General features: G+C 36.2%; 9 protein-coding genes, 1 long non-coding RNA gene, 2 other non-coding genes and 4 pseudogenes across 22 annotated transcripts; 7 read left to right on the top strand and 9 right to left on the bottom strand.

The window, feature by feature from the left end:
- Positions 1 to 18,254: 18,254 nt before the first annotated feature.
- Gpr33 (G protein-coupled receptor 33) lies at positions 18,255 to 20,275 on the top strand. Its single transcript, XM_047535336.1, has 2 exons — positions 18,255 to 18,362; positions 19,247 to 20,275. Exons 1-2 carry the CDS (start codon positions 18,360 to 18,362, stop codon positions 20,273 to 20,275), a joined length of 1,032 nt encoding a protein of 343 aa, XP_047391292.1. The 5' UTR covers positions 18,255 to 18,359.
- A 4,513-nt stretch (positions 20,276 to 24,788) lies between these two features.
- On the bottom strand, positions 24,789 to 42,253 carry LOC124976566 (cytoskeleton-associated protein 2-like; annotated as a pseudogene).
- Dtd2 (D-aminoacyl-tRNA deacylase 2) lies at positions 42,206 to 53,697 on the top strand. Its single transcript, XM_047542590.1, has 3 exons — positions 42,206 to 42,362; positions 45,471 to 45,540; positions 48,899 to 53,697. Exons 1-3 carry the CDS (start codon positions 42,252 to 42,254, stop codon positions 49,222 to 49,224), a joined length of 507 nt encoding a protein of 168 aa, XP_047398546.1. The 5' UTR covers positions 42,206 to 42,251; the 3' UTR covers positions 49,225 to 53,697.
- An 11,678-nt stretch (positions 53,698 to 65,375) lies between these two features.
- Positions 65,376 to 65,482, top strand: LOC124978580 (U6 spliceosomal RNA). Its single transcript, XR_007107548.1, has one exon. It is a non-coding gene; the product is annotated as a U6 spliceosomal RNA (small nuclear RNA).
- Positions 65,483 to 79,041: 13,559 nt separating this feature from the next.
- On the top strand, positions 79,042 to 183,319 carry Heatr5a (HEAT repeat containing 5A). The gene is given in 37 exon segments (XM_047538632.1): positions 79,042 to 79,173; positions 92,564 to 92,761; positions 93,905 to 94,116; positions 95,364 to 95,472; positions 98,546 to 98,695; positions 99,366 to 99,540; positions 104,521 to 104,681; positions 106,059 to 106,314; positions 106,798 to 106,953; positions 108,733 to 108,983; positions 110,209 to 110,320; positions 115,371 to 115,523; positions 116,487 to 116,586; positions 124,518 to 124,627; positions 129,222 to 129,385; positions 129,475 to 129,650; positions 137,023 to 137,128; positions 137,651 to 137,841; positions 140,608 to 140,767; positions 143,880 to 144,069; positions 145,045 to 145,107; positions 145,110 to 145,213; positions 150,861 to 150,999; positions 151,997 to 152,176; positions 155,135 to 155,374; positions 156,833 to 157,014; positions 158,237 to 158,305; positions 160,552 to 160,731; positions 163,076 to 163,298; positions 165,575 to 165,823; positions 168,917 to 169,044; positions 171,037 to 171,184; positions 172,207 to 172,479; positions 174,217 to 174,441; positions 179,414 to 179,568; positions 181,521 to 181,734; positions 181,996 to 183,319. Coding segments are annotated over 36 exon segments (6,138 nt in total). The 5' UTR covers positions 79,042 to 79,173; positions 92,564 to 92,635; the 3' UTR covers positions 182,304 to 183,319.
- LOC124973817 (small nuclear ribonucleoprotein G-like) lies at positions 128,463 to 128,687 on the bottom strand (annotated as a pseudogene).
- On the bottom strand, positions 162,807 to 208,581 carry LOC124976035 (uncharacterized). 2 transcript variants are annotated; one of them, XR_007106970.1, is made up of 3 exons: positions 208,528 to 208,581; positions 187,993 to 188,106; positions 162,807 to 163,289 (listed from the first exon to the last, which is right to left on the bottom strand). It is a non-coding gene; the product is annotated as an uncharacterized LOC124976035 (long non-coding RNA). The 2 variants fall into 2 exon arrangements; XR_007106969.1 differs by lacking the exon at positions 208,528 to 208,581 and adding an exon at positions 201,870 to 202,719.
- On the top strand, positions 169,265 to 169,826 carry LOC124976034 (single-stranded DNA-binding protein, mitochondrial-like; annotated as a pseudogene).
- A 34,005-nt stretch (positions 208,582 to 242,586) lies between the features above and the next one.
- Positions 242,587 to 253,300, bottom strand: LOC124976565 (uncharacterized). Its single transcript, XM_047539381.1, has 4 exons — positions 253,211 to 253,300; positions 252,292 to 253,121; positions 252,038 to 252,149; positions 242,587 to 243,229 (listed from the first exon to the last, which is right to left on the bottom strand). The coding sequence occupies exons 1-3, from the start codon at positions 253,298 to 253,300 to the stop codon at positions 252,146 to 252,148; spliced, it is 924 nt and encodes a 307-aa protein (XP_047395337.1). The 3' UTR covers positions 242,587 to 243,229; positions 252,038 to 252,145.
- Hectd1 (HECT domain E3 ubiquitin protein ligase 1) lies at positions 252,340 to 347,597 on the top strand. 6 transcript variants are annotated; one of them, XM_047541608.1, is made up of 44 exons: positions 252,340 to 252,459; positions 252,897 to 253,065; positions 254,493 to 254,653; positions 272,341 to 272,575; positions 282,646 to 282,873; positions 283,792 to 284,073; positions 284,172 to 284,442; positions 285,202 to 285,278; positions 285,574 to 285,672; positions 287,370 to 287,484; positions 288,313 to 288,487; positions 294,807 to 294,945; positions 295,134 to 295,304; positions 302,170 to 302,392; positions 303,013 to 303,276; positions 303,377 to 303,453; positions 310,418 to 310,552; positions 311,149 to 311,295; positions 312,283 to 312,377; positions 313,497 to 313,602; positions 316,175 to 316,309; positions 317,412 to 317,551; positions 317,814 to 318,137; positions 319,313 to 319,479; positions 319,567 to 319,743; positions 322,943 to 323,779; positions 324,454 to 324,675; positions 328,078 to 328,211; positions 329,585 to 329,707; positions 330,759 to 330,915; positions 334,877 to 335,099; positions 336,575 to 336,629; positions 336,843 to 337,025; positions 337,502 to 337,709; positions 337,795 to 337,880; positions 338,078 to 338,205; positions 339,852 to 340,053; positions 341,695 to 341,832; positions 342,150 to 342,757; positions 343,644 to 343,722; positions 343,833 to 343,926; positions 344,958 to 345,108; positions 346,184 to 346,328; positions 346,441 to 347,596. In XM_047541608.1, exons 3-44 carry the CDS (start codon positions 254,514 to 254,516, stop codon positions 346,576 to 346,578), a joined length of 7,833 nt encoding a protein of 2,610 aa, XP_047397564.1. In that variant the 5' UTR covers positions 252,340 to 252,459; positions 252,897 to 253,065; positions 254,493 to 254,513; the 3' UTR covers positions 346,579 to 347,596. The 6 variants fall into 6 exon arrangements, with proteins under 6 accessions (XP_047397564.1, XP_047397565.1, XP_047397567.1 ...); XM_047541609.1 differs by having other exon boundaries at positions 252,357 to 253,065; positions 328,078 to 328,205; positions 346,441 to 347,597; XM_047541607.1 differs by having other exon boundaries at positions 252,358 to 253,065.
- On the bottom strand, positions 275,864 to 275,937 carry Trnaa-cgc (transfer RNA alanine (anticodon CGC)). The gene has a single exon. It is a non-coding gene; the product is annotated as a tRNA-Ala (tRNA).
- Positions 347,598 to 350,113: 2,516 nt separating the features above from the next.
- Ap4s1 (adaptor related protein complex 4 subunit sigma 1) lies at positions 350,114 to 383,941 on the bottom strand. Of its 4 annotated transcripts, none has more exons than XM_047541805.1 (6): positions 383,491 to 383,627; positions 370,892 to 371,093; positions 368,186 to 368,272; positions 366,784 to 366,852; positions 359,627 to 359,638; positions 350,121 to 350,821 (listed from the first exon to the last, which is right to left on the bottom strand). In XM_047541805.1, exons 2-6 carry the CDS (start codon positions 371,027 to 371,029, stop codon positions 350,693 to 350,695), a joined length of 435 nt encoding a protein of 144 aa, XP_047397761.1. In that variant the 5' UTR covers positions 371,030 to 371,093; positions 383,491 to 383,627; the 3' UTR covers positions 350,121 to 350,692. The 4 variants fall into 4 exon arrangements, with proteins under 4 accessions (XP_047397762.1, XP_047397761.1, XP_047397759.1 ...); XM_047541803.1 differs by having other exon boundaries at positions 350,133 to 350,821; positions 383,625 to 383,935; XM_047541806.1 differs by lacking the exon at positions 359,627 to 359,638 and having other exon boundaries at positions 350,114 to 350,821; positions 383,625 to 383,940.
- Positions 382,922 to 470,291, top strand: Strn3 (striatin 3). Its single transcript, XM_047541800.1, is given in 20 exon segments — positions 382,922 to 383,486; positions 421,236 to 421,339; positions 421,753 to 421,826; positions 424,112 to 424,193; positions 426,388 to 426,493; positions 426,495 to 426,562; positions 430,481 to 430,610; positions 431,767 to 431,847; positions 431,849 to 431,887; positions 431,890 to 431,911; positions 436,959 to 437,069; positions 451,208 to 451,341; positions 452,825 to 453,000; positions 453,191 to 453,238; positions 453,603 to 453,724; positions 457,765 to 457,932; positions 459,700 to 459,840; positions 461,780 to 461,887; positions 468,160 to 468,246; positions 468,329 to 470,291. Coding segments are annotated over 20 exon segments (2,253 nt in total). The 5' UTR covers positions 382,922 to 383,204; the 3' UTR covers positions 468,499 to 470,291.
- An 800-nt stretch (positions 470,292 to 471,091) lies between these two features.
- On the bottom strand, positions 471,092 to 487,423 carry Coch (cochlin). 2 transcript variants are annotated; one of them, XM_047541802.1, is made up of 12 exons: positions 487,372 to 487,423; positions 486,964 to 487,020; positions 486,827 to 486,874; positions 484,787 to 484,943; positions 483,903 to 484,036; positions 483,361 to 483,423; positions 482,463 to 482,507; positions 482,226 to 482,373; positions 477,411 to 477,514; positions 476,501 to 476,727; positions 475,803 to 476,319; positions 471,092 to 473,474 (listed from the first exon to the last, which is right to left on the bottom strand). In XM_047541802.1, the coding sequence occupies exons 2-12, from the start codon at positions 486,995 to 486,997 to the stop codon at positions 473,299 to 473,301; spliced, it is 1,653 nt and encodes a 550-aa protein (XP_047397758.1). In that variant the 5' UTR covers positions 486,998 to 487,020; positions 487,372 to 487,423; the 3' UTR covers positions 471,092 to 473,298. The 2 variants fall into 2 exon arrangements, with proteins under 2 accessions (XP_047397758.1, XP_047397757.1); XM_047541801.1 differs by having other exon boundaries at positions 487,323 to 487,419.
- On the bottom strand, positions 477,700 to 478,652 carry LOC124977891 (cytochrome c oxidase assembly factor 5-like). The gene has a single exon (XM_047541808.1). It carries the CDS (start codon positions 478,361 to 478,363, stop codon positions 478,139 to 478,141), a length of 225 nt encoding a protein of 74 aa, XP_047397764.1. The 5' UTR covers positions 478,364 to 478,652; the 3' UTR covers positions 477,700 to 478,138.
- A 56,953-nt stretch (positions 487,424 to 544,376) lies between the features above and the next one.
- On the bottom strand, positions 544,377 to 544,943 carry LOC124977947 (cofilin-2-like; annotated as a pseudogene).
- Positions 544,944 to 573,389: the final 28,446 nt, after the last annotated feature.

Here is a 573,389-nt window from a genome sequence, read left to right as displayed (position 1 = left end):
TGAACCCAGCAACCATCACAAGCCAGAGCTCAGTCATATGGACAGACCTAGTTGCAAGGAAGTCTGAGGAAATAAGATGATTGTAACGAGTCACATTCTCACTGAAAAAAAAATTATAAATGAAAATATAAATGGATATTGAGTAGGCAGAGTTTATCTCAGTAGCCTTGTAAATTAGTACGCTTATGAAAAGCAATTTCAACTACAGCAAAAATGTTCATACCTAGTGATCCAATAATATTTCTTCTTGGAAGTTTTACTGAAATAATTCAAAATATAAAAACTGTACTAAATATGTTTATACTGAGGATATTAAAAATAGGGAAAATCTACATTACAACTTAAATATCTTTAGAAGCAAGCACAAGGCTCTGGTTAGATCCCTAGCACCACAAAAAGAGAGAGAGGGAAATCAGTAGAAAAGAACAGAAAATATAAACTTAAGGAAATGATTATGAAAATCATAGTAAGTTTGCCAACTGCATAGGTACTAAAAATTATAAATCTTAAGTCTATGAAACAATCTGAGGAAATACTTATGATACAATGTTCAGTTAAAAAAATAGACTATTAGAAAATAAATAAATAAAAGACCAGGCCTGGGGAGGTAGCTCAGTGGTAGAAAACTTGCTAGCATATACAAAGTTCTGGACACAATCTGTAGCACTACCAAAAAATTTTTTAAGATTTAATATATAGTAAAATTTCACACACTTCAAAAATTACAAAGGAAAAATTACTGAAAGAAAATACACCAAAATGCTGTGTTGTATTAGACTATTGGAAATATATTTTTCTTATTTTCTCCAATTTATAATTTTAATTATGTTTCCTTTACTTTAGTAATAAATTAATAAAGTAAAATATTGTGTCAAATTATTTAGTGTTATCGGCATGTATCTTTGAAGTAGCACTCAGATTCATTCAAATTCTCTGAAAATTTATACTAGTATTTCTCCCATTGTTTAGCACAGCACTAAGATCAAAGTAGTGCCTAGAAAATATTTGTAAGTATATTACTAAGTACTTACCTTTAAGAAAAATTAATATTATCAGACTCAGGTCCAGGGTGCTCAGTGCTCAAAAAGCCAATATTTGGGATATGAGAGATGGTAGGAAGGAATTTGATTTATTTAAAGGTCAGCATCAGGGGCTATTACCCTCAAACCTCCATTTTTGGAGACTCAAGTGCAAAGATTTTATAGGGGGCGGAAAGATGAAGCAGGGCAGAAAGGGTAAGTGACAAGTCTGGTCTTCCTTATTCAGAGCATGTGTCTCAGTTTCTTCTTCTGTGGAACATGGCAATGAACCTCAGCCTCCTGGGGCTAGGAAAGTTCCTATAGGTCCTTTTAAGTTAGACATATTATTTTTCTGCAAGTTAAACCTCATTGAAATTTACATGCTTTTTGTTAGTTCATGCACAGGATTAAAAGAATAAGGAGGGTCATTACATATCTTGGTGCTATCTGAAGGTTACCAGATGTTCTGGGTTCTGTAAATCTAAAGAAAGATTATTTAGCAGTTAACATCTTAACCATTTAGGAGAGAATTTTCTTTCAATTTAAAATGCTAGGCAAAAGGGGAAGGATATAATCCTTGCAAAAGGATCGAGAAGGGGGAGCAACCTTGCAAAAAGGCAAAGGGAGGTGAAGCAAAAGTAACTGCAAAATACTAGTCCCAAAGGAGCAATCACATTATACTAACAGTGTTTTAGTCAGGGTTCTTCAGAGAAACAGAACCAATACAATGGATGAATAGATAGAAGATTGATAGATAGATAGATAATAGACAGACAGACTGTCTTACAGGATTAAGGAGGCTGGCAAATTCAAAATCTGCAGACCTGATGTCACAGTTTGAGTCTAAAAGCCAACAGCTGCTGTAGAACCAGGAAGAGTTAATGTCCTAATTCAAAGACCATCAACAGGCAAATTTTCTCCTACTTGGGGAAGGGTCAGTCTTTTGTTCTATTCAGGCCTTCAGTTGGTTAAATGAGGCCCGCCAACATTATAGAATGCAATTTGCTTTACTTAATCTATAGATTTAAATGTTAATCTCGTCCAAAAACTTCCTCACAGAAATATCCAGAAAATGTTTGATCAAACATTTGAGCAGCCCTGTGGCCCAATAAGTCATCATTCAAGCTAAACTATGTTTATGTTGAATGTTGGACTAGATTTTTGTCTTTTAAAATTAAGTCCTCTTGGGACTGTGAGTATGGCTCAGTGGCAGAATTCTTGCCTAGCATGAGTGAGGCTCTGTGTTCAATCCCCCCCAAAAATAAATAAATAAATAATTTTTTTTAAAAAAATCCTCTTTCTTCCATTATTGCATGTGGGGAATTTATACACTTTGCTTTTGTCCGTGGAATTTTACCTCCATGCCCCTGTTCATTCTACTCCCTGCTCTTGGAATGCTTTTCCTGTAATTGCTGCCACATTTCTAAGTCTTAAATACCTTTACACCCTGACCAAACACTACATCCTTCATGAAGCCTTTTCTGATTTGTGCTTCTTCATACCTCTGACCCCTGACCATTCCCACCCCAACAGACACATCAAATTAGAAGCAATTTTCTTTATCAACACACATAATACCCTGACTCTGCTTTCCTAACGACATGGTCCTTATCTTCCTTGATTTATAGATTTTAATGAATAGATTAGTTACTTCCAAATCTATTCCTTATAGAAAAAAAAATTTATGTCCAATTTAGTTTTGAGTCTCCTGAGTACATTGTATTGAATAGATTTCAAAATTTATTTGTTGAATTTATATGACCAAAGATTTAGTATTTTCTTGGTTAAAAACAAATAGTTCAAATTTTTTAACTAAGAAATAGAGTACAAGTAATTGTCTCTGAATAAATTCATATATTGAGCAGTTTAAGATAAACACCTTCAGCTGGTTAGAATTTTCAATCACTTTTTAACAAATCTCTATATATATACTTTTAAGAATTAATTGTCAAATGCACTTAATGCAAAGCATAGGGAAATTGTTTTGGTTACATTAGTACTTTTCCTCTATTTCCATTTGGATACTTAATCCTTATCATTCATCCTTATCAGATAAGTATATTTTTTGCACTTACTCTTTGAGCAAAGGTACAGGTTGAACAAAACTATAATTTAGCTAGTAAACCATAGAACACGTGGTTCCTTACTGTTTAGAGAAATCATGTCATCTATCTGTTGCATTATTTCTACAGAATCTCATAAAATCATCAGCCCTGCAACAACCAACAGTATGTGCTAATGTCTTCCTTGAATCCATTATTTCACTACAATTTGTGCACTTCACTGCTGGCATTTAACTAATTGCTCAGATTTATCAAAATTTTCAAAGCTTTTCTTGTTTCTCCCTCTAGTGGTCAATAATATTCATTAAAATGGAAAAATCATATAAGGGTGATCTTAAACATGGGTGAAATATAAGGATAAACATTTAATTGTACTATATGTGAAACATTTAAATTTATGTCTAATAATCCGAGAAGTGATTTATTTAGGATACAGTTTCTTTAGATACCATACATACTCTCTATTCTCTGAATAATACTTATAATTTTATACTAATTGTTTAGATGTATGCTGCATAATTAATTACATCAGAAAAACGTGATTTTCCTACTAAATTACCTGATATATTTCAGAAATCAGCACATCACTAAATAATTTTATAAAATGTTTCTTTAATTTGATAATTCTCCCTCCAGTCTCCACTTAATCAGCACTGACTATTTGCTTTTATATAATGTTCCCCTTTCAACTTCTAATTTCCTTGCTTATAAAGTGTTGTGAAAACTTCTTTAACTAGAAATAAATTTTTTGAATCCAGAATAATTTGATAAAATAAAGAGACGGTCAAATACAAGTCAGATACAGAAGGGACAAATATGTATATAAGAAATTCTGATTGTAGAGATAGAACTATGATCAAGTTCTCAGTAGAAAAATGTTTTAATTTAAAATGTTTTATTTATTTAAAGTGGTAAATAGTGAATCATCTTAAAACAAACATTGTCAAACATTATGAAATTAGGATTGACATGTTTTGCTAAGATCCACAAAATAGCACTTTTTTTTTTTAAGAATTAGAAAGATCAAGCCAGATGTGGTGGCACACGCCTGTAATCCCAGCAACTAGGGAGGCTGAAGCAGGAGAATTGTGAGTTCAAAGCAAGCCTCAGCAATTTAGTGAAGCCATAAGCAACTCAGCAAGACCCTGTCTCTAAATAAAATATAAAAAAGGGCTGGGGATGTGGCTCCGTGGTTAAGCTCCCCTGGGTTCAATCCCCAGTATCAGAAAAGAAAAAAAAAAAAAAAAAAAAAAAAAGAGGAAGAGAAGGGACAGGGAGCCTTTTGGAGAAATGAACCATTCCCCAACCCTCACCTGCCCCTGAAAAAAAAAAAATTAGATCATTTTATCAAAGATCTAGTGATCATATAATTTGCCATCAAAATCAGGACACTTTTGAGAATGTAGTTAATGCTACTAATAATGCTAGGCAATTGGCATAAACGGAGACTGGCCTTGGCAATTCGATACATATGGTCACTCCAATAATCCCTCAATTATTTTTTTAAATAACTTATTTATTAAAAAGATAGAGCAAATTGTAGAGGTCCTTTCACTGAGAAAGTTACGGTAAGACACACATCAAGTTTTATTTGCTTTAGGTTAAAATTGTTTCTTGTGGGGTCACTGAACAACCAAAGACCTAAGTCTATTAGAATCTTTTTATTGGGTAATCAAGTAGTTTCAGTTTCCCTGGGACTTTCCCAGTTTTAAAACTGAAAGTCCCTTATTCTGGAAACCTATTAGCCACAGGAAACCAGGAAGGTTAGTCACTCTATTAGTAAACTTTCCCTTGCTTTGACAAAATATGTGAGATAAGCATTTAAGGAGGAAAGATTAATTTTGGCTCACAATTTCAGATATTTCAGTTCATGGGTGACTGGCTCCATTGATTTTAGGGCTGTGCTAAGGCAGAAGTCATGGCAGGGAGTATGTGGTGGAACAAAACTGCTCATCTTATGATAGTCAGGAAGCAAAGAAAGAGAAAAAAGAAAGGGATAAAGAAAGAGAGAGAAAGGAAGAAGCTGCAAATAAAATATATCCATTAAGTGTATGCTTCAGATGACCTTCTCCCTCCAATTGAGCCCCACCTCCTAAATCTTCTATTACCTCCCAATAGCACTGTTAGCTGAGGACCAGGTCTTAACACACAAAGATTTAGGGGACATTCCAGATCTAAACTATAACATAATCTGATCCATATGGGTACTTTTTAACAAGATGGCATCTCCTCCTTGATCCTTAAAGTAATGTGGGGCAGGACCTTCAAGCAAAACCTCTAGGACTGTTCTAGTTTTTTCTATCTGACCTCTGACCTAGTCTGCTTGATGATTGACAGGCACCTCAAATTCAATACTAGCAGAACTGAAAACATCGTCTTCCCTTACAAACCATTGTTCCTCTTTCTACATTGTTATTTAAATAAATGACACCACCAGCTGGTCTTGAAACTGGAGTTTCTCTGCTTCTGCTGGTGGATGGGGTCTGCATAAGCTACAGGCCTCTGCAGCTGAGAAAGCCCAGTTCTTCCCCACTACCACTGAGTAATGTGTTGCAGCTCTTAATGGCAAGCTGTACCCTCCAGTGTTGCCACAGACCCCAGCTGCTCAACACCAATTTCTTCTTTCTGGGTTCTTGTTTGGTGAATTCAGAGAATGAAATCCACAGACAAGGATGACTGAGCATAAGAGTAGGATTTGTTCAAGTGTAAATAGAAACAGAACTCCTGCTGGGTGAGAAGGGACCCAATAGGGGTTGCCATTTGGGTGTGCTAGTCTAGGAATTTATATAGTTGTAGACTTATGTCAACACTCCTGCTAATTGGAGTTTAGGAAAGAACCAGCTATTAGTCCAAATTTATACTAACAGAGTTTGGAAAACTACTAATGCTATTGGTTAATCCTTGAGTCTGAACTTCCATTCAGGTCTGCCCCACTTCCAGTTTCTTACTGCTTGCCTGAAATCCCAGCTTCCCAGGAGGTTGATGTCTGCAGATCGTGGGTGCTGGAGGTTCAGAGCTGTGGCACTGTGTGGTGTGGGTGTTGGCACTGGTCCAGGCAGGGCTGCCGGGAGATGAAAGGTTGACGTGCCCTGGCTTGCCTGGGCCCTGGTTTGCTGCACCTCGGCCCATTCCCGCATGGCAAGCTCAGCTTGCTGTTTGTATTCCAGCCTACCCAAGCTGCCACACCATGGCTCCAGGACAGGACTTAGCTTCAGTTAGATGCAGACATCAAAAATGTGGGGCTGGGGAGATAGCTCAGTCGGTAGAGTGCTTGCCTTGTAAGCACAAGGCCCTGGGTTTGATCCCCAGCACCCATAAAAAAAAAAAAAAAAAAAAAGGAGTCATCTGACTCTTTTCACTCCCATATGTCATTTTCCATCAAAATGTTTCTCAAACCCTTCGCCCTGTCCTCACAGCCTGCACCCTGAGGTCACTATCATTTCTCTCAGTAGTCTCCTTAGTGTCCCCACAGCTGCCCTTCTTCAATTCATTCTCTATACTACAGCCATGTAAATGAAGTAATAAGCTAAGTTGTGCACCCACAAAATTCACATGTTGAAGTCTTGACCCCAAATACCTTAGAAAACAACTCTATATGGAGATAGGACCTTTTGAAAGGCAATTAAGTTAAAATGAAGCCATTAGAGTAGGCCTTAATCCAATCTGACTGGCATCCTTATAACAGGAAACTTGAACATACGGAGTCACCAGCGGCACACGTGCTCAGAGAAGAGGCCATGTAAAAAGGCAACAAGAAGGAGGCCTTCACAGGCTAAGGAGAGAGGCCTTGGAGGAAACTAGCCCTGCTCCTCCTCGATCTCAGACTTCCAGCCTCCAGAAAACAAATTTTGAGAAATCAAATTTCTGCTATGCCACCAGGTATTTCTAGAAAACTAATATTTATGAACAATCCACATGTTAATCTTTGTTTATGAGAGCTAAAAACTGCCTGCATGATAGTTGCTGACTGGCAAACGTGTGGAAAGGTCAATCAGCAGGTTGATTATATGAAGCCTAAATTTCAGTACCATTTATATTCTGAAGTTTTAATTTCTATTTGCCAGTTATGGTGTCTTTCTCCTTTCCATCAAAATAAATTGCAATAGAATTATCATGACTATAAATCTCTAAATAAATCTCCTGTGTACAGTTCCTGCCTTAGCTCTCTCCCCTGCAGCTGTGCTGAATGAACTTCCAGTTCTCAAAAATACTTGAGGCCTACTCAGAATATGTTTCCTTTCCTAGAAGTACCAGCCCCCACCCTTATTACCCACCTACCTTCAGGTATCTGCTAAAGTGGTCCTTCTTCAATGATATCTCCCTGACTTCCTGTCTAGGTCAATTTCCCTTTTATATTCCTAAACGCAATTGTCATTACTGACCTCTTGTCTACTGTTTTTTTCCAATAATTCAGAAGCTCTGCAATGGCTGAACCATTTTCTAGTTTATTTCTCTGAATGCCAGCACAGTAGTTGGCACATAGCAGGCCTATAATTAATAGTCATTAACTATAAAAGTGGTGTTCTCTTTCAATAACCTCTGTTGAGAAATTGAGGTATCAACTGGCTTAGCTACGGGACAGCACCCTAAGATGCTATATATGCAATCATCCTTCCCAGGAGATATAGTATGGAGAAAGGAGAGCTATCAATAAACCTAAAAGCTCCTCTCCTAAACCCTGAACCATGAGATTCAGGGATGTTGTGCAAGCTAAGCCTGTAGGATATGTCTATATATCTGAGAGCACTTCCATAAAATGATGTTCAGAGAGGCTATGAACTAGCCTAGCAAATGCTATAGTGTTTTGAATTGCAGCCAAGATCATTTACAAAAATAATTCTTGGAATATTAAGGAATATTTTAAAACTAGAAATGTAGTAGGAGGAACACATGTTCAAATAAGAATTTGGAATGTTCCTCATGTTCTGATAAGCTCACTGAAGTGGGAAGTCAAACTAAGTTTTGTTCCATGAAGAAGAGAACACAAACATCTCCAGAGTGCTACAAAGGAAGGACTTTACAGAGATGAAATTTAACTTTCTGCTCCGAGAGTGCACCAGGTGGGTGCATGCCTGTAATTCCAGCTATTTGGGAGGCTAAGGCAGGAAGATCTCAAGTTCAGGCCAGCTGCACAACTTAGTAAAACCCTGTCTCAAAATTAAAAAAAAAAAATTGAAAAGTACTATGGATGTAGAGGTAAAGCACCCTTTGGTTCAATCCCCAGTACCTAATATTGAAGAAAATCTTCAATATTCTCTTACTGACCATGAGAGGAAGTCTTTGTTTCCTATACAATCTATGTAGGTCCCTGTGCTACCTTTTTTCTGGTACCTACAGTGATGTCTGAGACTCAGGATTCCTGGTCCTTATATGTGAACAATTCCTTGAAAGTCTTGCTTTACAAGAACTAGAGACCGTCCGCATGAGAGTGGCTGGCTAGTAAAGGTATGGAAAGGTCCACCAGCAGGCTGATTATATGAAGTCTGAATTTTAGTACTATTTATATTCTTAAGTTTAAATTTCTATTTGGCAGTTATATTCACATATTTTATCTCACCAAATCCTCAAAATAATCTGCAACAGAATATTAGCTATTAATATGATGATACAGATGTATATTTATTAACCATTAGTTTATTGACATAGAAAACATTTATAACATTATTAAATAGAAAAGGTTACCAAACAGAATTAACAGTGTGATTCCATTTTTATAAAAAAAAAAACTCTAAATACATATTTGGATGTATATACCAGAACAAAAAGCCTATGAGGCAAGTATAAATTTAAAGTTAAAAGTTATGAATTTAAAGATAAAAAGGGGACATTTGAAACTTAGAGATTTTAAACTGAAGTATCCCTCAAAAGAAATGGAGTAGCCCCCAAATGACCCTTGCCATAACTTGGCCTCTTGTCAACAAGATTTTGCAAAGGTCAGCAGGATTTCTGCAAAGAGCTCAGTGTGGTTTTAAGTTTCCTCTTCCTTATAAATGCCAGGTTTGCACAGGAAAGTTGTGATAGACTCTGTCTCAAGTTTGTTGCTGTACAAAAGATACTATCTCTGTTTTCTTGGTAGAAACTTGTAAAACTTCTGTCTAACCTAACAATATGGGACAAAGAGTAACTGTTATGTTTATTTTCAGGAAGACATTCTTCCTTGTTATTTTAAGGTCAAAAACAACTTTGTTAAGAAAGTTGTCACTCTTAGTTGTCTAGTTGCCATTATTAAAAAAGGCCCGAAAGCCTTCACCAAATAGAAGAAAAAGTAGGCCCGAATCTCCATCACGTTGGCTTAGGACCAGATAGCGCAAGAAATAAAAGCAAGAATCGATAAAAGGAATAGATTCAAACTAAAAAACTTTTTTCTCAGCAAAGGAAACAATCAATGTGAAAAGAGAGCCTACAAAGTGGGAGAAAATCTTTTCCACACATACCCCAGAGCACTAATCTCCAAAGTTTATAAAGAACTTAAAAAACTTTACACCCAAAATACAAAGAACCCAATCAATAAATGGGCTAAGGAAATGTGCAGACACTTCACAGAAGAAGATATACAGGTGATCAACAAGTGTATGAAAAAGTGCTCATCATCCCTAGTAATTAGAGAAATGCAAATTAAAACCACCCTAAGTTTCATCTCACTCCAACTAGAATGGCTATTATCAAGAACACAAGGGCTGGGGAGATAGCTCAGTCGGTAGAGTGCTTGCCTTGCAAGCACAAGGCCCTGGGTTCGATCCCCAGCACTGCAAAAAAAAAAAAAAAAAAAAAAGAACACAAGCAATAATAAATGTTGGCATGGATGTGGGGGAAAAGGCACACTCATACATTGCTGGTAGAGTTGCAAATTGGTACAGCCACTCTGGAAAGCAGTATGAAGATTCCTCAGAAAACTTGGAATGGATGCACAATTTGACCCAGCTATCCCACTCCTCAGTTTATACCCAAAAGACTTAAAATCAGCATACTACAGTGATGCAGCCACATCAATGTTCATAGCAACTCAATTCATAATAGCTAGATTGTGGAACCATCTGAAATACCCTTCAATTGATGAATGGATAAAGAAACAGTGGTACATATACATAATGGAATATTACTCAGCCATAAATAAGAATAAAATTATGGCATTTGCTGGTAAAATTTTTAAAATTTTAAAAATTTTTTTTAAAAATAAAAATAATTTCTGTATTATTACATATTAAAATGATAACATGTTGATATATTGGGTTAAACATGTTATTATAATTTATCCTACCTATTTCTTTTGACTCTCTAGATGCATCTTCAAAAAACTTTTTACTGTGGCTAATATTTCTATTACATAATACTACCTTGGATTTTCACCTTGAATAGTATCCTCAATCAAGAGTAAGAATATCAGACTTTATTCCTGTCTTCTTGGGATATCTTGGACTTACAATTTAAAGAGTAGGGTTAACAAAATGGAGAGTGTGCAATTAATGTGCCCAAAAGTTACTTATGTTCTCATCTTTCTCTTCTTTCCTTCTTCATCACCATTACCCTGGTCCAAGCCACCTCTGTCTCTTGCCTTGACTTATATAATAGCCTTTTAACAGATGTTGTAGATTCCCTTCAAACGACCCTGTCTTTACCATTTTGGTTCTTTATGGTCAGATTTTCTTCTGTGGAATCCACTCCCCCTACCCAAAAGTTCTCTCTGTTCACGTGTTTGGTAGAGAAAGTACCAAGAAATTAACACCCCCTGAGAATACCCTTCAATCAAGGACTGACAGAAGTTGATCTATAAAGACCCCACCTCTTCACAATGCAGGTGAGGTGAATCAGCAGTATCTGTTATACACCATTTCCCAGAGTTCCTCAATGGGGTGATGCTTCAGTAACTCATAGATGTGACTTGTTTACTAATTGCACCGTGTTGCTCCTGCCCTTTCCTCTAGAGAGGAAACTAAGTTAATTGTTCTTACTTTCACTCTCACCCCCCACGAATTCATTTTCTGCCTCAAAAGCTTGGCTGTCTTTTTAAAACTATTGCTACGATCATAGCACTTCTTGCTGAAAAACTTTCAATGATATCCACTGTTGTGGGAATAAAGACCATCCAATATCTTAGTTTCAAGTTTTCTTGATTTCAATTCTGACTTTCTTTGGAACACTCTAGAGATTTTGCCACCCCTCAGTGCTGCTACACCTCAAAAATTCCAATACCCCACCACATCTGACCAGTTTTCTATGCTTATGAGTACACTACTATTACACCTGCCAGTCCCTCCCTCCCTCTCTCCGGTTCTCCCCATCTGGCAAATGCATCTTGGCTTTCTCTCCTCCATGTTCCACCTAAACCCCCAGCAAAATCACTTCTACTACTCTTTTATTGGCACTCTCAACTCAGCTGGCCTCCTCTCCTGTAATATTACCTTGGAAACCATCAGCCCTGAATATTTTGACAATCTGCTCTGCTGCTTCTACATTCAGGCTAGAAGAAAATGTAACAGACTGAACTACTCAGAATTTAAAATTTATATGATAAGGTATTTTCCCCCTTCCCAAGAGGGTAGACTTACAAATAACTGGTCTCTAATCTCAAACACACCCTTAACATTTCTCAATCATTTTTATATGTTTCATTACTTTCACAGGAAATTCTAAATATCACCAACATTCTGTGTCTGTACATTCTCGGAAGATTACCTTGGGTCTGAGTTTGCAAAGACACAAATCTACCAAAAGCCTTAGTTCTTTCATTCCTGTACAAGGCCTGTCTTCTCTACCTGTGCTCCAAAGCCCAACCCTGTCACCCCTGAGATTGAACCAGAGTTTAAGTTATTTCATAATCAAGATCTAGGTCAACTTCCCAGCAGTATCCCCTGCCTCTCCTTTAGTATCATCCTGCCTACAGTTCTGGGCATTTCCAGTCATGAAGAGGCCCTGAGGTTCAATGTGGTACTTCATATCTAATAAGGCCACTAACTAGGAACAGATTCCCAGGATAGAGTCACTTGAACAAAACTGAACTTACATTCCCAAAATGCAATCATAACAAGGACTGTGCATTAGTCCATTTTCCATTACTTTAGCAGAAGACCTGAAGCTAGGTAACTTAGAAAAGGAGTTTTATTTCACTCACAGTTTTTGGAGGCTGAAAGTTCAATCAGCATGGTACCTGCTCTGGTAAGAGTCCCCTGGCTGCATCACATCACAGTAAATGGCATCATGGTGGGAACATGAGCAAGAGGGAGAGTTCACATGGTGAGCTAACAAGCCAGAGCATGAACAGGGGTCAGTCTTGCTCTTTCATAACCACCCTCTCATCAGGATCCCACAAGAACTATGTCAATTCCTTCTAGGGGCAACAACTGCAGTGGCCTCCCACTAAACTCTACCTATACAAGGTTCTGCCATCTCTCAACATGCCACACTAGGAAGGAGCTTTCAACACATGAATGCTGGGGTGTCGGAAGGGAGCACATAAGCCATATGGAAACCATAGGAACCCCCTAAGGAGGAGAACTAAACTATATACAAAGGGATGAAGTTGAAATCATGAGCCAAAGATTCCAAGATATGGGAAGTCCCAATTAAGACAACAAGAGCAAACAGGAAATAGAAAGCAGCCAATATGAAGAAGAAAGACATGGACAAACTTTCTCTCAACAACCCTTTGTTCCACCACAAGAATTTTAGCCAAAAATACTTAGAACTAAGTTCAGCAACTTTCATCTACTCAGATTTTGCAAGTATCGTTTGTTTCTTGTTTGTTTGTTTGTTTACTTTTTTAGGCTGGGGAGGTTAGGATGTACCTCAGTGGTAGAGTACATGCTTATTAGCATATGTAAGGTCCAGGATTCAATCCCCAGAACCAAAAAAAAAAAAAATTGTTTTTCTAGTTAAGATGGAAAAAACAAATTCAAAAGTGTAGAAATAGGGCTGGGGAGATAGCTCAGTTGGTAGAGTGCTCGCCTCACAAGCACTAAGGCCCTGAGTTCAATCCCCAGCACCGTAAAAAAAAAAAAAAAAAAAAGTGTAGAAATAAAATAGGCATTCAAAGCATGTAAAATAAAATTTACTGTCATTATGTATTTTAGCAAGTAAAATAAAAATAACTACCTCAGAAGGAGATTGCAAATTCCATGACCTTACAAATTTTCTCATTACATTCATCCAGAATCCCACCTGGGATTGGTAAACTCCTTTCAGAGTTAGGCCTTACACAACTCTCTGAAGTTTCAAATTATCAACGATTGTTCCTTCCAAATGAAAAAAGGGGGAAGGAACTAGTGGGAAGCCTGGGGTCCAGTTGTCACATGTTGCTTTTGTTTGTTTGTTTAATGTTGATCTTTCAAATAAATGAGCTAGAACTAAAACAAAACAAAACAAAAAGACATGGAACAAGATACACATCCAGCATATTTCTCCTCCTCTATCACTGCACAGCTGGCTCCTTTGTTCATTCCAATTCCATCAAACATCCTTTCTAGACCAGTGACCTTTCTGAACCACTCCATCTAAGGCAGTCACTTCGTCACTCATCTCATTTTCATGATTTGGTGTTGTGCGTAGCACTGTTGTACTAGCTGCTAGCCTGTCTTTATATATTTGTTTACTGGTTTATTATCCATCTCTTCCCTCTAGAATGTAAGCTCCAAGAGAGCACAGCTCTTCTTGTTTACTCTGTACCCCCAGTGGCAAGAACAGTGCTTCTAGTACAGTAAATAATCAGCAAATACTGGATGGATAAATCAAATATCAGGAACACTACTTGTTTTTAAAGATAGATGATTCTGGTTTCAGCTAGGCTGGAAACCACCGGGTTAATAGTCAAATCTCCTTCCTATGTTATTTCATCTGCTTTTCCTCTCTCCCCATTCTAAATTTCCTAATTATATAATTAGTAAAATTCATAAACAAAAAATACATTGTAAATAGTGCTTAATTTCTCCCAAAAGCAGGCACTAGAACTAGTATCACCATTAGAAAGCCTAAAATTGAATTCTTTCATAACTCTCCTCAGAAATACTCTCAGTACTATTTTCCTCCCATAAGTTATTAAGCCAGTGGTAATTAACTGTTAGAAAATATACAGACTACGTATGAGGAGTTAACCTCTTTTCTGCGGTTGTGGTGATGTGGGTTTATTCAGTTCGCTTTTCATATTGCAAATTAAGACAGGTGGTTTCAAGAAAGGAATTCATGGAAATGGAAACTGATGTTGTTTACGTTGTTTCAATATAACCACAGTATGCACATATAGAAATGCAGAAGCAGATGGTGTTGCTGAGGAGTCTTTAAGCATACTATTTCTAAGATCTAGAATGTTCTCTCCCCAACATTCCTAAGCTATTCAGTTCAGATATCATCTTCTATAATAACTGTAAAAATTAAGGGTAATTATTTTGAATTATTTATTTTGCTTTCCCCAATCTCAAACACTGTCTAGAAAGCAATAAATGCTTCTTGAATTGCACTGCTCAGATAGTCACTCTAGCCCACTGGGCTGGCTGATGTCCTCTGTTACCATTTACACAATATTAATATAGCTGTCATTTATTTAATACTTACCATGTACCAGGTATCATGCTAAGTCTTTACCTATAACATTTCATTTAATCCCCACAAGAACACTTCAAAGAAATGTGTTATTGTTATTGTTGTTGAGGAAACTAGATTCACAGGTTATATACATTCTAAGTATCAGAATTGGATTTTACCTAGGATTTTGCTCTCTCTCTTATCCTGCCTTGTGCAATCAATATAGTGCCCACAAGAAATGCATCAATATTTTTAGTGTACATAATTTCTGCCTCAACTTCTTTGTTAATGGATAATAGAAACTAGGACAAGTTCTTAAGTATCTCTAAGAGAGTTACCCCTAAGGGAGTTTGATGAAAACCTATTGTGATTCACTTAACCTCTCTGTATCTCGGTTTGCTAATCTTCAGAATTAGTAGGTTTGGACCAAATAATACCTCAAGTTGCTTCTGGATCTGTGTATTAACCCAAAGGGTATGAAAACCTGGTAAGAAATCCCTTTTAAAATGCAGTAGCAAGTTTGAAAATTCATCCTTAACCTGCGCAGAAGTTCAGTCCATAGGTTGAAGATTATAGCCACGAATGAATTGAGAACTAAAATTTAAGCCTATTTCTAATAAGCAGTGAAAGATTTAAAATTCTGAGTCTAACACAGACTAGGTAATGGTTTTGATTCTCAAGCTTTTCTCCACTAAACTATGTGGTGGTTTTCATGTATTTCTCTGCTGACAGTGAAAAGATGAAGAGAAAAGCAAGCAGAAAAGAAATCAGGACACTGAGGTCAGCACAGAGGTAGATTAAAAAAAAAAAAAACTTAGAGTTGAATTAGAGAGAGGAAAATAGGAAATGTAGGACTGAGTCAGTAATGGTTCATAAATGTATGATCTTTATTACAGAATTTCTTATAATGCGTTCATCTCCTAAGATGTGGTAACCAACTCCATGGTTTTTTTGTTTGTTTTTGGTGTTTTTTTGCACCCTTCTCAAAATTGTTCAAATGTAGATCATTCTGTCTGACTTCATTCTTCCAAACTAAATAATATAAATCTTTGGCCTGTTCTCATATAAATGGATTCCATTTAAAAGTGAGACTCAGTGTTTAAAAAGTTCTTCTTTCTAACTGCTTTTCTCCAACAAGATTAGGTAGCTCATTTCCAGATTCCATTTTTGTTTGTGCCTGATATTTACCACATTTCTATGTACCCAACATTGTTTATCCATATGCCCTAAAATGGGGCAGAGCAGGTTTCTGGTGGGATGACCTAATACAATAAAATAATTTTAAATGATGTTTTAAATACCTGAAATTAGTTTATTAGACTTTAAAAAATGGCCTTGCTTATGTAATTTTTTAAATTCCCCTTTAAAATGGAGAAACAATTTGAAGAAGTAATCACCTCTCTGCTTCCATCTCTACAGCAGTATGTTCCACCAAAAAAGGAACCAGGAAGAGCAAAAAGATTCACCGAATAGTCAATAGTAAGTTTAAGTTTAGGAAGTTGCATCAGCAAGACGAAAGGCAGATGACTTGAAGATCAAGTGTCACTGATTTTTTACTCTGTCCTTGGAGAGAAGTTTGCTGATGTAGAATCACTGACTTGTTCAAGACCCTCTGGAATGAAGACATAGCTCTGAGGTAAGATTCCCTAGACTATCACCTAGTGCTATCACATGAATAGACCCTCCAGGATCAGCTTCTTGAGGTTCTGTGGCCCTCTACCACAAAAGCAGCTCAGTGTCCCCAAGTGAAAGTGGTGTCTTCCTAAAAGCTGCTTGTGCCAACAGGGGTCATTACATCAAAGCTGCAAGATAACTCTACCTGAAGAGATGGACATCGGGATTTTTCAGAAATCCCTGAGGGTACTCCAAAATTTAGTACAGGTGGTCTGGGGAGGAAAGAAGTATAACCTGTAGTATTAAAAGGGCAAAATGAGACTCTTACTGGTTTTAGTATAATGAGCTGAGCAAAATACTTGGTTAAAAAAATTATTGAGCACCTACTATGTGCCATGAAGGGAGCTAAGTAATTTTTAAATATTTTCTTATTTAACCCTCATAAAAATTCATAGGAAATACTGGGTGTGGTGGCTAATGCCTATAATCCCAGCAACTTAGGAGGCTGAGGCAGGAGGATCACAAGTTCAAGGCCAGCCTCAGCCACTTAGAGAGGCCCTAAGCAATTCAACAATCCCCTGATTCAAAGTAAAAATTTAAAAGGATAGGAAATGTGGCTCAGTGGTAAAGTGCCCCTTGGATTCAATCCTCAGTATGATAAAAAATATTAAATAAAAAGAAACAAACAAACAAAAAAATACCCCAACCTAAAGAGTTAGTTAAAAAGTTTGCAGTCAAAGCTAAAACGTAGTAGGGTAAGATCCAAACCTAGGACTATGGAACACCAGAGCCTGAACTCTGCCCCATTATTTTATATTCAAATACTTTAGAACCTTCTTAAAATATATTTAAGAATTAAGAATTCTCCTGGTTATGTGCAATAAGTCAAAGTTCCTAGGAAACTTTATATGATATTCAGAATCACTTTGATATGACTCAAGTTCTGCAGTATTTTCAGATGCCTTTCAAGAGCTCAGCCACACGATTAAAAAAAAAAACTGCTAAAATTCAGTTTCCCATAATCACATGCACAAAGAGATTCCCCCCCCGCCACGCACAAAAACCACAAACACACAAACACCATACATACACCATTCAGCAGATAAACACAGACTGCAGGCATATATACACAGATCACACAAATATACCACAGATACGCATACATAGACTCCCCCACACCAAAGACACATAAACAGAAACCATATACCTATCTGCTTGCACACAAACACACTAGATTCACAGAAAGAACAAGGGTATACTTACAGATACATACTCACACACCCTTACACACACACACACTCAGGAAATTGTTTCTCTCTGGCTATTCAAGTCCCATATCTATCCAGTTTCCACTATGAGCATCATCTCATTCACATCTCACCTCCTACTGCTGTCTTTTCTCTCCATCTCACTCCATTTCTAAATAGGGAACACACAAGCTCTTTTCCTTTGATTCCCCAGAACAACCAGCAACACAAGACTACTGTGGATTAATGGGGAAAGGGACATTACATTATATCAGAGAGTAGCAAAGAGAGGAAAATTGAGCATTAGACCTTCCTATTTTCACATCCTCTGTGTCTTTTCTGCTTCTCAGAATATCTCGTTGACTTCTGCTCTTCAGCATCCTAACCTCCTGCTGGATTCTTTCTGTGCCTCCTCTCTTAAGATCATGGCCACTGCCCAGCCCTCTCCTCTAGGTCTCAGGACCTTAACAGGACCTTTTTCTCCATTCATTGCATACCTTTAGACTTTAATTTTCATTCACAAAGCAGACAACTAAGATATTTTACTGAAGAGAGAAATTTTTTTCTATTTTAGAGGAAAATTTCACAACTCCCTTAGAAGGCAGCATTAACTTAAGTCAGTTGTGGTTTTATGTAACAATTATACTATTTACTTTCTCTTTATATTCTTACAATGTTTTTGCCTAGTGAAAAAATGCATCATTAGTTATTACCCAATTTATCAAAAACCAATTTGTTGATATGACTCTGTTATAGTAGCTATTTCCAGAACATTCTTTGGTTTGTATTTTTGATACTACAGGAACCATTACTCAAGAAATTGGATGCTTTAGATACTTTCATATTTGGATACTCTGATTCATGGAGCATTATCAATTGCCAATTTTTGAAGACAATATAAAACAATGGTAAGGTTCCCCAACTGTCACAACAAAGATGGAATATGTTGGTGATAAAAGAACTTTAGCCATTTTAAGTTACACTTTATCCTCTGCTTAAAAATTTGCCTCACAGGCTTGTGAGGAAAAAGAAATGATTTTTATGGAATAAAACAGATACTAGATAAATGTGAGTTCTTGACTTCTCGACTTCTCTCCCCAAGTGAGGAAGAACTACTCCTGTATCCTATAGCATACTTTCCTCTTTTGTTGAAGATTTCTAAAGACACTTCGCATTCTCACAGTACCCTACAGCTCTCATATGGAGAGTACTGTTACCTGCCAAATATCAGAATACTAGGTAACAGTATTTACTAGATATAGTTAGAGTGTAAGGGAATTATTATGGCAACTCCTAATTTGCAACAGTTGCTGTTATTTTTGTTATTCAAGTTTATTTCATTAGCTGCTTTTGTCCCTGTCTCAACCAAGTCTTAGTCAGGTAAAAATGATTCTGAATTGCCTTACTCAAGAAGTTTGTTTCCATTGGGAAGGGTCAGACTTCTGGTTAATGTCCAAATAGAAGATTTTTTTTACCCTAAATTGATTACTTACCAATTGTCAAAAAATTCCAATCTTTTTTTCTCTTTCACATTTATTTAATCTGTAATACTTCTGTTTTATTTAATCTGTAATATTTCTATTTTTTATACTCAGATTAATCTGATCTTAATTCTACATACAACATAAAAGTATACACCTTAGAAAAACATCTTATTTGTATTATTGTAGAAATAATGTTTGCCACTGTTAAATTATTGTCATTTTGACTATTACTATGCAGAAATCACTACTTTAATGTCTACATTTAATCTTTTCTTTTGCTTTGTTTTTCACTGTTTTTCTCTCCATAGGTAATTATGAATCTGATCAACTCTACTGATGACCTGATCAACACCTCTACTTTAGTAAGAAATAGCACTCACTTTTCAGCTTCTGCTTCAGACATGATTATTGCCCTTTTTCTGTTCATGTCATTTATAATCGGTACCATCACCAATGGCCTCTATCTGTGGGTGCTAAACTTCAAGATGAAGAAGACCGTCAATACTCTCTTGTTTTTTCATCTCATTCTCTCATATTTTATTTCGATATTGATTATTCCATTTTTGGCCATCTCCTACCTTCAGGACCATTACTGGATCTTTGGAACAGCATTGTGTAAGGTCTTCAATAGCACTTTGTCTCTGGGGATGTTCGCCTCTGTTTTCTTCCTCTCTGCCATCAGTCTGGATCGTTATCTTCTCACTCTTCACCCAGTGTGGTCCCAGCAGCACCGAACCCCACGCTGGGCTTCCAATATTGTCCTGGGAATCTGGATATCTGCCACTGCTCTCAGCTCACCCTATTTGGTTTTCAGGGAGACACATCAAGACAGTAAAGGAAAGGTGACCTGCAGAAATAACTATGCTGTATCCACTAACTGGGAAAACGAAAAGATGCAAACTTTAAGGCAATGGATTCATGCGACCTGTTTCATCAGTCGCCTCTTACTGGGCTTCCTTCTGCCTTTCTTCATTATTCTCTTTTGTTACAAAAGAGTAGCCAGTAAGATGAAAGAGAGGAGCCTGTTTAAATCCAGAAAGCCCTTCAAAGTCATGATGACTGCCATTATCTCTTTCTTTGTGTGTTGGATGCCCTACCATGTACACCAGGGCTTAATTCTCACTAAGAACCAGTCATTCCTTTTAGAGTTGAGTCTGATACTTACAGTGATGACCTCTTCTTTCAACAGTGTCTTTTCTCCCACACTCTACCTATTTGTTGGGGAGAATTTCAAAAAGATTTTCAAGAAGTCCATTCTTGCTCTGTTCGAGTCAACATTCACTGATGATTCTTCTGCAGAAAGGACGCAAAACCTAAATTCAGAAGTTGAAATTTAAATTCTAGATCATTAAAAATGAACTGTGTGACTTATACCACTAGAGCTATACCTTCTACCATTATATATTATACTCTCTATATTAGAGAGACATTAGGTGACATTAGGTTGTAATATAGTTAAATCTATGAATATTATAAGGTCTCTAAGGAAACAAGAAATAGGTCATGCTGCAAATGTGAGTTTAAACTCTTTTTTAATTGTGGTAAAATATATGTAACATAAGATTTGCCATTTTCATTTGTATTAGCTATAATCACAATGATGTACAACCACCATCAATATTTCCTAAAATTTTCATCACTCCAGAGAAACTCTGTACCCATTAAATAATAGCTCTCCATTCCCCCAACCCCAGTCCCTAGTACCTCCAATCTACTTTCTGTCTCTATGAATTTACATATTCTATATATTCTTTATGAGTAAAATCATATAATATTTGTCCTTTTGTGTCTGACTTATTTTGCTTAGCATAATATTTTGTTTTTCAATTTTTTTAGTTGTAGATGAACATAACACCTTTCTTTTATTTATTTATTTTTATTTTTTTAAGAACCCAGTGACTTCCATGTGCTAAGCAAGCACTCCACCACTGAACCACAACCCCAGCCCTAGCATAATGTTTTATAGGCTCATTCATGTTGCAATATGTATCTGAACTTCATTCCTTTCTTTGTCTAGCTTGTATTCCATTGTATTATATACCACACTTTCTAAATCCATTCATCTTTTGGTGGACACTTGGGCTATTTCCACCTTTTGACTACTGTGAGCAATGCTACTTTGAACAGTTGTGTGCAAGTATCTGTTGGAGTCCTTGTTTTCAGTTATTTTAGGTATGTATGTAAGAGTAGAATTACTTGATCAAATGTTAATTCTATGTTTTAATTTTCTGAGAAATCCTCAAACTTTTCAGTGTGCCCCATATTACATTCTAACAACGTAAAAAAGTTTCAGTTTCTCCACATCTTCACAGACACTTGTTATCTTCCTTTTTAAAATGATAGTCATCCCAGTAGATGAAAGTAATATCCATGTAATTTTTAACCTTTGATTGTCAAAACTAGGAATATTAATTTCTAAAGGCCAATAATATCCATGTATTTGAATTTTCTCTCATAGAATACTGTAGCAACAATGTTTTAAATAAAATGACATTTTAAGTGTCTCTTTTTAATACTTATAGATTAGCTGTCTCCAAATTATGAGACTAAGACAATCATAATGTTTAAGAATCTGTCATAAGCTGAGGTTGTATCTCAGTGGTAGAGTACTTGCCTAGCACAAGTGAGGCAGTGGGTTCAAGTCTCAGCATGTAAAACAAATAAATAAGATAAAGATATTGTGTTCATCTATAACTAAAAAAAATTTTTTAAATAGTCTGGGCTGGGGTTGTGGCTCAGTGGTAGAGCACTTCCCTGGCATGTGTGAAGCCCTGGGTTCGATCCTCAGCACCACATATAAAGAAAGAAAGAAAAAAGGAAAGACAGAAAGAAAGAAAGAAAACTTATCTAAAAGAAAAAAAGAATGTGTCATAGTATATCTAATTTTAAATATTAATTTATCTTCCCTAGTTGTAATTTTTGCTTCAAGCCTTTTGTAATACATTAAAGCATACATAGGATATGTAGGACCACATATAATTGTGGACTTACTACTTTTTAAATTTAGTTTAGTTGTTGTGTTTGCTCTTTGTCCCTATGATAAATTACCTGAGACAAATCAGCTTATAATGAGGAAGGTTCATTTTGGCTCATGGTTTCAGAAGTTTCAGTTGATGATCAGTTGACTCCATTGCTTTTGGTCCTGTAGGGAGGCAGCTCATTGTGGTGGAAACACATGGCAAAGGAAACTGCTCACCTCAAGGCAGCTGAGAAGCAAAGAGAAAAACAAAAAAAGTGGGGAGGGTTCCAACATTCTCTGTAAGAGCACACTTCCAATGACCTAACTTCCTTGAAGCAGCCCCTCCTCTTAGGGGTTCAACCACCTCCCAATAGTGCCATGGCTAAGGACCAAGCCTTTAATATGAAGGCCTTCAGCGACAAGATCAAATTATACCAGTTAGTTAGTTTTATTCTTCAATAAATAGATGTTAATCAATAGATAGTTTGATCTATCCCAAATCAAATGAATTATCTGTTTAGTTCAATTGATACAGAATGGAAATATTTTGACCATAACCAACACTCAATCCCTAAATATTCCAGCTATCTTTCTACAAATCATTCCAGACCACAAGCAAATATCCTATCCAGAAATTCTCCTAATTATAAGGAGTGTTAGAAAGAAAGGGAAATTTACCTTTGTGGTTAACCTTTAATACAGTGAAAGTGACAGTAGCCTGATGCCCTAGGATTCCTGCCAGTTGACATGATATCGGGGCAACTGATAACAAATACCATGGCACCTGGACAATTGGGAATTTGGTCTGTCTCACTGAGAATATGACAAAAAGCTTTGCATAGCTGAACATTTTAATTGTTGGACCCTGTTTTAGGGGCTAGAGGTTGAACAGTTTTCTCAGAGAAGGAAGATTGGGACCAATGGCCAAACTGTGTCTCTAAGGGGGCCCTGAAGTGAGAAAAAAAAAAAAAAAAAAAGGTGCTTCTTCCCTCCACACCTTCTCCAAAGCCTGACAAGCCCATTGAATTTTTATGATGCTGGACTTAAAAAGAAACTCATTGAATGGAACTTAGGACCTTTGCAACAAGAATTGTGCCTTGAAAACCTAGCAGCTACATAAAGTGCCTTTTGTCTCCCTCCTTAGACCTGTTACTATAAAATAAGAAACATGCACTGGGATGTGAATTTTATTATGTGTGTTAACCCTGTGCTATCTGCCCTTCCTTACAGTAATCTGTGTAAGCTTTATCTTTTTTCATGAGGTCTAATTTCAGGACTCTTTTGTGTGTTTTGCTTCATTTCTCTGTAGATTGCAAACTCCTCCAGGACAGAAAGAAGTTTCATATTTCTTTTCTATGATATCATACACAATTGGTATCGAATAAAAAGATATTTAATGAATGTTGCATAGGGCCATCACATTATGTAAAGCAATATATTAATATATTATCAATAATTTTATTTTAAAGATCACTTTACATTTAAGGAAATTATGCATAAACTTAAGAAATTCCCCTAAATGCATTTTTTAAATTATAGATAATTTTATTGTATATATATTAGGTAAACAGTTTAAGAAGATTGAAAATTCTACTTTCTAAAACATGCGAAGACAATAAATAAAACAAAGGTATATAAATGGCATAAACATTAGATCAAGTATGTGATTTTCACATTCATAATACATATTAGTTCAACTATTCTTTTATAGTTCATTTATTTGAAACTATAGAGTAATATAGAGTATATGCCACTTTAAGTAGTAGTTCAGGGACTTAGAAAACAAGTTTATTGGTGGTGTTTATGTATGGGGAGAAGAAAACTGTTCATTGTGTGTAACTATCATGTCTCAGGGGACATGATTTAAGAAAAGAAAGTGTAAGCATTAATTATTTCAGAAATGCTACCTACATTGGAATGACACTTCTTAAATATAAATTCCTTCCTGAATTCCACTCTAGTATAATTTACAAACTTTCAAACGAAGTTATAGAAGTTAAAATTTTAACATAATCCAGTTATAAAAGAAACTCAGACTAGATTTAAAGTTTCTAATATTCACTAAATTTGGTAACTTTTTCTTATACAAAGTACCTTCTCTTAGAAATGGGATATTTAGTTAACTATCCTTTTATAAGATCTCAGCTACAATGAAAAGACAGAGGCCAACAGACTATATATGCAGACTCTATCACAGATGAAAAGTAATAGTGAAGACCTATAGGCGGTTCAAGGGACACAACACAGCACAACATTCTACAGTCTGGGTAACACAAATTTGGTGGAAAAGCAATCTAAATCTTATATGTGTTTCTATTTGAAGGGAGCTGCTCTACACATTACAATTTTGGACTTGTGCATGTGTGTGCGTGCGCCAGAGATTGATCTCAGGGACCTCAGGCATGCTGAGCACACACTATACCACTGAGCTTTATTCCCAGTCCCACTATTTTATTTTCATACTAATTAAATAAAGTCAAAAATATTGTCAGTATTCTGTTTAAAGGCAGGAAGGTGTATCATAAAGTTTTAAAACATGTCAACATTAAAAATACACTTTTATCTAGAACACCTCATTTCCAGATGTTACATCATTACTGCACTTATATTTAGTAAATTGAGCAAGCTACCACTATGACAAAACCCGTTTATATTTAAGGAACATGATAAACGAACTGATGAAATTTACCTATGTTAAAGAAAAACTCAATCCGTGGACCATGACAAGGCAGGATTAACTTCCTGATGCACAGAAGGACAATTCCTGTAATGTGAGCCTTAGTTAAGAGAAGCTCACCACCATGAATACTTACTTAGCCAACTACAGACCTAAGGAAAATAGAAAGCCACAAAAAAGCAGAGGAAGCCAACCTTCATCCCTTATTGGAGCTTTATTTCTCTTCTGTATCAGTCTCAGAGCACACAGAGCATAGTGCTATACTAGGGTGGTATATGAAAGCATCAGTTTTACCTCTCAGCTCTAATAACTGTTCCAAGAGGAGACATACAAGGATAATGGTCTTTTAACATATCTGGTAATTTAGAAGTCCTCTCTTGAAGACATTGAGAACATCTCACTGGTATCAGAAACTTCAGTTCCTTAAATGCAGAATTTGATTCATCAAGTTGCATCTTCTTTTTTATACTTTGCAAGTACAGTGTAGTAGATACATTATATTTAGTTAAGCAACTTGCTATAGTCTCTGTATCAGGAGTCTTAGCATCATTGGTTGGATCTTTCATTTTGTCATCTCACTCTTTTTCATAATCTTTAAATACGTTAATCCTATGTTTATTCTCCCTTTCTGGTTTTCCTGGCTCTAGATTAACACCTATGTCTTCAGTGTTGACTTCTTGAATTGTTCTTTGGATGCATAAGCCTTAATATTTTCTCCCAAATTAACTTTTTCATGACTCTTCATTGTTAGAATAGCCACAATAGCCTGTCATGTCTCTTCAACAGGCAGAGCCCCTGCCAGAATGGCCTTCTCATAGATTAAGATAATATTTTCAGTAGGACTTGTGTACAAGGCATATCCAATATTTTACAAGTTTTTTGACATCTGGAATATTTTTAATTAGTTCATTCAGTGTAACCAATATTTCTTCTTTTGAACATCCCTTATTAATTAGATTCAGGCATTCAGAAATTGTCATGTTTACTTTTTCAGTAAATAATCTTTGTTCATCTTCTTCTGCCTTGGTAGTCCAAAAAGACACAACTGGTTTTTCATTTTGTCCTGCAGACGTGGACTGGGTAACTACTGAATTAGGAGGCCTTTTCAGTACTTGTGTTTTGCCAGTTTCCACTCACTCAGATGAGCTGTTCTTTCTTCCACAATTTCTTTGGGCTGTGCTGATCTATCAATAGTTGCTTTTGGTATAGTATGTCTTCATTGGTCAATGGTTTTTGACTTTTCTATCAGTTTGATATTAGAAGATGAAGCAGGACTGGCTGTAATTTCAGATGCTATGGTTCTTGATAGCACCCTATTTCTTTTTATGTCCTGAAAAGAACTGGTTTTGACACTAGATAAAAATCATTTTTGGTTGCAATAATTCTTTTTCATGAGGCCCTTTTCAGATTTTAATACTGACAGAGGTTTGGCTGATGCCTTGTTTCATGGTGTCCTGGGTGTTATTGTAGTAACTTCTAATAGGAGGTCGCACAGGTTGTATGTTCCGAGATTTAGTGTTCACAAATTTAGTGCTTTCAAATTTAGTAGTAGCAGTTGTATTTGAGGTTGTATTACTTCTCATTGTTACATTGGTTGTGTTTACAGATTCAGGCTTTATGGCTTGGGAGACTATAGTTAAAAGTTTCTTTCTTGTTGCAGAACTCTCATTTTTGACTTGTAAAAGCTTTCTAAATGAATTAACCTTAGACTAAATGATTTAGCCACAATAAGATCCAAGCACAGGTTTCTTGGGCATGTTAGCATCTTGATTTGGTTTTTCTGCAGGCATTGGTTTCTTTTTAGTATTATTCTTATTGTTTTTAAGGTTAAATGCCTAGTTTAATGTCATATTTTGATTTTGGGGGTCACCTTTAATGGACAACTGTGGAGTCTGAGTGCTATCCTGAAAATCATGTATTTCAGTTTCTGTAGCTGAATTGGTTAATTCATTAGAAGGTTTTAAAGGAATGTAATTTTTCTCATTGTATTATTTTTGCTCCCTATAGGTATTTTGATATTTTCTTTATCAGTCATTTTTCTTTTCAGTTTCAGAATTTTTGTCTCTTCTTGGACTTGGTCCTCAGATATCATCACTCTTTGGGCTCTCTATACCCAGACTAGGCCTTCTGACTCAGGGATAGATGCAGGTCCCAGGGCACGGCCAGGTATACAACTCCACCTGGGTATCTCAAGCCATCACTGTGGCCTCACACTGAGCCTCACACTGAGCCTCACACTGAGCCTCACACTGAGCGCACACTTTGACCTTTGACAGCCACTGGCCGCTACCCATTCCCAAATACATTTTGTAACCTCTCATAAAACTATGGTTATAGTTCTGTTGATCTCATCAACCTCCTCACTATTTTGAATTCTCAGGACCCAAGAGGTTTATAAACCAAAGAATTAGTGGTTTTGCATGGTAGAACTGTTGCATGGAGACAGTGTTTCAATACAATGTGCCTATTAGCATCCAATTATATAAACCTGCTTTGTTTTATTAGCATCATACTGGCTCAAGAACAGAAAATACGAGTGATTAGAGATGTGCTTCAAATGCTAACTCAAGTTCTATACCTCGAGAAATGGCTCCTTTGTTTCAGTTAGATGAATCGGCTTCTCAGTGGCTAACGTGAATTAGGTTTGTGTATAAGGTAAGATGGTATATACAAGGAGAAACTGATTGCACATTCCTGAGAAACTAGGGGCAACAATTATTTACTAGTGTACTGTATATACTTGGCACCACTGTAGAGTGTGGAGATACAGAAGTGAATAAGACATAATCCCTGTCCCCAAGGAACTTAAAAGTCTGCTGCTTCTATTCTGCATTCACCTCCACTTTATAATCATTGGGAATAGTTTTCTAAAATTCCAATTTTTTTTCCTTTTCCAAACCATTTTAAACCATATCTCTAGGGGGCAGGACCCAGGAATCAGCATTTAATTTAAAGTTCTCCAAATTAAAGTGCAACCAGGAGAGAAAACCTCTGTTTAGAAGAAAAGAAAAAGGAGTAAAAAAGTAGTTGCAGTACTAAAAACAAAAAAAAAGTGCCATGTTAGGGGTATTATGAGAATACCCCTCAAACCAGCCTTCAACAGTCAAAAAGCTTTCCTGAATGAGGGACCATCTGGCAGAATCCTGTGGAATAGTAGTTGGCATGCAAAGGAGAATAGTTCAATGTAGGGAGCAGAATGTGTAAAAGCCCAGGAGGGAAAGAGAGTACAGGCTATAACACAACACCACTCAAACTTCAATATGCAAATGAAACACTTAATGATCTTATTAAAATGCTGGTTCTGACTCAGTAAGTCTGGAGTAGGACTGAGATTCTGCATTTTTAACAGTCTCAAGGGATTTCATTGCTGCTGGTCTAGCACAGCAAAAAAGTATAATTGGAACATAAGCCTGAGACACAGGCTGATGAAAATGAGCTAGAAAGATCCACCAGGACTAGATCCTGAGAGTCTGTGCTAAGGGGTTTGAACTTGATCCTGGACTTCATATTGAGGGTATTAGGAAGTCATGGGTGGGTCCCTAGTCAAAAAATGATAGAATCAGATTGCATTTTAGAAAGATCACTGGCTGCCATGATAGGAAGAGGTCAAAACTGGAAGACTCAGTGGTAGAGCATGTGCTTAGCATGCACAAGGACCTGGTTTCCATCCCCTAGCACTGTAGAGTCCTGTAAATTCTGTTGGTTGAGAGGTAGCAGGAAAGGGGAAAGTTGAGGATGATTTCTGTATCAAGAAGTGTTCTTTGTTGCAAACTGTGGATTTTATTTTGGCTCTTTTAACCAAAAACGGGTTAATTAAAAGATATTAAGTAGTTTATAGTATTATTGAGATAGTCAAAGAAATACTTAAGACTAAGCTCCCTGGAATAATAGTGTTTTAGCCAAGTTTTTCCTTACTGTGACCAAAAGACCTGACAAGAACAACAAAGAGGAGGAAAAGTTCATTTGATGCTCACAGTTTCTGAGATCTCAATCCATAGATAGCCAACTCCATACCTCTGAACCCAACGTGAGGCAAGACAACATGGCAGAAGGTGTAGCAGAAGAAAGCAGCTTAGGACACGGCAATCAGGAAGCAGAGGGAACTCTCCTCACCAGGGAATATAAACCCCAAAGGCATGCCCCCAGTGACCCACCTCCTCTAGCCACATCTTACCTGCCTACAGGTACTAACCAATTAATCTCTATGAGTGGATTAATCTACTGATTAAGTCACAACTCTCATAACATAATCATTTTACCTCTGAAAATTCTTGCACTATCTCACACATGAGATTTTGGGGGACACCAATATACAAACCATAACAAATAGCTAAAACATGCTATAAAACTATTCAGATTAGAAATATGTCACTGATGTTTCCTATTTCAGTAAAAATGCCAACTACTGCTACTGCTACCACTGAACCCAGCAACCCTGACTTTACTGCAACTGCTACTTCCACCAATATCATTTCTGTATCAGGTCTTGAGTGCCCCCATCCCTGAAAGCTCTGCCAGTAAGAGTCTTATGCAGAGCCTGTTTATTCACATTGCTCACATCCAAATTTAGTTTTGCATGGGAATATTTTATTCAGATGCCAGCATTCCAGTTGCAGAGGAGACTGGAATTTAAGTTCTGATTCTGCATGGGTGAGTAGGGATTACTCATAATGTGAGAATTTCCCCAAATATAAAAGCTATTCAGATAATAATGAATCAAATATGAAATATGTGCACATTCTGTCTTGGGGGACAGATGGTGGTGGCATTTTCAGAAATAAGGAATAAGAAAAAACAGAGAGAAAGAAAGAAAGAAAGGAAGGAAGGAAGGAAGGAAGGAAGGAAGGAAGGAAGAAAGAAAGAAAAGAAAAAAGAAAAGAAAAAAGAAAAGATAGATAACAGGAGAAAAGGAGGGGTCAGGGTAAATCTTAGACTTACAAATTTTCAGGTGCTTGAGGGATACATTCAAGTGGGCTCTCCAATAGGTATTTGGTTATAAGGATTGTGTTAATCAGTTTTCCATTACTATATAACAAAAGATCTAAGATAAGCAATTTAAAAAGAGGAAAGTTTTGGGATTTCCCTTCATGGTTGGCTCTGTTGTTTCTGGCAAGGCAGCACATCATTGCAGGAACACATGGCAGAGGAAGCTGCTCACCTCATAGCAGCCAGGAAGCAAAAAAAAAAAAAAAAAAAAGGAGAAGAAAAAAGAAAAAAAAGAAAGAAAGAAAGAAAAAGAAACAAGAAGGGGCCAGTATCCTCTTTCAGGAAATGCCCCCAATGACCAGACTTCTTACCACTAAGCCTGACCTTTCAAAGGTTCCACTACTTCCCATCAGCACCCTGAGGAGAGTACCAAAGCTTTAACACATGGGCTTTAAGGGGACGTTTATCCAAACCATAGTAGGATCTAAAGTTCAAGAGATAAATTTGCATCCTACAAGCCTGCAGATCCCTTGCTTCATTCAGATTGCTCAGTTAATCATCTCTCCAAGAGGCTCTGTTGTCAATGGCACTTTCACGCTGCTCTTCATCACTTTTAGCCCTTATCACTCATCACTATTAATAGTATATTAGATATTTGTTCATTTGTGCATTATCTGTCTTTCTCACTCTATCTAATCGGTTTTATGTGCACAACATATGTGGTATTGTTCATGACAACATATACATGTCCTAGAACCACAGTTAGCACATTGTAGATGCCCAATAACTACGTATGGAATGTATAAATGAATTACTGGTAACTAAAGCCGCAGGAGTGAGGAGATAGCCTCCAGTTGGTGTGCACAGTGAACAACACTAACGTTCAGAAGCAGGTAGGGGAGGTGGTCCCATGAAGGAAACTTCAGAAGAAGCATCTAGAACAGAGAAGGAAAATCAAATCTGTCAGGAAAGACAACACTTCAAGATATAGAATATGCAGATTGGTGAAGGAAGATGCCTGAAACACATCCTTGGAATTTAATCTAAAAAAACTTCATCGTCATTACTTCAGAAAGAAGCAAAATCGCACTGTGCGGAGGAGAGACTGGGAGGTGAGACTCCAGATGCTCTCAGAGTAGCAACTCTTTTAAATTTAGGGAATTAAGGAATAATTTCCCCTCCTTCCTTTTCCCACCGTAAGTAACTCACACATTCTACCAATTAGAGATTACTTTGTGTTAAAGGACTGCTATTAAAATGCAAATATACCTTTTAAGAAGGGTAACTTTCATTCACAGGATAATGGGAATTTCTTTAATCAGCTTCACACCCAGCAGAGTACAGCTAAACACAGTACTTAGGATATTAAACTTTTGACTGTAGCCCAGAGGAAGGAAACAATTGGAGTTGGAGGTCAAGTCTGGAGTGAATTTAGAGACTCTGAAGGCAACATAATACATGTGTACAGAAGTGCTATGAAAGAAAAAGGAGGCAGAAGTGGGTTCTGAAGAGAAAGTCAGCTGTTAACTAAGAAAAAACTTGCCCAGAGGTGAAATGACCCTGCAAAATTCATTTTCTGCCAAATTGGGCAGCAATACTTACCTTCCCTCCAATCAGGGGATGTCACCTCTGCTTGGTTTAGTTCAGGCTTTCCAGGAAATGGCTCCCCTTCTGAGTTCTGTCCTTCTCTTCTTGGAAGGCAGAAGGGAAGGAAAGAATACAATGATGTGGAGAGAATTTAGTCTTCTGTTGTTGTTTGTTGTTGGTACTGGGGATTGAACCAAGGGTACTTAACCACTGAACCACATTCCCAGTCCTTTTTATTTTTTATTTTGAGACAGGGTCTCACTAGGTTGCTTACAACCTTGCTAAGTTGCTGGGGCTGGCTTTTGACCCTTCCGTCCTCCTACCTCAGTCTCCTAAGCTGCTAATATTACAGACATGTGCCAGCCTGAGAAATTAGTTTTTCTAATGCTCCCACTGTTTTCTGTCTCTCACTAAATTCTGAACCTCTTGAGAGAAAGAACAGACACTTATTCCTCATGTATCTCCAATACCTAGCTCAGGGTCTGGCATGATGAATGAATGTTTATTAACAAATGAATACAGGAACGCAGTTATTAATTAATTCTGGAGTTGGAATTTTCTGTTTGTGGGATCTTTAGAATGATCTGACTCAAGCATTTTGAGGATCTACAATATTTGCTTCGCTTGTCAAAGGAGCAAACAATCAGGGCTACCATCTGATGATACTGCTCTCCCTTTTCCATCTCCAGCAAATGCAATTAAAGATTTTGGTGTATATGAGCAATTCATTATTAAAATCTCTATTATTCATTTATACTCTTTTGAAGTAAGTACAGTCTGACTTTACTTAGTTATAAGACTCACAGGCAATTTTTAAAAGTTCATTTTTAATTTTTTTGTTTCTTTTGTATCAAATTGAATCTGATTCTAAGTTCTTTCCCCAACAGTCTAGAAGATTCCAGGAGAGCCTCCTTCAAGACTTCCTTCAAGTCTGCATGATCCCATGCAGGAATGTAGGCAGTAGCTCCACGCCTTCCAGCCAGGCCACATTAGAACTATAGGGGCATGTTCACCTAGGCTAGAAACCCAGGAGCCGTTCTCCTGTGATGTCTTACAGTGTCCCCAATGGCTGGAAAATATAAAAGAGTTGGCAGGGAAGTATTGAACGGGGTTTCTTCCTTGGAGGGGTGAGGGTGATGGTGTCACCTACACACAGACATGGGGGACTTGCTCCTTTTATTGTGCACGAAGCTTTTGGTTACATAGACTATGCGGCTGCTTACCTGAGGGGAGGCTCCTTCTGCATCAACCAATGAAAAGGTCATTAACTCTACTTATTGCGGATGTTCCCAAGGCTACAGGCAAGCATCACAAGTCACTAAGTCAAACTCCCTTGTCTAAGCTATTGGTAAAATGAAAGATTTCTATCAAACATTGACAGTAGCTACCTCTGCCTTTCCAGTTGTCATCTCCCAACAAAAAAAAATGACTCAAGCATCTCCACCATAGCCTTTGAGACAACTTAAATCATTATGCCAGATAAATTTTACTTGCTCTCCAGATCCACACTCAAGCATTTTCCACCTTATTCTCTGTGCCAATAGGCTGGCTTCTGTGGATTACATCAATGGGTCCTCAAGCCTCTGGCTTCTAGCTGAGTTGTGCCAATAGGAAGCTCTAGAAGGAAATGAAAGAAAGGTGAAGAACAGAGCTGAGTATTTATTTCCTAGATTCATCCCCAAAGCATCACCTGAAGTTGGTTGTGCTTCTTGGTGAAGGTCAACTAACCTCAAGGGTCTATACAAGTCTCTACCTCTGGATTCCAGACTCCCTCCCTTCTCCCTTCAGGTAAAGGGAATGGTAACATCTCAGTTGATACTATGCCCTGAGTTCCTGACCCTCTGTGGTTACTCTATATCTGCACCTTAAAAAATAAGCCCTTTATAAATAAACTTTCTCAGGTTTCCTTGTATAGAGCATGTTGTTTGCTGATTGTTATAATTTAGATATTAGGTGTCCCCCAAAAAGCTCATGTGTGAGACAATGTAAGAAAGCTTAGGGATGAAAGGATTGGATTATGAGTCTTAACCTAATCAGTGTGTTAATCCTCTGACAGGCATTAACTGCATAGTAATTGTGGACAAGTAGGATGTGACTGAAGGAGGTGGGTCCCTGGAGGCATGCCTTTGAGGTTTATATTTTGTTGAGCAGAGCTCTCTCTGCTTCCTAATCACGTCCTGAGCTGCTTTTCTCCACCATACACTTCCACCATGATGTGCTTCCTTATATCAGGCCCCTAGGAATGGAGTTGGCCATTGATGGACTGAGCCCTCTGAAATCATGAGCCCCCAAATAAACGTTTCCTCCTCTAATTGTTCTTGTTTGGTCTTTTGGTCACAGTGACAAAAAAGAAAAAAAAAAAAAAAAAGCTGAGTAAAACATTGATGGAACTCTGATCAATACTCTTAAGTTTTGTCTACACATTCTTTAAGTATTTTTCTGTATGTAGTGAACTGTAACTTAATTTGATGTGTGAACAGAATATAACCTACCCTTATAACAAGTAGTTGAGTCTTACCCAATAAGAAGTGACGAACTATTCAAACTATATTCAATTAAGACAAATGGTAGCTATATTTAATTGGACTCAGTAGGCACTCTACCTCTGAGCTACAGAGACCAATAGGGTTCTCTCTATACCTCACTTCCACTTTCTGTATGTTACCTTCTTTTCTCTAGCTATAACTGTGATGTGGTGAACCAGGGCATTCTCAAACATTTGTATGTTTGATGTGTATGGATTGCTGCTCAATTCTAGAATCACAAATAAAACCAGCTAAGATTCACAAAACTAGATATCTTATAATTTTGTCTCTTAGCAATACAGTCAGTGTGATCAAATAATTTATATTATTTCTTTGACTATTGATATTATTTGATATCTCTTTCAAAAGAATGTATTGGTTCGTGGTATTTATACATGAATTTCAAATAACTATATATATTTTTTAAATTCCTACTTTCCTAATTGAAAGAATAATTTTTAAAAGAATAAAATCATAACTCTCATACAAAATAAAATTAAAACATATGTTAGCTTTCTGTTGCTGTGACAAAATACCTGAGAGAATCAGCTGAAAGGAGAAAGGTTAATTTGGTTTCAGTTCATGGTCAGTGAGTTCTATTGCTCTTAAGCCTAAGGTGAGGCAAAACATCATAGTGGAGAACACACGGTGGGGTAAAACTGTTCATCTCACAGCAGCCAAGAAGCAAAAAAAGAAAGGGCCCAGGGTCTCAATATTCCCTTCAAAGCATGTCCCTAGTGACCTAACTTCCTTTTGTGGACCTCACCTTCCACCAATCCCCAAAGCACCATGGGCTGGGGACGAAGCCTTCAACATTCAAACCTTTGGGGGACATTTAAGATCCAAACCACAACAATGTGTCAAAACTTTTTCCATTATGAAAAAGGAGAGTACAAATAATAGAGTACAACCAGTGCAAAGGAGAACTCAGCTCTACTATACCTGAAGAATTCTAAATGACTTACAAAGATATTTCCCACTAAAGGAGGTAGATCCTAACTCCCCACCCCATGAGTATGGGCTATTCTTAGTGATTTGCTCCCAAAGAGTAAAGTGCTAAAGGGAAGGGTTGTAATTTTATAGTAGAGAAACCTGGCATATTCTACCCCACTCAGATGATCAATGTTAACATCACCAGCAATAAAAGTTAACAGCAGGGATAAAGAAAATGTGGTACACATAAGCAATGGAATATTACTCAGTCTTAAAGAAGAATGAAATTATGGCACTTGCAGGCAAATGAATGGAACTGGAGGATGTCATGCTAAGTGAAATAAAGCAATCCCAAAAAACCAAAGGTCAAATGTTTTCTTTCATAAGCAAATGCTGATCCATAGTGGGGTGTGGGTAGGAAAGAATGAAGGAACTTTGGATTGTACAGAGGGGAGTGATGGGAGGGGTGGGGCAGGTATGAAAAAATATTTTTTAAAGAAAAAAATGAGTTGACAGCATGTACCCTTGATATGATGTGATAACAATGACACTTCACTTCTGTTCTCTTCCTCTAAAACCCCATAACTCTCTATTTAGGATAAAACTATCCAATTCTAATAGAGGGGTTTCCTATAGTATACCTGACCCATGATCCTCAAAACCAGGAGCAAAAGTCATTCAAAACAAACTCTGGAAGAAACACAATGACTATAGGTAATATGACATCCTGAATGAGATCCAGAAAAGAAATTTCGGGGAAAACTAACAAAATCTGAATAAAGTATGAAGTCAAAGGAGTATTCATTTCTCAGTTGTAACAAACGTAACACAGTAATTTGAAGTTTTAAATTTGGTCCAAAGTTGGGAAACTAGGTGAGGGACATATGTACTAAGATTTGCAAACTTCTCTATAAATCCAAATCTATTCTAAAATAAAAAGTTTTGTAAAAAAGGACAGAGCTCAAAGTGTTTCACATTTATACTTAAGTAAAATATTCTGAGATAAATTTTCAAGTGGATAAAAAATTCAGTCGATATTCACAGGGTAGGGCTGGCTAGAGCTGGGACTCAGCGGCAGAGTGCTTGCCTAGCATGTGTGAGGCACTGGGTTCAATCCTTAGCACCACATAAAAATAAACAAATAAAATAAAGACATTCTGTACATCTATAACTACAAAAAAAATTTTTTTAAATATTTAAAAAATATTCACAGGGTAATAGTTGCATTCCACTATTGCATTATTTGTATTTCTGGGAATACAAATCATATCTCAATAAAAACCTTGAACATTAATGGCCTAAACTCATCAATCAAAAGACACAGACTGGGGGCTGGGGAGATAGCTCAGTTGGTAGAGTGCTTGCCTCGCAAGCACAAGGCCCTGGGTTCAAATCCCCAGCACCGCAAAAAAAAAAAAAAAAAAAAAGACACAGACTGGCAGATTGGATTAAACAACAAGACCCAACAATATTCTATCTCCAAGAGACTCACCTCAAAGGCAAAGATATCCACAAACTGAAGGTGAAAGGATGGGAAAAAATAAACATAACAAGCAGGGGTGTCTATCCTCATATCAGATAAAATGGACTTTAAACCAAAGTTAATCAGAAGAGACAAAGAAGAATATTTCATACTGCTTAAGGAAATCATACATCAATGAGACATAACAATCATAAATATTTTTGCCCCAAACAATGGAACATCTAGATACATCAAACAAACCCTTCTTAATTTCAAGAATCAAATAGACCACAGCATAATAAGATTGAGTAACCATAACATGCCTCTGACAGCACTAGACAGATCCTCCAACAAAAACTAAATAAAGAAGTTATAGAAGTAAAAAATAGGATTAATAATTAATAATTTAGATTTAACAGACATATATAGAATATTTCACCCATCAAGGACTGAATATACTTTCTTCTCAGCAGCATATAGATCCTTCTCTAATATAGACCATGTGACATAAGTAATCACATTTGTTGGCATACCATTATAATATTACCTTAATATATTTTTTAGCATCTGTAGGGTTATTTTGATAGTTCCCTTTCCAATGGTATTCATTTTTGTGTCTTTCTTTTTCCTTGATTAGACGTCTTTGATTTTATCAAATTTTAGCTATATTATTTCTTCTCTATTTCATATATTTCTGCTCCTACTCTTATTTTTCCTTCCTACCGCATGATTTAAAAATAATTTGATGGTTATTCTAGCTTCTTTCTCATACAAGTACTTTAAATTATAAATGCTCATCTGAGTACTGTTTCATCCCAAGATCCTGATATTTTAAGCTTTTATTATCACTTAGTTCAAAGCACTTTTTGTTTACTTTTCTTTCGCTTTATTCCTTGACTTCTGAGATATTTATAAGTGTGCCATTAAGTTTTGAAATAGTTGACATGTGGGGGTGGAGTTCTATATATCTTAAGGTGATTGATTTCTAATGTAATAAATTATGCAAGAAACACAGTCTGCTTGATTTCAAATTTTAAAAAAAGTAATGGAAATGCTTTTTATATTGATTGTATTGGTTACATACATGTCAAAATTAATCAAATTGCATACTTCAAATATGTGCATTTTATTATACTTCTATTTTACCTCAATAAAGCCATGGCAAAAAACAAATATTCAAAAGGACTTGGATTGATTTGCTCAGTTATCACAACCCTATAAACAGAAAAATCACCCAGAGATCAAGATAATTCATCAGTCTCCCTTGGGGAAAACCTACAGACTGCCAAAGATGTACATTATTACCTTAGAGTAAAATCACTTGCTATATTATATTACCTAGGCAACACACTAGCAAATAAAGCAGTAATAAAACAAGAATTTAAAAAGCAAATTGAACAAAAGAACAATCAATATCAAGTTCCATACTAAAATCTGTACCCTAACCTGGTTTTACAAACTGTTCGAGAAAGACAGACTGCGCTATTAGGTGGCTTTTTCAAAGTCTTATTTTTCTGTATGGGGGAGTCTTAAACTGGACTAGCGCCCCTAGCCTTGGTCTCCATCTATGACAAGGAGCAGCTCGGTTACAAAATATATGATTTTGACCATTTGGCTTTGGACTTTTGATTTCAGACTCGTGTTGAAATCTGTTTTTGTTCTTGTTTTTGTTTTTTATCAGGCTGGGAGTTTAGTTCAGTGGTGGAGCCTTTAACTAGTAGGTTCTAGGCACTGAGTTTGATCCCCAGCACTGCAAAAATTAAAGAAAGATAATAAATCTGTATGTTTTCTCTTTCTACAGTTTTAATACAAGTGGCGTATGTCAAGAAGTCAGAATTTACATGGACCTTTCACACTTTTGTTTCAGATACCCTGGTAGAAGAATGATTATCTTTTGGTTAATGGATTGGGCACCCCCCAACCAAAGTGAAATTTGCATGAGCCAAATCACATTACCTCAAACATTCCCTATGTTCATGTGACACATTAACAGATGGAAACTTAATTTCACTTTTTAAATTTTTTTTTTTAGTTTTGATGGACATTTATTTTATTTTACTTATTTATATATGATGCTGAGAATCAAAACCAGTGCTTCACACATGCTAGGCAAGCTCTCTACCACTGAGCCACAACCCCAGGCCCTTAATTTCACTTTTATAAATAAGTTTTGTTAGCATTACCTGATTAACCTTAATATATAATTATCCTGTATTCTTAAACTAAAACTAATTCTTTATAGATGTCATTCAAAATTTCAGTGTTGCACAAAATAACTCCTTTTAATTAGAGAACTGGGTATACGGAGGTGAGGGATAGATTTTACAACTAAATAATCTTCAGAATACAAGATTAGCTTTGACATTTTTCTCTAGCCATGGAAAGATATCAGGCGCTGCATTTCTCTGTGGAAGGCCACAGGTCCTGTTGAGTGTCTTTCCTCCAGCTACAACTCCTTCCAGTTCCAGAAGAATACTGTTCCTTCCTCTTACCCTTTCAGAATGGAAACCACTTCCTACTCTTTGCTACTCCTTTTTCATTTACCCTAACCTTTCACAAACCTGCTAAACGTTTCATTCCTTCATCTCTTTTCAGTCACCCTTTGAACTATGCTTCTTATCAAGATAGCTGCTTTGACACTTTCCCAAGTCAAAATTATTTCTGCTTGGAATCTAATTTTTCATGTGTATGTTTTAAGAGGACGCAGAACTGCTTCTCCAGATTATCCTTGAATCTACATCCATGTGTGTAGAACTAGCATAGCTATTCATCCAAATGAAAGTTCTAATTTGGCCTTTCACTTTTCAGTAAAGATTGTAACCTCACCATTTGGTCTTTTGATCTCCAATCTATAGTGTCCTGGGTCAGTAATAAAAAATACCTACCCTGCAAACCCTTGACAGGAACTAAACCTTGAATCGTCCCATTGTTCAACTCTTCACAAAAAGCCCAGGTGAGAAAATTTATTAGGATTGGGTGATATATCCCAAGGGCATACACTGATCTTCAGTAAAATAAGACTGTCAAGTCAGTACATTAGGGTCATAATATCTCTGAGGTATTTTGGGTTGCATTAACAGATTCTAATTTTGTCAAGGGGCACTTTAAGAAATTGCCTTAGAAAATCTAATACTACATTTGATTTAGGGACGTGGTGCACTAGATTTCTTACCTTTTCCTGTGATTAGGACATGGAGTTATATTTTAGTGAATTTTACAGAAGTTCAGTTTTTCTCACCCCTTTTGTTCTGACTTCACTCACCAAACCACAAAAATTCTGATTTTTGTGTTATTCTTCCTACACACAAAAAATATGCAATTTATATAAGGCTTTAAGTGTTTCTTATAGAAAATTAATAAAGATACTTTTGAAAGGGATCAGGTATCCCACACTTAACTACAGAAGAAATATGCCAATCATGCCCTATGTGAGAAATTCCACTCCATGTCATGGCAATACTCCTCATTATACATAACTAAATTAGTATTCTGGGTCTACCCCAATCTCATGTGCATTTTTTGTTAATGTGAACCAATTTCTCAGAACCTAATTATCTTCCTAAGCCCTGAAAAACAAAAATAAATCTCAGGGCTTTGAAAAGGGAGGCTAGATTTCATCCAGTCTTTCCTAAAATAAAACATCTACCTCTTCCAGTTGCACTTCTGCTTATTAACATACCCACATATAAAGTCTCAGGTAAGAAGCTCATTTTAGAGACAAATCTTAGTAAAAGCTCTGTTTATCCACAGAACTATGAAACAGATTATATTTCCCTTCTCTATTATCTTCTCTTTACAATTGGTAAGCTTAGTGTCAACTATAAAGGATCTTTTTGAAGTGGTTCTCAAAATTTTCGTGTTTGTGAAATACAATACTTTGTTGTTGTTTGTGGTTCTGGGTCTCTCATATGCTAGACAGGTGCTCAGCAAGTGCTCTACCACTGAGCTACATTCCAGCCCCTTAAGATACTTTTGAATATTAGAGTTTTGGGTAGCCAACTTGATCATATTTAAAACCTCAAAATAATTCTAGATCAATTATTATACCATCTCAGAGCGCCTAGAATGTGTCCACAACTAATTCCACTGCCCATATGCTCCTCCGTCAACATTGCAACTGGGAATTATTTCTGCTCAGAGAGTGATTTCTCATAGACCCACAAGGCAAAGCTCTCTTATGTTCCAGTGAACCACCATCTCTTCTAACGCCAACTTAAAGCTATGCTTTGCCTTTTCTTCTAACTAGAAGCAAATTGTGCAAACTTCTCCACCTCAATATTACATATAATGGATATAACTCCTTTATAACAAAAATTAAAGATTTACATCTATGGAAACTTTGCTACATACTCTATCAGTACCTTAGTCAGAAACTGCCATCTTATGTGTTTTCAATTCCCCCCATTGTGACTTGACATAATTTGATTTTCTTTACTCCCAATACTCTGTTTTTGTTCACATTTTACTATCTTTTTGTTTGTTTTTAAATATTTTTAGTTATAAATGGACACAGTACCTTTACTTCATTTATTTTTTTAATGCAGTGCTGAGGATCAAACCCAATGCCTCATACATGCTAGGCAAACGCTCTACCACTGAGCCACAACCCCAGCACCACATTTTACTATCTTATTGGTTATATGAATGAGAGTAGGTTTCAGAAAATAAAACACAAAATCATGCTTTTGGGGTGCTTACTCTACTGCCCTCTGCCGATAGGAAGAAAGAATAAATGAGCCACAATCTATTGCATGGTCTACCACAATATCCAAGTGATTCTCATCCAATAGGAAGGTTTAAAGTAATTGATGATTTTTGAAAAGTCTAACCATTACCAATCAAACTCCATTCACTCAAAGAAAATGCTTCCAACTTATTATAGGCCCTCCCTGTGGAAAGATTTCTGGGCATCATTTTTGCTATTTTCAATAGATTTCTATCTCCTGCACCCATCCACATGTAAAAGTGAACACAAAAATCCTCTTATTCAAGGTCATGACTGTGTCTGTAGGTAAAGCTCCTTCTAGACTTATAAATTTGGGTCTGAGATTGAGTAAAAATAGACTCAATAGTTATAATGACATAAAAGTGCAGACATTAAGCAATTCAATGTGTCTGTGCTGTGAAATTATCAACAAATGTTGGAATTCCTGTAATTCAGCAGTTGAGACAACCTGAGATTTTGCTTTTTTGTTTTTATGAAAAGTATAAGACAGCCTTCAGGATAACCAGCAAAAAGCAGCTTCAATTTTGTGCATAAAGGACCACTGATTATCAATGGATTATTTTCTTCAGTCATACAGCTTTGTAAAGATAGCAATACCCCATGGTGATGTCATCTTCTAAAACAAACCTGAATGTATAGGCATATTGTGCCAACTGGGTTCAAATCAATGACCTAGGTAATGCCATCACAGCAACACTATTATTTCTTGTCTGAGCCCTCCAAGACTGTAGAAAAATAAATGCTAATTTGATGCAAGCTCAAGGAATGCTTTATGTGGGAAAGAAAATCAAACCTTTGTTTACTTTTATTTACACTGTAAGAGTGCATCGCAGAATTAATAAACACATCATATGTTGTTTTATTTTTGTATTAGTAGTAGGTTAAATAACTTATTAACAGTCACATTTTCTCGCATAAGAATATTGTTATCAAGGATATTTCCTAAAGAATCGATACCTAAATGTGTATTCACATAGCATGTCAGTACCTTTTGGCAAGTGTGGAATCAGAATGATTGATAGCATTCTTGATAGAGGAAGCAGCACTGTTTCATTGATTGGGGTAAGAAAAAAAATGAAAGATTTACAGTTTTTAGTTCCATCTCTGCTTGCTTTAAGATTCAGCTGATTTATTCTATTTATCTTCATAATGAGCATTATAAGGACTTGAGCGGATATAAAAGTTTTTCGACATCTGGAAGCCTAAGCTTTCTGAGGTGAAAAACGTTTCTGCAAAAGATGTATAGGAAAGAGATCCAGTCGTTTAAAAGTATACACCGAGCGCCTTCTACAGAGTTGGGTAGGTTCTGCCGGGAGACCCAAATATTGTCTTTACAGCCTACACATCCGGGACACCCGAGAGCCAAGTAGAAGCCCCCGCCTCCTCCTCAAGGGGGCGGAGCCACGGGTGGGAGGACCTGTCCCGTCGCCCCGCCCCGCCCTTCCTGCTAGTGCCCTGAAGGCGGAGCCTAAGCGGCGCGCGGCCTGAATCCTACCGATAGCAGCGCTGACTTGAACCATGGCTGACGGCAGCCGAACACCTCAGGCCCGGGCGCTCTTGCAGCAGTGCCTGCACGCCCGACTACAAGTTCGCCCAGCTGAGGGGGACGCCGCGGCCCAGTGGGTGGAGGTAACGTCGGCCTGGCCGCTCTCGTTATCCTCCGGCGCTCAGGGGCGGTTCTTTACGCGCTCTCTTGGTCACTCGCCCCCGCCCTCACGGGTCTTCCTCGGATCCGGGTTGGAGAGCAGCTAGGTGCCCGGGCTTGTGCTGTGTGCCGCGCAGGACTTCCGGCCGGTGCGCCAGACACTACCGCGGCGGTCTCCCTGGCCGCGCTTCACTCTTCTGCCCTGCACCACTGTCCTGGCGCCACACCTTCCGACAGAGGAAGAACGTGTCTCTAGTGGAGAAACCGCGGGCATTTGAACCTCTCTCGCCGCCACTCTACCTGAGCTCGGTGGACTTTAGGCCTAATTGTCTCAGACGCCCTGCTGCTCGGGCCTGTGCTGGACCTGTTCAAGTGTGTAGGTTAGCTTGCTTCAAGAGTTCAAGATCTACTTTGATTTATGTCCCAGATTATTATGTTGATTATGTCTTGACCTTAGCACAGAAATGAGATTTTTCCAAGACCAGTTCTGTTTCAAGAAAGGTTTTTTGGGTTTTGGGGTTTTGTTTTGTTTTTTTCCCCGTTTCTGGGTGATCCAAACCCTGGCTTCCCCAATGCTTGGGCAAACTTTCTGCCACTGAATTACGATCCCTAGCTCAAGAAACATTTTTTTTATTATTATTTTAATTTGACTAATTTCCAGTTGAAAAGGATCACTCCTTGTATAATAATATTGCATTGTTATCAAACACATTTCCTCCAGAGAATTATAAAACATTTATGCTGAGTTTCCTCTACTTGCCTTTTAAAGATGACCTATCTCCCATTCCATTGCAAAAACAAATAAAATGTTCTTTAAGTCCTTTGTCATATATGTGGAGTAAGTTGAGATGTAAGGGGGAAAAGTCCATAATTAAGACTTTTGGGGCTACTCAGAATCTTTAATGTAGTAAAATTTCACTCACTAATTGAATCTGAATTGAATCCCAGACCTAGTCATTATTTTAAACACTACCCTTGAACTATAATATGTTCATGAATCTATTATCCTGTGCTTACTTACAAATACTCACATACGTAAAAAATCCCTGTATTCTCACCTCTCCAGAAATTCTCTTTCCTTATTTTTTATTTTCGTTGTGATCTTTTGTTGAGGTTTTAATTTCTCTTCCATATTTGAAATTTTGTGGGGTTTATGTGTATATATTTTATATTTATATGTAAACACCTATTTAAATTGTTGCTTCCTGGCACTGTAAACTTCTAAATTAATCTTTTAGAGTTCTGTGCTTCTTACTATTTTATGTTCTTCACACCACATTTTCTTATGCAAAACCAGAGATATTTTATTGCAGCCTTCCAAGCTATCAGTTTGTGTTTATAAACTTTAAATGCAATTTTTAAAGGCTTCCTTCTACTCCCACACACGACTAAATTAAAGAGATGACAAGTAATTACACGGTGAGAAAGCATAAATTCTTACATCTTTCTCACGCCTTCGCTACCCTATTCTATTATCAAAGTTCTTTTTTTTCTTTTTTAGAAATAGCATTTTTGATGTTGGAAGATTTGAAAGCTGCTTTGCTTGTTCTTAGTTTCATTCATGTAGAACCATGCTGTCACAGACTAATGTTTTTCTTCCTGAAATTGAACATTTTTATGCTACCGTGAGAATTATCTGTGCTTTGTTTTTGAAATGTTTTATAACAAAGAAGCTACAAGCAAAGTGACTTTGACTTGAAAAGAGGAATCTATATATCATAACCTAAGACCTATTATTGGAATAAACAAAAAGAAAATAATGAGGTAATTTGGTTACTGGAAAGAACAGGTATCTGTTTCTGGGAATAATTGGGTGCTTATTCTGACCTTGCAAGTGTTACTCTATGAATGCTAAAAATTTGGGCTCACTGAAAAGGCTTGTAATAGTAGTGCAGCTTGCCAGCCCCTCATTATGAATTGGATCCCAGACCTAGCATTTCTTAACAATCCTAATCATGGATATGAATTAAGAGGCTCTTGCCTTTTGTTCCAGAAGCACATTTTTAAAAAATGACTCCTTTTCCCAGTAAATCAAATATGAGCGCAGAACTGCATTTATATTTATATAGAAAACCATTTAGATAAAATATAGAGCCCAGAAGATATAGTTGAATGTTAATGCAATTAACTGATAAATTGAGTCCTATCATTTATAAAACAGTCCTATCTGTAAAGTGCTTTGGAAGTTAAAATGTTAAATAAATTGTTTGCCTTTAAATTTATTTTTATATACTCATAATAAACACAGGTAGTATTTACTATGAACCTGGCACTGAGTTAAGCACTTTACAAATATTAATTCATTTAATTTTCTGGAGTCAATGAGACTTCTGGAATCAATGAAGTTAATACATAGAATCAAAAGTTGAACAGTTCACTCAGTAGCAGAATCAAAGTCATGAATCAAGTTTCTCTTGTGGTCTCCCTCTCTCACAAGAGCTAATTTTTATATTTCTGATAACAACCAGGTTTGTCATGTAGAAGTTATTAACAAATGTAATTTTCAAGACCTAATGGTTATGTTTATTTAAAGCATTAACAACAATAGCAAAAAATAATTAGGGTTTCCTGGAATTTATACCTTATTTTCACTATCTATAATTAAGCGACCTGCGCAAGGATGACACACAAATTTGTGAAGCGTTCCATATTTTTGCACATATAATTAAGCGAATTAGGGAGAATAGAGGATGATGTGAAAAGACATTAGTTATACTGTTTCTTATTTATCTCCTATCTGATATAATCTGAATTCATTGGTGTTGAATAAATGGGTGGTGCTATACAAATGTTTCTAAGTTTATCAGCCTTACTTATTAGGGAGGAGGCTGACTGAAAGTCCTCGTGATTTTAGTAGAGGTAAATTGTTCTTGGTTGTATTTTAAATGTAATTTTTGGAAAATAAGTGTGGTGACTGAACTTGAAAAATATTTTTTTTCTCATATTCATTTGGAAATCAAATCTATTGTAAATCTTATTTCTCTTCCTTTGCTTTGAACCTCCAAGTTTATAAGTTATATTTTATTCACTTAACTCTTTATCTCTATATAGTCTTCTTTCTAATCTGAACTTACTGTGATGATTTCTCATAGGTTCAGAGAGGATTAGTGATCTATGTGTGCTTCTTCAAGGGAGCTGATAAAGAACTTCTTCCCAAAATGGGTATGTGTTTGATTTTTTTTTTTTTTTTTCTTTTTTTGAAAAGGGAGAAAGAAAAGACATACTAACAAGAAGGAGGAAGAAACAAAATCATTTTCCCCCTGGTGCTGGGGATTGAACTCAGGGCCTTGCACATACTGAGTAAGCACTACCACTGAACTACATCTCCAACCCAAGAAGCACAATCTTAAATTGTCCTAATACATGTTATTAATTATTCAATTCTGTCTAATGTAGTTGACAAAAAGTCAAGCTAATGAAGGGAATTTTATATTCATATGTCAAACATGTTTGACCACTATGTCAAAGCACAAAAACTATACTTAGAAGGGACTGTGGTGATGGGTGAGGATGGAAAGCCAATAACTGTATGTTTGAAATTTGAATCCAAAGGACAATAAGGAAACTTTGAAGGGTTTAAGAAGAAAAATGAGAAATTGTTTTGTCATTCTGACTTAAGGTTCACTTTCTAAAGTTGTTTCATGGAGTTGTTTTGGGAGATTTTGTATTGTTTTGTTTTGCTGTTTTCAAGTACTGGAAATTGAACCAGGAGCCTTGCACATGCTAGACAAGCATTCTACACAAAGCTACAGCCCTAGCCCCTCTCATGGAGTTGTAAATAGATTTTAATCATAATAGCATAAATTAAGTCCACCAAATTCAAGCTGCATTTTGTTTTATAATGATTAAATCCTATATGCTTCTGAATGTCTACAACTGTAAGTTCACATTAAATACATGCAGAAGATTGTGGTGAATTAAAAACATTTAGGAGGGCTGCCATAACTCTTTTAGTGAATAAACTAACATGAAGCTTTGTATATCATGATGCTCACTAAAGAGCTATGAGACTCTTATTCTGATGATCTGAGTTATAAGGAAAATAAATGCATCCTTTATTGACAGCATTAGTTTATACTTTCCTATATTCCAAGAGGCATAGTAAGCCAATGTGTTGGAATTCTCTTAAACCCCACCTTATATATATTACATAGATTTAGATCTCTCCAATCAAATATTACATCTCATGGGAGTATAACTAGTTAGAGCCATAAAGTCTGAGAGCATATCTAATATAGAGATATGTAGAGTCTTCTTCAATTCATCCTTAGTATATTGAACTGAGATCCAGGGATGTGTCAAAGCTTTCCATATACATCATTGAAGATACTTGATTGATAACCTGTCTTAGGATCTTTGAGTTTCTAACATGCATTTAATGCATTGTCTCATTTTAATTCTACTTACTTATATTTGTATTTGTATTTGTATTGAATTTACCTCCACATACTGATATTTATATACCTTCAGCGTTGAATTCCCAGTATTAACCAGTAGAGGGAGGTATGTGGAAGTGTAATAAATTGTATTACATCCCATTACCTGTTATTCCAAAATTGACTACTTAGTCTGTCACTAACCTGAGGCCTGGATAGCTAGATAGTGATTTTCAGTGGAATGAAGTGCTCTGGAGAGTTACAGTTTCCTTAGAAGCGGTCAGTAAGAACTGCTGGCTATGTAGCAAAGTTCTATTTGTAATAGACAAAATTAAAGGCATTTAAAAGTAAGTGTTAGTTAAGTAAAAATTGAAGGTGCTTAAAGCATGGCTTAGGAATTTATTTGGGTGTTTACCTTGATAGGTTTTTACAAGGTTGATTCCATAATTTTTAGAGTGGGGTCACCATACCAACTCCTTACTAATATTTACTACACATCCTCTAATATTCAAAACCGTTGACTAAACAGGAAGCATACCTTTTAAAATCTGATTTGATTTGAGGGCAGGAATGTGAGGTTTGTAAAGTTTCTTTTATCATTTGTTGTCTTAGAACTTTTCTGGGGCTGGGGAGATAGCTCAGTTGGTAGACTGCTTGCCTTGTAAGCACAAGGTCCTGGGTTCGAACCCCAGCACCCAAAAAAAAAAGAACTTTTCTTTGCAAGCAGAACTCATTTATACCTTTATAGAAGTAGGGAATCACTGAGTATTAGACACTTATTTATTGTTTTGAAAATGGTTAATGTTGAGGTGTAAAGGCTTTCTAACTGCAAGGTTTTTAGCTACACATAGATATTTAGATTGGTTTTGACACTTATTAGTCTCATGAATGCTATAAAATATAACTTTTTTATTGTATGTGTATGAAGATAATGCCCGTAGCTATATTTTTGAGACTTTTTCATTTATAACAATGAATTCACCTCTTTCTCCCATGAGTTTTTTTTTTGATTGTTCCATTTTTATTTGATGTTTCCAAATATAAAAAAGTCAAGATTCTTACACCAATTATCCCAAATAAGACCATGCTGAGCAATTCAGTGTGTATAGCAGTCACTTCTCCCCTTCAGTTTTTGCTGCTCTTTATACAATAGTATGATACACAGGAAATTGGATCGCATGTGCTTAGATGGAAAAAATGTCATCTTTATAAAAACATGCAGGGCAGATTCTACTTTGTCTGCAAGTCAATTTACAGTAACTGCTTCTTTTTCATGAGGGACATGGAACCAAAAAATTAAGTGCCCAATTTTATTCAGCTGCCCCACAAGTAAGCACAAATAACAGCCTCAACACTTGGCAAACTTTGGAGGGTTGAGATGGTAGACATTATTCCACTACTTAACCTGGAAATGTTGACTTTTCAAGTAATCCCATGAGTTTTTATGTTTATAAAATGGTTAGTCTTTACTAATTGTGCTTTTAAGCTTATAAAACAATAAAATCAGCTGTTTTATAATGAGATTGAACCTGGAAGTTTTGTCATAGCTTAAAACTGTAGGTAATTAAGTTTAAAATAATAAATGCAGATTTTTTTAGTTGTAGATGAACACAATACCTTTTTTTATTTATTTATTTTTACGGGGTGCTCTAGATCAAACCCGTGCCTCATACATGCTAGGCAAGCACTCTACCACTGAACTACAACTCCAGCCCCAGTGCACTAAAATTTTAATTTTGTTACAGAGCAGAATTTGGTGAGAGAAGCAATTATCATGTTCTTTTCCAGTGGGATTTACCTATGAAATAAAAGGAACATAGAGGCAAAATCTTACCATGTATTCCCCTGAGACAACAGCATTTGAGGTTTCAGTGTACAGTTAATCCTTCAGAACTTTCTAGATGAACTTATTGTTAGATATAACCGTCAAGTCAGATTTAAAACATCATGTAATTTTTTCCATGGAATCTGCTTTATTTTTCATGCTTCAATTATTTAGTGAAACACTTTTAAATTTAAATAGAGAGTGGTTTAGGAGCAAGAGCTAACTGGGTTTTCAACATGAGATTTGTGAACTAAAAGATTAATGGTTTTCTTCATGTTTGTTTTTCACTTCAAATTGTTTTACCTTTCTTCCCATCCAGTAAATACACTGTTAAATGTGAAATTAAGTGAGACAGAAAATGGCAAGCACGTTTCTGTACTGGATCTACCTGGAGACATTCTTATCATCCCTCAAGCCACCCTCGGTGGTAGGGTAAAAGGAAGAAACATGCAGTATCACTCCAACTGTGGAAAAGAAGAAGGGTTAGAACTTTATTCCCTATTTGTATCTCTCTGTGAAAAAGAATTAGCTGCTAACAGTAAGTGTGCTGAAGCTGGGGTTGTAGTGGAACATGGCACTTATGGGAACAGGCAGGTATTAAAACTGGATACCAATGGACCATACACGCACCTAATTGAGTTTTGAGAAATAAAAGTTAGTTCCTACAGCTATTTTGTGGTATAAAATGACCTGGACTATATAATTGGATTTTCTTCCCTTTTGTCTTGAATACACTAATGTACAGCATTTTTAAATAAGAAAATCCTGAGTCTGTTGCTAATCAGATGACCTTGTCGAGTCACCTAAACTCTAGAGTTCAGTTGCTCTATCCTGCTTTCTATCCCCCTTCCCCTCAAATATTTGAAAAGTGCTTGTTTATTCACTTGATGATCATTAAAGAAGTCTTTTAAAACATACTTTAAAGATTTCAAGCATTTATTTTGTAATGAAGAAATGTGTACAATTAGGAAAAACACATTTCTTATACCATCAAATTTATGTACTATGTACTAAAAGTCACTGTATGAAAGTTAGGGAAATCTAACACAAACCAATTAGAACTTTGTCAGTTGTGTCTCACTCTTTCAGTTTTCCATTCTTTTTTTGTTTTTGGTTTTGTTTTTTTTTTGTGTGTGTGGTGCTAGGGATCAAAGCCAGGGCCTTGCAAATGCAGAGCACATGCTGTGCCACTGAGCTATCCCAGCTCAGTTTTCTATATTTTGAATGAAATAATATGTAACTTACTATTCCTTTTAATGATGTCTATGAAAATATAATATAGAAATATTACCATACATTATATTACTTTCAAAGGACATCTAAATGCTTTAGATTATTTTAATAATCTTTAGTAACCCAAATATGTACAATTATTATGTGTCAATACAGATTTTTTCAAAGTAAAAAAATCCTTAATTGATATAGGAATCAGGTATAAGACATTCGTAGTTGTTTTATTAAACATTTCTCACAAAGAGAAATTAATGTTCTGTTTCTCAGTGTTTACCAAAACCATGTATGTCTCAGTTTCTTATCTTTGGTTTTTAAAAAAATATACAAAATAACTGAGTTCATAATTTTTTTTAGGGATTTCCTTTCTTGTTGAATTAGATTGCTATACAAGGAAGAAAAAGGGAAGCTTCCTTAGGAAGTTGTTTTTAATTGGCTTGTATTGATAGATTGTTTTTAATCAATTTTGTATTGAATGATTTGGAACCATTCTCAATTTTTCTGTTAGGGAATGCTAATGTACTAAATATTTGTACCCTCCTGCAAAATTCATATGTTGAAGCCCTGATCCCCATTGTGATAATATTTGGAGATGAGGCCTTTGGAAGGTAACTATAGTTAAGAGAACTTGAAGGTGGGACCATCATGACAGGATTAGTGCCTTTAAAGAGACACCAGAGAACGACCTCTCTGTCCTCTCACCATGTGAAAATGTAGTTAAAAGGTGGTCATCTGAGAGCTGGGAAAAGAGCCCTCATCAGAACTGATCATGCTGATACCTTGATCTTGAACTTTTAGCTTCTAGAGCTGTGAGAAAATAAATTTTTATTGTTTGTTTAAGTCACTCAGCCTATATTTTGTTGTGGCACCTTGAGCTATGACAATGATGTAAGGTAACAACTAACAGTAAACTTCTAAAGACGAAAAAGGAAAATACATGAGAAAGTCAAAGATGAAATAAGTCTGTAAAAGGTAATATATGGTTTTTGCATACTTCTGTGACAGGATTTAATAGGTGTTTTTTAACAGTGAAAACTAAATATTTCTAATTACCAAAAAGATGAGGATATTAACTTAAACATCCTAAGTAGTTGCTAAAAATTCCTTTATGTAATAATTTCTCTAGATTTTTGTTCCAAGTATACTTAAAATTCTTATTATCACACAAAATCCCATTTTCTCTCTACCCTTCCTGTACTATTCTATTTTGGAACTTGAGAATCAATAACTGGCTTGATAATGAGCTCATTGTCCTTAACTTTTACTTTATTGATTCACAATACACTTATTGAAATGTAATAAACTATTCATAAACTTGCAAGCTCCAATTTTCTCAAAGCTTCTCTAAGGAATGTATATGTCTTGCCAAAAGATTATATTACCTATTTTAAATCATTTTGATTGTATGTCTAGGTAAAATGCTGACTCACAGCCCTAGATTGCTATTTTATAGTTCAAGCAATTCTCCTTAAAAAACTTGCTTGAGATACTTGTGGAAATAGCAATTTCAAGTACATGAAGGGTTATTAAACACAAGGTTATGTCCAGCTTTCCTTCATTTGCAGGTAGGCTACAATAAGAGAGAAAAGGCAAAAGAAATATGCATATGAATATAACTTCACCTTGACTTTCTGTAGCTCTTCTGACTCAAGGTGCTCAAAAAAACCTTCAATATGTATCTTATTTTATCTTCACAATATATCTATAATGAGGATAGCACTCCTCATTAAATAATGTCCCCAAGGTCACACAACACATAGGAATAATTTCTATTTTCTAACTTTTCTTGTAATGAAACTTGCTAAAATTGAAATTGACCTTTGGAAAGGCTTAGCATCTCATGGTGGATCATTTAAGGAGTAGCCTATAAATTGGTTTATTTACTAAATTAAGTGCAATAGGGTTGCATCTAATTTAGGAGCCTTCTGCCTCTTTTTTGGTAAGAATTTAGAAACCTCCTGGGTTTAATTATGGAATTATTACATATAAGACAATGGCTATGGCTTTAATATTTGAATATACTCAAATTAAAACGAAATACACTTTTAGCATTCCTTCATTAGTTCAAGTTATAACAAAAGGTGTGCCATTTATAATAATATCTATACTAATGACTTACTTGTCAGTTAGTAATTTGTTGATTCTGTAGTGAAAGAATTAAATTTATCAAATATTTAGATCAAATATCATACAATTCTATGCCACTTGTCTTTGAGAATAAGAAATGTTGGTGTTATAAGAGAACAGTGTCAGGGCTGGAGTTGTAGCTCAGTAGTGCAGCATTTGCCTGGCATGTATGAGTTCAATACTGGGTTCAATACTCAGCACCACATATAAATATATAAATAATAAATAAAAGATCCATTGACAACTAAAAAATTTTTTTATAAAAAGAACAGCATCATGTCAGATATTTACTCCCTGTGATTAACATTGCAGAGGACCTGCTATAACTAAGTTTATATAACAAAAAAATTACACATGATCATGAAACTTATACATGATCATGTATTGTCTATTGATTCATTGAAATACAACAAGTTTCTGAAAGGGAAAACCTACTAGAAAAGTAACATTTTCATTCTGAAACCACACCTTGGTGATGAACTAAAATGTCTTTTTTTGTACCAGCGATTAAACCCAGGGGTGCTTAACCACTAAGCCACATCCCCCACCATTTTTTTATATTTTGTTTAGAGACAGGGTCTTACTGAGTTACTTAGGGCCTTGCTAAGTTGCTGAGGCTGGCTTTGAAATCAATCCTCCTGCCTCAACCTCCCAAACTACTGGGATTACAGGGGTGTGCCACTGTGCCTGTCTTAAAGTATCTATGTTGATAGTCTCCCTGTTTGTTCTCCCTTCCTCCTATTTCTCCTATCTCTAATCCTTTTCTACAGACTGTCTCCAAGGCAGTGTTCTTAAAACATGTATATAATATTCTACTGCTTAGAAACTTTTATAACTCTTCTTTATCTTGAGGACAGAGTTTAAACTTCTGAGGTTGGCATCAAGGCTCCCAGTCGAGTCACTCAGACATAACTATAGAAGACGAAAGTCAGAATCTTGAGAAATAACTATAAAGAAAGGGCAAAGTATGAGAGGCCAGTGGAGATTCTAGAGATATCAGAGAGGCAGAGAAAGAGCAAGAAAAATACATTGTTAAGTAAAGATACTTTCAAGGTGTAAACAGTAACAAAGTTGATGCTAAATACTAAAGAAAAATTGGGTAACACAAGGACTAAGGAGAGACCTCTGGCCCTGGCAGTTAGGTGTTTTCAGAGTTTCAGGGAAATTGGGATATTTTCAGTGGTTAACAGTAGAGATCCCTAATCTTTTCTTCTAGGATAAATTGTCTCAAAGTTTGTCAGTGGACCCCCTGCACCAGTATCACCTGGGGAGCCTGTAAAATGAAGCTTTCAGGGACTGTCCTAAACTCTAGCATATGGTGGCACATGCCTCTGATCCCAGTGTTTTAGTCAACTTTTTCATTGCTGTGACCAAAAGTCCTGGCAAGAACAATTTTAGTGTAGGAAGAGTTTATTTTGGGACTCAAGATTTCAGCCATTTCAGTCCTTAGATGGCCAGCTCCATTCTTTAGGGCTCAACGTAAGGCAGAACATTGTGGCAGAAGGGTATGACAAAGGGAAGCAGCTCATATGATAATCAGAAAGAAAAGACTAAGCTCTTCTCACCAAATATATATCTCGAAGGCACACCCCTAATGACCCACCTCTTCCAACACACCCTACCCAACTTAAGTTAGCATTCAGTTAATCCCTATCAGAGGATTAATTCATTGATTGGGTTAAGGCTTTCATAACCCAATCATTTCACCTCTGAATGTTCTTGCATTGTTTCACACATGAGCCTTTGGGGAACACCTCACATCCAAACCATAACACCAAGCAACTCAGGAGACTGAGGCAGGAAAATCATAAATTCAAAGCCACCTTGGCAACTTAACAAGACTATGTCTCAAAAAAAAAGGGTGGGGGGGAGGCTGGGGATGTAGCTCAGTGGTAAAGCACCCCTGGATTCAATCCCCAGTACTGCATGGTAGAAGATCGGAAGAATCTCAAGAGTCGAAATGAGTTTAGTCACCAATCTCCCACCTCCCAGGCATTTCTTACATACACTGAATCCCAGAAACCACTGTTTCTCAGAATGAAATACAAACTTAAGACTGGTATCAGCATTTTATAACCTGACTCTAGTTCAACTTTCTAATCTTTTCTCCTACTACTCCTGTAAAGATATTTTCCAGTATGGCTCTAAGTATATTTGTCAGGTCTTGCCCTTACCTAAATTGCTCTCGGAGACTGTCCTCTTAAATCCATCATTATTCAATGTTTAGCTCAAGTCAATCTCTTTTGAAGGTAGAGATTGCCTGTGCTTCCCTTGGCATTATGGTTGTGTCAGTCTTAACACTTGTAATGTGTTTTATGAGATTGAGTTTAATTTTTTGTATTTCTATATCTTGTCGACAAGAGTATTTAAGTAATAATACAGAGAAACTAAATAATGGTTGACAGACTTAGTACAGCATGAACATTTTATGTCTCACAGTACTTCTTTAGTGTTCTGCCTATTGTACAGGCTGAGTAATTCTCTGTGAATATTGTCTGAATTAATGTGCAGATATGTCAGTGGCTAGAGTATTCTTGATTTGGGTTAAGTTATACCAGCAGTTCATACATGGATTTCTTAGTTGTTAAGGAATAAGGAGAGGTTGTGTGTGCAAGAATCAAGTTTAATACAGCTATGCCTTGCTTTAAAAATATAATAGATAACACCAGAAAAGATGGATATAAACTAAAATGAAGGATTTTTGAATTTCATCACAAATATGGGCATTGTTGCTTCTTTTTTATTTCTGTGTTTTATCAAAATGGTCATGTTACATTTTCTAAAAGCTGACTGTATAGTATCATAATATGGCACAACTACATTTATATCAAAGATTTATACCTAAAAAGGTGTTTAAAAAGCAAACCATTCTTACAGATATGGAAAGCTGTTTCAGTTAAGAAATCCTGTATTTGAATCTTTCATAAAATAAACTTCTTGTGAAACAAAAATGTCTCTATTTTGTTTATAATAATGAACTTTTTTTTTAAGTGCACGTGCTTTATATAAATTATGCTTCAATAAGCATGGCTTTGAAAAGTACCAGGAATCATCTGTTCAAGGCGTACTTAAACCTCTGACTCTTGATCCAGAGGTGGATATTCTTTTCACTGGTCTTATTTATCTCCCAGTAATTATTTGTTTTATTCCAATACATTTAAAAAATCATCTTTACTAGATTATCAAAAGTTAAAAAATTGTATAAATTTAATCATTCCTTCATAGTTCATAAGGTATATGTGGGTTTCAAACCCACCTCTTTTATATAGGAGTCTAATAAACTTGTATGATTATCTTTTAATACGGACATCTATAGGACAGGGCCCGGAGTAAACCCAGTGCTAAAAATTCTAATGTTCTGATGATTGGGAAGGTCAAAGATAATGATTGCATTACTCTGCTTTGGGCATACTAGAAATGTGTGCCAGTGACCTGGTGTTATTCTAGAATTCCTTCACAAAAGACTTTGGCAGACCACAACTGGAAGGAAAGGGACTCACGCAGCTCAGTTATGTAGTGTCATCTGATCATTCTAGTAAAAATGATAGCGGGAATAATGAAGAAAGGTAGATTTCATGTCTCTGTAGAAAAAATAGTCAATTTTGTAGAGGCTTGTTCTTTGTAATCACACTTCATGAGCTAATATTTTAATGATTCCTCCTGGAAAATAATTAGCCATCTCAGCCTCTTGTCATCTGAAAATGACAGTCACTGTCCAAAGCTTACCAGACACTGTTTTTTCCTCTTTTTTTCCCTGGTAACTGAGCTATTAATATTCTTCTGATGCAAAATGTTCCTCCCAGCCTAAAATTTCACCTTGTACAGAATTTCCCTAAATCTTATCAAATGTGCTTTGTGTGTAAGAGAAGAGTGAAGTAAATTTGCTGAAGAAACTGCCTGCTCTGTCATATAAGTATCTGCTCCGCCTGTGAATTCAACCATAAGGATTTAGCTAATTGTATTTTAGTAAATACACTATATATTTTTTGTAAACAACCTGGAATATAGATCCATCCTATAACAATTTTTTAAAAAGTGTAATACAATGAAATCAGGAAAAGAAAGATTTTTGAGCTGACTCTGGCTTGCCCCAACATTGAGCTTTACTGACAGACTTTGCAAAGTGAAGTGGGACACTTCCCCATGATTTGAATGTTATTAGACTGTTGGAAGCACTCTAAGGCTTATTGAAATGTCAGGTGGTGTTGGAGTTGTGCTCTGTCACTGGGGACTTAATGCTAGAATCAGGGCTGCTGCATTGGGAACAAGGGTGCTTCCTCTGTCAACTAAAGGACAGAAAAGGGAAAACAGATAGTATTGGCTCAGCTTAGAAGAAGACTGAATCAAAGTAAATCAACTTGCAAATTATTAAAACTGATGTTCTCTTCTTCCTCTTAAGTCTCATGCCCTGTTCTCTCCAATGACAGCTTAAATAGAAAAGTATGAACGTGAGTCTCAGTACTACTACTACTACTACTGACCAGTCCTTAGTGCAAGTCATTAATTATGAACTTAATAATGAACTTTTGAAGCTTTATTAACCCCCCATATTTAATCACAAAACAGTTCTGTGGGATGTGTCACAATAGCCAACTATGAGATAAATATGACCCTACTTTATATTGGACTTTTCCATATTAATTAATTCTTTGCACTGCATTAGCCAGCATTTTCTTTAAAGCTTCATAAAATTGACCTATTGTTATCAGCCTTTTATCTGAATGCAAAAATAATTTGTGTAGAGAATGTACCACACCCTTTTTAATAGTATTTGAGAACCATTAACTATTGTTATAACATTTGGGGCTGGGAAAGTAATTGTGGATTTTTTTTTTTTTTTTGAGACAGTATGGAGATTTTTCAAAAAAAAAGCCTCACCATACTAGCAAAAAAAAAAAAAAAAAAATGTACTCCTTGGCTCCAACTTTGGGATATTGTTTACTTAAGCTTTATACTAATATAAATAAATGAGGGCATACTCTTGTGTGTGTGTTGTTATTGGCGATTGAACCTCTGAGCAACACTCCTATCCCAGTTTATTTTATATTGAGGCAGGGTCTCACTAAGTTACTGAGGTTGACCTCAAACTTGAAATCCTCCTGCTAAGGCACACTTTTTATTCCTGGCATCTTTTGATTTACTTTGCAGCCCAAGGTAAGTCTCTTTATGAGCAGATATGATCACCTTAAGGGTTTCTTTTGCTTGACGCCTGGATTATTTTTGCTCCTGATAACAATCAGTCCCCTGGGCTTTATTTCAGGGGACTATCTGATTGTTATCTATGGTATTTGACCTTGATGTTTGATAAATTTGTTTCACTACAGATGTGTATATATGTATATGCATATACATACACACATACATACATACATACTCACCTTTGCAAACCCCTTTGCAAACCCAGATGTTGAAAATGTTCTAACACTTGCCTAATACTGCATTATGGATAATTGCTCCCCACTTTTAAGTTGTAATCTTTAGAACCTGCAGGTCTGTGGTAGAGTTGGAAGCTGTGTAAAATAGTTTATGATATGACCCATGGCCCCAAGGAACTTACTGTCTAGTAGGAAACATGTAAAACAAATGTACTAGGTAGTATGTGGTTTATGGTGTCTGGATGATACCATCTATGAGATGTAAGAACAGCAGCAGAGGGAAAAGACCCTTCTGCCTGGGATGGAAAATCCTTGTTAAAAAAGTCATGGCCAGGGATTGGGGTTGTGACTCAACTAGCACACTCTACCACTGGACACATAGTGGTAGAGTGCTCAACTAGCACACATGAGGCACTGGATTCCATCCTCAGTACCACATAGACACAAATTAAATAATATAAAGGTTCTGTGTCCATCTAAAACTAAAAAAAAATATTAAAAAAAAAAAAAGGCTGGGGTTGTGGCTCAGTGGTAGAGTACTTGCCTAGCACTTGTGAGGCACTGGGTTCAATCCTCAGTACTACATAAAAATAAATAAATAGAACAAAAGGTATTGTGTCCATCTACAATTTAAAAATGTTAAAAAAAAAAAAAATCACAGCCAAAAAAAGGGCATGGCAACTCAATCCTTCAGAGAATGGGTGAAATTTATATAGATACTAGGGATGGGGAAGGGCATTTCAAACTTTGGATTCATAAGGTGTCATTGAAGGTTTTTAGAGAAAAGAATGACATAATTAGTTTTTACAAGTGTTGACCTGGTACAGAAAAAGAATGGTGGCGGGAAAACAGGTTTTTTGAGTAGTGCAAACATAAAGAGACTGGGGCTCCCCACTCCCCTATAACAGACTAGTGAAAATGAACATAATTGGAGATACTGGCTAAAGTCTTGAAGAAAAATACTCTTCAGAACAGCTAATTGGTTCAAGTGGAGCTAAGGAAAAATGAAAAATCACTAAAAATTCATGTATGAGTTACTGAAGAAGATGCATTCAGATTTTAATATGTTCAATTTGTGGCATCTGAAAGTTTATTCAAGTAGAAATGTGAAGCAGATTTTAATCTTAATTAGAAAAATTATAGTGAAGCTAAGACGAAATTTAATCATCTAATCTTCACTGCCTACTAGTACATGTACAGAGGTACACTAAAAAAAGTGCACAGCTTCTATCCTCATAGAGACTAAAACATAACTGGAATGTTGAAACAGTTAACTGGAAATAAAAAGAAGAAAATTGTGCCAAAAGAAAGGTTAAAAACAGCACTGTGGAGATGGAAGAGATTTCATCCCATTGGAAGAGCATTAACATTTCAGCAGAATTTTGAAAATTTAAAATTTAGAGATGGTACAGCAAATAATAGAGAATTTGAGTTTCAACAAAATTGAGAGTAATAGGAAAAACTGAAAAAAAAAAGACAAAGGAAAGCATCAGATACATAACTGAAGGAAGTACAAGTCAATAGAATCACCAGTGTCAGGAATTTGTTTCAAGATTTGAGGAAATGGGTATAAACACACAGAAAAGTTGAAAGCATTATAGAGACAACACCCAGATAGATACCTACTATCTGGATCTTATAACTAGCATCTTGTTATATTTGCTTTATTAGCTATATACCCATCTATTCGTTTGAAGAACAATGTTATTTTGTTTGTCAGGGTTTTAAATTTATTCCTCTTTATTTCTTCTCACTTTACCCTTACAGTTTTGCTTCTCCTTTCAGAGGCCCAGGCTGTATGTGAGCCCTCTGTATTTCACAAAAGTGTTTGAATTTACTATATTTACTTTATTGGAAAGCCTCTCCACACAGTGTGCCTTTCTGTCTTTAAAGAAAGATCCCAAATGATGATCAATGGGTGAAATGACTTCTTCTGCCCTCCCAGTAAGGTTAATAAGTTGTCCCTGGAAGCATTTACCTAAAATAAAGAAGCTGTTTCTAAGTGATTCCATGATTTGTCCATCTTTCCAGTTATCTTTCAAAGTATGTTCTGAAGACTACCTGAATTCATATTACTAGGAAAACATGTTAAGAGTACAAATTTCTAAATCTCACTCCATATCTACTAAATCACAATTTCTCAATTTCTGGAATCTATAATTTGTTTTCCTTTGTTTTTGTATTTTGTAGTGCTAGGGATTGAACCCAAGCCTGCACACATGCTAGGCAGGTATTCTACACTGAGTCATATCCCCCACTCCCAGAGTTGGCATTTTAACAGACACTTCCCTACCTGTAAGAACTGGTTTTATTAGTGGTGCTATCTCTGAACCAAGAGCCAAGAGGTCTCTGACTTTGGAGTCTCAACTTTCTGGGACACATCATAAAAGGAAAGGAATTGTAGTTGATGAACTCCAGATCCCTTTCAGTTCTACCATTTTGTAGGACTATGAAAACTGAATCTTTTATATTAGAAGGAGCTTCAATCAAGTGAACTGAAAAAATGTGTAGGTTTATATTCATTTAAACTGTTGTTTCTTTTAATTCAACTAGTATGTGAGTTATTTATCAAAATAACGACATACTTCATCTATCTCATGCATTTTCCTTTGTTTTTTTTAAAAGCTGACCCACAGAATGAGCTCCAGGCATTTCACATCACATTTTGCCATTTCATAGCTCCATGTTTCCTTGGTGATTCCGTGTTCATAGTCTGCTGGGCTCGCTTTGAGCCATTGCCACTCCAAATTCCTTCTCCATTGTTAATAGTATCCTTTTCTTCTTATTCCTACAAAGAAACTGACATTTTCTCAGGGTTCTGAGCTGGCAGAGGTTACTGTAAGCTTTAAAGCTGTTTATTAGTGACAGAGAAAATATCTGTAGTCTTTAAGCAATGATTAAATTTTGTGCCCTCAATCATCTTGGTTGGTAGTAGATAGCTTTTTTTTATTATTATAAATCCAGGCCTAATTTTAGTTTTAAGATGATTTCAAGATATTGTGTTAAGATGTTATTCAGTGCTCTTGCTGTAACCTCATAAATAATAATGAGTGTCCATATTTTCCAACAAGGTTTAAAATTCCCCCCCACCCACAGTGTTGATATAAACTTGCTGTTTACTAAACTTTCCTAAAACTTTTATTGCCATAGTCTAACTTACTGTAATATGATCGGAATGAAGTGTATTTAGTATATGGCTCACATATTTGTATTTATCTTAAAATACATGTAAGATAATAGTAATACCATATTAATTCCCATATTTTCCTCCTCCCTTTTTTCTGATATTTTTGTTTAGAGATAAGAAAGAGAAATTATGCAAGTGTTTCAAAACTAATCTACTTTTATTCTCAACTTGATAAATATTTGAGATTCTTACCAGCATCAGATTCTTACTACCTAGTTGGTGCAAAGCACTGGTAGGCATTATAAGCAAACAGGTAATTAGACTTAAGTGCTTACCATAAGAATCCTACAACAGTGATTCATCCTTATTTACATAATAATCAATACAAAAATCTTTACACTTTGGCTCTTCTAGCATCCTTTGGGAGATATACTCAATTCAAAAAACATACTCTTTTCAACAAGAATTCATATAGAATTTCCTGTATAGGAAGAACTTAGAAAAATAGAAGATTAAAAGATAAGATATAATCCCTTCCTTTTTGGGCTCATACCTGTATATATTTTAGAAGTCAGAGAGATTGGGTTAAGAAATGTGGATTTGAGAATTAACTGCACTTATGTGGTAAAGTCACTAAGGTTAACAGTATGGCAGTTACTCAAAAAGTTGATAATAGAACTATCAAATAATGTAGCAATCTCACTTCTAGATATATACTCAAAAAATTAAAATATGCATCTTAAAGAGATATTTGTGCACTCATATTCATAGTAACATTATTTTAGCTGACTCACATCTGTAATCCCAGTCACTCAAGAGACTGAGGCAGAAGGATCCTGACCAAGACCAGTCTAGGCAGCATAGTGAGACCAGTTTATATGTTAAAAAAAAAAAAGGAAAAAAAGCATGTGCACATAACAGCACTAATCACGCTAGCCAATAGCCAAGAGGTGGAAGAATGAATGGATAAACAATGTGTGGTATATACATATCATGGAATATTATTTATACTTATAAAGGAAGGAAATCCTGTTACACACCACAACATGGATGAACCTTGAGAACATTATGCTAAGTGAAATAAGCCAATCATAAAAACCAAATACTGTATGTCTCACTTATATGAGGTATCTAAAGTAATCAAATTCCTTGAAAGAAAAAATGGAATGATAAGTTACCAGGACATATGCATAGAGGAAAATGGTAATTGTTTAATGGGTATAGAGTTTCAATTTGGCAAGAGGAAAAAGTTCTGGAGCTCTTTTTCACAAAATGTGGATCTATTTACCACTATTGAGCCGTATACTAAAGTCACCAAAGTAGATGACATTGCCCTGAAAGAATGTGTATAAATTTCTAATGTGAATTAAGAAACAATAGAAAGGGGCTGGGGAGATAGCTCAGTTGGTAGAGTGCTTGCCTTGCAAGCACAAGGCCCTGGGTTCAATCCCCAGCACTGCAAAAAAAAAAAAAAAAAACAGGTAAATACTTAAGATTAAAGGACACCATCAAGAAGATGATAAGGGATGTGAAGAAAGGAGAAAATTATAAGAAAATGACATCATGGTATTTAAGAGAAGGGAGAAATATGTTGTGATGAATGATATTCATATCACTGGAGAGATCAAATAACAAAGTACTGTAAAAAGGCCTGGCTGGGGAGGCACAGTTCAGTGGTAGAGCCCTTACTTGCCTAGCAAGCACAAGGTCCTGAGTTCAATCCCAGCATTTGGGGAGGAAAAAAAGACTTTGAAATTGACAATTAGTGAGGTCACTCTGAATATTACTGAGTGCAGGTTCCTTAAAATTACATAAACCAAATATCTTTTTGAATATAGGGATGCTCGAACACTGAGCTACATTCCCAGTCCTTTTATTTATTCATTTTTTAATATTGAGACAGGGTCTTGCTTAGTTTTCTAGGCTGGTCTAGAAGTTGTGATCCTCCTGCATCAGCCTCCAGAGTTGAGATTACATGCATGCACCCCCAACTAAGCCAAATTTCTTGAGAATTAAAAAAAAAAGTTAGTAACTGTAGACAGTTCTTTCAGAAAATTAGGAATGAAGGGAAGAAAATAGAGGATTATCAGGTTTTTTTTTTTTTTAGGAAGACAATAAGGGACTTTTTTTAAGGTACAGAAAATCCAAGCATATATTTAGAGGAAGAGAAAATAGAGAAGTTTAAGAAAGGAGAGGCAATAATTTATGGAGCAAAATCTCACATCAAAACAATAGATGGTGGGGCCTGCCTAATGGTGTAGGCCCTCTGATCCCAGTGACTTTGGAGTCTGAGGCAGGAGGACCATAAGACCAGCCTGGGCAATTTAGCAAGACTCTGTCTCAAAATAAAAATTAAAAAGGACTGGGGATATAGCTCAGTGGTACAGTGTCCCTGGGTTCAATCCCCAATAACACAAAACCAAAGACAATAACCAAACAAAATAATCATAGATGAAGAGATGATATTGGAAAACTTTAGGTGTCCCCTGAGGTGAAAGGAAAAGAAGACTGAGTTTAGGATGAAAAATGAGCTCTGATGGACTTCAGACATCATGCCCTCTACTTAAGAATCATCTGAGAGAGAGGAAGATAGTGTGGAGTAGTGGCTTGAGAAAAGTAGGGAATATTTGACATAGCCAGTATGGAATATGGGTATGTCAGCCAACTAGCTGAGTCTGAGTCATAAATAATGCAGTAAATTGGAAAGCACAGTTATGCAATTTTCTTGACAGTAGAAGAGCAGATTGGAAAAGCAGATGGTTGTGTTGATCCGCATTCAGGGACTGGCAAAAGAGACAATGTACTGAGGTCACAGAGTGGAAGGAATTGTGAATTCTAGTAAGAGTTGAAATAACTGATCTCATAAACCAAACTGAAAAAGGAATAAAACCAGCTAGGAGCTAACAGACTAAAGAGAAGAGGTCAAGAAGACTACTGCTTTTAAGAAGTTAGAAGGGAGAAATTCAGAGAGAGTAAGAGTGGGGTAAGTTAAAAGATTGAAACTGGTCACAGTATAAGGTCTTTGGGGTAGAGCTATTTTGAGTGATAAGATCGAGGAAAGACTGTGGGAATGTGTAGTTGTAGTGGAGTGTGTCAAGGAATTTAATAGCCATGCTGCTGGAAAACTACTCTATTTGGACAGCAAAGGTAAACCAGAATGGTAAGACTCAAAACACAGAGAAATATCCATAACCCTGTGCTCAAATCTTTAAGCACTTAAACTGTGACATGGAAGTCAAACACATAGAACTGAGGATGAAGAGAGTAATGTTTCAAGATGTGAACTTCTGTGGAGGAGCAAAGAAGACTCTTTTTCTGAAAACCCTAGCACAGAGAGGGGCCCTTCACCTCCATTTCCTGTCTCAAAATAGGCATCACCTTCGCCAAAAGGGATCTGTATGGTCAGAATAAATCAGTTTTCACTTATGGAAAAGAGATCAAAGGATTGTGAGAGAAAGGTTAGCACTATAGGATAGTTTATTAACAGTAGAATGGTACTTTAGAAGATGATACGAGATTAGTAGGAGAATCATCAAGTTAATTATGAGAAAGAAAAGAAAAAGTGACTACAGGGACTTAAATCATGAGAGAGACCGGGTATTAAAAAGTACACAAAGTTAGCTGGATGTGGTGGCACATACCTGTAATCCCCCAGCTCAGGAGATTGAGATAGGAGGATTACAAGTTCCAAGCCAGTTTCAGCAATTTAGCAAGGCCCTACGCAATTTAGTAAGACCCTGTCTCAAAATAAAAAATAAAAAGGGATGGGAATGTTGCTCAGTGGTAAAGCATCCCTGGGTTTAACCCCTGGTTCAAAAAATTAATAATACACAAAAAAAGTCTCAGGGATATGAGAGATAAAATAAATATGAATAGAAATAATGCTAATATTAGGTTGAATATTGTTTAGGAGAACAGAAGTAAATGATGGTAATATAAATCAAATGAGATCGCTAATTTTGGCTGCATGTTTAGGAAGATGAGGCAAAATGAAGAGGATCTGAAAGGCATATGTAGTACTAGTATAGCCTTTCCTTTAAAGTTTTCGACTTTAGATTTAAAATATTTTCTTCTGGGAAACTTTGGGCATCTTCTGCAGTTTTTCTGATTATTTTTTATAATTAGAAGTGCATTGAGTGCCTGGTCTAGAACCAACATACATTCGGATGTGATTTATCCCACTATCCCAGCTTATCTATCCATTATCTATCTTTATGTTTTTTTCTATTGACCTCCCAAGCCATAAAATTCACCACTTGGTATAATTCAATAGCTTTTCATTTATTCACAAGATTGGGCAATATTATCGGGTTGCATGATATTGCAGTTAGAGTGTGCATCATCACTAATTCCAGAACATATCATCATATAAAAAGAAACCCTGAAACTGGGTGTGGTGGTGCATGCTTTGTAATCCCAGAGGCTCTAGAGGCTGAGACAGGATAGCAAGTTCAAGGCTGACCCCAACAACTTAGCAAGGCCCTATGCAAATTAGTGAAATCCTGTCAAAATAAAAAGGGCTGGGATGTGGTTTAGAGGTTAAGCACCCCTGGGTTAAAAAAGAAAAGAAACACTAAAAGTTATGCCCCGTTTTATCCCTACTTCCAGTCCCTGTGACAACTATTCTACTTTTGATCTCTATTGATTTGACTATTCTGGACATTTCATATAAGTGGAATCATATAATACTTGGCTTTTTTGTCTGACTTCTTTTGCTTAACAATGTTTTCAAGGTTCATACATGTTGTAACATGTATCAGAGATACATTCTTTTTTATAACTAAATAAATATTCCATTGTATGGATACACCACAATTGTTTATCCATTCATTGGTCAATAGACAGTTGTACTGTTTCCACTTCTTTTGGAATAGTGATGCTGTGAACTATTTTGTTTTGTTTTAATTTTTATTTGTTCTTTTTAGTTATACATGACGGTGCTCGCTTCAGCAGCACATATACTAAAATTGGAACGATACAGAGAAGATTAGCATGGCCCCTGCACAAGGATGACATGCAAATTCATGAAGCGTTCCATATTTTTAAGCCCACGGCCAACATCATTCTTAATGGAGAAAAACTGAAAGCATTCCCTTTAAAAACTGGAACAAGACAGGGATGCCCTCTTTCACCACTTCTATTCAACATGGTTCTTGAAATACTAGCCAGAGCAATTAGACAGACTAAAGAAATTAAAGGGATACACTATGTCACTATTTGCTGATGACATGCTTCTCTATTTAGAGGATCCAAAAAACTCCTCCAGAAAACATCTAGACCTCATAAATGAATTCAGCAAAATAGCAGGATATAAAATCAACATGCATAAATCTGAAGCATTTTAATACATAAACGATGAAACATCTGAAAGGGAAACTCCATTTGCAATAGTTATACATGACAGTAGAATGTATTTTGATGTAATTAAATATACATGGTTTATGACTTCCCCATTTTTGTGGTTGTATATGATGTGGAGTTACAAAAGTAAACAATCTGGTTTTTTTGTTGTTGTTGTTGTTTTCTTGGTTTTTTTTTTTTTTTTTTTTTTTTTTTTTTTTTTTTTTGGTAATGGGGATTGAACCCAGGGGTGCTTAACACTGAGCCATATCCCCAGTCCTTTTTTATATTTTATTTAGGGACAGGGTTTCACTGAGGTGCTTAGGGCCTCAATAAGTTGCTGAGGCTGACTTTGAACTCATGATCCTCCTACCTCAACCTCCCAAGCTGCTGGAATTACAAGTGTGTGCCACCATACCCAGCTAACTGCTATGAACATTTGAGTGCAAGTTTTTATGTGGATATATGTTTTCATTTCCCTTGGGCATATACCAAAATGGTAACTCTAGATTTAACTTTTGAGAAACTGCCAAACTCTTTTCCAAAGTAGCTACATCTTTTAAAATTCCCACCAATAGTGTATGAGAATTCCGATTTCTCACTTCCTTACCAATACCTATTATTTTACATTTTTAAAAATTATTTTAGGGGTTGGGGTTATAGCTTAGTGATAGAGCACAGCACTTGCCTAGTGTGTATGGAGCACTGAGTTTGATCCTCGGTACCACCTAAAAATAAATAAAGGTATTGTGTTCATCTACAACTTAAAAACATTTTTAAAACATTATTTTAGGGTGAGGGTATAGCTCAGTGATAGAGTATGTGCTTAGTATTCACAAGGCCCTTAGTATTCACAAGCTGGGACTGGGTTCCAGTCCTAGCACTGCCCCCCAAAAATCATCTTCAACCTACTAGTTGTGAAGTGGTATCTTGTTTTGCTTTGCCTTTCATTAATGACTAACGATGTTGAGCGTATTTTCAAGTGCTCATTGCCCATTTATATATATATTATTGGAGATAGATCCATTCAAATGTAAGAGTTCTTTCTATATTCTGGATATTCAATTCTTATCAGACCAAGGATATTGTTGCAGGAAGCAGACTGGTCGAAAAGCAGCAAGCGCTCTGGGACAGGAGGAAAACTCCAAACTTTATTTTACGCCAGTGGGCCCAGAGGAAAACAAAAACTCCAAATTCTAAGCCCTGATCCAGTTTCTTACAATATTTATAGGTTATTTAACGTCATCTTAGACCCATCCTATCATTGAGGTTTTTCCTCTTTTTTAAAAAAAAATTCTTTATGTGGCTAGAAGGCCTGTAAAGGGTTTCTAATATAAAGCCTGCTCACAGAACAGATGAGAAGAAACAGCTTTTTTCACAGGCATCTGTTACATTTCAGGAGGGAGCAGTCAGACTCTTAGGGCAGTTATTGACAATGCAAAAGGTAGGGACCCATGGTTAACTAGGCTTCCTGGAGAAAGGCTGAGAGAGGGGAGCGGAACTGATCCCTTCCCCAAGCATTGGTCTCTTTCCATAACATTTTTGTAATTTCATTTCAAAACCAGGTCTTGTTTTATCATCACAATATGTAAACATTTTCTCCCATTTTATGGATAGTTTCATTATCTTGGTAAAGTCCTTTGAATAGGAATATTTTTAATTTTGATAATGTCTGACTTATCTACTTTTTCTTTAGTTTTTGTGTTTTAGATATCATGTCCAAAAACTTGGCTTATTTATAATAACTCCTCTTTACATTGTCAAAAATGTCCCAGTAGACAATAAATTAACCTACTAATAAGCATCCTACCAATAAATCTCTAGTACTAGCTTAAGAAAGCAGGGATAATCAATTAGAGAACTCTGGGCAAGTGAATGAATTAATACTGACTTGTTTTATCCTTACCTTAACATCAGATTTCCTTTAAAAAGAAGCCAAACTGCCAGTAATTTTAGTTGCCTCTTTTTATATTTTTATGTTTATTCAACAAGTTTATGTTGAGCACCTACTCTGTGTCAAGTACCTTTCCAAAGGAGAAAAAAAAAAATGTACCAGGAAATTGCAACAAGAAAACTTTTTAAAATGTTTTCCTTTTTTATTTTTATTAAAGCAATATAATGGTTAAAAGCATTGGATAGATTTTTAAAAACTCATAAATCTCATTGTTCAAATACAATTATTTCATTGTTACTTATTCCCTTATATAGTCTTTGTTCATAATTACATGCATATTTTAATGTAATTCAGTTAGCACAAAGGAGTTACATTTAAAAAATTTTTTTTTACTTGTAGATGGACACAATATCTTTATTTTATTTATTTTTGTGTGCTGCTGAGGATCAAACCCAGTACCTCACACGTGTGAGGCAAGCGCTATACCACTGAGCTATAACCCCAGCCCAAGTTAATTATTTTACTTTTTTTTAAAAAATTAATATTTTATTAAAAATAAGAGAATGTTTTCTTGATTTTGGTTCAAGAAAGTAACAGAGAGGAAGCAAACAAAAGGAGAAAAAGTGTAAGTCAATAAAATATTATTAAGATAAGCAAGTATGGCCTATAAATGGATTTGTGCTCTGGTCTGTCAATGCTTGTAGGTTGGCAAATTGAGTTCAAGAGTATATAATTCTATTCCATATTATTAGCATTTTTCTTTTTCTTCCTGATCTATGACTCAGACTCTACTGATTACCTAAACCATATTATAGGGGTAATTTAATTTCTAGCTATTGTTCATCCTGGGCAGTTAAATATTTGCATCTAGATAAGTTTCTTTCCTGTAACTTTGTAGCTAAAGTTTGATGTGTAAACTAAACTAATTTCCACTAGAATTTGCTTCAAGAATAATGTGTCCCAAAGAAGTTAATAGATCTATATTCATAAACATAGTAACTGATAAGAATTTCCATAGTTGTTTTTTATACTACCGCATAGTTTGTCCTCAAATAGATAATACAGCGATAATACTATTTATCAACTATATAGTTTTGCCCATTTGCTAAGTTCAACTTGCTAAGCTATATAAATAATCCTAAATTATGAATTTTATAGCAAATTGAGGCAGTGTTATCTTTGTATTATTCCAATGTATTTGATTTTTAGTGAATGATCATCAATTATCAATTTTCATATTCAAATAAATCTCCAATTGGTGAATAAGATTTCTTTGGGATACCTTATGTGCTACTTATAAAGAATGAAACATCCCTAAGTGAAAACACAAACTTAGTTACCTGTCTAAAGGTAAACAGCTTGCTTTAAAAATTAAGGATTTGTATGATATTTAAATAACATAGCCTTCCTCCTCAGTTCTAGCCCTGGCTTGACCTATTCCATTCCTTGAGTTTTGACTGTGCCTGCTAATGTCATTCAATTTTGTTTCTTCACCTTGATAGATTAACTTTATGATTAATTTGGCATAGGATGGTGTGTACTGTGGTTTCCATTAGGGACTTTGTGGTAAAGAAAAATTGACAAGCAGACCAAGGACTCTTATAATTCCTTTCTGACCCATTTTTATTGATTCCCCACAGACAACTCTTTTCCCTCTTCTTAGAGTCTGCTCCGGATCCCATTATCCAACTGTTCTTCCTGGCCACAGCAGGTGTTTTGCTGGCTGATCCTCCCCCTCTTGGCTGGAACATTCCTGTCTTGCTGCTCACCCTTTCAGGGTCACATCCTCCTTGTCTTACAAGGTGAGAATTACATTAAAGCATAAGCCAAAGGAGATCTCCAGGGTCTTCTTTCCATCTGAGGTTACATGATCTTAACATTGGCTTCTTGAAGTTTTCTCCCTTGACATTTCTTATGAAAACCAGAGGAATGGTTCTAAACCAGATTTTAAACCAGATATGAGGGGAAGAGGGAATCAGAGCAGACCAGAATCCTTACCCTTTGCCAATTAGTTACCCACATGTAGGAGATAACTGGTGTTTCCCCCGCAGTATATTGATGATCATAGTAACTTTTCCTTCCCTCAGGCCCTTGTGACTGAGCACAAGCAACATTATGCCCAGAAATTGATGTTTATATTGTAATGAAATAACTATGAATACAAAGTTGATATGCCACATTCATATTACTTGTGTGTAAACATACAACTGTTGAAATAATTCAAATAAATGAAAATAATTGTCATGTAATAGAATTGTTTTTGTTTCCTGTTATGGTTTACAAGTAGTGTCCCCCACAACTCACATGTTGAGACAGTGCAAGAAGGTTCAGAGGAGAAATGATTGGGTAGTAAGAGTCTTAACCCAATCAGTGATTTAATTCCCTGATAGGGATTAACTGAGTGGTAATTGAAGTAGTAGGGTGTGGCTGGAGGAGGAGGGAATTGGGATGTGGCTTTGGGTATATATTTGTATCTGGCAAGTAGACTCTCTCTCTGCTTCCTGATCATCACATAAGTTGTTTCCCACTGCCACACTCTTCTGCCCTGTTGTTCCTGTCTCACCTCCAGCCTTGAGGAATGGAGCCTGCTGTCCAAAGATTGAGACCTCTGACACTGTGAGCCCTCAAATAAACTCTTCCTCCTCTACAGTTGTGCTGGTCAAGTCATTTAGTCACAGCAGCAAAAAAGCTTACTAAAACATTTCCTAAAGTTTTAAAAAATTACATATTCACGCCTATAATCCCAGTAGATCGGAAGGCTAAGGCAGGGGGATTGCAAATTCAAAGGCAGCCTCAGCCACTTAGCAAGGCCCTAAGCAACTTAATAGAATATTTGAATTTTAAAACTAGAGATGTTAGAGAGCATCCTAACACAACATGCTTATTTTCCATAGGAGGAAAATATAATCCAACAAGATTAAGGGACTTGTTTATAAAATATGACAGCAATTTTGGAACAAACAAAATCATAAATATTATGCACAATGTGAAGCACAGTATTTTTTCATGTGGTCAGAGAATGAGGATTTAGAAAGGATCTTAATTGTCCTATCTGGTATAAACATAATTGTAGCCATTTCTTGTGTAAAGTATTATCAAATACATAGTTGCATATCTGCCTTTGTTCAGTATTCCTGCTTAGAAACTACCAACCCTAAATTTAACCACTTTCTTTGAGATTAAATGACCTGCCAGTGACTTACTTGCCATCATGGACCAAAATCTATGCCTCTATGCTTAAGTACTTCTTCAACTGAATATTTATAGTGATAGTTTGCCTACTGAGGGAATCCTACTCACAGCCAAAAATTCTTATTGGAAATTTAGTGCTGAAAGCTGTCACAGATTATAGCAAGCTCAGCAGTACACTGACAAATAATGCTTAATAGACCAAAGAGTAGAAAGCTAAATCACAGTGCACTTCCAGATCTTTTGTTGGAGTGGAGTATCAGTGACATTTCAGGCTTCAGATCACATTGAAATCGACAGAGAGTTTGTGACATGAGCTTGCCCCTTGTTCACCCCTTTCTCCATGGTACTTCTGTCAACATTGAACAACCAGGCATGACTGGAGTGGTTCATTAATAACCAGCTTCCAGAGCTGCATTTCCCAACGTCTACTCCCAGGAATAGTAGTTCTAAAAGATATTCATGTGCACTCCTTTAAAATCCACATATTTTACTGGGTACAATAGCACATGCCATAGTCCAAGGTATTCAGGAGACTGAGGTAGGAGAGGTAGGAGTTTGGGAAAAGCCTGGGTAACATAGCAGGACTTTGTCTCTTAAAAATGCACACACATACTCAGCAGTGCAAAAAAAAAAAAAATGCACACACACATGCACACACACATCTTTTTAACATTTACATAATATTCCATTATCAAATGAGTTTGGAAAAGACTGCATTAAAAGTGGCCTACTACAATACATAAAGATTCTCTAAGAAACAACTAAAATATTTTAATATATAGTACTTTTCAAACTTATTTAAGAATGCCCTTTTAAAGGAACTCTTATTAATCTCTTGAAGGGTACAATCAAGAGGAGGACCCTTGTTCCATAAATGCACAAGAATTCCATTGTTTGGATAATACCATTCTACCAACCATCACTGATTTTTTTTTTAAATACTGGGTATCAAACCTAAGGTCTCGTGTGTGTTAGGCAAGCTCTCTACCACTGAGCTACATCCCCAGCCCCATCACTGAATGTCAGTTCTTGAAACTGACATAATCTAAAAGAAAACCTACTATTTTCAGTTATGCAAATGTGTGCTGGTTGGAATCTAAAATCATTCCATCAGATGTGTTTTAAATTAAAGCAGGATATCACATAGCAAATTAAATTAGCAACTACTGGATTGATAATTTTCACCCATGCCATTAAATACCAACAGTTCTGAGAATGCTTAATTCATTGGTGGGGAAATTAATCTGTTACAGAAAGCCAAGAAGATGCAGTATAACATTTTATAGTGATGAGTATAAAATAAATACCAAGTATGTAAAATTCTCTGTTCCTACAACAAATATCTGATAAGTACCTTCTGTGTACAAGACAGTGATACCAACTGAGTTAACAAGTTGGCATCGAGAAGTAAAGATAGGTGTCTATTAATTCTAGCTGTCATTTGACAATGGGAAGCATGCTATTTATATTGTGTCTCGAATCCTCAGAACACTCCAGAGAAGGAAATCATATTCTTATGTTATGAGTGAGGAAACTGACCTTCTGAGATAAGAAGTAATTTTCCCTAGGTCATGCCTACCAAGTGGTGAAATTAGAATTTGATCATAAGTCACTGATACCAAAGCTATGTTCTTTCCACTAATTATAATGCAGCTTTCTCTTTATTGTGACTTAAAATTTCAATTTGAGATTGAACAAAGTATTAAAGTATAATAGTAGTTGAAGGGCGGGACCCATTTCCATTTAGTTAAGATAATGATACTGGTGGGTTTTTTTGAGTTCTGCGTTTGTTTTCTCTATTTTTCCCCCCTTTCATTGGGTCAGTTGTGAGCTCCAGATGGAAAAGTCTGAATCTTCATCTCTGGTTTTGAACTCCGCCTTCTGAACTGTAGTCCCACATTTCTCCTTGACTGCCTTACTGTGACCTCAAATGAGACATGTTTCAAATTAAACACTCTTTTCTCCTCTAAACCAACTCTCCTAATTTCATTCTTGTAGTCATTTAGCTCAAAATCTGGAGCCATCTTTGAATCCTCTGTAAAATTAGTAGTAGTATTCAATGATATTACTTCTAGCTCTAAACTTCTGGTATCATTATTCTGTATAACATACTCAGTCAAGAGGAATTACCTTCCCTGCTTTGGGCCCACTCAAGTTATTTTTCAGAGTTTTTTTCAAAATCTAACACAGTATATCCTACTGTTTCATTCTTATGTATCATTCAAAGTTCATTTTATCTATCTATTTATTTGTGTATCTATCTTGAGACAGGTATCATTATGTTGCTCAAACTCATTATGTGGGTCTCCTGTGGCCTCAAACTCATGAGCTCAAGACATCCTCCTGCCTCAGCCTCCCAAGGAGCTAGGACTACAGGTGCATGTCTGGCATCAAAATCCATTTTATCATCTCTCTCTTTAAATCCCTTATGTGCCTCCTAACTGAACTTTATAGGAATGGCCCTCTCCTTCAGCATCCCATAATACCTTTCTCAGGACACTTTACAGCAGCCTATATACACATCCACTATATATGTATAAATGTATAATAAGTATAAATATATTTATATTATTGTTTATAGTAACTTATATATACATCCACACTGTGTGTCATGTGTATAAACACACACACACACATATATACTATATGCATATATACACACTATAGGTATGTATGTGTGTGTATAAAAATACTGCGAATTAATATATATAGCTATCCACATATAATTATATAGTATGTATATGTATAGGGTACTGTGAAGAGTAATATAACAAATATACATATGATATATATGTGTATTCATAGTGTATGTGTATCTATATAAAGTAGAATGAGGAGGATGCCAAGGGAGATGCTTGGCAAGGACATTGCTCACTGAATAGGAGGGTGGGTTTTGGACTAGGCATGAGCACAGGGTGTGGAATCAGGGAATAGGAAAGGGAGCAGGGTTGTGGGGGAGTTGTAGTAGACAATTTAGAAGTTTCAGAACCTTAATGAGGTAAGGGCAGCATCCTTCAAAGGAACAGAGGGTAGCTAAAGGTGATTGCTTACATGTGGGCGAATTGTTCAAATAAGTAAACATCTTAAGGATATTAGGAGCCAGGTTACTGTGTAGAAGAAAGGAGTTACAAATGTGGAAGGGTAGAAACTACAATGAACTGTGTGATGCTGGATTGGAGGTATTACAATAAACACAGGGTTTCCCAGTATATATTGTTAAAGAACTAAAACTGTAAATATGTGTGCCAGCAAATATATGGCTGTAATCTATGAGAATGAATGTATAAATGTTCCCTAGCTGTATCCACTGAGACACCATGGGCTATGATACCCCCGGAGCAGGGAGTAAACCTGGTGCTTCTAAATTCCATTCTCCACTAAAAGGAACCAAGGCTTTTGGAGAAATGACTGCCTCTAGGTTGGAACAAGATAAACCTTGTAACCTTTTCATATCTTTTAATTAAGACACACAAACTTAAGAAAGTGCACAATGAATGATAGGTGCATGTCTAAAGGGCATAGAACAGTGAAATTTCAATGTAGAAGCTCGGTGATGGGTATATGTTATATAAAACCCTGCAGCTCCCCATTTGCCAACACATTTGGAAGCTGGAGTGGCCACCTTGGATTATCCTGGAAGCAATAGCTCTCATCTTTAGGTGGGGCAAATCTCATCCTGAGGCACATGCTGGAGACTCGAAGCTCATTGTCAGGTACCTCTCCTGCGTTAGGCTACTGAAGACTGGGAGGTTTGAATACTATATGACTGTTATAGTGTAGATTTTTTTCTCTTTTTCCTTTTTTTTTTTTCCACCTTTTTGAAAATTTTTGAGTTTTTACTTCTTTACTTTCCTTGCTCTATTTTCCTTTTACTTACCTGTTTCCTCAGGGTCTCTTTCTCCCTTTTCTCATGCTAACAACCAACTTCTTTTGATTGTACTTTCACTCTTTCTATGATCTAGAACTTCTATATACTCTTTTCTTATCCCATTAACAGCTACATCCTACACCCTCCCCATCCTCTTTGTCCTCCATTAGAAACTGTAGACCTTATTGCAAATCTGTTATACAGTAGATAATAATTGAACTCATTCTGTTTATTATGACAATATTGTTAACGTCTTCATAGGGCTGCATATTGTCTGTATACTGGGTGCTGCTAATATTGATCTTCCCCTTAAAGAAAAGATTTTGGAAACCTATAGGGTCACTATAAGCCTATAGGAGAGAAACTGCAATATCCCACATCTGCTCTGCTAGAGGGGAAGATACATGAACAACATGAAAAAACAAGGGAGGAAAATGATCCAAACAAACCTAGATTCTACATTAATAGAATCCAGTGACAGCATGGTAGAAGAAATGTCAGAAAAGGAGTTCAGAATATATATAATTAAAATGATTCATGAAGCAAAGGATGAGATACGACAGCAAATGCAGGCAATGAACGATCATTCCAATAAACAGTTGAAAGAGCAACTGCAGGAAGCAAAAGATCATTGCAACAAAGAGATAGAGATTCTTTAAAAAAATCAAACAGAAATCCTTGAAATGAAGGAAACAATAAACCAAATAAAAAACTCAATAGAAAGCATCACCAACAGACTAGATCACTTGGAAGACAGAACCTCAGACAATGAAGACAAAATATTTAACCTTGAAAATAAAGTTGCCCAAACAGAGAAGATGGTAAGAAATCATGAACAGAATCTCCAAGAACTACGGGAAATCTTGAAAAGACTAAATTTAAGAGTTATCAGGATTGAGGAAGGCACAGAGATACAAACCAAAGGAATGAACAACCTATTCAATGAAATAATACCAGAAAATTTCCCAAACCTGAAGAATGAAATGGAAAATCAAATACAAGAGGCTTAGGCAAATGCACAAAATTACAACAGATTCATACCAAGGCACATTATAATGAAAATGCCTAACATACAAAATAAAGATAGGATTCTGAAGGCTGCGAGGGAAAACATCAGATTACATATAGGGGGAAACCAATACGGATATCAGCAGATATCTCAGCCCAGATCCTAAAAGCTAGAAGGGCCTGGAACAACATATTTCAAGCTCTGAAAGAACATGGTTGCCAACCAAGAATCCTATACCTAACAAAACTATCTTACAGATTTGAAGATGAAATAAAATCCTTCCATCATAAACAAAAGTTAAAAGAACTTACAAATAGAAAACCTGTGCTACAGAATATTCTCAGCAAAATATTCCATGAGGAGGAAATGAAAAACAACAATGTAGGTCAGGAAAGGGAGGAACTACCTTAAAGGAAAAACCAATCAAAGGAGAAACCAAGTCAAGTTAAAAACCAAAAGTAAGCCCAAATGACTGGGAATACAAATCATATCTCTATAATAACCCTGAACATTAATGGCCTAAACTCATCAATCAAAAGACACAGACTGGCAGATTGGATTAAAAAGAAAGACCCAACAATATGCTGCCTTCAAGAGACTCATCTCATAGATAAGGACATCCACAGACTAAAGGTGAAAGGATGGGAAAAAAACCTACCACACGCACAGAGTCAGTTAAAAGTGGGGGTTTCCATCCTTATTTCAGATAAATTAGACTTCAAGCCAAAGTTAGTCAGAAGGGATAAAGAAGGGAACTTCTGCTTAAGGGAACCATAAATCAGGAAGACATAAGGATCTAAATATTTATGCCCAAACAACGGTGCATCCATGCACATCAAACAAATTCTTCTCAATTCCAGGATTCAAATACACCTCAGCACAATAATTCTGGGTGACTTTAACACACCACTGTCACCACTGGATAGATCATCCAAACAAAAAACTAAACAAAGAAAGCATAGAACTCAATAACACAATCAATAACTTAGACTTAAGAGACATATATAGAATATTCCATCCATCAACAAGCAAATACACTTTCTTCTCAATGGCACATGGAAACTTCTCTAAAATAGAGCATATGTTATGCCACAAAACAGCCCTTAGAAAATGCAAAAAAATAGATACTACCTTGTGTTCTATCAGATCGTAATGGACTGAGAGTAGAAATCAATGACAAAATAAAAAACAGAAATTACTCCAACACATGGAGACTAAATAATATGCTATTGAATGAAGCATGGATAACAGAAAACATCAGGCAGGAGGTAAAAAAATTCTTAGAGGTAAATGAGAATGACACTACAACATCAAAATCTCTGGGGCACTATGAAAGCAGTAAAACCCTTTCAAGTGTTCTATATTTTAAAGTTTTACAGTAAAATGTTGAGAAAGAATTTAAAACATATACACTGTTTTAGTCAGCTTTTTCACCGCTGTGACTAAAAGATCTAACCAGAACAATTTTAAAGGAGGAAAAGTTCATTTGAGGGTTCACAGTTTCAGAGCTCTTAGTCCGTAGAAGGCCGGTTCCATTCCTCTGGCTTGAGGTGAGGCTGAAACATGGAAGAGCCTGGCAAAGGGAGAGAGAGAAAAAGACTCTACTCTCCAGACATAAACTATATACCCCAAAGCCACGCCCCAATTCCCACCTCCTCCAGCCACACCCTACCACTTCTGGTTAATCCCTTCAGGGATTAATTCACTGATTGGGTTAAGACTTTTACAACCCAATCATTTCTCCTATGAACCTTCCTGCATTCTCTCATAGGTGAGCTTTTGGGGATACCTCATATCCAAACCAAAACACACACACACACACACACAATCCAAAATGAATAGGGCTCCTATTGACCAAACCTAGGACAATTTGAACATTAAAATAAATAACCACAGAAATACATTATAACATATTCAATGAAATAGGAAACTCTGGATTCATACTGACATAAATTCATTCATTGTAAGTGTGACGAGAAACAAGATTATTTACAATTACCTTGAAACAAGATAGCTTCAAAGAATCTCCCTCACAAAATGCAAGTTAACTATAGAGGCAAAAAAGTGGGAAAGCCTGGCAGGCATACCTTAATTTTTTCAGGGTTGGGAGGTACTGGGGATTTAACTCAGGGCGCTTTACCATTAAGCTATATCCCCAACCCTTTTTATTTTTTATTTTGACGCAGCGTCTTGCTAAATTGCTTAGGCTTGCTAAGTTGCTGAAGCAAGTCTTGAACTTGCCATCCTCCTGCCTCAGCCTCCTGAGTTACTGGGATTATATGCGTAGGCCACAGTGCCTGGTGACACCACCTTATTAAGATAAACATTAGAATGAGGAATTAAAATTGTGCCACCTGGTAGGATACAATAAAAAGAATACAGCATCACTTCAATGAGAGTCCTGTCAAAGATAGTAGTCTGAATCTAATCATGAATAAATACTCAGTTCCAAAGTGAAAGACATTCAGTAAAAATTATTGGTCAGGAATCTTTAAAAGTATCAAGGCTATAAAAGAGTGAGGAAGTGAATGAAGGCAATTTAAGATAGATGATAAGTAAACAGAATGTTTGACTTGGATCTGAATACTTTTACCATAAATAACGCTTTTTAGACGTCTGTCAAAAAGTATCATATAAATATTTTTATTTTGATAGTTATATTGTGATCATGTACAGGGTGCTTAGGGGTAGTGTGGCCCTAATATCAAATGACTCAGGAAAAAAATATTCTTTGTACTGTATTTGCAGCTTTTTGTAAGCATGAGATTGTTTCAAAATAAAAACTGAAAAATTATATTAAAAACAGATTATAGTGGGTAAAAGCCCTAACTCGGAGCTAAGAGGCTGTTAGTCCCAGTCCAACCATCAACTCAATGAATGACCCTGACGGAGTCACTTTACTTAAGTCCCCAGAGTCAAGGGGTCAAGTTGAGGGTCCCTTGGACAGGCAGCTTTCCACCATCTACACCCACAAGTACTGCCCTGTCTGAATCTCTCCAGGCTCCAGCTGTCTCTGCCTTCAGATGCGCCAATGCTGCACCCGTGGATTCTGGCTTGCGATAAAAATATAAAAATAGCTGTGGCCGGAATCTCCGGACTGCAAAGCCACTGTCCTGGACACTTGGTCCTCAAGTGTCTTCCATCACACTTTCGGCGGTGGAACGGTCACGCCTGCCAGAGTGGGCGTTCGATGGCTCGGCGGCCGGCTGGCCGCGCCTCGGACCTGCGGCTCGGCGCAGGGCGCGCCCCCAATCGCTAACTGCCGCCGCGGCGGCCGCGGCTAGCTTTCCGGCCCCGCCTAGCACGCGCCCCGCCCGACCCACTGCCTCTCAGTCGCCACCGCCGGCGGGTCTAGGTGCTGCCCTGCTGCACCACGGAACCAGTAACGTGGCGGGACCTGGACAGGTGCTGAGTCGAGGAGACCACCCCAAGGCAAGCGGTAGGGGATCCCAGGAAAGGAGGCAGCTCCGGGCGGGAGGGGGCGGTGTCTGGCTGCCCGGCTGCCGGAGGGACGGCGCACCGGGCCCGCACCTGGAGTTGAGTGGCTCTGGGATCACCCGGGTGGTCGCGGCAGGAATGTGGTCGCAGAAGAAGCCGGGACCTCGGGTGCGGGAATGGGTGAAAAAACTAGGTGTCTTGGCCCACGGGACCGGGGACCGCCCAGGAAGACTGATTAGGGCGTGAGGGCGGCGGGTGGCCGGTGTCGACCGTCTTTTCCCCGGGCTCCGGGAAAGTCTGGCTTCCCCTGAGCACAACAGGTAGGCGTGGACTCTGTCGGGCCGGGTGTGCGGGGAAGGTCAGGAGGTTCAAGCCCGCCTTGCCCGCGCGCCGCTCCCCGGACCCGCCCTGCGGCGCCCGCCGCACCCGAGGCCAACCCAGACCGGAGCCCCGACCCGGGCTTTGGCTGAGCTTCTTCCGAGGCCGGTGCATTTTCTCCCGGCAATCCTCGAGTGTCTGGAAGAAGCAGTGGAATGTTGCCTTCTGTGTGGAAAACTATTTCCAGTCCTTTCCAGGAAAGGAAGTCTTTGCTGGGATGTCATTTGCTTAGTATAAGAAAATATTTCTTTATACCCATCTGACAGCCCGCACGACTTCATTCAAATGATCATAAATCTTTAGAAACTTTATAAAGCGCTTTATGGTACTTATTAATCACAATAATGTATACCTCGGGCAAGTTAAGATAATTTGAATTGTAAAGTCAGATGAAAGTCAGATGACTTGAGCTCCTTAATTAAAGGTTATAATTATTATATTGTTTTTATGTGCATTTATTCTACAAATATGTAGCACTTTTATGTGCGAACTAGGCGCCCTTAAGGACCTACCTTCTAGAGGAGACCGTAAAAGTTTTAAGGGTGAGTAGACAAGTACAGTTAAGAATTTTCAAGGAAAATACTGTCCCAAACGTTATTTAAGGTTAGGGAAAGCAAAAGTGTCATTAGAGCTGGACATGACATGGTTGGGTGGAGGAGAATGGTCTCAATTCATTTTCCAAACATTTTAGAATTTCTCACTTTGAGAAGGTGGTTTTAGTTAAGCATAGAAATTGAGATTTGTCTTCATTACTTACTATCGACTTTTTTCTTTAATAAAATGGTAAGCAGACAGGATTTATAACATTAGAATAGTGACAGTTGGAAAATACACTAAGTTGAATGCCTCATAAAATGCATTAATTTTGTACAGATAGCTATGGAATAGGAAAAGACCCTGACCTTAAAGACAGGAGACCTGAATTCTAGCTTAAGCCTCTCTGCTAGTATTTCTGGTTCTTAAATTAGGTCACTTTTCCTTTCCTTTGTCTTTGGTTATTTAAATATCTGACGTTGGTGACAAAGTACATTACTCCAAAGTGCCTTTTAAGTTTTTAAGTTATTAGCTAAAAATAACTACAATAAATTAATAAATATATTCTCTATGGGAAAAATTGAAGTACTTCTTTACTTGTCTGTACCCCACACACTTTTCCTTCCTTCCTTTTCTTTTTTTTTAAAGATAACCTTTTAAAAAAATTAGTGGACCTTTATTTTACTTATTTGTATGTGGGGCTGAGAATCCAACCCAGTGCCTCATACGTGCTAGGCAAGCCCTCTTAGCACTGAGCTACAACTCCAGTCCTCCTCCTTTTCTTCCATCCAGCTTTATTTCAAACAAGGGATTGAGGCAGTTTATAACAGCCTTTATGAGCTTCTTTCTTAATTATGAATAAAGTAATGAGTTAAATTCTGAAATTCTTTTATTCTAAATTCTGGTTAACAAATTAAATAGCATCTAAAAAAAGAAAAGAAAACTTCTTTGAGTCATATGTGGTTCGTTAATTACCCCATGGTATAATTGAAGGGTTTGAATGATCCTTTAATGAGACCATAGTTATCTTATTTAAAAAAAAAAAAGAAGAAGCACTTCTGCTTTTTAAGAAGATGTGGAGAAACTGTTATCACACCTCATTTAGGAAATGAATTAACTGGGGAATTAGTAAAGATTTGCTTATGTTATTTAATTGAATCCATTATCTAATTTTAGTATTAAATTCTTGGATTAAATAGGAATTGACCATCTACATCCTGTGGGTCAAATCTATCTTGCTGGCACTTTTTCATTGGAACACAACCATAATCATTTGATTATATACTCCTTATATGTTGCTTAAGAGTAGTTGTGTTAAAGCTGTGTTGCCCACAAAACCTACAGTTTGGTCCTTTATGGGAAAAATTTGTGGTCCCCTGGACTAGAACTCTGAATGCTTATTAATCTTTTGTAGGAAGAAATAGATTAAATTATGTTTTAATCCTATCAGGTAGATACTTCTTTACCTTAAGTGTATAATGATAAAATAGGGGCATAATTTTTTCTGCTACCTTTACCTAATATGAAATTTTATAATTTCAGCAACTCTGGCCCCTTGGAAAGGTAGAGAAAGGGATTTTTATGTTTCTCTAACAATTTTCTGATTTTTAGTTTTAATTTAGATCTCATTTGGAAAAATTTTTATTTAGTAAACTCTTCTTACTCTATCATAAGCAACAATAAATTAAACTTTACACAAATTTTTTTTACATGAATCTAGTAGTAGCAGTGTGTTACAAGGTCAGATAGAGTATTGTTGGAGGTATAAAAGTAAACATGAAATCAAATATGAATCTATGATAAGAACCAAGTAGATGAGGATTATCTGAACAGATAGATACTCAACAGATTGAAAGTGAATTGTGTAATCAGAATCATATTTGAACTTTTTTTTTATTAATAACAATGTAAAATGTATTTCTTTCTAGAAAAGACAGATGATATAGCAATATTAAAATGCCATGTTAGTTACCTGCATAAGAAATTGGAGCTGGTTATGTGATACAGAAGGAGGAAAATTTGGAAGAGGTGATAATTATAAATATTTAAAGCTGTACATGTATTTTACTAATCTTAGAATAGTGTGGTACCAATAGTGTGGTACCATTTACTAAATAAAATGTCTTATATAGTTTTTCAGTAATTTGGTTACCCTTAATGTCTAAGCAATGTTTCTCTATGGTTAAAATATGCATCAGCATTTATATCCTTTTCTGTTTCATTCATAGGTTTCTGTATGTTAAATATCTGCATATTTTCATGCCTATACTCAAAATATCTTAATACAAGTGACTAATTTTTATGTAAGTCAAATTACCAGAAAACTGAATTCATCCATTCTAAAACTTTTTTAAAAATTACTTTTGGGAGGAAATTGGGTGTGCAGGGGCAAATAATACAGATACAAAATCCCTGAATCTTAATTCCAGAGTCAAAGACTCTGCAGAGTTTTTTCTTAACTTATTTGGCAGCAAAACTTGGCCTGAACTGTTTGAACTGCTATTTATAGTAACTACTTATCCTATCTTATGTGAACTATGCTTTTTTTTTTTGGCTACAGAAATATCAATTAGTTTGATTACAGAGTACTTCCCAGAACAACATGAGAATATGATGAAATAGATGGTATGTTCACTGTATTACATGGGTGTGTCATAAAGTGGCAGCCAGAAGGCAAAGTAATATGGAATTATTCTGGGGAGCTATCCTTGTAAAGCTGAGCCTAGCTGGACATCTGGTAGGGAATGAGAAGCAGTGTCTGGCAAGGAAAGCCTTCAGGTAGGGCTCCAAGAGCTCAGAAATGTAACTAAGTTCTAGGTTAGGTATTCTGTAAATTAGGTTATAAATTAGAAGGTGAACCATGGATGTCAGGTATAGTGTGAATCTGTGAATGTTAACCAGTTTAGAAGCCATGAACAGAGGAAGGGGAAATGGAGGATTCTTAACCAAACCAATGGCTAAACAAGGAAATTCTAGGTATCAGACTGTACAAGTGGCAAATAGAAGAATAGCATTATTTTGAAAATTTAGCAAGAATTCCTGCCTTGTTTTGTAAATCCTACTGTGCTTAGGAAATAATGGCATCTTATATATTGACTCCTGTACTGAGAGCCCCATATTTTTGTATTTTTAAAAATATCTGTATTAAATAGCACTTCAGTCTTCTATCACTGCTAGCTGTCTGCTGTGAGTTCTTCTACTCATGGTGAGTTTGCTCCTTCACTTTTAATGGGCTCTATTTCACTCTAGCTAGAATCCAGATAACAAGATGGTCAGTTATGTCAGAACTATGAACAAATAGGCTTTGAGGGATTTATGTCAGTAAAATTCATCTGTTCTGAAACAATAAATTGCCGTGTGGACTTTTTTGTTTGTTTACTTTTGGTTCCCTGGTACAGTATTTTCAACTAGGAACTAAGTAGTGAGATTCCCAAATAGTGACTTTAGATGAGTGTGTTGGGAGATACAGAAGACTAAGTCTTCTCTAATCTTAAAATCTGCCTCTGGCATACCTTAATGTTCAGAATGAAATGTCTCTTCTCTGGAAGAGATGGGAGAGTTTGGTGTGTACATTGGAGAATAATAAAAATTTTCGAGTGTAGCCTAGGACTTTTACTTACTGATTTACTGTCTAGATGGGAAGGGCTCTCTGGAAACTGATTGTCTCTAGAAGACCTAACACTTTAACAGAAAGCCTCAAAGTACTGGACACAGGAGAATAAAGTGATGAGAAACAACAACATAGTAATAAGGATTAGATGCTTCAGCAACTATAGTAGTAACTATTGTAAGCAGTGATAAGAGACTGTACAAAGTAGCTAAAGGAACATGGACACTGAACTAGACTAAAATAGCATTTTAACCTTGGACATCTTCCTTTCTTTTTTGAGGTGCTAGGGATCAAACCCACTCTACCACTGAGCTTCATACTCAGCCCATTGTCACTTTTTTTTTTTTTTTTTTTTTTTTTTTTTTGTGAGGAGTACCAAGGATTGAACTCAGGGGCCCTCCACCACTGAGCCAAATCCCCAGCCCTATTTTGTATTTTATTTAGAAACAGGGTCTCACTGAGTTACTTAGTGCCTAGCTTTTGCTGAGACTGACTTTGAACTCTCAATCCTCCTGTCTCAGCCTCCCAAGCCACTGGGATTACAGGTTTGTGCCACCATGCCTGGTCCCATGGTCAGATTTCTAAACCCATTATCCTTATCTTTAAAATTATAATAATTATATAAAAATTGCAGTGTTAGGATTAAATGATATAGTGAATTAAAGGGTTTTGGTGAGTAAATGCTCAAAAAATATTTCCCCCCATCACAGTTTTATTAGAGTTTGTTGCCACTACTCAGTCTTCTCTCCACCCGGAACACTTTCTGTTTGTACTTCATGGGTTTTTCTCTTTTGTCATCTGGACACTGAACTAGACTAAATGTCTGGAAGGACATTTGCCAGAAAAATGCTGTCTTCCAAGTAGGGCTATCATTGGCAATCTCCTTCATTGAATCCAGTTGTTCTTCTCATCCCTAACAGTAACATGCAGTACTTTGGAAAAAAAAGAGGAAGACAAAGTAAATTCCATTCCCACTTCTGGCCCTTTCTCATCCCAACTATTTATAAATTCTTTGTCCTTATAATTCCTGTTTCTTCCCTAATCCATCCTGACTTTACTACTATAAGGTGTGCTCTCCATCAGTTCTTGGAGCTTTTGTATTTGCTTTTCATATTGCCTTATACTATACTGTAGTGAAGAACAACATTCTTCTCATTCCTACCACATAAGAAGAAAATATTCTTGGGATCTTTGTACAATGAATGTGTTTTCATTATCTATTTAAAGTAAGGTATTAGTGTTAGGCTTTGGGCATGTTATAAGGTAGGCTTTTGTGATCTAACTAAGGAACCATAGATTCATTTGATGTATGTGAATTTGCATTCAGAAATCCAAAATTCATACTTTAAAATATATGGCATAATAAACTGTTTTAGTTTATTGAATAGCACAAATATTATATAAATAATAAATATACTAAATTAAAATGGTCTTTATTCATATTCCAAGAGTAGCTAAGACAATATTGTTTATATTTAGGATTATAAATGTTAGATAATTTTACTGAAAATATTACTCAAAAATGATACTTTTAAAGTAGAAGTATGACTGACTTGTTACTTATTTTACTTCTAATGAAAAATCCTGTTATAGTATGAACAAAAATAAAATTTTAAATTATATTAATTGATTCATATTTTAAAGATTGTATTCTGTAGAATCAGTACTACGTGGTATTCCCTGTAGGGATTAATAAGAAAAATGTAGGGGTTGGAGGACAGGTCTGTAGTTAAAACATATTGAGATACATCACATGCTGTATGGGTGTGTGTGTATGAAGAAACCCTGGTTAAAAAAAAAAAACCAAAACCTGCCAACCTCAGCATTTTTCCTAAACTATTTCAACTTGGACCCCACCCCCACCCCCACCCATTAGAATACTTGTTCTCATTCTTTGGCACTGTTGTTCTACAAAGCACACTTCGGTGTAGACTACTGAAATCAGTATGTCTCTTATTAGCAAGTAAAACCTTTGCACTTGTAGTTTTCATAATTATACTTTTTAATCAGCCTAATATTCTTTGAGTATGTCAAACTTTAATCATTTCTCTAGTGTTGGACTTATAAGGTGTTTCCAGTTTTCACTTCTACAACACTAATTAATACTTTTCTATTATTTTCTTTCTTTCATTATCATAGGTCTTTCAAAAGCTGGATGTTTTCATCAGATGGTTTTGATGTTTTTATTCCTCTTGATACATTATATTGTTTTACAAAAGAGTTGAACCATTTGTACTGCCACTAATGCAAAACTGTTTTCTAAAATCTCAGTATTGACTCTAAAAGTTTTTATATTTCTATTTAGATTTAATGTATGTATAATTTTGAATACTCCAGCTAAATCAAATTCTTTCTTTTTTTTGGGGGGGGGGAGGATGCTGGGGATTGAACCCAGGGCCTTGTGCTTGCGAGGCAGGCACTCTACCAACTGAGCTATGCCCCCAGCCCCTAAATCAAATTATTTCTTACTGAACTTAAATCAATATTGTAGAGTTAACATTTTAAAGTATCCATTAATGATAACCAATTTATATTTGGGGTTGTTACAGAGTATATAAGAAATTAAGATCATACAAAATAATGTCGCAGTTTTGAATTGCATTGTCAGAAATTTTTTCTGCTATTTTCTGAAGAAAGTAATTGATTGATTGATCGATTGATTGATTTTGAAATGGGCTCGCTAAGTTAGTTGCCCAGGCTAGCCGATCTTCTTGTTGTAGCCTCCAGTCACTGGGATTATAGGCATGTGCCACTGTGCTTGACAGAAGTGATTTTTTAAAAATTTTTAGATGTTGATAGACCTTTATTTTATTCATTTATTTATATGTGGTGCTGAGAATCGAACCCAGTGCCTCATATCATGCTAGACAAGCACTTTACCACTGAGCCACAACCCCAGCCCCAGAAGTGATTTTTTTTTTTTAAACCAAATTTTAAAATACTTTATTGTGGAAAGATAGTTCAGAGTCAAGGGTGGAATAAATACAGACAGAATTTCTAAATTATCATGTTGTAACTTAAGAACTCCAAAATTACAAATGACTTCAATGTCCATTTTTACCCTAAAGCCAGGGAAATATAGTGGTAAAGATGTCAGTAAATCAACCTGAGGATTGTGCCTGGAGATATGTAAAGTATGGTACTAAAAGCACCTCATTTTCCCTTTTGGGGACAGGTAAGCCTTCCTTAGGCAACATCTCAAGGATGACCTAATGGTCTATGTAACTTTCAAGCTCCTATTTTGTAACCTATAATTTTGCAAAGCCTAAATCACAAATGGGAATCTGAGGTCAGGGTAAATCTCTCCTGCTTCTTTCTAGATTAAAGCTAATTACTGTATTTAGGGGAAAGTTTGGATTTTAGCATTTATGTATGTTTCCTGAAGTGTGGGAGTTCTTGGAGAATTTTTGTTTTGTTTTGTTTTACTTTTTTCTTTTTGAACAAAACCAGAGAAACTAGACTGAAAAAGATAAGGAATACTTTTCCCCAATAAATTTTAACATGTTTCCCTCTCTACCAAAACAGATCTGTTAACCCTAGGTAGAGAAAGTTGTGTTAGCACTTTCTATCAGGACTGGCATGATTAGCAGCCTAAATCTTTGTTAGAGATTATTGAAGTTGCTTGCTACTACCTTGTCTACATAAATTTGATGTTGACTCATTTTCTGATGGTTCTTTTTTTTTTTTTTAATCGGTAGTCAACAATACTTACACATGTTACTCTTGGCTAAGACACTGGGCAGGGCTGGAGTTGTGGCTCAGTGGTAGAGTGCTTGTGTAGCATGTGTGAGGCACTGAGTTTGATTCTCAGCACCACATATAAATAAATAAAGGTCCATCAACAACTAAAAAAAAAGACACTATGCAAAGTATAGACATTTTTCTCTCATATACTATGCCTCATCTTTGAAGACTGAGCATGGGTTGATTCATATAAAAGCTAATAATTTGCCGCCTTTTTTTTTGTCCTATACAAATGATAATTTCATGTAATTCAACTTACAAGTGGCTTAGGGTTTTTATTTTGTTTTCTTTGAGGCAGGATCTCGCTGTGTTTCCCAGATTGGTCTTAAACTCTTGGGCTTAAACAGTCCTGCCTTAGCCTCTTGATTTGCTGGAACTACTGCGTCTTGGTGCTGCACTCACTTTAGCTTAGTGGTTCTTATTTTTGTGTGTATGTGTATGTGAGGTGCTAGGGCTTGAACCCAGGTCCTCCTCTTGCTAGGCAAGTTCTCTATCAGTGAGCTATATCTCCAGCCCTTTATTTATTTTATTTTGAGACAGGGTATCCCTAAGTTGCCCAAGCTGGTCTTGAAGTTGGTGATCCTTCTACTTCAGCCTCTTGAGTAGCTTGGATCACAGGTGTGCGCCACTGCCCTGTCACTTAGTGGTTCTTAAACTTTTCCATAAAACTAGTATTCTGACCAGTAGAGAAGAGTGATTTTATTTAAGGGCGTCTAGGAAGGCATTATCATGCACAGAATTTCTTTGAAGTCACGTTTTCTCTTGAAACATTTTATTAGTTTTGCCTTCTATTACATATTAAGTGTATATTTATCTTAATATAAAATAATGTTTTAAATTATTTTGGGGGGCTGGGGAGGTGGCTCAGTGGTAGAGCTGTTGCTTAACATGTACAAGGCCCCAGATTCAGTCCCTAGTACTGCAAAAAAAAAAAAAAAAAAGGAAAGAAAGAAAAATAAATAAATTGTTTTGGGGGAATCTTTAAATAAAATTTGATCCTCCAGTAATATACCTTATATTTATTCTGTTTGCATACTACTAGGTGAATCCATTTGAGAAACATTTGGACAGTACCTTAGTACCTTAGGTCTGGTTCACCATGCTTTTGTCAACAGGGTACAGCTCCAGGATGAAAATTATGACTGAGTAACTACGAGTATCTGTCATATACAAAGTACAAGCAATTATTACTAAACAAGTAAATCATACTCCAGAGAGACACAAAAAAGCATCTCATGAACTTTACCACTTAATTTTTGGCTATAGGGTAGGTACATATTTAGCTGTAAAGTAATAGAATTAATATTCTTGTGTACCTTTTAAAAATATAGAATAAATGGTCATAAGCATGTACATATTAATGTTTCTCCTTGAAACTGCTTACTTATGTCTGTTAAGTAAGAGGTTAATTTTGTGCTGTCAGCATTTTGATTAATACTTCATACTGTGTTGCATTCATGGAGATTCATAATGTTCATTAACCTTATTAACTATCTGGAGAAATTTTGTAGGTAAAACTTTCTAACTCTGTTTTAATATGAGAATTCCAAATTTATTAAAATGAGGAACCTACTTATGGGTAGTAGTGCAATAAACTGATGTTTCATAATATTCCCAAATTATCTACACATTCTAAGCTTTTTAAAAGTGGCTGGTTCTAGGACATTTGAAGGTCTGATGAGATCAAAGTGTAGCAGAATAGTATGTAGTGGTTAAAGCACATAGATCTGCAGTCACATTGCTTAAATGTACAACCAGATTTTGTGTGACCTTACAAAAGGTACTTGGCTTCTCTCTGCATCAATATTCTCATCTGTAAAGGGCTAATAAAAATAGCTGCCTCATGGACTATTTTGTAGGTTTTTCAAGAAAATAAATGTAAAGCACTTAAAGTAGTACCTAGACAATGGTAGGTGATCAATAAATATTAGCTGCTCTTAAAAGTAGCTGGCATTACATTTGGAGTATTTTATGAAATCTTTTTTTCAAGTGGCAACTATCTTTGAAAAAATATATTTAAATATATTTTATATATGTTTGCTTTTAGTAATCTAATCACCTTATAATCTCGACAGAAAGTTAAGAATGGAAAATAAGAGAAAAATTAGAAAAATAATTATTCCTTAGGTGTTTAAATTGTTACAATTTTATTAAAACCTATAGCAGGTAACTCTTTCCTGCATCTGAATCCTAAAGTGAGACTTCAGAGAAGAGCAGGAGCTTCTGTTATTTGCAGAATGCATTTTCTTACTGCATTGATATCACATGTGGGGATCTCAGGTACATTTTAGACTTGGGGTTTAGAAGTGAGATCACCAGGTCTGGGAATGTGGCTCAGTGGTTAAATGCCCCGGGTTCAATCCCCAGTACCCCCCCCAAAAAAAAGAAGAAGAAGAAGTGAGATCACCAATATGGATTGACTACTTCCTTTAGGAGTAATTTATTTGAGGAATGTATGGAGGGCATTAATGATAACTTTTTACCCTGCTTGTGATCACAGGCTTTTTAATGAATTATTTATTATCACATTGTGTTAGCTATTTTGCCTCTTGATAGATCATTTTACACCACAATATTACTGCTGCCAAAGGAAAAAAAAATGTCTCTCCAGCAATCCTAATGACCTCTAGAAAGGGTAATTTGATTCTTAAGATAGTATTTTCATTTGACCTGGTAGTTGTGAGAAATTTTCTTGGTGATATTGGGTTAATATTTTCTCCAAACAATCATAAATATTGAGTGCAAACTTGCTTTTCACCTTCTATACACTTAATAGGTTTCTTCAGAAATTATTTCTCTAGCTTTTATTAACTTTGTCCTTAATTGTGAATATTTGACCTCTTCATTTTGATAATTTAAGAAAGAAAGGGAGAACTTTTTAAAACAAGCTGGAATTCAAGTTGTCTTTGTAAAAATAAGTTTCTTGGCAGGATTGTTTATATTTGTTCCCTAAATATGACATTTGTGGAAATAACCTAACTTGGGGTTTTCTGTTTGTTGTGGGTGGTACTAGGTAGGCAATAAGGAATGATTGGGAAGGGACCATCCAGATTGCTAAAACTCAGATTTGAGAAGACAGTGATAGCTGGACGGAAGTGGCTCTTTGGTTTGCCATCAGAAAAACCCATGGAAATTGTCAAATAATAATAAGTGAGTAAGGCAGGTTGGGTAGGAACTGACCTGATGGAGATATCCTGCTCCTCTTAGATTCAGGTTTGTATGGGAATATGAATTCAGGTTTTTATGTGTATTCTTGTGTTTAAAAATTAGCAACTTTTCCCCCTAGTATATTGCAGGACAGATTTGACCAGCAAAGAACCAGTTTATGACTACTGTCTTTTAATGAAGCTCTTTTCAGTTGTAGAGTAATTATGATGATCTGATATTCTAAGTAATTTTACACCAGTAAACTCTCTGGGAGAGAAACAATGAAAGAAAGAAAAGCCTTCCCCCATGTCTTTTATCTGATTTCTTAATACATCTTTACTTAACTGACTTTTCTGTAAACAATTGAAATTTGTTTAGGAAAATGTAAGGTATGTATTTGAAGTATTTAATTACTTGCAACAGTTGATCTATATTTCCGTGAAATGACTGGTTTATTTTTGTTTGTTTGTTTTTTTGTGGTGCTGGGATTGAACCCAGGGCCTTGAACATGCTAGGCAAGTAGAAATTACCACTTTCTGTTTAGCTTGGAGTTTTACCCAAATATTTTTGCTGTATTAATGAGTAGAATACTCATCTTTTATGTACATATAAGAGTACCTTCTGCTGCTACTGTTAAATAGTAGTTATGCTTTTTTCCTCCCTAAGAGACAGGTTCTCATTATGTTGTCCAGGCTGGCCCCAAATCCCTGGGCTCAAGCCATCCTCCTGCCCCAGCCTCCTGAGTAGTTTGACTAAAAGCTTCTACCACCATGCCTAAGTATTTTTTTTTTAAGCTGCTCGTGTTTTCTTTTCTTACTTAAATAACTTTTCTGCTTTTTATTGTGATCTTTTTAAAAATGAAAGAAAAATTGAAGATAGTAAAATAATCATTCACATATCTACTACCTACATCTACCTGTTAGCATTTTGCCATATTGTATACATTTATATAGTATGTGTGTTCTGGAAAGGTTTTAGAGTATACCCAGGAGATGCTGATGAATAAAACAAACAAAACTCCCGTTTTGTGTTGATTATTTGCTGCAGCAATATTAAGGACACATTGGATCTGAGTCAGAACAGATATGCTCTATGTTGTCACAGTTCCTGGACAACATCCTCCTAGTGCCATCAGAAAAAAAGTGTTTGCTTTCCCAACAAGGCTCACAGAGATAAGAGGACTATCTGCTAGTAGGGATGGTACTCTTTCCTAAAATTCCTAGCCTAAAACTGTAACTTGTGTCTTTATTAAAAGATGGGAAACAGATAGTGATGAGCATAAGTTCCTCTGTTTCTACTTTGAACCTCTAGGTAAACAACAGGACAAAGACTCCTGAAAGTGGCAAGCATTACTATAGAATTTTAGTAGGAGATCTGGAAATTTGATCACTGTATTTTTACTTGTGACCCATTTTAGTAAAAGGGTATTTTATTTCTTTACAAAAAAAAAAAAAAAAAAAACTGAAAATCTAGTACTGAGTGGTCTGACCTTAAAATTTCCAGAGTTTAAGTGGAATATCTCTTCTGTTTAGCAAGGTTTTACAAGTGAATGCATATGAATTCTATTTTGTCAGTCTGCTCTTTTAAAAAGGGAGTAATAAAGCTGGACACAGTGGCTCACACTTATAATCCCAACTACTTGGAAGGCTGAAGCAAAAGAATCACAAGTTTAAAGCCAGCCTTAGCAAAGTATTGAGACCCTGTCTCAAGAATAAAAGGGCTGGAGAGGAACAACACTCCTGAGTTCAATCCCCAAGTACCAAAGAGGGAGTACTGAATACAAAGGTGAATTTTGGTCATTGTTAACTAGAACTTATTAGGATTTTCCCAGATTCACCCTACAACTGTTATTAAAGATGGATGTATTTAATTATGCTTTTACTTTTCTGTGGAAGATTTCTTTTAAAAGGACTGGGGAAGTCCTTAAACTTCCTTTTAACTTTTGAAATATGTTGGTTTTCTCTATTGCAGATTTTTGTTCTTAGGTATATTGACTGAAGTTTAATGAGAAGAATCTTGATCAGCTAAAATTTGCTACAGGGAATGGAATTAGCTCATAGCTTACTGCTGAATGAAGAAGCTTGCAGTCAACTAGGTGAAGTTCAGAAGGCTGAGTTTATTTTTGAATGGTTGAGATACTTGGAGAAACTGTTGCTAGCAACCAGCAGGGTGGGTAAAATTACAAAAGATACTTTTTGATTGTTGTTTTTTAAGTGTCTGATAGTGTTCACTTTCTTTGGTTTGCTTTTCTAGTTCTGTCCAAAATGACCTAACTTAGCTTTAAAAACTAGACTTTGTTAAAACTATTTAATAATGAAATACAGTAAAATTGTTTGTCCCCTTGCAAGTTCACATTTTTAATGTTATGAGAAGTCCGATCTGTTCAAAAAAGCACAAAGAAATTAGCCAATATTTTTATATTACTTTAAAAATATGTTTCATGTAAGTACAACTACATTGTATTTTTTTAAATTCATGGTCTTCTGTATCATGTGTTCTTCTGTATATATAAAGCTCTGGAGCAGTATAGTGCTAAATGATCTACTGAGAGTTTCACTTAAAAAACGTGAAGAGTGCCGGTCTTGGTGGCGCACACCTATAATCCTTTAGGCTTGGGAGGCTGAGGCAGGAGGATTGCAAGTTCAAAGCCAGCTTCAGTAACTTAGCAAGGCTCTAAGCAACTTAGCAAGACCCTGTCTCAAAATAAAAAAATTAAAATGAAGGAAAAAAAGCGGGGACTGGCATTGTGGCTCAATCTAGTACCTGGGTTTAATCCCTGGTATTAGAAAAAAAAAAAGAAAAACACAAAGAGTATAAGGAGAATGTGAATTGAAAACATTTAGATAAATGTGTTCCCTTTAAAAAGCTCATAAAATAGGCACCTCCCCCCCAAAAAAATAGGGTTCATATTCTTCACCTACATTCAGCAGGTATGAACATTTTACTTTGGTTATGTATTATAAATTACTGCTCTATTTTTGCACATATGTATTGGGGAGGTAAGCTTAAAAATGTGAGTTAAAAATACAGTTTACTCTATTTTCCAAATATATAAAGAAAGATTTAGAAGAAATAGAGCCCTTCTCTTTTTTATAATAGAGACTAATATAATTGTCATAATTTATTTTTTGGAGATACCAAGGCAAATTGTTGGTGTGGCCATGCTCCCAACTTATTTGTAACTTTTATTCAAAATAATTTTGTGTTTTTCTAGAGCCTTTTAGTTAGTTCTTAAATATATTTTTAAAATTATATTAGAGGACTACATGCTATTATGTTGATTTTGAATTTTCTTTTTGTTAATCTTTCCAGAATGATGTAAGGGAGAAACAGAAGACTCTTGTTGAACAACTCCTATCTTTATTGAACAGCTCTCCAGGGCCTCCTACTCGCAAACTCCTTGCCAAGAATCTAGCCATACTGTATAGTATTGGAGACACATTCTCTGTTTATGAGACAATCGATAAATGTAATGATCTTATTCGTAGCAAAGATGATTCTCCAAGTTATCTTCCCACCAAACTGTAAGTTAAACATTTAAACTGAATAGAAAACAAAATATTGCTCTTTCATTGTGTGATTTTTATTAAGTATTCATCATACTTTCATAATTATTTTGAAACTGAATTACAAATTTTAACTCATGTTTTAAATCTTTTGAGCAACCTAACATTTTTCTGTTGACTGAGAAAGTCCTCTTAAAAATATAGACTTATTTGGGACTGGGGAGATAGCTAAATTGGTAGAGTGCTCGCCTTGCAAGCACAACGCCCTGGGTTCAATCCCCAGCACCGCCAAAAAAAAGAAATATATAGACTTATTTGAAATTGAAATTTGAAATTCAGGACAGCTTTCTAAAATTTTATAAGTTAAGTGTTTAAGAAGATGTTTTACATTATTCACATTTTGAATGTTCTTTTAGTTTGGGGCTCTTAGTAATGAAAATTGATAGTACGTTTAAAAATACTGCTCTAAGATCCTAAGAACAATTTGGTTTCTTTGTAGAATTTAGTTTTACCTGTTGTGAGCAACAGTGAGCCTTTTATGGTTCTGCAGTAATAACACTATATAAATTATTGTTGATTTTTCAAATTTTCAGACTTGATAAGAACATTATTTTTTTCTTTTTACCTCCATCTTTGATTATCTAATGTGACGTTCTATTAAAATATTTTGTAGAATTTCATTTTTTAACATTTTTAACATTTGAGGAGTAGAATCTATTGACTGAAATGTGGATTAATTGAACATAGATATATGTATTTAAAATTCTTGTTATTGGAACTCATTATTTCATATTCATGTAAGTGCCATGTCTTAGGATTTAACAAAATAAATTCTGGGAAATTTTATCCTTTCAAAGGAAAATTAAATTGTCATTTATAACAGCAAAAGGTGCTCAGAGAACTGGATATCCACATGCAGAAGAATGAAGTTAGACCCTGTCATCATACCACATACACAGAATTCTCAAAATGGATCCTAAATCTAAATGTAACAACTAAAACTGTAAAACCTTTTTAGAATACTAAATCCATGTCTCCTTTAATGACACAGTGGTTTCTTAGGTATAACTTTGAAAACCCAACTGACGTAAGAAAATATAAATGATGCTTCATCATAATTGAAAACATTTGTGCTTCAAGAAACTCCCAAGAAACTGAGAACAACTAATAGAAGGGGAAATTTTTTAAATTATCACCTTTACATATTCTGTTTTTTTATTCCTTTTTTTCAACCATGACTAATTCCAATTTAAATGTTGTTTCAGTGCTGCTGTGGTATGTTTGGGTTCCTTGTACAAGAAGTTGGGTAGAATACTGGGTAACACCTTTACTGATACAGTGGGGAATATTCTCAAAGCTATGAAGAGTGCAGAGGTATGTAACTAAATTTAGCCAACAAATAACATGATAGCATTTTATAGATGTTGTTCTGCATTGAGCTAATAAAAGAGCTTTGTATTTTATAAGCATACATAGATGTCCGTACAAATATATCTACAAATATTTCTAAATGATGAATAGTATCAATATAGTGAATTCTTATTATAAACATCATAATACGATAGAATTTTATGTAATCACATAAATCCGAATGAGCAAAAACAAGTTATTCCTTTGAGAGACCTATTTGTTTCTTCATCTCCATCTTATTCATTTGATATTACTTGTGCCCAGAACAGGTGCTTGTCACCAGGAACTGCATATTTGGGAACTACTGTATACCCAAAGAATAGATTAGTTATTGTACTAGCATCAGAGGGAGTAAAGAATTTAGTCAGAGGGAAAGAGCATGGAAGACACATGACCAGGATCTAGTTGATTTCAATTGCCAGGGGAGTATGTGCTTAGCCTTATCATTTACTACCCTGGAACACCCTTTGTTTTTGAGACTGTGTCACTAGTTTTGGGACTAAAATATTTGTATGTTTATATATCAAAAAATTTCAATCTATGACTTGTAATATGTAGGGATAATTTAGCACTTTTTAATTTCAAAAAATCACATCAATTACTCTTTCTACCTAGAAAACAGCTCTGCAATAATTTATAGAAATGCCCAATAAATACACATTTTTTGAAATGTAACAAGACAAAACACGCAGAAATTCAAATATAAACTATGTTAATTTTCAGAAAGGATGTAGCTGATTCAAAAATTTAAAAAATTGAAGTCTGTAGCACATAATTGTTGAGGGAATCTGCTAAGCATATCACTTCTCAGCAGTTGTTTCCTGAAAGATCAAAGGTGATGATTGAGAAGATATTTTTTTAACATATATAGTCTGATTTTATTAAAAAAGAAGAGGTCTGTAAGAAATTTTATTTACTAAAATATACTCATTTTAAGTTTTATTTCCCACTGGAAATCCATATGTAGTAGAATGAAACTGAACCCCTATCTCTCACCCTGCACAAAACTCAACTCAAAGTGGATCAAGGACCTAGGCATTAGAACAGAGACCCTGTGCCTACTAGAAGAAAAAGTAGGCCCAACTCTCCACCGTGTCAGCTTAGGAACCAACTTCCTTAATAAGACTTCTAAAGCACAAGAAGTAAAATCAAGAATCAGTAAATAGGATGGTATCAAACTAAAAAGCTTCTTCACAGCAACGGAAACAATAAAGAATATGAACGGAGAGCCTACAGAATGGGAGAAAATCTTTACCACCTGTACCTCAGATAGAGTATTAATCTCCAGGATATACAAAGAACTTAAAAAACTTAACATCAAAAAAAAATAATAATAACCCAATCAATAAATGGGCAAAGGAACTGAACAGGCACTGAACAGAAGAAGAAATATTAATGGTCAAAAAATATGTGAAAAAATGTTCAACAATAAAAGATTATTGAATTGGACAAAGGGGAATGAAGGAGGGTAAGGGGGGGAATAAAATAGACAATAGAATGAATCAGAATCAGACATAACTTTCCTATCCTTATATATGAATGCAAGGCCAGTATAACTCTGTATCATGTACAACCACAAGAATGGGATTCTAATTAGAATAAGTTATGGGCTGGGGTTGTTTCTCAGTGGTAGAGCACTTACCTAGCACATGTGAGGCACTGGGTTCAATTCTTAGCACCACATATAAATAAATGAATAAAATAAAGGTCTATCAGCATCTTAAAAAATATTTTTAAAAAAAGAGTGTTATATTTCATGTGTGTATAATGTGTCAAAATATACTCTACTGTCATATATATCCAAAAAGAACAAGTAAAACAAATTTTAAAAAAGCTTTTTTCCTCCTCTTATAGTTAAGTTATAGTTAAGCTGTGCTCTTTTAGGCCCTATAGTTAATAGAGGATTGTTCTGTAGGCATCAAAAATTTTTAAATTATTTGTAAGATTTTTGTTGCTTCCGTGTTTTTTTACCTTTATGAGTTAGTTGTTCAGGGACCACAACAGTTCAGAGATATCAAAAGGAATTCTTAACCTTTGATCCATTTTTGTGCTTGAAACCCAACATTTGTAATTGGTATAAAAGGAAAATTCAGATGTTTCTCATTAGAAACCATTTTATTATGTCTACCTATGACTGTTGTGCTCCTTTAACATAAAGCTAAAGCTAATAACATTAAAGCTAATAACATTACTTTGAAAGTGATACTTGTTACTGATCTTTATCTTCTCCAGCTTTACCTCCCTGCAGTGGCCTTAACTTCTGGGGATATAAAATCATTTTGGGCATTTGGTAAAACATCAATAATATAAGCACCTGCTATTTCTTGACTGTTTATTATATGCCAGGCACTGTGATGAATGTTTATCCACAGGAGCTTATTTGTTTCTCCTACTGGCTCTGTGAGGTTCATCTTACCCTTATTTTATAGATGAGAAAATAGTAAGAACAACTTAAAGTTACACAGCTACTGAGAGTTAAAGATAAGATGAACACTCAGGTCTTTTTAATTCTAACTTCTGAGATGAACTATCCCAATCAGTAAGTGATAACAGAATAGATTTTACTTTATCCCCACATTGTTCTAAGCACTTTGCATGTATTAACTCATTTGCTCATTATAACAGCCTATGAGGCAGATACTTTTACCTGTTTTACAGGTAAAGAAACAGATTTGCTCAAGGTTTTATAGCTAATGGGTAACAGACCCTGCATATTTATAAGGTTACCTCATCTTGTAGCCACCATTTATTAAATGCTTAATGACATGTAAGCTTTATGCTAGGTACTTTTCATGTAGTTTCATTTAATCTTCATATTAACCTGCTGAATTTTATTGTGTTGAAATATAATATGTACAAATAATATTTTTCAAATAGTAAATAGAACTGTTAATGTTCCTTGATTTCAGAATGGATTGGTTAGTATATACAAAAAACTGAGTGTTTTTCTAACATGTGAGATAAACATCACTGCTTAATGCTATTCTTTATGGTGGAATTTCTTTTCCTATTCTTCAAATTTTTTTCTTTTTGGTAGTCTCAAGGGCGCTATGAAATTATGCTGAGTCTACAAAATATATTGAATGGACTAGGAGCTGCTGCTACACCTTGTCACAGGGATGTTTATAAAGCTGCTAGATCCTGCTTAACAGATAGATCCATGGCTGTTCGTTGTGCTGCTGCAAAGGTAAAATGGTTTAGTAGTCAACTTTCTAAAACTTACATAAAGAAAATTAAAACTGATTATATCTGTGAAAACACTAATAGTAACAGCTTCATTATCTTAGAGTCACATTGGTAATCAGCTAGGACTCTCATTTTAACAAATGAACAAACTAAGACCCAGAAAGTCATGTAATTTCTCAAGATTCAGGTAGTTTGTAATACATTTTCAGAGGGTGGGAGGTTTAATTTTCCACTTACAAAGTATGCATTCTACCTTAGTATGCTTCTTCTCATGTGAGTGTAAACTAAAATTTGTATGTAAGGTTTATGTTATTATATTCAAACTGATTTTATTTTGTTTTTAATCATGCCTTATTAATATAGTATATGAAGTTGCCTTTTTGTGTGGAATTATTCTTATAATTTCTCATAACCAACATACTAATTCTAAAGGCATTTTGCATGACTCATTTGAGTTAGAAGTTAGTCTTTTCCCTACCTTTTAAATGACTTTATATAGTATGACCTTATGACTTTTAACAAGTATTCATCATTTCTCCAATCATATAGATACTTGGGAGGTGTGTATGTGTGTGTATTTTGTTAGACTCTTATAGTTTCCATAACTTATATAGATCTGAGCCTGACATTTATATTTCGTTTTTCATTAATTTGTTTGTCCAATTGCGTAGTGTCTTCTTGAACTTCAGAATGAGGCCATCTTTATGTGGAGTACTGACCTGGACAGTGTGGCCACACTATGTTTTAAGTCCTTTGAAGGTTCCAATTACGATGTGCGAATTTCCGTTTCAAAACTGTTGGGCACAATATTGGCTAAAGCTATAATTTCTAAGCATCCAGGAACAGGTAAAGTCATGTAATTTTTTCAGAATATCTCCTATAATTTTTCCTCATTGATCTAAACAAATACAGGTAACATTACAATTACCCATTATTAATTTTGGAAAAGAAGCAGAATATAAATCAACTTCAGTTCATAAACATTGCTGTTAGTCATAATTCATTGTCAAACAGTTCAGTAAAAATGTGAGGAAAAAAAATGTAACAACTCTTGAAGTGTAGTGTGCTTTATGTAGTCATTTTCTTTAAAAAAAAAAAAAAAACATTGTGAAGTAATTATAGTGTTCAATAACACCTAAATGTTAAATTTTTATTATAAAGCAGCATATATTGATTGTATTTGACTTGCCATTTTCTTTATTGGTACAAGGAAGCAAATGTAGATAATTCCTAATAGATATTTGAAATTTACTATTTCTGGACATTTTGCCTTGTGTTGGTTTTTATTCCCTTTTTTACACTTCTAGACAGTAAACAAAGATGAGCTATTTTTTAAAACAAGGGTGTTTGCCTGGGTTATATTTATAGTGTATATTAAACACTGATGAATAATTGAAAATTTTCTTTATCATTCTATCACAAAAGATTAAACAGTCTCACATAAATGAAAATGTAACTGTTCTGTAGTCTCTTGCTCCTCAAACATCCACAGATCAAAAGCACAGACATCACCTTGGAGGTTTTAAGAAATGCAGAAACCAGGGCTGGAATTGTGACTCAGTGGTAGAGCGCTTGCCTAGCATGTGTGAGGCACTGGGTTCGATTCTCAGCACCACATATAAATAAATGAATAAAATAAAGGTCTATCAACAGTTAAAAAATATTTAAAAAAATTTTTTTTAAATGCAGAAACCCAGACCCCACCTAACTTACTAATTTAAAATTCTTATTTTAACAGAATCCCCATATAATTTGTATGCATATTAAATTTTGATAATCATTGTTCTTGAAGTCATTCATTGTTATATAAAGGAAAATTCTAACTTTTTATAAAATAGTGTTCTTCAACCAGAGATGAGAAAGGACAGAATCAGATTCTCTGGGAAACATTAACAAACTATTCAACCTTCTCATTCTCCAGTTGAGACCAAATGCTTAAAATGTATACAAAAATTTTACTTTTGCTCTTTCCTTTTAATCTGGTAGCTCACTAAGACTTTCTTTTTTATGGAGCAATTGGGGAGTGAGGAGTGCAGGGAAACAGACCATAAAAAACCCAACCAGAAAAAGAATTGCATTTTGAAGGTAAAATCTCAAGCTACCTAAGAAATTGAAATTAGGAGATATGTTTAAACAACCTACTTGAAAATGTGAATTGCTCATTTCTACAAATATATCATTAGTGATAGCCCATAGTTGAAGTATAAGCAAGCAAAAAATAGAATCGCATTATGTGAATAACATTTTAACTTATACCTGGCTATAATAGCAGAAAACTAGTACCACCATTTTTGTAATTAGACTAAGCAAAGGAAAGAATAAGCTTCACCCACACTAAATCCTTCGGGCTACTTGTTAGAAATGTTTTCATCTTGCATCTGTAAGTCCTATCTTGTGTTATAAATGAGTTATTTTCATGCAGAGCTCCTTTTCTCATTTCTTCTACTTGCTGTCCTTTTTTTTTCCTCTCTTCCCCTTCTTTCAAATGTGCTTTGAATAGGGTTTTCCCTCAATCAGTCTATCAAACTGTCCCTATTTAGATCAACAGTGTCCTTTGTGTTTATGTATTCATGAAACAACAACAACAAAAGATTATTGTGTTAAGAACACCTAACATGTGGCACACCCAGCAACTCCAGAGGCTGAGGCAGGAGGATCAAGAGTTCAAAGCCATCTCAGCACAAGCAAGGCACTAAGCAACTCAGGGAGAACCTGTCTCTAAATAAAATACAAAATAGGACTGGGAATGTGGTTCAGTGAAAGTGCCCCTGAGTTTAGTCCCTGGTGCTGCCCCCCTCCACCACCACCACCAAAAAAACAGTGGGCAGTTCTCAACTTACTTGATCATTCAACAACATTTAGTTCAGTTGATCCTCTGTCCTTTTTTCTCTTGCCTTTTACAACCCCATGCTCACCGGTTTTCCTTCTTCCTCACTGGAAATTCTTCTTCAGTCTAGTTTTATGGTTTTTGACTCCTGAAGGCCCATAGCCTAGTACTTGGTCTTCTGTTCTTCTCTACATTTGCTCACTCTTGTGATCTTATCTCATTTCATGGCTTCAATTTCATTATATATTTATATACAGATATAGGAATTCCTGGATCTTTAGCCCCGCCTTCTTTCCTAGACATCACACTCTCATATTAAGCTGCCCATTTGACATCTCATTTGAATGCCTATCTGATGTTTCAGATTAACTTTCCCTAAACTGAGTGCTTGACCTTTTCACCCCCATTATGCATACCTGCTCTACTTGCATACTTGCCCATATTAGCTGATGACAACTCTGTCCAGGTATTCAAACCAAAATTCACAAAGTCACCGTTGACTCCTTTCTTACACACTCAGCATCACTCGTTGGAGGATGTTTAATTTTGGGGTTGGGGCAGAGAAAGTCCAAGATGAGCATGGAACATCTTGTGCCTTAAAGTAAGAAGCTTCTGCTATCAGCATTGTGAAGAGACTTAAAATCCAAGACATTATTAGCATTAAAATGATAGAAATGCATTATAAACTATTAAGTAAAAAAGGATCTATGAGTACACAATGAATGTAAATAAATATAAAGAAAGAAAGTAGGCAAAGCTCCCCCCTTGTTTTAGACAGGGGAATGCCAACCATTACCTATAGAAGGACTAGTTGTTAGAAATTACCTTTGTATAATCATAGTAATACATTTATGCAGGTTGGAATAGTGGATCCACTCAGTGGATTCTTGAATGAAAATTTGATGGGTTACAGGTTATATATGCTATCTTAAAATATTTTTGCACAAATTGTATAGTAGTTTCAAATGATAATTTTATAGTGGACATGTCTGGTCAACTCACCTTATTCAGATGTTCAAAGCTATTATCACTGATGTGGGCACAGATTGATACCATGCTTGGGAGTGCTTTCTTATATTATATATTAAGGAAGATATAGTATCATTTATGTAGTTCTATTCTAAAGTTCTGAGGGTCAAGTCATTCTGTGAAACAATTGGCTATAAATCCGTTCTTCAAAAGCAAGTAATGAGGGAAATAGAATGAGTCTGGGTAAACAATGTGTGGGATATATTCTTGCTTTTTTAATTTTTTTTTTTGTAATTTTGAGGACTTTTAAAAAATCTATATTCCATCTGCTCTTCACTGAACCACCTTGATCTTCCTGTTTAAATTAATGAATTAATCCTGGTGGGTCTCTCTACTTTTCTGCCTTTACTTTCTCTATAGTCTGCTCTCAGCACAGCAGCAAAGTGACAGATTTCATCACTCTCTGCTCAAAGTTGTCCATTGGCACCTCATTTGAGTCATATCCTTATTAGAATGATCTGCAAGGTTATGTCTTCTGGCCTGTCTACTACTAGACCTTCACTGCTCCCTCTGTATTGCTCTGCTTTAACTCATTGGGCATCATTTCCACCCTCAAGACCTTTCTGCCACAGCTGTTTCTTCTGCCTAGAAACTTTTTCTCCAGATATCTTCATGCCTCATTCCCTTACTACACTTGAACTCTTGTTCAAATGTCACCCTTTCAATGAATCCTCACCTGATAACCCTATTTGAAAATCACAGTACTTCCCTCTACCCCCAGTATTCCTAACCTCATTTACCCTATTCCATGTATGGTTTTGAATCACTGTTTAATGTACTACTTAATCATTCATCACATTTATTGTCTGCCTAGAATTTATAATCCACAAGGGCATGAATTTTGTACAATTTACTAATGTTTCTCTCCCAAATGCCAGTGTAGATTTTCATTTGTCTCAGATTGTTTTCTCCTCTTTAGGTTGGGGACTAGATTTTTTTATAATAACATCAAAAGTTTGTTTCTCTACTGCTATATTATTTGAGTTCATAACAACAGTCAAAGCTCATTGCCATTAATTTTTAGGAGAAGAATGAAAAAGGGAATTTTTTTTTTAAAGTAGATATTTCCTAGGTGTTTACAATGAGAAATTTTAACTGTATCAAACTGAAAGCAACCTTCTGTATTCCTGCTGTAACTAATCTTCTAGTTATTATAGCCTGAAAGCCAGCTGGGTAGTGTTAGTAGTATTCAACTTTAATTTCTTCAGACTGAAGGAATAACAAAAATGGTATTGTCAGTTGACAGTTTTTAAAGCTGGATAATGGATAATGGTGATTATTTAAATTTCCTTTAAAGTTATAGAGCAATTAAATTATGTTTTGGCATTTTTAGTATTTCAAAAGAAAATTTAGAATGTTGTATAGCATTTTCACTTATGGAGAAGTAACCTGGTTTTATAGATGTTTTCCCTTATTTTAGAAGACTATTATATTAGCCTTTTAAGTTTTTGAGGAAAAGGGAACAGTGGAGCAGGACCTTAAATTAACACCAACTTTAAGATGTCCTTGGGCAGGTGGGGATGGGAAGAATGGTAGATTGAGACAGACATTATTACCCTATATATATGTATGAAAAGAATTTTTTTAAAATAATATTTATCACTGACCAAAACCTTAATAAAAAAAATTTTTTTTAAAAGATGTCCTTGACATATTTCAGGGCTCATTCTGATTTGACCTTTGAAACTGTGTGTGAATTTTTTTATGTTGTTAATGTGTACAATGTCCTGTTATTTTTGCTATTTGCTTAAATTTTTAGTTTATCTTTGTTTCTGGTAACATGCTGGCTTTTTGTAAATCAAGATCATGTATCAATTAGTGACTGGACTGGTAGCTCAATGGTAGTTTGTACTTAATGTGCAAAGTCCTGGGTTCAATCCCCATCACAAAAAACAAAAATAAAAACAGATTATGCATTAAAATTAGTCTATAAATTATGAATTACACTTTTGTTTTGTTCTTTGTCATAGCAGCCTTACGTCAAAGCATTCGCAGAGTGTCTTTGGAAGAAGTTCTGGAATTACTAGGAACAGGGTTTCTACGTGGGAGTTCAGGATTTCTTCGAGCCAGTGGAGATATGCTGAAAGGAACCAGTTCAGTCAGTAGGGATGTTCGAGTTGGAGTTACTCAGGTTGGAATCACAAATCAGTATCTAAATGTAATCCTCACTGGCGTAATTATAATGCAAGCTTTAATATCTGACTTTGCAGAAGTGATACTTTGTGAGTTCACTACTTACGCTCTCATATTTATAAATAGATGTGATAAGGCCAAAATAGTTTTTAAAAACTAAATTACGTGTAAATTATGTCCTGTAGTGGTTTTAAGTTCCTAGTAAGGGAGAATTTTTGTTGCCTTTGAAACATAAAAAACACTTTTTTTCCCTAACCCTTATGCTTTTGTGTATCTTGTGGTTTAACATGTCTTCCATTGTGTTTTTGTGTGCTCCTAGAGTTCACCTTAAGCCCTTGGGTACATATTATTTATTATGCACAAAACATACTAGAAGATTTTTAACTCCTAAATAAAGGTTACAGTATCCAACTCTACTTCAATGCTTCAATTTTGGGTCCTAAACAAAATTTTAAAAGTTAAACCCTATGGCACATGCCTTTAATCCCATCTACTCAGGTAGCTGAGGCAGGAGGATTACAAACTTGAGGCCAGCCTTAACAATTTAGAAGGACCCTGTCTCAAAATAAAAAGATCTGTAGATGTAGTTTGGTGGCAGAAAACCCCTGAGTTTTGTCAAAAAAAAAAAAAAAAAAAAAAAAAAGCTAAACCCTTAGGAAAGGAATCAGAATAAAAGCACAAAGATCTCTGCATTCTTTCCTTGAATTAACTTTTTTTTCTAAGTACTAGTATGGTTGAGAACAAACCTGAACTTTTAAAAAATTCACATATGTCCTCATTGCTTATACCATATTTTAGACTTTGTAAAAACATGAGCTTCCCAGTGCAATTGTAAACTGTGTTTCTAGGGAACAGGTCACTTAAGGAAACTGCTTTTCTTTGTATCTTTGGAGTAAGACAAACGGTTCATGAAAGTAAAAGGCATTGATTCATCACTGTAAACTTTACTCAGGTTTCTAGAACTTCCCTTTGAATTACGGTTTTGGAGCATAGTTAATTCTTACAATGTGTTCATAGATTTGAATTTTCTTATTTAGAATGTGAAATAGTTTGAAACCTTTGTTTAGAGAAACCACAGATGGATTTTACAAATTAGCTGGCAATACCAGTTCTGAAAATTTGCTGAGTCTGACTGAAATAAAGCAGGGCAACATAAATGAAATCAAAGTTGAGACACTGTGCTCTTCCGTTTTGCCTTTAAGCAAAGAAAGAGCAAAAAATAGTGGTATGCTTAAATATAAAGTGGCTGTAATGAAACAAGAATACAGTTTGTAGGGAATAAAGAAATATTAGTAAAATTCTACATATTTTATGGAAAAGAAAATTCAGAATTGAGATTATTTAATTTTGAAGATAAAACTCCTTTCTTTTTTAGGCTTACGTGGTATTTGTTTCAACGTTAGGAGGAGCTTGGCTAGAGAAAAATTTTCCTGTCTTTCTTTCTCACCTCCTAAGCCTTGTGTCACAGTCACACCCTAAAGCTACCCAAACTCAGATTGATGCTGTCTGCTGTCGCCGGTGTGTTTCATTTATTCTTCGAGCTACAATAGGAGGCCTTCTTGGAGAAAAGGCTCAAATTGCTGCTGCAAAGGATATATGCCAGACCATCTGGAAGCTAAAGAAAGTTGTGGGTATGAATGTACTAACACAGTCTTTTTTAACAGTGACAAGACTGGTGTATTACCATTTTAATACACATCTTGAAGGCTAATAATAATTGTTCCTTAGAATTCATGTTGAGCTTACTAGAAAAGTTAAATTATTTTTTGAAGTAGTTTGTCCTTAGGTCCTCTACTGTCCACTCTGCTTGAGTCTCAGTAATATTGAAATATTCCCCATGAATTCTCCCTTTCAGTGTTCCTTGCTTAAAGACTAATAAGTGATCTTTTAATTCAAGGTTGCTTAAATTAAATTAATTATATTAGTTCAGTTCATTCTTTATTGATGCAGTTCCCCATTTAAGCATTTCAGTTACTGCTTCAGAGATTTCATAATCATCAAGTGGATGCACTGTATGAATTTTTGCCATTATACTTTACTGCTCCTAATACCTACCCCCTATAATGTATTTTTATAAAATCGTGATGCATAGTTAATTCTTATGTTTCTGTCAGATGCTGTATTGAGTGATGGTAACTTGGAAACCCGACTTGGTTCCACAGAGGTAGCAGCCAGCCAGCATATGCTGGTATGTGCTTTACAAGAACTTGGAAATCTCATACACAGTCTTGGCACCACTGCTGCACCTTTGTTGCAAGATTCAAGTACAGGTATATCTGTTGTTTTTGACTCATCTGAATACCTTAAAATTACTTGTACTCATGGAAGGAAATCTCTTTATTGTAGCTTACTTGTCAGAGAGTCCACTGTAGATTTATTAAAGATATTTTATGAAAAATTTATAATCAAGATTGTTTAAAATATGTAATATCCTTGAGGGTTTTGGTTTTGGTGTTATGTTGTTGTTTGTTTTTTTCTTTTGTAAATAAAGGTTGTTCCCTAAGTCTCTCCCCATCCTCTCTGGAGATATTTGGAATAACATGGAAAAACAAAGAAATAAATATGAATTTACATTTCTCATCTGCAGTGAAAATGTTAATATCTATATGGTTCATATAATTGAATTCCTCAAAAGTCTTTTCAAACTGTCTTTGTTTTCTTTCTCTCTTTGAAAAATTATTTAATTACTTTTTAGAATAGTTTTATTGAGATAAAATTCATATACCATAAAGTTCACCCTTTTAAAATATAGAATTCATTGTGGTTTTGATATATTCAGAGTTGTACAGACCCAACCACTGCTTAATTACAGAATGTTTTCTCACACCAACAAGAAATATATTCACTATTTACTCCCATTTACCTAAATTACTTAGGACATTTCATAAAATGGAATCATACAATATGTAGTCTTTAGTGACTGGCTTCTTTTTTATAATCACTTTTTTTTAATCTTTTTCTGTGGTTTTGTCCTTTATGATACACATTTCCTCCTGAGAGGCTTTGCATTTTGTGTTTGTATAAGCTGTTTAAGTGTGGCAGGTAGATTGTCATACATTTGAACCCAGAGGCATTTAAACACTGAGCCACATCTCCAGCCCTTTTTATTTATTTTGAGACAGAGCTGGCCTCAAACTTGCAGTCCTCCTGCCTCAGCCTCCCAAGTCAGTGGGATAATAGCTGTGAACCACTGCACCCAGTTTGTACCAGAATTTTTTTAAGTACCAGTCAACATGAAACTTACATATTTTCATGAAGGTATATCTTGAATCATAGCAAGAATAGACTTTTTCCCCACTGGCTTTGTAATAGGTTAGTAGCCCACTGAGGACCCAGTGAAACCTTGATTTTAACATTTTGTTCTCAGATAAGAGCACTGCAATGAATAGGAAATATATTATTATGTAGATAATGTGCTTAATTTCTTGTACCAGATTAGTAATGTTCTCAAGGTAAAATAGGTAAAATATGGATTTACTTAGGAAATGAATTTCTTTCTTTTGTATACTGACTTAATTTAATCCAGTTTTCATGAGAAATAATTCTTGGGTTTTAAAAAAAATCTTTTTAATTATGCATCACTTAATTTTTTTCTTCTTATTTGCCTTTTAATAAAAATAATGTATTTTATATTCAGATAGCTTTTCATTCTTTTTTTTTTTTCTTCTTTGTGGTACTGAGAATTGAACCCAAGGCCTTATGCATGCTAGTCAAGCAGTTTAGCACTGAGCTACCATCAGCCTTTTTATTTATTTATTTATTTATTTTTATTTTTGTTTTTTTTGTGGTGCTGGGGATTGAACCCAGGGTCTTGTGTATGCAAGGCAAGCACTCTACCAACTTATCTATAGTCCCAGCCCATAGACTTTTTATTTTTAAGTTGCCAAGACTGGCCTCAAACTTGAGATCTTCCTGACTGAGCCTGCTGAGTGACTGAGATTACAGACTTGTACCACTATGCCCAGACCATTCACTCTTTTGACTCTTTTATGACTAGGTGAATTTTATCTGTGTACCTAAGCCATCATTTGTTTGTTTTGTCTCTCTAGGCCTTCTCGACAGTGTCATTTCGGTTATTCTTCATCCTAGCATTTCTGTTCGATTGGCAGCAGCTTGGTGTTTACATTGCATTGCTGTGGCATTACCTTCCTACCTAACACCTCTCTTAGATCGTTGCGTCGAACGCCTTACTGTACTTAAGTCTTCACCTGAAGCAGTGACTGGCTTTAGTTTTGCTGTGGCAGCTCTGTTGGGAGCAGTGAAACATTGTCCTCTAGGAATTCCTCATGGAAAGGGCAAGGTAATAATTTCGTTCTCTTTATATAATGATGGTGTCTCAGGTTTTTCCTAAAAACATCAAGTCTTATATATTACCCAGTCATATATCCTGGACAATTTTTTGAGTAATTAGATGTCCCACTCCTTAAGTATTAAATATAACAGTAACTATAATTGTTCTGAAAAATAAAAGAATAGACTATTGCCAGTACCATTGGAAAAATGTGACTGACAGAGAGGTGATGTTATTCATTTAAACTTAGTACAAATTTATTTTCTGAATTAATACCTAATATTTTGCTAAATATGATGATTCTTTATCATCATTGCATGTATTTAAACTTATCCTCAGATATCATTAATTCAGACAAGATTCTCATCTCCCCATTATATTTGAAATTTCTTTTGGAGTGAATGTCCTATTGTTCTGCCTAAAATGGTTTGTTTCACCTTACTTTTTTTGAGTGCCATCCATTGACTATAGAGGCTCCATGCACTCCTAAATTAGTAGTAAGTTAGTCAGTTGTTGTAAAATGCACTAATCTTCCTCTTCAGAAAGTTTATTTGCAACTCTTAGTACCTTCTGCTTTTCCAGAGGTGATGGGTAACAGATATTTTCTCGAACATATTACATGCTTCCTATCCTGTGTACTGTATAAGCATACATTATTCACAAGTAAGAAAAATCTGGTTTTTTTCTCTGTTGTTTTATAACACTGCCTTATTTCATAGACTTTTTTAGCATAACATTTTAACAAATTCCATTCTATTTGTGAAAGTTCTTTCAATATGATACTATTTGCGCTGTTTTTAACCATAATGTATTCCCTGTGGGAAGACTGACCAGCCACTGAGGTATCAAAATGGTAGGTAGAATTTTTAAAAGGGAGACTCCTATAATGAAATTTTTTCTTACGATTTCTGATCAAAGAAGATAGTTTCTTAAAACTAAAAGTAAATTCAAATTCTGTACAATTTTAATTGAACTATCTTAAAATGTTGTCACATATGCTCTACAAAGCTTTGTAGGGTTGCTATGTTGTATTTAGTATGCCAGCATTTAACCTTAAGAACTTCATTTTTTATAATTTTCTATGTGACATTGTTCTATCATGTCTAAATGGAAGCCCTTCATCACTTTCAGTTATTATAGAGTTAATTTTTCAAGAGATTATAATTATTTGCTATCATTTGTTCACTAATTTATAAACTAATTTTTTTAATTATCTTCTTCTGTACATTAACAGATTATTATGACATTAGCAGAAGATTTGCTATGTTCTGCTGCTCAAAACAGTCGCCTTTCAGCTCAGCGCACACAAGCTGGATGGTTATTGATTGCTGCTCTGATGACATTAGGTAACCATCTTACGGAAGGTTTACATAATTAGGACATACTTTGTGATTTTTGCATGACAGGATTCTTACATGGGATTTGATGAGACTAGCTTTTCATATGTATCAGAATTTTTTTTTAAATTTTTTTTTTTAGTTGTTGATGGACAACTTTATTTTGTTCATTTTTATTTATAAGTGGTGCTGAGAATTAAACCCAGTACCTCACACATGCTAGGCAAGTGCTCTACCACTGAGCCACAACCCCAGCCCTGTATCAGAATTTTTATAGCCACATAAATATTTTCCTCATAGTGGCCACTGAAAGAAGGCAATTATGACCAGGTACCTGAGCACATGCCTGTAATCCCAGACACTTTGAACACTTAAGGCAAGAGAATCACTTTAGCCCAGGAGTTTAAGTCCAGCCTGGATTACCTTGTCTTTAAAAAAAAGACATTTACTTTCACTTACTTTATTGCTAAAAATTTTTTCACTTTTTTTTTGTTTGCAGTATTTCAGATTGAACCCAGGGGCACTCTACTGCCAAGATGCATTCCCAGCCCTTTTTATATTTTATTTTGAGACAGGATCTCACTAAGTTGCCCAGGCTGGCTTTGAACTTTTGATTCTCTTGCTTCAGCCTCTCAGGTCACTGGGATTACGGTCACATGCCACTACACCCAGCTTCACATATCTCTCTTGAATTTCTCTTCCAGATCAGTTTATGAAGGAGGACAGACCAACTTAATCATTTTTCAGGCTTAGAATAACTTGGACATTTCCAAAAATCCTTCACATTTATCCTCAGAAAGAAAAATTTTCCTCTGTATAAGGAGAAGCAAGAAAATTTACCATAACCCATGAATCCAGTACTGTAATTATTTTTAGGATTGATTATACCCAATAGTTGTAACATTGAAGGGGATAGGTGAGGCTTATTTAAATTGTATTTATGAAAAATAAGTAATTGGGGACTGGAGTTGTGGTGAGGCACTGGGTTCCTCAGCACTACAGAAAGAGAGAGAGAAAATAAAGAAAAAAGAAAAAGCTGCACATGACAGAGCTTGTATTTAAAAAAATAAATAAGTAATTGCTTTATTGTCATGACTATTTGTGTCCTGTACCTCAGAAATAAGTTTATCACACTTATATTTTGCTTTAAGTCTCTACTGTATGAGTTAATGCTAGGATATGAAATACAACTGGTTGGAATTGGCCTATAAATGATTTTGACACCTGGCTGGATATGAAGTAATTTGATCTAAAGCAAGCTCAAATTAAAATAAGTAATCACAAGTGAGGAACTATTTTAAGTAATAGTAGGAAGATATTCTTGAGATGATTAAAGAAATTTTATTGGACTTAGACCAGGTTTAGTCCAAGGGCCAAATCTGACTTGACATCTGTTTTGTTTTTGTTTTTGTTTTTGTTTTTTAATATTTTTATTAGTTGTTGTTGAACCTTTATGTATTTATTTTTATGCAGTGCTGAGAATCGAACCCAGTGCCTCAAATCTGCCAGACAAGTGCTCCACCACTGAACCAAAACCCCAGCCCCTTGACATCTATTTTATTTATTTTGTTACCTATTTTTATTCATTCTGTGAGCTGAGAATGGCTTTTACATTTTTTTAATGATTGGGAAAAGTTGGAGAATATTTTGTGATACGTGAAAATTCTATGAAAGCCAAATTTTAGTGCCCACAAAGTTTTATTTTAATACAGCCACACTCATAGGTGTTTATATCATCTATGACCTTCAGGTGCTCCAGTGGTAAGAGTTGAGTAATTGTAAGAGTATATAACTCTCAAAGCCAAAGATGTTTACTCTGACCCTTTCCAGAAAATGTTTGCTGGCCCCTACCATAAATCATCATTTCACAACATGATGGGTGTAATGTAGCAGTTTCAGACATCTTTTTTGGTGGGTGTTTCATGCCTACCATATTGATATTGGTGAATTAAAGAGGAAATAATCAATTTAATAAATGCTCTTAAACTTGATAAAAGCTCTTAAAACCAGTGTCGTTCCCTTGGAGAAAGATCACAAGAGGTCCTCTTTCCTTTAAAAAAGAGATTAGTACGTCATATCTTATTGCATATTTATAAATTACTATACAGAGATTAAAATATTCTATGATTTTTAAAAATTACTTATATTTGTATATTTCAGTTCAGCGCAGTCATTTTGATTCTCATTTTGGTCAGTGAGAACCCCTTCAAGTCGATGCACATGTCCTTTTTAATTTTTTAGTTGAAGATGGACACAATATCTTTATTTTATTTATTCATTTTTATGTGGTACTGAGAATCAAACCCAGTGCTTCACACATGCTAGGCAAGTGCCCTACCACTGAGCCACAACTCCAGGCTCCTCACATGTCCTTTTTACATGAATCTATTATTCTTTGATAATGTTTGGTTTTGACATGATAAGATATGCAGGGTTTAATGTGTATTTCCTGCCCCAGGCTTGCCATCAGCCATTTTTTCCAAGGGGCCTTGATTCTGTTTTGTGGGAAATGAATTTTAGCTAACACTCTCTCTGAGTGCTTTATTAATTTTTCCCTTGAAGTTTTAATAGTTTCTTATATTTTCATCATTCCTTTCACAACATACAACTTTTTTCATTATTTTTAGTATATTCACTACTCTAAATTAACATCAACTTAAGTATATCACATGAAATCTACTTCCAGATTATGAACTACAACCATTTTTTAACCTTTCTTGCTAAACTTCTCAGTTTACCTGATGCCATAAAAACAACTTTGAGGGCTGGGGAGATAGCTCAGTCGGTAGAGTGCTTGCCTTGCAAGCACAAGGCCCTGGGTTCGATCCCCAGCACCCAAAAAAAAAAAAAAAAAAAAAAAAACAACTTTGATTTTGAGACAGGGTCTTGCTAAGTTAGCATGCATATATTCATAGATACAGTTGTTCTTGGTGTGAAAAACGCTTGGTGTTTTACTTTGCAATTACTGTGAACTCTTTTTTTCTAACTTAATTCATATGTGTCTGAAATGACAGTGTCTTAGTACCTCTGTAGGAAAAAAATGCTATGCTATCTACTATTAAGTTTTGACATATCTTAAGGAGGGTACAATGGCAAATATTTATGAAACTTTGCTTACCTATGGATACTTTCAATGACTGCACACTTTTTTGGTTTTTTTTGGATTTTGTTTTTTTGTTTGTTTTTTGGTATGTGATTGAATTTTGCTTTCAGAATTTTCTGTTTCTACAATCCATTGTATATATCAGTGTGAATGTGCGTGCAAATGTGTTCATGCACACACATACAAATCTCTTACAGTCACTTTTCTTCACTGCCTTCTTTTATTCCAAGTCTAGATTTTTTGTTATTATTGTTTTGGTTTTTTTAAATACTACCTAAAAATAAATAAATAAAACATAGTAAGCAGGCTGGGGATATAACTCAGTGGTAGAGATCTACATTAGAGTGTATGAAGGGTTCAGTCCCAAGCACCACAAAAAAGAAAAAAATAGTGAGCAAAGAGTATTGTATGTTTTGCTGAGGGGATTAGCATAGTGCCTTTTCCTGAAAATCAAGTCAGAAGAACAGAGAAATTCTTTTTTAATCTTCTAAATTGCATTCATTAAAAAAAAAGAGAGACTTGCAATTACTTTTTCATTTTATTAGGCTCACCTCTCCCTTTAAAAATAAGGCAAATTTAAAAAAAAAATTTTTTTTCCACCTTTATTTTATTTATTTATTTATGTGTGGTGCTGAGAATGAAACCCAGTGCCTCACACATGCCAAGCACGCACTCTACCACTGAGCCACAACCCCAGGCCAAGGCAGATTTTTAAAGCCAGGCATAATGGTGTACACCTGTAATCCCAGTGACTGCAGAGGCTTGGACTAGAGGACTGCAAGTTCAAAACCAGTCTCAGCAAGTTAGCAAGGCCCTAACTAGCTTAGCAAGACCCTATCTCAAAATAAAAATAAAAGGGAGGGTGAAGATGTAGCTGAGTGTTTAAGCACGTTGAGTTCAATTGCTGGTACCAAATAATAATAAGGCAAATTTTTTTTATTGATAATTACATGTCAAACTTGATATAAATACCATGAACAAAGCATTATTCCACATAAATGTTTATAAGCCTTGAAACTCTCCTGTATGGTAGATACTGCTATTATCCCCATTTCTAGGTGAGGAAGAAGGCCCTCAAAAAGTCATTAATCATCATTCAAGTTTCCACAACTCGTAAGTTTATATTAACCTAGTCATTCTCTTTCCAAACCCCAGAGCAGTTCTTAAAGTATGATACTTTACTACAGAAGAAAGATCTATGGTCAGCAGAATGGGGAGCTAAGAAGAAAGGAGGGCTTGTTTGTAGGAGAATTTGAAGGTAGCCCCAGAATTTTAAAGAGTACTTCTTGGAGGAAAAAGCTGTGGGTTTTGGGTTTTATGCCTCCTGGTTTTTTTTTCCTTTTTTTAAAATTGATAATGTTATCATTGTACATTACCTTTTATTATTAGACTTTTGTATTCATGATACCTCAGTTCATTAATGTTGCTCTCAATTTTTTTTAAAAAGACAGTTCTATTCAGTTACTTTATATCTGATTTTTTTGTCTGGAACAAGTTGTTATCAGAAGTTAACATTGGAGTCTAGGAGTGTAGCTCAGAGTGTGCATGCTTGCCATGTGTGAAGCCCTGGGTCCAACCTCCAGCACCAAAAATTTAAGAAGTTAATATTATTCCGAAGATCAGGGATATAACATAGTTTGTCACCATGGCAATTGTACTTTCCATTTATGTGACACATTACAGTTTTTCCACATACTTCAAAGGGAACACAGAATAATAAAAGAACTGACACCTGAGCCCAGACTTTACCATTTGTTCTTTTTTTTTCCTGTCTGTACACCTTCTGATAGTAATTTATTCAATAGTAAATTCATGTGGAATCAGAAGAAAGAAAAAAGACAAAGTATTGCAGTAATGAATTAAAGTGTATTTTATTTTAGGAGGGAAGTTCTTGCTTAATAATAGAGTTTTAAAAAGCAGCCTTCTTTTATAAGTGACGAGTTGAATAAATTGCAGGTCCTGCTGTTGTCAGTCATCACCTTGCTCGAGTTCTGCTGTTGTGGAGATGTGTCTTTCCAGCATCTCCTAAAGATCTAGAAACAGAAAAGAGCCGAGGAGATTCATTTACTTGGCAGGTAACCCTGGAAGGACGTGCTGGTGCACTGAGTGGTAGGTTGAGTTTAGTGTTTTCTACCCCTTTGACTTTTTTGCACCCTTTGTCTTTACAGATACTGTGTGTTTCATTTAACGTAAGAGGATGGGGGCCAGGGGTCCCCCCTCTAACGATTTTTATAACTGAATATAATTGATTATTTGGTAATCATAACTGAAGAATGAAGCAATAAACCAAGTTTGAGAGTTCTAAATTCTTAGGCTAATGCATATTTTGTTAGATGCAGGCTAGTTGAAAACTGTCAAAATTACTTTCCCTTAAACAGTTATTCCATTTTTCAGAAGTATTAGAGTTTGATTTAATTAGCAATGATAAAGCATGGTTTCCATTTAGTCTATACACATGAAAGTTGTACCCTTTGATAATATGTAGACATTGTTGAAAATAATATTCCACAGTGAAAATTTGAACTGAAGGGAGGGTAGGTTCCCTGGAAAGATTGGGAAGCAATCTGATGTTATTTTATTCTTAAAAAAGAAAAACCAACTTTGAATTCCCTCTTGAAACTCTGTCTGACTTTAAAATAATTATTCCTCATAGGAAGTAACTCCCAATAAAAGTTCTTTGTTTTAGATAACATCTGTAAAAATCATAATATGATGACTTTAGTCAACATGATTCTACAGAACTAGTCTAAAACTGGTCTACTTGAAAGTCTAAGCTAATTTCTTTTTTACTCCTAAGCTCTAGGGCTAAGTAAAACCCCAGGACAGTAACATTTTAATTTATTATTGATCTCTTCTAGTAATTCTAGGAAGGTTTTTTTAATATTATTATTATTATTTAATGTGATTTTGAAGTAGAAAATGTAGATTGCTTTTCATATTAGAATTTCAATAGTATTTTTGTTTTTGGTGCATTTCTTTAATATACTAATAAAAATGCTAACACTGTACCATAATCAAGTGTTCTTTTTATAGCACTTATGCTGTGCTGAATAAGTCTGTTCTCTTTTTCAGCTATCAAGAGCTTTGTTTCCTACTGTGGTGATCTCCTTACTGAAGAAGTAATTCAGTGTCTTCTTCCACCACTTCCTTGTGCTGTGGATTTGCTAACTCAGTAAGGATTAGCAGTTTAGATTGATAAACTTTTTCAACAGCAATTAGTTACCTTCTGATTATATAATATTCCTTGAGTATATTACTAAGGCAAGTTCCTGTGGTTGGTGAGTGGTTTTCCTTTTGCAGAGAAAGGCAATCATTTAGTTATGAGACTTTTTTTTAGGCTAGGATCTTGAAAGAAAAATATAAAATATTAAAAGCAAAGGAAAATTACATGGTAAATAATGTTCCTTTCAAACATGCACAGAGCAGGGGCAACAAACATTTCCTGTGAAGGGCCAAACAGTTAATACTTTAGGCTTTGTCAACTGTGATGTCTATGTTGTAGTTGTTCAACTCTGTAACTGTAGCTCAAAAGTACTCATAGAAAATACACAAATTAATGAATGTGGTTGTGTTCCTATACAAGTTTATTTACAAAAATAGGAGGTAGACTGTATTTAGATGCCACTGAACTAGAGCATTAATAGCTCTAGAGCATAAGAGGCATGACTTTACCCTAATTTTCTTTTATGTTATTTATCCTTTTTTATTAATTTGTAAGAATTTTTTCATATTTTCAATACAGTTCTTTTGCTGTCCATTAAAATATTAAAATAATCTTCTATGTTTTTGATTAATAGGCATTCTTAATTTAAATGTCATTTTATCATCTTTTACTTTTTTGGTTGATACTGTCTTTTGTTTTAAAAGTCTTCCTTCCTGCAAAGTTTCTTGTTCTTCTCTTTTCTATTTTCTTTTTTTCACTACTGGGAACTTAACCCTGAGGCTCAACCACACCACATCCCCAGCCCTTTATATTTTTTTTATTTTGAGACAGGGTCTTGCTAAGTTGCTTAGGGCCTAAGTTGCTGAGGCTGGCTTTGAACTTGGAATCCTCCTACCTCACAGGAATGCACCTGTACTGCCTGGCACAAAGTTTATTTTCTTTTATTTGTCTCTGAAATGTTTCAAGTTTTGTCTTTAATCCATCTGGAATAGATTTTTCTGTTTGGATGGTTAGGCCAAATTTACTTCTGAAAATTTACAGAACCAGCAATTCCAGCAGCTGAGACAGGATTGCAAGTTTGAGGCCATCTTTAGTCACTTAGTAAGACCCTCTCTCAAAATAAAAAATAAAAAGGAATGGGGATATAACTCAGTGGTAAAATGCCTCTGGGTTTAGATCCCCAGCACCAAAAGAAGAGAGATCCATATTAGTCCATTAGTGCTGCTACAACAAAATATCTCAGGCTGGGTAATTTATAATGAACAGAAATTTATTTCTCATAGTTCTGTAGGCTAGGAATCCAAGATCAAGGCACTAGCAGGTTTGATGTCTAATGAGAGCCAGGTCTTTGCTTCCAAGGTGGCACTCTGTTGCTACATCCTCTGAAGAGAGTGAATGCTGTGCCCTCCTATGGCAGAAGGGATGAAAGAGCAAAAAGGAGCCAAGCTCCCTCTGTTAGGCCCTTTTGTAAAGGCATTCATGTACTTGTTGCATTTTAAATAAGTATGCGTGTGGTATGTATGTTTATTCCTGCTGTATAAAAATGTAATTGATGCAACCACCTTGCTAACCTCTCCTATATTAAAAATTAATTTGTAGGGGCTAGGATTGTGGCTCAGTGGAGAACGCTTGCCTAGCAGGTGTGAGGCACTGGGTTCTATCCCCAGCACCATATATAAAAAGTAAATGAAATTAAGGCCCATCAACAGTTAAAAATATTTTTTAAAAAATTAATTTGTAGAATGTTCTGGAGTTCAAGGACATCCTAAGCAACATAGTGAGACCTTGTCTTCAGGAAAAAAAAAAAAGAAGAAGAAGAAGAAGAAAGAAAAGAAAAACTGAATAGAAGTGGTTAAAGGGATTGGTTCTTGTCAGGTGTGGTAGCCCATGCCTATAATCCCAGCAGTTCAGGAGGCTGAGGCAGGAGAGTTGCAAGTTCAAAGCCAGTGTTAGCAACTTGACAAGGCCCTGAGCAATGTAGCAAAATCCTGTCTCAAAAAATAAAAAGGGCTAGGGATGAGGCTAAGTGCCTCTGGGTTCAATACCCAGTATCAAAAAAAAAAAAAAAATGGAATGCTTCTTTATATTTCACTAATAAGAATGGTGTTTGTGGGCTGGGGAGATAGCTCAGTTGGTAGAGTGCTTGCCTTGCAAGTACAAGGCCCTGGGTTCAATCCCCAGCGCCACAAAAAAAAAAAAAAAAAAAAAAAGAATGGTGTTTGCTCTAGTAGATACTTTTAAAAAATCTTTTTAGTGCATTATAATTATATATAATAATTGAGTTTAATACATACTCTTTACCAGGTTAAGAGAGTAATCAACCTGGTTAAGGTTAAGAACTGAGTTAGCGGGCTGGGGAGATAGCTCAGCTGGTAGAGTGCTTGCCTCGCAAGCACAAGGCCCTGAGTTTGATCCCCAGTACCGCAAAAAAAAAAAAAAAAAAAAAAGAACTGAGTTGGCCATGTTTTTTCTTTTGGTTGTATTTTTTTTAATCATGAATAGATTTTGATTTTATGAAATGGTTTAATCCAATAAAGTTTAATGTAGGAAATTTTATTTACTAATTTTCTAATTAGTTTTAGTCCTTGAGTAAACTGAGCCTGGAATAATTCTTTTTCATAAGCTTATGAACTAGTTTTGCTTATGGGTTTTTCCATATATATTTATCAGTGAAGCTGTCCTATAATTTTCTTTTTTTGCACTGTCTTCCTCAACTTTTTAATCAGTGTCATTAGCCCCATAGAATAAGGTGGGCAAATATTTCATCAAGTTCTGTGGGAGAGTTTTTATAAAATTGGGGTGATCTATCACATGAGATTTTATAATCAACTATCTATAAAACATTCAAGACTTGGTATTTGGGGGGTGTGTTAACTATATACTCTACTTTTTTTTTTTACTGTTTGGGGAGTTTGTTTTGCTTGTTTATTTGTGTAAGTCAAATTTAGCAAGTTACATTTTCCCAGGAATTTTCCCAGTGTATCTTTATCTTCAGAGTTTTCAGCATCAAGCTGTTCCTCTGTATTTTCCTTTTTAAATCTCTGCTCCATCTACACAATGTCCCTTTCTTCATTCTTGAGTTTTCATCATACCTTCTATTTTGTTTTTCAACCTCCATCTCACCAATGGTCTATCATTTTTAAAGTATAACTTTGCTTATGTTAAAAATTTGTTTTCTTCTTTATTATTATTATTTATAATCTTTTTTTTGCTTTCTTGATATTTTGGTTTTTTTTTTTAATCTTTTTTTTTTAATCTTTTTTTTTTTTTTGTACTGGGAATTGAACTCAGGCACTTGACCATTGAGCCACATCTCCAGCCCTGTTTTGTATTTTGTTTAGAGACAGGTTCTCACTGAGTTGCTTAGTGCCTCACTTTTGCTGAGTCTGGCTTTGAACTCAAAATCTCCTGCCTCATCCTCCTGAGCCCCTGGGATTACAGGCATGCTCTTTTTTAAAATCTTAAGTTAAGCACCAAGGTCATTTAATTTCTCTTCATTCTCTTCTAATATAAGCTCAGACAATATATTTCCTCTGAGGTCTCAGTTAATATTGATATGTATTATTCTATTAATGTTGATATGTATTTTTCTATTATTTCAATTTCAAGTATTTTAATTTTTTTTATAATTTCTTTGAGTTGTTTAGTAGTATGTTCTTAAATGTCTCAGTGTATGGAATGATCTTTAACTTGATTTAGTTACTGATATTTAGTCATTGTAATCAATCATTTTTAATGCATTATAGTTAGTGAATTTGAGCTATATATTTCCTGCTATATTTTTTGAGACTTTCTTTGTGACAAATGTTTTTTAAAGTTCCATTTTGCTATCTTCAATAATTTTTTATTTGCTTTAACTTATCAGTAATTGACAGTTATGTATTTTTAAAAAACTATCCCTGTTATGCTGAATTTATCACTTTCAAACTGTATTTCTATTTTTACTTTTTCATGTGTTGAAATTATGTAATCAGGTACATTAGAGTTTAGAATTGTTTTTCTGATGAATTTTTGTCATTATACACTAACTCTGTCCTTAAAACTTTATTATAATCTAATCTTTATGATTATTATATGTATGTTATGTTTTTCTCATGATACCATGTTTTTAGATATGTCTCATAAGTTGCATATAGTTGGATTTTTTTTTTTTTTAATTGAAACTGGGCATGATAGTGCACACCTATAATCCCAGTTACTTGATATACTCAGGCAGGAGGATCAGAAGTTTGAGGCCAGCCTGGGCAACTTAGTGAGACACTGTTCTCAAAATAAAAAATAAAAAATAACTAGGTATGTAGCTCAATGGAAGAGTGCTTTCCTAGCATGAATGAGTTCAATCCTCAGAACCCACCACCAAAAAAAAAGTCTCTGCTTTAAACTGGCAATTTGTGGGTTTCTGTATCCTACTTGATACCTTTTGTTTTGGGTTCATGCATTAAAAGATTTTAGGAAAATTGGCTCTTATCTCTTCAGATATTGCTTGCTTTCTTAAAACTTTTCTGCGGGGCTCTAAGGTTTTTTGTTTGGTTGTTGTTTTTTGGTACTGGGGATTGACTCAGGGCACTTGACCACTGAGCCACATCCTCAGCCCTATTTCGTATTTTATTTAGAGACAAGGTCTCACTGAGTTGCTTAGCACCTTGCTTTTGCTGAGGCTGGCTTTGAACTCAAAATTCTCCTGCCTCAGTTGTCATTGTTTTATGTGTTTTTTTGTTTGTTTGTTTGTTTCGATTTGGTTTAGTTTGTGTTTTTTGTTTTTCTTGTTTTGCAATATTGGGAATTGAACCCAGGGGTACTCTATCACTGAACCTTTTTTTACTTTATTTTAAAACAGCTTTACTAAATTGCTGAGTCATGCCTTGAATTTGTGATCCTCAGACTTCAACCTCCCAAGCCGCTGGGACTGTAGGCTTGTGCCACTACACCCTACCCTAATCAAGTGTTTGATCTTTTCATTTTATCTTCCGTGTATCTTAGTCTCTCTAATATTTTAATAACCTTTTCTATCCACTGCACTCCAGATAATTTCTTTAGCTCTGTTCTCTGCTTTACTAATTCTCTCTTCAGCTGGATTTAATGTGCTATGCCTATACTAGGATCTGGGACCATCTTCCAGGAGCCCCAGTTTATCATCCCTCTTTACCATGGGTGCAAGCTTACTTTCAGATTATTGTGTTGGTATTGGTATTTCTCTTCCCACTCTTTTCACCTCATATTTTGGTTCTTGCTTTTTTTAATGTTCATTTGTCTTTATTGGGTAGAGAGTGGTTGACCTAGGAAAAATTCCTTTCTGTAAGCCTAACCATACAAATTGTCTTTTATCTGAGATAAAAGACACACTTTTGTCTATACTTACTCACACTTCCTTATGTATATTTATACAGACTGTTATCTACCTTCCTAATGGAAAGAGAAACCAATGAAAGCACTTCTCTAGCTGAATGTGGTAGTGCAAGCCTGTAATCCCAACAACTCAGTAGACTGAGGCAGAAGAATCACAAGTTCAAAGCCAGTCTCAGCAGTGTAGCAAGGCCCTATGTAACTTAGCAAGACCCTATCGCAAATTTAAAAAATTAAAAGAATTGGGGATATGACTCAGTGGCTAAGCACCCCTGGGTTCATTCCCTAGTACCAAAAAAAAAAAAAAAACCAAAAAACAACAAAAAAAACACACACAGACTCCTGTGAACTAAATTTTATAGTTTCTAAATTAAATGAATGTTACAAGATTTTTTAAATTAATTTTTTAAGCACTTCTGGAACTGAGCATGCAGCTCAGTGGTTGAGTGCCTACTGAGCATGTGCAAAGCCCTGGGTTTAATCTCTAGCACTGCAAAAATGAAAAAAAGAGCCAGGCACATTGTCACATGCCTGTAATATCAGCAAATTGGGAGGCTCAGGTAGAAGGATTGCAAATTCAAGGCCAATCTCTGCAATTTAGCAAGACCCTTTCTCAAAATAAAAAGGACTAAGGTTATAGGTCACTATAGAGTGCCCCTAGGTTTAATCCCTACTGTCAAAAATTTAAAATAAAACTTGTGAGCTGGGCTTAGTGGCAAGCACATCTGTGGACCTAGCTGCTTGGGAGTCTGAAGCAGGAGGATCACTGGAGCCTAGGAATTAAAGGTCAACCTAGGCAACGTATTAAGACCCTGACTCTTAAAAAAATGAAAAGGTTGAAATAGTTTTCATACGTTAGCTATAATGTTCTGATCTGACTTTAGAGACACACAAGAATACTGTGGATTTATTCTAATTTCCACAACTACAAAGATCTACCAAGTTTTATACCTTTTGCACAGTGTTTACCAAACTGCAAGATATTTTAAAAAGAAGCCTGGGGGCTAGCGTTGTGGCTAAGTAGTAGAGCACTTGCCTAGCACGTGTGAGGCGTTGGGTTAGATTCTCAGCACCACATATAAATAAGTAAATAAAATAAAAGTTCATCAATAACTAATAAAAATATAAAAAAAAAAAAAGAAGAAGAAGCATAGAGCTGAATCTGGTGGCTCACTCCTATAATCCCAGTGACTTGGGAGGCTAAGGCAGGAGGATTATAAATTCAAGGCCAGCCTGGGCAACTTAGCAAGATCTTGTCTCAAAATAAAAATTAAAAAATAAAAAAAGAGAACTGGGAATGTTGCTCAGAGGAAAAGCACTTGCTCAGTATGTGTGAGGCCGTGGGTTCACTCTCCAGTGGTGCAAAAAAATAAATAAATATATAAAAAATTTAAAACACGACATGGGAGCTGGGGTTGTAGCTCAGTGGCCGAGTGCTTGCCTAGCATGTGTGAGGCAGTGGGTTTGATCCTTAGCACCACATAAAAATAAAACAAATACAATAAAGACATGCTGTCCATCTACGACTACCAATAAAATTTTTTAAAAATTGCACAATCTGGGGCTGGAGAGACAGCTCAGTTGGTAAAGTGCTTGCATTGCAAGCACAAGTCCCTGGGTTTGATCCCCAGCACCGCAAAAAAAAAAAAAAAAAAAAACACAATCTATTACATAGGCTTTAGGCAAGCATGAGAGTATTGGTATCTAGGAAGTAATTTTTAAATATATGAAACAAATGATTAGATAACTATTTTCTTCTACAAAGGAGAAATAGCAAACGGAAGTTTTCTAGAAAATTCGAATAAGTAAACATCACCAGAATTTTTTAAGAGAATGTAGACACCTTATGCTATGAGAGTTTGACAGTTATAGTCCACAGTTACAATAAAAGCAGTTCCATCAATTTTTTGTACTGCTAAAAGAGTGCAAAACCATACTCTAGTTGATAACCTGGTACTTGCAAAGAATAGTAGTCCTTCAATAAGCGCTTGCTAAATGGTAAAATGATGTCTTAATACCAGTAGTAAAGGTGAAGAGAAGATAAAGAAGAGTACGTGTAAGCAAAAGAAAAAAGTAGAAAGAAAAGTTTGTGAATGAAACTTCTAGGAATACTAGCTCAACTTATATTTTATTAAAAGAAAATTTGTTTCATGATTTTGTGGGTTTTGGTGATTCATTCCCATTTGGTGATCTTATTTTCAGATGAAGTTTCTAACAGATGCTTGGGTTTTCCCTAGCAACTTGTATCTCCTATTTGTATGTATCTTTGGATGATTACTTTTTTACATAATAGACTTGTTTTTGATAACTACCAAGTCTTAAATTTTGAAATTTTATAATAAGAATTTCAGTTTCCAGATCTAATACTTGCAGCCTTGGAAATCAAAACTGACTGTATAGTTTTGTTTTATGAAGTATGATAGAAAAGTTAACAGAATGACTTCCACACATGATACTTCAAGCCTTATTAAAAAGCCATAAAGTAGCACTAATATTCATCAGTACATTTAGTTAATTTATGTTTATATCTCAGCCTGTTCAGTACTTGTGCATTGTCCCCTAATCTACACACTTAAGATAATATGTTTTATTTTAAGGCTTTCTTCAATACTAAAAACATATGGAAATCCTCTGAAAACACCATCAGTAGTTTATAGACAAAGACTTTATGAACTGTTGATTTTGTTACCTCCTGAAACCTATGAAGGTATGTGCTTTAGACCAAAATTTTATTGTTTGTGCCTGGAAAGTAATAATTGCTCATTATAAATGAATTATAATGGCAACTATTTAGTGCCTTGTTTCTAGAAGTTTTAGTCTAATCCTAATCCATGTGTTTGCCATTTTATAGTAAATAAAATATATTATTTAGAAAACCTAATTATTTTTTCATTTATTATTTTTGTTGGTACATTATGATTATACATAATGGTAGGATTCACTATGCCATATTCGTATATGTGCATGACTTAATCGGTCTCATTCCCAGGTACCTTCCTTTTCCTCCTCTTCTCCCTCTCCCATCCATTGCTTTAATCTACTGATCTCCCTTCTATTGTTGTTATTTCAACTTGTGCAGTGCGTGTGTGTGATTTATTGTGGTTTATTTGTACATGACACAGCATTGTTTGGTAGACTTTGTTTCCCGTACTTCCCTATTTCTTCCCCTGCTCACTCCTAGTCCCCTTTCTGTACTAAGGGGACTAAGAAGAATCAAGATTAAAATGTTGTTTTGCATAATATGTCCTGCCTCTTAATGAACAATCACAGCTTAGTGGTAGGTTCATCTTATTCTCTGCTATATCTGATTATAAAAGTGACCTGTTACATATCTAATAAAAGCTGAGGGATGATATCTAACAGATACCTGTTAAGTTGTGGCAAAAACAGTTCCCCTTGGATTTTTAATATAGTACTTTGAGATTTATTTATTTTCAAGTTACATTTGAAAAATAGACTCCCCCCCCCCAAGTCTTCATTAAACATTTAAGAATACAAGAATATCAGCTCAAAATCTGTAGTATATCTTCTGATGAATGGTAGTGTAAATCTACCCTTAAAGACTAGAATTAGGGAAATCAAAAAGAAGTTTTGTACTTTATTTTACTTATATTTTCTCAGAATTTGAGTTTGGGAATGCAATCAGGAATCCTAAAGAAGTAATGAGCATATACTTATATATATTTTAAATTAGGTCCAGAGTGTTCATCAACAGGTAAAGTCAAGACTTACTGTGAGCTGGGCATAGTGTCACACGCCTGTAATATCAACAGATCAGGAGACTGAGGGCAGGAGGAGTGCAAATTCTAAGCCAGCCTCAGCAACTTAGCAAGACCCTGTCTCAAAAAAATAAAAAAATTTTTAAAAGGTGAAAGGTATGTTGCTCAGTGGTTAAGTACCCCTGGGTTCAATCTGTAGTACTGGGGATGGAAAAAAAGACTTACGAATTTAAGAAATAATGAGTGTACACATATATATATATTTTAAATCAGGTCCAGACTGTTAATTAACAGGTAAAGTCAAGACTTACTACTACTTTTTAATGTATCTACATGAATTAAAATATAATTCATAGAAAATAATAATATGGACATATTTATATTTTTATGTTTCAAGCAAAAATAACTTGCCATTTTTTCCATCTTTATAATCATAGCAATAGAACTAGTAAGGGTCACTCTATCCCTTAGGACTATTGAATTTAAGAAAAAAATTTCACTTTATTTTCTATTTTCTTTTTTTGTGTAGTACAAGGATCAAACTTGGGCCTCACTCGTGCTAGGCAAATGCTCAGTGAGCTACATCCTCAGCCCTGTTTTCTGTTTAATAGATTTGTGTACTGTGTATGACGTACAAAAGTCATAAGTGCACTATTAAAATATCCATTGACATTTTAAATAATATACCTTACATAGTATAGTACAACCTATAGTAACTTCTAAATCTTTAACACAAAGGAAATAGTAGTCTTTAAATGTATTCACCTAATTAATTTGAAAAATAAGACTGAGTAACAAAACAAGTTTAAAGTTCTAATCCATCTTAAGTTCTGATTTTATCAGTTGCTATAAAAGATGTCTAAAAATCATCTTACAAGACATAAAAATTGCTTTTGTTATATGAAAAGTATTTTAAGAAATTGAAATAATTTCTTCATGGTTATCCAGCAGATACTTTTAAGAATGACAGTTTTCTGTAGGTTGTGGAATGAAAATTGAGTTCTTAGTTTTAATACTCTGTTCCTCATCTATAAGATGGCAGTACTAGCCTGACTGTAGAGGTTTATTATGAGGATGATATGCAAAGCTTTTAGAACATTTCCTGACACATGGATTAACCATTTTGCCTTATCATCCCAGAGTTGAACACTTAAATTGAACAATAGATATATCATGTATAGTAACTGAAATAATTAATTTCATGAAATTAATTAAAAATTTTAGCCTTGAGTCTTTAATAAATATTCGTTGCTATTACTAATACTGGTGATATAGAAAAAAAATGCCAGACATGGTGTCACATGCCTATAGTCCCATGTACTCTGAGTTAGGAGAATGAATTAGTCCTAGGAATTTGAGGCCAGCCTAAGCAATATAGTAAGACCCTTTCTCTGGGGGAAAAAAAAAAAAAAAAGAAATTACAACAGACCCACACTTCCTGGTTTATCCTGTCACCTCCATTAGGTAGACATCACCTCTAGCCCTCATTTCATCCTTATGTTATTGCTCAATTGGAAAAGTGAATATTTTTCTAAGGCAATTTTTATTCATTCCTGCAATATGTAAGTTACAAACTGGCACACAAAAAAAATTTAAGTTCTATGTAGATAAAATACTCTGTTGATAATCCATCAGAAATTAGGACAAAACATCTTCAGATGATAATTTAGGCCAATATGATAAATAAACCACTTTTTCAAAATTTAAATATAGAGAGACAAACATAAGCTGTCTCATGTGTTAAAGATCACAAGATACTGCCTATGAACTAGCCTACCCCCCCAAATAATAAACAAAAACAAACTACCTCTAGATCCAAGTACGAATTCTCTCTTTTCCTCTCTCCCTCCCTCTGCCTCTCCCTCTTCCCCCTCCACACCCCCTACTTTTTCTAGCATACAGACACACACACACACACACAAAGGCAAATAACAGAGGAATAAATTAAACTGCACCAGAAAGCTATAATCATCAAAATCCAGACTAGAAAGTTCTACAGATCAGATAACCTTGTTTCTTCAAATGAATTACACTAAGGAAAAGAAAAGCGGAATGAGAATATTGGATTGTTAGAGATTTAAGATATATCAACTAGCTGCAATGTGTAGACCTTACTTAAATCTGCATGCAAACATAGAAGCAAACAAGAACAGGCATTTATGAGACTGTTGGAAATTAGAACAATGACTGGATATTTGATTTCTAGTAGTTTTTTTAACATGAGATATTGATAGTGAGATAGGTTTCAAATAAAATGTCCTTAAATGGTAGAACATTTATGGATGAAGTGATATGCTATCTAGGGTTGCTTCTAAATAATACGAAGGTGAAGTGGTACATACCTGTAATTACACAGCAGCTTAGGAAACTGAGACAGTAGGATGAGAAGTTCATAGCCAGCCTCAGCAATTTAGGAAGGCCTTATACAACTTAGTGAGACTCTCAAAACAAAAAATTAAAAGGGCTGTCCCATCCCCAGCACCAATAAATGCATACATACATACATACATACATACATACATACATAAATATGAAGGTGCAATAGTGAGCAGGGATAGAAGTGAAACAGGATCATTCCAGCTTTGTGGAGGATAGGGGTCATGATACTAATGTCTGATTTTAATAGGTTTGAAGTTTTCCACAAGAAAAATACATCTAAATACAAGTGTTTTCAGGCCCTGCTTCTTTTTTTTTTCTATTGAAAAGTTTATTTAACAAAAAGTTTAATATGAAAATGTACATGACCTGATTTTTATGTCATAGTTAAACGGGCCCTTTGGAGAGGGGACATGGATTTTTCTGCTGAACAACTATTATTTATACTCATTCAGAGGCTTCTAACATGATGATGCTATTTCCTCATATTACCACCATTCCAAAATTGTTCTGTTGCCCACTGGTTTCCATCTCCACACATTAATCTATTACAAGATTCATGAAGGGATCATATCCCCATAATATTCCTTTGACATGTCTGCCACCATTTAATTTCAATGATAATTTCTTGTCCATAAATTTTTTCAGCTCAGGAGGGTGAGCTTTGCTCATGTTGTCTACTCTGAAGGCTCAGAGATGCTTTCCAGGCCATTCTTCTTCAAATTTAGTGTAATTCTTTTAAAAAAATCTTTAAAAAGGATCTTGCTATGTTGCCTAGCCTGACCTCAAATTCCTGGGCTCAAATGATCCTGCCTTAGCTTCAGCAATAATTGAGACTGTTAGGCACACACCACTATGCCTGGTTCAATCTATTTTGTTTAAACAGGAAAAGGAAAACACACACACACACACACACACACACACGTACACAAAAGTTACTGTATGCCTAAGGCATAAGAATATTAGATACCTAAATTTATTTTTATACTTATGTTTTTTTTTTTAATTATCATAGTATTCACTCAGTATTACAAGGCATATACTTTGCCTTGTGAGCACCAACACGTTCATTTGTAGGGCAGTTTTCAAGGACAAGAGGTACAATATTTGGCTATAATATAATAAAATTGGGCTTGTTTAATCCTATAATCTAACCAGTTAATTGCTAGTTCTTATTGCTCATGCTTTTTCCCTGTGATTCAACAGGACACCTCTGCACAATCCTCAAAGAACTGGCTGCTGACCTTACTACCCCTGATATCCAGGTGGCAGCATCTACGTTTTTACTTCCACCTCTTTGTCATCAGGATGATCTTTTGATATTAAGTCCTTTGCTACAAGAGACTGACCATAAATTTATTGAAGAACAGGTATGGTCATTTTTTAATTACATTTGAATAGATTCAAATGGTGAACAGTGATATTTTTTAAAATCCTTATTTTTTTATCCTCATTTTAGCTCCTGCTTGGTAATGGGGTTGCCTGTGGAAGTCTTGAATATGACCCTTATTCTATTTATGAGAAAGATGTACAGGGAGATTCTGTGCCTAAGCCCCTGCCTCCTACATTGTCAGTTATTAGCTCTGCAGCAAAGCTCTTTGGGGTTGTCTGTGCTCATGTGGGAGAAGCTCAAAGGTAAATCTCTTCTCTTATCCTTACATAATATATAACTGGTTCAGTGAATGCATAGTAGAGAACTGATGGGTAAGAAAAATGTCATCAGAAGATCTTATTAACATACCAGATTTTTCATAAATGACAAGTGAAGGTGAGATAAAGGGTCTTGTTTATTTGGCTAATACTAACTAAGGAATTAATAAGTACCAAACATAGGTATTATTGTGGATATAGTACTTTGCCCACAGCTTATAATGTGGCTGAAAATATACATGAAAAGGTCATTAGTGACAAAAGAATAATGATTTATGAGACATTGCTACTTTTTTTTTTTTTTTTTTTGCTTAGACTAAGGTCTTATAGGCTTTCATACTTTTGAAATATTATAGAACCGTTATATAGATTCAGGGATTAGTCTTCATTTGGGTAGGTTTCAAAATGTTGATTTTGCCAGTTCACATAAAATGAACTTCAGACCACAAAAGAAAGTAACTCTGAGGTGATGAATGTATTAATTATCTTGCTTGTGGTTAATCAGTTCACAGTGTATAAATATATCAAAACTTCATGTTGTATATCTTAAATATACACAATTTTTATTTGGCAGTTTTATCCCAATAAAAATAGGAAAAAAAGGAACCGGGGTTGTGCCTCACTCCTACCTAGCAGTGGGTTCGATTCTCAGCACTGCATAAAATAAATGTCCATCAACAACCAAAAAAAATATTTTAAAAAAATAGGAAAAAAATTAAGAGCATTAAAGCAAACTATGTAGGGATTTCCATCTTATATTCTTATGAAAAAAATAAATACAGGATTTCTCCCCACCAAAAGAACTTTGGTTTTTGAAAATCCAAAGACTAATAGTGTGATCTATCTGTAAAAAATGATAGTTTTTTGGGATTTTTTTTTTTGACACAATACCTTTATTTATTTATATTTTTATATAGTGCTAAGGTTCAAACCCAGTGCCTCACATGTGCTAGCACTTTACCACTGAACTACAACTATCAAAAATGATAGTTTCCTAGTTGTTATCTGGGCATATTTCTTTCTCAGGATCAAAATCCACTATCCAGGAAATTTTGTTTTTATCTGAGAAACTGAACAGGAAGTGAATCCCTTATTACTTAACCATAAGCTATTCTGGTTAAATATTTGTAAATTATTACAGTACTCATTATTTGTTCATTCTCTCTTCCTCCCTTTGTCTCATTCTAGACCCACAACAATACATCAATACATTTGGCTAGATCATACCCTTTTTTTTTTTTTTTTTTGGTACTGGAGATGAAACCCAGGGCCTCATGCATGCTGTGCAAGCACCCTACTACTAAGCTGTGTTGCCAACCCTAGATCGTGCCTTTTAATATATCATTTTTGTCTTGTTATATCTCCCATAAGATACCAATATTAGTTGTAGATGGATACAATACCTTTATTTTATTTATTTATTTTTATGTAGTACTGAGGATTGAACCTAGGGGCTCACACATGCCAGGCAAGTGCTCTACCACTGAGCTACAACCTGAGCCCTCACATCAACTACATATTTTTTAAAATATTTTTTAGATGTTGATAGACCTTTAGTTTATTCATTTATTTTTATGTAGTACTGATGATCAAGCTCAGTGCTTCACACATGCTAGGCAAGCGCTATACCACTGAGCTACAACCCCAGCCCCATAAACTACATATTTTTAAAACAAGTCCTGGGATAGTTTATAAGTGAATAAAAGACGAGAAAGTATTCAAAGACTTATTTATAGGGTGAGATTTGAATTAGTCTCTGCTATTTTTTAAAGCATAAAACTATTTTAAAATAATTAAATTGGACTAATAGCAATAACTACTGTGGATGGAACAGAAATGACCTTTTGGTCCTAGGATTTATTTATTTATTTATTTTTAATAATTTTTTTGTACTACTGGAGATGGAACCTGGAGTGCTCTACCACTGAGCTACACCCCCAGCCCTATTTATTTATTTGTGTGTGTGTGTGTTTGTATGTTTTAGTGGTTGGTAGACACAGTACTCTTTATTTTACTTTTATGTGGTGCTGAGGATTAAACCTAGGGCCTCATTCATGCTAGGTGAGCACTTTACCCCTGAGCCACAACCCCAGCCCCTGGGCATAGGATTTAAATTAAGCATGTTCATAAATAATTCCACTATTTTTTACATGCCTGACGTAAAAAGCACAAAAGAAAAGAATGTACTTTTACTACTCCTTAAAAAAATAGTGATTTTCTAGCTGGGCACTGTGTGGCACATTCCTATGATACCAGTGACTCTGGAGGCAGAGGCAGGAAGATCAACAATTTGAGGCCAGCCTGGGCAATAAAAAAATGAAAAAAAAAAAAAAAAAAAAATGCTGGGACAGCCACATGAGGCCTGAGGCCTAGCAAGTCAGTGACCAGGTGTCATGCCAGGCCTAGGTACATTATGGAAGCCTGCTGCAGAAGCTTGCCCCCCACACAGCACTGCAGCTCCATCCTAGGACCTCAATCTCCTCCTCCCTGACATGTAGACTTGAATGAAATTTGGGACTCAAGAATTGACCATTAGTGTTAGTACTGTTTCCAAGCTCTAGTTAGTATAAGTTTGAACCAATAACATTGGTATTTTTTCAAACCCTAATTAGCATAAGTTTAGACCAATAGCAGTGAACCAGGTACTACATAAACCCCTACACTAGCACACTCAGAGGGAGAAAACCTACTCTTGTGTTCTCTCCTGTAATGCAAAAGTTCTGTTCCTGTTTCTATTCTTCAATAAATCCTACTTTTACATTCACCAAAAAAAAAAAAAAAAAAAAAAAAATGCTGGGGATATAGCACAATGGTAGAGCACTCCTGGATTTAATCCGTAGTACCCAACCACTGCCCCCCCAAAAAAAGAAAAGTGATTTTCTTGTTCTCCTGGAGGAGTATTTTCATTTCAGATTTATTACCCATTTGTAGTTTCAAGTTTCTGTTTGTTTGTTTGTTTTTTGTGCATGCTTGGCAAGCGCTCTACCAACTGAGATACATCCCCAACCCCTGCTTTCTTAATTATGTTGTTTAAGTCTAATGAATTTAAAATATGCTCATAGTTTTCCCCCCAGCTAGATTATAATAATGCATATTCTAGGGAGGGGAGAGTTTGTTCGGTCCTGGGGATTGAACCCAGGAATGCTGGGCTACATCCCTGGCCCTTTTTATGTTTTATTTTGAGAGAGTTTCACCAAAATGTGTAGGGCCTCGCTCTGTTGCTGAGACTAGCCTTGAATTTGCTGCCTCAGCCTCCCAAATTGCTGGTATTACAAGTGTGTGCCACCACACCCAGAGTTAGATTTTGTTTTAATAAAAACCTTGAGACATGTTAAAAGCAAAACCTTTCTGTTTGGATTCTAACTAAACAAAAATAGTAGTCAGTACTTAGGAGAATGTTTAAAGGAAATAAATGGTCTGGCAGGATCAAAAGTAGGTCATAGCAATTATCAACATCCACCAGTGGGTGTCATTAGAGAGCCCAAGGAGAGAAACTGTATGACTAGGAAAGTTACATTTCTAATTTCCTGTTTTCCCCAATATTTGGGCAGGCTGTTTTTCTTTGGACTTTGGAAGTGAGGGTTTTTTTTTTTTGAGAAATTATAGTATCTTTTAAGCTAACTGATTCTTTTCTGACTGTAGAATTCTAAAAATAAGAAAATGTGATATTGCATTGCTAATATTAAAGAGAATATGAATATACTAATATTAATACTAATATTAAATACTAATATCAAATAAGAAAATTTAATATTGCATTGCTATTATTAAAGCCCTAAAATATTGGAAATAGGAAATCAATATTTTGTACAGAAAGTATTATTGATCTCATTCATGTGTTGTTTGTGGGTTTTTTTTTTTTTTTCTGTATGTATGTATGTTTAGCATAAAACAGTAGGATTTATTCAAATGAGAGCAAAGAGACTGTGCTCCCACGGGGTGAGAGGACCCAATAGGGGTTGTCTGTGATTTTTGTTTGTTTTGTGGTACTAGAGTTTGGACCCAGGGATGTTCTACCACTGAACTACATCCCCAGCCCTTTTTATTTTTTATTTTGAGACAGGGTGTTGCCAAGTTGCCAAGACTAGCCTCGAACTTGTGATACTCCTGATTTAGCCTCTCTGGTAGCTGGGATTATAGGCATGCACCATCATGCCCAGTTGTTTATGGTTATTTTTAAAATATGTCTTGTATCTAATTGCAAAAAAATGAATAACTTAATTCACTTGAGTATTTTTCATCCTTGGTTTGCATATTGGAATCATCTAGACAACTTTTAAAAATACTAAAGATTCTAGCTGGGCATGGTGGCCCACACCTATAATCTCAGCTACTCAGGAGGCAAGGCATGAGGATTGTGAATTCAAGGGCTCAGCTTTGACAATTTAGCAAGACCCTATCTCAAAATAAAAAAAATAAAAAGGAATGGGGATGGAGCTTAATGGTTGAGTGCCCCTGGGTTCAATCTCCAGTCCTGTAAAAACAAAAACTAAGGATTCTAATTTTTTAGTATGATGTACATACTATGGTAGGCACTGAGATTTTTAGAAACTTCTTAGGTGATTCTCATATGCAGCCTAGATTAAGAACCACTGCTGTAAATGAGTGCTTCCACAAATGATGTTACTCTTAAGTGAAGAGAGAAGAAAAGTTTAGCAGTTAAATTTTTCAGTACTAAAAAAAAAAAATGCCATTATATACCCTCTCTGGAAGTAAAAAAGTAAATCAGCATTTTCATGCGTATATTTGCCCATTACTCTCTTCACTAGGTGTTTGTATTCTACCTAGACTTAACAGTTTTTTATCTAATCATTTTCTTACAAACTGATAATTGTATATTATCTTTGATACTATTTAGGAATACCAGTTGTTATTACTAAGAACAAATCATCTCCATCTTCCTAACAATTCAGAATCTTTTATTGAGATCTCTAAAGGAATTAGTGTCATCATATATCCTGAACTCTTAGTAGCATATTAAAAGACTGTCCTGATTGGGGTGCAAGATAGAGAAAAAGGTTTGGGTCTCCAGCAACCCTCTTTTATAGTTTGACCCATGAATATGGGCAAGAAGATAGTGCAAGTCAAATTATGTAACATCACAAAATTCTCTAGCTCTAACATTTTGTATTTTTACTACTTTCAACATGAAACATTTCCATTTTAACAGATACAGAACATGATCTAATCAGGATGTTTTATGTTTCTGTACTCGTGCACCTGACTATATGGTTGTCCTTAATTTCCCTTGATGTCACATTTACCCTCTACAGTCTTCCTGAAGGGTTATTTGGGCATAAATATATCCTTGAAACAAGATGCCTTAAATATAGTCTTGAACAATGGGCAGAAAATTGTTCTTCTATAATTGTAAATAAAATGGGGAAATTCCTGATAATATTGTTTAGGAGGAGAAAAAGAAGCAAGTGATTAGCAAAGTGTGTACAACATGATCCAAGATTCCAGTTTTCTTTTTTTTTCTTTTTTTTTTTTTTTTGCTGTCTTAGGGCATTGAACCCAAGACCTCACACATGCTAGATAAGTGGCAAGCATGTTTCCACTGAGCTATATCCCCAGCCCCATCATCTCTGTTTCCTAAAAATTATTTTCATATGCTTAGGGGGGAAATGATGAAGACAAAGTTGACAAAGCGACTGGGTTGTGACTCAGTTGTAGAGCACTCACCTAGCACGTATGAGGCCCTGGGTTCAATCCTTAGCACCACATAAAAATAAAATAAAGGTATTGTGTCTACCTACAACTAAAATTATAAAAAAAAAAAAAAAGTTGACAAATAGTGGTGACTCTTTCTAGACAGTAGGATTATAGGTGAATTTTAAAGTTGTATGGTTCTTCCAGTTTGTAGTGATCTTCCTTTTTTATTATATGGTATGAATTGATATATGTAATATTTCCAATGAATATAATACATAGCCTAGCACCTTCCTTTTTTTCTTTAACTCTTGCACAGTTGGACTTTTTAAAGGCACAATGCCTGTGTCTGTTTTGCTTTAATAACAGAATTACCATTTGGACTAAAACTATATTAAGATTGTGACCTCAACATGATGATAAAGATCTAGCTAAGGACTGGGGAATTTTATTAGAAGTACACTAGGGTCAGATAAAAGCATACCCATATGCCATCTTCAGCCAGTCACACTGTTTTTACCTACTCAATGCAGTTGTCCCTTTATGTTTGTTAGGTAAGTACATTTGACTGCCTACTACATGCCAAACACAAGATGTTTAAAAAATGAAGATAAATTATAAGGCACTATTCCTGTCATCAAGACAATTCATAAACCTCAAAATAATCTTTAATGTTATTTCAGCTTTCCTTAATTTAATTGGAAAGTTGAGGGGAAAGAAAATATTGGGCTTAGAGACAATGTCTTAAAGAAAAATATTAAAAGAAAAATTGGGTGACTTGTTTCATAGCTATATATCTTTAATCTCAAGGAATTAAAACCTCTGTGTTGTAAAGACATGAAAAATGATTCATAGAAGATATACAAATAGTTAATAGACAACTGCAGACCAAAAAATAGTATGTATATTCATTATAAATGGTGATAATTGGGAAACTCCTCTCATCAGTGGGAGAATGGTTAAATAAATTTTGGAGTATGTGCTTAATAAATTTCAGGTTCACAGGTTTTACCAAAGAATAAAATTATTTAAAAAATACTAAAAATGGTACAATCCCCAGCACTGCCAAAAAAAAAATATATACTAAAAAGGATACTGTTAAATGAGAAAAACAAAGAATTAAATTTGTGTTATTTGGTATGATTCCAAATATATTTTTGAAGTATAGGTGGAGGTTCAAAGAGTTGTACTTCTTCTACTTAACTATTAATGACATATGTTGGTGCCAAGTTTAAAACGAAGCAGTGTATTTGACTTTAATAAGTCTTAGTACTAAGAACAAAGTAGTTGGCTAACACTGACACTAATTAGACAAATGCTTATTAAACAAAGACTCAAGAGATCACTATAATCTGTTTCTATGTTGAATTTGTTAAAACTTGATGTGAATTTTATAATATGTGGGTAATTTTTTTTTTCACCTGTCTCTAAGAGTTGGAATTGTCTATTCTAAGCATTTAGTCAAAAGCTATAAGGACTAGGCTTGGTGGCATATACCTGTAATCCTAGCAACTTGGAAGTCTGAGGCAGGAGGATCACAGTTTTAAGGTCAACTTGGTGAGACCCTGTCTCAAAACGAAAAAATAAAAAGGGCTGGGAATGTGACTCAGTGGTTAAGCATTCCTAGGTTCAATCCTCAGTACCCAAAAAAAAAAAAAGAAAAAATTATCTACTAGCTTTTAAATTTTGTTGCTTCTGATTTTAGGCTTCTTATATTGGAACAGCTTTTGAACAGTATGAAGCACACAAAAGGAGCTCGCCAACAAGTAGTTCAGTTACATGTTGTTTCTTCCATTTCTAACTTTTTAAAGGTAATTTTACCTTTTTAAATTCATATGTTAATTTTCTTTAAAAGTGTATGGCTAATTACATAGGTTGGATGATAATATTCTTAAAGAGCTTTATTTTATTCATTTGTCCTAATCGCCTGATGATAATGTTTCAGGATTTGAAATTCTTTTACTTTTTCTCCATTTAACACTAGCCTAGAGATTGATGATCTCTGATCTATGGGCCAAATCCAGCTTGCTGTTGTATTTGTGACTTATTGTTTCTAAGTAAAATATTACAAGATTGATTCAGGTTGTTCATTTTAGACATCTATTAAAGTTCTTCTGAACACGTTTATGCCATTGTTATAATTGATTGCTGTTCTATTTGCCTGGTGGGAAAAAGATCAAATTATGTTTGTGTGATCAGTGTTCATTTTTGTGTTCTGAGTTTTTAAAAGTATTAACAGATATAAACATATGGATTAATAAGAATATGCATTCCCAGCTAGACAAGAGAATTTGCTATAGTTATAAATTTGAATTGTTCTTTATGTACTTTAGTATGTGGCTGGCTCCAAGGGAAGTTTAGGTCCAGAAGAAATGAGAAGACTTGCCCTAACATTAGTGATGGGAGCCCTAGAAAGTCCCAACCCACTTTTGAGATGTGCAGCTGCAGAGGCATGGGCTAGATTAGCCCAAGTTGTCGATGATGGAGCTTTTACCGCTGGATTAGCTCAAGTTAGCTTTGACAAGTAAGTTAATTTTTTCTTTAATACTCAGGGCTATGTGATAAAATTGGTAATAACTTGCTGATTTGTTGGAACTCTTAAAAAATTTCATTCATAGATTTAACTAAGAAAAAAAAATTGACAAATGTGGGTGCCAAGAACATTAAAAAAGACACTACCTATAGAATGGGGTAAAAGTCTTTGCCACCTTCACCTCAGATAGAGCATTAATCTCCAGGATATATAAAGAACTCAAAAACTGGGGCTGGGGAGGTACTCAGTCGGTAGAGTGCTTGCCTTGTAAGCACAAGGCCCTGGGTTCGATCCCCAGCACCCAAGAAAAAAAAAAAAAAAAAAAGAACTCAAAAACTTAACACCAAAAAAGAAACAAATAACCTAGTCAATAAATGGGCAGAGGAATTGAACAGGCACTGCACAGAAGAAATACAGTGGTCAACAAAGGCATGAACAGATGTTCAACATCTCTTGAAATTAGAGAAATGCAAATTAAAACTACACTGAAATTCTGTCTCACTCCAGTCAGAATGTCAGTTATCAAGGATACAAGTAACAGTGATTGGTATAGATGTGGGGGAAAAGGTGCACTCATATATCACTAGTAGGACTGTAAATTGGTGCAACCACTTTGGCAAGCAGTATGGAGAACCACCATTTGACCCAGCTGAAATGGAACCACCGTTTGACCCAGCTATCCCACTCCTCAGCATATACTCAAAGGACGCAGCCACATCAGTGTTTCTAGCAATTTAATTCACAATAGCTAAGCTATGGAACCAACCAAGATGCCTCTTCAACAAATGAATAGAAAAAGAAAATATGGTGTATATACACATTGGACTATTGCCCGTAAAAAGGATGACTTTATGACTTTTGCCAGTAAATGGATGGATCTGGAGACTCTCATGCTAAGTGAAATAAGCCAGTCCCAAAAAACCAAAGGTCTCATGTTCTCTCTGATATGCAAATGCTATCACACAACAAGTGGGGGGCAGAATAGAAGTTCTTTGGATTAGATGAAAGGGAATGAAGGGAAGGGAGGGAGGATGGAATAGGAAAGACAGTAGAATGAATCAGACATAACTTTCCTGCATTCATAATCGAACATACCACCAGTGAAATTCTACATCATGTACAACCACAAGAATGGGATCCTAATTAGAATAAGTTATACTCCTGGTGTGTATAATATGTCAAAATACACTTCTTCTGTCATGTATATCTAAAAAGAACCAATAAAATAAAATTTAAAAAATAATTCTTTTGGCCTGCTGACCTTGAAACACAAAAGTAATACTACTTCAGCTTTAGTCTTTATATAGTAAGAGAAAGATCATTGTCTAGAATATGAAATGACCATCAAGGGAATAAACTCTAGGACAGTGAGATGCTTATGGAGTTTTAACATGTAAAAATATAAATGATAGGTAGTAGCAACAATCTGCAGGAAGAGGAAAACTGCAGTTTAAGAAACATAAGCTGTACTTTGAGTTCTCCCGTTCTGATTACTTAATCCTCTCAGCCACTTTTCCTCTATTCCAAATAGAAGGTTATTAATACTGTCTTTCCTGTTTAAGAATATTAATGTAGGCCTGACTGATGCAAATGTCAGAATTGTTGGGAAAATTAAAGAACTAAATAGCCTGGAATGGTGGTATACACCTATTATCTCAGCTGTTCAGGAGGCTGAGTTAGGGATCAGCAAGTTTGAGGCTAGCCTTAGCAATTTAGCAAGACCCTGTCTCATAATAAAATTCAAAACAAAGAAGAACTAAATGTAAAGTGTTTAAATTAACTTGGAGTTGTAGTACATGCGTATGATCCCAGGATCTTTGGAGGTATTAAAGTTCTTAAATGAACTCCACAAAATTAAAGTATGTCAGCATTTGCATTTTTAAAATGCAACTTAATGATAAAGTATGTGCCTGTCTTATAAATATGCACATATCTCTGAAAGATCTTGGAATTGGTCGTACTAAAATAATTAATAATATGAAGTCCTTTTATTTAACATTTTTTACCTTCCAAGATACCTTTCAGGTTATGTCAAAATTTTTCATCAGTTCACAGTAAATACATTTCTTAATTTTGGTGTTTTCTTGTGTTGTTTTGTTTTTTGGGTTTTTGTTTGTTTGTTTGTTTGTGGTGCGAGGGCCTTGTGCATGCAAAGCAGGCACTCTACCAACTGAGTTACATCCCCAGCCCTACATTTCTTAATTTTGTAACAATTCTTATAAAAAGTTTTGTCTAGCACAGTGGTACACACCTATAATTTCAGCTACTCATGAACATCACAAGTTCAAGACCAGTCTTGGCAATTTAATAAGACCTAGTTTTAAAATAAAATTTGAAAAGGGGTGGGGATGTAGGTCAGACATGCTTTCCTTATATGTATAAGGCCCTGAGTTCTATCCTCAGAACTGTCTTATTTATTTATTTTTTAATTTATTTATTTGATACCAGGGATTGAACCCAGGGGTATTTAATCACTGAGCCACATCCCCAGCCCTTTTTATTTTTTATTTTGATAACAGGGTCACACTATGTTGCTTAGAGCCTTGCTAAGTTGTTGAGGCTAACTGAATTTGTGATCCTTCTGTCTCAGCCTCGTGAACCACTGGAATTACAGGCATGCAACACCACACCCGATTCCCAGTACTGTATTTAAAAAAAAAGAAAAAAAGAAAAAAAATTGTCTAAATGACAAAGTATATATGTCAGGCTTAGTTTTGTGTTTTCAATGCTCATTTATTTTTATTTCCATAATTACAGATTGAAGTCAGCAAGGGACGTGGTTACAAGGACAGGACACTCATTGGCTTTGGGATCCCTGAATAGGTATTTAGGAGGAATAGGTTCTTCTCAACACTTGAATTCTTACATTGGGATCCTTTATACTTTGTCTCAGGACAGCACTTCTCCAGATGTGCAGGTGAGTACTTCACATGATACCTTCCTTGAAATGCATGATTTGTAGATGAAGCTCATTATTTTTAATGACCACTGATAAATTGTGAATAATATCCCCCCCCCCCATAAATGTTAAGACAGTCGTTAACTTTGATTAACTTTGTTAACTGGATTTTTAGAATTCAAATCTATCTATCCTTTTTCAACTAGAGTGTCTGAAGACAAGTTCAATATCTTTTACTAGAAAGCATCACCTTTGTATCATAAAATACTATTATACTTTCTACATTTATTAGCATATTTAATCCTTACTGTAATTTAGGGTGTATAATCCCTTACAGGAAGAGTAAGACTGAAGCTTACAGAAGCTAAGTTACTTGCTCACAACTAAAAAGCTAATGAGCTGGAATCAGATCAAGAACACCAATCATGGGATCAAAACACAATTTTTAACCACTAGACCATATTTTTGTACATATCTTACCCATTTCAGTCAGTAAAATCATTCTCCTAATATTTTAATGATTTTTAGTCCTCCTGTTTTTGGCTTTCCTTATCTCTTCCTCCTTGTATATGTGTCCCTAATATAGTAACCTCCAAATTAGTTGTTTGAATTTTTAGATTCTTTTCTTTCCAACCCTCTCTAAATATGAGACCAATTTATTTTTTAGAAACTTTTATTTTGATACTTCCCGAATTGAAAAGGAAAAGGTGAGAAATCTGCTTATTGCTTTTTTTTCTTTTTTGCAGTACTGGGGATCGAACTCAGGGCCTTGTGCTTAGAAGGCAAGCACTCTACCAACTGAGCTATCTCCCCAGCCCTGCTTGTTGCTTTTTAATCAACTTCTCATTCCAGTCTAACCACTGACCCAGAAACTGTCTGTTCTTATAATACAGGATTCTCATATATGTGATCTACCTGTTTTTCTTCCATAGATGTCATTCTCTGCATTTATATTTTTTCCTTTTGCCTTTCTCCTTCCCTTTCTTATCTCATAATCTAAATTTTTGGTATTTTAAGAACCATTTTAACCACTATTTCATTACTCGAAATCCACAACTTTCCTTCTCTGTATTACCACGTTTTTTATAGTCTCCTCCACATCATTGAGTACTTGATTGAATTGACTCAAAAAGTTTTCCATTTTTCACCCATCTTTATATATAGTACTTTTTGTTTTTGTTACATTCTTCTCCCCTTTCAAGGGGTCTAGGTTTATGATGAATACTTTTTTTTTTTTTTTTTTTTTTTTTTTTTTTTTTTTTTTTGCGGTGCTGGGCATTGAACTCAGGACCTTGTGCTTGCAAGGCAAGCACTCTACTGAGCAATCTCCCCAGCCCTGTTGAATACCTTTTTTTGTTGATTGATTTAAATTCTTCTTTCCATGGTTTCCAGTGTGGTCAAACCTGAGTCATCTTGGAGCTATGGGTTGTAACTCAGTGGTAGAGTTCATGGTTAGCATGTACAAGACCCTCACTTCAATCCCAAGCACCAAAAACAAACAAACAAACGAAAAAACTCTGAGTCTTCTTGATTGCTATTACTCACCTAACTGATAAGAACTCATTTTTGGAGTAAAATATTTTTTGTTTTGTTTTGTTTTGTTTTTTTGCGGTGCTGGGGATTGAACCCAGGGCCTTGTGCATGCAAGGCAAGCACTCTACCAACTGAGCTATCTCCCCAGCCCTGGAGTAAAATATTTTAAGCTTTCTTATACATCCTTTGATCAGAGGGATAAATTTTTTTCATTTCATTTCCTAAAGGGGGAACTTTTTATTTGCTTCCTGTTCTAGAACTTTCAAACAGTCATGAAAGTTGAAAATACTATAATGAACCTATTTTACTATAATGCTATAATGAACCTATTTTTATTCAGTTTCACTGGTTATCAGTATATGGCCAGTTTTATTTCATTTAAATCAGTGTGTGTGTGTGTGTGTGTGTGTGTGTGTGTGTGTGTGTTGTGTAAAACAGTGAGTGTACCTGTTGTAAATTAAATATCTATGAATATATATATAAACTGAATATGTATAAACTGAATATAATGTATAATGAATACCCGGATCAAGAGACATTGTCAATACCCAGACCATCTTCTCATGCTATCTTCTAATTAACTATCTGCCTCATCAAGGATAACCACTATCCTTATTTGCAACAGCATAAATTAGTTTTCTTTCTTTTGTAATTTACATAAATGAAATTATATCAGGGCTGTAGCTGTAGCTCAGTGATAGAGCACTTGCCTAGCACAAATGAGGCACTGGGTTCGATCCTCAGCACCTCATAAAAATAAATAAAATAAAGGTATTATGTTCATCTACAACAAAAAAAAATTTAAAAACTTTTTAAAATAAATAAATGGAATTATACAGTACTACTATGTCTGACTTTCTTCATTCCATGTTTTGTTCAAGAGATATGTCCATATTGTTGCATGTAGTTGTGGATTTTGTTGAATCCTTTTTAAAACTTGAATTTTTGGGACTGGGAAGATGGCTCAGTTGGTAGAGTGCTTGCTTAGTATGTACAAGGTCCTGGGTTCAATTCCCAGCACCCAAAAAAAAAAAAAAAAAAAAAAACTTGAATTGTTTTTCTTTGCATAGGTTAAAAAAAATAAAGAAATTTTCAACAAACTAGATTTGATTCAAGCTGTTAGCTAAAGTACCAAACATTATCTTGGAATTCTTAGCATTGAACTGTATCTGCATTTGGTGGATTGTCTCTGAGTTGGTTTTATATTGGGTATTTAAAGAGAAAATACTGTTTATTTTTGTTTCAGGGCATGGTCAGTACTAGGGAGTCACCCCGGGGAACTTTACCACTGAGCTATATTTCCAGTTCTTTTTATTTTTTATTTTGAGACAGGGTTTTGCTAAGTTGCTGAGGTTAGCCTCAAATTTGCAATCCTTCTGCTTCAGCCTCCCAAGTTGCTGTAATTACAGGTGTGCCCCTGTACCAAGCTGAGAATTTTCTTACTCTTAAGGTTCTCTGTTTCTCTTTCCAAATTGTTAGTAGCACACACTTTACTTTGCCGATACTTTATCACTGACTTCAACAAAAAATATTTTAATGTCTTGTATGTTTCTTAATGCTGCTTATAACATTTTTAATTGTTCTTCTGTTTTCACAGACCTGGGCATTGCATTCTCTATCATTGATAATTGACTCTGCTGGCCCACTCTATTATGTGCATGTGGAACCTACCCTTTCTCTCATTGTAATGTTGTTGTTAAATGTGCCTCCCACTCATGCTGAAGTTCACCAGAGTCTTGGTCGCTGTTTGAATGCCCTTATTACCACATTAGGTCCAGAGCTACAAGGTATGCATGGGTAGCTTTTGTTTTGTTTCATGTTAAAAATATACACATAAAAATGAATTATTTTCCCAGTCTCTATGTTTGGCACATATATTTTGCTCAGTATGTTTTTGTTAAATGAATGTATAAATGTCATTCATCCTGAATTCTCTTACCTGGAAAAGACAAGGATTACCATATTTAGAAAGGTAGGATACATTCCTAAACAATTAAAATAACAGACATAAACTACAATAGTTTAAGGAGCTCTGGTATACTTAAAAAATAAATTACTAAATTAAAAAATCTCCAATATACCAGTTTGTTCAAAGTGAATACTGTGTGATTATAATATATGAAGGTAACTCTTAACTATTATAAGCAGCACATTTTTCATGAAAATTTGTTGAAATCTATTCTTAGAGTTTTCTTTTTCTAGTGATGTGTGTTGTAATAAACAGAAAGAATAATCAAGTCAAAAATGGGGTGGGGGAGCCAGGCCCAATGGCACATGCCTGTAATCCCAGTGGCTCAGGACGCTGAGGCAGGAGGATCAAGAGTTCAAAGCCAACTTCAGCAAAAGCCAGGTGCTAAGCAATTTAGTGAGACCCTGTCTCTAATAAAATATAAAATAGGGTTGGAGATGTGACTCAGTGGTTGAGTGCCCCTGAATTCAATCCCTGGTTCCCCCCCGCCAAAAAAAAAAAAAATCAGGGGAGAGAATAACCAAGGTAATCTAAAAATTTGTTGCCTAGATTGTCCCTGCTTTGTGTGTATGTATGCATGTGCACAGGTATTGTGTACCCAGGGCCTTGTGCATGCCATGTGCCCTTAACTCTTAGTTATACCCCCAGTTCCTTCCCCACTTCTGCTGTAGAAATTTTACTTCACAGATCCTTAAATTTAAAATTGGAAATAAATTTTTTAAAACCTAGTAATTCATTTAAAGAGTAGTGATTTTATAGGCCAATTATAAAAGCCTCTGGTTTTTTATTTTAGGTAACGGTACTTCAGTTTCTGCCTTAAGGACTTCTTGTCTATTGGGTTGTGCAGTAATGCAAGATAACCAGACTGCCTAGTTCAAGCTCAGGCCATCTCTTGTCTTCAGCAACTTCATATGTTTGCTCCACGGCATGTCAACTTGTCTAGCCTGGTTAGCTGCCTCTGTGTGAGTATAAAATCATAAATGAGCCCTTAGTTCCTTTTATTTGAAAATTAGATTTACTCTGGTTTGATTATTTTCCACACTGTGTTCAGAATTAGATGTTATATATATATAACTATTTTATTTCAGTCTTATTTTGAGGGAGACATTGTTCACACATTTGCCTCTTAGATCTCTTTCTTGTGGATTCATTTTTCTCCCATTAATACTGAACTTAAGATTTGGAATATTTGTTCATTAATCAATAAACATATATTGGATGCTTATAATGTCTCAGGTAATACACAAATGCCTGTAGAACATGCAAATATTTATGTGGTCCCTTTTTTTTCTTTGTCCTCTAAATTACTGCATAAAAGTTCTTTCCATCTTAGATGGAGAAATAGTACTTTTCTCAATATTATAGCAATATGTGCATCAGAATCTGAGTTCTAATAATGTATCTAACATGTAGAAAGATGAAGGCAATCAACTAGAAGTTCTGATGAAGTGATTCATAAGCATCATTGGTACTTAGGATTTTCTTGAGCCTAACCAATTTCTACCTGGACTTGCCTCAAAAATTGAGTTGCATTTCAGCTTATAACTTGACACCTTGGCTTTTCAACTTTTTCTGCCTGTGCAATGTTACAGCGTACTCCCATTAGTAACATGGCAGTTGAGAAGCATTACTACAGACTGTCCTTTGTTTTTATCATTTTTATTTTTTGGGACCAGGGATTGACCACAGGGCAATTAACCACTGAGCAATATCCCAGTACTTTTTATTTATTTATTTATTTATTTATTTATTTTAATTTTGAGACAGAGTCTTGCTAAGTTGCTGAGGCTAACTTCAAAATTTCAATCCTCCTGCCTCAAGCCTCCTGAGTCCCTGGGATTACCAGTGTGCACCACTGCACCCGGCTATTTTTTTATTTTTATTTTGAGATAGGGTCTCATTGAGTTGCTGAGACTGGCCCTGAACTTGTGAACCTTGTACCTCAGCTTCCCAAGTTAGCTGGGATCACAGACATGCACCATTGCACCAGGTTTCTACTTTTGTACGGTGGAATTTGTATCATTAAATCCAGTCTTAACCTGTATACAGTGGCACTCTATAATCCCAGTGACTCAGGAGGCTGAGGCAGGAGGATCAAAAGTTCAAGGCAAGCCTGAGCAACTTGTGAACCCTATCTCAAAATAAAATAAAAGGGCTGAAAATGTAACTCAATGGTAGACAGATACTGGGTTCAATTCCCAGTGCAAAAAAAAAAAAAAACTTAGTAAGAAGATGGTAATCAAATAACTTACCGAAGGTGAAAAAACATAGGTCATGGTAGCCAATTCTAAGTCCAGGCTTCCTTTTTCTGGACTCTTCATTGCTTTACTATTTTAAATTTCCTTTCTTGTAGATTTCATAGCTAGGTCATATCTCTTATCATTTCCTAACTTTGTAACTATAGGAAAGTCCCATAACCTCCTCTAGCTTAAATTTTTTTTTAATATGGAATATTTCCAACATCTTTTTTTAATAACTATTTATTTACTTATTTCTGCACAGTGCTGAGAATCAAACCCAGTGCCTCACATGTGCTAAGCAAGTGCTGTACCACAGAGCCACAACCCTAACCCTAGCCTAAATTCTTATTCTGTTAACATGTGGATTATATAAAATGCTCCTTCTGTCTTGACATATGTCTTAAACATATATTGTATTAATTATTAACACATCGTCATACTGAACTTAAAAAAGAAGACCTGACTTGCTTTAGTTTTGGGTCAATTATGTATTAGGGAAAATAGCATTTACAGAAAAATGATTTTACTTTTAACATTTAGGACTTTCCTCTTGGAATATCACTTTTCATATTTGAAGAATCAAATTATTATTGAAAATGTTTCTACTAGGGACTAAGGGTTTGGTTTAGTGGGATAGCATTTGCCTAGCATGCATGTTCAATCCCCAACACCACCAAAAAAAAAAAAAAAAAAAAAAAAATTAAGAAAATGTTTAGTCCTTTGCAAGTTGATCTGATGTTTACTTTCCATCTAAATTTAGTGATACTGTCATTTTTTTTGTTACTGAATTATAGTAGAAAATACTCGGTAACAACCTTCTAAAATTTCTCCTTTATTTGAGCATGAATTCACTTATTGATTAATGTTTATTAAGAAATGAAGAGTGGGACTGGGGATATAGCTCAGTTGATAGAGTGCTTGCCTCGCATGCACAAGGCCCTGGGTTCAATCCCCAGCACCAAAAAAAAGAAAGAAAGAAAGGAAAAAAAAGAAAAAGAAAAAGAAATGAAGAGTAAGAGTTCCACTAATTCATGATAAGATCCAATCAAATACATTAGCTTTTTTCATTTCCCAGACCAAAAAAAAAAAAAAAAAGGTTACATATAAAGAATAATAGACTATTATGTTGTGAGATTTTTGAGCATTGAGCAATTGAGAAAATCTGCAGCAAAACAGTTACAAATCTTATTCATGTTACTCATAGTATTGAAGCTGTAAAGTGGTATTTTTGCTTACATAGAAATCATATTCGAAGTGGGGCAGGGTATGTATGAGAACTCTACTTTACATTCAGTGTCTCTGTGAATCTAAAACTTCTTTTAAAAAAATCTATTCAAAAAGAAAAAAGAAATCATATTCAAAAATTACTATTACTTGGGCTGTGGAGATAGCTCAGCTGGTAGAGTGCTTGCCTTGGAAGCACAAGGCCCTGAGTTCGATCCCCAGTACCGCAAAAAAAAAAAAAAAAAAAAAAAAATTAATATCACTATAGTCAATTTTGCGTCTTGATATTTTGGTTTGTAATTTATTCTAAATTAATTAGGTTGAATTTATTGTATTTTCAAGTTCTCTGGAGTAAGGAAATTGCATTTCATCATTAGACAAGACTCATGTAAAGTTTTTCTTCTAACTGCATGCTATTTAACGTCCATTCTCAACTTGGCCTTAGCTACACTAGCAATTCTGAGTACTCTCAGTTTTAAAACTTGGCTTCCAACAGTAAAAACTATCTATAATTAACTTATGATGAGGTAAACCATTAACTTTGTCTGTTCCTGGACACCTGTTCATGTGAACACAGTCCAGATGACTCCTCTCACAGACATGTATACTTAATCTGTTTTTAATACTGAAGCTTATTGAATTCCAAAAGAAAGCCTGATTTTTCAAATGTACAACTTAAAATTATTGTGTATTTTTATTTTTACATCCAAAATTCTTGATTGACTATTTTCACAGTCTTAACTCATACTTTATAATCTCTGAAATTAAAGTATTTGTGCCACATTTTTAAATTGAAGCTAAGCCAATTAAATGATCACTCTTATCAACATTTATAATTTAATGCTTAGCTGACTGTTGTCAAAGTCATCCTAGTGTTTATCTTTTGGTTTTGTCATGACTGGTCTGTCATTTGTTTTTGTGCAGGAGATCTTGTTGGATAATTCTGTGTTGGTAGGTCCCTGACCCTTGATTCCTAACTTTTTTTGAGATTTGCAGTGCTATTTGTGTCATTTTGGTTGTAGATGTTTTTGTTTTCCTTTGCATCCCTATGTTTAAGCTAACCCTTAATGCATAGTCCTGTATGTATAGCATGTTACCTGGTGTTTATTTAATTCCAATATAAACAAATCCTTCCTAACCTTCTCCAGCTGGTGCACCCACTTCTTATACTGAATTTTGCATCTTTTTGATTTAATATATTTATCAAAAAGGAATCGTAGTTACATTTTACTTAACTTCTGTGTTTTGCCTGCTTTGTTTGCCTATTCCTCCCAATTTAAATGCTGGAGAATGACATGGAGATACTAAGCCTTCCATTTTGCTTTGTGTGACAGTCTTCAATCTTTTTTCTACCAAACAGAGTGCTTCTAAGCATGCTTTTTAGAAGACTGTTTGACCAACCTGAATAAATGCTGCACCTGCCTTGTGTTATATGCTTGTAAAACTTCAATTAAAATAACTAATAGATTTATTTAAAATTGTCTTGCAGAGTGTGTTTTGTTGTTGTTGAATATAGGAGTAATCTGGGCATGAGTAAACGTGATCTTTTATCTTTTTACATTTTAACTTCTTTCTTATCTTCTGTACTAGTTTTAAACAACAGAAGTTCCTAAACATGGCTGGAATGATATTACCTTGAGACTTCTGTGAATGACATTGCTCTCTCCATTTTTGAGTTTATGATATGGCTTGGGGGTAATATAGACCATTTACTAAACAGTTCCCTCCCACATGTTTCATTCATGATACATTAACTAACTTTTTCTGGTTTCTGGCTTATGACAAAATTTAATATTGCATTCCTCGTGCGTGTGATTTCTTCTTATACATTGAAAACTAGCTGCTACCTTCTCTCTCTCTCTCTCTCTCTCTCTCTCTCTCTCTCTCTCTCTCTCTCTCTTTCTGTCTCTTGAATTTAGCCTCTGCTGTTTACAACAAGCTCTCCTACTTTAGTCCTGTTTTTTCTGCATATGCCAAGTCACCATAAGATCACTGCTGGAATTATGCCATTATTTCTCAGATTTTGCTTTGGAAATCACTGTAAGATACATACTGGCCTAGGTGTGTAGCTCAGGTGGTAGAGTGTATCTAGCATGTGCAAGACCCTAGATTCAATTTCCAGTACAAAAAAAAAAAAAAGCTATAGATTACACCAAACTTATTTTACTTTCTGAGTTAGAACAAAATAAATTTTAAATCTCTAGACTTTATTTCACTTGTGAAATCATAGAGAATTTGCATCCAGAAATCTCTGACTTATAGTTGGTCATTTAAGGTATATCACTAAGCTTATGATTCGCCATAAGTAAATACATCCTATTGAGATTTACATTGTAGCCCTAAAATATATACATATATGTATATAAGTATGCATATATGTGTACATATAAGTATATATACATGTAATTTGCTGTTCTGTATTTTTGGTGAATGTTTTCTGAGTAAAACTTCTGCCTTTATTTGAAAATGCATTTACTTACTCTTTATGTCTTCTAAATAATATAACTACAAAATAACTTGTTAGAGACTACATTAGTAATAACTAACATTTATTGAGCATTACCATTTATCAGGTTCCATGGTAATCACTTTGCATGTTACTTTGTGTTAATTTCACAACAGCCCTATGAGATGGGAGAGTGTTATAAATAAAGAAAAGTAAGACACAGAGAGGTTAAATAACTTGCCCAAGGTCACACATCTAGTAAGTGGTGGATCTAGGAGTCAAACAGTTTGACTGTAGACCCTCCAATTTAACCAATATGCTGTATTGCTCAATTTGTATACATTTCTTAGAGAATCTTAACACATTATAATAGAATTGCATGAGCACAAATGTATAAATCCTTTAAATTGTTTCTTAAATCTCTCAAAACTATTCTCATTCAAATAAATTCTCTGTCTTCTAACACTAATTGAGAGGCTTTTGCTTGGATTTATTTATGAATAGTGCATAATCTAGTGTGTGCATTATTCCTTAAACTGTTTCTAAGGTACATGATCATAAATATATACTAAAATAGTTTCAAGAAGTTTCTGTATGTTTAATAAATTGTGATCAGGAAGAAGTCCGGTGAATATCTGTTGGTTTACTGAATGCCACCAAGAACTGTAGCTCTTTCATTCTCCAAATGATATTTTTCAGGTGAATCTCTGTAGTCCCTACTTATTACTGAGAAGAGCAGTTCTGGCTTGTTTACGTCAGCTTGTACAGAGAGAAGCATCTGAAGTTTCAGAACATGCTGTTAAGCTTGCTAAGGATAGCAGAGAAAAGTTGACTCCAGGTAATTCTTTTTATCAACATATGTCCAGCTTAAATGATTGTTTTAACCTTGAATTTTCTTTATATACATGAGTCTTTTAAACAGAAATTTAAAATTGCTACATAGTATGTTTTAAACCTACTGCAAGAAAGAATTACTAGTGTTGGGGTTGTGGCTCAATGGTAGAGCACTTGCCTGGCACATGTGAGGCACTGGGTTCCATCCTTAGCACCACATAAAAATAAATAAATAAAGGTATTGCGTCCTTTGTTTATTTATTTTAGACTCCTAATCTGAAACACTCCTATCATCTCCTTCTGATCTTTAAAAGATAATTACACTTTTAAAACAGTCTGTCATAATATTTAGAATCTAAATTATTTCATAAATTGTAGATGAATTAAATATTCAAAAGAATATATATTTTTGGCATTTTCAGAATTATAGGCAGTAGATGATAGCTCACGGTTTGTATTTCTTCTTAGAGATGATTTGTTACTTTGCAGTAAGAATATTGTAAAGTGATTTATGTTAGTTAATAGTTCATAATATCTTAGCTGTAGTAATTAATTTTCCTACAGTGATTGTTTTTTATTTGCCTATACACTCATGTTAAAAAATTCAGAACCTTTATACCAAGATGAGGAAAGTCATTGATTATTTTATTGATTTGAAATTAACTTTAGAGAAAAAAGTAATAATACCAACAGACATTGGGTGAAATTTGTGTGCTGTGTTGAACTTCAATTAGATGATATTTACCCAGTTTTAAAAGAAAAATTAATAACTCTTACTGAAGACTTACTCAGACATTACATTAAAAATATCTGTGCAGGTTCATAAATAATCTCAAAATTCAATTGTGAACCAAACTCAATCTCAGTAGACTAAGGCACAATATTTAGTTCTTTAAAATATTTTTATGTATGTAATATTTGATAACCATTGAATGTGTGTACTTCTCATATGGCAGTTTTGTTTTCTGTATTACTTAGATCATCGGTTTTCTTCTTGTCAGATGCTAACATCAGAGAAGTGGGCCTTGAGGGGGCCTTATTGGCCTTACTAGACAAAGAGACAGATCAGAGATTGTGCCATGATATCAAAGAGACTTTAAATCACATGCTAACATCTATGGCAGTGGAAAAACTCTCTCTTTGGTTAAAACTTTGTAAAGAAGTACTTGCTGCATCAGCTGGTAAGTACTGGTAATTGCCTGTTGAAATGATAAAATTGAAAATAAACACTATAGAAAATTATTTCCCACTGACCTTTCATCAATCTTACCTATTTGAATTACAGTTGTCTAGGCATTTCTTTCTTAAACTGAAGATTCTGCTTGTAATGGTTTTTAATTCTTTGTAATTTGAACAGTACAAATCTTAACACTTAAGGCAGCTTTTTTTCTATTTTTATTGTCTAAGATAACATTCCTGTATCAAACAAATTAAAAAGTGGGGTCATTACTTATACTATAAAAGGCATAACTTATATTGGATCCATTATTTTTTTTCATACATGTAATAAATATTTGAGGGATTGCAGCAAATCAATATAATAGAAAGCAAACAAATCAATTCCTCCACATTTAGTAATGTTAATTTAAAATATTAGGAAATGTTAGGGGCTGGGGCTGTAGCTCAGTGGCAGAGTGCTTACCTATAATGTGTGCAGCCCTAGGTTCAATCTTTAGCACCATATAAAAAAGGAAAACAAGTAGAATAAAGGCATGCTGTCCATCTACAACCATAAAAAAATATTATTCCCCTAATGTGTTTGCTAATACAATTATAAGAATGTGTACTTGAGTCTTTTTTTTTTTTTTTTTTGTGGTGCTGGGGATTGAACCCAGGGCCTTGTGCTTGTGAGGCAAGCACTCTACCAGCTGAGCTATATCCCTAGCCCCCTGAGTCTTTGAAGTGTGCATACTTAAAGAGAGAAATACATGGAAGAAGAAAAAAGAAACCAATTCTGTTCCAGGAACCGTACATGTTTTATCTAGTTTAATCATTTAACCATCCTATGAATAGGCAGTGTTCCATTTTGCAGAAGAGAAAAACTTGGAGATGTAAGTATCTTACCCAAAGATACAAATTCAAACCTAAGCTCACATCACTTTAAAATCCATGAATTTTCCATTGGATTTCATTAGGTCTCAATTTAGTTATACAAATGTTATAATTTAACGTGGCTCTGATCTCTGAATTATGTAAAAAGGTGCCATAAGATTTCTGGAATTTTTTTGTGTTCTCTTCAATCTTCCATCTCTTCCAGTGATTTTATACCTGCTCTTTGAACCATAGGCTCTACAAGTTTTCCTGCTCTCTTCTATTCTCACTACTTAAGAATTTGCATGGACTTCTTTAGAAAAAAATGTATATGTGCATATATAGACTGACCACATTTTTTTGGTGTCTCACCTCCCTGAACTTGCCAGCTCAATTTTATTTTCCCATTACCTCTTTATCCTCTGTAGTTTGGTGCCATCTCTTCTTATTAGGAAAACACCTTTGAGTCTGTTTATTTCTTAGTCATAAGATAACTTGGCCATAATTTGATTAGTGACATCTTTACTATCATAACACCAAAAAATATTGACATGTAATGATAGTTTAAGAAAACAGGGGCTGGGGATATAGCTCAGTTAGTAGAGTACTTGCCTCCCAAGCACAAGGCCCTGGGTTCAATTCCCAGCACCGCAAAAAAACAAAACAAACAAAAACAGGTGGGGGCTGAGGTTGTGGCTCAGTGGAAGAACACTTACCTAGCATGTGTAAGTCATAAAATAAAGGTTCATTGACAACTAAAAAATATCTTTAAAAAGAAAAGCAAAGCAGGATGGTTTGTTTGATAGCATTAGTTCCATTTTAAGTTGAGTTTAACAGTAAATAAACAATACTTTAACCATACTAAAGTATGACAGCAGAGGGTCTCTAGTAACAAAACTACTTTCAGACATGTTTAGTATATTCAAGAATCTCATTAAGTCCATTCAAAGACCCAGGGTTAAAACAGCATCTAAAAAATACTTTGCAGTTCACCCTACTCATACTCCCTACTAAAAAATAATTTGTGCTTCATTAAGTTTAACCATCTGTATGCTTAGAATTGATAATTGCTGTAGTATCTACTGTTGTAATTGTTTTTTACTTCAAGTATATTTTAACAACTTCATTCTTTTGACCTGGAACAGCTCTCATAGCATTTCCTTTAGACAACATTGTTATCTACAGTTATTAGACATAGTTATTTGATGTTGTTATAAAGGTATATGTTTGCCAGGCATGGTGACACACACCTGTAATACCAGCGATTTGGGAGACTGAGGCAGGAGATTGACAAGCTCAAGGCCAGCCTCAACAATTTAGCAAAACCTATCACAAAATAAAAAATAAAGGATTGGAAATGTAGCTCAGTGGTAAAGTACCCCTTGGTTCAATCCAGTACCAAATAATTTTTTTAAAGTGTTTTTTTTTTGTTTTGTTTTGTTTTGTTTTTTGTTTTGTGGTACTGGGGATTGAACCCAGGGCCTTGTGCTTCCAGGGCAAGCACTCTACCAACTGAGCTATATCTCCAGCCCTAAAGTGTATTCTTAATAGTAATTCTAGTCTGCATTTGAATTCATTTTTTGTGTTCTCTTAAAAATATACCTTCAATACATACACAGTGGAATATTATTAGCTATCAAGAAAAGCTATCAAGAATATTATTAGCTATCAAGAATATTATTAGCTATCAAGAAAAATGAAATTATGGTATTTGCCAGTAATTGGATGGAACTGGAAACTATCATGCTAAGTAAAATAAACCAATTCCCCCCAAAAAAAAAAAAAAAAAAAAAAAAATAGTCTCCCTGATAAGTGGATGCTAAGGAGGCGGGGGATACAAAGGGAAATGAGGGAAGAGATGAATGTTGGGAACAGGAAAGACAATAGAATAAATCGAACATTACTTTCCTATGTTTATATATGAATACATGATCAGTGTAACTCCACATTGTGTACAACCACAAGAATGGGAAGTTATAACTCCATGTATGTATAATATGTCAAAATACATTCTGCTGTCATGTATAACTAAAAAGAACAAATAAAAAAGTTAATATATATACACCTTCCAATTGATTGTAATTCTGTGTATTTTCCCTTGATAAAAGATTTTGCAACTATAACTTGTGTGGATACAATGCAAGAGGAAGAAGGACATAAACTTGATGATGCCTCAGTCCTGACCACCAGAAGTGATGAAAAACCCCATCGTTTTACCAATCCTCGATGGGCTACTAGAGTCTTTGCTGTTGAATGTGTTTGTAGGATAATTAACCAGTGTGAGAATGCAAACAGTGCACATTTTGATATTGCTTTAGCACAAGAAATGAAAAAGAGGGATTCAAGAAGTAAGTGGCATACCAAGAGATGTAAATAGAAATGCTGCCTGCTTATGGTTTTAATATTTATTTTAATAATAAAACCAAAAGATTATTTTTATCCTTCCAAGTCAGTTATGATGTTTGATTATAGTATTTATGTAAACTACAGGTTAGTACCTTTTTTAATGTTTAAATACATTTTTATTGATAAGCTTCTTGAATTTGTATTCACTTTTGATTGATGGGCATGTTCAGTGAGTTAAGTTTATAGAGAATGATCATGTTCTTGGGAAGTAATGTGTGCGTTAGCTAGTTCCCAAAACGAATTTTCTGAATTGTAACTTTTAACAATTTTTGCTTATAGATTATTTCAGTGTCATGAATATTACCTAAAATATTTGAACCTATCTCAGTGTAAAGTAAGCCTAATTGCAAGGCCATTTGGACTTTGTTCAATTTTATTTTTACCTATATATTTGTATGTGTTCATGGTTTCATGTTACATTTTTAAAATTCATGTAAGGACATAATTATTCAAAGTCAAAGTATACCTTTATGAGTAACCTAGTCATATTCTTTATCAGACAAAAGAAATAAAAAGCAAAATGTTACTGTCACCCCTTGAGTATGAATTAGACATCTCTGATTTAATTATTTTTAAGCGATCATCTTTTGAGACTCTTACTTGGAATAAGCACTATGCAAGATACTTATCAGTGAAGAATTAGGATGTCATAGATATTTACTCATTCTTGTGCTCCCAAACAAAATATTAGTGAGGTCTTGGGGATATGACTCAGTGGTAAAATGTTTATGTAGCATGAGAAAGGCCCTGAGTTCAATCCCTAGCACCACAAAAATAAATAAAAGTAATAGAATGGAATAGTAGTTGGCACTTATGACCATATGTTAGTTCTCCAATGTGAGCTATAACTTTGTCCTTTGAATTAGTCCGGGACATGTTCTGGGTAAAGGTTAGCTATTTTCAGAAATATTATTGGAATCTTCCTGCCTCAACCTCCCAAGTCACTGGGATTACAGGCATGCACTGCCATGCCCGGTCACACAGCTTTTTCTAAGGCAACATTTAGGCTCTTAGCTTCAATTTGATGTAAAAAGAATAAATTACTGTCTAATTCATCAAAGCCCAAGGTCTCCTAAATACCAACTAATGCACTTTTATCAGAAGGTCTGAACAAAATATCTACTGAGACTATTAGCGCTCTTTTAAAGGATGCTAATTCCACTTTTTTTTTTTAATAACTATTTAATTTTTTGGTTTGAAGTAGTTTCGTGTGTATGCATTTGAGTATATTGAATTCAACTTTAAAGTCTCTATTTGTTATACAATAAAACAAAATAGTAAATCATATCAGAACTACCTAAAAAGTCTAGCCTATGAATTTAAGGAGAAATTATCACTTACCATAAATCTTAGTTTTAGTATATTCTATTTCCTAATAAGGCATTTTTTTAATCTTGTAGATGACTTTTTGGTGTTACATCTTGCTGACTTAATTCGCATGGCTTTTATGGCTGCCACAGATCACAGTGATCAACTCCGTCTTTCTGGCCTTGAAACACTTTTAGTTGTTATTCGGCGATTTGCAACTATTCCAGAACCAGAGTTTCCAGGTCATGTGATTCTGGAGCAGTATCAAGCCAATGTAAGCATTTTCTCTTAGAAAAATTTTTTTATTAAAAACACCAATAATATGTCTACAAAACTACTTGGCACTTCAACTTTTAAGTCAAGTGAGGATATTTCTCTTCTAACATGTCACCAGTATCATCAAGATGTAAAAAATACATATATTTGTAGAAGAAATCTGATAACTATCAGTTTATAAAGCTTTAAGTAGAAGCAAAATGGTATATAAAATAGATCTTAAGGATTAATTTTAATAATTAAAACTTTACTAATTTGATGAAATAGAGGATTTCAGTAATGAAATGTTTTACAAAATGTCTGAATAAGTAATTAACACTAAATAGTCAGGCTACATTAAATCACTATTCCTAGAATAGAATGTTGTACTTAACGTCTTTTTTTTTTTTTTTTTTTTTTTTCCCCAGACTTAGGAAAGGATTCAGGTTTCTATTACAGTTTTATACTTTTTTAACTGATTGTGTTTGGTCCATTGCACAAGGTGGAAAGAGCAAGGAAGATAACAAAATCAACTGTCTTATAGTCCTCTACAGTAGTCATCCAAGAATATCTCTCATTATGATTTAGAGGCAAGTTGTGATAACTAAGAAGTAGGGAGACCAGAGCAATTTCCTAGTTGGTTAACAGTCTTACTCCTTTATCCCAATAGGTTATGCTAGTGTATACTTTTGGGAGAAAGCAAAAAGAAGGAATTGAAGTTACATAGAACTGTCATTTTAGACTAAAATATTATAATTCAGCTTAGTTAAAGGAAGCTCTTATATTTTTATATTTTTAAAAATTATAAATGTTAGAAATACAGTTACAACTCATTTAAGGCATAAAAAGGAAAATTATTGTCAGGAATCTCCTTGTTGACTCTACTGTCTTCTGCATGGCTTTGCTCTAAGGTTTGCTTCTGTAAGTGATAATTAAGATGGCTCTCTCAGTACCCACGTTCTTTTAAAGAGACATTATTTCTTTTCCAGTACTTCCAACAAAAGTCTTAAGAGCTTTCAGTATACCAGTGTAAGTCCCTAGAGCACATGGACCAAGAGCTAGGGGAGAAATGGTTCCCCAAACAGGAATCCCGTTATCTAAAAATAAGGGAAGATTATTCAGGGCAGGCAAAACCAACAGGTGCCATTGTACCTACTATAAATATATAATTTTAAAATCAAGTTATAAAGGAGAATTTGTGCTCTTATTGATGTTTGATTCATCATATAATTTTTCGTCAGGTAGGAGCAGCACTTAGACCTGCCTTCGCTTCAGAGACACCACCTGATGTCACTGCCAAAGCTTGTCAGGTAAATAGTTAAAAAGACAAAGCTTGAATATGATCTTAAGAACCAGTTCAGTTAGTAATTGAAGCCAGGGTTGTCTTTCCATTGATCTCGACTTACTGTTTTCTTTTTCTTAAAGTTAGAGAACTTCCTCTTCCTTTTTCACAATTGCATGGTAACCCTATCTATGGATATGTCGTAATTTATTTGAACAGTTTCATATTGAAGGACAATACAGGGTTTTTAGTCTTTTGCTGTTACAAATAGTACTACAATAATATGATCTTCCACATGGGCCCTTTTGGTGAAGAGGCAGAGTGCTGGGAATTGAAGTGAATCCATAGTCTGACACATGCTAGGCAAGCTCTCTACCACTAAGCTACACTCCTAGCCTCTGCGTAGGTCGTTCTTTCTATCTACATGATAAAGTAAAAAGGGTATCTCAGGAGAGCTTAGATTGGTATTTCAAGTGAGGTGGAGCATTTTTTTTCCTGTATCTAAGAGCCATATAATACAGAGTTTTAAACATTTTCTTTTCTTGGAGTGGATTGTCAAACATTTGACCCGGAGTAATTAAAAGCAGGACTATCATGAATAAATTAATTATAAACATAATGGAAAAAAACCTAATTTTAGTCATTTCTTTCTAATCTTTTTTCTAAATCTAATTTTTAGTCAGATGCTGGGGATTGAACCCAGGACCTCATGCATGCTATCTAAGCACACACTCTAACATTGAAATACACTGTAGTGCCTCAGCTTTCTTTTATAGATTGTATTTACAAAAATTTGAGTGCCTTCAATATTCAGAGAACTGTACAAAATGTGTACTGAGTCTTTAATTTGTCATCACTTTATTATGTATATTCTTGCTATAAACTACTTGAAATCTTCTGTGAAATGAGACAGAAAGTAAGTAAATACAGATGCTCCTCAACTTCCAGCTGGGTTGCATATCAACTCATAAACTGAAATCAATTTCATAAACTGAAATATCCTAAATAGAATATGTATTTAACATACCTAGCCCACCAGACATCATAGCTTGGCAACCCAGTACACTAGAGTGTCAAGTAATTTGCAGAGCTAATCTCTTGACTGTGAAACTCACTAGGAACTATGGCTCCCTGCTGCTGTGCAGCATCACAAGGGCTAGTGTTGGGCATATCCTTAGCCCAGGAAAAGGTCAGAATTCAAAGTACTGTTTCTGCTGATGCATATCACCTTTGTATCATTGTAAGGTGAAAAAAAAAATTAGATTGAACCATCATAAGACAGGGACCACTTGTGTATGGAGGGGAGCAAATAAATTTCCTTTAGAAAAAGAGAAGTACCATGACACCTGAAAAAAAACATAGACAGGGGCTGGGGTTGTGACTGAGTGGCAGAGCACTTGCCTGGCATGTGTGAGACTCTGGGTTCAATCCTCAGCACCACATATAAATAAGTAACTAAAATAAAGGTTCATTGAGAACTAAAAAAAAAAATTTTTTTAAACATAGACAATGCCTGATAATTTAGTAAACTTTCTGCATTGCAGAATTATGAATAAGTTTTGTTTTTAAAATTAAAAATACATTATCATCAAAAGAATCAAAATCTTCACTGGAAGATTTTGGGAGATGTAGCTCTAGTAGAGCATTTATCAAGCAGGTACATGGCCCCTGGATTCAGTCCCCAACAACACAAAAAATTCTTTGGAGTTTTGTATGTTAAGTGCTTTATCTTTTAATCAAGTTATATTAGCCACACAATGTCTAGTTTTAAATAGAGAGATGAAGTGATCAAGATTGGAGATATAAACCAAGCCTAGCGGCACCTATCTATAATCCCAAGGGCTCAGGAGGCTGAGGCAGGAGAATTGAGAGTTCAAAACCAACCTCAGCAATTTAGCAAGGCCTTATGCAACTCAGCAAGACCCTGTCTCTAAATAATATACAAAATAGAGCAGGGGATGTGGCTCAGTGGTTGAGTGCCCCTGAGTTCAATCCCTGGTTACCCCCCCAAAATTGAGGATTTAATTAAAATGGTAATCCAGACATTTATGATGTGATTTCATAACTTCATTTCTCCATGTTAATAACATCTAAAACTCTTCAATTTATTTACTAAGTAGCACTAGTTTCCTTGCTTTTGTACTTCATTTCCTTTTGAAGGACTTTGACCACTGTTATCAGCTGTCTTCTATTGGGTGTTTGGTTGAGCTCTGTTAAACATACAAGAGAAATATTTATTTTTAAAATCTAACTTTTGATTTTCTTAAAAACCAGGTTTGCAGTGCCTGGATAGCAAGTGGAGTTGTAAGTGACCTTAATGATCTCCGAAGAGTTCATCAGTTGCTTGTTTCATCGTTAACAAAAATACAAGCTGGAAAAGAAGCTCTAAGTCACTTATATAATGAAAGTGCTTCCACTATGGAGATCTTAGCTGTGCTAAAAGCCTGGGCAGAGGTTGGTACTTTTTAATTGTAACTGAAATTTTGGAATTTGTTAATAAACACCTTAGGCTATAAACTGAAATTAACTATTAAGAAACAATAAATCTCCAGGCATGGCAGTGCATGCCTGTAATCCCAGCAACTCAAAAGATTGAAACAGGAGAATAACAAGATTAAGGCCAGCCTCAGCAATTTAATGATGCCTTAAGCAACTTAGCAAGACTCTGAATCAAAATAAAAAATTAAAAGGGCCGGTGATGTGACTCAGTTGTTAAGTGTCCCTGAGTTCTATCCCCAGTACCAAAAAAAAAAAAAAAAAGTCCATTTTTAAGGTAAACAAAAGATTTCTAACATGACATTTATTTATATGTTAATTGACATGTTGACCAAAACTCAGTAATGGTACACTTGCCTAGCATGTTCAGGGCCCTAGGTTTGATCCCCAGCACCACACAGAGAAAAAACAGACCTCATTGTCTGCTGCTTTAAGCAGGGGCAATTATGAACCAGAGAAAAGTCATAATAGTCAAAGAAAATCAACCTTTATTGAAATCAGTTCTTGAATACTTGAAATCAGTTCTTAAAGAATACATGAATCTGCTTATATGTTCTGTCAACTCTATATATCACTATATACTTTAATGTTGTTAATGCTCTTTCATTGAATGACATTTAAATATTAAGTAGCAATCACTCTTTTTTTTTTTTTTTAAGTTGTAGATGGACACAATGCCTTTATTTTATTCATTTATTTTTATGTGGTGCTGAGGATTGAGCCTAGTGCCTCACATGTGCTAGACAAGTGCTCCACCACTAAGGTACAACCCCAGCCCCACAGTCACTCATTTTTAAGAATAAAGGAAACTTATAATAAAATGCTTAATTTGTTTTTATTTAATTTCCTAATCAGGGGCAAAGTTATATCATTTGTTGGTTTATTGTGGAAATTTTAACATGCACAAAAGCGGACAGAATAGTATAATGAATCCACATATCTGCCTACTTGAATAGTTACCAAACATGGCCAATCTTAGTTTATGTGTCATTTTAATGAAAATATGTAGTCAGATTGCAACTCGGAAAATTAGCCTACATGTACAAAAGGATTTCTTCCAATAGAGCTATTTTAAGCCTTCAGGTTGTAGAATCTCAAAATTTGTCATTATTTACTGTTGACAGACTTTGGTTAGGAAGTAGTTCTGCCTAGATTTAGTAAAGTGAATCTAATTGTCTTTAACAGTCAACATATGATCTTACTAGAAAAAACAAATTCTGTAACCTATTTTATAAATAAGTCTTTGCAGCCAGGTTCAGTGGCACATGCCTCTAATCCCAGCAGCTCAGGAGACTGAGACAGAAGGATCACAAGCTTGAAGCCAGCCTCAGCAACTTAGTGAGACCCTAAGTAACTTGGAGAGACCCTGCCTCAAAGTAAAAACTGGAAAGTGCTAGGGATGTAGCTCAGTGGATTCAATCTCCAGTACCCAAAAAAAAAAAAAAAAAGAAAAAAAAAAAAAACCACAAGTCTTTGCTCATTTGGTGTTATTTATAATAATTTAAGTCTCTGGGCCCTTGATTAAGCCTATTACCTTCTCTTATTCTTTCCTTAGTAAAAATAAACACTAACCCATATTCTATGGAACTGAAGCCCATAATCCTTCATCTGAAATCCTTGGAGCCAGATATATCTGTAATTCAAAATTTGGAGGATTTTAGAAAACTGATATGGTGCATATTCTCTTGTCTCCATCTCAGTCTGGAGCAATATCATGAATTCTATAATCAAACATATTAGTATATCTATACTAAAATTCTTGAATATTCATACTGCATTCTATGTAGACCATACATGAGTTCAGTCAGTTTTGCTACTAGATTAGTTTACTATGAACTTGTATTTTTCAGTTTTTCAGCATTGTTTGTAAAATGATAGTACATGTTATATATGTTATGTAAAATGTTAGTAAGCTTACTATTCTGTAGTCCATTTTAAATCTATTTATGTAAATGAGTTTTAATAACATTTTCAGTATTTCAACTTTTCAGTTCAGAGATAACTCTGAATCTGTATTTTAAGATGGATGATTAGTGTATAACCCAGCTTAGTAAGAAGAGTACTATGAAAAATTATTTGTAGCTATCACGGTTGTTTAAGTACACAGTGGCAGCATATTTACCTGCTGTTTGTCATCCCTGACTCATCTTATTGAAGATGATATTTTTGTATCTTTTTACCCCAGTTTTGTGTGTGTGTTTACACATGTATGTCTTCTTGATACTACAATGATTTTCAGATTTTTATGCTCACCTTTTCATCAGATACAAGATTTTCCTATTTATAAATTAATCTTTAACAGGTCTACATAATTGCTGTACAAAGACATAAAAATCACAAGCAAACTTTGAAAATTACCAGCTGTTCAGAAGAAAATATCAGAAATGGGTCAAATTCTTCAGATGGACTGCTTGACTTGGTCTACACAGATCTTGGCACACTAAGCAGACTCTGGCTTGCTGCACTTCAGGATTTTGCTCTTTTAACTTTGCCTTCAGAATTTGCTTCTCAACTTCCTGTTGATGGTAAGGAGGTAAAAAAATTAGGTATCCCCTAGAGTGACAATAACTTATATTTCCAAAACTTCTCCTTTAGTAGGTAATGTTTATCTGAAACATTTCCCCCAGAACAGTTTTCATTCACAGGATAAGTGTCCAAGAGTTGCTTCAGAGTAGATACCCAGGAGGTGATTCCTGAGGTCATAAGGCATGCACATCTTACCTCATAACATATATACCAAATCACTTTCTGAAGTGATTATATGCTCACCAGCAACATGTTTCTATTTCTTCGCACCTTCCCAACATATTATTAAGCCAATCTTATGAATATAAAAGTGTTTCATTGGGTTTTTTCCCCTTTGATTGAGAATCTTTTTTATATGTTTATAGTCTCTGTAAGTTGCTTCTTCCATAAATATACTAATCATAATCTTTTCTTTGCCAATTTTCTCTCTGCTATTTATCCTTTTCTTATTCCTTAATTCTGTATTTTAATTTCTTTTCATACATGAATTCTTTATATATACATTTTAATACTGCTCCTTTGTAGCATGTGTCATGCATTTTTTTCTCTCAGTCTTTTAGCTTGTCTTTTTGTTTTTAAAATTAATAATCAGTCACTTATGTTTTGTGGTTTTGGTACTACCTTTTTTTTCCCCCCTTTTTTTAAATTACAACCATCAAGACCTATCAGCTTTAAAGTCTTGCCTTTTAGGCTGGGAATATGACTCAGTGGTAGAGTGCTATGCCTTCCATGCATTAGCCCTGGGTAGATCGTCAGCACCAAAAAAAAAAAAATAGAAAAAAACTTTTTTTTTTTTCCTTTTAAAGAAATATTTTAAACTTTAGTTGAACTGAATGTATAAGTGTGGAAGGGGATAGGAATCTAATTTTATAGTCAGTTACTAAAGACATTTTATGTGTTGGATGTTTGTTAGCCACTCTTACTCTTCCTAATGTTATTTCAAAGCTTCTTGGCTATAATTGTCTCTTTACTTTATGATATGTATTTTAGATTCAGCCTGTTGAGTTCTATTAGAATTTTAATGAAATTCAACACAAAGAAATATGCAGTGTTTATTGTACTTTTTAGTAGCATAAAGATGGAAACAAAATGCAAGTAAACTGATTGTCAACAGCAAAAATGAATGATAAATGTATATCAACATAAATAAATCTCCAAGTCTTAATATCAGGTAAAAAAGAAGTGCAAGTCCCAAAAGAATGCATGTAACATGATGCCTTTTAAGTAAACTTTATTGAACACACAAAATAATAGCATATAACTGGGTAAGGTAGTGCACGACTAAAATCCTAGAAATTTAAAAGGTCAAAGACAAAGGATTCCAAGTTCAAGGCTAGCTTGGGCAACTTACCAAGGTCCTGTCTTAAAACAAATAGTTATAATTAAAAAGTGCTGATTTGGAATGAAGTTTAGTGGTAGAGTGTCCCTGGGTTCAGTATGTAGAAGGAATATGTATGTATATGTATACTAATTTTTTTTAATTTCTTTTAGTTGTTGATGGACCTTTATTTCATTCATTTATTTATATGCAGTGCTGAGAATTGAACCCCGTGTCTCACACATGCTAGGCAAGCCTTCTACCACAACCACAACCCACAACCCCAGCTCTAAATATTTATTTGTTTGTTTGGTTTTTGGTTTTTGGTTTTTTGTTTGTTGGTTTTTGTGGGGGTTTTTTGTTTGTTTTTTTGTTATTGTTGTTTTTTTGTTTTTTTGGTGTTTTTTTTTTTTTTGGTGCTGGGGATTGAATCCAGGGCCTTGTGCATGCAAGGCAATAAATACTTATTTTTGATAGTATAGCAGTATGAATGACTCTCTAAACATGTTGTAAAGCAACATAAGTCAATTACAGACACATACATACTGTAGATATGATGTGGAGATATGTGTGAAAGGGGATAGGAATCTAATTTTATAGTCAGTTACTAATGACATTTTATGGAATGAAGTTTAGTAGTAGAGTGTCCCTGGGTTCAATATGTAGAAGGAATATGTATATGTATGTATATTAATTTTTTTAAATTTCTTTTAGTTGTTGATGGACCTTTATTTCCATGAAATCCAAGAACAAGCAAAATTCATCTGTGTTGATAAAAATCAGAAAGTACATTCTTTGAGTTTTAGGGGAACTGATATAAAAGGATATGAGAACTTTGCAAGTGATAGAAATGGTTTTTATCTTGTAACAGAGAAAAGAGAAAATGTATTGGACACTAATCTCTTATTTATCCTAAAACAGTTTGCTTCCTTTTTTTTTAAATTTATTTTTCTTTAGGTGGTGCTTTCTATACAGCAGAAACTAGTGAAAATGCAAAATTGCATTATTATAACTCCTGGGCCCTTATTCTCCATGCTACAGCCTTGTGGCTTACAAGCACAGGCTTTGTAGTTGCTGACCCAGATGAAGGCACATCTAATCTCTCAAGGCCTGTGACACCAACTTCCATGTGTCAGGATTCATCATCTGGGGCTTCAGTAAAGTCCCCTGAGGATGTCTACACTGATAGATTCCATCTTATTTTAGGTGAGTAAAAGAGTTTACAAGCTGACAGTGCCAAAAGCGTTTTACTCCTCCTCCCCCTCCCCCTCTCCTCCCCCTCCTCCCCCTCCCCCTCCCCCTGCTTCTCCCCTCTCCCTCCCCCTCTTCATCCTTGAGGGGAGGACAGAAAAGTAAATATCAAATTTGTTTATAAACTACAAATCTTTTTTTGTTTTATTTTATTTTATTTTTTTATTTCTGGAACTAGGGATTGAACCCAGGTGCACTTAACCACCGAGCCACATACCCCACCCTTTTTCTCATTTTTTATTTTGAGACAGGCCCTCACTAAATTGCTGAGACTGGAATCAAGCTTGCAGTCTTCCTGCCTCAGCTTCCTGAACTTTTGGGATTACAGATGTATGCCACCATGCCTAGCAAATCTTTTTTTTTTAAGTCAGAATTAAGCCTTGATGGAGGGGAGGGGTGGGAGGGGAGGGGGGGAAGGGAAAAAATGGCGGAATGAATCAAACAACATTACCCTGTGTAAATTTTTGATTACACAAATGGTATGCCTTTACACCATGTACAGACAGAGAAACAACATGTATCCCATTTGTTTACAATAAAAAAAAATAATTAAAAAAAAAAAAAAAAAAGAATTAAGCCTTGCACTATTCTTTGCCACATAGAGGGGTTATTCTCTTTTTTCTTTTTCTTTCCATATTTTTATTGGTGCATTAGAATTGTACATAATGATGGGATTTGTTATTATATATTCATATATGCATATAACATAACAATATAATTTGGGCAGTATCACTCAAGAGGGATTAATCTTGAGTTGTACCTTACTGCCTGTCTCTTCTTGTGACAGTCATCTCATTGTTGGGTATTTGTGAGAACCTTGATGTCACTGGGTAAACTTGTGTATATTTTATAAAATTAAAAACTTTATTATATTGTCTAAAATTCTGTTGTAAGTTGGCTTTAGTATCTAGTCAAATAAATTATAAAAGTTTTTGTATGAAAAACCTAGTTCTTTCCACAGTATTTTTTAAAATTTTTTTAGTTGTAGATGGACACAATACCTTTATTTTATTTATTCATTTTATGTGGTGCTGAGAATCGAACCCAGTGCCTCACACCTGTGAGGCACGTGCTCTGCCACTGAGCCACATCCCAGCAGCACACCATTTTTAAAAGATCCATGTCCATATCTGTAAATGTTCTGAACTTCTCACTAGAAACATTAAAAATAGAAATATTCTGAGGACGACGCCCCCTGTTCGCAACAATTGCAGGTTTTAAGAAAGTATGTTCAATGGCACAGATTTGCAAAGAAATATTAAAGGACAGAGATCAGTAAGAGTCCAGGCATGGTGGCATGTGCCTATAATCCCAGTGACTTAGGAGGCTGAGGCAGGAGGATCATGAATTCAAAGCCAGTCTCAGCAACTTAGCAAGGCCTTAAGCAACTCAGTGAGACCCTGTCTCTAAATAAAATACAAAAAGGGCTGGGGAGGTGGCTCAGTGCGTTAAGTGCCACTGGGTTCAATCCCAGGTACAAAAATAAATAAATAAATAGGATCAGTAAGATTTTTAGATTCATGAAGTTTAATTAATCTATTATTTAGCTTTCCCAGAACTGATTTTATTTTATATTTGGTGATATTGCTAGGGTTGAACCTAGGACCTCATGCATGCTTAGCAGGTACTGTACCAGAACTTCATTTAAAAGTGAGGTGTCTAAGATAATACAGTGAGTTTCTGGAATAAATGAAATGATTTTTTCATATTTAATATAGTTCTAAGGAAACAAACTTTAAGTTCAGACTCCAAGTTTACCTATAAAGAATTTATTGATTAAATGAAAATGAGTTGGGCTCAGTGGTAACATGCTAGCCTAGTACATGTGAGGCCCTGGGTTTGATCCTCAGCACTATATAAAAATAAAGATATTGTGCCCACCTACAACTAAAAAATATATTTAAAAGAAAATAAAAATGAGTTATAAAGGTAAATGATTAAATTAAGTAGATTTGTGATTCATAGCTGTTATTTTTTATTGCCAACTCAGACATGACTAGATTACTCTACCCTTGAGCTTATTAAAAATTGTTTCTAGCTTGGAACTTATGAAAAATTGTTTCTAGCTCGGTGTAGGAGGCTGAGACAGGAGGATCAGGAGTTCAGAGCCAGCCTCAGCAAAAGTGAGGTGCTAAGCAACTCAGTGAGACCATGTCTCTAAATAAAATGCAAAATAGGGCTGGGGATGTGGCTCAGTGACTGAGTGCCCCAGAGTTCAATCCCCAGTACCTCCCCGCCACCACCCCACCAAAAAAAAAAAAAAAAAAAAAATTGTTTCTAGTGACTGGGGTTGTGGCTCAGTGGAAGAGAGCTGTTTTTGGTTAGTTTGGTTTTTTTAATTGTCTCTTTTTTTCTTGAATTTTTTTTAGATGTTGAGAGACCTTTATTTTATTCATTTATTTATATGCAGTGCTGAGAATCAAACCCAGTGCCTCACACATGCCAGGCAAGCGCCCTACCCCTGAGCCACAACCCTGGCCCAGGATGAGAACTTTTTAAAAACAAACTTTTAAAGTTTTGGGGATGTGGCTTAGTGGAAGAATGCTTATCTACCATATGCAAGGCCCTGGGTTTGATCCCCAGCACTGGGGAAAAAAAGAAAAAGGTAGTAATAATAGTACCTGCTTCATATGATATATGCAATGTATAGTGCCTGATACATGATAATCACTCAAATTTTATATATGCAATGTATAGTGCCTGATACATTATAATCACTCAAATTTTAGTCAAAATAAAGTTGTGAAGCTCTACATGTTAACTTCCCTAATACAATTTTACTGTAATTTTTGCATCTTTGAACAACTTCATAGCAACTAATTGTACACAATCCTAGTTTAAATTATTCTTTGGGTATGTATAGACAACGAACTTTAAGAGACTTAACTTTATCACTTTACAGTTTATAGTCTTAAATTCATTGTAATTTAACTTGTACTACCTTCTTGCTAAGCTTATTTGTATCTTATAAAAAATAGGATTTTAATTATTTAACTTCATAATGTAAGAATCTCAAAAGCAGCCTCCTTCTCTTTTTGCTTTCTACAGGAATCAGTGTGGAATTTCTATGTTCATTGCGCTCAGATGCAACCATGGAAAGCATTACTGCTTGTTTACATGCATTACAGGCCCTTTTAGATGTTCCTTGGCCCAGATCTAAAATTGGCAGTGATCAGGTGATTTCTCATTTTTTTGTTGGGCTTCTGTAGATTTTAAGGAACACAAATATGTTCAGTTTACTACAGTAAACAGAAATGAACACAGAAGTAAAAAGAGAAGTCATTTAAGATTGCAAGGGACAGGTGGACCAGAAGTGACCCCCTGGATTGTGGTTGCCCTGGCTAGCACATCAGGAAAAACTAAAAATTTAGATTGTAAGGAAAGAAAATAGAAGCCATGTTTTGAAGACAGGTACTTCATCAGTTCATAAGACATGAGTCTGAAATAGCCAATAGTTTGATTCTTGAATCATATGCAGTTATTTGGGTGAGTGGATCAGGACTCAGTCTGAGACAGACGGAAGGGAAAAATCCAGTATCAATATTTTCACTAGCAACGAATGAAATGTGGCAATCTGGGGAGAGTGAAGAATACCAAATGGATGACATCAGTCAAAAGACAACATGGCATAGAATATCAGTGTTCTGGCCAGGCTTTAGAGATGTAGCATATAAGTATGTGAAAAAGGGGTCTCAAATTTATATGGAAGGAAAAGTATACCATGGTGAATACATGGATAAAAATAATGTGTGGCAGTAACAATCATAGCTCATAATATTATATTTCTGAGTGACCAGATAAAAGAAGAGGCATAAAATGGATGATTCTTCTTTGGCCATTGTTTGGTACAGTTCCATTTCTGAATCATGAAACTAAGTTTCTAAGGACAAGAATTAAAATGCTTTTTTATTTAAATTAGAGGTGAATAGTATTTTTCCTGTCACTGCCTTTTCCTTGTTTGTGGCATAAACATCAGTAGGTCCTGTTTAAAAAAAAAATTTTTTTTTTTTTTTTTTAATTACAAGGCACAGCTGGGCCTTAGAATCAGCATGCCATCAGCATGTGTGATGACCCAGGAGCTGTCATACTTCTGGCTGCCACTTTCTGTCTCTGCTTTCTGCAGTGATGGGAAGGTTTCATATTGAATTGTCCAGGACAGTAACCACTAATTACACAGGACATTCATTTTTGTTCTGTTTCTGTGAACTCCGATTTTTACATTCCTTTGTATCTTATGTTCCATTTTCTCAAGAGAGAATCTAATTGGTTCTTGTAGTTACTGTCCATTGGGAAGTATTCCTATTGGCAAATTCTCCCACCAGGTCTTTTTCAAGAGACTTTTGTCTAACCTGTAGGTGGAGTTGTGGCTACGGTAAAAGAGTTGCTGTACAAAGTGTGGCCCTTCTTTCTGCTGCTTCTCTCAAGAGTAAATATGCATTCATCAGGCACTGTTAGCTTCATGTATTATTCAGTATATTGATTATGTTGCCATTGACTCAGGTGCTAAGGTAAACAGGAGATATGGTTTCTTCTCTGCATAGACTATTTTTTAATTTAATACTATGATTTGCTAGGTTTAAAGCATTAGGTTCTTACCAAACTTGAGTTGGACATGAGTAAATCTTAAACTCTTGTGTTGTTTTCTCTGTTAAAACAAGTATTATAATGACACATTTACTCTGCTATTTTCAAAGATGAAGAAAAGCAACCAAAGTATCTAATAAAAAAGAAAAGGGGAAATGAAGTAGTATTTTTGCAATAATTTTATTCTTTAAAGAGATTTGTTTTAACGTGATACCGCTCCTTCATTCTTCATTATTAGTAGAAAACCTTAATATAAATTTGATAGTCTACATGTCAGCCCTTGTATTCTTTAGCTAGTTTCCCGTCTTGTTTTGGAAATTTCTTTTCCAGTTTTCCCAGTTTAGGACTTATGTGGAAATGATCTTTTGTTATAGTGCCATCTCCCACAGAGACTGGACAAAACAGTCTAGAGTTGGTTTAATGTTGTTATGTAGTTTTATTACATGAACATCCTTATTTTTTTATAAGTAGTCTGTCATATTTTTTCTGAATTTTGTCAAAATGGCATTTAATATTTCACCAAAAACAAAACAAAATGATATATAATTTCCCATACACTATCCACTACATGTTTTCTGTGATAGGACTTGGGTATTGAATTGCTGAATGTGCTGCATCGAGTAATTTTGACCAGAGAATCACCTTCCATTCAATTGGCTTCACTTGAAGTGGTAAGGCAGATAATCTGTGCTGCTCAAGAACATGTGAAGGAGAAGAGACGAAGTGCAGAAGGTAAATGTTAACCCTTAGTGACAAATGAACCACATAGCCTCATTAACTTTTAAAGTATTACTTTATGTAGTCTTGATAATATATTGTGTATAGGATAAAAATTGAACATCTGTAGACATGACTTTAAATCCTCTCATTCACCTCTTGATGTTAGCTTGGCTATTATCCATAGCCAAGCCATTATTCTTTGGGAAAAAGAGAACTTTAACAAAACTTGGGAGAAAAAAAATCCCTTATACCACTATAGTACTTGTCTTAACTGTACCAATGTATGTAGAAAGAATAATTTAATGTCTTAGGTTGACAAACTATTGTTTACAAGTCTAAAATGACTTTGCTAAATTTGTCATTTAAGATTTCATTTGACCAGAGAATCACCTTCCATTCAATTGACTTCTGCATATAATAGAAAATTCCACATAACCATAGAGAGATGTGATGGTGGCACCACCTATAATCCCACAGACTCAGGAGGCTAAGGCAGGAGGATTACAAGTTCAAAGACAGCCTCAGCAACTTAGTGAAGCGCTAAGCAACGTGGAGAGACCCTATCTCAAAATTTAAAAATGTGTGGGAATGTGTCTCAGTGGTTAAGTGCCTCTGGGTTCAATCCTGTGTACAAAAAAAAAAAAAAAAAAAAAAAAACAAACCCAACCACTACAAATACCTCAGGTGACAAACTTAATGTTAGAGCTTCAGCTATCAGATTCACATTCTTTATAGAAAGAAGTTTAATAGGAATATTTTAAGACTGGCAGGGTTACAAGGATTATTTTTTTATTCATAACTATTAACACCCAAGACTAGCTATTAAATATGTTACCTAGGGGCATTTGTGGCTCATTGGTAGAGCGCTTGCCTAGCACATGTGAGGCACTGAATTCAATCCTCAGCACCACATAAAAATAAATAAAGGTAAGAAAATATATGTGATACCTATACAGAAAGGAATTAAATTGTCATCTACCAGAAATAAAGCTGGTACAAAGTATTTACTAAACTCTTTTCTTTCTGTCTTTTAGTTGATGATGGTGCTGCAGAAAAGGAAACCCTACCAGAATTTGGAGAGGGAAAAGACACTGGAGGACTTGTGCCTGGGAAGTCTTTGGTTTTTGCAACACTGGAATTGTGTGTATGCATTCTTGTTAGACAACTCCCAGAACTAAATCCTAAATTGACAGGTAGCCCAGGAGTAAAAGCTACAAAGCCACAAATACTATCAGAAGATGGAAGTAGATTGGTTTCAGCTGCATTGATTATCCTCTCTGAACTTCCTGCCGTGTGCTCTCCTGAAGGTATGGAACTTGTTTACTAATCTTTTCCTCTTCCTCCTCCTTTTTTTTTTTCAGAGCCAGGGATTGAACCTAAGGGTGCTTAACCACTGAGCCATATCCCCAGCCCTTGTTTATTTTTCATTTTGAGATAGCATCTCACTAAATTGCTTAGGGACTTGCTAAGGAGTTACTGCCTTTGCCTGATTGCTTCTATGGAAATCCTAAACCCAGAAGCCTTTGTGTTCATTCTTATTCTGTGCTATTGTCCATGCTATTCCTTGATCTGAAAATACTCTATCCCTTGTTACTGGGGATTGAGCTTAGGGGTGCTCTATCATGAGCTATTTCCCAGTCCTTTTTATTTTTTGAGATAGAGTCTCACTACATTGCCTTGACTGGCCTTCACCTTAGGATCTGGCTGCCTCAGTCCCCTGAGTCTCTAGAATGTCAGGCATGTACTATCACCATGCCTGGCTGCTCTACTTTATAAATGTTTTTCTTCCTTCAAAGTTCATCTCCAGGGCTGAGGTTATAATTCATTGGTAAAACACTTGCCTAGTGTGTTTGAGGCGCCAGATTCAGTCACAACAGCACCAAAAAAAAAAAAAAAAAATAGTAGTTCAACTTCAGGCCTAGGTCATCTATAAAAGCTTCACTATTTAGCACATACTGAGTTTTGTTTATCAGGTATATGCAGATGTCATTTCTATACAGAAAGCTGCAGCTTTTATCTGCAGCATTTTATGTCATTGATTATTACTTACAAAAGATACATATAGATATTTGTGTCTTGACCCCAACTAACTGTTGTGCTCTACAAAAATCTAGCACATAACAGGTATTTAGTACTTAACATATACTTCTTAATTGGTAACCATATTTCTACTTAAATGTGTTATGACCAATTTATATTCTATTTATTTTTAACCTCATGACTTTAAGCTTTAATTTGAATTAAAACTTATACTCCTTGTTCTCACACAGACTTGTACTCTGCCAGGTGTGATGGCACAAGCCTGTAATCCCAGTGGCTTATGAGGCTGAGACAGGAGGATTGCAAGTTCAAGACCAACTTCAGCAACTTATTGGGACCCTGACTCAAAAAAATAAAAAGGACGAGGGATATGGCTCAGTGGTTAAGTGCCCCTGGGTACAATCCCTGGTACAAAAAGAAAAAAAAAATTTATACTCCTTGTTCTCACAAACTGTCTTATACACTAATAGTAGCAAAAAAATGACTAGCAGAGGATTAGGGCTAAAAATATATTATACAAACTTGTTGGGCTCCAGGAAAGTTAAGTTGACTGTTTTAACTTTAGTTTCTTCACATTCATTTTAATTAGAACTGACTTTTCAACTTTTTAGTGGACTGGCAAATTATTATTTCATACTGAATGGATCTCTACAAATTCCTTGAAAAAGAATATAATATAAATTCAAAGTGTACTGTATTGTATACTTAGAAATGGTTAAAATGGTAAATTTTGTTACTTATGTTTTACCACAGCAAGAAGATAAATGAATTTGTTTATCAAATACCAAATAAAGGAGCTGGGATTGTGGCTCAGTGGTAGACACTTGCCTAGCCTGTGTGAGGCACTAAATTCCATTCTCAGCACTGCATATAAATAAAAAATATTTTTAAAAAAATACCAAATATGAAAGCTAATTCATGTCTTATTTATTGATGACTTTTTAGGAACTGTATATATTCATATTGACTAAAATCTAGACTGTCTTTAAAATTTTATCTTATAGGAAGCATCTCAGTTCTCCCTACTATACTGTACCTCACAATTGGAGTCCTCAGAGAAACTGCAGTGAAGTTACCTGGGGGCCAGTTATCTTCAACAGTTGCAGCTTCACTTCAGGCTCTGAAAGGAATACTATCTTCCCCCATGGCCCGAGCAGAAAAGAGTCACACTGCTTGGACTGACCTTCTCCGCAGTGCTTTAACAACTGTTCTTGATTGTTGGAATCCAGGTAATTAAGGCTGTTTGGAAGCATTTGTTCAGTTTGCTTTAAAAAGTGAGGGGAGCAGTTTTTTGAGAACAAGCTATTAATTTGATCATGTTTGTCATTCTCACCTAGAGAAGACAATATTTTAGTATCTTTAATCTTTAATGCAATTAAATGACAGGGAACTGATATATTGCCAGTGAGAAACCTTTAGATGTAATGTTTATTTAAAATGTGAGTAGTTGGACATAGTAGTACCTGCCTGTAATCCCAGCAACTTGGGAGGCTTAGGCAGGAGGATTGCAAGTTCAAAGCCAGCCTCAGCAATTTAACAAGGTTAAATGTGAAACCCTGTCTCAAAACATAAAAAGCGGGCTGGGGTTGTGGCTCAGTGGTAGAGCGCTTGCCTGGCATGTGTGAGGCAATGGGTTCAATTCTCAGCACCACATATAAATAAGTTAAATAAAGGTCCATCAACATCTAAAAAATTTAAAAAAAAACATAAAAAGTGAAGGAGATGTGGATCAGAGATTAAGCACCCCTGGATTCAATCCCCTGTTCTAAAACAAATAGATAAATAAATAAAATGTAGTATGATTCATGTCTACTAACAGAACTTTTTAGTACACGCCATATACTGAAAAATGCATAAGGCACACATTATACATGTGAAATAAGATAAACCTAACCCAACACTCCAGGATTTATTAGCTAAGTGTCTGGCCAAGTTACCCAGTTACCCCAAGCCATAGTTTTCTCATCTGTAAATCAGGATATATGTTTTACTTTGGTTTGGGAGTTTTTGTTTGTTTGTTAGATGGGGTTTCACTGAATTGCCCAGGCTGGCATTAAACTCACTATCCTCCTACCTCATTCTCCATAGTAGCTGGGATTACAGATGCATGCAGTGGGAACCCAACAAGGATATTATGTTGCAGGAAATTGTTAGCACAATAACAATGTATAAAAAGCATCTTGCTGGGGGCTGGGGGTGTAGCTCAGTGGTGGAACGCTTGCCTAGCATGTGTGGGGCCCTGGGTTTGATCTTCAGCACCGCATAAAGATAAATAAGTAAAATAAAGGTATTATGTCCAACTACAACTAAAATAAATATTTTTTTAAAAAGCATCTTGCTTGTTACTTAGTATTTATCAATAAATGATAGCCAGTATTATTTTCCCCATCCACTAAATATTTTTGTCTTACTGTTATGTGAGTTTTGTGTGTTTTGTTTTTGTTTTTGTTTTGTCTTGTTTTTGTAGTGTGGTGATCAAATCCAGAGCTTTGTGCAGGCTGGGCAAGTGCTCTACGACTAATATACACCCGCATCTCCAACTGTGTAGTTTTTATTTTGAACAGTATATTAGAGTGATTATAAAAAGTCTTCAGACATACATTATCCCTACCTTCCTTGTCCTGCTTATAAATATTACAGTTTGCCCAATTTGAGTTTATAGAACAACACAAGAATCAGAATCAAGGTGAAAAGAGATTCAGAAGATGATGCAGTCACAGAAGTCAAAGAAGAGAATTTTAATAGAGAGGGAGTGTTCAGCAGCATGACTTGCTGTAGAGAAGTCAAGCAATATGGCAGTAAAACCCTGTTGAACAAAGGAGAGCTGAGAAAGGGGGAAGACACACACAGGTTCCTCTTGATAGGAAGAAGAAATAGCTGAAGGGAAGGTTTAGGGTCAAGGAATTTCTCTGATGAAACTTGAGCATGAGTTCATACTTAATGGGGAAAAAAGAAGGTAGAGAGGGGTCTGGAATTTGAAATACCAAAGAAGAAACAGTGTCCCCCTCTAGGCAAGAATAAAATCCACAGAGCATTTAGAAAAATTAATCTCTACTGAGGTAAGGGGAGAGAACAGGAGGTTAAGTATGGAAAGTAGGTTTTTATGTTGAAGGTTATGGAGATATCACAAACACACAACCACATACACACACACACAGATGTGGGTTTTGGTTTTGTTTGAGGGAATGAAACCAGACTTAGAATTAAGACTAGCTACTGAGAGAAAATAAAGGTGCTCACAATGAGGTAAAACACTTGCTGTGTAACAAATGCCTCAAAATTTAGTAACTTAAAACAGCAAACATTTATTATCTGACAGTTTCTATGGGTCAGGGATTCAGGAGCAGCTCATGGTTCTAGGTTCTAGTTCAGGGTCTCTCATGACGTTACTGTTAAGACAGCCAGAGCATCAGGCAGAGAGGATCAATTTCCCAGATGGCTATTAGTAAGAGGTCTCAGTTCCTTATCACCAGGGCCACTTCCCCATAGGCCTCCTGCTAAAGGAACTTTACATTTATCCTAGGGAAAAGAGAGTGGGAGTAAGCCAAGCACTGTGGTGCACGCCTGTAATCCCAGCAATTTGGGAGGCTGAGGCAGGATGATCGCAAGTTCCAAGCCAACCTCATCAACTTAGCAAGACCCTGACTCAAAAAATAAAAAGGACTGAGGATATGGCTCAGTGGTTAAGCACCCCTGGGTTCAATCCCTATTACCAAAAGAAGAAGAGAGAAAAAAAAAAAAAAAAAAAAGAGTGGGAGTACAGAAATTTTAGAAGAAATGGAAAGAGGAACACAAAGGAACTTTTATCTTACTGAGAATAAAAAGACATTTTTACTAAACCGACTATGTTGCAGTTTCAAGTTGCCATAAATAATGACTGAAATTAATTGTGCTTTGTGGGTAGCAATACAGCACATGGTATAAATAGTTTACTTTCTGGAATCAGTTTGCCTTACCAATTAGTAAGCTTTGGGCAAATGACTGAATTTCTGTTTCTCATCCATAAAATGGAGGAAATAAGCCAGGCATGATGGTATGTACCTATAATCCCATCTATTCCAGAAGCTAAAGCGGGACGATCACAAGCTCCAGACCATCCTCAAAATAAAAAATAAAAGCCAGGGGCTGGAGTTGTGACTTAGTGGTAGAGCACTTACCTAGCACCCATGAGGCACTGGGCTTGATCCTCAGCACCACATAAAAAAGTAAATAAGGGCTGGGGAGATAGCTCAGTCAGTAGAGTGCTTGCTTTGCAAGCACAAGGGCCTGGGTTCGATCCCCAGCACCGCAAAAAAAAAAAGTAAATAAAATTATGAAAAAAATTTTTTATAATAATAGAATAAAAACCAGGCACAATGGCACACACCTAAAATCCCAACAATTCAGGAGGCCAAGGCAGAACTGCAAGTTCAAAACAGCCTTAGCAACTTAGTCAGGCCCTAAGTAATTTAATGAGACTGTGTCTCAAAATAAAACATAAAAAGGGCCAGGGATGTGACTCAGTGGTTTAGTGCCTGTGGGTTCAATCCCTGGTCCCAAAAATAAATAAATAAAAAATAAGAAGGATTGGAGATGTAGCTCAGTGGTAGAGCACCCCTGAGTTCAATCCCCAGAACCACCCAAAAGAGAGAGGAAGTAAGAGTGCCTACTACATGGTACTATCTGATGTGAGAGTTTAATGTAGAGTTTAGTACTTACAACAGTGGTATAATGTTAACTTTAAATGTTTCCCATGTACTTGTTTTATCTTAAAACTACTCAGATGTCTTAAAAATAGATCCTATTCATCCATAAAATTTTGCTTTCAATGCTAGTGTTTCTTGGAGGTGTCAGCTCATGTGTTATCTCCTCAAGGTTTTCTCTGACCACACAATGTCAATTATTCTAGGTTGCTTCCTATGATTTTTTTTGATTGTTTGCAATGCTGGGGATGAACCCAGGACCTCACAGATGCTAGGCAAGCCCTCTATCACTGAATTACACCCCAGCCCCTCTGCTGTGGTTTCTCTATATATGTATGTATGTGTGTGTGTGTGTGTGTGTGTGTGTGTGTGTATACACATATACATACACACACATATACGTATATTTATTTATTTATTTTAGATATTGATAGACCTTTATTTTACTCATTTATTTATATGTGCTGCTGAGAATTGAACCCAGTGCCTCACACATGCTAGGCAAGCGCTCTACCACTGAGCCACAACCCCAGCCCTCTTAATATATTTTATATATGCACGGACCTTGTTGGTAGCTGAAAATTCTTTATTGACTTCCTAGTTTATAGTATGTCTTCTTTGTAATTGTATTCTCAGTTCCTAAAAGAGGGCTGGCTGAAATATAATGTTTCTTAATTCTCTTATTTGTTGAATGAATGTGACCAAAACTACTATTTATTTATGTCATTTCTTCACAAATTAACAGCCCATTCCTAAACAATGGAAAATGAAGGTAGATTACTTCTAATACAGAATCCCTTCAAATAATTGTGGTCTCCACAATTATTTTCAGGTTTTTCTCTACTGTTCAGAAGTGATATGTGTAGACAGAGTGGTAAGATTGTTTTGTTTGGTACCGTATTATCAAAATACTTTAAACTGGACTGGGGTTATAGCTCAGGTGGTAGAGTGCTTGCCTCGCATGCACAAGGCCCTGGGTTCTATCCCCAGCACCACCACCAAAAAAAAAAAAAACCAAGTGTTTTAGTGTTGCTGCACAGAAAAAATAATAAATAAGTCAACCATGTTGCCACATACCTATATTCTCAGCTACATGGGAGACTGAGGCAGAAGGGTCCCTCCAACCCAGAAGCTCAAGGCCAGCCTAAGCAATACAGAGAGATATAATAGAAGAAAAATAATTATAGTGAATATATATTAAACATTATGTGTAGCTAGCATGTAATCCTCAAAGACAGATTTAAATGTCTAAAGTCACAAAACTAGTAAATATACATAAGTATTTGCTGATGTCTTTACCTTTGAGGATTATAGCTTTGGTAATTCTTGACTCTTAGAATTATTTATAATGCATATGGTAAAACCTACAGTATTTGCCAGGGTTTTTAACTTTGTCGATCAATATTATCTATATTTGTTGTAGTCACAAAAAAAATTATTGCTACCAAGCTAAAGACAGCTTCACACAGGTATATACAGCAGTCAGTATGATCTGTTCTAATAGATCATTTCTCTTTAGTCGATGGAACACATCAAGAACTTGATGAAGTCAGTCTGCTTACTGCTATCACAGTATTTATTTTGTCTACCAGTCCAGAAGTAACTACCATCCCATGCCTTCAGAAGAGCTGTATTGACAAATTCAAGGCTGCTCTTGAGATAAAAGATCCTATGGTAAGTGTCTTAGGAGAGAGATGTTTGTAAGAGAAATGTGTTTAGGCTTTTACAAAACTTTTGTGGGGGCTGGGGAGATAGCTCAGTCAGTAGAGTGCTTGCCTTGTAAGCACAAAGCCCTGGGTTCAATCCCCAGTACCCAAAAAACAAAACAAAACTTTTGTGATTTCTGACTCCCAAAATAAGTATCAGACAACAGTTTTTTTTAATTTTTAGATTTGATATTAATGCCTGTTCTTAGGGAAACAAAACCAAATAATACTGGTCGTTATTCTTCCACCCTAAGGATAAAGGGCAAAAGAGAAAATAATAAAAAACAAAATTTGAAATGAGGGCATCTTAAAATTAATATTGCTGTAGAACTTTTATTGATATAAAAATTTTATTGATATAGCCTAGAACAAGGGGATTTTATAAGCTATTTTGTGGTTTATTATAGCAGATTTCCTTTTAAAAAGAAAAATTCTAGCATATGCCTTCAGGAGTACGATTGTGAAATAATAGCTGTTGCAGAAACAATACAACAAGTTTCTTTCTTTCCTTTATGGCCATTTCATTTGCTAGAATAATTTTCCTATTCCTTTATGTTCTATAAAATAAGTTTGTAGCCCATACCTAAAAAATACATTTATTCCCAAAGACCTAGGAACCAAATTATCTCTCACTAAAAGATGATGTATATATCTGATGTATAGTCATTTCCTGTTGTCTTTTTGTCCCATTTGTTGCTGCTGCCCGCAGGAGTTTTGTGTAGCCATCACCAAGTGGTGGCTCTGACATATAATGACACATACTTAGTGTGGTTCAGTCATGGTTCCTTAAAACCTTCAGACCATGACCTTGGTACATCCAATGTATGTGATTTGTTACTAGTTTATTCTTGTACATTAAGGAGAGTTCAAATGGGAACTAGAGAAAAGAAGAAAAAGTAACCACTCCCAGTTATCCTCCCCTTTTGTATCCAGATACCCCTTCTCATCCCACATTATTACAGCTCTTTTTAGCATCAGATTTGAACACTCTTAACCAAAAGCTTGATCCTTGTCCCCATACCAATCCCACAATGAGGACAGGGTTTTGAGAAAAAGAAAAAAGTTTTATTGCTTTGCTAGCAAAGAAGAGACACAGGAGACTTCTGTTTCAGAGGCCATAATTCTGCACATCATGGGGAACAGGGATTTTTTAGAGGTGATTGAAAGGCTACATTCCATGTGTTCTCTGTTGGAGTTGTAATTCACTTGTTATTTGGGAGACAGTCATTTCTGAGATCTTCTGATGCCATCCCCTAGTCTGAATTACTTTCTTCCTGTGGTGGGTGTGTGCTCAAGGACAGATAACTCTGCCTGGAATGGGGAAGAAAGGTAATCCTGTTTCCCCTAAAATTAGGAATGGGGAGATTGGGGGGTCAGGCACTGGGTTTGATTCTCAGCACTACATATAAATAAATAAAGATCCATCAACAACTAAAAAAATATTCTTTTAAAAGATTGCAGTGGCAGAGCAGCAAGGGCTATGTGCAAAGCATAAAGTAGGCCACTGTTACTATACTAGCTTTGCACAGTTTTCCAGTATTGTAGCCAAATGAGGTTTATCTAAGGTGTGATTATTGCTAATTAAAAACTTTCCCCAAGTTTCAATACCTGTTAATACTTGGACTTCCAAAATTAAAAATAAAGGACTGGGGATATAGTTCAGTTGGTAGAGTGCTTGCCTCGCCATGCACAAGGCCCTGGGTTCAATCCCCAGCACCAAAAAAATTTTTTTTTAAATTAGAAATAAATTTAAATACTTCTGTAACTTTAATTTCATGAGTTTTTTTGTTTTATTTTTATTGATACATTATAATTATACATTATAGTGGAATTTGTAATTACAAGGAGTCGTCAGGTATTTGTGTTAGGGACTTTTTAAAAATTTACAATTTATATTTTTCTTGTCTCTTTCCTCATTAGGTACAAGTCAAGACCTATCAGCTCCTCCATTCCATTTTTCAGTATCCAAATCCAGCTGTTTCCTACCCATACATTTATTCTTTAGCATCCTGTATTGTGGAAAAACTGCAGGAAATAGACAAGAGAAAACCTGAAGATATTACTGAGCTTCAGATTTTTCAAGAAGGCATAAAGGTCTTGGAAGCATTGATTATCATTGCTGAAGAACAGCATCGTAAGTGTCAGCACTGAATTCTAATATTTCAGAATTTCTCCAAAGTCAGAATTTTGGTGTTATTCAAATTATAAAACATTCAGGTACTCTCATTAGAACAGTGTTATATTAATCCCAGGTATTAATATTTTAGTAGTGATTTGAGAGAAGAGATGAGAAGAATTGTTTTCCTCCCTAAGAAAAAAATGTGGGGAGATCAAGTGTTTTTCTACCTTGTATGATGAACATTTAAGTTCCTGAACTTCTTTGTTTACTTTCTAGGCTCTCAGCTGGTGGCCTGCCTTCTGCCCATTCTCATTTCCTTCCTTTTGGATGAGAATGCTCTGGGATCAGCAACTTCAGTAATGAGAAATCTACATGACTTTGCTTTGCAAAATCTTATGCAGTTTGGGCCTCAGTATTCATCAGTTTTTAAAAATGTAATGGCTTCTTCTCCAGCCCTGAAAGCCCGCCTTGAGGCCGCTATAAAGGGCAACCAGGAAAGTGTCAGAGTCAAGTTACCATCATCTAAATATACTAGGAACCCTGGCACTAATTCAAGCATCCAATTAAAGACCAATTTTCTCTGATGTTATTTTTTTTTATTTTTTTTATTTTTATTTTTGAAATAGTAAGCACCTTAATATAATACTTGATTATTTCCTTTGGGGACAAAAGTGAAATTTTAGACACAAGTGCACTTGGAGGTCTAGTGAATTGTTTTAACTTAAATAGCTGTGACTTTGCAAAGTGACAGCAAACCTAACATTTTTGTGGTTGTTTTTTTGTCTGTTTTTCCATTTCATAAATCAGTAGAACTATTGTCATTGTTGCCAGGAAAAAAGTGCTAAAGAACTAAACAATCTGCTGCTTTAAAAATGAAATGAATTTTTTCAGTCAATCCATATATACATGTGTTAGACTTAATTCTTGACAGATATAGATTTCACTCTAGTATAAATTATCTGTACTTACATTGTATCCCAGTTGCTAATTGAAAATTCTGCTTTATTCAGTAATAGTATTAAACTTTATTGGATTTCTCCAGCAAGATAAATGACTAGGGAGCTATTTAGGAAATTTGTTTTAAAATCATCCAATATATAATGATACAAATTAATTACAGCCCCAAAGTGTGACATAAAATTTGGTATCTACAAATATCAAGACTTCACATCTTTTGGATTAGTGTGTATTGCATTCAAAAAATGAAAGTTTTACTTATTTAAATAGAATAGGGCCTCTGCTGCACTATTTCTCACATGGATTTTCTGTGACCTCTGTTCCTAACAATTTTTTTTATTTTCATTTTTGGCAAACATTTATATTGATGAGTTTAATAAAGGCTCATATCTATATTGTATTTATTAGATCAATTATCAGTTTATATAAATGCCAAATTTAGTAAAACAAATTTAGATCATCAGTGAATACAAATATGTTTTTTAATATGAAACATATTTTAATACAGAATATTAATGATAAAGTATTGGTTGAAACATATTTTTTAACTCTGTTCATGATCATTGGCTCTCCTTCCACTTTACTGTTACTATACTGTGTGAATCAAACACTATGTCAAAATAAAGTATTGCCCTGTTAAAAATTACAATCTGAAATGATAGAAGCATGTTCAGAATTGAGGAACACTTTGGTTCAAGAAAGAGCAATGTGATATACTCTATTTTATTATGTTTGTATATAAATACTCTTGTAAATTGTTCAGAATGGAAAACATTTGACAGATTCTAACACTACAGTTTTTCTAAATGACATAAATAAAGCTACTTTTCTTTATCCTTCTTGTATTTTAAATTATCTTACTCAGAAAAGATAAGTAGTTAATCTTACAGATTCCAGAAAAAAATCAGTTCTATTGTTGCCAAAAACTCGCTCCTTCTCCCCTATGCCAATCCAATAATGATTAGGACATGGTTTTGAGAAAAAGAAAAAGAAGTTGTATTGCTTTGCTAGCAAAGGAGGAACACAGGGCACTCCCGTCCCAGAGGATGTGATTCTGCCCATTATCAGGAACAGGAGACTTTTAAAGAGGTGACTCAAAGGCTACATTCCACCTGTTCTCTGTCTGGAGTTGTAATTGACTTGTTAATTTGGGAGATAGTCATTTCTGAGATCTTCTGGTACCATCCCCAAAGTCTGGATTACTTGGTTCCTATGGTGAGTGTGTACAGATAACTGCCTAGGATGGGGAGGGAAGTTAATCCTGCTTCCCCTGAGATTAGGGATGGAGAGAGAGTAGGGAGGAACAGGGAGAGAGGAAGAGAAAGAAACATGTCCATTTAAAAAATAAGTTGCAGGGGCTGGGGAGGTAGCTCAGTCGGTAGAGTGCTTGCCTTGTAAGCACAAGGCCCTGGGTTCGATCCCCAGCACCCAAAAAAAAAAAAAAAAGTGGCAGAGCAGCAAGGGTTTTTTATTGTTTTGTCTGTTTCAGTTTAATATTTTTTGGCGGGAGCAGGGTATACCAGGGATACCAGGGATTGAACACAGGAACTCTACCACCAAGCCACAGCCCCAACCCTATTTTGTATTTTATTTAGAGACAGGGTCACAATGAGTTGCTTAGCGCCTTGCCTTTGCTGAAGCTGGCTTTGAACTCTTGATTCTTCTGCCTCAGTCTCCTGAGCTGCTGGGATCACAGGTGTGTGCCAGCTAATTTAGTTTTTTTTTTTTTTTTTTTTTTTTTTTTAACATTAAGATCATTTAGTGGCATAATGTCCTGAAATGCTATATGAATGAATGTCAATAATTATGAAAAATACTATCCAATGTCATGGCATTAGGAACTAACATTTGCAGTGTTAGGTTCGATCCCTGACACTGTGAAAGTAAATAAATAAAAATGCTGATTAGCACCTTGAATGAAACAATCAAAGTGATATATTTGTCTTGAGCTCCCCACCCCAAGGGAAGAAACAAGAGGCAAAGCAGCTAGTTGGGTCATTCTTTTTAACTCATTCTTAAAAGTTTACCATGGCAAGACTTAACATTACATATAACAGATTTTTGTTAAGCTAAATTTTACTTCTATAAAGTAAACCACCATCAACTCAAAGGAAACATTAATGCACTTAAAATGATACATAAGTGCTATAAATGGGCTACAGAGCTTAACAAGAATACTGGGGCTCCAAGGTGAACTTCATGGAAAGAGTATCATACAGACTGAGAGAATAGCACTTACTTAATAGAATAGATCGTTAATAACCCAGGAACTTTTTGTAATAATTTCAAAGGGAAGAATTTCCTTTATCCTTTTATTATAATAGTAGATTTGCATTATGAGGAAAGAAAGTTAACCTTCAAACTAATAAACTGATAAAACTGACATATGAATTAACTGTAGACTCAAAAATACATGAAGTTAAAGTGTTGAATCATTTCTGACAGTTTAAAGATGCATTACCTTGCACTGGCCACAATCCTAAAGTTTCAAGCCTATGTTTCTTCCCAGAGCTCATTAATATTCATACTGTAAAGTAAGGGTAACTACATACAGTACATCTTCTCCATCAATTGAATGTAGTTTCCCTTTTACAAATGAGCATGCTACCCTTGCAAGACCTCAATTTATCAGAAAAATTTATCTCCACATGCACTAGAACTATAGTTATCCAACTGCTGGCTGAATGCAGTGGTCAGTAATGAATTGTGCCGGTGTTCACTTCTCAACTTTTTACCAGTCTATTTACTGATGTCTGGGCTTTCTAACTTGGAGGAAATGGGAAATTTTGTGTTGAGATTATAGAACTGAACTATTCCAGCACAGACCAAATACAATCCCATATTGTACAAATTCAAAGACATTAGCTTCTTTTTATTGCATTTTTCTTGTTTGGTACTCCTGTGCCATTTCATTGAGGGATTATAAGATGATTCCAAAAGGTTACTTGTGGAAAATTTCTACTGATAGTTATTCTCTGTTTATATCCTTTTATCACTCTTCAATTAGGCACTGTATTGTGTTAAAAATAAGCTTATTTTTTTAAAAAATACTTTTTTAGATGTTGATAGACCTTTTCTTTTTATTCATTTATTTATATGTGGTGCTGAGGATCAAACCCAGTACCTTACACGTGCTAGGCAAACTACCACTGAGCCACCACCCCAGCCCCAAGCTTACTTTTTTTAAAGAAAGGATTCTATTTTAAGAATCCTATGGTTTTTTTAAATTTTTTTTAGCTGTTGATGGACCTTGATTTATTTATATGCAGTGCTGAGAATTGAACCCAGTGATTCACACAAGCTAGGCAAGTACTCTACCACTGAGCAGCAACCCCAGCTCCAAGAATCCTATATTTTTAAGAAAATAGGAGATCATTACTACCAACCAAAAATCGATATTGAGCTGGGAACAATGGCACACACCTAATCCTGCAGGCTTAGGAGGGTGAGATAGGAGATTGTGAGTTCAAAGCCAGCCTCAGCAACTCAACAAGACCCTAAGCAACAAGTTAGCAAGACCTGCTCTCAGAAAAGGGCTGGGGCCCCTGACTTCAGCCCCGGGTAACCACTAACATACTTTCTGTCTTTATAGATTTTCCTATTCTGGACATTTCTGGACACTTCATATAAATGGTTATTTCATATAAATATAATATATGGTCTTTGGGGTTGCCTTCTTTCACTTAGCATAATGTTTTTAAGATTCCTTAATTATAGCATATGTTGACACATTATTATTTCTTACTGAGGAATGATATTGCATTTTATAGATACACCATGCATGATTTATACCTTCCTCCATTGATGGATGTTTGGGATGGTTCCACTGTTGGCTATGATGAACAATGTTGCTGTGAACCTTTGGCTACATGTGTGTACAGATGTACATGCTTACTCGTGTTCAGTATATGCCACAGAGTGGAAATGCTGAGTCGTGGTAATTTTAGGTTTAGCATTTGGGGAAACTGCCAAATTGTTTTCTAGAGAGGCTGCACCTTTGTGCAAACCCACCAGCAGTGTGCGAAGGTTCCAATTTCTCCACATCCTTGCCAACATTTGTTATTGCTTGTTATTTATTTATTTATTTAAATTATACCCATGCCCTTGAGAGGGATCTCATTGTGGTTTCTATCTCCATTTCCCTAATGACTAATAATGTTGAATACCTTTATGTGCTCATTGTACATTTGCATACCTTCCTTGGAGAAATATCTATTCAGATCATTTGCCCACTCTAAAATTGGGTTATTTGTATTTTTATTATTGAGTTGTAAGAGTTTAAAAATGTATGCCAGATATAAGTCCCTTATTAGATATATGCTTTGCAAATATTTTCTTTCACTCTTGAGTTGTTTTTCCCCTTTCTTGATGATACTGTTATGGGGCGCAACTTAAGAACAGACCGATCTCCACTGAGAAGTCCAAATTTGAGTCTTTATTAAGCCAGCCGGCTGACTGTCTCACACAATGCCCCCAAAAATGACTATTGGGAGAACAGCCCCAACCATAGGGTTGTAGGTGTTCTTATACCAAAAATCACATCAATCATTAAGTGTCTGTTGCTATGATTTGAAATTACAAACTGACATCATGAGATCATCAACAGAGGGAAAAGTGGGTCAAAATGACACTTACCTAGGTACAAACTAAAGAATGGTTACTAACATCCACACAATCACCGTTTACTTGGTACATTGGTTAGGAGCGATAGGGATCAAAAGAGCAATTTTTTATTACATAAAAATTGTCATTTTGTGTTGCTAAACATGTCATGCTAAGTAACTGATGACGGGGACAGAGGTGAGGTGTTCCCATGGGAAAAGCTAAGCAATTATTGGTTGGTACTGAGGTGGGGTGTTCCCATGGGAGAAGCTTATTTCCTACATAACATGGAGTCTCAGAGCAAAATGGAGTCTGTCTGGCCTATAACATTCTCATAGAGCCAGATCTGTCAGCCCATCACAGATAACATTTACAGCATAAACATTTTTAATATTTATTCCAACTTCCCTCTTTTTTTCCTTTATCACTTGTGCTTTTGGTATATCTAAGAAATCATGAGCTAAACCAAGGTCACAAAGACTTCTATATTTTGGTCCAAGAGTTTCACAGTTTTAGCATTTACAGTTAGGTCTATGACCAATTTTGAGTTAAGTTTTATCTATAAATGTGATAGGAGTCAAATTTATTAATTTACATGTGGAAATCCAGTTGTCCTGGCTCTGTTGAAAAATTGTCCTTTCTCCATTGAATCATCCTGATATTCTTGTTAAAAATTAATCAATCATAAATGTAAAGGTTGATTTCTATACTCACAATTCAATTCCATTGGTTTAGATGTCTATCTCAACTTTGTTCTTTTTCAAGATCATTTAGCTATTTGTGGTTTCTTGAATTTCCATATAAATGTGAAGATAAGCTTTTCCATTTCTGAAAAAAAAAAAGATAAAGAAAAAGGAAGTTGGACTTTTTTTTTTTTTTTTTTTTTTGGGTGCTGGGGATCGAACCCAGGGCCTTGTGCTTGTAAGGCAAGCACTCTACCGACTGAGCTATCTCCCTAGCCCCAGGAAGTTGGACTTTTGACAGAGATTGTGTAAAATCTGTAGGTCAGTTTGAGAGTATTGCCATCTTAACCATATTGCCTTCCAGTCCATGAACATGAGACATCTTTTCATGTATTTAAATATTGTTCAAATTTTAAAAACATTTTTGTAGTTGTACAACTTTTTCAACTAAATTTATTTCTAAGTTTTTGTTCTTTTGATGTTGTTATAAATGGAATTATTTTCTTAACTTAATTTGTAGAACGTTTGTCCACTGGCAATAAAGCCAGTGTACAGAAACAAAATTTGCTTTTACAAGTTCAGCTTTTATCCTATGTTCTTGTTGAACCTTTAAAACTTAATTTTAATAGATTTAAAAAAAAAGAATTGGGGATGTGACTCATTGGTTAAGTGCCCCTAGGTTCAATCCCTGGTACCAAACAAAACCCAGCAACAACAGTATTGAACAAGGCATGGTGGCAGATACCTGTAATCCTGGCTACTGGAGAGGCTGAGGCAGGAGGAACCCAAGTTCAAGGCCAGCCTCAGCAATTTAGTGAGACCCTCTCTCAAAATAAACAAGTTGGGTTGGTGTGGTGCCATAAGCATGTAATCCCGGAGGCTGAGGCAGGAGAATCGTGAGTTCAAAGTCAGCCTCAGCAAAAGCAAGGCACCTCAGCAGTTTAGTGAGACCCTGTCTCTAAATAAAATACAAAATAGGGCTGAGAACTTGGCTCAATGGTTGACTATCCCTGGGTACAATCCCCAGTATCAAAAAAAAAAAAAAGGCTGGGGATGTGACTCAGTGGTAAAGCATCCCTGGGTTCAATATCTAGTAAGGAGGTTGGGGAAAAAAAAAACAGGGAAAAAAAAAAAAGATATTGACAGTTTTGATTAATAAGATTGAAATTTTAATCTTTTTTTCTGAAAAAATATTGAGTGGCAAAAATTTTTATAAGCAGAAATTTTATATAGACACATATAAACATATACACTTGTCAGAAATAGCACACTACTTTATAAAATATTCCCAAAAGAAAAAAAAAAACAAGGTATTTTTTAAAAGCAGTTTAAAGTATTCCAGGGACCCCAGCAGGAGCAGTTTTTTGTTTTGTTTGTTTGTTTGTTTTTAATTATGGCGTTCTCTGAATCATATTTTAAAAATTTTTTTTTAGTTTTCAATGAACCTTTTTTTAAATTTTTTATTCTTTTCACCTTTATGTGTTTATTCATTTACATGCAGTGCTGAGGACTGAACCCACTGCCTCGCACCTGCTACTCGAGCTCTACACTGAGTCCCAGCTCCAGCCCAGGAGCAGTTTTGTTAGTGCAGTTAAGTACAAGAGCCGGAGCGGGAAACCGTATGCAGCCAACACTGAGGTTCTCAGGTGAACGACAAGGTCTGACGAGGTCTATGAACCCCGTACTTCTCTGTCAAGTACTTGTTTCTGCTCTTGATTGAGGAAGTCTGGGCCCGCTTTTATAATCTGATCTTAGAGCAGTGGAGTGCTCACCACTCCCTGAATTGCCAGGGCCACGGCCCTTCCCACATCCTTTCTGCCCTAGTGGTGTCAAGTACTAGCTAGACACACATCATCTAGGCCTTTGTTTAAACACAAAAGCTACTTAAAAATAGGTTTTCTAAATTATAGAATTGCTTTTATTTCGGTGGTCAACAGACTCATTGTGAGTCAACAGCAAATGAGAAGTGGTTAGAAGTGCACTTCCTAGTCTCCAGTCAGCTATATTGTTACTGTTGTTTGCTAAGATTTCCATTGCAGATACTTCTCTTTCTAATCACAGTGTGACCACTCTGATTTCTCAACATTGTACAAAAGATTTTTTTGTAGAACTTGGAATGGGCATGCCTATAATTCCAGCAACTCAGGAGGCTGAGGCAGGAGGATCACAAGTCAAGGCCAGCCTCAGCAATTTAGCAAGACCCTCAGCAACTTAGTGAGGACCCATCTCAAAATAAAAAATAAAAAGTACTGGGGATGTGGCTCACTGGTTAAGCGCCCCTGGTACAAAAAAAAAAAAAAAAAAAAAAGTTTCCGTGAGATGAGAATGATTCCTTAGTTATTTAATTTATATTCGTTAGTACTGAAGCCAGAATTAAGGACAGGTAGTTAGTGTAGAAATAGGGATCGGGTCAAATCGAGGAAATGAAGCCATGAAGCCATCTGCCTCTGGAAGTTGGAGACTGCCCCTGGAAGAATGGAATGTCAAGGATCTCCAGAGCCCACTGATTCCCAAATTTACCTGCCTTTATCAAGGACTGCAAGCATGGAGCTGCTAATTAATGCCTCCTGGGCCCTTACCTGCCTGAATCACCTTGGCCCTCCCCCTGCCCATGGCTTCTCACTTTATGGTAGGCAGGAAGGAGAGATAAGGGGGGAGAGAACTGGAGAACAAAAGAGACTTTAACCTATAAAAGATGTAGGGTGCGCTCACTTCTTGGGACTTTAGAACATCAGCCATGGCCCCCTTCTTCCTGCCGGGAGAAGTCTGTATTATTACCTTTAAATAAAACCTGCTTAATATGCTTGCCTTGGCATGCTTCTCTAGTGTTCAATCTTCAACATTAGAAGGAGCAGAACTCGTCACCATTAAACGGTGGTATCAGTACTGGAACTTCCAAAATCACCCTAGAACCTGTCACTGAGTAAATGCATGCCTAAACAATTTAGGAAAGTTCATTCTATATTTATTTATTAATTTATTTTGATACTGGGAATTAAACCTGTTGCCTAAAGCTCGGTCCTTGTCCCCAATGCCAATTCAATAACAAGGACAATGTTTTGAGAAAAAGAAAAAGAAGTTGTATTGCTTTGCTAGCAAAGGAGGAACACAGGGCACTCCCGTCCCAGAGGATATGACTCTGCCCATTATCAGGAACAGGGGACTTTTAAAGAGGTGACTCAAAGGCTACATTCCACCTGTTCTCTGTCTGGAGTTGTAATTGACTTGTTAATTTGGGAGATAGTCATTTCTGAGATCTTCTGGTACCATCCCCAAAGTCTGGATTACTTGGTTCCTATGGTGAGTGTGTACAGATAACTGCCTAGGATGGGGAGGGAAGTTAATCCTGCTTCCCCTGAGATTAGGGATGGGGAGTGTAATGTGCAAAGCTGCTCCCCCTGACCTTTCCGGTGCAGCCATTTTCCCTGCCTCCCAACCACTCTTCAATCTGTGAACATCCTAGCTAGCTATTGGTTCATCAGTCAGCTTGCAAGTATCCTTCTCCGATATTGGTCCCCTGTTAGCCCAGCAGAATTCAATTGCTTTACTGTAGCTACCTGCCATCTTTTCTCATCCTTCTGTCTCTCCTCCTCACTTTCTCTATCCTCCTGGCTTTCACACTCTCTCTAGCGCGCACCCTTTCTCATTTTCTTTCTTTTCCTCTCATTTTCTCTCTTACACTGCAGGGAGACACTCTGTTTGCTTAATAAAGTCCCTTATGTGATTTCCCATGTCTGGCGTGGTTTTCGTGGGATTCCTTACATTGGTGCCGTGACTGGGGATGGGATCTTCCACTGTCTCTTAAGCGAGTGGAACCCCATCTGACGCCCCAGTGCCCCCAGGCATGGCTCCACCTTCCATTCTGCCCAGACGCTCTGCTCTGCATTCATCACCGGATTTCAGGTTGGTGAGTCCTCTAGGCCGCTTCCCCTAGGCCGATTTATACCCTCGAGGCGGCTGAGGGGTAGGGACACCCCCAGCCACAACTTTTATAGTTACGGCTGCCCCTATAGTCAGTCTTATCTGCCGGGTGGATTCCTGATTTTATGGTGGAGATTCTCTCAGGGTTGAGGCTCATCTCGCGCTCACACACTCGTACTAAAAAACCCTGATATCAGGTCCTCAAGCCCTTCTCCGCTTGTGCCTGGCACACACATTGGTGCTTGTGTGACGACACAATCAATGTGCTGCCCCTCATCTCCAGCCCAGTACTCTGGCCTCGGGACGTCCTGGCCACAGACTTGGCTGTATCAGTCCCCACCATGGAATCTGGGTCCTCCAATCTGGCAGATTCAACCCTGGGAACCCTTCGCCTTGACCCCCAACTTAAAGCCATCAAAATCCGTTTGTGTAATGGCACACAGATTCTGTGAGCGAGCGGGCAGATGGAAAGGGATTCCTTATCTTCAAGTCTCTTCTTTCTTGCTTCTTGGCTCTTCCTGCAGGCTCAAGCGCCTCCAGACCCTGCTTCTCCATCTTCCCCTGCTCCCCCATGTAATATAAGCAGCCCCGTTTCCCACAAGTAGTGGGAGATAATTGTTTGACAATTTTCCACGTCCAAACCTAAATTAATTACTAACCAGGAAAAAGGGTTAAAAGGACCTAAGCATCAAGTTTCTGCTAGAACATTTTAGCCCCTTTCAGATCCAGATCTCAGTCAAGGCTTACATTGAAATGTAAATGGAGGAAGGTGCAGTGGGAGACCAGTCTCAAACCCAGGGAAAAAAAAGTGTCCATTTTAAATTTCTCCTAGGCTACAACTCAGAATACTTTTCTCCCTTTCATCTCTTCTCTCTTTCTCATTTTCTCATGCTTTAACTAATGACCATTATCATTTTTATTCTAGGACTTTTGTTTTTCTTAAATGCTGTATTTTTGAGCTCACAATTTTGATCCTACATACCTAGGTTAATGATTTTTGATCAGTTCTTTTTATCCAACTCTAGAGTTATTTTTCGACATCTGTTACATTGCAATGGAGATAAATATTACAAGGCCTTTACTTTTGTGTTAAATATAAGCACACATAAAAATTAAAATTTTAAAAATGGATCCAAATATTTTTAATTCACGTGATTTAAAAAGGTTCAATTTAAATTGGGTAAACTAATAGAAGCAAAATGTCTTTAAAATTAACTCACAAGTCTCTAGGTGGTCAAACTCATTAAATGTTGATGTTTATAAAATGTCTAACATCAATTCTTCTAGGACTTTTCTTCCACAGGAAAGAGACGGCAAATACTGTTGGTACACTTGTCTGATATCTTGGTTTTTTTTACACTTGTCTGATATCCTTTTTTTTTTACAATAAGATGAGTGAATTAGAGTTGATATGTATGGGATTACTCAAACGTGTTTGTTAGAGACATCTAATTAATTTACAAAGTTATTCCATGGAGTAACATACTTAAAAACATTATTCTTTGTATATTAAATTCATATTTTCCAGGTATATAAGCCTTTAAAGCTTATATAAATTATATAAAAATTTATCAAGCTGCTATTCTCCAAATTAAACTTGTCTGTAATGGTAAACCTATCATTTAATGTTCTATTATAGGACCTGTCATCAATAGGGTATATGTAAAAATTGTTAAATGTATTTGTAAACGTTACTGAGAGCATGATTTGTTTAAAGGTTAAACATGAAAGCATTTTGCCACTTTGCCACACAAAAGGAAACTTAAAAGCTCTCTCAGCCTTTCTTTAATTCATGTTTTAGATATAATGTTAAATTGTGTTAACTAATGTTCATATAGACTCAGGAGTCAATATATGTAAACATCTTTTTTTTAATTTATTTTTATTGTAAACAAATGGGATACATATTGTTTCTGTTTGTACATGGAATAACAGCATACCATTTGCATATTCATACATTTACATAGAGTAATGATGTTTGATTCATTCCGTTATTTTTTTCCTTCCTCCCCACCCCTCCCACCTCTCTTTTCCCTCTATACAGTCCCTCCTTCCTCCATTTTTGCCCCCCTCCCACCCCCTATTATGTGTCATCATCTGCTTATCGTGAGATCATTTGTCTTTTTGATTTTTGAGATTGGCTTATCTCATTTAACATGATACTCTCCAATTTCATCCATTTGCCTGCAAATGCCATAATTTTATTATTCTTTATAGCTAAGTAATATTCCATTGTGTATATATATATATATATATATATATATATATATATATATATATATATATATGAACCACATTTTCTTTATCCATTCATCAATTGAAGGGCATCTTGGTTGGTTCCACAGTCTGGCTATTGTGAATTGAGCAGCTATGAACATTGATGTGGCTGTATCTCTGTAGTATGCTGATTTTAAGTCCTTTGGGTATAGGCCTAGGAGTGGGATAGCTGGGTCAAATGGTAGGTCCATTCCAAGTTTTCTAAGGAATCTCCACACTGCTTTCCAGAGTGGCTGCACTAATCTGCAGCCCCACCAGCAATGTGTGTACCTTTTTCCCCACATCCTCGCCAACACCTATTGTTGCTTGTATTCTTTTTTTTTTTTTTTTTTTGCGGTGCTGGGGATCGAACCCAGGGCCTTGTGCTTGCGAGGTGAGCACTCTACCAACTGAGCTATCTCCCCAGCCCTGTTGCTTGTATTCTTGATAATCGCCATTCTAATTTGCTTGTACATCTTCTTCTGTGAAGTGTCTGTTCATATCCTTAGCCCATTTGTTGATTGGGTTATTTGTATTCTTTGTGTAGAGTTTTTTGAGTTCTTTATATAAACATCTTAAAATAACATTTAAGAAAGAGTGTAATGTGCAGTAGCAAAAATGTCACAACAGTGACTGAGATTGGGGTCTCTGATGACCTCATGGTTGTGGCATGCCTGGTGCCTGGGAGTGCTCCTGTGCAGGGGCACAAGGTGCCTAACTGCTGTGGCAGTACATTGATCTCAGGCACACAGCTCTTGGGCAGGAAGGAATTCTTTTGCTAGATAACCAGTGTTTCATCAGCTCCCTTCTCTGGTTCCTGCCCACCTTACAGTAACTTTGAACAGTTGGACTTCCTTAAGAGCTACACAGAGCTCCTAACATTGCACTTTGCAGCTCTGAAAAAAGTTATGTTAATGTTCTAGTCTCTGTAACTTTCCTGTAAACAAAGAATAATGCTTACATACATATATAAAGATTGCTGACATAACTCTTTAGATCTGCATTTCCATCAGAGAACAGAGTTCCATCTGATCTTGGCTTAATCTTCAAAATCTGTGTTTATACTCCTTTGCCCCTCACTGAACTTGAGAATTTGGTCATGCTGGTCATGGCAAAAGAGGAAGTCCCACCTTACCTGAGATAAGGCTCTGCCTCACAACCCTGCTGCACGTTAGAATGGCTCCAAAGTAAGCCAGACTTTAACTCATTTAAAGTTGTGTTCAAAAGTTTGATGTTTGTTGTAAAGATTACTATGATTTCAACCAGGGGATATAATGAATAACTCAGCCAAAATTCAAGATAGCTATTGCACAAACTGAATGTTTTACTGTTGGTGATCCCATTTTTTATTTCCTTGTAAACTCTAACTGTTGCCTGATATTTTGCAGAAGTACACCATAGATTAACTTGAAAGCCATCATCTATAGGACAGATAATGTAGACCCCAATTAGATAAAAGGTGGTAAATAACTGTAAAGTTATAGACATTGAAGCTAAAGCCCAGTACTCTTACTTTATGACTGGTGAGACTGACTTGCTTGATGGTTAAGATCAAACTTAGAGATTGAGATTAAATACAGAGGTCAAGAAAAGTCCATATTTGGGTCTTGCCCTCAAAGTCAGCCTGAACCCAGGGAACAAGAGGACTTCTCTAAGGAGGTTTGCAACTCTGGGTCACACAACCTCCTGATCAAGGAGATTGATGAGGCCACTAGAGGAAAAGTCACTCAGTGCATCTGCCACAGAGGAGGGTCAAGGAAAAAGGGAGACATCCCTGGTGCTTTCAAGGGAAGCCACCTCATTAAGGAGACCCTGCCTAACCAATGGCACTAATGGAGCTAAGAAGCTGCTCTTAAGTTCTCTATGAGTGACCCCTGTGGGAACTCAGCTGACTCTTTAACAGACAGGAACAGGTCACTTTGACCAACTTGATCTTAAACACCTAGCAAAACAGTTAAAACCAAAATATAGCCATTTTTGGGCATTTAAAAGAAATAATACTTAAATGTAACTGAAGATGTACACTTGTGTTATCCCACTAGAATAAAGACTAAAAGCTACAAAAGAGATTCTTAGGCAAATGTGCCTGATAACTATCAAGAGAAACTGCCAGAGTCAGAAGTTTTAGTCAGTTTAAAACCTACAGACACAGGTAGGCTTAATCTATGTTTGCTAGTAACAGAAGTATAGAGATCTCTACTAAATGTTGTTTACATTCCTGATAACCTGGATAATGTTAAAGTTCCCAAATAAAGGCCTTGTCCTCTCCAGCCTTTTCTAGGCCTTGTTATGGGAACAACTTCTCAGTTCTTCCACCTACTGGTGAGGAATTATTGACTTCTGTCATCTTTATGATATTCATTGGCATGTTCCAGATTCTGCAACATTTATATTGTATCAGTCTCATTTCAGCACTCATGTCTTTTTGTTCTTCTCTCATAGAAGCACCCATCCCCAGATGCCTTTACAACCTGCTCTTCCCCAACCTGACTTCTACCATGGACCCCTCAATTGACCCGATTTCTAAAAAGGGAACTCCAAACTGCTTGCCCCACGCTGCCCCCTTCCAGCTCGAAGAAGCCAGATCGGTCATCACCCCTTTCCCTACAGCAATGAAGGAGTTCCTAGAATTAGAGGGGTGAATGAAGTCAGAATTGGGGACAGGCAGTTAGTGTAGAAATAGGGAATCAGTCAAATCAAGGAAATGAAGTCCATGAAAACCATCTGCCTTTGGAAGTCTGGAAGGAGAATGGGCTTTTTACATCTCACCTGCAGAACCAGCCCCAGTCACTTAAGCAAGAAGGAGAGAGAAGGCTTTGGAAAGAACTGGAGAGCAAAAGATTTTCTTATAAAAACAGAAATGGGGGAATGTAATGTACAAAGCTGCTCCCCCACCCTTTCTGTTGCAGCCATTTTCCCCACCTCCCAACCACTTGTCAATCTGTGAACATCCTAGCTAGCTATTGGTTCATCAGTCAGCTTGCAAGTATCCTTCTCCGATGTTGGTCCCCTGTTAGCCCGGCAGAATTCAATTGCTTTACTGTAGCTACCCCGCCATCTTTTCTCATCCTTTTGTCTGTCCTCCTCACTTTCTCTATCCTCCTGTTTTTCACACTCTCTCTAGTGTGCGCCCTTTCTCATTTTCTTTCTTTTCCTCTCATTTTCTCTCTTACCCTGCAGGGAGACACTCTGTTTGCTTAATAAAGTCCCTTATGTGATTTCCCATGTCTGGCATGGTTTCCATGGGATCCCTTACAGGGAGAGATCCCTTACAGGGAGAGAGAAAGAGAAAGAAACATGTCCATTTAAAAAATAAGTTGCAGTGGCAGAGCAGCAAGGGTTATATTCAAAGCATAAGAGGATCAGTGGGGCACTTAACCACTGAACCGTATCCCCAGCCTTTTTTATATTTTATTTAGAAACAGGGTCTCTGAGTTGCTTAGGGCCTTGCTAAATTGCTGAGGCTGGCTTTGAACTTGAGATCCTCCTGCCTCAGCCTCCCTAGCCACTGGAATTACAGGTGTTCATTATACTTTAAAAGATTGAAAGTTTCCATTGTTCTTCCCTGATGATCTGTCTAGCATATCTCACTGAGTGAAGGGAGTAAAGGGATCTCACTAAGTACCAGGGACTGAACCCAGGCGCACTTAACTACTGAGCCACATCCCCAGCTCTTTTTATTTTTTATTTTGACATAGGGTTTCACTAAATTGCTTAGGGCCTTGTTTAATTTCTGAGATTGGCCTTGAATTTGCAATCCTCCTGCTTCAGCTTCCTGCCACTGAGATTACAAGGATGTGCCACCGTGCCCCTCCATATTCTTCTTTAATCATTTAAGTGCCTATATTAGTTTCCTAAAGTACTTAAACACACTTCAGTGCCATAAAACAATATTTTATTTTCCCACTGTTCTGGAGACCAGAAGTCTGAAATCAAGGGCCATACTCCCTCCAAAGGGTCTAGGGAAGAATCCTTTCTTGCCACATCCAGTTTCTAGTGTCCTTAGTGTTTCTTGGCTTGTGGCTGCATAATCAGTCTCTGCCTCCACATAGCCTTCCTCATCTGTCTCTCTTCTATGTGACTTATGCCCCCGCTCATACTGAGGATTGAACCTAGGGGTGCTCTACCACTGAGCTGCATCCCCAGCCCTTTTTAAATTTTGAGACAGGTTCTCACAAAGTTGCCCAGGCTGCCTCAAACTTAGGATGTACCTGCCTCAGTTTCCTGAGTAGCTGGGATTACAGCCTGCTCCACCACACCTGGCTTCTGTATGACTCTTGAATAATTCAGGATGATCTTATCTCAAGATCCTTAATTTAGTTACATCTGCAATGAACTTTTTTCAAAATAAAATCACATTAACGTCCTAGAACTTGGATATATCTTTTGGGGGACCATCATCCCCAAAACTAGAATGCTCTAAAATCCCAGCTCAGCATTGCAATGAAAACAGCAATATTTCTTGTTACCTACACCATTTATGTTCATTTACTCAAGCATATTTCAACCAAGTTGTTTCAAAACTCACAGAGGAAAACAGATGTAAACCTTTATGACTTTGGATGTGACAAAAAAAAATGTAGATGAATTGTGGAGGATCAGAAGGTATTGGAGAGGAACCAGGCAGCATCCTCCAACCCGTCACAGCACAGAAAGGAAGCAGTGAAAAGAATAGCTGACCAGAGAGGAATCTGCATGAAATGGGCATGGTACAATTTAGGCGATCATTCACTGTTTGCTTCTAATTATGTGATCTTGAAGGTGTAAATTGACACACACCAAAAAAATGGTGATAATATTTATAAAATGTTGTCTTTGTGGGGAGTACCAAGATTGAACCCAGAGGCGTTTAACCACTGAGTCACATCCCCAGCCCATTTTATCTTTTTATTTGATTTTGAGGCAGGATCTTACTAAGTTGCCTAGGGTCTTGCTAAATTGCTGAGGCTGGCTTTGAACTCTCGATCCTCTTGCCTCACCTTCCTGAGCTGCTGGGATTACAGTCCTGGGTTACCATACCTGGCTAATATTTATAAAGTTTTCAAAAAAGAAAAAGAAAAGGCAATTACCCCTGGGTTTGAACCCCAATACCATGCCAAAAGAAAAAAGAACCACAAGTATTGGGGAGGATGTGGAGAAATCAGAACCTTTGCACATTGCTGGTGAGAATTTAATTGTGCTTTTGGAAAACAGTTTTTCAAAAAGTTAAAAGTTAAACAAAATTATTACATGATTCAGCAATTCCACCCCTAGGTATGAAAGAAATAAAAGCATTCACAAAAAATTACACATGCATATTTATAGTAGCATTATTCATAATAGCCAAGATGTAGAAACAATTCAAATATTCATTGACTGATGAATATATAAACTGGATGTGGTGGTCATACATATAATCCCAGTGACTCTGGAGGCTGAGGTAGGAGGATTACAAATTCAAGACCAGCAACTTAGGGAGATCTGTCTCAGAAAATTTTAGAAAGGGCTTAGCATGTAGCTCAGTGGTAGAACTTGTCTAATATACATGAGACCCTAAGTTTGAGTCCCAGCACCAAGAAGAAAAAAGGCTTCTTATTATATGATTCAACTTATATTAAATGTCCATTTACATGAAATAAATCTATGAATAAATAAATCTATGAATAAACTAATCCATACAGACAGAAAATAGATCTGCGGGCTGGGGATATGGCTTAGATGGTAAAGTGCTTACCTCTCAAGCACTAGAGCCTGGGTTCAATCCCCAGTGCTGCAGGAAAAAAAAAAATAGATTTGCTAAGGGTTAGAAGGGAGAAAAGGGGAGTAACTGCTAATAAATATAAGGTTTCCTTTTGGAATGAAGGAAAATATACTGGATTAAATGGTGCTGATTGCACAATTTTATGAGTATAACAAAAGCTACTAAATAGTACACTTTAGTTTTGTTTTTTTTTAATGGAGGTCTTTTATTGACTCATTGAAGTATCACAAGCTGCACTTATAATCCAGGATCTTGTTTGTATAGCTGGACAATTAGTTTGTTTTTGTTTTTTTCTTTTTTTCAATGCTGGGCATGGAACACCACGGTCTCACGCATGCTCGGACAAGTACTCTACCACGGAGCTGCATCCCCAAAGCTGACTTAGATCTTATTCATCAACCTTTTTCAGAGACAGATACTATCCCAAATTTCTCTGATATTCTTGTTGTTAACTGTTATGACTTGCTGAATCAAAGCAGCTGAATCCAAAACAAGTCCAGTGTCATTTCTTTTAAGGAGTGGCTCACCTTACTGGACTTGAGATCCTAATGAGCAACACCTGGCCTCATCCAAACCTTGCAGATATATTTTTCACCCATGGAATTTCAGAATTCAACAAGAGGCCCAGGCTCCTGAATAACAACTTACGTGGGTTAGTGAGCACACACAGACCTTGTGAAACACCCTTGACTGTGTTCTGTGACTCCAAGCAGTGTGAATGGTAGCCAGTTCCTTTCTATTTCCCCAGCCCCTATCAACCTAGAGCCTCTCCTTTTTCCTGTCAAGGAAACTAAGTTCCACAATAATGTGACTGAAGTCCCTTAAGAGTTTCCTCTGGAGTCCTTCACAATAACTGTCCCTTCAGGGTGGTGTCGACATTTTCTGGAATGTTGACAGTCTACTTGCTGAGAACTGTCTTAATTCTTGCAATAGAAGCAGGAAAGGTGAATGGTAGACTTTTTTTTTTTTTTTTTTTACTGGTACACTTTAAAAGGGCTAACTTACTGCGAGTAAATTTGTTTGGGGTTGAAATATATCTCCCCAAGAGAAAGGCTGAAGTCCTAGCCCCCAGGACCTCAGAATGTGATCTTATTTGAAATTGCATTAGGTAGGAGTTCAAGGAGGTCAACATGGCAAAGGCAAGGTACAAGAAAAATGCCATCGGAGGACAAGACAGGGAGAGGAGTCGCCATGTCCTTGTTTACAATAAGTCCCATTACTATGACAACTCCCGCCACTACGGACTTACCATCCATAATAACTCCTGCTATAGTTTCAGTATTCTAAAATAACCAATGGGAGCAAGTGGGGTAAGGTATTCAGTCAGGTCTGTAGAGGGAAGAGAACACCTCGCAGCCCAGCATGTAAGACAAGAACTTCCAGACCTTGGACCTTGAGCCTATCTCGCTCGGCCCACTCCACTCTACCTTACAGAGAGCTACTTTCACCTCCACCTTCAATAAATCTGTACTTTAAGCAGGGCACAGTGGTGCCTGCCTGTACTCCCAACAGCTCTGAAGGTTGAGGCAGGAAGATTGCGAGTTCAAAGCCAGCCTCAGCAATTTAGTGAGGCCCTAAGCAACTCAGTGAGACCCTGTCTCTAAATAAAATATAAAAAAGGGCTGGGGATGTGGCTCAGTGGTTAAGTGCCTTTGGGTTCAATCCCTGGTACCAAAAATAAATAAATAAATAAATAAAAATTTGTACTTTACCTGTTATTTCTGCATGTTTTGCTCAATTCTTTGTTCAGGACATCAAAGAAGACCTGGACCCCAACTGGACACCCCAATGATAACAATAGGATCATTATAGATATAAATAGTTGAGATGGCATCATTTTGAAGTAGAATGGGCCCCTAATCCAATCTGACTCAAGTTCTTGTAAGAAGAGGAAAAGTTCATCTGAAGACACAAAGACACAGACACAGGGAAGGTGGCTTTGTTAAGGTGGAGCAGAGATTAGTGTTATGCTGTCACAAACCAAGGAATACCTGGTACGAGCAGAAGCTGGAGGAAGTCAGGCAGATTCTCTTCCAGAGGTTTTGGAAGAAGGGTTGCACCTTCATCTTGGACTTCCAGCCTTCGGCCCCGCATGATGATACATTTCTGTTGTTTGAAGTCAGTCGATTTGTGGTCATTTGTTATGGCAGCCGATAGACAATCATATAGATTTATATTCAATTTTTTTTTTTTTTTTTGCGATGCTGAGAATTGAACTCAGGGCCTTGGACTTACCAGGCAAACACTCTACCAACTGAGCTATATCCCCAGCCCTATATTCAATTTTTTAAAAAGAAGTCAGTTACAAAGAAATTAAGAGATCAGGCTATACTGGGAACCTAGCTGCTCAAAAAATAAACTGAAGTTAGCACATGTGCTAGAAGGAAAGCTTCTGAGAACCGTGGCTTGCTTGTGTAGGTCACTTTTACTATGCTAGATTATAAATCTTCATTGCCAAAAATTAGTTTTATCAGCAGACAGATATCCTGTCTTATTTTTTCTATTTTTTTTTTTTAGTTGTAGATGGACACAATACCTTATTTTATTTATTTATTCTTATCTCGTGCTGAGGTTCAAACCCAGTGCCTCACACATGTTAGGCAAGCACTCTACCACTGAGCCACACCCCCAACCCTGATATCCTGTCTTTTTAGCTATTTTACTTAATAATGCTATTTCAAATCCTAAAACACAAGAGATTCTGTGTTGTTTTTCTCCTCTTCCTATTGCCTATTGACCATGGTATGGTGGTGTAGCTAACCATGTGATCTTAGGGATGCCTTCTTTATTAATGGAGTTTCTTTCTGCTCATCTATAAAATGCTTTTCCCATTTTTTTTTTTTTTTTCATTACTAGGGATTGAACCTATGAGCATTCTACCACTTAGTTACATTCCCGGCCCTTTTATATTTTGGTATTTTGAGACGTGGGGAATCGTGCCTTACTAAGTTGCCAGTTGCCCAGGCTGTCCTCAAAATCACAATCCTCCTGCCTTGGCCTCCCAAGTCAATGGGATTACAGGTGAGCACTACTGGCTCTGGTTTTCCTACTTCATATTTTATTTTATTGGTATCCTACTTCATATTTTAATAATGAAGACCAAATATGATAGTGCATTTGAGAACTTACTTGGAACTCATTCTAAACTAAGCCTTACTCAGAAGGACCTTAAGGTCTCATTTACCAAACATGCCTGATTGTAAAAAACACAATAGTCTCCCCTTGTCCACAAGAGACACATTCCAAGACTTCCAGGAATACCTGAAACTATGAATACTCCTGAACCCTACGTACACTATGTTTTTTTCACTATGTAGTCAGCTTTGATAAAGTTTATTAATTAGCACAGTAAGATATTAAAACATTAATAAAGCAGAAAGTATAATAATATATTATAATAAAGTTATTTATTTATTTGGGGGCATACCAGGGATTGAACTTGGGGGCACTAGGCACATCCAACCCTATTTTGTATTTTATTTAGAGACAGGGTCTCTCTGAGTTGCCTAGGGTCTCTCTAATTTGCTGAGTCTGGCTTTGAACTCTCGATTCTCCTACCTCATCCTCCTGGACCACTGGGATTACAGGCATGTGCCACCTCGCCCAGCTATAATAAAGTTATTTAAAACATACATTGTTTACTCCTGGAATTTCCCATTTAAACTTTTCAGGCATTGATTGAGGGTAACAAATTGTGGAAAGCAAAACCACAGGAGGGAGGGTCTACTTGTTATAAAATCCAGATTCAGAACTGACCCTGAATTAGTAAATCAGAACATCAAGAGAAGTAGGGGGAAACTCTCGGTTTTAATAAGGTTCTCACAGGACTTAGTATCTCAAAGACAGGAAACTCTACCCTGTTGATTCCCCCTTTCTTATATAAAATTATTGACCATTTTTCGATAGCCATATTTTAAGGGGGTGATAGAGGTTATGTGGCGAGACGGGGGCACAGCTTGCCTGAACAGGTATAGGGCTGGAGTGACAATCCCTCGGGAACTGCGCCTGTCTTAGGTTGTCCGTGGCAGAGCAACATCCTTACCCGTCATTGGATAATGAGGCTCTGGCCCTCATTTCCTGTCTTAGGTTGGTATGAGCTCTCACGAATCTTACCCGTCATTGGCTGTCCAGTTCAGCTCACAGGGGTGATGGTCTTTTAAGATCACCATCGCGATCCATCATCTCCAGTCGATGGTAATGAACCTGAATAGGTTTCGCCTGTATAGCCTCAATTTGAGCTTTAAGAAAAGCCATGATCTTGTTGAATATCAAAGGACCTATAGATACAATAAGCAGCAAGCAAAGGAGGTGACCTAGGAAGGGAAGGAGATAGGGAAGGAGTCCACTGAATCCAGTCCATAGTGGATTATCAGCCAGTGCTTGTCAGCATTTTTCTAAGTCTTCCTGCAGCTGTTTGATCTTGTCCTTAACAATTCCTGACTTGTTGGCATAGAAACAGCATTTTTCCTGCAAAGCCAGACAAATGCCTCCCTGTTCAGCAGTTAGAAGGTCTAAACCTCTCCTATTTTGTAGGACCACTTCCGCTAAGGAATCCACCTGATCTTGAAGATCTTGTATGGTGCTTGAGAGTATCTGTACGTCAGAAATCAATTGTCTGGATATGATAGAAACTACCTGAGCAGGATAGACAGCAATAACTTTAGAGGATGTGGCGGGCAAATGAACCCAAAGCAAGGGGCAACCCTTATTTTTAAAATGTGGATCCCGCTGCCAGAATAGTCCCGTGGGTGTATGAGGGGTGTGTAATATAACCAAAACCAAAGGAAGGTTATAAGATATTTGTGTAACAAATTGTTGAGTGATGGCTTCTGTGACTTGAATTAATGCTTGCCATGCCTCGGGAGTAAGCTCTCGAGGAGAAGAAGGGTCAGAATCTCCCCTTAAAATATCATTAAGAGGCAAAAGCACATAGGTGGGTAGTTTTAAATATGGTCTTAGCCATTGGATATCCCCTAGTAGTTTTTGGAAATCGTTAAGAGTGTGGAGATGGTCCACACGCAATTGTATATTAGGGATTTGAATTTGATTAATTTGAAGTTTGAGGCCCAAGTAGGTGTAGGGGTCCTGTGTTTGAACCTTATCAGGGGCTATCTGAAGTCCCAAGGCAGTAAGGGTTTTATAGAGATCCAAATAACAATTGTTAAGATCATAGGTATTAGGTGCAGCAATTAACAAATCATCCATATAATGTAATATATAAACTTGTGGCCACCGCTCTCTCACAGGGTCTACTGCTTGAGCAACATATTTTTGGCAAAGACTAGGGCTGTTAGCCATACCCTGGGGAAGGACCTTCCATTGAAATCTTTGCATAGGGCCCTGAAAATTGATGCGGGGGAGGCTGAAAGCAAAATAGGGTCTGTCCTCAGGATGTAAAGGAATAGTAAAAAAGCAATCTTTTAAGTCGATGACCATTTTATAATAGTCCCTAGGAATAGCTACCGGTGTAGGGATGCCTGGCTGTAATGCCCCCATCGGGCGCATAACCTTATTGATAGTGCGCAAATCCTGTAAAAGGCGCCATTTGCCTGATTTCTTCTTAATAACAAAAATAGGAGTATTCCAGGGTGAGGTTGAGGGTTCCACATGGCCGGCTGTCAACTGTTCCTGTACTAACATGGAGGCAGCCTCTAATTTTTCTTGGGTAAGGGGCCACTGATCCACCCACACAGGAGTTTGAGTTTCCCAAATAATTTTGTCTGCATGGGGTACAGGAAGGTCAGGGACCGACACTAAAAATCCACATACCCAAGTCCAAATTTGTCTGTTTTTTGTATGGGCTGTACAGGCTCAACCTGTCCTTGTCCTAGCCTCCCAAGGCCTGTACCAGGGATAAAGCCCATACGAAGCATTTGATGAGTGACTAAAGAGTCGGGACTAGCAAGAATAACTTTCATTTGGCTTAGAATGTCTTGTCCCCAAAGATTGACAGGGAGATCAGGAACAACGAAGGGGGTAACGGTTCCTTTATTCCCTGTGTTATCTTTTGTGTCAGTCCAATTAAGCACCCTGGAGCTAACTAAGGGGTTTCTTGACTGCCCTATTCCTTCAAGGTCAGTTAGTGATGAGGTGAGGGGCCATTCTGATGGCCAATATTTTTGAGAAATAACTGTGGCGTCCGCACCAGTATCTAGGATCCCTTGGAATTTCTTTCCTTCAATAAATAAGGTAAGAGTGGGTCTTTTGTGGGAGATAGGTTGGACCCAATACACATCAGAGGAACCTAAAGAGGCTGTGTTTCCTGGTGAATTTCCTGAATTGAGGGGAAGGAGTATTAATTGTGCAATTTTTGTTCCTGCAGGGATGGCAGCTACTCCGTTAACAGCTGTGGCCAGTATTTTAATTTCTCCAGTGTAATCATCATCAATGATGCCAGGGAAGACCTGAACACCTTGTAAGGTGGTAGAAGCTCTCCCAAGAATAAGAGCACACATATGAGGTGGAGGGGGGCCTACAACCCCAGTGGGTATTATTTGAGGTCCTTGCATAGAGTCTAATATTGTATCGGTGGAGGCGCAGAGGTCCAATCCTGCGCTGCCTGGGGTAGCACGTTGGAGGGAGGTGATTGTGGAGAAGGACAGGGAGCCTGGATTGGGTTGGGAGTCTGAGAGGGAACAAACCTTATTGCCCCTGGGTTTGCTCTGGGGGTGGTCGGGGCCAGGGGCTGGCCCCGAGAGGAGTTTCCTGAGAAGTTAGAGGGAATAGGCTGTCCAAGGGCATTGGTCTTGGATCTACACTCCTTGGCCCAGTGGCGACCTTTACCACATTTAGGGCAAAGGGTGAGCGGAGGTGGTTTAGTCCCTGTTTGAGGAGATATGGGTCCTTGACCCAGTTTCCCTGTTGGGCAGTCTCGCGCAAAATGGCCAGGTTGTTTGCAAGTAAAGCAAGTACGTGGGCCAGGGTGGTGAAGGGCCTTGGTGAAGGCGGCACCAATGGCGAGACCCATGGCATGGGCTGTTCCTACCCCGGCACACAGCCTAATGAAGTCAGAAAGGTCCCCTTTATCTTTGTGGGGCCGAAGAACATCTTGACATATTGGGTTGGCATTTTCAAAGGCAAGATATTTTACAAAGGAGCTCTCGTTTTCACTTGGTCCAAGTAAGCGCTCCGCAGTTAGATTAAGCCGGGCAACAAAGTCACTGTAAGGCTCGTCAGGACCCTGACGAATTTTTGCTAGGGAGGTGGTGGCCGAGCCCTTTTGAGGGAGCTGTCTCCAAGCATGCAAACCGGCAGTTTGAACCTGTGCTAGGAGCTCAGTAGGAAAGCGTGCCTGTTTAGGGTTAGTATCAAATGGCGCATTACCCACTAGTTTAACATAGGTCCAGGATTTAGAGGAAGCCTTGGTTGAATTTTTTTGGGCAGTTTCCCGACAGTATTCCCTAAAGTCTGCGTTCCACAACAGGAAGTCACCCGCACTGAGGGTGGCTCGGGCCAAAAATTTCCAATCATTAGGGGTGAGCCACTGTGTACTATGGTTCTCTAGCAAGGCCAGTGTATAAGGTGCAGTGGGGCCATACTGTGTACAAGCCTTTTTAAGTCTTTCAAGAAAGCGGAGGCTCAGCCTTTTATAAGAACCAAGGGCTCCACTCTGTCCAGAGGTGGGCTCCTCCTCATCCCCTGATTCCTGGTCCTCCTCTTGTTCTCTCTCTGGTTCTACCTCTTGTTCCTCCCCTGATTCCTCTTCCTGACTTCCTTTTAAATTCTCTGCCTCAGTCTGTGCGGGCTGATCTGCTTGACTGCGAGTGACTGGAAAGGCAAGAACAGGCTGACCACGTGGCTTCACCTTACGAGTATTGAGGGGTCTTGGGTCAGTTTGTGTTAATTCCGTGCCCAAGGCCAGTGAGCGAAGCTCGGCATCAAGGGCTTTTAGTTCTTTTAAAAGTTGGATTTGTTCCCGCCTATGTTGGAGAGACTCGCGTAAAGGGGTTAAATTAGGCAAGGGAAGTGGGGAAAAAATGCCTGGGGGGGCAGTAGGTCCCTGAGGGGCCGGAGCACAAAAGGCAGGGGATATATAAGAGGGAGGTGGATTTTTAAGAGGTGGCAGGTCTGGAGAATGGTATCGAGCCGCTGCCTCCTCCAGGGTAGCCTCATCCTCTGGGGTCAACTCATCATGGGGATTTAAAACCGGATAAATCTTAGGGGGACTTTTAGGGGACTTTTTTGGTAAGGTGGGGTCTGGGAGGTTCCCGGGGTCTGGGAGGGTCCCAGGGTCCTGAGAAGGCTGAGTAGGGGGCATTTGAATACTAACCGAAGGGCATGCCGATGGGGGGCGAGAGGTGGATTGCATTGCCTGCTCCCCAATCTTTACAAGTTTTAAAGTACCACTGTCAAAGGGTGAGCTTTTAAGAATCTCATTAATTAAATTCCAATAAGAAAAGGCAGTGACAGGCACCTTTTGAGGACCAAAAGTCTCATAATAATCTTTGAGGCAGTCTCCTACTCTGAGCCACCTTTTACCATCAATTGACCCCTCGAGGGGAAACCAAGGACACAAATCCTCTATGTATGAAAAGAATGATCTTAAATCCTTTTTCTTAACACGCGCTCCCCGAGTCTTGAGGGCCTCCTTGAGACCCGTCAGAAACAAATCATGTGACGAAACTGCTTGTCCCATGGTGCGTCACTCACCTTGCGCTGGCCTCACTCTCCTCCTGGATCTGACTCCCGGTCGCGTTTACCGAGGTGATCCCGAATCCCGCTTGGCCAAGGCTTCCCCAGAGGGCAGCGTTTGCTTCTCAAACAAAGGCTCGAGCCCCACGTTGGGCGCCAACTGTCCCGACCCGCAGGACATCAAGGAGGACGGCAAACCTAAGAGAGAAGGAATGAAGAGACAAGAGACGCAGGGAGAGGCAGCAAGACAGGAATTCTGATCAAGCTGCAAATTTTTATTGTTCTCACGGGTATTTATGCTGAGGGAATGAGGGGTATGACGAGGTGCAGCCTGGTTGGTTGTGTTCTTCTGCTGGGTTCCTGATAGGGTGCAAATTCGCGCTGGCGGGAAGGTGAAGTTCGCGCCGGCGGGAAAGTGTAGTCCCGGGAGAGAAGCCGTGGGCGCCATAGGCGCCATACTGTCAGAATTATCAGCCAGGAGGGGGGGGAGGGGCGCTGCTGCTTATTGTAAAGGTCAGAATGTTCTCAGAATGAGAACTTCTTGGTCCCTGACAGTTGATAACTGTAAGTGTAGTGTGCCTGGGAAAGCATGTCACTAGAGGTGTAGCTCTCTAGGCCCTGGGTTCCATCCCCATAACCACCAACAACAGAAAAGTACCAGTAAATGAAAAATAAGTGCTAGTGGCTTGGGAGGCTGAGGCAGGAGGATTGTGACTTCAAAACCAGCCTCAACCTTTACTCCATGTATAAACAGAGAAACAACATGTATCCCATTTGTTTACAATAAAAAAAAAAAAAAAAAAAAAAAAAACAGCCTCAGCAACTTAGTAAGATGGGCTCTAAATAAAATATAAAAAGGGCTGGGGATGTGGTTCAGTGGTTAAATGACCTCAGGTTCAATCCCTAGTAACAAAAGTAAAATAAAATAAAATAAATAAATTAAAAAAAAAAAAAGCTAGAAAGTAATGAAGTATTACAAAACACAAATGATGGAGACATATCAAATGTCACCAAGGTCATCCAAAAAAGTTCCCCATGGCTAAAGCTAGAATAATTTCAGTACTAGATTATAACACAAAGTATAAAATAAATGTCCATGAGTCTATACTGGTATAATACATAATCAAACAAATGGTGGAAGGCAGGTGCAGTGGCACACACTTATAATTCCAGCAGCTTTGGAGGCTGAAGCAGGAGGATCACAAATTCAAAGCCAGCCTTAGCCACTTAGCAAGGTCTAAGCAACTTAGCAAGACCCTGTCCCAAAACTAAAAAATAAAAAGAACTGGGGAACTGGGGCTGTAGCTCAGAGGTAGAGAGCTTGCTTGGCACATATGAAGCACTGGGTTTAATAGCACATAAAAATAAAGAAATAAAGGTATTGTGTCTATCAACAACTAAAAAAAAATTTAAAAAGGAAGAAAGGAAGGAAGGAAGAAGGAAGGAAGGAAGGAACAAAGGAAGGAAGGAAGGAAGGAACGAACGAACGAACGAACTGGGGATGTAGCTCAGTGGTAAAGCACCTCAGTTCAATTCCCAGTACCAAAATAAATAAACTAAATGGTAGAAAGTAGACAAATTTCCTATGCAGAATTCTAAATAATTTAAATATTCTGCCTCCAAAGGGGAGAGGTCAAGCTTCCCATTCTTTAAGCATAGGTTGTACTTAGCAGTTTCTTTCCAAATAATACATGTGAGAAGGGAGGAAAAAAATAATACCATGGGGAAATGACAGAAACTACCTCAGTTCCAACAACTGTCACAACCAAGAGCGGCCCAAGGAGACATGATGACTATATGTAATGTGGCATCCCAAATGGAATCCTGGAATAGAAAAGGCACATTAGGTAAAAACTAAGGAAATCTGAACAAAGTATATGCTTTAATTAACAATAAAGTTATCAATATTTGTTCAATAGTTGTGGCAAATATACCACATTAATGTAAAATGTTAATAACAGGGGAAACAGGGCATAAACTATCATCGCATCTTTTCTGTAGACCTAAAGTTATTCTAAATTTAACTTTATTTTTAAAATACATTCTGACTAGAAGAAGAAGTAGGCCCAAATCTTCACCATGTCAGCTTAGGACCTGACTTCCTTAATAAGACCTCTAAAGCACAAGAAGTTAAATCAAGAATCAATAAATGGAATGGACTCAAACTAAAAAGCTTCTCAGCAAAAGAAGCAATCAAAAATGTGAAGAGAGAGCCTACAGATTGGGAGGAAATCTTTACCACATGCACCTCAGATAAAGGATTAATCTCTAAGATAAATAAAAAAACTCAAAAACTTAACACCAAAAAACCCACAAATAACCCAATCAGTAAATGGGTTAAGGAACTGAACAGACACTTCACAGAAGAAGAAATACAATCGATCAATAAATATTTGAAAAAATGTTCAACATCTCTAGCAATTAGAGAAATGCAATGGAAACTAAGATTTCATCTCACTCCAATCAGAATGGCAATTATCAAGAATACAAGCAATAATAAATGTTGGCCAGGATGTGGGGAAAAAGGTACACTCATACATTGCTGGTGGGAATGCAAATTGGTGCAACCATTATGGAAAGCAGTATGGATAATCCCCAGAAAATTTGGAATGGAACCACCACTTGACCCAGTTATCCCACTCCTTGGTTTATACCCAAAGGACTTAAAATCAACATGCTACAGTGACACAGCCACATCAATGTTTCCAGTAGCTCAAGTCACAATAGCTTAACTGTGGAACCAACCTAGATGCCCTTCAACAGATGAATGGATAAAGAAAATGTGATTTTATATATATATATATATATATATATATATATATATATATATATATATGTGTGTGTGTGTGTATATATATACGTATATGTAAATATATATGTGTATATATATATATATGATGGAATATTACTTAGCTTTAAAGAAGAATGGAACTCTGTCATTTGCTGGTAAATGTACGGAACTAGAGAATATCATGCTAAGTGAAATAAGCCAAACTCATAAAACCAAAGGCCGAATGTTTTCTCTGATATGCAGAAGCTAATTCACCATAAGTCGTGGGGACAGGGGAAAATAGAGTTACTTTATATTAGGTAGAGGGGAGTGAAGGGCAGGGGAGGGGTATGGAGAAAGGAATGATAGTAGAATGAAACAGACATTATTACTTCAGGTACATGTATGACTGCCTGATCAATGTGATCCTGCAATATGTATAATCAGAAAAATGAGAGATTACACTCTATGTATGATCTATCAAAATGTATAAATGCATTCTATTGTCATGTACAACTAATTGGAACAAATAAAATTTAAAAATTACAAAAAAAAATTGACTCAGCACAACTGATATAAGCTCCAACAATTTGCATTTTTCCCAGCATTAGTTTCCCATCCCCCTTGCTTCTGGTGGGCAGCCATGAGTCTATTCTTTAAGAACCATCCTCAAGTCAGCTCCCAGTCTAGCCTTCAATCCAAAGCAGAACAGCGATCAGGCTGCATGACCACTGCCTCCAGTAACACTGTGGAAGGTATATTGCAAAGTAGGTCAACTCAGCCTCTGCTCCCCTGCATTTCTGAAGATTAGTCAGAACAACTGGTAACCTATCTCTGGTCACTGGCAGGAAAAGGTGTGGTGGAATATAAGAGTAGGTACCTGGCTTCTATCTGGGGAGTGACACCCATTTTAATGAGTGTCAAAACACCTTAGTCACTTACATTTTGTTTATGCCACTCCCTTTCCAAGTGCCATTTCCTTAGGTCCATCCCAAATAGACGAAATCAAGTGCCAAAGCAGTACCCTACTGCCAAAGATTGCCACAGTAAATAAGGTTACCAAAGATTGCCAAGTTGCCAAAGATTGCCACAGTAAATAAGGTTGTTGCTGGACCCTTGTTTCCAATAGCCATTTCTTTAGTTTTGATCCTCAGCAAGTCACATTACCTATGCCTTGCGTGTTCTCTCCTATGCTTCACCCAGTACCTCCTGAGAGAAGACTGCAACATGGAAGAGAACACAAGACTGTCAATCTAAGTGATCATAGGAATCTATGGGTAACACACTAATGATTCCTAGCAATTTGTGCAACTTTATGAGAAATTCAATATCTAGGGAAGAATGTTGGCAAGTAAAAAGGGCACATCTTAGATCTAGGAAGATAAAGAATACCACTTGGGAGTTAGGTTATTTTGGAGACCTTGAAAACCATATGACTATGAATGTCAGGTAATATCATTTTCCACTAACTGGTTGTTACCTCATGGGGAGCTGTATCTCCATGATTACCTTTCTACCCTTGTCAGAGGAACTAGAATGCCCTCCTTCCTACCATGTTTTTCCTGAAGACAGGAAAGTAATACTTCCTTCTCTTTGGTATTTACACATCATACCATATTTCTTTTGTTCCCTGTTACTATGTTGCTCAGTCAACCTGCACATCATTCTTTTCATCTTTCATAATCCTTCTGTTTACTCAACCATTTCTGTTATTACTCACTAAGCTTTCTGCCCCTTTGTTCACAGTGTTCTGTTCAGAGTCTAGAAGTAGACTCTAGTGATTTCACCACTGGTTCATGATGACCTGGAGTGAGATCCACTGCTAATTAAAAATGATCACATCTGTGAAAAACACATCCCTTGAACTCACAGAACAATCACAGAAGAAATGCAAACATCTATTCTGTGCAAATTAAAGTTTTGTGCAAATTCACTGTGGGAATTAAAGTTCCATCTTAGAAAGAGAATTAAACCCAATACACAATAGTTCTGGACTCTAATCCTAGATCTTCCACTGACAAATTGTGCTAGTTCGGACAGGTGATCCTACTGGGCCTTAGGTGCTTCTCTGCAAAAGAGCTGGGTACAAACCAGGCACAGAGGCACATACTTGTAATCCCAGCAACTCCATGGTCTGTGCAAGAGGATCACAAATTTAAGGTCAGACTCAGCAACTAGGGGAGATTTTGTCTCAAAATAAAAAATAAAAAAGACTGGGAACATAGCTTAATGGTAAAGTGCCCCTCAGTTTAATCCTCAGTAATGGAATGGAATGGAATGGAAAGGAAAGGAAAGGAAAGGAAAGGAAGGAAGAAAGGAAGGAAGAAAGAAAGAGAAAAAAGAATAGCTGGGTATAGTGTGACCAACTATTTCAGTTTGCCTAAGAAGCCTAGTTTTAGCACTAAAAATTCTGGATCTCAGAGTAATTTCTCAGTCCACGTAAGCCAGGAAGGTGAATGGTTAGTTCCCCTACTGAACAGGCTGAGATATTTCCTGGTTCTGAAACTTTCGGGTCTATGCCTCAGGTACTTCTCATGGTGGACTGACTGTATACACCACTGGAAAGTGTGGACTAAGTCACGGGGAGGGTGGCTGTATGCAAAGAACTTGGAAGGCATCCTGCCTCCTGACCTCTGACTCACAAGGGCTGCCACAGGACCTCATTCCTGACATCTCACAGGAAAACAGATCAGCTGAGAATGGTAAACTCAGGCATGAAACATTCCTGGGTTTCCCAGTGGAAAAGAAATTTAAAAACAATTGACTAAGGAGAGGAATTTGCAGCAAATGTTGAGGCTGCCAGCATTCTTGCGAATGAGCCAATGACCTTTTAAGCTACATCTACAACTGACTAGCTTCTTGGCCATCATCCCAATGAAGGCTCCTTTCCCAGTTTAGACTGTATTCAAAACTGGCTTGGCAGTAAGGCTTTTAGCAGCCTCAGATATAGATTTATTCCAGCACCAGATCACATAAAATTAGCTATCTAATAAAGGCTTTAAAAAACAAAAAATGATAAGCAGAGAGGGACTGCCATGACTGTGTTGACAATTGAACCCATTGTCCTATTGTCACGCTGATCAAGTTTCTCAGATGACTTGAATCAAAGGAAAGACAGTGAAACTCAAGGTCTCCAGCACATTTACATACTGCAAGAAACGTAGAGGCTGCCAGTTGGCCCTTAGCTGACTCTGAAAAAGATGCAGCTTGCCATAGATTTATATTTAATTTAGAAGCAAACTTCATAATCACCTTGTGCATTTTCTGTGTGCCTGATTTCCTTTTGGCTTTATGCTTAAGTCAACCCCTATTTCAATCTCACTTCACAGAATACATTTGGCCCTGTTGGCTGCTTCTTAGTGGTTCCCTTCTCAGCAGCTGAAACCAAAACACAACCCAAATAATTATTGAGCAGTAATAGAATGCTCCCAGAGAAAGTCAAAAGAGCCAGATTAACCCAAGCTATTTAAGGAACTAAGTCACAAATCAAAGAACTTCCTTAACTCAGCAAATTAAGAAGCAGTTATTTAAAGGCTCTTCCAATCACTGTTGACCAATCAAAAATGCAGTAAAAAAAATCAAGTCAAACTGGTTCAAATACACAGTAAAATCAAGTTACACTGGTTTAGGAAGTATATCAAATAGTAATATTTCCCAGCCAAGTGTCCTCTTCTCCCTTTTCTGTGGGTTCAACTTTAGTAGAATCTAAGGCTATTATAAGAAAGAAAATTTTAAGTCACAAGCTCTTGAGTTAATTATCTATAGACTGACTATGACTCAAATGAAGATTTTCCTGTTTACACATAACCAAGATGTAGAATCATAAATGTCCACAGAAGGTATTTTTGGTGATACATGATCAACATGGGAGAGACAGACTGAAAAAGAAGACTCCAGGCATGTGACTGAATTCTTCAGTTGAAGGGTGTTCTGTTTCCTAATGAACTGTGAAGAAATTAAGATATGTGTTCCTTTGCTCTGTACACCCAGGCAGGCAGCCAGTCTCATAATTGGCAAAATTGGGCCACCTGCCCTGTCCCCTGGCCTTTGAGTTTGTTCATTTCTCATCTGTGGAGCTGGGGGAGGGTGGGAAGAATTTCTAATTTCTTTAAACCCTGCCCTCAGAGTTTCTGACCAGTGGTTGGATGACTCCAAAGAGGTTCAACTGAAGCCTGGTTCAGCCCTGTGTATATCAGAAACCCACGACTGAGTTTGTGCTGTGTGAGACACAAGGCAGCTCTGACCCCCTCAAGGCTATCCTCTGGGCAACCACTGTATTCCAGGGACATTTAGCTCTGAAGGTGCACAAACTCCTCCCTGTATTTTGTTCCTGAAAGATGGAAAGTTTGTAGGAGTGTGTGAGTTTATGAGAAAGGCTTATTTTTGTCCAGGACCACTCTGTGCTTTTAAGAGTAAAGTTATGTTTATGAAACTGAATTCTGACACTTGATACTCAGGGGTTCTGTATGCCACTTCGTCCTGGTCCTATGGAAGCAGTTTGTTTCTTTAAGTGATTCATCCTAAGGTTAGTTTGCACTCCCTACTTTGTTCCCCTCCTAACAGAAGGCACCATTTTGTACGGAAGGGGAAAAAAAGCTAGACTTGGGATCACCGAGACTGGAGATGAGGAGGTAAGAGTCTCTGACAACTAGAAAAATAGCATTCATTCTGGGTCCAAAACCTAAGAAGAGGCATGTGGTATTCTTGCTGCAAACAGAAACCTTAGAGCTCCAGGATCTGGTGCCAAAGAAGAGTAAATGCAAGACTTTGGATCTATCTACAGTTTGCCTCCTAAATAGAACACAGTTTTTGGTGTGATTCCAAAGTTTCCAGGAAAAATTACAATTTTTTTTTTTTTTTTCTGGTTAGTGATTTGGCCTGTTTGGTCTGAAAGTCCTCCTGTAAAGTCTTGTTTTGTCAAGTTAACTAACAAAATTGGAAGTTACAGCAAATGACCAACACAAAGGTAGGGTTTAACAATTGAGCAGGAATAGGTCTGCTGGTGTAGCTCAGTGGTAGAGTGCTTGCCTAGCAAATGTGAGACCCTGTCTTTAATCCCCAGCAGTAAGGGAAAAGGAAGAACACACAAAAAGGATTTCTCCTTCCCAAGAAATCAAGGCTTTTAAAAGTAGAGTCTTACTCAGAATAGTCTTATATAGAGGAAGAGAAAAGAACTGAATCCTCCTCTTATAGTCCTAAAGTTCAAACTTTCTGAATTTTTTTAATGAAGAAGTAGGTTTAATAGTTTACATTGACTTAGGGCTGAGGTTGTAGCTCAGTGGTAGGGCACTTGCCAAGCACGTGTGAGGCACAGTGTTCGATACTCAGCATCATATAAAAATAAATAAAATAAAGGTATTGTGTCCATCTACAACTAAAAAAATAAAAATAAAAAAATAGTTTACCTTGATCTAAAGTACTTAGGTTTATTTATTTTTTAAAGTTTATTTTAGCTGGGTGTTGTGGTGCATGCCTATAATTTTAGCAACTCAGAAGTCTGAGGCAGGAGGATCTGGAGTTCAAAGTCAGTCTCAGCAATTTAGCAAGACTCTGTCTCAAAATAAAATATAAAAGGACTGGGGATGTGGTTCAGTGACTAAGTGCCCCTGAGTTCAATCCCCCATATCCAAACAAATAATATTAATAAAGTTTACTCTATATTGACATTGGAGATTGGACTAACATGTAAAAATGCTCAATGTATACTTTAATTGTATAAAAAAGTAACAAAACAATGTATAATATAATCCTACTCATGATTTTTAAATAGGTTATACATATATATTTTATATAATTTTATATTCATTGAAGCACATGTATCCATGAGTGTGTGTATATGTATATATACATATATATGTGTGTGTGTGTGTGTATGTGTATATATATATATATATGTATATATATATATATATATATATATATATATATATATATGCCACTGGGTTCAATCCCCAGAACAAAAGGAAAAAAAAATCCACAGTTGGCTCTGAAACTTGGTCTTTTGATGGAAATGTTTGACTCTCCACTAGTCATTCAGGCTACTGAAGCTCTTGTAAGAAGCCTTAGAGCGCTAAGCCCTTCTACTACTTCTATATTTGAGTAAATTAATGTAACCTTCACGACGGGAAATGAGAACATGTGCTATTACAACCCATCATACAAATACCTGAAACACAACTCTTTAGATGTTTAGATGTTTTCAAGGCCCTTCCCATGGGATAACCAAGTGAGAAGATCCTTCTGGATTTGTTTCTTAGAGAAAGGAGGCCAGTTTGGTCCCAAGGTGACTCTAGCATTTTCTAATTACCCCACTCCCCTTCCAGCTAGCCATTGAGAGACTGAGAGAGTCAAAAGAACTGGGGACTCCGGGGGAGTCCATATTGTTGAATCCTTTTAAATATAGCCTCCTGTTTCTAAGGCATCAGTTTCTTCTGTCCTTGAATGATGTTTTTATCACTGGTTATTTATATAATAACCATTATTTGCATGAAGTGTACTCATGGCCCCTGAGAACCCTGTTGATTTAAGTACTATTATCAGGGGAAGAGGCTCACACTCTGTCCCCTAGTTGCCAACAAACACAAGCTCAGAGCCAGGCTCATGACAGAATAGTAGGGACTGGCACCCAGAAAGCCAGGGAGCACAAACCCAGAGTCCATAGCAGAGTCATTTATGTGAGGGAGGAAAGCTCCGCAGAGGCAGTCAGTTCTGCCCCCACCTTGAACCCTGGAGGTTACTGGGAAAAGTCATACAATAAGAAGTGACAAATCCTTAACATTGTAAAGGCCATCTACGCTAAGCCCATGGCTAATATCATTCTAAATGGTGAAAAACTGAAAGCATTCCCTCTAAAATCTGGAACAAGGCAGGGATGCCCTCTTTCACCACTTCTATTCAATATCGTCCTTGAAACTCTAGCCAGAGCAATTAGACAGACCAAAGAAATTAAAGGGATACGAATAGGAAAAGAAGAACTCAAACTATCCCTATTTGCTGATGATATGATTGTATACTTAGAGGAACCAGGAAATTCCACCAGAAAACTTTTAGATCTCATAAGTGAATTCAGTAAAGTAGCGGGATATAAGATCAATGCACATAAATCTAAGGCATTTTTATACATAAGCGATGAATCTTCAGAAAGAGAAATCAGGAAGACTACCCCATTCACAATAGCATCGAAAAAAATAAAATACTTGGGAATCAATCTCACAAAAGAGGTGAAAGACCTCTACAATGAGAACTACAGAACACTAAAGAAAGAAATTAAAGAAAACCTTAGAAGATGGAAAGATCTCCCACGTTCTTGGATAGGAAGAATTAATATTGTCAAAATGGCCATACTACCAAAAGTGCTATACAGATTCAATGCAATTCCAATTAAAATCCCAATGATGTACCTTACAGAAATAGAGCAAGCAATTATGAAATTCATCTGGAAGAATAAAAAACCCAGAATAGCTAAAGCAATCCTTGGCAGAAAGAGTGAAGCAGGGGGTATCGCAATACCAGATCTTCAACTCTACTATAAAGCAATAGTAACAAAAACGGCATGGTATTGGTACCAAAATAGAAAGGTGGATCAATGGTACAGAATAGAGGACACGGACACAAACCCAAATAAATACAATTTTCTCATACTAGACAAAGGGGCCAAAAATATGCAATGGAGAAAAGATAGCCTCTTCAACAAATGGTGCTGGGAGAATTGGAAATCCATATGCAACAGAATGAAACTAAACCCATATCTCTCACCATGCACGAAACTAAACTCAAAATGGATTAAGGATCTCAGAATCAGACCAGAGACCTTGCATCTTATAGAAGAAAAAGTAGGTCCAGAGCTTCAACATGTTGGCTTAGGACCAGACTTCCTCAACAGGACTCCCATTGCACAAGAAATAAAAGCAACAATCAATAACTGGGATAGATTCAAACTAAAAAGCTTTCTCTCAGCAAAGGAAACTATCAGCAATGCAAAGAAAGAGCCTACAGAGTGGGAGAAAATCTTTGCCAATCATACTTCAGATAGAGCACTAATCTCCAGAATCTATAAAGAACTCAAAAAACTCTACACCAAGAATGTAAATAATCCAACTGACAAATGGGCTAAGGAAATGAATAGACACTTCACAGAAGAAGATATACAAGCAATCAACAAACATATGGAAAAATGTTCAACATCTCTAGTAATAAGAGAAATGCAAATCAAAACCACCCTAAGATTCCATCTCACCCCAATTAGAATGGCAATTATCAAGAATACAAGCAACAACAGGTGTTGGCGAGGATGTGGGGAGAAAGGTACACTCTTACATTGCTGGTGGGGCTGCAAATTAGTGCAGCCACTCTGGAAAGCAGTGTGGAGATTCCTTAGAAAACTTGGAATGGAACCACCATTTGACCCAGCTATCCCACTCCTTGGCCTATACCCAAAGGACTTAAAATCAGCATATTACAGAGATACAGCCACATCAATGTTCATAGCTGCTCAGTTCACAATAGCCAGATTGTGGAACCAACCTAGATGTCCTTCAATTGATGAATGGATAAAGAAAATGTGGTATATATATATACAATGGAATATTACTCAGCCATAAAGAATGATAAAATTATGGCATTTGCAGGCAAATGGATGAAACTGGAGAATATCATGCTAAGTGAGATAAGCCAATCTCAAAAAACCAATGGACGAATGATATCGCTAATAAGTGGATGATGACACATAATGGGGGGTGGGAGGGGTTAGTGTTAGGGTTAGAGTTAGGGTTAGGGAGGGGGGCAAGAATGGAGGAAGGAAGGACTGTATAGAAGGAAAAGAGGGGTGGGAGGGGAGGGGGGGAAGGGGAAAAAAATAACAGAATGAATCAAACAACATTACCCTATGTAGATTTATGATTACACAAATGGTATGCCTTTACGCCATGTACAGAGAAACAACATGTATCCTATTTGTTTACAATAATAAAAAAATAAATTAATTAATTAAAAAAAAAAAAAAAAAAAAGGAAGTGACAAAAATCACACACCTGCCCACCAGGGCTGTTGTTGTCCAACACCAGCTTTTTTTGGATCTATGTTTTAAGGACTAGATTATTGCAACCTGGAACTTGTTTTTGAACTGAGTGCTAACTTAGGTAACAGAAAAAGTAATTGAGATCCTCATCCAAAGATCTCATGTTACTACCTTATTTTTTTAAGTCAGGATGTCCTGTTCTGCTAAGTGTATGTGAGTGCCTGGTCTTATATACATACTGAACAGTTAAAAGAGGAAGTTCCTCCAAAGAGTTTTTCCTGACTTTACACATACATAACATCCCCAAAATCTTTTGGATTTTGGACTATAGAATTTAGTAGTTTGTTTTCCTTCCCAAGAACAACTTTTTTACTATCTTTAGTATACATAGTATTCTGAAAAAAATATATATAACAACAGGTAATCCAAAAATAAAAGGGCAGTTCAAGAAACCAATCAATCTGAAAAATTCTCTTTTCCTATAAAGAGAGAGTGTGCCATTTCTTAAAGCATTACAGTATCATATTATGCATTCTGTTAACTTTTTTTCCCCTTTCATCTTTTATTTTTTAGCTCTTCTTTCATCTGTTGCCTTGTCTTTCTTTCCTGGACTCCTCTTTTTTTTTTTTTTTTTCTTCCATCCTCAGTCTTTTGAAAGAGAAAAAATTGCCTCTATTCTCAGATCAGAGGAACAGCCTCAAAAATAAATACACGTTGACAAAAAAAATTTTTTTAACAGTAAAAAACATAGATTCTGCCTGATGCTGTGGCACATGTCCATAATCCCAGCAACTATGGAGGCTGAGGTAGGAGAATCACAAGTTTGAGGTCAGCCCAGCAACTTAGACCCTGCTTCAAAATAAAAAATAAAAAGGAATGGAGATGTATCAGTGGTGAAGTGTCCCTGGGTTCAATCCCCAGTACCAAAAACAAACAAAAAAACCTCACAAATTCTTAGGGCTGGGAATGTAGCTCAGTGGTAGAACACTTGTTTTATCATGTACAAGGCCCTGGGTTCAGTTCCCAGCCTGCAAAACACACACACACACACACACACACACACACACACACACACACACACAAAAGTTCTGGACTGCTCTACCAGCACTCTGGCAATTTTTTACCTTCTATATCTCAAGTTTCCTTAGCTGCAGGTTGGGGAGGGCGTAATAATAATGTCTCTACTAGAAAGGGATGTTAAGTACATTGAGTGCATTCTTAAAGCAGTTAGAAGAAGTGCTCAATATATTTTCTTCAGTTTTCTTTTTTTTTCTTTTTTCCCACCTGAGGGTCCAGGGATTCAAACCATGGCCTTTGTGCATACTAGAGGAGCGCTCTCCAAAACGAGCTATTTCTTCAGTCAACATAGTTGTTTTCATTTACGAAGAGCTTCTCTTTCAGTACCTGCAGGTTCTAAAGTATAATTCTCTTTTGGGTTACCTCTGGTTACTGCTATAACCTCTTTCTCCTTTGGTAGGCTGCTTCTTCCGCGTCTTCTTTTGATGCAACAGATTCTCCTGCTACTCTTAAGAATCTATACTTTTTTTTTTCTGGGCGCGGTGGTGCACGCCTGTAAACCCAGCAGCTCAGGAAGCTGAGGCAGGAGGATCACAAGTTCAAAGCCAGCCTCAGCAAAAGTGAGGCACTAAGAAACTCAGTGAGACCCTGTCTCTAAATAAAATACAAAAAAGGGTTGGGGATGTGGTTTAGTGTTCTGAGTGCCCCTGAGTTCAATCCCTGGTACACCCCACCAAAAAAAAAAAAATCTACTCCCATTTCCTGGGGCAGACATAAGCCCTAAAGAGCAGCAACAACCTCCGGTGATGGTGATGATGATGGTGATGGTGAAAAAAACCATCACCGGAGGTTGTTGCTGCACCAGGGCTCACCGACATCTTCGCCCAGCCCAGCCCAGCTCAGGCTCTCTTCAGCCTTCTCCGCTGGTGAAGTGCCATGGTGGATGGCACAGTGCCTCTGTAGCCCCAGAAATGATTTGTCCAAGGGTATGGGATACTTGCTCCTGAGCTCCCCAATACTTACAAGTCTGTGTGAAAGTTTGTGACAATTTTTGTTAGTTTTTAAGGACTTGAATCCATGTTCAAGTCCCAGAACAAATCACTGGCATAGGGAAGGGAAGAGGAAGAAGATTAGCAAGGCACAGAGGAAGTACTGAATAAATGTTTATTAAATTCATGAATGGTAACATTAGGAAGAGCAATCAAGGAAGAGTTTGGAGGTTCCTCTTGATGCCAACCAAATCACTCCGAACTTTGCAGTGTAAAATAACAATCATTTATTTTTATTCTATCATATGGACCTGGGGATTGACTGAGTTTCTCACTTGGGTTTTCTCAAGCAGCTGAACTGGTGACTGGGCCTACATTTGTCTTCAAGACTTTTCTCAAGTTTGGTGACTGATGGGGTAGGTGTTAGTTATTAGAACCTCTGTAGTGGCTGTTGGTCAGAATACAAATGCATGGCTCTTCGTGTGGCCTGGGCTTCCTTATAGCATGGTGGCTGAACTCTAAAAGCAAATGTCCCTAGGGACAACCAACTAGATATATTACCTTTTCTGACTTAGTCTTAGAAGTTACACACCATCACTCTAACATGCTCATTTCCATGGAGGTAAATCACTAAGTCCAGCCTGTATTACAGGAAACAAGGATTAGAATTTAGTTTTTGATGGGATGATTGTCAAAGTATTTGATTTGTAGCCATACTAAACACACACACACACACACACACACACACACACACACACACACACAAATCTAAATTCTGAATTGCCATGGAATGGGGTGTGCCAGCTAGGAAGGTTTCTATAATTAAAGGAATAACAGGCAGGAAGTACACTGACTTCATTTGATAGGCTGCATCCTTAATTCTGTGTTCACAAGACCTTTTTTCTTTCTTTCTTTGCAGTGCTAGGGATTTAACTTAGGCCCTTGGCATACAAAGCACAACTCTACCTGTAAACAGATAGGGAAATCACCTATACTAAGTCATACATAGAATGTGCCAGTTAAGAGCACAAGCTTTCAGAGAGCTGGTAAGTTTTTGTTTGTTTGTTTGTTTTTAGGTTTTGGCATTTTGTTTTGTTTCTATGGTGCTGGGAATGGAATGCAGGGTCTTGTGCATGTGTGGCAAGTGTTCTAACACTGAGCTACAACCCCCGTCCTCAAAATGCTAGTTCTTATCCTGACTTTGTCACCTACTAGCAGTATGCTAAAGGAAATCATCTCTTCTCTGAGCTTCCCCACCTGTAAAATGGTAAACTACTTACCTCGTAGGGTTGTCAGGGATTAAATAAGAAGATATGTGCAGAGTTACTAAACTTAGGCCTACAAACTTAGTTGTAAGAAGTAATTCCCCCTCCCCCGTGGAGATTAAATCCAGAGGCACTTTACCACCTTATAAATTTTGAGATGCTGTCTCTTGCCAAGTTGCTGAAGCTGGCCTTGAACTTTTGATCTTCTGTCCCAGCCTCTGGAGTTGCTGGGATTATAGGCATGCACCATCACACCCAGAGAAATAATATTTAAAAAAAATTTACACCTGAGCTGGGCCTGGGGATGAATGTCTATAACCCTAGCAGGAGGCTGAGGCAGGAGGATTCTAAGTTCAAAGCCAGCCTTTTCAACTTAGGAAGGCCCTAAGCAACTCATCAAGACCCTGTATCTAAATACAAAATACAAAAAAATAAAAGGTCCGGGGAATGTGGCTCAGTGGTTAAGTGCCTCTGGGTTCAATTCCTGGTACAAAAAAAGAAAAAAAAAAAGAAAGTCTGAACTTGATATCTGATTCTGGTCATTCTGGAGCTTTCCCCTGCCCTTCTGTGAGGATATACTGAGGATCTTACAAAGTGCTCAAGCCCCAGTGTTTGGTGTGTGTATATGTGTGTATGTTTCCTTCTGATCAATAACCATCAGTCCCACAGAAGTCAGCTGAAAAGTCTGCTGCCTCCATTCCTTGTTACTTTATAGCTCCTACACCATTCTCAAAGCAAAGGAATCTTTTGCCAAGGTTTTCTGTAGTCTTCCCAGTTACACTGTGTAGGTATTTATTTCTGGGATCTTCTGCCTCCCTTATGCCAGTACCAAAAACTAAGGTCCTTTGCTCCACTTCTCAGGAATTTAGAGACATCCCTCTTTCTTCCTCCTATGCACTAATTGGAGGAAATATCATTTTTAGGTTCTAAGGGTAATAGCAGCTCTTGCCTCTGTTTATCTAAGATGCTGTAGTTCAGTAGTTCTCCAAGTGTGGTCCACAGACCCCTTAAGGTACCCAAGAGCTATTAAGGGGATCGGAGAAGTCAGAATTATTTTCATAATTACAATAAAATGTTTGTGCTTTCTACCATGTTGGCATTTCCATTGATGATACAAAAATAATGGTGGGTGAAACCGCTTTGGCACTAATCAAGACAATGGCACAAATGTATTTGTAGTCATTGTATATCACCCCATACCTGCAGGAAAACAAAAATTAACAAGGTCAGTTTCATTGTAAAATGTCCTTAATGAAGAAATACAAATTATTAATTTTATTAACTCTTGATCTTTGCATATACATCTTTTTAGTACTATGTGATAAAATTTAAAATATATATAATGTGCTTTTCTTGCTTGTAGCAATATAAGTCACTTGAGCAACTGAGTTGTGAACTGATTTTTTTTCATGGAATACCATTTTATTTAATTAGTTAATTTATTTTTTATTTTTAGTTGTCAATGGACATTTATTTATTTATATGTGGTGCTGAGAATTGAACCCAGTGCCTCGCACATACTAGGCAAGCTCTACTACTGAGCTATGACCCCGCCCTATGGAATATCATTTTAATTTAAAATAATTACTGGGGCTGGAATTGTGGCTTAGTGGTAGAGCACTTGCCTGGCATGTGTGAGACCCTGGATTCCATACTCAGCATCACATATAAATAAATAAAATAAAAGATCTATTGACAACTTTAAAAAGTTAAAAAAAAAAAGAACTGACTAGTCTGATTAGTCAATTCTTTATTAAAAAAAAAAAAAAAGAATTACTGAAGGACAAACATTTCAATCAGACTTCGGCAGACATTTTCTCAAAAGTCAACAAAGTGGGGCTGGGTTTGTGGCTCAGTGGTAGAGCACTTGCCTGGCATGTGTGAGGCACTGGGTTCAATTCTCAGCACCACATATAAATAAATAAATAAATTAAAGGTCTATCAACAACTAAAAATAAAAAGTAAAAAAAAAAAAAAATCAACAAAGTGAGGCTGCCACTTAAAAAAAAATAAACACAATCTATCCCAACCCCTATATCCTTGAGGATATTGAAGGATAACTATACAAAAGTGACCACACTGTTGCCAATTACAAAATTTAGATTTTAGAAAATCTGTATCCACTGCGTTTTTTTTTTCCCCCTCAGTACTAGAAATTGAACCCAGTAGGGCTATACTATTGAACTATACCCCAAGCCTTTTTTTTTAAAATCCATGTACCATGGATTGAACCCAGTGGTGCTTAACCATTGAACCACATCCCCAGGCCTTTTTTTTTTTTTTTTTTTTTTTATTTTGACACTGAGTCCCACAAAATTGTGCAGTAGGCCTGGAATTTTCTATCTTGCCTTAGCCTCCTGAGCAGCTGGGATTATAGGAATGTGCCACCATGCAGGCCTGCATCTATTATCTTGAGTTTTACAGTTTCTTGCAACATGTTAAAGACTGTTGATGAGATTAATAATTATCATAAGAAATGTTATCTTTTGTGATTATAGAGTGAAATCTGGTAACAACTGAAAGGTCTGTATGATTTCAATGAGCCCATGGCCGGTACATGATGTAACAAAATCCGACAGACATAAAAGATTCATTCAAAATGCAATACAGACCAATGTATTCTAATACAATGGTATACAAGAAGTTCATTTATCTGGTCTCAGATTCTATATTGCAATTAAACTACAAGGTAATTATCACTCACTAAGTTTTAGTGTAATACCTAAAAAGAAAATCAAAAGTTATCTAAAGAGTCTATTAAAATACTACTTCCTTTTCTAACTGAATATCTATGTAAGGATGGATTTTCTTCATATCCTTCAACAACATATCACAGCAGATTGAATAAGGAGATGAAAATCCAGCTGTTTTGATTAATCTAGACATTAAAGAAATTTGTAGCCGGTGTAATGGCACACACGTGTAAACCTAGCAGCTCAGAAAACTGGGCAGGAGGCTAGCAAGTAGAAAGCCAGCCTCAACAAATTAGCCAGGCCCTGACCAACTAAGTGAGACCTGGTCTCAAAATAAAAAGGCTAGGGATGTGGCCCAGTGACTAAGCACCCTGGGTTCAATCACTGGTACCAAAAAAAAAAAAAAAAAAAAAAAGAAATATACAAAAATGTAAAATAACACCGCTATTCTCCCTAATGTGTTTTTGTTTTGGAAAATTCATTTCTCATAAAAATATTTTCTAGTCTGGTGAATATTGGCAGATATAATCCACATAAACAAAAGTTCTCAATAATATTTAGGAGTATAAAGAGACCCTGAAACCAAAAAGTTAGAGGACTGCTGCTCTAGCTCTCCTTAAAAATCTGCTACTGGGGCTGGGGTTGTGGCTCAGTAGTAGAGCGCTTGCCTAGCATGTGTGAGGCACTGGGTTCGATTCTCAGCGCCACATATAAATAAATCAATAAATAAATGTCCATTGACAACTGAAAATATATTTAAAAAAAAATCTGCTACTTTTATGTTCATAAACTCTCCAAATTCTCCTAAGACCTAAGGTAAGCGAAAGCCTGAGAAACTCATAGGCCAGTTTTATTATCTGCCCTAATCCTTACCTCTTCTGAAATAAAAAAACTAGAAGCTTGATCGGAATAGGAAAAGGGGGAAAAAAGAGCAGAGGAAAAAAATATCTCAAAATACAATCTAGCACATATGTAAAAGCACTGGACATAGTACCTGCTCCTAGTCACACTGTAATGGCTGTTATCGTCACCATCATCTTCTTCTTCTTCATCATTATTTCACCTTGTCCATGTTTTCCATGGGATTTATATGCCAATTATTCTTAGATTTACAAACTCTTAAGGCATTGTATCCTACAGTCTCTAAATACAGATCTTGGGGCTGGGAGTAATATATATCTCAGTGGCAGAGTGCTTCTCTAACATGCACAAGGCCATGGTTTTGATCTCCAGTACCACAAAAAAATAAAAATAAAAACTATCTTTTTGAACTGGGGATATTGGGGATATAGCTCAGTTGGTAGAGTGCTTGCCTAGTAAGCACAAGGCCCTGGGTTCAATCCCCAGCACTGCACACACACACACACACAAAACAACAAAAAAACCCATTTTTTCATTTCCTTAAGACTCAAAATATTCACCTATCCAAACAGAGTGGTAGCCTGTGATGCCTGTAATCAGATCACAATAGCAGACATTTTTTTTTTTTTTTTTTTTCAGCAGCAGGCAGACTTTATGCTTTGGGGTGGTTGTTTCTCTGAACTTCTTTCAAATCAGGAGATAGTCTCAAGAGGAACCAGAATCATAAATTAAAACCAGAAAGCAGTGAAGGGTTCCAGAATGCCATTCCAAAAACATGCCACTTTTGCATAAGAATTATTTTGAGTTGAAGGCAACCAAGATTCAATAGATGCAGAGAAAAGCTTTTCTCAGAGCTTCTCTTATCAGACTATAAGCAGCAACTTCTAGGAAATGAGGCTACCTTCAGTCCTCTCTCTGGGGAAATTTCACCCCTGAGGAGAGAGAAAGTTCACTTATATAGAAAAACATTATCACAAACTCATATTTCTTGTTTGTTCTCCTAAAAACCCACTTGACTTTCCTAAATAAATTTATTTTTCTTCCCATAGGATTCTTTTCTCCCCAGTACTTTTCCCCTACCAACTTAGGTGGGTAAACTCCAAATTCTAAACACCTTTTGAGTTACTGGTCACTCAGCACTCCATGTGTATGCATGTAAATAAACTCCTCTTTTTCTTAGCAATCTGACTTTTGTTAGCTTAATTCACAGTCCCCAGGAACTGAACCTAAAAAGAGTAAAGTTTTTTCTCATCTACGATAGCAAGGGAAGGAAAGGTTTCCTGCCATCCCTGAAATAGGAGGATTATCAGGTTAAAGCTTATAACTAAGGAACAACTATTAAGAATATGAAGCCGGGTGCAGTGATGCACTACTGTAATCCCAGAGACTTGCGTGGGGCTGAGGCAGGAGGATCACAAGTTCAAAGTCAGCCTTAGCAATTCAGCTAGGCCCTAGCAACTTAGCAAGACCGGTCTCAAAATTTTAAAAAAAGGCTGGGGATGAGACTTTGTGGTTAAACATCCTGGGTTCAATTCCCTGGTACCAAAAAAAAAAAAAAAGTAAAGATTTTCTAAAAGCCCGTTTTTAAAAAATTTTTTTTAGTTTTAGATGGACACATCACCATTGTTTTATTTATTTATTTTTAAGTGGTGCTGAGGATTGAACACAGTGCATCACATGTGCCAAGCAAGCACTCTACCACTGAGCCCCAGATCCAGACCCCCAGGGGTTTATTTTTTTTTAATGCCAATTGTGACTGTATTGCAATAGGTAATCTAATTAGTAGAAACTTTAAAAAAAAATGAGAAAAATAAGGTTTGATAGGAACAAAAGTGTTCAGACAGGTCAGGAACAATCAGGTTGCCAATTTTATATTTTGACAAATAGCTTTTAAAAAGACATACCATTTCTTATCACCATTACTTCATAAAAGAAGGGATATGGTAACACTAAAAAAAGTGCTTCAGATATAATCTCAAAAGAGATTTTCTCCAAAAATGACAGATGTGATCTTACTCATTTTTTTTTTAACTAGAGACTAGAAAAACTTAGTTATGGATTGGCAAGTATGCATTCTAAGAATATATATACTATAATTAAATTTAACATAGTTTTTATGGTGCTGGGGATTTAACCCAGGGTGCTCTACCACTGCACTACATCCCCAGCCCTTTTTATTTTTTATTTTGAGACAGGGTCTCACTAAATTGTCCAGGCTGGCCTGGAACTTGCATCCTCCTGCCTTGGCCTCTTGAGTTACTGGGATTACACACATTTGTCACCATGCTCTGTACAACTTGACATATTTAATTAAAGTGAAAATTAAGACAACAGAGGTCCTCCTATATTCCCTCTATTTTTTTTATTACTAAGACAAAATTTTAACAAATTTAGTTAAATGATATAATTGGCTTTTATTTGCAATATGTGAATCAGGTAGTATCTCACCTAAAAGTAGAGGATGGCTGTACTGGGCATAGGGAACAGTTGGGTTTTTATAAGATTGCTTGAGCAGGAACAGGAAGAGAATAATACAAATAACCAGAATGGCTAATATCAGGTTATTTACTTCAAGTTACTTTCCTTGTAAGACCTGAGGCAGAGGGGACTGCCTATCATGTCAGCTAAAACTGGTCTGTTTGGGGATTTGGTTACTTGATTTCTTGGAAAGATAAGCAGCTTAGTTTCAAGTTTGATGATATGGAATTTTTGTATGAGTAACTCCATTTTGGTTTGGGCTGTTGGGGTGTAGTACAAGGGCTCAGTTCAATCAAAGGCCTCCTAGAAATTTTATTTTAAAAGTATAATGCATCTTGGTTAAATCTTTGATAATAATTCCCCAATTTCATTTTCAATAAATAAGAAAGTCTTCTTTGCCCAAAGCATTCCATGAAAATTTAAATGTGAGGAGCATTGCTAGCTTCAGAATTAGAATGAGTTAGGGAGATCCTTAAGGAAGTTTAGAGCATTGAGCATCCCATGACCTCTATCACTCTCTGTATTTCAAATGCTTCTGAAGTTTGCTGTTATGTTTTAGAAGGGTCTTAACTAAGGAGAGAGAGACAAACAAAGACAGTGTGTGTGTGTGTGGGGGGTGTTTCTGGCATGGAATAAAGTTTCTGTCAAGTGAAAGAAGCATGCACTGAATTACTTTCAGCTTCCACTCTTCAGAAACCCTTAATCTACTACAGTAGCTCTTAATTTTAACATAGATCAGGATTTGCTTAGGAGCAAGAATTCTTTGTAAGACAGAAGCAAAAGACTTAATAATTTGAATGTCATTCTGTTCAAAAGAAAGTTAACTCTTATTGTTGTTTAACATAAACTTTTTTATTATTTCAAAAGTTATATGTGTCTAAGGAAAATTAGAGGATAAGAGAAAATCCAAACGACCCATAATTTCATCACCTGAGAAAACAACCATAACATACTAGCGTATATTCTTCTATTATTTTTCAATGAATCTGTATATGAATATGTTTAAAATGGGGATCAGACTTTTTTTTTTCTTTTTGTGGTATTGATGATTGAATGAGGATACTCTTACCACTGAGCTCTTTTTATTTTTTATTTTGAGATAAGGTCTCCCCCTAAGTTGCCAAGGCTGACCTTGAACTTGCCATCTTCCTGCCTTAGCCTCCTGAGTCACTAGAATTACTGGGGTGTGTCACCATGCCCTGCTGTTATGAACATTCTTGTATACCTTTATTCATGACCCTAATTTCTCACTAGAATAAATGCCAATGTTAGAATGATTAAATCAAAGGGTTTGTATCTGTAATGTCTTGATACAAACTGCTCATCAGAAAGTACATTCTCACCAATGATGTTTAAAAATTCAATTCCATTACAATCACCCAGCACTAAGTATTTTCATTATTCTACATCTTGAACAATTAGATGGTGGGACAATAGTATCTCATTGTTTTTTTAGACCAGGGATTGAACCCAGGAGCATTTAACCACCGAGTCACATCCCCAGTCCTTTTTACTTTTTTATTTTTTATTTTGAGATGGGGGTCTCACTAAATTGCTTAGGACCTTACTAAATTGCTCAGGTTGGCTTTGAACTTGCAATCCTCAAACAGCTGAGATTACAGGGTATATACCACCATGACTGGCTCTCGATGTTTTTATTTGCATTTCTTTTACTACTAGTGAACTGAAAGATTTTTTCATATGTTAATAGGTCACTTTCATTTACTATTTTATAATTCTCTTTTACTTGTTACGTTGTAATTCTTTAATATTGTTTATGTGTTATGTACAGAATATTATATCTTTATGTAAAACTTTCTTTTTTGGTACTAGGGATTGAACCCAGGGGTGCTTAACCACTGAGACATACCCACAGACCTTTTCATATTTTATTTTGAGACAGGGTCTTGCTCAGGACCTCGCTAAGTCATAGAAGCTGGCTTTGAACTTGAGATTATCCTGCCTCAGCCTCCCTGGTCACTGGGATTACAGGTGTGTGCCACCATGCCCAGCATGTAATACTTTTGTTTCTTACATTTTATGTGGTCCAAGCTATTATTTTTAAGGTATCTGCCTTTATCTTTTTTGTTTTACTAGAAAAATTCCATCCTGTTATCACTCATATTCATATAGATTCATATTTATCTTTAAGTTCTTCTAAATACACATGATTTGTTTTTGAACAGTGATTAGAATTTCCCTTGGGCTGGGGATATAGATCAGTTGGTAGAGTGCTTGCCTTGTATGCACAGGGCCCTGGGTTCAATCCCCAGCACCACAAAAAAATAAAAATTAAAAAAAAAAAAAAATTCCCTTACAAGATAAATAAAGTGGGAAGTCTTACTTTATCCCAACTTTAATTGGTGTTTTATCAATTAGTGTGATGTTGGCTATTAATCTGAAATTCCTTAACTCCAAAATTATTTTATTACTTATTGTTTCTTTACAGTTTCTCTCCACATTTTCCTTTTCTATTTTTTTTTTTTTTTTTTTTTTTTTGTGCAAGGAAAGCACAATACCAACTGAGCTATAATATCACCAGCCCTCTTTTTTCATATTTTGAGACAGGATCTCGCCAAGTTGTAAGGCTGTGTTCCAACTTGATATCCTCCTCCCTCTGCCTCCTCAGTCACTGAAATTATAAGCCACCACACCCAGTTCTCCAAAAATAGTTTTCAGATCAATCTGATATTTTTCTGTATCTAGAGACAGTATTTAACCCAAAGCACTGATCAGCAGCCACCCAAACATGTATTAAAAGATCCTGAATATGCAATTTTGCTTTGCTATTTTAATAGCCTCCACAAAATGCATGATACACACATAGTCTCTTACTTGGTTCTTCCCCCTTATTCATGTTTACGATTATTCTTGTCACTAAAATTGAATATTCTCAGTACATTTGCAATATGCTTGACATTTTGCCAATTTGCTCATCTCCACTTCAGTTTCTCTTGGTTAAATATTATGTTCAAATTTTAGGAGAGGGTAAACATATTTTTTTTTTTTTTGGTGGTGCTGGGGATCGAACCCAGGGCCTCATGCTTGCAAGGCAAGCACTCTACCGACTGAGCTATCTCCCCAGCCCAAGGGTAAACATATTAATTTTGAAATGTATAATATCCCTAATTATCATTCTTTAACATGGCAAATTTCTAACAGCAAGGGTAGAAAAATGAGATGAAAGAAGCCAGAGACTCTGTCAAATATTCTGTAGTTTCAGCAGTAACTATTTTAGTAATGATCATTTAAACAGAGCACTTGATTGTCAGCCATAGGGAATTCTTTTCACTGTGTCAGATAGCAGGTGAGCATTAACTAGAACCTCAGCTTCATTTTCAGAAGGGTCGTTTAGTTTAACAATCTCCCAAGCTACATTACTGGGTGAATATGAATAAACGCTGTGTCTCCCAGACTGCTTATATTTCTTTTCTGATTCCACTTGGCTTTCTACTTCTACCTTTGTGTCATTTCTCCAATTCTTTTCTTTTAGTTTTTCTTTCCAACCATTATTTTCCTTACCTCTTCTCTGTAAGTGCCTCCAAGCTTGGTGATTCCTGCTTCAAAGATAATTATTGTACAACCAGTGCTATGCAGGCCAAATTGTTGCATGCAAAACAATGTCAAGTATCAAGGTCATAGCCAAGGGCACTACTTAAAACTGAGAAGAAAAGAGACCGTGCTTGGCAAAAACTAACTGAACTCTAATTTTTGCTTCAGACAAAATGGTTTCACTTGTATCTAAGTTTTGCTCTTGGCCAATAGTAAATGTAAATCTACCACTAATTTAATATAAATAGTTTAATATAAATAAATGGTTCCTAGACTCTACTTAAAGTATGACTTTTTCCTCAGCTATTAGTCTTTTAAAGTAGTAGCAGAGTTTTTCCATTCTCATCCCGCAAAACACATTACAATGGGTTCTATACAGAGGATCCCTAAATGGATGCCCATGCCATACCTCTGTGCTAAACAATCACAAACACAATGGAGAACATAGAGATTTTTGCTGTACCACTTCTCTCAGTTTGGTGTCCCTGGTCTAGGATGGTGCTTCTCTGAAGAGTTATCCTGGGTGCTTACTAAACTGCAAATTCCTGGGCCCCACACCCATAGAATCTGATTCAGTAGGTCTCAAATGGGGCCCAGGAATCTCTTGAGTTTACTAAGTATCACAACTGATGCTGATGCAACTGGTCAAAATCACTACTTTGTAGCTAGGCATGGTGGCATACCCCTGTAATCCTGGCTACTCAGGAGGCTGATCAGAAGTTCTGATCAGAATGATCAGAAGTTCCAGGCCAGTCTCTACAACTTAGTGAAACCCTCAGCAACTTAGCAAGAACCTCTCTCAAAATAAAGTGAATAAATAAATAAATAGGACTGAGGATGTAGCTCAGTGGTAAAGCACTACTGGGTTCAATACCAGTAACAAAAATCAAAAAACAAGCATTAGGCCAACAATCCTTATTGATTTTACTATTGACCAATTATTATTTTTATTTGGTGCTGGGGATAGAACCCAGGACTTTACACATGATAGGTATATGCTCTGCCACTGAGTAATAACCCCCAACCCAATTATTTTAAAATCATTTTAGTTTCTCTATTTTTAAAACCAAGAATATAAATCTGACTAACCTTATTCCTTGGAGTTACATAAAGATTAAGATGATTATGTTGGAATTTATCTCAAAAGGTCATCACTAATATGCTCAGTAAAGAAAACTGAGTTTTTCATTAGTTTGCTTTTATAATGCTAGGGATTAAACAAAGTGCCTCACACTTGCTAGGTAAGTGCTTTACCACTGAGCTACATCCCCAGTCCCAGAACTGTCCCTGCCCCCATGTCCTGGGGTTGGGGGCAAGATATAATCCAGGGTCAATCTACCACTGAACTACACCCCCAGTCCTTTATTTATTTATTTATTTATTTATTTATTTATTTATAGACAGGGTCTCATTAAGTTGCTGAGGCTGACTTCAAACATGCAATCCTCCTGCTTCAGTCTCCGAGTAGTTTGGATTACAGGTGTGCATCACTGTGCCTGGTCTGAACTGTCCATTTTTAAATGACTAAGTGATTTAAAAAATATATAAAAACGAACAACCAACCAACCAAAAATCAAATAACTGAGGAAGGGAGGGAGGACAGAAACTTACAAAGGTAAACCAGAATGACCCTGCTCTGGGATAAAGTTTTTCAGGTCTAACCCCCTAATATCCTCAGGCCACAAAAAGCAGTCACTGAGCATATCTTCTCACCAGGCCAATGTCTCTCTGGTCTGTGGGCCCACCCTGCCTACTGGAATGTGTCAAGCCTGATAATTTCTGGAGTAGAAATGCAAGCCAGGGTTTTTCACAAACATCAGATCAGAAACTAACCTGATAGATGTACAGTCTACTTACCCTAACTATCAAATTCTCCTTGGAAGAATCTATCCTAATGAAAAATTTAAAAAACAGAAAAATTACACAATAAACAAAACATTTAGGCTGATGGTTATTCTTACAAGTAAAGAAGAAAGCAGGTTTTGACCAGAGAGTAGCACTTGAGGGGTTTCTATGTTATACACAGTGTTTTATTTCTTACATACATTATTCTAAAAAAAGCTATATTTCAAGTTATGTTCATGCCAGTGTTACAATAACAACATAAAATGGAAACATAACATAAAACAATTTATTACGGGCTAGGTTCTGGTACAGTGGTAGAATGTTTGCCTAGCATGTATGAGGACCTGGGTTCAAGCTCTAGCACTACAAAAATAAATAAATAAATAAATACAAAGTTTGAAAGTGAACATTAGTTCAACCATATGATGAATGGAATATTCAGTTATTAAAAATGTGGTTAGAAAAAAAAATGTGGTTAGGTTGCTCTACAAAGGAAAAAGCTTTCAATAAGTTACCCAAAAATCATTGGAGTAAAAATCTTGTAACCACATGACAATAAACATGTAAAATAGTTCAAAGAACAAGAGTGCATGCTCTGATAATATTGTTGGTTCTTAGCAAACGAGATTGTGAATGCTTTCCCCTTTTCTTTGTTTTTCTAATTTTCTGTATATGGTTATGTTGTTTTTAATAATTAAAATTTCTATTACTGAAAGAGAAAAGATTTTTCCACAAACTATGCTTTGGTTCCACTGTAAATTAACAATGCAAGAAGTTGCACTAGCTTCTAAAGTTTCTTGCAAGGATAAGTTTTCATGACAAACAACCAAAAGCCAGAAAATAACAACTTTCCTTAGATGTTTCTCAGTGGCTTCTGCCCCGGTACCTCAGAGATCAAGTGCCTTGAGCTAAGAAGATTCAAATGTTTGCCAAGAATTGAGTTTTCCCCTCCCTTTGGTTCCTGTCATTGGCCAGTCAGTCTTTCAGTCATCAGTGACTTCCAGTATCTTGGTCACACACATCTCACAGCAAAGAGCTGACTAATCCTAGAGCCAGGGCAGCTTGTTAGGCAACCTTTCACACAGTACCCATTGCTACCCATTGCACAACATGTTTGACTGGGAATGATAAACGCCATGGTTTACATTTGACTCCAGTCACCTTGTCAGTGCCAGCAGCTAAGCGTGTAAACATTACCCGCTGCCTTTAGAAAGATGTTGATGTTATGTTCCGGGCTCCCTAATGTTGTATAACATGGGGGAGGGGTAGAGGTGGAGAGGGCGGGCCTCTGACAAAGAAACAGAAGCAGACAAGGTTACAGATTTGTAATCACACTTTCTGCTTCATTCATGAAAGAAATAAAAAGCTGAATTTATGTATTGTAACTTCAAATAAACTTTTCATTTTTCTGTACTGGGTTTGAACTCAGTGTCCCTCTACCTCTGAGCTAATCCCCAGCCTGGTTGATTTTTTATTTTGAGACAGGGTCTGGTTAAATTGCTGAGGATCTTGCCAAGTTGCCCAGGCAGGCCTTGATCTTATGATCCTCCTGCCTTAGATTCCAGAGTTGCTAGGTTTACAGGTATGAGTCACTGTGCCCAGGCTTAATCAATACGTTCTTTTTCTTTTTGCCTTTTTGTTTTGGTAGTAGGGATTGAACCCAGGTACACTCAATCACTGAGCCACATCCCCAGCTCTTTTTTGTATTTTATTTACAGACAGGGTCTTGCTGAGTTGCTTAAGGCCTTGCTAAATTGCTGAGGCTGCTTTGAATTTTTTTTTTTTAATTATTTATTTATTTTTTTATTATTGTACACAAATAGGATACATGTTGTTTCTCTATTTGTACATGGCGTAAAGGCATACCATTTGTGTAATCATAAATTTACATAGGGTAATGTGCTTTGAATTCTTGATCCTCCTGTCTCAGCCTCCTGAGCGGCTGGGATTATAGGCGTGAACCACAGCGCTCGGTTTACTCAATACTTTTAACATGTTTTTATTAATCCATCAGTAACATATAAGTCTCTGACTATAGCAGATGCATTTTTTCAGTGATGAAAGTAGGTCCAAGAGGAAAAAACAATTGTTGTATTACTAAAAATTCTGTTGTAATTTCATCAATGCTGCAGTACAGAATGATCTGATTGAAGACATCACTATGAAAAGAAGGTTCTATATTTTGTTTCTTGAAACTGAGAGCTTCCTCTTTTAACAAATCCTGCAGCTATGTGCAGATTAGGGGGAAAGAGAGGAAAAAAACCCTGAACGAGAGAAGAATAAGAATTTCAATTATCATTTGCTTCAGGAATAGATGTTATCTTTTTTTTTTTTTTTTGGTACCAGGGATTGAACCCCAGGTACTTAAACACTGAGCCACATCCCCAGCCCTTTTTATTTTTTATTTTGAGATAGGGTCTTGCTAAGTTGCTTAGGGACTCATTAAGTTGCTGAGGCTGGCTTTGAATTTGTGACCTTCCTACCTTAGCTTCAGAGCTGCTGCGATTACAGGTGTGTGCCACTGCACCCAGCAGGTAATAAATATTATCTTACTCCAATCTTTAAGTCTATGAGAAAATTCAGCACATATAGTTTAGTGTATTTACTGAAGTGAGGTTAGTTACAATGTCTCCTTTGGGAACATGATGGGACAGTAACACTAATATAAAAGCCTTATGCAAATTTAGTTTGCTAAGAGTCCAGACCACTAATGAAAAGACAGAGCTTGCTACAGTCAAAGAAAACAAGTAAGAATATTCACCTAAACCTTCTTTTGAGTGTGAAAGAAGAGCAAAATATTTCATTTTTACTTGGTTACAAGGAATATTTTAATTTTTTTGAAATTTTCCTTTTTTTAATTTGGTGCATAATCATACATAATAGTGGGATTTGTCAAATTTCATACATGCACATAATATAACAATATAATTTGGTATAAAGGATATTTTTAAATAACTGGAAGAGCATAAAGCAAAGACTAGATAGGCACTGATAAAGTGGATCAGATGGAATATTATTTTTTCTCTTTTGATTTTTTTTTTTGGGTGGTTCTAGAGATCAAACCCAGGGCTTCACCCACACTGAACAAGTACTCTTCCAAGGAGCTACACCATCAGCCTTAGCATGGAAGATTATGCAATGGTTGCTCAGGTCACAATAGTCGGTCTAGCTCTTTTTCCTCCTGGACTGAGTAGGACAAAGTGAATTCCTTAGCATGAGTATCAATGCCTAGTAAGTTTTCAATCATACCAGTACATAACTAAGTACATAACCAGTCATCTAGTTTGACTTACTCTTTCAATAATAATCAGGAATTATGTTGATTAGAACCTCACACAAAACCTGAATATGGAAGGTATTTCCAAGTTGGACAGGAGCAAAAGCCAAAATTCACCAATAACTACCTTGTTTTTCTAGGTGTAACTGATGTCCCTGCTAATATTCAGTCTTTAAATGTCTATGATGAAGAATTTCACCTTTGACTTTAGGTATAAAAAAAAATTTTTTTCTTTTATTAATAAGGTCAACAAAAATGGCCAAAACAAGATCCGGGGGTGTAGCTCAGTTGTGGAGCACTTGCCTAGCATATGTGAGGCCCTAGATTCAATCCTTAGTACTGCAAAAGAAAAGGGGAAAAAAAAAAAAAAAGCCAGACAGATTTTATAGGTCATCGATTTACATAGACTAAGTGATAGTGTTCTCATCCATAAAAAATTAGCATCTTGGGGCTAGGGCTGGGGCTGAGTGGCAGAGTGCTTGCCTGACATGTGTGAGGCACTGGGTTTGGTCCTTAGCACCACATAAAAATAAACAAATAAAACAAAGGCATTCTGTCCATCTACAACTACAAAAATAAATTTAAAAAACTAATATCTGACTTGCTAAAATCACTTCCAAGGTGAATATGACTATTTTCTGCCTTTAAAAAAAATGATAGGAAGAGTCAACCTCAGACCCAGTGAAACACGAAAATAAGAAAACACGTTAAAAAAAAAAAAAAAAAAGAAAACACATTTATCTGGAGAATCAGGTATTTCTGATCCTATGCTGGGCTATGATTATACTTTTTAAATAAATGGGTATTTGTGATACTGTTGAGAGGATTCTTTCAGTTATATTTGTTTTCACAGAAATGTCCCCAGAAAGTAATTTGTAAGATGAAGGATTTTTTTTTATTATAGCATATTGCAAACAGCAAAAGATCATCTGAAGTAAGTTTTATATTTTATTTTTTCTCAGTAATTTCTCTCGTTGTTGGAGCACTAGTTAATAATATTATAAAGTTTTTGACCTTTTTTTCTGGGCATCAGTTGGTAGACTAGAATTACAAAAGAAATTCTCTAATCTGTGGTAGGACATATACTTGGGAACATGAATCATTTGAAATCAGTAGTCATACATTGTCAAATGTTATCCTCTCCACTTTTGGGTCAAAGAAATCGAAGTCCAGATAGTGACTACATGGCTTAATTCAGATTACAAAATCAGTCAATGGACTGAAAGACATTAGTAGACTCTAGGACTTTTGATCAAAACCCATTAGACTTTCCACTAAGTGACATTACTTTAGATAATTACAGTATAAAAAAACTATTGAAAGTGGGAAATATCTGAAGCCAATAGCAGATGTAAGCTCAATATTTTTAAAAATTTTAACAATAGCTTAAAATAAATACATGAAGTACAGAGTACCAGTAAAGATAAATACGCAGGCAAATATAAAAGAGAGTATAAGTGTATTTTTTCATTTTATATATATATGTATTTATTTAAATGTATTTTTATTTGTAACTTTTATTCTCCTTTTTCATTTAAGAGACAACTACATAAAGCAATAATTATAAAACTGATTTGATGGGTATACAATGTATAAAGATAATGTGTTTATCAGTAATAGCATAAAGAAAGGGAAAATAAATGGTTTATTGGGGGGAAAAGCATGATACTACAAAAATTAAGCTGGTCTTAGTCTGAAGGAGGGTTTTTTGGTTTTGTTTTGTGGTTCTGGGAATTGAACCTAAGGCCTTGCAAATGCTAAGCACATGCTCTACCGCTGAGCTATACACCCAGTCCTGAACCAGATTTTTTTTTCCTGGTACTGGAGATTGAACCTGGTGGCCTGCTACCACTGAGGTACATCCCAGTTGGTTTTATTTTTTAATTTTTTTTTTAATATGTTTTTGGTTGTTAATGGATGTTTATTTTTATTTATTTATTTAATATGTGGTGCCGAGAATTGAACCCAGTGCCTCACACATGCTAGGCAAGTGCTCTACCACTGAGGTACAACCCCAGCCCTGGTTTTTTTAAATTTTGAGACAGGGTCTCACTAAGTAGACCAGGCTGGCCCCAACTTGCTTTCCTTCTGCCTCATCATCCCAGTAGCTGGGACTATAGGCATGTACCACTGGGCCTGGCAGATTGTTTTTAAATTAAGAGGTTAATTGTAGTCCCTAAAACAAACACTGCAAAAATAATTAAAAACATAAAATAAAAGAAACAACAAAGTAATTAAGACAATATGCCAGAAGATTAAAAAAAAAAAAAAAAAAAGAAATCAGTAATGGGGAAACAGAGGAACAAAACTGAACATAAGACACACAGAAAACAAATAGCAAGATTACAGATGTAAATCTTATGTTATTAGTAATTATATTAAGTGTAACTAGACCAAACACTATAATCAAGGCAGAAATTCGTAGAATGGATTTAAAAATGATTCAATTAGAAGTTGGGCATGATCAAGCATGCCTATAATCCCAGCTACTTTGGAGGCTAAGGCAGGAGATTCACAAGTTTGAGGCCAGACTTGGCAATTTAGTAAGACCCTGTTTTAATTCTTTAAAAATATTTAAAAATTTTAAAAGGTGGGGCTGGCTGGGGATGTAATTCTGTGGTAAAGCACTAGCCTAGCTTGCAGGAGGCCCTGGATTCAATTCCCAGCTCCATAAACAAAACAAATTAAAACAAAATCACAATGAGATACTTCCTTACATCCATTAGATGGATATAATTAAAAAGTCAGAATGTCAGGCATGGTAACCCTCTGCCCACAGTCTCAGCTACTTGGAAGGCTGAGGCAGGAAGATTGATTGAGACCAGGAGTTTAAGGAAAGAATGGGCAACAATAGTGAAGATCCTGTTTCAGAAAAAACAAAACAAAAAAGTGTCTGGGGCTAGTTCAGTGGTAGAGCACTTGCCTAGCATGTATAAGACCCTAGATTCCATCACCAGCACCACCAAAAGAACGAAACAAAAAAAGTCAGAAAATAACAAGTGGTGGCAAGTGTGGTAAGTGTGGTAACTTGCTAAGACTGGTCTCAAACTTGGGATCCTTGGGAATTAGCCTTCTGTGTCACTGGATTATAGGCATATGCCACTGTGCCTGACCGAGAATAGGTTTTCTTTATTAGGGTGATGCAAATGTTCTGGAATTGGTGGTGACTGAGGTGTAATTTTGTGCATATACTGATATTCACTTAACTGTACAGTTGGGATAAACTTCATGGTATTTAAATTATATTTCAATAAAGCTATTATATCTATATGCCATAGACATATCAGGAAATTGAATATAAAAAGAAAAGTTGAGTAAATTCTGAAAATCATATATAGTCATGATGATTTTCAAAGAAAAATTAGTATCGACAGCAATTCCTTCAAAGTTTGTTGGTTAATTTCCTTGGTCAAGAAATACCCTGCCTTATCTCTAGAATATATCGGCATGCCCACATTCCCACATTAATAATAAATGTCCATAATCTGCAGGTGTTATCAGTCACTGGCATTTACCTAGTAAATCAAACATGATTCCCTGGTCTCCAAGTTTATATTAAATTCTGATCTATCTACTTAGGTTTTATAGACAAGGATCAGATCATTTATGGCAAATGACCTCCAGGGAGGTAAAAGATAATTTGGGTTCTAAATGACCTAGATGGATTTTTCTCCTAAGCAGCTTTCCGGGATAACTGCTCACCTCTCTGCTACTGCAGACACAATGTCTCTGAGTAGAAGTGTAATCCTCATGGCTCAAGTACAGTAGCTACTTTTTCTGGCTCAGCTCAAAACCTGACCCTTAGGCTTCTCTAGTTACCTGACAGAAGTGATAAAAATGACTCCTAGAATGAGATGATTTTAGATGATGATGGATAGATGAATTTTGGACTTTGACAATAAAAAAATCCAAGAAAAAGGTTTAAGATTTAATTTCCAATTACCTTCAAATTGCTTAACAATATGATCATATCCTGTTCCCTCTCTCTCTCTCTCTCACATACACACACACACACACACACACACACACACATACACAGACTTCTCTTCCTCTCTCTCTCTCTCTCTCTCTTTTTTTTTTGGTACAAGTATAAAACCCAGGGGCACTTAACCACTAAGCCACATCCCCAGTCCTTTTTATTTTTATTTTGAGACAGGGTCTCACTGTCTCACTAAGTTGCTTAGGGCCTTGCTAATTTGTTGAGGGTGGCTTTGAACTTTTGATCCTCCTGCCTCAGCCACCTGAGCCACTGCGATTATAGGTGTGTGCCCCAAGGGCGGGCCAGTATAGTTTTAAGATGGAATTTTAAAGTGCTTATGATTCTGCAACTTTCTATTCTAGTTTTAAGACATTGTCATTTTTCTAAGTCAGTTTTTTTTTTTTTTTTAAACAACTAAATGGATTGACAAATGTCCTGTACTTCATTTGTTCACTCTGCCATTGACTGGACATACAGGTTGTTTTCAATATTTTATGAGTACAAAAATATTGCAATAAGCATCCTGCTATATTGATTTTCTTGCACTCATACTATAATTTCTGTAGGCTCAATTCCTCATAGTGTGTTCTTCCTTCCTTTCTTTTTTCTTTTTTTTGGGATACTGGGGATTGAACCCAGGGGTGAGTTACCACTGAGTAACATCCCCAAGCTTTTTTATTTTGAGACAGGGTCTCACCAAGTTGCTTACAGCCTTGCTAAACTACTAAGCCTGGTCTTGAATTTGATTCTCCTGTCTCAGCCTACCAAATTGTGGGGATTATAGGTGTGTACCACCATGCTCGGCACAGTTTTTTATATCTTGACATCAGGGAAAAAAATCACTTAACTCAAAGAGATAGCAGAGATACATAGGAGATTCTGCAGTCAGGCTTTCTGGGTTCAAAGCTTGTCTCTCATTGTTTGCTAGATGTATGACTTTGAAGATTACTTAATCTTTGCAGGCCTTGGTCTCCCTCTCTGTAAAAAAGAGACAATTATATTATCTCACTTGTAAAGTTGTTAGAGGATTAAGTAAATAATTAATTTTAAGTCAGTTGGCATATATTAAGCTCCATGTATTGTTTCTTTTTCTTTTCTCTTTTGGTATCTGGAGTGCTTAACTACTGAGCCACACCCCCAGCCCCTTTTTAAAATACTTCATTTTGAGACAGGGTCTTGCTAAGTTTCTTAGGGTTTCACTAAATTGCTGAGGCTGGCCTCTAACTTGTGATCCTCCTGCCTCAGCCTCCTGAGTCACTGGGATCACAGGCATGTGTCACCATGCCTGGCTGAGTTCCATGTGTTTTCAGTTAATTTCAAAAATAATATTTCTGGGGCTGGGATTGTGGCTCAGTGGCAGAGTGCTTGTCTAGCATGTAGGCACTGGGTTCAATTCTCAGCACAGTATACAAATAATTAAATAAGGTATATCAACAACTAATTAAAAAAAATTTCCTTTCCCTCAGAATAATGTTACTACTTTATTTTATAACAAAGTAAATATACAAGTATTCAAATTACTTTGAGGAAATGGATCAAGGATCCAGGAATTAGACTACAGACCCGGCACAAAACAGAAAAAAAAGTAGGCCCAAATCTTCATCATGCCATCTTAGGATTGGACTTCCTTAAGAAGATTCCCAAAGTGCAAGAAATAAAATCAAGAATCAATAAATGGTATGGATTCAAACTAAAAAGCTTTTTTCAGCAAAGAAAACAATCAATAACATGAAGAGAGAGCCTACAGAGTAGGAGAAAATCTTTACCACATGCACTTTAGATACAGCACTAATCTCCAGAATTTATAAAGAACTCAAAAAACTGAACACCAAAAATACAAATAACCCAATCACTAAATGGGCTAAGGAACTGAATAGATACTTCACAGAAGATACATGATCAATCAACAAATATGTGAAAAAATGTTCAACATCTCTAGTAATTAGAGAAATGCAAATCAAAACTACCCTAAGATTCCATCTCACCCCAATTAGAATGGCAATTATCAAGAATACAAGCAACAATAGGTGTTGGTGAGGATGTGGGGGAAAAGGTACACTCATACATTGTTAGTGGGATTGCAAATTGGCATAGCCACTCTGGAAAGCAGTATGGAGATTCCTTAGAAAACTTGGATGGAACTACCATTTGACCCAGCTATCCCACTCCTAGGCCTGTACCCAAAGGACTTAAAATCAGCATACTGCAGTGATACAGTCACATCAATGTTTATAGCAGCTCAATTCACAATAGCTAGATTGTGGAACCAACCTAGGTGCCCTTCCACAGATGAAAGGACAAAAAAAACCAGTGGTATATATATAATGGAATATTATTCAGCCATAAAGAAGAATAAGATTATGGCATTGCAGGTAAATGAATGGAGTTGGAGAATATCATGCTAAGAAAGATAAGCCAATTCCAAAAAATCAAAGGTCAAATGTTTTCTCTGATAAGCGGATGCTGATACACAATGGGGGTGGGTGGTAAGGGAAGAACAGAGGAACTCTGGATTGTGTAGAGGGAAATGAGAGGAGGGGAAGGGGCAAGGGGTAGTGGGTAGGAAAGATAATGGAATGAGACAGACATCATTACCCTATGTACATGTATGATTACATGAATGGTGTGACTCTACATTGTGTACAACCAGAGAAATGAAAAGTTGCACTCCATTTGTGTACAATGAATCAAAATGCACTCTGCTGTCATATATAACTAAGTAGAACAAATAATAAAAAAATAAATTACTTTGAGGTTTTAAATTCTTAAATATTGCTGGGCATGGTGGTGCATGTCTATAATCCCAGCTACTTGGGAGGCTGAGGCAGGAGGACTTCAAGTTTAAGCCAGCCCCAGCAACTTATTGAGACCCTATCTCAAAATTTAAAACAATTAAGAAAAGGGTTATGAATATAGTTCAGTGGCAGAGTGATCCTGGGTTCCATCCCCAGTACCCCCACCCATGGCATGTGATACCATGCCCAGCTAGAATCTTTAGTATTTTTAAGTTGTCTAGATGATTCCAATGTGCAAACCAAGGATGAAAAATCCTCAAGGGAATTCAATTTTTTGCAATTAGATGCAAAACATTTTTTTAAATAACCGTAAACAGCTGAACATGATGGTATTACTACCAGAGAGGCTAAATCAGGAGTATCACAAGTTTGAGGCTAGTCTTAGCAACTTAGTAACACCCTGTCTTAAAATAAAACACAAAAAGGACTGGTGATGTGGCTCAGTGGTAAAGTGCCCCTGGATTCAATTCCCAGTACCAAAAACATCTTGTTTAAACAATGACAAAAGAACAGACATCTCACCAAAGATACACAGATGGCAAATAAGGATATGAAAACATGCTTTATCATCATATGTCATTAATGAATTACAAATTAAAACAATGGGATACCACTAAATCTCTACTAGAATGGTGAAAATCCAAAACACTGACAATACAAAATGCTGACAAGGATGTGGAGCAAAAGGAATGTCTTATTCCTTGCTGGTAGGAATGCAAAACGGGAGAACCATTTTCGAAGACAATTCGGCAGTTTCTTACAAAACAAAACCTAATTTATCAAATGATCAAGCAAACACGCTCCTTGGTATTTTTCCAAAAGAGTACATACACATGAACACCAGCACACAGATATGAACATTAGCACACAGATGTTTATAGTTGCTTTATTCATAATTATTAAAACTTAGGCCAGGTGTAGTGTTGCTTGTCTGTAATTCCAGCAATTTGGAAGGCTAAAGCAGAAGGATCACAAGTTGTCTTGACAACTTAGTGAGATCCTGTCCCAAAAGGGGCTGGGAAAGTAGCTCAATGGCAGAATGCTCCTGGGTTCAATCCCCAGTACCAAAACAAAAACCAACCAACCAACCAACAAATTAAAAAACCCCAAAAAACAAAACAAAAAACTTGGAAGGAAGGAGCTCAGTGCTAGAGCCCTTTCTTAACACTCACAAAGCCCTGGGTTCAACCCCAGCACCCAAACCAAACCAAATGAAAAGAAAAACAAAAACTTGCAAACAACCAAGATGACCTTCAGTAAGTAAACAGATAAATAAATTGATATATTCAAACAATGGAATATTAGTCAAAAGAAATGAACTACCAAGCATGAAAAGACAAGGCGGAATCTTAAAACATACACTACTAAATGAAAGAGCCAACCTGAAAAGAATCTATACTGTATGATTCTAACCGTATAACACCATGAAAAAGGCAAAACTAGAGAGAGAAAAAAAATCAGTGGTTGACACGGATTAAAGGGAAAGAGAGACAAATAGGACAGTGAAGCTATTCTCTATACTATAAAGGTGGATACATGTCATGAATTTCATCCTAGTCTATAGAATATACAATACCAGTGAGTCCTAATGTATACTATGGACTCTGAATAATAGTGATGTATCAATGTAGGTTCACTGTTGATTGTAACAAAGGCTATGCGTGTGTGAAGGCAGGATGCATAGGGAAACTCCCTGTACTTTTTTTTTTAAATATATTTTTTAGATGTTGATAGACTTATTTTATTCATTTATTTATATGGGGTGCTAAGAATCGAACCCAGTACCTCACACATGCCAGGCAAGCGTTCTACCACTGGGCCACAACCCCAGGCCACTCCCCTACTTTCCAGTCAATTTGCTGTGAACTTGAAACTGCTCTAAAAAATAAAGTCTATTTTAAAAAAGCTTGCCACACCAGACATGGTAATGCAGACCTATAATCCCAGCAACTGGAGTAGCTGATGTAAGAGGATCACAAGTCCTAGGCCTGCCTCAACAACTCAGTGAGACCCTAAGCAACTCAGTGAGACCCTGTCTAAAAATTTAAAAAAGTAAAAAGGGTTGGGGATGTGGCTTGGTGGTTAATTGCCCCTGGGTTCAATTTCCAGTATAAAAATAAATAAATAGATAAATAAAATAAAAATTTAAAAAAGCTTGTGGCAAATCTAATGTGCAGCAAAGGTCAAGAATGATTGCCATAGGTTTTCCACATACATAATTTCCTTTAGTTATTATTCCTATATATTAGGTAGCTGTTGTTATCCCATTTCATATATGAAAAAACTGAGGTTTGGAGGTGTTAACTTCTCCAAGTTGACCTAACTTCTAAGATGGAAAAGTGGATTTCAAATATTGGTCTGCTGATTCTTTTTTTTTTTTTTTTTTGCAGTCTAAAAATATTTTAATAAAAAAAAATATAAATTAAAAAAAGAATTAAAGTAAATGAAACTGAGAGAAAAATGTTACTAATAGAAATCAGCTGAAATTATGTACATAAAATATTCCTTCAGAAATGAGGTCAGAGAAATTGAAAATGTGAGGAAGGAAAACTATCAAAGAGTAAGAAGCAAGGATAAGCACAAAAACATTCAAAATAAAGCACATCTAATCAAAATTTCAAAATTCACATACAAATTTTGAGAGGATCAAAAGTTAAGAGATGTACCACTTACAAGGACATCTATATAATTACTAGTTGATTTTTACTGGAAGACTTCCAGAAAAGAATTGGAATATATAATCCAATGAATAGAAAAAAGAAAAAGAAAAAAAACTAACATTCATAAATACTGTATCCAAAACCAGTATTTTTCAATAGTAAAGAAAAAGAAAGCATATCAAGATATACAAATGCTAAAAAAAAGTTTCTGACTTCTAGACTTCTCCTATGAGAAATTCTATAGAGAATCCTTTCGATTGAATGTAAAATAAATCTTCACAAAATAAATCATTGGAAATCTCAAAATTTTCTGGTAAAAGAACAAATACACACAAATATGAATTCTATTACATTGTAAAGAAGATACATAAAACAATTTTCCTATAGAACTTCAAAGACAAAGCCGAGGCTCTCATAAACCTGTTAATTAGTGTACAATATAAAATACCTGTGAAATCAATAACAACTTTAAGAGGACAGGCAAAGATGTTGATTTTTATATGGAATTTAAGTAAATTTAGTATCAATATATAATGTAGTTTAAACTTAAACTGTTGCATATAATTTCAATTTAATGGCATAATAACCATAAAATATATAGAGAATACGGGCAGACTTTAAAGCATGTCACAATAAAAATCTGTGAACCAAAAATTAACTCAAATAAAAAATTAGGAAAAACAATTATAAAAACTAGAGAAAACAACTTACAAAGTAACAGTAATAAGTTCATTATTTTTAGTAATTTGTCTAAGTATAGATGGATTATTATTAAACACCAATCAGAACACAAAACTCGACTAATAGGATTCTGGCTGTTTATGGTCAAGGACCTTTGAAATCATAGCCACAAGTAAACATTTCTTCCTTACATTTATCTTGTCAGATCTCTGAGTCACAGTCAGAAAGACCAGGTTTCTGTAGTTCTCCAACATCACATCTCTGTATAATTTCTGTTGACCCTGGTCCAGGTATTCCCATTCCTCTTGAGAGAAATCAATGGCCACATCCATGAATGTCAATGGTTCCATTTCCTGCTCTTCACTCTGCCCCGCGTTCTCCCTCGGAGTCTCTCCTTCCCTGTGTCGCACAGAAACCTGGGCCTCGGGGTACAGGAGGAAAAGCTATAAGTGGATCCAGAGAATGGCGGACTCCGAGATCAAAGCCAGTGCTAGGTTTCCTGGTCTGCTGATTCTTAAGTCACTCTCCTACTGATTCTTATGCTACAATATCAGTTCATAGATCAAAGTAAAATACATTGCCTTATGAAGCAATAATTTCCCAACACTGGAAATACTATAGGAGAGGCTGGGTAACAAATTGGGCATAGCACAAAGAAAGTACTGCATTGATTTTTCTTCTGTCTGCAGGAAGGTAGAACAGGTCTAATTTTTTTTTTTTATGTAAAACAAATAGTCAACACAGGAATTGGTACCTTCTCTCTTGCTGAAAAATATCAATTCCAGTGTTGAGTACTGTCTTAATTTTACATGAAGGGAGAAACTCTGAGAAGTTAGGTGGCTTGCACAGGGTCTCATAGGTACTAAGGGACAAGTCTTGTTATCAAGCTCACACCCTTTAAACCTCAGTTTGCTAAATTGGATCAAATTAACCTCAAGGGTCTCTTTCAGTCATTAATACCATCCTAGGTTCTAATTGCATTTACCTTCCCACTACTTCAAAATTATAGACACACTCTTTCATACTCAGAGTCTCAGAAGTTGAGGGGAGCAGGAACCCCCAATTCCAGCTCAAAGTTGAATAAATACCCAAACAGATATTTTCAGTAGCACATCTTAAATGTTTATATTTAACAAATTAAAATTTTTGATACATATAAAACATAATGATGTATAATTATCATACAGAAGATTATTTATATTTACTTAAAAATTAATTTATAGTACAAAATCAATCAAGTATGAGTTTAAATTTGTACAAAGAACATCTTCCTTTTTGTTCTTGTGATGGCTAACGCTGACGGCATACTAAAGATCCTTCATGAAGGTGGAGCCTAGGTCAAAAGGCAGCTTGTTGGTTCCCTTCCCCCAGAAGGAGTCCTCGGCACACTTCCACAGTCTCTCCATATGGTCATCCTAATATCCTGTCAGCTCTGATTCAACATCTGAGTTCAAGTTCAGACATCTTTTTTTTCTTTTCTTTTTTGTGGTAATAGGGATTGAACCCAGGGGTGCTCTACCACTGAACTACATTCCCATCCCTTTAAAAACATTTTTTTTTTTTTTTTTGAGACAAGTTCTTGGTAAACTGCCCAGACTGGTTTTCAACTTGCAATCCTCCTGCCTCAGCCTCCTGAGTTGCTGGGATAATAGGCATGTGATACTTCACCAGTCATGTCATTTTTGAAGACTTTCATGATGCCATTACCTCCTCACGTTCCCAGTGTATCTAATATGTAACAAGCACTATGAGAAAGGAGATAGGGGATGTTTTTAATCTATCTTCCGGTAGACTTTTTACAGTCTGCTGAGGATGAGGTCTGTGACCTCCTGGGTCTTACACTGTGCCTAGTACAGAGCAATTGTAAATAGTCACAATTCTTAAGATTTTTGGCATCAAGGTGAAGGATTAGCATGTAAACACTTCCTGGTTTTTTGGGACAAGTATTCAAGTATGGTCAGTTAATTTCATCTGGATCTTTTGTTTTCTTTGGAACCATACTCCTTTTCTTTAATATTCTTGTTCTAGGGTCTTATGTTTGAATTTTTTTCATGTTTGAATTTAAAATAGTAATATGGGCTGGGGATGTAGCTCAATGGTAGAACAAATGAGCAAGGCACTGGGTTCAATCACTAGCACCAAAAAAAAAGAAAAAAGAAAAAAAATCATAATGAATTCTTTAAAAAGCACACCAAAAGTCACAGCATTCTTTTGATAAGGCTTATTAAAAGTACACTATAGTTATTAATCTTTGGAGCAGGAAATTACTTGTGCAGGAAGAGATGGTATGAGAATAGAGGAAAATAGCATTTATAAAAATTAATTAAGGGACTTAGGTTAGTCTTCCTAATTTTTCTACTTTCTGTTACCAAATTGTCATTTTCCTAGCTTCCAGGTTCCCTCTGCAAGTAAGGAGTTAAAAAAATTAATCATTTGCCAAGCAAGGTAATGAAAGCCTATAATCCCAGGAACTTGAGAGGCAGAGTCAGGAGGAGAGAAAGTTCAAGGCCAGCTTTGGCAATTTAGGGAGACCTTGTCTCAAAATAAAAAATAAAAAGGGCTAGGGATATAGTTCAGTGGTACAGAGACCCTAGGTTCAGTTCTTGTAACCATAAAGAAAAAAATAAAGTTCATCATTTAAGTCTAATACATATTCTTTTAAAATAATTTTCAGTTGTATTTCTCCATTCTCCAATAATTGGAACTTCCTTTTCTTAACTGTAGAGTATTTCAGCAACCTTCCAGCTAATCTCCCTGTTTAAGTAGTTCCCTTTAGCCATTCTGGACACTCTTGCCATACAAATCCTCCTAAAACTAATTTTTCCAGTATTCTAGTCCAGAACTTTTTGCTTAGTGCAGGCTAATTTCTGCATTCACATTGGTACTAGAGCCAAAACTTTTATCTCCCTTGGTTGCTTAATGTTGGTTCTAATACTGGGGACATGGATCCTTTTCCTCAGACTACCAACAGAAAAGGCTTTGCTTGTATTCTTCTCCCATCTTTTCAGTGTACACATTGAAACCATTCTTCAAGGTCCAGAAGGAATGCATGTCACTTCCTGCTTTGAAGATTTTTTTCTCCAACTCACAATCAAGACTTCGAAAAAATTATTCTAATGTGTGGTAATTGTGTCAAGATAGTCCCTTGATTCTATTTGTCAGTAGGAGATCTAGGGGACTATCACCTGTGACAATGCGACAGGAACAGATAGCTATCTATCTTAAGTGCTTATTTCCAAAATACTGTTTCTTTAAGCATACATGACAGTTCTTCTGATTGCTTAAGGGATTATATCTCAAATACTACTGAGAAATATACTTTTTTTTTGTTTAAAAGACTAAAAAGTAAGAGTACAGTAGGACTCTAGCATAGTTTTACTTATCTCACAAATAAAGAGAATTTATTTCTTGATTAGAAAAAAAATTTTTTTAGTCTTTGACGGACCTTTATTTTATTTATTTGTATGTAGTGCTGAGAATTGAACCCAGTGCTTCACACCACTGAGCCACAAACCCAGCCCCCTATTTCTTGATTTTAAAAAAAGCTTTATACAGTTAACTACATCCAAAAATTTCTCCAAATGCGTCCTAGAGGCAGGGATATTTTATTTTCAATGCGTGTGAAATGTTTGAAATAACCATGGAAGTACCTTATGACCACAAGCCACAGGAAATGGGAGACGAAAGTCCACCTCTGCTGCTGCTTACTGGGGACGCCATCGGGCCTGAATTCTCGCTTTCTTGGAGCCTCAGTTCTCTCATCTGTCAAATGAAGAAAATAACATACTCGGTAATAAAATACCTATTTACCAGGGTTGTTGTGAGAAAGGTTTTCTTTCTGGAGAACCGCAGGGCGGTTTGCCTTCCAGGACCAAGGGGAGGCGCTTTTCCTCACGCGACGCACTTCCGTGCGCGGGGACGGGTGGCGGGGCCAGGGAAGCTCCTGGCCGGGTGCGGGTCGCTTGAGCGGGAGCCGTGGCGAGGACGGGTTGGGCCGCAGCCCTGCCGTACTACGCGGGGGCCTACGGCAGGAGCACGCGAAGTGCTAGACACCGTGCAAAGCAAGGCGAACGTGCGTGCACGAGTGTGCGCGGGGTGCTGGGGCGCGCTCAGATTGACAGCGAAGGGAGAAGGGTGCCAGGGCGGACCATAGGAGAGCCACAGTAGACAGCCGAGGCCGCGGGGTGAGAGCGCCGGGCAGCCGGGCGCCCCCGTTGGCCCCTCCGCAGCGCCCCAGGTGGCGGCTCGTGGGGTCGCCGCCGGCTGGGCAGATTCGCTCCGCCTCCTCCGGGCTCGCCTGCCCTCGGCAGCTTCCTCGCCCGGCACTCGCTCGACCCTCCTCCCTTCCCCCTCCCGGATCGCGATGGACGCGGCCTCCCCCCGCCACAGCCGCCGGCAGCACAGCGCGGGCCTTCCTCTGAATTGCAGGGCCTGAGGAGCCGCGTGCTGGGGACTGAACCTGCTCTGGCTGCCGCCGCTCAGGGGAACCTCTCCCCTCCCTGTCACCAGGTCCCCGCGGAGGAAGGGGAGGGACGAGAAGCGGCTTTTCCTGTGCCGCCTGCCCGGCTCGACCTGCGCGGCCTGCGGCTTCCTGGGAACTCGAGAGCCGCGGTCGGGCCTGGCTCTGCCCGCGGCCTTCTTGGAGCTGGACCGGAGCGGTTTAGGAGGACCAGCCGGGGTAAGAATCTGCGCGAAGGGTAGGCGGGAGCGCTTCTGGTCGTCCGGAGGGCCAGCCTAGGCCTGGGACCAGGATCGCGGATGCCCAGCGGCGGGCGAGGAGCGGGACCCTGGCCCCGGGTGAGGTCGACTGGGCTGCTGCCTACTCCCCGGCTTGGCCCCTTTGTTCCCCTGCCCTGACCATGCCGGCGGCGGGGCCCGACTGGCCTACTCAGGTACCCACGTCGAGCACTCATTGCCCTTGAGAAGGGTCCGCCACCCGGCGGCGACCAGGGAAGTCCCGCCCGGCCTCCGAGTTCCGGGCGCCGCTCTGGGGAGACCCGCCGCCCTGCGGAGCTCGGCGGCCTCCTCCTGAGCACGCAGGCTTGCTGCCTCTCCTCTAGAACTTCCCCCTCCTAGACACAGGTAGCTAACTTAGTCGTGTTTAGTGCCAGCGCCTCTCGGCGCCAGGCTCTTCCTGGCCAGGGGTGTTGGGTCAACCCTGGTGGTCGCCGCCGTTGGGTGTCCACCGCGACTAGCCACTTGGTTCCCAGTTCCCCCAGCCGCAGCCGGATTATGTGGGACCTAAAGCTGTCGTCTGGTCCGGGCGCTTACGAGGAGCTTTTGTAATGGCTTGCCTGTTGGGGTTGTTTCTGGAAAAAAAAAAAAAAAATTTTTTTTTTTTTTAACCAGTTGCCCTATCTTGGGATGGAGTAAGAGGGCCATAGATTGGCCTATATTCAGATTCGTAACCTGTTAGTTCATTGCATTTACTTTTAGCATTTCTTTTGAACTTTTTAAGAACAATTGCCAAGACTACTAAAATTCCTAACAGTTTTTTATTCATAAGTAGATTTTGTATATAGTTATCGTTTGTATTTGGGTATCTTTAAAAATAGGAATAATTAAATTGAGAAGTTAGCAGAATTTGTGAAATTGGAGGTAATTTTAAAGGAGAAACTCAGTTTTGAAAAGGCATTGGATCAGAACGCTTAGAAGACTTCTTTAAAGTACTGGGTCTGATCCTTATCTGAAGATCAGATTTGGGTGGAAAATGGGGGGAGAAGTTTGCTGGGAAAAAAAAGAATTTTTGGAGGTGTTCTTTGCCTTTTGGCACAGACACTACTGATGGCAGTAGTGGGATCCAAAGCTTGTTTGACCGTCTTTGACAGGGTCAGCTCTGGTTTCTAGTTTAGCGGCAACCTAATCAGCTTATATCCTTGTGCAAAACTGGTTTTTGTTTAGTATATCTGAATACTAAACTCGAGGAATAAGGAAAAGTTGAAAACTGCAGTAAGCACTGTATCCAAACTTATGTAGGAGTTTTTTAATTCCTCGAAAAATACCAGGAAGATTTGATTTTAGTAGATGTAAAAGAAAAATAATTCAACTTAAGCTGATCAGTCCTGGACATTTAAATGACACCCCCCCCCCCTTTTTTAATTTAAGCAAAGAGGCTTTTAAAAAAACATGGCAGATGTGGATCCGGATACATTGCTGGAATGGCTACAGATGGGACAGGGAGATGAAAGGGACATGCAACTAATAGCCCTTGAACAGCTATGCATGCTGCTTTTGATGTCAGACAACGTGGATCGTTGTTTTGAAACGTAAGTACATTCCTTCATCATCTTCCTTTGGGGTTGCTGTAGTGAAATCTTTTGTTCAGCCATTTGTTGACTTCAGTTTGGATAGAAACTTCCAGGAGTTTTAAAACATTTTACAAATTTCTGCGACTTCGTTTTTACACTCTTTTGAGAAATAAAAAGTGGTAGGTGAGGATTATAGTTACTGTGGTAACGATTATTATTATGCAAATAACTGTTGAACAAATGGGAATTGGGAATACTAATATTAACTGATAGCTCAGTTGATTCCTTTAAAAAATGTCATAAACTTGGGAGAATACAAATATTTATCTTTAGAGCTATTTTTGTACCAAGAAAACTGACAGAATAAGAGAAATGATAATGAACACGTTTTGAGCTGCCCATTTCTTCATTGGTGTAAAGTCATATGACGTTGTACTTTTGTTCATGCAAATTATTTGTTTATAAATTTCATTTGGGGAAGGCATAAATTAAGTTTTAAACATATAGCATATTTTTGGTGTAATAGAAACATTTTAAAGTTTGAAGAGTTTAAACAGTTTTATTCAGAGTCTGTAGCAGAATGTCTTCAAAAATGTAAAAGACAATTCATTAGTAGATGGACCATTAAAGCCATGTTTTTCCTCTTACATAATGGGTGCTGGGCTAGCCAGATAAACCATTCTTCTGAGTGTTGAACATGCTTGTTTTTTACAGTTTAATTTGTATTTACAGTTCTGAATTTTAATAATAAGTAAAAAAAACCCTGATGTTTCTTTGTTTTAATATCGTTCTAAGGTATTTAGTAGAAAAATGTTTGAGATATTGACCTAAAATTTGGTGTAATTATATTAATGTCTTTGAGGTGGGAATAAAGACTACATTTCTTATTAAATTGAAGTATTGTTATTTTTTAAATTTTTTGCGGTTCTGGGGATTGAACCCAGGACCTCTTGCATACTAGGTAAGTTCTCTACTACCGAGCTACCTATCCAGTCCTGACATCATATCTTTAATTATTTTCTCTTTTGAATCTAAAATAATTATGGGTTGTAAATATTGTTAAAGGAATATTATTTTGATTAAAAAATTTAAAAAATGAAAATCAGTTAGTGGTCAATTTATTTTAGCTAGCTTTATGTTCAGAGAACTTTTGAACACATAAGAAAAATTTCACCCCCTGTTAACACCTGTTTTGGCAGGATTTATAGAAAAATAGAGGGTTTTTTTTTTTTTTTTTTTTTTTAAACAAAATTTGGAGTTTTAAAATCAGAACAAGGGCCAGCTGTGGTGGCTCATGCCTATAATCTCGGCAGATTTGTAGGCTGAAGCAGGAGGATTGCAAATTCAAAGCCAGCCTCGGCAACTTAATGAGGTCCTATGCAACTTAGCAAGACCCTGTCTCTGAACAAAATACAAAAAGGGCCTGGAGATGTGGTTCAGTAGTTAAGTGCCTCTGGTACTCCCTCCAAAAACAAAAAACAGCAGGGATACATTAAACAAATAAAATACTTTCCCGATTATCAATTTTGAGACTCAAAGCTTTCCCAAAACATTGAATATCCAGCTTATTCCTGAAAAAGCAACCATTACAAAAGATTTTTACTCTTTGAACTATTCACATTTTGTAGCAGAAAACAGAGCAAAGTTCCACAGATATCTTTCTTCTTTCCTTTTTAAAAGGTTTTTATAAGTAGGGTATTTTCCAGAAGAAAACAGCTTTCTTTGCCTAAGACAAATCTTGGGCATTTGTAAATCCTGCTCCCAAATTTTCTTTGCTAGTTGATGAAACTGTTATTCTCTAGAAAACTAGAGTTTTGAGTATGTATATATTCCATCAGAGGTATGTATTCATTAGACGTATTTTTAAAAATCTTACATGGGCTGGGGGTGGTTGATGCATGTCTGTAATTCTAGCCACTCGGGAGGCTGAGATAGGAGGATTGTAAGTTCAAGGCCAGCCACATTGACTTAGTGAGACCCTTAGCAATTGAGCAAGTCCTTGTCTCAAAATGAAAAATAAAAAAGACTAGGGGTTTAGTTCAGTGGTAAAGGGATCCTGGTTAAATCCCTAGTTCCCCCACCCCCCAAAAGAAGTTATTGTATTTGAAGGTATTTTTTACAGGAAATTTTTTAAAACTAAAATTCTTCCATCCATCCAAACATAATAACTATATTACCTTTTCTGTTTTCTTTTTCATACTCTGTTCATATTCAGTAGGTTTTTCGTTTTGTTTTGTTATCCGGTATTGAACCCAGGGAGGCTTACCCACTGAGTTACATCCCCAGCCCTTTTTTGTATTTTGTTCAGAGACAGGGTCTTTGTGAGTTGCCTAGGGCCTTGCTAAGTGGATGAGGCTGTCTTTGAACTTGTAGTCCTCCTTCCTCAGCCTCCTGAGCCACTAGGATTACAGGTGTGTGCCACCATGCCTGGTGACAGTTTAGTTTTTTAACTGTAGTTTGCTTTTATTATTCTGCAGCAATATCTTCTTGCTACAAGGAAAAATTGTCTTGGTTCCTTTTTTTTTTTTTTTTTTTTTTCTCTCATTTTGGTTTGTTTTTGAGATGGGGTCTTGTTTTGTTGCCTAGGCTGGGCTCAAACTCCAGATCCTCCTCCCTTAGCCTTCTAAGAATGACAGGCATGTACCAGTATGTGAAAAATGTTTTAAGTAAAGCTGGCTACCCACTGATATTATTATTGATACATATCTAATTTAAAATTTATTTTGGCACTTTATTCTTTGAAACTGATAGATTTTTGGAGAGTCTTAAAATTCTTTTTAATAGGAATAAATAAGGCAGGTGAAAAAAGCAGGATGATACTCTTATTTTGAATATTGCTTAAAATCCATATCAATTTGATTTCATAAGGCAGGTAGCTTAGTTTTGTCTAATAAAGCAAAAGATGCTCATATATTCAGATACATTTTTGCCTGGTTAGCTTGTGTTAAGTATATGGCTTGTGTTAAGTATACGTCTTTAGCTAGGAAAGACTGGTGGTATATAGCAACAATGACCTTTGCAATGGGATAGACCTGCGTTCATTCAGTTTTACTGCTGAATAATTGTGTGTTGCCTTTCAAACTTGCTTCCTTACCTTTGTGGGGTTTTGTGAAAATTAAATGGAATAATACATGTGAAAAGCCTGAGAGTGCTGTTCACATAAGTTTTTTTGTGTGTGTTTTTTCTCCTTAACTTAGTATTGTTCATGGCTCTCCACTTTTTTTTTTTTTTCTGGTACCAGTTTTTTTTTTTTTGGCGGGGGGTATGGGGGGGTTGAACCCAGGTGTGCTTAACCACTGAGCCACATGCCCAGTCTTCTTTTTTTTTTTTTTTTTTGTGCTGCTGGGCCTTGTGTTTGTGAGGCAGGTACTCTACCAACTGAGCCATATCCCAAGCCCAGTCCCTTCTATTTTTAATTTTGAGACTAGGTCTTGCTGAGTTCCATCCCCAGCCCTATTTTGTATTTTATTTAGAGACAGGGTCTTACTGAGTCACTTAGGGCCTTGCTTTTGCTGTAGCTGGCTTTGAACTCCTAATCCTCCTGCCTCAGCCTCCGGAGTCGCTGGCATTACAGGTGTGCTCCACTGCACCAAGCACTTGGTGCCAGTTTTGACGGTCTTTTTGAAATTAAGGAATGTAATTTTCTGCGAAGCTGCAATCCTTATTCATGCTTGAATTTATTGAGGTAATGCTCCAGAAAGAAAAATGGGTCAAAGTTTGTTTTTGCTTTCATTTGTGATACATCATTGGACTCAAAGTGTAAAATGATTTATTAGCTAATGAGTACTTTTGAATTTACATCAAAATAGGTGTTCATTATATGTATTGTTAAGTAAATAAATCTTGGGCATTTGTAAATCCTGCTCCCAAATTTTCAGATAACTTAATTTCAAAATGTGCCTTCTAGGAATTCAAGATTTTCTCAGAAGATTTAGGAAATGGAATATTAGGGATAGTGCTTTTAGGTACTAGAAGTCTCCATTTAAAAAAATAATAATTTTATTTCATTTCAAGTATACAAAAGGATGCACAACAAAGTCTTTTTCATTTTTCTAGTCTCCTGGTTACTTGTTTTCTTTCACCAGATTAAACTACCAGTAGTCATTTTCTAGTGTATCCTTTGAAATGTATCCCAAGAAAGTCTTTCTTGAGTCTGGATTCCAAAGCTGTTGAACACAGTGTTAAAAATCTCCTGTTGTATGTTTACACTAAAAAATAAAAATACCTGTAATAGTGAGAAGTTCTTTAATCTTCTAAATTGTCTTCCTACTTTATGTTAGATGTACCAGAACAGATATAGCTCTGCCCTTATGGTGCCTAACAGATTTTAAATAATTATAGAAACCGTTGTGGTTGCAAACTGTGATAAATGCCATGAAATAAAAGTTTAGGTTGTTGTGACAGCATGTAGCAGGGTCAGGTCCTGGAGAGTTGGGAGGAGTCAGAGTGAGTTTTTTTTTTTTTTAATTGTACCAGGAATTGAACCCAGGGATTCTTAACCACTGAGCCATTTCCCCAACCTTTTATTTATTTTTTATTTTATTTATTTATTTATTTGTGGTGCTGGGGATTGAACCCAGGACCTTGTGCATGTGAGGCAAGCACCCTACCAACTGAGTTATATTCCCAACCCTTATTTTTTACCTTGAAACAGGGTCTTGCTCAGTTGCTTAGGGCCTCACTCAGTTGCTGAGGCTGGCTTTGAACTTGCAATCCTCTTGCCTCAGCCTCTTGATCTGCAAGGATTATAGGTGCGCACCACCATGCCTAAGCTAGAGTAGTTTTTGAGAAAGTGGCTTTTCCTAGAAATCAGAAGGATGTGTAGGAGATAAGAGGGATAATTGAGGAACTTGGAGAAAGTAGGAAGGGTTGCCCTAAAAGGGTAGGGTCAAGATTCAGCAGATTTTTTTGTGTATGCTTTTGCTTTTATTTTAATAACATTGGGAGGGCATTGAAGTATTATAAGTGAGCAGAACATTTGATTAACTCTCTTGTTCTGTTATTTTTGGGGGCTGGGTGCTTGGAATTGAACTCAGGACCTTCCATGTGTTAGGTAAGCACACTGCCACTGAGCTATATCCCTAGCCCTTAGGTCCTTAAATCTTTTTAAAATTTTTTTAATTTTTAAATTTTTTTATTAAGGTAATGGGAATTGAACCCAGGGTGTTTAACCAGTGAGCCACATCCCCCACTTTTTTTTTTTCCATTTAGAGACAGGTTCTTGCTGAGTTGCTTAGGGCCTCACTGAGTTGCTGAGGCTGACTTTGAACTTGGGATCCTCTTGCCTCAACCTCCCAAGTTTCTGGGATTACAGGCATGTGCTACCATGCCTGGCTTAAATCTGTCTTTTCAAAACAGTATGTAACTGGACATGGTGCACATCTGTAATCCCAGCAACTAGGGAAGTTGAGGCAGAAGGATGGCAAGTTTGAGGGCAGCCTCAGCAACTTAGTGGGACCCTGTCTTAAAAAAAATTGGGGAGAGGGTGAATGGGGATGTTGTTCAGTGGTTAAGTACCTCTGGGTTAAAAAAAAAAAAAAGAATTAAAAAAAAAAAAATTACTTGCCCTGGTGAGAAGAAACAGGGCTGATGTGGGGGTGGGAGGGAGAAGTTAGAAACAAATAACAGGTGCTTGTAGACTTGAACCAGACTGTGAACCAGAAAAAGGGAATGTTGTATTAAAAGTAGAATGAAATGGATAGATTTGAGAAAGATTTAAAAGGTAGAAAGTTTTGAGGAATGATTGGGTAGGAAAAAGTAAGAAAAAAGGTCATGGACAGTGGATGATGTGCTGTTCACTGAGAAAATACTATAAGATCATGTTTTGAGGGACTGCAATCATGCATTTGGAATTGGACATGTTCAGCATAAAGTACGTTTGAGGCATCTCAGTGGTTTTATAAGTGAGTCTGGAAATTGGAAGTGAGGCTTGAATTAAAGAATTTTCAGTCAAGGACTTGTGGAAGTTAATTGTGGTCATGAAATGTGATTGAGGACTAGGGCAGTGATTCTTTTTTGGGGTGGGAATTGAATCCAGGGTCTTGTGCATGCTGGATAAGTGCTCTCCTATTGAACTGCATCTCTAGTAGGACTATAATTCTTAAACTTGTTTGTCTCAGGACTTCTTTAGGCTCTCAAAAATTACTGTGGACCCTGAAGAACTTTTGTTTATGTTGACTGTGTCCACTGCTATCTCAGGTTCAAATTTAATCTGGGAAAATTTAACAGATTATTAATTTATGTAAAAATAATAAACCCCATACATGTTAACAAACATAATTTTGTGAAAGTAACTACTTCCAAAAAAATTTTGGATATTTGGGAGAAGAGTGGCATGCATTAATTTGTGCAAAACTCTTTACCATCTGCCTTAAAGATAACTGGATTCTCATTATTTGCTTCTGCATTTAATACATTGCATTACATTGTTTTGAAATGCATGAAACAATCTTTCTCTACAGATGTATTTGGAATTATAAAAAAAATTTTTACATAATTATTGGTATTCTCTGATACCATACCAAAATGCAACAAGTGGTAGTTGCTTAAGTTTTAATTATAATTGTGGATTCTGATATATCAATGAACTTTTTTGTGCTCTCTTACATTGAAATCTGTTGATCTGTTTTATACTTAGAGTGGATGTCTTATCCATATTTAATTTTTTTTTTGGGGGCTTAATCACTGAGCCACATCCCAGCCTTTTTTATTTTGAGAGAGGGTCTTGATAAATTGCCGGCTCACTAAGTTGCAAACTTGTGATCCTCCTGCCTCTCTCTCCCAAGTCACTAGAATTACAGGTGTGTACCACCACACCTGGCCTCGTTTTTAATTTTGTAAAATTGATTGGTCATGTGGAAAATATTGGTCCCACCAAATTATACAGATATTCCAAGTGTTGGCATATGTTATTCTTTGGTATCAAAAACTCATATTTGTAACCATGACTGTTGATCTTGCCTGGTAAACTCTTTTGGGATACTTTATGCTCTTGGTGGCAAATATATTTCCCTGATATATTTTTTGTTTGAAACCTTGAATGTTGTCACTGGCAACAAATGCTGTCAGTTTTTTACTTGAAATGAAAGGCATTCTTCATTAATTTTTGAGAAAATGTTTGTCAGATACCTAAGTCTGAATAATCATAGTTGTTTCAAGTAAAAACAATGTAAGAAAAAAGCTGCTACTTTAGCTCTCTTCCTTCACACAGACATTGTTCCTTGGTTTGCAGAAGTGCTTTGTGTTTACTTTTAATTTTCTTGAGTAGATACCAAAAAGGTATATGTTTAAGGGTTGAGATTTCATAAAAATTAATAATTTTGTTGCTTCAAGGTTTTTCTCTGAAACTAGATTTTTTTTCCCATGCCAGTTCTTGGCAGTGAAGAGTACAGTTACTAGTAATATAGTTATAATGCGCACCACAGTTTTAGCTACCTTGCCTTTGCACAATCAGGGCACATGTCAATGCAGGAAAGAAAGTGATTGGAGAAGAGAAAAGGCAGTTGTGTTGAATACTAGTAAGAGGTCAAATAGGGTGAAGACTGAAAGGTGTTCTTTGGATTTTAGCGACATTCTAGAGGTTACTGATTTTGATGAGAGCCGAGTGGGCTGGCAGTGAGAGGTAGATTTCAGTGGGTTGAGGAGTGAGTGGGACATGAAGAAATGGAGATAGGATGGTAGAAAACTTTTTGAGATATATTAGAAAAGGAGCGTGGGATTTTTTTCTTTTTAAAGGTCAGAGAACTAGGTGAGAGAATGAATAACCCAGAGTATAAAGAAATTGAAAAACTGGGAAAGAATTTGCATTTGTCTGGAGGAGTACTTCTTAAACTTTAATGTGTCTAATGAGGGGCTTCTGTTAAAATCCACATTCTGGTTCAGTTGGTCTGGTTTGGAGACTGATATTCTGCATTCCTAATATGCCCCCAGATAATGGAGAAGTTGGTCTGAAAATCTTTCATCGAGCAGCAAAACTCTGATCCACTGGTATGGGAAAAAGATGTTTCTGTAGAAAGAGGCATATCCCCTTCGTTGAAACAAAGGGAAGGTGAAGAGGTTAGGTGTGATGGTAAAAAGTTGAAGAGGTTTCAGTTTCATAATTTTTATTTTCTCCCTTAACTAGGAGATTAAAAATAATAGTATTATGTAGGATTGGTGTGGGGAAATGAATATGCTCATGTAGTGCTAGGAGCTTCATATCAGATACCCTTTTCTCTAAGCTAACTAACCAGAGTTAGTCGTAAAACATTGATTTGATTATATTACTCCCCTCTACAAGTCCTTTTGGGTTCCTTCCTTAATGGGTCAAATTTAAATGCCTTCAAAGACCCCCCCCCCCACTTCAATCACATACATATATCTGACTGCCACTTGGCTATACTTATGTGTTCTTCACTGAACTCTGACCTCATCTTTTTTTCTTTATTCCTAAGCATGGCGCCTGGCATACAAATAACTAATACCCAGATAATTGAGTGAGTTGAAGAGATTTTTTATTTTTTGGTACCTGGGATTGAACCTAGGGGTGTTTGAACATTGAGCCATATCCCCAGCCCCTTTTTTGTTTTTATTTTTTATTTTGAGAGAGGGGCTCACTAAATTTCTGAGACTTAATTTGAACTCAGGATCCTCCTACCTTAATCTCCCCAGTTCCTTGGGTAACAGGCGAGTGCCACTATGCCCAGCAAGAAATTCTTTATGATGGACCTGTTTTCTACTTATGCCTGAAGTACCTGTGCAAAACATTTTTGGAATCTTGAAACTGGGGAGTATATAGGAAGAAGAGTGTTGGATTCTTCTCCTATAGTAGAAACAGTCATAATATGTACTTTTCCTATCCCCACTACCCTTCTTTATTTTATTTTTTTTGCATCAGAGATTGAACCCAGGGGTGCTTAACTACTGAGCCACATCCTCAACCCTTTTGAAATTTTTTTATTTTGAGACAGAGACCTGCTAAGTTGCTGAAGCTGGCTTTGAATTTGTGATCCTCCTGCCTTAGCCTTCCTAGCTACTGGGATTATAGGCATGGGCCACCATGTCCAGCTCCTTACCCTTCTTGCATTAATATACCTGCCTTTCGATTCTCATTCCTATTTTCTTCTACTGAATTACAGAGTAATAGGAAAATGAAATTACATTTGTTGATTTGCCCTGCCAGCTGATTGTCCCCTAGATAGGGAGTGTTCATTAATAAATCAAATACACATAATTCTGAAAAGTTAAATTAATTTCTGTAAAGAACAACTGTGTATTTGCTGCTTTTCAATGGACAGCAGAGGGAAGTGCTTACAATGAGCAATGTTCTCTTTCAAAGTTCTTAACCTGGGACTCTGGGAGGTTTGTAGATGATGAACTTCAGGGAGTTTTTGTTAAGATTGCCAAAGTGTCTGTCCCCTAAAAAGTGTAAAAACTAAAACTCTGTTCTAGTCTCAACAGGAAAAGTTTATGGAGATAGATTCTTTTTTTTTTTCCCCAAAGATACATTCTTTTTTAAAATTTAAAATTTTTTTTTAGTTGTTGGTGGACCTTTATTCATTTCTTTATATGTGGTGCTGAGAATCGAACTCAGTGCCTCACATATGTGAGGCAAGCACTCTACCACTGAGCCACAACCCCAGCTCCTGCATTTTTCTGGAGATAAGTTCTTAACTCCTGCATTTTTCTGTATAAATACAACATCATGTCTTAGAGCAATTTGTGTATATACTTTGCATAGTTGTTGCCTGCGTCATTAGACTTTTCAGTCTTTAAAAAGTCCAGCACTGGGTGGGCATGGTTGTACAATGCCTATAATCCCAATGACTCTGGAGGCTGAGGCAGGAGAACCACAAGTTTGAGGCCAGTTTTATCATTTTAAGGAGATCCTGTCTCAAAGTAAAAAAAAAAAAAAAAAAAAATAGTAGGGGAGACTGGGAATGTAACTCAATGATTAAAGCACCCCTGGCTTCAATCCCCAGTTTATGCACGCCTGCCCCCCCACAAAAAAAAACTCCTACCCTGTATCTTACTTATCTTTATGTCCTGTCTCCAATACCTAGACAGTACTTAACAGGAAAAAGCATTCAGTAGATAGGTGTTGAATGAATTGTTAGGTTTGGTGTTTGTTTTAATTGGAGAAAAGCGAGTTTTACATATCGGAATTGAACTTGATATATATGTTATCCTTTTTTGTTTGAGAGGAAAATAATCATTTTTAAATGCTAAAGCAGGATTTGTTTTAGTTTAGCAATACAGAGAAAGTCGGGACTGAGCAGAGACAAAAAAATGGAATAAAAATTGAAATGTATCAAAATAATTACTATCCTCAAGCAACCAGATTTTTTTTTCAGTAAAATGTATTTTAGTTTTTTAATAGTGTCCCATTTACATATTGTATTCAATAAACTATCTCTAGTAAAGATCATGCCCTTTATTTAAAACAAAACAAACAAAAACAAAACGAAGTTAAGCTGGGTTCAGTGCACACCTATAAACCCAGCAACCGGTGGGGGGTTCCAAGGGAGAGGAGGATTGTAGGTTTGAGGCCAACCTGGGCAACTTAGGTAGATCTTATCTCAAAATAAAATAAAAAAGGACTGGGGACATAGCTCAGTGGTAGAGGGCCCTTGGTACAATCCCCAGTACTGCAAAGACAGAAAACCAAAAACCAAATTTCTTCAACTTATTTTCAGTCTTGTGAAATCTTGACCTAAGTCCAGGTGATATCTGGAAAAAAAAAAAAATGGTAGTTGCAGTACAGAAGATATTCTTGGGCCCAGGGAAATTGGTTCTCTTTGGAACCTCATGAAACTTTTAATTCTTTGTTGTTGTTTTTATTAGAGATACTTAGCTCCACTTTCATCAGAGAGATGCTGATATCATTTTGGAAGTGACAAAGTGCTGTAGATATAATTTTGGAAAACAGTGCCTATTGGAGTCCTCTGAAGTTTTTGTTTTTTGGTACTGGGAAATGAACAGGGGTACTTGACCACTGAGCCACATCCCCAGCCCTTTTTAAATATTTTATTTAGAAATGGTCTTGCTGAGTTGCTTAGTGCCTCACTTAATTGCGGAGGCTGGCTTTGAACTCAGGATCCTCTAACCTCAGCCTTCTGAGCTGCTGGGATTACAGGCACATGCCATGGCACCTGGTTGAAGATTCTTAAATCTCTGTCTGGGGTGTGGTTCAGTGGTAGAGCTCTTGCCTATCCTGTGTGAGGTGCTGGGTTCGATCCTCAGCACCACATAAAAAATAAATAAAAGATATTGTGTCTATCTACAGCTAAAAAAATACTAAAAAAAAACAAAAAAAAAACTTAATCTCTTTCCTAGACTTTGTTGTGGTGTGTTGGGATTGAACTGGGACCCTCTACCACTCAACTACATTTCCAACCTCTTTTTTTTAAATATATTGAGACAGGGTCTCACTAAATTGCTAGGGCTGGCTTTGAACTTGAGTTCCCCTGCCTTAGTCTCCAGAGTCACTGGGATTACAGGCATGTGTCATTGCCTGTAATCTCATTTTTGCAGTTGATTTTTCTGCCAGGAATTCTCTAAAGACTGAGTAATCTTAAAGTTTCCTAATTAGGCTAATTTTGGATCTGTAAATCAGTATCATTAATACTGAGTTTATTATATACAAATAATTTCCATGTAGAATATAAGAGGTAAATAGCAAGCTTAAAATTCTGAATAACTGCAATCATATATAAGATTTTGTGTCATAAATGTATAACTTTAACATTATTATTATTATTATTTTTTTTTTTTGCGGTGCTGGGGATTGAACCCAGGGCCTTGCGCTTGTGAGGCAAGCACTCTACCAACTGAGCTATATCCCCAGCCCTTTGGTTATTTAGAAGTATGTTGTTTAAATCACAAGATAATTTGGGAACTTTCCAGATTTTTTTTTAATTTTTAATTTTTTTTTGTGGCGTTGGGGTTGAACTCAGGTGTTGTATATACTAGGCAATGCTCTACCAAGGAGCTACATCCCCAGACCCAGATATTTTTCTTTTACTGATAACTAGCTTACTTCTGTTATCATTAGAGAACATACTTGATATAATTTCACTTATTTAAAGATTATTTTATGACCCATGCTATATGGACTGGTTTTGGTAAAGCAAAGTGGTACACATACACAAGAAAATTGTGTATTCTGTTTCTGGGTGGAATTTCCTGTGTCAAATGGATCAAATTGATAGTGTTGTTCAGGTCTAAATCCTTATTGATCTTTTATTCATTCTTTGGGTAACTGAGAAAAGTGTGTTGAAGTGTCTAGCATTATTGTGGATTTGTTTGTTGCTCTTTTCTGTTTTCTCAGGTTTTACTTTGTGTATTTTGAAACCCCGTTAGGTATATTTTGGATTGCTATGTCTTTTTAGTGGATTGACCATTTTTATCATTATGTAATGTTTCTCTCTTTATTTTTTGTTTTTTGATGCTAGGCTTTGAACCCAGGACTCTCACACATGTTAATACACCTGGTAATTTTCCTTATTCTAAGTTCTACTTTGTCTAATGTAAATACACATACTTCATCTTTCTTCTGTGATATGTAGGCAGTTGAACCCAAGGGCACTCTACCATTGAGCCACATCCCCAGTCCTTTTTATTTTTTACTTTGAAACAGTGTCTTGCTAAATTGCCCAGAACAGCCTCAAACTTGTGGTCCTCCTGCCTCAGCCTTCTGAGTTGCTGAGATTACGGTGTGTGCCACTATGTCTGGCTTTATTTTTTCATTTTGATTTTAATTATTTGTGGGATTTAAAGCCTGGGGCATTTTACCATTGAGCCACGCCCCAGCCCTTTTATATTTTATTTTGAGACAGGGGCTTTCTTAAGTTGTCCTCAAATTTGTGATCTTCCTGCTTCAATCCTTCCAAGTTGCTGGAATTATAAACATGTGCCATCACACCTAGCTCCAGTTTTCTTTTGATGGTGTTTACATGGTACATCTTTTTCCAGTCTGTATCATTTTATATATTAGTTTCTTGAAGGCAGCATATTGTTGGGTTGGGTTTTTTCTCTTTAAAAATGTTTTATAGTACTAGGTTTTTTAACCCAGGGTACTATACCACTCACAGTGCTACATCCAGCCATTTTAATTAATTTTTTAAAAGAGAAGCTTTTTTTTTGATTGCTTTTATTTTATTCATTTATTTATATGCAGTACTGAGAATTGAACCCAGTGCCTCACACATGCCAGGCAAGTGCTCTACCACTGAGCCACAACACCGGCCCTTAATTTTTATTATTATTTTTTTCTGTTCCTTTTTTGTTACTTTGTTTGCCCTTTCTAAACATTTAAAAAATATATCTTTAGTTGTAGATGGATGCAGTACCTTTTTTATTTATTTTTATATGGTGCAGAGGATTGAACCCAGTGCCTCACACATGCAAGGCAAGCACTCCACCATTGAGGTACAACCCCAGCTCCAAATCATAATTAATTTAGACTTAGGGTTTTACCACCTAAAAGTAAAATAAATCTTATGCCATGAGACTTTATCTTCTCTGTTTATGCTATAGTTGTCACATGTATTAAAACTATGCTCATTGAAAATCACATGATACACCAATATAATTTGCGCCTTCATATTTACCTAGCTATTTCTTATTTCACTTTCCCCACTGGCCTCCTCTTCCTTCCCCTTTCCTTTAAAAAACTTTATTTCTATTTGGTTCAAAGCTTGGGAGAAGTCTCCAGGTTGGTTAAAAAGCTGCCTACTAGAGCCTGGGGTGGGTTGCTCAGTGATAGAATTCTTTGCTAGTATTTGCAAGGCCCTGACTTTGAGCCCCAGCAAAATACACACACTGCCTAGTTGCTGGAGGGAGAGGTTCAGATAGAAACCCTGATGTCAGGAGATGCTGAGTCTCTCAAAGTTAAGCTGGGCCTCTGGAGCCTTTGGGAAAGTTATGACCTAGTCTGGCTCGGGGTCCCACAATCCTGTGGAGGTATTTCTCATTTCTTTTTTTTTTTTCTTGATGGTATTGGGGTTTGAACCCAGGGTTGCTTTACCACTGAGCTATCTCCTCTAGCCTCAGTATCTGGAGTCCCTGGAATTGCAAGTGTTGTCCATCACACCCAGTGGTTTTTCTCATTTTTTAATGTTTTTCCTTCATTCCTGAAGTTTCATGTAGTTCTCTGGGTACCATTTCATTTTCATCCTGAAGAGTTTTCCTTAGCATTCTTATTAGGGACTATCTGCTAATTAAATCCCTTCATCTGAGAATGTCTTTATTTTGCCTTCATGCTATATGTTTTTTTAAAAAATTTTTTAGATGTTGGTAGACCTTTCTTTTATTCATTTATTTATATATGGTGCTGAGAATTGAACCCAGGGCTTCACACATACATGCTAGGCGAGCGCTCTACCACTGAGCCCTAGCCCCAGCCTGTGCTATGTATTTTTTCATGCTGTATATTCTTTGTGCTAGATACAGAATTCTGGGGTTGCAGTTGACTTCAGCATTTTAAAGATATTGTTCTACTATCTTCTGGCCTTTATGTTTCCTAATGAATTTATTTTCCTTATGTGTGTTGTTCTTCCTCACTCTGCTTTCAAAACTTTTTTCTATACTTTTGGTTTTTACAGTTTATGTTTGGTCTGTGAATGATTGTTTTTAAATTTATCTTGTGATAAGTGATGAACTTTTTGAATCAGTGTATATATGTCTTTCACCAAATTTGGGAAGTTTCTTTTTCAGTGTATTTTGTGTACCATTGTTTTTCTCCTTTCTGAGACTTCAGTGGCATAAATTTTAGACTTTGGATATTTTCCTTCAGTTCCCTGAGACTGTTCCTTCCTGTCCCTCACCTTCCATCTTTTCCCCTATGTTCTTAAGTTTGGCTAATTTATACTGATCTGTTTTCAAGTTTCTTATCTATCATCTTAATTCTGATTTTGAGACTAGCTGTTACAGTTTTTTAAAAATTTCCTCATGAACTGTATATTTCATTTGTTTTTGTGGAGTTGAGGATCTAATGTAGGGTCTAACACATTCTATGTGAGTACTCTTACCACTGAATTACTTCCCCATCCATCCTCTGTATTTTTTCTTTAATTTTTGTTTGATTATTTTTCATACTTTATTTTTCATGAAAATGTTTCATGAACGTCCACATTTATCTCATGTAGGACAGTTATTTTTTATTTAAAGTCTTATGTGATAATTCTTGTATCTGAATTGTCTTTGGCTTGTATCTGTTGACTATCTTTTCTTTGATGTGGTCAGATTTTTTTGATCCTTTATGTTTCAGGTCTTTCTGAATTTAATCCTAGACATTTGGAATATTATATTATGAAACTTGGTTTTATAGAAATCCTCTGGAGAATGTTTATTGTTTTAATATGTGATCAACCTAGTCAGATTTAGACTGCTAGTTCTTACTCTTTGTGGGTAGTAGTTTCAATGTAATTTCAGTTTTTAAAGCCTTTGCTGTACTGTTTGGGTCTACTCTGCGTTTGTAACTCATGATTTGGTCTAGGTCTTGTGTGGTGGATTATATCGTAGTTCGCTTCTCAAAGTCTTTGTGAAGTGTGGCTGCTTGTTTGTTTTTTAGACCCATCCTTCATAAATGCATCATGGAGATGAACTTGGGGTTTGTATCAGGAATCCCTTTCTGGTTCTTTTCTCTCCAAGTTTCCTCCCACATCTTTCAGCTCCCAAAGTCATCATAAGGGGGGTCTGAGGAGGTCTCTCCAGAGACAGAGGAAACCTCTGCTTGAACCTTCCATACTCTTGACATGTTGGAGAAAAGAATCTAAGATGCATCATGTTTTAGCAAAGATGCAGAGTTTTATTAGGAAGTGAAAGGTAAAGTCACACTGTCAGATCAGAATACAGATTATCTCGAGAGTGAGAAGTGCTTTTGGGGTCTCTGGCTGTTCTTTTAAAAGGAAACTTTTGAGGGGTGGCATGAGAACGTGTGTGGAAATAAAGTTGATGTCAGCCTGGTGAACTAAGTTCTTTGATCATGGATCACAAGATGTTTATGGTGTTTGGTCAATCTTTAGGTTGACATTATCTCTTCTATATAGATAAGTTTGGAATGTGCTTATATTATAGGTTTCTTAAAATACATTTCCTTGCCTTATCTAATCTGAAAATACATTGTGTAGGCCAATAGTTCACGCTTAAGGCTTTAATCAAAATGAGGCAATTTTCATAGATGAGTAAATTTGCAATAATTCTTAAGGTTTGTAGATTTCTGCTAGGAGTGGTGGCACATGCCTGTAATCCCAGTGATTCAGGAAGCTGAGGCAGGAGGATCACAAGTTTAAAGTCAGAATAAGCAACTTAGTGAGACCCTGTCTCAAAATAAAAAATAAAAGAGGCTGGGATGTGGCTCAAACTTGTGATCCTCCTGCCTCAGTCTGCTGAGTATTAAAACTTTCACAATCTCTTAACATCTGTTCCATTTACTACCTGTGCATGGGTATTTGCTACATATGTGAAGAACAACCACAGTGCTTAAGATTCAGATATGCTAGGTAGTCTTGTACTCTTACCTGAGAATTAGGGAATGAACTGGAATCTGTTCTCAAAGAATTTAATTGCTGATTTAGAAACATTACAAGTGACTGTTTTGTGTATGTAGGTTGCCAGTGTTGCTGGTTAATAAAAATCACCTGTTTAATCATTGATTGCTTAGTCATTGAATGAAAGAAGTCTTCTAAAATCTTGGTGATAATATTCTTGCTGCCAAATCCCTTAAGTTAAAGATTAAGAAGATATTAGACTGCCATTCATACAGGTGTTTTTTTTTTTTTTTTTTTTTAAGCTGCTAAAGGTGTGGGAGGCATTCACTTGCATACATTAAAAATTGGAGGAAAAATAATAGTGAATTTTTTGAGAGTGCTATATTACCTTTTGTGTTATCTGTAGTTATAGTTTAGTGTAGAGAGAGAAGTTAAATAATGCATTTGATGTCACATAATTGAGTTTTCTACTAAAAAAATGTGGGCTTTCATAGTTTGTTTTGATAAAATATAGGGAGTCTCCTTGATACCTCACAGATTTTTTTTTTCTTTGATAAACTATGTTATACAGGGGTTTATAATAGGCATTAATCTGTTCAAAGGAGGGAAAGGGAGCTGAAGTTAGTTTAATGTGGGGTCATATGTGGAGCTAAATTTCTAAGTATATGATTCGATTTAATCTACATAACTAGATAAATTAGGTGTTGGTTAGATATAATCTTTGCCATACAAATGAGGAAGCAGGCTCAGAAAGATCATGCAGCTGTTCTCTGATTTACTTTGGTCTTTTAGGCCCCAAATCAGTGCTCGTCCCTATAAAACACGAACTGAACAATGTCACTGGCCTTCAATGACTCGTACATCAAGTAAGGAAATAAAGTAATACATGAAACAGTGTGTACCTTGCTTTTTTGCTTTAGAAACTTGGAAGTGTCACTTAACTGGGGAGTTAAGGGAAAGTTTTATGGAGTAGTTGATGCTACTCCATGTTTTAGTGAATAAGGAATTGTTTTAAACATGGTTTTAAGTTAATACTACTACTTTAAACTGCTTGATGTTTTCAGCAGTGATGAAATATACATGGAAGTATTGTAATGGAAGTGAAAACCATGAAACATATTACCTAGTAAATATTGAGATACAGTATTGAACACAGTGTGTTATAGTTTATTGTCTGTAATTTTGTTAATATTTTGTTTAGTAATCCTACATGTGATATGATTTATTTTACTGTAGATGTCCTCCTCGAACTTTCTTACCAGCCCTCTGCAAAATTTTTCTTGATGAAAGTGCTCCAGACAATGTGTTAGAAGTGACAGCCCGTGCCATAACATACTACCTGGATGTATCTGCAGAATGCACCCGAAGGATTGTTGGGGTGGATGGAGCTATAAAAGCACTTTGTAATCGTTTGGTTGTAGTTGAACTTAACAACAGGACTAGCAGAGATTTAGCTGAACAATGTGTGAAGGTAAGTATTATTTATTAGCCTATTTGAACATCACTTAGAGAGTTAAAAATATGTTTTCCTAAGAAGATAAAACTATCATCTAACTTACTTTACTGAGAGTGATTGAGAGCAATGGAAACGACAACCCTTGTGGCAGCTGGGAAAAGAAAATCTTATCTGTGAATGAAAACTTGGGGTTTTTCTTTGTTTTTGTTCTTGTTTTTGTTTTTGTGGTCCTGGGGATTGAACCCAGGGCCTTGTGCTTAACAGGTAAGCACTCTACCATCCAGGTCTTGCTAAGTTCCTTAGGGCTTCACTAAATTTCTGAGGCTGGCCTTGAACTTGTCCTCCTGTCTCAGCCACTTGAGTTACTGGGATTGTAATCATATGCCACCACACCTGGCTACCCAGATGTTCTTATGTCCTGCTTCAGCTTTCTTCAGTTCTGGTAATTACAGACACATTGAGATAAGTTATCTGTGTTTTTTTTTTTTGTTTTTTTTTTTGTTTGTCTGTTTGTTTGCCCCCTTTTTTTTTTTTTTTTTTTTAATGTTTTATTTAGAAACAGGGTCTCACTAAATTGCTTAGGAACTCACTAAGTTGTTCAGGCTGGCCTTGAACTTGTGATCCTCCTGCCTCAGCCTCCCAAGCCACAATGACTAAAAATAACTAAAAACTGCCACCAGTTCCATACATCATTCTAAGGATTTTTATTATAATGAGTATATTAACTCATTTAGTTTTCATGAAACTATATGAGACAAGTACCATTAATATCATATATATATGTTTTTGGGGGGGTACTGGGCATTGAACCCAGGGGTGCTTTACCACATAGCATGCATCACTGTGCCTGACCATAATTTCTGTTTTACAGATGAAAAAATTCAAGTATTTCTGAATTTGTATAATTTGTATTATATAATTTCTGAGCTAAGTAACTTGCTCAGAAATTGTACAAGTAGTGAGCAGTAAAGCCAAGATTTGAAGATTAGGAAGTTTGGTTCTAGAGCCTATCGAGTTAACTATTTTGCTATACTCTCTTGAGTAAGCTATTATATTTCTTTTGGGACTAACTATAAATTTTATAATACTCAAAGGCATAAGTACTGTTTTAGTCATTTATTGATACTATTTGGTGAACACATTTTGATTTTTGTTTTGTTTTGCTATTCAGGCAGGGCCTCAATATGTTGCCCAAGCTGGTCTTCAACTCCTAGGTCCAAGTCATCCTCCTGCCTCTTGAGTGCTGGGACTACAGTGTGCAACTTGCCACGATTCTTTTTTTTTAATGATTCCTGCTACACACTTTGTTTTTTTAAATGATTCTTGGTCAGCAGTTTTCAAAGTTTTTTTTTTTTTTTTTTTTTTGCCTCAGGTTGCCTCGACAAGTCTTAAGTGATTGAGACTCCCCAGGAACCTTTGTTTATAGTATTTATATCTATATTTACCGTGTTAGATATTAAGATTCAGTAATACCAGAAAAAAAAAAGTTATTAAACAGAGGTGGGGGTGGTATTGCATGCCTTTAATCCCAGCAACTCAGAAGGCTGAGGCAGGAAGATCAAAAGTTCAAAGCCAGCTCAGCAATTTAGCAAGGCCCTAAGCAACTTATACCCTGTCTTAAAATTAAAATAAAAGGTTTTAGTACCCCTGGGTTCTATTCCCACTAGCAAAAATTAAAAAAAATTGAAAAAACTTGATAAATCTTAAATATTGATTTCTTTTAAAATAAGCTCATTAGATATTAACATATATTTAAAATTTTTTTCTTTTATTTATTTTTGAAAAATTTATTCTAATTGGTTATACATAAGAGTAGAATACATTTTCACATATTGTACACAAATGGAGCATAACTTCTCATTACTTTGGCTGTACATGGTGAAGAGTCACAGCAATAGTGTAATCATACATGTATATAGGGTGATAATGTCTGTCTCATTCTACTGTCCTTCCCATTCCCACTGTCCCGCCTATTTGTTCTTTTTAGTTATACATAACAGTAGAATGTATTTTGACATATTATACATACAAGGAATATAACTTCTCATTCTTATGGTTGAACATGATGGGAATTACACTGGTCATGTATTCATATATGAATATGAACATAGGAAAGTCATGTCCAATTCATCTACTCTTTCCTATTTCATCCCTCTTCCCTTCATTCCCCTTTGTCTATTCCAATGAACTTCTATTCTTCCCTCCCTCCCACATGAAATATTTTTAATGAAAATTGACTATTTCTCAAAGAAAATGAAAATGAGTAAGAGACTATCATTGCTGGGCAATTTTGGAAATCTCTTTTAAAAACTCTAGCTGAATGGAAATCAGCTACATCCTCGTATTTGCTTCTGTAGTCAGTCTGGTGCAATATCATACCTTATGTAGCTTCTGGAGCGCTCTACCATATACTCCTGAGAGAATGAGAGCAAAAGAGACAAACCGCTATAGAATTACTGTGAACATGTTTAACTTGAAGACTCCTTGAAAGAATCCTAGGGACCTGGAGCCCCTAGACAATATTTCAGAAATTTCTGTTTGTGTGCCTATAGATTTGTGTCTGTTTTGTCTACAATCTAAGAGGAAGAGGGTTCTATTCCTTCTCAAGGCTTTCCTTCCTTAATTCTCTTGACCACCTCACTTCATGCTTCTTCCAGGTCTGAAATTTTACTTCATTGCTTATTCACTGACCTATATTTTCAAACTCTTTTTTTTTTTTTAGCTATTTCTTTATTCTCAGCAGATAGATATGATGAAATCTTGAACCATCTCTTTTCTTTTTTGGGAGGGGTTGTTTGTTTTTGTTTTGCTAGCTTTATATTTATTAAAATAGTAATCATACATAGTATATATGTGTGTGTGTGTGTGTGTGTGTGTGTATTACATGTTTGTATATTATATATATTTATATAATTTTTAGAGGCAGTTCTAGTGATCAAATCCAAGACCTTTCTAATGCAAGCAGGTTCTCTACTGCTGAGCTACAACCCCAAAGCCCCATTTCTATAATTTTTAAACCTACAGTTAAAAGAATGGTATGATTAACATCTTATTTGCCAATTGTTAACTTTTTTCCTCTTTTTTCTCTTCTCACCCCTTCTCTGCCTTCCTCCTTTATTTTTCACTGATTCTTTGAAAATAAATTGCCATATTCTATATGATAATAACCATACTCTATCTCTGAAAATTAACAGTGGTTCAGTAATAAGTAATGTCTAATTTATTAGGCTCACCATGTCTTTTATGGTTTTTAAGAAAGCCAGAATCCAAAGTTTACACATTTGCACTCTTTTTTTGTGTGTGTGTGTGGTACTGGGGATTGAACCCAGGGCCTTGTGCTTGCGAGGCAAACACTCTACCAACTGAGCTATATCCCCAGCCCTGCACTCTTTTTATTCTCATTTAATGAAGAACAAACACCCCCTCCTCTTTTTTCCTTGACACTTTTTTTTTAAACAGAGTCCAGGCCATTTGTCTTATATGATGTTCCACATTCTAGATTTGTTCGATTGCTTGTTCATGGTTAATTTGAATTTTAAAATGTTATTTGCACCCTGCTGTGTTGGTGTTTTGCATAGTTTTTATTGCATCCCATTGGAAGGCATATAATGTCAGGCTGTTCCATTATTGGTCATCTACTACTTCAAAAAAAATTCAGGAGCCCCTTCTTTGACTGTGGATTCCACTTTAGTTGTCCTCTTCCTATTCATAATCATGCTGTTAGGAAGAGTAGCAAGAGGTTTACACTTAGTCACTATTCAGCCCACAAAAATTAAGTTTGTGCTTGTTTAACTCCCCTGAATCTATGGGAGAAAGGTTATCAGTAGCATCTCTGTTACCAAACTGTGGACTTTTTGCAGCCCTTAACTTACTAGATCTTGGTAGTGTTTGATATTAGTTATTATTTCATTCTTTTTGAAACTTTATCCTTTAGATTTTGTCACACCTGCTTTTTTTTCCTTTTTTCTTTTTGGCAGATTCTTATTTAATTCATTCTTAAATGATAGTATTTTCTTTTTAACTTTTTTGCATTCACTTTTTTTTTTTATTTTTACAGACTGCATTTTGATTGAACACAAATATGGTACGACTCTTCATTTCTTTGGTTGTACACAATGTAGATTCACACCATTCATGTAATCATACATACACATAGGGTAATACTGTCTCATTCTATTATCTTTCTATTCCCTCCTGCCCCATTTTCCTCTACACCATCCAAAGTTCCTGCATTCTTTCCTCTCCCCGCTTCCACCCCACCTCATTATGTATTGTCATCCACTTATCAGAGAAAACCTTTGGCTTTTGGTTTTTTGGGCTTGGCCTATTTCACTTAGCATGATATTTTCCATCTTCATCCATTTACCAGCAAATGCCATAATTTTATTCTTTTTTATGACTGAGTAATATTCTATTGTATATATATACCACAGTTTCTTTATCCATTCAATTGATAGTATTTTTTTTAATCTTTTTTAATTTTACAGACTGCATTTTGATTCATTGTACACAATGGGGTACAACTTTTCATTTCTATGGTTGTACACAATGTAGATTCATACCATTCATGTAATCATACATACACATAGGGTAATACTGTCTGTTTCATTCTACTATCTTTCTGTTTTCCAACCCCTTCCACCCCATTTTTCTCTACACCATCCAAAGTTCATTCATTCTTCTCTCCCCTCCCCGCTGCCACCCTACCTCATTATATATTGTCATGCACTTATCAGAGGAAACATTCGGCCTTTGGTTTTTTGACTTGGCCTTTTTCACTTAGCATGATATTTTCCACCTTCATTCATTTACTAGTAAATACCATAATTTTATTCTTCTTTATGGCTGAGTAATAGTCCATTGTGTTTATATGCCACAGTTTCTTTATCCATTCATCTTTTGAAGGGCATTTAGATTGGTTCCACAATCTAGCTATTGTGAATTGAGCTGCTGTGAACATTGATGTGGCTGCATCACTGTAGTATGCTGATTTTAAGTCATTTGGGTATAAACCGAGGAGTGGGATAGCTGGGTCAAATGGTGGGTCCATTCCAAACTTTCTGAGGAATCTCCATACTGCTTTCCAGAGTGGCTGCACTAATTTGCAACTCTACCAGCAATGTATGAATGTGCCTTTTTCCCCACATCCATGCCAACACTTATTATTGCTTGTGTTCTTGATAATAGCCATTCTAAGTGGAGTTAGATGAAATCTTAGGGTGGTTTTAATTTGCATTTCTCTAACTACAGGAATGATGAGCACTTTTTCCTGTATTTGTTGATCACCTGTATATCTTCTTCTGTGAAGTGTCTGCCCATTTTCTTAGCCCATTTGTTGATTGGGTTCTTTGTATTTTGGGTGTAAAGTTTTTTAAGTTCTTTATAAACTTTGGAGATGAGTGCTCTGTCTGAAGTGTGTGTGGAAAAGATTTTCTCCCACTCTGTAGGCTCTCTTTTCACATTATTGATTGTTTCCTTTGCTGAGAAAAAAAGCTTTTTACTTTGAATCTATCCCAGTTTTTGATTCTTGCTTTTGTTTCTTGCGCTATGGGGGTCTTGTTAAGGAAGTCTGGTCCTAAGCCAACATGATGGAGATTCAGGTCTACTTTTTCTTCTATTTGGTGAAGGGTCTCAAGTCTAATTTCTAGATCCTTGATCCATTTTGAGTTGAGTTTTGTACAGGGTGAGATATAGGGGTTTAATTTCATTTTACTGCATATGGATTTCTAGTTTTGCCAGCACCATTTGTTGAAGAGGCTATCTTTTTTCCATTGTAAGTTTTTGGCACCTTTGTCTGGTCTGAGATAACTGTACTTATATCTGTGTCTTCGATCCTGTACCATTGGTCTACCTGTCTGTTTTGGTGCCAATTCCATGCTGTTTTTGTTACTATTGCTCTATAGTAGAGTTTAAGGTCTGGTATTGTGATACCTCCTGCATCACTCTTCCTACCCAGGTTTGCTTTTGCTATTCTGGATCTTTTGTTCTTCCAGATGAATTTCATGATTGCTTTTTCTGTTTCTGTGAGAAATGTCATAGGGATTTTAATTGGGATTGCATTAAATTTGTATAGTGCCTTTGAAAGTATGGCCATTTTGATAATATTAATTCTACCTGTCCAAGAACATGGGAGATCTTTCCATCTTCTAAGGTCTTCTTCAGTTTCTTTCTTCAATGTTTTGTAGTTTTCATTGTAAAGATCTTTCACCTCTTTGGTTAGATTGATTCCCAAGTTTTTTTTTTTTTTTGAGACTATTGTGAGTGGAGTTGTTTTCCTCATTTCCCTTTCAGATGTTTCATTGCTTATGTATAAAAATGCTTTAGATTTATGAATGTTTATTTTATATCCTATTTTGCTACATTCACTTATGAGGTCTAGAAGTTTTTCTGGAGGAGTTTTTTGGATCCTCTAAATAGAGAATCTTGTCATCAGCAAATAGTGACAGCTTGAGTTTCTCTTTTCCTGTTCGTATCCCTTTAATTTCTTTAGTTTGTCTAATTGCTCTGGCTAGTATTTCAAGTATGATGTTGAATAGAAGTGGTGAAAGAGGGCATCCCTGTCTTGTTCCAGTTTTTAAAGAGAATGCTTTCAGTTTTTCTCCATTAAGAATGATATTGGCCATGGGCTTAGCATAAATAGCCTTAACAATGTTCAGGTATGTTCCTACTATCCCTATTTTTTCTAGTGTTTTGAGCATGAAGGGGTTTTGTATTTTGTTGAATGCTTTTTCTGTGTCAATTGAAATAACCATTGATTCTTATCCTTAAGTCTATTGATATGATGGATTACATTTATTGATTTATGGATGTTAAACCAACCTTGCATTCCTGGGATGAACCCCTCTTGATTGTGGTGCACTATCTTCTTAATATGTTTTTGGATATGGTTTACCAGGATTTTGTTAAGGATTTTTGCTTCTATATTCATCAAGGATATTGGTCTAAAATTTTCTTTCCTTGATGTGTCTTTGTCTGGTTTGGGTATGAGGGTGATATTAACTTTATAGAATGAGTTCGGTAGGGTTCCCTCCTTTTCTATTTCCTGGAATACTTTGAGAAGTATTGGAATGAGTTCTTCTTTGAAGGTCTTGTAGAACTCAGCTGAGAATCCATCTGGTCCTGGGCTTTTCTTGGTTGGTAGGCTTTTGATGGCTTCTTCTATTTCATTGCTTGAAATTGATCTGTTTAAATTGTGTATGTCCTCCTGGTTCAGTTTGGGAAGATCATATGTCTCTAGAAATTTGTGTATGTCTTTGGTGTTTTCTATTTTGTTGGAATATAGATTATCAAAGTAGCTTCTCATTTATGTTATATATTTCAGTGGTGTCTGTTGTGATATTTCCTAGTATTTTCTAAATTCTTGTTTTTACTTTTAAAACTACATTTATTTTCCTAGACAATCTCATCAATCACTTCAGTACCATTTATGCCTATATTCTTGCATCTTTATCTTTATCCTTGACCACTATTGAATTCTGGGTTCCTTATTCAAGGCCTTACTGGACATCTCTGATTGGATGTCTCACCTCATTATCTTTCATGGCAGGTAAACTCCTGTTTGTTAATTGGCATTAAATTCCACCCAGTCAGTCAAGACAGAAACTTGTTCTTTTTACTTTTCTTCCACACCACACATATAGTTGATGTTCAGGTCCTTTTTTAGTTTATTTTCTACTGTTTGTTCCTACTGTTATTACTTTAGCTAGCCCCTCATCGTCTGTTAAATATTAATACTTGAATCTTCACATTTACCTATAACTTCCTCATATCCCATTCTGTACAGTTATTAGCTGAAAATTTGATTATATTATATTCTAACTTTAGGCTTTTCTTGCTTATTGGATAAAGTCTTAAATTTCTCTTATGCCTTTAAGATTGATGAACCCTGTTAGTTATACCTGAACACCTTAGACAGCATAATTTAGAAGTAAAAGTAAAATGTTATTTTATTTTTGGTATTAGAGACTGAACCAGAGTTTTTTTTACCACTGAGCCATATTTATTTTTTATATTGATATAGGGTCTCACTAAGTTGCTTTAGAGCCTTACCAAATTGCTGAGACTGGTCTTGAACTTGTGATCCTCCTGAGTCATTGGAATTATAGGTTTGCATCACTGTGCCATGCTGAAAGTGGAGTTTTGATGTTTTGATATTTGTAAATTAAGTGTGAGGATGGTGAGAAATAGTAATTGCTAGCATTTATCCAACTTTTTTTTTTTTTTTTTGGTACCAGGAATTCAATCTATGGGTGTTTAACCACTCAGCCACATCCCCTGCCCTATTTATTTATTTATTTATTTATTATTTAAAAATTTTTCTTATTGTAAACAAATGGGGTACATCGTATTTCTCTGTACTTGAAATAGAGGCATACCATTTGAGTAATCATACATTTACATAGGGTAATGGTGTTCGATTCATTCTGTTATTTTTTCCTCCCCTACCCACCCCTCCCACCACTCTTTTCCCTCCATAAAGTCCCTCCTTCTTCCATTCTCACCTCCCTCCCACCCCCTATTATGTGTCATCATCCGCTTATCAGCGAGATCATTCGTCCTTTGTTTTTTTTGAGATTGCCTTATCTCACTTAGCATGGTATTCTCCAGTTTCATCCATTTGCCTGCAAATGCCATAATTTTATTCTTCTTTGTGGCTGAGTAACAGTCCATTGTATATATATACCACAGTTTCTTTATCCATTCATCAATTGAAGGGCATCTCGGTTGGTTCCACCATCTGGCTATTATGAATTGAGCAGCTATGAACATTGATGTGGCTGTATCTCTGTAGTATGCTGATTTTAAGTTCTTTGGGTATGGGCCTAGGAGTGGGATAGCTGGGTCAAATGGTGGTTCCATTCCAGGTTTTCTAAGGAATCTCCACACTGCTTTCCAGAGTGGCTGCACTAATTTGCAACCCCACCAGCAATGTATGAGTGTACCTTTCCCCCACATCCTCGCCAACACCTATTGTTGCTTGTATTCTTGATAATCACCATTCTAATTAGGGTGAGATGGAATCTTAGTGTAGTTTTGATTTGCATTTCTCTTATTACTAGAGATTTTGAACATTTTTTCATATATCTGTTGATTGCTTGTAGATCTTCTGTGAAGTTTCTGTTCATTTCCTTAGCCCATTTGTTGATTGGGTTATTTGTATTCTTGGTGTAGAGTTTTTTGAATTCTTTATATATTCTGGAAATTAGTGCTCTATCTGAAGTATGAGTGGCAAAGATTTTCTCCCACTCTGTAGGCTCTTTCTTCACATTGCTGATAGTTTCCTTTGCTGAGAGAAAGCTTTTTAGTTTGAACAGGTTCTTGCTAAGTTGCTTAGGGCCTTGCTAAGTTGCTGAGGCTGTCTTTGAACTCACAATTCTCCTGCCTCAGCCTCCCAAGCCTCTGGGATTACAGGCATGTGCCACTGTGTCCGGCTATCCAGTGTTTTCTTTTTAATGTATAAGAGCTTATACCCTTTTACTGAATTACATATAATTCATTAGTTTGTTGTGTATAAGTTTCATCATTGAAACCTCATATACAACTAACTTCAGTGTGGCTTAAGTATTTTAAATACGGCTACTCCAAATTGCCATGTGTTGTAAATATAAAATATACATGTGACTTTTGAAGATAGCACATCAAAATGTAAAATATATCAGTAATTTTTAAAATTGATTATACATTACAATGATAATGCCTTGTATATATTAGGTTAAGTTAAAAGTGTTATTAAAATTAATTTTGTCTATTTACCTTTTTTAATGTGAGTACTAATGGATGGAGAGTACATTTATATTTTGTTTCATTGTATCAAGTTAAAATTAGTCTTGTATTTTATTTATTTATTTTTTGGTGTGGTATAGGGGCTCTAACTCAGGGGTCATCCACCACTGAACTATACCCCCAACCCTTTTTTTATTTTACTTTTAAATTTTTCTTTCTTTATTTTTTTGAGACAGGATCTTGCCAAGTTTCTGAGGCTGACCTTGAACTTGTGATCCTCCTGCCTCAGCCTTTGGAGTTGCTGGGATTATAGACTTGTTCCACTGCACCTACTTTTTGTTAATTTCTTTCACTGTTTTTAGGTTCTGGAACTGATATGCACTCGTGAGTCAGGAGCTGTCTTTGAGGCTGGAGGTTTGAATTGTGTGCTTACCTTCATTCGTGACAGTGGACACTTGGTTCATAAAGACACTTTGCACTCTGCGATGGCTGTGGTATCAAGACTCTGTGGCAAAATGGAACCTCAAGATTCTTCATTAGAAATTTGTGTAGAATCTCTGTCTAGTTTATTAAAACATGAAGATCATCAGGTAAATAAATTGCTATTGTATACTTTCAGTTTTCAAAAAGTGATTTTTATAATATTCTCTATTTATGACTGATATACTATAATTTGAACTTTTTACTTGAGATAATCCCATTTTTTTTCTCATTTTATATCTGATAATTTTTTGGCAGTAAAATATTTTTTAATTATAAAAGTGATTGTGTTATGTTATGGAAATATGTAAACATTTTTACAGTTGTACTTATACTCTATTATTTTGTTGATTAGTACAGTTTTGTTGACTGAAAATAAGGTAGATTTCAGTAAAGTAAAGTAACTATTTATGATCTTATTTGTAAACCTTTATTGAATTAACATAGTTTAGAAAATAAGACTTGACTTTTCATGCCATTTTACTATTTAGAAATTATTTCAGTTGATAAGTCATATATTATTATCTTGGCAAAGTTGTACATGGTAATAATATTTTGATCTTTTACTGCTACATTCTTATGTTCTCTTATTTAAGCTGACACAATGAGATATAAGTACCATTATCATAGCAGTTTTACAGTTTGAGGGAACTGAGTCCTTAGGCAGTTAGATAACTTCCTCAGGTCACACAGCAGAATATGGAGCCATGATCCAAATCTAGACAGATTATACACTTTATCACTTTGCTAAATCTCCCTGTCTTATAATAAGTGTCAGAATTAAAATGATCAGTAGTAGCACCCCTTTTAAAAGCATTTCTTTTTTTTTATTTTTTATTTTTTGTAGTTGTAGATCGACAGAATGCCTTTATTTTATTTGTTTATTTTTATGTGGTGCTAAGGATCAAACCTTAGCTTGTGCTTCACAACATGCTAGGCAAGCACTCTGCCACTGAGGTACAGCCCCAGCCCAGTACTAGCCCTTTTTAGGTGAATTTTATCCAAGTGCCTGTTCTTTACATTACTAGGTTTCAGATGGAGCCCTACGATGTTTTGCATCACTAGCTGACCGATTTACCCGTCGGGGTGTTGACCCAGCTCCTTTAGCCAAGCATGGATTAACAGAGGAACTGTTATCGAGAATGGCTGCTGCTGGTGGTACTGTATCAGGACCATCATCAGCATGCAAACCAGGTCGAAGTACCACTGGTGCTCCTTCTGCAACTGCAGATTCCAAATTGAGTAACCAGGTATCAACAATTGTAAGTCTGCTCTCGACACTTTGCAGAGGCTCTCCAGTAGTAACACACGTAAGAGTGTTTTTGAATTTTTGCTCTTTAGTCTTTTAGAAAAAGTATTTTTGTGTAATGCAAATGTGTTAAACTTTTTTCTATCATTTTCTTTCTAGGATCTCCTGAGGTCAGAGCTTCCAGATTCAATTGAAAGTGCATTACAGGGTGATGAAAGATGCGTGCTTGATACCATGCGCTTGGTTGACCTTCTCTTGGTGCTGTTATTTGAAGGAAGAAAGGCTTTGCCTAAATCTAGTGCTGGGTCTACAGGCAGAATTCCAGGACTCCGGAGATTAGATAGTTCTGGGGAGCGCTCACATCGGCAGCTTATAGACTGTATTCGAAGTAAAGATACGGATGCACTTATAGATGCAATTGACACAGGAGGTCAGAAAATATAATTTTTTAAATATAAAAACTCTGAGATAAGGAATTATAGTCAATTTTTAGTTTCTTAGTTTTGGACAGTTTTCTTAGCAGTTGTGCATGCTGTGACTAACCCCTTGAATATTCTCCCTTTTATATACAGTGGCATAATTATCAGCCTTTCATGTATGGTAGGACCTGGATGGATGCTTGTTGAATGAGTGAAATGTCTATAGAATTTGAAATTAACGTTTTTTTAATCACCTGAAGGAGATTTTGCCAGTTATAATGTGAATTGCAGGTTGAATTTAGGGCTATTTTATCAAGATTGCTGGAAATTAACATGAGTAAATTATAGGAATATATAATAAGTTTTTTTAGCCTATTGCATGAGGTGATGAACAAGTATAAATTTACAAAAGTTGCTTCTGGTACATCAAACTTATTTTTTTGGATTATGTGTGTGGATTGGCTTCTTTTATATGGTTGTGTTATGCAAGTAGTATGCTGTTGAACTGTATACTTTAATTTTTCCTTCATGTTTATTTTTAAGGTGTAAAGCCTTATGAATCCCAGTGGTTTAAAAATTTTAGAATGCTTTTTCTTAGCTGATCTTAGGTATGCTGATTATATACTACTTTACAGTTGATTTCGATATTTAAAATTTTCTTTCCTCTGTATGTGGTGGATTATTAATAATAGTCTTTAAATGATTCAAATTTTAGAAAAGTTCAGAATTTTTTGGCTTTGAAAATAATTTTTTTTCCTTCAAACTTTTAGCCTTTGAAGTAAATTTTATGGACGACGTGGGTCAGACTCTATTAAATTGGGCCTCTGCTTTTGGAACTCAGGAAATGGTAAGCTAATAAATAAGAGCTATTATCTTTCTATTTATTTATTGATATTGGAAATTGAACCCAGGGGCACTGTACCACAGAGTTACATCCCCAGTTCTTTTTATTTTTTATTTTGAGATAGGGTCTTGCTAAGTTGCTGAGGCTGGCCTTGAACTTGAACTTGCCGTCCTCCATCCTTAGCCTCCCTAGTTGCTGGAACTATAGGCATGTGCCACCATGCCCTACAGAGCTAGGGCTTTAAATTAAGGATAGAGGAATTAATATAGCAACTTTATGGTTCTTTATCATTTTACAGGTAGAATTTCTTTGTGAGAGAGGTGCTGATGTTAATAGGGGTCAAAGGTCATCATCCTTACATTATGCTGCATGTTTTGGAAGACCTCAAGTAGCAAAGGTAAAAGCCAGGTTTTTAAATTATTAATCTGTAACAATTGCAGGGTTCAGAAATTACAGTGATATGAAAACTTTCATTCTGCTAAGTTATGCTTCCATACTATTTCCATCCATTCCATTCCCCCTTTTCCACTATAAATTTTTGTTTTCGTTTTTGTTTTGCGTTGCTGGGGATTGAACTCGGCACTTTACCACTGAGCTACATCTCCAACTCCCCTTTTTTTCCTCATTTGAGAAAAATTCCCATTCAGTTGCTGATGCTCTCCTTGAACTTGCACTATTTCTGCCTCAGCCTCCCAAGTCTCTGGGGTTTATAGGTGTGCATCACTGTTCCTAGCAGTGAATGTTTTTTATTAATATTTTTTTCAGTGCTTCTTAATATAGATTCAAGTAAAAACACAAATATATAATATGCTTATTTCCTTTTTATGGAAAATAAAACATATATACCAGTCTGTTCTTTCTTTCATTTAGTAATATATATTGGAAACCACTCCCCATTAGGATATAGAGAACTTTCTACATCTGCATACTTAGCCCTTGTGGATATACAAGTTAATTCAACCAGTCACCTAATGGTGAACATGTGTTTGTTTCTGATTTCTTACTCTTGTCAACAAATAAGTGTAAATATATTTGTTGTTTTTGTCAGTAAAGCAGATACTGTGTTTTTAGAAGAATCAGCATTTTTGACTCCTACTTCAGGGGTTTCTTTTTATAGGTAGAGAAATTGAGATTCCAAGAGGTCAAATGGAAAAAAATCAAATTAAATGTATGATCTGGGCCTCCAGAATCTGTCTGTTGTGAATTAATTTGGCATAATGCAAGGCTACTCCACTTTGAATTCAGGCACACCTGGATTCAGGTTCACCTCACACATAAAAAAAGCTGTGTGCCCTAGGGCAAGTTTCTTAAGTTTTGACTTGAATTTTTTTTTTTTTTCCTGTGAAATGGGTTTATACTCCTAGCAAGATTATTTTGAGAATTAGAAAAAAATACATTTAAAGCATTTATTGTGATAGCACATCTTAGGTGCTCCGATGATAGCTGCCATTATTGTCACCTTTACAGTGCAGTAAAATCTTTATGTATTAATTTACTTTTTTGTGGTACTGGGGATTGAACGCAGGAGAGTTCTACCACTGAGCTACACCCCAGACCTATTTCAGGATTTCAGATATTTTAATTTTTTAAAGATGATTCATTATTATAGTACAACATAGCTTATGTATCTAAAAGTGCATTGTGATATTTTTTAAGGTGCCGGGGATCCAACCCAGGATGTCATGCATGCTAGGCAGGCATGCTACCAGTGTGCTGTTCCCCAGCCCCATTGTAGATGTTTTTAAAGTCAGCCAGTTAATGAAAAAGTTTTTAGTGAGCCATTGTGATTTAGTAAGTCCTTCATCATGGGATTATGATGCCAGGTTTAGGGTGATATGGTGGGAATAGAGGTGAAGGACAGTTCTTGATGATTATTTGGCAAATTGGAACGTAACTTAATTTGAGGGATAATAAATAACCAAATAAAATTAATCTAAAGTTTTTTCAAGATATGAATAACTCGTTTTAGGGTGATGAATAGATTTGGATTAGTACCTGCATGATTTTAGTAATTCTGCAAATCTTTAGAGTGCAAAGTTGATGTCAAAGAAATCAGGTATTGTTGTATTCAAATTAAATGCTTTTCTTCTCAAGACTCTGTTACGGCATGGTGCAAATCCAGATCTGAGAGATGAAGATGGGAAAACTCCTTTAGATAAAGCTCGAGAAAGGGGCCATAGTGAAGTAGTAGCTATTCTTCAGTCTCCAGGTGAGTAGTAAATTCTTTGCTTTTAGGCCATCTGGTATTACTTTTCAGCTTCACTTCCCATGGAAGTAGCTTTTTGTAGACACCTTATCATTATATAAATCAACACTTACTATGTACATATATCCTTACATTTGATAAACAGTTTAATGTTCTGTGTTCTTGAGACTATGACTACATGATTCCAGAATGATCAAAACCTAAAAAGTTAAAGGGATTTGAGACTGTCAGATAAAGAATACTTGGATATCATGTAGATGAAGTAATCTGGTCAGATTTTTCAGTTTTTGTAGAGTTGACGAATGTAGATATTCTACAAAATAGTTTCTGGAATCAAATTGTGTATCCAAAATTATTTTCTTAATTATTTATTCAACTCATTGAAGATATTAATATTCTTTGCTGGGTACTGTAGCACATACCTGTAATTCCAGTGACTCAAGAGGTTAAGGCAGGAGAATCACAAGTTTGAGGCCAGGCTCAGCAACTTAGTAAGACCCTGTCTCAAAAGAAAAGACAAGAAAAAAAAGGAACTGGGGATGTAGTTCAGTGGTAAAGTGCTCCTGGGTTCAAGCCCCTGTGTTAAAAAGCTATTAATATAAAAACACTGGTAATAGATAAAATGTTCTAGTTTCAGTTTATTTATTGTTAGAGATGATTATAGCTCCCCCCCTCCAATGGTGGGGATTGTAGGCAAGTACCTTAATACAGAGCTGTATAGCCCCAGCACCTAGGTAATTGTAGTTTGAAGTGGATTTATCTTAAGGTATTTTTTTCTTAAAAAGAAAAGTTTCCAAAAAAGTATTTCTTTGAACGATATTTTGTCTGCAGGTGATTGGATGTGTCCAGTTAATAAAGGAGATGATAAGAAAAAAAAAGATACCAACAAAGATGAAGAAGAATGTAATGAGCCCAAAGGAGATCCAGAAATGGCACCAATATACTTGAAAAGGTTATTGCCAGTGTTTGCACAAACGTTTCAGCAAACTATGCTGCCTTCAATAAGGTAGTTATTCATGCTATTTGTATTTGTTAAATTGTTTCAGCTATATGGTTTTATTTATCTCCCCTTTCCTGAAGTCTTAGAGATTTATTTTAACATTAAAAAGGTATAGTGAGAATAAAAATTTGATTAGATGTGAGGAAATCCTCTCCTTCTGATGATCTGTTTTAAGAGAAAATATTTTTAAAAAATCAAGAGAATTAGATCCTTAGTTTTTTTTTAGTTGTAGATGAACACAATACCTTTGTTTTGTTCATTTAGAATTTTTGATGTGATGCTAGGGATGGAACCCAGTGCCTCACACGTGATAGGCAAGTGCTCTGTCACTAAGCCAGGACCCCAACCCCTAGATCTATAGATTCTTAACACAGTTTTAGTACCTCTCTGAGTATTAACTCACTAGATAAATTTTGATTAATATAACAAGTAGTTGTTGAATTTTGGAGGCCTGTTGGTAGGATCAGTGTGAGATGGCCATTGGAGGAGTTACACAGACAAATGAGACCTGGATTACTGCAGGTCTTGCTTATTTTCCTTGGAGACCAGTGAGGAAATATGTAGCAATACAGAGTAGTTCATGATAGCTGAGACATAATCACTGTCAGTGTTCTTTGGGAATATAAACCATTTAATAAATAATTGGCCTTGGCAAATTGGAAAAGGTTTTATCAGAGTTGAGATTTAAATTGTGGTTTAAAGGCTACTTATTAATTTTCTAGGACAGATAGATTTGGAAGAATGGGTAGGGAATGGTATGTACAAATACAGTGAGGTATGAGTTGATCTAGCAGCATTTACTGGTGGCACTCCCTTTACAGTGTATCTGTAGCCTGCCATTTCTGATCACTTTTTGTTAATACTGAGGTCTAAGCTACTGTAGATTGTAACTTGACTACCATGGAAGCCTCTTAATGAGTCTCTTTTTCTTTCATGTAATTCTACAATCTGCACATATTAGGCTAAATCACATTTTAAGTTATAATTAATACTATATCATTGTCCTCTTTGAATCCTCAGTTGCTTCTTGTTGACAGTGAATAAAACTCACCTCCTTAACTCTCAGGATTGCAAGGGCTTCACAATTCTTAGCCAGCTTCCTGATCTCATTCAGCCCTGTTTAACCTCAAGCCCATTACACTTAACTCTGTTAGCCTTCTTTCTGTTTTTGGACACTCCAAATACATCTCTACCTTAGGCTTTTGCCCTTTATTCCCATCTGCTTGAAACTTTCTGTCCCCAGATCTTCTGAATGGGTGGTTGGTTTTTACCATTCAGATATGACACTTAAATTTTTAAAAAAATTTTTATTTTTGTGGTGCTGGGGATCAAACAGGGCCTTATCCATTCTGTACAACCTAGTATACCTTTTATGTCAGTCATATTTTATTGTCTTCACAGAGCTTACACTGTCTGAAAATTTGCTGGTTTTTTTTTTTTTTGTTTTATTGTCTGTCTCCCCTCTGAAATAAGTACCATGAGAGCTGGCTTGTGTACTGCTCTATTTGTATAGAGGCTAGGAGATATAGAATAGAGCTTTATGTTTTGGTCCTCATATATTTACTGAATGGTTGAATTAACGTTTTGTTACCAATTTTTAAAGTATTTTTATATTAATGGAGTACAGGACATGATTAGAAAGTACAGTGAATAATGTTAAAAAGGTAGATGGGAGCTTTTTATGACCTATGAAATCCTTTGAGGGGAGGGTGATGTGCGTACTTTACCCACAGTTAAAGGATTATTAAAGACCTATAAGGAAATTTGACATAGTTAGATTTTTGATTTATAAAGGTAGCTTTGCCAATCTAGCAGAGAGAAGGATTGGCATAGGGCAAGAATGAAAACAGACCTCTTAAGTGTTTGCTACAATAGAAACTTCAGATAGTAGTAATGGGAATAGATTGAGTTGTTGGGAGATAGATTGTTTAGGGACTGGTGATGAATTAGATATGAAGAAAAAGAGGGAGTGAAGGGATAAATACCAGCTTTTTGATTGAGTGGGAATTTGATCTTAATCAGTTTAAATTTAGGATATTTGTAGTTTTGTAAGATTTAGGTCTCTCAGATATCAGTATTATGGCCAGTCTTCTTTAAATAAGAGAGAAGAAGCTGGCAGCAAAATAGTTTACTGTGAATATTTAAGAACCTGGTTTTTAATTCTTCCTGAAATAGATAAAGCTACAGAAGTGTAGGTGTTAGTGGGCCACTTTTTTGGTCTTTTTTAATACAAAAGACTTGAATCATCTTAAGAAATGAGTGAGTTTAATTTTAAACAAGACAGTTTGGGTTGAAATTTTTAGAGGACTGGTAAAAGAATCCTCAGATGTATTTGGAATAGAACTGCTTTGTGATAATGCCAGCAGAAAATTATTAAGTATGCTGTTATATACAGAATTGTTTTATTAGGTGATTGTTTTCTATCATCCTTTTAAATATTTGGAGATTATCTGAACATAATTTTAACTTTAGCATATTTGATGCTAAATTCTACCAGGTAAAAATTAGTGGCTACATTGAATTATGACTAGAAAGACAGTGTGTCTTAGTTAAGAGTTCAGGTGGTGGAATGAGCTCAAACTGTCCAAATGCTAGCTAGCATTGCCACTTCCTAGACAGGTGACCATGGACAAAACTAAACTCCATCTTGGTTGTTTCATCTCTAAGATGAGGATAATTATACTTAATTCTCTTCAGGTGTGAGATTAAAAATTAAATGTTACACGTTTTAGCACAGTGCCTAATATCTTAGATATATAAAAAATGATAGTTCATATTTTGGAATTATTTAACAGTATTAAAGGGAAATAGTTTACAATCTCAGGTTTTACCATTTTGGATTAAAATCTTGTTGAAGGGTAAACAACTTTGAATCAGAGCGTTAAAGGAATGTTGATGTACACTCACATTAGTTATTGTCTATCTATATTGGACTGTGCATGATGTCTGTTCAGGGAATAAAGGGCAGACAACAGAACAGTGATGGCTTGAAAACAGTGACTAGCAGTATCAGTTTTATAAAAACCCAATTATTCCTTCTGTAGGATGCTACACTAAGGAATTCTCTACTTAGTCTTAAAAGATAGGCTACGTTGAATTTTGAAGAGGTCTGGTAAGTAAGCATCCTAGGAGCTTGTGTTAATAACTGGACAAAAATTGAATCTACTTTTCAGCAATTCACAGATCCTTAGCATCCATTTATTTTTTAAATGGATTTGAGAAAAGTACACTTGGTTGGATAAAGGGGGAAATTGTTCTTGGATGAGAATACTAAATAATCTCAAGATATAAAATTCTTCCAAAATTAATTTATAGGTTATGCAGTTCTAAAGAAAATAGCTACAGAATTTGTTTTAGAACTTGACAGATCCCAAGGTTCTTCTGGAGGAATAAATAGGTGAGATTATTAAAGAAAAGTGTGGAAAGCTAGTGTAAACTTTTAGTAATGAAATTTGTTGTAACTAGTAGAAGAGTGTTAATCAATAGAAGAATACTATCCCTCAAAAAGTCAGTTATAAACAGGAATTAAGTGTATTATAATGGAGGTTTCTCTGATCATTTAGGGGAAGGATGATTATTAAATGGTACCAGAATATCTTTGTAGTTTGATTTTAAAAATAAGCTTAGTTTTTTTTTTTTTTTTTGTCTATTCTAAATCACAAATTCTGGAGCATTTAAAATAAAAATTTAAAAAGCCCTTAGGAAAACATAGTGTTCTCTAATTAGACCTTGATTGAAAAAATTACTTTTTTAAAAATATTATTTTTTATTCTAATTAGTTAAACATAACAGTAGAGTGCATTTTGATACATCATACATAAATGAAGCTTAACTTCTCATTTGTCTGGTTGCACATGATGTAGAGTTACACAGGTCACATAATCATAATGCACGGAGGGTAATAATGTCCAATTCATTCTACTATCATTTCTATCTCCATGCCCCCTATCCTCCCTTCACTCCCCTGGAAGAACCACTTGAAAGTTGTTTGCATTAGTCAAATCTGACATTTTGGGGCTGATTTTGTGGCTCAGTGGTAGAACATTTGCCTAACATGTGTGTGAGGCATTGGGTTTGATCCCTACCACCACATAAAAATAAATAAATAAAGTTATTGTGTCCATCTACAACTAAAAGTATTTTTTCTAATCTGTCATTTTGTTTTATTGTATATGTTTTTTCCTCTGTTTGTTTTTGTTTTGCAGTGCTAAAGATTGAACCCAGGGCCTTGCACGTGCTGGGCAAGGGCTTTACCACTGAGTTGTATTCTCTACCCTCCCACCCACCTCTTTTTTTTGTTGTTGTTGCAGGGTCTTGCCTAGTTGCCCAGGTTGGCTTCAAACTGGTGATCCTCCTCTCTTAGCCTCCAGTTTAGCTGGGGTTACAGGGTTATGCCACCCTATCTAATGTGTTTTATTTTTTTGAGAGGTGAGATTTTACTCTGTTGCCCAGGGTGGCTTTGGAACGCCTAAGCTCAAGGAGTCCTCTTTCCTCAGTATTCTCAGTAGCTGAAACTAGAGGCTCACATTGCCATGCTTGGCTAAATCTGTTATTTAAAATTTGTCATATATTAAAAAACTTCTATATGGCAAAAACAAATATTTCCCATAGCACCAAAATATAAACTCTTAATCCAAATAAATATACCAGCCTGGCCTGGGGTTGTGGCTCAGTGGTAGAGCACTTGCCTGGCACACATGAGGCCCTGAGGTTTGATCCTTAGCATCACATAAAAATAAAGGTATTGTGTCCACATACAACAAAAAAATTAAAAAAACAATATGCCAGCAGATTGGTATTTATTAGCAAATATGTCCAAGGGATTCTATCCTTATTATACAAAGAGTTTATATATAACACATTCCTAACTCATAACAGCTCAGTATGTGATAGAGCAGGCAAATGACATTCTTTTTTTTTTAATTTATTTTTTCATGTGGAGCTGCTGAAGATTGAACCCAGAGCCTTACATGTGCTAGGCAAGTGCTCTGCCACTGAGCTATAACCCCCGCCCCCAATAGACATTCTTATGCTGTTGTTAATTCAAATAAATCGTGATATAAAACTATTATAGAGAAATTCTAATTTTATAATGAAAAATAGCCATTAACAAAAACTGCAAGGTACTAATCCTGTTAGGACAATTTGTCCTCTGTCCACCTAACATTTTTATAATGTACTTGAATGTGTAATAAGGCACATTTATTAAAACAATTAAAATGCTGTGAATTCATCTAGAAAGAGCTATGAAATATGTAGAGAACCCATGCTGTAGAAATATAGCTGTTAGATGTTTTTCTAGGATGTTTATGGCAATTTTTACTTCTCTATTCTTCCATCCAGTCACCTCAAGCTTAATGATATCTGCAGCTTGCATCCTGAACATTGTTAGATACTCAAAAAAGATTGTTAAATGAATTGATTATTGACTCATAATAGAACAGTCTTTTCTTGGTCTGTTATAATTTCAGTGAGTGTGAATGTACATATAATTTAAAAGAACAGGTTATTTATTAACAAATTGAGGTTAGTTTGTGTGGCTTTATTAAGTGTCTTTCATGTTCCAAGCAAGCAATGGGTGAATAGAAGAGAAAAGAGATATGCCAGATTAACAGTGGGAATATTTTGGGGTATGGGATTATTAGTATCTATTTATATGAGAAATAGCTGTAGTGAACATGACAAAGGACAGAAATACTTTAATTCAGAGTTTGTTATTCATGTAGACTACCAAGTGTTTGAAGTTGTTAGAGCTTTGTATTGGGTTATAGGAAATTTTATGTTAGTTACAAGTTATACCATTTAATTTTATAGTAATTGCAGTATTTTTTACTTGATCTTATAAAATTAACCTGGCATGTTAACAGTGACACTAGTTAAATGTAACATAGAATAGTAAGTTTATTATGAGCTCAATATATTAATAATAGGAAGTACAATTACCTCAGTAGTAAACATAAACTATTGTGTTAGTATTGCATACTAATTTTTTTGTATTTATTAGGTACTTTGTTTTAGCAGCATACAGAGTTCAATGTTGACTGGGCGTAGTGGTGCACACCTGTAATCTCAGTAATGCATGAGACTGAGGCAGGAGGATTGCAAGTGCAACACCACTTTGGGCAATTTAATGAGAACCTATCACAAAATAGAAAATAAAAAGGACTGGGGATGAAGTAACACATCCCTGAATTCATTCCTCAGTACCACAAAAAACAAAACACCTTACTATTGGATACTTTAGTTTTCATTAATGCATAGTTGCACTTTGGTTTATTTTAGCTTCTTAACTTGGCTTCATAAAATTATTCTTTTTATTTTCAAGGAAAGCAAGTCTTGCTCTAATTCGAAAAATGATTCATTTTTGCTCTGAAGCACTATTAAAAGAAGTTTGTGATTCTGATGTTGGTCACAATTTGCCTACGATATTAGTGGAAATCACTGCAACTGTTCTTGATCAAGAGGTCAGTTTCTTACCTTTCTTGAAACTCTTATAGCTTTAATTCCCTTTAGATGGTAATCAATAAAATAAAAGTTAATTTTAGCAAATCCTTTTGTCTGCAAATTGCTTTATTTGTTTAGGCAACTAAAGCTGTTTTTATAATTTTCCCTTGATTTCCTTGCTTTCATGTATCCTTTTTTCCCCCCCCAGGATGATGATGATGGTCACTTGTTGGCTTTGCAGATCATAAGGGATCTAGTAGATAAAGGTGGTGATATATTTTTGGATCAGCTAGCCAGACTTGGTGTAATTAGCAAAGTGTCAACTTTGGCAGGTCCTTCCTCTGATGACGAGAATGAAGAGGAATCAAAACCAGAAAAAGTGAGTGATCTTAATGGTAGTGATATCAGGAATAGGGTTTGTTTTAAAGAAATGTATATTCAGTTTATGCTTTTTTGATACAATAATTGTAATAAGAAATAGTATTATTTATTTTTAATTGGTCATTTTTCTTTTAAGTGAACAGAAAAATTCCTAACATAGTTAAGGAATATCAGAATACCTTATATCTACATTCACTAGTTAATATTTTGCCCCATTTAGCATATTCACAGACACTTGAGTATATGTATACATTTTAAGAATATTATTTGAGGGTAAGCTGGATACATCATGTCCCTTTTTACACCTAAATACTTCACCAAAAATAGAACAGAAAAACCTCAGCACACATTCTTTTATATATTTCTAGTACAATTATTACAGTTATCAAAAATCATAAAGTTAATACTTAAGGACTAGGGATATAACTCAGTGGTAGAGTGTTTAACTAGTGTGTGTGATGCCCTGGGTTTAATCCCTAGCATTGTGAAAAAAAATTTTAGTATTTATATAAAACTGATACTTAATCCAGAATCAGCATTCAATTTTTGTCATCCTCCCTAATGTCTTTAACGGCAAAATTTTTTTCCCTCATTCAGAGTCCAGTCCAGGAAACACACATTACATTTGGTATAATGTTCCTGAGAACACATAACAGTTTATTCAGTCTTATATTTTTCTTTGATGTCCTTTTTTTTTTTTTAATTGTAAACAAATGGGGTACAACTTGTTTCTCTGGTTGTACATGAAGTAGAGGCATACCATTTGTGTAATCATACATTTACATAGGGTAATGGTGTTTGATTCATTCTGTTATTTTTTTCCTCCCCTACCCACCCCTCCCACCACTCTTTTCCCTCCATAAAGTCCCTCCTTCTTCCATTCTCACCTCCCTCCCACCCCCTATTATGTGTCATCATCCGCTTATCAGCGAGATCATTTGTCCTTTGTTTTTTTGAGATTGCCTTATCTCACTTAGCATGATATTCTCCAGTTTCATCCATTTGCCTGCAAATGCCATAATTTTATTCTTCTTTGTGGCTGAGTAACAGTCCATTGTATATATATACCACAGTTTCTTTATCCATTCATCAATTGAAGGGCATCTCGGTTGGTTCCACCATCTGGCTATTATGAATTGAGCAGCTATGAACATTGATGTGGCTGTATCTCTGTAGTATGCTGATTTTAAGTTCTTTGGGTATGGGCCTAGGAGTGGGATAGCTGGGTCAAATGGTGGTTCCATTCCAAGTTTTCTAAGGAATCTCCACACTGCTTTCCAGAGTGGCTGCACTAATTTGCAACCCCACCAGCAATGTATGAGTGTACCTTTCCCCCACATCCTCGCCAACACCTACTGTTGCTTGTATTCTTGATAATCACCATTCTAATTAGGGTGAGATGGAATCTTAGTGTAGTTTTGATTTGCATTTCTCTTATTACTAGAGATTTTGAACATTTTTTCATATATCTATCTGATGATTGCTTGTAGATCTTCTGTGAAGTGTCTGTTCATTTCCTTAGCCCATTTGTTGATTGGGTTATTTGTATTCTTGGTGTAGTTTTTGAGTTCTTTATATATTCTGGAAATTAGTGCTCTATCTGAAGTATGAGTGGCAAAGATTTTCTCCCACTCTGTAGGCTCTCTCTTCACATTGCTGATAGTTTCCTTTACTGAGAGAAAGCTTTTTAGTTTGAATATATCCCAGTTATTGATTCTTGCTTTTATTTCTTGTGCTATGGCAGTCATATTAAGGAAGTCTGATTCTAAGTCGACATGATGAAGATTTGGACCTACTTTTTCTTCTATAATATGCAGGGTCTCTGGTCTGATTCCAAGGACCTTGATCCATTTCGATTTGAGTTTTGTGCAGGGTGAGAGATAGGGGTTTAGTTTCATTCTGCTGCATATGAATTTCCAGTTTTCCTAATACCATTTGTTGAACAGGCTGTCTTTTCTCCATTGTATGTTTTTGGCACCTTTGTCTAGTATGAGAAAACTGTATTTATTTGAGTTTGTTTCTGTACCATTGATCTACCCGTGTATTTTGGTTCCAGTACCATGCCATTTTTGTTACTATTGCTTTTTAGTATAATTGAAGTTCTGGTATTGTGATACCCTGCTTCATTCTTCCTGCTAAGGATTGGTTTAGCTGTTCTGAATTTCTTATTCTTCCAGAAGAATTTCATGATTGCTTGCTCTATTCCTTGGTGTTTTTGAAAAGGGAGGACAATTTAGATAAAGAGCTTCACTTTGCATTTGTTTGTGTTTCTTTGTGATTAGATTTTATGTATTTTTAGTAGGAATATTAGAAAGGTGATGTTGTTCTTTTCTTATCTAATGTACCTTCTCAGAAACACGTCTTTACTCTGTTGCTGATGATGTTAACTTGAATCCCTTGATTGACTTTGTCTGTCATGTTTCTCTACTGTAATTCTCTCTCTCTCTCTCTCTCTCTCTCTCTCTCTCTCTCTCTTTTGAATATTTTTTAGTTGTCAATGGATCTTTATTTTATTTCTTTATATGTGTTGCTGAGGATTGAACCCAGTGCTCACACATGCTGGGCGAGTGCTCTTCCACTGAGCCACAACCCCAGCCCTGTAAAGTAATTCTTTTTCCTTCTGTAATTAATAAGCAGTTTGTAAGAAGATAATTTGAGGTCATGTAAATATGGCGTTTCTCATTAAGTTTTACACACTACTTTCAATATTCATTGATATTTTTGCCATAGACTGCAAATTTAAAATATACCTTATCCATCAATTAGTTTTCAGCAAAATTATTCCTAACATTTAGTGAATGCTTACTCTATATTAGTGATAAAATGGTATTAGTTTTGAGCATATAGTAGGGTATAGGTAGTAAATACAAAATTCTGAGGGATGCGAAAGAATGTGTGTATTTCTTAGATCTGGTTAATTATCAGAATCACTGTGGCATTTAAGAAAAAAACAAATGTATTGTCCATATTCATTCCTTGGGTTTTTTTGTTTTGTTTTGTTTTGTTTTGTTGGTGGTGGGGATTGAACCACTGAGACATACTGTCAACGCCTGACCTCAATTGAAATTATTCTCTGAAGAAATAGGCTATAGCAATCACAACCAAGATCCCAGCAGTCTTTTTTATAGAAATCAGCAGATTAAAATTTCTTATGTGAATGCAAAGGATCTACAGTGGCCAATGCAAACTTGGAAAGGAATAAAGTTGAAGCAAGATTTCAGTTCTTTTGTAAAACAGCCATCAAGAAGTATGGCAGTAGTCTGTAGATAGATTAATGACTTACATATTCTTGGTCAATTGATATTTAGCAAAATCGTTCAAACAATTCAATCAGGAAATGAAAATCTTTTTAAAAATGAACAAATGAATAATATATGCAAAACATTGAAACTCGACCCTTACCATATACACCATTTATAAGAATTAACAGCAGTGCATACTGAAATATATAAACTAAAATTGTAAAACTTCAGAGAAAAAAAGGAACTCTTCTGCTCTTCATACCTTGGCCTTGGCAAAGGTTTCTTAAATGAATCTTTAAAAGGTTAAAGTTTCTTAAATGAATTTTTAAGATGTTATAGTATAGCTAGGTGTGATGGTCACCCTTGTAATCCAAGCTGCTTGGTACACTGAAGCAAGATGATCACAAGTTATAAGGCCAGCCTGGGCAATTTAGTGACAGCTTATCTCAAAATAAAAATAGAAGGGACTAGAGATGTGGCTCAGTGGCATAGTGTCCCTAGGTTTAATCTTCAGCCTTGTCAGCGGCGGGGAGAAATATTATGCTAGAAACACAAAAATGAGTGAGTTGTACTTTATCAAAATTTTGTTCTGTTAGACTCTGTTGTTCTAAAAATACTATTTGACCTTTTTTTGAGGGGAGGGAAATGCTGGGGGTTGAATCCGAAGTCTTAATATGCTAACAAGCACTCTACCGTTGAGCTCCATCCATAGCCCTCGTTTCATCTTTATTTTTGATGAATAATTTCAGTGCCTACAGTACTTGTAGTTTATCATTTTCAAATACTTTAAAAATGTTTCATGCTGCCCTATTAACACAGATTCTGGTAAGTTGTTTCCTTTGGATATATCTACTTCTGTGCCCATTTTTTACGACTTTTATCTCTGATTTTGAACATTTTCACTTTGACGCACCTTTCTATGTCTGGAGTATTTATGGGTTCACTTTTGCACCCTTTTGTATGTGTGTACTACTGCTTGATTAGATGTTCTTGTAATTTTCTTCATTCCAAATTGTCAATTTGGAATATATTTGACTGTTAATACTTCAAATATTTGTTTCTTCTCTTTTGCCTGGGTCTCAAATTACACGCACTTTAGACTACTTGTTATTGTTACATAGGTCACAGAAGCATTCTCTTCTTTTTTTTTTTTTTTTAAATTCCTGCCCTAGTCTTTTTTTGTTTTGCTTCATGCCTGATTGATTCTGCAGGTCTTTTTTTTTTTCCCTGCACTGATCACATCTAGGGAGATTTTCATTTTATGTATTGTATTTTTTATCTTTTTCTTCTGGTTTTCCCTTATGTTGATGTTTCCCTTTAAATTCTTGACAATATTTTTATTTGTTTTAGCATCCTTGTTTGATAGTTCTGTCAGCTCTTACTCTGGGTTTCCTTTCTGCTAATTACAAACCATATTTTCATGCTTCTTTGTTCAGTATTTTTTGATTGAATATTGGACATTCTGACTGTTAATTGTTGAGTGTTGAGTTTTGTGGGTTTTTTCTTGAAGAATGTTGAGGGTAAACTGTTAGTCTTGGAGAAAATTAAGTTTCTCTCAGGACTATTTTTTAAAGATTTACTAGAGTTGCTCTAGAATAGCTTTCACTATAGAGAATTTAAATGATTCCTAATATGTGATTCCTCTGAGATCTCCACCAACTGTCTTGGATGTTCTGTGAAGGTCTTCTGCCCTGGCTGTTTATAACACCCACAATGTCTGGTTACTTTGTATAATCTTTGAGTCTTGTTCAGTTTACAACATTCTAGTCGTTCTTTGCTCAGTCTTTAGAGCATGACCCTATACCTCAGTGGTCTAGTACTCTGGAAACCATGTTGCAGATTTCTGCAGGTCTTTTTTTGCTTATTTCCCTAATCCTGAACTCATTCTTAAAATAATCTAGTTGTCTCTAAGGCTTTAAACTCTGATCCCCAATTTATACTGCTGGACTTGTTGTCCCCCCGCCCCTGTCACTTTCTGTGACCCCAACCAGGAAATTGTTTCTGAGTTTATTGTTTTCATTTTCTTGGGGAATCACAGTTCTGTGTTGTCTGTTGTTCCATATTGGAAAATACTTATTTTCTTATGTCTTGTCAAGTTTATAGTAGATTCCAATGGATGTGAAAGTCTTGGTCCTTGTTAATCTATCCTGCCCTAGAGTAGAAATTCTTAGGTTTAGACAAATTCATAATCCCTATTTTTTGTGAACATTCTTAATCTTTAAATGCCAATAAAAACTTTTAGGATCCTAGGCTACGTCACAAAATGTTTGCAGGTTGATTTTTTTTTTCTTTTTTTTTTGGGGGGGGGGGCGGTGCTGGGGATTGAACCCAGGGTCTTGTGCTTGCAAGGCAAGCGCTCTACCGACTGAGCTATCTCCCCAGCCCCTTCATTTTTTTTAAAAAAAATGCTCTAAATAAAATATCTGTATGATCATAGAAATGATATAGTGTATTTGATTTAGTTGACCAAGGATGGGGCCTTTGAATTTATTTTTGGTTTTGATTAGCACATAGTAATTTTACACATTTGAGGGCCACATTGTGATAATTTGATTTGTGTATACAGGGTGTAATGATCAATTTGGGGTAATTAGCATTTCTGTCTTCTTAAACATTTATTATTTCTTTGTGTTTGGGAACCTTCCACTTGCTTTTATTTAGTTTTTTAAATTTTTGTAGACTATCATTACCCTGCTGGGATGTAAAACATTAGAACTTATTGCTCCTAGCTAGCTATATTTTGGTACCCATTATCCAGCCTCCTTCTATTCCAACTCTCCCTTCTCCTTTCTGGCTTCTAGTGACCACTGTTTTACACTATTCCAAGAGAGAATATGTATTTTAGCTTCTACATATAAGTGAGATTATGCAGTACTTGTCTTTTTTGTCTGTCTTATTTCACTTAATATAATGTCCTTCAGTTTCATGCACATTGCCACAGATGACAGGATTTCATTCTTTTTTAATGACCAAATAATCTATGTATATATGTCACATTTACTTTAAGACATTTATTTTGTTTTTTCTTTTTTGCGGTGCTTGGAATCAAACCTTGGGCCTCACATGCATTAGGCATGTACTGTACCACTGAGATATACCCCAAGCACAGAATTAATATATGTATGTATATATGCATGCATGCATATATGTATATGTGTCGTATTGGAACAAATACTGTACTGTTGAGCTAACATGCCTAGTCCCTTGGAATTTATTTTTTAAAGTTTCTCTGGTGATTCTGAGGCACAATTCAAGTATCATTGGTCCCATCTAAGTCTCCATTTGTTACAATTCATCAGACCCAAGAGATGTAGTGAATTTGCCAAGATATTAGAGTATTCATTAGATGTATATAGAACTCTCATCCATTAGTCTTTATCATTACACTTGAACATGATATAATTTAGGTCACTGAGGATTTTCGTAGCATTTTTAAGACTTAATTTTAAGATTCAGTTATAGGTAATTAGGTGATCATAATACATATTAAACTATAAGCATCTGAACATTGTGTTTAGTATTTTTATTTTCTAAATTTGATTCACAGTCAGGTTTTTAAGATACTTAATATTTGAAATAAAATGATTTTCTACATTTCATTGAATAATTCTACATATTTAGGAAGATGAACCACAAGAAGATGCTAAAGAATTACAGCAAGGTAAACCATATCATTGGAGAGACTGGTCAATCATCAGGGGAAGGGACTGCTTATATATTTGGAGTGATGCAGCAGCCTTGGAATTGTCTAATGGCAGTAATGGATGGTTCAGATTTATCTTGGATGGAAAACTTGCCACCATGTATTCAAGTGGTAGTCCTGAAGGTGGATCGGATAGTTCAGGTAATATTTTGTTTCAGTTAAAACACTTTTTTAGCTTCTACAGTTGGTTTTTCTGTTCATATTTTTGCTACCATTATCATAAAAGTAAGCACATTCTTGATGATTATGTGGTCAATTTCTTTAATAATAGGAGAAAAATTATACAAGAAAGCATTTCATAAAAACCTTTTTGTTTGTTTTGTTTTGCTTTTGCAGTATTGGGAATTGAACCCAGGGCCTTGCACATGCTGGGCAAGAGCTCTACCACTGAGCTTTATCCCCAGCCCTCATAATATCTTTTTATTGTATGAGACATGAATAGCACTGTAGCCATTTGTGATCTTTCAATCTTTAGATAAACCTGTCTTTTGTCATGTAGTGGTAAATGGCATGGATTTATTGCTTTTTCAATTTATAGCTTTTCTCAGAAGTTTCACTTTTAAAAAAAAATTATGCCTGTAGGATTGCTTTTATGCCTAACCTAAGTAGATCAAAGCAGTGAGAGGATGCCAGAGGACAAAACTCTGTACTAATCTTTATGTTATAAAATTGACAATCCAATAGGTAGTTTCTGTTTATTTTTAAACATAGAATATTTCAAAGGAATGAGGTTTTAAAACACAAGTATTTTGTCTTCATAGAAAGCAGAAGTGAATTCTTAGAGAAGTTACAAAGAGCCCGAGGCCAAGTAAAGCCATCTACTTCAAGTCAACCTATACTGTCTGCACCAGGACCCACTAAACTTACTGTAGGGAATTGGTCTTTAACATGCTTGAAAGAAGGAGAAATTGCTATTCATAACTCAGATGGTCAGCAAGCTACAATATTGAAAGAAGATTTACCTGGTTTTGTATTTGAATCTAACAGGGGAACCAAGCATTCATTTACTGCAGAAACTTCTCTGGGTAAGTATGTAGCTAAGTTTAGCAGGTAAGAATAAATGAACATGTAACGTTGCAATAAAGTATGTTCTGTGAATTGTTCTTTTGTTGTCCCACTCCTAAGGTTCAGAATTTGTGACTGGCTGGACTGGCAAAAGAGGCAGAAAACTGAAATCCAAGTTAGAAAAAACAAAGCAAAAGGTATACTTGTGAAATGTGCTTCTTTTCTATGTTTGATATTGAGTTGAAAAATTTTTAGTCATAGCTTATAAGCATTGAAAAACTTGAGGCAGCTGGGTGTGGTGCTACAGGTTGAGGCAGGAGAATTGTGAGTTCAGAGTCAGCCTCAGCAATTTATGGAGGCCTTAAGTGACTCAGTGAGACCTGTCTCTAATAAAATATAAAAAAGGACTGGGGATTTGACTCAGTGATTTTAAGTGCCCCTGGGTTCATTCCCTGGTACAAAAAACGAAAACAAAACTTAAGCCAGGTAACATAACCTTCCCAATATAACATTTTTAGTTTTCTATTTCTCTTTGTTCATTATTTTTTATAATTTACTTTTTATACCTAAACACCAACATTAAAACTGAATCAAAGCCAGGAATTAATGAGAAAAAGAATTAAGTTTAAATTGTTTACTATTTCTGACTTAATATCATAACTTCTTTTTTTGATAGTACAGAGGATCAAACACAAAGCTTTTTTTTTTTTAATAACATCCATTTTAATGACATTATGATAAAATATTCTTACTACCCAAAGTGATTTGTAGATTATAGGCAAAAATAGAAGAAAAAAAATAAAGAAAAAGAAACAGATAAGGAATCTTAAAAGACCTCAAATGGCCAACTGAATGTTTTTTATTTTTATTTAAAATTTTTTTTTAAATTTGTTCTTTTTAGTTCTACATGACAGTAGAATGTATTTTGATATATCATACATACCTGGAGTATAACTTCCATTTTTGTGGTTGTACATGATGTGGAGATACACTGGTCATGTATTCATATATGAACATAGCAATGTTATGTCTGTTTCATTCTGTCTTTCCCATTCCCGTACCCATTCCCTTCCCCCAGTCTAATCCTGTGAACCTCCACTCTTCCCCACCACCTCACCTATTGTCAATCAGCATCCACCTCATATCAGAGAGAACATTTAGCCTTTGGTTTTTTTGGGATTGGCTTATTTCACTTAGCATGATAGTCTCCAGTTCCATCCATTTACTAGCAAAAGCCATAATTTCATTTTTCTTTATTGCATTGAAACACAAGGTTTTTTGTATGCTGGGCAAGTGCTCTACCACTAAACTACATCCCCAACCCAGCTTTGTCACAAACCTTTAAACTCAGATTATTAATGATGATAATATTTTCAGTGACACAGTAGGATTGAAAATGATCATTATAGTTTCTAATCCAGATTTTGTACTTCTTGATAATGCAACTTAACTGCCTGACTCCAGATTCAGATCATTTTGGTGCTCAGTTTAATGGCTATCTTAGATGAAATCACAATATCAAAAAGATATAGGGTTGAGGGTGTAAGTTCAGTAGAGTGCTTGCCTAGCCATGTGCAAGGCCCTCATCCTTAGTACTAGGAGGGAAGCAAGATATAGGGAATACTCTCCATGTGCATTATTGAGTTCAAAATCAATATTTTTCAATTCTATTCAGTAGGTATGCATTGTTCTTTTAAAATGTGGCCAGTATAGTTCCATCTTTATTATTTCAGTTGCTCTTGCATTTTTTATTTTTAAAAAATAATTATAATTGGGACTGGGGCTATAGCTCAATTCGTAGAGTGCTTGCTTTGCGAGCACAAGGCCCTGGGTTCAAATCCCCAGCACCGCCAAAAAAAAAAAAATAATAATAATAATTATAATTAAGGGCTGGGGTTGTGACTCAGCACATGTGATGCCCTGGGTTTGATCCTCAGCACCACATAAAAATAAATCAATAAAAAGTATTATGTCCAACTACAACTGAAAATGTATTTTAAAAATATATATGTGATTAAAATAATCCATAGGGTCAACATTTTCTAGTTAAAAATGTTTATTTTACCTTTAATGGTAATATAAATAGTTTTTTAGAAATATATATGCAAAGAATGCTTATAAGTAGTCTCATTATTAGAGAGTACTTGTTCTTAATGCATGATTTGGAGCAGTTTTATGTAGAGAGCCAGGGAAGGTGCTCATACCTTCAGTTCCTTTTGTGAATGTAATGGGTCATCCTGAAGCTATTTCCTGGTGCTAGACTGGAAAGAACAGCTTCAGTTTTGTTTTTTTCTTTATATGTTGCCCCTTGTGGTTATGTAATTGTTGGATTGCTCCTGTGGTGTTTTTTTTTTGTTTTTTTTTTTTTTTTAATTTAAGGCCAAAGATTATTTATAATTTAGAATATGTTGAAGACACTTGAGAAAGAAATTTAATACTATTTAAGATAGTATTAGATGCTAAAAGGAATTTGAGCTAAATACAGTTTTTATTATTCACAGCAGCTTTATCAAGTGGTGCATACATAACCTTGTTTTATATTTGTTTATGTTTATAGACACCTTATTTAATGTGTGTGGTTGATTGGTTAACAAATGGAATTGGCCAACAGCATCGTCATAGCAGAATATATATATATATTTTTTTTTTGGCAGCACAGAATGTAAGATTTATCACAGTGTGTTTAGCACCTAGGTAGTACTCCTGCACTATGTTTTTTTTGGGGGGTTGGGGAGTACTGGGGATTGAGCTCAGGGGCACTCAGCCACATCCCCAGTCCTATTTTGTATTTTATTTAGAGACAGGGTCTCACTGAGTTGTTTAGGGTCTCATTAAGTTGCTGAGGCTGGCTTTGAACTCAAGATCCTCCTTTCTTAGCCTCCTGGGCCTCTAGGATTACAGGTGTGTGTCACTTGTGCCTGGCTTTGCACTGTTTGGAGGGGGCATATAAAATAGTGAAATTACAAAAAAAAAAAAAACCCAAAAAACAAAAAACACAAAAATTTGAAAAATATGACACCGAATAGACTGAAAAGGATATTTATTTATAGTATAAGAGCTGAAATAAGTATGTCACCTTGTTTGAACTGCAGGGAGCATGCATATTGGGCAGCTCAGATTTTTTTGCTGAATAGTGCATGTCTACAAGTGACCATGAAAAGATTAAAAATTTTGATTTTGAGACTATACATTTATTGAATAGTCAAATTTGTAAATATGAATCCTTGAACAGTGATAAAGCTATAAAACTGACAACCACTCACTTATCTCAGGAGTTTCTGGGAATACCTAGTATAGATTATCTCTTATTTGAAGTGCTTGAAACCAGATTTGTTTCAGATTTTGGATTTTTTGGAATTTGGAACGTTTGCATATCCATTAGATATCTTGAGGATGATACACAAAATTCATACCTCCCCAACACTACCTACAAAACCCCCTAAAATCCAGTTTTATTTCATATATACCTTATATGTATAGCCTGAAGGTAATTTTTTTAATGATTTTTTTTTTTTTTATTGTAAACAAATGGGATACATGTTGTCTCTCTGTCTGTACATGGCACAAAGGCATACCATCTGTGTAATCATAAATCTACATAGGGTAATGTTTTTTGATTCATTCTGCCATTTTTTCCCTTCCCCCCCTCCCCTCCCACCCTTCCCCTCCATCTATACAGTCCTTCCTTCCTCCATTCCTGCCCCCCTCCCTAAACCCAACTCCAACCCCAACACTAACCCTTCCCACCCCCCCTTATGTGTCATCATCCACTTATTAGCGATATCATTCTTCCTTTGGTTTTTTGAGATTGGCTTATCTCACTTAGCATGATATTCTCCAGTTTCATCCATTTGCCTGCAAATGCCATAATTTTATCGTTCTTTATGGCTGAGTAATATTCCATTGTATATATATACCACAGTTTCTTTATCCATTCATCAATTGAAGGACATTTAGGTTGGTTCCACAATCTGGCTATTGTGAACTGAGCAGCTATGAACATTGATGTGGCTGTATCTCTGTAATATGCTGATTTTAAGTCCTTTGGGTATAGGCCAAGGAGTGGGATGGCTGGGTCAAATGGTGGTTCCATTCCAAGTTTTCTAAGGAATCTCCACACTGCTTTCCAGAGTGGCTGCACTAATTTGCAGTCCCACCAGCAATGTAAGAGTGTACCTTTCTCCCCACATCCTCGCCAACACCTGTTGTTGCTTGTATTCTTGATAATTGCCATTCTAATTGGGGTGAGATGGAATCTTAGGGTGGTTTTGATTTGCATTTCTCTTATTACTAGAGATGTTGAACATTTTTCCATATGTTTGTTGATTGCTTGTATGTCTTCTTCTGTGAAGTGTCTATTCATTTCCTTAGCCCATTTGTCAGTTGGATTATTTACATTCTTGGTGTAGAGTTTTTTGAGTTCTTTATAGATTCTGGAGATTAGTGCTCTATCTGAAGTATGAGTGGCAAAGATTTTCTCCCGCTCTGTAGGCTCTTTCTTTGCATTGCTGATAGTTTCCTTTGCTGAGAGAAAGCTTTTTAGTTTGAATCTATCCCAGTTATTGATTGTTGCTTTTATTTCTTGTGCAATGGGAGTCCTGTTGAGGAAGTCTGGTCCTAAGCCAACATGTTGAAGCTCTGGACCTACTTTTTCTTCTATAAGATGCAAGGTCTCTGGTCTGATTCCGAGATCCTTAATCCATTTTGAGTTTAGTTTTGTGCATGGTGAGAGATATGGGTTTAGTTTCATTCTGTTGCATATGGATTTCCAATTCTCCCAGCACCATTTGTTGAAGAGGCTATCTTTTCTCCATTGCATATTTTTGGCCACTTTGTCTAGTATGAGAAAATTGTATTTATTTGGGTTTGTGTCCGTGTCCTCTATTCTGTACCATTGATCCACCTTTCTATTTTGGTACCAATACCATGCCGTTTTTGTTACTATTGCTTTGTAGTAGAGTTGAAGATCTGGTATTGCGATACCCCCTGCTTCACTCTTTCTGCCAAGGATTGCTTTAGCTATTCTGGGTTTTTTATTCTTCCAGATGAATTTCATAATTGCTTGCTCTATTTCTGTAAGGTACATCATTGGGATTTTAATTGGAATTGCATTGAATCTGTATAGCACTTTTGGTAGTATGGCCATTTTGACAATATTAATTCTTCCTATCCAAGAACGTGGGAGATCTTTCCATCTTCTAAGGTTTTCTTTAATTTCTTTCTTTAGTGTTCTGTAGTTCTCATTGTAGAGGTCTTTCACCTCTTTTGTGAGATTGATTCCCAAATACTGATATTTTTAAATAATTCTACGTGTGAAATAAAGTTTTATGGTGTGGCATCATATTGGTGTTCAAAATTTCAGGTTTTGAATTTTAGGAATAGTGATGCTTAACCTCTCTGTTGATTGATAAAATCTAGATTTAACTCGGAACTGAAATTTTGTAATACAAAAGAAAAACAAATGAGATTATCTCAATCTTGTAATTTTGTTTCCTTAAAAAATATACATACATACACATTTATGTATATGTATAGGATTATTGATTTTTTTGTGTGTGCTAGTGATCAAACCTAGGACCTTGTATGTGCTAGGCAAGCACACTGTCACTGAGCCATATCCTCAGCCCTTGCACTTTCTTGACCTAAGCTAAGTTTCAAAATACATTATTTTAAATGTTAGTTTTAACCTCAGGTTACTTATTAATGCTCTTTTATAAAGGAATAGTTTCTTTGAAGTTGTCCACTAACCAGGAGTTGCTGTCTATAAATTATGAAGGACATACAGAATGGAAAGATATTATTATGTACTTTAGAAAGAGGTTTTTTGTTTTTTTTTTCTGTTGCATTAGAGGTGTGTTGAGTTCATTTGTGATTAAAATATCACATAAACCATAAATTTACATTATTTGAGCATATATTTGTAAATAGTGTCATTTATTAAGTTTTGTCAGATTTAATTCTATGACATAAATGGATTGCTCTCTCAAATAACTTTATTTTGACTCAAATGACAGATGATTAGTGCCAAAATTGACAGTAACATCATTCTTTCTCATGATGAAATATATAAATTTATGAGTGTAAGTATATATCATGTGTGAATAATTTTTAAAAACTAAGGTATGTACCATAATATTGAAAAGGTCAATTTTGGTTGATGGAACTTAATTTTCCTTTTTTAGGGCTTATTTGTGCTTTTCTTAAGTTACTGGGGATTGAACCCAGGGATGCTTAACCACTGAGCCACATTCCCAGTCCTTTTTTTTTTGAGACAAGATCTTGCTAAGTTGCTTAGGGCCTTGCTGTGTTACTGAGGCTGGCTTTGAACTTGTGATCCTCTTGTCTCAGCCTTCTGAGTTTTTGGAATTACAGGTGTGTGCCACCATACCTGGCCTTACTTGTATTTTTTAATTGGTTCACCATAAACAAGTTACTTTTATTTAAATAAAAGAGCAAAGTTTTTTTTTTATAAATTATGTAAATTTATTTTCATAAGTACTCATTTGGCTTGTAATAGAAAGTTTAAATAACTGAAATGTAAAAATATGCATTATTTTAGTTAACATTTAAAATCTACCACTGAAGTTCCTTTTTAACCATTGGAACCTTTGACATATATGAATGGAAGTGAGTTTGGCACAAAAACCTTATTTCTAGCTAGGCATGTTAGTGCATGCCTGTAATCCTAGTGGTTTGGGAAGCCAAGACTGAAGGATCACAAGTTTGAGTTCAGCATCAGCAATTTAGTGAGTTCAGCAATTTAGTGAGGCCATTAAACAGCTTAGTGAGACTCCATCTCAAAATGAGAAGGGCTGGGGATGTAGCTCAGTGGTAAAGTATCCCTGGGTTCAAACCCAATTTACCACCACCACCCCCACCCCCCAGAAAAAAAAAAAAAAGGAAAGAAAGAAAAGAAACCTTTCTTTCCTTTCTTTTTTTTCTTTCTTTTCTTTTTTTTTTTTTTTTTTTTTTAATTGTTTTGTGTTTTGTTGTGCTGTTGATCAAACCCAGGGCCTTGCTAATGTTAGGGACACACTCTAACTCTTTAGTACACCCCATCTTCCAAATTTTCTCTCTCAAAGTTTTATACATACATGTAAAAAGAAAGAGTTGCAAAATTGATAACTGCAGTAAAAATTCACATTTGCTTTATTTTGGTAGGTACGAACTATGGCCCGAGATTTATATGATGACCACTTTAAAGCTGTTGAAAGCATGCCTCGTGGAGTAGTGGTAACACTCAGAAACATAGCAACTCAGTTAGAATCATCTTGGGAGCTTCATACAAACAGACAAGTATGTCATCATCTTGATTTTATGATACACATTGAATTTCTTCTTGCTGATATCCTTCATGTTGGGTGTTGAGTAAGGGTCAGTAAATTATGATCCTGTAGCTAAACCTGGCCTGCCACCTGATTTTTTTCGTGTGTGTGAATTAAGGATGATTTTATTAAATTATTGAAGAATCAAAAGAAGAAAAATATTTCATGACTTCTGGAAATCAATCATTGTTCACAAAGTTTATCGCACATAGCAATGTCTGTGACTGCTTTGGTGTTACAACATCATGTTGAATAGTTTGTTTACAGTGTGCCCTTTACAAAAAAGTTTGCTGATCTGTGATAGCAATAATTTGTTTTAATAATTGAACTTTTAATCTTGTTTAATATCTAATTTATTTTCATGATAATTGGTGTCCTTGTAAATTCTTATTATTGTTGTTATTAGTTTTTATATGTAGGGTGGGTGGTGTTGGGGATGAACCCAGGGCCTTAAACATGCTAGACAAGGGCTCTGGCACGACCTATATAATACCCCAACCCTGATAAGTTATTTTTCAATTTTTTTTTTTAGGGGGGGTTCTTCACTAAATTTTGTTTTTCTTTTAGTGTATCGAAGGTGAGAACACTTGGCGAGATTTAATGAAGACAGCTTTAGAAAACCTAATTGTACTGTTGAAGGATGAAAACACAATTTCACCATATGAAATGTGCAGTAGTGGTTTAGTACAAGCACTTCTTACTGTTTTAAACAATGTAAGTTTATTTAGTGAACCAAAGTATATAGTATAGTTTTTATAGTCTTAAAATTTTTTGTAACTATACTTCTGATAGTGTTTTTTCAATTCGTATTTAAAAACTCAGTTTTAAATTTCTGATTTCTTCGACCTTTTGTGTCATTACTTTAAGCCAATTGATTCAGATAATTGAGTCAATTTTGATTTCTAAGTTCTCCAGTTAGTTTATTCAGAATTTGTTGAAATAACCATTTGAGTCTAAGATATAACATTAATTGCTGCTCTGATTTCCTCACAAATTATGTAAAATAAAATAAGGCTTAGGTACCTAAATTATGTGCATGAAGTTAATTTATGAACAATAAAAGTTTAGAAAGTTTATGTGAATATTTGACAAGTATTTGGTAATAACCTTATATAACTACTTAGTTTTCCTTAAACATTTCTTTATTGTGATAATTTTTCTTCTTTATTTTAATGAAAGAAAAGAATGAAACTTCTATTTCAGTTCTACTGGTCATTTTAATTTCTTGGCTTATTTGTATGTGATGATACACTTTAAACAGTTTCATTGTTACTTCAGTGAGTCTCATAGTCCCTTCATAAACTTTTCTATTTGCTCTTTGTTCCTATTTATTAAACTTACAGTGATATATAATATTATATAATTTAGTAATATCCATGAAATGGTGCTGATATGTTTTCTTCTAATACTCATTAAATACTGTAAAAATGGAAAATGTTGATTCATGTGAAATTTGATAATACTTTGCATACCTTGGGGAACATTGATTTAGCAGTGAAATTGATGACTACCTTATAACATTGAAAAAAATCTCTTATCCATGGCTACTAACTACAGTGGAAAGAATTTTATTGAAAGATTAAATAATTGATTTCACTCATTGTATTGATTTTTAACATAGTAATTCTGTGAGTTTTTTGATAAATATTAGTAAGATTTTTAAAAACTTTTTTGTTTTTTCTCCTTTGCTTTTCTTTATAGAGCATGGATTTGGATATGAAACAAGATTGTAGTCAACTGGTAGAAAGAATAAATGTTTTCAAAACAGCCTTTAGTGAAAATGAAGATGACGAAAGGTAAAAACCTATGAGCTGGGGGGTTAAATCTTGATCTAGGTAATGTGCTTAGCACGAGGAGGTCCTGGGTTTGATCCCTGGCATTGAAAACAAATAACACCCAGATTTCTTTTGCTGTTTGTAATATTTGCACAATTGGTGTATTTCATTAAAATTAGTCTGATACAGTGTTTATGTACACAAAAGCAACTCTTACTCAATAAAAACATAGCTTATATATGTATAAGATAAACTCTTAAAATATTTTCTTAATCTAATAGAATAAAAGAAAGCTTATTTAGGGGCTGTAAATGTAACTCAGTAGTAGGGAACTTTGCCTAACATATACTAGGCCCTGGGTTTAAGTTCCAGTTAAATCCTACTTGCCTCCCCAAAAGGAAATTTATTTAAATTACTTACCTGTTATGAATGCAAATGATTACTTAGTTTGAAGTACATGCCTGTTTAAGATAGAGTTGAAATTTGAACTCTGGCTAAATATTTTATGATACTAAGAATTTTTTTTTTAGGTATTTCTGGATGAAATGATGTGATCTCTGTCATTTCTTCAAAATATTTGGGAAGGCGAGAACTGGTTGGGGGTGTAGATATAAAAAGTTTGGCAGCAGTTAAGTATTTAGTTTAGTGGGTTGCTTCACACAGGGCAGGTGCTGGGTTTGGTCCTCAGACTTGGTGGGAAAAAATAGATTTGCTATTAGTAGCAAATGACTGAAACTGGATCATGGGTTGATGAGGGTACATTATACTATTTTGCCTACTTTTGAATGTGATTGAATTTATTTTTAATAGCAATTAAAGTTCAACTAGTTTAAACTTGACTTTGAAAATGTTTTTAATGAGTACATATTTTAAACTTCATGAATGATTTGTTGAAATACTAATGTTAAATCTTTTAGCTCTGCGTAACTTTCTTTTAAAACTTTATTATTTATTTATTGTTGATGGACCTTGATTTTATTTATTTATATGTGGTGCTGAAAATTGAACCCAGTGCCTCACACATGCTTAGGCAAGTGCTCTGCCACTGAGCTAAAACCCCAACCCAGATACTGTAGTTTCTGCATGAACATTTTCATGTCTTTGCACCAAAGCTCTTAACAATTATTTTTCTCTTCATAGTCGACCAGCAGTTGCATTAATTCGGAAGTTAATAGCTGTATTAGAATCAATTGAACGTCTACCTCTCCATTTGTATGATACACCAGGATCCACATATAACCTCCAGGTAAACATGAAAATGTAGTTGCTAATATAGCTGAATGTATTTGGGAACAGCACCATGCTTTCTTTTTAAAAAAAAAAAAAAATCTTTCATATTGGTTAAAATAAGAGCAATTCTGCTTCATCTTTAAGATTTTAGTTTAAATGGCATTTGATTAATCTTTTTAATGACTCAATATATTGGCACTTCAAATTCGATTGAATTACTTTGGAATTTAATATTATAAGTAATAAATTTGATCAATTATAAATAGAGATAGGTAGTTTATCAGTGGAAAAAGCAGATTTTAAAAGTTCTTTTCGGGCTGGGGAGATAGCTCAGTTGGTAAAGTGCTCGCCTTGCAAGCACTAAGGCCCTGAGTTCAATCCCCAGCACTGCAAAAAAAAAAAAAAAAAAAGTTCTTATCATTCTAGAATTATGTGTTGCATCCTATCTTATTCCATTTGAGCTGTATAACAGAAATACCTTCGAGTGGGTAATTTACAAACAACAGAAATTTAGAAAAAAAAAAGAAAGAAATTTAGTGCTCACAGTTCTGGATGCTGGAAAGTTGAAGGTTAAGGCGCTATTGTATTTAGTATCTGGTGAATGCCTATTCCTAGGTAAGTCTTCATGTGCAAGAAGGGATGAACAAAGTTCCCATGGCCTTCTTTTATATTATATTTTATTCATTTTTACATCCATCCATTCATTTATTTATTAGGGTATCAGGGATTGAACTCAGGGGCACTTGAACATTGAGCCACATCCCCAGCCCTTTTTTGTATTTATTTAGAGACAGGGTCTCACTGAGTTGCTTAGTGCCTTGCTTTTGCTGATGCTGGCATTTAACTTACAATCCTCCTGCCTGAGCTTCCCACATTGCTGGGATTACAGGCATGCACCACTGGGCCCAGCTGTTCATTTGTGGTAATGGGAATTGAGTCCAGGGGTGCTCCACTGTTAACTTGTAACTCAGTTCTTTTTATTTATAAGACATGTCTCACTAAATTGCCCAGGTTGGCCATGAGTTTTGTTTTGTTTTGTTTTTAAGTTGTAGATGGACATAAAGTCTTTATTTTATTTATTTATGTGGTGCTGAGGATTGAACCCAGTGCCCCACACATGTGAGGCAAGTGCTCTACCACTGAGCCACAACCCAGCCCCAGGGCCGTGAACTTTTGATAATCCTGCCTCAGCCTCCCCAATTGCTGGGAGTACAGGTGTATGCCAGCACACCTAGCTAGGGGTTCATTTTATTAAGAATACTAATTAATTTCTTAGGGCTCCACCCTCATGACTTAATCACCTTCCATAGGACCTGCCTCCTAATACCACTGTGCCACCCTCATGACTTAATCACCTTCCATAGGACCTGCCTCCTAATACCACTGCACTGGGTATTAAATATAGCTATTAATAAGTGACTAAGGATTTATATATGCCAAAGCAGTGTCTACCCAAAGCAAACAAAACTTGCCTATACTAAAGCCAATGAACTCCCAACACTAAAAAACTTATCCTGCAAATTACAGTGCATTTGTTGTACCTGACTGTAGTATTTAAAAAGACACAGAGGGCCACTTTGTGTTTTGTTTAGACAGAGTAATAGGAACAAGAAGACTGTTTGATCCATCCTTCTTAGGTTTTATCCTTGGTAAATAAATGAATGAATTGATGAATAGTTTCAAAGACTGGAAATTTACCCACTATTATAGTCATAAAAACATGAACATCTTGTATTATGTACTTTTCATTTCAGGATATTATGCATGGTCCAAAGGCAGGAAGACCAGGAATGTGCCCTCTGGTAATTTTACAGTCTAAAATACTACCAGAATGCACATGTAAATATTTAATAATGTTTATAGGAATTAATTAAGAGGGTACAGAAACACGAGTGCCTAATATTGCTAGTTATATTCTGTGTATTGGATTAAAATCTGTCTTGCAGCTTAAAAAGTTTATTAGCCTTAGGTAATATAGTATATTCTGTCTTTAAAGGAATAAGCTAATGAGCTAATTTTCAGAAACTTTTCTGGAAAATTGTAAGTTAGAAATTTAATACTTCTATTAAAGTGTTTTCTTTTTTTTTTTTCTTTTTTTTTTTTTGATACTGGGGATTGAACTCAGGCACTTGACCACTGAGCCATATCCCCAGCCCTATTTTGTATTTTATATAGAGACAGGGTCTCACTGAGTTACTTAGGGCCTCACTGTTGCTGAGGCTGGCTTTGAAATTGCAATCCTCTTGCCTCAGCCTCCTGAGCCACTGGATCACAGGCGAGCCACTGGGATCACAGGCATGCACTACCATACCTGGCTTATTAAAGTGTTTTATAATTTTGTTTGAGCTATGTATATTTGAAGTTATTTAGGAATTCTAGCAAGTTTACTTTGTATTTTTCTCAATAGCAGTATCATTATTCAATGATCTTTTTTAAAAAAATTATAAAAAAATAGACATTATTCGTCAGTCTTTTCATTATGGTTAGACTTTATAAATCTCAGTTGCTGTGATTATGTAGCTTGGGTTACTTTTGCATTCCTAATGAAAAAAGGTATTTTATGAAGAATTTTGATCATTTCTGTGTAGATACTTACAAGAAGATTACGATTTCGGTTGGAACGTGCACCTGGTGAAACTTCATTGATAGATCGAACTGGCAGAATGTTGAAGATGGAACCTTTGGCTACAGTTGAATCTCTAGAACAGTATCTCCTGAAAATGGTGAGCTTTTGTTCTTCAAGGACATGGAGAAATAAGCATTCTCTGCTTTGGTTTAGCTTTTCAGAGCAGTAGTTAGGGATGTATGTATTAAATTACATAATATTATAGTTTGACCCCAAAATTTCATCTTTTAGAAATCAGTTTTAAGAAAATAATCTTTTGAGCTGGTCATAATGTGACATGCTTGTAATCACACTAAGCCTGGGCAACTTAGTGAGATACTATCTCAAAAAGTAAAGAGGGCTGTGGATGTGACTCAGTGGTAGAGTACTTGCCTAGCACGCTCAAGGCCCTGAGTTCAATCTCCAGTATGACAAAAAATAAAAAATTATCTTATGTATACTATAAATGCCTTCTATATAAAGATGTGTGTTATATTTGTTTATAATATGGAAATAGTGAATACAGCCTTAATGCCAATCAATAAAAGAATTGATTATGTAATTATTTATTTAAAAATTTAAAAAGTATTTTGACACAATTGATAATCATTTTTAACAATTTGAATATAATATGGCTGTTAAAATTTATGAAGACTAATAATAGAAAAATGCATTTATACACTATCATCAAGTCTTATTCATTGAAATAATAGATGAAAGAAATACTGTGATATTAAGTAGTGGAGTGCTTTGGTTGTGGTACCTCTTTTTTTTACATAGTCTTCAATATTTATGTATATATGTTTGTATGTGTGTAGTGTTGCTGGGAATTATGTTTCCCATTATGTTAAAGTGACCAATTTTTTTATTTTAAATTAATTTATCTTTTGGTGCCTGAGTTTGTGGCTCAGTGGTAGAGTGCTAACCTAGCACTCATGAGGCCCTGGGTTTGAGGCACCACATAAAAATAAAAAATAAAGTCCTTATGTCCACATACAACTAAAAAATATATATTAAAAAATTAATTTATATTTTCTATATTTTTATTAGTGCATATAATTATACACAATGGTGGTATTTGTTACATATTCATACATGCACACTATATAAAATAAGCATTTGTTATATTAAAAAATTGACTTTAAAGTAGGGGGAAGTGGCTAATATGTTTGAAAATTTAATTATTAAGGTGAATGTCTTCTCTATTTTGCTTGGTTTAGGTAGCAAAGCAGTGGTATGATTTTGACCGATCTTCATTTGTTTTTGTTCGAAAATTAAGAGAAGGGCAAAATTTTATATTTCGGCATCAGCATGATTTTGATGAGAATGGAATCATTTACTGGATTGGGACAAATGCAAAGTAAGTCATTCTTTTTAAACTAGAGTGGCAGAATTTACCTGAATAGAAGTCTGGGTAGTCAATAAAATTTGAATATTCGGCAGTTTAAGGAATTTTTTCTCTTGCCGATTAAATTTAAGATTATCCAAATTACTTCTTATGAAGGAAAAAAACTCTTAAGTTGCTAATTGTAGAGCTTGATTAGTTCAATTTTATTTTATATTTAAAAACCAATGAACAAATTCAGAAATGTTAATTTCTAATTTTTCTTTATTTTGTGTAGAACTGCATATGAATGGGTAAATCCTGCTGCTTATGGACTTGTAGTAGTAACATCCTCAGAAGGAAGAAATCTACCTTATGGTCGCTTGGAAGACATATTAAGTCGTGATAATTCAGCTTTAAATTGTCATAGTAATGATGATAAGAATGCCTGGTTTGCCATAGATCTGGGTCTCTGGGTAATACCATCAGCATACACTCTTCGTCATGCTCGTGGTTATGGAAGATCTGCACTGAGAAATTGGGTTTTCCAGGTATCCAAAGATGGACAGAACTGGACTTCTTTATATACCCATGTTGATGACTGCAGTCTCAATGAACCAGGGTTAGTTGAGGAGTCTTTGCAAATTGGAAAACTCAGTAAAGAGCTTTGTTTATTTTTATAATCGTATACTCTAGAGCTCTCTTTGTGAAATAATGAATCAAGATTTTCTTTCTGTAAACAAAATCACTTGATCTATGGTTTAGGGATTAAAGTTTTGAAGTACTGTGTTTACCGAAACTTTGTCAAAAAGTTTAGGTTAAATATTAGTAAAAAGCTGAGTGTATTTATTTAAAAATTTTATATGTATGTATGTATGTGTGTAACACGTGAGTGGAAACAAAAAGAAGTGGCATTAGTTTTCTATAAACTCTCCATATAATCACGTTATACATATGGATATTCAACAAATTAACAATGGCTTTTATTTCAAAGAAATTTGTTAAGTTTTGTTTATTTGTGATACTGGGAATTAAACCAAGGGCTTTGCATATGCTAAGCAGGCGCTCTGCCATTGAGATACATACCCAGTCCTATTAAGTTTTACTTGTACATTATGTCACATGTCAAGATCATTTCTAGAGTATGGAGTTAAAATGCTTGCTGTGTTTGACATATTATGAAAGGAGCTTCTCGTCATTAGGATTAGTAGGTAACATTTCCTGTCTTTTTTAAGCTTTAAAGTTAAAAATTTAAATATATTATTCAAAAGTTAGCAAGAATTAAAAAACCTTTTCATCATAAAAGCGTATTTCTTTTCCTTATAAGCTTTGTTTTATACTTAGATATTAATGAAATCTTTTAGAGTTATGAGTCAAATTAATAATATATATATTTTTGGTTTTCGGGTACTGGGGCTTGAACCCAGGGGCACTTAACCACTGAGCCACATCCTAGCCCTTTTTATTTTTTATTTTGAGACAGGGTCTTGCTGAGTTGTTTAGAGCCTTGTAAAAATTTCTGAGGCTGACCTTGAACCTGCAGTTCTTCTATCAGCCTCCAGAGGCACTGGGATTATAGGCACATGCCTTCGCTTCCACCTAATGATGTCTTGACTTTTTTCCCCCATTGATTTCTTGATTCTTGTAATGAATTGTTTAATAAAGATGAAAGCTTATTTTTCCTAAAGCTATTATGGGAAGAAATCTTCCCAACTTTTTTTTTTTAAATCTATTTAAAACTCCTTTAAACATCATTTTTAATCTATTTAAAAACACTTTTCTCTAACACATTTATAGGTCAACTGCAACTTGGCCTCTTGATCCACCAAAGGATGAAAAGCAAGGGTGGAGACACGTGAGAATTAAACAGATGGGGAAGAATGCTAGTGGACAAACACACTACCTCTCACTATCGGGATTTGAAGTTTATGGCACTGTAAATGGAGTTTGTGAAGATCAGCTAGGTAAAGAGAGGATATGAGATTTTTCTAACAATACAACAATTATAAAAAGTGATTTGGAATATATTTCTGAAATTTACTGCATTACAGGGAAAGCAGCTAAGGAAGCAGAAGCTAATCTTAGAAGACAGAGACGTCTAGTACGCTCCCAAGTTCTGAAATACATGGTTCCAGGAGCTCGGGTTATCAGAGGCCTTGATTGGAAATGGCGTGATCAGGATGGCAGTCCACAGGGAGAAGGCACTGTCACGGGAGAACTACATAATGGTGAGTAGGTCTAGCTTAGCACTTGTAATATAGAAACCAAGTACTTAAATGAGAATAAATGTCCTGTATAAATGTATGAGGACTACATAGAAAAACTGATAATGATTTCACATTAAAACTGGAAAATTTTTAAATTCTTGGGTTTTGACTAGAAACTTAACTGTCATCATTTTAAAATGATTATCAACCTTGAGTATCTTTAAGACTCATTTATTTTTGCCCTTTTTTTAAAAAGTTTTTTTTGTTTTTTGATTTTTGTTTTTCTTTAGGCTCAGCTCTAATTTCTTATGCTTAAAGGATTAATGTTTTTACTTATTTATCAATAAAGCATGGAACAGAAACAGCTTCTGTTTTTTAAGTAGATTGCAGTTATTTCACAGTGCTGCTTGGTCTACCAGCTTTGGGGAGAATTTAAACTTTCATGTTAAGTAGGGCTAATTGTATAAATCCATTTCATTTTTAACCTTTGATACTATAGGTTTTAGTGAAGTCCTTACCCACTTAATAAATTGCTCTTGACTCAAAGCAACTATTGAGGCTGTTTTTTTTTTTTTTTTTTTTTAATAACTCTGAGACTGATTTATTAATTTGCCAAAACAATAGTAGGTTCATTCCTGGCAGTTTCGCCTAATAATAAAATACGTATGGGCTGGGGCTGTAACTCAGTGGTAGAGTATTTGCCTATCATGGGTAAGGCACTGGGTTGGATCCTCAGCACCACATGAAATAAATAAAATAAAGGTTATTGTATCTATCCACAACTGAAAATAGTTTTTTAAAAAAGTAAAATGTTCATATTTTCAACTTCTACCAAGTATTTAAAGAGCTATAATAAAAGTGAGTGCTTAGGAGAACAAACTAACTTCTAATTTCATAATGTATTCATGATTTACATAACAAAGTCATTTATGTATTTTAATAAATCCTTTGTGAGTTTATTGCTTTTATGATTCTGTATCTTGAATCTATCAAATGAATTTGTATACCATCAAAACCCTAATTGTAAATAATCAAAGGAGGTTTACAGTGAGGCAAAATTTATAGATACCAGTAATAGTTGAGAAGACAGTAGTATGGTTTAATTCAGAAATTTAAAACGTTATCACTTTTAGGCATCTTGATACTTTTAGTAAGGTTATATTGTCTCCCCTAAATTGTTTTGACCTCAAAGGGTACAATTTAGTAACAGGAGGCTAGTTAGGGACATGTGAATGCAGTTCATTTTTCTCTGGTTGCAGTCAGCTGAAGTGACTGTATAAGAAAGTTAGAATCTTAATTTCAGAATTCATTATTTAAGAAGGGCCTATTTTTTGCTGATCTTACAAAATGTAGAGATTCAGTTTTGGCTTAAAACCTTTATGTCAAAAAAGTTCTGAACTTTCAAATACTTGAGCCAGCCATTCTAATAATGGCTAGTCTACTAATTTTGGGTGTAAGAAGAGTTGAGAGTTTCATACCTCTCCATTTAGGTGTAGTATGTATTTATCTTTATAGTTCTACTAGAAGGTTTTAGATCCCAGCTTAAACATAATCTCAAGCCTAATAAATGGTTAACATTTTTTAGTATTTTTCTATGACATACATCAATTATATCCATTTCCTGTCTGAAGAATCTCGTGTTGATAGGTGTATTTATTTCACAGATTTTGACTACTTACTATGTAAGTTGCTTTCTTGAAATTCAGATATTCAGTGATCAAGAAAAATTATGATTTTCTGCCTTCTAGACAAAGCAAACATGATTACGTACTTGATTTGACCTGTGAAGTAAATTATCTGTATTTTTTGACCAATTAATACAATACAAAACTCATTTTTATTTTGGATTGGAATGTTGTTGAACTTTTCCTTTTCTCACACTTTTCTGTATAGCAGAAGAGATAGTTAAATGTTGATTCTTCAAAGGTTGTTTCAATATACAGAATACATCGAAGCAATTGAAATCTCCTCTAAGCTACTTTTGTAGATTTGGGGCAGTCAGTTTTCCTTTCAAAGAACTCATATACAGATAAACCCCAAAGGTAATGCAATATACTTAAAATCTTCTGAGCTTTATCATAAACATAAATGAACCTGGTGTATGGGTGGTTGGGCAGCTGGGTATGTCAGTGGATGTGTATACTGGAATCTGTACTCTGTGTGTGGGGGTAAAGTACTTTTAAATTTTATGAAAGATAGTTATACTTACAAAGAGTAAATTTTTTTATATGTTGTTTTTTTTTCCTGAAGTAATTCGTATGTTAAACTAGAATAAAATGGTAAAATTGTTAATTTCTTTTCTAATGGACAATTTCTTCCCCCCCACCCCCCTTTTTGGTTTCCTTTGGGCTTTTATAACTTTTTTTTTTTTTTAAAGAGTATTTTCCAAATACAAGTAACTATAAATTGAATATCATGATGCTCATTAGTTCTTTATATATTATTAGCTTTAGAGCATATAGGTTCTCATAAGAGCTAAGCATGCTTTTTAAGTTTCGTTTTAAAAAATTTCTGTGCTTATTCAAATTTATTAAACTTAATCATAAGAGAATCAAATAACTACTGAACTTTGAGAACACAACCGAAATGCTAATATAGTGTTTAATTTGAGCTAGTAACCTAAAATTTCTGCAAGTGATATATGAATATTTTATCTGTCATTTAGAGGGTTTAGCCCTTTTTTTAGATAGTAGGGCAGCACTTTTTTAAGAAAGAAATTTGACCACATAATCATATTTACCAATTTAAAACTTTATTTGCTGAAGTTGCAATACTTAACTATCTGCATCAGTCTTTTAAAATTTTAAAAAATTCTTCCATTTGAAATATGACACAAAAGATGTAAACATTACCCTTAACATTATTTTTAAAAAAATAACTAGTCTTCAACAATTCAGAAATAAAGGAAGTAAAAGGAAGAATTTCAAAAGACTTCTCAGAAATCTTCTGTATAGTACATATTTCTTTTCCTTAATATAATTTTATAATGAGAGTTGAATAATTTAGACCTTCAGATAGCTAGATTAATCATGTATAGTCAAATAATATTTCAGTTGATTCAAGTCCAAAAATTTACATTTTAGTTGGCAAACCTTAAATGACTGTAGAAATTCAGGAAAGTACAGCACTGATCAAAAGCTGATCCCATGTTTTGGAGCTACTATCTGACACGCTCCTATCTGCTTTCTGCTGGGTCTCACAAACTCCTGTCCCTTTCCAGGCTGGATTGATGTCACCTGGGATGCTGGTGGCTCAAACTCTTACCGTATGGGCGCAGAAGGAAAATTTGACCTCAAGCTTGCACCAGGGTACGACCCTGATACAGTGGCATCACCCAAACCTGTTTCATCCACTGTTTCAGGCACAACGCAATCATGGAGCAGCTTGGTGAAAAACAACTGTCCAGACAAGACATCTGCTGCTGCAGGCTCCTCAAGTAGAAAAGGAAGCAGCAGTTCTGTGTGTAGCGTGGCCAGTAGCAGCGACATCAGCTTGGGTTCGACCAAAACGGAACGGAGATCAGAAATTGTAATGGAACACAGTATAGTTTCAGGAGCTGATGTCCATGAACCAATTGTTGTTCTTTCATCTGCTGAAAACGTCCCTCAAACAGAAGTAGGGTCATCTTCCAGTGCAAGCACCAGCACCTTAACAGCGGAAACGGGAAGTGAAAATGCTGAAAGGAAGTTAGGCCCTGATAGTTCTGTTCGTACTACGGGGGAATCTAGTGCAATATCCATGGGAATTGTTAGTGTTAGCTCTCCTGATGTTAGTTCTGTATCTGAATTAACTAATAAAGAAGCAGCTTCACAACGACCCCTTAGCTCTTCGGCAAGTAACAGACTGTCAGTGAGTTCTTTGTTGGCTGCTGGGGCCCCTATGAGCTCTAGTGCAAGTGTACCTAACCTGTCCTCAAGAGAAACATCTAGCTTGGAGAGTTTTGTAAGGAGAGTGGCAAACATAGCACGGACTAATGCCACGAACAACATGAACCTAAGCCGAAGCAGCAGTGATAACAACACTAATACTTTGGGGAGGAATGTGATGAGCACAGCAAGTAAGTGAGCTTTTCCTTATGGAACCCCATGCTTTTTCCACTGGAGGGATGCAAAGTAGGGTCTCTTGTTCATGTATTATGACTGCAGTCTTTAACAAGATCATTGACCATGTTGGAGATGACATCAGATTTAACACTTCAGGAATATGAGGTTAAATTTTATAGAATTAAAGTATTTTAAGAATCGAGGTCAGGTATGATAATCTTTTATTCTAAAAGGATAAAACAACACGTTTTTCAACCTTTGTGATAATTGGTTTAGCAAAGTTGCATGAAGAAATAGACAGTGATTAAATATTATAGTCCATCGAAACCAAAGCTTTGCCCCAATGTAGCTTTCACTTAGCCCCCGAATTAATTTTAGCTTCTTAAAGTTGTTTAATTTAAGATACTAATGGTTCAAACTAATTCCCTTGAAAAATAAATTTGGGAATTATTTTCATTGCTGGTTTCATTTTTTTAAAAAAGATAGGCTTAATATTTTAAAAATAATAGTACTATAAAAACAAGAATTTTTAGTTGGATTTCAGTTGGGTTCCCAAAGTTGTTGCTTTTCATCCTGTCATTATTAGTGTGTTTCATGAACTCTAAAAAATGTAAATCTTGTTTTTCTTTTTCCTAAGGTTCCTACATTCCTACCTATTTATACTGATTTGCTTCATTTTTATCTTTAGCTTCTCCTCTTATGGGTGCTCAGAGTTTCCCCAATTTGACTACACCTGGTACTACATCAACAGTGACTATGTCAACATCCAGTGTTACTAGCAGCAGCAATGTAGCTACAGCGACAACAGTTTTATCAGTTGGTCAGTCGTTAAGTAATACTTTAACCACCAGCCTCACATCAACTTCCAGTGAAAGTGACACAGGTCAGGAAGCAGAATATTCCTTATATGGTAAGTTACAGTTTAAAGTAAAACTATTGGGCTGAAGTTGTGACTCAGTGGCAGAGCACTCTCCTAGCATACATGAGGCCCTGGGTTCCATCCTCAGCACCACATAAAAATAAAATAAATGAATTGTGTCCACCTGTAACTAAAACAAAAATATTTTTAAAAAATAAATTTATTTATAAATTTATGTAATGATGCTTTTATTAATTTATCTCTTGGAATATTTTTAACTTTTAAAAGGAATTATTCCTTCTTACAAATGTGATGTCTCATATAAGATGGAGAGATTATTAAAAATTTGTGATTATAAAGAAAATAAATTCTAGGAACTTAGATGTGTTATTTTTTTTTCCTTTTGTCTTTAATGAGAAACTGTAGTGACAAAGGTATCTGACATCTTTATCAATAAAAGAAATGGTGTAGGGCTGGGGAGATAGCTCAGTTGGTAGAGTGCTTGCCTTGCAAGCACAAGGCCCTGGGTTTGATCCCCAGCACCACCAAAAAGAAAAGAAAAGAAAAAAGAAATGGTGTAATATATTAATAAGCTTTATAAAAGTGGTATTCTTTGTACACAAATATTAGGGTCTTTTGGAAATAATTCCCTAATTAGGTAACATTTGAATTTTTTTAATTAATTAAATTTTGCTTACAAAAGTTTTACAGTTATCTCATGACTTCCATGCTGTAGTCAGAGATGCAGTTATTTGATTTGGTTAAAATGTGTCTTTTATCAGAAAAGCAGTACTTTTTAGAAAACGTAAAAGAAAATTAAAACCATCTAATCCTCACATTCCAAATTTGATTTTAAGCATTTTGTTTGATATGTATGTTTTTGTTCTTAATAAAAAGGGATTATATCTTTTCAGTCAGCTCTTTCAATTTAGTGCCTTTTGAAAATATTTTCACATTGTTGAATGAGTTCTGTTACATTTGAAATGGTTGTATTTGTATTTTTCTTCAGGATAAATTCCTAAAAGAGTAATTACTAAATTGTCTTCCAGAAAACTTGCACTCCCATGTTTGTTTTGAATGCCCTTTACCACGCGCATCTTGATCACATCACCTATCCTTTTTTTTTTTTTCCCTTTCTTTGTTCAGTGCTAGGAACCCAGCCCTCACACATGGTAGTTGAGCACCCTAACACTGAGCTACAGCCCCCCAGTCCTCTTTTATTTAATAATTGTTTTGGTAATTTCAAAGACAAGAAATATACGAAGATATATTTTAAGTACTATTAAACCTATTTAACGTTCTTTCTTTCAGTATTGGGAATTGAAACTGGGGCCTAGAACTCTACCCCTGAACTACAGACTCAGCCTTTTTTTATTTTGAGACAGGGTCTTGCTAAGTTGCCCATGCTGGCCTCACTCTTGATCCTCCCTCCTCAGCCTCCTGAGTAGCTAGGATTATAGCTGTCTATTAATTACACCGTGTGTTGTGATTTTATTTTTTTCCCTGAGACTATGGCCTCTCCTATTCAAAGTGGAAGATTTGATCTGATGTTTTATGATTTATTATTTTCAAATTTATTATTTCTCAGAAGGGTCCTCTGTCCCTTCCTACTCACTTGTTAATATGTTAACTTCAGACTTTAGTTTCTAATCATGTGAAGTTTAAGAAGATGGATATGCTAGTGGGGAAAAGTATTTAAAAGTCAGAACTACTGGTTGATTTTTAGAAATTATTTTTAGGTTCTGAAAATTTCCTTTTTTTCTTTCCTAAAACTCGATGACTCTTAAGTCTGCTAGAATAAAGGATCAGAATAACATCAGTCCTTATAATATCTGTGCATGCAGTGCAAAACTTTTACTGTGGCATTTTGAAAATCATGATTTGATTCTGTTTTGCCAGCAAAATCTATGAAATGTGAAGCTTTTTTTATGTTGTTATTTGCTGATTATGATTAAAAAAGGGAAAATGAGAAAAGTGACTCCAGTAAATTGTATCAGAGAATGTCATATATTTCAATATATGAAGTTGTATGTTCCATAAGTCATAAACCAAAAGTAGAATTGGTTTGGTTTAATTTCCTTATCACAACATCACGTTCATGAGAACTGCCTGCTATGTATATTACAAGATGACCCCTCTTGAATCTTAGGGGCAATATATATTGTCAAATTTAAGATGTCGTTAACTGTGAGACACACCATTTTTTATGTTTCTAAAGCTAAAAATGTTGCCCATTTAAAATGCTGTGACTTGTTAGCAATTGTGAAACACATTCTGATTTCAGAACATTAAGTGTTAGAAAATGTGTGTCTTATTTAGTCCTCTGTAATTAAACTAAAAAATATTTGGTTCAAAGGTGTGTAGATGCAAGTTGCTTATTATAAATAACCTTCTGGAAGTTCTTTAGGAATATAGAGTACCTCCTACTTATAGTTCTGATATTGTTACATTATTTTAGGGGTTTTTATATTCCCCTTCCAGATCTAGTAAAAACTTTTGTTTTAATCTCACTAATTCTCTTTTTATTTTCAATTTTTTTTTTTTTTTTTTTTTTTGGTACCAGAGAGTGAACCCAGGGCTGCTTACCACCAAGCCAGATCCCCAGCCCTTTTTTGTATTTTATTTTATTTTCTATTTTTATTTTTTGTTACTGGGGGTTGAACTCAGGGGCACTCAACCACTGAACCACATCCTTAGCCCTGTTTTTTATATTTTTTATTTAGTTACAGGGTCTCACTGAGTTGTCTAGTGCCTCACCATTGCTGAGGCTGGCTTTGAACTTGCAATTCTCCTGCCTCAGTCTCCCGAGCTGCACTACCATGCCCAGCTTGTTTTCAGTTCTTAAGAACAACTCGTTGCATTTTTGTTTATGTGGGACAATGTAAATTTGACTCAATCTTCATTGGGGGAGAGATTCTAAGAAGGAAGATGATAAAAGGAATTCAAGACTATTGAACTTCCAATGTGAATGTATTTGTTTTTACTTGTTAAATGCCTTTGTCTCTTGTAGGTGTAATAGAGACCAACACCATGTCTGTTTTATTTATAACTATATATGCACGTGGTGCCTAACTCTGTTCTTAGCACATAGCATATGCTCAGTAGATATTTGCAGGTAAAATGAATGAATCCAAAGTGTTTCTTTCCACCATATTATGGAATATGGCATATTCTTGAAATATTCAGAGAATGATGATACAGTTGTTTTTGTTTTAAAAACAGCCTTCATGGTTGACCTTTTATATTGTGATTTTGTAGATGCAAATATAGTTTTTGGTCATCTGTCATCTTGGGTTGTTTTCTACCAGGCTTTTGACTATTTTCCATTGTTAATCATCCTGTATGTGTGGTGGTGGGAAGAATTTTACCTTTGTTTTGTATGGCCTAAAATGCAGTTACCTTGTTATTCTTTGTTAATTGTGTTGACAGTAGGTTGTTCGTTTTGTTTTCTAGATTTCCTTGATAGCTGCCGTGCCAGTACTCTGTTAGCTGAGCTAGATGATGATGAGGATTTACCTGAGCCTGATGAGGAAGATGATGAAAATGAAGATGACAATCAAGAGGATCAGGAATACGAGGAGGTTATGGTAGAGAGAAAGCCCCCCTTTCTTTTCACTAAGATAGATGTTAATAATTGAAGAGAGGAAAAGCTAAGTCATAATTAAACTTTGCAGGAAGGATATATGGCAGCAGTTTGAAAACAGTGACTTAAAAAAAGTGCTTTTTAAATCTTGACTTTCATGAATCTCTTTGTATTTGAACTACAATTTCATATACTGATTTTTTTTTTTTTTAAACAGGTTTAAAGGTTTGTGAACTTAGAGGCAATTGCACTAATCCTTTTTTTTTTTTTTTTTTTTTGGTACTAGGGATTGAATCAGGGGTGCCTAACCACTGAGCTACATTCCCAGGCCCTCCTCTCCGCCCCTGCCCTTTTTGTGCTAGGGATTTACAGCCTGTAGTATGCAAAGTAAACATTCCACCAGAGTTACACTCCCAAATGGATTTCATTACCAGCTCTTTTAGTTTTTTGAGACAGAGTCTCACTAAGTTATATAGGGTCTTGCTAAGTTGCATAGGGCGGCCTCAAACCTGTAAGTCTCCTAAGTCACTGGGATTGTAGACATGTGCCATTATGCGCAGCTAACTGCATTAATCTTAATATAATTTCCTGGCTCTTCAACAATAATTATACTTAGGATTTTTTAAGTTTCTACTGTTCTACAAGTATATCCATGTATTTTCTCATCAGTTCTAACAGGGAGGAATGAGACAGAGGCATAGAACCATAATTTGCCCATATTATCAGAGGTAAGTAGAAAAATGGGACCCAATCTTGGCAGTGTAATGCAAAACTCTCAATGTAACCACTATGATTTTCTTCTAATTCAAAGCCTCTGATGTCCTTTATTATATCTTCCTACATATTGTAAATTTATCTTCCTAAAAATGTTGTTAAATATTTTAAAAAACTGAATTTTTTTGTGTGGTGAAGCTATGCTCAAAATGTTTTTTAAGTATACCTTGTTTAGAAAGCACATTAATGCTGGGTGTGGCAGCATATGCCTATATTCCCAGCAGCTTGGGAGGCTGAGGCAGGAGGATTTCAAGTTTGAGGCCAGCCTTACCAATTTAGTGGGGCTCTAAGAAACTTCATGAGACTCTGTCTCAAAATAAAAATGAGGGCTGGCAATGTGGCTCCGTGGTAAAATACTCCTGGGTTCAAGAAGACACATTAGTGTATTTCTTACAAAGGAGGATAGTATAAAATACTTCATGAATTTAAAATATTGAATTTATAACTTTTCTGGAATTGACTAATGAGATGATGATTATGTGAAAGTGATACTTTTGTTAATATGGATTGATAGTTTGAGGAAAGGCTAAATGGTGGGGGTATGTATTGGTCAAATAATTTGACTTGTGTCTCTTGGCCTTTTTTTTTTTTTTTTAACCTCAGATTCTGAGACGTCCCTCCCTGCAGCGTCGAGCTGGCTCCCGCTCTGATGTAACACACCATGCTGTTACCTCACAGCTACCACAGGTCCCTGCTGGAGCAGGGAGCCGACCTATTGGGGAGCAGGTAGTATTGTCATGTTTATCTTAATAATTTTTACTTATACAGAAAAGCACCAATCAAAATGTCTATAATAATGTGTGGGTGGAGTCGGGGGTGGAGAGGAGGCAGCTACTAGAGTTGCAAAATGAAAAATCTCCTACTGCTTATGTTCCAGATTCCAAATAGATTCCATGATTGCTCTGGCAGTCGTGGGTTTCTTACTTAAAACCTCTTTATCTTGGCCTTTTGCTAATAGTAAACATACATTAAAATAGTTAATAGATATTATCTAAGATCTGCAATAGTAGTAGTAGTGGTAGGGATAGTGATAATGTAAAAAGTAGTAGTCTTACTAGTTAATACTGTATTATTAGCTCCACTTTCACATGAAGTCACACATTAGTTTTGAGCCCAGAATATAAATGAAGACATTCTGACTACAGAGCTATCAAATGTTGGTTTGATCTGTTGTAAAAGTTAATTTCAGTTAAATATTCAAACAAACTATAAGGAAATGTGTATATGCATAAGTATGTAGACTTCTAACAGTTATGGACACTTTTATCTATTTGCCCTATAGTAATTTAAAGCAACACCCAGGCATTCTATTTTGCATGTAAATAATAAGTACAAAATGAACTCTACATTTTTAAAAATCGTACTTGAAAACAATAATAGGTTCGTAGGAAGTTACAAGAATATGACAGAAACATCTTATGTGCCCAGTTTTTCCATGTGGTTAGTTTTATTTAATTATAGTATAGTATCAAAGATCAAAAATTGACATTGGTACAGCATATGTGTGTATGGGTCTTTGTCATATTATCACATCTAGATTTGTGTGTCCACCACTAATGCAACTGACATTTGATAAACAGAAATCACTAAGCAACATCTATCTAAACATGTGTCTTACCTCATTCTGTTCCTTAGTGATATGACTAAATAAGGAGGTAAAACAGCTGTAAAGTACTGCTTAACATTTATCTTATTTTGTAGCTAGTACATTACTTATGGAAAAATAACAATTTTCAGCTTGTAATGTTGAACTACATGTGGGATTTTATTTTAATAGGAAGAAGAAGAGTATGAGACTAAAGGAGGACGCCGGAGAACATGGGATGATGATTATGTGTTAAAGCGGCAATTTTCTGCTTTGGTTCCTGCTTTTGATCCTAGACCTGGTCGTACCAATGTCCAACAGACAACTGACTTAGAAATTCCACCCCCAGGTATAGTTTGTTTTAGTTTTGAGATTTAACTTTAGCAGCTATTAAATAAGATAGTTTTAAACAGTTGGAAATGTAAGGTTACATATGCTGTTTTGGAAAAGTTTTAAAATCAGTCCTTGAAAAAGCATGTTTTAGAGGAGTAAAATTTAGAGGGGTGCTGCTGCTGTTGCTGGGATTGTTTTAAGCATGCATTCAACCACTGAGCTGCATTCCCAATCCACAGATTATTTTTTTAAAAAAGTTAAAAGCCCATGTATTTTGTATTTGTAGAGTCTTTAAAGCATTATTTTTTTTTTTTATTTTTTGCAAGGCATTATTTAAACGTGGAACATTTTTTTCTCTTTTATACTGGATCAAGATTGTTAAGAATTCCTTCCTGCTACTTTGAAAAGCCATCTAGTTGTTACAGTTAGGGCTTCTGGCATCAGCTGGCCTGGGTGAAAACTTCATCCCTTAAAACTTTTTAATAGGATATGGTAGGCATCCTAATGGCCTCCCTAAAAGATGTACAGGTACTATCCTCTGGAACCTGAGAATATGTTACTTCAACATAACAAAAGATACAATTAAGTTAAGCATCTAGAGATGGGGAGATTATCTTTAATTATTCAGGTGGGCCCAGTATAATCACAATACTTCTTATAAGGGAGAGGTAGAGGGGTCAGAGTCTAGAAGATGTGACTAAGGAAGCAGAGGTCATTGATGAGGGGTCATGAGCTAAGATATGTGGGTATTCTCCAGAAAGGAGAAAAGGCAAGGAAACAGACTTTACTAGAGCCTCTGGAAGGAATGAAGCATTGCAAATCCATCTTCTGACCTCTAGAATTCTGAGAGAATAAATTAGTGTTGTTTCAACCACCTAAATTGTGATAATATTTTACAGCAGGAGGATAAGTCTCCTAAGCCTGCATTTTTATATCTCTTAGATGGAGAGATGAATAGTCTCTGTTTGGCAAGGTAGTTAAAAAAATTAAGGTAAAATATTTAAAATTGCTTAGCATAGTGACTGATGGGTGCCTCAGTAAACATCAGATATTATAACCAGTACTTGATCCTTAAAGAAGACAGATTGTTATGTGTAGGGTATACTTTTTAGTTGATAGAAAGGTGATACGCTAAGTATGAAAGTAGGTAACTTTGTAGTATTATGTTCTGTGGTAAGGAGGGATATAGGCTGGATCAAGATGTTCTAAGTTCCCAAAGGAAAAACCTGTTCTAGGGAATATGAAGAGGTACAGACTTTCTGTAGAGCTTATTGGCAATATTTTTTATATTTCTTGGTATTTCTCCCACTAGAAATTTATAATAAAGAATATTAACTCTGCATCCTGTTTTGTACATACATTGATGACTTTAAAAGTATTTATATTGTCAGAAATTGAAAATTACCTTAAGACTATCATGATATTAAAAAAAGATTCATGAGCTATTAAAAGAAGAGAGTTAAGCTGGGCACAGTGGTGCTTACCTGTAATCCCAGCAACTTGGGAGGCTGAGGCAGGAGGATCACGAGTTCAAAGCCAGCCTCAGCAACGGCGAGGTAAGCAACTCAGTGAGACCCTGTCTAAATAAAATATAAAATAGGGCTGGGAATGTGGCTCAGTGATTGAGTGCCCTGAGTTCAACCCCTAGTACATCCCCCCAAAAAAGAGAGAGTTCAACACAAAATACATTATCAACCTAATTATATTTGTGTGTATGTTTACCTCACAGTTCACATGTGTTATGTAAGTAAAAGTTTGGAAGGTTGCTGGGCATGGTGGTACATGTCCATAATCCTAGAGGCTTTGAGAGGCTAAGGCAGGAAGATCAAAGGTTCGAAGCCAGCCTCAGCAACTTAGACTGTAAAAAGCAACCTAGTGAGACCCTGTCTTAACAAATGAAAAAGGGCTGGGAATGTGGCTCAGTGGTTAGGCACCCTTGGGTGGGTTCAGTCTCATTTGGAAATTTAGAATGTTTCATAAGTATTCATATAGTTAGCATGTGTTTTCAAATAAAAATAAGAACTGTATCATATATATATATTCTGTTCTGTCCTTCCTATTTTTTTTTTTTTTTTTTTTTTTTTGGTACCAGGGATTGAACCTAGAGTCACTTACCCACTGGACCACATCCCCAGACCTTTTTTGGATTTTATTTAGAGATAGGGTCTTGCTGAGTTACTTAGGTCCTTGCTAAGTCTCTGAGACTGGCTTTCATCTTCCAATCCTCCTGCCCCTGCCTTCTGAGCTGCTGGGATTACAGGTGCCCAGCTATCTTACTGTATTTTTTCTTTTTTTTTTTTTTTCTCCAGTGCTGGGGATTAAACACAGGGCCTTGTGCTTGTCAGGCAAGCAGTCTATAAACCGAGCTATATCCCCAGCCCTCTTTATTTCCATATATATATATGGAAAGATGGACACATCTCTTTTTATTTTTATGTGGTACTGAGGATAGAACCCAGTACCTCACATGTGAGGCAGGTGCTCTACCACTGAGCTTCAGCCCCAGCCCTCTATTTTTTTTTAAATTTGTTCTATTTAGTTTATACATGACAGCAGAATGCATTTTGATTCATTGTACACAAATGGAGTACAACTTTTTATTTCTCTGGTTATACATGATGTAGTCACACCATTCGTGTAATCATACGTGTACATAGGATAATGATGTTTGTCTCATTCGACCATCTTTTCTTCTTCCCTCTCCCCCTCATTTCCTTCTACACAGTCCAACATTCCTCCATTCTTCACTTACTGCCCCAGCCCCCGTTATGTATTTGGGATTCACTTACTTCACTTAGCATGATAGTCTCCAACTCCATCCATTTACCTGCAAATGCCATAATTTTATTCTTCTTTCTGGTTGAGTAATATTCCATTGTGTATATATACCACAGTTTCTTTATCCATTCATCTGTTGAAGGGCGTCTAGGTTGGTTCCACAATCTAGCTATTGTGAATTGAGCTGCTATAAACATTGATGTGGCTGCATCACTGTAGTATGCTGATTTTAAGTCCTTTGGGTATAAATCGAGGAATAGGATAGCTGGGTCAAATGGTGGGTCCATTCCAAGTTTTCTGAGGAATCACCATATTGCTTTCCAGAGTTACCCAGCCCTATATTCTTTTTCTTTTTTTTTTTTATTGTAAACAAATGGGATACATGTTGTTTCTCTGTTTGTACATGGCGTAAAGGCATACCATTTGTGTAATCATAAATTTACATAGGGTAATGTTGTTTGATTCATTCTGTTATTTTTTCCCTTCCCCCCCACCCCTCCCACCCCTCTTTTCCCTCTATACAGTCCTTCCTTCCTCCATTCTTGCCCCCCTCCCTAACCCTAACTCTAACCCTAACACTAACCCCTCCCACCCCCCATTATGTGTCATCATCCACTTATCAGCGATGTCATTCGTCCTTTGGTTTTTTGAGATTGGCTTATCTCACTTAGCGTGATATTCTCCAGTTTCATCCATTTGCCTGCAAATGCCATAATTTTATCATTCTTTATGGCTGAGTAATATTCCGTTGTGTATATATATATATATATATATATATATATACCACAGTTTCTTTATCCATTTTTTTTTTCTTTTTTTTCTTTTTTTTTTTTTGTGGTGCTGGGGATTGAACCCAGGGCCTTGTGCTTACAAGGCAAGCACTCTACCAACTGAGCTATATGCCCTATATACCACAGTTTCTTTATCCATTCATCAACTGAAGGACATCTAGCTTGGTTCCACAATCTGGCTATTGTGAATTGAGCAGCTATGACCAGCCGTATATTCTTAACTCAGTATTTAACCTAGGTATAATTGTTTCCATTATTTAAAAAAAAAAAAAATGTTGAAACTAGGAGTCTTAGCTAATGTATGGCAAAAGGATTTAAATTTCATGTACCCTTGTCTTGTAGTGCAGTGTTCTTTCTGGACTGCTTATTTTAGTATGACTGTTTTTTACATGTCTTCCAAAATTTTAGGAACACCTCATTCAGAACTCTTGGAAGAAGTTGAATGTACTCCATCACCCCGATTAGCCCTCACTTTGAAAGTAACAGGTCTTGGAACAACTCGTGAAGTTGAATTACCACTCACCAATTTCAGATCAACCATCTTTTACTATGTTCAAAAATTACTTCAGTTGTCCTGTAATGGCAATGTGAAATCAGATAAACTTAGGCGTATTTGGGAGCCAACATACACGTAAGAGATTTTAACTTAATGTTTGAAAAGATATGTTTATAGCATATGAGCCAAGAAGCATTGTATTTTTAATTTTTTTGGATTGTAGGAATAGATGATCTGTTTCATTTTCTGTTGCAGTACAGAAACATAAGAGAGCATTTCTGTCTCCTGATATTGAAGTTTTAGAACTGGAAGGACCTTTAGAAATAATCAACCATTGTTTTTGGTGGGGGAGATGTGGGGATTTAACCCAGGGGCAGTTTACCACTGAATTACATCTCCAGCCCTTTTATTGCTTGAGACAGGGTCTCTAAATTGCTTAGGGCCTCACTAGGTAGCTGTGGCTGGCCTTGACCTTGCAATCCTCCTGCCTCAGCCTTCTGAGTTGCTGAGATTACAGATGTGCATCATCAAACCCAGCTAGACTAACTACATAGTAATTGTCGAGAGTGTCATTTGAACTCTTTGATGGAGATGGTGTATGAAGCACTATTTTCTCTTTTTTGGTAAATATATTTTTTTAGTCGTCAGTGGATCTTTTGTTTAATTTTATTTATATGTGGTGCTGCATATCAAAACCAGGGCCTCACACATGCCAGGCAAGTGCTTTACCACTAAGCACAACTCCAGCCCTGAAGCACTATTTTCTATTAATTTTTTACTTTGGGGTTGTTCATTCATTTAATAGATAATTATCAGTGACCTGGGGCATATTTAACATTTTGTGCCTTAACTTTCTTTTTTTTTTTTTTTTTTTTTTTTGCGGTGCTGGGGATTGAACTCAGGACCTTGTACTTGCAAGGCAAGCATTCTACCAACTGAGCTATCTCCCCAGCCCTGCCTTAACTTTCTTAACCTTTAAAATGAGACTAGTTATGAGGAGTGAGTTACTTAATATACCTCAAGTGTTTTCACCACTTTCCAATAAGTTTTGCCTATAAAATATTTCATAATATTAATAACAAACATTCAATTGTTTTATTATCCTTATTATAACTTCATTTTTATTACTGTATCTTCTCATTTCTCTTAGCATCACTGATAACCTTATATAATGTTCAATAAAAGTAATGTAGATTCTTTGGAGATAGAACACAAGAATATCCTATCTTCTGATGCCTTTTATATATATGAACATAAGCTCTTTTTATTATTCCTAGCCTTTTTTTCCATGTAGACAAATAAAAACTATTTCTTATTCCCTTTTATTTTACAGTAGCTTGAACGTGATAACAGCTGGTATAGATCATTTCTTCATATCTTTAAAAGTTCTAAATTTGATGTCTGCTTTCTTTGCAATAATTCTAATAGATTCAGAAATATGGTTTCTGTTACTTTCCATTATGTTTAACAACTTATATTTTTCTTAAATATTCTTCAATTCAGTGTTTAATGCAAGCATGTCTAGTAAATGACATCATTCATTTACTTTTTTTTCATTTACTTTTTAAAGTTTGATATCCGAATTAACTTGAATATATCTTCATGTTTAGAATTATGTACAGAGAAATGAAGGATTCTGACAAAGAAAAGGAAAATGGGAAAATGGTAAGTTATTTTTAGAAAATGGGTCTTATACTTAGCTAGTGAGTAATAAAAGAAAAATAACTAATACTGGGTTGCACTTGAACTTTTGAGGAAAAAATGACTAACAAGGAATCCTTTTAAGTGCATGATCTTAAAGCTACCTCATGTAATGCATGTGAAATATTATAGATTTTATAATTGGGAAAGGCCAACATTTGGTTTTTCCTATTGTAGGGTTGCTGGACTATAGAGCATGTGGAACAGTACCTTGGCACTGATGAATTACCAAAGAATGACTTGATAACCTACCTGCAGAAGAATGCAGATGCTGCTTTCCTGCGCCACTGGAAATTAACTGGCACTAATAAAAGTATTAGAAAAAACAGGAATTGTTCTCAGCTCATAGCTGCATATAAGGTATATATTGGCATTGAAAACACTGTTTTGATTGGGAATGGCTTTGTGCTTCATTTTGCAACTCTACAAGCTTAAGGGCTGGAGATGTAGCTTAATGGTAGAATGCTTACCTAGCATGTGCTAGGCCCTGGGTTCACTCTCCAGCATGGGGCTGAAGGTGGGGCTTAAGGAAAGGGGGTGTGTTGAGACAACTAAAAAACAATGAATTCGAATTAACATTGTTAATGTGCCAATGCTAAAATTGCAACTATGGCTTGTGGCATTGGATCTGACCACAAATTTTTAATCATGGTTTATAGTGGTTATATTTTGACAGTTTTAATGGTTTAGAATGCATTGGTTTTTGTTTTGTGACCCTTTTTATTTCAAAAGAAGGTTATTCTTTGAAAATTCTAACCTTTTCAAAGTAATGCACAGATGCACATATTGTTCTTGAAAATGTGATTAATGGCCAGTTTTGCTAATTGTTTTTTCAGGATTTTTGTGAGCATGGAACAAAGTCTGGATTAAACCAGGGGGCCATTTCTACACTTCAAAGCAGTGATATTCTTAATTTGACAAAAGAACAACCTCAGGCCAAAGCAGGCAATGGACAGAACTCTTGTGGAGTAGAAGATGTCCTTCAACTTCTACGTATTCTGTATATAGTTGCAAGTGACCCTTACTCAAGAATATCCCAAGAAGGTCTGTAAGAAGCCTTGTGTCATTTGATCACATTTTTAAAGCAAGTTAGTTTTTATTTCATTAATTTTATTAATTAATTTTATAGATGGTGATGAACAGCCTCAGTTTACTTTTCCACCAGATGAATTTACTAGTAAAAAAATCACAACAAAAATTTTGCAGCAGATTGAGGTAATAAAGTTACATGGATGAACTATATTCTGTAACTCTTGGGCTTTTCATAGTATTCATTTTCCTTTGGTCCTTCACCACTATCCCTTTCCTCATGTTCAGTAATTTGGGCCATCTGGTCTTTTATTCATTATTCATTGCATTTAAGAATTGGAATGCTTTTTTCCACTAAAACATTGTTATTTGTTAATTTGCAGGAGCCACTGGCATTGGCAAGTGGGGCTTTGCCAGACTGGTGTGAACAGTTAACCAGCAAGTGTCCTTTTCTAATACCATTTGAAACTAGACAGCTTTATTTCACATGTACAGCGTTTGGTGCCTCAAGGTAGGAAGTGCATCTATTTTTTAATTTAAAATTTTTATCTATCTATTTATTTATTTATTTATTTTTAACTGAAGAATATTTAACCACTGAGCTATATCCTTAGCCTTTTTTTTCTTATTTTTTATTTTGAGACAGGTTCTTGCTGAGTTGCTTAGGGCCTTGCTAAGTTGCTTAGGCTGGCTTTGAACTTGTGTTCTTCCTGCTTCAGCCTTCTGAGTTGCTGGGATTACAGGTGTTTGCCACCCTGCCCAGTGGAAGTGCATCTTTTTTTAAGAATAAAAATTTTTTTTTAAAGTTCCCAATGTACAAATATACTGTTAAGACTATGGAGAGAATGTATTATGTTGTAAATAGTTATCATTTAAAATTTTTTTCTTTTCCAGCTGGATATATGCTTTGTTGGAGTAGTATGGATTGAATTAAATGTTTCCATCAAATAAGATTTACTGTACAGTTCTTCAGTATTTTACACAAATTATTTATTGTTAAAATTCCCAGCAATATCAAACCAGATGCTTATAAACAACTTTGATAATATTTATCTTCCTTCTGACCGTCATTTGTCTCTTACCGTTTTCTAATAAGCTACATATTTTACTTAATTTTGTGTGTTTCCCTCCATTGGATCAGTTTCATGAAGACAGGAATTTCTGACTCTTTTGTTCACGCCCTAGCTAAGGTACCTAAAATGGTGTACATAACACATCATGATAATGTTATGCAACATAATAGGTGTTCAGTATTTTGTTGAATGACTGTGTACCCTAAGAAATCTGTCAAAGTAGGCATAAAATTATAATTTAAAATGTAGCTGTTTTCTTTGCTGATGTTATATTTTTCTATTGTTTAATACCATTTATAAAGCCTAGAATTAGAGGTCTGTTATGATAAAGGGTATTGATTTTGATTTGTTTTATAGGTGAGAAAATTAATTCTCAAAGTACTTTTGAGATTACCAAAATAGTAGTCCCACACATGATAATAGAAACTTCATCTTCTTATTCCTAGAGGTTTTTCTCTTATCCTTGATGGATTGGTTAGCTGTGTCAAAAAGAAAATGTTTTACTATTATAATAACTATTTTGATGATGGTTTTTAGTTTGTATCATAGTAATAAATATAGCTTAACCACTTTTTAGTTTCTCTGATAGGAACTACTTGTCTATATTTTTGTGTATTATGTGGGTCTTGGACCATGGATCTTTATTTAATTGCTAAAATAATGATAGAAAATATAGACCCAGTCTTTCTCAGTTTAAGACAGATTATAATAAAAGGAATTTTATATATTTTTATATTAAGAAAGGAAGCAATATAAAATTATTGTTTAAAGAAAATCTTTGAGCTGGGTATGGTGGTGCATGCCTGCAATCCCAGCAACTTGAGAGGTTGAGACAGGAGGATCATAAGTTCAAGGCCAGCCTCAGCAACTTAACGGGGCCCTGTCTCAAAATAAAAAATAAAAAGGAATGGGAGTGTGGCTTAGTGGTTAAGTGCCCTGAGTTCAATCCCTGGTACCAAAAAGGGGGGGAAATCTCTTGACTAAATATTGTCTTTTTAAGATTTAACTTTGTAATCTGTTGTTGGTGTAATAGTACACGCATCTGTTAAAGTGTGCTATAATGACATTGGTGTTTCTGTTTCAGAGCAATAGTGTGGTTACAAAACCGACGTGAAGCCACTGTGGAACGAACAAGGACCACGAGCAGTGTAAGGCGAGATGATCCTGGGGAGTTCAGAGTTGGTCGGCTCAAGCATGAAAGAGTGAAAGTTCCACGTGGTGAATCACTAATGGAATGGGCTGAGAATGTCATGCAAATACATGCAGATCGGAAATCCGTTCTTGAGGTATCCTCCTACTAAATAAGATTCTATTAGAGGAAAGGTAATGACACTTAGAAAACCAGCCAACCTTTATCTTCCAGTGCATAAAAATATCAGATAAATATGAAGAGGGATTTCTCTTATCTATACAGAGGCTTTCTTTTCTGGTAGAGCATATTTCAAAAAGGATACTCGCCCAAGTTTTCAGGGGTCAGGATCTTTTACACTTAAATTAGCAATAAACAATATTTTTGTTCTTTTGGTGGCAGAATCTGTTTGAAGGCTACTTGTCCATTTCATTTTTTTCTTTCTTTATTTTTTTTATTTTTTATTTTTTTAATGTGCTAGGGATTGAATCCAGGGTTATTCAGCCATTGAGCCATATCTCCAAATCCTTTTTATTTTGAGACAGGGTCTCACTAAGTTGCTGAGGCTGGCTTTGAACTTGTGATCCTCCTGCCTCAGCTCCCCAAGTTGTTGGGATTATAGGTATGTGCCACCATGCCCAGCTTGTCTATTTCTTTAAGGATTGACTAAATAATAGTACTCACAAAGGATTCTTGATAGTCTAAATTTTACCTGTATATCAAGCTGTTCTATTAGGATAATCTACATTCTTAGAGTATGCAGTTTTGTAATATTGTTTCATGTAAATTGTGCTTGTCACTATTGGTTTGTATTAAAAGATGTCACAGCAAATGGCGGTGTGAAATCAATATATACTGAAGAAATGCTGTTGTGGACATTATTGATTATATCACATACATAGAGTTTTCCTTATTTAAGGCACCATGGAAATCTCTCCCATTAGAGAGATGAACTAGCTGGTTTGCTTTTTTGTCTCCAAAACATATACAAACTTCCTGACTTGCACTTTGCAAACAAATTTTCCTTGCCATTATATTATTCCTCCTACCTTTATGTTCTTGTCTAGGTCATCCTCAATTTTTTTCTTTTACTATGTGTTTTTATAAGAAGCTTTAATTCGTTTTTGGAGCAGGTAAAATATGGACAAAACCCTTTAAAGTGATTGCTTCAAGTTACAAAGAAGTGGAAGAGTTTAGTGTTGGGTGTCACAAAGATAAATGTAAAAATATGTACACCCTTATTTTCTTGAGCAAATTATTTAATCTCTTTGAGGTTTGGTTTCCTTTGGTTTCAGAAGCAGATAATTATTCTGCAGAGTTGTTACTTACAAGTAATTAATGTGTGAACAGTGTTCAGCCCACTGCTTAACAGTGTTATGTGCATAATACCATACAACAAATGGCACTCTTCTCTTTAGAAAAACTAGAATAAAATCACTGTATTGCTTTTAATATACATATTCCTTTTGAGAAGAAAGTATAATATTGGATTATATGTGACAAATTGGGGCAAGAATTGAATCACTGTTAAAAAAATACTTGAGCTGGGCACAGTGGCACACACCTGTAATCCTAGCATCTTGGGAGGGAGGCAAAGGTAGGAAGATTGCAATTTCAAAACCAGCCTTAGCAATTTAGCAGGGCCCTAAGTAACATAGTGAGATCCTGCCTCAAAATAAAAAAGGATGGGGGTGTAGCTCAGTGGTTAAGCATCTCTGGGTTCAACCCCCAGCACCTAAGAAAATAAATAAATAAAATACTTTATATATTTACAAACATTTCTTCGTTCACATTTTAGGTTGAATTTTTAGGAGAAGAAGGAACTGGTTTGGGACCCACATTAGAGTTTTATGCTCTGGTGGCAGCAGAATTCCAGAGGACTGACCTGGGAGCTTGGCTTTGTGATGATAACTTTCCAGATGATGAATCTCGTCATGTAAGATTTATTTCCCATTTTGTGATTTGAATTGGGACTGTGCTTTTGAAATTTGTTAGAAATAGGTTGAACTTTCAGCACGTAAACTGGGATTTCTGGCTCTATTTTTATTACTGAATAATCTTAACATTATTAAAATTTCTAAAGGATAAAAATTCATCACTAATTGCTATTAATAAAATGTATATGTATGTTTAGATAACTAAATTCATGAAGATGTTTAATGTTTATGGATTTTTTTTTTCTTAGATAACAATGATAGACTTAGCTACTTTTAACCTTTAATTTTATTTGCATTTTGCCCTCTAAAAAATTAGGTTGATCTTGGAGGTGGACTGAAACCCCCTGGATACTATGTGCAGAGATCATGTGGACTGTTCACAGCACCATTTCCACAAGATAGTGATGAACTTGAAAGGATCACAAAACTCTTTCATTTCCTTGGAATTTTCTTGGCCAAATGCATTCAAGACAATAGACTTGTGGACTTACCTATTTCTAAACCTTTCTTTAAACTTATGTGTATGGGTGACATTAAAAGCAATATGAGTAAACTGATTTATGAATCACGAGGTGATAGAGACTTACACTGTACTGAAAGTCAGTCTGAAGCCTCCACAGAAGAAGGTCATGATTCACTCTCAGTAGGAAGCTTTGAAGAGGATTCAAAATCAGAATTTATTCTTGATCCCCCTAAACCCAAGCCCCCAGCTTGGTTTAACGGAATTTTAACTTGGGAAGACTTTGAACTAGTAAATCCACACAGAGCCAGATTTTTAAAAGAAATTAAAGACCTTGCTATCAAGAGACGCCAGATTTTAAGCAACAAAGGTCTGTCTGAAGATGAGAAGAACACAAAATTACAGGAACTAGTGCTGAAGAATCCAGCAGGTTCTGGACCTCCACTTAGCATAGAGGATTTAGGGTAAGCTTTTTGTTACATTCTTCAATCTAATGAATGAATAAGTGCTAAAGCTTTTGTTTTTCTGTCCCATTGGTTTATAGTATATGAGTAAACAGTGTCAAAAACAGTAATAAGCTGTAGGAAATGCTGATTATCAATTTGAATCTTTGACTTACAAATAATATATAAATAATATTCAGAATACAAATTTGTTAATTATCAAACTTCTTTAAGATTATCTGACTTATTTTTTTTTTTCTTTTTTTTTTTTTCTTTCATGGTACTGGGAATTGAACCCAAGAGAGCTTTACCACTGAGCTACATCCTCAGCTCTTTTTTTAAAATTTGAGACAGGGTCTCACTAATTTGCCAAGACTGGCCTTGAATTTGGAGTCCTCCTGCCTTAGCTTCCTGTGTAGCTGGGATTATAGGTGTTTACCACCACATTTATCAATTATCTGATTTTTTTCAAATGTGTTAAGTTTGTATATCTTGTGCAAAAAGTCCAGAGCCAACAGTATTTTGACAAATTCATCAACTAATATAAATAGCCTACTTGGCAAAGTTTAAAAATAGTTTGGTTGGTATGTAAGCGTTTATTATCAAGGGCTCTATCACTAAGTTAGATGCTACCGCTCCCTGCTGGCTCACTGGTTTTTGTGTACAGGATTTTGCATTAAGGGCTGGGGTTGTAGCTTATTGCTTGCCTAACATGCAAAAGTCCCTGGGTTTGACTCTCAGTGTGGCTAAATAAATAAATCAGGCCTCATATCTAAGCTGGTGTACTGATTTTGTTGATGGAATAGGGGCATTTGTGGTTTTGGCAGCAGTGTTGTAAAAATTAAATACTTAAAAATTAAATACAGTTGATGGATGTCAATTCATTTAATCCTTTTTGTTCTCTCAGTTTAAATTTCCAGTTTTGCCCTTCTTCAAGAATATATGGTTTTACAGCTGTGGATCTCAAGCCAAGTGGTGAAGATGAGGTAAAGATTTTGCTCTTAATATAGTTCTATTCTCTTAACAAGGTCAGTTGTATGAGGTGCTACTAAAATAGTTCTAGATATTAATAATATTGGCAAATTTTCCTTTGCAGATGATAACAATGGATAATGCAGAAGAATATGTGGATTTGATGTTTGACTTTTGTATGCATACAGGTATTCAGAAACAGATGGAAGCCTTTAGAGGTAATTTTAAAAGATAATAATCTATTTACTTTTACTTTAAGACAGTTGAAATTAAGATCAAGATGACTGATCTACTCTAGTTTCTGATCTAGATCGTTAGATCCTATAGAGTTCACAGAATAGGCTGGAACATTTCCAAAGTGTAGAATACCCCATACTTGCTCCTCTGAAGTAAGGAGGATCCACTTTTGGCCCTCATTTCTTCTTTTTGGTACCAAGGATTGAATTGAAGGGCGCTTAACCACTGAGCCACATTCCCAGCCTGGTTATTGTTGTTTGTTTTTTTGAGACAGGATCTCACTAGGTTGCTGAGGCTGGCTTTGAACTTGTGATCCTTCTGCCTCAGCCTCCTGAGCTGCTGGGATTACAGGCATGTACCACCATGCCCCGCTTATTTCTTCCATCTCTAAGTAGACATCAGGTTGCATAATTCTACATTACACAATGGATGATTTAAAACATGGGTGATTTAAACCATGGAAGTTAAGTCACTTTTGAGAATGTGAACAAAGCTTTGACCACTTACATGGGTAGTTAAAAGAATTTCACTGTTGACCACAGCGACCAAATAGTCTCTGTCCATATTTATAATATTAAACAAAGATTCTATACTTAAAATCATAGCAGTTTTTATTTCAAGCTATTTTAATTAACATTTGTTTCTTCAAACATTCATGGATTTTTTCCTATTTTCTGTCCACTCAGTTGACAATAGGATGTTTGATTTGAAATTTGGTATTTTGACCAGGCCCACTCTCAGACACCTGTAATCCAAAGGACTCTGGAGGCTGAAGCAGGAGGATTCCCAAGTTCAAGGCCAGCCTCAGCAACTTAGACCCTAAGCAACTTAGCGAGACCCTGTTTCAAAAATGAATGAATGAATGAATGAGGTTGGGGGTGTAGATCAGTGATAAAGTATCCTTGTATTTAATCCCCAATACCAAAAGAGAGAGAGAAATGCATATTAAGTATTTTGGTAAAAGTTAAGAAACTGAGCTGTTTTTTTGTGTTTTTACTTATGTATAATGTAGATGGGTTTAACAAAGTTTTTCCAATGGAGAAATTAAGTTCCTTCAGCCATGAAGAAGTCCAGATGATCCTTTGTGGAAATCAGTCACCATCCTGGGCAGCAGAGGATATTATCAATTACACTGAACCCAAGCTGGGCTATACACGTGATAGGTATGTGTTAATTTCTAATAATCTACAAAATTGTTTATATTTAAAAATACAAACTCACTAAAGAACTCTTAATGAATTACATTCATAAAATAAATGAGAAATTAGTGAGCATGTCAAGTTGCATATCCATCAATAAGGCTGAATCCACTACAAGATAGTTGAATCATAAGTGATATTAAAATTCCTTTTCTCATTGTGCTTTATTTGTTCATTATTTAAAAAACTGATTAAATTGTAAAACCTTAGGCTGTATTGTATGTACACATAGAAGAGCACAAATTGTATATACAGCTTAGAGAATTTTCATAACATGAGCATACCTGTGAAATTAGTACCCACCAGAACTGTCAGAAGTCTTATTTTTCATCATATTCTCTTCTAGTAATTAAATCATTAGCTGTTGATTAATTTTGCTTACTTTTGTACTTTAGTAAGTAAAATTATGTAGTCTATATTCTTTATGGTCTGGTTTCTTTTAACATGGTTATGAAATTCATGTGGCATATAGAGGTAGTTCACTTGATTGATAGGTAGTATTTCATCATATAATTCATCACAAAGTTAATTGATCATTTTACAGGAATGAAAATGGAATATTTCAAGCCCCCTTTGACAAATTTAGCCTTATTTGAATTATAGAAGTGCATCTGGAGCTTTTTTTGATATGCTGGCTTTATTACAATTTTAATCTTATATTTCATCAGTGTTTTATTTCTTATGTTTTATAAGTACAAGACAGCCTTTGAGAGACCGTCTGAGGTTTTAAAAGCTTATATCAGCTCATTTAATACTTATTCAAAAGTCTTTTCTTTTTGTGTGTGTGTGGTACTGGGGATTGAACCAGGGGTACTCTACTACTGGACAATATTCCCAGCCCTTTGAGACAGTGTCTTATTAAGTTGTCAAGGCTAGCCTTTACCTTGTGATTCTCCTTTCTTAGTTTCCCAAGCAGTATTCTTCTGACAAGCGGATTTTTTGAGGGGAGGGGATTAAGTTTTTCCTGCCTTATAAAGTAGTAGTGTTTTTCATTTACATCTGCTATCAAGTCAACAAAACTATACTTTTTTTCTTTTAGCCCTGGTTTCCTGAGGTTTGTGAGGGTTTTATGTGGCATGTCTTCAGATGAAAGGAAAGCATTCCTGCAGTTTACCACTGGTTGTTCAACTTTGCCCCCAGGTGGACTGGCAAATCTGCATCCCAGGCTCACAGTTGTGCGCAAGGTACAAAAACTCTAGCTAGTGGGGAATCCAAATGGAATTTAGTTACATTAGGATTGAAAGAAAAAAACATTTAAGCCTATGATCTTCTGATATTTTCACTTTCTTTATATAGGTTGATGCTACTGATGCAAGCTACCCATCAGTCAATACCTGTGTGCATTATCTTAAGTTGCCTGAATATTCTTCAGAAGAGATCATGAGGGAGCGCTTGCTTGCTGCTACAATGGAGAAAGGCTTTCATCTCAATTGAGTTTTGAAGTGCAATGGGAGACATCAGAGACTTTAAAAATACTAGTGAAGCCTCTTGTGTTTGTGTGCAGAGAAGTGTATGATCTTCCACGCTAGTGACATTTGCCTTTGTTTCCACCATTAAGGCTTTAAGAACATGTGGAATAAGTTCGTTAGCTGCTAATGATAAAACCAATCCTTTAACAACTCAGCCAGCAAGTATATAGCACAGAACACTGTGTTGCTTTACAAGGGCTTATGTGACTGGAATAAGGTGGTCCTACTTGACTGTTCCAAAGAGCAGCTTCTCAGATCTTCAGTGTTCCCTGGTAAATTTCTAACAGTGTATTTGTGTAAAGTTTGTCATTTCATACTCCATACACTACAATTGCCATCACTGATCCGTTTTGCTGGCTTTTAAGCTACTTGGTCAAAAATCCTGCTTCCTTAAAACATAGAGTTAATGAGCATCTCAAGCTTTTTCTTTTCCTTTTTAATGATGCCTGCACTATCAGAGTCTTCTAGTGTTCTCTCTTTTTGTTTGGCATATAATCATGCACAACCTTTTTATTTCTTTGAGGTGGGAGTATATTTTTATTTCCTAAATGCCATACTATAAAGATCAAATTCTTAAGTGTGTATGTGCAGCTCAAAAATAAAGATATATTAAGGGGGGGGAAACACTGGTCTTAGGTGCAAGGCACACTTAAAGCAAGTTTTATGTTTGGTTGTATTTTCTTTGTATATTATATACATTTATTTAACTTGTTGCAGTTTGAAGTAAAAAATTTCCAAAATGTATGCTCAACAATAATCATTAAAATGTTTGCAGCGTACAAAACTGTGTCATGACTATTTCACTTCAGTCATCAGATCTAAGAGCTTATCTGGATACTGTCATTTTGGAGCACTCACATTTAGTTTTTTGAAATTATTACATGAAAAAATATACTTTTCTATACTAAATATACTTAACTTGAAAGACTGGAAGAAATATATATTCACTTATTTGTGACCTACCTGTTGTGTTGTCTTAAAGTATTCTTCAGCTAGAAACGGCCAGTTATTTGTGTTACCTTTTTAAATAGCAGATCTGCTATTCATCTGTCTACAGGGATATGGAAGTCTAAAATCAATGATTTTTAAATGTTGTGTCAGTATGAAAAGAAACAACCAGTATAATGCTGTTTCCTGGTTTTAGAGAAGGGGCCTTATTTCCATTTTCCATACTCCTGTTGTTATATCTGTGCATCCTGGTGAAAGAAATGTCATTAGGCCTGATTCTTCCAAAAGGCCTGTTTTAAGGCACTAAAAGCATATTTGAAATAACCCAATATTTACCTGTTTAAAAGATACATAACATTTGTATATTAGAAGAGAGAGTTCCTTCTATAGTTAAGGATTTTGGTAGTCATCTTTCAGTATCTTTGGAGGATTGGTTGCAGGACACCTCATGGATCCTGAAATCTGAGCATGCTCAAATAAATGTATTATATAAAAGGATGTAGTGCTTTTGATCCCCAGCACCCAAAAAAAAAAAAAAAAGGATGTAGTGCTTGCATATAAATGCATTTCCTCTGGTATATTTTAAATCATCTGTAGATTACTTACAATAAGCTAATATGGTATAAATGCTATATAAACATTTGTTTTTGATAAGAAAAACAGTCTACATGTTCTGTACAGGTATACTTTTATCCCCCCTAATAATGTCACTCACTGTTGGTTGAATCCACAGATATGAAACCAATGGATATGAAGGGCCAACCATATTGTTTTTATTTGCTGCATGAGAATATTGTGATTGTATAATCAGAGGCAACATTTAAATATTCCATCTCAATGTCAGCTTCACAGATCCCTGTGAGTCTAAAAGTTAAAGTATAATATCAACACTTAAATGTATAACCTGTTTCAGTCCAAAAAGTAGTGGTCATAGTTTATTCAATAAATTCTTGAATATATGACTAAATTTCTATATAGGGTTAGAATTGAAGTCCAGCATATATGTGTAGTATTGCCATTATTTAAATCTCTAAAATATCTGTCAATTGTCAGCTTTTACTAAGATTGGCCTGGCAAAGGGCTTGGTAAGCTATGGCCTGCCACCCATTTTTATATGGCCTGAGAGCCATGTAACCATGAGAATGGTTTTAATTTTTTTAATTGGTTGAAGAAATTAAGAATTAATGAGTATTTTATGATATGAAATTTAAATTTCAGCATAGGTTTTATTAGAACAGTCATACTCATCCATTTATATACCACTTATGATTGCTTTTGTGCACAACAGCAGAGTGATGTAGTTAGCACAGACTGTATGGCTCACAAAGCCTAAAATATTTACTATAGGTCCTCTTGCAGAAGTTTGCTAAGCCCTAATCTAGCAAGTTACTACTGTAGGTAAATTGATGAATCTTATAAAATCAGTTACTAAATATTTATGAGTGTGAAAAGTGAAAGCATCTAACTGAAGTTAGATGATTTCATAGCCTATAAGTAAAATAGTCACATTACAGTTTATTTTCAATGAGTCAAGTATTGTGAGGCATCATCTACTGGGGTCTTCAAATACAACGGAAGTTCTTGAGTATTTTTTTACTGTGATATCTACCTAATATTTTTTGAGCTTATTATTCTCTCAAGGTGCTAAAATCTGTGCCAAGATGTAATTCAACTACTATTTTGGTGTGACCCAAAAATTAATTTTGTTCACTCCCTAGCTGCTTCTGGTGTACCAGTTTCAGCACTTACCTGAATGCGCTGCTGATTAAGTGCTTACCAACTAGGACAGTGTTTCCCAACTAATATGTCTCAGAAAGACCTCCAGAGCACTTAGATTGATGTAGATGGGCTTTCCCCAGACATTAGCAACTTAATACAAAGCTGGATCTTTACACACATACAGCTTATTATTCTCACACTCCATAAGCTTTCCCTCTGCCTTCCTGAATGAGTCCAGAACAACTTAGGTTTGCCTTGGGAGTCCACTATGACTAGCTTCCTAGGTCTTTGTTGATGAAAACTGACATATGTACTTAGACTTTTAGAAAAGGATAAAGAACTTTAAGCTTCCTTATTTCTCCTCAGACATACTCAAAAGAGAAAACAGCACAGCATTGCATGGTCAGTCCCTAGAATGTTCTTTTATGTCCTCTTCTGGAGAACTGAGTGTTGTAGTTGAAAGAACTCTTGAAACATTACATGGCGGGTATTTTAATGTATTTCTACCTCCTCCATTGCACCTGTCCTCCCACTCCTACGTTTTGTGTGTGTGTGTGTGTATGCTTTTAACAAAGACGGTTCCATACACTATTGCCTCAGTGATGAAAGTGTATCAAAAGGTTTCTGAGGCTACAGGACATTGTTCTATAGGACTTAGTATTTTGCTTCTAGATATCCTAGGAGGAGCAAAAGGAATAAGAATTTCATGCCAACCTGAACAGAGCTGTTCTCTTGCATTTTATTTTTAAATTTAGTTCAAGTAAATTTATTAACAAGCTTATTTATAAGAAAAACCCTTTAAAATGTGGTATAAATGATAGGTGTAAGGGCTCTCTTTTAATGTTTTGATAGTGACATTACAGAGTTAATTATATGATGACATTGTAATTGCTAATTGCCCTAAAAGTTGGAATCAAAGACTTTTATGAACTGAAAATAAAATTTTAATTCTGCAATCTTCTTTAGATATGTATTATAGTAAAGTTTATTAAAAAGCAAATTTTATTAAGACTTTTTTAAGGAAAATAAGACCATCCAGAAGACTATTTTAATCAAAATGCCATGTGTTTGAGTCAATTTGAAAATTTTATTGGCTAATAGACAACTTCCACACATCCTTCCCAACCCCATCCTACTAGTCCTGAATTTAATTTGCAAAGGGAAGCAGAAACCAAAAACTGAAGAAGTGGGAAAAATATGTTTACAGTTACTGAAAATAAAACGTCTCAGTTAAGAAAAAAATTTTCTTTGTATATATTTTAAAATAGCTTTATTTTCCATTTAGGAACTGTGGAAATAGTTACTTATAATGTTTGGGAGGGTACCCCATGTTGTAATAGGTGGTCTTCCAGATTCTTTTCAAAGGGTGTTCACATTTCCATAAATCGATGCTGTTTGGCAGAGCCTTCTATTCAGCTTTCTGACATCTTATCAAGAATTTGTAGAGGGGCAAGAATTCTTGCCCGATTAGTTTCCACAATGCAGCCGTTTAACACCATCTCATCCAAAATGATGTGTACTTTATCCAAATTAAACATTATCTAGGGTCATATTAAGGAAATTAATTTTAGAGTTATAAAGATGTCAACATTCAATAAATAACTTACAGCTTAGCCTGGAATTTCCCCAATGTAAAATAATACTAACATGAAGTTTTTTTGTAAATAATTTCTGAAATTAAAATTGGTATTCGTGTTTGAAATTACTACCTTGGTGTACATGTACCCACCTTTCACCTTGGCTAGGCTACCAGTATAAGTTAGGCATAGAAATGAAACAACTAACACTTTTTAGCCAAAGGGAGAAAATCTGTTAAGAGCTAGAGAACAAGAACAAGTAACATTTGCAAAGAGAATGACCCTAGTTAGGAGCAAAATCTTTTGGGACAGTAATAACAATAGCAGTGGTCTGTTAAACATTCGTTTATGTTCCAGGCATTGTGTTGAGTGCTTTTCATGTATCAGTATATTTACATTTTATCCAGGAGCAAACAGCTTGAAGCCATCGTCCAAAGATAAGACTAGTAAATGTCCAGAGTTGGAATGACATAGTTGAATGTACCTGAATTTTACACTTTTATTGTTTTAGTACAAGGATTGAACCCAGTGGTGCTTAACTGAGCTACATCCTGAGCCCTTTTTGTTTATTTTGAGACAGGTTCTCACTAAGTTAAAGGTCTTGCTAAGTTGCTGAGGCTGGACTTGAACTTGCTATCCTCCTGCCTCAGCCTCAGGAGTCCTTGGGATTACAGGCATGCACCATCATGCCCACCCAGCCAGTTTTACACTTGAATATGTGGCATTTCCACTTTAAAGAGATCTATTTAAAAGAAAAAACAACAACAACAACAAAAAAAAAAAACAGCTCCTTTCATTGGATTTATTTTTTTATGTGGTGCTGAAAATCTAAACCAGTGCCTCACACGTGCTAGGCAAGGGCTCTACCACTGAGCTACAACCCCAGCCCCGAACAGCTCCTTTCAAATAGACAAACTTCAACAAACAAGTGATTAAATGAACTAGGGAAGTTCATAATTAATTGGTGAATCTTACACCAACTCGTTATTGTAGGGATATTATCTTCCATAACCTTTCAGTTATCACCTGATTTTTTAAAAACAATTCCAGTTGTTCAAAGTTACATTTACTTAGTGATGTACATCCACAAAGAATGGGACAAACTGTGAATGACTTTTAGGTTTCTGTTAGACTGTGTTAATATCTCATCAAGCTCTGTCCTTCAGCATAATAAACTTTTTCAGGAGTTGATAGGAACTGACTGTCCTTAAGTGACCCAGAAAAAAAAAAAAAAAAAAAAAAAAAAAAAAAAGCTTTACTCTGATCTACCTATTAATAATATCTTCCAATTATGTAGTTGATTGCTTTTCCCATGGCCAAACTGGGACTGGAATGAATGCTAGGCCCTTGACTCAAACCTGTTCACCAGATTCAGAAGCCAGAACTTACAAACTAAGACAAAGTGGGAATTACAGTCAGGTAATTTTTTTTTTTTTTTTTTTTTAAGCAGTTGAGCCAGGAATGGTGGCTCAAGGGCCTTGTACTCCCAACTACTCTGGAGGTTGAGGCAGGAGGATCCAAATTCCAGGCCAGCCTTAAAAATTTAGTGAGACCCTGTCTCAAAAAAGGGTCAGAAATGTAGCTTAGTGGAAGAGTACTTACTTGTCTTGCATACAAAAGGCCCTGGGTTCAATCCCCAGTGTGGGGCTGGAGTTGGGGCAGGAATAGAACAGCACAGGTGGCTGCCTAAATAAAGGTGTGCAGAACCCCCTGTTGTATTCACTGAGGGCAATGGAAGTGCCTTTGAAAATGGCAACTTTTCCAAAAAGATTTTCTTTTGAGTTAGAAAGAAATGTAATTTTAATCTGTTTGAATTGGTTCAGGGATCAAGCTGCTCTGAGGACTGCTCCTTCTTCCATAAGCAGAAGATATGCAATTCAGATATCCCCTTGGGCAAATGTCCAATTGTTTTGAAATTCAGATCAGAATTTACTTACTGCTGAATCATATCAATCACTGACAGCCCTACACTTTAAGGACAAGGTCCTTCAGCTAAGTCTAAATTTCCCAACATTCTAGAAACATCAGTTACTCAGATCATACTGTGGGCATGTGATTGCCACTCTGTGTATCTAGCTCAAACCCTAATAATCATGCAGCTGCTGGCACCATATAGGGAAACTACAGACCAAATCCAATGTAAGCTGAAGACCTGGAAGCTGATTTTCCCCCTTGGAATCATGTGACTCCTTTAAAATAAGGATCCAGCTATTGTTCACATGTTGATTTGGTTTATGAGCAACTTGTACATGCTGGTAAAGCCAAGATTAATGACTTTTGGGCCATATGCCAGGTGAGCAGGGACCAAAAAATACCCTAAATTCCAAACCTCATGACAATAAATAGGCAAACACACTTCAACCCTGACATTTGGAATAGGAGGAAGCAAGAAAGGACTAGTCTGTGGATCTCTTAATGTAGTGAGCTAAGAAGGACTACGGAAAGAGGAATTTACCTTCAGGCCATATTGAACTTGACTAACTCTAAAGATTCAAGGAAACTTATTTCTTTCCTGGGTCTCATGGAGGTGACATGAACTAGAAACAACTTCCTAAAGAGCACAGTCACTAACCTCACACTTTAACCTTGAAACCTTAAAAGAGCTTTTCTGAATCTCTATGTAACGTGCAGTAGAGCTAAACATCTATATAGTCCCTTGTAAGATTAGGGCCACTTGAAATCAGCTTTTTAATGAAAGTGACTGAATTTTTTTATAGGTCTTAGCTTGGAATTGTGATCTCTGCATCATAAAACACTTTTATAACATGGTATTTTAATACTGTGGTGGTTTAGATATCTTTTAATAAGTGAGAAAACTGAGCAACATGAACTCATGAAACCAAAGCAATTCCAAGAGCCCAACCTAAGAAATGAAATTTTCCAACTCTAGACTTTGGGTTCAGGTCCCTTGGCTTCTCACTTGCTTTTTTTTTTTTTTTTTTTTTTTTTTTTTTTTTTTTAAGAGTCTAGCTAGGCAGAGTTATTTAATAAGTAGGGTGGGAGAAAACCTTGCCACGTTTATACTTTAATTCAATTTTCCATGAAAGTAGAAAAGCTGTCAAAGGCCACTGTTTTCATGTTTCCCACAAAAAGGCAAACACCATAGAATACTATCATGAGGTTCATAACAGCCCTGGAGACTTTCCTTGTAGCAGGGTCTTCTGTTCACTTTTAGGCTTCTTACCATTTTTTGTTAACAAGGCAACTGAAAAATAATGTATCCTTTTTAAAATGTATCTTTTCTTAAAGTATGTTTTCTTTAAAGACCCATTCATCTTCTGAGAAGAGCACTCTGGTGTAATTTTGCTTAATAAGTTCATACAGGCTTATGTAAAATTAAATATGAAAGACAGCTCTGGGCTAAATGAGCCTGTTGTTTTGCCCATTTTTTCCTATTTCTTTTCTTCTTAAAACTTTTTTTTTGGGGGGGGTACTAGGGATTAAACTCAGGGGCACTTGACCACTGAGCCATATCCCCAGCCCTATTTTGTATTTTATTTAGAGACAGGGTCTCACTGAGTTGCTTAGCACCTCGCTTTTGCTGAGGCTGGCTTTGAACTCGAAATTCCGCCTCAGTCTCCTGAGTTGCTGGGATTACAGGTATGGGCCACCCCGCCTGGCAAGACATACTTTTTCCCCCCTGTATGTATATTTTTAATCGACACATAAGATCATACATATTTATAGATTACAATATGATCTTTCAATACATGTTTATAATGTATAATGATCAGATTCTATTAGAATTCCTTATTGTTACCAATGGAATAGTGTAAATTGGTATCTCATTATGGTCCTGATTTGAGTTACAATGACTATTAGTTAACCAGTTATTTTTTCATAAAATTAAAATTCTGGAACACTTACATAATTCTTCCAAAGACATACTCTCAATAAGACATTCGCAGATACTAAAAGCTTGTTCATCCTTTTTTTTTTTTAAATCAGGGATTGAACCCGGGGCACTTAACCACTGAGCCACATCTCCAGCCCTTTTTTATATTTTATTTAGAGACAGGGTCTCACTGAGTTGCTTAGGGCCTCACTAAATTGCTGAGGCTGGCTTTGAACTCGCAATCTTCCTGTCTTAGCCTCCCAAGCTGCTGGGATTATAGGCAAGTGCTACCATACCTGGCAAGATTATTCATCTTTCTGACTCCTCCAACCAGACGTGTTTCTCTTATTCACAAATCTCTGATAACACCAAGGCAACATAACAAGAGGTACTTTACAAATGTTGCCTTAGAGACTAAATTTCCACAGTTTACTTCAGATGATTAGTAATTAAAAAAAAAAAAAATCAAATTTAGTTGGGCATAGTGACTCCTGCCTGTAGTCTCAGCACTCTGGAAGCTGAGGAGGGAGGATCACTTGAGTCTGGAGTTCAAGGCAGCCTGGGCAACACAGGGAGACCCTATCTCACAAAAACAAACAAACAAACAAACAAAAAAACTTTATTGAATTTACAACCCTTTAGTCAAGCACCCTGGAAACCCAGAAACTGTTCCAACTCTGCCCTGTACTAACTCTCTGGAGTGAAGACAAAAGAGAACTTTTTCCTCTAAAAAGTGAGGATTAACATAATTTTGTATTCTTTCAACTCCAAAGTACTCAGCTCCTGACTCTAACCTTTGGAGGAAGGGACTGGTTCATTCCTTTCTGGTAATACCAAGCCATTCTTTAAGTAGTCATATGCTGTAGCATACGTCAAAAGAAATCCTTTTGTAATCACTTCATTATCATTCTAACTTAGAGAACATACAGAGAATTTCAGTTCAGTGAGAAGCTGTCCCTTCACTGTGGGATGGCTTCCTTGCAGAATGTTTTGATCTTTTGGCTTTTATTTCTGTTGCCCCTAGTTTGAATAAGTACTTTTGCAATTTCCCATTAAATTAGGTTGAGATGGTCTCCAGTGGAGAGAAGCTCCATTCTGGTTTCTGGACCTCTATATGTGAAACTTTCAGAAGTCCTGATCAGGGCCTACCTGCAAATCTGGATGGTGCCAATCACTGTTGCCTTCATGCTCTCTTCAAGGAGCACCTTGCAAGATGCTGATTGAGGCACAGGGCATAGAGCACTGAGGTCCTTCCCTACACCTTGACCCATAGCAGCCATAAACAGGATGAAGCAGGCTGCTTTCATATCACCCACAGGAACTTTAGGGTTCTAGAATCAATTATTCACCTTTTGGGCTTTAAGGTTTATAAAATAAAAACAAATATTCTAAAATGTTTTTCAAGAGAGAATTACATTGTGGAATTGTACAGTGGCACATGCCTGTAATTCCAGCAACTCGAAAGTTTAAGACCAGCTCAGCAACTTAGCGAGACCATCTCAAAATAAAAAATAAAAAGGGCTGGGGATATAACTCAATGGTAAAGCACCCCAAGTTCAATTCCCAGTACCCCCTCCTTCCAAAAAATAAAGAAAAAAATACATTGTGGATTCTAGGCCTATTCTATATTTGTGTAGTAGAGGGGGCACAACAGCATGCATAGGGATGCTAGTCTGCTTCTCTTCCCATGCATGCATGTGGGACATCCCAGTTACCCTGCCTGAATACCCCTGTGTTATTCTTGCCCTCAGTCCTGGGGCTGGGATAGGAGAGAGGCTTCCACAGGCCCTACTAGCAAGCTCTGGAATGTCTGGCACCTGAAGACAGAAAGTGGTGGGGGGAAGACCTTTAGGATTCAGGTCAGCATCCACCCACCATGGAGAGGGGGTTGCTGCTGAAGTAGAGCAGAATGGACCCAAGGTGGTTGCCTAGGTCAAAAGGCATACAAATGTGTTCCACTCCAGCCAAAACAAAGCAAGTCAGCAAATATCAAAAAGGCTATTGAGGCTTTCTGTACCTTCATATGTACAATAAGTGATTACTGAATTGAGGAGGCATTGATACATCTCCCAGACAGTGCTGGTCACTGGTGCCATCCTGTGACCATGTAGCAAAGGGAAGGAAGATAGACCCATTCTTTTGGTTATGAATTGCCTGGAGAAAAGCAAGCCTTCTGGGAATGCACAGCATACACACTGGGGGAGTCTCATCAGTTGGTTCCTAAACAAACCAATCTTAGTTCATGAAATCTGAAATCTTGAAAAAGTCTATCATGCTATGAGATGGTCTGAACTTAGCTACAGAAATGAGGCCTCTTGAGTCCTCAGGCAGCAGTCCAGTGCAGGAGGGGACTGTGAAGAGTGCAGGAGCTTGATCACAGTTGTGAATGATTTAGGTCATTGCTGTGCTTGGTCCCCAGGGGGCAATCTGCCCCACCTGACACTATGCACTGGAGGGTTCCACTTACTGGGATGGAAGGGTTTTCAACAAGCCAGATTTTCTGTCCTGATTTCTTGTGTTTGGGTCATTTCTTTTTTAAATCCCATCTGTCTTGTTCTGTAATGTTAGTTTTACTAGAATTAGAACAAGCCCATACTAGAGAGAAATGGTGTACTCTATTTCTCAAAGTCCAACCATGCGGGCTCTGAGAAACTTCCCTATCCTTATCGGATAGAAAAGTTTCTGGAGAAAAAGACTGAGTAAGGGGTGTCTTGGGAATTTCATGAGGTTTTTACTTCCCTCTCCTTTTGCTGTACCAAACTAAACCTTAAATCATGTCTTTTCTAGGTGTGCTGATAAGGAAGGTTTTCTTAAGTCTGAGCAGAGGTTATGTGTTCTGTGTGTTGGGAAAACTTGCTCTTGATTGCAATTATGGCAGTTGCTTGTTTTCATCTTTCAATCCCAAAGTCTGGGAGAGCAGACCTGACAAAGATAGCTGCTCCAGTATGTCCTGCCCACATGCTAAAGAAAGATGATCAGAATGTGTGGCCCTCACTGGAGGGAGCAGGAACCTATAGCTGAGTCTCTACAAGGTTCCCCTCTGTTTCTGTCATGTACTGGTCTGCAGAAGTCCTCCTGGACAAAAGAACTATGTAGCAAGAAGAGGAAAGTCATGGGTTTTGAATTTTTTTTTTAATAAGGCTAAGAGTGGCAACCTATTACAAATGTCATAGAAGAGAGGTGTTAATGACAGTAAAAAACTTGGTCAGAGAGAAAGGGTGGGCAAAAATAAAACCATGTAAAATGAAGGAAAAAGATACAAATTGTGTCTTGGTGGGAAAATTAAATTCAAACTAAAATGCTGGAGGTCATTACACAGATATCTATCAGACAACAGCAGAATACAAAGACAAGCACACCTGTCTCTACTTACAATAAAAATCTAGTTAATGTATGACACATCAACACAACTAATTCAACTATACTACATATTCTGTTACATCTGATTCACTTTAATTTTCCGGGTATCTGGGCTTGTAAGACTTCCTGTTCTAGGTGTGACGTTATTCAGCTCATTTACCTGGACTCATGGAGATTCCAGATTCCAGCTGAGAGGCTGCTAAAGTTCTTCTGTACAGTTCTCTCATTTTGAGATGAGGGGTTGTGTGCCTTGTCTAATACATACAGTGACTTAGTGCCAACGTGAAAAGTGGATCTTGAGTTTCTACGCCCCTAGCAAAGTGCCTATTAGCCCTAGCCATCTTCCTGATTTTTAAATCTTTTTTTTTTTTAACTCCCCTGTACAAGTAGGAAGAGAGTTATCTTGAATTGCTTTAAACAGCCTAGTTAAGATAGAGTTTTACATGCTGAATAAAAATACAGACATACTTCCTGATCTTGGGTCTCCTAGGTCAAAGGGATCATAGGTTTAGGTCACTCACCACCAGAGGGCACTCAGTTTTTCCTAATTTCCCAAATTCTGCCGGCAAATGCATTTTATCAACAGGGTATTTCCTATTATAGTTACAGGTAAATGGTCATTTCCCCATAATATCGAGCTGATGTAAACATAGTGGTTCTTGGCATAGGTGTCTAATTTGTATAGATAGAGAAGATACACATATACAAACATATGAATATATGCATGCACATAAACATTAGTTATAATTAATATGTATTTGTTATATGCTATATTTTAATAAACATAATGTTACTATTTTAGATTCAAGTTTGATGGATTTTCAAAGGACTTCTTTATCACTTTCAAGTAGTAGGCAGAGTTTTGAAGTAAAAAAATTAAATTCAGAGTCAATATTCCTCTGGAGCACTCACACAAAGCCTAGTGGGCTCCTGCCAATTCTGTAGGCCTACAGTATTCTAAGCAAATCATGTTTGTTCTTGGAGTCCTTGGGCACTTCTGATTTAAAAGAAAGAAAAGGGGAAATTTATCTGCTATAAAAGGAATACAAGCCAGGCAATTTCTTTAACCCTTCAGTTTATCAACCCCGAAGGCCTTCTGATCATGAGGGGATTTCTAGAGATTTATACTTAGAGCCCTGAAAATCCCTTCTCTTTGAGAAGACAAAGCACTTTCTGACTGTTATACATTTTGAACAAGCCTATTCTATATGCTTAAAAGAAGTTAAATTAATATACAATAGTTATTATTAACAAATGCCATAACATTGCCCTGTCTGGGAAAAAAAAGAATTTGAAAAAAAATCATGAGGCTGGGGTTGTGACTCAGTGGTAGAAGCGCTTACCTGGCATGCATGAGGCACTGGGTTCAATCCTCAGCACCACATAAAATGAATAAATTAAAAAAAATGTTCTTTGCAAAAAAGGGTGGAGAAGGATTATGGGAAACACCTGCACCTCTGGCTGTCCTGTCAGTTGCTGATGTCAGACATTCTGGATTTTGTTGAACTGTTTTCCTGCCCCTTGGCCCTTCTGCTTTGTCAAATACTGTGGAAAACAGTATTGAAAAAGGATACATCTAGTTCACTCTGGAAAAGAGAAAAAGAATGCACCGGTGAGAAGGAGACACAGGGACTAGAACTCTGAGCACAGGCAGCAAATGCTCTGCCTGCAAGCCTAGCAGCAGCAGGAGAGGCTGCTGCTGCATACACAGAAGCCCAAGCAAGAGCAGGAGCCCTGAGTTGGAGACTGCAACTAAAAACAAAAAAACAAACAAAAATGCAGGCTAGAGGAATTTTAGAGGGTAGAATAATTCATCTTTCCAAAATACAGGGAAAAAACTGGGCACAGTGGCACACACCTGTTAAAACCAGTGACTTGGGAGGCTGAGGTAGGAGGATTATAAGTTTAAGGTCAGCCTTGGCAACTTAGCAAGACTCTGTCTCAAAATAAAATAAAAAGGGCTGGGGGTGTAGCTCAGTAGTAGAGTACCCCTAGGTTCAATCTTCAGTACTACCAAGAAAAAATAAAATCAAGGGAATAATCAACTAACTCAACCTTTACAGATGGTAGGTAATTTGATATGTATATCAAACCTCAGCAATGTGCTATACCCTTTGAATCCACTGATTTTACTTCTACACCTTTATCCTAAGGAAACAACTGGACAATGGCACAGTGATATGTGATAGGATATTCAGGGTGAGGTTGTTAGATGTTTACTAAGGGGGAAGAACTGTGACTATACTGAACAAGTCATTAATAAAATGTTAAAAACTATTTAACATAGCATCACTTTGTACTGGGTATTAGAAGTAATCTAGAGATGATCCGAAGTGTGTGGGGGAGGATAGGCACGGATTACATGCAAATACCATGCCATTTAATATAAGGAACTTGAGTATTTTGGGGATCTATGGAGGTGGGATTTGTCCTGGAACAAATGCCCCACAGATATTGAGGGATGACAATGTGACTTGTACATATGTACACAGAGATACATGCTACAGAGATACAGACAGATATATAAAGTCTAAGAGGAAATGAACTTTGTTATCACTAAATAATGGATTACTGATACTCCTTCCCCCACTTTAAAAAAATGCTTACTTTTTTTTAAGAGTAGTTTTAGGTTTACAGTAAAATTGAGAGGAAGGTACAGAGATATCCCATGTATACCCTGCCTTCGCACATGCATGAACATTGTGTCACCCTGTCACCAGAGAAATGCCTTTGTTATAACTGATGAGCCAACATGGACACATCACTGCCATGCAGAGCCCACAGTTTAAATTAGGGTTCACTCTGGTGTTGTACGATCCATCTCTGGACAAATGTATAATGGCACTTAACCATCCTCCCCTTTCATTCTACTTACAAGTATTTAAAATTTTTTTTCAACGAAAATAGATATTTATATAATTGAAAAAGTCACAGAGGGTAGAATGGTAAACAAAAATAAGTTCACAGGTGAAAGGACTTTAGGTCTGTCAAATGTGGCATTGAAACCCCTATCTTTTCCTCAACAGCAACAGTCCTCACCTCTTGTGGGAGTGCCTCCTTTGAAGTTAATTGGTTTGGTTTTTGGTTCTAAAAATGTGATGCTGAGATGCTGCTTTCAGCCGAGACAGCATGAGACAGATCTCTAAATTTAAGAAATGAAAACATCTTCTAAGATGAAAAATAGCCTCAGAGAGCATGTTTAAAATGCACAAACCTAAAAATAAATCTTAGATGACAAAGCACTCTGGGTGAGTGGGACAGATCCTATTTTCTTCCCTATAGTACTCTTCTCTCTTCCTCTTCTTTTTGGTATGGTTTGATCCTAAAACAGGTCATCCCTAGTGCAGTCCAAGTCCTGCATAATTGCCTGGCTTAAAGTAAATTTTAATCTTTACTTCTGTGGTTTATGTGGTCACTGACTCTCTCCCTAGAATTATAGCTATGATTCAACAATATGCTATTTATTTTTAGTTACTAAATATAATAATAATAATAATTAAAAAAAAAAAACCTCAGCAATGATAGTGCTTGTACTCACTTTTTATTCTCTCAGATTGAAGACATTGTTGTTTTCGGAAGTGATAATCTTCTTCTTGGTGGGTGTTAGCTTAAAGTAGCTAATCAGTGCTAGCCCTGAATCACAGACCCTGCCTAGCAACCAGTCTACCTTAACATGAGAGTGGACACCAGGAGATAAGTAAGAGCTAGAGCTATACTATTCAATATGGTAACTGCTGTCCTGATATGGTGATTTAAATTTAAATTAGTTATGGTTAAGTAGCACTTCAATTTCAATTCCTCAGTTACACTAACTACATGTCAAGTGTCAAGAGCCACACATGGCTAGTGCCTGCCATACTGTATGGCATGGATACAGAACATTTCTGACATTGCAGAAAGTTTTATTGACAGTGCTGGTCTGTGGTACCGTTTCCAAGCAGTCAACAGAGAGACATAGTTAAAGCCAGTACCAAAGATGTGTGTTCCCTCAGGGCCAGTCTCTGGAATGGCCTTATCTCTTGACCTCTTCGCTTTGTAGGGCACCAATCCTTTCCTGGACTGATGTCCTGTCTCATTGCAGCCCACGAACTATCTTCCCCAACTTCATTCCCTGAACTAAGAAATTGTTGACAGCAAACTTCAGGCACTAAGGTAATGGCTCACAAACTTGAACATGCATCAGAATCACCTGAAAGGCTTGTTAAACCAAGAATGAGGGGGCCTCAACCCAGAGTTTCTGATTCAGTGTTCTGGGGTGGGCCCAGAATTTGTATTTCTAGTTAAATTCCCAGCACTTGCTGCTGCTCCAGGAACCAGACTTTGAGAACTACTGCACCAAGGCAATGAAGACTGGCTAGTTGACTGACTCATTAAGAAGTCTGCCAGAATTCAATTCTGGCACTAGGAGTTGGACTGAAGATAATAACTTCTGAATAGGAGTTTTGCCTGCTGCAGGCTTTAGTGTACTCAATATTATTAATTATTGATTAGACTGCACTTATTGTCTCAGGAAGACGTTTGGAAACAGTTCCTTTCTAATCCTTTTATATAAAAGCAAAATTAAATAAACAAACGACCTTGAGAAATAATTAGCCTTTGTCATTGATACTTCCTAAGAATGTCTGCCCAAGGCTCAGGAAGGCCTATGGTAGCAAGTAAACCATCTTCACTGTGTTTTTGCTTGCTTGTTTGTTTTCAGGTGATGGAGATCAAACTCAAAACCCAACTGATTCTTTTTTTTAATTTGTTCTAATTAGTTATACATGACAGTCGAATATATTTTGACACATTATAACAACTGGTTCTTCTTTAAGACTGGTTTTCAAGCTAATTGCAAAGCTATAGTAATCAGTATAGTATGGGACTGGTATCAAGATAAACATATAGATCAATGAAACAGAAATGGGAGTCCAGGAATCAATCCTCATATTTATGATCAACTGACACATAATAAAGGTACCAAGACAATTCACTGGTGTGGGAATAAGAGTCTTTTCAACAGATGGTGTTGAGATAACTAGATATCTACATGCCAAAAAAAAAAAAAAAAATGAAGTTACACCTGTAACTCACAACATACATGAAAATTACTCAAAATTGATCAAAGACCTAGATGTAGTAACTAAAACTATAAAACTCTAAGAAGAAATGATCTTGCTGATAAGCGGATGATGACATATAATGGGTGGGAGGGGTTAGCGTTAGGGTTAGGGTTAGGGTTAGGTTTAGAGTTAGGGTTAAGGAGGGGGGCAAGAATGAAGGAAGGAAGGACTGTATAGAGGGAAAAGAGGGGTGGGAGGGATGGGGGGAAGGAAAAAAATAACAGAATGAATCAAACAACATTACCCTATGTAAATTTATGATTACACAAATGGTATGCCTTTACTCCATGTACAAACAGAGAAACAACATGTATCCCCTTTGTTTACAATTTAAAAAAAAAAAAAAAAAACTCTAAGAAGAAAACATAAGAGTCAATCTTCATGACCCAAGGTTAGGTAAAGCCTTTTTAGGCATGATACAAAAAACAAGCAACAAGAGAAAACAGATGAACTGGTTTTCATCAAGGTTAAAAATGATTGTGCCCACTGACATCTCCAGTCACTATGCAGGATGGGTGGAAATGAACAAGATAAAGAAGAAGAATGCAGGGGCACAAAGGAAACTTTAGATGTATAAAAGGGACAAGACTTCCTCATCCCATCTATTCCACCTTTGGGTCCCTTTCTTCCACCTTGGAGAAGTCTGTTTTACTATCCTTAATAAAGCTTCTTACTTTCTACTCTAAAAAAAAAAAAAAAAAAAAAAAAAAAAGGTTTCAAAGGGCACTATCCAGAAAATCAAAAGAAAACCACTGATTAGAATATTTTCAAGTCATAGGAACTTGTGCTCAGAATATTAAGAACTCTTGAAAATTAACAATAAAAAGACAATTTAAAAATGGACAAAGGATCAGGCAGATATTTTCCAAACAGGATATATGAATAGCCAGTAAATGCATGAAAAGATGCTCAATATCATTATGTATTAATGAAATACAATGCAAGCCACAACTGATTGGCCTCTATACCACATTACACACAGCAGGATGGCTCCAATCAAAAAGATAGTAAGTTTTGATGAGGATGTGAACCAATTAGAACATTCATACACTGCTGGTGGGAATTTAAATAGTGCAGACAATGGAAAAGAGATTGGCAGTTCAACAAAACACTAAATATGGAATTACTGTATCAACCAGAAACTCTACTCCTAGGTATATGTCCCAGAGAAGTAAAAACATGGTTCCACAAAAAAATGTGGGCACAAATGTTCATAGCAGCATTATTCATGCAGTTAAAAACTGGAAATAACTCAAATGTCTATCAACTGACAAATAGATGAAGAAAATATGGTATATCCATAAAATGGAAGATATTGCACAATGAAAAGGAAAAGGGCTTATATATGCCATAACAGACAGATCTTGAAAGCATTATGCTAGGTAAAAGACACTAGCCACCGAAGACCACATGTTGCAAAATTCTATTTATTTGAAATGTCTAGAACAGGCCAGTGCATAAAGACACAAAGTAGATTAGTGGTTACTTAGGGCCTGGATAGGTGGAGGGGAATATTTGGGGGAAAATGCTAATGGGTGATGGTTGTTGGATGATGAAATTTCCTTAAATGGATTGTGATGATGGCTGCAGGACTATGTAAATACAAAAACCTAATTATACACTTTAAATGGATGAATTGAATAGCATGCAAATTATATTTCACTACATCTATTAAAATAAAATAAGGAGGTTAGGGTTGTAGCTTAGTGGTAGAGCACTTGACTAGCATGTATGAGGCACGGGGTTTGATTCTCAGCACTGCATATAAACAAATAAATAAAATAGAGGTCCATCAATAACTAAAAATAATATTAAAAAAATAAAATAAGTGGCACGAAAATAGACATGTAGACCAATGGTACAGAATAGAAGACACAGAGACAAACCCACATAAATACGGTTATCTCATATGAGACAAAGGTGCCAAAAATATACATTGAAGAAAAGATATCCTATTCAACAAATGGTGCTGGAAAAACTGGAAATCCACATGCAGCAAAATGAAATTAAACCTCTATCTCTCACTCTGCACAAAAATCAACTCAAAGTGGATCAAAGACTTAGGCACTAGAACAGAGACTCTGTGCCTAATAGAAGAAAAAAGTAGGCCCAACTCTTCATCATGTTATCTTAGGACCGACGTCCTCAACAAGACTCCTAAAGCACCAAAAGTAAAATCAAGAATCAATAAATGGGATGGATTCAAACTAAAAAGCTTCTTCTCAGCACAGGAAATAACAATGTGAAGAGAGAGCCTACAGAATGGGAAAAAATCTTTAACACATGCACCTCAGATAGAGTACTAATCTCCAGGATGTATAAAGAACTCAAAAAACTTAACATCAAAAAAGCAAATAACCTAATCAATCAATAAATGGGCTAAGGAACTGAACAGACACTTCACAGAAGAAGAAATACGATCAATCAACAACCATAAAAAATGTTCATCATTTCTAACAATTAGAGAAATGCAAATCAAAACTACTCTAAGATTTTATCTCACTCCAGTCAGAATGGCAATTATTAAGAATACAAGCAATTTTAAGTGTTGGCGAGGATATGGGGGGAAGGTACACTCATACATTGCTGGTGGGACTGCAGATTTGTGCAACCACTTTGGAAAACAGTATGGAGATTCCTAAGAAAACTTGGAATGGAACCACCATTTGACCCAGCTATCCAACTCCTTGGTTTATACCCAAAGGACTTAAAATCAGTATATTATAGTGACGCAGCCATATCAATGTTTACAGCAGCTCAATTTATAATAGCTAAACTATGGAACCAACCTAGATGCCCTTCAACAGATGAATGGATAAGGAAAATGTGGTACATATACACAATGGAATATTACTCAGCCTTAAAGAAGAATGAAATTATGGCATTTGAAGGTAAATGAATGGAACTGGAGAATATCAAGCTAAGTGAAATAAGTCAATCCCAAAAAACCAAAGTCCGAATATTTTCTATGATAAGCAGATGCTGATCCATAGTGGGGGGTGAGCAGGGAAGAAAAAAGGAACTTTGGATTATGCAGAGGGGGGTGATGGGAGGTTTGGGGTGGTAGGGATAGGGAGGGTAGTAGAATGAGACAGACATTATTACCCTATTACCCTATATACATGTATAAAAAAATTTTTTTTAAGGAAAAAAAAGAAAAATGCGAGGGAAAAAAAAAAAGAGACAAAATAAATAAATAAATAAATAAATAAATAAATAAATAAAATAAGGATACCTAGAATGGAACTCATGTATTCCTAAAGGGGAGTTGAGTTTTGACTTTCAAAGCAAGGGTTTGATGAAAATGATTCTTAATGTGAAAAGGTATGTTGTCTTGGAGGGAAAGCAGAAGAAAAAAGAAGAGAGCAAGTTAGACAGTAAAATTTTATAACTGAGTAAAAAGAATTAAGGCTAGTTCTTGATAAAGATCTAAAGTATATATAAGTTTATAATACTTTGGATGAGCCAGAAGGAAAAATAAAGAATATATGACATCATTTGGATTTTAACTTTTACACATTAAAAGCTCTATATTAACAAACAATCTTAAACTATACCCAGTGCTACCCAATTTCTAGAAAACTGGGTTGAGAAAAAAAAAAAAAACATTTTTTAGTTATTAGACTTACCACTCGGCTGAAGTACTCATCTAAAACTTCCACAAAATTATGGATGAATTCATAAATAGCCATCTCATTCTGAAATAAAAGAGGAAGGATGCAATGAATTTTAGCATGGCCCGCGTGTAAATCAGACACAGAAATGCCTAGTCAGCTCCCAGGTTTTAGAGCACGTGACTCAGGTAGCTTCCTACTGACCAATATTCAGAACAGTCCTATTTCTCCCTTATTTAAAAGATGCTTATTACTGAAGGAAATGTAGAATCTGGCCCAACTCAAACTTCAGATGGCAGTGTTGAGGCTCTGTGCTCTCTACTCGCTGACTTTATCACCTATTGGATTAAGCATTTTCCAGATTTTTAGTACCACCATTTTTCTGTCTGTGAAGGTGGGGAGACCATTCAAAGTGGATTATGGAGAAAAGCAGTCAACTGAGATTTCAGAGCATTTTAGATTTGAAATACCTGGAACTGGGATGACCACTCCTGAAGAGGAACTAAATTTCAGGAGATATAAACATAAGACAATCATGTAGTTTGCTCTGATTTTTGATATGCCACCCCATGTTTAGTTTCATGACTGATTGGCCTCTATGCTTGTCTGAGCTGCCCCACTGTGTGACAGAACAAGGGCAGGGCACTGGTTTTGCTTAGGATAAAGGGAGACACTAACTAGATGTGGTACCATGTGCCTATAGTCCTAGCTATTTCAGCCCTCAAATTTGACACCAACCTGGGCAACATAATGAAAAATTGGCTCAAAAAAAAAAAAAAAAAGTAAAGAAAAAGAAGAACTGAAAAAAAAAAAGGAAGACATTTGGGATATAACTCAGTGATAAGAGTTTTTATCTCACATGTGTAAGGCCCTGGGTTCAATTCCTGAGCACTGCAAAAAAAAAAAAAAAAAAAGTCAGGGGGCAATTCTGGGGTTTTGTGTTTCTCCACTTTACAAGCTGCTCATTTAATCCAAAGAAACATCCTAGGTATATCTCTTCCATAGAACTTTCCCACCTTCCCACTTTGATAGAAACCAAGATCCTAAGAGGTGCTGCGGTACATGCCTGTAATCTCAGCTACTACTGGGGAGGCTATAGGACTGCATGCTCAAGTTCAAGGATTGCAACTTAGTCAGCTCCTGTCTCAAAAAAAAAAGTAGGGGGCTTGGGAGTATGGGATGCAGTTTAGTGTAGAGCATGTGCCTCGCATGCTCAAAACCCTAGGTTCAATAACTGGAACTACAAAAAGAATTTTAAAAAGAAAAAGAGAAACAAAAGAAACCAAATAGATTCTTGAAAAGAGTCATAACAATTCTTAGGGAGGCCAGTAGGAAGAAAATGTTAATATAGGGAGGAATAAAATGAGACTTATCCCTAAGTTTCTTGTATTTTCCAAAGGTTCTTCCAGTACCTTACCTCAGTGTCATTAACTCCAACCACAATGAAGAGAGCTGCATATTGCCGATATATCAGTTTAAAATCCTTATATTCAATGAAAGAGCACTAGATGAAACACAATTAGATATTAATACCTTTGGTTGACAGAGACTTCTCCAAAATGGCATGCATAATTTCTAGGTTCAGGTCTAAGTATCTACCAACACACTCCTAGGAATACAGAACATTCTCATAACATTGAGGGGACTACTTGGAAGTATCTCTAGAGGGAGTCAGAGAAACAATCTGGGAAAAATGTGAGTTATCACACAGGTTCTCACTTGTATTCTTCATTCCTTTTCTTGGCTGTGTGAAAATCAGCAGCCAAAGCTAATGAATAAACAGCATTTTCAAATGCCTCCTATGTGAAAATATAGACATAACCATTTTCTTCTTTCCACTTCCTTATGGATTCTTGGGAAGCAATTAGATATGCTCAATTTTGTACTAGTAATCACTGAAGAGCCAACTACAAGTAGTGTGTGCATGTGTGTGTATTTCTTTTTTCTAGATGTATAAAAACAATTCATGTAGTTTTTTTAATAAATTATTTAAAGATGGCCTTCATGTGGCAGATGCTAGACAAAATTTCCCAACATAAACACTGTTTTGTATGAATTCATAACAAGTTTATACCACTGACTTGGATAAAACAACTCCCTTCTCCTTCATCTCTTCTCCTAAAGTCAGTGGACAAGGGCACTGGGTGGATGGGAATTAACCAGCTGGCTGAAGACACAGTGATACTCTTCCTTTGGATGTCAGGGGGTGCCTGACCAAAGCTTTATGGCTTTTTGTACTGTAATCCATTGCTCTTGGGTTTCCAGATGCACCCAGGAATAAAACCAAGTTTTGATCATGAAAATTCTTCCATGGAAAGAGTCATTTGGCAATCTAGAAAATGGAGAGATTTGAGGTTTTTATTTAAAATTAAGATAAAGGTAAAAAGTATAGGGATATTCTGCAACTTTTGGCTCACTGTAGAGTCAGTGTTATTTTGGTTCATTTGGATCTTTCAAGGAAATGCAATTTATTTGAAAAAACTGAGAAACATTTCTCAAAGTCTCTAAGAGTTTCTAATATTAAAAAAGTATCAAAAACTTTAAAAAAATTTTTTAGATGTTGACAGACCTTTATTTAATTAATTTATTTATTTATACGTGGTGCTGAGAATCGAACCTAGTGCCTCACATGTGCTAGGCAAGTATTCAACCACTGAACTACAACCCCAGCCCTTCTTATTTTTTATTTTGAGACAGGGTCTCACTAAGTTGTTGAAGCTTGGCTTGAACTCACAATTCTCCTGTATTAACCTCCCAAACTGTTGGGATTATAGGCAAGTGCCACTGTGCCCAACACAGTTGGTTCTTTTTAAAATCTAAAATAATTTAGTATATTTCAAAAATACCTAAAAGTATTTATATTTAGTCCAAAGCTTATATTTCAAAAGGTAAACTATGATGTTTGAAATTGTAGAGTGCCTGCATTCTATAGAAAAATTGAAACAGGAATGCTTTTAAATATATTTACTTAAAGCATGTGGCTATTAACACAGACCTTTAATAGTCGTTTCCATCTGACAACATAAACCAGTGTGCCATAGAAGGCCAAAGTAGTAATTCAAAGAGGAACTCTGAGATGTTTCAATTGGAAAATCAATTTAGAAGCCAAGGGAAACACATTTGCAGCCTGTAATGTCTGAGCACAGATGTAGCTTAACAATTTGAGGCTTCGTAGTGGTTTCCACAGGCACTCTTTATGTATATATGCAATGAAATGAAAAATGAAGAAAATTAATGAATGATTTCTGATTAGAAAATCAGAATAAGCTTTCTAAGTTTGCCTCACTTACTGAGTGTTGTCCAATGGATTTGACATTTAGGACCTGGATTTAATAATTCTCTAAGTAAAGCTCCTTGTGAAAATAGACTCGTTTTTAAAAATTCCTATTTGTGGGTTAGGATGAAGCTCAGCAGAGGAGTGTGTGCTTAGCATGCACAAAGTCCTGGGTCGAGCCTCAGACCACCCCCACCATATTCCTATTTGTTAAATTCTAATGATTTTATTTAATCTCCAAATTCTGGCAGGATAGATAGATTTGCAATTTCACATGAATTTTTAACTTCCTTTCCCCCATCTACATAATAAAATAGTACAAATTAAGTTTATTTTGCCTTTAAATCATTGGTGGTATATTTACAAGAATGATGAGCAGATACAAATTGTCTTCCACACTACAGTCATATTATTATCCTTCATACAAAATAGGTCTTGAGTATTCACCTCCATGTCTGTCACCTGACCTTCATTTTTTGGCTTTCAGAAAGCCACCTGCTACAGGCACCCCTAACAGTTCCAAGGGCTGAATTCATATGAACAAAAAAAGATTACATCTACTAGCAGGAGTAAATTTAGCTGCTACTTTCATGGTGTACTGAGACAAATATCTAACCTAAAATAACAACCCAAGACTTTTTCTGATTTTCCTTATTTTTATTCTCTTAAGGAGATATAAAGAGAGCTATGCTTCCTTTGGTCTTCATTGTATTTAATTCCTTATTTTCCCTAACAACTGTCCAAGGAATATAGTTCAGAGAAAATGATGATGGCCCTTGAGACTAAGTAATAACGTATCTGTCAAGGCTGAGTTGACTGCAGAGATAAAAGAGAGAGTCAGAAACTTACCTGTTCATTGGATCGAGAGAGACAGCTCTTTATGACTTCTGTTTCTAGAAGTGTACGCTTATTAATCTCCACATGTTCATAGTACTTAGAAAGTCGGGTCTGCCCTTGTTTATTCACCATAAGGAAAAATTTTATCATTTTTTCCTGGTCAATATTTTTTCAAATATAGTTTAAAAGTTAAGGTTATGGTTGTAATTGGAACCTGGAGGAGAAAAGAACAACAGAAAGGTACAATTAAATTTCTCAAAGAATCATATTAAGTCTGTTCTATAGATGAACCAGAAGCAAATAAAATATCATTCAATAATACTGATCTTCATTTCTACAAACTAAATGAGGTATTAATAAGTAATAACCAAACAGATTTTCATTAACCATCTTCTGAATCACATTTGAGCATCTACATACCTCTACTCATATTCACTCAATTTATTCATCTGTTTTGCTGGGCACCAACTTTGGGTCAAGTACCATAAGAATAGAGAGGTGAAGAAGTGATGTTTTTGATCTTCCAACTTTGCACCTAATAAAGGTGCTAGTCAGAGAAATAAATATCAGCAATACAAAGGGATGAGTTATAACTAGAGCCTGTGCACTTCCCTGGGAGCACATAGGGAAGGAGCAAGGAACGTTCCAGGAGAGTTAGGAAAGACATCCCAGTGAGGGGAAATTTAAGCAACTTCTTGAAGGATGACCTAGGAGAGACTCTGAGGTTGAGAAAAAGGATATGAAAGCTCTGGAAAGTTCACTGTGGTTTCAGTTCAGAGGGCAATAAGAAAGGTCTCAGAAAAATGATGAAATTGACTTTAGAAATCATGCTAAGGAGTGTGGGCTTTATTTTATGGGTAATGAAGATAAGATCTAGAGTGAAGTTATTATTTCCTAAGAGGTAGAAATACAAATAGTAAGTAATAACAGAGAAACAACATGTATCCCATTTGCTTTCAATAAAAAAAAAAAACAAATAGTAAGTAATATTGACCATTTGTTAAAAGCTCTAATAAGGACCTATAACAAGTCCTATGAAATCTTATGCTAAGCAATTTATAAATATTATTTAATTCTCACAATTCTTTGAGGCAGGTACTTCTGTTGTCCTTCCTTTTAGGTCTAGCAAAGTGAAGGTTAAGGGTGTTAAGACACCTAAAATAACTGCATTACTCTGTGCCAGAAGTGGGCTGTCTGTCACAGGCCAAGTATACACATGGGTCCACAACATCCCTAACTCATCCTTATCATTCAGGGGTTCATGCTAGTGATTTTTCTTCTACTCAGTTTTATTTATTTGTTTTTTTTTTTTTTTTTTTTTTTTTTTTTTTTTTTTTTTTTTTGTGGTGCTGGCGAGGCAAGCACTCTACCAACTGAGCTATCTCCCCAGCCCTACTCAGTTTTATTGAATCTCATGTTTGTTCCATTTACACTCAATTTAGATTTTGAACTAATAAATACAAATGACTACAATGCTGACCAACAGGTGATCCTTCCTTCATCATAAGCATGAAAGCTGGCTTATTGGCTTGTCTATCACATTCACATTCTATAATAACTGAAAATCAGCATGAAAAACAAGGTTAACAATAATTCTTAGATGAACTTTAAAATTTTGTAATAATTTTATATTTATAGAAAATTTGCTCTTAGCCATTGTTAGCATTCCACATGCACATTGTCCAAACTTAGAAACCAATACTGGTTATTATTAATTCAACTCCCAAATATATTTGGAGTTCATCAATTTTTCCATTAATGTCTTCTTTTTGTTCCAGCATCCTATCCAGGATACCACTGTCATGTCTCTTGTTTCTTCGGGTCTATGACAATTTCTGTCTTTCCTTGTTTTTCATCCTGGGGATTGAACCCAGGGGACTTTATGACTGAGCTATACCCCCATCACTTTTTAAAATTATTATTAGTTTTAATATTGAGACAGGATTTCACTAAGTTGCCCAGGCTGGCATGAAACTTGTGATCTTCCTGCCTCAGCCTCAAGTAGGTGGGATCACAGGCCAACACCACTTTGTCTGTTTTTTTTTTTTTTTAACCTTGTGTCAAGATATTATAAGCATTAATATTTATTCATTACATAAGTGTACTATTAGATAATCCATGAACTGTAGTGTCTTCTTTTATAATATGGATGTATAATCCAGAATATAGATCCTTGTGAGAATACAAATAAAGTTAATGCAACTTTTTCAGGAAAATGCACAAAAAGGTATATGCCTAAATGTTAAACAACCTCAGGACATCCATAGATACCTATCTGGTATCCAGGTTGAGAATGCTGAACAGAATAGGAAAGTTAGTAAAGTCCTTGAAAAGTAAACTGACTTCCATGATTTTTAATTTTTATCTTCCTTGGTATGCATAAGACAAATTATATCTGTATTAGAATAAATGAATGAAATGGTATAGAACAAATGTGGCATACAGACCAATGTGGATTCTTCCTAAAAATCTGATTTTGATATATACTTACTACTTGTTCACAAATATTGCTGTCATTTTTTAGCAGCTTGGTTTCTCAATCTCTTTTGCTTAGGACACAGAGAAAGCGGGAAAGATCACTACAGGGCTTGGTCACCCCAGGTGAGCATTTACAGCTATCTTAATAATGGAAGATGTCTGCGAAGAGTCAGTGTGCAAAAGACTCAGCTGTTAGAACACCAGGTAGTGGATGACAACAGGGCTTGATCTACTTTACAACTTCTTTAAGTATAAAACATTAAATATCTGTTTTGATGAGACATTCATGTCTGTTTGACAGTGAAGCTAATAATCCATGGTAAACTAAGCCCTACTGAAATAAGCAGATTGCATGGAAGAATTATACTTTTGGCAAATGAGTTGTTATGGGACTAATCAAAATCCCAGAAAAGTACAGAACCCGGGGTACTCTATTACTGAGAAAAAGTCTAGTTAGTTGCACACTGGACAAAAGAGCTAAGTCAAGTCCAACACCAAGTATTTTTCTTTGAGGTTTTTGCTTGCTTGAGATAAGAAGAATGTGTCACCTAAAAGCTTAGACTAGAGTAAGACACACCTGGCTCTCAGGTCATAGCTTTGCCACATACCTGCTAGGCCATGTGTTACTCAAAGTTGCTAGGTCTTTCTGAACTCGTTAGATGACTACTAGTGAGGTGTGAGAGTGACAGGAGATCACATGCTTTCAGCAAAAGGTCTAAAAGTTCCCAAGGGTTTATTTGCAACTTAGCTATTACTTCCTTGCTGCCAGTAGAAACAACATTATAGAATAGTATTTGTCATAAATTTTATATTATTATTTTTTGCCCTCCCAATTCCTTTTTTGCAGAGAAGGTACTGGGTATTGAACCCAAGAGTGCTTTACCACTGAGCTACATACCCAGACCTTTTTATTTTCATTTTGAGACAGGCCATCACTAAATTTCAGAGGCTGTCCTTGAACTTGCAATCCTCCTGTCTCAGCCTTCTGAGCTGCTGGGATTTCAGGTATGCACCCAGTTCTTTTTTCTTTTTTGTGGTACTAGGGATTGAACCCAGGGTCTTGCGCATCCTAGGTAAACACCCGACACCACTGAGCTACACCCTGACCCCAACATCTCTTATTTCCTAAGCCCTATCAGACAGGTGGTTGCACATAATTCCAAACCCTATGCTATAAAGAGCCAGGCCCCAGGTGGCAAAGCCTGGGGTTGCAAGTGTTCATTCACTGTGCAGAACAGGATGTTATTTAGACCAGCTCAGCCAGGGATATGACAGCTGAGCGTGGGGGAGGCCTGTGGTCATTTACTCCCTTTCCAAGGAAGATAAGCTCACTACACTGTGGGCGGGATTGCAACACTGTCCCTGGTGTTTAATCATTTGGTATTAAGTGTTACTTTTATTCTCCTTACAAATTATTGCCAGTAAATTATAGTAGGTAACTAAAAAGCTAAGATTACTATTCTTCCTTTTATTCCCTTTCAGCAAAGTTGTTTTAAAAACCAACTTTATGATAGTTAAAAATTATAATAATATACCTTAGATTTCAACTGCCAGGTAAAAGAAAAAAAAATATCTCAAAGATACCCATGGCTAAACCTTTGCCTTCAAATGCCCTGGCTGCATTAAGTGGTAAAACGAGATGTAAAAAGATCCCAATGAGATCTTAAACCAAGGGATCAAATTGGTTTCCATCTTACAAGACCAGCATTCCTTCTGAATGACTTCAAGAACAAGGATGACGAACAAGGACATGCTGAATTGACACTTATTAGGATGCAAACTTTCAATAGAACAGCTGAAGGCACCTAAAGACTTGAATACATCTTTATTTTTCTGCATGCTCATTAACAATTACACAATTTACAATTATAGGATTACACAGTGGTAATAAAAATGGAGAAGTACAAGTATGTTTCTACTCTAAAATATATAATGCCAAAACAAACAATGTGGAGACTCAAGAGAGAGATACATGTTGTAGAACTGGAGATGAATGCTGTAAGCACCTATCTTGGTTAGTAATCATCAAGGAGGAGGAAGATCAAATAATTATGATAATTATGAAACTGAAGTAAGACAATAAGAAAGAGTATGCTCAGACCAAAGTGGGGAGTGTTAGGGAGCAGGTATGAACTTCCTGTTTACAAATTCTTTGCATTCAATAATACACAAGGCCAGGGAAGATATTCTGATGGCCAGGAAGTTAGGAGGCTATAGACTCAAAAACTTGAGGGCTGGGGATATGGCTCAGTTGGTAGAGTGCTTACCTTGCAAGCACAAGGCCCTGGGTTCGGTCCCCAGTACAGCAAAAAAAAAAAAAAAAAAAAAAAAAAAAGCAGATTCCAGCCTTGAAAATTTATCCTAAGGTGTAATTCAAAATCTATATGCACAAAAATGTTCATAACAACAAGGAACAAGCCCAGATATTGCAAGCTCAGATAACAATCCAGAATTGTTATATGTCAAAATGAATACCAACATGGTGTCTTTTATCATTAAAATAAAGAACAGAAGGGGCAGGGGTTGAAGCTCAGTGGTAGAGTGCTTGCCTCGCATGGATGAGGCACTGGGTTCAATTCTCAGCACCACATATAAATAAATAAAATAAAGGTCCTTTGACAACTAAACAAAAATCTTTTTAAAAATGAAGAACAGGAAATGGCAAATAAACAGACTATGCAGAAGAATGGGAAAATGTATAAAAAAATAAAGTCACAAAATCAGAACACCAAATTCTACATTCATATAGATTACAACTATGAAAAATAAACAAATAAATAGGTAAAGATTAAAAGTAGACCAGACTTGAGCTGGGGATGTAGCTCAGTTGGTAGAATGCTTGCCTTGCATGCATAAGGCCCTGGGTTCAATCCCCAGCACCACACACACACACGAAAAGTAGACCAGATCCATTCACCTTCAAAATATTTTGCTGAGTGAAAAAAGCCAGTCAAAAAGGATGACATAATGTATAACTCCATTACATGAAATATCCCAAGGAGACAAATCTAAAGAGACAATCAAGAGGATTCAGGTTGGGGACAGGGTTCAGAGAGTAATATCTAAGAGGTAAGGGATGGGTAAGAATTGTTGTATATAGTGAGCATAAGAAAAGCTATTAAGTTGTACACTTTGAGTGAACTTTAGAGTTTGTGAATTATATCTCAAAAGAGCTGTTAAAAAGATACAGATAGGCCAACGGATCAATCTGGAAGAGCTCCCATTCAAAGATAGAACAATTTGAACAACACAATATTGGAGTATAATCCAAAGTATAAAATAAATATACATGAATGAATATGGATATAAATACATGACAGAATAAACCAGGAGAGAAGATGCCCAAATAGTAGAATAGAATAGACTCCCAAATACTGTGCTAATGTGACTCAACTCCCCATCTCAGGAAGAGAGGAAAACAGTAGACAATGTTCACTCAGTGCTTGCTTAAGTGCCAGGTGCTGTTTGAACACTTTGCCCACATTCATTGAATCCTCCCTAACAGCTCTGCAAGTTAGAGATGGTTTTTATCTCCACATTAAGGATGTGAAAATATACTTACCAAAGGTTACTCTGTAAAATGGTAGAGGAAGGACCAATTTTAGTTAGTCTGTGTTCTCACCAATGCTTAGGGTTTGCCTCAAGACTAGTAATTCAGTGATGGATGTAAAAGGACCATGGAAGCACATTTCCCTCCCCATTCACTAGTGTAAATCTAGCTCTGGCCAGTTGTACTCTATACAAAAATTTTATTGGCTTGTATGCATATTTTGATGTTTCAGTCTTGACCCTGGAGCTTATCTCAAAAGGCACAATTCTAATAGATTATTCACTTTTTTTGATATCAAGATAGAGCCTACAATGCTTAGGAAATGGCTCAATTAAATAATCGTGAAAATTGAGTACAGTAAAGGTCAAATTGCTACATTCTCTACATTCGTGATTATAGCTAACATTTTCAAAATCCATAAGTCTGACTTGCTCTTCAGGGAGTTGAGCTAATTTTCCTTTCTACTTCCAAAAAGTAAAATATACTAGACAAATGCTCACTGAGGCAAGTTTTCAGACCCATATCTGAACTTAGTACTATTCTGATTCAGATCAGGTGTCAGGGTAGAGCACAGCCTTGCCGGTGGCCTTCTTGACTGCCCTTTGCCCAGAAGCACTTTTTCTATTTTGAATTTCACAATAAAGTAGAGCAACAAGTGGTGAACATGTAAATGGGAGATCAAAGCTGTAGACAAGCGCCCAGCCCAGTGTCACCCAGAGGACCTTAAGACTTAAATTTACACTCATTTATATTTTTCAATCTTTGAAAAGTAAGAAATGTCACAATTACTTTAATACTGGCCAAAATCACTATTTCAATTGCTGGGCTATAATAGATAACTTTAGGTTAAAGTATGGGCAATTTAAAATTTAAAAACAAAAGAAGGAGGAAAGGTAAGGTAGTGGCGGGTGGAGTGGACTCCTAACAAAAACAGTGAGAGCAAATAGGATAGCAAAAGAAAACATGTACAGTCAATAAAAACCAGGTGAAGAAACATCCTGGGTAAAGTACTCTAGAACATCAATAGGTAAGGAAAAACTAAGGTAGCACCAAGAAATAGGACAATAGGAGGAGAGGAAGAGGTGGAGAGAGATCATGAAGAGTAAGGACTGGCAGAAGCGGAGGTTAGAAAATGAGGACTGTGAGGGTCAAAATGCCAAGGAACCCAAAAACAACCAAGTCGCTACCCAAGGGAAAGAGCTCTGCTGGGAATGAATGTGACTCTAAGAACAACAGAGGGACTTGGGAGGAGGCCCAGCAGTCCCTTTTGCAGTGAGTGCAAGCGAAGTTACCATTAAGGACCCCAAACTTCTCAGAACCCCCAGTGGATATTTGTTGGCAGAAAGGCAGATCCTCCACTGAAAGGGTAGAACAGTGTGTGTATTAATAGCTAGCTAGCTAGTTAAGGCTGACATAGCTACATCAGGCCAATCAAGTTTAGTAACATGGCTAAAACTGAAATAACGAGACATTAGGTGCCACCTGGTGTAAAGCAATAGGAAGCACACTGTGCCCCCAGTGGGGAAGTAATTTTGCCAAAAATAAAAAATTCAAAAACCTGGATCAAACCTAGCCTCTAGACCTAACTTCTAGTTTATAAAAAATATGGAGGAGAAAGGAATTTGATAAATGATACCATAAGAATGTAATTAGCCAAATGTGGATAATTCTTAAGAAATGAAAAACAAACAAACAAACAAAACAACTAAATGGCATGAGAAAGGGGGTGGGTGAGGGACATGCAAAACAAAATGAACAAACAAAAAATCCTAAAGATATAACAACTAAATGAAACAAGTAGATTGTTTGGGTGATGACTAGAAATCACCGGCTGTTAAAAAGGTTCTTAGAGAAGTATATACCAGTGAAAGAGTGTAAGGTCTGGGATTTACTTTAAAGTATTCCTCACATAGAAGAAAAAAGTACAATAGATATGATAAAAATGGCAAGATCTTGATAAATGTTGACAATGAGTTCATTAGATTTTTTTTTTATGTTTTTGCATGATTGAAATTTTTCAAAATAAAAAATTAGGAAGTCAAGGGTTGGGGGCGGGGAACATGTAGCTTATTGGTAGAAGCTAATGTTTAGTAAGCATGAGACCCTGGGTTCCAACCTTAGCACCAGAATAAAACAAAACAACAAGGACAACAAAATATTCTCCAAAGAGAACACTGTCTCTAGTATAGAATTCCCTGGTCACATATTTATGTCTGATATCATTCTTTTGAACATTCTCCCCTGTTACTACAATGGGAGAGAAACCATATTTCCAAGCTTGTTAAATTATTACCTTGGAAAGTTTTGGCAGTTTCCCATTCAGTCACATTTTCCAGTCATTTTGCTATTATGTTTATAGACCTGGTTATTCATTCTTAGCCAGTGTCCAGGAGAGACTTGGCTCAAGGCAAGCTTTTTTTTTTTCCCCTTTTCAATTTTTACATCTCTATGAATTAGCTATTATACAATATTATCATAGCCTAGTTTTTTCTGACTCATATTACTCAGGAGACAATTCCAAAATGAACTTGGACTAGAATTTTATATAGCATCCTAAGTTTCTTAAAGATTTGGGTGTCTACTTTTTTGTAGTCTTTGAAGGTCCTTTTTTCTTTTGCATACAAGATATTATTTGAATAATTTGAGTGCCCTACATGTATTGCTGTGATTTTCTTAGCCACAGGCAATTACTGTAATGAGAACTTGCTGTCTGATCTCATTTGGTACATTAAACCTTGGTGTGGGTCAAAGCTACTTCCTTCTTTTGTGTTTGTAGTTTGTCTTTGGTTTTGAACATGTGTCAGTCTACTCAAAGATCTTCCTCTGGGCCCTACTATTTGTTTGCTCTCTGTTTATAAATGTAAACACAGTGTCATCACTGAATCACTCTGAAACAACCTAAACTACCTAAAAATAATTTCAAACATGCAAAGAACTTGGGAACCAGAGATACTAATATTGAGTAATCAATAGGATAATAGGAAGCAATTTAGTGAAGGAAGACTTTGTTTCCCAATACACATACATACTCACTGAGTGGGAACCTCTTTCTACTCTACTAAGGACTTGCTGAGGTGACCAAGGCCTCTTTATCTCAGTTTTCTCTTTCAACTGTGGAGATAAGAATATTTGTCAAAGCCTTTGCAGCTGATGCAAAAATTATGGTTAAATTAGTGTTTATGAACCTGTTGGAACTCTTTTGTAGAAGGATGCCTGGTATGTGGTCAGGCAGATATATATACTGCATATTTAGGTGAGTAATTACAAGAAGCTATTTAGTTCTTAAAGGCACAGTCAAAACTCTATGTATATAAGGTACTGGAATACTTAGTAATAAGACATCTTAGTATTTTCCATTCCTGACTTATTTAAAAGTCTGGAGTTCCTTAACATCCTTTGCTGACATAATATATGTAAATGAAATAAGACAAATCCCTTTGGTCAAAATAAAAAAAAAAAAAGAAAGAAAAAGAAAAAGCACACAGGTACTAAAGATTAGCTATGGGAAAGGGAAAAAAACACCCTAAAATTCTAAACTTATCAAAGATATAAAGAGGCTTTCTTGAAGATCATCTTGAGACTGGAAAAATCTATGGGCAGGGAAGAAGGATGAACAGAACTAAAAGACAGAACAAATAGGAAGTTTCAAAGGTGAGACAGAAGAAAGGAAATGACTCAGCCACAGGTTAGGGAGGGAATTCCAGTTGAGTGAGTGGTAAATGATAATGTGGCTTGGGAGAGTTCATTATCTACTGAGGGCAAAATTCGAGAAACTCACTGCAGTGTTCTCATGATTGAAGAGGTAGAGCACAGCAGTTGGGGAGGCTGAGACAGGAGAGTCACAACTGAAAGCAAAAATTTATTGAATACTCATAATGTGAAGTTCTAGCTTTCATAGTTGTTTGGTACGTTACTGACCAGTACACGCTATTTAAATAATGTAATAAGTAAGCTGGTCCCTGATTTATGATGTTAGACTTAAGATTGTCAACATTACCAAGGCGCAAAAGTGATGTTAAGTAGAAACCATTCTCCAGACTAGTTATATTTGGTGATACTCTACAGTGTACTGGCTGGCTAAACTATGATGTTCAGTAGGTTAGTTGTATCAAATGTATTCTTTACATTTGATAAATAAATGCATGAGGGGTTTATTGAGAAGTAACCCATTGTAAGGGGAGGAGCGTCTTTATGTAGATATAAGCATGAGGCACTACTAGTAAAGAATAGAATATGGTCTCTAATTGAGGAATCTCTAAGACTTCTTGGAGAAAATAACGCTTGAGTTTTGAAGGAGGAATGGAAGAAATGGCATTGTGTTAGATCACTGTGGAGTGAAACAGCATTATGCATTTGAGGAACCAAAGCCAGTTTGGCTGAAGAGTAAAAATGGGTTGGCATGATAGAGTGATGGAAGATTAGGTGACTGAACAATTTACAACTTTGCAGGATCTTTATTTGTCAGCTTAAATTTGGGTTTTATTTTAAAATTTGGAGATTAATAAAATATTTTAAACATGACAGTCAAATCTGCCTTTGAGGAAGACCACTCAGGCACCAGTGATTGTGGGAGGTGGAGGAGGCGTTTAGGTAGGAAGATTTAAAATGTTATAAATGGAGAAAGGACTGGATGTGGTCGTTGAGTAAAAGGTATGAGAATGACTCCTAGGCTGTAGGTTTGGATCTAGTGCTACTTAATAAAGTACACAACGGAAGAGAAACAATTTCCTTTCTTAGCCCTTTCCCTTTCCTAATATCCCAGTTTTTTCTTGAGCTGAAGGTACCCATGGGAAATTTAAGTGTGCATCTTTCTCTTCTTTTGGTGCTATCATCATGCAGACAACCATAGTCTCTTGCAAAATGTTTCTTAGTACATAAGCATAGGAGTCTGGAGGTAGCATGTTGTGTGTTTCTGAGTTCTTTATGTACCGTAGTCCCTTTCCCTCAACGAGTAAGACTGAATAAGCAGGTGACATGTGGTCGCTAATAAATGAAGAACCAGTACTTTAATAATGTGGAGAAATGGTTTTTAATAGTGCTGTGATCTAAGACCTCATTTCATGTATAAATATAGCAATCTGCTTTTCATTAAACTTTAAAAAATATTTTTAATTGTAGATGGACACAGTACCTTTATTTTGTTTAGTTTATATGGCGTTGGGGATCGAACCCAGTGCCTCACCTGTGCTAGGCAAGGGCTCTACCACTGAACCACAACATCAGCCCTTCATTAAAGTTTAATAACAGTAAAGCAGGCACGATAAAATAAGATGTACTAATTTATCTCTTTGAAATTACATCCTGAGTGGTCATGTATATATTACATAGTGAATTAATTGCTCCTGCTCCTCTCTCAAACTTCCAAAACACAGTCTATCCCAGATTAGGAAAGAAGAGCCGAGGCAAAGTGGAACAAGTTCCAACAGGCAGCTGGGTGCCCAGAAATGGGACCAAAGCCCAAACTCGAGACGGAGACTAGGAATCAGTCACCACGTCCGGAAGGATCTGGGCTGTTTGCCCAAAAAGAACATCTCATAAGTCTCGGGAACTGACTGGTGCTAAAAAAACCGAAGATCGGGCGAGTGACAGGCTCAGAAAGAGGCCTGACCCTTTGGGACTGCCTGAAACACGCAAGGAATGCAAGGGAAACGTCAGGAATCCAGGATCGGCTGCTGTCAGAGACAAGCCGGGCTTAACCCCAGCTCTAAAGGCAAGCACGCTGCCGACACCGTCGGGTGGGAAACGAGCCCTAGGGCTGCCCACGCGAAGGAAACAACCCAAAGGCCAACCCGCTCCCGTCGATGGGAGCCCCAGACTGGGAAGCCGACGCCGACGCCGAACTCCCGGAGCCGTCTGTGGGCGGGCCTAAGGGCGGGGCCCATGCTCCTCCGCCCTCTAACCGCGACCGACTGCGTCCTCAGTGCGCCTGCGTAGGGTGAGGCCGGACTCTATTTGGCTATTAGGCGTGCGGCGGCAGCGGCGTTCTCTACCCGGCATGCTGTGCGGGAGCGGCGGCCCTACGTCTATCCCCTTCCCAACCCTGCCCCTTCTCCCCCCTCCCGCCGCGGCCCCCCTTTCCCTAAAGTGAGTGAGTGAGACGGGCAGATGGAGGAGGGATTGTAATGGCGGCGGCCGGCAGCTCCCTGCTCTGACCCAAGGCAGGCACATAGCAACGACCCCCTCCCCGCCCCTCTCCCGTCCGGCCTCCGCCCCGCCGTCGGCGCGGGGCCACCCTCCCCGGCCCTTCCCCCAGCTGTCGGCGTCTCGCCCTGCGCCCCGGCCGGGGCCCCACACACAATGGACGAGCTTGCCGGAGGCGGTGGTGGCGGCCCAGGGATGACGGCCCCTCCCCGGCAGCAGCAGGGACCTGGGGGGAACCTGAGTCTTTCGCCCGGGGGGAATGGAGCGGCGGGCGGCGGGGGTCCTCCGGCCTCCGAGGGAGCGGGTCCCCCGGCAGGCCCCGAGCTGTCCCGGCCACAACAGTACACTATCCCGGGGATACTGCACTACATCCAGCACGAGTGGGCTCGGTTCGAGATGGAGCGGGCGCACTGGGAGGTGGAGCGGGCCGAACTGCAGGTACCTTGCTGGGGTCGGTGTGCGGGACGGCTGTCGCGGCGGGGTTCCCAGCCCGGTGCTGGGGTGGCGGGGGGTGGATGTGGGGCCGGGATTCCCTTCAGCCCGAGCCTTCTCCTTGGGAGGTCGAGAGGAACATACCTGTGCGGCTCAGGGGATGATGGTCCTGCGACGGGTCTTCCTAGAGTCCCCCTCCCCCTTTCCCGCAGAAGCTTGTTCCCCAACCCTCACTAGCTACGCTGTGCGGGCTTCCTCGGGGCAGCCATTTTGGCTTTTAGTATGGCGTCTGCGGGGGCTCCTCCGGAGGCGGCCTTCCCCGGCCTCCCGGCCTTGGGACTGAGCTGCTCTTTGCGAGAGTCCGGTGCAGGGCTGTTGAGTACTGAGTTTGCTCTTGTTTATTATTGTTGAAATTGAAAATCCGAGGACATGGGCTGCGATGGGCATCTTATCACCTTTTCCTGGACCACCCCCCTTTTCCGATTAGGCTTGTCTGGTCCCCCCTCCCCCGTGACTTGGTACGCAGTTGCCCTTTGACAGCCACGCTTCTTTCTTGGGCTACTAACAGGCACCACAGCTTGCGGTTGACCCGGGGAAGTTTTCATTTCCCACCGTCAACTCTGAAGTTCCTGCTTACCTGGGGTGCAGTTTTACTCTATTGGATTTCCTTTAGTTCTTCCTTAGTTGCTGACTTACCAACACTTTTAACACAATTTTTCTTTTTAGAGTATCCTTCCCTAGACTTACCCCCTTCCCTTTCTTTACTTTTTATACGAAGCCAAACAAGACTGATGTTTGTGAAACGATTGAGAAGATAATTAGTATTAGTTTGAAATAAGACATATTTGTTTCATAATACCAACCCGTGAAGCAAAGTTAAATGTTCTTAGGACCCTTAATTATTGAGCCTGACTAGTTTCTTTTAGTGAGAATCTTTGATAGGGTGAGATACCTGACTTTTGAAACTCTCAGTTTAGGACTCGCGTCTTGAGTTTCAAAATTGCTGCATCTTTTTTAAAGGATTAACTTTTTTGAATATTGTGTTTATTTTTAAATCTCTTTCCTGGGCAAATTTAAACATGCATCTAAATAGTGTTGCACCTGTTCTTCATATTGTTATATATTTAGGATGTAAGCATTATTGTTCGTTGTCATACCCACGGTGAATAATTAGGAAAATGTGTTGAAAGAGGAAAGGTTAGATTAAAGTGGGTAAGATTAAATTTTTTTTTTTAAAGTAAAACTTATATTTTGACACTTTGAATCCATTCAGTGTTTTAGAATTGTGTGTTGCTATACTGTTGGGCTTTTAAAAATGTAGTTTTCAAAAGACTTAAGTAAAAATTGCCTGTGTTTTCTTTAGATTTATGTATAAGCTGCTTTGAAATACTTAGGATTTGTAGAGTTCTGTTGGTATACAATTGTCTAGGACACTATGCTGCTAACTTTTTTGTGTGAGTAGAGCGAAGGTCGTAATGCATTTATTTTAAAAAGTATCATTGAGTTTGGGCCCATTGAATAATACTTAACCATAGTTTCCAATACCGTTTTTTTGACCTTTGTACTGCTCTACATAAGTTTTAATTTTAATGGTTTTCAAGGTAGCAATTGCATTTGTCTTTACTAAGTTTCATTAATGTGAGGAGCTGAGAAATGTCTTATATCTAAATTAACAAAACGTTTGCATTAATGAAAACTATATTGCCTGCTTTCTCTTATTTTCCCTTCCATTTATTTTCTCCCTAATAGCATCATAAAAGTTATTTAAGATTCTTTTTGCTTGCTTGCTTTTAGTTGTTCTTGTGTGTGCGTGGTTTTCTTTTTTTTTTTTTTTTTTTGGTATCTGGGATTGAACCCAGAGTACTTAACTACTGAGCCAAATCCCCAGCCCTTTTTATTTTTTTTTGAGACAGAGTCTTGCTAAATTGCAAATTGCTGAGACTGACTTTGAACTTGCCCTCCTTCTACCTCATCCTCCTGAGCCAGTGGGATTACAGGTGTGCACCACCACACCTTGGTGATCTACTTTTATACTGATAAAACCATTTTTAATTAATTATTATTTTTTTTTTTGCGGTGCTGGGGATCGAACCCAGGGCTTTGTGCTTGCAAGGCAAACACTCTACCGACTGAGCTATCTCCCCAGCCCATTTTTAATATTTTTGTTTGTTTTGACGAAGTATTGGTAAAGTGTTTCTACATTCTTAATTTTTTCCCCAGGAATTTGCCTTATTTAATACTGATTCTTTTGGAATAAAATGTTCGTGGTTGTGTGTTTTTTGTGTGTGCTGAATTTGTTTAAAATTTTTTACTGAGTTAATAGGGTTTCAGAAAGTTTGTGTTGATTATTGAATTTGCTTTAAGTGTCTTCAGTTATAAAAAGAAAGTGAAATGCCTATTTAAAAATGTATGTGTTGAATGTTTATGTAGAAAATGTGATGTGGTTTTAGTGAAACATCATTCGATTTATACTCCAAGCTTAAACTTAAAGAAACATGGGAATAAGACACCTTCATATCATTGTTACATACTATCTTGTGTGCAGGGATCATCTACACATATTATTCTTTGTTTTGGCTACAAGGTCTGAAGCTGTTGCCAGGAAGAAATCCTGGGCTCAAGCAATCAATCCTCCTACCTCACCCGCCCAGGTATCTGGGACTATAGGCATGTGCCATCATGCCCAACTCATTAACATAATTTTTTCTAATTTGTTCTTTTAAAAATACATGACAGTAGTGTGTATTTTGACATATACATATATGGAGTATAACTTATTCTAATTAGGATCCTATTGTGGTTGTACATGATGCGCAGTCATGTATTTATATACAAGGATTGGAGTGTTATGTCTGATTAATTCAACTCCTTCCTCTTCCCCTCACCCCTCCCTTCCCTTCATTTTCCTTTGTCTAATCCAATGGACTTCTCTTGTCCTATCCTACTTTTCCTTGTTGTGGGTTAGCCTCTACATATCAGAGGACATTTGGCCTTTGGTTTTTTTGGGATTGGCTTATTTCACTTAGCATGATATTCTCCAGTTCCATCCATTTACCTGCAAAGGCAGTAATTCCATTCTTCTTTGTGGATGAGTAATATTCTATTGTGTGTATATATATGTATATATCACATTTTCTTTATCTTTCATCGTTGAAAGGCACCTAGGTTGGTTCCACAGCTTGGTTATTGTGAATTGAGGTGCTGTGAACATTGATATGGCTGTGTCACTGTAGTATCCTGATTTTAAGTTCTTTGGGTATAAACTGAGGAGTGGGATAACTGTGTCAAATGGGGGTTCCATTCCAGTTTTCTTAGGAATCTCCATACTGCTTTCCAGAGTGGTTGCACCAATTTGCAATCCCACCAGCAATGTATGAGTCAACTTTTTCCCCCACATCCTTGCCAACATTTACTATTTCTTATATTCTTGATAATTGCCACTCTGACTGGAGTGAGATGGAATCTCAGTGTAGTCTTAATTTGCATTTCTGTAATTGCTAGAGATGTTGAACATTTTTTCCCATATATTTGTTGACCATTTGTATTTCTTCAGTGAAGTGTCTGTTCAGTTCCTTAGCCCATTTGTTGATTGGGTTATTTGGTGGGTTTTTTGGTGCTAAGTTTTTTTTTTTGGTGTTAAGTTTTTTGTATATCCTCTATCTGAGGTGCTTGTGGTAAAGATTTTCTTTCATTCCGTAGGATCTTTGTTCACATTCTTTTTTTTTTTTTTTTTTTTTGGTACTGGGGATTGAACTCAGGCACTCAACCACTGAGCCACATCCCCAGCCCTGTTTTGTATTCTATTTAGAGGCAGGGTCTCACTCAGTTACTTGTGATCCTCCTGTCTCAACCTCCCAAGCCGCTGGGATTAAAGGCTTGCACCACCACTCCTGGCTTGATTTTACTTCTTGTGCTTTTGAAGTCTTATTGAGGAAGTTGTTCCTAAGCAACATGATGGAGAGTTGGGCCTATTTTTTTCTTCTAGTGGGCACAGGTCTAATGCCTAGGTCCTTGATCCACTTTGAGTTTTGTGCAGGGTGAGAGATAGGGGTTCAATTTCATTTTCTTGCATATGGATTTCCACTTTTCCCAGCACCATTTGTTGAAGCAGCTATCTTTTTTCCAATGTATGTTTATGGCACCTTTGTCTAGAATAACTGTATATATGTGTTTGTCTCTGTGTCTTCTATTCCATTGGTCTTCATGTCTGTTTTTGTCTACACGTATTTTTTAAACTGTCTAATAATGAAACTATTCAGTAATGAACATGTAAAAGTTAAGGCATACCTTATTTTGATGTAAAATTTTAATATGTAATTATATTTTTCCTACCTTTGGAAAAGATATTAAAGTGAAATTTAGGATTGTGGGCACCTGTAATCCCAGCTGTTTAGAGGTTGAGGCAGCAGCATTGCAAATTCAAAGCCAGCCTCAGCAACTTAGCAAGATCCTCTCTCAAAAGATAAAAACAGGCCGGGGGTGTGGCTCAATGGTTAAGTGTCCCTGGGTTCAATCCCTGGGACCAAAAAACATAAGTAAGTAAATGTAACTTTGCAGTCTACTTCTTTTCTCTGTATAAAGAATTTTGGGGAAAAGGTATGTCTTAGAAACTTGGAACAATACCAACAGATTATTTCTCTGATGCTTGGAATCCTGTAAGGTTTTACTTTGGAATCCTCTAAGGTATAGTCAGTAAGGTTCTAGGACAGTGTTTCTCAAACAGGACTGCCCATCAGAATCACTGTGGGACTTTAAAATATATGTAGGATTTTTGTCTTATCCTCCAGAGATTTTGGTTTATTTGGTCTGGGGCTCGAAAAAAAAGGAGTATTCATGAATTTTGGCAGTTCATGTTATATAAAAATTATAACTGCCACTCAATCTGCATTATAACCTTATGAAGTATTTATTATTCCTATTTGCAAATGAGGCAAGTAACTTTCCTAAGATCCTCCAGCTGTAAAGTATTTCAGCTGGGATATGAAGCCAGGTTTGTCTGATTTCAAAGACTGCATCTTATCACCCCCACCCTTTTTTTTTTTTTTTTTTTTTAAATAACCACTTAGCATTTCGGGCCTTTTTGGTTTTTTATTTTGAGATAGCATTTTATGTAGTTGTTGAGGCCAGCCTGGAACCTCTGATCCTCCTGCCTCAGCCTCCAGAGTCTCTGGGATTATAGGTGTACTCCACTGCACCCTGATTATTATTATTCTTGAAATCACTGTTATGTTGTGGCTTCAGCTTGCTAGGCAAGTTGTCTACTACTAAGCTACCTTTCTATCCCTTTAACATTTTTTTATAGAAATGGAATTTGACATATAATTCTGTGTCTTATATTATGTGGCATACACTACCTGGATACATTTCCACAAAGTTTTATTGAACCCCCATGAGGTGCCAGGCCTAGTTTATACATTTTGCAAATATATCCTTATATTTTCCTCTGTAATTGGTATGCAGTAAATGTGCTTATGGTACATAAAAATTCTGTTTACCAACTAGCAGACATATGACATAGATAACAAAAATATAATATTGCATAGCTGATACATAGAAAATTGTCTAGGAGTCTACTGAATCTTCAGCAAATATGAAAATTTTAATTTGTGTGTGCATATACTGGTATACAGATTCATAATAATGACATGATGCTACCTAAAGATTTTTTAAGTTAATATTTTGCTTAGACATAATTTGGTTTCTTCATTTTTAAGACTGGGGGAATGTTTCTCTGTACTGCTTTTAGTTTTGTTTTTTTTTTTTTTTTTTTTTTTTTTTTATTTATTTATTTATTTTTTTTACGTTTACATAGGGTAATGATGTTTATTATATTTTTCCCCTCCCCCCCTTGTTTTGTTTTGATACCAGGAATTAACCACTGAACCACATCTCCAGCCCTGTTTTGTTTTGTTTTTTAATAATTTTAGTTGTAGATGGACACAATACCTTTATTTTATTTATTTTTATGTGGTGCTGAGGACCAAACCCAGTGCCTCATAGGTGCACCACTGAGTACAACCCCAGACCTTCCAGCCCTTTTTAAAAAATATATATTTTATTTAGAGATAGGGTCTCACTAAGTTGCTGAGGCTGACTTTGAACTCAAGATCCTCCTACCTTAACCTCCCAAGCTGCTGGGATTACAGGAGTGCACCACTGCACCTGACTTCCTGTACTCTTTGGTACCAGGGATTGAACCTCGAGGCACTTCCCTGCCCTTTTATTTACTTTTTATTTTGAGACATGGTATAAGTAAGTTGCGTAGACCCTAAATTGCTGAGACTTGCTTTCAACTTTTTTTGAACAATCCTCCTGCCTCAGACTCCTGAGCCAGTGGGATTACAGGTGTACCACTGTGCTGGACCCCTGTACTCTTATTAGTTACCCTGAGTTTTCAAAGACTGGTCTAGAATAATTGCAAATCCTACTACCTTTTCCACGGCAAGATTTTTGTGAGTCTTCTATGGAATTACAAAAGAAAAGCCACATCATAGTGATTTTTCAGAGACACTCCCTTTAGTCTGAGATTGAAGCTGTCCTTTTTTTGGTACCAGACATTGAACCCAGGGCCTTGTACATGCTAGGCAAGTGCTCCACCACTGAGTTACATCACCATCTCTTTTAAATTTTATTTTGACACAGGGTCTTACCAAGTTGCCCAGACTGGCCTTGAACTTCCTCCTGCCTTATCTTCCTTAATAGCTGAAATTATAGGCTCTAGTCTGCCTTTTTTGCTCTACTTTTCCCTTGGTCCCTTCTGAACACTGCAGAAAACTGTTATTTTCTGTTGATGATTGATCTTCACATAGCCAAATCCTGTGGCCTTACACACAATATGCGTTTAACCAACACTTTATTCTATAGTTGCTTCTTTCTCAAAATCCTATATTTTAGCTTCCACTCTAATTTCCCGTTTTTCTTTTGGCCTAATTATTACTTTTTATAATAGATTTGTTTCTGTGTTGTTACCTGGGATTCTCTTTCTCATGCATTTTCACTTATGTTTCATTTGAAATCCAGTTTTTAGCTATCATTTACTATCTTAATACCTAACACTTGTTGTTTACTGTTTCCTAAATGTTATTCCAGTGCTTCAGTATTTACCATTTAATCCTTAGAACAATCCAGTGAGATCGGCACAAGTGCTTTCTTTTTATTCTTTCTCTTCTCCCTCTCTCCCTCCTCCCCCCACCTTCTCTTTTTCTTGACACTGAAATATTGAGATATTGAGGATTGGTTGTTAAGTAATCTGCCCAAGATCATGCAGTGAGGAGGCAGCAAAAGCAGAACTGTAATTGAAGCCTAAACAGTCTTCCTCCAGAAGCCACGTTTTTAGCCAGAACTACATTTTCACTTCCAAATGTCCCAGGCACATTCTAACTCTTGATTTAACTTTTCTGCCTCAAATTCAATACGTCCATTCAGTTGATCTCAAGTGCTTGCCTCTTTCCCCCAACAAAGCACACTTGTTCATTCTCCTTTATTCCTTGTCATCATTAATGTTATCAATAACCATCCAGTTACTTGGTAGTAGAGAGGTATTTGGTCAGTGGATCCTCCCCCTGTATATGCTCAGTTTGAGTTTTTCCAGTGTATATATTTGGGTGCTACTTTGTCTTAGGTGTTGGTTATGTAATTATGTATGATACACAGATTTTGCTCCCGTGGAGCTTTTACTCTAGAAATAATAGCATGCATTGGCAAATTAACAGGATACTGAGAATGACAACAGGAAACCTGTATATAATATGCTTTCAGGTAATTGCTAATATTTATCGAACACTTTCTATATGTCTTAGCTCATTAAAAATCTTATAAAGCTCCTAATGGTATACTTTTAGACCTGGGAATACCTAAACATATGAAGAACATTCTATTTGGAATCAACACTTAGCAAAAAGTTCTCAAGCAGGAAAAGAACTTTGTCGAAAGTGTGTGACCCTGGACTGTTGTGTCAAAAGGGCCATGTAATACAGCCTCACTATGCAAAAAATGCATTCTAATTCAGCAATTCTTAATTTGGGGAGATTGAATCCTCTTCGCATATACAATGAAAATTATATAGCCTCTTTTAGTTTTAAAAAAAGTCGGTGTAAGAAAATTTGCCTGGAATGTCCAGGTTGCCTGACCACTAACATAAAGAAATAACCCTAATTTAATCTGTGCTTTTCATTTCACTACTATCACTATCCTAGTTCTGGGTATTCCTCCAGTCTGAATTCTCTAGGACAATCTAACAGTTTCCTCCCATCCACTACTTCTCTTTTTTTAATCCTCTATTTTACAAATATTGTATTATGTATATCCATTAATAGTAAGTACATTTTGGAGAGTTTTGAACATATTATGGCCTCCCACAAACCTGTCACTCATCTTAAACAGTAGCAACTCATGACAAATCTTGTTTTACCTATACTTCTGTTTCTCCCCATTATTTTGAAGCAAATCCCAAAATTGTATAATTTCATCTATGACTTTCAGTATATATATCTGAAAGATAAGAGCTGTAAAACACAACTGCAATATCATTATTGTAGTTGTATATCAAGTATTTAAGATGGGTTAGTAGTTCTTTAATATTTTTCAACATCCAGTGTTCAAATTTCCAGTTTTCTAAGTTATCTTTGAATAGTTTGTTTGAATCCAGATCACACATTGTGATTGGGGAACTCACCTTCCTTCTTTGGTATGGGGGGAATTGAACTTCCAGGGGCGCTCAACCACTGAGCTACATCCCCACACCCTTTTTATTTATTTATTTTTTAAAACATTTTTTAGTTGTTAATGGATTTTTAAAAAAATCTTTGTTTTCAGTTGTAGATGGACACCATACCTTTATTTTATTTACTTATGTGGTGTTAAGAATCTAACCCAGTGTCCCACACATGCAAGATGAGCACTCTACCACTGAGCCACAGCCCTCAATGGCTTTTTATTTTATTTATTTATGTATATGTGGTGCTGAAAATTGAACCCAGTTCCTCATCCATGCAAGGCAAGTGCTCTACCACTGAGCTACAACCCCAGCCCTTGTTTTTTAAGAAGGGGGGACGGTCTCTGAGTTGCTGAAGGTCTAGCAGGCAAAGTTGTTGAGACTGGTCTGAAACCTGTAATCATCCTGACTTGGTCCATCTTGCTTGATTTTTCTTTGAAAAAATCAGGTCATTGTTTGTTTAAAGAGTCCAAGTCTGGGTTTTGTTGACCACTTCCCTGTGGTGTGTTTTGTTGTCCCATTTTTTTTTTTCCTTGAAACTTAGTTTGTTCTAGGGGCTTAATCAGAATTGCTTTCTTTTCTTTTCTCTCTGGGAGATGGACTTGAAGGGAAAGATAACTTTCCAGATGATAATGCTATATGTAGTTTTCCATCAGAAGGCACACAACATTGGTTTTCTTTTTGTGATATTATCAGTTGCTTGAAACTAGTGCTTATGAACAGTCATTCATTAGGTTCATCCTTAATTAAAATTAAATTGAGAAATCATTCACAATATAGAATTCAACCATTAAAGTATACATATCTGTGGTTTTTGGAGGGTTTAGAATGTTTCACACTCATTGCTAATTTCAGTGTATTTTCATCACCACAAAACGTTCCTGCATCTGGTGGTAATTATTCCCAGTTTTCTCCTTCCTTTGATAACCACTCATCTGTTTTCTGTATGGATTTGCCTATTCTGGACATATCTAAAAATGGGATAATGGAATATGTGGCTTTATCATTCAGTTAGCATGATGTTTTCAAGTTCATCTTTGAGCTTGTAACAGTGTTTACTTTCCCTTTAGGGCTGAATAATGTATATGTGTATTTTTTTTTTTTTTTTTTAGGTACTGAAGATTGAACCCAGGGGCACCCAATCACTGAGTCATATCCTCAGCCCTTTTTAATATTTTATTTAGAGACAGGATCTCACTAAGTTGCTGAGACTGGTTTTGAACTTGGAATCCTCCTGCCTCAGCCTCCTGAGCTGCTGGAATTACAGGTGTGCGCCACCACACCCGGCTCACTCCTCTTCCCTTTCTTGTAAACAAGCACACTTACTGTCTTTGCTGCCTTCTTGTCTATTTTTTAGAACAGTTTTAGGTTTACAGCAACTTTGAATATAGTTTCCAAATAACCCCTTCTTCTCAACCTCCTCCAGTATCAACATCCCTCCACCCCAGTGTGGTACATTTTTAAACCAACACTGACCCTTTTAACATCATCCAAAGACTGTCTACCTTCATACAGAATAGTTTGTTTCATTGTCCTAAAAAAATCTTTGCTTCATTCGGAGTCACAGGGATTATAGGCATGCACACTGTGCCCTGTACACTTTTATTTTTTATAGTTATTTTTAATTTTCTCTTTTCTACTACATTGAAGCCACTTGTTTGCAAAAACTTACTGGTTTCGAATGTGCTAGAACTTTTTGTTGGGTTTTATTTTAAACATACTGTGGTGTTTGATTTAGATGAAAACATTACATGTTTGTATAAAACACTATTAGTAATACTTGTTAATGAGAGCTTTCTCTATTAGAATCATTCTGATTTTCATCCCAACCCTTTGTTCTAGGTCATTTCTATTTTATAGAGAAAGAAGCATGTACAGGTCGTTAAGTAACTTGCTAAACATTAAATGGTTGGTAAGTAATAGAGCCAGGACTGCTGAGTTGTTTTTGACCAATATGTAATGCTGTTTCAAGGTGCAGCATTTGTGATACAACTTGTTATAAACTGTATGCCCTGTTTTTTGCTTTACTTTTTAAAGTTTAACATAGAGATCATTCCAAATGTGTTAATAAAGAGTATCCTCACTGATACTCTTTTTATTTGCTGCATGGTATTCCACTGTGTGGATGGGCCATACCTGATTTAATTGGTCCACTGTTGCTGGACAATTGTGTTAAATTTTCACAAAACATTGGTGTGAGCATCTAGCCTTTTAGTCTTTTTCCACTCATCTGAGAGTAAAGGACCTGGCACATAACAGGTGTTCGCTAAATGTTTGTTAAGTGAGTGGAGTTGCTGAGGACAATTTGTTAAAAATGAAATGAGAAGCTAGCTTGTAATTTTTGTGGCATTTCTTAGGGGGAAAGCACACAGAATGGAGAAAATGTATTAGTAGTATATTATACTCTTCCCCATCCCCTCATTTGACACTGGAATGAAATCAAACTTCCTGATTTTAGTAGAAGATATTAAAAATAATCTGTCTTCCCACTCTAGGGAAATAGAGCATCAGAGAAATCACAACTTCAGTTAAAATGAATCAGCGCTTGGGGTTGCTTTTTTCCCTTCAAAATAAATAATTTTTATGATGAGTGTTTAATGATTAGGCAGTGCTTAGGATATGCTAAGAAAGCATAGTTCCATATTATGTACCATAAATCAACTATATTAAAAATATGTTGAAAAAAATACAAATATTTATGAATATTTGTGACTTTTTTTAAGTGATGAGATTATTGGCAACTTTTTTATTCTTAAAAAAATGACTCAACAAATATGATAAAGTAGGTATTTAATTTTATTACAATTAAGTTTCAAGAAGTATATTGTTTTTGTATGCCAGTATGTAGTCATCATTGAAAAAAATATTTTGCCACAAAGCAGCAAACGAGCCATGATAGGCAATCGAGGTGGTGCATGCCTGTAATCCCAGCACCTTTAGAGGCTGAGGCAGGAGGATCACAATTTCAAAGCTAGTTTCAGCAATTTAGAGGCCCTAAGCATTTAGTGAGATACTGTCTATAAATAAAGTATTAAAAAAGGCTGGGAATGTGTCTAAGTGTAAGTGCCTCTGGATTCAATTCAGCCCCCCCCCCCCCCAAAAAAAAAAAAACCAAAAAACCAGCAAATGAATTGCTTAGTATTTTCAATGAATTCATATACTATTCATATGAGTATTCATATACTCATTACCTGTTTACTAGTTTCTTTAAAAACTGCCGCATACTATTAAGATTCTATTTTATGATGTATTTATTTTGTGATTAAATTTATTCACTTGTTTTGTAAGTTTTTATTTTTAATATTTGTTGTTAAAATAGTACATTTATATGAAAATTAAGCTACAGAAAGGTAAAACTAAAACCAGTAGCAACAATTTTTTGTAACCCTAATCTTCCAGGCACAGTTATTGCTCTTTTTTGATATATGTCTTTTAAGAAAATTTTCTGTACATATACCACAGTGATTCTCAACTGAGGGCATTGTTGCTCCTAGGGAATATTTGGCAAGGTGTAGAGACTTTTTTTTTTTTTTTTTTTTGGCTGGTGGGAGCACTTACCCACTGAGCCACATCCCCAGCCTTTTTCTGTATTTTATGTAGAGGCAGGGTCTTGCTGAGTTGCTTAGGGCCTTGCTAAGTTGCTGAGGCTAGCTTTGAACTTGTGATCCCCCTGCCTCAGCCTCCTAAGTTGCTGGGATTACAGGTGTCCACCCGGTGATGTAGAGACATTTTTGTTTATCACAAAAATGGTATGGAGGGGGTGCTATCTAGCATTTATTGCATAGAGGTCAGGGATGTTGCTAAATATCACAAGACAATTCCCTACTCCCTTAAAAATTTTTAATACTGAGATTGAAAATCCTGATATACAGCTGTGTGTGTGTAGATATATCACTTAATATCTTCTCATATATATAAGTCCTAAGAAAATGCCTGGTAGTAATAAAATTCTTACAGTAAGTAATTGCCGCATGAATATATTGATATAAACTTACACTGTAATTTCTTTGGTGGTACGGGAAATTGAACCTATAACCAGGTGCATGCCAGGCAAGTTCTCTACCACAGAGCTATACCCCAGCCCCCCCCTCCCCCCCATTTTGAAACAGGGTCTTGGTAAGTTGGTCAGGCTGACTTTGAACTTGTGATCCTCCCGCCTCAGCTTCTCAAGTAGCTGGAATTATGGGTGTGTGCTACTGTGCCTAGCTATAGTTAATTTACTTTAAATGTAGTCCTATTTCAATACACATAAGTCTATCTCATTTTCAGAAACAATTTTAGCAGTGTTACTTTTATGAAACAGTGGCATTTCTTAAACTTTCCTGAAGAACACATACTCAAGATTAGAATTCTTATGTCCAGAATACTTGTACTCTACCCAGTCCATATCTCTCTAGTCCAGATTTGCAGAAATGCAACCACTTTTAACACTTGTGATATTTATTTCCATATTTTAAAATAAAATACTTAGTTTTATTTTTTAATTATCTCTGGCATTGTTAAACATTACCTTTTTGACTTCTTGTTATGTCAGTAGAGAATTTGTGAACCTCATATTTCTTTTCATATCCCATTGTATGAAATTAGTTTTTTCATTATTATGACTGTAAATAGTAATTCTTAAAACATATACTGTGATCTCTTTCCCTTTTCTGTACTTTTTTGTTTATTTTTCTTGTGGTTTGTCTCCATTTAACATTTGCTTAGATTTCTCTGTATGTATTGCTGAATTTCCAAAGATGCTACAACTGTCAAAGTTTTCAAGCTCTTAAAGACATTACCATTTCTACCTCTTGTGTGTATATATAGAGGGGGAGGGTCCGTACAATTTGTCTTCCAGATTATTAATCCCCTTCCTGTGATGTAGACTTCTTGTGACTCGTTGTAGTTATCTGAAACTAATGTATGATGCTTTTTTGTTGGGAATTCCTAATTAATTGAATCTTTTCTTGGTTTATTCTTTTATTTTGCCAAGTACAGGATTTTATCATTTATAGAGAAAAGTTGCACAGAAATTAAATTTTAGGGACTTGAATTCTTTAAAAATGTCTCTTATTCTCACACTTGATTAATAGTTTAGAAATAAATCTCCATTAATGTTTCAAAGCCATTTGTTGTTTTTGAACTTTGTGATTTATTTTTGTTGTTGTTGTTGTTGTGTACTTTTTATGTGGTGCTGAGGATTGAACCCAGTGCCTCACAGGTGCTAGGGTAAGTGCTCTTCTGCTTGGCCACAACCCCAGCCTGAACTTGTATTACTTTTGAAGTTTGTTTCCATCCTGATTTTTTTTTTTTTATATGTGTAATTTGAATTTTTCCTAGTGTCTCCCATTTATCCTGGTGCCCTGAAGTTTTCTGAGATATTTCCTCCTTACTTCCTTTCTTTATTCCTTCCTTCCTTCCATTGAACTCAGGGGCACTTAACTACTGAGCAAAATACATAGCCCTTTTTGGTTGTTCTGATTTTGTTTTAAAGAATGGTATTTAATGGAATTATTTTTAGTATAGTAGAGTATTATTGAGGTTGTCTTTTCCTTAATTGTTGGCTTCCTCTAAATTTCTTTTTTTTCCTCTTCTCACTGTATGCTTTGCTAGGGTATCATTGGTGATCACTGACTGTTCATATTTAAGAATAGGTACTGTATTGTAAGTTTTTTGTTCTTTTCTAAAATGTTCAAATTCATTTTCATTTCCATCCTTCAGATGGTTTCTTTTTATTTTATTTTTTTCTTTTTAAAGAGTATTGGTAGTGACTTTTAATCATATCTGCTTTAGTATTCTCATAGTTTATTTTCTTAAACCTTTTGATATTTATAATTGATTTCTTGAGTACTCCTGATAACTTCCTATGTTGATCTCAGATGTTCATCCTTGCGCTACATGTTGTTTAGAACCTACCTGCAGGATAATAATCTCTGTGGAAGATTTTCAAGTTTGTTTGTTTTTTTTCAAGTTTCTTGTTAATGACTGAATCTTTCCAGAATTCTCTTTATTATTTCTTCACTAGTATGTGATCACTTTCTGCTTACATTCTTCAAACTTTTTAAAGAATATTTTAATTTTTCAATTTTTAAAATGCAGCTAGTTGGGCTGGGGCTGTAGCTCAGTGGCAGAGTGCTTGCCTAGCACACATGAGGCACTGGGTTCGATCCTTAGCACCACATAAAAATAAACAAATAAAATAAAGGCGTGCTGTCCATCTACAACTACAAAAACATTTTAAAAAAGTAAAATAAAATGCAGCTAGTGCTTTTTGGGCCCTGTATAAGAAATCTTTTCCTTTTCCCACCATGTTTTTCTTTTAGAAATATTATGGTTCTATGTTTTGCATTAAGGTCTATGATCAAGCTTGAATTGATTTTTTTTTTCTTCAGTTTTTTTCATAATGTTATATAAATGACACAAAATATATCTTAACTGTGAAGAGCAGTGATTTGAATCGTTGTCTTTCTGACTCTTATCTTGGCTGCGTTTGTGCTGGGAACTGCCTGTGTGAAGGTACAGGTCAAGATGGCCCAGTTGCTAAGGTGATGTCTGCCTGAGGAAAACTGTGCAAAGGTTCAGAGTTATCAGTTGGGACCTTGAGTTCAGGCACCAACTCCCAGGGATAGAGAATTTGGTATAAAACAAGATGACCCTAATGTCTCGTCAGTCCTGCGTCCTTCAGATTGCCTACTTTTCTGAAACTTTCCTACAAATAACCTTTTAATGAAACCTGTATAAGAAGTGTCCTGAGCTAGCTTTGGGCTAAACTCCATCAGAGTTTGGCTACCCACTTGGCCCCATCTTTTTCTCTGTGTATCTATTTGTCTTTTTTTGTTTTATTTTGTTTTTTGTTTGTTTTAGTGTGGATGGACACAATACCTTTATTTTATTTATTTTTATGTGGTGCTGAGGATCCAACACAGTGCCTCACACATGCTAGGCAAGCCCTCTACAACTGAGCCACAACCCCAGCCCGTTTGCCTTCATCCCCTTTCACCCCTTGTCCATATCTCCTCAGTTAACTCCTTAATTAACACCTGTGGCTTTGAGAGATGAGAAGGCCACAGCCCTTAACTATTTGTAAGGATACACTTTAATGGTATCACATATATTTATATTATTATGCAACTATTACCACTATCCATTTCCAGAACACTGTATCTTGCAAAACTTGAAACTATACCATTAAATAACAATTCATTTTCCCCAACTCCTGGTAACCACCATTCTACTTCCTATCTCTCAGATTCTGATTTTTACTACTCTAGGTACTTTATACATGGGCTTATTTTAGAATTGTCTGTGACTGGCTTTTTTCATTTAGCATATTGTCTTCAAGGTTCATACATATTGTAGCTAGTCTGTATCAGAATTTCCTTTTTAAGACTGAATAAATATTCCACTTGTATTTCTGTGCCACAGTTTATCTGTTCATCTGTTATAGACCCTTGGGTTGCTTTGCTTCTGCATTTTAACTATAGTAAATAAATGTTGTGAATATGGGTATACAAATACCTACTTAAAACCCTGTTTTCAATTCTTTTGGTATAACTGATTTATATTTGATAAAGAAATTGGTAAATTCAGTGCTTAGAGGACTCCTTGTCCCTTTTCATTTGTTATGGTACTCTTCTCAAAATCTGAGTGATACTCTTCTAGGGCCACCATTCCTGACCCTAGAGATTTCCATTTAAACAAGGTCCCTGGGAAGGAATTCAGCTGCTGAAGACTGAATACTTTTTGTTTCTCTCATTTCCACTACTGCCTTCTTTTATGTTAATATTTTCTAGTATGCCATTTTAAAAATTTATTTATTTATTTTGGTACTGGGGATTGAACTCAGGGACTTGTGCAAGGTAGGCAAGTGCTGTATCACTGTGCTGTATATTCAGCCCTTTTTTTATTTTTTGAGTATGTTGGTATGTTAGTCTTGGTATGTTGTCCAAGCTGGACTTGAACATGTGATTCCTCCTGTATTAGCTTCCCTAGTAGCTGGGATTATAGGTGCATGATGGTGTGCATGGTTTACTTCTTTAGTTGTCATTACTTTCTTAGCGACTGCCCTGGATATTAGAGTTAATATCTTTAAATTTTTTTTAGTTGTCAATGGACTTTTTATATCTTATTTATTTATATGTGGTGCTGAGGATCGAACCCAGTGCCTCATACATGCTAGGTAAGTGCTCTACCACAGAGCTACAACCCTAGCCCTAGAATTAATATATTAATGAACAATTATATAATTTGGATTAATACCTGTTTAATTACAATTGTAGATTAAAACTTTTTTCCTATAAAACTTCATTCCCTTCCTAGTTCTTTGTGCTGTTATCCTACAAATTGCATTTACCTGTTGTATACCCTGCCGACATATTTCTAATTATTGCTTAATGCAGTTTTTTTAAATCAGGAAGAAAAAGAATTACCAAAAAATAAGTTACCTTTACTGGTGCTCTTTGTTTTTTCTATGTGGATTTGAAGTACTAATGTTCTTTTAAGTCTGAAAGACTTCCTTTAGTATTTCTTTTAGAGAAAGTCTAATAGCAACACATTTTCTCAATTTTGTTTATTTTGGAATACCTTAATTTCTCCTTCTTTTTTGAGGGATACTTTTGTTGGATTAGGCAGTCTTTTTTCCTTTCAGCACTTTGAATGTATCATCTTATGGCCATCATGGTTTCTCATGGGAATTCAGCTGTTTATATTGTGAATATACTTTGTATGTGAGTCAGCTCTCTCAATTTTATCAAGTGTGTTTCTTCTTTCATTGACTTTTTTTTTTTATTTGGAGGGTTGCAGGGGTATCAGGGATTGAACTCAGGGGCACTCAACCACTGAACCACATCCCCAGCCCTATTTTGTATTTTATTTAGAGACAGGATCTCACTGAGTTGCTTATCACCTCACTTTTGCTCAGGCTGGCTTTGAATTTGTGATCTCTTTTTTTTTTCAGCCTCATGAGCTGGTGGGATTACAGGCATGCACTACCATGCCCAGCTTTACATTGACTTTTGACAGTTTGATTATGGTATATCTTAGTGTGAATCTTTTTTGAGTTTATTTTGTAATTCATTGAGCCTCTTGGATGTGTAAATTGTTTTTTTTATCAAATTTAGGAAAATTTTGGCCATTGTTTCTTCAAATATTCATTCTGTCCTTTTTCTCCTCCATTTCCATTATGCATATATTGGTATACTTAATGGTGTCCTATAGGTTTCTGAAGCTTGTTCATTTTTCTCATTCTTTGTTCTTTCTTTTTCTCAGATAAAATAATCTCTGTTGACCTATCTACAATTTGGCTGATTCTTTCTTCTGCCTGTTTGTGTTTTCTGTTCAGTACCTCTATTGAGTTTTAGTTATTTTATTAATTCTAGAATTTCTATTTTGTCATATATATATAAAATTTAAGGGGCTGGGGAGATAGCTCTGTCGGTACAGTGCTTTCCATGGAAGCACAAGTCCCTGGGTTTGATCCCCAGCACCCAAAAAAAAAAAAAAAAAAATTTAAAGTCTTAGTCTGGTAGATTTAATATCTGTGCTTTCTTAGCGACAGTTTATATTGACTGTTTTTTCCTCTGTGTATATGCTGTTTTTGTTTCCTGAATACCTAGTAATTTCTTGTGGAAAAATAAACTTTGGTAGTGCTGGAGATCAAACCTAGGACCTTGCGCATGCTAAGCAAGGGCTTTACCACTGAATTACATCCCTAGCTCCAGATTTTTTTTTTCTTCTTGTAAATAATCTGGCAACTCTGGAAATCATATTCTCTCTTTCCTTGATTATTTGTTGTTAATTTTCTCAACTAATTCTGTGACATCTATTTTTCTTGGTTTGTGGTTACTAAAGTCTCTGCAAAGTTAGCTTAGTGGTTAAGTTGCTGAATGAGCAGAGAAGCTAAAGAGTGAACAAAGATGGCAAAGGTTCTTATATGTGTGTTGGAATATGCCTTTAACACAGTGAGGTAATTTATAGCTCTGCCTTAACTTTTACCTCCTGCCTATACCAGTAACCTCAAGGTTAGCCAGAGGTGAGAATTTAGGTCTTTCCTGACAAATGAATGATGCTCTGTGTGTCATGACTTTCTGGAATCCTAGAGTATGTTGGAACTTTTCAAAGTCCCTTACTTTTCCTTTTAAATAAGCTTTTTAGTTAGAGTTTTGTTTGTCCCAAATGTTCATTGACCACCTAGGCAGCCAACATGTTGGACAATTGCCTCTGGTTGTTTTTGATGAAAGGCACCCATAGAAAAGCCTGTTTGTACTGGACCAGTTCAGTCAGGTCAGATAAATACAATTTAGCTAGTAGAGTCTTCCAAAGGAACCACCTGACATGTCATATGAAGGCGCTCCAACTCTATTCTGCCCCCTCTAGCTGCTGCTGTTTTTCATTGTTATTGTAGGTTGTTGTTTTTCATGGCTATCAGAGAATTAGGAAGAGATAAAATAGGAATAGGAAGGAAAAATACAAGGTTGTTATACTTACCAAGATTCAGCCATATTTGTTGTATAGACACTCCTTAGATTGCTGGGTCCTTAGGTTAATTTTCACAATTCTGAAATAGTTAATTCTTAATTTTTTTTGCGAGTGTTTTTGTTGCTTTTATGAAGTAGTGGATTTCAAAAGTCTTTACTGTGCCATTTTTGGTGAAATAATCCTGCGGTGTTGTAAAGCAAGAATGGGAGTAACACTGACCTTAATAAGGACCTTTGGATTCTTCTCCAAGTTGAAGAGGGTTCAACAGAACCTGGGTGTTTATTGTATTCTTTTATGGATTGTTCATTCAGGTGAGGCCACAAGAGGAGACAGAGGAGGTTTGGCAAAATAGAGTTTCTTATACTCTCAGGTCCTATAGGCAGGAGGCACAACACACTGCACAGGGTCCTCCAGGTTGGTCAGGAGGGGAGAGAGGTTAGGCTAGAGCTTTAATGGGGGTTTCTACCAAAAAGGCAAGGCAGGTGTAGGCTGTAGTTTCAATAATTTTTAGGGGTTCTAGGAACCACCTGTTGTCTGATGTCTTGCTGTAAGATGATTAAGGCAGAAAAGTTTTGCCTCATGGTGTACAGGCCTGATAGAGAAGTATGACTCTGGATTGGTTAGTTTTGTGTATCAAAAGCAACCCCTGTGCTAATAAGCCCTTGCTATCTCCAAGAATTGGCTAGCACTGGGAGGGGTAGTTGTCTATCCAGAAAGGTTTTCTTTTCCCTTCTTTTATTTATCCTAGTGCTAGAGATTGAACCCAGGGAACTCTCTGCCACTGAACTACATTCCAAGCCCTTTTTCTTTTTTATTTTGAGAGTCTTGCTAAGTTGCCCAGCATGGCCTTGAACTTGTGATTCCCCTGCCTCAGCCTCCAAGTCGCTGGGTTTACAGGTGTGTGCCACTGTGTCTGACTGTAGTTAGTTTACTTTAAAATTGTCCTATTTCAATACACATAGGCCTGCCTCATTTTTTTCTTAAACAGTTCAACAGTGTGTGATACCCAACCACAACCTCATTTTAAAGCCTGCTTTCCTACACCATTCTGTCATCAGTGGTTTCTGGTTTGGTACTGTTAATCAACTTTACATAACTGGGACAAAATACATGAGATGGATCAACTTAAAGGAGGGAAAATTTATTGTGGCTCTTGGTTTCAGAGGTTTCACTCCAGGGTTACTTGATTCCATTGATTCTGGGCCTATGGTCAGCTACATGGTGGGTAGCTCATTGTGGAGTAAAGCTGCTTACTTAATGGTATCAGGGAAGCATGGTGGGAGGGGAAGGGACTGGGGAAAAGATACCTGTCAGGGGCATGCCCTTTCCAGTGAGGCCTCACCTCCTAAAGTTTGTACTACTTCCCATAGGCTGGCAACCAATCCTTTAGCACATGAGTTTGGAAGGGACATTTCAGACCCAAATCAAAACAGCTTAGAGTAGCTAACAGATGCTACAGTTAGAATGTAGGAAATTTATTAGGGAATGCTTTTAGAATGAATGGAAAGGAGGCAGAAAGGATAAATTGGACTGCAGTTGGAATATCAACAAAAATCTGTTGACCCTCAATGGGAACACTGCAACTGAAATAGCCCTTAGAGTTGTCCTAAGGTGGGGAAGGGGCTGAACATTTATGCTCCCATTTTGATCCGTTATTGGACGTGGGCCACTTGGGAACACAGTTGGGTTTAACCGAGACAGTTCCTGAAGAGAACTGACAGCTGAGGGCTGTTTTCCAGTAGCATTCCCAGCAGCTGGACAATGAATCCTTCATTACAGAAGGGATCTATGGGCAACATATCAATGGTGTCAGCTACATGTATTCTCATGTGATTTGTTCTAATTGGGATTTACTTCTTTTTTAAAATTATAATTTTCTCTCTCTCGCTCTTTTTTTTTGTTTGTTTTTTGTTTCTTTCTGATATTAGGGGTTCAACCCAGGGGGTGCTTTATCACTGAGCTACATTCCCAGTCCTTTTAATTTATTTAAATTTTGAGACAGGGTCTTGAGAAACTGACTGGCTTTGAACTTGTGGTTTTCCTGCCTCAGCCTCCAGAGTTAATAGGATTACAGCTGTGCACCACCACACCTGATTAGAATTTTCTTTTTTTAACAAATTAGTTTTTTTCATGGGAAAGCTGAAAAATATAATTCTCTAGAGTTCTGTACATTTTTACTGAAGACAGTTCTTCCTAACACATTTTTGAAAAACAGAGCTGTTTTGGTTTTAATGTGTGTAAATGATGAATTAATCATTTTAGTAATGGAAATGTCATTGTGGATTCCTAAAATCCTAAGTATAGAAATTGAAATTCATAGTAGCTGATCTTAAAAAAGACATCTAATTTAGCCCTCTCGTTTGATAAAGAAGGAAACTCAGAATGAGAGATAAAGGGTTATAAAGCTAGTTAATGATGAGAAAAGATTAGAATATAGATCTCCGAACATCCAGGCTAGTGTCCTTTTATCACTACCTTTTTCCTTCACTGAATTAATCTCCTGTAATTTCTAAGAAGATAGTGTTAGAGTTCTGAAACTGAGCAAGAGTGTTTTTTTAATAGCCTTTACAGTCATCTTGCTCCTGAGAAGTGTTAAACAATATGCAGAAGCTTAAGTGACAACAACGATGATAGTCAACTTCTGGAGCTATATCATTTTGGACAGATGATTCTGATTTATTTTTAACCTTCCTGGAAGATGATTCCACAGTTAACTTTGGAAATGTCTTCCTAATGACTATGAGTTATCAGGTAATGGAAACTCTTCACTATTATTTTCTGCTAGGGTCATACAATGAGTAAGATTTTCAAATGAAGTTTGAAAGTATTCTAGAATTTTTAAAAAATATAGTTTCAGTGATGAATTGTTTTAAACGTGTCCTAGATTTTCTGTATCATAATTGTCCCTTGATTCTGGGATCAGAATTTACATTTGTATTTGTTTGTGGTGACTGCCAATTAATATTATTTCAATTTTGGGGGTCTAATATTAAGGAATAGAATAGAGGTAGTCTTAATAAGATACTTTTTGAGTTAAACCCAAATTATTTTCTAACATATGGAATTAATGTTTGGTAATAAAGTGAAAACAAATTAATTCCTTGTCACGAGGCACTCAATAGTCCTGGCATTCTATACTTAAAGAAATCTTGTAGTGAGGCATTTGGAAACATTTGTGTGTGGCAAGGACATATTGAAATTCAGAAAAACCACTCATGCTTGTAAGTGTAAACCTATGATTAAAAGAAATTTATGTGGATATTATATAAAACTGCAAGAAGATTTCTGTTTCTCTAGGGGTCTGTGTATTTTTCAAGTTTGAGAATCTCTGTCTTCAGAATTCTAAATTAGTTTAAAGAAGTTGATGTTAGACTACCTAAAGATACCCACTTAAAGTATATGAAAATTTTAAAGAATATGGTAGTCATATTTTATGTCTCTGTGTGTGTAGACAACAAAGGTGTAAAACAAAGATCCCTATGTAGAAAAATATTGTTTTAAATTATAATAATAGGAAGTTTCTGTGGAATAAAGCACTTTTTAAAAAGGATGTTTTAGTCTTTAAAGATTTATATTACCTCATGACTCGCGTTATATTTCTTTTTTGTGTGTGTACTGTGAATTGAATCCATGGCCTTGTCCACACTAAGCACACACTGAACTACTCCCCAGCCTCATATTTAATTCTTTTGAAAAATTATAGTGAATCTTATAACTTGAAAAATAACTTCATGATTTGTTATATGAGTTTGAATTTTTGCAGGTAACTATTTAGTGGACTGTAGATGTTTGTAATGAAACAGCCATAATCTACCAAATCAAGTTTTAAAATGCTTGTTTTGGGTGAGGTACATAACCTGTAGTTTATTCACTGTTTTCTTTTTTTGTTTTTGTTTTTGTTTCTGTTTTGTGTTTTGGAACAGGGCCTCACAGTGTTGCCCAGGCCAGCCTTGACCTCCTGGGCTTAAGTGCTACCTTAGTCTCACTTTGCCTCAGTCAACATGTGTGTTTTTCATTTTTTTTTTTTTTTTTTTTTTTTTTTTTTTTTTTAGGTACTGGGGATTGAACCTAGGGGTTCTTAACCACTGAGCCACCCCCACCACCCAGTCCTTTTTTAATATTTTATTTAGAGACAGGGTCTCACAGAGTTTCTTAGGGCCTTACTAAGTTGTTGAAACTCTTTGAACTCAAGATCCTCCTGCCTCAGCTTCTCAGGCTGCTGGGATTACAGGAGTCTGACACTGTTCCTGTCTGAGCATCCTTTTTTATTATGCGTGTTGACAATTTGCATATCATCTTTGAAGAAATCCCTTTCTTTTTCCTTTTGTTTTTATTTTTTGGTACTTGGTTATTAACCCAGGGGTGCCCTACCACTGAACTGTATTCCCAGTTCCCTCCGCCCTTTAAAAAAAAAAAAAGTTCTCTCTCAGTTGCCCAAGATGACCTTGATCTTTCTACTGTCTCATTCTCCTGAGTAGCTGGAGTTACAGGCATGCATCATCATGCTAGATAGACTTCCTTTGTCATTTTTAAATTGGAGTATTTGGAATTTTTTTGTTGCGTTTTCCCTATACTATTGTCTCTACTGTTGTGTTAGAATGTTCAAAAGGGTTCTCCGTAAGGTTTTTAGTGGTCATATGTTACATTATGTTGACTGATATATTCAAAGAGAGTTTTATTGCTCTTTTGTATCAGTACACAGTAGCTTTTTTAACATGCTTATGTTAATCTTCCAGTTTTATTTCCCTTCTCTTTCTCTCCTCTCCCTTTCCTTACCCCCAACACTAAAAAAAAAAGTTCTAAGCCATTCTTTCTTTAAGTTGTTCTCCAGATCTTCACACATGCTGTTTCCTCTACATGAAGTTCTTCCTCTCCCATTTGATCTGACTTACATTCTCTTCAGGTCAAAGCTTAGTTTTCATTTTCTCTGGGAAACCATCTTTGAGCTTGTAGGTATAAATCAGGCATTACTCTTATATGTGATAAACTTCCTTTATTATGCTGTTTATTAAGGTACATAATATGATAGGCAGCTTTTTATCACTTGAAAAAATACTTGAGAAAATTAACCTAAAAGGAGGAATGATTTAGCAGGACAGCCAAAAGTGGTAGTGCATACCTGTAATCCCAGCACTCAGGAGGCTGGGGCAGGAGAATTGCAAGTTTGAGGTCAACCTTTTCAACTTAGTGAGACCCTCAGCAACTTAGCAAGACCCTGTCTCAAAATCAGAAACAAAAAGGATTTGGTTGTAGCTCAGTGGTAAAGTACCCCCAGGTTCAATCACCAGTACCATAAAAATTGGGGGTGGCGGTTGGCACATTGTTTCAGAGGTTGTAGTCCATGGTCTGCTGGCTTCATTGCTTTGGGCCTGAGGAAAGGAAGAACACCATGGCAGTGGGAGGATGTGATGGAGGAGGCTGCTCACCTCAAGTCCACCAGGAAGCAGAGAAAGAGAGGAAGGGGTTGAGGACAAGATGCACCCTTGAAGGGCAACCCCCCAGTGACACCTCTCTTCCATCTAGGACCCACCTCCTAAAGTTGCCACCACCTTCTAGTAGCACTACTAGCTGAGACCAAGCCTTCAACACATGAACCTTTGGGGGACATACCAGACCTAAACTATAACACTTGGCATATTTATTTACTATCTCTATTCAGTAGACCTCCTGTATAATTATATACTTGTAGTGTTGGCCATGGGAGGCACTCAGTACAGAATTGTTTAAAGAATGAACACGAGGGTTGGGGATATAGCTCAGTCGGTAGAGTGCTTGCCTTGCAAGCACAAGGCCCTGGGTTTAATCCCCAGCACCGCAAAAAAAAAAGAAAGAAAGAAAGAAAGAAATGACAGCAAGAATGAACACCATTGCCTATGTAGTTTCAACCAAATATGCATTTCTAGTGTGTGCAGGGAATTCTAGGCAATAAGCAATTGAACACATGTTGTTCTATTCAGGTATCTTCTAAAATCTAATGGAGAGAGAAAGGGTTTCTCTTAATCTTGCCCTATTCTGCATCACCCTTTACTACTGAGACTTCAGACTTAATCTAGTATTATTATATCTGGTTAAAACCAAGTTGACTATAGAACCCAGGAATACTGCTAACCTCGCCCTGAAACAGCTAATGAATGATTTTATTGTATCTTCTTTCAGTAAGCAATAATCTAAGTCACAATTACCTTTCTTTTATATTCCAGTTCCTTCCTTTTCCAGTATTGGCCATAGGTGGAATCCTTGTGTCAGTTTTAGGGAATCTTGTCATATTTTCTTTCTTTTCTCTTTTTGTCCTGGGTATTAACCACTGAGTGACATCCCCAGCCAGACACAGGGTCTTGACAACACTGACCTCCAACTTGCACTCTTCCTGCCTTAGCCTTCTGAGTCACTGGGATTATAGGTGTGTGCCACTGCACCCGCAGATCCAAACTGCTGCTTTTATCACAGCATTTTGGACATAGTTTTTAAAAAATGACAAATCTGCTTAATCTTGTTCAGTATTACAAGCATTTATTGAATTTGGAATTCTGAAAGGTGTAGTTTCTGTTCAGGACTCACAATCCAGTGGGAAGATTTAAAACGTGGTTTAATATACAAAGAATTTTGAAGAAAGCACTATAAGAATTGGGAAAAAATTATATTTGGGTAGAAAATTTTGTGGGGGGATCACTGTAAGTAGCTAGAATAATCTTTGGAATGCAAATCTTGATTATTTCACTGTTTTACTTAATCTTCCACAGCACCCCCAAATTCCTAATATAACCTTCAAGATTCTTCTTGGTTCCAGTGACTAGCCTCACCTTGCATTTATTTTTTCTTTCCTGCTGCCATTCGTTCTTCTATCACTCTTCCTCTTCCTTTGGTGTTTTAATTGTTTTCATACCTCTGAGTCTAAAACCTTACTCTGTTCTAGTATATGTGTTTGAAGGATTGTGTACCCTATTGTACTATAGAAGATGATGTAAGGCTTGTTGATAAACTGGAGTCTGTATTCCTTTTAACTGTTCTGTACATTGAAATAAGTGGAAATGCCAATGTATAAAAAAATGAACTTTTTTCTTTGTATACTTGAAAAATTAGAATTAAAATTGGGGTGAAGGGGAGATGGGGGCTGAAGGTGTGACCCATCGGTAGGGTGCTTGCCTAGCAAACTTGCAGTTCTGGATTCAGTCCCCAGCACCACCACCAAAAAGAAAAATAAGGGGATGGGAATTCAGCATTGATTTTTTTTTTTTTTCCCTCCCTTTGATTTGAGAATTTCATCTGTATTAATAAATTAAAGTTAATTAGCATAGCTCATTGCTGGAAAAAATAATTATTTCATTCAGTCTAGGAATGGAGATATTTTATGTTAAAGTAAGCATGATGCACAATGAATCATAAGTTTTTATTTATTTCTTAGACTTAGGGAAACATTAATTTTTTCAATGAAATTAGTTGACACCTGCAATATGCAGAATGAAAAAGTTCATTTGCAAAATTCTAGGGTACCATCGTATGAGATACAGTGAAGTTTCAAGAAACCTGCATAGCATGGAAAGTAAAAGAAATGGTAATGATCAGGTAAAAGATTTACTTTGTTAAAGTAAAGACAAGTTAAGTACTTGTCTTATTTGCAAGTGTATCTACTTACTAAATACTACTTCAGCGTTTATTTTTCCTGAGAAATAGTTTTGTTCTTAAAGATGTTCAGCCAGTTATACTTCATTTTCTATTTTTCTTATCCTGGTGAGTGGGCTAGATAATAGCAGTAAAAATATATGTTTCACTGAATTTTCTTTCCAGTCTAGAACTGTCTAGAAATGGCCAGTTATCTTCTTCCTTGTACCTGCCATGGTTACTGTTAGCATTTAGAAGCATACAGCTCCCTCAGATATATCTGTCCAGTGAATCCTTGAAAATGTTTTTTAAAAAGAAAGATAAAGAAGAGGGAAACTTTTTATTCCTTTACTCTTCTCATAGAAATATTCATTCCTTCTTTAGGTTTCCCATATGGTGGTTACAGCTGAGAATTCCTGAGGGAATGTTTAGGACTGAGAATAAGGAGAGAGCTGGGGAAGGGAAGTGTGTTTCCTGGTGAGGCTTAATGAAATAAGCCTTGAGCTAGGTCTCGAAGAATAGGTAGAATTTGTACAGGGAAAGATGACCAAGGATATAAATGCAAGCAAGGGATATTAGTGTCTTCTGTAGGAGACATTTGAGCTGATGGTTTGTGGGATAATTGTTAAATTTCATACTTTTATTGTGTCCCTATGGTGGGGATAATGAACGATCATAAGTCAAAAATGGATCATCATCATACATGTTTATGTGAGGATATGAAGTTTCTCTTTAATGGTATATTTTCCCATATAAGAAGTGTGTATGAAACTGTGCTCAGCCAGCACTAAAGATCAAACATTTTGATTAATTAAAAATAATAAATGTTTTTCCTGAATTATTTAGATTTTTGAAGTGTTTAAGATAGTTGAATAGAAAGAAACATGTACCCTAGGAATTCTATGTGCCTAGCTCTCAACTATTAGAGTTCTTGATGTCAAATGATGGGAGTAATGTACTATATAAATGTCACACTTCTGAGTGGTTTTATATGCCAATAATAATGTGAATAATTTTTTCTGGGATATTTAAATACCATCTCAAAAAGAGAATTAAGTAACATATTAACAACTAAGTTTTAACCCTCATCAAGAATTTTCAGAAAAAAGTAAATTTAAACCTTTTTTATAAGCCATTCTTGTGGGAAGATGTCATGGAATTCCAGAGAATTAAAGCCCAGGGTATATTGTAGTACTGTGGTTATGGTGGCAGATATGGATACACCCTATTTTATGGAAATTTAATTAGATAAGTTATCTGTATGAGCTGTTGAATTTTCCAAAAGAACATTTATTGTTTTCTTCCTTGATTTACGGTTGAATATAGAGATTATGTTTAGGTTTTTTTTTTACCTTGGAAACTTTAAAATTTAGTTTTTAAGCTATACAGTGATTGAATTTAGTAGTTGTGTAATAAATGTTAGGTATAAATAACCTAAATTTAAGATTCATTGTCTTATTTATGTTCAGTTTTTAAAAACACTTTTGCTTTTATCAGTGTACTGAATTAGCAAAATCTTTGCTTTAAAATGATGCCGTTTATCAGAGATTAAATCAGTACTTCTAGGTTTAAGTTTCTGTATGATATTGTACACATATGGCCATTCCCATAATTTATATTTGAGGAAACAGAGAACTGTGTACTTATGACATTATTTATTCAGCAACTGAAATGTATTATTATTATTTTTTTTTAATAACATATGCCAGGCATCGTTTTGGATACTAGGAATATATCAGTGAACAAACAACAAAAATTCATACTTGCATGGAACTTATATTCTGATAGCATTCGACAAACTTAACTAATGACAATACAGGAACTATTGATTTGATTTAATATTCCAGATTTCTTGGTGTGAAATCAGGCTGGCAGATATTTTTCACCTTGCTTGCTATTCATATAGTTTTGTCAGGTTCCCTAGAGCCTAAATTAAGAATTCTACATCATCGGTGAAGTTAATGATGTCAGTTTTAGGTGTGAGGGAAACGTTTAACATTGTGAGGTTACCATTCCTAATATATCTGCCCTTAACTTCTCTAGCTGATTTTCTCTCCCAATTCCATAGAGCAGCTTTATAGTTTGGTAAATAGTAGAGCACACTGTGGAGTAAGATTGCCTGGATTCAGATCAGTGCCTCCACTACTTGTCTTGGGATATTGGGCATGTTATGTATCTTTGTACTTCATTTGACTTTTTTGTAAAGAAGGGAGAACAATACCAACTCATAGCATCATTGTGAAGTGTAAATACTTGTGTTTGACACATGATTATAACTTTCCCTCCTCTTTATTTTACAATTTTGAAATCCAAAGCATTCTGAAAATAAAAGATTTTGTTAAGGGTTTGGTGGAGAAATTTTATTGAAGTGACACAATGCTGCCTTTTTCTTTTTTTAAACAGGGATTAAATCCAAATGTGCTTAATTACTTAGCCCGCATCTCCAGCCCTTTTATATATTTTATTTAGAGACAGGGTCTCACGGAGTTGTTTAGGGGCCACACTAAGTTGCTGAGACTGGCTTTCAACTCTGTCCTCTTGCCTCAGCCTCCCGAGCTGCTGGGATTACAGGTGTGTGCCACCATGCCTGGCTATATTCTTTTATTTATTAAACTTAAAAACTCAGATACTTTTTTTGGAGAAATAAGAATGTGTTTGTGTTATGCCTCAGTTGGCATTAAATGAGGTGTTATGTAATACTACATGTGGTATATAAGCTCTAGCAACTTTGTAAAATACATCTGGCCTCATGGGCTTCAGTGAAGGATTGTGTCCTGCAGTAGTGAAAAATCATACTATTTATACTTTTATTTTTCTCATACTAATAGTATCAAGATTTATAGTAATTTAAATAACTTATCTAATCAGTATAATTGCCTTAGTTACTGATTATTAAATGGACTTCAAATTTTAAGGCAGTGATAAATGAATGAAAGCTGTTATTTTTTGAAAGCTTGATAGAAAACAACTTATTTGTAATCTTAACTATGAATGTTTTAGGAAGCATAGCAGTCTTGACACAAGTCTGCCCTCCAGTGAGGATATTTTTTCCCCTCTGATCATAAAGTGTGTAAAAATGATTACTTTATAATAATAATCTTTGGTTTAGTCAACATTCTCTTGTCACTAACTTCACCCAATTTTGTCATAGTTAAAAAGAAAGCAAATGATAAATGATGAAAGTATTTTTTAAAAATTCTAATCTTTCATACTGTTAAACAAATTCCATTCTCTTTTCAAAGGTGCATAAATAATAAGTTACAAGTAATGCAATCTTTTTATTCTTAGCAAAATAGCATGGTTGGATGTAGAGGGAAGTGAATTGTAAATATCTGTGTAGAATAGTTATCAAGAGAGTTGGGAAACTCTTAGTTGATAGAATGTTGTAAGAATAAAATTCTGATGGGGAAATGGCTCTGTGCTGCTCAGGGTGTGTGTAATTCAGTTATTATTCTTCAGATTCCAAATTGGTGCTAAGACCAGGTTGCTACCTTTTGTATGTTTCAGAATTTTTTGAACTTCTGTATATGATATTTATAACATTTAAAGATGGTCAAGATGTTAGGAAATTTGTTTTTAGAGAATACTATTTAAAATGGCTTGTTCAATCGGTGTGCAGGGTCACATACCTATAATCCCAGCAGCTGGGGAGACTGAGGCAGGAGGATCACAAGTTCAAAGCCAGCCCCAGCAACTTATCCAGACCCTCAGCAACGTTGGGAGAACCTGTCTTTAAATAAATGTATAAAAGGACTGGGGATGTGACTCAGTGGTTAAGGCCCCAGGGTTCAATCCCTGGTAACAAAAAAAAAGGGGGGGGTTTGTTCATACCTTGGAAGGGGTATACTTCTAATACATTAATGGAAAAATAGGCTTACCTGTGGCTTAATTCCTTCAAATGTCAGATTAATGATAATTTATGGAATAGAGTTGCCAGTTAAAAATTGAAAATCTGTTGTGCTTTAAACCAACTATTGCCATGTAAAATGATATTCAGATTTTAAAGGTGGTTAGACAATGGTGGTGTAATATTTTGATAATTTAATACCTGTTTTAGACTGTGTTATAAATAGAAAAGAAAAAAATAAGATGTTAAATTTGCTTTTGGATATTCAGTATTTGTGTTACTCTTTTCCTTGGAATTCTTTACATCAATAAATTAGAAATTTTATTTATAAATTATATAAATAATATATAAGTAATTTTTTTATTACTAATTGCTACAAGCTGAATTTATCTTTAAGTTGTTTCCAGACCTAAATTATTTTGAAATTTTCTTTTTGGGAGGATTACTGGGAATTAAATCCTGGGGCTCCATACCACTGAGCTATACCCCCAGTCCTCTCTTTATTTTTTATTTTGAGACAGGATTTTGCTCATTTGCTGAGGGTCTCCTAAATTGCTGGGACTGTCCTCAAATTTTCCATCTTCTTGCTTCAGCCTCCTGAGTCTCCATGTCTGACTGAAAGTTTCTTTTTTAAATCCTTGGACATTAAAGTTGCTCCTTAATGGTGTTGCCGTTTCTAAATTCTTCAATAACTGCTGAAGTGTTTTAAAAATCATTAAATAAAACTAAAGTCATTTATATCCAGTATTAACCTTTATTTTCTTTCTTTCTTTTTTTTTTTTTTTTGGCCTGGGGATTAAACCCAGGGGCACTTTACCATTGAGCTACATCCCAAGACCTTTTTATATTTTGTATTTTGAGACAGGGCCTTGCTAAGTTTTGAAGGCTAGCCTTGAACTTCTGAGCCTCTTGCCTCAGCCTCCTGAGTCACTGGGATTACAGGCATGCATCCCTGTGCCTGGCCAATTACATATTTCAGAGTAAGAAAAATCTTTCAGTAGAACAAATTTATTAATTTATTTTGTTGTTTTAGTCAAGATAGTGTTATTTTAGAAGTGAAAACGACAGTCATTGTAATCAGGTTTAGGCAGATAAGCAGTTGTGAATGTTTTAAGTTTTGCACTGGTGACATCTAGTGGTCTTTCAACTAAAAATAATCTGTCGACATTATTACTCTATATACATGTATGATTGATTACACTACTGGTGTGACTCCAGCACCATGTACAGCCAGAGGAATGAGAAGTTATGCTCCATTTGTGTACAGTGTGTCAAAATGCATTTTATTGTCATGTATAATCAATTAGAACAAAATTTTTTAAAGTTAAAAAAAAATCTGCCAAATGTCAATAAATACTCTTGGACACCTCCCACATGGGCAAGGTAAAGGGTTTGCTGTAGGAGGGATGGGCTGGCTGGGAAATAAGAGCTAAGAAATTTATGTATCAGAAATAAAGACAAAAAGGCAAGAATATTTTTGAGGCAGGCACGTGACATTGAGCCATCCAGAAGAGTCTGGCTCTATCAAAGGAGCAAGCCTGTGCTTTATTTATAGTGGTGCAGATCGAAGCAGACCCGTAGGAGCTGTTTAGAGAAAAACAGGATGGGGGAGTGTGGAGGTAAGCAGGCCATTTGGCTCTAGCAAATCACCCCCATCTCTGGGTACTCAAACCTGAGCAGTGAGCTAACTCAGGATACCATGTGACTCAGGCGTTCTCCAACAGTCAGTATCTGACTGGAGTTCCTCAAGCCAGATATTGCTGCTTGATGACTCCAAACTTCGTGGGGTTTAAGGAGTCATGGATGGCTTCCAGCCAAATACCAAGTAATTCTTGTGTGATAATCATGTGCTGATTATTGAATAAATTTGGGTATTATATAAGATAGTTCCCAGTAAGCTCTTTTGCATGCATTCATAGGAAGAGAAAATCAGACAAAAAAAACATTGTTACTTTGAACTATCAACTGAAATTTTGATTACTGATTCAGTTCCCTTACTAATTAAGTGTATTTTTATTGCTAGGTGACTCTGTCTTGGTAGGTTTCCCATTTCTAAGAATGTGTCCATTTCATTTGTGTTATCTAGTTGATGTGCAAGTGTTAATAGACCTTCTTATAATTCTTTTTTTGTGTGTAGAATTGGTAGAAATGTCTCCTTTCATTTCTCATTTTTGTAACTGGAGTCTTCTGTGTTTTTTTTCTTAGTCTAGATAAAGGTTTGTCTTTTGTTAGTCCTTTTTGAAGAACTTTTTAATTTTTCTATTCTCTTTATTCTCTGATCTTTTATTTCCCCTCTCTCTGCTGGCTTTGGGTTAAGTTAAATTGTGAAGTTAGGTTAATTTAAGCTCTGTTTTGTTTTTGTTTTTTTGGTATGGGATGCTTAATTTTTGAGCTACACCCACAGACCTTTTTGTATTTTATTTAGAGACAGGGCCTTGCTAAATTGCTGAGGCTGGCTTTGAACTCCTGATCCTCCTGCCTCAGCCTCCCAAGCTGCTGGGATTACAGGTGTCTATCAATATTAAGCTTTTTTTTTTTTTTTTTTTTTTTTTTGTGGTGCTGGGGAATTGAACCCTGGGCTTTGTGCGCGCTAGGCAAGCATTCTACCAACTGAGTTATATCCCCAGCCCCTAACTCTGTTTTTTTTTTTGTTGTTGTTATTGATTTTCTTTTTTCTTTCTTTCTTTTTTTTTTTTTTTTTTTTTTGTGGTGCTGGGGATTGAACCCAGGGCCTCCTGCATGGGAGGCAAGCACTCTACCAGCCCTCTGTTTTCTAATGTAAACATTTACAGCTGTAAATTTCCACTTCAATACTATTTTTGTTGCGTCTCATAAGTCTTGGTATGTTTCTGTTTTCATATGTTCCTTAACTTCATTTAAGAGTTCTTTTTGATCTGTTAGTTATTTGAGTGAGTTACTTAATTTCCACAAATTTATGGATTTCTTATTTTCTGTGTTATTGATTTCTAACTTTGTCTTATTATGATTAAAGAAACTATTTGGGTATCGTTTAAAGGCGACTGAGTCGGGTACAGTGACACATGCCTGTGATCCCAGCAGCTTGTGAGGGAGGCAGGAGGAATTTGAGTTCAAAGCCAGCCTCAGCAATGGCTAGGTGCTAAGCAATTCAGTGAGACCCTGTTTCTAAATAAAAATACAAAATAGTGCTAGGGAAGTGGCTCACTGGTTGAGTGCCCCTAAATTCAGCCCCCAGTACCAATAAATAAATAAATAAATAAATAAATAAATAAATAAAAAACTATTGAGCTTTTTTTTCTTTTTCTTTTCTTTCTTTCTTTCTTTCTTTTTTTTTTTTTTTTTTTGTTGTTGTTTTGTTTTTGTTTTGGTCTAAGAATTGAGCCTAGGATCACTTTACCTCTGAGTTACATCCCCAGTCCCAGAGTCTGGCTAAATTGCTGAGGGGGGCCTCCCAGCAATCCTGTCTCAAGCCTTTTGAGTCTCTGGGATTACTGTATATACCACCACACCTGGTGAAAAACTCTTGAGATTAATTTGTTGTTTATTATATTTGATCTATCCTGGAGATTGTCCCAGGTGCACTTGAGGAGAATGCATATTCTTTTTTTGGGTAAAGTATTCTTCATATGTTTGTTAGAACCAGTTGATTCATTGTATTGTTCAAATATTCTTATTTCCTTACTTCTTTCTATCTGGTTGTCCTGTCCATTATTGTGAGTGGGACTTTAAGACATCTAACTATTACTGTTTCTTCAGTTCTGTCTTTTTTTTTCCCCTTCATATGCCATATTTCACTACCTTATCATTGCAGGGTCTCCCTTTTGTGGGGGGAAAAAAAAAAAAAGTGGGATGTGACTCTTATGGAAAGTCCTTTGTTGGGGGGGGCAGAGAATTGTACCTGTATTACCTAAAAATCATTTATTACTGAACAGCAGTTAGTGCAAGATTAGGTGCATCAAACATTTGTGAATATATGTCAATGTGGTGGCAATGATTATGCTGTGAAATGAAGATGAGATGTCCTGTTGAAGTCCTGTTGAAGATGTCCATTGAGATGTCCTGTTGAAGTCCAGGTCTTTGGTGTCCTGAACATAGCATTGAGCAAGACACTCAGAAGTAACAGGGAAAAATACCGATTTATTGAAGGTGAAGATAGCACTCCATTAGAGAGAATTGGCCTAGCAAAGAGACACTCAAGGACCCAAGGTCTGGAAATGAGGGGCCTTTTATGTTGAGCTGTGGAGCAATCTCTCCCCTTTACCTCCCTGATTGAAGAAGACCTTCCCTATTTGTTCCCATTGGGTTACCTTGTAATACCTGATTAGAATATTTTCCAGTTTTACCCCCCTGGGTTACTTTAGAAAACCTAGTTAGAATACTGCCTACTTCGCCCCCATTGGTTATTTTCAAATTGCAACCTGATGCACGAGTTGTCTTGGTAAGTGGGATTTATTATAACCCCTTTTGTAATGGGACAGGACTCCATTTCCTCCTTTGACCTTCAGCGACTTCTTTCTTATATCTTGTCTGCGCCATTTTGGTGTCTCTGAACTCTTGCCTAACAGTGTGATGTTTTTGTTGTCTGTTATGTGTGTAAATGTTTATTGTTGTGATGTTTTCTTGCTGTATTGGACATCATATATTTTATGTGTATATATACATACATATGTGTATATGTACATATATATTGGTCTTTTACAACCTTATTTGATCGAAGTCAAGTTTGTTTATATTAGTAAAGAAAGTTGGCAGGCTTTTATAGGACTATATTAGACTTTATGGGCCATTTAGGGTCTATGTTGCCCCTTTTTGTTGGTATGATATTTTATGGCGTTTAAAAAAATGTAAACATTTTCAGTTCCAGGAGTGTCCAGAGTAAGTTTGAAGTTTAGTTTACCAGTCACTACTTTGTCTTTAACAGGAGTTTTGGTGTGGGGTTTTTTTTTTTTTTTTTTTTTTGTTTGTTTGTTTATTTTGGGGGGAATTGAAATGAATTCTCAGTTCTTTCCTTTATGGTTGATGTTTTTATCTTGGTCAAGAAATCTCTCAATGTTAGATCATGAAACTATGTTATATCTTGAAAGCATTATTGTTTGGCCTTCACATTTAGAACTGTAATGCTTCTCCTACTGTCTTACATAGAAGTTTGTTTTTAATTTTTTCCTCATTTGGGAACCCTGTTAAGCACTGTTTGAAGTGACCATTCTGCTGTGTCACCTTTCAGAATCATGTGATCTTCTGTAAGTTGGTTTCTGAGCTTTCTATTCTCTTTGTATGTGTTTCTATCCATACATCAACCATTATCTTAATTTCTGTAGATTTATAATACATCGTAATATCTGGTTAATATTGGATTGGAATTAAATCTTGAGTGTGGGTGAAATTGGATGGTTTTACAGTAATAAGTATGCTAGTTCACTTTAGCTTCTCTTTATTGCTATTTTTAAATTTCTGAATTTTCTATGCGGAGATCTTATGCATTTGTGTTAATCCTAAGTATTTTTTGATGTCGTTGTAAATATATTTTTTGAGATTGCTTTTTTTAAAAAGTGTTTATTTGCTATTAATGGTACATTATGACCTGTCAGAATAACTGGAAAGTCCATTGTCAGTTATACTTCACTGAGTGCTAAATCCAGTTTTATTTATTTATTTTTTATTTTATTTTACTTTATATTTTTAGTTGTAGATGGACACAATACCTTTATTTTGTTTATTTAGTTTTTTTTATGTGGTGCTGGGGATCCAACCCAGTGTCTCATGTGTGCGAACCCAGTTCCTCATGTGTACTAGGCAAGTGCTTTACCACTGAGCGACAACCCCAGCCCCTAAATCTGTTTTTAATTGGTTATTATTATAACTGTTGGATACAACCTTTACATTTTCAGTTGGAGCACCTTTTAAATACTTGGTGATAAAGGTCATAAGGTCAGTTCTGGCTTTGTGACTTCTATTTCATCTGCTTCCCCTCCCCACTTATTCTGGTAAAGACATGTTCTTTTGAAGTTTTATTTTAAAAGTTTAGAAGACATTATGACTTTGACTTAGTTTGTGATGCCACTTTCAACCACCAGTAACTACTTTTTATGCAGAATTTTTTTTTTCAGTTTTTTCCACTAGTAATAATAGAACACTTTATGAGACCTAGAAATTGAAGTCACATAAAAAATGTGATTTTTTTTTTTTTTTTTTTTTTTTTTTTTTTTTTTTTTTTTGCGGTGCTGGGGATTGAACCCAGGGCCTTGTGCTTGTGAAGCCAGCACTCTACCAACTGAGCTATATCGTCAACCCTGTGATTCATTTTTAAATTTTTTTAAAAGTGTCTATATAGGAAAAAAATTCGGTCAGAATCTTTCTTGAAACATGTGTAATGAAATTGGTACATTTTACCTTTTGTCCATAGCTTAAGACAGTAAATGCTAATCTTTTATTTGAATACTTGTATTTATAAGTATTAAGCTGTTCTAACTTTTCTCAGTTATTGTGAAGTTGTGGAGAGTTACATGTTAATTTTTTAAGGATAATTGAAGAAAAAATTTTTTATGACAGTTGGCATTTATTACTTTGGTGTTTTTATTAATCAATCTGATTTAGCTGGTCTTTTGGCCATTATAATTTCTATTGTAGAAATCCTAACTTAACATGTTAAATAAACTTCTGCCTGATTTTGTTTGCTTTGATTCCATGCTCAGTGAAATATATATATATATGAATAAATATAATGATTGTTTGGCTAAGTATCTTTCTGTACTGAACAAACATTCTTGTGAGTCATCTCAACAAGTGCATTCTGCCCCTTGTGAGAGTTGGTTTTGATGTGATATATTTGTAATGGTTAATATTCCTATATGATGCCAGTTTCTTTAAACATTATTCCTAGTATAGAGTAGGATATGCTGGGAAGGGCTAGAAGAAGGCAGAGAACTGATTTTCTTTGAAGGATGTGTAAAGACGAAATATTATTATTATTATTAATTCTAAAGGAATGTAAGTAAATAACTAATTTATAGTTTTCTTTATTTCTTAAATTATTGTGTTACCTGACAAAGTCTGGATGAATTTTAAATCTTGGTGTCATGAATAAAAATGTAAAAGTTTGCTCTTGTTTTCCTTTTTTTAGTTTTCTATGTATTCTTAAGTGTGTATTTTATTTTTTTAGGCACGAATAGCATTTTTACAAGGAGAAAGAAAAGGTCAAGAGAATTTGAAGAAGGATTTAGTAAGAAGAATAAAGATGTTAGAGTATGCATTAAAACAAGAAAGGTATGTGTGCCTCATTTCCTTGTATAAATAAACTAGAACAATATTATTCTCATTTATAGCACTGTAAAATATATTTGAAAGCTTTTTGAAAGTTTTTAAGCCTTGCCCAAATACAAGATAACATTTTTATTGATTCAAATGAGAGAAAAGAAAAACAGATTTAAATAGTTAAATTGAAATAATTTTTTTAAAGAACAGGAAAAATTTACCTTTATTTCCACATGAATGTGTTTGTTACTTGGATAATTTCCTTTTTGTTATCTTTTACAACAGTGCATTCTTCAGTGTTCTTTGCAAATAAACTTTTTAGACAACACTCATACTAGGTTTTGTTATTGGAGTAATGTATAGCAGTAGTCACCTGTAGAAAAGGAAATAATTTTTCTTTTACAAATTTATTATCAAATTTTCAGGGCAAAATATCATAAATTAAAGTATGGCACAGAACTGAACCAAGGTGATTTGAAAATGCCAACCTTTGAATCAGGTAAACTTGATTCTTCTTACTACTTCTTTCTTTTTCTTTCTTTTTTTTTTTTACTGGTTTTTAGATAACAGACATGTTTTTTAACATTCATTTTGCTTTGATAACATTAGACAGATGATTGACTATTATGAACTCTCTAAAATTGGGGAGAAAATATTAAAAGAATAAAAATCAGTAATTTTGATTTACATCTCAATCCTGAGGTTACTTGTTCTACTTTGCGTGCATTGAAACCTGTGTGAAACTATGAGTGCATTTTTGGTAGTAATTAGAACTGAAAGGGTACCAGAATATCTACTTTTTATTGATAGGCAATTTTTTCCCCCATTTTATATGAGCTTATAATTTTGTTATTTTAAAAAACCTTTTTTTGGATGGAAATTGAGAAATCATGCTGAGTAAAATAACCAGACTCAGAAAATCAAGAATCCAATGTTTTCTCTAATACGTGGAAGCAGAATAAGGTTGCAAGGCAGGGCTGAATATCTTAAAGATATAGGGAAGATCAGTGGAGATGGAGATGGAGGGAGGAAGGAAGGGAGGTGGGATGGGAAAAGAGAGGAATTGGGGGATGATTTAGCAAAATCAAGTTATGCTCATCTATAATATACCACAGGGAATTTCACCTTTATGTATATGTAGAAACCACCAATCAAAAATAAATAAATGAGTTAAAGGAAGATCAGTATAGTAGAAGACTTAGGGGGAGGGAAGGAGGGAGGGAAAGGCGAGGAATGGGGACTGAAATATAGTAAATCGAATTCCATGCATGTGTAATTTTTGTCAAAATAAACCCAAATTATAATTAAAGAAGAAGAAAGAACATCTTGGGGGCAGGAGAATTGAAGCCAGAAGTGCTTAACCACTGAGTCACATCATCAGTCCTTTTTTTTTTTTTTTTTTTCCATTTTGTGATATTCCTTACTGAGTTGTGTAGTGCCTTGCTAAATTAATGAAGCTGACCTTGAACTTGTGATCCTCCCTCAGGCTGGGATTACAGGCATTTGCCACCACGCCCTGCAGTATTTTTAAAGAGGCAATTTCTTCTGTGATTGTTATATGTGATTTTAAAAAATAAACCAAATGTTATAAATAGAAAGATAGGCAGGGGGACTATTAGATTGAAATAATTATTTCTACAAATCAGAGACTTCTTTGTGTGTATGGAGAGAAGAATGAGAAAATACTAACAGATTGTTAGGGTTAGAGAAGTAATGCCTGCAGAAAGTATTTAGACTCTGAGAAGTGTAGGAGCCTAATAACCGTGAGCCATTCTAATAGTTCTCAATAGTAAGTGTGGGGATTGGTTTTGCAAGCCATTCTCTTCTTCACAGTGTCTTTATTTTATTTTATTTTTTGTTCTAATTAGTTAGACATGACAGTTTACATTTAGACACATGTGTACCCAAATGGAGAACAATTTCTCATTCCTCGGGTCACACTGGTAGTGTAATCATACATGTATATAGGGTAATAATGTCCATCTCATTCCACCATCTTTCCCATCCCCACACCCTCTCCCCTCACCTCCCTCTGCATGATCCAAAGTCTCTTCATCCTCATTTTTATTTTAATGGAATTTATGGCAAAATATTTCTCTAATATTAATATCAAAAATAGTTAAATTTCACTCTAAGGATACTTTGAGAGCTTAACTCACTTGAAATTACACTTACTTATTAAATTAACTTGCTTGCTTGTTTTTTCCATTTTCTTGGCTGGGAATTGAACCCAGGACTTCACCTCATTCTACGTAAACTTTAAAATGAGTATGCTTTGTTATCTAAGATTAAAATGTGACTCTTTACCTAGTAAAAACTATTTCTGGTTTAATTTTAGTTCTAAAACTGACTGGAAAAAATCTTGTAATGCAGACTTAAGGTCTATTGATATAGACCCAAAATTATATTATTCATTATTTTTATATATACCCAGTATATTGCCTATTGATTTTGAATAGCTTATGTAATGCAGGCTTTTTATTTCAAAGGCATTTAATGAAGCTGAATTCTCTTTGTTTAAAAAAAAAAATTCCTAATAACATCTCAAACTGGAACCTTTGATTTTTTTTGAATCCTTCATAGTAAACAAAGTACACTTGGATTTTCCAGTTTTAAAATGTTTACCATAAGTAATTGAGTGACTCATAGTAATCATACTCTTAATTTTTTCAGATCCTTTATAAATGTTTAGGTGTGTTTTTGTGGAATTTATCCTTAAGAAAATTTGAAAATATTTTCAAAAGTTGAAATAATTTTGTAAAAACTGTTTTTCTTAATATTTAGAAGAAACCAAAGACACAGAGGCTCCCTCAGCACCTCAGAATAGCCAGTTAACGTGGAAGCAAGGCAGACAACTGTTAAGACAGTGAGTAATGGTTTACTTTCAATTTTCTTTAAGGAATCAGACATGAAAGTGCTTTTACAAGTAAGAATTATTAAATTGTAAAGGGACAGTGTGTTATGTTTTTTTGTTTTGGTACTTTGTTGTTTTATAGATATTTTGATGTTTTTAAAGTTGTTTCCTCCAAGTTTCAGAAGGATGTTAATTTCTTATTGCAAGGTAGAACGTCTAAAAACCTGGGTGACTTAAAGGTCAGAACAAAAACAATATAGAGTTCATATTTACAGATTCTCTAATTCTTTCACTACAAATTTCATACATTTGGTTTCTCTTTGAGTCAGAATATGACTGGTTTAGAAAGGAGTTTAACTGGTTATCTGAACCTTTGCAGAAATGGCTTATCAAATCCTCTTTAGAAAAGTTTTTGAGGAACCTTTTTCATTTTTGGATTCTTTGCTGTGTTGGAATTACTTCTGTGGCAAATCCTGTTTATTATCTCTTATCTAGTTTTTCTTTTCTTTGTATTTTAAAAACTGGTACTTGCTTCCTGCTGTTACCAAACCTCAGTTCTGGACATCTGTGCTTTCTCTTTATTAACCCTATGAAGTGTTATCAGACCCTTGATCTTGGTCATTACCCAGAAACTACTTCTGCTGGAATATTCATGATCTGAACAATCATTAGGTATTCAGCCTCTCTCACTGTGGTTGCCATGTTATTTGACATCACCTTAATCTTTAGGTCCTTGGACTACCTCATTTTCCATTTTATCTCTTCTGCCTGTGGTTGCTTTATTCATTTCTATTTCCCTAGTTCTGGCTTAGACCTTATGATCCATCATCTTTTTCTAGTACCATTGCTGCCCATTGTCACCCCTTCCTCACCATTTTACTTTACCTACCTGTAAAACTTCACCCTGATTAGTTCATTTTATCTGCTTGTTCTTAAGGGTAGTTTCTCTCCAAGGTCTCCTTCCTGTTCATTTCTTAGCTGTTTAATCTGTTTTCTTTTGTGACAGTCTTCTGAAGCTATCACTACATATTGAAGAATCTTTTTTTTTTGGTCATACTCTGTCTTTGATGTAATTCCTTTTTGAAACTTTTAGTTTTGCTTCCATGACATCACTCTGTATCATTTTTCCTTTGCTCATTTCTCAAGTATTTTCATTATCCTTTGATATTTTCTTACTTTTCTAGTTCTTTAGATGTTCATGTTCTTAGGCAAATTTTCTTTTCTTTCTTATGCTTGTACTTTGGGTGATTTCATTTAAATCCATGGCTTTAAAATACCATCAAAGACCAACGATCCAAATATGTATACCCAGTTCAGGCTCTTCTGAACTTTTTCTTGTTGTGGTTGAATGAACCCAGAACCTGTGTATTCTTCTGAACTATTGACCTATGTTCCTGATAAATACTGTCATTTGATTTTTTTTTCCTGGTAATTACCTTATAAGCTGGATTCTGACTCTTTATTCTCTGTTTCATTGAATGGAACCATCAGCCATTCAGAAACCTGAAAATTGTCTGGAATTCTACATCATCTTTCATTTTACTGGCATGTTTATTTGTGCATTGAGTTATGAAGATTAGATCTTGCTTATTTTTCTCATGTTTATTCTCCATTTTTAGTTCTTGCTCTGTTAGTAACCTAACCAATCTCCATTTGTCCACAACAAGTCATTTAAAACTCATTATCGGTGTATCATGATCTGGCCCCTTTCTTCTTTCCAGTCTAGTTTAAATATCATGGTTTAGATAAGACAGGGTTTGAAAACCCACAAAACTAGAAGAATACTATGGAATCTTAGGTACTAGAAAGAAAATTAGCCTGTCCATCAGTCTCTGGTTATGAACCCTAGGTTTAAACTTAGCATGTCACTGTTCAAAGGTTCAGTACTACTTGGACATTTTTACATTTACATGCATGTACACATCTCATCAACTGCTAAAATCTTTTTAAGGCACTAGGATGTTTTAGGTTTCAGTATAATTGTTCCTCAATCAACGTTGGCCATGCTATATGTTTTTCTTATTTGCATTCTTGGTTTGTGATTGGCTTTGTTCTCTTAGAACTGAAACTAGTTTGTAGAGAAGAAAGATGTTGAGACAAAGAATATAATTTATAGAATTATGGGTTTTTCTAAAAATTCTTTGATAGGATTTTTTAAGACTGGCAGGTATATGTGGGATTTAATATTTTTAATTTTCTCTTATAGGTATCTTCAGGAAGTAGGTTATACAGATACAATATTAGATGTACGGTCTCAGCGGGTAAGGTCATTACTTGGACTATCTAATTCAGAACCAAATGGATCAGTAGAAAACAAAGAATTTAGAACAAATCCTGAATGGTGGTGAATCTCCCAAGCAAAAAGGACAAGAAATCAAAAGGTATGATTTACACTGTAGGCTCCCATTGTTTCAATAATGGGTACTATTAACTTTCTTTAGCTCCTTGTTATTACATTAACAGTTTTTAAAGCACATAGAGTTGGACATAAAGATATGTCACTCCACGCCCAAATGGTACCATAGGCAAGTAAATTTTGTACTTGGGTGCTTTTTAAGTTTTTCTTCATTAAATTTTGCATGAAGACAATGACTTTAGTTCTGAAATAGGTACAGAATTAAAATGCAGATTTGGGATTAATTTCTTGTTCGGAACTAGAGTATTTAAATTGTAGTGCTACTTACTCTTCCACCAGAATGAGCAATGGTTGTTTAGATAGTAGTATGAAAGCAAAAAGGCTTTGTATTATGTTTGGACTCAGAAAACTACTATATGCACTTTTTAAAAAATATACCTTTTTTGAGTTAAATTCACATACTATACAGTTCACACATTGAAGGAATATGATTTAATAGTTTTTAGAGTACTCGAGTTGCTCATCTGTTTTAGAATATTTTCATCACCCTAAAAACAAAACTTGTAATTATTAACTGCCACTTTCCATTCTCCCATATCCTCCAACCATGGACAACTAGTCTACTTTTTATCTCCTTAGATTTGGGTGTTCTGGATATTTCATACAAATTGTCTTTTATGAATCACTTATGAGCATAATATTTTCAGTTTGTTCTTGAGTAGCATGCACCAGTATTGGTGGCCAAATAGCATACCATTCTGTGGATGATAATAACACGTTTTGTTCTATGTTATTTCTTATTCAGTTGAAGGGCATGTGAATTGGTTTCACATTTGGAGATACTGAATAAGTTTGAGGAACTGCCACACACTGCCAGAGTGACTGCACTATTTTACATTCACATCGCAATGCTATAAGTTTTCTGATTCTTTTTGTCTACCAGATAAGCTTTGATTGATAGAAACTTGATCAATGCAAGAAGTCAAGCAGATGAAACTTTTTCATTTTTTACCATGAGATGTACCCTGAGTAACATAGTTTAGTTAAAGGACAAAAAAAAGAGAATGGAAAATACCAAATTAATGATTTAGAACTTAGAAAGTAATAATATCCACAGTCTATGAGCTAATGTCAGTTTATACCCTTAATGTATTTTGGTGACATAAGTTGTCTAAAACATGTTCTGTAAACTTGGGAGTAATGTAAGCTTTTGATTTAGGGTTTTTTACCTTTGAGAATAGACTCTTTAATAAGTCAATTCAATATCATATAGAACCTGTATTTTCTTTACTCTGATTCCAGGAAGCATTAAGTATTTTGTAGCATAAGAGTAAAAGTATCACCATGCATTTTCAACCAAACTGGTCAGCTAACCAGACTAAGTAGTTAATAGACCTTTATAAATATTTTAGACTAATGCAGTTGGCTGTAGCATATCTGAATCTGAAATCGGAATTAAAGGCCCATGACAGAGACTATATACTGTCTTCTAAAACTTCTTGCTTTTGCAAGATAATTACTTTTCGTGGTTTTTATGGAGAGGAGACTGTCAAAAAACACATTACATGAGCTCTTCTTAACAAACATTTTAATTGTACCGTACGGTATTGTTAGCACAGTATTATATACAGTAGATCTAGAACTTCTCATCTTGTTTACTGAAACTGTATATCTATTAAACTCATCCTCATTTCCCCCTCCTTCCAGATCATGGCAACCATTATTCACCTAAATTTGACTACTTTAGATATCTTACGTTACAAATCAGCAGTATTTATTCTTCTATAACTGGTTTCTTTCATGTAGCATCATACTCTCAAGGTTCATTCATGCTGTGACATAGGACAGGATTCCTTTCTTTTCATGACTGAATAACATATTTCATTGTATGCTATAGTACATTTTCTTTATCCATTTGTATGTACATTGTACATTTTCTTTATTCCTTTGTCACTGTGTCCCACACAAAGGGGGTATGAGCCAACTGGGAAATTAAAAGTCTGAAATAATATTTAGAAATAAAGACAAAAGACATGGAAAATAGGTTCACAGCTGGGGCCTGGTGGGTGGATGGAACCTGATGGGCCCTAATCTGTAGTAAAAGGAGACAGCCTGCCAACCTTTATCTTATAGGGGAACACATCAAAAGAATTCATTGTTAGGAAGGGTTCTTTAAGATAAACAAGAGGCGAGAAGCTGTGGGAAATTGGCCTGGTCAGGGCCTTATCACTTGTGCAGTAATTCTTCCTCTTCCAGGCAGCTGACACCTCAAGGCTGTTTAGGCACATTGGTATCTCTTTCACCTGAGGCTAGCAGGCATCTAAATTCAAAGCTATCAAACTCATAAATTCCATGCCACATGTGAAATTGGCCCCAGTAACTGCAAATAGGCATGTCTTTCTACACCTTCCCTTGGAAAAATTCCCAGATGTGGCAATCAAGCTGTTCAAGGCTATGGAGTTCGAAACAATAAAGTGCCCTTTATTGTTCATTCATGGGTAGACATTTAGGTAATATGCATTTTACAGTATTTTAATCAGGGCTAATTTTTATTTCTTAGTGACAGTACTTATACTTTTTTGATTCTGTACTAATATAGGTGTGTTATGGTTGAACATTATTAATGGGCTTATTGAAAACTCCTAGGAATAAGAAAATGATGTATAGAGATTTCAGCAAAATGGTATTTTATCACATTCTTTTCTAGGATAGGAAACTTAGAAGAGATTACTGTCCAATAGTAGACAATGATAAGTTTTGGATTCATCATGTTAGGGGCAGTATGCCTAATGGTTAAGAATGTGAATTAATGTAAGACAATTATACACAAGTAAAATAAACATTATGTGTTTTGATCTTATGGAAGTATTGTGTATTCAGTTGAACATGTTACCCCTCCAGGAGTAATGTTTACTAGATTCTGCTTAGTCCTCCTTATGTTGTATTTCCTGATTTGTGCTGGTGGGATGTTTTGGGTATATTATAAAATATTACAAAATATCTACTTAATGAGGATTCAGTGGTGAGAGAGAGTTCTTTATGTAGATCTGTAAGTAGGAAAACTTGCAGTGTCTTAAGTAATGGTCTGATTTATTTTTGAACCTCCAGTTGTCACTCCCTTTTCTTTTTCACTCTGTTTAGAATCTCAGGACCAAATTTATATATAGCCTTCCTTTAGAAAGTGAACTGATTCTTTTAAATCTTTTACTGTCTAGCCTTTCCTTTGACTTCATTTTATTTTCTTTCATCTGGATATATTAATTTTTTATTCTAATATTTGCCTGTTCAGAATGAGAGAGGTAGTAAATTGTTGGCAAAGAAACGAAATTATAGTATACAAGAAATTATCTAAGACTTCACCTTAAATATGGAAGGTCAAAGGCATTTTGCTTTTGTGTTTTCCAAAAATTCTGCACAAATGACTGTGAAGGACTTAAAATGAATAAACACAGTGGGACAAAAAAATTGGTTGTAGTCAGGCACAGTGGCACCTGTAAACCCAGTAGTGTTGGGAGGCTAAGGCAGGAAGATTGCCAAGTTCAAGGCCAGCCTTGGCAACCTAGCAAGACCCTAGCTCAAAGTAAAAAAACAGAAAGGTTTGGAGATGTAGCTCAATAGTGGAGCACTTTTGCCTAGCATTTGTGAGACCCTGGGTTCAATCTGCATTACCACCAGGGGTGGGTTTAAAAAAAAAAAAAGAAAGAAAGAAAGAAACCAAAGATACCAAAGGGAGCCAATAGGGGACAGGGTTTGGGAGCTCAGTGGGTAGAATGCTTTCCCAGTGTGCACAAGGTCCTGGGTTGATTCTCAACACTGGAAATAGGAAAAAAAGAAGCCGGTGACAGGGGGAGGGGTACAGGGAGTGGATGTTTAAAATAGGAACCAAAAGAAATATTAGAATCAACCTTTGTATAGTTGGCTTCATCTTTTTCCCTTCCCATAGGCCTACTAGTGATGTTCTTGAGACATTCAATTTCTTAGAAAATGCTGATGACAGTGATGAAGAAGAGGAAAATGACATGATTGAAGGCATCCCAGAAGGAAAAGATAAACATCGGATGAATAAACACAAAGTAGGAAATATCAGTTTTATATTCTTATTAGCTTAGGTATTTGAATAGTAATTTGAATAAAAATTTTTGAGATATCTTAAGTTCCATTGGGAATGATTGATCATTGTTTATAGCATGGCACCTCAAAGTTGTATGTATTTTCAGTTCTTACTGAATTACGCTCATAGAATGAGAATTACTATTTATTGTATTGTTCAACTAAATGGCAAGAAGAGGTCTCTTTTTATAGGAGTAGTCCAATGGTTTTGAAACTTTTTTAAAAAGTTAACACCCTTTCCACTCTGGCCACAATTGAAAAATCACTGCTGAAGTCTGTCTCTTCAGGTGATAAATTAACTGAAGCTGCCATGTCCCACCCTGGGTTGAGGGACTAATCTACGGATTGTAAATATGTATCAACATTCTCATTCTTTGGTAAGGATTAGTAAAAATTTGCTTTTGCTCATAACCTAAGAAATAGATTTGTCTTATTTGAGTGGTGATGGGGATTGGCTACAGGAGTAAAAGTAGAGAATCATCCATTTGTAAATTACCTGAATAGTGTTCAGTATTTCAAGGATGTGAAACAAGATGTGAATAAATTCAGGTGAGCTACATTGGAATTTTATAATAATGTAGGAAAAACGACAATGTTTCTCAAAAACCTCCCAGTCTACCATGGCAGGTTTCAAACTCTTATGTATCTCATATGTGTAATGTATATTCTTAGGTGAACAGAGATTTTGATTCTTTCCTACTCTTTTTGTAGTATGCTATTATCACACCTGTGAACTTACCTTAGTTATTAATCTGTATCTCTAAATGATGGATCATGCATGTAGTTCATATGAGGTCAGTTCAACAAGTGAGTGGTTCTTTAATGGGGAGCAATTGAGCGTTTACTATAATTAAAGAAGTTAACTCTTGATGAATAGCACTGTAACCATTTTTTTTATACCACATTGTTTGAACCACAAGCTTACAAATGAGCTTGGTACTGTACTTTTGAACCATTTATCTAGGATAATTTGAGATTTATGAATTACATAGAAAATCTAAAAATTTGGATTCAAAATAATTTAAAATTGGGCGTGAAATGTTGGTTGTATGAAAACACTAAAGGATCCTTTTAAAATTTAGAATAAAAATAATTCGTGGTTTATGTTTCTATTTATAGATAGGTAATGAAGGCTTAGCTGCAGACCTAACTGATGATCCTGATACAGAGGAAGCACTGAAAGAATTTGATTTTTTAGTTGACTGCTGAAGATGGTGAAGGAGCTGGAGAAGCACGGGAGTTCAGGGGGATGGCACAGAATGGGGTAAGGTGCTGAAAGAAATGTGGGGGTGGGAGGAAATCTTTCATTTTTAAAATAGATGATGCTGATTTATTATTATTAGGACCATTTGTATCTGAAAGTATGGTGGAAGGTAAACTGAGAGCAAGAGGTGGTATTGAATAATTTAATTAAGGATATTTTGTACCAGTTTAGATTGGGTGACTAAATCTTCATATTTTATATTTATCTTGATTTAAAGTTTGAAATGTTTCTTTGATTTGGAAATCTCTTTCCTCTTAGCAGTTTTTTTTTTTTTTTAATAAGCATTACTCATTTTTAAATATTCCATTATTTAATTTGGTAGTCTAGGTTCAAGAGGACTCAAGTCTGAGTATGTTCATATGGTATTATCTGACTTATTGCTAGATAGGAATGCAGTTCTTGATTCTGAATTATAACTATATGGGGCAAAATTTAATGAAGATACTAAACTTTATTGCGTATAATAATTTGTATGCAAATGTTAGGGCTTCAGTTTTGAAAGTGCTACATAATACTAATTCAGCCAAAACCAAAAGAAAACAGTCTATACAGGGCTAAAATCCCTATTTGGAAGTAAAATAAAAATGTAAAAAAATATTTTATTTGTCTAACGTATTTTCCTGTTAAATATGTTCATTCAGTCATTGTTGAATATCAGCATATTGTCTGGTAGGGGTGGAACTCAAAAGTGTGTTTCCAGAGCTTTATTGGAGAAGATTACCCTAATACATCAAAATTTTGCTTAATTACTATCAAGATTGATTATCATCAAATTTTAAAAAACTATTTTGGTGATAGAAATCATAACTTGGAGCTTAAAAAAAATGCCTCATTTTTGTATTGAAACTGAAGGTTGCTAATAGCAGAAGAGAAACCTTCTAATCTATTAAGATAATATGTTGATTATCTTGATATAAAAATTGATTACTTAAAAGATTTCAGTTATTTTTTCATTGTTTATAATTTTAACCTTGTTTTTGGATCTTCACTTCTTCTAAATGGAAATAGAAGACACATTAATTCAAAACATTAACTCCACGGTTGCTTTCTAGACTTAGTATGCTTTTGTACTTATCTGAAAATGGCAATATTTTAGAAATTTATTCATATTTAAGAGAAATAGTGTAATATCCAAGTTTTTTGTTACTTTTTTTCCCCAAGTTTCTGTATGCATCCCATTCAGTGTTGGAAATATTTTTTCTAATAATTTTTTTTTTTTTTGTGGTGCTGGGGATTGAACCCAGGGCCTTGTGCTTGCAAGGCAAGCACTATACCAACTGAGCTATATCCCCAGCCCTTTTTCTAATAATTTTAAAAGTAGTTTGTTTTTCCTGATTATTTTATAATGCAAGTATATTTTAGAAGATTTGGAATCCATAAATAAATGTGAAGAAGAAAAAGAAAATATACCTATATGCTACTTTGTAGAGAGAACCAGTTAACATTTGGATTAGTATATGACTATTTATATGTAATTTATTTAAATAACAAAGATTTTATCAAGCATCTGTTTAACTAAGTCTTGACACATATCCATTCCTATTACCTGAACCTAAAGGTTGCTAGAACTTTAACTCTTAGTCAGAAAGAGAAACAAAAATTTCAGAAATTTAATTTGTATTAAATTAAATTAAATTAAATTAAATTAAATGCTTTATTACTTTAATAAGAAAGTACCCAGATACGTACAACTGGTCATTCTGTCCAAAGACTTTCTAAGACAAAGTGTTAAGAGAGGATTTAATTAGTAAATGACAACCATCAATACTTTATGTACTTTTTACTATCAGCATTTGAGTGACCTGTATCTTACGTAAATGGAAGTAACAACAAAACCTCTTACTTCCAGATGGGACTGGAACATTAAAATATTTTAAGTTCTTTTTTTGGTACCAAGGAGTGAACCCAGGAACACTTAACCCACTGAACCACATCCCCAGCCCTTCTTTTTAAAAATTTTTTATTATGAGACAGGGTCTTGGTAAGTTGCTTAGGGCCTTGCTAAATTGCTGAGGCTGGCTTTGAACTTAAATTCTTGGTGAAGAAAAGAACTCTCAAGAACAAAATAATTAAAGTATTTTTTTTTTTTTTTTAAGAAAAACTGTCAGAGGATCTACACAGTATTCCTAAAGTTCATCATATGTGCTCAACAAATGTCATTAATTTTGTCTGAAACAGGATGTATATACAACCTTCCTTTTATATTTATTTAATTTTCTAAGAATTTTAATATATTTATAAATGGGAGGCAATTTTCATATTCAAATTATTGAGTAAAGAAGATTTTATAGCATTAAAAAAAACAGATTTTTTTAAAAAGAAATTTTGGATCCTTTTATATTATAAAACCACTGCTATTCAGAAAGCTTTTTAATTACTTTAAAAAAAATTTTTTTTTTGTAATTGTAGATGGACACAATAACTTTATTTTGCTTATTTTTATGTGGTGCTGAGGATCAAACCCACTGCCTCATGTGTGCTAAGCAAGTGCTCTACCACTGAACTTAATTCTTTTTTATTTGTCACTTACATGAGGTGGTCAGAGATTAGTGTTCACAATTTTTAAGTTCTCATAATAAAAAAAAAATTAGTTGGCATCTTTAAATTTTATCCCCCTCCTAGACACTAGACATTTTAAGGATGTTCATTTAGTTTTTCCTATCCTTTGAAACTGTGATCTGGAAATTAATAGGACTACGAAATACCATTTCTACCTGAATGTATGTTTTTAAATACTATGGGTGAAGTGTTGAATATTTGCATGAAATGAAGTTAGTTACAAATTTATGCTGCAGTTAGAAGATTTATATAATTCCTCTACTTTGGGAATCAGAATTACCATAATAGAATATTATGTTTTTGTGGTTTTGAGTTGTTAGGAGTCAACATTTTTGTGCATGTTTGTGCTTTCTTTTAGACAAAAAAAAAAAAACCGTTCCCATAATTGATTCAACCTCATTTCTTGGTATTTTTCCCCCCTAGATTTTTTAAAAACAGGATTAAAATGTAGAAGATTATGCTGCCTCTTCCCTTTTGCTCTTATCTAATTCTTATAAGCAATATCAAATCTGCTGTTACTTAACAGGCAAGTTTCAGGATGTTGTTTGTGCACATATGCATTCACCAACCTGTTCTCTGCACTGCCTAAGTTTACCTTTCTTTTCTAGATTTGAGGTTATCTTGCAAGTAATATTTTTTTTTTCCTTAAGCTTATCCTTTTTTCATTCTCTTTGCTTTTTCACTCCACTCTTTTTTGCTACTGTAGTTAGAACTATTCACAGCTTTATTCTCTCTACAAAGGTCTTTTAGAAAACTGTTCAACTATATTAATTAAAGTTTTCTGTCCTAATTTCCTAAATAAAGTTTATACCACTCAAGTGGTTTTTTGGTCTCTGATATAAAAAGTAGTTTTAAATGTAGTCTGTCTTGCTTGAAGTAGTTGACAGTAGGAATTGTTAGCATCAAGAAGAGTGCAAATAATTAATTATATGGATCACATTTTTCTAGGTGTATTCAATAAATTGACAGGATTCTTGACATAGCATAGTTTTCAGGGAACTTCATGATTAGAGTACTTGAAAAGTTAATTTTTTCCTAAGTCAGTATTACAACTACTATTATGAACAGTATTACAGATTGCAGATTTGACAATCCTATATGTTAATGTCAGTTTGAGTAACCTAGGTTCAAGTACAGTTAGCAAATTGAAGCATAGACTTTAACTTTTCATATACTGACCACCTATAATTATAGGTGTAGTCATCAAAGACTCAAAATTATAGTGGGAAGGACTCAAATTATAGTAAATATTTGAATTTCTGCATGCTGTTTAAATATGAAAATTTCTTGACAGTGTACAAGTGGAAAGTTTTTTTGTTTTTGTTTTTGTTTATGTCAACAATACAGGTTGAGTCAGGGATGCCTAGCAAGTGTCTTAAGATTATGAACTAGAATGTACTGAGTTACCAAAAATTTAATGAATATTTTTCCACAAAAACTTCACTGTTCAGTCTGATTGGCCTAGCCTAGGTGTTTTGATATTATTTTTATTTAATAGCAGAGTTCATAAACTCCTGATGGTTAATTGTAAGTTAAAGTTCCTAATAATGTGACTGCCTTAAAACTAAATGAAAGAAGACCCCCAATTCTTAAAATAATTTTGAAAGACTTATTTTTATACTGCCTCTTTTTAATGTCTAGTTCACTGAGTGAATTTTTTTGAGGCATAGCATCAACTTAAAACAAGTAGTTATTATTCACTGAAGTGTCATCTTTAGCAGATTTATAGCAAGATGTTTTCACTTCTCCATGTTTGTCACTGTTTTATCTTACCCTAAAAAATCAACTCAAAAAATTCTTCAGTGGAATTTGAGTTTTGTGTTTTTTGTTTTTGTTTTTGCTAATCTTAGTTGTAGTCCAATGGAAGAAGGTAATGAGATGTTGAACTATCTGGGTAGGGTGGGGACAGAGGTGGGATTCTTTGAATGCTTTGTATGAATTATTTGAGACATTGTTTTTTGGAACTATATGTATGTATTATATTGGACTAGAATGCCTCTCCATTAGTACAGTTTTCCTGTGCATGCAGAATCAGTGTGACAGAAGGTGCATGAATATTTTCATCAATGAAATGGCACTGACCTTTCTAGCTTGCACTTTTATGAGTAGTTCGCATGTAATTCATTCATTTGCTTTTATAATGCTGGCTGTGTAATTTTTTATTAACATTTTTATAAAGATGCAGTGATCTATGTTTTATAATACTAGATTTCTAATGTCAGTCCATTGAAAGAATAATCTTCAAATTTATAATACCTAAAAATGAACCACTATTGGTATTAAATGTTTAGAAATGTTTAGAAACGTAAGAGTTGGGCATTTAGTTTGAGTCCTGAATACCAAAACTGAGACTGCACCTTTAAAGTATTTTGAATATATGCTATTAAACCATTTTTATTATGATTATGTAAAGCTATAACAATTTACTGCCAAAAGCTTGCATTGCCAACTGCTGATGTTTTTTCTTTTAATAATATGCTGCATGTAGATAAAGATGACCTCTCCCCAACTGCTGAGGTTTGGGATGTAGACCAGGGACTAATAAGTAAACTGAAGGAACAGTACAAGAAGGAACGAAAGGGGAAGAAAGGGGTGAAGAGTAAGTGCAGATTCTGACTATTATAATTTTTGTATACTGATATTAAGAATAAAAGTTTTTGATTGTTTTTTTATGTAATTTTATTTTTTGTTTCATAAAGGGGGCAAGTAACTTTAAACTTTGTCTGTTGTAAAATTGAAACTTATTTGGGTATAATTTAGGATGCTATTGACCAAGGAGGAAATCCTTTTAAATATGTAGGTAAGAGTGAAGGGAAATTTTTGAGTTTTTTTTTTTTTAAGCTCGTATAAAGTTTGCCAAATTGGTAAGGAATAATGACCTTGGAATTAAAAATAGTAGACATTCATTCAAAACAGAGAAATAAATTTCTTGATTTTTGATACATAGGGTATTAAAACTATAACCAGCTTGTATCCAAGTTAGTTTGGGAATCCTCACATAATAAGCAAGAAAGCCCTTTCCATAGTTTCTGCTTTCTGATGTTAATCCAACCATAAAAATACAGCCACAAAACTTCTCCTGGTTAGTATTTTCTTGACTACTCTAGTGGGGGGAGTCTACTGGGGAGGGTAATGGTGATGTTTATTTGATCAATAGCTGGGTGTCTTTTGGTACCAGTATATATTTTTCAATGTGTTGTAAATTAGCCAATGTACTGCAAAAGTATAAACGTGTTACTTTTCTCAAATAATTAATTCATTTCCATTTGTGTATCAAACATTTTTAAAAAACACCTATGGGGGGAAAAATCACTTACATGAAAAACATCTTCAGAACTATGATATTAAATGGAGAGCCTTGAAACTAAATTTTGGGGGAACTTTATTTTGAACTGGCTGTTGACTCCTACTTGTCTCATCTTTTTTTACTTTATCAAGGAGAATATAGTGCATGACAGACAAAACCATAGAGGCATTCTTTCATATTTAGTATTCTGTTGACAAATTCATTAGTTTACAGAATGGCAGGTATAATGGAAAACAATGAGAATTTCCTTCAGTAAAGCATTTTTTGAATGATTTACTGTGGAAGCTAATAACAGGGATTTTGAGGATTTTACCTGTTTCATAATTTTTTGTAACCTTAAGCTAGTTTATGTTATTGCATGTGATTTAAAGGGCAAACTATGCTTTAAGAAGTTTCACACTGTATTGGGAACTGCTTATCGTATGGAGTAACATTTGGTGCTAAGCTGGGACTGTTCAGTTTTAAAATCACTTACAGTTTTAAAATCACTTACCTATAATGTGTGCATGTTGAGTATGAAAGTACTATTGCATGATTGACTTAGAATAGATAAAATGAAGTTACACTTTTAGGATTTAGTTATTTTTCTTTTTCTTTCTGCTCTTTATACCAACCCCTCCTCCCCTTCTCCCCCCACTCTGCTGCTTCTCCTCCTCCTTTTTCTTTTTCTTTTTCTTTTTGATACTGGAGATTGAGCCCAGGGATCCTTTTCCACAGAGCAGCATCCCCAGTCCTTTTATTTTTTGAGATAGGTTCTCACTAATGAACTGTGACTGGCCTCAAATTTGCAATCCTCCTGCCTTAGCTTCCTGAGGTGCTAGGATTACAGGAGTGCACCACTGCATCAGGCTATTTTTCTTTTTAAGAAATGAAGTGGTTTATTTAATATTGGATTGCTTTATATGTTATCATATATGGTATTAATCTGCTGAAGCTTTCTTTAGAAATTCTTAGATAATGTTTCCAATTTAAAATAGAAATATCCCATTTACATTTCGTGATAAACCTGTATCTTTTTGAGGTTCAAAAATACAAGTCATTTCAAGGTCTTCTTAGTTATAGGTTTTAAATTTTTCTAAAAGTTCTTTTTAAAATAGGTACCTGCTTAAGAAATATTAAAAACAGGTGAATTACAATTAAATTATTAAAAATTTGCATATTTAGCTAACAGTTCATAGAAAACATCACTTTATGTCAAATGATATTCTACTTTGCATGTTTTCCACCTTTTCTTTTTCCCTTTTTAACTAAACCACCCTACTGTCAGTGTTGGCAAACCCAGTATGTAAAGTGAGTGAAAGGGAGCTATTAATTGAATCAGGATCTAGGGACTCTTGCTCTCATACTCAATGATATCTTATTACCTAGATTTGTATTGTTTGACCCACTCTCCTTTAATTTTGATTTTATATATTTTTAAATTAACTTTGTTTACATAATTATAAAAAATAATATGCATGTTATTTAGACAATATAAAAAATATGGAAATATAAAGGAAAAAGTAAAAATTACCAGCAATCCTACTATCCAGATATTATGTCTAATATTTAGCATATAATTATCTATATTTTTCAAAAAATCTTGTAAAAACTTTAAACATAAACCTTTGTTTTATTCATTTATTTATGTGCAGTGTTGAGAATCGAACCCAGTGCTTCACATGTGCTAGGCAAGCACTGTACCACTGAGCCCCAACCTCAGCCCCAACTCATTGTTTCTTAAGGTTTCATAATCAACTAAAATTTTGGTGGTTATATAGTATTTCATTTTTTGAATTTAACCTACCCGCCATTCATGAATCTTTTAGGTGGTTTTAAATTTTTAAATATTTTTAAGTATCACTATCTTTAAGATTACCTATGTAAATAAACATAGGGATGACGTTTCTGGTAATGTCTCAGGAAAGAATAATTAAGAAAAAAACGTTTACTTTTTACATTTCCTTTGACATTCGTCAAATTTAAGAAGTTTGACTCTTGAATACAGAAAGTGTTGGTTTTGAATCTCTGACATGCAGATGAAACTTAAAGAAATATAATATCCTCAAAGGATATGCTCCAAGATCCCCAGTGGTTACCTGAAACTTTGGATGATACCATATCGTATATACTGTATGTTGTTTTTTAAATACCTGTGATAAAGTTTATAATAAGATATAGTAAGAAATTATTAAGAATTTACCATAGACTCAGCAACTTCAGCAAATAATTTTTTTTCCTTTTAGTTAGGAACTTTTACCTTTTCACTTTAAGTACTCCATATACTTCCTGGATATGTTGGAATTGTTCACCTTTGCCCTGGGGCCATTATTAGTAAAATAAGAGCTACTTGAACACAAACACTGTTGAAACTGTGGCATTTGATTTGATAATCAAGAAAGCTACTACACTTGATTAATGAACGTGTAGCATATACAGTGTGGATTTGTTGGACAGATGCAAATCTGGGGCAGGACAAAACTCAGATTTTATTACTTAGAATGGTATGAAATTTAACACTTAGAAATTGTTTATTTCTGGAATTTTCTATTTAATCTGTTCAGGCTGTGGTTGACCATAGGATACTGAAATCAGGGAAAGCAGAACCACAGATAAGGGGGCATTACTATGAGAACTTTGTAAAATGGATCATAAACTTCTAATAGTCTTACTTCAGATAGATTATCATATTAATACTAAGATATAACTTATATAAGATAGTTCATAAATTTTCTTAGCATTTTTATTATCTAGGCTTTGTTGGGTTTTATTCTGACCTTTTCCCAGATACTGCTTTGTATAATTAGAACAATTCATAAAACTGTAGGCTTTTGATTTCTTTTTTCCTTTGTTCCAGAATGTGAATAAAGAACACCTACTGGATCTTCCTGCTAAGTGTGTACAGTTTATTTTCTCCAGCTGCTTTGAGGAAAAACAATTATTTGCTAACTTTACCATAGGGATTCAGCAGGTGTAATTTAAATCTAAATATTTTTCTTTTCGTTTTTGAAAGGAACGAGTGGCAAAAATGTCTACTTTTTTGACTTTGTAAAGATTCATTCTAAGACTTGACTCTTAAGTAGAAAGACTTCTAAAATCAAGTACTTAAAGTTTCTGTCTTTTGGCTTGTATACTCCATTCTGCCCATTTTTAACTCTTGCCTCAGAGTTAAAAATGACAATCTTATCTTAGAGTATAGATGTACTTCATTGTTTTTTTCTTGCTAAATGAGATATTTTTAAGAGATGTCAGGACCATAAAATTAAAGAGATTTTAATGGGGTTATTTGATCTCAGCCTTCAAAAGGTTAAGCTTCTGTTTTAATTTTTTATTTAGACATAATATCTGATAAGAAAAGTTGCAAACATAGCACAGAAAATTCCATATACTTTTCACCCTAATTCCTCAGGCCTTAACCCTTTACCACAATTGCTTTATACTTTTCTTTATATGAATATGTACATTTTTTGAATAGTTCAGAAAACTAAATTATGGATATGTTCTCCCTGATACTTCAGTGTATATTACCTGACTTAAAAGTATTCTGTTGCACAACCAGAGTTCAATGATGAAAATAAAGAAATTAACATTGATAAAATACTTTTACCTAACCCAAAACCTAGTTTTCTTTGACTTTTTAATAAATGTTCTGTAACTTGGGAGTGAAGAGTGAGGAAAAACTTTTCATCCTTTGTTAAAATCTTGGACTAATAGGATTGTTTCTAGCTTTTTTTATTCTTCATTTTTGCTGTATCTTTATCTTAATAAGGACATGTAAATTGATAATGATTAAAAATCAGAGTGTAGCATCTAAAGTAAGTGTGAACCATCTGAAATCTGGGGTCTTTATTTAGAATGAAAGATGTGCTAAGGCTTTTTTTTAAAGATTTCCTTTTGTATTTGTTTGTTTCTTCTTTTGAACACAAAAAGTTTAAACTGTACATTGCAATGATCTTTTTTCCTTTGATAGGTGCCCTAATTTTTATATGCTATTGTGACTTCTATGCTATATTTTACCTATAAAATTTAGGCTTATCGAGAAGATAAAACTATTTCACTTCTTTTCTTCAAAAATATTTGTAGCCTTTCTCCATTTTAAGGATTCACATTTTGAGAATGTGTTTGCAGTTCTGCCTATTTGTAGATGAACTTGTCTTAATTTTTTAAATTATTTTTATTTATCCTAACTTTCCTACCTTTTCTGTGTATAGGATATTTTCCTTCTTTAGTGATGTTACAAAATAGTTACACATTTTCTGACTTAAATATCAACATTATTGGAAAAGGGTAGTCAACTTTTTTTTTGTATTTCTTTTTAATATAAATTATGTGAACTTCTGGATCATTTTCTAATTTTCATGTTTTGAGTTTTGTACTAGTAGTTGTCATTTACTGATCCAGATCCTCTAACAGACTTAAATATCCCAAACTAAGCATTTTTAATACATTTGTGAAGAAATTATTCTTTAACAATAATTTTCAGTAGTCTTTCAAAAACACCTTGCACATGCTATATGATATTTGTGATTTTAAAAAAGCTGCTTTTTCTCAGCAGATACAGCTTGAACATTTCTAATCTAAAAATCTCCAATCCAGAATGTTCAAAAATCAGAAACACAACGTTTGGATTTTGGAGCATTTAGATTTTGTATTTTCAGATAAGGATGCTTGACTGGTAAAATCAATGCAAATATTCTGAAATTTTAAAAAACTATAAAATCTGAAATACTTCTGATGTGTGGTTCCAGGCATTTCCAATAAGAGATACTTAACCTGCAATATAAATTCAAAGAACTGTAAAAATGTGCTATATTCTCTCTTGCATCAAATTAAATTGTTTTGTAGCAAAGGATTTCAACTGTATGCAGCCGTTTTGTGTTTCTGACTTCAGTTTCACACTTGTAAAATGAACCAGTCCCTTTTTGCCTAGAGTTAGAAAGTTGCTCTTTCATTCACTGTATTTTTTAAAACCACAGAATTACTTTGCATTGAGGTGTCATAATTATTTAAGACAGTTGTCATATGAAAGATACAATATAATGATAGAAACTATAACAGATCTAGCAAAAAAACTAAATCTTATCCTAAAATAAGCTGCTCTCTTCCATATTGGTTTTTCTTCAGAATATAAGGGTAATTGACAAACAGAGTGCGTATTTGAGAAAGAGAAAACATTAGATTAGTAAAAAGTACTGTTTTACTTATGGTAATAGAGTATATAGGAAGATAAGTTTTATGTCAAGTTTTTGTGAATTTAAAAATACTAACATAGCATAGTCAGTATAGTTTGGCTTGCACATAGCATAATCAGTGTTCTCATTTTACTGCAATCTAAAGGATGTATGTTTATATAGGACTTGGAAGTCACCATTAAGATGTATTTGTTTTTCGTAATTCATAGTGGTTTTTAAAAAGTCTTTCTTGCTACAAAAATTTTTAAAAATTTTCCTCCTATAACTTCCAGCAACAATTGAGAACTGATTTTTCTTTAATGCTTAGTCTTCCAGTATACATTTAAATATTGGTATTAATATGTGTTACATTCTGTTACATTAATGCCATTGTAAGTTTCTCATTACTGCTAATTAGATTTCAAATTTTTATATGAAATTGTTGTGTTGCATTTATTATGTTTAAAATATTGGCTAGTTTTAGAAAGCAAATGAAGACTAAATTTGCATTTGAAAGATGCTCTATACAGTAGAGCAAAGGCTCTGATTTCTGGTTATGAAATCTGCTTTCATCTTTTGACAGCTTTTGAGAAGCTAAAATTGGAACAGAGAAGTTTCATCTTTTCCTAGGCTTTGCCACACAGAGTTGAATGTTTGGCTGTGATATACAAATAATAATAATGATGTAGTTTGGGATCCTGAATGTGAACCATGACTTTTACCAGGTGCAGTGGTGTGTGCCTATAATCCCAGCAACTTGTGAGCCTGAGGCAGGAGGATCTTAAATTTGAGGGCCAGACTCAGCAATTTATTGAGACCCTATCTCAAAATAAAAAGGGCTGGGAATGTAGCTCAGTGCTTGGGCTAGCCATATATGAGGGGCCCTTGCTTCAGTCCACAGTACCAACCAAAAAAAAGAAGGTTAAAGAAAAAAAGAACAGTGACATTCATATTGTCTTCTACTTTCCTGCCCTTCTTTATTTCCAAGTCTATGTGTACTAGATGATTATTACTTCACATTGTATATAACAAAAAACTCTTCTCATGTGTTTATTATTTTTGAAATCAGTTCTCACAAAATGAAATTATGTGTAAGTCAAATTTTAAAATATACACAAGTATAATAAGACTGAGCAAAGGAAGATCAACAAAAGTTTTATAGAGGAAATGATGTTAACAAAATGTTTGAAGAAGTGAGTAGATTTGAATAGGCTAGGGTACATAGAAGATAGGGTGTGTGGGTGTGTAAGAATTATTTAACCTTTGTGAATAATAGGTGAGGATAGATAGGACATAATATGGCAGAAATAACTTCAGTGAACATTGTACTATATAGAAATTCCTTTGGCGTGAGGATAGATAGGACATAATATGGCAGAAATAACTTCAGTGAACATTGTACTATATAGAAATTCCTTTGGCTGGAAAATTAAGGAATTATAGATCATTAAAAGATAAGCTTGGATAAGAAAAAACAGGATCAGATCATGAACCTTGCAAGATTTTAGTCACCCTTGATCTAGAGAGTATTGAAGTACCATCTGTGTTTTCAAAACAAGTGGTGATATAGTAGATACGATGATTTTAGAAAAATTAATATAGTTTTATTCAAATTTGATCAAAGGCAAGTAGAGCTTAGGATAGAGGGGGAGAAATTGAGAATCTGTTGTAGTAATTCATAAGAATAAACTCAGTAGAAAGAGATTAACCTGAAAAATAAAGGATTCTTTTCAAAAAACAGCTTTGGTTCCCCACTTATTTTACAAATTTTAGGATTTAGATTCAATTACATAATTTAAGTACAGAAACTAAGTTAGTGGTGGTAATGATTATACTAGTTGGTAAATTAGAAAGGGGAGATATTTGTGAGAAAGAATAACATTTATTTTTTTCACATTGAATTTAACTGAGAGTTGGACACCCACTTGACATTCTTTTTTCATTTACTAGAGAATTTTTGCTTCACTGGCAATGGGAGAGTCCTCCAGTAACACCAATTTTCTCAGTTATAATTATTTTAGAAAATTCGGACTACATAATATTTACATACCTAGAAGTTGAGTGCTATAAACATTTCTAAGAAGTTAGGAATACTTGTAAAATAGAACTAATAAATGTGTCATATTCCACTTACTTCCTTAAGTCTTACCATCCCATTGCCTGTCATTCTGTTTGGGATACATAGATAAGTGATATTTCCTATAGAGTTACTAATATGCAGTTAGCCCCAATGAGTATTATCATGAAGCAGTCTTAATTTCAGTACACTAATGTTGACATTAGTGAATGTGAGGTCATAATGTTTGACCTTGGTTTTGCCTATTTTAATTGTTTTTATTGATAAAAGTATTTTCTTTGACTTTTCAAATGTATTCTGACATTCTTAAAACTAAATTTTCTTTTAAATTACATACTTAAGAATGTTTCTTTCATTCTGAAGTTCCAAGTTAAAAGAATATTCCGGGGCTGGGGAGATAGCTCAGTTGGTAGAGTGCTTGCCTTGTAAGCACAAGACCCTGGGTTTGATCCCCAGCACCCCCCCCCCAAAAAAAAAAAAAAAAAAAAAGAATATTCCACTAAGTAGCAGAAGTGCTTTTTTTGCTTTTTTGTTATTGTTTGTTTGTTTTAGCTCAGTAAATCAGTGTTTTCAAATCTGGAAAAAGTGAAAAAAAAATTTTTAAGAAAAATTGGGGTTAATTTGTTAGTGACAGATTTGCACTAATGTGGCAGGAAAATACCTATGCGCTCTCATAAAAATAATTTGTAATTATTTCTTTAACTTTTTAAAATAATGAATTTAGTTGAAAAGTTCATGTTTTGATCTTTACACAGGTAAACATTAACTTAAACACCAAATTTTTTTGTTTTAATGGTATCTTCTGATTCTGTGAGCTTACAAAACTTGGGTTCAGTACAATCCCCCCCCATTAAAAAGTATACAGTGTGTGTGTGTGTGTGTGTGTGTGTATAAAATATGCAGCTACCCAAAGAATAGTGAATATCTTAAATATTTAAACTCTTCATGTGTTTGGGGAGATAGTATAGAAAATTAAAGATATCTTTAATTACATGATATTTTAATAAATGGAACTTCTTTTTTTTATTGTAAACAAATGGGATACATGTTGTTTCTCTGTTTGTACATGGAGTAAAGGCATACCATTTGTGTAATCATAAATTTACATAGGGTAATGTTGTTTGATTCATTCTGTTATTTTTTCCTCCCCACCCCCACCCCTCCCACCCCTCTTTTCCCTCTATACAGTCCTTCCTTCCTCCATTCTTGCCACCCTCCTTAACCCTAACCCTAACGCTAACCCCTCCCCTCCCCCATTATATGTCATCATCCGCTTATCAGCGAGATCATTGGAACTTCTAATAGCCTGTTTTGTTAGTAAATTGGTTTCCTAAAGGCGGCTAGCAAGTCAGACAGTAGCCATTAAATGACCCTCTACTGCTGATGTTAATTTACAGGGGTCACCAGAACAAAACTCTGTGACATGGTAACTGATCTGGGAGACGATGAGCTGCCCCATATCCCTTTAGGAAACAATCAGTCTAGGTCAGCCTCTCCTAGAATGACTGATCATGAAGGTACAAGAGCAGAGGAAGGTACAAAATTTAGCTACCGTGTGTATTTACATTGTGCGAGACCTTAACGCACATCTTAATATTACAAATTTACTGCTGTTTAAAATTTTGAAAATCATTTTATATCAGAAGGTGTTGGGCAAGGTCTTGGTGTAAATGTCTTAGGAATTTTTGAAACGTTTGGTTTCTAATTCTTTGTTTTTGTGTTTAAAGTTAGGTGGAGTTGTATCTTACTTATATCTGAGAAATTTCCAAAATTTAACAAAACCACACAATTTACCAAAATAATCTTCAAATAATACATTCAGAAAAAGCTACTTTGTCATTTTGTCATGTGTTTTAAATTTAGCAACTATTAATAACTACCACTTGTAGAAGACAACTGAGTGCCAGGCAGCATGCTCAGCATTTTAAAAATACATTACTTCCAAAATGTATGTAACTATTGACTAATTTAGTCGTTTAAAAATAAGGAAACAGGTCTGGACTTGTGGCTCAGTGGTAGAGTGCTCGCCTCGCATGTGAGAGACTCTGGGTTTGATCCTCAGCACTATATAAAAATAAAATAAAGGTATTGTGTCTACTTACAACTGAAAAATTTATTTAAAAAAAAAAGAATAAGGAAACATCACTATTCTTTAACTTGATGGCAAATATATACTACCTGTAACATATTTTCTAAAATGTGCCTAAATCAGAAATATGTAATATACCTAAGCCTTTTTCCAGAATTGATTTTAGTTGAAGATATTTAGGTGTACTTGTATTATTCTAGGTCTAACTCTACTTGTAACTGCAAGTAGTAAATCTGAACTTCTAGCCACATATTTTTAATGTATGAGATATATAAGATAATTAATTATCTAATAATTTAGCAGAGATTGGATTTCATTGATTTCATGCAATTTCATTGATTTCTCGTGTAAAGAGACTTGTTTGTCCCAATAAAGTTAATTTTGAGAACATCTTGTCCCCCCAACTCACCTTTTTTTCAGTGCTGGAGACCAAACCCAGGATCTCACACATGCTAGGCAATTCCTCTACCTCTAAGCTATATCCTTGGCATCATTTTGTTCTCTTTATTAATATTTCTGTAGTGACAGCTAAAGTTAAATAATTTGCCCTTTTTTTCCTTATCTTTATCACTTATCTTAATTAATCTGTGGGAAAATTTGAGGAAAGATAAATCACTAAAATAATAAAATAAGTCACTAAAATAATTATATAATAAATATAAAAATATAATAAAAGCAAAAAGTAAGTTTGTTGATTTTTGTGATGTCATTTCTACTATTGAGCTATTCTTATTTTGCTTTGGGAAGTATTTTCTAAAATGCATGTACCAACTCTATTATTTTTCATTTTGTGCATTTAGCAGTTTAGGTTCTTTAGCTTTAGGGTTTTTGGTGATTGTTGTTTTGTTTGTTTTATTTTTACAATTTACTAAAATTTTTATAATTAATATACACTCTAAACTTCAGATTTTGAAGTTAAGACAAAGCCATATTAGCAGGAGTATAGACCCTTTTAAATTTCCAGACCAGTGAGTTACATGGAAAAAGCCAGTCAAGACTTGCCTCTGCATAAAAATCAAGTTAGATCTCTCTGTGTGTATTGGTGTGTGTGTGTGTGTGTGTGTGTGTGTGTGAAATAAACGTAAGACAGTAATATCTTTCATAGTGGTGGGAAGATGGCAAGAGGAAGGTAAACCTTATTAAAATTTGTTTAATTTAGACAGATTTGATTTTGACTCCGAATATGAGTTTGTAGTCTTCAGTGGCAATTCCTTCTTGTTTTTTTTTTTGTGTTTCTTTTTTTGCGGTGCTGGGGATTGAACCCAGGGCCTTGTGCTTACAAGGCAAGCACTCTACCAACTGAGCTATATCCCCAGCCCCCTTATTGTTTTCTTTTTAAATTCCCTGTTCAATTTGGGGGCGGGATGTACTGGGGATTGAACTCGGGGGCACTCAACCATTGAGCCACATCCCCAGCCCTATTTTGTATTTTATTGAGAGGCAAGGTCTCACTGAGTTGCTTAGCACCTCACTTTTGCTGAGGCTAGCTTTAAACTTGTGATCCTCCAGCCTCAGCCTCCCAAGCTGCTCGGATTATAGGCCTGAGCCACCTCACATGACCCTCAGTTTTTTAAGAACAAGTTACAACCTTTCAAACTATTGTTAGTAAAGACTTTTAAGACATACCATGCTGCCAATGACATAAATGGAATTTCTTTTTGGACCCTGTTCTTTAGATTTGTTAAAATTGGAGGAAAGGAAGAGTTTGATATGTAAGCTACAAGTTTCCTTGGTGATAGTGTCCATCAAAAAGAGGAATAGTTGAACTATGAGATGAACTTTTTTTTATAGATTCCAATTTCTAGGTACTAAAATTGCCATTAAAGAAAATGCTAATATAATAATAGTAAGCTTAAATAGCTTGATGAAATCTTAGTCCGCCTAATAAAAAATTACCATTCCTGTCATTGAATTAAAAACTTACTAAATTTTTTTATTTTTCTTTGATTTGCTAATGAAATTTTATGCTTATGTATACATGTACTGTAGGTAATTATATTAACATTAATAAGATCAATTTGTAAAATAGAAATTCTTTCCCTTGGCAGGGAAACAAGGGCAAACAAATTATTTACTGTGATTACCATGTGCCACAGTGTTGGGTGATATAGAAATTAGAAATAATAGCTTAAATGATTTTTTTTGCACTTATAGATGTAAATAAATGTTGAGTAAGAAGAATGGCTCGCTCCATATAAATAAGTGTGTGTATAGAAATACATTGTAAATGAGTATACTTTTTGCCAAATGTGATTAATCTAAAACTCCAGTAAAACTAGCTAAAATTGCCAAAGCTAATTAATATTATCACATGCCCCTAAATTAGTCATTGGTTGATCAGAAATATCCTACAAAAAGAATGTTATACTAAGTTATTTAATTGAACTTTTAAGTTTTGTGTTAGCAAATGTTTGTATAATTGTGAGTGGGAGGAATAGTGGCATTTTAACTTAGAAACAAATTACCTCTATATTGGCAAAAGGTGCTTTTCAGTAAATTTTACTTACTGACTTTGATTAAATTATTCTTAAACATAATTTGAAACTTGATTTTAAAGCTCTTAGTTGTTTCTGGTATTATCAATAACTGAACAGTAGATACGGAAAGGTCAGTGCTACAGCTTGTTCAGTTTCAGTAAGTATAGTCATTAAAAGATTAAATAAATACTCTCTAGTGTCCCCATTGATATATATATATATATTTTTTTCTCAATGCTTTTAAATTCACTTTAAATCATTTGCTGAATTACAACTTTATTTTAGAACTCCATTCAAATCAAATTACATATCTTAGTTTATTAAGATAAAAATAACAAAATATTCTAAATGTAGATAAATTTTACTATGGCCATAGTGTATGTGTGTATATTGTATATTCTCAGAATTATTTTCAACAGTATTAGTGAATGCTTATTTTAATATTAGTCGATGCTTATTTTTTCTGTAGCACATAATTTATATAATTTTTCATAGGAATTTTTAAAAAATTATCAGCTTGAGTTTTGAATGCTTTCTTTTCCAATTTGTTCATGAATTTCAAATGTTTCAATGTTATTTTGTATTATAATGATTTGAGTATTTTTCTCTTGCCATCTTAATGTTACCATTTTGCTTTCAAAGCATATGTTTGAAATGATAAATTTATTGCTTATACTAACTGTTACAGCAAAGTATTTAGACAATAGTACAGTCAGTCATTCAAATTATGGCAGTTTAACTGGTCAGTAGTATGCATAGAGGAAAAATGTTTCAAATAATTTAATTGGAATTTCTAATATCAACATGGACAGCTATAATAATGTACATGATACAGATGAGAAAGCTAAGTAGAAAGAAGCTTTCAGTTATATTTGAAATTGAAATGGCAGTTCTGATCAAATTTGTAAAGTTTTATAATCAGTATATATTAGTTGTATCCTTTTAGAAGTATCATAGTAAATAAAAGAGGACATTAAAATAAAAATCATAGTCGCAGTTTTAAAACTGGAAGGCATTCCGAAGAGTACATGGATTAACCTTGTAGGAGACTAACATTATTAATGGTAGACCTACCTTTTTCCTAGGCCATTGTCACTGATAAACTTTTATAGCATATTGAAAACAATTCACATTTGAGTGCTTTATTTTTATTCTTTAGATTTAAAAAGATTTTTTTTTTTTTAATCTTGAGAAAGAAAAGGACTTAGCAACAGCCTGTTCACTTTTTTAAAATACTATATGAGCTACTATGAAGTTGATGGTAGCGGTTTATTTCCCCTTGAATAGCTGAAATCTGGTAATTTAACTCCTTTATTTAATCAAAAATTTTCCTATTATGTAAACTATAGTTATGATTTACTAAAGTTATAAGGGATTTGAATAGACAAAGCTTTTGTGCCCTACCTCCCACCCTGGAATGGTGTATGTAGTGCATATTTGATTTGTAGAGGATAATGGCATTGCAGTTTCAACACATTTGTTTATTACTACTCACAGGGATTTTTGAGTGGAAGTGGGAAAATAGAAATTCATTATATTACTGAACTTTGTAACTGTTAAGTGCTAAAGTTTCCCCACAATATTGTCTTGTACTGTATGATTTTTCAGCATTTAAGAAGCGGTTTTGTTCTTTATAGCTGAACCAATAACGTTTCCATCTGGAGGAGGCAAGTCATTTATTATGGGTTCTGATGATGTTTTGTTAAGTGTACTGGGCCTTGGAGACCTTGCAGACTTGACGGTAACAAATGATGCAGACTATAGTTATGATGTAAGTGCAGTTTTATTTTTAATTTTTTAATGATTTAATAGAAGGCTTCCTTATTTTTTGGAATCACTTATAAAACAGAATTAATGTCAAGGTGCATGGAAAAGATAAGCTTTAAGTGTGTCAATGTGTTGATTTGAAGTGACATGTAGTTTTCTTTTATAACTTTCTTTGTGGTGTTTAAATTTTTCTTGGGTATTTTGTTGGATTGCTAGGCGTTTGGGATGATACCTTAAAATATTGGTTAGTAAACCCATCTCGTAGTCAGTAGTCAACTCTCAATTATCTTACTGAAATTAAGCCATATTTTGGTATTTGCCTTCAAACTACTTCTTAAAATGCATTTATTTTTGCGGTTTAATCTGCTTAAGGATAATATTAAAGTTGACTTGCATCATTTTCTAAACAACTCCATTTGAGGGATAGGGAGAGGATTCAGGAGGTGGGAAGGACAGCATAAGAAGTGTAATTAGGCTTGGAATAAATTTTTTCTAGACATTTAATACTCAATTGAGAGTTAACTATACTTGTTTAGATTTTTACCTTAAAGAAATTATGGTTTTCAGCAAATTAATTTTTTTACTTTTACAGCATCTTTTTTCTACCTTTTTTCCACCGTGGTATCGGGGATTTAACCCACGGGTGCTTAACCACTGAGCCACATCCCCATCCCTTTTTATTTTTTATTTCGAGACACGGTCTCCCTAAGTTGCTGAGGCTGGCTTTGAACTTGTGATCCTTCTGCCTCAGCCTCTTTCTTGAGCCACTGGAATTACAGGTGTGCGCCTCCACACCTGGCTTCTACATTTATATTTATTTAGTGTGCTTTTTAGAGATGACAGCCTTGGTAGCCTTAATAATTCTCATTAATATTTTAAAGTATATATGCAACTAAATTATAGTAAACTTTTACTGCTTTAGAAGTGGTTTCACAGCTTTTGAAGAAATGAAAATAAAAAGATTAACCTCTGTCATTATCAAGAATTAGACAAATGGTTTGAAAATATTCTTAAAATGTCTTTAGTTCAGGTTTCTAAGAAAGTACCTTAACTTGCTGCCTTTAGAAATTTCACATGCTAGTAATTTCCTAATGACAACTGTACTGTTTACTACTGCACCCTTGGATATTTGGTAATTTATGTATATGTATTTGTTTTGTTTTTTCTCAAGTAGAGTATTGCAGCAATGGTAGTTATTTTGTTCTCATCAACATTTATTAGGAGCTTCGGGTTTAGTTTGATGTTTAGGTAAAAACAGATTAAGGAACCTTCATTTGACCTACATATTTGAAAGGCTAATGAAATTATTCTTCTAATTCCTTATAAAATTATAAAGATTTATTATGAAGTTTTTAAGTTACATTAAATCTCCATTGGACATTTTAGCCAAGCAATTTTAAATGTTTTTAAACACAAAAGAAACAAAAACTCCACATACCTATCAATTTACTACTTTTACCAGTAAATAGTACACTTTTCCTTTTTAGTTGCCTGCCAATAAAGATGCCTTTCGTAAGACATGGAACCCCAAGTATACACTACGTAGCCATTTTGATGGAGTACGGGCATTAGCTTTTCATCCTGTAGAACCTGTGCTGGTTACTGCCTCTGAGGACCATACTCTGAAACTATGGAACTTGCAAAAAACAGTTCCTGCCAAAAAGCAAGTATTTTAATATTGGCTGGTTTTTTCCCTTCCAATTTTGCTTATATGAATAATTAGATTATTCTTTATTGTCTCTTATTTTTTATGTGCACATTTGATTTTCCTAATGATTCTTTAATATCAACCAATGTTTAATGGTTATTTAATTGCTTTCTCTTCCTGTATCCTTTTTTTCTCCATCTTTTAGGAGTGCCTCTTTAGATGTAGAGCCTATCTACACATTTAGGGCCCACATGTAAGTGTTACTGAATTAGTACTTAATTAATGACTATAGTTAATAACTATTATGTATTAATAATCCTCAAACTTTATAATTTTCTTGATGTTCGTTATTAGATAGTTAAATATCTCATTAACATTAGCGAGAATATGGATTATATTAGTTTCTTTTTTTTTTTTTTTTTTTTTTTGGTGCTGGGGATCAAACCCAGGGCCTTGTGCATGCAAGGCAAGCACTCTACCAACTGAGCTATCTCCCCAGCCCTATATTAGTTTCTTAAAGTAGTTTTTAGATACCTTGTAAATTTGCAGATTTGGGAATGGGGATTTGAGTTTCTTAGGGTTGATAACTAATTTTTTCTACTCTCTTCCTACAATAGTGGCCCTGTTCTGTCATTAGCTATTAGTTCTAATGGAGAACAGTGTTTTAGTGGTGGTATTGATGCAACTATCCAGTGGTGGAATATGCCTAGTCCTAATGTGGATCCATATGATACATATGGTAAGTAAAAGCATCAAATTGTATTTTTTAAAGTGAATGTAGCTTTCAAAAGTAAATAGTTCAAATACTGTTACAAAGCTATTTAAACATATACTAGTCTCTTCATTTAATCTTTCCATTTGCTAGTAAGTGCTTTATTAAAGAAATCAAAAATGTCATGCCATGTGTACCTAAGCCTGTAAATTGGCATTTTGTGGTGTCTTTAAAAAAATCTGTGTTAATTGAAATGGTAATTTCAGTGCTAGTTAATGAAAAGGATGGGAAAACAATATATAATTTAGCAAATGTTTAAACTTAGTGTATGTATTTTAAGAAAGTTCTGAAAACAAATGAGGACAATAAGGGTGTAAACCAGTACAACTTATTAGAGGGCCACATATTCTTTAATTTGAAAATGAAAAAAAATACTAAAGAAAATTTTAACTTCTCCAAGTGACACTTAATACACATCTGTTCTACAAAAAAACCCGCATGTATGTTTAAATATATTTTTTAGGACATTGTTCCATTATTACAAAAAAATTAAAAGATCATGAGCTCTTAATTATTTTTTAATTAACACACTTGGTGCCAATATTTGCCAGGTGTCGTCATAGTTAGCACTTTGTTTAGAAATAACATTTAGTCTAATGCAAAAGATGGACATTAAATAAGCAGGGGTTTGGGGTCTCTGCTTAAAAATGGGGTGAGTGATAAGAAAATAGAATACAGTGAGAAAGTGTACTGGGTGGAACCTTCTTCAGGTGAGAAGTCAGGAATGCTCTAATTAAAATAGTGACATTCAATCTGAAAGATAAAGAGAACTTTCTGTAAAACATTTTAGGACAAAAATGTGACCTGAAAGATGTAGTGTTCAAAAAGGTAACTGTGTCTTTTGTGGGGAGGACACATTAAGGGCCAGAAGAGTAGAGACAGGCATACTGTAGGAGGCTACTGTAATGTAGTTAAGTAGACTAGGTGGGAGATGATGTCAAGAGTGGTGGTGGTACAGTAGTTAGAGAGAAGTGAAGTTAATATATTTGGGGGAAGTAGAGTGGAATAGATAGGATTTGGTGATGAATTTGAGTAGATGAAGTGATAGGTGAGTGACTTTATTTAATTGTGTTTTCTTAATAACGTTATTGAAATTAATTCACATACAATAAAATGTGTCTTTTTAAAATATGTAATTCAGTAGTTTTTACTGTGTACAGAGTTGTGCAGCCATAACCATTATCTAATTTCAGAATATTTTCATGTCCTGCTTTGGGATTTTGGCATGAGCACCTGAGTATGAGATGGTAGCATTTATTGAAATAGGAAAAAAACAAGTGTGCAGAGACAATGAGTTGGATTGGGGGCATATTAAGAGATAGCAGTGTCAAGTATGTAATATGCAAACATGGAGCTTAGAGATCTGGGTCGAAGGTAAAAATATGGAGAGTCTTCTATATAGATGATACTTAAAGCTGTGAGAATGGATGGCATGACATGGGGAGATTGTGTCATAAAGCATAAGAAGAGAAGACAGCTTGAAATTAAAATCTTCACAGTAATCCCAATATTGAGAGGGTAACTAGAGCAAGAGAAGCAGCAAAGGAATTTGAGAAGGTGTAACCCACGAGGTAGTAGGAAGTAGGGAAGCGTGTGGAATCATTGATGTATCCCCAAAGGAGAAACCATTTTGAGAAGAAAGCAGTCTGTACATTCCGATGTTGCATTTGAATGGGATAAAAAGGATTCTTTTTATATAAAAGTGACACAGGTCACTCATGTCTTTCCCAGATAGAATTTTATCACTGTAGCTAAGATGAGAGAATGAACTCTTGATGCCCTTTCACATCACACTAAGTGGATGAAAAGCAGTATGATGAGAACAACAAAGAAGAAATGTTTTCTATCATCAAGGAAAGAAAAGTTCTAAATTTGGTAGAGGAGAGGTCATCATTGATACCCCCCCCCACACACACACACAACTGGGATTGAACCCAGGATGTTCTTCCAAACCAAGTAATATCCCCATTCCCCCACCCCTTTCTAATTTTATTTTATTTTGAGACAGGGTCTCACTAAGTTTCCCAGGCTGACTCCAAACATATGTTCTTTCTGCTTTAGTCTCCCAAGTCCCTGGACTTACAGGCATGCACCAATGTGCCTGGCTCATCATTGGTAACTTTAGCAAGATGTGTGGCAGTGGCATCAGGCATCATATTGGAGTAAGCAGGAGATGAAAAGCATATTTATTTTGTATGCTTTTTTACTCTTTAGCCAAAGGGTGGTGAAGTAAGGGTAATAGTTTTTTTTTTATTCAGGTTGAAAGATTCTATAACATACTTTTTTTTTTTAAATGATAATGACTTCAAGAGGAGAATTTGTATAGTACAGAATCAGAAAACATGAAAACAAGTTAGTGAATTGACTGGGAAGCAAAAAACATCTGGTGGGTTTAATAGAAAGGAGAACAACTCTACTTATATCTGCTACCACTGTGAGGATGGCTTAAAGTACTAGTAGATTATAGATTGAGTGGCCGGAAAATGAGGGAAGGCTTCCTCTTTGAAATCTTCTTGGTGCAGTGTAAGGTAGAAACATTCTCAAAGAAGGAAATTTGGAAACTCTTTAAGATTTGGGGAAATGATGATAAATAATTATGGAAAGTGGAAGAGATTTACTAGAAAAACAGGATTGTGAGATATTGATACTCACTGTTGTTAGCCCTCAAATGTCCATCAATTGATGAATGGATAATAAAAATGTGGTAATATCTATTTCATACGTAGGCCATCCATACAGCCAAACTGATGGTGGATGTCCTTAGTCACTGTTTTTTAGGACCATGCCAGAAAGATTTCAGACGAGTCACTCAGAGTAGCAGGCACGAGTTTATCAGAAGGGATAGGAAAAGGGGACTCTCTTAAGAGAGAGTGGGTCCTAAGAGGAGAGGACAGCATGCCTGTTGCTCTCCTCTTTTATTGGGGGTCCCAGGGAAATTTCCAGAGTCTCACTCAGATCTACCTCTTGACATCTTACAGCAGACTTTAAAGACCCTACTGTGCATGGTCTTACCCCATGGAGGGGAGAGTTTGGTATTAGAATGACATACTAAAGATCCAGGGCAACTTTGGATCACTTTGGACCACATTGACCAGTTCTAATTGAAACTTGTTCTTACAAATTTTATGGTTGGGGGACTTTCCTTCTAATTATCCTATCTCCATGAGTCCTGGAATCTGGTCTGCATAAAGGTCATAAAAGTCCCCCCATTCAGGGTAACTTATATTCTTCTTATCAGCTAGGAGGAACCTTTTGGGGCTGCATTTCTCCTGCTGATAACAGGTTGTTCCCTGAGGAATATTACTTATCCTATTGTCGTAAGCCAGGACAGGGCCGCACAGTAGACCTAGTTTATAGAATTATTTCCTTAACCTCACGTTCTTGCCATTCATTTCTGTCTCTTAGCTGTCAACATCCTTACAGTAGAATATTATTTGGCAATAAAAAGAAATGCACTGATATGTGCTACAACATGAAAGAACCTTGAAAACATGCTTAGTGAATGAAGCCAGTCACAAAAGGCCACATATTGTATGATTCCATTGATATACAATGTTCAGAATAGGCTTGCATATCTTTAGAGATGAGTACATGGGTTGCTGCCTAGAGCCATGGAAAGGTAGGGAGGAAGAATTGGGGGAAAATAGCCAACAAGTAATGAAAGTGTCCTAAAATTGATTGTGATGATTGTACAACTTTGAATATACTAAAGATCTTTGGATTGGTTTATACTTTAAATGAATGAGTTGTAGGGTATGTAAATTACATTTCAATAAAGAGTTTTTTTTCTTAAAGTATTAATATATTATAGGAAATTGTGAAAAGAAAGAATAGTATTGTTAGGGGAAAATGATAAAAATAGCCCTTAACTCCACTAGTTAGTCACTTGTATACTTTGGTTTATCTTCTTGTGACCTTTATTATATTCTCTATATTTAATTGTATGGTAAGCTATCTTTAGATACCAATCTTTCTTTGCTAAATGTGTTCCGTTTCTCTTTCCCTAGAGCCAAATGTTCTAGCTGGCACTTTAGTTGCTCATACAGATGCAGTCTGGGGTCTTGCTTATAGTGGCATAAAAAATCAGTTACTGTCTTGTTCAGCAGATGGCACTGTTAGGTTATGGAATCCACAAGAAAAATTGCCATGTATTTGCACTTACAATGGAGACAAGGGTAAGTAAATTTTGTCCTTATGAGAAAGTTAATTTAAAAGAAAGAAACAAACAAACAAAAAAAGCTAGGTTTAGTGGTGCACACCTTAAACCCACCAACTCAGAAGGCTGAGGCAGGAGGATCCCATGTTCAAGGCCAGTGTCAGCAACTTAGCCGGAGCTTGTCTAAAAACAGAATAAAAACGACTAAGATGTGGTTCAGTGATAGAAGGCCTCTGGGTTCAATCCCCAGTACAGGAGAAGGGCAAATGTGGGGAGCCAGGAATTATAAGATAAACAGGACAAAGCAATTGATGGGTTATTTCTTTATTGCCTCAAAGAGATATGTTAAAAGAATTTTATAAAACTTATGATAATCTTTTTACTTGATTATTTTTTCCTTGAAGTGCTTTACAAATATATATTGTAAATTAGTGCTTTTTGACCTTTATCAGATCATTTTCTATTTAAGAATTAAATGGTACTAGGGATATATTTCTGCAGTGGAGTGCTTGCCATGACTCTGTACACACAAGTTATAGAGTCCAGCCATAATCACTGAAATAGTACCTTTAACCAGAGGTATAAATTAAGTTGCTGTCATGATACCATGATATCAGATTTTTTCTTATTAAAGAAGGCTTTAATCAGTTTACCTTTTTAAGACATTTGCTTATATGTATATGTATGTGTGTATGAATATGATTTTATTGGTCTTATGAGTCATTTAAATTTTTTATCAGACCTTTTGTTTAAATATATATTATTTCAGAGCATCTTAAATGAATAGTATGTTTAATTTTGTGTCTTTTTTTAATATATGTTATGGTCCTACTAGTTTTTCAGTTACCCAGGCTTTACAGGTAAAAATTTACTTAGATATTTGTTTCTTGCTTCATTTACATAATTGCTAGATTCCAGATTTTACCAAATTGGATGTTGATATGACTAGTTGAACTTTTTTTTTTTTTTTTTGTACCAGGGATTGAACTCAGGGGTATTCAACCACTGAGTCACATCCTCAGCCCTCCCTATTTGTATTTTATTTAGAGACAAGACCTCACAATCTACTTAGCCTTGCCATTGCTGAGACTGGCTTTGAACTCAAGATCCTCCTGCCTCAGACTCCCAAGATGATACTGGCATGTGCCACCATGCCTGGCTTGGCTAGTTTAAATTTTTTATTTTTTATTAATGGTGTTGGGCATTGAACCCAGGGCCTTGTGCTTGCAAGGCAAGCACTCTACCAACTGAGCTATATCCCCACTACTATCATGTCAGTATCATCCAGTTTAAGCTTCATATTTATAGACAGAAAAATTTGACTTGTATTAGCCCAAAATGCCAATTTTATCTTTCCCTAAGAAAATTAGAAAGTGGACCAAAAACAGCCAGTTTTTTTTTCTACCTTAGAAGGAAATGTGTAAGAACACTGAATTTTTTGCATATGTCTGTTCTTTAGGTATGTTTTTTCTTATAATGTTGAATGTTATAAATAAAAATTTGTTAAATAGGGCTGGGATTGTTCCTTCGTAGTAGAGCACTTGGCTAGCACATGTGAGTCACTGAGTTCAATCCTCAGCACCACATAAAAATAAATAATAAATAAAGGTATAAAAAAACTTGTTAAATAATTGAGGAAAAGTTATTTCTTGACTATTCTTACACAGTTAACTGTCTCTTTCTTTATTAACAGTACTTCAAAATATTTAAACTCCTTTTTCTTATTAGGAAAGTGGAAATTTCAAAAGTACTGTGTTACTCTATATCTTTTGGAACTTTTTTACAGAACATGGAATTCCTACGTCTGTTGACTTCATTGGCTGTGATCCAGCTCATATGGTGACCTCTTTCAACACTGGTAGTGCAGTAATTTATGATTTAGAAACATCACAGTCATTGGTGATGCTTTCATCACAGGTAGATTCTGGTAAGTTTTTATGACTTATATTGAAACCTTAGGATTTTTATTCAAGAGGTTAATCTTTTAGTTAGTTTTTGTATTTTGACTACCTAGGTTTAGGATAGAACAATAGTTTCATTATGTTGCTGTTGTACTTATTTACATTATTTCTGCTCTTTCCTCAACTTATGCTTAAATGCTTTGGGGGTGGATATATAGGGACAGAAGAGTGAGTGAAGTGAAGGTAAAAGGAAAGGAAATAAATAGAAAGTAGAGAATATAATAAATTTCATGTATTTGTTATCCAACTTCAGTTTTATCTTATTATAAATGACCAGTACTATAAATGTGGTATGTGTTGTATGTTTTACAGTTTCTAGAAGTAGGGATTCAAAGAAAAGGTCCATGCATTGTGATTGGTTGATAGGTTTCAGGTGTCTTTTCACTTGTAGGTACCTTTACATTTCTTTTATTTTCCTTGTTTGGTTTATTTATTTTTTTAATAGAAGGAATTGGATAGTTTTATCAAGTTTCCCACAGAATGGATTTTGCTGGTTGCAACTCTCTGGTATCATTTATTCGTAGTATCCATTTTATTTCCTATAAATTGGTTGTAGATTCAGAGTTTTATTCAAATTTGGGTTCAGGTTTTTCTGTTTGTTTTCTCTTTTTTACCCATTTAAAAATTTTTTTCAAATGATCTTGGCCAGTCTACAGATAATTTGTGAACTTTATCACATGTAAATATTATCTGACTTTTTAATCTTTTTGTGATATTTTTAGTCTTGATTGTTATATGTCCATTTAATCATTAACTCTTGAAAAATGATTTTGTATTTCTATCATCCTTTCTCATGTATTAGCTAGAGTACTTCTATAAAAAAGATGACTTCCTCATCCATAATTTGGTTATTATCTTGGAGTTAGTAATTGTTACAGGACAGCAAGATAAATTCAGTTTTTTCCCCTTTTATTTACCAGTTTTCAAAATAATGAAATGGTATTGGTTTTGGTATACTTGATATGTTTCGGTTTCTTTCTTACAAGTATTCTCTTTAATGCTGTTCAAATTATCTTTTTGGCCAATGGGAGCTTATTCATCTTGGCTCTTGAGCCCTCTTGATATGTTCTTCATAGTTGTTGATAGCTCTTACTTCTGGTACAACAAAAGATTCTAGGTTCATCTTGTTTATTTGGTGCTTCATGTCTGAGATCAGGAGGCTATGGCTATTTTTAGTGGGAAATGACATTTAGAAGATTAAAGTCAGGGTGCTAGACTATTTGCTTATCCTCATGGTCTTCATGGCTTCTGGGTTCATTGTTTTAATCTTTTTCAGTGGACAGAGATAGGAAACTTGCATTTTTACAAAAAATAAAATGGTTCCAATTCAATTTTATCTCAGTTCTCAACAAAATTGTCATCTCTCATTTGATTTATCCCACAGTGTACATGCAATTGTCTAATGCCATCATCACCAATAAGTTGATTATCAATAATAGTTTATGCTTAGGAATAGTCCACCAGGGACCATATTCCACTATGGATATACAGTCTAATCACTACGCTTTGGTATCACTAACACTAATTAATTTCTTTCTGGGTATAGCACTAGTCAGATGGGTAAGATCATTTGCTTAATCTTACTTTTGATTTTTAGTAAGTGCTTTTTTTAAAAAAAAAAATAGTTTTTATCATTATATACTGATGTGGTTCCATGGTCAAATTTCAAACCAAATTATACTCAAAGAGGCTTTCTCATTGTGTCCTTAACTCTATTCTCTCTCTCCACACTACATAAGTAAAATGTGTATATATGTTTTAAGTTTAGTATCTAAGAATTCTTATGTACATACACAACGATGAATTTAAAGTCTACAGTGTTCATTTTGGTGAGACTTAAAAGGCCATCATAAAACTTCTAATTGAAACCTGGAATTTTAAAATATTGTTTGTCTTTATTTTCAGGTTTACAATCCAGTAATCACATTAACAGAGTAGTAAGTCATCCCACACTTCCTGTTACGATAACTGCTCATGAAGATAGACACATCAAATTTTTTGACAATAAAACGGGTAAGCAAGTTGTCTTTTCATATTAATAGTACTGTAAATTTGAGGTAATTGAAAATGCTGTTCTTTCTATGTTGAGTTTTAGCTATAAAATTGCCAAGTTGAACTCTTACAAGTTTAATTTTGGAGGTGCTTATGCATGCTGGGAAGCACTCTTCCACAGAGCTATATATTCCCTTATTTTTAAACATTTTTTACTCAAGAGTTCTTCTTTGCTTAGCATGTAGCATACCTGAGTTTGCCAAATGTAATCCTTAAATATACATACTACCTTGCCTACCTATTATGATTTCTTCCATTTCCTTTTAGATATATAAATCCTTCCATTAGAAAAATTTTCCTTCATATTTTGTAATGAGTTAATATAGTAGAAGACATCTCTTTCTTGTATTTGTCATTTCATATATGTTCTTAAAACTGTTTCTCAGTGGATTAGATGATGGTATAGTGAACATTGTTGTCATCTGTTTTTCTTGTTGTAAGGAAATATATTAGTTGTCTTGTTGGCAAACCAAATCTTTTTTTTGTTGTTGTTTGTTTTGGTACCTGGTATTGAACCCAGGAATGCTTAACCACTGAACCATGTCCCCAGCCTGGTTTTTTTTGTTTTGTTTTGGAACAGTATCTTTATTTATTTATTTTTATGTGGTGCTGAGGATAGAACCCAGTGCCTCACACATGCTAGGCAAGTGCTCTCACTGAGCTACAACTGCAGCCCCCAGCCTTTCTTCATATTTTATTTAGAGACAGGGTCTCAATGAGTTGCTAAGTGCCTCTCTAATCTGCTGAGGCTGGCTTTGAACTCATGATTCTCCTGCCTCAGCCTCCCAAGCCGCTGGGATTACAGGCATGTGCCACAGTGCCCGGCTCAAACCAGATCTTAATTTATTTACAGTGTGTATGTATGAGTGAGCGATTGTGTTTAAGGACCTCTTTTTCATGTCTTATTATCTGGAATACTACATAAGATGCTACTTGATCTCTTTCAGGAAAGGTCTGACAGCTAGAGAAGCTACTTTGAGGAAAAGCTAAAATAAAGTACTGAAGAACTTAAGAAACTAAATGTTCAGGCCAGGCATAGTGGCACACACCTATAATCCCAGCAGCTCAGGAGGCTGAGGCAGGAGGATCAGGAGTTCAAAGCCAGACTTAGCAACTTAGCAAGACTCTTTCTCTAAATAAAATCCCAAAAACAAAAACAAAAAATGTTTGGGGCTGGGGCTTAGTGCTCAAGTGCCCCTGAGTTCAATCCTCGGTACCAACAAGAAAAAAAGAAAGAAACTAAATGTTCATTGCAACATTATTATAGAGCAACAAATTATCAAGCTAGGCAGAAAACTAGAAGTACAGGTTTCTCTTTGAAGGTTATATGGGACAGGACCATAAGTTTCTGTCTTCAGAGTTTTGCATAAGATCCTTTAATTCAAATAACACTTCTGTAGGCAGATTCCTTTCAATTCATTAGAACAGGTTGGGAACGGAATGAATATTCATAGGTCTATGTATTGCCAGGAAATAAAATTCATCTTCATGGGTATATTCTCAATTTAACATCAAATCAATTATTTGAATCATTTTTATGAAGCTTAAATATGTCTTCCTTTATTATAAGAGCAGCGAAGTAATTTCCTTTGTGTTTCTTTAAAAAATAATTTTATTAATGAAAATTTACATATCAAAGGGGGAGGTTCAGGGATTTTAGTAGTTGTATAAAAAGCAAAAGGTATATCTCAGAGTGGTTTTACTGGCAGAAAATAAGTAGTTAGTGAAATTCTATTTGGTAACAAAATAAGGAGTATATAGTTATTCACCTTGTTTCTGAATTTTACCAATTTTTTTCCTGATAAGTAGTCTAGTACCTTATCTGTAGTGTAAAGATAATTGAAGCAGTGGGCTTCAAACAATGAAAATATTTTAAGTGAAATTGCCCATCCCTCACCACACACACATACCCTGAGTTTCATTTAACTATAAATTATCTTCAAATACATGTTTCTAAAAATACCTTCTTTGAAAATATGGTCAACTAGCCTACCTACCATAACTAGTTGTTAATAGAGTATTAATAAAATGAATAGAAATTTCACTGAACTTTTTTTTTTAATCTGAATTGTGACTATTGATACTATGAATGAGTTCATTAAATATTTAGGTGAATATATCATTATAATCACAAAAATGGAGTGTTTTGTATTCTGTACTGCACTGGATATACCATTATGTACAATATGTGATTCCTGCTTTCTGGGGGCCTAATGTTGTCTAGGGGAAAGTAGGAAATACATGTTTATGTGTATACACACATACATATGTGTAAGGTGGGGATTTGAGCTTTGCCTTTAGGAATTGATAGTTTTTGTTTGTTTTTAAATGAAGAAGATAGTAAGAAATTCCAGATAAGGGATATTTTGAGCAGAGGCACGGCGATTGGAACTTGTGCTGGAACAGAAGTTTCTTTCTTTTTGGGGGGCCAGGAAGTTACAGGGATTGAACTCTGGGGCACTTGACCACTGAGTTACATCCCCAGCCTTATTTAGAGACATGGTCTCACTGAGTTGCTTAGCACCTCGATTTTGCTGAGGCTGGCTTTGAATTCATGATCCTCCTGTCTCAACCTGCCAAGCCACTGGGATTACAGGCATGCACCACTGCACCCAGCCAGAAGTTTCTTTTAAGCAAAGCCAGAGAGGTGAGTTTAGAGGAGGATAATAGAATCTATTGAGGACTTAATTGTATTTTTGTTTATGCGGTGGGAACCACTAAAATTACTTGAGTTGTTGGCAAAATAGGTTTAGAAAGATTAATCAAGGTTTCTTGTCCTAAACTTTCAGTTTCTACTGCTTGTTCCAGAGAATCCTTCAGGGTCCATGATTTGTTAAAAATTTTGTTGGAGGCACAGATTCAGGTTGCTTATACTGTGCCTGAAAGACTTAGGTAGTGAGTGATTCTGAGAGGAGGTACTGTACAGTGAAGCATGTGGAAGAGTTGGAAAAAGATCATGAATTGATTGTGGATTCATTCACCTATGGGAAAGTAACATTTATTGAGTATCTGCCACATTCTGGTACAGTGATTGCTGTTTGGTGAACAAAATAAAAACAATGCTCTGTTCTCTTGAGCTTACAGACTAGTGGCACAGTGTTTATTCCTTGTGAGACACTGTTCTATTTGGTTTGCATATATTGTCTTTTTTTGTGTGTGTGTGTGTACTGGGGAATTGAACCCAGGGACACTTTTACCACTGAGCTATTCTCCAACCCTTTTTAAGACAGGGTCTTGTTAAGTTGCCCAGGCTGGCCTTGAACTTGCAATCTTCCTCAGCCTCTGGGGTTGCTGGAATACTGGCATGCACCACTATACCTGACTATATTTGCTTTTTTAAATAACTATAAAGTAAATACTATGCTATTATTATCATCCTTGTTTTACAATAGGAATTTAAAAGACAATTATTTGTGCAGTGTTACACAACAGATAAAATTTGTAGGTTTGGGATTCAAACTTCATTGTTCATATTTTTTATGTCATTCTTTATTTCCTTTCCACTTTGTAGAAACCCACACTATTAATTAACCAGTGAAAGGGCTTAATGTGCTTGGGAAAGAGGAATAGATGACTTGACTATATGTGTCTATTTGTACAGTTAATAAGAGGGGGAAAAATTAGTTTTACTGGGGGAAGAAGGTGTTAGCATAGGGATAAGACCAGAATGAAATAGGTTAATAGTGAAAAGCTGCAGATATATGTTGGTGAAGGGAGGGATCCTAATTATCCGAAGAAATCAAGAGCTATATGTGGTTACTAGTAGAAGCCCAGCATTGTATGCCTCTATCTGATGGGATTATTCACATTTTGAAATGACTGTGACTGGAAAAGAAGGGTTAACTCTGAATTGGGAATTAATTTAGTGTACCTGCAGGAGGTCTAGAGGTAAATTGGAAAATTATAGCTCCCTTTAAGAAATGTATATATCTATAATGTTAAAAGAATTTAAGATGTTAAATTTAGGAGACCCAAGATCATTCTGAAGAGAGAAATCAGAACCAAGTCAGTATATTAACAATTATCATCATAAATATACATTTTAAGGGAAACAAATGATGCTTGATACTGTTAATGTTTTCACATTGTTGTCCTGGAGGCCAATCCTTTCATATTCTGGGGTTTTTTAATAGTAATATTGAGATGAGTGGATAGATGAATTATGTTGGACCAATAAATCGAAGATACTATGTTAAATGATCTTTCTGTTTCTCAGGCTAGTGCAGTCTCTAAAATTAGACTTAATTAATCTTACTATTAATGAGAAACAGACAACTGTAGTTTGAAATGATGAGAAACTTTAATATACTCTATGATAACTATTTAGAATTACCAGAAAATGATAGACTTTTTTTTTTTTTCCCCCACAAACGGAGCACAGCTTTTTATTTCTCTGGTTGTACACAATGTAGAGTCATACCATTTGTGCAATCAGATGTACCTAGGGTAATGTCCATCTCATTACACCATCTTTTTCACCTCCATGCATGCTCCCTCTCTCCCCTCTGTCCAATTCAGAGTTCCTACATTCTTTTCTTGAACCCCTCCCCATTATGGATCAGTATCCATATATCAGAGAAAACATTTGGGTTTTGGTTTTTGGGGGTTGGCTTGTTTCACTTAGCATGATATTCTCCAACTCCATCCATTTACCTGCAAATGCCATAATTTTGTTCTCCTTTAAGACTGAGTAATCTTCCCTTGTGTATATATACCACAGTTTCTTTATCCATTGATCTATTGAAGGGCATCTAGGTTGGTTCCACAGTTAAGCTTTGTTTTTTTTTAAGAGTAAATTTTTGCTCAGTTGATTATGTTATGGTTTTGTGTTCTTCTCAACTGTTATAGCCTCAGAGCAGTAACAGAAGTTGACTTCTTTCATGTCCCAGTGTAAAATGTCATAATGGTCTAGCAACATAGCAAATGACTATTAACTAGAATTTTGGCAAAGACCTATCTTTCTAAATTAGGAACATCCCAGACATTTGAGTAGTAGACTCATTGCTAAGTGAAAGGGGAGTAAATTATTTTTTTAAGTATCAATATTTACTTTTTTAATCCCCTTCTTGGATAAGTCAATTTATGGTATTGCTTGTCATCCAGTAAAATCATATGTTGCCATTGTAGGATGTCCTTGTCCCAGAGTCTTTGTGCAGCAAGAATTCTGTATTCACAACTTGTTTTTTAAATTTCATCTTGCTTTTGAATTCTATTTACTTCCCAGATCGTCAGTAAAAATATTCATTAAATTAAATCTTCCAGAGCAGTCGTTTTGTTAATATCTGGGGAAATCCAGAGTTAATTTCTGTAGTGTACTCCATTCCTTCCTCCTTCCTCGTTTCAAATATACAAAATAATTGGTATTTCAAAGGATAAATGAACTTGATTTTAGGAATAGATAATTTGAATTTTAGTTTACTTTTTTTTTTTTTTTTTAATTTTTTTTTTTTTTTTTTAAGATACTAGGGATTGAACCCAGGGGTGTTTAACCACTGACCCACTAACCTACCCCTTTTTATTTATTTCTTTGTTAGTTTCATACTTTCTTTCTCCCCCACCCCTTCCCAGCCCTTTTTATTATCTTTTTTTATTGAATCAGTCTCACTAAGTTGCTGAGACTGACATTGAACTTGAAACCCTCTGCCTCAGCCTTCAGAGATGTTGGGATTATAGGCATGCTTCACTCTACCCAGCTAGTTTACATGATTTTAAGGCTTTGCAACTTTGTTGTCATGTTTTCCATTGTCTCTCAGATTCTGTCAAAGTCATATCATACAGATATCTTTTTAAAGAGTAAATATATGGGAAATTTCTGCATTAGAATTAAAATTCTTTTCATTATATACTATAAAAGATGCACCTTGAAAATGTTCTTTCTATTTATATGAAGCTTCCAGGATAGGCAATCTCTAGTAGGAGCTGGTTAGTGTTGCCATCGTTTGGAGGGAAGGGACAAATGGGAAGTGAGTTGCTTAATGGTTACTGAGTTTCCTTTTTCAGTGGCTAATGTTCTGAACTAGATAGATAGTAGTGGTGGTTGCACAGTGTGACTATTTTAAAAGCCACTTAATTGGACATTCTTAAATGGTTAAAATGGTAAATTTTATGTTGTGTTTCTTTTACCACAATAAAAAATTGCTAAAGTAGTTACTTTATGCTGATGCTGTTATACTTTTAGCTTCATGTTAGTATTTTTTTTGAAAACTTAATCTTCTCTGATATGTTTTATTTAGGTAAAATGATCCATTCAATGGTAGCTCATTTGGATGCTGTTACAAGTCTAGCAGTAGATCCTAATGGAATCTATTTGATGTCAGGAAGTAAGTCTGAAGTTCTACACTGCTCACAAATTTTATAAAAAGAATTGTTACTCAGTAACAAGCTTTAATTGTTCTTTTACAGGCCATGACTGTTCCATTAGATTATGGAATTTAGACAGCAAGACGTGTGTGCAAGAAATAACAGCTCATAGGAAGAAATTGGATGAGTCAATTTATGATGTTGCTTTCCATCCATCAAAAGCATATATTGCAAGTGCAGGAGCTGATGCCCTTGCCAAAGTATTTGTGTGAATCCACAAAAACTCACATCATGACAAAAGATTTGCTTGGACAGAAAAATGGTCTGCATCACTGCCATCAAAAAGGGTATTGATATAACACTACATGTGTTCTGCCTAGTGAAGGCAATTTGGGGCAGGCATAAATTGGTAGAAATCACATCTTAATGTCAGGCTCATTAATTTAATTGTAATTACTGTATTTTGTGGGACATAAAGAAAAAGGACTCCAGTATTTGTGGCCTATACTGGATATGAACTGAGCGTATGTCTGTTTTTTTTAGGTGTCTTTACGCCAATGTGGAGTCTGATCTTACAAAGACTTTTTTTTTCCCCTAAAGGACTCTGTGTGCTGCCTTAGGGTTAGGAATGTGGTGCTCTTGTGGGGGGAAGTGAGCTCCAAGAGTAGCTTTTTTTCATCTCTTAGTGATCTTATGTTTATCAGTTGAATGCCACAGATTCCCTTTTAAACTTATTTTGCTTTAAAAAAAAAAAAAAGAAGAAAAAGAAAATTTAACTTAAAATATTTTAGCATTAGTTGCACAAAATGTTTGGATAAAATTCTAGTTTTTATAAGTCTTTTTATATATTTAGCCTGTCACAACAGTGCTCAAGATTGTATTGAAGTTTTTCTTCATTATACAACCCTAAACACAGAGATCTCACTGACCAGCCACCCCCTTAACCACTTTCTTTCCTCCTTTTGCTTAATACAGCTCAGCTAAGTCCTTCCATAAAGATGCTAAATCACCTTCATCATCACATAAATGTCTTCATGAACAAGGACTATTAAGTGTATTAAAATGAAAAAGTGGGGTTTAGTACTCCAAAGGAACTCTTTAAAAAAACTAATCTTGGCATCCTATCACTATGTGATATTTTGTACATCTTACTGTATTTACAAGTTTATTTATCAAGGATTATCCATCTTGCTAATGGCCTATTATTTATTTCACTTTTTGTTGGTCTTTATATCCTTTTATTAATGTGCTAAAGAAACCTGTATATCTATTTTGGAACTCCTTTGAATAGTCTAAAATAGACTAAAAATGGAATATTTTATAGTTTAAGTTACAAAACAAGGTGTTTACCCCCCAAGATACATATCTTGGTTTACCATGATTCCAAACAAATTATCTTGTTAAAAAATATTTGGAATAAAAGTTTATTTGCATTACAAATAGGATACAAAAATAGTTCAATCAGGATACAGAAATCTGCTGTGTTTGGACTAGTTTTCCCTGTTTTATTTTTTTAGATGTGCTTAATTTTATGGTGTAACTAAAGATTTTGTTTGTGTAATGCATGATTAAGACAATAAAGTATTTTTTCTAGTCTTCCAAAAACTTTTCCGATCAGTTTGCGAGTTTTGATGAGTTTTGTAAGGTTTTTGTTTTACAAACTATGAATCAGCAAATTTTTAAGATTGTACCACAAAGCAAACATACAGCTGTTGAAAAATAATGTATATAAAATGCATATAATAAATATAAATTGTGTACCTGTATGTTACTGTTGGCTACATCATTTTGTGTTGAATAATAAAGTGCAATACTCTCCATAATTAAACTAGGAAATGGAGATGATTTCTTAGTCCTTCATTTTTATGCTATTATTTTTATACATCATATTGCTTATTGGTATTCTATTAAGATTAGAACAATAACACTTTTAACTCCTTTTGAAGTATTTCACCCAATTTGAGGATATTAAAAAAAAAAACTGTTAAAATATATTAGACCATTTGAAGTAACAAAAAAAAGCAGATGCAATTTTAATAATTTATTTAAACATCCTGTAACTGAATTTCAGTTAATGATGGTGTCCTATCTCGCTAGAATATACTGTTTCCACAGAAAAACATTCAGCAAAGAATAAACTGCATTATTCATTACTTAAAAGCTCTTATAAATGAGGTTAAGTATTAATATTCTGAAACTTCTTCAACAAGGTAATATCCTTTTACTTGAAAGGAACTACAAATGGTTTTAAAGGGGACACTAGAAAATTCACATGCAAAATCTATGTGAATGCCTGCTGCAAATGTTAAATTTAATTGTGTGTGCATTGAGAAATTCCAGATAGAAATTTTAGTTCTTATCCTGAAACACTAAAACTTCTCAGAACTTTTGAAAATTTTATTTTATTTTTTTCTGAACTCGAACGTTCAACTAATGAAGAAATTCAATCAGTGGATAAAGGGGCACTTTTCTCCTGACCCTCCCCTCACCCTCTCCTCTGTTTAATCTCTTAAGTTTTTGCAAAGGTAGTACTGTTTCTGGCAGCTATTTCAACCCATTGCTTTACTGTTTTAACTGTAAGGTGGTTATTTTCATTGCAATATATAAATATTCACCTCTTTTGGAATGTATTAAAACTGTAATGGATAAAAATCAGTATGTTTATTTTTCTCTTACCTAATTTGGTCATATGTTTCTTTATAATATTAAACATTTGAAAGAGACTAAAGGGATGCAAAAAGAATGTCTTTCATTTTATTTGTGTGCTACCATTTGTGACATGGAAAATAACAGATTAATTGTTGAGTAGGACTTTATACATAAGACTTGAGATATTGTTATATACAAACATATGTTGACTTTTTCCTCATTTAATAATATTCTACCTCTTTCATACTTGTATTTTCTCATTTCAAACTGTTACCCCTGAAAACTAACATTTAGTACATTAAAAATTGTAAATGAGCTAGCATATTTTAAATTTAGACATGCCTGTTGAATTATATGTTTAAATTATTTTACCTCTTTTAGTTGTTAACCCTTTATCATGATTGTTTCCTCAGATAAATTGATAGTTGCTTAAAGTTCTGATTTCTACTCTTGCTGTTACATCAGTAAAAATATTCATTTCCCTGATCACTAAATTTTGTCCTTTATAGAATTAAAGGGAAAAAACCTTTAAAGAATACTAGAAGCTGTGGCTTCATTAAAGCTTGCTGCTGCTTCTTTTTTTCAGATACCAGAGATGAACGAAGGGGCACTTGGCTACTAAGCCAATCCCCAGCCCTATTTTGTATTTTAATTAGAGACAGGGTCTCAATGAGTTGCTTAGTGCCTTACTTTGGCTGATGCTGGATTTGAACCTGTGATCCTCCTGCCTCAGCCTCCCGAGCTGCTGGGATTATAGGCGAGTTCCACCATGCTTGGCAAAGCTTAATTAATTAAGGGATGGTACTCTAAGATGAGAATTTGTAGTCTGTGTACTAGTGGAAAAATCACATTAAGTGGAATTCATTTTTGATGATGATAAAATTCTTGTTATATTAATCTATCATTTTCAGCTTTAAGGAATAGGAACGAAATTATCTTTTCAACCTCCCTTTTATCAAGTATTTGTGTAATGTCAAAGGTAATTAAAGTTCTGCCTTTCCCCATAAAATTGTTAGACTTAAAAGATTTACTGGAATATATTATTCCAGCCAATTAACACCTTTTCAGGTCAACTCTTTGGTTGTATGGTTTCAGTTGGAATCTGAATCTCTTTGAAGCAGGTAAATGAAGGAGGAACAGAACCTGTTTTTGGAGAAGACAGCCAAGACAGGGTGATAGAGCACCTCTGTCTATGGAGGAAACTCCTGATATGCTGCTGCACATTAAGGAAACTAGCACAAGGTACAAAACATTAGTACTCAGAAGCATGTGATAGTGCTTACTTAATCTGGTAATGGCTAAAACAGTGGGCATGCAGTAAATAATTAAATAAAAGAAAAAATATATACTTGGTATTATTCCACATTGGTTTTTTTTTTTTTTTACTTTGTTTTTGTGGTGCTGGGAATTGAACTTGGAGGTACTCTACCACTGAGCTACATTTCCCAGGTTGTTTTTTAAAGATAGGGTTTCCCTAAGTTGCCCAGGCCTCGAACCTACCATCCTCCAACCTCACACAGGCCTGCGATTACATTATTTAAAAAACAATTCAGATTGGTCTTCCATGTAAATTAGTACATACAGAATATTTACCATATCTTAGGGAGAGAGACTTGGAATAACAAAAGGCAGCTTAGAATAAGTCACTAACAATTTTATTAAGTATCCAAATTACAATACCTTTCTTGGCAGTTTTGTTATTTGAAATGTTTTTTTTCCCAACAACCTTACCAACTTAACATTTTCTCAGTGCTTTGCTGTCTTTTAGAGTAAAAGCCAGTATATCTACAAACATATAAAATTAAGTATATAAATAGAAAAATACCAAGCAATCCTGCTATCTTGTTGAATGTGATATTTTTAGGCATAAGTTACTAAGAAAATACAGAAGCTTGATACACATCCTTGCAATATAATCCATAATCGTAACTTTGTAGTATGAAGGAACCAGCTATCGATTGGTTTTAAGAAAACATCCACCTGGATCAAAATAGTTGAACTATGTTAAAAAGCTGTTTTTTCTATTTGTTTCTCTTTGATTTTATTTATATAATCAATAGAAAATGATTAGAGAAGGAATGTTACTTTTGGTCTAAGTATCACATTCTTTTGATACTTGGTATTTGCATTTCTAAATATTTAATAGACATGGAAACTTTTTAAAAGATTTTAATCCATGATATCTTCTCTTCCTGAGTTTCTAAGGGCCATAATTATGAAGACTCGGCCAAATGTTTTGAATTTTTATAAAGTCTAATAGTAATCAGAAGGTAGTAGCTTTAAATGAATGCTTATTTGCTTAGAATACCTGTTGACATTTAATACAAGTATCTGATCCTAGTATGCTATGATATTTCATTATGAGAATACAGTTTATACATTAGATCCCCTTGTATTTCCTTCCTGTTGTCAAAATATCACCATTATTGCTGGGATTCTAAGAAATCTCTACAAATGCCTCTAATAATATCAGAAACAATTGGTTCTAATCCTGTGAACTCTCTTGTGAAGAAAGCATGTGACTCCTTTGGTTTAGAGGCCATATCTTTCAGGTCATCCAGAGGTGCCCAAGCCACACCAACAGAAAAGATGGTGATACCTACAATGGAAATAATTAAAAATAATTAAAACTGGTTTATATGTAAACTTGTTTGTGTATGGATTCCATATATTAGTTATTAGTTGCAGAGAAAATTTCCTTGTAATTTTTGAACTAGAATTAGGTAAGTTTTCAGTCATTGTGATGAGATTGGTATAACAGTTTGGTCAAAACCATAAGTCTTTGCCATCAGTGTAATTCAGCACATTAACTTATTAATGATATGAGCAGTGCAGAAAAAATATTTGACAAAGTGTATATCCATCACAACACAAGTAGTTAAGGTATGGAAGAAAATTTTCTTAACCTAATACACATTATCTCCAAAAGATATTCTACAGGCTAGAGATGAAGGTCATGGTATGGTGCTGGCCTAGCATGTAGAAGTTTCTGGGTTTAATCCCCCAGCACTACAAAAACAGTGAAAATTTCCCCCCTTGAGGTTGGTGTAAGAAAGGCCTGCTATCATCACTTGGGTTAAAAGTATACTGGAGTCCTAACTGGCACCTTAAAGCATGAGAGAATAAGTTAAGTGGTGAATGTTTTCTAAGTTTACATTGGGGAACACTAGTCTTCTGTAGATACCAACGACTTGTTTTAGTCTTTCTAGTTACATTGGCAAACTTATATCCAGTCATCAAAAAGTGCCAATCTGTAATCCTACAGCAAAAATCTGGTGATGGGAGTGGGGATGTAGCTCAATGTTAGAACACCTCCCTGACGTGAAGTCCTATGTTCAGTCCCTATCACCACACACACCACACAAAATACCTGGTGATAAATTGACAAAAAGGGATTTCTATAAAGCTGGAGTAATTTGTTTCAGTGAAGCATTCTATCTCCATCCCCTTGGTTTATTTACTATGGGGCTTTTAGTACTACTACATTTTTGTCAGGGTGATGCTTAGCTGAATTCACATCAATTCCAACATTTAATTATATCACTACTCAAGATTTCATTCCCCTTCTAATAATGGTATACAGTGATCACAGAGTTGCAAGGACTATATAAAATAGGTTTAGAGGATATACAAGCTACTTTAAACATCCTAATTATCACCAACAGCCAATCCCTTCTACCACCTAGCAAAACAAACAAAAATCCACAAAGTTGTTTTTTCTACTACATTTTTAAGTTCTACATTCCAGTTCCAATTTTTGAGCTCAAGCCAGGTATATAGTTAGTTTAGGGGGAAAAAAAAAAAAAAAAAAAAAAAAAAGTTGTAACCCAGCCCTAAAAAGCCCACTCTGATTTCTGGGTTTTGTGACTTTGACATCACTATCACTAAGGGGTAATTTTCATGAAACTTTTCAGTGAGGCCTACCCTGATCATAGGGAAGATACATGGAAATTTAGTTCACTTTAGCCTGAATACAATCCTAACTATAAATTAGTACACTGAGAAGTGACAGCAGGAAGGTAGGTCTTCACTTGAACATAGGTTAGTTGCTTGTGTGTGAAAACATAAACCAGATGTATAGCTTAAATTGCATGTATCAGTTCTCTGAACTGCTTCAGCCTTTTTTGTCAATATAGAAGTACACAATATTGAGAGAGATTCTAATATATAGAAAAGAAGGTTTTGTCACTAGGAATTGAATAGGGAAAAGGAAGTATAGAAAATGTACAATGCAAGGCTGTTCATTCTCCCCTTCCAAGTCATTTACTTACATCCCCACAAAGGGAATCCTAGCATTTTTCCCCCCCCTCTAGCCTGTTTGATCTCAGCAACACATTAGATAAATGTCTTCAGGAACTAGACTTTTTCCAAAAGTAATGCTAAGGTTGGAGGAAGAAACCTACCATTTTAAAACAACAGTGTGTTCATTATCTCAGGAAGACAATTTGAGGAAAGTTTAGATGGGATTGGGTTAAACTGTTTATTGGTGACCTTATCTTAGAAAATTCATGCTGGACTGAAAACTTTACAGACAAAAGTTAGAATAATCACTCACATGGTAGGCATGGTAAACAATGATTATTTGGGGATATATTCCAAATTTGAGCCAAACATGAGCACTTGAACTTAAGTCCTTAACATATGATGGTTCTCAAGACAGTTCTAATAATCCAGTGGTTAGGAGAGCACTCAAGCCAGCATGCTTATATTACCATATTTAATAGCTGTATCATATTGTTCCATCTCTGTAGAATGAAATTAGTAGGGCTGCTCTGACAAATCAACAAATATTGGATAAAGTTCTTAGAACAATGATGGCTACACTGCAGGTGTTGTTCCACAAAATAAATGCTTAAATTTTATTTACTCCCCAAATTCACAAAACCCCTCCTCAGTTCCCTTTCCATACAAAGGACAAGGATCTTACCTGCGTCATGTGCAGCAGCAGCAGGACCTCGGACATCATCATAGGACTGCCCATCTGTGACAATTACCAGGAAGTTCTTGTTGGGACTGTCCCTCACAGGACCAAACACATTTCTCACAGTAAAGGAAATGGCATCACCAGTGGCTGTTCCACCACTCATATAGCGGATGTTCCTAATAACAGCAAGGATGTTCTCTTTGGTGTTATAGTCAGTGAAACTGAACTCTGTGCGCTGATCGTAAGTGAACTGTACAGCAGCTATCTTGGCACCAATGTCTGAGATTTCAAAAGTCTTGGCTATGTTGGAAACAAATTCAAGCATGAGGCGGAAATTACTATCTCCAACACTGCTGGAGCCATCAATTAGGAAAGCAATGTTCACTGAGTTATAACAGGTCTTGCTGCACATCATTTGCTCATGAGTACAGAGCTTCTGTACCAGGGGCTTTACATATTTTGTGGTGCCAAACCAGTTGGGCATGTGGTAAGAGAAGAAGCCATTATTCCGACAGACAGCCTAATGGGGGAGACACACAGAAGATATCCAATGAGATCAAAAGTTGTTTCTAAGATTAAAAGTTTTTGAAAACATTCAGTCTTGAATGTTCAGAGTTAATCAGATGGGGCCAGTCAGCACCATGCTTACAGTTGCAAAACTGAATCACAACCAGAACAGAAGATACCCCTTATCCCCTTACCTTGTCAACAAATGCAACATCTTGAACCATCCCCAATTCTTCAGGGATAGGTTTGGCCACAGAAACTATAAACACATTGACACCAAACTCTCTGGCCACAATGCCTGCTTCCTCAATGTCATCAGAAGGCCAGCCATCAATAAACACCACCACCACTTTGGGGATCCCTTTTCTCACTCCACTGTCAGCCGTGAAAAATTTCTGAGCAGTATGCTTCAAGGCTTTGCCTGGGTTTAAAAAGATGCAAACAGGCAGCATTTACCTCTGCTCAAATGACGTTTCTATTTTCCTTGCTACTATTAAGTTTAAGAATTTAACATATATGGAACTGGATTCTATAATAGCTGCCTCAGCTGGAAAAGTTTAATTATCCTTCAGGCCTATTTTTTGTCTTCACTACCCACATTACTTCCCCCTCTACCTCCCAGAAGCCTCACATTTCCTTACTTCATGTCAATCACTAATCAGAAACACAAAACTGACTCCTACTCCTATCATGTGCTCTCTTGCCTTTCTTGCATACCTCTAAGAATCAGGAACAAGAAATTCTCTTTTCAGAGGGACAATTGTGCTACTCTAATTCTTTCTGCCACATCTGCCTTAATTAGATAAGTCTGTTAACCTTTGCTTCTTTTTATCATTATAGTGATATCTGGCCTATCTTATACAAAGATTATAAATCAATGCTTTAGATTTTTTAAAATAAGAACTATCAATTAACATGTTGGTATATTTTCCATTATAAATTGAGTATTAATCTTAGGTGATCAGATGCAGGCCTAGCTAAGATTCCAGTCCCAGAAGGAAGAGTTTCACAACAGTTTGTATAAAATGGCCTAACACTGTTTCACACATCTGACCACTAATAACTCTCTACTATATTACACCCTGGGTGTCCAAGTCTACTTACCTGTATTGGAATTACCGCCTCTGAAACCTACTTCCTTTATGGCAAACAAAACATCTTTGGCTGATGTGAAGTTTTTCAAATAAAATTCTATTTTGGGATGTTCACTATGATTTTAAAAAGAGATATTATTCAGTGAGTATTGGGAATGTTGAGAAGGCAATAAGCAACATTAGGTACCTTTAAAAAGTTTGTAAAGAGACAACACCCTTTGTGGTACTAGGGATTGCACCCAGTAGCACTGTACCATACCACTGAGCTACATCCCCACTCCTTTTTTTTTTTTTTTTTCCCAAGGAACCAAACAATTTATTTCAGAACTAAATAGGCATATTAGATAAAAGTCTTACTCTAAACTTTCTCAATCAACATCTTGTGGACAGCCTCCAGTGTCACATTAGTCACCTTCTGATGTACAAATGGTGTCATCTGATTGAAGAGTCAGGTTTGAAAATAACATTTTTCCATTCTCTGTACTTTAGGACAGTTCTCAAAACACATTATGCTCCAGGCCTATAACTGTCAATTAAACTTATCTACTAAAAATAACTTAGATTCAGAGAGGCATTCACTTTATACTTATTCAAAACCAGAATTCATCCATTTTCTCCAGCGTTCCATAGAAGGGGAACTGTTCCAACCAAACAAATGTAGCAAAGCTCATGTTTCCTCTTGTGGCTTTCTGTGGGGAAATCCTCTGGTGTTTTCATCTTGTTTTCAACATAATGGTATCAATATCCTTTTCTTCCTCTGAATCTTGATCTAGCATCCAACATTGATCTTTTACACTCAAAAAAGGCATACTTCAGAGCTTTGCAGTATCCTTCCTTCAAACACTGCCGAGGAGATTTTCCTTCCTGGAGCACACAGTCCGACTGCAGCAGACATGCGCCCAGGTCCTCCTTCACGCCCGCGCACGCGCCGCCCTCCGGCTTGTCCTCGTAATAGCGGGGCATGATGGCGCCTCCCGCCCGCGGCGGCCTCGACCCTCGAGACCCTCAAACACCTGGCTCCCCACTCCTTTTTAATGAGACAAAGTCTTGCTAAATTGCCCAGGTTGGCCTCAAACTTTTGATCCTCCTGCCTCAGCCTTCCTGAATAACTGGGATTATAGGCATGTGATACTCAAATTTCTGTTTTAATCCCACAGTATGTAGTCAACTAAGACACTGCATCCTTTCTTGAATTTAGAAATATAAGTATAATTTCTAAAATATAGCAAATACAATTGCTATATTGGGGGTTTATTCTATTCTGGGTAATAAATACATATCACATTTGCAAACTCATTTCATCATAATTTCAAGGTAGATTATTATCCTAAATAGAGAAATTGCTCAGAGCACTCGGGTAATTTGCCCAACAAAGCATGGCTGCATTTTAAATTTAGGGTTGTCCGGCTTCAGCATTTATTCCTTGACAAAATGTATGAAGCATCTGAAACTGGGCTTGGCTCAGGACCCTGGGTTTAATGGAAGTCTGCATTGATGGGCACCAGCTATCTGGGAAATAGCTGCAGGTGAGACTGGGTCTGCTCCAGTAAGGAAGCCTGGAAGCCCTGAACACTCTTGGGTCTTGTACCCAGGTCTCTTCCATAAGAAGGGACAATTTCAACCATACGAAAGCCAACATTTTTTTTAATGGAAAAAGTTACAAGAAAATTAATTATAAATATTATATTAACTTTTTTATAATAAATGAAAATGACATTTGCTGATCTTTAAAGTATATGTATTGTGAGAGATATTTATATATAATAGCTGGGCATGATAGCATGCATCTGTATACCCAGTTACTCAGGAAGCAGACAATCTCCTGAATCATTTAAATCCAGGAGTTCAAGGACAGAATGGGTAATATAGTGAGACCCTGACTCAAGAAAAAAGGTTAATATTAAAAGAATTTCATCTCACTTTGTGTGTGGTGTGTGTGTGTTACTGGGGATTGAACCCAGGACCCTTGCACATACTAGGCAAGTGCTCTACCATTGAGTTATATCCTCCAGCCCTCAGTTCACTTTTTTAAATTTTAGAAATTTTCATTTTGGGGGAGTACCAGGGATTGAACTCAGGGGCACTGGACCACTGAGCCACATCCCCAGCCCTATTTTGTAGTTTATTTAGAGACACGGTCTCACTGAGTTGCTTAGCACCTAGCTTTTGCTAAGGCTGGCTTTGAACTTGTGATTGTTCTGCCTCAGCCTCCCAAGCCACTCAGTTCACTTTATAACTACTCTGTTCATTAAAGACCATGTTGAGTAAAAAAAAAAAAAAAAATTACAATTTATTATACTTAGTTTTTAGATAAGCAATATTTTGTAAGTGCAAAAGTTTAAGACTTCAGCATTATCAGTAGTTATTTTATTAAGTCAAAACTTTTTTTTTTAAAAAAGCATTTTTTTAAAACTTTATTTTGTTCTATGCAGTGCTGAGGATTGAATCCAGTGCCTCACATGGGCTAGGCGAGCACTCTACCACTGAGCCACAACCCCAGCCCCAGTCAAAACATTTTTTAATATTTTTTTTTAGTTGTAGATGAACACAATACCTTTATTTTATTTCTTTTTATGTGGTGCTGAGGATCAAACCTAGTGCATTACATGTGCTAGGCAAGTGCTCTAACACTGAGCCACAACCCCAGCCCCCCTACCCTGCAAAAAAAACTCTTTGAGGGACAAGTATAGCACTAATTATATTTCTGTATACCTGGTAGTTTGATTTCTGCACACCTTGTAAATGTTGGGTCACAAAATCAGATTTCATGGCTTGATAACCTTTTCACTTTTGTAGTTCAACTATACAAATTATGAATTATGAGATCAGTCATATTTTTGCATCCTTAATGATACATTCTGTTCCTCAACTTAAATATAAGCCCTTGACACAACTTATCTACTCTAATATCTTCCTAAAGTAGAAAAACTACAAACCAGGAAGTTTATAAGAAGCTAGTCTTTGTGTCTACACAGTAGTGTAGTTTTCCCCTTGAAAAATAATTGGGTCAAATTAGCCCAAAAAGTATAGGAAATGAACTGCAGGGGAATTGCTTCAGGGGGTATTAAAATGTACAATAAAGCTGTAATAATCAAAACAGTGTAAAAAAGATGTAAGAATTAGCATAAGAGCTTGGATGCCTATAATCCTAGCTACTGGGGAGGCTGAGGCAGGAGAATCATAAGTTTGTGGCCAGCCTGGACAACTTAGTGAGACATGTCTCAAATAAAAGAGAAGAAAAGAAAAAAAAAGAGTGAGTATTTGGACCAAAGAAATAGCCTTACCCAAACTTGTACATAAAAATGATACCACAGTGCTGAGGGTGTGGCTCAGTGGTAGAGTACTTGCTTAGTATGTGAAAGATCCCATGTTCAATCCCCAGCACCACAAAAAGAAGAGGAAGAAAGATACCACAAAATAAAGAAATTAGGAGCTCTTTTTTTGTTTCTTTTTTGAGGTGAGGGACAAATGATTAAATTATGTAAAAATCAAGCATGGTAGCTCACACTTGTAATCCCAGCGGCTCAGGAGGCTGAGGAAGAAAGATGGAGAGTTCAAAATCAACCTCAGAAACTTAGTGAGGACCTAAACAAAGCAGGGAGACCCTGTCTCTAAATAAAATACAAAAAAAGGACTGGGGATGTAGGGGTTCATTGGTTGAGTGCCCCTGAGTTCAATCCCCGGTACAACAACAAAAAAATCAACAGTCATCTCACACTAAACACACACAGACACACAGACACACACACACACACAACTAAATAGTTTTTTATCTAAATAAACTAAAAGCAGAGCCAACTTTGAAAAATAACATAAAAAAATGTAAGTTAAGTGTTTGTAGAAGTACTGGTGACACCTTTATACGCTGCTGATAGAAATTTAAACTGGTTCAACTTTCTAGAAAGCAGTTCTATTTCAGAAGGTTTCAGAATGTCAGAACTAACACCTAGGAATCTAGCCTAATGAAATCATCAGACATGAATACAATGAAGAAAGGATACTCATCACAGCATAGTAGTTTGCAAGGGTGAAAAAGCAATGAAAATGGTTAGGGAACGTGCAGAAGAATATCATGAAATGTCGTTTTTCTGATGAATACTTTTGATGAGAAAATGCCCCAAATACTGAGGGATGACAAGATACAAGACATTTTTAGAGACCAACATTTTAAAAAACATATATATATATCAAATATCTTCTTAAAGGAAATAGAAGGTTTTATAATGACTATCTCTGGGAGGTATGATTTGAGAAATTTCAAGCTTGGTATAATGAGCATACTATAATTCTAAAAGACATCAATAGCTATTCTTTTAACATGAGAAGAGCTCCAAACCAAGGGAATACAGAAAGAGCTAACCAGAATAATGGCAGAATAGGAAAAAGAAATGGACTTATTACTATTTCTTCCTTCTGAAGAGAGAAACTGGGAATCAAGCAGAGTAGATAGATGTGACAGGAGATTTATGTGAGCAACAGGACCTTTCAGTTCATCTTCTGGTCTTTATATAGAGATATCATATGATTCTTCCAATCCTTTTGTTCCAAAAAGGAGGCATTCAGACCTAATAGTCTGCCCAGGCATTTCTTTCTTTTTATCTTTTATTCATTTATTTATTTGTTATTGTTGCTTCATTTTTCTTTTTTGCACTGCTGGGGATGGAACCTAGCCTTGCATATGTTAGGCAAATGCCTGCCCAATCTTAAATCCTAAATGTATAGTTTGAGAATTCAGCTTGTCCACAACTCAATATGTTTACATGCAACTCAGGATTGTATCATCATTCAAGATATCAGTCACCTCCCATTTTAACAAAGTTGGTACCTGGCTTGAACAAGGCCCACATGTGGTCCTTCTGTTCCAATTCCCAACATCAGAGCCACTTTCCCAACAAAATTCTTCTGTAAATTAAATCGGCGCTGCCCAATATTAAAGCTTCCATCAATCAGAAAGGCAATATCTGCTTTACAGTCTGTGGATAGCCAAACAAGTCCTTTTGTTAGCAATCACAAGAGGAGGCAGGGGAAATGTTATTTTCCCAAATGGATGTTTCATTCTTACCTTTATTGCCAGTTTTCTTCTCTGGTGTTTTCTTTAGTCGTTTACCTAAAGTAAAGGGAGCACTTAGTATCAGCAAAAGAAACTTTCAGAGCAAGAAGCTCTCATGGGGGGAAAGCATATAATAAACAGAGTGTCATTCTTGTAAAGGTCTTTTCTGAAAGTTAATTTCCTCATGATTTCCTGGACTAGGGAAGCCATGCCCCAACAAAGAAATAAGACAGGACTGTTATAGGCCTACATATTTGATATACCTCTGATCCAAGAATCTGATATCCAAACCCACAGTTGAGGCAGACTGGCAACAAAAAAACCTAATGTTCTTAATTTTTTTTTTTTTTTTTAACTTTAATGTCCATAATCTTGGGCTAGGGTTGTAGTTCAGTGGCAGAGTGCTTACCTAGTACATGTGAGGCACTGGGTTAGATCCTTGCACCACATAAAAATAAATAAAATAAAGGCACACTGTCCCTCTACAAATACAAAAATTAAAAAAAAAAAAATGCCCATAGTCTATAAAAGGGAACCCTGGCTATTTTTTTGTTTTGTAGTACATACCCTAACTCCTTTTATTCATTTGACAGTGCAATAATTAAGGAATAAAGCAAGTGAAATTGGAAATAAGTTCATGGTACTTTGTGGTCTGTCAAATCAGAGAAAACATAGGACTTTGAGAGAATGAGTGGTAGTAAAGCTGGTAACTGAAAATATAAGAAGGGATTTGAAATATAAAATTGAATGTTTCTGTCTGCAATATGTCAGTAAACATAACATTTTACTTTATCTATAATATCAGCCTTTAACCTCACATTTTAAAAGGTAAGTGTCTACCAACAACACTTTATTTGTAACTGCCAAATGCTCTGCCAGGCAACTAGGAGAGAGGTTCCATGTTTCATACCTGTTGATGGACGTGCTGTGGACACTGCCCTTCCTGTGGCTTCCTGGGCACCACTTTTGCCTTCTGTTAAAGTAAAGAGAAGACTGTTTTTTTCTTCTTTCTTTTTTTAATCATTAATTATAAATCTTATTTAGGGTTCTGGATAATAAATACAACATGGTAATTAAAAATATAAACTACATATTAGTTGTCAGAGAACCAAAATGGATTCTTTTCTATTACATTTGAAAGGATCACAGTTTGAAGGGAGTTTAGTGTCTCTGAGTTTCAAGGCATTCTGAATGCAGTCAATTCAAGTTTGTAATGCCATCTCTGACAGCAAGATCATTCTTCCCCCATTCACCCAAGTTTGGAGGCTGGAGTGATACATGACCCTTCTGGTCTCCTAATTCTATCCCATAGTTGAACTCTTCTTGACCACAGAATTTTCCTACCAGAATTAAACAAGTTGGACTAAGAAAAGCAGGAAACTTATTTTTTTTTTGGGGGGGGGTGGTGTTGGGGGCAATATTAATAAGTGAGAACAATATAATTGTACCTACTAGTCACTGTGAATGAAGCAGACCACCTGGAGAGCATTTGCGACTGGATGCCATTGGCTTCTACAGAGGAATAGTTTTCTCGGCCAGGTAGGCTATAGATGCGCACAGGTCCCCCTGAGATGCTGATTACTCCCCTGCAACATGAGAGGAACAGCTGAGACGCCACCCACACTTTTCCAGGGCACCAGGCTGACATATAGTGCCATGTTGCCTCTATCGCTCTGATTAACTAAGAAAATAGTTCGGCAGGGAAGTCAAGTGCTGCCAGTCTCCTAAAAACTTGCTTGCACAGGAATAAAATTTGCCTGAGGAAACAGTTTTATGCTGTCCAACTTCTTAAGTGTTGATAAGAATACACTTGTAGGATCCTGTCCCCAGAGCTCAGAGATTCAGAGTTAATAAAACAATTTTCCTAAGATACTTTAACAACATGCTCTTGCACTGCATTTTTTTCAAAGTGTCATATCGACCATTCTACTGAAGGATAGCATGGCACTTGCTAAACAATAGTGACCCTGAGTAAGATTCTTGACAAACTGAGTTCAGTTTTCCCAACTATAAAAGCAGAACTGTTCCTCCCCTGTAGAACTGTGGTGGAAGTTAAAATGATGGTTGGCACAGTGAAAGCTCTGTAATACATGATCTGATTAGAAATGTTTTAGAACCATAAAATCTAGCCATCAAGAACTAATGCAATCTGCCCTTCGTCAGAAAGCTTCCCTTATGTTTTTGGTGTTTCAGGGAACTTTAAAACTTTATATCTATCTTCTGTGGCCAAAATTGGCACCAAAGAAAAGTAGGAAGGAAAAACGTCCAGAGGGCTAAAGCAGGAAAGAAAATAATTTATGCTTGCATCCCCCCTCACCTGGTGTGTTTGGACTTACCTGTGGATAGCGGCCCCGCATATGCTAGATACAGAAGCATAAACTATGTTCCCAAACACAGAGAATTCCTCAGGAGGGCAGCCGCCTGGGCAGAGGACATCTGCTTTCTCTTTCCTGATGTCCAAGCCTCTGGTAAAGCACGTGATAGCAATAGGAACTGAAGAAAAAGGAGGGAATGTAATAAGCACCCTTGGACTTTCTTTGGGAACAATGGTGGGGAAACCAGGGCATGAGATTTTTACTTCCCTAATTTCTACACCATTGACACATATACCATTTCACACCATTCCCAGATTTTAGCAAGTCAAAAGTTGTTTTTCCAATTTAACTTAGTTCCCAACCACTAGAGAAGTCTAATGTTATAATTTTCTCAGTTTTTAATCAGTTTGGAAATACACTGGAACTACAAAATAGCATTACTCATTGAACATTTATTCATTCTAGAAACGGAAATCCCACTCTGATGAAGCATGAAGTGAAGGTAGTGAATCTGAATTGAGCCTTCCTGGAACATTTTCATAGGTATATGCAAAAATCCCTCTAAGCTACCTTTCACTTCACAGCAGCATTTATCCTAGTTGCCCTATAAACAAAGAGCCTTAAAATCACAAATTCCCTTAAGTAAACAGTAAAATGATGCTTAGAGTGACAGAATGTTGTTTAGCTCAGTCATTTATTTTACAGATGAGAAAACCAAACCATGGGGTAATTTGCCCAAGGAACATTCTACAACTTCCAAAGGACAGGGAAGTTAGTCCCATCAGAATGGAGCATTTTTATCTTAATTGAACCTGATTATTTCTGCTCCAGATCTGTCCAAAGAAATATTTCAGGCAGTGAATGGATTTTTAGAAAGCACTGTTAATATGCTCAAGTTCTGCACTTTTAACCTTATAAAGAATCAAAGTTTTTACTACAAAAGACACTAGGTAGAGACAAGCCCTCAGTAATATGCAACAAGATAACAATACAAAATGTTAATTGGTCCATTTACAGTAGATATTAAATTGAGATTAACATTACTAATGCATTTTCCAAATACAAGAAAATGGCCTCTAAAACTTTTTGAAACATTTTTAAAACAAACAAACTCTCCTTTTTCCAAGAGAGGAATACTGTCTGGTCACATTGCCCAATTGAGTAGCTTGCCTCTAACAAGGAGCCTCTCTGTTCCCTCAGCTTTGAGCTGTACATGTGGACTGGAAGGGAAGGAGGATGGCAGGCACATGCTCTTGAGCTGGGAACTCAGACCTCTAGAAAACTGCCAAGTTAAAATCCTTACCGAAAACAGGAGTTTCAAACCTATTATTAAACAGTCCTAATCCTATTTTCGGCTTAGGTAGGGGCAACACTGGAATTGGGCGCAGAGACTGCCTTCACCTGCTAACGCTGACTTTACTGGGGAAGGAGTGAGAAATGCACCCGAGTGCAATACTTACCCTTATTTCTACTTTCATGGTAAACAACGAATTTTAGAAGTTACTAGGAAAATACACGGAACCGCCCACCAATACCCGGACCTATACACGTGGAACAAACTTTTTAGACTTTTTCGTATGTGAATGGGACCACAAATGTGCTTTTTCTAGGGCTTACACCTGAAACACATCTAGGAGGAAAATCAAGGTAGGACAAGGACGCGAGTCTCCCTGTCTGTCGGCTACGACAGTCTGAAGGTTTCTTTCGACCCCAAACGCTAGTGTGCCTCTACGTGGGGATCAACAAGTACCCCTGCTTGAACCTTTGCCGCCGGCGCTCAGGCCTGGGAGCTCGGTGGGATGGGTAGACATGGGAGAAAGGCTTCCTTCTCTGTGCCTAGGGAAGAACGTCCCCATCGGACCCCAGGGACCCCCTTGCGGGGGAGAACAGGTAAGTCAAGGCAAATCCAAGGTCGGGACGAGCCAAGCAGCAACTCCAACCTTTGCCCCCGAGCCAAGGTGCAGGGGGCTCGATCTGAATCCCGGTTGACCCACGGCCCCTCGGCCCCTCGGACGACCAGGACCGAGCGCTCCTTCCTTGACCCGGGAACCCACAACTCACCAGCTCCCTCGCTGCCCGTGGGCTCCGGCAGCAGCACCAGACAGATACCTACAAAGAGAGGAAAGCGCTAGGACTGGCTCCAGCCTCCACCCCACTTGGGGCGAGGGGAAGCGGGGCGGCGAGGTACGCGTACTCACCAAGACAGAGAACTGGGATCCAGGCTGCCGACATGGTGGTTGAGGGGCTGTTCGGACCTGGGAGAGAGCAAGGCTGAAGGAGGCAGGGGTGGGGGAGGGGGCAAGTCCCCAGCTCAAGACGCCCGCCCGCCCGCTCCTCAGGGATGTTGCTTCCCTCGTGAACCCAGGGACCGCGGAGGATGGGAGGTCTCCCGGGCCAGCGTCCCTCTAGATCTGGAGGCGGCGCTTCAGTTGCCAATCGAGCCAAATCCACAATCGATGTGCAACCCCAGATCGGGGTTGCGGGGTGGTGGGAAGGAGGGCGCCAAGATGAAGACAAACAGACAAGCTAAGCACGAAAAAGGAGAGGCAGGACTTGCCAGTGTCAGGGATCCCACCCGCCAGAGCCGGCCGCCCACGGTCCTGCACCTGCGTGGGATCCGCCCGGCTGCGCCCGAGTGCCGAAAGCGCGACTCTAGCTGCCGCTTTAAAGGCTGGGCCGCGCGCATGAGCACTATGCGGGGGGCACGCGGGAGGGAGCTGGGAGCCAGTTCCCCCAGGGCCGGGCGGTGGCCGTCCAGCTCCGCCCTCACCCCCTTCCGGCCCCGGGGTGAGGCCGGCGTGGAGGCGCCTCCCCCCCGCGGCGCGGATTTCGGCCACCTGGACTCAGTGTCCAATCGTGCGTAAGAAGGTCCGGGATAGAGTCCCGGGGCCCTGCGGGACTCGGCGTCGGAGGGACTGTGGGAGCGCGGCGGGAAGAGCGCCTAGGGACGTGCGTGCAGGTCGGTCAGCGCCTGACATGCAGGTTACCCGACGTGCAGGACAGTGCGGTGTAACCCTGCGGGGCCTCACCGCTGGCCTCCGCCGCCTCCTCCTGGGCTGGAGAGTGACACTCCCCCACGCACTGTCCCAGACTGCGGGAGCCGCAGGATTGCCTGGACCGAGGCGACCGAGGTAGCCCAGCGCAAGCTGCAGCCCACCTAGCCGCTTGGGCCCGGGAGAACTAGCGGGCCCTCTTGGCCCTAAGAGCAGATCTCGCCACTTGGCGCTCTCGTGGAAACAGTTCCTGCTTCTAAAGTAAAACCAACCTGGATTTGGTGAACGCACGTCCCGTTTTTGTTAGAAAACCTGTCAACTGACTGGTTATTCTTTGGGGATTCTGCTGGAGTCCGATTTCCCTCAGCAATCTCCATTTACTGTAATGGAATAGCAAGGCCTTCAGGCAGCAGTTACATTTGTCATTTCTTCTTCTTTTCTAGATGGGTACAGTTATATCTGATTGCCTTTCCAAATTCCCAGGTCTGGTGGTGTGATTACACATTCTCAAATTTGGTAATGTGTCGTCCTCTCCTGCCCCAATTCTGGTTTATAGGTAGGCACAGAGAAAGAATGGGATTAGTGACAGACAAATGGTATCTGAGGAACGATCCTCAGACCTGCATAGCCACTTATTTACTGGTACAACATCCTCCTAACCCCCAACAGCTTCGTTTAGTTATTGTTTATAGGTCACAAAATCCATCCATTTTAAGGATTAAAAGAAGAAAGATGTTTAGCTTATAGAATTGTTTAGCCCTCAATATAGTCCAATTTTAGAACATTTCCACTGCCCCATAAATGATCCCTCCTAGTCACTTACAATCAATGCCTTTCTCCAATCCTAAACAGCCACTCATCCTGCTCCTCTCCTTATAGATTTACCTTTTATTGACATTTCATATTAATGGAATCATACATCATGAGGCTTCATACATTGGGCATGTTTTTAAGGTTTATCCTTGCTGTCCTATGTATGAGTACTTCCTTCCTCTGTAATGCTTAATAGTATTCCCTTATCATTTTATATTGAGAAACTAACACGCCATCATCTCCTGGAAGTCAAATAGTGCAGGAGTCTTACAATCATCTTTTTGATTGGAATGATTAGGTCTTTTCACCAGGCAACCCGAGTATATTGATTTCATTCCTCACACTATCTGAATGTCTTCTGGAGGGAAAGAGACCACATAACATTTGTGGGATGGGAGGTTTTTAATGCTTCTTTTCATGACTGCTTTAAAGATTTGATCCCTTCCATGGTATAGAGATTACTCTATTCTTAGAAATCCAGTAATCTGGCCACCACCCCGATACCTTCCTTGGGAGAAATTTTCATTATTGTTTGAGTGTTCTCAATCAGGGTTGGATAACCTGGGCAAATAGTCATGGTGCTGTATAGTTAAGGAGAGTTCACATACTGAGAGAACCAAACCAAACCAAAACAAACAAACGAACAGAAAACCCAGCCACTAGGAAGCTCCAACAGGCAAGTGCCCAACTGGCCAAAGGGATACATTCTATTCAGAGCATAGACAGCCCTCCTGTGATGTAATTTCACTGAGTGATTTGGCAGAGTCAAAACTATGCAGCTATTTTCGTGATAGACCCTGAGACTCTGACTATTAAAAAATAAAGGAAATAGCTCATTGAGTTTCATGGTTGTTTACCCCAAGAGTCATTTTAATTATTTTGTTTTGAAACATTTAAGGAAAGTTAGCTTTTATTTATTTATTTTTTTCTTTTGGAAAGACCAACAAAGGAGGGTGGAGGAATGGGAATGAAATTTCTCATTTTTAGTTAGTTTGTACCTCATGCTCATCCTAAGTGTGTTGAGGAAAAATATCTGAATTTAAGAGGCCGTTACGTGCTTTGGAAATATCTGGTGAAGACAGGATAGTCAAATCTGGGTGTATTTGTCTGAAAAAGACAAAGTGTTAAAATTATAGAAGTTTGAATTAAACTAAATGACATTTCAGTGTATTATACCACTAGGATGTCTGGCTAATTTATCCTCCTTTAATTAAGAGTATTTGAAAATAAACTAATGGCAAGGAAAAAAAATAGTATTTGATATTCAAAATTAGACTAACTCTATAGAGCAGTTGATTTCTAACTAGTCTGTATATCGAAACCACTAAAAAGAGCTGATGCTGTGTTTTCACCCCAGAAATTCTAATGCACTTGGCCGGGGTGGGACCAGAGCATGATGAATTTTTTCCCCATTTTTTTTATTGGTGCATTAAAGTTGCACATAATGATGGATTTGTTATTACATATTTGTACATATACACAATATACCAATATAATTTGGCCATTATCACTCCCCAGCATGTCCCCCTTCCTTCCCCATCTCCCACCTCCTGGTCCCTTTCCTTTACTGATCTCCCTTTGGTTTTTGTGAGATACCTGCCTCCTCCCCCTTTCTTTTTCTTTTTTCACTCTAGTTTCCACGTATCAGAGAAAACATATGCCCCTTGACCCCTGGGTTTGACTTATTTCGCGTAACATAATGGTCTCTAATTCCATCATTTCCCTGCAAATGACATAATTTCAAATTTCTTTAAGACTGAATAAAACTCCTTTGTGTATATATACCACATTTTCCTTATCCATTCATCTGTTGATGCATATCTAGGCTGATTCCATGGTTTGGGCTGCTATAAACAGGGGTATTCATGTATCACTATAGTATAATTATTTTAATTCTTTTTTTAAATTTATTTTTATTGTAAACAAATGGGATACATGTTGTTTCTGTTTATACATGGAGTAACAGCATACCATTTGCGTAATTGTGGGGGTCTTAAGCCCCCTTGCTCTTCTCCACGAGCGAAAAGGGAAGGGGACACTCCCCAACAAGGTCAGACTGGGATAGGTAGGGCCAACTGACCTGCTCCCAGCCCAGCCCTCCGGGCGGAGGACATTCAGACGCGTCAGGGAGACCAGTCACAGCAGGAACTTGTTTATTGAGGAAGTCACACAGCTTTTATGTAGGGTGGAGGCTAGGCGGGAATCAATCAGCTTAAAGGTCAGCAAGGCATGGGAGGTTCACGCAGGCGAGAGACCCATAGGACTATATGGCAAGCAGAGCTGATCATGTTGGTGGAACTGTTGTTAACCAATCCCTGACGGTGGTCCGATTCATCGTCACCAACCCTTGAAACCGCCTTTGTGGCCCTGATCCTGCTCACCCACCAGGAAGTAAGGGGTCAGCCTGAGTTAGTTAACATGTCTTTAGTCCCAACACGTAATCACGCATTTACATAGGGTAATGATGTTTGATTCATTCTGTTATTTTTTCCTTCTCCCCCACCTCTCCCACACCTCTTTTCCCTCTATAAAGTCCCTCCTTCCTCCATTCTTGCCCCCCTTCCCCCTCCCCCCTCCAAACCCCCATTATTGTCATCATCCGCTTATCAGTGAGATCATTTGCCCTTTGGATTTTTGAGATTGGCTTATCTCACTTAGCACGATATTCTCCAATTTCATCCATTTGCCTGCAAATGCCATAATTTTACTATTCTTTATAGCTGAGTAATATTCCATTGTATATATATACCACAGTTTCTTTATCCATTCATCAATTGAAAGACATCTAGGTTGGTTCCACAGTCTGGCTATTGTGAATTGAGCACTTATGAACATTGATGTGGCTGTATCACTGTAGTATACTGATTTTAAGTCCTTTGGGTATAGGCTGAGGAGTGGGATAGCTGAGTCAAATGGTGGGTCCATTCCAAGTTTTCTAAGGAATCTCCACACTGCTTTCCAGAGTGGCTGCACTAATTTGCAGCCCCACCAGCAATGTATGAGTATACCTTTTTCCCCACATCCTCTCCAACACCTATTGTTGCTTGTATTCTTGATAATCGCCAATCTAATTGGGGTGAGATGGAATCTTAGGGTGGTTTTGATTTGCATTTCTCTTATTACTAAAGATGGTGAACATTTTTTCATATGTTTGTTGATTGCTTGTATATCTTCTTCTGTGAAGTGTCTGTTCATATCCTTAGCCCATTTGTCGATTGGGTTATTTGTATTCTTGGTGTAGAGTTTTTTGAGTTCTTTATAGATTCTGGAAATTAGTGCTCTATCTGAAGTATGAGTGGCAAAGATATTCTCCCACTCTGTAGGCTCTTTCTTTGCATTGCTGATAGTTTCCTTTGCTGAGAGAAAGCTCTTTAGTTTGAATTTATCCCAGTTATTGATTCTTGCTTTTATTTCTTGTGCTATGGGAGTCCTGTTAAGGAAGTCTGATCCTAGGCCAACAAGGTGAAGATTTGGACCTACTTTTTCTTCTATAAGATGCAGGGTCTCGGGTTTCAAGATGGCGGACTAGAGGGTGGCTGCATTTCATGTTGCTCCAGGACGCAGGATTCAAAAGAGGAGATAGTGAGAGACTTGGGACCAACTCAAAGCCGCTGGGTGAGTCTCTTCCGTTGGGGAGGCGTCCCGGATGGGGTGGTAGTCCCAGAACTCAGGGAACTTTGTGAAGTAGAGTTGCCTGGCGAGACGCCCCTCCCCCTGCTGGAGCAGTAAACACGGTCAACTGGGATCATCGTAGAGGTGGCAACTCAGCACAGCGCTTGGACTTGGAGCAACCGCTGGGGCTCCGGGCAGCTGCCTGAGGAGGAGCTGTGTGGCGAGCTGTTTAGACCCAGAACGACTGCTTCTGAACACCGGGGGGTTGCCCGGAGGAAGAGGAGAAGCCCGGCGGGTTGCTTGGTCTAGGAGTGACTGCATCAGAGCTCTGGGTGGCTGCTCAGAGGAGGAGGCGAGTGGTGAGTTGTTTGGACTCAAAGCAACCGCTCCTGAACACCGGTGGCCTGCCTGGAGGAGAAGCGTGGTGGGTCGCTTGGTCTCGGAGCGACCACTCCTGAACACCCGGGGGCTACCCCGAGGAGGAGGAGGAACAGGGCGGGTCGCTTGGACTCGGAGTGACTGCCTAGGGCTACGGGCAGTTGGCGGGAGGAGGAGATGCGAAGTGAGTTGCTTGAACTCCTAGTGACTGCGTCGGAACACCGGGCAGCTGTCTGGGGGAAGAGGTGTGTGGTGGTCGCTGGGTCTCGGAGCTATTGTACGGGGCTCCAGGTGGCAGCTCAGAGGAGGGGCCGCATAGCCAGGTGATTAGGTGCAGAGCAGGGTCCCAGGACCTAGGCGGCTTCTTGGTGGAAGAGCCGCACATAGACACAACTAGGGGCGGAGCGAAGGTTCCAGGACTGCGGGCAGATTCTCTGAGGAGAGGCAGCCTAAGGACACTCGTCTGTGAAGAGTGAGGCTCCCAGGCCCAGGAGGTAGGTCCGGGCCCCTGGGAACATTGCAGAGGAAGGCAGTCCAGACCAGGCGGTAGTTATAGATTGAGGGGAACCTCTAGGAGGGGAACTGACCAGCGAGACCTCCCCACCGGGAGAGTCTTCCCTGCCGGGTGAGGTTTTCCCACAAGGACAGTAAAACCAGAGACACAGGCTCAAATAGGCCTTGCCTCAACCCTCAGCCTAGTTCCCCTTTGGATGACCATTGGTCAACAAGTGGAGGCACCTCTGCCCACTATCAGGGAATATACCCCACCTGAGGGTCACCACACTAGAGAGGCAGCTTCTTCATGGAGCTCTGCATTATCAACTTCCTCTAAGACTTCAGGCTACTGAAGGATAAGAGGGGATATACTAGCAATCTTCAGGGACATTATAAGTCAATAGAGGAAATCTGCAATATCTTAATGATCCATTGATTCCTGAACAATATGAGAAAACAAGGGAAGAAAATGCCCCAAACAAATCTAGATGTTACATCAATAAAATCCAACGACAGCATGGCAGAAGAAATGACAGAAAGGGAGTTCAGAATGTACATAATTAAAATGATCAGGGAAGCAAACAATGAGATGAAAGATCAAATGCAGGCATTGAATGATGAGAAGAAAGAGCAAATGCAGGCATTGAATGATCGCACCAATCGACAGTTAAAAGAGCAAATACAGGAAGCAAAAGATCATTTCAATAAAGAGTTAGAGATATTGAAAAAAAAAAAAAAACCAAACAGAAATCCTTGAAATGAAGGAAACAATAAACCATATTAAGAACTCCATAGAAAGCACAACCAATAGGATAGAACACCTAGAAGACAGAACCTCAGATATTGAAGAAAAAATATTTAACCTTGAAAACAAAGTTGACCAAAGAGAGAAGATGGTAAGAAATCATGAACAGAATCTGCAAGAACTATGGGATATCATGAAAAGGCCAAATTTGAGAATTATTGGGATTGAGGAAGGCTTAGAGAAACAAACCAAAGGAATGAACAATCTATTCAATGAAATAATATCAGAAAATTTCCCAAATCTGAAGAATGAAATGGAAAATCAAGTCCAAGAGGCTTATAGGACTCCAAATACACAAAATTACAACAGACCCACACCAAGGCACATTATAATGAAAATACCTAACATACAAAATAAAGACAGAATTTTAAAGGCTGTGAGAGAAAAGAACCAAATTACATTCAGGGGGAAACCAATACGGATATCAGCAGATTTTTCAATCCAGACCCTAAAAGCTAGAAGGGCCTGGAACAACATTTTTCAAGCTCTGAAAGAAAATGGATGCCAACCAAGAATCTTATACCCAGCAAAACTTACCTTCAAATTTGACGATGAAATAAAATCATTCCATGATAAACAAAAGTTAAAAGAATTTACAAAAAGAAAGCCAGCATTACAGAACATTCTCAGCAAAATATTCCATGAGGAAGAGATAAAAAACAAAGAAGCAAATCAGCAAAGGGAGGAATTATCCTAAAGGAACTGTCAAATAAAGGAGGAACCAAGTTGTGTCAAAAAAATAAATAAATAAAATTTTAAAAATGAGCCAAATGACCGGGAATACAAATCATATCTCAATAATAACCCTGAATGTTAATGGCCTGAACTCATCAATCAAAAGACATAGACTGGCAGATTGGATTAAAAAGAAAGATCCAACAATATGTTGCTTGCAAGAGACTCACCTCATAGAAAGAGATACCCATGGACTAAAGGTGAAAGGATGGGGAAAAACATACCATGCACATGGACTCAGCAAAAAAGCTGGGGTATCCATCCTCGTTTCAGATAATGTTGTCTTCAAGCCAAAGTTAGTCAGAAGGGATAAAGAAGGACATTTCATACTGCTTAAGGGAAGCATAAATCAGCAAGACATAACAATCATAAACATCTATGCCCCAAACAGTGACTCATCCATGTATGTCAAACAAATCCTTCTCAATTTCAGAAACCAAATAGACCATAACACAATAATACTAGGTGATTTTAACATGCCTCTCTCACCACTGGACAAACCTTCCAAACAAAAATTGAACAAAGAAACCATAGAGCTCAATAACACAATCAATAATTTAGACTTAACAGACATTTATAGAATATACCATCCAACCAAGAGCGAATACGCTTTCTTCTCAGCAGCACATGGATCCTTCTCTAAAATAGATCATATATTATACCACAAAGCTAATGTTAGCAAATACAAGAAGATAGAGACACTACCTTGTATTCTACCAGATCATAATGGATTGAAGTTAGAAATAAATGAAAGAGTAAAAAACAGAAACTACTCCAACACCTGGAGATTAAACAATATGCCATTATATGATGAATGGATAACAGAAGATATTAGGAAGGAAATTAAAAAATTCTTAGAGGTAAATGAGAACAATGAAACATCATATCAAAATCTCTGGGACACTATGAAAGCAGTACTTAGAGGAAAATTTATTTCATGGAGCGCAGTCAATAAAAGAAGTAAAACTCAACAAATAAACGACCTAACACTACAGCTCAAAGCCCTAGAAAAAGAAGAACAGACCAACACCAAGAGTAGTAGAAGACAGGAAATAGTTAAACTCAGAGCTGAAATCAACGAAATTGAAACAAAAGAAACAATACAAAAAATTGACAAAATAAATAGTTGGTTCTTCAAAAAAATAAACAAAATTGATAAACCTTTAGCTACACTAACAAAGAGAAGACGAGAGAAAACCCAAATCACTAAAATTCGGAATGAACAAGGAAATAACACAACAGACACGACTGAAATACAAAACATAATTAGAAGCTATTTTGAAAATCTATACTCCAACAAAATAGAAAATTTCGAAGACATCAGCAGGTTTCTAGAGACATATGAATTGTCTAAACTGAACGAGGAAGACATACACAATTTAAATAGACCAATTTCAAGTAATGAAATATAAGAAGTCATCAAAAGCCTACCAACAAAGAAAAGTCCAGGGCCAGATGGGTTCTCAGCCGAGTTCTACAAAACCATTAAAGAAGAGCTCATTCCAATACTTCTCAAACTATTCCATGAAATAGAAGAGGAGGGAACCCTCCCAAACTCATTCTATGAAGCCAATATTACCCTGATACCTAAACCAGACAGAGACACATCGAGGAAAGAAAATTTCAGACCAATATCCTTAATGAACATCGACGCAAAAATTCTCAACAAAATTTTAGCAAATTGCATACAAAAACATATTAAAAAGATAGTGCACCATGATCAAGTGGGTTTCATCCCAGGGATGCAAGGTTGGTTCAACATCCGGAAATCAATAAATGTAATTCACCATATCAATAGACTTAAAGTCAAGAACCACATGGTTATTTCAATAGATGAAGAAAAAGCATTTGATAAAATACAGCACCCCTTCATGCTCAAACACTAGAAAAAAAAATAGGGATAGTGGGAACATTCCTTAACATTGTAAAGGCCATCTATGCTAAGCCCATGGCTAATATTATTCTAAATGGTGAAAAACTGAAAGCATTCCCCCTAAAAACTGGAACAAGGCAGGGATGCCCTCTTTCACCACTTCTATTCAATATTGTCCTTGAAACGCTAGCCAGAGCAATTAGACAGACCAAAGAAATTAAAGGGATACGAATAGGAAAAGAAGAACTCAAACTATCCCTATTTGCTGATGATATGATTATATACTTAGAGGAACCAGGAAATTCCACCAGAAAACTTTTAGAACTCATAAGTGAATTCAGTAACGTAGCAGGATATAAGATCAATGTACATAAATCTAAGGCATTTTTATACATAAGTGATGAATCTTTGGAAAGAATAATTAGGAAAACTACCCCATTCACAATAGCATTGAAAAAAATAAAATACTTGGGAATCAATCTCACAAAAAAGGTGAAAGACCTCTACAATGAGAACTACAGAACACTGAAGAAAGAAATTAAAGAAAACCTTAGAAGATGGAAAGATCTCCCATGTTCTTGGATAGGAAGAATTAATATTGTCAAAATGGCCACACTACCAAAAGTGCTATACAGATTCAATGCAATTCCAATTAAAATCCCAATGACGTACCTTACAGAAATAGAGCAAGCAATTATGAAATTCATCTGGAAGAATAAGAAACCCAGAATAGCTAAAGCAATCCTCAGCAGAAAGAGCAAAGCAGGGGGTATCGCAATACCAGATCTTCAACACTACTACAAAGCAATAGTAACAAAAATGGCACGGTATTGGTACCAAAATAGAAAGGTAGATCAATGGTACAGAATAGAGGACACGAACACAAACCCAAATAAATACAATTTTCTCATACTAGACAAAGGGGCCAAAAATATGCAATGGAGAAAAGATAGCCTCTTCAACAAATGGTGCTGGGAAAACTGGAAATCCATATGCAACAGAATGAAACTAAACCCATATCTCTCACCATGCAGGAAACTAAACTCAAAATGGATTAAGGACCTCAGAATCAGACCAGACACCCCTCATCTTATACAGGAAAAAGTAGGTCCAGATCTTCAACATGTTGGCTTAGGAGCAGACTTCCTCAACACGACTCCCATAGCACAAGAAATAAAAGCAAGAATCAATAACTGGGATAGATTCAAACTAAAAAGCTTTCTCTCAGCAAAGGAAACTATCAGCAATGCGAAGAGCCTACAGAGTGGGAGAAAATCTTTGTCAATCATACTTCAGATAGAGCACTAATCTCCAGAATCTATAAAGAACTCAAAAAACTCTACACCAAGAATACAAATAACCCAATCAACAAATGGGCTAAGGAAATGAACAGACACTTCACAGAAGAAGATATACAAGCAATCAACAAACATATGGAAAAATGTTCAACATCTCTAGTAACAAGAGAAATGCAAATCAAAACCACCCTAAGATTCCATCTCGCCCCAATTAGATTGGCGATTATCAAGAATACAAGCAACAATAGGTGTTGGAGAGGATGTGGGGAGAAAGGTACACTCATACATTGCTGGTGGGGCTGCAAATTAGTACAGCCACTCTGGAAAGCAGTGTGGAGACTCCTTAGAAAACTTGGAATGGAACCACCTTTTGACCCAGCTATCCCACTCCTTGGCCTATACCCAAAGGACTTAAAATCACCATACTACAGAGATACAGCCACATCAATGTTCATAGCTGCTCAGTTCACAATAGCCAGATTGTGGAACCAACCTAGATGTCCTTCAATTGATGAATGGATAAAGAAACTGTGGTATATATATACAATGGAATATTACTCAACCATAAAGAATGATAAAATTATGGCATTTGCAGGCAAATGGATGAAATTGGAGAATATCATGTTAAGTGAGATAAGCCAATCTCAAAAAACCAAAGGACGAATGATCTCGCTAATAAGTGGATGATGACACATAATGGAATTGGGAGGGGTTAGAGTTAGGTTTAGGGAGGGGGGCAAGAATGGAGGAAGGAAGGACTGTATAGAGGGAAAAGAGGGGTGGGAGGGGTGGGGGCAAGGGAAAGAATAACAGAATGAATCAAACAACATTACCCTATGTAAATTTATGATTACACAAATGGAATGTCTTACGCCATGTACAAACAGAGAAACAACATGTATCCCATTTGTTTACAATAAAAACACACACACACACACAAAAAAAAAAAAAAAAAGATGCAGGGTCTCTGGTCTGATTTCAAGGTCCTTGATCCATTTTGAGTTGAGTTTTGTGCAGAGTGACAGATAGTGGTTCAGTTTCATTCTGACGCATATGGATTTCCAGTTTTCCCAGCACCATTTGTTGAAGAGGCTATCTTTTCTCCATTGCATATTTTTGGCACCTTTGTCTAGTATTAGAAAATTGTATTTATTTGAGTTTGTGTCCGAGTCCTCTATTCTGTACCATTGATCTACCTTTGTATTTTGGTGCCAATACCATGCTGTTTTTGTTACTATTGCTTTGTAGTATAGTTGAAGTTCTGGTATTGCGATACCCCCTGTTTGATTCTTCCTGCTAAGGATTGGTTTAGCTATTCTGGGTTTCTTATTCTTCCAGATGAATTTCATAATTGCTTGCTCTATTTCTGTAAAGTACATCATTGGGATTTTAATTGGAATTGCATTGAATCTGTATAGCACTTTTGGTAGTATGGCCATTTTGACCATATTAATTCTGCCTATCCAAGAACATGGGAGATCTTTCCATCTTCTAAGGTCTTCCTTAATTTCTTTCTTCAATGTTTTATAGTTTTCATTGTAGAGATCTTTTACCTCTTTGGTTAGATTGATTCCCAAGTAATTTTTTTTTTTGAGGCTATTGCAAATGGAGTTGTTTTCCTCATTTCCCTTTCAGCTGTTTCGTTGCTTGTGTATAAAAATGGTTTAGATGTATGCGTGTTGATTTTATAGCCTGCTATTTTGCTGAATTCATTGATGAGGTCTAGAAGTTTTCTGGAGGAAGTTTTTGGATCCTCTAAATATAGAATCATGTCATCCACATATAGTGACAGCTTAAGTTCCTCTTTTTTTCCTATTTGTATCCCTTTAATTTCTTTAGTCTGCCTAATTGCTCTGGCTAGAGTTTTGAGGACAATGTTGAATAGAAGTGGTGAAAGAGGACATCCCTGTCTTGTTCCCGTTTTTAAAGGGAATGGTTTCAATTTTTCTCCATTAAGAATGATGTTGGCCATGGGCTTAGCATAAATAGCCTTTACAATGTTCAGGCATGTTCCTACTATCCCTATTTTTTCTAGTGTTTTGAGCATGAAGGGGTGTTGTATTTTGTCGAACGCTTTTTCTGCGTCAATTGAAATAACCATATGATTCTTCTCCTTAAGTCTATTGACATGATGGATTACATTTATTGATTTATGAATATTGAACCATCCTTGCATTCCAGGGATGAACCCCACTTGATTGTGGGCACAATTTTCTTAATATGTTTTTGGATATGGTTTGCCAATATTTTGTTAAGGATCTTTGCATCTATATTTATCAAGGATATTGGTCTATAATTTTCTTTCCTTGATGTGTCTTTTCCTGGTTTGGGTATGAGGGTGATATTAGCTTCATAGAATGAGTTCGGTAGGGTACCCTCCTTTTCTATTTCCTGGAATACTTTGAGAAGTATTGGAATGAGTTCTTCTTTGAAGGTCTTGTAGAACTCAACTGAGAATCCGTCTGGTCCTGGGCTTTTCTTGGATGGTAGGTTTTTAATGGCTTCTTCTATTTCATTGCTTGATATTGATCTGTTTAAATTGTGTATGTCCTCCTGGTTCAGTTTGGGAGGAGCATATGTCTCTAGAAATTTGTCAATGTCTTCAGTAGTTTCTATTTTGTTGGAATACAGATTTTCAAAGTAGCTTCTCATTATGTTCTGTATCTCAGTGGTGTCTGTCGTGATATTTCCTTTTGCATCATGTATTTTAGTAATTTGAGTTTTCTCTCTCCTTCTCTTTGTTAGTTTGCCTAAGGGTTTGTCTATTTTGTTTACTTTCTCAAAGAACCAACTTCTTGTTTTGTCAATTTTTTGAATAGTTTCTTTTGTTTCAATTTCATTGATTTCAGCTCTGATTTTAATTATTTCCTGTCTTCTACTACTTTTGCTGTTATTCTGTTCTTCTTTTTCTAGGGCTTTGAGCTGTAATGTTAGGTCGTTTAGTTGTTGACTTTTCATTATTTTCTGGAATGCGCTCCATGCAATGAATTTCCTCTTAGTACCGCTTTCATAGTGTCCCAGAGATTTTGATATGTTGTATCATCATTCTCATTGACCTCTAAGAATTTTTTTATCTCCTCCCTGATGTTTTCTGTTATCCATGTTTCATTCAATAGCATGTTATTTAGTCTCCAGGTGTTGGAGTAATTTCTCTTTTTTATTTTGTCATTGATTTCTACTCTCAGTCCATTACGATCTGATAGAACACAAGGCAGTATCTCTATTTTTTTTGCATTTCCTAAGGGCTGCTTTGTGGCATAACATATGGTCTATTTTCGAGAAGGTTCCATGTGCGGCTGAGAAGAAAGTGAATCTGCTCATTGATGGATGTAATATTCTATATGTCTATTAAGTCTAGGTTATTGATTGTGTTATTGAGTTCTATGGTTTCTTTGTTTGGTTTTTGTTTGGAAGATCTATCTAGTGGTGACAGCAGTGTGTTAAAGTCACCCAGAATTATTGTGTTGTGGTCTATGTGATTCCTGAAATTGAGAAGGATTTGTTTGATGTACAGGAATGCACCATTGTTTGGGGCATAAATATTTACTATCGTTATGTCTTCCTGATTTATGGTTCCCTTAAGCAGTATGAAATGTTCTTCTTTATCCCTTCTGACTAACTTTGGCTTGAAGTCCGCTTTATCTGATGTAAGGATGGAAACTCCCGCTTTTTTACTGAGTCCATGTGCGTGGTAGGTTTTTTCCCATCCTTTCACCTTTAGTCTGTGGATGTCTTTTTCTATGAGATGGGTTTCTTGCAGGCAGCATATTGTTGGTTCTTTCTTTTTAATCCATTCTGCCAGTCTATATCTTTTGATTGATGAGTTTAGGCCATTAGCATTCAGGGTTATTATTGAGATATGATTTGTATTCCCAGTCATTTGGCTTATTTTTGGTTTTTAAGTTGGCTTGGTTTATCCTTTGAGTGGTTTTTCTCTTAGGTAGTTCCTCCCTTTGCTGACCTCCATTGTTGTTTTTCATTTCCTCCTCATGGAATATTTTGTTGAGAAAAATCTGTAATGCAGGCTTTCTATTTGTAAATTCTTTTAACTTTTGTTTATCATGGAAGGATTTTATTTCATCTTCAAATCTGAAGGTTAGTTTTGCTGGGTATAGGATTCTTGGTTGGCAACCATGTTCTTTCAGAGCTTGAAATATGTTGTTCCAGGCCCTTCGGCTTTTAGAGTCTGGGTTGAGAAGTCAGCTGCTATCCGTATTGGTCTCCCCCTATATGTAATCTGATGCTTTTCTCTTGTGGCCTTCAAAATCCTATCTTTATTTTGAATGTTAGGCATTTTCATTATGATGTGCCTTAGTGTGGATCTGTTGTGATTTTGTGCATTTGGTGTTCTGTAAGCCTCTTGTATTTGATTTTCCATTTCGTTCTTCAGGTTTGGGAAATTTTCTGGTATTATTTAATTGAATAGGTTGTTCATTCTTTTGGTTTGTATCTCTGTGCCTTCCTCAATCCCAATAATTCTCAAATTTGGTCTTTTCATGATGTCCCATAGTTCTTGGAGATTCTGTTCATGATTTCTTACCATCTTCTCTGTTTGGGCAACTTTATTTTCAAGATTAAATATTTTGTCTTCATTGTCTGAGGTTCTGTCTTCCAAGTGGTCTAGTCTTTTGGTGATGCTTTCCATTGAGTTTTTTATTTGGTTTATTGTTTCCTTCATTTCAAGGATTTCTGTTTTTTTTTTTTTTTTTTTGAGAATCTCTATCTCTTTGTTGAAATGATCTTTTGCTTCCCACAGGTGCTCTTTCAGCTTATTGGTATTATCATTAATTTCCTGCATTTGCTCTCTTATCTCATTCTTTGCTTCGCAAATCATCTTAATCATGTATAATCTGAAGTCCTTTTCTGACATTTCTTCTAACATACTGTCATTGGATTCTATTAATATAGAATCTAGATTTGTTTGGATCATTTTCTCCTCTTGTTTTTTCATGTTGTTCATGTATCTTCCCCTCTAGCAGTGCAGATCTGGGGTATTGCAGATTTCCCCCTATAGGCTTGTAGTGGTCCTGTACGTTTCCAAAACCCTTTCTTTAAGGGGAGATCAATATTAGCAGTGCCCACTTCAGACACTATGCAACCCTAGACCAAATAGCCCCTATGAGGACAATAACAAAATTGTCATAATAAGCAGAATGAGTTCAAATATTATCTTCAGTAAAACAAACAGACTTGCAATACGGTCTGCAGTTTCTAATGGAGGACAAAGAGGATGCAGAGGGATGTAGAATGTGGCTGTTAATGGGATAAGAAAAGAATATACAGAAGTTCTAGATAATAGAAAGGGTGAGAGTGTAATGAAAAGAAATTGGATGTTAGCATGCAAAAAAAGAAAGGAAGAGACTTAGAGGGAACAGGTAAACCAAAGGAAAAGAGCAAGAAAAGTAAAGAAATAAAAACTTAAATTTTTTCAATAAGGAGAAAAAAGAAAATCTACAGTATAACGGTCATATAGTAATGAAACCTCCCAGAGTTTGGTAGCCTGATGCATGAGAGGTACCTGACAATGAGCTTCAAGCCTCCAGCAGGCATCTCAGGATGGGATTTGCCCCACCTAAAGATCAGAGCTACAGTTTCCAGGATTGTCCAAGATGGCCACTCTGGCTTCGAAATATGTTGGCAAATGGGAAGCTGCAGCTCAGGGTGTGGATGTGGTCAGCTGGAGGTCCTGGAGGCGGGATGCAGTTGGTCAGGCAGGAGTCCTGGAGGTCCAGTGTGTTTGGTGTGGTTGTGGGATCCTGGAGGCTGGGTGCAATTGGTCAGTCTGGGGTCCCGGTGATAGGATGCAGTCAGTTAGTCTCGGGGTCCTGGTGGCAGGGAGCAGTCAGTTGATGTGAGGGCCCCAGAGGCAGGAAGTGACCCATTGGGCTGAGGGATCCTGGAGACGGGGCTCAGTCAGTTCGGCCAGGGGTCCTACGGGGCCTGGCTCTTGTCTCAAAATGGCGGCAGCCACGTGTAATCAAACCTGCAGGTACTGTAACAGTGAACTTCCAGGCAACAGCAGGCAGCTGGTGCTCCACTGGCGGTTGGCGATCAGTTTGCTGACTGTTGTTGGACGATCGGGAGGTGAACCTTGTGTGTTGGGTGATGGATAGGTGTAAGGGAGGCGATGGACAGATGAGAGGCAGACAAATGACAGATGATAGATGCCTGACAGTGAGCAATCTGCACTCAAAAAAGGCATTGATATGCGGGCAGACTGCAGGTCATCACAGCAGACACATGGGGCAAATACCAGAGAATCGATAAGCAGCAAAAACTGCCTCACCGAGAAACAGATATCCTCTTTTTGAAACCAGAGTTACGGCGGGACAAGGAACGCGGCCTCCCTCTAGTGTGCCATCTTGTGAGGCCTGATTTTAATTCTTTAGGATAAATACCAAGGACTGGTATAGCTAGATCATATGGTCTTTTCATGCCTAATCTTTTGAGGAAGGAAATTCCATACTGATTTCCGTGGTGGTTGTGCTAATTTACAATCCTACAAACAGTGTAAAAGTATTGTCTTCTTTTTTTTTTTTTTTTTTGGTACCAGGGATTGGACCCGGGGTGCTTAACCACTGGGCCACATTCCCAGCCCTTTTTATTTTATATTTTGAGACAGGGTCTTGCTAAATTGCTTAAGGCCTCCCAGAGTTGCTGAGGCTGGCTTCGAACTTGTGATCTTCCTGCCTCAGCATCCTGAGTTGTTAGGATTACAGTGTGCTACCATGCCCAACTTGAGTTCTTTATATATTCTAGATATTAATCCTCTGTCAGAAGAGTAGCTAGCAAAGATTTTCTCCTACTCCATAGATTCTCTTTTCTCATTCCTACTTGTTTCCTTTGGGGTGCAGAAACTTTTTAAATTGATACCATCTCATTTGTTAACTCTTGACCTTATTTCCTGAGATGTAGAAGTCTTATTTAGAAAGTCATTGCCTGTGTCTATATGCTGGATTGTTGACTCTACAGTTTCTTCTAGGAGTTGCATAGTTTCTGATCTAATTCCTAGGTCTTTGATCCATTTTGAGTTTATTTCTGTGCAGGATGACAGATAAGGTTTTAGTTTCAATCTTCTATGTGTGGATAACCAGTTTCCCCAGCACTATTTGTTAACAAATCTGTTCTCTGATCTGTTTTTGGCACCTTTGTCAAAGAGCATGATGAGAGGTGGTCCTAATGTGCAGCCCAGGATACTTCACTCAATGGTGGATGTTAAGCTAATAATTCTTTCTTTTTTTCATTATCTTTTTATTGAAATTCCACTGTGGGGGTCCTCTCTCCCACGTCCCCCGTGGAGGAGAAAAGGGTTAACTGCCGGAGGAGGATGTTGGCAATTTTTCTCTCTTTTATGCAAAAAACTTATCTAGTCCAATAAACACACAAGAGCCAATGCTCTTTTTATATGAGAGGGGGCATGACGGGTCTGGCCAATACCAGTTCTGGCCTCTTACCGCAACAACTGGCCCAACTCGCCTTTATTTATAACATACAGGTAAAGGGGTCCAGGACCAGGAGGAGCTTCTTCTGTGATGGACAGGATGGGGTGGAGTTAGGAGAGCCATTCTCTTAGGCGGAAAATTCCAGAAGGAGACAGGGAACCACTCCCACGGAGCGCTACATGCTTCCCAGGCAGTTCCTAGAAGACAGACCTCTGTGTTCCATGACTCAACCTAGTTTGATTCTGCTAAATAAAGACAGCTTCCCACATTCCACCTTCAGTGTGCCTTTGGTATTCCCCTGATAGATCATGGAGGCATTTCCTGGCCCAATTGTTTAAAACAATGCTTAACAGAAAGGTCAAAAACTCAGTTTTAGATGTTATTTTCCTCAAATGTACTCTGATTACATTTTCTATTTTGTGTAGAATGGGCTGGCTTTCTTAAGATAATGAGCCACATCTACAACTGATAGTCTAGGTGTATCTTCAGGCTTCCAGATGTTGTTGATCAGATGCCACTATAAGAGTTTCTCAGGAATAGCATGGTTGTCTGCTTGGATTGGACTTGGCCCTTATACTTGTCCCATATTTTATAGGTTCCTTCTCTACTGTTTTTACCTAAGTGTGGATCTGGTACTACCTAGAAGTTTACATTTTTGTTATTCATCTTTTATTTTTTAAAGGAGTCTCAGTCCTCTTCCACCCCTCTATACTACTTAAGCGCCACTGTCAACGGTTACTTAGCTAATCCAAAACACAATAACTTAATTTCATTTATGGTGAACTTAAAGTGAGTTTGTTCCATTTTAGGAAGCATGTGGTTATCTGGAGGTATCCCATAAGTTTCTGTGATTAATTATATAGAATTAAATCAACTTGGGAACTCTTATCACCTGTTGTTGAACTCACACTGGTGTTTATTCTATACATCATTTTCCTGATTCTTTTCTTTTTTTAAAAATACCTAGTCTTTTAGCTTTTGATGATGTCTAAGATCAGTAGAATAAACATCCACAGCCTCTGAGCAGGGAAAACTAAAAAGTTGATTCAGTCTGGGTGAGGCATCACATGCTTGTAATCCCAGCAGTTTGGGAGGCTGAGTCAGGAGGATCACAATTTCAAAGCCACCCTTAGCAAAAGTGAGGCTCTAAGCAACTCAGTAAGACCGTGTCTCTAAATAAAATACAAAATAGGGCTGGGGAAGTGGCTCAGTGGCTAAGTGCCCCTGAGTTGGATTCCTGGTACCTGTCATAAAAAAAAAAAAAAATTGATTCAGGGGCTGGGGGTGTGGTTCAATAGAAGTACCTGACTACCGTGTGAGAAGCTGGGTTCAATCCCAGCATGGGACTGGGGGATCCAAAATATTGATTCAGAGATGGCCTTGTGACAATTGGGCCTCAGTTTCTACTTCTGTAAAGTGAAAGGGATTAGATCAGGTGATTAGAAGGGACTTTCCACTGGCCACATTCTGTGCCTGGACATACATATGATCCTGAGCAAATGTAAGTTCCAGGGGCTGTGCTGTCTTCCGCGGCCTAGGAAATGTCAGGAAACACTGGCTGTGCCAATTGGCTGTCAGTCAATTGGTTCCCAGGACCCATCCTTTTTATGCAAAGTTTCTTTATATTCACCTCTCACTGCTCAACTGTGACCTGGATCTTGTTTGCCCCTTATTTAACAAGAAGTAATGAGGTCACATTGTCACTGGAATACAACTAGGACTTCCCTCATCTGGGAGAGTGCTGACACAGGGAACATAAATTAGTTCTGCAAGGCTCAGCACACATGCCATGTGTGCTCCTCAAGAGCCTGATCTTTTTTCCTTTTGTTCATTGCTGTACCTTTACTCCCCAGAAAATAGTTAAGGGGTTTGGGGGGTAGCTCAGTGGTAGAGCACTTGCCTAGCATGCATGGGTTTGGTCCCCAGCACCACAAAGAAAAAAATAAATAAATAAAGTGTCAAGCACACATAGGTACTCAAAAATATTCATTGAATGAATTAATCAATCCTGTTCTGTCTTGTAAAGATTTTTTTTAAAGTGTTTTTATTTTAGATTTACAGAAAAAATAGTAAGATAGTACAGAGAATTCCCATATACCCCACACCCAGTTTCCCCTGTTATTAACATGCTACATGAGTGTGGCAGAGTTGTCACAAGTTTTTAAAACTTTTATGCTTTACAGTTAGATGTAACAGTGGAGTTCATTTTGACATATTCATAAGTGCATGTAACATAGCTTTCTCCATTTCAGTACTATATCCCCCCTTCCCACCTTCCTCCTCCCACATATCAGTTAATGCACCAATTAATAAACCAATGCCTACACATTATTATTAACCGAAGGCTATATTCAGATTTCCTTAGTGTCGACCTATTTCTTTTTCTGTTGCAGGATCCTGTCCTGTATAACACATTATATTAAGCCTCCTTAGACTCCTCTGGATACTTTCTCAGATTTTCCTTGTTTTGGTAACCTTGACAGTTTTGAAGATTACTGGTTTGTAGGATGTTCCTCATTTGGGGTTTGCCTGAATTTTTTCCTCATCATTGTGGTGTTTTGGGAGGAAGACCATAGAGCCAAAATGCCCTTCCCATCACATCTTATCAAAGGTGCATTCTCCCAGCATGATTTATTGCCGGGGTCCAGCCCTAGCAGCAGTTGGGAGTCCTAAGTGGATGGGAGACGTCAGCGCGGTGGAGAAACAGCACACAGAGACACCAAGTGTTTTGAGTTGGAATCTGAATCTTTATTGTTCATAGAATCTTTTTGTATGTTTTTTCTTTGGAATTGATTATATCATTTCATGGTTAATACAAGGAAATGTTAAGTAAAAAATCTTCTAGAGTATAATTAATAATCTTATTCAAGGAACATATTCTTACTGTATGATAGCTTAAATTAAAAAAACAAAAAAAACAGTTCCCAGCAAGGTAGAGGGCACCATGCTCCATTTAGTTTTAATTTCCCTGAAAGAATATGTCATTAAGTTTCTATAGAAGTTACCCCTTCCAAGAACTCTAATGTTAGTTATTAACAGTGGAAAGTTTTTGTTATTACTAACAGAGAATAGAGGAATCAGCTTATAGTTAATATTTATTCTATTTCATGTACTCAGTGGCGGACTAAAACTGTATTTTGATCTTTAAAGAACTAGACATAGTAAGAATACAAATTGTACTTATGATTAACCTATTTATTTTTTATTAAGTGGGAAAAATATCCTTAAACTTACTCATAAACACTAAAAAAGCAATAAAGACCAAACACCACATCTAAGCTCAGAGGAATACACTCTCACATTCCTATATATAACTTTTAGAGAATTTGTATACTAAAAGAAATCACAGGCTCCTTACAAATTTGAGCAAATCATAATTACTTATTTATAATTTCATCTAAGTATCAATATTAAATTTTACTGTATGTTATTTTGTGTCCCAGCACCATGAAATCTCCCCAGTATTCTCTATAATCTGAATCTAAGGATAAATTAATTATTAGTATTAAAAACAACTGCACATGGAGACATGCCATGCCTATGGCCCCCAACAGGGAGGATGCTCTTTCAACAGAACCGTGTCAAGGTCTGTACCACCCTGCAGGGCCTCATTTTTCATTACTATAAAAAAACACCTGAGGTGGATAACTTTATTTTTTAAAAGAGGCTTATTTAACTTACAGTTTTAGATGCTGAAAGTTCTAACAGCATGACACAGGCTCTTTTGAGGGTCCCTCTTGACTGCGTCACCTTATGGCAGAAGCCAATGTTTGTGGCAGAGATAACATTGCAAACAGACCACAGCCCCACAGTCCCTTCTAAGGGCACACTTCAATGATCTAACTACCTCCTACCAGCCCACCTCTTACATTTCCATACTGGGGACCAAACCTCCAACACAGGAATCTTTGGGGAACACACACAAATTGTATCCAAACCATAGGACTCAATTACTAATGTATGGATTAGCCTATACCTTCCAGTCTGGGAGTTTTCAGCTGATGGTTCATCTTTCTTTTTTCTTTTTTTAGTACTGGGGATTGAACCCAGGGTTACTTAACCACTGAACCACATCCCCAGTCTTTTTTTTTTTAATGTTTCACTTTGAGACAGGGTCTCAAATGCTCAATCGCTGAGGTTAGTCTCGAATTTGCAATCCTCCTACCTCAGCTTCCGAGACTCTGGGAAAACAGGTGTGCACCACTGTGTCCGGTTTACCTTTCTTTTTCACTGCCACAAAGTTGCTCATTTGGTTTTTGGCTCAGATGTAATCAAAATGTCAATCAGGGGAGATCCAAGATGGCAGAATAGAGGGAGGCTGTATTCCTTGTCACTCTGTAACTTGGGATTCAAGCAGAGGAAATATTGTTTCTCTGCAAGGCAGTTGTAGCCACCCACTGATCCCCTGCTGCTTACTCCATTTGTCCACCATGATCACCCACCATCTGCCAGCATACTGCCTGCCTTTTGAGTACAGATCACTCACTGACCACCACCTATCATTCACTATTTCCCAGTTTGCCTGCCTCTTGCCTGCCCATTGCCCACTGCCTGACATCCACCCGTCAATCATCTGCTGTTAGCCTGCAGACCACCAGCAGATCACCTGCTGCCCGCTGTTGCCTGGAAGACCATTGTCGTAGTATCCACAGGTGAGGTACTGAAAGCCTTCAGGGACACTATAAGACTACAGGATAGAATCTGTACTGTCTCAGCTCCATACCAATAGATGAGAAAAAACACAAAGAACACACAAAAAACATGAAAAGAACATACAAAAAAACATGAAAAAACAAGGGAACAAAGTGCCTCAAACAAAGATGTTCCAACAATAGAATCCATAGACAACACAGTAGAAGAAATGTCAGAGAAGGAGTTTAGGAAATACACAGATTTTTTTTCCCCACTTTTTCTTTTTTATTTTTTTTCTGTAAACAAATGGGCTACATGTTGTTTCTCTGTTTGTACATGGCGTAAAGGCATTCCATTTGTGTAATCATAAATTTACATAGGGTAATGTTGTTTGATTCATTCTGTTATTTTTTCCCTTCCCCCCACCCCTCCCACCCCTCTTTTCCCTCTATACAGTCTTTCCTTCCTCCATTCTTGCCCCCCTCCCTAACCCTAACACTAACCCCTACCAACCCCATTATGTGTCATCATCCACTTATTAGCAAGATCATTTGTCCTTTGGTTTTTTGAGATTGACTTATCTCACTTAACGTGATATTCTCCAATTTCATCCATTTGCCTGCAAATACCATAATTTTATCATTCTTTATGGTTGAGTAATATTCCATTGTATATATATATATATATATACCACAGTTTCTTTATCCATTCATCAATTGAAGGGCGTCTAGGTTGGTTCCACAATCTGGCTATTGTGAACTGAGCAGCTATGAACATTGATGTGGCTGTATCTCTGTAGTATGGTGATTTTAAGTCCTTTGGGTATAGGCCAAGGAGTGGGATAGCTGGGTCAAATGGTGGTTCCATGCCAAGTTTTCTAAGGAGTCTCCACACTGCTTTCCAAAGTGGCTGCACTAATTTGCAGCCCCATCAGCAATGTATGAGTGTACCTTTCTCCCCACATCCTCACCAACACCTGTTGTTGCTTGTATTCTTGATAATCGCCGTTCTAATTGGGGTGAGATGGAATCTTAGGGTGGTTTTGATTTGCATTTCTCTTATTACTAGAGATGTTGAACATTTTTCCATATGTTTGTTGATTGCTTGTAGACCTTCTTCTGTGAAGTGTCTGTTCATTTCCTTAGCCCATTTGTCGATTGGGTTATTTGTATTCTTGGTGTAGAGTTTTTTGAGTTCTTTATAGATTCTGGAAATTAGTGCTCTATCTGAAGTATGAGTGGCAAAGATATTCTCCCACTCTGTAGGCTCTTTCTTTGCATTGCTGATAGTTTCCTTTGCTGAGAGAAAGCTCTTTAGTTTGAATCTATCCCAGTTATTGATTCTTGTTTTTATTTCTTGTGCTATGGGAGTCCTGTTGAGGAAGTCTGGTCCTAAGCCGACATGTTGAAGATCTGGATCTACTTTTTCTTCTATAATATGCAGGGTCTCTGGTCTGATTCAGAGGTCCTTAATCCATTTTGAGTTTAGTTTCCTGCATGGTGAGAGATATGGGTTTAGTTTCATTCTGTTGCATATGAATTTCCAGTTTTCCCAGCACCATTTGTTGAAGAGGCTATCTTTTCTCCATTGCATATTTTTGGCCCCATTGTCTAGTATGAGAAAATTGTATTTATTTGGGTTTGTGTCCGTGTCCTCTATTCTGTACCATTGATCTACCTTTCTATTTTGGTACCAATACCGTGCCGTTTTTGTTACTGTTGCTTTGTAGTAGTGTTGAAGATCTGGTATTGCGATACCCCCTGCTTTGCTCTTTCTGCTGAGGATTGCTTTAGCTATTCTGTGTTTCTTATTCTTCCAGATGAATTTCATAATTGCTTGCTCTATTTCTGTAAGGTACATCATTGGGATTTTAATTGGAATTGCATTGAATCTGTATAGCACTTTTGGTAGTATGGCCATTTTGACAATATGAATTCTGCCTATCCAAGAACATGGGAGATCTTTCCATCTTCTAAGATTTTCTTTAATTTCTTTCTTTAGTGTTCTGTAGTTCTCATTGTAGAGGTCTTTCACCTCTTTTGTGAGATTGATTCCCAAGTATTTTATTTTTTTTCAATGCTGTTGTGAATGGGGTAGTTTTCCTAATTATTCTTTCCAAAGATTCATCACTTATGTATAAAAATGCATTAGATTTATGTGCATTGATCTTATATCCCACTACTTCACTGAATTCACTTATGAGTTCTAAAAGTTTTCTGGTGGAATTTCCTGGTTCCTCTAAGTATGTAATCATATCATCAGCAAATAGGGATAGTTTGAGTTCTTTTCCTATTCATATCCCTTTAATTTCTTTGGTCTGTCTAATTGCTCTGGCTAGAGTTTCAAGGACAATATTGAATAGAAGTGGTGAAAGAGGGCATCCCTGCCTTGTTCCCGTTTTTAGGGGGAATGCTTTCAGTTTTTCACCATTTAGAATGATATTAGCCATGGGCTTAGCATAGGTGGCCTTTACAATCTATCCCTATTTTTTCCCACTATCCCTATTTTTTCTAGTGTTTTGAGCATGAAGGGGTGCTGTATTTTATCAAATGCTTTTTCTTCATCTATTGAAATAATCATGTGATTCTTGACTTTAAGTCTATTGATATGGTGAATTACATTTATTGATTTCCGGATGTTGAACCAACCTTGCATCCCTGGGATGAAACCCACTTGATCATGGTGCACTATCTTTTTAATATGTTTTTGTATGCGATTTGCTAAAATTTTGTTGAGAATTTTTGCGTTGATGTTCATTAAGGATATTGGTCTGAAATTTTCTTTCCTCGATGTGTCTCTGTCTGGTTTAGGTATCAGGGTAATAATGGCTTCATAGAATGAGTTTGGGAGAGTTCCCTCCTCTTCTATTTCATGGAATACTTTGAGAAGTATTGGAATGAGCTCTTCTTTAAAGGTTTTGTAGAACTCGGCTGAAAACCCATCTGGTCCTGGACTTTTCTTTGTTGATAGGCTTTTGATGACTTCTTATATTTCATTACTTGAAATTGGTCTATTTAAATTGTGTATGTCCTCCTTGTTCAGTTTAGGCAATTCATATGTCTCTAGAAACCTGTTGATGTCTTCGAAATTTTCTATTTTGTTGGAGTATAGATTTTCAAAATAGCTTCTAATTATGTTTTGTATTTCAGTCGTGTCTGTTGTGATATTTCCTTGTTCATTCCGAATTTTAATGATTTGGGTTTTCTCTCATCTTCTCTTTGTTAGTGTGGCTAAAGGTTTATCAATTTTGTTTATTTTTTCGAAGAACCAACTGTTTATTTTGTCAATTTTTTGTATTGTTTCTTTTGTTTCAATTTCGTTGATTTCAGCTCTGAGTTTAACTATTTCCTGTCTTCTACTACTCTTGGTGTTGGTCTGTTGGGCTTTGAGCTGTAGTGTTAGGTCGTTTATTTGTTGAGTTTTACTTCTTTTATTGACTGCGCTCCATGAAATAAATTTTCCTCTAAGTACTGCTTTCATAGTGTCCCAGAGATTTTGATATGATGTTTCATTGTTCTCATTTACCTCTAAGAATTTTTTAATTTCCTTCCTAATATCTTCTGTTATCCATTCATCATATAATGGCATATTGTTTAATCTCCAGGTGTTGGAGTAGTTTCTGTTTTTTACTCTTTCATTTATTTCTAACTTCAATCCATTATGATCTGGTAGAATACAAGGTAGTGTCTCTATCTTCTTGTATTTGCTAACATTAGCTTTGTGGTATAATATATGATCTATTTTAGAGAAGGATCCATGTGCTGCTGAGAAGAAAGCGTATTCGCTCTTGGTTGGATGGTATATTCTATAAATGTCTGTTAAGTCTAAATTATTGATTGTGTTATTGAGCTCTATGGTTTCTTTGTTCAATTTTTGTTTGGAAGGTTTGTCCAGTGGTGAGAGAGGCATGTTAAAATCACCTAGTATTATTGTGTTATGGTCTATTTGGTTTCTGAAATTGAGAAGGATTTGTTTGACATACATGGATGAGTCACTGTTTGGGGCATAGATGTTTATGATTGTTATGTCTTGCTGATTTATGCTTCCCTTAAGCAGTATGAAATGTCCTTCTTTATCCCTTCTGACTAACTTTGGCTTGAAGACAACATTATCTGAAACGAGGATGGATACCCCAGCTTTTTTGCTGAGTCCATGTGCATGGTATGTTTTTCCCCATCCTTTCACCTTTAGTCCATGGGTATCTCTTTCTATGAGGTGAGTCTCTTGCAAGCAACATATTGTTGGATCTTTCTTTTTAATCCAATCTGCCAGTCTATGTCTTTTGATTGATGAGTTCAGGCCATTAACATTCAGGGTTATTATTGAGATATGATTTGTATTCCCGGTCATTTGGCTCATTTTTAAAATTTTATTTATTTATTTTTTTGACACAACTTGGTTCCTCCTTTATTTGACAGTTCCTTTAGGATAATTCCTCCCTTTGCTGATTTGCTTCTTTGTTTTTTATCTCTTCCTCATGGAATATTTTGCTGAGAATGTTCTGTAATGCTGGCTTTCTTTTTGTAAATTCTTTTAACTTTTGTTTATCATGGAATGATTTTATTTCATCGTCAAATTTGAAGGTAAGTTTTGCTGGGTATAAGATTCTTGGTTGGCATCCATTTTCTTTCAGAGCTTGAAAAATGTTGTTCCAGGCCCTTCTAGCTTTTAGGGTCTGGATTGAAAAATCTGCTGATATCCGTATTGGTTTCCCCCTGAATGTAATTTGGTTCTTTTCTCTCACAGCCTTTAAAATTCTGTCTTTATTTTGTATGTTAGGTATTTTCATTATAATGTGCCTTGGTGTGGGTCTGTTGTAATTTTGTGTATTTGGAGTCCTATAAGCCTCTTGAACTTGATTTTCCATTTCATTCTTCAGATTTGGGAAATTTTCTGATATTATTTCATTGAATAGATTGTTCATTCCTTTGGTTTGTTTCTCTAAGCCTTCCTCAATCCCAATAATTCTCAAATTTGGTCTTTTCATGATATCCCATAATTCTTGTAGGTTCTGTTCATGATTTCTTACCATCTTCTCTGGTCAACTTTGTTTTCAAGGTTAAATATTTTTTCTTCAATATCTGAGGTTCTGTCTTCTAGGTGTTCTATCCTATTGGTTATGCTTTCTATGGAGTTCTTAATTTGGTTTATTGTTTCCTTCATTTCAAGGATTTCTGTTTGTTTTTTTTTTCAATATCTCTAACTCTTTTTTGAAATGATCTCTTGCTTCCTGTATTTGCTCTTTTAACTGTTGATTGGTGCGATCATTCAATGCCTGCATTTGCTCTTTCATCTCATCCTTCAGTGCCTGCATTTGCTCGTTCATCTAATCATTTGCTTCTCTGATCATTTTAATTATGTACATTCTGAACTCCCTTTCTGTCATTTCTTCTGCCATGCTGTCGTTGGATTTTATTGATGTAACATCTAGATTTTTGGGGGGCATTTTCTTCCCTTGTTTTCTCATATTGTTCAGGTATCAGTGGACCGCTGAGATAGGCATTTTCTTCCCTTGTTTTCTCATATTGTTCAGGAATTAGTGGGTCAGTAAGATATTGCAGATTTCCTCTATTGACTTATAATGTCCCTGAAGATTGCTAGTATATCCCCTCTTATCCTTCAGTAGCCTGAAGTTTTGGAGGAAGTTGATAATGCGGTGCTCCACAAGGAAGCTGCCTCTCTAGGGTTGGTGGCCTTCAGATGGGGTATATTTCCTGCTAGTGGGCAGAGGTGCCTCCACTTGTTGACCAATGGTCATCCAAGGGGGAACTAGGCTGCGGGCTGAGGCAAGGCCTTTTTGGGCCTGTGTCTCTGGTTTTACTGTCCTTGTGGGAAAACCTCACCCGGTGGGGAAGACTCACCTGGTGGGGAGGTCTCACTGGTCAGTTCCCCTCCTAGAGGTTCCCCTCAATCCACAACTACCGCCTGGACTGGGCTGCCTTCCTCTGCAATGTTCCCAGGGGCCCGGACCTACCTCCCGGGCCTGGGAACCTCACCCTTCGCAGACGAGTCTCCTTAGGCTGCCCCTCCTCAGAGAAGCTGCCCGCAGTCCTGGAACCTTCGCTCCACCCCTCAGCTTGTCTCTGTGTGGCTCTTCCACCAAGAAGCCGCCTAGGTCCTGGGACCCTGCTCTGCACCTAATCACCTGGCTTTGCGGCCCCTCCTCTGAGCTGCCACCTGGAGCCCCATACAATCGGTCCGAGTCCCAACGACTGTGTTCTGGTGTGGTCGCTAGGAGTCCAAGCAACTCACTGTGCACCTCCTCCTCCCAACAACTGCCCGTAGCCCTGGTGCAGTCACTCCAAGTACAAGTGACCCACCGCGCTCCTCCTCCTCCTCCGGGCAGCCCCCCGGTGTTCAGGAGCAGTCGCTCTGAGTCCAAACAGCTCGCCGCACACCTCCTCTTCCGGGCTGCTGCCCGTAGCCCTGATGCAGTCACTCCGAGTCTAAGTGACCTGCTACACTCCCCCTCCTCCTCTGGGCAGCCCCCCCCGGTGTTCAGGAGTGGTCGCTCTGAGTCCAAACAGCTCGCAGTGCAGCTCCTCCTCTGGGCCGCCGCTCGGAGCCCCAGTGGTTGCTCCAAGTTCAAGTGCTGTGCTGAGCGGCCTCCTCTATGATGCTCCCAGTTGTCTGAGTTCACTGCTCCAGCGGGGGGAGGGGTGTCTTGTTGGGCAACTCTACTTCACAAAGTTCCCTGCTTTCCGGGACTACCGCCCCATCCGGGACACCTCCCCAATGGGAGAGACTCACCCGGCGGCTTTGAGTTGGTCCCAAGTTTCTCAATATATCCTCTTCTTGAATCCGGAGTCTTGGAGCAACATGAAATGCAGCCACCCTCTAGTCCGCCATCTTGAAAAACCCACAGTTAGATTGATCTTCAAAATAAAGCATTGTATTGGAGAGAAAATACAGGAAGTGAAAGATCACTTTAATAAAGAGGCAGAGATTATACAAAGGAATCAAGTGGAAATCCTCAAAATGAAGGAAACTATAAACCAAATTAAATTTCAATGGAAGGTATCCAACAGACGAAATCACTTGGAACGGAATCTCAGACAATGAAGACAAAATATATACTCTTGAAAATAAAGTTGACTGCACAGAGAAGATGGTAATAAACCATGAACAGAACTTCTAAGAAATAAGGGATAACATGGAAAGACCAAATTTAGGATTTATCAGAATAGATGAAGGCATTGAGATACAAATCAAAGGAATGCACAATCTTTTCAATGACATAATATAAGAAAACCTCCCTAATCCAGAATGAAATAGAAAATCAACTACAAGAGGCTTACAGGACTCTAAATGTACAAAATTACAGCAGACCCACACCAAGGCGTATTATAATGAGAATGACTAACATACAGAATAGAGATAGAATTTTAAAGACTGCAAGAGAAAAAAATCAAAATACATGAAGGAAATAGTACAGATCTCAGTTGATTTCTCAGCCCATACTGTCAACACCAGGAGGTCCTGGAATAACATATATCAATCTCTGAAAGAAAATGGATGCCAACTGAGAATTTTATATCCAGTAAAATTGAGCTTAAGATTTGATGACAGGGCTGGGGAGATAGCTCAGTCAGTAGAGTGCTTGCCTTGCAAGCACAAGGCCCTGGGTTTGATCCCCAGCACCAAAAAAAAAAAAAAAAAAAAAAAGAAAAAAAAAGATTTGATAACAAAATAAAACCTTCCATGATAAACAAAAGTTGAAAGAATTCACAACTAGAAAACCTGCACTACAGAACATTCTCAGAAAAATATTCCATGAGAAGGAAATGAAAAAAAAAAAGAAAGAAAGAAAGAAAGAAAGAAAACCAGCAAAGGGAGGAACTACACTAAAGGAAAAGTTAATCAAAGGAGAAAATAAGTCAAGTTAAAAGTCAAAAATAAACCAAAATGACCTGGAATACAAATCATATTTCAATAATAACCTTGAATGTTAATGGTCTAAACTCACCAATCAAAAGACATAGACTGGTAGATTGGATTTAAAACAAGACCCAACTATATACTGTCTTCAAGAGACTCACCTCCTAGGAAAAAACATTCACAGACTGAAGGGGAAAGGTTAAGAAAAAGCATATCACTCACATGGGCTGCATAAACTAGCAGGGTTTTCCATCCTTATATTAGACAAAGTGGATTTCAAGTCAAAGTTAGTCAGAAGGGATAAAAAAGGATATTTTGTACTGCTTAAGGGAATCATACACCAATAAGACATAACAATTGTAAATGCCCCCAACAATGGAGCATCTATGTACATCAAATGAACCCTTCTCAATTTCAAGAATCAGATAGACCAAAAGACAATAATACTGGATGACTTTAGTGCATCTCTCTCACCACTGGATAGATCTTCCAAACAAAAACTAAACAAAGAAACTATAGAATTAAATAATGCAATTAATGATTTAGACTTAACGGACATATATAGAGTATTTCATTCATCATTGAGTGAATACACTTTCTTCTCAGCAGCACATGGATCCTTCTCTAAAATAGACCATATGTTATGCCACAAAGCAACTCTCAGCAAATACAAAAAAATAGAAATTCTACCGTGCATTCTATAAGATTATAATGGATTTATAATGAATTGAAAATGAAACTTGAAATCAATAATAAAATAAAAAATAGAAGCTACTCCAACAGCTGGAGACTAAACAGCATGCTATGGAATAGTGAATGGATAAAATAAAAAGTCAAGGAGAAAATTAAAAAAAGTCCAGAAATCAATAAACATAATACATCACATCAATAGATAAGAATTGTATGATTATCTCAATAATACAGAAAAAACATTTCACAAAATACAGCACCTCTTCATGTTCAAAACACTAGAAAAACTAGGGATAGTAGGAACACACCTCAGCACTATAAAGGCTATCTATGCTAAACCCAAGGCCAACATCATTCTAAATGGAGAAAAATTGAAAGCATTTCCCTTAAAAACTGGAATAAGAGAGGGATGACCTTTTCCATCACTTTTATTCAACATCGTCCTTGAAACTCTAGTCAGAGCAATCAGACAGATGAAAGAAATTAAAGGGATATGAATAGGAAAAGAAGAACTCAAACTATCACTATTTGTGAATGACATGATTCTATATTTAGAGGATCCAAAAATTCCACCAGAAAACTTCTAGAACTCATAAATGAATTTAGCAAATTAGTAGGATTTAAAATCAATACCCATAAATCAAATGCATTTTTATTCATAAGCAATGAATCCACTGCAAGAGAAATTAGGGAAACCACTCCATTCACAATAGCCTCAAACAAAACAAAACAAAACAAAACAAAACAAAACAAACAAACAAAAAAAACCTTGGGAATCAATCTAACAAAAGATGTGAAAGACCTCTACAAGGAAAACTACAGAACACCAAAGAAAGAAATTGAAGAAGACCTTCGAAGATGGAAAGATATCCCATGGTCTTGGATAGGCAGAATTAATATGTCAAAATGGCCTTACTACCAAAAGTGTTGAGTAGATTCAATGCAATTCCTATTAAAATTCCATGACATTCTTCATAGAAATAGAAAAAGCAATCATGAAATTAATTTGGAAAAATAAGAGACCCAGAATAGCCAAGGCATCCTTAGCAAGAAGAGTGAAGCAGGAGGCATCACAATACCAGACCTTAAACTATACTACAGAGCAACAGTAACAAAAACAGCATGGTATTGGCACCAATACCATGACCTATGGTACAGAACAGAAGACACAGAGACAAACTCACATAAATACAGTTATCTCATACTAGACAAATGTGCTAAAAACATACATTGAATAAAAGATAGACTCTTCAACAAATGGTGCTGGGAAAACTGGAAATCCATATGTAACAAAATGAAATTAAACCTCTATCTCTCACCCTGCACAAAAGTCAACTCAAAGTAGATAAAAAATTTAGGTACTAGAACAGAGACCCTGTGCCTCATAGAAGAATAAGTAGGCCCAAATCTTCATCATGTCAGCTTAGGACCTGACTTCCTCAACAAAACTCCTAAAGCACAAGAAGTAAAATGAAGAATCAATAAACGGGATGGATCCAAACTAAGAAGCAGCTTCTCAGCAAGGAAATAATCAATAATGTGAAGAGAGAGCTTATAGAATGGGAAAAAATCTTAACCACATGCACCTTAGATAGCACACTAATCTCCATAATATATAAAGAACTCAAAACACTTAACACCAAAAAACCAAATAACCCAATCAATAAATGGGCTAAGGAACTGAAAAGACACTTCATGGAAGAAGAAATACAATCCATCAACAAACATGAAAAAATGTTCGTCATCTCTTACAATTAGAGAAATGCAAATCAAAACTTCTAATATTTCATCTTACTCCAGTCACAATGGCAATTATTAAGAATACAGGCAATTATAAATGTTGGCAAGGATGTGGGAAAAAGATATACATTGTTGGTGGGACTATGAATTGGTGCAACCACTTTGGAAAGTAGTATGGAGATTCCTCAGAAAACTTGGAATGGAACCACCATTTGACCCAGCTATCCCACTCCTCAGTTTATACCCAAAGGACTTAAAATCGGCATACTACAGTGACATAGCTACGTAGCCACATCAATGTTTATAGCAGCTCAACTCACAATAGCTAAACTATGGAGCCAACTTAGATACCCTTCAACAGATGAATGGATAAATAAAATGTGGTACATATACACAATGGAATATTATTCAGCCTTAAAGAAGAATAAAATCATGGCATTTTAGGTAAATGGATGGAGTTGGTGCATATCATGCTAAGTGAATTAAGGCCATCCCAAAACACCGAAGGTGGAATGTTTTCTCTGATAAATGGATGCTGATCCATAGTCAGGGGTAGATAGGGAAGAATGAAGGAACTTTGGATTATGCAGAGGGGAGTGAAGGGAGGGGTGGGGTGGTGGGGATGGGAAGGATAGTAGAATGAGACAGACATTATTACCCTATATACATGTATAAAAATTTTTTAAATAAAGAGTATGAAAAAAATCAAACCCAGGGTCTGGCATATACTAGGCAAGTTTTACACCCAGTTCTACAGAGCTCTTGATAACATTCCTGAAAGATGGACATCATACTGGTTTTATAAATGATGATTAAGGGATTCATCCCAAGTTACACTGCTAGAAAGCAGAACTAGAATTCAAATCTCCATGTAGAAGGAAATGAGAGGGAGGGGAGTATGAAAGATGGTGGACTGAGACAGACATCATTACCCTATGTACATGCATGATTACCCAAATGGTATGAATCTACACCGCCCGCAACCATAGAATTGAAATGATGTACACCATTTGTGCACAATGAATCAAAATGCAGTCTGTAAAAATAAAAAAATAAATAAGAAGAAATTTTAAAAAATCTACATCTCTAAAGCCCATGACCCTAACCACAGGGTTATACTGTATTTTTCCTCATAATAGTCAATAAAGTCACAAGGAAAAGTTTGAATAAATGTCAGAAGGTGATGGGAATGACAAGAACTATAAGAATATGGGGAAAAAATTAAAAATAAAAACAACCCTTGAGTGGAAAGTGACTGATAAGAACTTCCAGGTATCTGTGGCCCTTGAGTTCTATGACATTTGTATGTCCTTGGGAGAAAAACCCATAATTCTAAGGTTAGCATAATAAGACAATCAGCAGTATCATCATATATTTCAAACACAAATGTAGCAAGTTTTGCTCATACTCTCTCTCTCTCTTCTCTTTTTGCAGTGCCGAGGACTGAACCCATGGTCTCATGCATACTAAGCACTCTGCCACTGAGCATCCCCAGCCCTCTGCTCAGATTCTAAACATTTATGTCAAAAAACAATTTCTCAAATAAATTTGTTAGGAGAAAAAGCATATCATTATTCTGTTGATTTGTAAGATAGGTGCAAATCAGTGCTGATTCCCACCCTTTACTCTAAGGATCCACTCGAGAAATAATTTTTATAATATTCATACCGTGAGATTATTCATTCTTCCCTGGGAGATGTGGTTGATTTGTGGTGTGGTGGTCAACTGGTAGTGATTGTAAGAACCCAGAAACCACTCTGGACATGGGAATTCACATAAGAGGGTTTATTAAGCAAACAGAGTGTCTCCCTGCAGGATAAGAGAGAAAATGAGAGGAAAAGAGAGAGAGCATGCACAAGAGAGAGAGAAAAGCAAGGAGGAGAGAGAAAGCATGAATGTGAGGAGAAGAAGAGAGAGAAAAAAATGGCAGGGCGCTATCCTTAAGCAGTCAAATTCCGCTGGTTAATGGGACCAATAATGGAGAAGGATACTTGCAAGCTGACTGATGAACCAATAGCTTGCTAGGATGTTCACAGACTGACAAGAAGTTGGGAGGTGGGGAAATGATTGCAACAGAAAGGGCGGGGAGCAGCTTTATATTATTACAGTGATAGTAATGGTTAGTTGAAGTCATTGATCTAATAAGCCTCTCATACTGAATTCAGGATCTAAAATGAAATGTCTTGCATCTGTGATTCTAGGGAATTATATTTTTATGTTGTTGCTAAAATATGAAGAGTATATAACAATTTCTACTGAAGCAGAATATAAGTGGAATACAAAATGTTTCTAAATAACTATGTATAGAAAAGGCCAATTCCTTCCTTGCACATTATTTTAAAAGAGTGTGGTCATGAGAAACAGGTATGTGAGATATGGTGTATGTACATATATTTGAGGTGTTTAATAAGTATTAATTCCATTTCTAGTTTCCAGTTTTACTCTTCTGCTATAATATCATTTTCAAAATAATTATTGAAGACATTTTAAACTTTTGTCAAGTCTAGTGTGCAATAAAATACAAGATACAGCATTATCAGTGTAATTTTAAATAAGAATAAGATGCTTTAGGAAAACTGCTGATTATAAGATGCATCTCAATTTCAGAGGTGTTAAAATGTGGACAAATGCAACTGAGAATCAGTGCCATATTATTCCTAATTCTAAAAATGACTCAATAAATGACTCATAAAAATTTGAAAATATTTATAGCATGTAAAAAGGAGGGGAAATATTTTAAAAATCTATTATTAATTAAATTTAACCTTCAATTTCCTAGAAGGCTAAGTTAAAAGAAAAAGAAAATTCATTATTTTATTTTATTTATTTATTTATTTATAGTGCTGGGGATTGAACCCAGGGCCTTGTACATGCAAGGTTAGCACTCTACCAACTGAGCTACATCCCTAGTCATTATTCTATTTATTGCATGACTTCTCAGGGAAGACAAACTTTTTTCTGGAACTGGGTGATAAAAAGATCTGTGGTATCTGATACTACAAAGAACTCAGGGCAATGGAAAAGAACTTGTCTTCAACAACAATTTTAATGACAGAAACATTTTCATAGGGTCATTTCCCTTGAGAGCAGACAGGATGAGTGAAAATTTGGCCAATATCTTTTTTTTTTTTTTTTTTGGGTGCTGGGGATTGAACCCAGGGCCTTGTGCTTACAAAGCAAGCACTCTACCGACTGAGCTGTCTCCCCAGCCCCTGGCCAATATCTTTAAAAAATGAAATTAAATTTATTTAAATTGCTTAGCCAACATTTCACACTGAAGAACATAATCTTTAATAGTGACATGGTGCCAAGTATGACATATATAGCAATGAGATTAGCTGGGCTTTCTGTCACCCTGAAAAGTCATAATTATGTGAACTTTTATTGGAATTGCAAATCATTTTCATGGATGGTGGAAGAAAAGCATAAGTTTCAGTCATTGTTTTAGACTGAGCTATTTAAGATCAATAGTTTTTTAAAATTGTACTTAAAGTTGTCATATAACAAAAGCTGATTCAAATTATTCCTTAAGCCTGAGAGTAACATTTTGAGTTTTAGATTTCTTCCTTAAAAACAAACAAACTAAATTAAAATTCCAGTGCAAGGGGCTGGGGTTGTGGCTCAGTGGAAGAGGCATGAGGCACTGGGTTCAATCCCCAGCACCACATAAAGAAAAATTAAATAAAATAAAGGCATTGTGTCCATCTACAACTAAAAATATTGGTTTTTCAACTAATTTAATTTAGTTTTACAACTAAAAAAAAACCAATTTTTTTTTTTTTTTAACTTTCCTCTACAGGAAAGTTAAAAAAAAAAAAATTCCAGTGCAGCAGCTTTTAGTAATCCCAGTTACTCAGGAGGTGGAGGCAGGAGGATCCTGAGTTTAAGGTGAGCCTCAGCACTCTAGTGAGACCCTAACTCAAAAAAAAGGTTGGTGGTGGGAGGGGGAGTAGAAAGCTTAGTGGTAGAGCATCCCTGGTATTGGAAAAAAAATTGCTGTGGAAAAAAAAAATATCACAAAGAAAAGCATTAAAAAGGACTGGGGAGATAACTCAGTTGGTAGAATGCTGCCTTGAAAGCACAAGGTCCTGGGTTCAATCCCCAGCACCGCAAGAAACAAAACAAAATAAAACAAGAAAATCCCACAAAGAAAACCATTGAAAATTGTCATGGAAATTTTCAACATGTACAAAAGGTAGATGATACAATGAACTCCTTTTTCATTTATCACTCAACTTGAAACAGTGATTATTTATGATCATTTTTCTTGTTTCTTCTATGCCCTTACCCCTGATTATTTTGAAGGAATTCCAGAGATTACAGTCTTTAATCTCTAAAGATTTTGCTCCAAGATAAGGACTCTTTTTTAAAATATAACCACTTTACTAATTTCTTTTCAGTACTGGGGATTGAACACAGAGGCACTCGACCACTGAGTCACATTCCCAGCCCTATTTTGTATTTTATTTAGAGACAGGGTCTCACTGAGTTGCTTAGTGCCTCGTTTTTGCTGAGGTTGACTTTGAACTGGAGATCCTCCTGCCTCAACCTCGGAAGCCACTGGGATTACAGGCGTGCACCACCGTGCCCAGCCACATTACTATTTTCAAATCTAAAAATTACTACTTCCTTGATGTTATTGCAACTCAGAGTTTACATTACTTCTATTATCTATCTATCTATCTATCTATCTATCTATCTATCTATCTATCATCTATCTATTTAGATATAGGGTCTCACTATTTTGCAGAGGCTGGTCTTAAACTCCTGGCCTCAAATGATCCTCCTACCTCAGCCTCCTGAGCAGCTGGACCTACAGGTGTGTGCCTACAATTTAAAAAAAATAGATAAAGGAAAAAGGACAAGCAAAATTTATTACTTAGCTAAGGCATGGAAGTATTAGACGCCTTTATTTATTTTTATTTTTATTTTTGGTAGTGCTAGGGGTTGAACCAGGGCTTCACGTATGCTAGGCAATGTGAATGAGCTAAATCCCCAGGCCCACCCCTCCTTTTTTGGTTCTGGAGGTTGGACATAGGGGTTCTTTACCACTGAGCTACGTCTGCACTTCTTTTCATTTTTTATTTTGAGACAGGGTCTCTCCCCAGGCTGCCCTTAAACTTGCCATCAGCCTCCCAAGTAGTTAGGATTACAAGTGTTCACCACCACAACTGCCTCTTAATTTTGCTTTTAAATGGGTTGTTTGCTGAATCAAGACTAAAATAAGGTCTACATTAAAATTGTATGATGTGTCTCATAAAGGTCTTGATAGATACAGGGTTTCTCTTCATTCCTTTTAAAAGAAAATTCTACCTTTGTTTGATTTTTATGGAAAAATCCAGATCATTTTCTGTAATTTTCCTCATGGGTCTGTAATTGCTGATTGTGTTTCCATAGTGTCATTTAACATGCTTCTCATCTCCTGTGTTTCCTATAAATTTGAGAATTAGCCATGGAGACTTGTTCAGATTCAGGTCATTTTTTCTAAATTGTGGTAAAAAATATAACATTGGATTTACCATCTTACCATTTTTAAGTGTATAGTTCAGTAGTGGTAAGCACATTCAAGATCCAGGTAATCTTTGTTTGTGTACGGACTATCTCATATGTAGGAGTTAATACTTTCAAAACACCAGGGAATACAAAATGCTTCTTTTGGTGATATTGTCCGTCCTTACTAATCATTGCTTCAATTTGTTAATTTATTGGGAATTGTAAAATGGTAATATACCTAATTTTTAGCATTTATTAGCTAGGATACTTTTAAAAGAGAATCCCCTTGCTTGGTTATCCTGGGTTACACATGTTGTAGTTTCCTTTGGGCAGGAAAAATTCTTCGTTTTTAACCTTTCTTTACCAGTTCAAAAAAAATTGGTAAATTTAAATCCCTTAAAGAAAGAAGAAGTTTATACGATTTAAAGGGCGTTTGCTAGACTAATCTGTTTTTACAAAAGCTAAAGAAAGTCCTCATCTGTTTCTGTTTGTTCCTTGGAGCAACACAATTTTCTTCCATCTAAAAATTTGTTTTGGATTGTGGCACAGTTGAGACAATCATTTCTCTTCCCAGTGACGTCCATCTGTTTGCTTGGACCTGCTGGTAATTGAGTTTACGTAATTGAACTGTGGTGCGTTCCTCACACTTTACCGTATTTGACAGACAGGAATTTTGCTGGTGAAGTTAGCTTTTTTTTTTAGTTGTAGATGGACACAAAATCTTTATTTTATTTAGTTATTTTTTTAGTGTGGTGCTGAGCATTGAACCCAGTGCCTCACACATGCAAGGCAAGTGCTCTACCGCTGAGTTACAGCCCCAGTCCCTGAAGTAGGTTTTTAAATTTTTATTTAAAAAATTCATTTAGTTGCCACTTGAGCCTCCTTATAACGGGGATGAAGAAGGTGGACGGAAAACCCTCAAAGAAACACCTTGCCTTGGACATTGAGTAATAAGACTCCACTTTAAATGTACTTAAATGTTGCTGAAAACCATCACTATAAGAAATATTACTCATCTTCATCTTCCATTTGAGCAATAATTATTTTTCTATATATCGTGACTGGTTGAAGACTCTGATACCCCTTTGGAACCATTGAGTAGTGGAAGTGAGGCATCGGAATGGACCTATTTTAACACTCTTGTTTGCAATGAGGAAACAGCAGGAGAAGCGCATTGCAGTGCCAAGGACCAGACAACCAGTTATTGGTGGGTGAGAACTAGACCAAGTTTCCTGGGCCTTCTGCAGCGTACATCAGGCACTGGACTTCCACTGGACTGAAAACTCGGTGCTTTCCCAAACACAGCACCAAGAACTGCTGTGCACTTATAACTTCGGCCCATGTATTATGAGCAGGTAGATCAAGATACATAAAATAAAAGCAGGAGAGTTTTGGCTGATGGTAGGCTTTTTGTGTTAGGCTACTCTTAAAAGGTAGCAAAAGAGAGGGACGTGCTATTTGGGGACTACCTTTAGGTCCATAAAAGCAATTTTGGTACATCTGATATTGAAAGAGAGAATGAAATATCCTCCTTCTCCTGCATGGTGCCAAGAAAACTGGTTTCCTGTTCAGAGAAGGGGCAAGAATGGCTGTTGGCTATTGTTGCCTTCTCAGTCTCTCACATTCAAGCCCTCAGTAATATTAACTGGGTGCCTACAGGGGAGGGCACCATGCCGGACTCTGGGGAAACAAAGAAATACAACTGAATCCTGCTGTCAAAGAATGCATCATCTGCTGCCTGGGAAGGAGTAACCGAATTCTTCTGTTGGTAGGAATTGCTTAGCAGCCCTCATTCCCGAGATTTTTTTCCTCCATATTTAATCCAAATCCCTCATTTATATTCTGTTTCCATTCTTTTTGTCCTTAGTGGACAGAGAATAGGTATCAATGCAGACAGTTAATATCTATTTTTGTTACCTTGGGTGTGAGACTTCCTTCCTATTTTTAGTGTGTGGTTTTTTCCTTCATGTTGCTTTTCTGCTCTTTGGTAATATTTGTAACTCTCCTCTTTGGGGTCTGCCTTGTGTGTGCTGCATAACTGTATAATTTGTGAAATACTCTGCTGCACAGTTACATGGTAGATAAAAGATCTGTATCCACTGAAGAGAATTAACCCAACATGATTGTTTTGACAGATGATCTTTGAACTGACAAGTATTTCCCTAGAAACAGTGGGGATTACATTAGAATTCATAAGAGGTGCTTTAGAGCGTACAGATAAACAACATCATTTGAATGTACTTTCACCTTTATTATCTTTTATCCTTTTTGTCATTCTATCAGTGACAAGAACAAGTATGATTCTGTTTGACAGATCTTAAGTGGCACCAAGGAATTAGGCCATATAAAGGATCCATGAAGTTATAGAAAGGGCCAAGTCGAGGGATTAGTTGGCTAGACCTAGTCCATGTTTGTCCACTGGTTTCTATCTCTGTAGTGTTTTTATAAAAACACTCGACCTGGCTGTACTTTGATAGTGAGGAAAGAACTTCTAACATAGGTACACTGGTCATTTCAACCTTCGTCACTCTTTGGGCAGACCAGCCAAATGACTGCAAGCCCTAGCCACAACTGATTGGCTGAAGGATGGACATGTGACCCTAAGTGTAACAGTGATGCTCTTTCCCCTCAAAATTTGAAATTGGCTTTTAGGAACTACCCATCATGTGTTGGACTTGAAACAAGAAATATGTAAAACCAGTGCTGACCATGAACTCCTTCAGGAGGAAATCTGGTTGTGACAAAGAGAAGGCTAAAGGAGTTAGCCAAGCATCTCCTGGCCAGGTGAATATGGTTCCTTCCTGTCTGAGATACTTGTTATCCATCCAATAAATTCCCTTTTAACTGAGGTACCTTGCATGGATTTCAGTACTTTACAATTGAATGAGCCCCAAGACCGAATCAAATGTCCTATTAAAGAAATAGTCTTAAGAAGATGGCTCGTCCTGGGGCTTTGACTTCCTAAGTGGACACTCACTTTTGTCAGTGTTTTTTTTTTTTTTTTTTCCCCTAAATTTTCAATGATACTGATGGAACATTTTTGGATTTACTTGGAAAAAATAGGTAGAGGAACTTTCATTAAAGCTTCCCCAGAATTCAGAAATTTTCCTCATGTTTCTTCATTTGATTTCAGATGTGTAGGAAATGGAGGGAAAGATGATGCCATGATTCTCACCTCAAGGGGTTACTGATGCTTCTCAGAGCAGCATTCCAAATGATGGCACTCAAGCTCCAGGGACAGCGGACCCTTCCTGAGCAGGATTGCACTTTAGGATTTCTGTTGAGTAGTTTAGAGACCTGTCAGGCCCTTCACCACTCCCATACCCTGCTATCTGAATTTATTAGGATCCTAGAAACCTTAGAATTCAACATTTATTCATAATTTTTGTGTGTGTGTGGTGCTGGGAATTTTACCCAGGGCTCATGCATGCTAGGCAACTGCTCTACCACTGAGCTGTACCCCCAGCCCTATTCATAGATACTTTATTTTTCCTTAAAAATAACAAATTTTGGAATGCATTGCCATCCACTATGGAGAATGTCAAGGAGGTTCACCTTGGAGCGTTCATCTCATCCTTTCCTGTGGTGGAACACTACCCCAGTCAATTTTCCTGGTTCTGAACACAAATGCATGGCATTTACCTGGCCACAATGACCAGTTCAAGGGTCTCCAAAACTGAGGACTCTTGCTCATTGTGGAAAGGCATATTCACTTTCCCCTGGATGTGAAGGAGAAAGTCTGTAGCCTGGGTAACTCTGGTAGACATCTTGTAACAGTGCAGGAAGCCACAGGATATGCCGTAGGTCAGAGTGGAGGATTACGAAGGGGAGCTGGAGCCTTCAGTGAGAAATGCCTGAAGCTTAAACTGCCTATAAACTCCGCTGATACAAGGGCTAAGGAATCCCACAATTACTTAAGCTACTTTGAGTTCAGTTTTCTGTTATTGTCATCATAAAATAGTCTTATGAATACAGAGTTTTTAAATTAATTTACTTTTCTCAAATTTTGGGTCTCTGATTTCATATTCAAATATTAACCTAGTCCATTTAGTGTGCTGGGGAACAGCACTAGGTACTTCCCACATCATTTCTTACCCTCAGAACAATTTTGTATAACAGATTATTATGGAACTTCCATTTTTCAGATGAAGAATCTCTAGTTTTCAGAGACTATGACCATATTGACAAGTGTCAATAGTAGTTCTGACTGATATTGAGGCCAGACAGGGTATGAGTTTATCTAAAGGATACAAATGGAAGAAAGTGCTTCGGATACTCAGTAGAGAGACAGACTGTTTTCCAAAGACAGACACAATATATAAGCCTCTGGGTCCCTGATGAGTACTTCAGTATTGTATATGATCAAGTCCTAGTGAGTGAGGATCATGTTGAGCTTGTGGAAAGTCATTGATCAATGAGCAGAATCTCCCCCTACCTCCAAAGCCCAGCCAGATCTTTCATGCATCAGGTCCATGCTGGGGAGCACCTTGTTGATCCTGGTTATATGTAGGACCATATAGACTGCTAAATACTGTGCACCCACAATCAACACATTCTCTGTTAGCATCTTCTTTTCCCCAGGCTAGCACAGTCTGGTCCATGCCCTCTTCTGATCTTAGAGCTGCAGAATTAGAGCAAGGGTCAGTCACCTACATGTCTCTGAGAATCTCACAAACCCTCAGACCAACCATAGATCCTTCAGAGCAACTATTACAATTTTACTGATGGAGAAAGTTAAGATTGTTAAATTAGAGGGGTTAAAATTATTTGTCCTCCAAGTGCACATAGTTAAGTGATAGCAGAGCTGAGTGAGAACTGAGGTATTTTGACTTGCAGTTTAATCTTCGTTTAAATACCATGCATTTACTTTTCACCCACAAAAGTTACCTAGCAAATTTTGTGAGGCACAGAATTAAAGTCAGGATCATCACTGGAAGGTCAGTTTTTGCCATTATATATAAAATCTGGAAGAATTAAGTCTGAATTCACTTGTAGTAATTATGAAGATTTGCTAATGAGACTAAACATATCATTTACCCAAACTACCTGTTGCTAACCCAGAAAGAATATGCCATCATGACTGTGACCCTAATGATCACCAACATGATGCTGGTTTCCCAGCAGCGTGGGGAGCTTCAGACCATGAGGTTTTTCATAATCTTCTCTTGTGTATCTTTTTTTTCTTTTTTTTTTGTAGTTGTGGATAGACAGCATGCCTTTATTTTATTTGCTTATTTTTGTATGTGGTGCTAAATTGAACCCAGTGCCTCACACACGCTAGGCAAGCAGTCTGCCACTAAGCCCCAGTCCCCTCTTGTGTATCTTGATTAGTGAATTTCTAAAAAGTGGGGAATAGTATCTTTTCTCATGGTTAAAATTCTCACATTGACATATCAGTAGGGTCTGGAGAAGTCCTGTGCCACCATAAATTCTAAATACTCTGGGCTAACTTCATGTTATTAGATAAACTAGAATTGGGGACATGTTAGGTAATGGGTATTTTTAGACATTTTCCACATCCCACTTCTCATTTTTCAAAAATATTTACTGAATACGTTCTGAACGTTGGGTACTGTGGATGCAGAGTTAAGAACACCCTGATGAGACCTCTGTAACACTGAAGCTTATAGTTTAGTGGGGAAGACAGCATTGAATGAGGAAACACAATTAAATGTGCAATTACAAAACATAATGGGATGAAATGAAAAAGCACTCAATACTATGAGGACCTGGATGCCATATTTTGGATTGGGTTCATTCTCTGAAGGAGTGATATTCACGCTAAGAACTGGAAGATGAGACAGAGTCAGCTAAATACAGAAGGGGAAATTTTTTCTAAGGAAAAAACAAAAACAAAAACAGGTTAGTTGTTCTGATGAATGAAAGAACTTGTCAGAATAACTGAAGCTGGAATACGTGAATGAGGAAGGAGAAAGATAAACTGGGAGAAGTAGATGTGCACTCAGGTCATTTCGGCTTTGGAATTTTAAGATACCTGCATTCAGATCTTGGCTTCTGCTCTTATTTATTAGCATGGACATGCCACTTAGTTTTGCTAGGAATCAGTTTGCATTTCATGAAGGTTATCTAACAAGCAAACATTGGAGATGAAGGGAATCTAAAGGTCTGGGTTCACAGCAGTGTGAATTCCTTTTCTCTTTCTGCCTGTGTGTGTACACACGTTAGGGTGCAAACTCAGGGCCCTGCATGTTTGATGTATGCACTCCACCACGGAGCTGCATCCCCAGCACCTCTTCCTGCAGTTTAATACAGAGCTGTCGATGTGGTCTATTTGAACAGTTACTTGTCTTTGGTTTTCTTTCCTCTCATTCATTATCTTGGGGGGAAGTTGCCTGCAATCCAAATAATCAAAAGCTGAATAATCTAGAATTATATAAGAAATTACAATTACATATTGACACTACTTTTATTAATTATAGTGCATGAATTTGGAATCAATTGTCAAATGTAATCTCAAGTCTGACCTTCAGAGATATTCAAGTTCATGTTTGCTTAATGTTTTGTTTACAAAATAGTTTTTTTTTTAAACTTGGAAAAGACTTTCTGTTTTGATGCATAATATGAAAGCTGACTATGTGACTTAGCAAACCAAAAATATTTATTCACAAAATATTTCATCTCAGTTATCTGTCATGGTGAAAAGGCAGCTTTTTGTTTTAGTGTAATCAACAAACATAGTATGTTTTAGTTTATTAGCTCTGTTGGTTAAGAGTGGTTATATGAAAACACTTGGGCACCTATTCCCAAATACAATGACTGCCCCAGATTCTCAAAAGTTAGGAAGCTGCACAGGACACACTCACTCTTCCAAATAAATTAACTGGATCAAAGAGTGCATCTGTAGCTTTCCTTCCTTAGCCTTATGATATTGAAGTATGTGGTGCATGAAATTTCTGAAGTAGAAACCAACAATAATAACTTTCAAAAATGTTTTTACAGGGGAGTTTATGTTTCACACCAGCTTAGTGACTACCACCATGTTATAGGACTACCCCCTTGGCTTCTATGGGCCTTAGTGTAAAATAGAACATTATTATGTTTTCTATCAACCTCACAGCTTTGTTATGGGGGTTAAACTAGATGCCATTAATAAAATAGTTGAGAGTGGGGAGCATTCATTTAATAAATTTCACTGACAGGAAAGAACTAGAAAAGCTCTTTCCCAGTCTGCTCCATGTATATTATATTCAGTACTTGTCACAACCCTATAAAGTAGATAGGTTGTACTGGATGGTAGCTGCTACAATGATTTTGAAAAATCTTGATAAAAGTTTTTTCCAGTGCTGCGGGCGGAACCCAGGGCCTAGTGTTTGCTAGGCAAACATTCTACCACTGATCTACATTTCTGGTCCTTATAACGATGTTTTGACTTTACTTTTTACACTTCTGCAGATAATTCAATTCCACAGCTACTCTAAAACTCTTTTTGATGTTTACCAATAGGTATGGGCAGTAAGTTTTCCTCCCATGACCCCCTAAACCCTTCATTATTTGCTGTTTGCCTTCTTACTTTTTTGAGTGATTTGTAAAATTGCTCTCAAAGACCTCAATGCAATCTTTTATTTTCTTAGCCTTCTCTTTTAAAAAGTCATAAATACACCATATCTTGTATGCAATTTTCTATTTTTTCATAGTTCTTAGTTTTGTTTTCCTTCAAGTTACCTGAACTTCCCCTCTAGGTCTTATTAATTAATGAATCAATTAATATCTACTTGTGTTTATAGCTCCTTCTCTTTCTTTTTCTCTTTCCTTCTCAGAAAATTATGCTGTTTTCCTTTTTAACTGCGGAATTGTGTGATACTGTTACTTTTCTGGCATCCTGGGCTGAACACCACTGGGTGACTTTGGGAGGATGTTGTGTTGTCTGATGGAAAACTACCAGTATTTAAAAGACCGGCAGGGCTGGCCTCCCTACTCACTCCCCACCATAGGCTGGGAGTCCACTGTGTGGATCGGTATCCCTCCTATCCCCCTTGTGTGTCAGGGCAGGTTGACTGACAGTGGGGCTGTCGGTGAGTCCAAGGGGCTTTACTCCTTCCCCATAAACATTGGCGGATGGAGTAACGGAGGGCAAAGGGCCAGGGTGGGTTGTGTTGCTGTTGTTGACTCCGAAGAGGCTGCTTTTCCTGGCAGGGCTATTGGGGGCATGGTGTTCCCACTGGTGTCCTCATGTGCTAATCGATCTCCTCATCCTGCGGCAGCACAAAGGTTACCGCACAGTGGTTTGCTGGGACGCCACCAAGATGATAAAAGAGAAAACCAAGGGGTCCTTCTATAACTGGCAAGGGTGAAACATAAGCCATTTAATGTGAGTCCCGAATCTCACACGCTCCTTCAAGTAGGAGTCCAAGATGGAAATTCTCTGAATCACACCCTGTAAATATTTTCAACCTTAGTTTATTTTCCTTAGATCCTTTGTTGTCAAGGAGAAGCAGAAAGAGAGAAAAAAGAAAGAAGAAATGAGAGAAGAGGAGACTTCAAAGAAAGCTGGGGGAACTTGACTCCTAGAAGTAGACTATCCAGAAATATACATTTAAACATGGTGGAGAACCACTTTGACTGACAGTCAAAGGATGAAGGCAGTGAGCCAAACTTTGCCAACCTTCACGTGACTGGCATTTGAATGTAAAATGCATACAAATTGGTTTATTTTGGACATGACAAAAGAATGAAATGTTTTACAGGGGAAAAATAATGCTCTTCCATTTCAAGTAGCATAGAGTCCAAAGGTTTAAATGCTTGAAGAATAGAAATTACCTTGGTTTTTGACAAATATAAATTTTAATAGATTCATAAGAGTAGAACACTAGTTCAAGTTGTAAAATGAAGTACTATTTATTAAAACTTAGTTTTTGAGAAGTATGAAATATAAAACTTATGTCTAAAAATAAAACTCTCTAACCTATAATTTGAGAGCTGCCCAATTTTAATATGAATTTTTTGACAAGCTCTGTTTCCCTTGTGACAGAATGTCTCCTTTCAGTTTGAGTCATCTTTGCACATTTATGAATGTGACATAAATATGACAATGCTGTTTTCACACAGACTTAGACATTTGGGTCAAGGGGATGAGTGGGACTTTGCAAAGGTGCAGATCATTTGTCACATTGGATGTGGATGGTGAAAAAGGGTTAGCTGGGGGTGGGAGAAGGTTACCAAAAGAAGTGAGGAAGGCATGGGGAACCAAAGATGAATTTACTGCCTTTACCATTTTACCTGCATTTGAGTTCACAGATGCCAAAACTGTTGAGTCCAACGCTTCATGCATTTTTGGAACTAACCTGAAATGGGAATTTTCTTGTACCTCAGTCTAGGGTTCTGAAATTGGGGCAAAAATTCTGATTCTAAGTTCTGTACTTCTCTATGAAGTATATTATCTGTCCTCTTTTAGTTAGGAATGATGGGTAACTTGAGGATGTAATTTCTTGATTTTTAATTTTTTTGTTAGTTTTTGTTTTCTATTTTTATGGACAGATATCAGATTTTATGCACTGCTGGGGTCTCAGAGCTCGTGGAAGCTTACACATGAAGAGGGATCCAAGGAGCCTTTTCTTGTGGTTCTCACAGAGAATACACTACTGGCAGCCTGATGTGTTGTAGCTTTGGGAAGCCACAGCTGTGAATGCAATTAATGGCCCTTGCATTTGCAAAAAAATACACATCTATAAACTCTAGTGACGTCTTTTTAAAATGTGTGCCATATTTAGGGTCAAAAGAATAATTTACAAGCAGGGTGGGATTGCACTTAAAGCAGATGGGCCTGGTTTTAACGTGCCTTGGTATGGGGTGGAGCAGGAGAATGCCCAACCCGTAAAATATGAAGATCTGCTGGTGTTCTGGAACTTTTGTGGTTGTTTCTCTGGATTCTGCAATACCCCTGCCTTCTGTCCAGATCTGGACCCAGATTCTGGCCAGTTACTTAGACCAGACAACTAACTGGTTCCATACGTTGCCAGCACCCAAAACTTAGAGAAGAAACAAAGAGGAGCTGAATGATTTACTTTTGCCATTAGCTTGTTATGTTTTGGGAATTTTTTGAAGTATTGTATGCTGGGTTGTTTAGTACTATATTACTTCTTTATAATAATGACAATGTCTTTTTAGGGCACCTTTGATCAGAGGTTCCCAAATGTTAATGTGCATCAGGGTTACGTGGAAGTTCTATTAAATACAGATGGCTGGGCATCCCCCACGTAATTTCTGATTCAGGATGTGTGAGGTAGAGTCCTATAATTTGTATTTCTAACAAGTTCTCAGGTGACACTGTGGTGCTGGTGTTGGGTCTGCACTTTGAGAAACACTGCTTTAGACATGTCTCTTAGATATTAGTTCAGATCTTCTTCTAACTCAATTTCTTTATGATAACCCTTAAAATGCCTGGAACATAAATCTGACCAATCTTATTCCTTGGGGTCACATAAGATATTGGTATTTATCCCAAAAGATAGACACCAATATGCTCGGCAAATAGAACAGCTTTTTTTTTTCTTCAGTACTGAGGATTGAACACAGGAGCTCTCTACCACTGAGTTACATTCCTAACCCAGTCCTTTAAAATATACATATTTTATAAATATATATATATATATATATATATATATATATATTTTTTTTTTTTTTTTTTGAGACAGCATCTCACTAAGTTGCTCATGCTGACCTTGAACTTGTGATGCTCCTGCCTCTGCCTCCTCAGTAGCTGGGATTACAGGTGTGTGCAACTGTGCCTGGAAAAAATGCCTACTCTACTCTACATAAGAACAATACAGCAAGTTAGAGGAACTCTTATCAGTTCCCAAGCTAACAGAATTAAGCCACATTCTGCAGGAAGAATTTGAGATCATGTTGACCATGTGGCACCTTCTACACCTTGGGGTGGGGTTTATCAGTGTCCTGGAGGGAGCTTGAGTTTCCAGGTCAGAGATGGTTAGAGTTAAAGCTCCATCACATTCAGACAACTTTATTTTTCTTTCTTTCTTTTTCTTCTTCTTCTTCTTCTTCTTTTTTTTTTTTTTGTAGATGCACACAATAGCTTCATTTATTTTATTTATTTATTTTTGTATGGTGCTGAGGATCAAACCCAGTACCTCACACATGCTAGGCAAGTGCTCTACCACTGAGCTACCACCCCAGCTCCTCAGACAACATTTGATTACATCCACAGGCTGGATCTCAAAATTTTAACTGCTGGTGAACTCAGTGAGCAAAGATTTCATAGTTGGGACCATATTTTATCATCAAGGCTGTGAAATTAACAAAATATCTCATCACCCTGTTTTAATAACTCTCCTTTACCCTATATAATTTCTCAAGTTAATGGGTTTTTTTGGAATTCAGTCATATTGAATAATTGCCTTAGTGGCTGGCAGTATTATTGGCTATTAAAACTTTTAAGCTTTTAGTTGAGAATCTCTTCTTCATACAACCTAGGCTGAGACTCCTGTGCTGTGCATTTGCTTGGGCTTTACTTGGCAGGGGAGAGGGGATTGTTCATGAATCATCTATGAGAATTTGTAATTTTATGGTTTTAATTTTGATGTCAATTAAAAAAAAAGAAATGTAAGTATATTCTAGGTCATCTGGCTGATCCCCTAGCTAAATTTTGAAATCATAGTTCAATGCCCATGTATGCCTGTTTACAACAGTTGTATTAGGGCCAGGCATTCTTGAGAAACTGTCATGCCTTTATGAGAAAAGAACAGAAGTCACTTGCTGGGTAATGACCCACTGGTGCCAAGTGAGGTCACAAACACAGAGTGTGGATCTGATCCTGTAGGTCCTTGGATGACATACCATTGAAGGGTTCAACAAAGGTAGAGGTAGTGAAGCTGGAGAGAGGAAGAAATGCTTAGCTTGTTAAATCAATATGACTTGGTGATGGTTTGTCTCTTGTGGCAAGAATGGTAGGTGGTGAGGGCTACCAGTCTGCTAGTCAGGGATGAAGCTCATGTTTCTTAAAATTGAGCAACAAATATATTTCCCCTAAAGGAAAAAAAAATTCTGGTATTAATTGAATTCATTACATAATAACGTTACTTAAATATGTATATACCCAAAATTAGGTATAATTTTCTTTTATTCATCTTATAAAACTAAGATGTATTTACAAGTTAAATATAAACTAAAACCCAGTTAATTCTAAATTAACAACTTTAATTTAATATGACAAATGGTACTGTGTTGTTAAAACTGAATCACTATTTGCAAACTAAATATAGCACAGGTTGCTACAGTTCAGGATGTTTTGAGTTAGGATAGAGAAACATGGTGGAAGAATTGTCAGTACACAGCTCGTGAACAAACCAAAAATTTTTAAAGAAGAGGCCCACATTTCTCAGGTTGGAGAGACTTGTTTCGAGACTCAGTTCAAGGTTACTTCATTTGAAAATCTCCTCTGACAAACCCAGCTTGTTTAGTTGTCACTCTTCTGGGATCTGTTCAGAGTTCTGTCATGTAATGCATTTCGTAATATCATGACTCATGTATTTCTCTATCCTTGAAAGCAACTTTTAAAAAATGCCCTCAGAGACTGAAATGGTATTAGAAATGCAGCAGAGAAACAGAAAAGTTTAGTTGGTTCAATGAAAACTTGATGTAGACATTCTGGGCTCTTTTTTTTTTTTTCCTTAAAGATTGATTAAGCTAAATTTAAAAAAGGCATGAGGGTGTATTAGTCAGAGGTCAATCTGAAAAGACTCATTATGAGTGTCGCAGGATAAGGGATTCTTGTGGGAATTAGATCTTACACAATTGAGAAGGAGCTGGGAAGGGAAGGTCCAGGAGGGGGCCAGGTGATCAGAGACAGGGTCTCCAGACAGGAACGGAGAAGCCTTGTCCAAGGACGGTGAGCCTCCTAGGAAGGGAAGTTGTCTGGCTACCACCTGGTTATGGGTGTAGGGCTGCTGTTGGTCAGTGGTTGGAAAGAAGAGATGGGAGAAGACCCCTTTTGGAACATAGGAGAGCAAGGACAAGCTGGAGCTGGCTGGGCACCTTTGCTGCATTTCTAATGACAAACTTTCAGAGCAGTGACTGTTCTTTCACTTTTGCCTTCTATATCTCACACAAGATCCTCTTGGTCAATCAAATCCATAACTGTAGAAGGGAGACAATTGTAGGAAAGACCTTTAGGGAAGTCTTGATTTCTATCCCTGCTCATGCTCTCGGATTCATCAGAACAAAACTGCATTGGCACTGAAACTAGGAAATAGTGCTAAGCATAAGCAATGCACTTTGGGGAATTTCAGCCAGATAAAATACAATTCGAAATCAAGTGGCGAAATTTGCAACAAATTAGCCAGTACTCAATTGCCTGTTTGAAAGATAAATGCAGTGTCATAGAATTTCTCCAAAATCTTCTAATGTTCCTGTTCAGCAACTCTTTAATTTTTTCCCCTTTACCACTGAGCTACACACCCAAGTCATTTATTTATTTATTTATTTATTTATTTATTTATTTATTTATTTATTTTTTAAGAGACGGGGTCTCACTAAGTTGCTGAGGGTTGGCCTTGAACTTTCAATTCTCTTGCCTCAGCCTCCCAAGTCACTGGGACTACAGGCATGCGCCACCATGCCTGCCCATTGATTCTTTGAGTCAGAGCCCCAGGGTTTCAGAATCTCTTGGAGGAATTTTTCAAGATGCATATATATCTTGAGAGTTTTTTGATAAGTATACTTTTTTTCTTATGAGATGCACAGCCCTCCTTCAAGCTGCTCAAGGCTGGACCACAGGTGGTTTTTGTGAGTCTCTCAGTGGAAATACCTCTTCCCTTTAGAAATCTGGATGTGGCCTTTGTAGGCTATGCATGCCTGGAAAGGAAAGTGTACAGACTTTCTTGCCGTTCTCTGCCAACCTGACAGCTTCTTTATTCTTCAGTGGGTGGGAGTGGACAGCCAACCTGGGGTGATGGGCAAAGGGTCTAGACCCACTACTTATTTTCCATGGGAACTTGAGCAAGTTGTATTTTCTTTTAGCATGGGGGAATTAATTAATTCTTAACTAGCAGAGTTTTTGTGAAATAAATAGGAAGTATAATCAACTCTTAATGTGGAAGATGGTACAGAGTAAACCATTAATAAATAAAATGACAGCTGGGAATGGTGGCACATGCCTGTAATCCCAGCAGCTCGGGAGGCAGAGGCAGGAGGATCACGAGTTCAAAGCCAGCCTCAGCAAAATCAAGGTGCTAAGCAACTCAGTGAGACCCTGTCTATAAATAATATGCAAAATAGGGCTAAGGATGTGACTCAGTGGTCAAGTGCCTCTGAGTTCAATCCCCGGTACCAAAATAAAAAAGTAATATTAAAAAAATAAAATAAATAAAATTACAGCTTATAACCAATGAAGGTGATGTCATAAACCCATTCTCATGACACATTTATGTGCATGTATTCATATAAATATATGAAGGAAAATATTTGTTTAGTGGATTTGAGTTGTTTTGCATGTTCAGGAATTGTTAGCATCTGTAGTAGGGAGTTGCTTAGGTGTATTCATTCACTATAGAACTTGTTCAAAGAATTTTAACTAATTTATTAGAATCCTGGTATGCCAGTAAACAAAGAGAGTTTACTGATATATGATCTTTGAATTTCTGACTTGTGATTCTGAAATGGAATCTGGGGGAGTTCTGTGGCTCAGTCCTGACTGATTTTACGACCGAGACCCACTGCCTGCCTTGGTATTGTTTGAGTTGAATTTGCTTTGTGAATACATCTGCCTCCAGCCAACTTTTTTTTCTTTTTGCTGAGCCTTCATATGGGTGCCAGTATAATTTTATAAGAACTGCAGAAAATCAAAGAGAGCTTACTGAATTCAAGTGTCCACTATAATTTCTTGCAAATATAGTAGTTGTGGCCATGGAATTAATTAAATACAGAACCTAAAACAAACAAAACAAAAAGAAGGGCAGAAGAAGCAAAGCCAGGGAAGAAGACAGATGTTCTGTCGCTAGTTGAGGAGTCATTAGACCCTAGGTATTGAGATTCTCATTTTGTCCTTTACATGAGGTCCATTTGTCTTCTGAGTTCTAGCCTCATTGATATTTGGAGTTCTTAAAATTATGTTTTAATATTGTTGAATTGTTGAAATGTTATTGAAATCATTTTGACTAAGTTATAGAGCTTTAGTCCCTAAATCTTTTAAATTTGCCTACTGATGTGCTCTTAAATTCTTTTATATATGCAGAATTATTACAAAATCATAAGACCCAAAAGAAAGATGTGTTAAAACAATTAGTTTTTTAAAATAAGGAGTTTCCTTTAAAACTTTTATTGGAAAGGGTACATTTAGCTCTTGCTAGCTTTAGGTTACAAATTCTAGAATACTTCACTTATTTTCTAGTTCTCTACCACCCAGCTTTTTTCCTTAGCATGGTCAAGAAAACTGAAGGAATAATTTGCCTATGTAAGAATGATATTGGTTGTCTGTTGTATAATAAATACTCTAGCTTTTGCTTTAGTTGCTGAATTTTTCCAAATATATTCTCTATTGCTGTGATATTGAAATAGCTGAAAACTTTCTTTTTTTTTTTTTTTGGTGATGCTGGGGATTGAACCACCTTGTGCGTGTTAGGCAAGCACTCTACCAACTGAGCTATATCCCCATCTCCAAACTTATCTTTATTGAAATATTTAACACAGGTACAGACAACTGCATGAAACAAATGTATAACATGATGATTATTATTCATTAAATACCCTTATAACCATGTTAAAAATTTTTTAAAGTGAATTATAGTGGACACTCATGTATTGCTAAGGGAAGGTAAACTGTAGTCTTCTTGGAGGGGTATTTGACAACTTAAAATTCTCATGTATACTTTAATTTAGGAATTTCACTTCTAGGAATTTATACTAGAAAATACACAAATGCATAAAGATGTACATACAAGAACATTTATTGCAACATCTATTCATTCAGCCAGTATTTTCTAGCATGCCCACTATGTTCCACTGTTCTGGGTTCTGGAAATACTGTGAAGAACGAGACAAAAAAGATCTCATGGAGTTTAGATTTTAGCAGAACAGACAATAAACAAGTGAACTTGAAGCAACTAGTAGTGATAAATATCAAAAAAATAAAATAGAGGGGAAAACTTGAAAGTATCTGGATTAGGGGACAGGTACTTCATATTTGCTCAGGAAAGAGCTTTCCAAGGAAGTACAGGTATGTGGATGCTTGAAGGAGAGAAAGGGGTCAATCTTGTGAGGATCAGGGACAAAGCCCTATAGAGGGTGGGCATGCTACAGAGACACCGGTGGAAAGAGTAGCAAGGAGGCCCCTGCAGCTGAACACAGTGAGCTGGGGGAGTTGGTGTGTAATAAAGGTAGAGATGGAGTGAAGTCCAGATCACAAGGGTCAGGGTAAGGATTTTTCGTGTAATTTAAAATGTGACAGGAGCGGGGTGCAGTGCCACATGCCTGTGTCCTCAGCAATTTAGGAGACCAAGGCGGGAAGATCACAAGTTCAAGGCCAGTCTCAGCAATTTAGTGAAACTCTGTCTCAAAGAAAATAAAAGAAGGTTGGGGATGCAGCTCAGTGATAGAGTGCTTGCCTAGGACGTCCAAGGCCCTGGACTCAAGCCGCAGTGTAGGGGTGTAGCGGGGTAGTGATAGGAAACGCCTGGAGTAGTTGGGGGAGGGAGTGGGAAAAGAATATTTGGAAATATTTCAAAGCTTCAAGACTAGTTCAAAGAAATTGGGCCGGGGTTGTGGCTCAGTGGTAGAGTGCTTGTCTGGCACGTGTGAGGCACTGAGTTCAATCCTCAGCACCACATTAAAAATAAATAAAATAAAGGTTAAAAAAAAGTTCAAAGAAATAATCTGTACCTTTATCCAGACCTAACCATTTTTAAGACCTTTTGCCACATTTGCATTTCCATCCTCTCTTTCTATATATGTATATCTGTCTAAATGTGTAAGCGTGTATTCCCTAAGAACACAGATACTCTCTTGTTCAGCCGCAGGAAGTTTAGCACCGCAGCATTGGCAGGCCTTTTCCATCCTACCCCACTTTTGAGGAGCACACTCTGCTCCTCAGTGTCCTTCCTAGAGTACATGTCACTCCTCCCTCTCGGTACTGGATCCAGTCTAGGGTTGCATGTGGCATTTAGTTGTCATGACTTTTGAGTCCCCTTTACAGGAATGTTATAAAAGTGTCCTTAGCCTTTCTTTGCCTTTTATGATATCGTCAACTTTGGAAAAAATAGGTCAGTTAATTTGGAAAATAGTCTTCACTTCACTTTGTCTGCTCTTTCCTCATGATTAGATTCACATTGTTGTTTAATAGTTGGAATGAAGAGCTCCTTCAGTTGAAATAAAAATTAAAAATTTAGGGTGAGAGAAGAATGGAGGAACTTTAGATTATATAGAGGGAAATGAGAGGGGGGGAATAAAAATGGTGGAATGAGACAGACATCATTATCCTATATGTACGACTACACGAATAGTATGAATCTACATTGTGCACAACCATAGAAACGAAATGATGTACCCCATTTGTGTACAATGAATCAAAATGCAGTCTGTAAAAAATAAGAAAATTAAAAATTTAAATTATTATCATAAATTTTACTGCTCATATTTACATTGTACATTGTCAGTTTAAAATGCAAATATAGAAGCATTTAAACTCATGCAGAATAATCTAGAAATACATAATTAGTATGCTTTAGCTCATCCATGCATATACATTTCATTCTTAGGAGAATGTTGGAAACTCTGTACCATTGTACCACTAACTCATGTGTTTTTATTTTGTTTTTTTCATATACTCACATTCTACTTTTGGCTTACTGAAGAGTAAGGAAAGACTAAGAGCAAAAGGACAGATCTTTCCCTTTCCTTCTATGTCACCATTTTCAGTGTAAATGGTTGACTAACACGAAGTTGCACTCATAAGAAAAGATATGATAGATTTCCTTGGTTGTTCTTGTTCTTATTTTTTTAATTGATACATAAAAACAAGAATTATACTTTTAATGGGGTGTCGTGTAATGTTTGGATACATGTGCACAGTGGGTAATGTTTAAATTGGTTTAAACATTTATCTTCTCAAATATTTATCATTTCTTCCTTTCTTTTTTTAACATACCACAATTTTTATTGCAATGTGGCCATTTTTGAGAGGGTGGGGAGTTTGGTCTCAAAAACAATGTTCCGTTTAAGGCTCTTTTAAACAGAAATTGCCATCATGACTGATATTCAAAATATCTCTAGTATTGGAAGACTCACATGGTAAACATAAAACACCCACATGTATTCAGTAGTGTACACTCAATGGAGAGGTGTTGATAACAGCTATTTCTTTTTAGAAGATATGCAGATAATAGGTAATGAACCATCTGACCAGTGGATAATACTTTCAAGGCATTCAATCTGCTTACCCTTTGCAGTATTCTAGACTATTCACATTGACAATCACATTCATTGTAGGGCTTGCTGCAAGGGAGGCATATAACCAGTTGTTTTGGCTAAAATAAGATAGGAAGGCATTCCTTGGATTCTACATAAAAGTAACCATATTAGAGTCTAATGGCAATCACTGACAGGCTGCTTAAATGAATGATATCTCCTTCATTCACTATGTTGGAAGGGCCCAGTGGAAAGGGGAAAAAAACAAACAAACAAAAAAAAACAACACCTAATGCTATTCCAATGGACTGAGCTGGAGAAATGAAACTCCCTTAAGATCCAGATGGCACTTGATGGTCACATTATAACGGTTTTCCTTCAAGTGAAACTATTACATTGCCTCCTAATTTCTCTCCAGGTGTCAACTGGTCCTTAATATCATCCAAGCCATTTACTTGCCACTCGTGTTTAATACCTGAAAAGAAAGACATTCCATTACCTTATTATACTTAGAAAAGAGTAATTTCTCTACACAAAATAGTCAATGTTTGTAAATTTCTTTTTAATGGCATCTTTAGAGCTAGCATAAATCATCTTGCTTTTTAAAGGTGCACTTTCAGGAGCCCAGAATATAAATACTAGGTCTTCTTTCTTAGACTCTTTTGTTTTGTATGTGGCATCGTACAAAGCATATCGGCAATCATTCAGAGGTAGCAACTTCACAAAAGATGTGTAGGGGTCCTCTACAGTATCACCAATGTCACCCACCAAGATCTGCTTTGCTTCCTCTACAATTATTGGTCTTTCGTCGTTGCTTAAACAGAAGAGAACTGCTTTCTTTTTTTGATCTCTTCTTGTGTAGATTTCCTTACTTTCGTATCATTAAAAATGTTGACGACTTCATCATTCACTGTAACTCCAGATGCCATAGTACCAGTGGCTGTGATCTGCGGCAGCAGCTCTGGCTCTGTGGATCTGGGAGGAGAAGGATGGGCAGGCAGGCGGGCAGGCAGGCAGGAAGCTGCAAGTGCTATTTAATCGTTTCTTTTTGGGGAAAACTTTCGAAATTTTTCTTCTAGCTTTTTGAAATATACAGTACACTGTCATGTATAGTCACCCTATTGTGCAACAGCACACCAGCTTCTGACTCCTGTCCAACTGTAACTTAGTGACCACGGATAGGCCTTTGCTCATCTACTTCCTCCAACCGCTGGTACCTACTGTTCTACTCTCCAGGCTCTATTAGAGTTGGAGATCAACTTTTAAAATTCTACGTGAGGGATCTTGTTTTTAGAATGCCACTTTCTTCTTCTTGTGTGGAGGTATTCTGGTTCAAATATGTATGGCATTTTGGGCCTGTTCAGGGGCAGAGCGTGTTTACCTTGTACTTGGTTTGAGGCTTACTGAGCACCTATGTGCTGCAGTTCTGTGCTCAAGGGACAATGGGCACACCAACAGACCCCCAGATTGTGTGTGTCTCCTCTGCTTCCATTCATGCTCCATTGTCCCATAGAATTTCACCTAAAATATCCAAGTTCATAGATTAAATTATGAAGAATTTCCAGTCGGGTGCCGTAGCTCACGCCTGTAATCCCAGCAGCTGGGGAGGCTGAGGCAGGAGGATTGCCAAGTTCAAAGCCAACCTCAGCAACCTAGCGAGGCCCTAAGCAACTTAGCAAGACCATGTCTTAAAATAAAAAATAAATAGGGCTGGGGATGTGACTAAGTGGCTAAGTGCCCCTGCCTCTCTCCCTTATTTACTTATCAGGTTTTACATTTGTTTATTATTAATATAGACTCATGGATTTCTATTTTTGTCAATGGGCTATCATACATCTGTATCCTTATTTTGATAATCAAATAGATTTATTTAGTGGTAGCCTATTCAAACTGATTTTTGTGTTCTTTTGAAATGCTGTCCTCTTTTATTTTTTAAACATACCATGTAAGGCTCATCTCATACCTTTTATCCCCACATCTGAAATCAGTCTTTTCTCAAAGGGATACTTGCTTCTTTTAGTGAGGAAAGGTGTTTAGAAACCATGACCTGGGGGTAGGTTTGTTTGTTGTTTCTAGGCCCTTTTGCAAGAGAAAACTAGAGGGAAAATTAAAAAAAAAAAAATAGAGGGGCTGGGGTTGTGGCTCAACCCCACAAATGCTTGCCTAATATGTGTGAGGCACTGGGTTTGATTCTCAGCACCACATATAAATAAATAAAATAAAGGTCCATTGAAAACTAAAAAAAATAATAAAAAAAATAGAAACCATGAGATTATGTCAATACTTATAATTCCCAACTCCCTTGGGGTCTTCTTTGCCTATTTCTTCTGGCATTTGTTTCTCTCCTTTTACAGTAAGGACCTGCTTCCCAATGACACCACACATTACCCTACCTTATATTCTACAGCCAAACCATAATGAGTTACAAGAGTTCAAGATTTATTACTTGTTCATACTGTAGTGGTGTGACCACATCAATATTCACAGTAGCTCAATTCACAATATCTAAGCCATAGAACCAAACTCGGTGCCCTTCAACAGATGAATGAATAAAGAAAATGTGGTATATATATACAATGGAATATTAATCAGCTATAAAGAAGAATGAAATTATGGCATTTGCCAGTAAATGGATGGAACTGGAGAATATCATGCTGAGTGAAATCATTCCAAGAAACCAAAGGCTGAATGTTCTCTCTGAAATGTGGATGCTAACAAACAATAAGTGGGAGGAGGGAATAATAGAAGTACTTTGGATTAGACGAAGAGGAATGAAGGGAAGGAATGGGGGGATGGGAATAGAAAAGACAGTAGAATGAATTGGACATAACTTTCCTGTGTTCATAAATGAATACATGAACAATGTAATTCCACATCATGTTCAACCAAAAGAATGGGAAGTTATACTCCATGTATGTATATGTCAAAATACATTCACTGTCATGTATAACTAAAAAGGACAAATAAAAAACTGAAAAAAAATTTGTTGCTGTTCTTTCTTTTCATTAAACTGTGGTATAGAGTTAAGTACTGTGTTTGAGTTTCTTGGATAACTGTTTTTTATATAATTTATTTGAAATACAGTATTTTCTAGTTACCCCTCTCTGGCCCACTAGCTGTAGACAATTTCATTTTTTTAAACTTTTGTATTTTTTTTGTGAAATTAAGTATATATATATGTGTGTGTGTGTGTGTGTGTATTCTCTTTCACCATATTATACAAAAGGAAATATACTTTACACATGTTTTTATTTTTATTATGTATTTATTTACTTTTGGTACTGGGAATTGAACTCAGGGACACTTAACCACTGAGCCACATTCCTGGCCCTTTTTATTTTTTATTTTGAGACAGGATCTTTCTTAGTTGCATAGGACCTTGCTTAATTGCTGCGGCTGGCCTCAAACTTTTGATTCTCCTGTCTCAGCCTCCTGAGCTGCTGGAATTACAAACGTGAGCCACCATGCTCGGCTACATGTTTTTAAAATTTGATTTTTTTTTCCACTGGAAATTATTCTGAAATCTCTCCATGTCAGTATTTGATACCCTTTCATTTTTAAAAATAGTTGCATATCATATGTACTATATAGTTTATACAACGAATATACATGGTCATTTAGCTGGTATGTTAGTATTTTGTAACTGCAGATGATGCTACAATGAATACCCTTTTGTGGGTACCTTTTGTTTTTTTCTAGAGTTATATCTTTTAAGGTAAAAATCTGGTAGTAAGTGGAGCTGTCAGAGCTATTGTAAAGGCACAGATCACCTTGTTTGATATTCGTGACTTTCCCTTCAGAGGTGGGGTACCATTTTGCATTCCCACCAGGACATGTTTCCTCACAGTCTTATCAATAGAGTAAATGAGGGCTGAGTATGTGGCTCAGTGGTGGAGCGTTTGCCTAGCATGTGTGAGTCACAGGGTTTGACTCTCAACACCACATTAAAAAATAAATAAATAAAATAAAGATAATGTGTCCATCTACAATTAAAATAATTTTTTAAAATAGAGTATATGATGAAGTTTTTGAATTTTTGACACTCTAATGGGAGAAAAATTATATAGATGGTTAAATGATAATTACATAATAAATTAGTTGGTTATTCTACTTATTTATCAATTTTTAGACTAATGAATTTGTACACTAGCAAACTTCATAGGTGACCAATGAGTTTTTTCTCTATTTTTTTCATTAAGAACTCATGAATTTTATATTTAATAGGGAAAGAACTAATGTAACCTCCTTAACATACTCAGCTCCTGTTTTAAGTTTTAAATATTCTCTTCTGATTTTGTCTGTAATCTCACAAGTTTTTACCAAGCTATAATTAACAGATATAGTTGATTATATATTCTGCTTACTATTAGGAAATGCAAGCTCAGTGAGAATGGGAATTTTATTCTCTTTTTTCTACTAATACATCCCAAGCATCTTGGACAGAGTAAGTGCTTATTAGAGTTTTTTTGGTTGAATGAATGAATATGCTTCAAAAGTATTCCTTTTAAATGTGCTTTTAAATTTATCAAATATATTAAAATATTTTGGCATGAATACTGTTGTACTATGTTTTTCCCCATAATAATTTTATTGATTATTCCTGAAACTACTATTTTAAAAAATGACATGTTGGGGGAAAATGCACTACTATATTTTCTGGAAATAATTAAGAAAGTTATTATTGTGTCATGCCAACCTGGGAGGAATGTAACAACCGGTGTTTTAAAGGTCTTATTTTTAAGCTATGTTCTTTGATACTTTTACTGATGCTTGGGATGATATAATGGAAGGAAGAGCACAGCTGAGGGTGATCAGGAAGAACCAGGAAGGATATTATTAGAACCCAAAATGAATTTAGTAAATGAAGGAGTGTGAAATGCACTCAGAATAAAATGCAATGCAGTTCACTGTACCTAGGGGGAAATAAACAGATACACTAATACACAAAGGGGACTTATAGACAAATAGGGCCAGCCTGTAGAGATGAGATCCAATTTCAAGGATCTGGTAAACCTAAATTAAAGCAAGATACATCAGGAAGATAAGTAAATATATGGTATTAAAAGACAGAGTGGCAGACTCTTATGTAAGGGTTGGCATCAGAGTAGTGTGCTAGGGACTAGATTTAAGTTCTAGGGCAAAGATTACAAATGGGCACCTCACAAAATCATCCTGATGGATTTTCTTTGAGCTAAAAGAAGAGAAAAGAGAAGAGAAGAGGAGGGAAGAGAAAGGAAGGGAATTACTCTCCAAAATTTAAAAAGTGGGAATTTCTACATAAAACTGGGATTTCCAGTGTCTCTTGAACACGTGAAAATCTGTTCGTACCGCACGGTTGTTGTGACTGGCCTGTCTGCATCAGACTGGAGATGAGCAGCTGCTGCCTAGTTAAATTGGGGCATTTCGTACGCAGTCCTGCAGGCTTCCTGCTGTGTCCCAGCTCCAAGGCACCACGGCCAGGCATTGTTCAGCTGGTTCTCTGGCAGTCGTCTTTCCCATACCAGGTCCCTAGATGTTCTAATTGCCTCCTACTCAACCCACTGATGAGAGAAGGATTCTTGGTTGAAGCTTTGGGGAATGGCTGAAGGCCCACCACCTGACCATGGACACATCAGAGCGACAGCAGTTTATTAATCACATATGTTCACAGGGGCACAAGACATTGCAAGCCAGTAGGTTGCACAGGATAGCACTCAGGAACACAGCAGGCCATCAGGGGCACTGGAAGATAGGCTTTGTAGTATCAAAAGGGTGAAGGGACCCTTGGTTCCCCTGGGAAGATGTGACTAACTTGTTTGAATAATTGCACAGGTTGGCAGGAAATGGAAACTCATGGGTCAGGGACAAGCGGGCTCTATAACAGTTTTCCTTTACAAGGAGGGTTGTTTGGGTCGGAGTGGGGAATCTGCAGTTAGGTCATTCAAGGCCCTTCTGATTTCACCAGACATCAAGGAAGCACAGAATGTTGAGCCTTGGTTTTTGGCTTTACACCAAGATACCCTGCTTCACTCATCTACCTGTGCCTAGCGCATAGAGATATGCACACAAAACTCCTGTATCTAGGAGAAATTTTTCTGCCTCAAATTATTTGTGAAATTGAAATACATCTGCAAAGATAGTTTTCTTTGCTACAGATTAAAATGAAACACAGGGAACAAAAAGCAGGAATACTTTAGTTTTTTAATGCACTTGTGCCCAGAGTGGGTAGCCTATGGGATCTTGTAGAGAATTTTCTATACACAAGATGGTGTCTAAGAAGGAATGAAGAAGAACTGCACAACAGGATTGATAGTAAAGCAAATTACCAAGGAAACACTTTTGAGTCAGTATTTTCCCATTTGTTAAAAAATGTTTATTACTAATACTGAGACAAGAGTTTAAGAACAAGACTCATTTTCTTCCCTCAAGGAACTTGAAGACCAAACTAACAACTTCTACTCAATTAAGAGGTGCTGGTAAGGATATAAACAGGGAACACAAAGACTCCAGAGGACATCATAATCCGTTTGGAGGTTTAAATTTTAAAAAATATAGATTACTGAGTATCTGGAGTCACACAAGTACAGTCTTGAAGGCGAGAAATGTCTCCCCCTCAGAGTCTTTGCCAGTCAGCATTTCCGAAATTCTCAATTTGAAAATTAGTACTTCCGCCGGGCCCAGTGACACATGCCTGTAATCCCAGCGGCTCGGGAGGCTGGGGCAGGACAATCTTGAGTTCAAAGCCAACCTCAGCAAAACCGAGACCCTAAGCAAATCAGTGAGACTCTGTCTCTAAACAAAATGTGGCTCAATGGTTAAGTGCTGTGTTCACTCCCCGGTACCCTGTGCCCAACCCCCCAAAAAAGAAAATCAGTACTTCCTGCATCAACTTACTATATATAGCTCATGAAATGAAACGATCCCATGAACTTCCATGCCTATCCTCCTACGGTTTGCCTACAGTTTGCTCTCTTTTGTCCTGTGGGGCTCTTGTAAGATGTAGGTTCTCTACAATGACAGACTTCGTAGTTGGCTCTCTAGTGACTTGGGTGATAACTTTGATGTCAGAGAGATGGGTCCTGGGTGTTAGTGGTGGACCCAGGCCAGGGGTTGAGGGGAAAATATGTCTGCAGAACACCCTGCCTCACTGAAGGAGTGATTGGCCATATTTTGAAGCCAACATATAAACAATTTTGAGCATTCTTAGAAATTGTATAGTGTAGGGCTGGGGATGAAGCTCAGTGGCAGAGCACTTGTCTAGCATGCGAGAGGCCCTGGGTTCCAGCCCTCACACTACACACACACACACCCACACCCCCACACACACACACACAGGAATAAAAGAGAGAAAGAAAGAAGAAATTGTGTAGTGTTATATGTGTCCTTTCTCTTACTATTGGCACAACTCAGATTTTTTTCTAAGTTGTGTTCTGTGGAACACTAGTCTCCAGATGCTCTTAAAAAAATTAGGAAAGTTCTATGATCAAAAAGTTCTGGGAACTGGGCATGGTGGTGCAGGACTGTAATCCCAGTGATTTAGGAAGCTGAGGCAGGAGGATTGCAAGTTCAAAGCCAGCCTCAGCAACATAGCAAGGCCCTAAGCAACTTGGTAAGACTGTCTAAATAAAATATAAAATAAGGGCTGGGAATATGACTCAGTGGCTCAGTAGTTAAGTGCCCCTAGGTTCAATCCCTGGTACAAAAAAAAAAAAAAAAAAGGTACGCAATAGATGTCTTGAGCTTATTCCTCCTAATTGGAAATTAAATTTGTGTCCTGGTTGTGGCTCAGAGGTAGAGCACTTGCCTAGCACGTGTGAGGCGCTGGGTTCAATTCTCAGTACCACATAAATTTGTGTCCTTTGAGCGACATCTCCCAATGGCCCCACTCATCCCCAACCCAACTGTTGTGGAATAAAATAGGGGTATCATTCATTCATTATCTCTTACTAATAGGAAAGATAGAAGAGGTTTTTTTATTGCCATCTAATTTCAGGCCAAAATATTGCTATTGCATGATCCATGTTCAGAAAACAGTGAAACTAAAACAATAAGAGATCTTATATTTGGATGAGGGTGTCAGAGATCACTGGCTGTTTGCAAAATCCATTCTTTCCTTCTTCCATAGTGACGGATTTCAGTTACGAGGTAGTAGAAGTGATGTGTGTCACTTCTGAACAAGGAATTTTTGGAGAATAGAGATTCTTCCTTCACACCTTGTTCTGTGAGCTTAGTGCAGGTGAAAAGAAGACCATTGAAACAGAATGGGAGGAACTTAAGATCCTAAAACAATGTGTGGGGAAAAGCTGTCAGCTGCCCTGAACACCTGTTCTGAACTACTATATAAACAAGAAATAAGCTTCTGTTGTATTGAAGCCACAAAGCATTTGCATTTATTTGTTTCAGTAGTTTATTTAGCTCACTCAAACTAATACAGATGTCATTTGAACTTTTAATCTCAAACACTGGTTTTTTATATGTGTAAAATCCCTATGTGGTACAGAGTAAGCACCCATTTTGTAGCTGGAACAGTGTAAGTATAAAGAAATGCTTTAATTCCCCTTCCTCACTGAAGTACTGGGGATTGAACACAAGGGTACTCTACTACTGAGCCTCATCCTTAGCTCTGTCCTTTAAAAAAATTTTTTTTTAAGTTTTATTTTGAGACAAGGTCTGGCTAAATTGCCCAGACTGGCCTTGAACCTCAGTCTCCCACATTGTTGGAATTATAGGCATGCACCATCTCACTCAGCTTGTTAATTCTGTTAACAAATACTTACTGACCATCAGAAAATTTCGGTGAAAAAAATGAATGAAATTGTTATTTGGGTGAGGTATTCATTTGGGCTACATCCTTAACAAAGACAGAAAGCTCTGGTGTTTCTTCCTCTTCTTATAAGGCACAAATCCTCTCATTATGGGGCTCCTCATAACCTCACTTAAACCTAACAACTCCAAAAGGCTGCACCTAACACTATCACATTAAGAATTCAGAATTTGAGAGGGACACAGACATTCACTCTATCACAAGAGTTGCACGTACAAGGATAGAATGATCACCAACCAGTGTGATGGTGGTAGGGGTATGGCTGGGAAGAGGAGGGAGAGATAGGGAGTTAGGATGGGAGATGGAGAGGCCTTGTTGTGTGGTTGAGTGGGAGTCGGTTGAGCAGTTAAGAAACAAATGGGGATTCCTCAGAAAACTTGGATGGAACCACCATTTCACCCAGTTAATCCCACTCCTCAGCATAGACCCAAAGGACTTAAAATCAGGATACTATAGTGAGGCAGCCACATCAATGTTCATAGCAGCTCAATTCACAATAGCAGAGCTATGGAACCAACCAGCCCTTCAACAAATGAATGGATAGAGAAAATGTGATATATATATATATACACACACACACATATATGTGTGTGTGTGTGTCTTTAACTTATTCCAGTCTACCTTTAAATAATATAGAACCACTTTACATATAATGTATCTTACAACTGAGTACTTCCACATTTGTATACCCTAAAGTACCTTTTTATTATTTTACCTTAAAAATTATCAGAAATTAATAGTCAATGATCAGAAATGAAGAAATAAGGAAATTAATCAATTGACTTTAAAGTACCCAAAAGATCTCCAGCACCAGCCCAGCCCCAAGTGGATCTCCAGAGCCATGCTGCAGCTCCCCATCTACCAACACATTGGGATGCCTCTGCCACCATCTTGGATTATTCCCACCACCGCCAACTTTAGTTGGGGCTGTGTCCAACCTGGGACACCTGCAGGCGGCTAGAAGTTCATTATCAAGGTACCTACAGGTTAGCTACTGCTGCTGCCACCAACTTGGGATGTGGCTGTTTACATCCAGGGTTATCAGCCAGGACCTGAAAGATCATCATCAAGGGCCCTGCAGGCTTGGTTGCCTCTGAAGTATCCCTGCTAGGTGTGCTAATAGCCACCATCTTGCTGCAGAGGGAGGAGAGAGCCTTGCAAGGGGTTAGTAGGTAAGAAAAGGGTGTGAGGGCATCTTGATCCTGGTTTATCTAGCCAACCAGCCCGGCAACCACAGGGATCCCAGAGACAACTCGGGAGCACTTGTCGAGACCCAACATCAACCTGGTCCACAACTCCACTGAGCACCTGGTCCCATTGGTTTGGCAAGAGGGCCCTCCAGCTCCTCAATCCCTAATCTCCCAACCATCCTCTAGCCACCAACCAGCCCGGTGCCTGCAGCTATGTGACTGACCCACAGCTTTCAACGCCTGGTCCTGATTTGCTCAATACAGAACAGCTTTCTGAGATACACGACAGGTCCCAGTGCTCAGCCCTCAGGACCTCAGGGAGAGAGAGTCCTCACTGGGAAGTTGAAAGGGCAGGTGCAGGAGACATACAATTTAGAGACTAAATTATAGACCAGGAATTGTGGGGTCCACAAGTGAGGGAAGGGACTAAGACCAGGCTTCTGTGTCACACGAGTGACCTCCAAAGGAGAGTCCTTCGGTGCAGTCTTCCAGAGGGACTGGCAATTGCTAGACCCTGTCTCCAGGAGTCCCACCTCCAAGTCTAATTCTCCCACCTTAGTAACTGTCCTCATCCTGAGGGTGGAGTTACCAGCAAACTCCAGACAACCTCACCTATCAGAAGAGAAGGGAGGGAGACAAGATACTGACCTCCAACAGAAACAATTGTTCAATTTTCCTTCAAGATTCTTAATTTTTTCTTTTCCCCATTTTTGTTCTTTTTTCTTTTTTGTTTACCACTCTCATATCCCCATCATCTTTGAAATCAAGTACCTTTCATGCATCAGGTGACCAAAATCTGGGAGGTTTGAATAGTATATTATAGTTTCGTTGTAGATTCTTTTTTAAAAATTTTTTTTAAATTTTCATTTTTATTTTATTTTATTTTTTCTCATTCTATTTTCCTCTTACTTACCTGTTTCCTCAGAGTCTCTTTCTCCTTTTTCTCCTGCTAACAACCAACTTCTTTTGATCCCTTTCACTCTTCCTATGATCTAGTACCTCTATATTCTCCCTTCTTACCTCATTAACATTACACTCTACACCACTCCCTCATCCTCTTTGTCCACCATTAAAAATTGTATACCTTATTGCAAACCTAGTGTTTATGCTGTAGATAATATTTGAACACATGATATTTGTTTATTATGACAATACTGTTAACATCTTAATGGGGCTATTTGGTTTAAGGCTGCATATTGCTTGCATTGGGTGCTATTTATATTGATCTCTCCCTTAAAGGTGAGGTATTGGAAACCTGCAGGGACACTATAAATCTATAGAGTGGAAACTATAATACCTTGGATCTGCAATGTTAGAGGATCAGATACACGAACAACATGAAAAAACAAGGGAAGAAAGTACCCCCGAACAAACCAAGATGCTATATTAATAGAATTCATTGACAGCATGGTGGAAGAAATGTCAGAAAAGGAATTTGGAATGTCCATAATTAAAATGATCCATGAAGTAAAGGATGATATAAGAGAGCAAATGCAAACAACAAAAGATCACTTCAATAAAGAGGCAAAAGAGCAAATGCAGAAGCAAAAGATTATTTCAATAAAGAGATAGAGATTCTGACCAAAAAAAAAAAAAAAAATAGAAAGTGTCATTAACAGACTAGATTACTTGGAAGACAGAACCTCAGACAATGAGGACAAGATATTTAATCTTGATATTAAAGTTGACCACACAGAGAAGGTAAGAAATCATGAGCAGAATTTCTGAGAATTATCAGATAACATGAAAAGACCAAATTTAAGTGTTATTGGGATTGAGGAAGGCACAGAGATACAAACTAAAAGAATGAACAATCTATTCAATGAAATAATATCAGAAAATTTTCCAAACCTGAAGAACAAAATGGAAAATCAAATACAAGAGACTTAAAGGACATCAAATGTACAAAGTTATAACAGCTCCACACAAGGCACATTATAATGAAAATGCCCAACACAAAATAAAGATACAATTTTAAAGGTTGCAAGAGAAAAGCATCAGATTACATATAAGGGGAAACCAATATGGCTCTCAGCAGATTTCTCAGCCCAGACCCTAAAAGCTAGGAGGGTCTAGAACAAATTATACCAAGTTCTGAAAGAAAATGGATGCCAACCATGAATCTTATATCCAGCAAAACTAAACCTCAGGTTTGGCAGTGAAATAAAATCTTTCCATGATAAACAAAAGTTAAAAGAGTTTACAAATAGAAAGCCTGCACTTCAGAACATTCTCAGCAAAATATTCCATGAGGAGGAAATGAAAAACAACAGTATAAGCCAGCAAAGGGAGGAACTACACTAAAGGAAAAGCCAATCAAAGGAGATACCAAGTCAAGTTAAAAACCAAAAGTAAGCCAAAATGACTGGGAATACAAATCATATCTCAATAATAACCCTGAATGCTAATGACCCACAGACTGGAGGTCAAAGGATGGGCAAAAACATACCGTGCACATGGACTTAGTAAAAAAAACAGGGTTTCCATCCTCATATCAGATAAAGTGGACTTCAAGACAAAGTTAGTCAGAAGGGACAAAGGACATTTCATACTTAAGGGAGCCATAAATCAACAAGACATAACAATCATTAATATTTATGCCTGAAACAATGGAGCATCTATGTACATCAGACAAATCTTTCTCAATTTCAGGAATCAAATAGACCACAACACAGTAATACTAAGTGACTTTAACACACCTCTCTCACTACTGGATAGATCTTCAAAAAAACAAAAACAAAAACAAAAACAAAAACAAAACAAAAAAAGAAAAAAAATAGAATGTAATAATATAATCAATAATTTAGACTTAATAGATATATATAGAATATTCTATCCATCAACAGGTGAATACACTTTTTTCTCAGCAGCACATAGATCCTTCTCTAAAACATGTTAAGCCACATATTATGCCACAAAGCAAATCTTAGAAAATACAAAAAAATAGAGATACTACTTTGTACTCTATCAAATCATAATGGAATGAAATTAGAAATCAATGACAAAATAAGAAATAGAAATGACTCCTTCACCCAGAGACTAAATAAAATGCTATTGAATGATGCATGGATAGCAGAAGACATCAGGGAAGAGATTAAAAAATTCTTAGAGGTAAAGGAGAACACTGATACAACATATCAAAATCTCTGGGACACTTTGAAAGCAGTACTAAGAGGAAAATTCATTGCATGGAGCTCATACATTAAAAAAATAAAAAGTCAAAAAATAGATGACCTAACCTTACATTTCAAAGTCCTAGAAAAAGAAGAACAGATCAACACCAAAAGTAGTAGAAGACAGGAAATAAAAATAATTAAAATCAGAGCTGAAACCAATGAAATTGACAAGAGAAACAATTAAAAAATGACAAAACAAAAAGTTGATTCTTTGAAAAAGTAAACAAAATTGATAAACCTTAGCTACACTAATGAAGAGAAGGGGAGAGAGAACTCAAATTACTAAAATTTGTGATGAAAAAGGAAATATCATGACAGACCTATTGAAATACATAACACAATTAGAAGCTTCTTTGGAAATCTATACTCCAACATAATAGAAAATCTCAAAGACATCAACAAATTTCTAGAGACAAATGATCCTCCCAAACTAAATCAGGAGGACATACACAATTTAAACAGATCAATTTCAAGCAAAAAAATAGAAGAAGCCATCAAAAGCCTACCAACCAAGAAAAGTCCAGGACAAGATGGATTCTCAGCCAAGTTCTACAAGACCTTCAAAGAAGAACTAATACCAATACTCCTCAAAGTATTCCATGAAATAGAAAAGGAGGGAACCCTTCCAAACTCATTCTATGAAGCTATTATCACTCTGATACCAAAACCAGTCAAAGATGCATCAAGGAAAGAAAATTTAGACCAACATCCCTGATGAATATAGATGCAAAAATTCTTAACAAAATTCTGGTAAATTGCATACAAAAATATATTTAAAAGATAGTGCACCATGATCAAGTGGGGTTCATCTCTGGGATGCAAGGTTGGTTCAACATCCCGAAATCAATAAATGTAATTCATCATATCAATAGACTTCAAATTAAGAAGTTACAATCATTTCAATAGAGGCAGAAAAAGCATTTGATAAAATACAGCACCCCTTCATACACAAAACACTAGAAAGAATAGGGATAGTAGGAACAAACCTCAACATTGTAAAGGCTATCTACGCTAAGCCCATGGCCAACATTATTCTAAATGGAGAAAAATTGAAAGCATTCCTCTTAAAAACTGGAACAAGACAAGGATACCCTCTTTCACCATTTCTATTCAACATAGTCCTTGAAACTCTAGCCAGAGTAATGAGACAGATCAAAGAAATTAAAGGGATATGAATAGGAAAATAAGAACTCATACAATCATACTATCACCATTTACTGATGACATGATTCTATATTAAGAGGATCCAAAAAATTCCACCAGAAAACTTCTAAAACTAATAAGTAAATTCAGCAAAGTAGCAGGATATAAAATCAATATGCATAAATCTAATGCATTTCTATTCATAAGTGATGAATCCTCCAAAAGAGAATTTAGGAAAACTACCCCATTCACAATATCCTAAAAAAAAAAAAATACTTGGAAATCAATCTAACAAAAGAGGTGAAAGAAATTAAAGAAAGCCTAAAGGATGGAAAGATCTCCCATGTTCTTGGATAGGCAGAATTAATATTGTCAAAATGATCATACTACCAAAAGCACTATACAGATTCAATGCAATTCCAATTAAAATCCCAATGACATATCTCATAGAAATAGAGAAAGCAATCATGAAATTCATTTGGAAAAATAAGAGACCCAGAATAGCCAAAGCTATCCTGGCAGAAAGAGTTGATGCAGGAGGCATCACAATACCAGACCTTAACTACACTACAAAGCCCTAGTAACAAAAACAGCCTGGTATAGTCACCAAAATAGGTAGGTAGACCAATGGAACAGAATAGAAGACCCAGAGACAAACCCACATAAATGCAGTTATCTCATACTAGACAAAGGTGCCAAAACATACACTGGATAAAAGATAGCTTCTTCAACATATGGGGCTGGGAAAACTGGAAATCCATATGCAGCAAAATGAAATTAAACCTCTATTCCTCACCCTGCACAAAACTCAACTCAAAATGGATCAAGGACCTTGGAATTAGACCAGAGACTCTGCACCAAGTAGAAGAAAAAGTAGGTCCAAATCTTCATCATGTTGGCGTAGGATCAGACTTCCTTAACTAGACTCCCAAAGCACAAGGAGTAAAAGCAAGAATCAATAAATGAGATGGATTCAAACTAAAAAGTTTTTTCTGAGCAAAAGAAACAATCAATAATATGAAGAGAGAGCATACAGAGTGGGAGAAAATCTTTACTGCATGCACTTCAGATAGAACACTAATCTCCAGAATTTATAGAGAACTCAATAAACTTAACGCCCAAAATACAAATAACTCAATCAATAAATGGGTGAATGAACTAAGCAGACACTTCACAGAAGATAAACAACTGATCCACAAATATATGAAAAACTGTTCAACATCTCTAGTAATTAGAGAAATGCAAATCAAAACTACCCTAAGATTTCATCTCACTCCAATTAGAATGGATATTATCAAGAATACAAGCAACAATAGGTGTTGGCTAGGATGTGGGGGAAAATATAATACATTGCTGGTGAGATTGCAAATTGGTGCAGCCACTCTAGTAAGCAGTATGGAGATTCCTCAGAAAACTTGGATGGAATCACCATTTGACCCAGCTATCCCACTCCTTGGTTTATACCCAAAGGACTTAAAATCTGCATACTACAGAGATACAGCCACATCAATGTTCATAGCAGCTCAATTCACAATATCTAGATTGTGAACCCAACCTAGATGCCCTTCAACAGATGAATGGATAAAGAAACTTCAATGGAATATTACTCAGTCATAAAGAAGAGTAAAATTATGGCATTTGCAGGTAAATGGATGAAGTTGGAGAATATCATGCTAAGCAAGATAAGCCAATCCCAGAAAACCAAAGGCCAAATGTTTTCTCTGTTAAGTGGATGACGATACAGAATGGGGGTGTTTGTTGCAGGGGGTGGGAAAGGGAAGAATGGAGGAACTTTGGATTGTATAGAGGGAAGTGAGAGAAGGGGAGGAGGTGGGGATAGGAAAGCTGGTGAAATGAGATAGACATAATTACTCTCTGATTACACGAATGGTGTGACTCTACATTGTGTACAACCAGAGAAATGAAAAGTTGTACTGCATTTATGTTCAAGGAATCAAAACACATTCTGTTGTCATGTATAACTAAACAGAACAAACAATAAATATAAATAAAGTACCTGAAAGCCCTTCTCTGCCTTCTCCCTCTTCTCTGAGACTCTGCCCTGCAGGTTTCAGGAGCCTCGGCTGTTTTCGGCTCTCACATCTCTTTCCTGGATTTTGCAACACTGCTGTGTTTTCCTGTCCACTCCCGGTCTGCACCCTGGAGTGTGTCTCCCAGCAGAAAGGCTGTGCAATTGCAGTTCTTGCAGGCACAGATCCTTCCAAGGATGACCATCTTGTGGTGCAGGTGTCAGTCTTTCAGGGGTCCTATTCCTGGTTCTTGTCCAATTTCCAAAATAGGTAGTCCAAATAGTTTGTGTTCACTTTTACATTTATTTGTGCCTGAAAGACTGGTCTAGTGCCAGTTCCTCAATCACAGTTGGGAGGTAAATCCTCATACATGTATAGCTTTCATTCCTTGATTTGTTTTTTTAAATCTGATTCTATTTTTCATAACTTGCTTTCAATCCTTGATTTGTTTTTTTAAATCTGATTCTATTTTTCATAACTTGCTTTCATTCCTTGATTTGTTTTTTTAAATCTGATTCTATTTTTCATAACTTGCTTTGCAAGCACCATATATTAAATCATGTATCCAATGTATTAAAGTGATGGTGTTTTAAAAAGACCAATGTAATATTTAGTGTTAGTGTACTTTGTGTAATATCAATATATAAGAATGAATAAAGGTACTTTATAATTTTAAAATTGGAATAAAAATCACCAAAATTAAATATTTAATGCTTTTCAAATAAAAGTATAAAAGCATAATATAGAACCTTCATGTAAAATGCAAGTTTACAAAATGTAAACATTAAACTTATAAATTTAAATCATTAGCAAATATTAATAAAGATAAGATTCTAATCATAATTTAAATAGTACTAAAATGAAATTTTAAGTGAAATAAATGACAAATTTAAAATAAAGTAATATTTGATTTTTAAGTCTATCTTAAAACATCAATTTAAAAAATAAAATGCTTCAGTATGTTATTGTGGAGTTATCACTGATTTTTGTGCAGATTTTTTTCAGCTGCTGAGGATTTTTTATTTATTTTGCTATTTGGGGACTGGTGGGGAAATAGTTATAAACAAGCTGCAGATATTTTTCTCAAACTTCTTCATCTTTGAATAATCTCCTCTTACTTCATAACTCTTGGAGAACTTTTTGAGTACTTTGAATACTACTTTTCTCTTTTGTGGGTGCCATGATATTATCGACAGTGAGCTCTACTTCTCCTCTTTAAATGTAGTTTTTGATTGTCTCTGTCTTCTTCAATTTTATCACCCATGATTGGATCTTTCTATACTGAATCCATTACACTAATTTCAGTTCTGTTACTCTATCTTACTACTGCTTTGGAAAGTCAGTCTTGTTAAAGAAGTTTTGCATAATACAACAATATTGTTATTTCCGGTGACTTCTTGTACAGGTGTGGGTCTGTTGAGAGAGACCACATCCTTTGAGCTTTGGGCATACAATGAATCGTTGGTCTCCATCTTAAAATGGAAATTAGTTAGCTTTCAAAAATTAATGGTAGTACACTGGTAGAGCAAAAATAGGATATGCTGAAATACTATTACAGTCTCTGGTATATATTTCATTAGAAATAATATAATACCAATGAATCACACTATTATGTATAATTATGAGGCACCAATAAAAAAGTAAAAAGGAAAAGAAAAGAAATGGTACCTGTTTGAGTGTTTGCTCCAGAAGTCAGGAAACCAAGGATCTCAACTCAGTTCTACTGTTAATGTATTGATCTTAAAAATCCATGGTCTTCGAAATTAATAACACATTCAAAACACCTCAGGGCAGTTTTTCCCAGGTGATGCAGAAGGTGATTCAGGATCTCGTAGTTTTTCAGATGAGCATTATGATGTGAGTTATCACTGTACTTTTACTTTTACAAGGATACCAGTTAATAGAAATTTCTAGTTGCTAGAGGCTTGTGTAAGTGTTCCTTTACATTCCTTATTTTCAATAATATAAAGATGTCCCTAATCTTGAAGAACTTACTAAACTTCTTGCTAAATTATCAATTACCACTTTCTTTTAAATATTTAAGTTATTAGTTTCAAAGAAAAAGACTGTTTTTTTACCGTATCATTTAATATTTAAGGCCATGGAGGATTCTCCAAATGTCAAATTCAGGAGGTACTTTTACACCATAAAAAGCAAAATAATTTTTATTTTGAAAATGTTTCCAGGGGCTGGGGAGATAGCTTAGTCAGTAGAGTGCTTGCCTTGTAAGCACAAGGCCCTGGGTTTGATCCCCAGCACCAAAAAAAAAAAAAAAAAAAAAAAGTTTCTGGATGCACTCCTGTAATCCTAGCTACACAGGAGGCTGAGGCAGAAGGATCACGAGTTCAAGGCCAGCCTCAGAAACTTAGTGAGATCCTGTCTCAAAAGAAAAGAAAAGGAAAAAAATCTGGGAATAGAAGAAACACATTATTTTTTCGAAGGAATATTGTACCCATCATCAGTTTCTTGAAGCTTCTCTTCTACAGAATTTTAGTATTGACAGTTAAAAAAAAAAAAGACTACGGAATGCTACATTGGAGCATTTTATGTGTAGTGTTTATATGTTTTGATGTTTATCTTAAAGTTTTCTGGACTGGGAAACACTCTATCAAAATATTTCTCATGAGTCAGAGAAAACTCACTGATCAATGCATTTCACTTCAGCATCTGCTGTAAGTCCACGGCATGGACAGAGAGACATTTTATTTTGGCATTTGAATGATTCCGCAGAATGCCATCCTTGTCCTGATTCTGTGATTCACCTCCTGGGTTCTACTGCCTGAGGTCAACACAGCAGCTAGGATCGTACAACTAAAATGTGAGTCGGATTGTACTGACAAGATCACAACCAGGATGTTGACACTGTTATAATCCCCCCATTTCGTTTGGGTTATCCATGTTAATTTTTGAACCCTAAATTTTTTCCTATAGCCATACTATATGTTTTACATTTTTTTCTTCCCTACCACTTACATTTCTTTTTTTGAGGGGGCAGGGGTTCTGGGAATTGAACTCAGGGGCACTTGACCACTGAGCCACATCCCCAGCCCTATTTTTGTATTTTATTTAGAGACAGGGTCTCACTGAGTTGCTTAGTGCCTAGCTGCTGTTGCTGAGGCTGGTTTTGATCTCTCCATCCTCCTGCCTCAGCCTCCCGAACTGCTGGGATGACAGGCGTGTGCCACCACATCGGGCACTGTTTACATTTCTTACCATACTATTTCACTTATTGTCTTATCCCCCTTTGCTGTGATGTAAGCTCCTGGAGGGCAGTAACTTTTGTGTCTTGCTTACATCACAACTTCAGAACCTGGAGCACAATATGGCACAGTAGGTACTTACACATTTTTGTTAAAAAAATGAACAGTAGCCTCTTTTTATTTTATTATTATTTTTATTATTGTTTGGTACTGGGGTTTGAACACAGGGGTGCTTCACCTCTGAGCCACATCCTCAGTCCTTTTTTATATTTTATTTAGAGGCAGGGTCTCACTGAGTTAGTTAGGGCTTTACTAAATTGTTGAGGCTGGCTTTGAACTTGAAGCCCTTCTGCTTCAGCCTCCGGAGTCGCTGGGATTACAGGCTCACACCACGATGCCTGGTTCACAGTAGTCTCTTACTCTGAGGGGTGGACACAGTGCCCCGAAAACCTGTTCCTGTCTTTGATTTGGCGCAGTGACCCTGTACATTTAAAGAGGTGTATGTGGGACTTTTTACATTGGACGGCTGCTTCGGCTGATGATAGGCTGTGTTGGCAGCAGTAATTGTCTCCAAAGCGCTACAGCATCTCAGATCTCTAGTCTAGAAAGAGCATTTGCTTTACTGCCCTGGAAGCTGCTCCCTTTCTGTGCCTTACACAATTAGAAAGTAGATAGCTCATGAAAAATCCTGGCAATCTGTTTTCATTTTTATTAACTTACTTTGCAGTCTAATTTAATTCTTAATTTGAATCCTACCCTTGAATTCCAGGTCTTTCAGTTACCCACCCATGTCATTAGAACCTGACAGTCAATTCTTGGAGAACATTGGTGACAAGGATCCTGATGGAACTGCGTATTTCTCAAAGAAGTTTGGCTGAAAACTGCAAAGTACAATTCTTGACTTCACCTTCAGAACACTAAGGAAGCAAATACAAGAATTGATGTTCAGGATCAAATTTTGACCATAAGATAAAATTTGTTGATAAAATTTTGAGAAATAATTTGAGAAACTTGAGGAAGACAGGGACTATGCACAACCTCTGTGGAACAGAGTTTGACATGCTCGATTGATGCCTGTATTCTTTGAATCAGCAATTAAATTTCTAGGAACCTAACAAATACTTGCACATTTCCCACAAGAGAGATTCACCTGGAATTTCCTTTCTTGACAGTTCTAAATATGGAACTGGGTTGTTACTGACAGAAATAGTTTGCTAAGGATAAAAAAGTTTATATTAATTTTTTTCTTATATCATTGGTTCTGCAGACTTCTTTAACCTGCCAGAAGTTTTATCTAGGCAGGTCTAATATATTCTGTACCCACAAAGGCTAGAATTGTAATTAATCAAAATGACATTTTGTTATGGTCTCTCAGTTATTAAGGATGATATTTATTTCAATTTATCTATAATAGCAAAACTGAAAATGGGTTTCTAAAACTTTCAAAATGTATGCTATGTGGAAGACTACAAAATTATTTATGCACCATGGTTATTAATATACTATACAAAATATGCATATACGAAGTTATGAATATTTTGTAAAATGATCATGTTAACATGAGAAGGGATATATCTTTTATGAATGGCATTATAAGACCAATGAAAAATTAGGGTTCATCTATAAGATGGAAGAGTATATAGCTGTGAACCAAAAAATGAGGTGGTATTCATGCTGATATGAAACAAACTCCAAGTAATATTGCTGAGCTAAAATGCAACTGGTAATGCAGTATGTATGGTAAGATCTAAATTGGGATTAAAATGTAATATATGTGAATGTAAGCATGCTTGAAAATTCCTAGAGTACTTCCAAAGGGTACATAGAGCACACAATAACGTTTGCCTCTTGGAAAGGAGGAGGGTGACTTAATTTTTAAAATTTAAATTTATATTTAACTGATACATAAAAACATAAAAATTATACACACTTATGGGGTACCAATGATCTCTTAATACATGCACACATTGTATAATGTTTAAATCAGGTCAAATACATCCATCTCCTCAAACATTTATCACTTATTTATAGTGAAAACATCAAACTCCTTTCTTCTGGCTTTTTGAAACATAACAATCTCCATTTTCATCTGTGTTGAAACAAATGACAGGATTTCATCCTTTTTTTATGGTTGAGTAGCATTCCATTGTGTATATGTATCACATTTTTTAATCTATTCATCAATTTAGGTTGTTTCCACTTCTTGACTATTGTGAATAATGATGCAGTAAACACAGGAGTGAAGATGTGTTGTTTTTAAATTTTGTGTAGATGTTAATAGACCTTTATTTAATTTATTTATTTATATGCAGTGCTGAGAATTGAACCCAATGCCTCACACATGCTGGGTAAGTGCCCTACCACTGAGCCACAACCCCAGCCCTCAGAAAATGTATTTGGGCATATGGATTTCATTTCCTTTGGATACATGCCCAGTAGTGGGATTGCAGGTCATATGGTAGTTCTATTTTAATTTTTTAAAATTATTTTTATGTATTTATTTTTATTTTAAAAAAATTTAAATTTGTTTTATTTAGTTATATATGACAGTAGAATGCACTTTGATACATCATATATAATGGAGTATAATTTCTTATTCTTCTGGATATACCTGATGTAGAATCCCACTGGTTGTATAGTTATTTATGTACACAGGGTAATAATGTCTGATTCATTCTACTATCCTTCCTATTTCCAAACCCCTGCTTCAATTCCCTCTACCTAACCTAAAGTAACTCTATTCTTCCCTAACCCTTCTCCCCTCATTGTGAATTAGCATCCACATATCAGATAAAACATTCCGCCTTTGTTTTGGGGGGGATTGGCTTATTTTGCTTAGCCTGATATTCTGTAGTTCCATTCACTTATCAGCAAATGCCAGTTTCATTCTTCTTTAAGGCTGAGTAATACTCCATTGTACATATACCACATTTAAAAATTTTATTCATCTCTTGAAGGGCACCTAGGTTGGTTCCATAGTTTAGCTATTTCTATTTTAATTTTTTGAGAACCCTTCATACTGTTTTCCATATGGCTTTATCAAGATCCCACCAAGAAAGTGCAAGGCTTCCCTTTTCTCCATATCCTCACCAACACTTGTCATCTTGTCTTTTTTGATAGTAGTCATTCTTACTAGGGTGAAGTGAAATCTCACTGTGGGTTTGATTTACCTTTCCCTGATGTTTAATATTATTTTGTATACCTATTCACTATTTTTATGTTTTCTTTTGAGAAATGTCTATTTAGGCCTATTGCGTGTTTTTAAATTACTTTCTTTGTTTTTATGATGTTGAGTTTTTGGAGTCCTTATATGTTCTGGATATTAACCCCTTAGCAAATATATAGTTTGCAAATATATCTTTTTATTTTTTACATGTTGATAGACCTTTATTTTATTCTTGTATTTATATGTGGTGCTGGGAATTGAACCCAGTGCCTCACACATGCTAGGTAAGTGCTCTGCCACTGAGCCACAACCCCAGCCCTAGTTTGCAAATATTTTATCCCATTCTGTATGTTGTCTCTTCAATATGCTGATTTTGCCAGAGCAGAAGTTTTTATCTTGATAGAATCTAATCTGTCTGTATCTGCTTTTGTTTTCTGTGCCTTTGGAGTCTCATCCAGTATATCCTCGCCCATTCCATTGTCCTGACATGTTTTCCATGTGTCTACTTCTGGTAGTTTTGTAGTTTCAGGTCTAACCTTTAAGTCTTTAATCCATTTTGAGTTGGTTTTTATAATTGGTGAAAGGTGTCTAGTTTCATTCATCTGCATGTAAATTACTTTTTGTCTTCTTTTGTATATCTTGTGTATCTTAAAAAAAAATAGAAGAAAGAAAAATATACAGTTTTACTTCATTTAGTGATGGCCACGGAAGAAGAAGGCTGGGATCATTCCACATGTACCTTGGTGTGTAGGAATAACAAGTTTAGAAAAGTCAGTATAGGATATGGGCAGAACACATGACGTGAGACTCTGAAGAAATTGGGGTTCAAGCAGGACAGAACTCTGCACAATATATTCTGACTTTTTAGGCACAAATCACCTAGTAGAAAAAAGAAGAGGAAGTAATCTTTTCTAGAGAACTCTCTAGCAAAGTCATACTTTAAAAAGGTCTGAATCAGGGGCTGGGGTTGTGGCTCAGTGGTAGAGTGCTTGCTTAGCACACATGAGGCACTGGGTTTGATCCTCAGCACCACATACAAATAAAATAAAGGTATTGTGTCCACTACAACTGAAAAAATATATATATTTTTAAAAATTTAAAAAAAGTTTGAATAAAAGCTGCATAGGTCAAGAGGGCATACGTCAAGAGTAAATATTAGAAATTGACACAGAACTGCATACAGAGTGCCCGTGAAGGGTTTTGCCATCTATGAGTCAGGTGTAAAGGCATTTATGAAAGTCTAAGGACAATTAACAGCTGCCATGATTGAGCACATACTCTAGGCCAGCTTGGCATGGGTTGTCTCCCTGGATCTTTATGACGGCCCCATGAAGGAGGCAAGATTATTATCACCTCCTTTGCCGACAAGAAAGAGAAGACTAGAGAGGCTAAGTAACTTGTTCCAGGTGGAACAAGCAAAAGAAAGAAGCCTTGCTGTGTCCTCAGTTACTATGCTGTTCTTGGGGTAGTTAAAAATGTGCCAATCGATAGAAGTGGTGGTTCTAAAGTAATATAAAAAATTAATAGGTTAAAGAAAAGGTCCTATATTAACATTTTTTAAACCACAAGGTATAAAGTAAGAGATTTCTATTGTTGTCTCTGAGCTCAATGAGAGTAACATGTACACAGTAGCTCTGGGGCAACATTCGCTTAGCAAAGGATAAAGTGTAAGGAATATGGAGGATTCCCTGAATCTGGTAGCTAGTTGGGTCGTATCCCAACACTCATTTAAAAACATTGAACTTTTAGTCAGGTGAGTGGTGCACTCCTGTGATCCTAGCCACTTGGGAGGCTGAGGTAGGAGGATTGCAAGTTTGAGGCAGTGAGACCTGTTGCAAAATAAATAAATAAATAAATAAATCTAAAAGTGCTCAGGATGTAGCTCAGTGATAGAGTGCTTCCCGACTTGTGCAGCGCAGGGCCCTGAATTCAGTCTCCAGGACTACAAAAACAAACCTTAACAAAATAAAATACCCTACTCCACTTGTTAAAAAATTAAAAGATGACCCATCATCAGCCTTGAAGAAAAATCTAATATTTCCCCACTGCAATTACTCATTTGAATATTTTCACGCCATTTTACAAGTAACATTTTTGCAAGTACTTGCATTTTTCTTCAATTATAGCATATTTAAATTATTTTATTTGCCACAATCATCAACTTAATGATCAGTTTTTTAGGAGCTGAATAATTTTCTGTCATGTTGATGCACTACACTGTTGGGTAATTAGCCTGTTTGCCTGTTCTTTCCATTATATGTGAAACCATCATTTTGATTGATTGGGATTCTAACTTTCCTGTGTAGGATGTATTGCAGTTGTCCCAAAATAACTCCAAGCTGGTTTTAGAAATTTTCAGGGGCAGTGGAATGAAAAAGAAATGATAGAACCTTTCTTTATTCCTTCTTCATTAGGCAATGGTTGTTCTGTCAGGGATTTGTCCCATCCTTAAGCAAGGAAGCCTGAGATCAATGACAAATATACCAAAGGTTGATTTAACACATGAAGAAGGCCAAAAACAGCATTGTTTTGTGAAAGAGACAAATACTTTGAGTAACTGCAACAATATTGCAAGAAATGAATGATCCAGTATCTTAGACTGGTGTTATGATTTAGATATAAGGTGTCCCCTAAAAGCTCATGTGTGAGACAATGCAAGAACATTCAGAGATGAAATGATTGAGTTATGAAAGCCTTAACATAATCAGTGCATTAACATACGGATAGGAATTAACTGGGTGGTAACTGTAGGCAGCTAGGGTGTGACTGGATTAGGTGGGTCCTGGGAGGCCATGCCTTTGGGCTTCATATTTGTTCTTGTTGAACAGAGCTCTTTCTGCTTCCTGGTGCCATGTTCCAGGCTGCTTTCCTCCTCCACGCCCTTCTGCCATGATGCTCTGCATCACCTCAATCCCTGAGAAATGGAGCTGGCCATCTATGGACTGGGGCTTCTGAAACCATGAGTCCCAGAATTTACTCTTCCTTCACTAATTGTTCTTGTCAGGTCTTTCAGTCACAGTGGAAAAAGCTGACTAAAACAACAGGTTTGTGTGAATCAGTAGCCAAAACTGAAAACTGATTTTCCTCCTTCAACAAACTCTTGTCTATCCAGTGAAGTTTGATTCCTTCCTTTGGAGTCAGTGTGGCGATCACTGTCTTTGTGAACCTTTCCTTCCCCCATCCTAATACACAGCCCTGTAATGTGCTCTCTTGCTGTTCTCCTAACATTTACTACTTTGAGAGCACCACTGTTTTTGAATATAAAGTATGAGTTTAGTGGGGCCAGGACATTGTCTTGCCTACCAGTAAAACTCCATCTACCTTGGAATCTGGCATCCAGAAGTTTATTTTATTTATTCATTTATTTTAGATTTAATGATTGTGTGTTGAATGTATTACAGAGCAAACATTAAGGGTCTATTTTCTCTGTTGTACTTTTCAACAACTTAAACATCAAGGAAGGTGCTTATTCTTTGTTTACTGCGCGCGCACACACACACTGCAAGGGAGAATTAGAGGTTATTTGAACCATAAGTCTTCCTCTATGGAAGCAGGAGAAGCTGGGAATTGGCACAGGTAGGCCATCTGAAGGTATCTGACACATGCCATTTTATACAGGTTCACATCAGCACCTAAATGACATCCAGTCGTCGCAGAGCTACCAAGCATCCCTTACAGAGAATTTAATTATACATATGAGATTCTCTTTATTTCTTAAAGTGGTGGTTCACTTCCCACAGTCTCTATATCTCTGTTAAAGCTGAAAAACATGTTTATTCATTGTGCTCCTCACGGAGCCAAACTGTTTGAAGTAGTTTATCTTCAGAAAGTAACAAGAGATGTAAGGAGAGAATGTAAGGGTCTGTGTATTAACAGGAAGGAAGTCCCAGACATCCAGAGAAATTCCTAGACCTACTGCCAGCTTTCTTTTTTAAACTTCTTTATTCACTTTTCATTTAAATTTCTAAACCTGTCATCATGTCCGGGTATCTCCTCTTATAATGAGAAATAGACTTGCCCCCGTTCTACCTTCCCAGCTTTATTTCACAACTGGATCCCTTTTTCTTTGGTCAGCAGCTTTAGCTGACATCCCTTCTTTCCCAAATGTACATTTAAATTTCTCTTCTAACTCCTCAGTCTTTGTCACGTTAGTTTTTCGGCTTCTCTGATCTTAAAAAAAACTACTGATTGGCCATGATGATTGTCTTAAAACTTTGCAAGGCTAAAGACTAACTGCCCTGGAGGTGTCAGAACCTCTAATCAGAGAATTCAGGGTTAGGTGTTTGCCTGGGTGTCTATTCTTAGGATACCACCTTATTCATATATAATGAAGATTTAGAATGCTTAGAGGTGCAATAATTTTGGGGAGGCAACACTTCCGTCATGGTTTAGATATGAGGTGTCCCCCAAAATCTCATGTGTGGGACAATGGAAGAATGTCCACAAGTGAGTGATTAGATTATGGGAGCTTTACTTCATCAGTGGGTTAATCCACTGATATGGATTAACTGAGTGGCAATGTAGGCAAGTAGAGTGGAGGAGGTGATGCACTCTTGCTGTTCTAACATTTACAACTTTGAGAGTACTACTCTGTTTTTCAGAATAGACTATGAGTTTCATGGCTAGAGGGGTATACACTAGGATTTACATTTTGTCCCTGGTGAGAGGAGCTCTCTCTGCTTCCTGGCTGTCATGTCCTGAGATGCTTCTTCCATGATGCCCTTCCTCCATGATGTTCTGCCTCACCTCAGGCTCAGAGCTATGGAGTCTGCCAACCATGAACTGAACCTCTGAAACTGTGAGCACCAAATAAACTTTTCCTCCTCTATATTGTTACTGTCAGGTCTTTTGGTCACATAAATGAAAAACTGACTAACAGGCAAATTCATGTTATATAACCTTCACAAGTTACTAATGGTACAAGACACAGCCATACATACAAGAGTCATCAAAGAAAGTCCAAAGTACCCAGTATCTGTGAGATTGTCTCCTAAACAGGACTGGATATTAATAAGCACTCTGGCTTTTGGGCAGCAATAAATACAGTAGTTCTCACTTATCCCTGGGAAATATGCTCCAGGACCCCCGGTGAATGCCAGTAGAAACCGTAGATAGTACTGAACTATAAATAACCATTATATATACACAAACATTTATATGTAATACATAAAACATTATACTATTAAAATCATATTGTTATATAAAACATTATACACATAATGTTTTGTCCTATAAATACATGACTGATAAGGTTTAATTTATAAATTAGGCACAGAAGAGATTAACAACAAAAATTAATATAACAATATGCGTAGTAAAATTGCTAACCTTATCACTTTTGTACTTTGAGGCCGTTATTCAGTAAAATAAGGGTTATGTGAACACAGCATTGTGACACCACAACATTCAGTCTGGTAACTGAGAAGGATTAAATCAAACTAAAAAGCCTCTTCACAGCAAAGGAATCAATTGACAGAGTTAAGGGAAAACCTATAGATTGGGAGAAAATATTTGCAAGCCATACATCTGATAAGGGGCTAATATCTAAAAAATATGTGGAACTTAGTTCAACGGTGAGAAAACAAATAACCTGACTAAAAACGGGCAATAGACATTTCTCAAAAGATGAGAGACAGATATTTAATAGGCATATAAAAAATGCTCAGGGAAATGCAAATCAAAACCAAAATGAGTTAACACCTTACCCCAGTAAGAATGGCTGCTAACAAAAATATGAAAGACAAGAAGTGCTGTTGAGGATATAGAACAAAGAGATTCCTAGCACACTCTTGGTGGGAACATAAATTAGAACAGCCGTTGTGGAAAATATTTTTGAGGTTCCTCAAAAAGCTAAAAATAGTCAGGTGTGGTAGTACATGCCCGTAATCCTAGCTGGCTCAGGAGGCTGAGGCAGGAGTGTCTTAAATTCAAAGCCAGCCTCAGCAATTTAGTGAGGCCCTAAGCAACTTAGCCATACTCTGTCTTAAAATAAAAAATAAAAAAGAACTGGGGATGTGATTCAGTTTTTAAGTGCCCCTGGATTCAATTCCTGGTACCAAAAAAAAAAAAAAAAAAAAGCTAAAAATAGAACTACCAAATAATCTAGCAATTATTAGGCATGTATCCAAAGGAAATGAAATCAGCATGTCAAACAATTTTAATCTGGGTGTGGGTGCGGTGACATTGAGGAGCTCCTAGAAGTGGCTTCTGACAATTTGACTAATAAGGAGTTGTTGGCATTGGAACCAGAATGAATAGGCGAAAAAGAAGCAAGAAGAAAAGGGAACTGCCAATGAAGAACCCTGAGAAAATTCACAGTGGACCCCACATGCGAGGACCCTAACACTGCCAAGTTTTCATTAACAGAGAGAAATGTTCATGGTGTGTTATCCACTTACAAACAGATCTGTGGTGAAAAAAGAAACGAACCAAGCAAATCACCTTGGGTTTATTTCTGAAAAGAGTGACCTCCTCAAGAAGAGCCTCAGACAGGCCTTTCAGGAAGATTCCAGAAGAAGGCATTGCTATCACAGGGGATGATAGCTCCATTGTGCTATTGCTCTCAGTGACCTTCCTGAGGGTGAAGATCTGGAGGTAGAAGATGGAAATACTGAAGATTCTGACCTATGCAGGCCCAGGCTAATGTATATGTTTGTGTTTTAGATTT

Source organism: Sciurus carolinensis, chromosome 2, assembly GCF_902686445.1.
Source record: "Sciurus carolinensis chromosome 2, mSciCar1.2, whole genome shotgun sequence".
NCBI lineage: Eukaryota > Metazoa > Chordata > Mammalia > Rodentia > Sciuridae > Sciurus > Sciurus carolinensis.
The sequence above is the reverse complement of the archived record's forward strand: the minus strand, read 5'-3'. Positions and strand labels throughout refer to the sequence as shown.

Bases quoted from the DNA above. Each gene is read 5' to 3' on its own strand.
- LOC124976565 (XM_047539381.1), bottom strand. From the start codon at position 253,300: ATGAGTGCTCGACGTGGGTACCTGAGTAGGCCAGTCGGGCCCCGCCGC. The intron at 253,122-253,210 runs GTAGGCAGCAGC...TCCCAGGCCTAG, and splicing joins CAAAGGGGCCAAGCCGGGGA to GCTGGCCCTCCGGACGACCA.
- Ap4s1 (XM_047541803.1), bottom strand. From the start codon at position 371,029: ATGATAAAATTTTTCCTTATGGTGAATAAACAAGGGCAGACCCGACTT. The intron at 368,273-370,891 runs GTAAGTTTCTGA...TGTTTCATCTAG, and splicing joins TCTCTCGATCCAATGAACAG to TGCTCTTTCATTGAATATAA. The intron at 366,853-368,185 runs GTAAGGTACTGG...CTTTTATTTCAG, and splicing joins TTGGAGTTAATGACACTGAG to AATGAGATGGCTATTTATGA.
- Coch (XM_047541802.1), bottom strand. From the start codon at position 486,997: ATGTCGGCAGCCTGGATCCCAGTTCTCTGTCTTG. The intron at 486,875-486,963 runs GTGAGTACGCGT...CTCTCTTTGTAG, and splicing joins GATCCCAGTTCTCTGTCTTG to GTATCTGTCTGGTGCTGCTG. The intron at 476,320-476,500 runs GTAAGGGGATAA...CTCCCCCATTAG, and splicing joins ATGTTGCATTTGTTGACAAG to GCTGTCTGTCGGAATAATGG.
- Hectd1 (XM_047541608.1), top strand. From the start codon at position 254,514: ATGGCAGATGTGGATCCGGATACATTGCTGGAATGGCTACAGATGGGA. The intron at 272,576-282,645 runs GTAAGTATTATT...CACTGTTTTTAG, and splicing joins TAGCTGAACAATGTGTGAAG to GTTCTGGAACTGATATGCAC. The intron at 319,744-322,942 runs GTGAGTAGGTCT...GTCCCTTTCCAG, and splicing joins CACGGGAGAACTACATAATG to GCTGGATTGATGTCACCTGG.
- Dtd2 (XM_047542590.1), top strand. From the start codon at position 42,252: ATGGCTGACGGCAGCCGAACACCTCAGGCCCGGGCGCTCTTGCAGCAG. The intron at 42,363-45,470 runs GTAACGTCGGCC...GATTTCTCATAG, and splicing joins CCGCGGCCCAGTGGGTGGAG to GTTCAGAGAGGATTAGTGAT. The intron at 45,541-48,898 runs GTATGTGTTTGA...CTTCCCATCCAG, and splicing joins AGAACTTCTTCCCAAAATGG to TAAATACACTGTTAAATGTG.
- LOC124977891 (XM_047541808.1), bottom strand. From the start codon at position 478,363: ATGCCCCGCTATTACGAGGACAAGCCGGAGGGCGGCGCGTGCGCGGGC.